The sequence below is a fragment of the Bombus huntii genome, chromosome 1, assembly GCF_024542735.1.
Source record: "Bombus huntii isolate Logan2020A chromosome 1, iyBomHunt1.1, whole genome shotgun sequence".
NCBI classification, from domain to species: Eukaryota; Metazoa; Arthropoda; class Insecta; order Hymenoptera; family Apidae; genus Bombus; species Bombus huntii.
This window is the reverse complement of record NC_066238.1, coordinates 4,049,079-4,533,607: the sequence shown is the minus strand read 5'-3', so window position 1 is coordinate 4,533,607 and position 484,529 is coordinate 4,049,079. Positions and strand designations below refer to the sequence as shown.

Genomic DNA, 484,529 nt, shown 5'->3' with positions numbered 1-484,529 from the left:
AAGTTCTTATCCTTGATTGAAATTCTTTATTGGAACGTGTCAAACATCAACTACTTTTGATCTTGTTGAAAAGGTAAAGGCTACCCCTCAATGATATTCGATGTGAACCTGCGGATGGTTTTACCTGGTCGCGTGCCACCTACCTGCTGCGCACCGAACAGGTACGATATCGATTCTATTGGGTATCGAATCAATGGTGCGAAAATAATAAAAGGTATTGATACCTGTTGCTGGAAGCCCGATTTGTTACCTGCCTCCCTTCCATGCACTGCCAGGCAATTTAACCATTTCCTTCTGTCGAACAGGATATATTTGTAAACAATATTCATCTATTACCCCTATTTTCTTCAATAATTTAACGCGTAAGATATAAATGTAAAAATCGTATATGAGATACATGATGAAGATGACAAGAAAGATTTTTTACTTTTCAAGTTTAGTTACTTTTGTGTAGCGTGAAAAAGTTTCAGGTTTAGTTTATGCGTATATAAGAAGACATAAAAAATTCTGAAGTGGTATTAGTAAGATTAGTAGGTAACTTAGATGATGGAGAAGAATTTTTATTTGTCAATTTATTGAATTATAAATATCCGCTTTTATTTAAAAACAATTAAAAGCAAATAAAATAAAACGGTACAAGTAGTATTTTTCTAAAAATAAAAACGATGTAATATCGTAATAATAGTTTGCGATAAATATTTTCGATATCAATTAAATTTCAACGAGCTCGTCTGGCTCATTCTGAAATTATCCATGCATCATTCTGTCGCTACTTTGCTCGAGAATATTGAAATATAACAGGTATTGAAAATATTTTCAATTTGTACCGCATAATTCTTTGTTTGTCTCGGTATTTGCTAAACGAGATTCGCTCTTACATCGAAGGGGCCTCAAACACTTCCCGTCTTCAGCCACGTTGTTAAAAGTACGAGCTATAAGCGAGCGTAAAATGAAGTTTTAATGGCGTCGCGTTCAATTCTACCGGTCCTCTCTCCCCCCATCGTCTTATTTTGTTTCCTCTTTTTTTTTCGGTGGGGGTCGATAATCGCCATCGTCACGTTTTATTCCGCGCCGGCTACGGTGGTTCGGGTTTACGAAGGATTTTCGAGGTAAGCGGTGTAAAATCGCTTCGTCGACATTCTACGACTTCCTCCCTGACGATGGTGACGACGAGAGTTAATTACGCTGTAATTAACGTATAAGGTAATCCAGGACTTACATTTCGTTCGAACAAGAGACCGGGATCGCAATTAATGCGCAGCCTTGTAAGATCTATCACTTTGTAGGGTTAGTTTCGGAGGGAACAACGTTTTAGAGTCGTAACGATTTCGATTCCTGTCGAAGTTTCTCGTCCAGGTCGTGTAAAAAAGTGTCTATGTATTTGTTAAGTATATTAAATTTATTTGTTACTTTTAAATTACGACATCGTTTCAAAATAACATTAAAGAATGGGATAAATAAAATATTAGTGATTCTATACAAAATGATTTTGCATTTCTTTTATACGATTTTATAGAAAATATTATAGAAAATATAAAGAAATCTAATAATAGCGTTAGATATTCTTCTAAAAATTCTACTTATAAACATTACAATTTAAAATTATTTGCAAGTATAGATGTTTATTCGAGCTAATAAAAATGAAAATGAAATTTGCGGTACTAAATGCAAAATAAACTATAATTACGACTAGAAATATTTTATTATACGATTGTATAAAGATTTTAATAAAAAATATTGAATTTTAGTTGTAAAATTTGTAAGTGACAAAGGATAGCTTCTCACTTTTCAATTGGAACTTCGACCAATGTTATCGGCTGTAAAGCCACCCTTAATGTGTTTCAACTACCCTTCGCTAGAGGGTAGGCGCATCGAACACGTTTTCGGTCAAGGTAGAAATTTCCCTTATCTGTAGAGACCTTTGCGGTTATAGATTCTTGTTTTACCACACTCAGTGGTTCTCAAAATTGCATCCCATGTTAATTTTCACGTTTGAAGGATTCTCACGTATTAGACGCGTCGCATCGGCTCGCTTCTAAACGATTTATGTGCGTGATAAAACAGTCACTTACGCGTTGAAAGCAGGAAAATTGCTCGTATAAATTCGAATTTACCATCTTAATTGCTTTCGTTTATCTTCCAGCGAAAGTATTTCCACGCATTCAAACGATCGCTAATACGTAATTATGCTTTACGGAAATGCAATCGTGATAAAATTATGTACGCCATTAGGTATTAAAAAATCATATATTTAATTATTGAAAATCTTCCCACTTCTCCTCTTTTGTATTGTCTATCAATTATGGTATATATTCTAGCTTTAACAATAAAGTCTAATTCTTTCAAATAGGATCGTGATTGTCGAAATTCGGGATAAATCTATTTTAATGTGTCTAAACATATATTTAAAGACAACAGTCAAAGAGTTAAGTCAATTATTTTTTTGTTATAGAGTCAAGTGTAAATATAAATGGAGTGAATATCTTACAAAAGTGTAAAATATAAACAAAATAAATATCTTGTTGAAAATGACAATGCTCGCCATCCATATGCAGATGCGCTTGTTACAATAAATAGTAACTAGAATAGTTCTTTTGTTTTTATCCCTAGTCCATGTAAGAAAGTGCAATAAAAGTGCAAAAATAACAACAAGTAATGGGCCCAGGTTCAATAATTAGTTATTATTTTTATTGAAAATATTATTAATAGTAATAATATGGAGGAGCGCAAAAGATAACCTAAAAACAAAAAAAAAAAAAAAAGAGTGCGTGATTGTTGATTCATTCATTTGTGACAATAAAAACATTCGATATGTTTTACTTTATTAGCTTTAATAAATCCATTTTTAGAAAGAAATCCGTTCTTTTGATAACTGTATTATCTCGTAAGCAATTATATATTCGATAAAGCGCCCTTATGATTGAATATCAATCATCATATGATTGAATATGATTGCTTGTAGTTCAGCCCCCCCCCCCCTATTTCTATTTCTAACAACGGCATGTGGTCTGACTCTGTTCTTTTTCCTACTTTCATGCCAATTATCTCTTCTGTCGCCTCCTGGTTGCCAATCACATAATCTATCACCGAGTTTCCTCTCTCCCCAATATATGTCCACTCCTCCCTTTCTTTATCTCTTCCATTGACTATCATCCAGCCTCTCTCTTCTAGTTACTTTAGCAGAGTTCTATGCTCTTCCTTTTTTCCTTACTCTCATTGCTGCCCTGCATTTCTAGTCGAAATTTTTGGGTAGTCTATATTTTAGTTTTTCCCAGTTATTTTCCTCTATCCAAGTTTCCGTGAGTCTGATTACGTCGAACGTCTTCAGATATTCCCACACCTCTTTGTCCTTACTTATTAGCCCTGCTACATTCCAGAAGCACATTTTTATCCCCTTTGTAGCCCCCCCCCTTTTCCCTCTTTTTTCATTTTTCTTCCCCTCCCTTTCTTTCTTTCTCCAGCCTCTGCTCATTTTCGTTCCACCTGTACCATCTATTTTCTATCTTTAGTTTCTTATATCCAATCCTTACATATTCGCCCTTTTCCCCTTTTACACTGGCTATTCTTCTTATTTGTTGCTGTACCTCCCTTTCTTTTCTTGTCAGGTCGTCATCTATGTATACCCACTTTTCCAATTTGCTTTTCTCCTTCATTACCCTTATTTTGTCCTCCATTGATTTCATCGTCGCCAGTATTATTGTGTTTTTATCCCCACCCTTATCATATGTGTTCTTTCTACTTCTGCGCCTATTTTCATTTTTTCCCTTATGAACTCCTTTACTGTCCCTTCATTGCTCCCTTCGTTCCAGTCTACTTCTTTGATTACTATGTTCCTTCTTCTTTTCTCTCTCTCTCTGCTCTGTCCTTCTCCTCCTCGATTCTTCTAATTCTGCCCAATAGTTCCTTCTTTTCCCTTTCCCACTCTTCTCTCTCTCTCTGGCTTTCTCTCTTCCTCACTTTTTTCCCTTTCCTCTTTCATTTCCCTCTTCATCTCCTCCACTTGTTTTTCGAATATCCCTTTTATTTCCTTTATCGAATCCTCTTTCCTTTTTCTCTATTTTTTCCATCATTACCTCCATTCCTATCTCCCTGGTTGGTGTCTCTTTTTCTGACGAGCTGTATTTATCCAATGTGTTTCTGAAATCTGCCTTATCTTCCGCTTTACGCGCGTTCCTTGGTCTTCCTCTGTTTGACGCCATCTGTCGTTTCCCTACCTTACTTTATTTGCCGCGCTTTTGACTTCCTAACCTCTTCTCCTCTAGTTTTTCTAATTTGTATCTCTCTCTCGTTCCTGACTTCTTTTCGCTTTTCTTTCACTTTCTCCTCGTTCCTTCTTTGTGCTTCCTTCTCCTTTTTCCCTTCACACTTCACTTTTTCCACAGAGCTCTTCGTCCGCGTGTTACCCTCGCCCCGAACCAGACCGAAAGTCCCTATTCTCTCCTGTAAAAACAGTTATTATTTTTCCGACGATTGTTCGAGCAGGCAGATGTATACTGAAAGGTCGTTCGTTTCTTCTCTCTCTTTCACTCTTTCTTTTCTCTCTGTTGGACTTTCGTGTTCGACAAAATTTGCATACACGGGAACGAATCGCAGGATCCGGAAGGACGTCAGGTAGCGACGCGTCACAGCTCGCGCGTCGCTGTGTGCGTGCATACGGTGAAAATGAAGTGGCCCAGGGCATTAATAACTGTACAAAAGGGCCTTAAGACCGGGGTGGGAAACGTGGACCACGATGCATAAATTAAATCGAAACGAGTTCCGCGAGACAACAGATCGAAAAGGGTCGAAGCCTCCGTCATTTTCTGCTCGTCCAGAACACTCATAGTACGTTGCTGTTTTCATTGACGTTCGCTAGTAACGATTCAGATGGCAGTTTCCTGCTATTAACATATTAATGAGTTCTTTGAACGTAGTTCTTTTATGAATATTTATTGTATAATGGTTTTGAGAAGATACTGGGAAGTATAGAATATGCGAACGATACGAAAATATTTCGACATTAGTAGATTAAATCTAATAGGAAGTACTAAACGAACTAAGTAATTCCATGTTTAAAATAGACAAGAGCACAAAATATTCAGTACAATTGATCTCGTTGTATGTATCCCGATTTAATTTGGAAAAAATGAATTTCTCCATTTCTATATAATTAATACAGCTTATTAGAATAAATTACACTCAGAAAAATTGCGATCTAGTCCACTTTTACAACACAATGTAATCATTTAACTCATTTATGATTATTTAATAAAAAAAGAGAGGAAAGGATACTTTTGTTGTTAACAATTCCACATCGGCGCAACGATGAAATTATTATCGAAATAAATTAACTGATCGGTATCTACTCGAAAACTAATCAGAATATAATTTAATTACATCGGGGATCCGTGACAGTCTGGCCCTTGAACGCTGTGGATGAGAGTCATGTCGTGTTGTAACGACTTTTGGGCGGAGGATTAAGCGCGATGATCAGCATTGATAAAGACACAAATCCCCGAGGAGGGCAGGAAAGAGAAAGGAGCAAAAGTAGGGAGAGGAACGTGTCCACCGGTGCTGAAGAATGCGAGGACATTACGATGCTCTTATTTTTCGATCCCCTTCGGTTGTCGTAAACGAGACAGAGACACCATCATTCCTGATAATCCTTGTAAATTGGCACGATCGTTCCTCATCAAGTTTATTGAATTAATGCGCGATCTCTTTCACGATATTGCAGCTTCAGCACTCGATGATTTTCCTCAAACGTTTCAAGAATTCGTAAGATTTTTCGCCATAATTTTACCTTAGTTCGTTTGAAGTTTCAATTTTAATAATAATCCTCGATCTAATTCATTTTACAGTGAATGCATGTTCTGACGAACTATCATTTTGATGAATTTACCACAGACTCACGAAAGCATTCAAACATTTGTAGACACTTTTTATGAATATTTTATGTGTGTTGCACGAAACATTTTGAAATTTCATCGACATTGTTATGGGACCGACTATCATCGGAAGTTACAAGATATTAATTACGCTCGTATATTTCTTAGAGATCATAAAAATATTTAAACAGTGAACTATCCGCTATATTAACGAACCTCGATATTCAGCGGAACCATCTTCGACGCTTATTACATACTTAACATGACAATTCTTGTCGTATACCATTTTTTTTGCTAAATAAATGTTTCGTAACATAACATTTCGTAACTTGGACCTACACGTTCAAATTGGATTCAAGTTTCATCGATATAATCATGGCAATCGAGTCTCATTACAGTGCAGTACCACTGAAGTTTCAGAATGTTTTATATAACATATACAATGTGGACATAAAAGTTTTCTATGTTAAGTGCTCAAACACTTTTGTGTATCAATGTATGTAGATTCCCACAAGAAAATGCCTTTCGATCTTCAGATGTTTCATTGATCCCAACGACGATTCGTCGAAACACGCATTTACCGTAACCTTAAACTTACAACCAAACGATAATTTAATTAACGGGTTTATACGATACTGGTCTAAATAAAAGGAAAAGATAGAAGAAGAAAGATGCTGCGTTTTTGCCGTCGTAGTAGACGAAAGCATCGGATGTCATCGGATCTTTAAGCTGTCGCTGTAACTCATCTTGCAACTTTCACCCTGGTTGCCTGTACACTACCCTAGACAGTTTTGTTCCTTTCTGTCAGGCGGAAAGCAATTGTTTCGACCTAGCAGTCTGCAAGAGAGAAAGAATAAAGTACGAAGAGTGGTCGGTAGGTGTGGAGGGGCGGGAACAGTGAAGAGGGGAGGTGTGGGGGACAGAAATTATAAATGCGCGACTGCCAGCGACACCCCATTACTCGGTTGGGGCCCTCTTCTTTTCGGCGCCATTGCATCGAAAATACTCGCACGACCGAAAACAAAAGACGAATACTGCAGCCTCCCTTTCGAGAGTTGTTTTTTCGCTCGTATTAATGCGGTACACGGTGCAGATACACGGTTAAAATATTAAAACGCGCCAGAATTACAAGTAAAACGAAGCGCGCCGCATGACGACGAATTTTGTCAGGCAAACTTTCTACCCTTCTCGCGGCCGGTGCCAAGAAAATCCGACCGGCGAAGATCACGAGCGTTTACGTGCCGGGGACAAAGGGGTTAAGCGTCAGGTCAATTCGCGACTTTAATTCGGAATGCGATTGAACAAACAGTTTCGCAGAGAAGAATAATATGCTTGCTTTTGTTCGGAAAATTGGTTAGAAAAATTTATCGATACTCGTACAAATAATCTATGTTGGATAGTAAACGAGGTTTTGTTTTCGGCAGTTATAAATGCAAATATTTTTTAAATCCAAATAGTTTGTACTTATATGATAGTAATTTGTATTTATATGAAGTATTATATTTCAATATTTAATATTTATATCGAATCAGAATGATTCACCTACTGTTATATAAATATTTCAATTTCAACCTTTCACGCGAGGACTATATACGTGGAATGTATCCGTATGGAGCGTATACGTTATTCTTTATACTTTAATTATTCATAGGTATGTTCTTCAATTAAATACACATATATCTTTGCAATGTGTGTGCGTTCAAAATGCTCGCAATGTTAAACTGATTTATAATTTCGCGTTTCGTTCAGTATTCGTATATCGCAGGGCTTATGCGATAAGGTCAGGAGACACGACTGTTCCCTTTTCTTCTCGTCTTCTTTTTTCCATTCGCTTCAACCTCGTAAATCCGCGTCTATGTTGGTCTGGGGTTGAGCGCGCACTCCGACGCGCATCGATCCGAGGCGTCGCGTCGCCTGCCTCTCTTTTTGGATCCTCGGCATGTGTTTCCCTTCGAACCTACCGACGAACACTATCTCCATCTCGTTCTTTTCCTATCTCTATCGATGGAAGTTGCAACTTACAATCGACAAAATCTTAATCATTTTTATTCTTAGATTATTTTAGATTATTTTAGATGATATGCAGTCGAAGCGGAGTATTTATTAATAATCAATCAAAAATAAATCAACTATAGATACTATAGCCTTTTTAAATAAATAATTATAAGGATATTTTTTACTTTTTATTAATACTAAAGCTGTCAAACTTTGATGTACATCTGAATATTTATCATTTTGTCTTTAAATATTAGGTATTGTGATCAACGAAATATACTCGTTTGCTCATTTATGTAATATAACTTTTTGAAAAATTGTACTCGAAAAATTTAAAATATTATTAAAAATTTTACCTGTACTTTATGTATACAAATATTCTATACGCTTATGGGGCTGAAATAAAATCTCGTATGAGATTTTAATCGTTTAATACGAAAAGAAATGATTACGATTATAATGTGATAAATGCGAATAAGTATATATAATCACGGTTCTAATTTAATAGAAGTTAACGTTAATTTCGCTAAAAGTGTCTATATATAGCAATTGTAAAAAAAGAAAACTGTGAAACCGAGCATTTTGACAAGTTTAGTAGTTCTATTATTAAATACATGTGATAGTTATTTTGTTATTTACTAAAACAATCATCTTAATACTCTTATTAAAAGTAAAATATATTATTCATAAGAAAACCTAGGAATAAGTATAGCAATCTTACTAAATAGAGAGACTTGTATTTTATTAATACTATCAATTCCAAAAAGATTTAAACTTGGTGATCGTTTAAATTTCTTTTTATAAATTCAAAAATATTTGGATTTGATGATAGTTTCAACTTATATTTAAAAATTTTCATCTCTTCAAAGACTGTCCCTGGTATTTTTCAATTTCGTTTCGAACAAAAGCCGGCCCAACTGGTCCCGAGGAAGGTCTTAACTTCATTACCGTGTCGTAACTTCCTTGGTATCATGGTAAATGTTACCGCGATGCTTACTCGGTGATTTCCCGTCGTCGGATTAATTTAATACAGATACACGGATTTCAAACTAATTTCTTATCCAAGGAACCGAGATCTTTTCAAAGTTTCCGTTTGTTAGATCACTCTAAATTGAACGGAGTACGGAAGTCTCGAAGATCAAGTAAACCCATTTTATCGCTTTTTCATGTTACGGCTTACTGGCGTACTGCGAATTTGCAGGAACATTACTTCTAGCGTAGAATAGAAAGATCGAGTCTATTTCACGTCTCTGCGAACTATAAACCCGGAATTTCTTTATTAAACGACGAGTTATTTAAACGTCTGTACAAGTACGAAATTTTTGGTGACTAACGCTTTGATAATTGTTTCATGGTACCGTGAAATTTTTTAACACAGTATTTTATCTTGGAAAACCAATCTAGGTAATCATATTTTATATAAATAGGTACAATAATGAATTAGCATTTAGTTATGAATAATGAATTAAAATGTAAAATTGAAAAATGGATGAAAAGATTGAAATTCATAATATGTAATAAAATTAGCGCGGTTTATAATTTCCCCAATAAAAATGAGCTTGAGAAATATATAAAATTCTGTGCAAATAGAAAGGGAGAGATCTATCAATTTTAAACAAAAGACTTTATCTACCCTATGAACTTAAACAGAGTTGCTGCAATTCTGAGAATTACCATTAACATCATTGCATACCTACACGTCGATCATTAGTACTAGAATACTTGCTGTATCATATATTGCTTTCATCTATTAATTATTTTATTAAATCTATTATTTCACTCGCATCATATCTAATATAAAATACAAAATAAAATATTTATTAGAGTTTCCCAATAAATGCACAACCAACAGCTGTCCTAATGTTTCAATCATTCATAAGTCATATTGGCCAATTGCATAAATCGAAAAGTTCAGAAAAGTGACAATATTACAAACGTTGTTTCTTAAATTTTCCTTAGAATTTTCCGTTATTCACGTCATCTTCCCGCGACGAACGAGCTTATGGAAGTAAGTATTTGTTTTGTGAAAATTGAATATCAATTGTGTGTACTTATGCAAAGAGACAAAGAAATTAATAAAAAGTGGAAAGTTAACCAGCTTGGCTTGTAAGTGATTCTTTTACATCAGACAATATACGTTGACCGCGTGCCAACAACGCGTCTCCAAACGATATCTTGCTCGGCAGCGATGAAATGGTGGAACGATGGTCGAATCGTGCGAAATACTTTCTATTCTCGAAGTCGTCCGCATGAATCAAGTATACGGTAATACCGGGTGGAACTCTGCTGGAATAACGTCACATTCTCTTCCTCTCACGTGAAGAACACGGGGAGGAAAGGAGTTTGCAGAAGCGGGGACCGGTTTCTCGTATTTCCTGCCTCTTTCTCGCATCCACCCGCGATCAATAGCGTGTATTCTTGACGCGCACACATTGTATCCGAAGAGAATGAGAGAGCAGGCGCCCAACCGCTCCTACAACGAAGACAGAGCGACGCGAACACGCGCGCACACTCGCGTCCCGAGCTCGTGGTACATGCGTGTGCGTTCGCGAGGGAAGCGCACACGTGTGACGGAGAGAACGCGGAGAGGAGCAGACGGAATATGCGAGCACAGAGACGACTCGCGTAAGCTTCAATCTTCGCCTTCCATCGCGAGAGAGGCGAAGAGGGTGAAGGAGAGAAGGACAGGGTGAGACAGGTAGGGGCCAGGGTGGAACGAGAAAGGGAGCGAGAAGAAAGACGAAGGAGAGCTCGACCAGGCCGAGGGGGTGGCGGCAAGGAGAAATAGAAGAACTTTTATCCGACCGGCACCGAACCGAAAAGCTTTTTCCAGCTTTCGAGCTTTTACACACTCGCGCTTTCCCGAGCGACGAAAGGTCGCCCCAGATGGAAATCGCTTCAACTTCTTCTCTATCTCTTCGTGCACGCGTGTAGTATGCGCGAGTGCTATACGTGATTCTACGTTTTTTTCTATTACGTGGCTTTTTTTTCGCAATCTGGATCGGGGTTAATGTTCGTTCGATAGTGCATTTCGGGCATGTTAGGTATATTCCTTTCTCACTATGTACAGTGTGTACACTATCGGGAACGTCTGGTGCAACTCGATTAAAAGATTGAGACGAGATAAACTACTCCGCTAAATGTAAACTGAAAGAAAAAGTAAATCTGCTTTGGTCTATTTCCGTGCTTGTCTATAAGAAATACATAATTGACGTTTGATAGAATCTATATAATCTTTTATAATATTACTAAGAACATATATTTCAATCGCTTCTAATATCGTACAGACTTAGTCTATTACTTAACTCAGATATTAGGTAGGTCATATTTTTTATATTGCATATTGCGCTATTTTTGTTTCCTATTGACCTTATTCTCCTTACACTTTACGCTTCAAATTTATTTTATAAGCAACGATGATACTTTGTAAAAGAGTTTTCACGAACAAATTCGACGCACGAAGTCGAAATAACGATCGGTGCAGGTGGTGCACAGGCGAACTCCCTTGGTATTCCATAAGACATTGTTTCGGTGTTTTCTCCGGTGATTTATTGATAATCGGCATAACGGGCACGATGCCGGAGACGCTATAACGATGCCACTCCATCTTGGTTCGCCCTGGCGACGCTATTCGTTGCTCTTTTCTCTTCCTCCTTCGAGTTTTTGCCTCCTTCCGTTCGCGCCCTCGGATGTCGGTGATGAATGGATCCTGGCGAACCTCCAGGACAGGGAGAAGGGAAAAAAGATATCCCGGCCTATGCGGGAATTATTCGAAGACGAAGACGTCGTTGTCGGGGGTGTGAAAGAAGAAACGACAACACGGGCCTCGAGCTGCCTGAGATGGACAGGGAATGGGGAAGAAGGTCTGCCGACGACGTCGGGCTTTCGTATGATTGATCGAAGCCACTATAGTTTACTATAGCGGATGATCGTTAATGATATCCATCGACGGAGAACCTGATCCATTATTAACGTTGTCATCAATATCTTTTCGCGAGCATTTTGCTTCGCTGTATTTCCAACCACGTTCCATGCAATGGATCTCGTTTATAATTCTCCATCGCGACAGCCGATTTTTACCCGACCTTTGTCAACAATTTTCCGTGAAACATCGTTGTCTATCGTTAGTAAATTTTTAAATTATAGATTTGGTTAATCACGTTCGTGAGTTGAAAATTACCGAAACGAAGGGAGACTTTGTTCAAAATTGCAACACCACTTGTACATTCTGCGCTGAATATTATTCAAGCGAAGAAATTATTTGTTTGAAATTATTATATCATATGACTCTGTTCGTTTCAAAAAGCGGGGTTTAATTCATTTCATTGGGCAACGTTCGCTTGAAAATTTCGTAGCATATCTCTCTCATCAAATAAAATTAAAGTATTTTAAATTGGGATGAAACCACACTTTCAGAAGTAATACGATTAAAAATGGAATAAAAGATACTAACAGAAATTCATGAAATTTACATTCAAGTATTTTTATTCCATGATAAAACATTTTCCATTACACGTTTAATTCTGTACGAGTAAAAAACGAACATATAACCGAAACTCATAATATTTGGGAATAAAAGAAACTATTTAAAATTCTCTTAAATAATTTTAACATATGTCGGTGATCTGAATACCAGGCTCATTAGCATCTTTTTCTCGTAGAATATCAATTGCTACCGATACGTGTCATCTTCTTTCTTTTCCGCGTCACTACGCACCTGCCCCGTTCAGGGCGCAGGTAAAACACACGTTGAATGTTTAAATTAAACGTGGGAAAGGGATGGCGTGGCCGTTTTGACGCTCTTCTCACTGAGAAGCTCGCATAAATCAGCATACATATGTTCGTTGAAGAAAGAACTTGAACGTACTACGTTCGAAGACGAAGGGTATGTTTTCCTTCACAGGAGTTTCGAGGGCCTTTCCATGGCTGGGAGGGGGGGGGGCAGGGAGAGAAGGTAAACGCCAACTGAAGGGCTGGAAAAGAGCGAGAAAAATTCATCGCTTGAATTTTCCATTTCCAAGAGCGTGAACCCCTTCGTGCGTTTTCGAATAATAGTCAATAGTGTTCTGAGGGGCGAGGCAAGTGGGTATCAAATGTCATGTCCCATCGACATGATTTCACTTGTTTAGCTTTCGAATGCGTACTACTGCTGTCGAGATTTGATTAAAAAAATAATTCATTTTTTGGCACCTGTGGAATCATATTAACGTTATTTTATGGGTGAGATGAAATTTGTAAAATTCTATTTTGGAAAGCGGTGAAATCATATAATTCTATTTTGCGTATGAGAAGTGAAATTATACAATTTTATTTCAGGATTACATGAAATATTATTTTATTTCATTTGACGAAAAAAGACAATAATGTGATATTTTCTAATAGCATTTTTAACGCTAGAATACTTGAATATCAGATTATAGTTTTTTAAGTAATTTTATCGTTAATTCAACGTTTGTCGTTGTACGAAGTATGATATTGCACTGATAATACGACTGAGTACTTTTTAATAATAAAAATAGTGTCCGAAGGCACGTGACAATCGTCACTAATAAATCAAAATCGTGTACATTGTAAAGTGGTGTGACAAAGGATTCGATAGATCGTATATCCTGGGACCGCAAGCTCCGTGGTTTACAATAGCGCTGCGGTACAATAGTGACGATACAAATATACCTTAAACGTCAATTAATCAATCCTGGGCGAGGTCGAAGGTCGAGAGCGATTCGACAAACTGAAGTGCAGTTAGGAAACGCAGCCATCCTGTTGCACAAAAGAACTACTTACAGTTTGTCAAAGCTGCATCATTTATTTCAATCTGTTATAAATTTGATTCTTTTTTTTGATATATCACATATCATATTCGTAACTGATAAATGAATAAACGATGGATGTTTATGCTAATTGATATTTCAATAAATATAATCAAAGAAATAGAACCAAGGCAAAGATTTGTTTCATCCATCAAATATTATAACGATCACCGGTTTGGATATTTTGTACGATTTCACATATTCTGTGCATTTTTGGGTCTTTAAATTTTCCGTAAATGCATGAACATCCACAGTCGACGAATAAGAAACGTAACATTATCAACTTCGTTTTAAATTTGAAGGAAAACAATTCAGATTATTCGACAAGACGGATAAACGAGGGTTCGTGTTTCTCCACTTTAAAAACAATTATTTGCAGAAAAGGAACAAAGTGAAAGGAAACGGGTCAAAAGGTATCGGAGGATGCTTAGTTAAAAATCGATTGAAATCGGCATTTCACGGTGCGCCTGTACAATGGTGTTTTCATTTCTCCGATCCTTAATGATGCATTCTTTTATGCCAAGCTTCAGTTCTCTTATTTTTTCTTTTCGTCTCCGTTCCTCCGACTCCGTTCCACCTTTTTCTTCCCTCTTTCTCAATTAAGGAAGCTGAAGATCGCGCGCCGACGCGCTCGTTTAACCTTCCATTTTTCCAGGGACTCGTCCTCTATTTATTTTCTTAGTAAATTACTTGAGGACGGTCCGGGACACGGCGAAAAGGGGTGGCCGGTCGGGGTGAATTGTCGGAGGGGGTGGCGGGGTTTGGCCACGAAAGAGAGAGCGAGAGTGAACGGTGAGGAGAGGGAAAGAGAGACGGACAGAGTTTAAAGACGTCTACACCCACCTGTTGAGACGCTCTCATAATTAATTCCATTTCATACCGCCACGCGCTTACTTTCTTCGGACCACGGTGGTAAGAGCAAGAAACCGAGTAGGAAAAGGATAACCAGAACGATAGACTGCTTATCGCACAGTTTAAGCAAGTCTATTCTGCACGTGTTCGTTTCTAATTCTCAAATTGCCTTAGGGTAATTTCTGTTAATAGGAAAGTTTCATCCTTTTCTTTGTTACGACTACTCGATAGCCTAACTACGCATTTTCCGATTATTAGTCAAGGCAAAGGAATTTTATCATTAATTGACAACAATTACGTCATGAATTTTATTTTATTCGCTTTGACTGATAGAAATAAAAAATTTAAGAATAATAAAGAAATGGTAGTAATTAAACATTCTTCGGAGAGTATGGTATTCCCGAAAAAAGTTATGCGATACGTTTATTCGTGTCTCGGATCAAAGTATTTAAATATTTTAAAACCGAGATATTAAAATATGCTGTTACTTAAAAACGAAAAATAAAATATCTTTCACTCGTTAAGCGAGAAAGACGAGTTAACTCCTCACTCGGATAATAATTCCTTTTATTTAGAAATTTCCTATCTTCTTACATGTAGTTTCATTTTTGTTATAAATAAATTATACTTACATTTCCAAGGACTGAATCTGACCTAATTGAAATTAGTTTGCCCTTATTGAAATTTTCGAATTCAAGGATGCCTCGATTAATATGTTAAGGAATGTAATATTTATTGCCGGCAAAATTTCGCGATATATTTATTTTCTTTATAATAAGAGACAGGCTAGAGAACGCGAAGTCGTCGTTAAGAATGAATATTATTATACAAAAGTTATAATTCAACAGTTACATTCAGATTTTCCGGTTAGTTTTCAGTTATAGAAAGAATCACTCGAGACTCGGCGGAGAAACCGGACGCACACGTACACAGAGAGATCGGTTTTAGTTTAGACGGAGTATAGTTCGGCGGCAAAACTTTCTTTCGCATCCATTCGGTCGCGTTTTAATCTTTCTCCGGGTTTGGAAAGCCGCGGGGCCGTCTGCTCCTTCGGGTAGTTTCATTTCAATTTCATCCCCCGTCTCGTATTCCAGCCATCTCCAAACCTCGAAGCTAACGGAAGAGGCAAGGAATAGATATCTACATTATGCTGATACGAACCAACTACGTTTCATCCGCCTCCTACCCACGATCCACCCTCGTATCTTTCTGGCCAACCCCCTTTTTCCCCCTTTCTTCCCCCGTGTTTCTTCCATCCTTTGGTTTAATCTTGCCAACTGCGATATGTAAGATTCTTCTACGAATTTAGATGATATATAAGGAAGAGTGTATCATATAGTTTACGACGAAAATAGTCCCCTTTCGTTAACTATAAAGTTCTTTTAAAAATAATAAGTTCTATGTAAATATGAAGCATTGGTTTTTTAAATACATATATATGTAATTTGTTTTAAGTTAAATTATTTTCCATCATATTTTTTGATATCGGTTATTTAGATAGCATATATCTTGTACTTTTTATGCTTTTTAATTAATCCAGGAATTTATCATCGAAGCTCATTTATGTTAATGCCCAGAGACGAATAAGAATTCGTTTTTATACAAGTAGATGGTTAATTTTTATTGTTTAATAACTAGGTACGTTTAATATATCTTAATAAACTGCTCATAAACATAACTTTTAATAATCCTACTACTTTTTATTGATTATTATATTATATACTTTATTACAGCACTACATATAGTAAGTGACGTATCAGTCTATCAACTTTATGCCTGATTGATGCAATAGACTGTAATAGCGATCCTCTAATTGTTTTAAGTAGCAAATATTATACAAAACTAATCCTTCATCATACCTCAACTCTGTTCCATACATTTACTTGCCATTAAAGCTTCGCTTTGAGCCAAAAAAATTTACGCTAATGCTATTAACAAACACTATTACGTCAGATACGCCAGAAGAAAGCGCGAGAATTTATCGTTAGAATTCAGTGCGCGTATCGGAGTTTAGATTCCCGTGACTCTGTGGGGTGGCGTTAAGAGAAAAACAGGATACGTAAGAAAGTAGCCATCGTTCGGCTAAAAGCGGAAAAGGAAATCGTTCCCCGCCCCCGTTGACGCTGGGGGGTGACCTTCTTCCTTCCTTTTTTTTCCAAGTGAACTCATGCGAAATATCGATTCGCTATGGCAGCATGGAGCATATAAATAAGAAGAGTTTTCCTGCGTGCACACGCGTCACTGGCCACGCCACGTTCTCGCAGCCCCTCCAGCCCATTTCTCTGGCATTTACGTCACGGCACTGGGGGGGTTTTACACCGGAGATGGGTGGAGGGCTGCGCTCATGGAACAGAGGATGAGCGAGCTTCACCGTCGAGAGGGGGTGAGAGGGATGCGAAAGAGACGGGCCAGAGGGACGGAGATTATGCTGCAGGACTTCTGGGTGGGGGGAAACCTACTGCCTACGAACGAAACATCTCCCTCAAAAACCACCCTCGCACCCTCTCCCGTGTCCCTTCTGGCCTGTCTCGTTCTCTCCATCGGTCGACCCTGTACATCTACCTCTGGTATCGATTCACTCGCGATCTTGCCACTGACGACGAGATACCTTCGCCCTGACAAAAAAAAAAAAGACAAAAAAGGAAAGGAAAGGAAGAAAGAGAGAAAAGGGAGGACCGATGATAGCGCGATAGGTGAAAGTGAACGGCAGCTGTACGTCCTTTTTACAAAGTCGGGTTCATCGATCTGGTCAAGGATTACAAATATTTGGACTTCTCAGAATTTAGAAATTGAGACAAAGTTTAGAGAACTGAGAAAGATCGAGAAATTCTTCTTGCTACGATATTCGAGAATGAAAGTGACACACTCCGTTCGAAGAGGTTAATCAAATATCATATGTTGCAACCGGACAAACCGACTCTCCTTATCCCAAAGCATTTCGCGTAGTTTGCAATTACCTCGAATTTGTCGCGGAATGCAATAACGCCGGGACTCTACGATCGCGATTGCGTAGGATTACCGTCGTGGGCGACATTAGAATCCTCGTTTCAAAGTGTCGAGCAATCGCGCGGCATATTGTTAAGCGACCCTTTCGATGCCGATGTTCGAGGAAAAGTTGGTCCTCGGGTAATAGAGGAAGAGACAGAGAGAGAGGGAGAGAGAGAGAGAGAGAGAGAAATAAAAGAAAAAAAATAGGGACACGATCCGCGACTCCGGAATTATTCGATCTGTGCTTCGAGATTCGAGTGGAGAGAGGGTCTGGCACAAGGGTCAGAGGTTGAGGATGTTTTGGGTGACTTGGAAGGGCGGGGTGGCGTTCGCGTGGCTGCTTGGAAGTTTGCCGGGTGGAGCATAATGTCTCTAATGAATCCTCAAACTCAAATTAAAAGTTCGAAATTGTCGGCAGTCAGCGAATGCGACACTCGATTCCGTAACAATGCAAAGTTCGCTGTTCCTCGTGTACCTCCGGCTCTGTGCTACGAACGAGAGAAGAGGCCCAAAACAAATTATCGGCTGTCTCGTTCACAATACGCCTTCGAGGGGTTTCCGTGCATACCCGGACTATAGGAAAGAATTTCTCTTTCTTACTTGACATCTTGTTTTCCTCGCGCAAAAGAAGAAAGTACTCGTCTGATCGGCCACGCTCTGTCGTGCTTCTTAATCCAGAACAAATTAACTGAACGGTTCAGACGACGATTCCACTAACACTTCTTTGCTCTGTCCTCGTTCCGCGAAAAGCGTTTCGTTGGAACTTAACATGTGTAAAGTTGTTGCTCTTTTTATTGTGAAATAAGGGTACACGGTTTTCTTTGCTGTAAAATGATTTTATTCGGTAAAGAGATAATTGTTAACATTCGTTAATGTAAAATTTATATACATCAGTGTATACAGATTATCAGAAGAGATTGTTAATTATGATAAAATTTTACGTTCAGGGACATCGAGCTTAATAAGGAAATTGTTTGTTCGAATTAGTTTAGATCTTGATGAATTAAGAAATTGTAAGTAAGAAGTAATACCGTTAAAACAGATTACTATTTAATTCGCATAACAAACTTCCTCTTCGTGTTAAATTATTGGCCTTATCCGTTGGGCAAATAATCTTCAATTACTTAACTTTCGAGTAGGAAAATCGAGGAGTTCAACTCAAATGTTATTCTTTGCAAAGTACTTCAGCGTTAAAATTGTTTGCAGAGAGCGTTTAAACCTCTCATTATGTACATATTTTTAATAATTTGCTCCCATCTTTATACCTTGGAAGTTAGCACAGCGTTAATTTTTATATTTTACATATTTCAATTATTCTAAGAAAGTTATAAAAAAATTAATTTCTTGTATAATTAATTGTAGTAGTAACATTTTATACGATAAATAATAAAACTAGCGGTACAAATAGTAACGTAAAAATTACTACAATACTGAAACTCTATTCAAATTCGTTCAAAACACTCTCAAAGGATGTAAACCGCCAACAGTAGATTGCAATTAGACCTGCCGCAATTTCTCAATAACCGTACATCCACAGTGCTCTAAGGACAAAGAAAAATCGCTAGTCCCAGCCACCAGATACAAACTATCAAACGACCATGATTTCTTTCATGTCCCGCTAACAATAACTCACGACCAACAAATGCTTGGTCTGAAAAAAGCCCCGCCAGTTGAATCTCGATGCCTTACTTGTCCGCTCGTGGCCCCGCGTCGCTAATAATTCAATAAATCGCGTCGACATTGTTGCAGCGTCGGCTCGCCGCGGCTATGCGTATGTTTGCCAGCGCGTTCCAAAAAGAAAATGATTACCTTTTGCCCGTGACTCCACGGCCAACAGCGTGGGTAATTTTCCGCAGGAAATTTACCGCGGTACATCATTACCTGCTGCAGTCGCCTCCCCCCTCCTCTTTCGTGTCTATGTTCACAAAGAAACGAAGCGTGCGAGCAGGAGCAAGTAAGAAAGAAAGAAAGAAAGAAAGAAAGAGGAGGAACGAGGTTTGTACCACCTCTTTCTCTCTTTTTTCCCCTTTTCTCTTTTCCTTTCTTCCTTTTTCTACGCGTTTCCCCCAATCATCCCTCTCGCTCTATAGTTTCTTCTCGCTCTTTTCTCCGCGAAAAGCGAAAGAACGTCGTTAGCTCGCGTACCGTACCGGCTTGCCTTCCACACCATCGTCCCCCTCTCCGTATAGACGTCGCAAAAGCTAACGGGGAGAGGGGAGGAGGGTGGCTAGTGGTGGGCGTTGGTTGCCGAGGGTCGTCGTCGACCTCCACCCTCTCTCACCCGGTTCCCCTTGAACCGCCTTCCATGCACAGGTCCTGTCTCTCTCTTTCTCTCTTTTCCGCTCTTTCTCTCTCTCGTCTTCTCTCTTTCCCCTCCACCCTTCCGGCCTGAGCCGCGTTCAGCGAAGAGAGGGTGGCCTGGGGTGGGATTGTGTATTCGAGATAAACCACCCTCCCCGTCGACGGGGCGCTGCTGCCACGTGTGCGCCGACCATTTTGCTGAAACATAATGTAACTCGGAACGATGTTAAAATATGGCGCGGCCTCGGAATTACACGCACCCCCGCGTGTATTAGAGAGCCACCAACCACTTTCATCCCTTCCTCCTTCACCCGCTCTTATCGGGAATGGATTCTGGCAGGTTCGCTTCGCGCGATTGAATATCAAGCAAAATGGAAAGAAAATGAAAAATGTTTCCAAAGCATGGATGATGCTTGTTCAGCGCCTAGAGACAGTCGTCTCAGCGAAATGCAGTATCTACTCTCTCTTCCCTAGTCTGTTTGCTTCGATGTACAGGTATATCTCGTGGCCGATGTTTGTCTTTAGTTCAAATAATACTTACAATATTTCATTGTTAAGTTTACGTTGTTTACGCGTAACAATTTCGAAACTTTATCGATCGAAATAGATCTTCAATAATCACATGGGCGGTGGTACGTTGCACGAGTTGATCGATTAAAATCTGTCGATAAGTTTCTCTTCAACTACGCACGTAGTTGTAAATCCGTCTCGTATACGTAGTTTAAAGCTTCGCTCGAAATTCATTCGCGTTGTCTTAAAGGAGAGAGGCGCTTGTTCGAGGGCGAAGTTTCGAGATGAAAAGCCAGTAATGCAACGGGAAAGACATTGATAACAAGCTCGGTTGCGTTTCGAGAATAATATCGCGCGACGTAGTTATTTCGTGCATGAACGACAAGAGCGGGCTGGTTCGAGCCGGCGGACGGCTCGTTAATTTTCTATAATTTCAACGAAAACGCGGTCCTTTTGCGCCACGGCGCGCGTTTAATTTATAATTCTAGCACATGCTCGGCGAATTAAGCTTATCGTCCGTCCCGGTCTCACGTGACGGCTGCGTTGCTCGAGAGAGAAAAATGTCACGGTTATGATTGAATATTTATAACGAGACCGTGTTACGTTTTCGCATCGAATCTCGCCCAGGAAACTCGTCCTGCAGAAACTCTATTACAACGTCGCCGTTTATTTATGTACCATTAAAACTTATAACGGAACTTTTCCTTCCGTGCCTGCGACCATGTAAGAACTGTCAGAACTTCGTCTTGTGACATTATGAAATTACTTGTCCGTTCTCGTCGAAAAGCGTGCCGGATCCCGCATAGAATAAACTTAGACCGTGTAGATGTGATTAAAAACTTTATCGCACGACGACAGTTCGTACTTTTTTTCTCTCCTCTATCCACCTCAACTTTTCGTTACATCATGATTTTATGATTGAATTTGTAAACCACACTTTTTTCCTCTCTTGTACACGCGGCGACACTAACGATTGCAAAACGTATATATATTTATATCCTTTTTTCTTTTTTTTTTTTTCTTTTTGAAAATCGATAGAACAGCTGTCGAGGATTTTTCTACGGAAACGGAATCGGTTATGTCGCTAGACACAATCACGCGTCACACGTTCAGAATCGTTCGTAGAAATGTTGGAGAAAAATATGTAGGTTCGATATATGTCACTCGCGCGAGGTACATCGAAAAGTGCCGAGGGGATGCACCGAGCGGTCAGTCGTTTTGCGAGCTACTGACCACTCGCAGTTGCATCCGCTGCACGAGATGCATTCACACACACATGCGATCATCTCGTCACATACTGCACCAACGAGAACGAGGGAATCTGCATGATGGGGCAAACACTTGGCCGTAATTCGATCTCTGGGATTAATTGTGTTACGTGCTTGGACATCCGTGCACCTTGGTTCCCGGTTTTATTTTCACCTGGCTCTGCGTATTTCGAAAATTCACCGGGCGATCAACTTTTAACGAAGTTGACGTACGAAAATTACACTAATTTAATAATTAATACATTAATTGAAGAATTAAACTTGCAGACGATCGATAGTAATCGATGAATTATTTCTAGTATGAAAAAAATGTTAAAATATTGAAAATAATCGTATATAAATTTTTCAAAATATTAAATTTACGTATCACGTTGAAAGAAGATTTTCCTGGTGTATACTTTCGATTACAACGGTTAATTATCTAATTATTTTAATGAGTGCACGATTTAATTTTAATTAATTATTTTGAAAAAACTCGTATACAACGGCACACTCTCGTCTACAAAATATACACGTAGCAGTATCGAGCCGCGTGCAACTATTTTTTCGACCGAAACGTCGCATAGTCCCGTAACGACTAGTGGACCTCACCCCTTTGCCGCGTCTTTGAATAATTTTTTTCTCTCTTTCCCTCTCGCTGCTCGCTCCACCCTCCTCCCCATGAGTCTCCGGGTACGAACAAAGGCCTCGAATAAATACAAATAGCACTTTCGAACAACGGCCAACGAGGTCTCCGCCTATGGCGTTGTCTATCACGCGGCCCCGTCCTCTCTCGTTCTTCCTCCTTTTTTTCTTTCATTTGCTATTCATTTTCTCACCGATGCGTCGCCCGTGTGCGACCCTCTATGCGTTTCACGGAGACGTTTTTCGAGAGAACGACCTATAGGTCGAACGAGACGGATCCCCATACTATAATTGGCTTTCTCCGGCGTATCGATATTGCATTATGCCTGCTGATTAGCATACTCACCTCTCTGAAGATCTCTTTCGTCACGCGCATAATCGTCAGGTACGGGAGAGCAAAGGGTCCTCGGGCTCTTTGCCACGGATGAATGAATTGTCTCATCTGAAAGCTGTGAATCGTCGTAGAATGTTCCTAAGTTCGTAAAAATGAATTTTAGTTTATCAGTTATAGGTTTATCGTAACTAAGACGAAGCATTATTTATCTGAGCTGCGTTTGTTGGATTTTAAGTTTGGTGACGATGAATTCTATTTTATTTCAGTATATTTATCGTAGTTAAAATGTAGTACTATTTATTCAAATTGTACCTATTGGAACGAAAATTTATTTTATAATCTAGTTTACCGAATTTTAGATGAACTTATATTGTGTCAACTATTTTTAAATATTAGTATAACTATTGTGAATGATCGCAATAGATTATGACTGATGAAAAGATTGCTAAGTACTGGAATAGACACACGTTGTGTTCGAAATTAATTTTCTGAACACAAATTCTTAGCATTCTCGATGAGAAATTATGGAACGAATTGCTATCGTATGAACTATCCTATTATCTGTAATTTATAAAAACTTTTATTTTATACATATATATATATATATAGAAATATATAAATTGTTAAATAAGCGATCGTATTTGATAGATCGTGATTTGTTCGTAACAGTTTTTGATGTTTTAAGCGTTCGATTGGTGTTCTTTATTGTACGCTTTTGTTTTCTCGTCTGTTGCTTTTTTGCGTTTCTGTTTTATGCAAATCAAATACGGGATTACGGTGCCAGGGACGGCTGTACTTTTGCCAGCCAGACCTGGTTTTGAATAATTCCCCTAGAACCCAATGTCACGGTGTCACCTGGGTGAATGAAATCCGAATAGCCATGAGAGAGAATGAGACGCTTAAAATTACGTTCAGACCGTGACGCAAAACAATTCTTTCTGTTAGATTTGCTAAACAATACTATTTTTATAGCCTCTGATAACATTCTTTCCAATGGGTAAATACTGTTTTTATTATTTGAAAAATGTTTATATCATTATATTTATGTATAACAAAAATTTATTGGTTCGATGTTTTATATTTTCTTCGTTATCTATTGAACACTTTTGAAATTGCTATTTACAATTACACAAGTGTCGCAAATTTTATTAATCATGAAGGATAAAATATCACAAGGACGATAGACCGAAACTTTTTCTTTTTAATAACTTAAATTACTGTTTTTTGGAGGATATTAAAAATCATATTTCGTTCCTTTTAAGTGCCATATGTAATATGCAATACCGAAACATGTACCGAACAAATATCGATATTTCAACAGCGAGAAAAATAATCAAAGTACTTGCTGAAATTACGTTATATTTCCAAAAGACATTAGAAATTCTGCTAATAGTTTAAACCAAGCGTAAGACCGATACTAGGTTACTCACGCAAGAACGTGCACCTTGTGGAAATTCCTTTCTTAACTGAGCACAGTTGGTGCAGTTTAATGAATATTAATGCACGTATTACTTGAGCGAATGGTTACACCGTCGTCCCGAGGGTCTCGTGAGCTCACTGTTGTTATAGACGAGCAGCGAGAACCTCCCGGTGGCAGAAGTTAATTTTGCACGGATAAGGAACCATAGAAGAAAGAGAACGACTGTATTCGTCAATGAATTTGCGAAAAGCTACGGTTCGTAGTGGTCGTAAAGTTTTCAACGGGTCGAAGGTCGAGCCCGTTTTTAATTCGAGGTCAATGGTACTCGAGGGAGATTTAAAACTCGGCCGAACGATGGGTCTGTTGACCCCTAAGATTTTTTACTCAGGGTGGTTGAAATCGGACCACCCTGTCATTAGCATACAAAGGCTTGGTTCTCCGGCCGAGAGTCCCGCACCGTGGTTAACGACAGTCATTACGTGAGCCTGGCAGCTCGTAAACTTTCCTTGCGGTTCTTTAAAATTCGTCCCTTCTCTGCAACCACACTTCCGCATTCACCTTGTTCATTTAACGTTTATTCGCGCGTTATCGCTCGTTTCCTCTGTGCTGACCCTAAACGCGGAATTGTACGATCACTTTAACCATTGAATGACTCATTTCGGCTATGCTACCATGAATAACTAACGAATTGATGCTTAGACGTTAATTTGAATCGGGTAATATTTCTTCTTGTATAGGCGTTAGAATGTTTATTCCTTTAGAATCTTATTAAGAATCCTTTTAGTTTAAATTCTAATTTTTTAAATCGAAGAACTTAGGAAAAGAATTGAAATCTACAATCGAAACTTCTAAAAATGTATAAACTATTCAAAGTGTTTGCACGAACTTTCAACCATTTATTAATGCAGTAAATGAAAATGTATAAAAAATGTAACTATCTTGAATGAACTATAATATGTAACTATAATAAACATCTGGAATATTTCATTTAAAAAGAAGTACCTATATTTTATTTCCCATCATATCGTCGAGGATATTAAACAATTTTCTTATAAATAATCAATTCAAGATAAAGAATTATTTTGTGCAATGTCCGCGGTGTTTCCTGAACAAAGACCTCCATACCCATTGTACTTTAGAAATTCAATACCTAAAATGATGTATAAGTATAATACACTACGTGCACGCACATTCAGTACACAATCTGAATGCGTACGAAGGTCATGTTGAGAGATATTTCACCAGGAAACGCCAACATCTTGGAAGAAGGAAGACGTTTTTTTCTGTATTCCTTGGTCTTTTTGCCCCTGCTGACTGAAAAGGGTTGTAAGTAAAAGAGAAACGGAAACGAGGGAAGGTTTTCGAAAGAGAAGGAAGAAACGATCGCTGTTAAGACGTGTGGGAAACTAGCCTACGGTATGCAAATGTACGGCCGAAGGGACGAGAGAGGGGCACAGGGGTACTCGGTGCAGAAAAACGCTAACCTTCAGGTTGGCATTGTGTTCGCTTCTTATAATGGGCCAGTGGCACCGATCTTATGTAAATCGTCGCTGTGATCAAAGACGTGCCAGTTTCCTTCTCCCTCCTCGCCTTCTGATCTTCTGATGTATTCCATCGATTCGATGCAACGTTGCTGGACTCCTCGACTTAGTTTTCTTTGCCCAATGAAAAAAGTGTAATTGGTCTTTATGAGCGTTTCATTTGGTTCTCACTCGAGAACTCGTTGTCTTAGTAACGACCCGCTGCTCGAACCGGTAGATTTTATTTTTACTATGGACCGCGGAATGGCTGACAGAAGATACGATTAACGGAGGGGTGAATATATTTTGTAAAAACGTTTATTGTATTGTAATGAACATTATTCGATTAACATTTATATCTTGGAAAGGAAAGGGTGGTTATGTTATGTTTCGATGTTTAAAAAGGTTGCTCCTCTTCTTGATAAGCCAATTGGATGTCGATATCTCCTAAACATTCACGAAGTTCTTCGAGCACTGCCATCTGAATTTGATCGACGTCCTCTGACGGACAATATTCGTCTTCGCTGGATCTGTGAACAAGAGCAGATATTCTTCACTTCGTGTGCTTTCTCATCAAACTGTTCCGTTGACTAATATATCGGCAGTTTTATAAATGTTTAATATATAATTGTTATAAATGTCTATTATATAAATAAATATATATATTGAAGTTCTTTAGAGAAAGTAAAATAAAAGATGATAGCTTGCAAATAATTCTACACTACGTATAATAGAACACTATGACTTGATTTAAATTGATTTTTACAATTGACGATTCCAATTGTAAAATCTTGTAGAACTATTTTGTTACTTGACAAGTTCCTTATTTTCCGATTCTTTAATTTCTGAATTAGATAGAAAATGACGTTCATAAAGAAACTTGATACTGATACAGATGATACAGAGGCAGATACAAATATCGATATATAAACAATGAATGTATGTAGTAGACATATCTCCCGTGCATTTTAACAGCTAACTTAAATTTATAGTCTGCTGGTCCTATGAAAAATGATTATAAGTAAGTTATTGATTTGTTATTAATTTTGGTCAAAATCAAACGTCGTTGCTATAAATCAAGCGAAATGTGTAAATAATTATGAACGATAAAGTACGTAGATATCGTAAAATCGACCGAATAATGAAGAAATTGCGATGGATAGTGGAAATAAAAATAATCAAAGATTTGGTGAAATATAAACATCACAGGATAAAATGTACATTTAACGATAGTAAATAGTCTCTTTTCGGTCTCGTAAACTCGCTCTCTCTTCTTGTTTCTGTTTAATCGCCGTCTGGCAAACTGAAAGAGAACCTCGGTGCCGTCCAGAGGCGACATCCGGCGGCGTTTCCGCGTCTTTCCCGGAAGCTAGGAGTGCTGGGGGTGGAGACCAAGGGGTCGTCGAGGGCTGCAAGTGGGCCGAGTGGGATGAAATCGATTTTTTTTCTGCCACCGCCGGAAGTCCGAATGCTATTTCCTTAATTTTATCACGAGATGGCGCCAAATCAACCATTTACAGATTATTCCATTATTTTTACCCACGTTTCCATTGCATAATTTGGTTTATTAGATATTTCTACGAGATGAATAAGTATAGGTAATATAATTTTAAATACTCTATCTTCCTTTTCACACGATGAATGCTATGAAATATATTTCAGACTGTAGCATAAATGGTATTAGAAGAAGAATTATTGTAATAAGTAATATACATTGATATAACACACTTAGGTGTACTTTTCTTAGTCTTGAGTATATAATGACATTCGTGTTTTATTTTCTTATGTGAAACGGTTCAACCATTAATAAAATTTATTGACCTAAATAATCGCATAAGTGGATGATTTAGAATGACTATATTTCCTAATCTAATTAGACTAATCAGTTAAACTGGCTTCAAATAACAATGAAATAAAAGAAATCTCAATTTAAAAATTATTACATACGAGCATCCTGTGTTAGTTTTACACAGCAAAATCTAATCGTAATGATAAATCTAATGGTAATTAATATCTGTAAATAGACAATACCATCAATAATGCGCAGTGGAACTAAATAAAGCTATAACATAAAGCTATGAACTTAATCGCGTTTTGCCAGAAGAAATCGTAGAATTCGACTCTAGACGAGCTTCAGAGTCCGTGGAAAGATCTCCTCTCTGGCGATGATCTCATTAGTATCGTCGCGTCTCGTATGTTTCATAAATCACAATTTCCCGTGGCGTGGCGCGTTTATTACGAGAGCCGGCAAAATTGAGAAACGGATTACCGTGTCTCGCCTTAATCATCCGGCCAACTAGACCGTAGAACAGAGATAAAAAGGAATAATTAGCATCTGTCGCGGGACATCGAAGACAGAGACATCTGACAACGAGTGCCGAAAGGTCGGGGATTTGATTTTGTACACCCCTTACAAGGCCACCCCTTGCCCACATGGGAGGTGGGGCTTCATGGTAGCCGAACGTCCATGAACCCACCCTTCGCCCAACCCAACCATACCTCCCCTACGATCCTCCCTTTTTCTCTATTTCCAGCCCTCCCAGCATCTTCTTCCACGCCATCTGCGACCCTGCCGTTCTCTACCTTCGATAGAGACGGGCAGCCTTGGAATTCAATTTCACGCGTTTCAAAAACATTCCGCGGCGCGATTATTATCGATGGCTATTTTTGTTACCATCCTCCTTTTAGCGATGGACAGTTTCGTTTATTTTGGGGAAATATTTGGGGAAGATTACTTTGTTAAGTTTGCTGGAGGCTATGTTAACCACTTAGCTGTCTTTAACGACTATACTCGTCATGAAGAAATGGCAATACTTTGCGTTATGACGAGCCCTGTCAGTAATAAAATTAGAAAATGAAACAGTCATTTAATTACAACTTAATTCTGTACTGTAACAGCCACACATATTCTGTGTTTGACGAGTATACTCGTCATCGCTTACATTTTACGGCACATTTTAGGCACACACTTTTCAAAGTTTTCAAAGAGGTCGCTACAGTTAACTGGTTAATTGATCGAATGTATTATTCAATTGGGTCACTATGATAAATAGGATTACATAGCCTGGCGTGGAAATTTTAGAAAATAATGTTAAAAAAATCGATAGGTAAAGGAAAACATTTATCGCGTATGAAAGAAAAACAAATTTGTTGGGAAATCGGTTTAAAGTAAGAAATTCTGAAGTAGAAAATTTTCTTTCATAAAGTAGCTAATAGTTTTGTAGTTGTAGGAGTTTTTAATAAAATATTATTTATACGCGCTGTTTATTATCAGCTTGAAACAGCTCATTTGAATTTTTACGTTATTAAATACATAATACGATTGTAGCAGAAAAAGGCATGAATTTTCATTATAATTTAGAATGTAAAAATTCGATGTATAAGAATGTACTATCCCTTCATACCTTGCAATTGTTACGATCGTAGGAGGAGTCGGCAGAGCAGTCAAAAAGGATCTGAATGTTACGCTGATTAATCGATTGAGGTCATTAGGCGCAGTAACATGGTCTGGCAAATCAGTATCATCTCTAGTGCAACCTGCATTGTGTATTATTTTCCAATCAATTTCCGATTGCTTGTAAACGCTGGTCAGTTCACGATAGATTAATTCCACTGCCTCATATCTGAAACACAAAACAGGTTGAGGTTATAATATTTAATCGTACGTAGTAGTTAATTGAACCGTTTGCTTAGTATGAAATACACAATTAGATCTCCAATTATTTTCTAGATATTTCGCTTAAATTTTATTGCAGCATCTTGCCTGATTATAAATTGATCGGTCGAACTTAATTCATATTTAAAGTTTGTATACATATAACGTGGTCATTGTTTTCACGTTTCCAGGAGAGAGGAAAAATACATTTTGAAAATATTATATAAATGTTAAATACGCGACGAAAACTAATACATATTAAATAGCGTCGTTCACTATATTTCTTCACTTTATACAGGAAGAGTCTTATTAACTAACCTGTTACATCATTTTTATTATTACAATGATACTATGAAAATATTATCTTTTCAAATATTATAGATAATTGAAAAAAGTACGTACTGCATTTAACGGTATCCAAAATATAACCTTACAGTATGATAACTACAAAGTAACGAATATCTAACGAGGAATATTGGTCAATGTTTTGGGAAAATATGTTTACGAGGAAAGTATAACGAAGACTACGAGTTCGACCGAGTCACAAAATTCTAGAAAACAGTGCAAGGGCAAGCCGTAAATTTCGTTAACGCGTCGTAAATAATGAAAGCAAACAAGGAAAGGGAAGAAGGAAAGGGAGAGGGAAAGGCCGAGCAATGGAAAGTTTATAATGCCCGGACGATAACACGTGGCTGCAAAAGTTGAGGCATTTCCCGAAGGCACGCGACGAAAGTTAACACGGCCACGAGACCAGTTCCGGGTGGTCGTAATTTGTACTCCGCTTTCCTCCGACCCCTCATCCGCTATCTCTTTTTCTCTAACTCTTTTATACCGGTCTCTTGCCTCCCGCTCTCGCCCTTATCTGATCATAAGTTTTCCTCGTTTTCTGCAGCTGCAATTCGTCCTGCGGCTCGGTTTACACGCTTTCGTTATCAAGGCTACTGAGATTTCACCGGAAGATTGCCGATATCTATGTTAGTAGATTACGATTTATTCGTGAAACCGTGCCTCATGATCGTTCTGGCTTGACATACTTTTTTTAGTTATCGTTATACAAATTTCCGCCATGAAAATGGGGAACTTTAACATGAATCGCTATTTCGAGAAATATATCCACTTAGTTGTTACACGAGGCTGTTACCTTTTCTATTTCAAGGCGAATAAAAGAAAGTTTAAACCTAGTAGCTGTACACTGTGCATACCGTATTCAACTATTCAGGAACTTCATCGTTTCGGATAGAAATTCGAATGTTCCAGGAGTACGGTAGGAATCCAAGAAGTCCGATAAAATCAGTCCCACGAAATTTCCGGCCAGGTACCGACCAACAGATCAAAAGCGAAACAATTACGGTGTAAGGACGATCGACAAGACGAACATAATTGGGCCTGGAAGTCTTTCTTGGGAGGACCAGCTGCGTGTCTAGAAGCGATGTGCCCGTTTGCTAACGCGCTAACTGTTCATAAGAGAAGACTATCGCCGGCTCTCGCCCACTTTTTCCTCGCTGAATATTAATTATTCTCTCGAAAGGTACACCTGCCCTCACCCCTTGGACCGGACATAACCTATACATGGCTGTATACGTGTATCACGGCTCATGATTCTCGCCGCAGATTATCCTAACAGTTGTGTAACGAAGTCGGTAACAATCGGTCTCTCTAGGTTACAAAACCGGTCCCCTATGTCCTGCGACCTGTTATTCCTAAAAATGACTGAAATTCTTTAGAATACCCCATTTCCTATAGAATGCCTATATTTTTAGCATTATGAAGTTTTCTGTAGGTTTGAATCTTTTTGCATGTTATATCGATCACTTGACAGCTAAGTTAAGAGAGTGATTTTTAGAACGATCATTGAGAAACTTATCACGGATTTATGAGATTTCGTGGTTATGTTAGGGCCATTCGTTTTAAGGTGACGTGCAGGCTTAAACGATACAATAATGAAATTTTATGATGAATTCAGCAAAATTTTTAGTATTCTTGGTTCCTGTGTTTCGAACTATTAGTTAGAGAGCTTAATTTTCGTGCATTGTTTAATGGGAAGTTTGTATATAATAATTTTATATATAACAGTTTATATATAACAGAAGAACGTTTTATTTCTTTTTTTTTTCTTAATTATTTGTTACAAAGCGGAGAAAGTATGAGTATAATATCTACTTCTTTCTGGCAAAGAAATCTTAATTTAGAGATATAGAAAATTGAGTTGGTCTATTCGGTAAAATAAGGCATATAAAAAGGTTAACAGAATGATTAAATAATGAAAAAAAGAACAAAAATGATTCACGATAACGAGTACTTAATTGCAAAACATAGAATTATGATTTTCAATTTTGAAGCTTCCTCCGCAACAAAGCTCTACATTTGCGTCATAGAAGATCAAATTAGATAATTCAATTATCACACAGACAATTAACCTATAGTACTATTTAAAAGCGAAGCCAATTATCATTATAAATGCAACGATCCTTGTTACAGGATCATTCTCACGCGTCCCACACGACGGCTGCGCAATCCAACAAAACCTTTATCAGCGATCATTTTTTTTCTTATGTCTATCTCGAAAAGCAGATGCCACAGTATAGAATCCCATCCACGTTTTCACGCTTCTAGCTTTATCTCTATGATTCATATTTTTCGACGCGTAACCGGTTCTGTTATTCTCTGTCGTTATTTTTTCTATTTTTTTTTCTTAACGCGGGTTCCCAGCCTGGAAGGTCGCGGTTCGGTTCAAACACGACAGGAACACACCGAGTGGAGCCAGTGAAATACAGAGAGCGAGGCGAAACATTTTAAATGAGACAGAGACAGGGACAGAGAGAGAGAAAGAAAGAAAGAGAGAAAGAGAGAGAGAGAGAGAGAGAGAGAGAGAATGGAGACGATAGAAAGATGAAGTGGATAACGAGGAAGGAAGGGAGATACGAAGCTGGTCCACGGTGCCACGTCGAATGAGTTAACGGACAATGGCGGTCCACGTTAAAAAAATAAAGAATGGTGGTGTGGAGGGGCGAAGGGTGGGGCCCTCATTACGAAGGGCGCCCCCGGTGTATTTGTCGATAAGGGGGCCTATATGCAAATGGTCGTCCCTCGCCAGGCGACGGAAAGAAAAAGTTTCCTTCTCTGTTTCGCCCGTTTACTCTGTTTCCCTCGGTGCACGAATAATGCCCTCTCTGACGGTGTACCAAAGTAGAAAAAGGGGGGTATAATGTATCGTAATCAGATGATCAATTATTAAGAGCGCGGCAAAAAAACAACGAGGGTTGACATACGACTGACAGGAGTGGAGCGTATCCGGATGCGAAGGGGGTCTTCGTCCTTTTTTCTTCCTCCTTTTCTCTTTTTCTCTTTTATTGCCGGCTCGGCAAACGACCGCCTCTCGTATGTAATCGATACTCTAAATTTTAGAACGTGCATCGCGAATTTCATTTTCGAAAGTCGACCATTCGTAGATGTTGGCTTTTTCAAGAATGCGAGCAACTGTGTTAAACGAGTTTATCAGCGAGAATAATGGTTATAGAAGAGGATCAAACGTTGTTTTTATATTTTTTAAAATTTTTGTTATAAACGTTTATCACTATAATCCCATATCTTATTAATATGCCGTTACGCAGACACAAACCAGGTTATTTATATGCAATAATTAAAAATCTCTAATTATACGTTTAAGAATATATTAATAAATTGTGTCCAATTACAATCTTTTTCTCTCATAAGGAAATACAGTTCTGGTTATAGGAGATTAAAGAATTCGTTCATCGTAATCGTTGTTATACTTCCCACGAATCCAGGATTAATTATTATTATTCATTTTTTTTTCTAAATGGATAGAGTAAAAAATTCATTTAAAATGGTGTCCGTATAATGTTGTACGGAGTAGCACGATGTTGCAATATTAATGTTGCGTTTAAAGAAACGATACGTTATTTGAACACAGACATGAACAGAGCATGTTAGATGAAAGATAAAATAACAAACTTCCTGATAATAGAAAATAATTGTAATATGTAAAACATCGTTCGTTCAACAACATAAATTATAAATTACGCTAAAAATACGTCATCATATGAAACAAAATGTATCTTTCAACTCGTTTCTAATGTTATATTTCCTTATTATTTTAAGATTCCTTATATCTAAAATTATTTGAAATTATACTTTTTATGCCATTATAAAATTATTTGAGATATTATTTTATTACACAATTTTAATAATTAAATCATCAAAATAAACTGTTCTCCAAGTGATGAAAATCTCTACGTAAAAAATACTATCTTAATTTTAGATATTACGTTATAGAAGAACAGCTACTGTTCTACGAATTGAATTATACAAATAACATTTACATGAGAACGTACACAGAGAGATACGTTACAACGTAGGTAGAGTTTTTCATCTTCCGGCTCGGAAGATTCAACGCGATATGAAATCGTGCGCATGAACAAACATGGTTCAGGAGAAAACCCGTCCAGGACATTGTTTAGATATGCATAATAAATGTATCGCTTTCTTCGGATCTCCTGTGCATAACTGAGCAAACTTTCTAGGCATGTGCGTCGAGTACGTTAGGACAATACTCCGATATCGAGTTACCAATTTTTAATGGATGTGGATCTGGTAGCGATCATGCGTGTGATCAGAGGTAAAAGCTCATCGAGGCTGTTTAAAACACGTGCCTGTTATATGCAACGCTTTGCTTTGTAATTATAATATGCTCCTTTAACCGTACACTGTTGAAAGTGTATAGAATGCGTGAGAAATTTGGTAAAAATCAATCTGTAATAATGTAGATGAAAATTCTATGTAATTTTTAATTAAATCATTGTTGAATATAAAAAATTTTGCTTCCGCAAAATGGGTTGTAGTATTGTGGGTAAAAAATTTATAATTTCAATCTTCGCTATATTTATAATTTAATTTTAATTTGTGAAAATTTTAGTTTAGTACAGTTTTGATGTACAAAAATTTTAAAATGTAATATCATTTTGTTTAAAATATCTGTATATTATGATACTTATGTTTTATATCTTAGTTATTGATAACTTTAAAAGGGTTAAATTTTTAAAGCGATGTTGATAACATGTAGATACGAACGTGTGCACGTAGAATCCTTCGTATTATTATTTACGTTTTTGATCAGTGACACGATCTTTAATATACAATCATTTCGAGTTAATCCCCAGGTTGTAGTTTTCTTCCTAAATTTAATGAGATATCTGAGCAAGTTAATCCCATAGCAATTTCCTACCATCTTCTTTATTACACTAATCACAGTGATTCTGGTAGAATATAAGGTAATTATCGTCATTTTAAACGCGAGGAACCATGACATTCCCCCGAGATCGCGGTGAATAATAAATCACTCTATAACAATTTAGAAATACAACTTTTCTAGTTTCATATCAATTATTTAAATATTTTCAACATTTCAGATTACCATCAACCTATTTTATTTAATACTTTAGTATTTTAAAATAACTACTAAATAAAATACTAAATAAAATACTAAAAGTATTTTAATACTTTTGAGACACAGTTTTCTAATTTTTTATTCTATTTATACACCGGATATTTAGTACAATTTAACTAAGGTTTGCTTCGTATACAACGCGATAGAAATTTGTATTCCAATTATTTTACATATGTATATATTATTTTAATCTAATTATTAGGTGAAATCTAATTATTAATCTTACTTTATAAACAGTAATTTCTTTTACCAGATCCTTATAATCTTGGAGTATCGAAACATCTTTTATTTATTGAGTTCTGTGAGTATTTTTTTTCAAGCTAATATACAGTGATTATCGGCATCGACTGTTAAAACTAAAAAGGACAACGATGCGTGCCCGATACCATGGATGTACCTGACTCGTGGCACGTGGCTCTGAAAACAGGACAATTTGCTGCATACTCGCAGGTAGCACGAATATATTTGGGGTTGCGGCAGGTATACGCCTATATATCGAGGCGATTGTAAGGGGTGGCTTTGCCAATCAATAGATATTCATCCCCATCGAACCATCGACACCATTGTCGATACACGATGCATTCAGCTGCAGTGTGGGACACGCAGGTTGCACTTTGATGTACCGTACACCGAGTTAAACAGATCATCCACAGATCGATCGACACAGGTTCTTATATTTTCCAATTACTTTTTTTTCTAACTTAAGTATGTTATCAAACTACTAGAAAATGTGATAGTCCGCTAATGCTATTGTGCTACTTGCGCTAGTTATTTTTCATACAAATCTCTCCAAATTTCTACGTTATAAAGATCTAAAATTACTCGGAAACGACGAATGTCCAATTATTCTAAAAAGTTATTACGTAATAATAACAGTTTCACATGGAATAATACTCGTTAAATGTAATGAAAGGGGAACGAGAGAAGGAAAGGGAAAGATCATTGTCATATGTTTTTATTCTGCCAAACCAAAGACTAATTGGCCAAAATTTGCTTCCTTATGGCACTGCCATTGAACATTTCAATCTGGCAACGGAACTCCCTTAGGCCCCTCGGCACGAAATTAATTAATTAACGGTCGATTCGACATTGACGACGACTGAGAATACGTGTCGTGCAAAATCGTCGTACGAACGTTTTCCCTGCATTGGTACGCGGAACGAGAGAAAGAGGGTGAAAGAGGAAGAAACAGGGCGAACGCAGTAAAGGGAGGCTGGTTTTAACCTCTGCGTGTCCCGCTGAGCGAAAATTTGCATACACGTTCAGGACTTAATTAGGTTACGCCTAGAAAACGGGTTGAAGTTCACACACTTCATTAGAAATTCCAAAGGGCCGTTTCGTTTTGACGTATGCGCCTCTCTGCTTGTTTTTCTCCCCGTTCGCCATTGCCCCTTGGTTCCTTCGCATCCTTGCAACGATAATTGAATGCAGAGCCTTGTGACGGTATTAAAGATTTATTTTCATCATTGCTGATGTTTCTTTTCATCCTCGATATAGACCGTAACTAGCAGTTTATTTGCATAAATTTTGCTCGAGGGAAACGAAGCAACCCTTCTTCTTCGAACGTTTCTTGATAATTCCACAACCGAGATAGAAGTTAATACGCCGTTTCGAAAACGAAGATAAAAGAAGCTCAATCATTAATGGTACTTGACGATGGTATAATTAAAGAATTTTGCGGAAAAATTTCCGTGAAACGACTTCTAGATCGATAAATAAGACGAGATATCGGTGATGCGAAATTTTCGCCGGCTAATGTCCCCGTGAAATTTACATGGCTGCCAGGCGAGAATATTTAACGAGACGAGAAACACGAGTAACATGATACGATGTGAACCGCATCCGTGGCGCACGTCGTCGCTATTATTGCATTTGCATTTGCATAAAACCGGCCCCTACTAATTATAAATTTCATGCGGTGTAACCGTGTAAGGGTGCCTATCTTCCGGATGGACGAGACACGAACAACGCGATTCTGATGCGCCTTAAATCAGAGCCTTATGCAAATGATATCCTGCGTGCCCAAGCATCAGCTGTCTTAACCTATTCCTAGACACGATCTCGTAAGAAATAAAAATGGATCGACCGTCATCCGTTCGTAGAAGGGTCATAGGGCAAAGGGTCTCACGAGAAAGGTATACCAAGTTGGCAGGAACTCGATCTCGTTTCGAATCGACGCGGGAGCAGAACTCTCAACAGAACGGTATCTTAATTGCGAGCGCGATCGACAATTTGTACGGGAACGGCTTAACGAACTTTCCCTTTGTCACTCGTCCCTATCGATCGCGGTTGAATACCGTCGGGGAGTCGGTGGTAATAATTTTTTAAGAACTCTTCACTTCCTGGCTCCGTCTCCACCCCACCTGCATCTCTGCGGTCGCGATTCGTACAAATTGCAATTTAACAGTGGCAAGAAGGAACTAAAGAGCCAAAGAACCGAAGAAAGAAAGAAAGAAAACGGTGGCCGGTTCTTTGCTTTCCCCGAGGAATTTTATCGAGAGACGTAATCCCGAGGAAGCAGGAGGCGCGGGGTCGTTTAATAACGTAATTAGCCCAAAGGATCTGGAATTTCTGCGGCGGATCGGGAATAAATTAATGCAATTATCCTTGATCGGGGGCGACCGCGAGTGGACGAAAGGGGTGGAGTAGTTCAACTTGCTCCTTTCCATCCCCTTTTTTTTTCTCTTCTCCCTTGGTCGCGACACAAGTCTACCAATGATTTCGCCTTCCTTGTAACTCATTGTCGCCATTCTATTCTTTCTGAGAGAGTTCCCCGGAGTTTTAAACCGACGAAAAGCGAGCCCGGTTTTGGTCTACGTTGCGGACGGAACGCTTATTAACATCTCATCGATTCGACTCGGCCAATTAACTTACTTTTTTTGTGCGCCGCTCGAAAGCTGCATCCTCGAACTCGTTTTTAAATGAATACTCCACGGAACCGGCCGCCCCGCGGGTGGTTTCTTTAGTATGCTAAATATCCCGCCGTACCGCCCCTGGGGAAAAACGTAAGTTCCTAAAACGCCTGACCATCGGTTAACAGTCGCGTTCTTTACGTTCTTTTCTTTTTTGCGAATTTTTTTATTTCTATTCTCTTCCTTTTGGAGGAGGTTTTAGCTTTCCGTGGCCGAAGCGCGTAGTTACGGTCAATTATTAAGTTAACGACACACGTCGACGTAACGTGTTCTCTGAATTGCTTCACCTGTACGAGACTTTCATCGTAAATATTCCGCTTTGTAAGTCTGATATTATGCAAAACGATTCTCTCCTTTTTGCGCTTGCTATGCCGCTCGATAGACAGATACACTTTGTGAATATAATTTTTTATAAATTAATAGTGCTGGGTTAAAAAGCTTCTCCTTGGTTTGTGATCAACGTGTTTCCTATGAATCTGTAATAATCTTCTTTATGGTGACTAATAATTAATTAGGTGAATAATTATTAATGTATTAAGTTTTTGTTTCTCGATTATTTACTAATTTTTCCTCATTGTTAGTAATAACTTTCGTGCAGAGGAAAAATGTTTCCAAAAATTCAACATGTCTGATTGGTTTTAGTGGTTTAATAGGATTTATCAAGGCATGCGACATGCAATATTCACGAACTTGTGACCTCCTACAAAATGAAACCATTATTTTTGCACATCGTTTAATTCGTCACACCAAGTGTTTCAAAATAACGCTCTCCTTGAAGAATTAATGGAATTTTTAAATCTTTGTCACTGCTCTATTTACGGAAAATATATTATAAATTTTCAATAATGATATCAAATTTGTTTGATATCAAGCAAATTTTTATAAGAATATATTTTCGATACCTTACTTTACTAACTGTACTTTAACTACACTATGCGATATCCTATTGTTCAATTCAGAGAGACACAACCTATATGTTAACATTTAAAAAATTTTTCCTCCAGAATAATTGTTTCATAAATTAAATATTTCTTTCATGCAATATATAGGATTTCCCATAAAGTTTCTCTATAAATAAAATCCACATAATCATGTATGTGCGCGCGCAAATGATATCGTATCATTTGTTCTTTTTAAAATAATCTATAAAGATATAAATAAAGAATTGTTCGAAATTCATACCTTATACATGAAACGAGTATGAGAAAGCATACAACAGGGGGTGCTCAAGATATTCCATAGCGTGTATAATCCGCAAACTTCCCGCCCTCGTCTTTGGACACTGATCTGATATATGTATAGAACTCTAGAAACGATTCTCTTGAGCGGTAGATCATCGGTTAGCGACGTGATCTCGCACGAATTAACGGGCCCGCATAAGAAAAACGATGCTCACATGCACGACCGTGTGAGTCATGGAAAAAAAGAAGAAAAATAACGAGAAAGTGGGAGAAGGGGAACTAGTATAATTCGTACGAAGGGGCACGTCTTCCGTTCTTCTTTCGTGGATGGGACTAGATTCTCAGGCACGGGCATGTGCAGCTATGCAAATGTACATAATGTTCAGGAACGTAGTCTATTTTTAGTCACACCCTATAGCACCAATTTAATTTGTGGAGCGATGTCTTGATGCTTGATGATTTATTAATTCGTATGAAGTGTATATAAAGTAGCATTGAAATTTGAAGTTAAGGAAAAGGAGATATTTATATGTTCTTACGTGCCTATAGGTTTCAGTTTTAATTTATAACAAATTAAGATGCATATACTGAGATTTGCGTTAATAGTTATTACATTTAGTAGAAAGTATCAGATTGTTTAAATAATTGTATTTTTCTTTCTTACAGATCGTTAGCTTCTTCCTTAACAAATTTTCTTATCCCACTCATCATACTTCAGGAAATGAGTGGTTTAAAGAATCATTATCTATCACACCTTTCTTTATTCTCCACACCTTTCTTTGTTCTCGATTCCAAGTGTCTTTCTTGAAGTATTCGTACCAATAATATCAACTACCATTTTACTGTTGAACACACGTGTGGCACGATTTGTAACTTCCATAACATTAACCAATTCGTTTATAATCCCAATCCATTTCACCGAACAACGTTTTCTGTTCCTACCCATCTCCATCTCAAATATCAAAAATCAAGCAAGGAGAAACTTAACAGAAACTGCTGATTTAAACCAATGTATCTTATTTCGATGAATTTCGTCGAGTGTCGTGGTATCGAGAACGCGGCGCAGAAATTGGAGGAATCGACGCGACAGATGCGCCTCTAAATCACGTCCCTGGGAAAGAAAGAGCCCTCAAGGTGGCCGTGCAAAGGGCCCATTACGCGAACCGGCCCCGGAACAAGAAAAAACGACACATTGTGATGCGATGTATGCGCAAAGGGTCGCGCCGTGGGACTAGAACAAAGCACCGCGATAAAAACTGGGCATAAATCCGAGGGTCCGACCATCCAAGGATGAGGAGGAGGAGGAGGGGACGGCCAGGGGGGCCAGTGGGGGCCCTTAACGCTTTCAAACCTGGTCCAATACTTTCAGTCATCCGCGCGTATTCGAGCTGCGTTTCCGCTCGTTTCTTCGCTTCTCTCTTTTGTCTCTACCGCTACGTTTGCACACGCGATCCGCGCGATCCTCCAGCGCGATAACGATTCGCTGCGATCGTTACTCGTCGTAGCTTTTGTTGCCTTGGTGTGCCTCCTTTTACGCTGCCTTTCAATCCGCGAATCGCGAACGGAATTGTTCGACGAGGTTTTGTGAGAATTAATTGCAAAAAAGAAAAAATGAAATAAGTGAGAAGGATCGAAAAATTATTGTGGCGTTTGGAAAATGGAGACTACTGAGAACAGTGGGAGAAATTGAGGATGACGTATATTATCGAATGTAGTAGTTGAAGTATTGGTTTGAGAATTCTTCGGAACTTCGCTGTTGTTTAAATAAAGTGGTGTAAAGATAAAAGTGCAAAGAAGAAAAGGTTATAGATTACGGGTATGAATGAAGTGTATAGGGTTTTTTCGTCAAGTCCTAAGATCCAGTATTCATAAAAGACTTTTTGCGCACCTTGAAGGTTCCACGTGGTCCAGGCAGGTCTACAAGGACATGGACCGGAAAGGAATCAAGATTCGTGGGATCTCGAGAATCGAAAACCGGAATGATCTTATCCCCTCTTGTTAGATTTGCACGCGTCTGGTCCAATCGTGGTTCCACCTTGGGCCTGAAGCGACCAGTTTTCGAGCAACTCGCGTTCGGTAAACCTGTTCTCTGATAATCGTCGCGAAAACAAAGAATAATATTTTTCGTTATGGTGTGGTACATTTTTACAACATCAAATAATTCGGGACGATTTTACGACGTTTAACGTGTGACGTAAAGAAGGTGCGAAAAAACTGATACATAAAATAACGTGTTATTTACGTTGGTGTTATAATACAGAGGTATTCAACATGTTTGTCGTTGGGGGGGTGTTTCGCAAAGATGGCCGCTGGTACGTCGATGGCCATGCTACGGGGATCTGGAGCATTGGGGCAGTTCGAGATCTCCACCCCTGTTCGTAGGGCGCAAAACTGCGAAGGGTGGTCAGACGTTTCAAGAAGTTTGTGTCCTTAAGTAGGGAACGTTTTAACACGCTGTTTCGAAACATGTGCCATAAAAATACTACAGATATTAAAATATTCGAAGGGCATCTTCCGCGACATATATTACCGTCGCTGCTACTTTAATAATCCGTAATACCAATGATTTATAATAATTTATAAATACATCACTAGGATAAAGTACTTGCAACTTTCTTCAGCAACATCGCTGCTTTGCCGTGAACGATCTTTCGTTTTTATTAGCGATAAAAGAAGTGATGCTCGAATTGCCCGACTAATATCTTCGTTATTTGTTGCATGGATGGCAAATATTTCCTGGAACGCGTAAAAACAACGTCGATATTAAATACGCGAGTTACGCGTGGAGATAGCGAGTCTACCTGGTTAGCCGGGGCTTTCATCCCTCGCGATATAGGGAGCACGTCTCGAGAGAAAGAAGGGGAAAAATAGTACGAGAGGGAGGAAGATAGAGAGAAAGAGAGAAAGCATAGCCGCGTATGGATTTGCTTGGGACCGTTTCAAGGGTGAGGTTAGACCAGGGCGGTTTGAAAATGATGAAAAAGCTTCTTGCGTCACTGTCAGCCTCTGTCACCCATCCCTTTCGCCCTCTCCTTCCCTCGTCACCTACAGAAGAACCTGCACCCTCGCCCCTATCCATCTTAATATTATTATTTCATTCCGCGAGCCCGTTTTTTAGAGCCTTCTCTCTTGCCCTTCTTTCTCTCTTCTTCTCTTCTTCCCTTTCCTCTCCTCTCTCTTTTTCCCGATTTAATCGTACGAGTACGAGTTCGACCTCCGTTCCCTTCACCGTGAAAACCACCTACCGCCCTTACCCAGCCCTGGAACCAATCCACCCCCGTCAGGGGACACCCTCCACCTTCCGGAGCACCATCACTTACGGATCAATAGGGTATGGAAGATAAACGCACCTAGAGGGGAACCAGAGGGGCTGTCGGTCGAAAGGAGGAGTAAAAAAGAGGAAACGCAAATGGTATCCACGCTGACTCTCTATCTCTTGTCAACAAGCTGTGGGAATTGTCTTGTTGCTGATGCTGTCGCTGTGGCTTGCAGTTTCCGTGTTAGTCGCTTTCGTGTTTGATGTAGCTATTATAGGACTAATGGAATCGTTGATCAATGGGTATAGTATAGTACTTACTACTAGGAACAAATCTTTTCTCATTTTCTATGTCTAGTTAGTCTTACGTTTCCTTTTTTTTCTTGTTTTATGTAGAACAAAATATGAGAATAAAAACAAAAAAAGGTTGTTGTGGATGTCGACTTAATGTAGTTTCTTCGCACATTGTTTTCATGTTTGATGAAGTTGTTGTGAAATTGATGGAATTATCGATTAAGAGATCATTGAACAGCTAATACGACATCGTTGTAGGAGAGAATCTTCTTTCATTTCTATGGTTACTTTTTACGCTTTCCTTATTTAAGTATTTTATACAGGATAAAATTGTTTTGTTTGCTGACATTCTCGACGTGGCTTACGCTTTCTGTGCTTTTCGCTTTCGTGTTTGATGTAGATATTCCGATACAGATGGAACTATTGATCAATGAATATAAAATATTAAAAAAAGGAAATCTTTTTCCTTTTCTACAGTTGTTTTTTAATTTTCTTCTTTGAACGTTCTATATCGTATAAGATGTGAAACTTGTTTTGTGATGCTGATGTACTCGCTGTAGTTCGTAATTTCTGTGCTTGTCGCTTTCAAGATCAATCGAGTCAGTCAATACAGCACGATAACACGAAGAAGTTTCTTCTCGTTCCTATAGTTATTTTTTACTTCTTATATATAAGATGTTTTAATAATATTCTAAATATCGAGTTCGCAAATTGGCAGATGACTCGATTATTTGGTCCTACATTTTCCTCGCTATCTTGCTCATGAATATTCACGAGGTTGCAGCAGGTTTTTAGATTCTCGTTAAAAAGTATCGATGTTCCCCGGCTGTGGTGGAAGAGGACCAATCTCCGTATCAAGACGAGCCCCCGAAAATATATATTTAGGGCGAATCCCGTGACGTTATCGCGAGTATCTCGCATAGAAACGAATAGGAAAGGGGGAGGGAACCTTATTCAACGTCATTTCTTTTATCGATGAACCAGATGAAGCCCGAGTTCTCTCCTCGAAGAAGGAAATCGTTAGGAGAGCGACATGCAAATTCGTTCGAAAGTTTCGCCCACCTCTGGCTCTCTAGCACCCTCTGGGCAAGAAAAGCGGGACAAGGGTAGGCAGAACCCTCGAAGAAGACGAAAGAGTACGCCGGCGACGAAGAAGAGGAAGATAAAGAAGAGAAGGTGGTCGCGAATGTTTTCTGTTTCTGGCTGCTGGCGATTTATGCGCTCGAAATCGTATCGCCCCTGGAAATGAAACGACGAGTAGGAAGGGCAACGACGCTTCCACGCAAGAACTGCGGGTGATCTACGTGAGATGTTTTGTCTTGAGAAAAATTAGAGATTAAGAAAAAAGTAGAGAGGCTAAAATATTCTTAAGAGAAGCTCTTGAAGATCTTGAGTATCGTTTTTTTTTTGCTTGTCTTCTGGTTTAGAAGCGACTACTACGACGAATGTGATACACATTTTTAGATAGTGGTAATTACGCGAGTGTATAGGTTTGCAAAACTTCGAAGAGAGTTTTGTGCGAAAAATATTAATTTTTCCAGTTGATTAACACGATGAAAAACTATGTTTAAATTGTTTGCTTTGATTTCGTAGACGTGAAGTATTTTCGTATTATCCTGTGATATATATCGAAGAGTATAGGATACGATTGGAATCTCAAAGTCGGTTCAAAGCTTACTTGGTCGAACGTTCCGTTAGCATCGCAGCGAAGATCAAAGAAACAAGTTCTCTTTGTCTTCTGTCGAGGGTTACTTCGAAGAGTAGCGAATATTAAAATCTGGGAAATGAAATTTTGAACACGCCTTCAAATGTTCATCTGCAAATTACTATCCCTATATATTTCATCTATACTCGCTTCTTTGTCAAACAAGAGATACGCTATTCTTTTCGTTGTTTATTCATTAATCGATCGTATGATATTCAACCAGATACCGAATAAATCTTCCAATCATAGCACCGTATGAATTCGCACAAATTCGTTTCTTTTTTTGTCGATTTCGAGACTGAAAATGCGAGAATCTGAGAATCAATTGGACTCGTCGTAAAAATAAATTTCACGACGGAAAAATGATGCTCCTATCAGGTGGGGGTGGGAGGGGGGGGGAAGTTGGTGGGACTCCGAAGCATTCAAGGGCTGTTTATAGATAACAAATTCTCGCGGTATCCAATTATTTTGATATTCCACCCTTCGCATAAATCTCGTAAAATGCGAGATAACGCAGTTTCGGTCTGCGGGCACAAACGCGAAATCGGGCGCGAGCCTCGTTTTTCAAGCTTCGTGAATTTTTATCGCGCCGCGGCACTGCGTCCGGTGGCGTGTGCCATATTTCCCCGGTCACCCGATAGATTTTAGGCCAAGCAAAAATATTGTCAAGCAAGATAAAGTACAAGGGAAAAAGTGGAGGAAAAAACAAAAAAAAAAAAATGAAAAAAAGGAGGAATAAAAGGACAGAAAAAAGAGAGACAAAAAGGATGAAGGAAACAATGACCGGTCGGTTTCGGATCACCGCAGCCGCCTACCAACTTCTACCTCCTCCTCTTCCTCTTCTTCTTTCCTCGTCTCTTTCTCTAGCTCCCCTTCTCGTTTTCGTCTTTCTTTTAATCGGCCGCGTGCCGTCGGCACAGGGGCGGATGGCAATATTCGAAGCGAACCGAGCCAAGCCAGTTTAATATCAGCAGATCGAGGCACAAATGAATATTCATTAAACACATTTTTCCGATTTTAATTACATCCCCTAAGCGGATCTGGCCTGGGCTTACGCAGCGGTTCCCTTGGCTTCTCTCTGCCTTTCCTTCTCCCATCCGTCTCTTTTCGCGCTTTTTTTCCTCCGCTACTTTCTCTTTCGACTCTGCTCCCGTCCTTTCTTCGCCTCTGTCCATCTCTACTCTACCGTTCCCGACCTTATCATTCGTCCTTTCATTCGCTGTCCCATTCTCGCCGGTTTCCTCGGTCTCTTTGTAACCTATACGTATTTTAATGAAATCCACCGCGGTGCAAGAGCAGCGAATGCCATTATTAATATCACCAGCCTTATCTTTCAGCAGTAACGAAAAATTACTTTGTTATTAATTCCAATGTTCGGCTCTACCCGGTCCATTGTTCGAGTTTCGCTCGTCGAATGAAATTGACGTGATCAGAGTATCGAATTGAAACGCTCATAGTTGGAGAATTTTCTTTCGAGTCGCAATTTAATTTAAGGAAGAAGAACAAGATAACGAGAAATGTCGAAGTGTTAAAGTATAATTGTCTCTTCGTTCGATGTCGTCGATTTTGTGCCTCGGTAGTCTAAGCAAATTTTCTCCGTTGCTTAATGCGAGCCAAGTGTACAATTTCACGCTGTTTGGCTTCTACTTGGTCTTCTAATTTATCAATTTCGATAATTTTGATTACTAGTCGTTGAATTCTATCGTTGCATTTCTTCTTTAATCGAAGTTTATATTATATTAAAATGCAATGTGTATTATCAATACCTTTTCGAAGCTAATAGTCGCAAGGTTCTATCATTTTTAAAGTCGCAATATAAGTCACATTCGAAAGAATTGAAAAGTTACAGATATTTTCATTCAACAGAAAGCTAGAAAGTTGTAGATCGTTTCATTCGATAATTAAAAGTGGCCTTTCGTTCCAATTCCATTCGACCATCGTTTGTCACATAAAATTTAAACTTTCAATACGTGTATCTCGTGCATCCGGCAGAAATCTACGTTCATCGCAGAGCACGTAAAAACCTAACACCAGATTATCTAAACGATCCATTATTTCGGTCGCTCACGAAACATTCTCGCTCGCTTCGAGGATGCGCATGCATTCAGGCGACGTCGTAACGTCTGAGGAAACGCGACGCGTTCATCCTAAAGGGGCTCGTTAAACAATCGTTCCGGCTGTTTTCAATCCTTCTTCTCTTCTCCAGACACCCCCAAATTTTTCTTTGTGCCATACCTCTCCCCCATTTCTCGGCTCACCCCCTTATTCGCCGTCGCACACAGGATCGCGCACATATGACGCGATGGCGAATGGTGAATCGAGCACGCATGCGCCCGACATCGCGTTTTTTTCTCCTCTTCTTTTTCGTACCCCACCCCAATGGCCAGTTGCAAGACGAGGGGTGGTTTGGTGGTTGGGGGTGCGGGTCGGCGAAGTAAGGGTGTTGCCACGGGCAACGCTAACGAGCTCCATGAGCGACGTTAGATAGAGCAACACACCCCCATGGTACCCTCGGAATTCCCCTCCTTTCCTGCTGCTGCTGCTGCTGTTGCTGCTACGACAAACCCCGTAGAAAGTTGGTTATGTATAAATACTCCCTCTTACGTGTGCTACCGTCTATGCAATACGCGGCGGAGGATGAGAGTATGGCAAAAAGAAAGAAGAAGACGGAGCTCGTGGTTCGCCTGCACGTCTATTCAGACTACTTCTTCTTCTTCGTCTTCGTCTTCTTCTTCTGCTTTTTCTTCTTGCGCTGCTGTTGGCGTTTTTTCTTTTACTTTACAAGCCGTACAGACGTAATTTAACCACTTTCGCGTGCTCTTCGTTTTTCTTGTCGTTACAGCCTGCAGCTTTGTTTCTCGCTGCTTTATGTCACGCCTCCGGTTTTCTCCGTTCCGTTGTTCTTACCGACACGCGAAATTGATCGCGCGTTACCCTGTGAAATTCAAAGCACTCGTTCTCTCGTTGGTGTTCGAACTGGTTAAGTCGTTTCCCGGCGAGGCGAACGGATTTCACGCTGGATTTTGAGGGAATTGTTTTTACGCAATCGTCCTCCGTCTCGTTTCCTTAATGATGCATTTTTACATATAATGTACGTTGTTTTGTCTGTATATGAGATCAATTTCTCATTATATATACTTTGGAATTAAACTATTGGAATACGGAAACATCATATTTATAGTTTTTTTTATAATTATTCGTCGGACGATTATTGTATCATAATTGCATCACAGTGTACAGAGTTCTTCGTTTTTGCTCCAGAATGATGAGATAGAAATACGTCTATTGAGTTCTATTATTTTTCTGTGACGAACGCACGTAAATATGTTGTTAAATCACATTTTCTATGTTAATGTTCGTCTACTTTGACAGAGTATTATAAAATTGCTTCACAGTATTATTCTTCCACTTTAACCGTTTTATAACAGTTTGTAAGTAATTTTATGCTACCCTTGCTCTACCGCAACAGTTTTAAAATAACTTTGAAATAGCTTTATACCATTGTTTATTCACTTTATAGCTTCGTAACAATTTTTAAACAGTTTTATACTACTCTTTATTTTATAACAGTTTCATAATATTTTTTAAATATTTTTCTTCCGTCTGTACAAACATGTTTCATCATTTTACGTCACTTTTTTCATTTTCCGTTTTCTTCACTGTGATGATTAGGTGATCTTCGTTCATAGGATAGACGATGTACGTTAATAGATACTTAAGAATTCGCGGCCGAAGGAATTAATTCGAGTTAAAAGGGTTCTTTTCTTCAGGAAGATGTTCAGGGTGAGGATCACGCTGCTAGGGGTGAATCAGCGGGGGGTTTACCGGCCGCGACGGGTTGTGGGAGGGTGATTGTCGGAGCGGGAAGGCAATTACGTAATCAAGTAATTAGTCCCTGACCTCGGTTAACAGGTTTCACCGTGCCATTCAACCGTCCTGATTTCCTACAGAATCTCGGTTTCCTTCCTTTTTCGCTCCTTCGTGAACGATCCTCGCTTTAATGCGCGTAGCAATAAATTTCCACGATCCGAAATTTTTCTCTTTTCTCGATTAGTTTCTCTGATACATACATTTTTCGCGTGGTTATAATTTATTAATCGAAAACCACACGAAAAAAATATGCTGAATCTATTCCTGTTGATTTTCTGATTTTCGTGTTGAAAGGAAGTTCTTTGATAGGAAATAATTAATAATAATAAAAAAAAAGAGAAATAATTTGTTATCTAAGACATAGAGTCTTTTAGAAATACTTTATATATTCACCAAGTTTTACGACAAAAATGAATACAACCAATGTTGTAATAATCAATAGTTCGAAATGTTTAAGAGTGTGCTAAAAATATATATTTAATTTCATTGCATTGAGTCTTAAAACTGTCCTTTGTAACAGACAGAAAATGTGATTTACATATATCGTGTCTTTTTCCTGTGACCTTCGTTTAAATATTGTCCAAATATGAACGTTGTTAAAGAATAATTTAACTTTTTTTTCTTTTTTCATTTTTCTCAGATCGACTTCTTAGTCATTCGGAATAAAATTGATACTGTTTTGGTTTAGTATACATAGACCAGAATCTTCGAGTAATTCGATTATGTTTTCCTGTGGTCCTTGGATATTAGTTACTATTATTACATATTAGTTGGTGTTACTGCTGTGTCTAGAATTTTTATATGAAATAATAAATAAAAGAGAAAGATAGTTTTCTATTCAATTAACACATCATTAACTCATTAGTGACTTTACATTGTAAAATTATTTCGACGACTTAATCGTTCTTTCTCGTTTTACCGAAAATGGAAGAAACACGCGAGGTCAGTGCAATAAAACTAGGAAATGAACGAGCCAGGGTTTGCGCAAATTAAAAGATTCCTTATAGAACCATTCACGTTTCGTTTGATAACCAAGAGCGGACGAATCATAATGCGACGGAATGAACCATCATAAAATAGTTGCGTGTCTACCATGACAAAGTAACGCGATTTTTTTCGTGCGAGGAGTGGAATTCATGTAGAAATATTTATTGGAGCGAGAAATGTGTAGACCGCTTTTTTTCTCCTTTCCCCCTCCGATACGAAAGTTTTGAGCAAATTTTTAAAAGCACGATAAAAAGACTAGATGAGGTAACGAGAGGACGGGCAAACGAGATTCGCGCAAATTGGAGAGTTCCTTTTCGCAAATACAGTTATGAGAAAATCGTTACATTTGAACTGCGTATATTATACATACGCGATAAAGAGAGGAAAAAAAAATGGAAAAGGAGAAGAAAAATTATGTTCTCACTCTTTGTGGAAACGCGTACGGTTTTTCCTAATGAGATATTTTTGTGCTTTAGAGGGGAAAAGGAGCCATTTAGCCTTATAACGTGAATTATGATTTTTGAAATATCGAAGAGAGTCATGTCGCTGTATCAAAAATATCGATGACCATATATGTACAGATATATATGTATAGATATATTTATCTGTCTCCTTTGCGTGGAACAAATGATTGTTCAGACTGAATAAAGAAATATTGATAATTCAGGTAATTATTATATGATAAGATTTGTAATATATGACTTATGGCATAAAATATTTGTGTGTGATGATTGAAAAAAACGTTCATACGATAATCAATTTTAAATCATTGATCAAAATATATACATGAGTTTTTATCATCCCATTATTCTGTTAGAAAAGGCACTGTTTGCTTGAAATTGCACATATTTTATAACCACGTTCCTCGTGTGTATTAATAATAAATAAACGAGTGAGATATATATCTATATATATCTATGTATATAATATTCGCGAAACATAGCAGTTTCGTATATCAAAGACTGTACGAGGAGAGTTGCCAGAGAATTTAGAATATTTCATATCTTCTTTGTTCTACGAGGAACATTATGAGCGTCCCGTCTTCATCCCAAGAAATGAAAAAAAATCCCGCGAGCACACGGGACAAGAGGGTGGCTGCAGAGGGGTGGGGCTTGACATCGAAGGCAAGAGAACAGACGGAGGGAACCTTACTTATTGCTATGTTTTAATATAACGATGCTATAACGATGCTTCGTCTGCTGTTACGTTTATTCTGATGTTGCTTCCCCCCTTCTCTCTTCCCATCGTTCTCTTCTTCCTGGTTTCGCTTCAATAATCCATTCGTGATACTTGTTTTCCGTGTGTTGGTAAATCCGCGACGTCATCGTTGCCCGACATACTCCTGCTGTTCTTGATTTTTCGCTGCAGTATCGTTCGATCCAGTCGCGTGACGATTGCTCGAGCTTCCCATTATATTTCCAGAGATCAACCCTATGTATGCAGCAAATATTTCACAGTTTGAACGAATACGCTATAAAGTATCGATGGACCAATGAAAATATCGCGTAAGTTGCATTGTTCGATTGAGTATTTTCGAGATTTTATAATTTAGTGAAAAATTAGGAAAACCAGATAAAATTTTCTGTTTCATAGGTAATAAGTATCCTATAGAATGTAAGATTTATTCTATCTATTGTTTTTACAATTTTTATTCATGCTATAGAAACTTTCGTCATTTAATAGAAGAATTACAGAAAAATAACGAAATTTTTCTACAGGCAAAAGGATTTTACATATTTTTAATACAATTCTTATCAAGAGAATAGATACTCAGTTGTATAAAATTTTGTCATATGTAAAAGTTCACAATTATTTTTTTCAAATTCTAATACCCATTAGTCATAAAATCTTGTTTTGTCCGACATACTATGGTAATATTATATCTTCGTAAAAATATTAAATGATAGAAAGTCGTGAAACGTTAACGATGGCACTCAATGACGATCGCACTTCATGGCACTCGAGTTTTCAAATATTTTGCCAGAGAATAAATTATTTCTTCATTCGACGGTTGTCTAGCGAGAGCCGTATGTCTCCGATGAGTTGCAACTGTGAGGGTGCAGGATTGGAAGGACGAAGATAACCCGGCAGCGAAGAAGAAATGATCAACGAGGAGGAAGAGTCACAGGCGGCGGAGTGTTCTCTCTCGATTATTGTGCATAGCACAAAGCACGGTTCTTTCTCCGTTTCTTTCTCTTCTCTTTCCTACCGTCAACCTCCCTCCTCTGACTATCCTTCTGTATCAGTTTCTCCACTCGGCGTCCTCATCTTGCTGGATAATACCGGCTTGGATATAATAATACTCCCGCGCAAAACACAATGCGATATTTTCTCTTGGTAAATTATCTCTGTGTTGCTTTCTCAAGCTTCTGCTCCTTTCCACCTACTCTGCCTTCCGTCGTCTCCCTTTTGACGATTACTTACTCGCCCTTTGCCCACCTTTCTTGATCCTGCGATTTGTCTCTTGGCAATACGTCCTCTACCGAATGCACCGTAGATTTTGTTTAGTAATGAATTGCCAAGTTATTTCACTAGAAATACTGCCAATTGTTTGATAGACAATTGTGAAAAGAGCGTTATAGAATGATCTATGTATATGTAAGCATGAACGAAGGGATTGGTCAATGAATAATAGTCGAAACGCGGAGAAAAATGTGAATTGAATTAAACAAAAGTTCCATTCTAAGGATTTTTAATTGGAGCATTTTGACGTTTACAATTTAGGTGTTTACAATTTTTATTGACAAAGAGTACCTATCTATAGAAGTATAGAAAGATACACACAGAAAAGTAAGATTATCAACGGTGGAATTACGAAATCTTTACTACTTTTGCAATTATTAAAATTATTCCACGTGCTCTTGATAGAATTAATATTGCCTTTCATGGAAACGTGATTACGTGTATATACTTTTGTTCTTTGATTATACCACTTCCACTAGAATAATTTTTATATGATACGAATAGTAATAATTTACGTACATGCCACGGATTGACAGCTCTAGTTCTCCGTTGAATGCTGATTATACATTTTTAAATAATCGAACATGTCCAATCGTCGAAATAAAATCGCGAGTTATTTTTCTGCAGAAAAAATGTCAACAATACAGCAACAAAATAGAAAATCTACGGAAAGCAATTGTATCTTTATCAATCGAACGATCTTTGAATTTTCACCTCTTCAGTTTTCATGCATCAACGTACGTCGATAGTAATGCACATATAGAATTGTACATACATACGTAGATATATTCTATGCGCTCCGAATTCTTTTATTTTTACAGTCTACGCTGCATGGCGTGAAAGCAATCCGCGCGAAAGCGGAAAGCACAAACAATCTGGCGCGTTCGCGGATGACAAATGTTTTCGTTCCGCGGTGCCATCGAAGTGTAGCACTTTTAAATCCAATTCCTATAATGCCCGCCTCCCCCGTACACCCCTCATCGACCATCCCTGCGTCTTTTGCTCGGTCTCTAGCCAAGTGGAGGCGGCGAAAAAGGGGGGTTGCGAGCATGGCCGCAAGCGCGTCCAAACAAACCTAGACCGATGGATTTCAAGCGCTTCGGCTTTCCAGGGATTTGAGGAAACGGGCTTGTATACCCCAACCGGTCGCCCGTTTTCCGCAGCGTGGAATCCTCGCTCCGGAAAGAAACGCGATGATTGTATGATAATGCAAAACCGAGCTTCCCCTAAGATACATTTTGGCGGATTGAAACTGTCTAGATCCTCTAAGACGACGCTTCCCAACCTTTTTTTCAATTGCAATTCCTTTTTGCGATAGCCGAATAATCTCTGATTTCTCTATATATTATGTTTCTATTTTTTCATTTATTAAAGATTAGTGTCATCGTTGGTGGAATATAGCAATGTGGCTGTATCAACACTAGAATTATTTCCTAAATGTGTTATACAGGGTGGTTGGTAACTGGTGGTACAAGCGGAAAGGGGGTGATTCTATGCGAAAAGAGAAGTCGAAAATATAGAATAAAAATTTTAAAAAAATTTTTTTTTTTAATTTTTCTATCGAGACAACGATCTACAGTGAGATCCGTTACAATGTACCGCACGCGTACCGAGCGAAAATTCAAAGTCGATTTTCTCGAAAACAAAGCCTCAAACGAACAATTTTTATTCTATATTTTCGACTTCTTTTTTCGCGTAGAATCACCCCCTTCCCGCTTGTACCACCAGTTACCAACCACCCTGTATATAATAAAATTATAAAAATACGACGAAAGGAGTTTTTATTTTTGTGATTATTCAAAAATAACGCGATTATCCATTAACCACTGTATAACTTAACGATTGCTAGTATAAGCGTCCAGAATTACGTGTTTAAGTAACTATATCAATTGCGGATTAAAATAAACGTTAAAAATGTGCAACTAAAAATAACCACGATAACCAGGAAAAGGGTCACGACTCACAAGTTGATAACCACGGTTCTAAGACGTACGAACGAGAAACTCGACCAAATTCGTAGCTCTGATTTCTTTTTTCAAATGATATCCAAGATTGTAGAGCAACATTTCATTCCGGGGACAGGAGAAGGAATATATAAATTTTCGGGGCTGGGAATTTCAGCTGACAAAGCGAGTAATTTCATCGTCGGACGCTCGGTTCCTTTGAAACGGACATGGTTACGCGCGAAATTACGAAACCGTCGGAGTAAAACGTTCTTCGCCGACTGTAGAATATTTCGTGCGCATTTTTCCGACATACTCCACGACAATGTTTCGTCTGTATTCGGTGAATGTCTTTTGCATATAAAAGAAAATCGGGAACAAATACAGAAAACGATATACGTGTATCTGTCTATTATTGTTGGCGTTAGTTGAACTGTAAATTCTCGTAAAACGAGAGATGTGATGGTTAGAACACGTCGAATACAGTAGAACAATTAAACATCAGTCTCCAAGAAACCAAACTCGGCTTTCTATGCAGTTATCGATTTCGCTATTATCTAGATACGTAATTCATATACAATATCTCAAAACAAAAATCTTATTTTTATAAATTTATTTATCATAATAGGATAGCAAGAATGATCGCAAATGTCGAGATATATTTTTTTAAATTTCATCTGTAATCGTCAATTTTTCATCCGTTCCATTTCATGGAATTAAACAACATGGCTTCTGAACGACTTATATATACATTCTTGTGAGTGCAGTTACACAGCACGCATTTCGATCTTCAGGTATTCGATTCGTCAGAAGGACAGTTCTTCAGAAAGTGCATCCATTGTGACAACAATCTTAAGCAAAGGATCGGCCGGAAATTACTAATTCCGTTGGTCTTCTTCGCGATGTTACGGAGTCGGTCGCGTGCAAATCCACGAGGAGGAAGAGTCACACACAGTTGCTGTCGCAAAATAATCCCCTATACCGGCTTATTGATCAGATCACAAGTCGTTGGAGCACGCCACCCCATTTCGTCTACCCCTCTCTGCCCCGGTCTTCCCACCTCCCCCTCCCCTCAGCGCTCAGAAACCGGGCATTTTTATTCGTGCAGTTTCACCCCCCTCGTCCTTCCTTCCTTCCTTCCATCTCGCCTCACCTCCCCCACAGCCGCCCTCTCAACGACACTGGGGTGGCAAAGTCGTGAGAGCGCCATTTTTTATTTCACCTACGTCGAGGAACGGCCGCATGGAGATTCATTAATAACAAGCTGCGGCGGTTCCTACGAGGATTAGAGAGAGAAGAAGCGAATCCTCGATTGAGGGGTGTAGGGGTGGAGGGAGCGGCCGGAGGGAGGCGGGCTCGTTTGTTAGGTGGGATCAATCCTCGAACGAATATCGGGGGAAAAGGAAAATTGCACGAGTCGAAATATTCGATGGATTAGAGGACACGTGCCAGCTCACCACGACTTGCCGGCGAGTCTGAAGGAAATTGCTAAGAAATTTTAATAAAGGTTCCCGTGGCTCGGTCGCGGCTGTAATTCAGGGGGGTTGCTTTATCGCTCCGTGCACGGCTCCGTTTGATTCCGTGCGTGATTATCGACGAGTGTAATGCTCCTCTATGTATGCGAATAAAAAAAGTTTCTAAAAGTAGTTCGTCTGGGATGAAACCGTAAGTTTTAAAATGGCACGCTGTCGCGTATCGGGAATTCCAGACATCTGTAATTCAAATACGAGAGAAGTCGACGCGACCGCGCAGAGTCGGATAAGGTGTTTTATTATGCGTCAACATATTACTCTTCTCCTTCTTTTCTTTTTTTTCTGGTCGGCCGTTTACTTCTCCCGCTCCGCCGACACTTTTATTTGGTCGATCCTAAGGGTTGGTCTCTCCGTCGAGAGAAGTGCCTTAGGGTGGGCCGTCGCTGTTGCAACGAAGAAAGAGGATTTTTGGTATTTTTCGCGAGAGCAGGGAAACAGAACGGCCGGGCGGAAAAGGACAGATTATAGCTGGTGGGGGTCGGTTAAATAAGGAACAGAAATAAATAGGAAGGGAAGAAAAGAGCTCGTTAGGGGGTCTCCGTGAGTTTCTGAGTACCCAACTACCCGGCCAAACCCTCCCTCTTCTTTCCCTTCGTTCCTCCTTTCCTTCCTGTTCTTCTTCTTGTTCTGCCTTCGTCTCTTCCTCTCGCTTTCTCTCCCTCCCTCTCTATCTCTCTTTCTCCTTCTCTGTCACTCTATTCCTCTACGTTTCACAGGCATTCCGTGTCATTCCTTTTGCGTCCTTCAATGATATTTTTGACGTTGCTGTTTATTCTTTTTATGATTGTCACGCCGAGACAAGCTTATCAAAAGATTTGTACCGGAGACTAATTTGTTCAGGGTAAAAATGGCTAAAGATGATGCCAACACACTACTTCACTCAGATATGTAAACTAGTATTGTTTCATAGGATACAGCTAACGATTGTATATCCAAATTAAATTAACTAAACTAAATACAAAGTAATGATTGATAGCGTATTTTTATACATTTATGAAAAATGTTTAAATGTAGAAATATACAGAATGCACATAGTATACAAAGATGTATGAAAGATTCAAAACATGATACTTGTTACAATTCCTAACAAGCGGATCAAATCTTTTCTTTAGTTGTGTCACGAAAATACGAATTCGGAAAATCGAGAAGCTGAGTGAATTATTAAAGACAAACCGTCGTACCACCGATCCGGAAGTCAGAAGAACTTTTTAAGAACTCGTTTAACAGGCTATTAATCGTTTCTGGGGGCTTGAAATTTTAACGGGTTAATTTTTCCCACTATACATAGGGTGGTCGGGATGCGAGAGGGCGATGCGGAGGATGCAACCCTTTCGTCACGGAAAGGAAGGAAGGAAGGAAGGAAGATCGTCGCCCTGGCAAAGGGTCGGCCAGGTTTTGTCGGGGGCTTTCGTCGGTGAGTTTAACGGGGTTTTGCTGGTCGCTGGATCGAGGGTTTAGCCTAGGTGGAAAGAGGTGGTTTAGCGAGTTACGAGCAATTGCCCACCGCCATTCTGCGCCATTGCTTCGTTCTTTAACCGACCAGCCACTTTCTCACCCCCTAAGACCAGTCTCCTATCCCCCTTGCGTGAGAGGGTAAGCGCTTGATAGGAACCGGTGAAAATTGCGTGATTAACCGAAACCATTTCCCTACCAGGTTCATCAGTACGCTCCTGCGACCACAAGGATTGGGATGCCTTCGGGTTATTTGGCCACGGACAATCCTGAAGGACCACGACGTCATCCTGTTCCAACCGTGTTTAGAGGATTGATCCACTGGTGAAGGAAGAGGGTCGTACTTACTTGGTTGGAACGAATGGAAGATCGTCCAATGTCCAATGAAGTTGTCGTTCGTTTCGAACGATCTGTTTTGCGGTTTTATTGTCGTCGATACCAGCGATCGATGGACGAAAAGTTATCGCAGGGTCAAAGGGGACGAACCCTTGAGATTACGTTATAAGTCGCCATGATAGTAGGGATGTATTGGGTGTGAGTGGAGTAGCGTTTGTGTGTAATGGAAGGTAGTGATGTGATGTGATGTGATGTATATAGATGTTTGGAGGAAACGATGAAATGACATTAACATTTTGTTACATTACATTACTCGTTACATGGTGTTATTATTACGAGAATAACATTACGTTCAGCGAAGTTTGATGTAATTTTATACGTAAGAATAAGAGGAATGATTTTACGCTATAGTTTTCTCTTTCTCTCTTCTTACGTTGGTTATTTTATGTTCATTATAATTGTATTTATAGCAGGTTAGAGAATATTTTGGTATACCTGTTACGTGCAATTATTAAATATCCTTATTTTAAATTACATATATATGATATTTATAGTTTTTTATTCTAAAGTAGCTGCTGATATGAAAATATTTGCCAACGATGTCTTTCTTACATTATGAAAATAAAAATGACAATGAGAATACCAAGGTTAGTGTTCTCTCGCTTCATTTTCCTTTCCTTTCTACTTAAATTTGCCGCAGATCGAATTATCCGGCAGTCGCGAAATTACGCGAGCAGAATCAGCGCGAGGAACGAAACGAAGCGCAAAGCTTAATGTGGATAATCCGCGGTTGATTGGTTCAATTAAAGGTGTCCAGACGGGTATAGACGATTCAACAGTACACACTTTGATTTTTGTCTCCTTATACAGCGGCGAGATATTTGTTCACAAACTGTACATGAATTTACACAGATCTTTTTCTACAACTTAATTTTGGTTATAGAAAACCATCTCCTTTTTGAATAAAATAAAAATATATTCCTAAGACACTTTGCACTAAGATAATCCTGCTTTGCAATAATAATACTATATAAATAATATTTAATTATTACGTATTAAAAAGCACCTATACCTATGTATATTTTAATTATAAATCCTAGGTTCTTCATCGAAACGATGATAATTATTCTTTTGTACCCATCTATATTAGATAAAGCTGTATTTGTTCTACATCTAAATTATGCGAACAATATCTATCGGTTTTTGAAATCATATATAATACAAATTTATATATAGATATACATCACAGATACATTGATGTATAATATTTACGTTAATATCGTTAAGGGATAAAAATTCTCACGTTATTACAAAATATCAGTTTACAGCAATATAAATTTTTATAAATTGCACACACCGTATATTCAAGCCCTATTCTCAAAAACCCAAGAAATAAAAATAATATTCAGCTAATAAAAATCGAGCGCTGACCAGGAATACAGTGGACGACAGTCGGAAAAACAGTTCACGCGATCAATAGCAAAAATAAAAAAATGTTAACGAGCCTTCTATCGGATGTTAGTGTATTTAAGGTAAAGAGCATCGTCGTCCACGTTTTCCTTGGTGTTTCTCGATCGGTCTCATTCCACTGTCTCCTCTCGAGACATAGCTTAATAGTCCTGTCGCTATCTTGTATTGTAATCAGAGGGTGATAGCATGGCTTCCTGCTGCTGCTGCTGGTGACCCAACACATTCGCACGGCATTAATATTTGATCATGGCTGGCGGGGGTATGTGTATGTTCGCTCACGCAGAGAGGGCGGGGCGAAAGCACACGAAGAAATGTTACCAGGCATGAGGACTATGGACATTCCTTTCCGTTCGAATTTTCGTAATTTTCGTTCCTCGGGAAAATTCGATTTTATAGATGTCGTTTTAAAGATTAGGAAAAATTCTGTACAATCTGGAATTTTATAATTGTCGCGGAAATTTGTTATATTGATATCTCCCTACTAAACCGATGTTTACAGATTTTTTAAAGTAACAAAATATATAGTAGTTTGATGCTCTAGTTTTAAATTCGATTAATTTTTATTTATATTTAAAAACGAAGTATATTATATCTTAAGGCCTTGTTAAATATGAACTAATACAGTTGTACGTAAGTTGCAATATAATAGTTTAAAGTACATTTTATTCGAGTCAGAATATTTTTCTAAGCGAGAAATCTGTAGCTATCCGTTGAGGCACGTAAATCTCTTACTTTTAATTTATTATTTTCATTTCTGTAAAAATCTAATTTAGTCGATTATAAAAATTGATTTAGAATTCTCTTAGTAATTATCCCTTCAAATAAAAAGTATAGCCAAATAATTCGATGTAATCAAAAATGTACTGTTTATTATAGGTAATTAAAGCAACTTGCACATCATATGCTTTCATTTCCGCTAAAACACTTGCACCAGAATAATTTCTTCAAATTGTACAATTACTATTATCATACATTTCCTTCAAAATGAAGTCCAAGAAATTACATACCGACAACGATTATTGCTGTTATTTTCCTTAATATTTATGAGATTCTTGCGTTGAAGACGACGATGTAATGTGAGGATAATCGAAGGCAATATTCATGGGCTGTAACACGTGGCGCGTCTATGATCTGATTTCAGCCCGTTCCCTTCACGGTAGCGACGGTATAATGTAATCGGAGTCGCGCAAGCACATTAGCTCGAAGCCACGGCCTGGATATCCTACCGTGTTATGGACCGTTCTAATTGTCCCTTAGGAGGCGATGTTTGCACAGGCGAAACTTTTTCTCCCGTTTCTTCTCGTGTACACAAAATTATTTCTCGATCCGTCAACGAGAGGCGAGTGTAAATATCGAGTTTCGTCGTGAGAGGGAAAGAGTTTAGCGTGGAATTACCAGGTGGAGACAATGATTGAAAACGTACACGAGAGAAAAAGCAGCAGAAAGAAGGAAGCATAAACCTTATGATTCTCATCCTTTGTCAACATGTATAATCAATAACGCTTTTAATATCGTGCATTTTTCTATTAGATATAATGTACTAGCGCTCGCTAATTAAAGTTTTTCCACACTCTTGACCAACAGATATCGTTTTTCTGTGAGAAGAGAGATTTCGATTCGCTGGTTGATCGAAACGCAAATATTTTCTCTATATCGATCGTTGATATAACGGAACACGCGGTTTACACGGTTAAAAAGTAAGAAAAATATTTGACGAACCTGACGAGATTATTCGTGCGGACATATAGATACGATACTGTATCCTGTTACTGAAATACAATTATAAGGGATGTTAGACGCGTTTTAGAATATTGGCAGTAAAATCCACGAGAAAATAATTCCATACAGAAAGCTAAAGGCTATAAAATATCTTTTCGAAGGAACGTATAAGTACGTCTATAGTCTGAGAATTGCTAGAACATACTACTTGCATTAGTACTTCTCGGCATGATACCGAGCATATACTGTACGTGATAAACATCGTTGTTCTTGAAATTTATTTTTACGAAATTTATTTCTTTCATAAGTTCTTTCATAAGACAGAGATCAAGCGAATCCAATATTTATAATTAAGGACAATGTTTTTCGTTTAATACAAAAATTATTTAGAAAGTTTCTGTATCATTGTGACATTCTATGTTTGTCCCGTAATAAAAATATGAAATTAAATCAATTAATTTTTGTATGTAAAAATAGTTCTTTTTCTATTATTATCTTGTCAGCGGTATCCTCTATCATATTATATTCGGTTTTTATAAAATGGAATCATAGATAAAATCATGTATCCTAGAATATATTTTTGGTTTCATCCTAAATCATCCCGCGTTAATTTTATACTTTATTTCGATAATTGGGTATAACTCGGCTTGTTTACGTTCACAGGAGCGAATCGTTCGTTCTCCTCAGGATGACGTTAATTAGGCTGTCCCTGGTCCCTACTCGAGGGTCGTTTAGGTATCACCCCACGATTATATCGCATCTCCAGAAAGACAACGTTTAGCAAGCCTACCCGCTGTGACTTTTCTTGCCTATAATTGAGGTCGGCCGTACCCATTTGTCTCTACATTAAAACGAGACGATCGTCCGGTCTCTTCCGCCTTTGTTCTATTTACCTGCCTCATAAAGATCCTAATACACTTTGTTCTACTATAATCAAGATTGAAAAATATCCTTTACTTGTTTGTGTAGAATATTAGGATATTAAAACGCAAAACATTGTTTGATATTATTGGAAATGAATGGCAGGATAGCTATAAGAATATTGTACTGACTGCCTGAACATTATTTCTGTTTCTAATTATGGTTAAAAAGTAATAGATATATTGTAAATCGTTGGAGTAATTTTTATATTTTTTGATCGCCGATTTTTTACATTTTTAACGAATTAATTAGTAGATATGTAACAATTTTTATATCATTAACTAATATTTTTAGAAATTTATATATTATACTATCGTATAGTCTGTATTAACTTTATTATATGGGCTATGCTGCGTTTTAAAGATCATTAATTACATTATGTGCTATGTACTATTAGAAATATTATTAACATTCAACAAATAATTCAGTTTTTAAAACTATCCACTTCTAAACTCCAGTCACAAACAAATACCTCCGTCAGAAATTCCACTCTACCAAAAAAGAAAATGAAAAGAATCTCCGTCATATCATAAATTCGGCACCATAAAGGACTCATAATATATTCCTTGAACCTAATCATTGAAGGGGAAATTTTCGACTTTTTGGTCGGCGTGAAGCTTGATCGACCGGTCAAAGGAAATCTGCGACTTCCAGTCATGGAAGCGTGCAACAAAGTCGTTGTCAGTTAGTATATAAAGAAACGACAGAGGTGGCGAGGATGGGAAGCCTGGCAGACGGAGCATAACCGAGTCTTCTGGCGTGAGGTGAACCATGAACGAGGCTCAATCTGCTGGAATCCTGAAGAACGGACATTGATCCACTTCAGGACCGGCTCGGCAGCAAATCGTCTGGAAGATCGTCTTCTAAAAGGACCAGACACAGAGACCGTGGCCTGCCACGCGTATACACACACACACACACACACACATATATGCATATATATTTGCTGAGCTGAGTATATAGTTCCGGCCAGAATTTCTGTGCACACATAAACACGAGAGTACGTCGATCGAGCGTGAGAACGTCCTTTGCCAGCCCCCGATTCTTCAAGCTTAATTGGTCCGCGAGTCAATTTGAGAACCGAAAAAGGAAGAACAGGTACACCGCATAGACGTGGCTTCTTCCGCTCGTGGAGATCTCCTGTAATTTAGCGTTAGACGATGGAACGTTCGACCCGAGTCAAGGTCGGTTCAGAACAGAATAGAGCAGAATGATCAAAATGATACGAGCCGAAGATTGGAAGAAGTCTATTATCGGGAAGATCGATCGTTGGAAATCGATTGGATGGTACTTTTCATCCAGAGTTAAAAATTTAATGGATGCCTGAAAAGCACGTAAGACTTATTTTAATATTGAGTGAATTTTGATGTAAAAAAATATACCTTCCGTTGCACGAAGAAAGCTATTGCCACTCTCATTGCTTGATCGCAAATTCCTGTGTCCCGAAATTAATAAATATTAAAGTAATAAGATATACGAATATTAAGATAAGTCTTTGTTCAGTTTATACATGTTTATCGCATGAAAATTTATTCAGAAAATTCTAGTTTTTGAAGTAACGACTGCCTCTATCTATGATCTTAATCGATGCCTCTCTATTAGTCGCCCAATTTTCTTGAGAGACAAATGACGTTAGTCGATTATGTGTGAATCAAGTGGACAGTAAATTCTTCATAAAACGATTGCTTGGATGTTATAATACTTCACTGACGATGGAATTTACTGGGTTTTTACAGAATCCCATTATAAATAGGCATACGACAATACATATTTTCTAAATCTAACCGACTGATAGTTATTCTACAATTTTATTATTAGAAAAAAGATCTGTCTCCGAAAAACCTAAGCTTGGTATTTAATTAATTTCTATATGAATATCTTCTGTTGCACGAAAGAAACTACTATCACGAGACAAATGGAAGAACGATCTTTGATCACAGATTTCTCTTTTACCTACCAAATCGTTCAAAAACGCCTTCGTCGAACTTATCCGCCTATTACTCTCTTCCTGGATCAGCAAATCGACGTTTCGCCGCGCAGATTCCGGGGAAGTCATCTAATACAATTTTCCAGGAGCGTTGGAAATTCAAAGGATCGGAAAGAAGTCGTCGAGTCCGCGTCTCTTTCAGACGAAAGATTAATTGATACGTCTTCGGTGATCCCTGATGGAGTTTGACAGTAATCGGTTCGCAGAGGCGCGCCACTTTGTGAGTCGGTTTTTGCCGGCTCATCTTGTTCGGGAAAACCTAGGGGCAGGGAATAAAAAGTGGTGTAATCTAACAGACGATTGGTTGAGAATGGGCCCGGTGTCGGTTGAACGATTTTGCCTGCGGGCGACATGTGGACAGGCAGCAGCAGGTGATTCCGATGTAACATGAAAGTGTGAGCGCTCGTCTGCGTATATACCTGGCTTGCGTGCATTTGCACGCGACCACACTGCACCCACGTGTCGTTCTTCAAACCTCGTGCATCGCGTTGGAACGATAGCGGGCCATTAAGCGCAACGAATTGCGCTGGACAGTGTCCAGCTCGGGAGCGCCGACGAGAGCCGGTCTTTCTGTCGAGATAGCCATCTTCGTATGGAAATTTATTTTTACGGCTCCATATAAGTAGTCACGTATGTTGAAAAAAGAAGGAGACGAAGAAAAACCACGTGCACGTGAGCGAGGCAAAGGTGCTTCGTTAAGATAGATTTATGTGGAACGAAAAGCTTTTGGATGCTCGAGTATTTCGTTAGTATATATATCTTGTTTATCTATTTATTTGCTTATTTTACGTAGTGGCTGTGAAAACTATATTTGCGTATCATTGTATTTATTACGTAGCATTTCGATACTAATTAATTAGATCCAAGCGTATTAAATTTCATAATGATGAAACGTATTAGATTTCAAAATTAAATATAAAAGCGCTCCACTGAAAAATAAAAGTATGAATTGAATTTAATTATAAACAGTAGGAGATACATATTATTTAAGAAAAAGGGAGAAGATAAAATTCAATTAACGCGGTCCAGACACGTACAAGCTACTTGATTTAAGAATCCTTCAAAATGGATAGATAATTTTGTACGAAAGGTGACGAAAAATATAACAATGATACAAAATATCATAAAAATTAATTTTTACGATTCAACAAATTTTTATCCGTATCTTCGCGATATTTTCTCTTAGTTTTAACTATTAAGAAACGCTATGCGCGTTTCCTAGCCGTCTGATAGGCTCTAATGGCAAGCCTAAAATTTGAGTCAATAAACGACTCGATCGATTTTCGATTAATCAGCATACGTGGAGTCACACGAGCGCGAATCAGCCTTCTCACCCTCCGTGGTCCCCTTTTCGCTCTCTGGTTCCACTTTGTTGTCTCGCGACAAGTCCAGTACACAATCAAGACGAGCGGATACTGTTTACGAAGCGTCGCATCAACGACGACAGGCTAATGGCTTCAAGACATTAAGTTAATTGCTCGGCACATCGTACCTATGTACTCGCATTTGCGTGTGCGACGAGCCCATCTTTCTTTCCCTATCTGCCTTCCGCATTCCCTTCCCACCTTTCTTCTGTCGTCACGTAATGTTCTCCGTAATGGAAGCATCGTAAAGGACATAAGTGCTTCCAGCGTGGACTTTTCGCGGAAAAGAGCCTCATCTTCCTCGTCAATATTCGATCCATTAAAGTGGAAGTTTTCAGACAGGTCGTCGTACTCGCGGCCGTTCATTTGAATCTAACCCAGCGCGACTTGCTTCGAGTTACAGAAAATATTTTTCCGTCCCGTTCACACGGAGGGATGATTTTGTCGTTAACTGCGGAACTCTTGTAATTTCGCATATTCTTAACGCTGTCACAATGTATAAATTTTACGAACGATAATAATAATAATAACAACAATAATTATTATCATGACTTTAATACGCGAAAATATTGTACAAGATGAGAGTAAAATTTAATAACATGTAAAAAATACTGTGTTAAAGGCAATATACAAACTTGATAAATTAGTTAATCGATAATATATTCAAATTGTGCAAGCACGTTAATAATAAAAAAAGAAGAAAAAAAAATTATAAAAAATAAAATTGTAAAAGATTCGACAATGTATTAATAATAGAACCAGAAACAAAAGACACGACAATGTAATTAACGAATTATGTCGAATAACGAACGAATTAAGGTATAAATTGAAAGTAATGATTACGAGAGCAGAGAACATGGATGAAATGACGAGATAAATTTATGATATCGTTAGTATACTTGTAAATTGAAAATATCATTCGACGAGACATAACATTCTCCTTCTTATACTCGATTTGCTTTTCTTTTTTATTTCTGTCTGCGATCGTGAATCGAGACGGAGCGAAATTATAACTCCCGTACATGGGGCGTACCGTTTAATGGATACTTCAATTAAAATTGGTCCAATCGGGGACGGGTTAATTAAAACAGTATTTACAAGAGACATGAAATTTAATAGAAAATTCTTCCGTTCATCCGGCCTGTTGAAAGTCATAATGCCGATTATGTAACCGAGAAGCAAGAAAGCAGCAACGTGGCATTCATTAATTCGGCGATGGGACGAAGACCGCGACGGAGCGGGTTAATCGTTATAGAAGAAACTGCTGACGAATTCACGAGCGAGCCTTATAAATATGGATGCTTTCGAAGAGCTGGCAAGGCCCGCTGCTATAACTTAACCTAGAATAATTGTAGAATTATTTCCCACGGAGCCGATCCAGAGCTACCCGGAGATTTCCTACTTTCGAACAATTTTCTTAACGACGCGACGCCGAGAAAATGCTGTTGAATCGAGTCACTCGTAATGCATATTAAATGAGAAATTTTTCGTCGTCCACGTCTCGTTAAGGAAAATATGCACGCGATCGACGATATTTTGATCGTAACTTGTTTTTCTTTATTTCTTATTCTTGGCTATTGTATGTTTTATTAAATATTCAAGATATTCGAATAGAGTTAAAATATAATTTTTATTGTATTATATTATTTCATATCTACGAACGAAAATATATATATAATAGTTTAGAATTTCACAACGTAGATATATAAATATGTAAAATTTTTTAACGATTTGATCAACAATATTTTCACTGTAGAAAGAAAAACAGATTAGACGATAGAAAGGTTAATTTATACTTCTTATATTAAATAAAAGGCAATTAAATTTTAGGCGAAGGAAACGATCAAGGAATAAATGGGTGTAATATAAATATGAAATAAATCATACGATTCGTGAACTATAATATAGTACGATTTATGCAACCTATAAAATCTACATTTTACTTATATTACAACATAACGGTATATAAATATTTTAACTCGCCCGAATGTTAATGTAACTTTATACTTCATCCTCGCCAAAAAATATAACTCAAGAGTGGAAACAGGGGATGACAGTTTCGTCGCTGATTTTTCCTGCTCGTCGAACCGTCTACGTGTATTTACATAAAAGGGCGAGTCGTTGGAATTTTTAAATCAAATTCCTTATCGGACAAGCACGAGGTCGTGCAAAGGAGAAATTGTGGGGGTGTAACTGGTACAGGATGTAGGGATGATGGCACGGGAAAGGTGAGTCTCTATCCACGAACAGGAAGAGGTAACGAGCTCGTTCCTCCACCACCAATTCCCCTGAAATACTCGCGACCCCCTTCTCAAGTGTCATCTTGCTCCCTCTTCACCTCTCTTTCTCCTTTTTCCCTCTTGTTGTTTCGTTCCTTTTTTTAATCTTGTTTCTCCAAAAATTCTTCTCACGTTTCTCCAAGCGACATTCTTGTGGAAAACGAGAAAACGATAGGAAAATGTAAGCTTTATAAAGAGACATTATTGTTAGCACGATGACAAGCCATAGTGATTTGATAAAATATAGTTGGCATAACATCTTTAACGTAGTTTCTTGAAGCAATTATATATTTAATATTTTTAAGATTTGTTTCGGTACTTTTTATTCTTTTTGTTCCCATTTTTAATAAAAAAAAAAATATTAAATCCTATTGTAACTAAAAATATTGTTTTCCTATTTTTGTCAAATTGTAGCTAGTAGTGTTTGCTTTCCAATTTTTGCTTATTTCTGGCAATTTCCATTAGGTATATTGAAATATGTATTAAGGGTAAGCATGTAATTATAGTGCAATATCTTAGGTATAAGGAAACGGTAAGAGTATATGAGATTGAAAAGGGAGGGACAAAAAGGCAAAAGGAGGGGTTACCGAGGACATAAATCTTCGAAGCTTCCTTATCAAAGGTGCTCCGTTGGGAAATGGCGGCAATCTCGGACCTTTTCGTTCTTGAAATGAAGAAAAGCCGATCTCAAAGCCGATATGCCTATTACGTAGCTACATCTCATTCGACGAAATATAGATGATTGCATCAGAATTTCACGAATCTCTCACTCGTTTATTTTATATATTACCGGCCCAACATGTTTTACAATCTATTACTTTCTACAAGAATGATATACCAATAGACATTCTCATTCACATTTACCTATTTAAATATCTAGTAAACTATATTCATTTTATTCGATTCGTCACCACATTGCAGATTGATATACATTAACTTTAGAAGCTTATATACTAGTATATATTATATATTATATTGGCTTTAGAATCTTATTGGGTACAATAAATGAATATTTAATAATTTATTCACAAAAATTCTCTTTTATTCCTCCGGAATATTTGTCTACTATTCTCTACTTAGTTAAAATAATCAAGTATGATTTACCACACAATTGAAGTGTGCAATAACAAAATAATAGACAAATGGATAAAAAGACAAATTTAGAATATAGCTATAAACATCGATGAAAATCAAAATTAAAATTTCCAAATACTCTTTTTCTATCTTTAGCGGCTACTTGTAGGAACGAAGATCTCAAATCTCCGTCGTTTTCATCAATTTCATAATTCCGGTATCAAAAGACATGTTCTTCAACGCGACACAACTCTATACAAGTGCTTATCTTCGCTCAAACACAAGTTACATCACGTTTCATAATAATCGTCGAACAATGCATTTCTAAAACAAACTAATCCTATGTTGTTCTAAATAACATTTTACGATTTCTAATTTTCAAACAGCAATGACCAGGATACTGCTCCGCTATCCACGTTCTGGAGCGGCTGACGCGAGCGTCGTTAAACTGGCATTGAAAGTACTCATCGATAGAACGATCATATTTTTTTTTCTTCTCTACTTCTTCTTCCTCTTTCCAGTCGTCCGTACGACGACACGAACTTTTCAGTAGGCGTAACAGTCGCCGTTATATAATGTATTCGCATGCATATAGTGACTGGTCGTTATCGTGGTAGTCGGTCGTTCCTTGAAGGGCTGTCAGGTGAGAGAGGGCCCTCGAGCGTAGGGAAATAGGAGTGCTATCGGGGTGAGAAAGGCGGGACGAGCGGGTGGACGAACGGGAGCGGGTGGCTGAGGGAAGAAGTGAGAAAACACAGAGGGCGAAAGAGAGAGAGAGAGAGAGAGAGGAAGGGAGGCTGCTGGCAGAGAAAGAGGAGAGAAAGAGGAGAGAGCTCTCGGCTTTCGCGAGTATTATCTTGTCAGCGTGGATAACGACACCTCGGCGTCGTTCTACAGCCCTCATCAATTATAAATCCCGGCTACCTCTTACTACCAATCGCGATATCCCTATCTCGGGTCCCGCAATCGCAGATCGAGACGTCTCATTATCTCGCTAGTCGGCCATTGCGGTTTCGTCATACGCCTCCGCCCCCACTCATGACGGAATGGATTGATAGAAAATATGACAACGTGTATCGGCGCGGATATTGATACTTTGTGACGTTCAATGTGAAATACTTATCAGAGGCTACTTTGATCAACTTTGATGAATAAATTGAAAAGCATGGAAAAGTGATATTACAAACGCTATCTCTACCGTTTTCTACCATTACGTGTGTCATTCTCTTGAGAATTGAATATTAATCGTGTACTTACGTAATGGAATTAGAAATTTCATAAGAAGCGGATGAAAATGATTGGGGTTGCACGTTGTTAAAATATAAAGCGGTATTTTAGTAAAAACGGTGGATGTAAGAGACAAAAGAGAAATAACAGAATTATGAAAATTACTATTATTGCTGGAAATATTAGATTCACGCATGAATTAATTCATTGTTTTTAGATTCGTCCGTTCTCTCATAATTACTTAAAATTGAAATATTTTTCCAGCAGTTGTGTTATAGTAGTTTTGACAGAGTGCTTATTGTATTTACGTATTCTAATATCACTCATCCATCGGTCATTTTTTCAATATTTTTAGGTTGTTTTCCTAATATCAAAATTCTACGTATATTTTGATGTTTATCCTAAATCATTATATGATATTTTGGAAGAAAGTGCAACAGCATTGCACAAATTTATTTTCTAACTATTTATTAACTAATAATTTAAAGATACTAATTAATGCAATAGAATTCCATTTTTATAATGATGTTAAATATCTACAATAACATAGATGATATCGTCTTTAAAATAATATATATATATAATTTCATAAACAGAAATAACAGATAACTACAAATTCATTGTTTCAGTTTTATAGCAGAACAAAAACACTTAATTTTATTTATAATTAATTAAACTGTTGTCCCTAAGTTTTAGGACATCTTCTAATATTTAACACGAACTACATACTATTTATTGCTTTTATTTTGTATTTATTATATCGTAATTGTACAATGTAAACTACTAAATATAGTAATAATATTCGATAGCGTTTCTCAATAAATGTTACGAGTGGATGTCCTAATATCTGTGATCGGCAATGCATATGGCAATACTTTTACATGAAATAAAAGACTCAACTTTTGTAGTATATTTTTCCATCACAGTGAGACGCGTTCGTGCAAAGACTTCGGTTTTATTCGCAATGTTTAATTCGCAAACAGATAGACGCTTGTACCTGCTAATAGTTATTAGCAGCGGGCATGTTCTTTACGAGGAACGGTAGTCAGATTATTTGGTAGCCGCTTATAGCGGTCCTTGTTGATTCAAGTTGTTGTATAAACGCGCACAAACAACACCATAAGTAAGCAGTGGACAAAATTGAAATGCCAACGTGCTCGTTAAACAGCATCGTAATGTCCTCGATGTTCAACTGACATGTGTAACTAATTACGAGCCGTGTTTATAGAATTCAGTGTACGTGCGGTTTACCGATGAAACGTGGAATTCATACAGAAATGTCTGGCTATCGTTCGTTCAATTTATCGTTGTTTGTTAACGTATAAAGAGTCGTAATAATAGCTTGTCATGACTTTGTAATACAGTAATACAGTATTAAGTATTTCATTTGAAAGAGAAAGATATTACGTTGCCAGAAGTTGCTCGGTCCTCGCTACATGTGACTTCAATCTGTCAAAACGGCTGATTTCGGATCTTTCTGTTTTACAATTACTACAAGTATGAAAATATTATTGGCAAAATTAATATTCATTTTTATGGAAACGAAATATGATGATAAGTAGCTTATTTATTTATTTTACATTATTTTAATTGACACTTTACAGGTTAGTCGTGTGCGTCTTCTTATATTGTATTATACTTACGTAAAATTGAAAACAGTCGTTTGACAACTGTCAACGAAATTAAAAGTATCGGAAAAAGTACAGAGGAAAAAGGATTACAATTACGAGTAAAGACCAACCACTACACATTAGTTGCAGTTAAACATTGCAATTAAGTTCCTCCATAAAATAAAAATGTTCTTCGCTAGAAATACGAATTACAATATCGACGAAGGTAAAGCTTGGTGCGTCTGTAAATTCAGTAAATCGCCAGCTATGAGTTGCGTAATCCTTTCAAACAGTTTTTTTTTACAAAATTCCGAGCACTGAAAATCGTCAAAAACGTCGAGTTGCTCCGTGTCAGGGTGGCTGTTGACGAAGCGGCGAAAGTCGTGGAATCGTTGGAGAATGTACAGCTTTTGGTTATTAGGATACACTAACGATCCCCTCATTAAGAAAGTCCAAATGAATGGACTTTGTCGGTGTGTTTGAAACGTAGAACGATTTTCATTGGTCGTCGCGAAGAATTCTTCGGCCCTTTTGGCCATTTCCCGTTGGAGAACGAACGAAGGTGTAGCAGGTCCACTCCCGATGGACAAAAGGTGTTCCACGTAATGAAGGGTTCTAGTCCGCCTAATAAAAAGTCTCTGCCACTGCACCCGCCTTGTCCTCGTCTATTCGACTGATGGATACGATAAATACGCTTTCTTGTCGCAGGAAATGATCTTTCTCCCCGGATGTTGTCATAGTTATCAAGCAGATACTTGTGGTTAATGACGCGAACGATGACACTTTCAAAACTTTGAGAAGTTTTCGTTTCAGACAGTCATTGCGTCGAACGACGATTCGCAACACTTTGAGATCAGTTGTACTGATTTCTGGGGTTCCGTGAAATTGCGAATTTCATGGCGCGGAGTCGAGTGTGCTTTTGCGGATATAAGAAATATTCTATACTTCCTACCTCCGAGGATGCAATTTCCGGACCACTTATGCGAAAGTGCGCGCTGGTTATGGGGTGGGAAATGAAAAATCTGAATACGAACAAATTCGAAAGTTGTTAGATTTTCGAAATTTTAAAATCTGTATAATTTCATATTTATTTTAACACCCTCGAAAGTGAATTTATTAGAGCTGAAGCAGGATAACGATTTTGTATCCTTAGGAGAAAAGTAATAGATAAACATATATATTACACGTAACGATTGGATATCAAGGTATACTGTTTATGGGAAAATTTCATCTAGAAACATTTATTTACGATAATTGTTTATTAAAGTCATGGGACTGATAATTTTGCTATGAATATACATATTGATATAGGAGAATTGTAGCAAGTTCGGAACCAACGTAACGGCTTAGACATTAGATTTAACAATAATATTAATTATTTATGGAAGTATATTTTGGAAGTATATGCTTCAATAAAAAGAAGCTAAACGTACATATCAGCATTTATTAAAGGATTATGACGAAGGGCATGTTTATCGTAAAGAAATACAAATCTAATTACTTGATAATTTTCCGGATGGGTAGATTTGAATAATTACACGTTTAGTGAAAGCGAAATGCCATCATGTTACGACACCGTTGTGACATAGTTGTCTGTTAGGTTGCCTAACCCTAGGAGCAAGCATTATGTATATTAGGGTCGGTTAACCCTTTAACGGATACCCTGAGCTTGGCATTCATCAGAGAACGTCTGGTTGCTCAATTTTAGGTGCAAATGGGATGTGGTATTCTGTCTTCATTATTCCTAAACATTTTACACGTTATCTTAAGTTTAACTTGATACTTCATACGTTCCTATAACACATAAATAATTTAACGAGAAATGAAAACCGAAAATGTTCTGTGTAATTATACCAATTACTTACCATACAATGGAAATAAAAAAATTACTTAAAAAATAAATAACAAAAATTGTTTAAACGTTAAAAGTACAAATACTCTATGCGTGATTATCATTTTAACTTTCCTTTCTTTTTTATCTTTCTATCTTCCTAAATGTTAGTAGGGTTGAAATCTAGAGGGTTGATATCTCGCGAATAGTACCATGCGGGACCGAGTGAGTCGCTGGCTGTAAAAAAAAGTTACCCCTTAAGAAAGAATTCTACCGCATCGATGCGATAGAGGGTCGAAAAGGGTGAGCTGTTTTATCGACCCCTAAGCTCGTTCACGAGCTAGTGTCATTTATGAATTCACCACTAGATCGTTCTGACGTGTCAAGAGTTTTCAAAATCACGTTTCAAGGGTTTATTAAATTATCTCGCTTTTATTTTACGATCTTTAATCGGAGGGACATAATTTTAAACTGATTAAAAGGTAATTATCTGATTTCGTTTATTACGAAGTTTTAGATGTAGAGAAGCTTTTTGTAGGAATGATTAATTAAACCTCAGCGGAGGTCATCAAGTTCCTCCCCATTGTTTGCTGAGGTAAGTTTAAGGACGTTACGCGATTGAATTTTAATAGACCATTTGAATAGACCCTTTTTAAGGGCACAACGTAACCAATGTATTATGATTTTACGGAAGTGAGGACATTATTCACATTTCTATCGAAAATTTTATTAGTAAAATCTATTAGGTTTAGGTGTTGTATTAAAATCATTTTTTAAAACATTCGTACATTGCAATTAATATGTTTTGTAATTTGTTATTATAAATTTTCTAATTTGTCATTTGTCGTATTAATCTGCCATATGTACCATATTATTTATGCCGTATGGGTAATTGGGAAACAAAGTGAGAAACAATTTAAGAAACTTTAAAAAACAGACATATAGCTTTATAGAATCAGTTTTGATAAATAAATTTCAATTAACGTTATATGTCTACAAATGCTGCCTCTAAATTGAAATTTAGAGATCCATATATTTAATATATGACAATTTTGTGCTTCATACTTTACAGCAAAGAGGAAACATTTTAAATGCTTATAGTTAGGAAATCGAATCTTACAGTGAAAAAAAGACCAAAAATTGCGACATAATTAGGAAATTTTTCCCTTGAATCTTTCCTAGAAATTCCTTCTACGAATCATGAACTAAATCTTCGTTTAATCCGTAAAATCTCAAATTGAAATTGAAATAAATTTCCTTGGAAAATCAGCGCACTGCGCAGCATACATAAAATCATTCAAAGGAAGAAAAATTGATGTCAAAATCACGATTTTAATTTGAATCAGCCAAACGTGTGAACGTGGCCTGCGAATCTGTTCTTCGAACATACCGTGCGGACGTAGTCTGCGAATTTTGACTTTTGTCTCAGATCCTCGTTCAAACGCTGCACTATACAACGTGTTTAAACGACACTTGGAATTTTCACCGCGGATCGAACGATGAAGCGAATTTTAGTATTCGCGATTTAAATGGCGACCGTTCCTCGGAATGCAATATCACAGGGATAATAACTCTTGTTTTATTCGCCGGCACATGGTGCTCTCCTGTTTACGACTATTATAAAATACATATAGATATGTACATGTACACGTGTATCAGGAGGCTGTTCGTGTCCGTTTCGCGGCGGATGTATCGCGGCGGGGGCAGAAATATCTCGAGCGTGTAATAAAGCACCGAGAAAAATGTCGAAACTCGAAACCGAGACGAAGCGCGAGCTGCATAATGTACGAGTATCATACGTCACAATCAACTGCACGCGGCGCCAAACGCTTATTTCTCGCGATGGCGCTGCCACGCTATGAAATTACACCAACTTGACTTACGTTCGGGAACGACACCCTGACGCAGTCTAAAACTCTGCTGGCCTAGCCGGGTAAAAATAATTTTCTCGTATATTTAATGCCGTATTTACGTCCATCGCAGCCCCCGGCTGGATCTGTGTTTGCCTGGTAATGAGGATTTCCCAAGGGGTTAACGAGAAACAACAAGGGGTGGTAAGCGTGTTCTTGATGAACGACTGAAAAATTTGTATTATCGCTTCGTTTGGATTATTGATTCTATTTTAAATAATAAATAAACGATATATAATAAACGACGAATTACGCACGAAGATCACAGATGTAATATTTAAGTTGTATTTCAAATCTTTTATAAAAGTAATATTTTAAAGTTCAATATATCGTCAGCCACATAGAAACTATCTTTCCATCTGAGTTTCTTTATGTATTTTTGTCATTCTGTTGGGCGTTTGACAAATATTAAGAACATGGTTTACGCAAAGTAACATTTGTATCGATATCAACTGATATTTATATTAATATAGAAACCAAAGATGGAGTATACGTTCGAATTTATTTCCTTCTTCGATAATTTTATATCAGAATATTCGTCTTACAGCCATCGAGCGATATAAAGATCAGGAAATTAACAAAAATGAACTTATCATATTTTTTCTATGTGCTCTTCATATATTTCTTCCTTGGATTAGGTGATGAAGTATTTAAAATGAAATGGATAATGTGTTTATTTTATGTAAGAATTTTCTGATCAAATTAAACCAGCGATATACACAGACTTATGGATTGATCTAATACTACCATGAATCCTAAGACTCGAGTGAGCGAGAGTTTGTAAAAGTTTCTTGAAACTCAAGTAAGAGGAATGTTAGTAAGTTTCCATGCGTAGCAGAGCACAAGTGACATCCATACAATCGTTTAACGTCGATAATTTCTTCATAGTTAAATCTTGCTAAATACCATAAAAGACAAGATAAATATTTTTCTTACAAACATGAAAATAATTATTAAGTTTGCGATAAATCGTTCATTAAATGACATTGCTTACCTGCATAACAAAAATCCTACAATCTATCGTTAATAAAATAAAAATCTCATTAATTGGTTAAGTGAACACCCAGAAGATGTTCTTAAAAAATCGACTTACGTAGCCTAAAAATCCAAACATTTCGATCGAAATTCTCAAACAATCTTTAAAATATGTACTCGACTATTCTGTCTCAGAATCAGATCTCGCGCGTTAAAACGCGAAACAATGTATCCGCTACTAAAGCGTTCGATAATCGCCAGACAAGCCCTATCTACCGAATTCATCGAAAATATGATACCATATGCTAATAACTCACGCATGGCTCGTCGTGGAAAAAAGGACGCATAGGAGAAACGAGGTAAGAAATTAGGGTAGCAGCGGTTAGGCTTACCGCACGGGTCGAGCGCATTATGCCGCGAGGACGAGTATAAAGGTACTGGGATTTCGCATTGTGGTCGCGTTTTCACGACGTTGGAGGAACAGGGAGCACACATAGTAGATATCGCGTAAGGTCAGGCAGAGGCTTTTAAACGATCGTGGAACGAGACAGAAGCCAGATAGGGTTGCCTCACCGGATGAGCGCGAGAAGGGCACCACAAACGCGATATGTACCTGCGATGCTGCTGTCCGATCGAATCAGCAGCCGGCTCGTTTCATCGGATATTCGACGTACAAAAGCAAACTCCGCGACTAGGGAAGCTCGAACAACGAGCCACGAGCCGCAAAGTCGTGGCCTGGTCCGGGATCGGTTTTCTTGTTTACCTTGGCATCTGTGCGCGGTGGGCACGTTAAGCCGCGCCAACATCTATGGAATTTGTTCGAAGGAGAAAATGTTCTAAGCGATGTATTTCTTCAACTCGCAAATGCCTTTGATTCCTCTATTTTTTCCATAACTTTATTTTTTTGACAGAGTTAGATATATTGGTCAAGCATATTGCATAACGTGATAGTGGAAAATGATAGATAGGGACCAATGATGACGCTGCCCTTCTTATTTGAAATATTCTATTGGGTTGGCAACTAAGTGATTGCGGATTTTGTCAATACCACTTAATGACAAAATCCGCAAACACTTAGTTGCCAACCCAATAGATATGTCGCGTGTTTTTCATTTTTTAAGATACGTAGAAATATTTGAAGTTTCTGGCGTTTTCCTTACTTTTTAAGTAAAGTTATATTCTACAGGATGTTACGGAGTAACAAAATAACAAAGAAAATAATAAAATACGAGTTTCTTCTCAGTGTCGAAATTGTAGATGGAATATTTTGCTTAAGAAGGGCGAGGTTGCGTTGTGGAGAAATTTCAATGTATTGTTTTCGATAATAAATTCGTTGCTCAAATATTATTCGAAATTGGAGAATGCATGGTTAATAACATACAATAATAATAATGCAACTTGTATTACTAATTTTAGGAATGGAATTTATGGACATCTATTCTTACAAGTAAGATGTCAACACGTATATATTGAGATATGCAAGGGTTTTTTTAGGGTAGAATAAAATTACATTTTACATATGTGAATTTCACTTGTTCATAATATTAGTTTATATTATTATGTATTTAATAATTTTGTTATATGAAATCTCTGTAAACGTTAAAATTCATAAAAACCGTAACAAACTACACATTACTTTATATGTAACAAACATTTCAAAGGGAAACAGTTAGAACAACAGTAAAAAGATTTCTTTATTTGTGACAAATGGCACTACCAACATGTACGCTTTATTTGGCAATTTTTTAAGATGCTTTTAACTTCGAACAGAGAGCTCCGTTACTTCACAAAAAAAGCACGGCTAAAAGTGAAAACGACAGAAGCTTCGATCTTTCGAAAACACATATTTCATACCTACCGTGAAAGCAGTATTTTCACGACAATTGCGTGCACAGGATGAAAAAAACTCGATTCGTCGGTAAAACAAGCGACGAGCAAACAGGGTCAGTGGAATAGGAATAGCCATTGGCTTTGAGCTACGAGTTTGTCGATTGATCGACATCGGCTCCAAACCCATCAATTGGTCGAATTCGTCCCCCTTCTGGCGGACGGGGTGGACGCATTTCGATTTCCACCCCCTGCGTGCGAGGGTGCGTTTGTCATCAAACGGCTCGGCCATGCTTGAAATTTCGTGCGATACAGCCGTGGAATATCGATATTCCCTGCCAGCGTTCCCGGATTCCTCAAGGACGACATCAAAGAACGTTATTCGCGACGGATTACATTCACCGGTGGAACATACACGCGTTACTTCCTATCTTTCTGATAAAACTCGATGCTCTACGATCTTACCATTCGTAGAATCTAAACCGAACGGTAGACTGCAGAGTCTGCCGGTTGTCCGATTCCGTTTCAATCGACCACTGTTTCGTTGAAACGAGAACAACTGTCCGGTAGAAAAATCGTTGACATATTTCATGATTATGCCATTTTCGTTCGATTAAATGTAACATTTATCGTATATACATACAGTGGCTTACGAAAGTACTTGCACACTTACCATGGAAAACTTTTACGTACATGTTTTACGTGCTATGTAAATCATTTTGAAATTTCATTGCCGCTGTAATGCAATCAGATTATCATGGTTGTATTCGCAAAATTTAAAACCAGTCTAAAAATGTATGCTAAAATTGCGAGATATTTAGCGCAAATATATATATATTTTATTTATTTATTTAGTAAAAAATTAGTATATCATGGACAGTTATCTTAAACATATAATAAGCGTTAGATAAGGTGCCACTGAATATCACCGAGTACTAATTGACATCCGATATTTTGAAATTAGACCCATAAGGAGCATAGCGGGAAACTATTGTATTTCATTCTGAATAACATTCTGCCAATTTCGCCATTCACGATCTCCATTCGATTTATCATTCGCCGTAAAGACAGTGAAAGAAACGAACGACTTCCAATCCCTGCTCCATGAACAAGATCGACTCAGCCAATTTCGATCTTTCAAATAGAAAAAGACTTAAGAGTTTGAAACCAACAGCGCACACTGTTCTTCCGTCACGTGGTGGGAAAAGAGACTTCCGTGAAATTGGCCTCGATGTCACCGAGAGAAGATAATACCGAAGCTCGACCGCTCTCTCTCCTCACTACGATGGCGAGCTCTTCTGCTCGCGCGAGAATCTATGCTGGCATAGCGCATCGTGATTCTGGTTTCGAGAGAATCCCAGTCTCTTACCCTCTCTGTCCCACCCCCGAAGAAATAAATCTTCGGCCCGGGGCTCTACATCACCGGTTGGCAAGCAATTTGGGCCCCGACGATAACTCATACATGCATCGATAGTACCTGTTCCCCTCTTTTCCTCGCGTATCTACGCCGTCGCGTCTGTGTGCGCGTTCCCGCGCCTGTATACGCATAATATATTATGTATGTACGTATATAAGCCGAGGAAACCGACGGAGAAGATGCACGATGATTCGGTGGCCGTGGCACGATCTTTCGAACGGGCGGAAACGAGACGAGAGCATCGAGATACGGCCAGGATCGACGAAGAAACGAGACGTCACGGTAACAGGGAGGAACGAGCCGATGGAGAGAAAGATCACTGCCAATTTTTACGCGGATCTCGATTTTGAATCGCGTCCAATCGATTAGCGGCAAACGACGATAAGTTTTTGGCTTCTGAAAGCGAGTGTGCGTTGCGGTCTGCGATCGTAATTATTTTTTGACTACTTTATGGGTAAGCTTTACGTACGTGGTTCTTCTTCCAATTAGCTCTGTACGTGTTGCTGCGCGAATGTTTATTGGGAGTTTATGTCGTTTTGTAGGTATGAATAGAATTTTCATTGATTGTTAGTATGTTTGCTTTGGATAGGATTGATATTTGATTTGTATGAAGTAGGAGTAGGAATGAGTAGGAAGTTTAATTAAGCGATTGATGTGCTTAATTGGATTTTGTTATTAGAGATATATTGCTGGTAATATTAATCTGTAATATGGAACACGATTATTCAAATAAGTTAATCTTTATAAAATATTAAATAGACAATTGATTAATGTCCTGATATATTAGCCTTACGTGACACCTTATCTACTAATCACCTTTTTCAAGACTTAATTTTTAAGAAAAAAATTTCGATCTTCACAATCTCAAGACTTACATCGTCCCATTTCTTATATAACAAATAATTAATATTAAAAAGATTCGGACGGATTATTTTGAAATTAAAGAATTGGTAAAAGTTATTATTTTCACTAAGAAATAGAATTATCTATAAACACTTAACTTCAAAAAAACACGAGTATTTCTTTTATATATATATATTTTTTTAATAAAAGCAGACTATGCTAAAGATGTAGAAAAAATATACTATCTCTTATTAGTAATACCAGAAAGAGGAAACTCCAGCATTTCTAGTGTTAAATTAATCTTACATAAAATCGTAGATACGTAAAATCTCGTTTCCATAGCGAGCGAACCAAAGAATATCGGAGTCGTCTTTCGTTCAATACGCTCTCAACATCCGCAAGCGCATTTCCGGATATGGTTTGTACGTTACGTAAGCGTATCGCTCGGTTTCTTACGTAAGCTCTGACGGTACATAGGTAGTTTCGTACGTCTTTGCATATAATTAGAAGAGCATTGAATCGCCCCCATCGGACGTCTTTTCACCATGAAAAAGCAGGATGGGACCACGGGGGTAGGTCTGCCTCGCATCCGAGTCACGGGGTCGTCGATTCTCGCTCTCTTCTTTTTTTTTTTTAGCCTTCACAAAAAAGAGGTCTCCTTCGTTCGATGAAAAAAAAGGGTTGAACGTTCCTTTCCTAACCGGCAGGTACATGCCTGTGACGTATTCTAGAGCATATGCATATTACCTGACAATGGACCATCCGGAAGAGGGTAACTGAATTAGGCCAGTGCCGTACGCAACCGTCACCCTGTCTGATCATGGAAATAAAATAATCAAGGACACTATATTTTTATTATCAATTACGTTGCATGAAATTTCCGTAATACTGTTTGGTTATTTAAGTAATCCGAGTTAACGGAAGTATTTGAACTCGTTGTATGCAGAAATATATTTTCCACCACTTTTTACGCATACCAGTACGCATTAGATCCAATACTAACTTTTTTTTGTTACCGTAATCGTTCGAAACATCTGAAATAATTCTAAAATATTTATAAATATCCTCGTTACATCGTATGATCGTTTTTTAAGTGAAATGTTTGAAACTTTTTGCAATGAAAATAAAAAATCCGCAGGATACAGATAGAAGGATGAAATTTCGCACGAATCCTCGATGATTTAATTCGCCCGTAGTGGGCGGATATATTAAATCACATAATCAGAGATTAAAAATAAAAGCCAAAGAACCATACGTATTATCAAATTAAAGCTTAGCGAGGTTATAACTAGGTATTTAATTATCTGAGTGGTAAAATTATACAAACTGTTCTTACATTTCTTAAAAGAAAATCTTATTTGCCCATATCTGCCGGCCTATATCCCAAGAAAGAGACGAGGGAAATCGAAGTTACGGTCCTGACGGAGCAACCCTTTCCTTTTTAGGTTCCGTCTGCTTCCTTGAAAATCATCGGCATAAATTATGCATGCAGGTAGCTGGTATTGTGCGACCGGTTACCTCAGCGGGGCCCGATGATAAATTATTGCACATTGAGAATTTCGGGACTAACGAGGGTACGAAATTTGAATATCGTTTCTCGCGCTTTTCATTCTCACGTAGCTCTCTCCTTTTCCCTCCCTTTCTTTCATTTTTTTTCGCAGCCCTCCGCGCGTCTTTGCGTTCCTCTCTTGCTTGCTACGCGCAGTCATCCCGCTGGCCTACCTGAGATCACGTCGGCACAATGACTTCCTGATTTGATTTATCGAACGATTTCTCTTCTATGCGAGAACTTGCATTTATCAAGCGACTTTCTTTCTGCCCCTGGAAGCTTGTATCCAACGTGATGAGACTTTTCCGCGTCGAAAGTGGGACAAATTGACGAAACTTCAGGGCCACGTTTGTTTTGTGTTAAACTACATACGCTACAGACAAAAATGTTTAAACTGACTTAAAAGTTCCTGGGTTCTATAGAAGACGATTGGTAACGATTTGAAGTTTCTGCGCGGCGTGACACAAATTATTATATAGACCATTTATCTATGAAATGATCTGTTATTATTATTCGGTATTCAAACTCTCATGAGTAAATCTTTTCTTAAAATTATAACAGAACTTTAACAGCCAGCATTCGTATTACTCGTACATCGATCTTATTAAATAGACTGAAATACAAAAATGCAACTGATATAGGATAACAAAGAAATGAACTCTCTCATAGTTTTTATATCATATAAAATTCTTAATTTCGTTTCCTTTATAATTACATGCGTTGAAATTCTCTATATGCTTCCAAAATACTGTACTTAATATAAAAATCACCAAAATACCATGCGTAACTCAAACCCAACGTTTTCTAATTTTATGAAACGATATTTCAACTAGCGATACAGTTCGAATAATTAATATTCATCACGAATGTAGTTCCTATTTCGACCATATTATAAAACAAAGGATTAAAAGAAACAAGAAAGAACTATTATCGTATAATGTTATCTATACGATTTCCAGCCAAACATCCACAAGTCAGCAAAATAAGCCGCCAAAAATTTCATGGTCAGGATGTGGTATTTGCAAACAGAAAGCTTCAAAGGGCCACCGAACCGAACCGCCCATCGGTGGAAAACTACACCCTTATAAACAATCGAGGGCCGGCTCGTTGGAGGGGTGGATAGGCATTATGGCCGCCAATTCGGACCCAGTGCCCCTATCACGAGTGAAAAAAATAATGAGCTTCCTACTTTGACCCCACCATTGGAAATTTTAGCCGCTATGGAGCACCGTACGCGCGAATCGGTTGGAAAGAGAAGTTTGAAGGCAAAATAGAGACCAGGAACGAGGCTATAGGGTTAAAGAAAAAAAGAGACGATTTATTAGAGAGAAGAGAAAGAAAAGAGAGCGGAAGAGGAAGAACCCCATGCGAGTGATTTGCATAGACGGCCAGCCGGCTGCACGATGTGAGTCAGTTTTATCGACGAGGGGTTAAGTCGAGTCGTCTCTCTGCTTTAATGAAGTGGCGTTTCAACGACGAACTTTTCCTTTTTTTTTTGCTGTACTCTTTTTTTCACTGTATGGGCTTTGTAGAAAAAAAACCCTTTGTGGTGAACACAAGGGATGTTCCACAGTTGGGATAGTGCGAGTTTGAAGTTGTTGTGTCATGTCGGTGATCGGTGATGTTGTACACGATGTAACCATATTACACGATGAAAACATGAAATTTATTTGCACCTGGGGAAGAGTAACCTGTTTAAGAAAGTAACTGTACATGGTGTTTTGAAATTATTCCAAATCGAGTCGGTTAGAGATTAGAAAATGACAAGAAAGAGAGTACAAATATCAGCAATTAACGAGAGCGCAATTGTTTTCGTTAATTTCGTTTCCTTGCTCCTGGTTATCTTTCGTACGTGCACGAAGGATATTCATTTAACCCTCATGCTAAGAACTTTTATTGTAATGAAATAATTACGCACACATACAGCTTCGTAATAACTCCGTAAATCAGTCTACTTAATATGTTTTTTGTTTTTCAAGTTAACAATCGGATTAGTATTTATTAAATTTATGTTTCTACGTTTTACAAAATTAGCAATTAGATTTTGAAAAGACAACACTTGCGTTCGAAATATACGAAAATCATATTATACAGCAATAAACATTCAAATATAAACGCTCGTGCTCTTAACAACAACGATTAGTCGGTCCGTGATCTTCCATTCACCAGTTCCTACTTTGGTCACAAAATTGGGTCACCATCTTTCAAGAACGAGCGTACATTTATTCCTCGCAAATTATTGATCGTCGAAAACAACCATTCTGTCTCACAAATATGTCGAAGAAACTGGGCCACGAATATTCCTTGTTTTTCTCTACGATTAAACTCAATCTCGTCTACTTGACATATACTACGGTCAGTCTTCGAATAATTATAAAATTTTTCGTAAATAATTATGCAAGAAGATTTATTATCGAATCAACCACTTCACCGTTCGTACGAATCGTGTCTCAAGATACGTCACGAATGCTACTACAATACGACGACACTTGGGACGTTTTTCTTCCGTTCGAGAATTCTCGACGCGAGATCGCGAGTGGCACGAAAGCACTTAGCGGCGTTTTATTAATTACTGGTACGAGTTAAACGAAGGAGAATCTAGGCTGGATGGAGGCGAGAAGCAGCAGCCATCTTGACGCCTGCGTGGAGAGGCGCCGCGACGCTCTCTTGGGGCGTCGTGTCACGGGGGCGGAAAGGGGATGTGCTCTGCGCGGAGAGGCCAATTCTCGGAAAAAGTATTGACTAGAAAAAAAGTGACGAATGTGGCCACGATTTTGATTCCCGAATTTTGAAACAAATTTCACTTGCGTATTTCATTGAGCGTTTTTAATTTCCAGTCGTATGTCTAAAATAAAATTATAAAATCTCTAACGATATTTCTATACAAGTTTTTAAATTTGCTTTCAACAAAAATATAACGTAAATAAACCTATATTATATATTTCACTATATTTTAAAACAGCAATTTCTGAATTTTTCAAGAGTTCTGAATTTAAATGCAATACACGTACCATGATTGCTTCGAAGAAAGATTAAGTTTTCTCTAAGAAATTGTGAAAAGTTAAATATCACGTATAATAATAGCAATTTTCTAGTAATTTTATCGATAAATTTCTTGAAACACGTATTTCATTTTGCTATGATACTACGGCAATCGCTAAATACAGGAACAAAACAGGAAGCGCTCGAGGTTTGTGTATCTCGATAACAGTAGAACGATGGAATCGCGAAAACAAGAATATCTTTCCGTAGAATTTGATTGGAGCGTCGAAAGGCTTCCACATTTTCCCGAATATATTTGCGCGCACATGTAAATATTATATTATACAAGCTATGCATGTACGCGTGTATATTCGTCTACGGTAGATATATCGTATATATAGGCAGATGGGACGCAGACGCCGGCGTCGCGACGTTCGACGGTACAGTTCCCGTCGGACGGTCCTTCGAGATGGTAGGATTCGGTCCCGGATCCACTCTCAGTCCTTTCTACGCCTTCGTCCTGACACATCGTCCTTCCCCCTTATTCTTTTCTTGCCAAACTCGAGGCGAGCGGCACATGAGATTGTGAACGATATTCAGTGCCTGTTTATACGCGAATATAAAATGATTTATTCCGTCTCAAATGAAATCCTACGAAATTAAAACTTCCAACGCTCACGATATTCGATTTATATTTATTAGAAAAATCTGATAGTGAAGTGATTTTTCTTTTCCTTTTACAAATAACTTCTGACCTTATAGATTAACTTCCTCGATTCGTAAAATATTCGTTTCGTTCGATTTTACTTGCATTTTATCGTAGAATCCCTTGACTTCGACGTTGAAAATAAGACACGATGTTTTCCATTTTCGCGTATCGTTTACCTACAGCGAGACGACTGGTGATACGCAAACGGTTGCGCGTAAATATTATGTTACAGATCGAACAAAGAACGTTGTTGTCGGACAAACGATGTTTTTATTTTTTGCCCGTGTTCCGTTACCGAGTGTTTCCGAGGGAAGGCAACAGCTGATTGTTTCCCTCTCACGGTACGTCGAGCATCCCTCGCCTCGAATTAATTACGTCACCGCTGCCACCTCCCCGCGAGCAACCCTCCCAGCGCTCTTAATCATCCTCCCTTCCTTTCACCGTCGCTCATTCATTTTCACTTTCTCTTTCAGTTGCGTCGTACTCCGCCCGCATTGCACATTCGCCGCCGTTATTTACCTATTTCTGTCCGCGTTCCGACGGTGTTTCGAAAATTGACACGACCACGCGTTCGTTTCCACGATAGAATCGACGTGTTCGCGACACGACGTTGCTGACTCGACGCGATGATCCACGAGAAAACGAAGATCGACAGGTAATTCCTCACGGCGACTGTCAACGGTAAGTGTTCTAGAATTTCTCTTTTCTATATTACTCGTATATATTTGGTATTTGTTATTGAATTATGGTATCTAAAATAAAAGAAAAAAAAAAGAAAGAAATAAGACACGAAAATTAGATCGTCTAAGAGTCTAGATAAATAGTCACGATCTAAACAAGATTGCGCGAAAACGATGTTAAAATCGATGTTAGTAGATGTCGATCTTCCCTACTCCAGCCGACTATTGGAATATTTACGATGTTTATGAGACGCAGGCTAAACGGTTATACTTTTGCGCGAGTAATAAATACGATTTCCTTGACGGGGGGCGGAGCGAAGAACCGGGCACAGAAATTGATAAACGCATTATGGCTGAGTTGAAGCGGAAACGGAATCTTTAATTTAGAAACTGGAATATTCCGGAGGGAATATCACGAGGACGCTGAACGGTTGTGATCTAAAGTAGATCATTCACTTTGCTAGTCACTTTCTTAGTTTCGTTTTATCTGATTTTTAACCACTGACTCTACGGAATTTCTCTTATATCGAATATTCCAATTAACGAGCATCTTCAAGGGAATTTTAATAACTATATACAGAGCGAAGGACATTTAAAAATATCGAACTCGTAACAATTTAGATTTCTCAATAACAGCCACTTACTTCCAATCGATCTGAGTGATATGATCGATTAGTTTAAATTAGTAAAGTCCAATTATTTTTAACTGTTTGCAATCTATACTCACGAATAGAACAACGATTATTCACAAAAGAAAAATTCTATCTTCCCTTTCGCTTATTTTCGTGATTGCGTACGAAAGTTAGTCAATTCTTTATTACCTCTCACTTTCGATATCACTTTCGGTCCCTCTGCATCGAGATTTCGTGTTAAACTGACACGTTTCCGATGACAGGAATCCGCGAGGCCGTTTTGTCGACTGTCGGGTCGACAGAGGGTGGGGAGGAAGACACCGGTTGCACTCATCAAACCCCCTCTCTCGCTACCCTCTTTAACCCTTTAACCCCCTCTACCTTTCCATTGTACTTTCTGCATGTGTAATTGCGATCCCATACAAGCGACGATAGGGAAGCAGACCATGTACCATGTTGTTGATACGATAGGCTCAGTTTCTTCGCTTCTACGTTTCTTTTCTCGTTTCTCCAATATATGTCGAGTCTCTAAACTTTTATCGTGGTTTTTACAGATTTTGCAAAGCACTTCTAAGCATTTGAATCATTAGCATATATTAATATATATAAAATGAAGTCCAATTTTATTAATTTTAAAAGGTTTTTAATTAAGTGTAATTAAAGGTTTAAATTAAGAGTAATTTGATGTTGCCAGTTTTACGTTTGTCTCCGAATATTCGTGCGGTTCGAAGGGTTAACATCAAGCTCTATATATATACAATATACAATATACATATATTACTATATACAAAGATTAACTTTAATGTTACTGATTAAAGGAGATTGATTTCCTAATCGAACATAAAGTAATTTAATTTAAAAAGAGATTACCTTTCCTCAGTATGTTCGTGAAGTAGCCCTCGAACAAGAATTAAGACAAGGCTCTAAGAGATTCTATTTTTGAATGTTTATTGTAATTTTCATAGATTTGTTTAAATATTTCCAAACTTTTGTTACCATTATACGTAAAAGCTAAATTTTATTATTTTCTAAAGATTTTTAATCGGAAGCAGGCTAACTTAGCCTTATGAGGACACGTCTGTCCCCTCGAATATTCGCACGGTAGCTTCGAAGAAGGATTAAGATGAAATATAGTTCCTTCGTTTCAAATCACGGCATACTTTTTTCTTCCACGGTGTTAGATATACACGGTTCGCCTATCCACTCTCAACCCTTTTTTCTTCGCAGAAGGCGGGCGGGATTCACCCTGCGGGGCACCCCGTTGTCGCACCCTTTGTATACCCGCTCGAATAATGAATTATATTTTTCTTTTCCATCGAAGCATAGATTATAATATTTTTTACTATCTATAAAAAGCAAACGGGAGAGAAAGAGCCGTTGGTTGTTCGGCTCTGTTCCCTCCCTGTGCTTCGTGTCTCACCCTGTGTCACGAGTGAGCCTGTCGATGGGAAAAAGGGTTAAAAGGGGGAGGTATGGCACATAAATAATCAGAGCGACTCTTCCTCTACCTGGCCGGGCTTTGCATACGCGCTAACTAACTAACCAGCCTGCCGGTTAACAGACAGCCAGCCAGGCAGCCAGAAGAGACACGCGAGCCCACGACATATGCAGTGGGTTGACCCTATCTGTGTTTAATGACCCGCTGATATGCCGCTCTTTCACTGGCGCTTTCTCGGCTCTTTTTTTTCACTCTTCTTCGACCTTTGTGCTTCCCTTTGTCCACGGTGTTTTACGCGTGTTATGGAGAACACTGTGCCTATAAAGTGCGGAGTCTACTATTTATTTGAGGCATTTCGTGTTGTATTTTGACAATGAACTTTTAGCTACTGTTTCTTTCTTATAAGATAGTTGTTTATATTGTAGTTTAGATTTTTCGAAGTTGCAGTTTAATTGCTTTTTTCGATCGGGAAGATTATAATTATATCTTAAGGAGTATGGAAGAATTAGGAAATATAGAATTATGAGCAAAATAATCTAGGATAGTAATTTGTAAGTTCCACGGTCGGAATTTATTTGACATATTAATTATGATTCTTAAACAAGATATTTGATCGTCCGGTAAATAAGGCATTCTAATCGACAGCTAAATTTAAAATAATAGAACTCTTTTTCGTGAAAGAGGAATAGAGGAAAATTAACAGGTAGGTTTATTTGCAAGTTTAATTATTTGCATGGAATTACTTATGAACTAACCAAATATTATATTGTTATACATTTCTCAAATATATACATACGTATTGGGAATATCCCAATATTAAATTGAAATGTTAATAAGTGCTTCAGTTATCAATAAACACTCCAATTACCCAAATAATCTATAAAAATTCATAGCCACAATATATAATAGTAAAACCTTTCGTAGAATATCTACATATATATTTCTTTTTTCACTGCAAATAAATAAATATTCAAATAACGTGACTCAGCTCGAATAATCGTCACTTTGTCCAGTTCGTTTAGCAATTCCCAACGAATCGAACGATTTGATCGTGACCAAACCTAAGCGTAGCTTGGTATTAGAGGTAAAAGGAGGATAAAAGGTGAAATCTTTTTGGTAAACGGCATTCTGGCTTGTATCCCGTTTCACACATGGTGCCGCGAACCCCTTTTGCCTGTATTCTCCGTCTGTGGCAGGTCGGAGCAATGTTTTAGATCTTATCCCCGAAATTATACGTCTGTCTGGCTGTCTGCTCCTACTCCAACCCTCAGGACGTTGGCACGCGGTATCAAACGCTAATCGCATGCCACGGCCCACCTCCTCTTCCTTCTCCTCCTTTACCTTCTACCCTCTGCCCTCCTTTCTCTTTATTCTTTCTTCCTTTTCTTCCTGTCTGGCCTGCTTTACGTCCTTCTGCCTTCCGTTCTCTATCCCGCAGGATAACAGAACGACACCGCCTGCCCCGCGCCTTTCGCGCCTCAGAGAAAACCTGGACGTGAAGCCTCGCCTCTTCGAGGGATTTCGAACATCAGGAATTCGTTCTCGCGTTCCTTCTTCGCGCACTGCCGAGCAAATATCTCGATGTGCATGGTTCTGCTTGCATTGATACGTACTTTCTTTATATGTTCTATATATATTTTGGATAAATTTTACCGTTTAGAAAAGACTTAGAAAAGTAGATTATTTCTTAGAAGATGATCTATGTACTTTTGAATAGAGATTTAGATTGACAAGTATAAATTTGTAAATTATGTAATTATCTTTTAAAAAGAAATGTTTCATGTCGAGTTATTTTTCTAATATTCGCATTATTAATCTATGTAGAATACTTAGATACACTATACATAGGACAACAGGACACGATGGAAATGATTAATTGTTGCTATTTTTCGATTTTTGTTAAAGATACTTTTATAGTTCTAATAATTACGAAAGCAAAAAGTCCAAAGTTTATTGGATTAGAAGACTAGTAATACCAAGTACTCGTATTACAGTGAGACAAGTGGATTAATGAAATTAAATATAATGTACTTAAATTAAGTTAAATAATTGAAACTGAGTAGTGTGCAAAAAATAATTGAAGTTGATGACAGTTTTATTTTGCATTTACTAGAATATCTATTGTCTCATCTGTATTAGTTAGAATTAGAATTATGTTCAAATAGAGTTATGTCTGTATCAATGTAACGTCTGTGTTAGTTACTTTAGCTACACTTTCTATGGACCACCATTTAGATCTGGTGGTTCTATTTGTTATTCTGAACTTACTTCCCCGAGAAGTAGGGTAGCTAAGTTTTAACAGCGCATTACGCTAAACGTATTAAAGTCACAGTTGCGCCGCGTTAGTTGCACTTTCATTCAGTAATTCTACGCTAACTCGTAACAGCAGAGTGCTATGCAGATTAGTTAAGAGGAAAGACGGAGCGCAAGCGCGGCCATCGCGCAGGACTAAACTCACCCCTAACTTCTCGTCCTGCGTTATTATGCAACAAGTTGCTTTACTCATCCTCTTTCTCTGTCTCTTTCTGGTTTCCAGTTACCCACAGTTATTAAGGGCGTCGTTTTCATTGGGCAACATTCCAACGAAACGTGCGGATATTTTATGCCGTCCTTAAAGACGATGGTTGATTGTTCCTGTTAATCTTTCGTAAATCACGTCCTTTCTGACTGGATTTCTCCCATAGAAAAAAATTAAATCATTTCAATTATTTTGATTTTCTGCGCTAGGGACGATAAGAACTTTCATTGCTCTTCTTTTCAAAAACAGAATTAACTTTTTGATAATTTTATTAGCGAATTTTACGCCTTATTTAGAATTGTAGTCTCTTACTTTTTCTCGTTTATTCTTTTTTTCCTTTCATATGTTGCAGTTTGCGTATAAACATTGTAGCGTTGAAAGTGATATCTACTTCTTCGTTTCAGAAATAAAACGATCTTTGATAAGAAATGAACAGTAAATACCTACAGCGTGAACATTAAAAATTTTATACAGTTACAACGATGAACTCTTGTAAGATATATCTATTTTGTTATTGTTGTCATTTTAATTTCTTTGCAATATGTTTCTCGGTTTAGTCATTGATAATTCTACCATAAAGATCTTTTCTCATCTTCTCGTTCCTGTTATTTACCAAAAACGATCTATCCCAGTCTGATCTAAACCAAGTAATCAAAGCGCTATTACGTAACATTCCACGTTGTTATAGAAAGACATTCCGGGATGGTTTCAAGATTACACGTACGATATTTTCATATTGTGAGAAATGTCTAAAGAAAACCTGGAACAGGGAGAGGAAAGGAAGAGAGAAGAATAAGGATAGGGAGATTCCAGAAGTAACGTATTCGAGTCGCAATAACGAGGACGCCCATTTGAATATCCCGCCTTCCTTGCATTTTATTCTTCCTCTCCACGGCTTTTTTTGCCTGCCTCTTTCGTACATTTCGTCGTTTGCTTCCGATACCCACGCAACGCGGCTGCTAACGCGCGCTTGTTCATGCGTGACAGCGATACGCACGTGCACGGAATTGTTAGCATGGAAGCAGTAAAATTAGAGATCGTAAATTCCTTTCGGACGTTCAGACGTCGCGGAATTACGGTTTACGAGGCATTTTCGTTAGTAACGTCTAAACTATGTTACTAGTAAATCTGTGAGGTAATTAAGATCTTTAAAATGTCTAAAAAGATTCGTCGTAGTTTCTTGAATAGCAGATTTGTTACATATTGTTTATTTGTAAATTTTATCGTCCTTCTTGCGAAAGTCAACAATCCTCTGATATTTGATTCGTTTTCCAGAATTAAAGGTCTCGTAAGTTGCTAAAATAACTAACTACGATAATATATATGTCGAAATTAATATAGAAATATGGAAATCAGAAATATTATATCTAGAAATATTTATAATATCATTGTAACAGAATGTTATTGTTGATAGCCTGTTGATGGATGAAAAATGTTACCAATAAGTTTCATTTATACTGGCAACTATTTTTCATAACGTTATGATATTATTATTATAATTATATAGTGTTAATTCTAACGATGTCACCGTTCGTTTTATAGTAAAATATTTGAACCAATATACAGTGTTCAAAATATCAAATTCGCGTATTTAGAGATACTAAAACTGTCACTTGAGCACGACAATTCCTCGACATATTGTTGTAAAGAATGCTGTTACTCGAAACCATTTTTTCCCCGAAGCACGGCCATTCTCGCACAACTCAAAATCGTACGGTCGATTAAAAAGACAGAAAAGGGTGTTTGCTGATTTATGGGAGGACTCCCTTTCTAATATGTAACCCTTTCGACAAAGGTCAGGGTGGATACTCGAAGAACGGAGGGTTAATCGTATGCATTTTACGGGATTCTTTTTTCTATCGCGGGCCTCCTTTTCGTGTTCGATATTGCGTTACTTCAGCATGCCTGAGCAGAGCGTGACGCGCGTGTAACTTCGCAATAAATCGCGATTATCAATGTCCTTTCCGACTCTTTTATTCGATTTTACCGCGTCCATATGCAGATACTGTCGAGTTATATGGACCGTGAAAGCGGGAAAAGGCACGGCTGCGTTGGTAACGAAATAAAAAAAAATCAGAATAAAAAGAGAGAGAAACAAGAAGAGAAAAAACGTATTCGTGTAAAGTCACATTTTCGAGGCTGCAGCGCGCTTTCACAGCGTAGCGGATCTCGCGCTCGAAAAACGTTGGGGTTACCGCGATGTGTGGTAGCTACCTGGTTGCTGAAGTGGTGCAAATATTTGCGTCCTTTTTATAACTCATACAATGCACACGGACATTGTGTGTTTGTTTAAGCGCAACGACTGTGTCAATTTGAAGCATCGTGTATCAGGTTACCATTTTATTCCGACCCAATTCCGACCTTGTGGTTTTAACATCGACTCTATACAGGCTCTAGCCTTCTCGAGAGCTTGAAATAACTACCTTACTTAAAACTGCTTGCACTATCCTCGTCGAATATCCTTATCGAATATCACCTTCGAATATCCCCGTTGAATATTTTCATAAATTAAACGCGTAATTTATCGATCGGCTGCACAGTAACCAAAAGAACATTTTTTCGGCCACAGGCAACAATTTTCACGTTAATGCGTACCGCTATCTCTCGATCAGGCAGTGGATCATTACTGGTCTTTACACGCAAGGAAAATGAGCGTGCACAGATTATTCGCGGTGCCGTTAATGATCGCCACCGCGCACTTTGCCTCGCAGCCAAGCCGATGTAGCCTGGAATGCTTACGTCGCGACGCGTTTATGTAGCCAGATACATGGAACCCGGTTCTTCGCGTCTTTTTACACGCGTAAGCCTTCTACGAACGTATATATTACATACGTTGTTCAATTTCACGACGTCTCGCTTCAATTCAGCCGACGGATTTTCCACCATTACTCCAGCGTATTTCTCCTCTTCCTGCTGTTTCCCCGCCCCCTATACCACCCTCCTCCTCCTCCCCTTTTAGTTCTCTCTCCTCTTTTTACCTCCGTCTTTCCCTTGGTTCCTTCCATATCTTTTGGAGTGAAGCTGTGTCAGCTTCAGGGACGGCGCACCACTTTGTGCACGAAGACAAATTGGAAATATCTTGCCGCGAAATATAGCCGCGGTACCGGCTTCGACTCACCGGAATATATGGGGCGACAACGGTATATCCGGTCGTACCGGCTCGTTATTAAATATCCGCCCTCTTCGTACACCGACACGCCCGGCACCCGCCGATCCTGTACACCTACGAGCCCTCCGAACCGGTTACCAAATGGCTCGTGGTGATGCTTCTGTTGCGCGATAACGAACCTCGAAATTGCCCTACCACTTTCCGCGATGAATTGATTTTGCTCCCGCACGTTCTGCTGCGGATGAATTTACTTCCTTTCGCGTGTTCACTTTTTGTATCTTCTATTTTCTTTGTTTGTTTGTAGGTCTCGTTTTTTATTTTCCTATATCGATGCGAGGAATTGGTTTGTTAAGTGGATTATGAAATAGGAATTTAACTAGGAATGTAGAACACCGATGTGTGTTTGTTGGTGTAAAGTGTAAGGATGTTTCGAGGTTAGAAGAGGTAAGATTCCCTCAGTAATTTTTAGGAATAGGATGGATACGTAGATCGATCTCGAGGTGGATGTAAATAGAAAATGAGAAGATGAAACAGAGACTAATACGAATTATAATATTGTGAAATCGTAATTATGTTTTGTGAAAGAGGCTATAGCCGTCAGTAGAGAATAAAATTGTACGTTCTCATCGAGTTTAAATATCTAGAAAGCAATCTAAAATATCAACAAGTACCTGAGAATATTTCTTATTTTTCTGAATCCGAGACAGAAACGCGAATAAAGAATTTCCTTTACCCTAACTACAAGTTAATAGCCGCATAAAATCTTTTCAGCTTATCTTTCATTTCCAACCTCCATTTCGGAAACCAATATCCCTAAACATTAAGTTAAACAAATCACAACGATTTATCTCAATTTTTAACAAATAACATTGCATTTAGAAGCTGTGAAATGCGAAAATATAGTTCTTCCTGACACGTACAAAGTGATAGCCATCAAGAGAATCATTACAGAATAATAAAGGAAAGGCTTAGCGATCGCTTAGGCACCGATTCGGCAGATTAAGGAGGAATAACCGGATAGTTGCCGATCGTTTCAAGGGAATAGGGTGGAAACTACGACGCTGGCATAACCATTAATATCGTCGTCCAATATAATGCCGCATTAGAGAACAGTGGCTGTGTAAAAGGTCCCGAGGGGTTGCGTGGAAATCACCGTAGAGATGTTTGTGCTCGCAACGGCGGCAGGTAGTCGGGTCGTGGGTCAACGTGTGTTCACACACAACAAGAAGGGTGCTTTTTCTCTCATCCACAACACCGAATCTTTGGAAGAAAAATCAGGGTAGCCCGATTAAAGAGCGATTTCCGGAAACGAGTCAGGTGTTACAGTTACACAAAGTCGGCTCGTTTCGTGTGATTCGTTTCCCTAACAAGAAGGAAAACACTGTTTTTCATCCTTTTGTCGTTACTCAAGCGCGATGCACGAGATGTTGACAGACTCCTTTCACCGGTAGCTTCGATGTATTTTATTTTAACAAGGGTGGCTCGAGCCAGACTGCAAACGTTGCGTAAATCTTCGCGACATACAGTGTATAGTAGGAAGAAGTCGATTGATCGAAGATACATTACGAAGATACATAAGTATTTGGACAGCTAGTCCAATTTCATCGAAAGATTTGTATTTTTCTTAGATTTTCAAAGTTGTAATAGAAGCTCTCTAATGTTAATTCCTTGCCTCTTTTTAACCGACAAACTGCGACATCAAATTCTCTGCTAAACTTAAACTAAAACAGAGAATATGGCTATATCACTTTAACTCCATATTTGTTTGTAACGAACGATTTACGAAATCTATCAACAATATTTAATACAACTTCGGTCTAGGCAAGGCACCCATATGTTAAAATGTACAACTAACGTGGTAGTTTATTTTCTATGTCTTATGTTGCACAAGTTTCATGAGAAAAATACAACAACGGTCGTTATAATCAATATTTATCCCTCTTATAAAGAAGATGTATCACCATACAAAATGGTTCGATAGGTTTCGGGAGAAATATTAATCTCGAAGATCAGAGCCACGTTCCTTCTAAAAATTTTAAGTAGTAGACATGGATAAATTTCGTGGTTAGTTAAATGAAACAGAAAAATCACTATCCACAATGTTCATCATCGTAAAATCAACCGTTCGTTGATATTTAAAACGTGCAGCAATGGAATCAAAACTGAAAGAGTTTAAATAATAGAAAAACGAACGACATGAACTTACTTAGGATAACCTAATATTTATGAATGTTAATGTACGTTGAAGACCATATTCTAGCAATGTGAAACCATATAAGAGGAAGATTCACGTTTGTGGCGAGTTGGAGTTATTTTAAATGTCGGGATCGCAGGTATTCGCGGGCTCCATATGCCCAGGTAGACAAGCGGACGTGCCACCCTATTGGAAATGGTTACGCAACCCTCCTAGACAAGCACGATCAAGCGGGTGAATAAGAGAGACGAGTAGAACGTGTAGAGTAGGTAGGTAGTCCCGATGAGAAGAGGATGAGAAAGCTACCTACCTACTGAACTGTCGGCACAATGACACCAAATAGGCGGTTGATTGCACAATACGCCGATGTTTATCGACCCATCATCGATACGTGCCTCTTGTGTGCGCGCACCTAGATGCACGCCTGGGACAATCCGCGCGAGCGCGCGCGCGCACACCGAGTCAACAACCGAATGTTACACCCAATTTAAGACGGCCAATGCGGACGCGTTTGATGCGCATTAGAAAGCGAGAGAGCAGAATTGCCCTTTCGAGGATTTCATTCGAACGTCAGCGGACACCGGTCCTGATCGGTCGATGACATTTCGATCGGAGAAAATCGCGCGTAAAGAGGAATTCGGATGAACGAGATGGTTTAAATGTAACTGGTGCGATGGTAGAAATTATTTGCATATTTTTTACAGTCGAGTGGTATCGATATTTTTTACGATAATTGTCATAGGATTTGTTCGTTTTCTTTCTCACGTAATAAATTAAGATCATCCTTTCATAGTTTCAGTTTTTATAAGTCTGAAAGAATTGAGATATCCGTAAGCAATTTCTTTACGATTCAGTGTTTATAGTTGTTGGACACTTTTCTTTCCTCTTTTCCTATTGTTACGAAATTAGAATCATCTTTTAATAATTCAGTTTTTTAAAATCAATCTGAGTTATTGTAATTATAATTGTCATGGGAGTTTTTTCTGCGTTTCTTAACAAATTAAAACTAACTTGTAATGGATTGGTTTATCGAAATTGAATTCGTTAAAATTTGTTTCTCTTAGGCGTCGAGATATTGCATGTCTATCGTATAGTGATATTACTTTCTTTTTAACTTTTTCGAAGTATCGTAAACAAGTAGTTGAACGTTATAATTTTTTAAATAAGGCTTGTTCTGCTACTGCAAAAATGAATTAAAGTCGTACGAAGAAACGTAAAGAACACATATTTTCCCAACTGTTTCACGTATTCAACGTGTACCATTCTTAAACATTTAAACTATACATCGAAGCACTGTAGATTCGCAAAGTATCAGCATCTCATAAGCCAAAAATTTGTTATAAACTTTGAGAAAAAGAAAGTGGTAATCTCGAATGTTAAGCCTCTTGATGCCAGCGATATCCAACAATTTAAGCCTTCGAGTGGACGGTCATATTACAGTATTCCATTACGTGTATTAAAATGTCCGACGTAAAATTCAAAAAGTTAAGCCGGCTGAGTTAAATCTCTTCACGGTAAGCTTGAAAACGGACGACGACTACGAGGATGAGGAAGGAACAAAGTGCATGGTGTATGAAGCGAGTGGTCGTCGAGTTAAAAACTTTCTTACGTCGTTGGCATGCTCCTTTTCTTCATCCTACACACGACGTCGCATCGTGTAAATCTCGCTCGAGTGAATTAAATCCACTTGAAGGAAATCTTGAAATCTTGCTATCGGATCGACAACTTTTCAAAATAAAAGAAGGAAATTCTTGCTACGTAACCAAGCAGCTCGCAGTACTCTAACTCATTGAAGATCGAAGTTGCATTAACGCAATATTTCGTTTGTCATTCTTTTAATTAATTTATATCACTGAATTCTATTCAACTCACATTGAAATTTTGAAAAAGAATTAAAAAAATTTTACCGATATCTGTTTCGTTATCCATCTAGATCCTACAATTTTATGAAAATCGAAGAAGTAGAATCGAAGTGTTATTATAACATTCTGATAAACTCTCTTAGAATCGTAGAAATTTCCTGTGTATCTCCAACTTCTATAATGCACTTGTCTGATGTATTCTAATATGTCTATTGTTTTAATATATATTTTGCAATTTGGCAAAACTTACTTTATCACTTTTTCTAATAACGTTTCGTTTACGCAAGTTTCACGTGTCGTGTCACTGTTTAGTCTTCAATGGGTCAAAAGATATGTAGAGCGAAAAGGAAAAGACAAACTACGATACGTGTTCTCTTAACGATAAATCAAACATGCGCAGCGTTAGTCTCGGTAACTCTTTCCGCATCTTACAGATGGAAGGTTGCAAAATCAGCAAAAATAAAAATGCAAGAAGAAAGAAAGGGAGAAAGGAACAAGAGAAATGACCGAAAGATCGTCGTTAACGTGCACGGATTCGGAAAACGGTCGATCACAATAGCCCGGAATTAAAATCAGCGTGCAAGTTGTCGAGCAATGAGCCATGCTCGGCGAACGCCGTGCCGGATAACCGAGAAAGAAAGAGTGCGCCATGAGGAGAAGGAGGGTGAGCTCACAAGGGGGTTTTGGGGTTGGTCGAGGGTGGTGTGAGTATGTGGGGGTTGAAAGGCGTTGCCTGGCAACCACCCCCGGCTCTGCGTAATGGCCGCCACACACGTCACACACATACTCCCCCTTCTTCTTTTCTCCAACCAACGTTCTCTTTCCTTCTTTCAGCCACGTTACTCGTTCCTTTTTCTTCCCTCTCGTCTTCTACTCGGCCAAGACACCGTTTTTCCCCGCATAATACATATCCCGCGCGGCCAACTTGTAGGGTGTAGGGTGTAGGGTGCGCGGGGGTAAATTCTGAAATTTTGCCCGAATTGAAAATTTCCATATCTTATACTCGTGGCGCGAGACTGGCTGCCTGCTGGCTGCAACCAGCAGTCGTTCTCGTCTTCTCCGTCTCGTAGTCGTCTTCGGCACAAGTCGCGCGACAGCTGCAATCGAATCGAAAAATTTCCCAAAGCTACCGTCCGTCTTATCCACCGACTCGCCTATTGTCGGAATGTTGGTAATCGGCGGAGAAGTGTCGCGACGATTTTCTGGTTTTCCAGGGAATGCTGCCGCGGCGCCCCTAAATGCAAGATCATCCAAGGAAATGTGGAGCAGTATGGTTGTTACTCTTGAACGATGTTGAGTTGAAATATTATTATAGGCATGACGGCGCGGCGTTTAAATTGTTCTTGGAATTTTTAGTAACTGTATCTCTGTATATGTATCGAATGGCTGAATCGTCCAACGGAGAAGCTATGTATTTCATAAGTCATATTCTACTTATCTTCTTATAAAAAAATTTATGATTGCCTAACGATGAACAAAGGTAGCTGTAGAATGACGAAGGTGAAAGTTCACTTGAGACGATGAAATAACTTTTTATTGTAGTACACTCGAATAAATAAAATCCTACCAACAACACGTGCCGTTTGAAATCAAGCAATTATTGTCCTACGATTTTCTATTTATACGTTGAAATATTTATACCGCCATGCTTTCATCAATATCATTCGAACAAATCATTCCAAAGTTTTTATTAAATTTCACACTGGAATCTTACACGTGTAACTTAGAATCTGTCGCGTATAACAGATATAAGTAAAGAAGTAGGTATTTTGAAAGAAGTCAAAGCAAGCCAACGATAACATCAAAACGTTGAAACGAGTTCATACGATTCCGGGCAATCCAAGCTAAATGGATCACGATGAAGATGATCTCTCCGTGACGGTCGGAAAGCAGAGGCGAAACGGGAAGCACAACACCCGGAAGCAGGAAGCAGAGGGTCGCGAGTCCTTTAATCGGATGTCGGGGCACGTGTTTCGCGGTGGCAGTACTCGCAGCTGCCAGGACATTTATGCAAATCGCGCCTCGAGCCGGCTGAGCTTTCGGCTTTATGCACTCCGTTTTAGTTGGCGAATTTGCATCCGTTGAATCGACTCGCCTTTTCTCTCTCGCTTTCCCTCATATCCTCTCTCTCTTTCTCTCTCTCTCTTCTATCTTTCTCTCGTCCTCCAGTCGTACGCCCTTTCTATTTTTACCTTTTACTCGCGACATATACCTGCGAGTACGCGTACGAGCCGCCACGTAACGCACGACAATATCGGCCAATTTGCATACGAGACGCGTCGCTACAGGCTCTTTCAAAGTTCCCTTTTCCTCCACACACCAATCAGCCGCTATCGGGACGAGCTCGTTCCCTCTCTCGTTGGCCTTGTCTAACCGTTGAAGTTGCAGGGGGTGAAACAGAAGAGGTAGCGTGCGGTTCAACGAAATCGATTGTTTGCGCAAAAGTAACTGGAACGCTTGGAATAAAGTTTGTGTACAATTTGGGTTAAACTATCTGGAAAATATGGTACGAAGTTCTGGTTTCGAGAACAATGAATTGAAGATTTGTAAAAGTGGGATGTGATTAAACTTTATGGGAAAACATGGAATTATGATTTCTAGGTATTAAGATTGGGGTTTGAAGGATCGAATCCAATCGAATAATCTTGACCGTTCTCGTCTCAAATGTTTGTTTAATAAGATTCATATACAGAAATGATAGGTAAATTGTTGCAGTAATTTCAGTTGTACTATGGTTCCGTTAATTCGTCAAATTTCAATGATAAAATCTATCAAGTTGAAAGCCAGTTACTTGAAAAAAAAGGTTGAGTAGAACAAAAATTATATACATTTATTATGTACTTTACGTTGTATATGTATAAAATATTTAAAAATTAAAGGAAATAGGGATTAAATTATAAAAAAGTAGATGACTGAAAGAAACAACAGATATAACTCGACTTACGATCATTGGATACACCGTGTACCGTCTACTCTAATAGAGTTACAGAAATAAGTCTGGCGTATCGTAAAATACATTCAAATTTATTCTAAATTCTTTTTGCTATCTTAACATATCTCAGCCAAGCAACATGTCTGCTACAAAAAAATTTTGAAATTTCCCTGGACCTCGCTAATATAGTCAACGCAAACCAAATATTCCACCGAAACCACTCTCGTAAAGTCGATCGAATCCGTGGTCGTAGGATAACTCTCATGGAGCATCCTGTAGCCGGCGAAAAAAGAGTAACCAATCCGCGTATGCTTGGAGTGGAATAATATTGTCATGCAAATACAGCTAGTCCGCGTACGTATGTTATTACGTACGCGCACACGCAAATCTTCTAACGTGCGTGACACACGTGGCTACACGATACGCGCGAGGACGGCTGCTGTGCAGTGATTTGCATACACCTATGGAGAGTATGGGGTATGGAACAGAGAGAGAGAGACCACGAAGAGAAACGAGGACAAGAAAGACGAAAAAAAGAGAGCTTTCGTTCAACATCTACCTGATTATTCGTTTCGGAGACCTGGAGGGTTCACCGATGGCAAGAGGGTGCGACAGCGACAGAGTAGTAGAGAGAAAAAGAGTGAGAAGAGAACGGATCAAGGACACGGGGATCATAGATCGCCGGGGATACGTACATATTTGCAAATATATTTATCCTGGTTCGACAGGGCCGGAAAGTTAAAAGGGCAAACGATGTACGCTCGATATTCCGTCCGAACTCGTTGAGCCACGGCCAATTTAATGATTTCGTCCTACTCTTCGTCGTGTTCCCGCGAAGAAGGCTAAGGGGCGTGCCACCGGAGAATCTAATCTTATGCCACGCCGTGCAAGGAGATTATCCTATTACTAACATTTTTTACTGGTTTTGCTTTAGAGCAATAAAGCGAAGTAAAAATTTTAGTGCTAACTATATCTTTCGTCCTAGATGTGTGAATCTCAAATAGGTTTACAGGCTAGTAAGGGTAGCATGAACATTGAAAGTGTATATAAATTTTGTTACACACTATGGGAAATAATCGTGCTATTACTCATTTAAATTTGTAAAGTTTTGTTTTTAGACAATAAGGTGAAATGAGACTGTTTGAAAAATTCAATAGCGTTAGTGTGTTGAACATATAATTCGATTTTTCTTAAATGTTATACGATAATTTTGAGTTGAACTGTGGAAGAGGAAAATAGGTATGTGAACACATAGCTGATACAGGATCTGAAAGATTCCTATCCTAGTCTCGAGCCCTATTATTCGAAATCCGGGGACAGCCAATCAGGTGACGCAGGTACGCGCGTTTCTAGAACGAAAGAAGGGGTTGATCCTCGAGGTCGCAGGGTACATGATGGGTTCAAGAGTTAGTTTCTTCTGGGACATCATACGTACATCACGGTACATGGAACATAGATATATCCAGTAGTGCGATATAACATATTGGTATTCCATATTCCTCCCTCGCATCGACTAATATTTCGACAACAATCAGTGTTTCAGTGTTTGCATTTATCGAGTACATAAATTTCTTGAAGTTACAAAACACCATAAAAGATTCGAAAGTATATTTCGTGTAGACACTAGACAATCTCGAAACATCTGCGTTAGGAAAAAAAATTAATCAGACAATATCGAGGAGTTGAAATTGTAATCGACGTAAGTGCCACAAGTAAAAAAGGATATTTCCAATAAGGATGTTAAAACGCATTTTTCTATTAATTATGACACATCAAATATCACTTGAACTCTATGGACTTCCAGTGTTTATCAGTTTTGCACATACGGACAAGTGATAAAAGTCTATTGTATCAGTTAAATTCATTTATCTATACTTTCTCAATCATATTCTGTAGTTGTCGTTTACATTCGTAGTTCTGTTTTGCGATAGTCGCAAAACAGATTATTTTTAGTACTTTCTTCATCGCATGCCCCATCGAATATACTTCTCTTTTCATTAAAAGAATCATTTCTTTATTTCTTTCTTTCTTTTTTTTTCTTTACCTATTATACTACCTCCTCGATTTCCGCAAATATGCTGCTAAGGAAAACGTAGGATTTATTCAAAATTTCCCAGTAGAAATTCACGGGGGTCTACAGGTGAAATAAATTTGATTCGCGACACAATCGGATACGCGGGGATCCGCGAGGCGTTTCCAAAGAAGGGGCGGTGGGAAGCGGGTCTCCTTGTTCGTACGTATTCGAGACAGCTCATTCCCTATCTGGCGGTGAAATCAAATCTCCGAGGGCGAAGGAAAAGTGACAGGCTCTCGTTCGCGATCGAAGGAGGCGGCGGAATGCGTGGAATTTCTGGTAACCCGTCAGCCCGGCGATTTCCAGCCAGTCACGTACTTACAGACCAGCTCCGCAACTTCTGACAGATACAAATCTTCCCGAGCCGTTATTTGCAGTGGCGTGGCGTTAACCCCGGCGCTCGTGTGCACTCGACAAATCTCGATATGGAAAATCCACGAAACGTATAAATGTAGCTGTCAGTCGCAGCTTGCACCCCTAACACCTTTATCCTTCGGCCTGGTTGCCTCTTGCCGATGGCGTGGGGTGTGCTGCTGCCTTCCGAGTGTCTGCCGTGTACACGCACGCGTGTCGACAAAATACAGTCTGCCGTTTCGTTTACGATAATACAGACTCGTGAATTTAACATTTACGAGTTAAATAGATACCGTGCAAGTTCGCTTTTCTTTTTCTAATTTCAATTTATCGTGTTACGTTCTGTTTAAGTTATTGAATAGGGAGGATTGTTGATATAGGTGAAGAAATTTTTGTTGATCGGAGATGGCCTGACAGGTTTTTGTGTATGAAGAACGGCGTTTATTAGCGTTACTTCTTCGTTTGTTAGTACTTCTTTATGCTGTGATCTTTCATTCGTATATTAAAATGAAAGGGGAATTATTGTGGGGTTGTATCGAATTAATTTTGTATTTGAGAAATTATTGACAGATTTGTGATTTTCGATCTTCAGCGAATTTCGAATTTAGAAAATAAAATGGAGATATCGTCTTTCAATCGGAGATCTTCCAATTTTATGCAATATGTTAAGACACGTGCATATTTATCGTATTAATAAATATATACACTTTCTAAAAAGCATATATTTTTGGAACAGGCGCAAAATGAAGCTAATATGATTTTAGAATACTTTTACTACCAATATTTATTTATACGTACTTATTAAAATTTATAATTTTTTACCGGAATATGTACGGTATATCGTCGGTTTGCTAAAAGCGCCACAAATAAGGCAAATAAATTTACCACGAAATCTGGCAGAAATAAAAAATATTCAACGATTTAGCAATAGAAACAATTTTTATTTCCATAATTTAGTTACTAGCCTGTGAATTTCGAGAGTCTTTCGTAAAATATTATTCTCGTGTATTGTTCATTACCAAATAAAGAGGTAGGCAACCCTCTGAAAATTGTTCTGGTCCAATAGTACAGTTATATGGAATAAAATTAAAAAGACAAATCTGGTACGTCCGTTAGTACCAAACGCAAACTACAATTAAACAAATGATACTGTCGCAAAATAATTTTTCTTCGTTCTGAGTACGTTCAAATTCCTACGTAACATTTGGTTTCCTATACGAGACGCAGAAAGCTCTGATTTCACGTGGCGTGTCATGCATCGCGTGTCTATTCTGTGGCGTCTACAGAAGAATTTTCCAGAAAAAGCTCGCAACTTTCCAAGAGTGGCATCGAGATATGAAAATTCCTGACATCCTATATTCGGGCCTTGGTTGGTCGGTCGTTCTTTCCTTTTTTTCCATGAGCCCCCCTGGGGCCTCGATTCTGATAGGGTTGCCACTGGCTTTTCCATATCCGCATACATCGACGCACACCAACAACACGTAAGTACACGTACACGTTACCATCACCACTCGCACGCAGATACTCCAGCCACCCTTATCACATATTTTTGCATATCATGCCACTGTTCTCGGAACCACACCTTTCCGCGGAAGGTCGTAAGATAGAGACAAAATCGTTGGAGAACTAGAGAATGAACAGGATCGGAGGATGACGCGAAGACTCTGTTTCCCTTGTAAAATATAACCGTGCATTCTAATGGAAAAAAGTATTTGCTTGCGTTTTTGCGATATAAATACGTTTCTGGTTGTGGTTCTTGATGATGGAATGTTTTTTAGTCGTTTGTGTTTGTGCATTCAACTTTGATTACCAGTCTAACATTATCGATTTGTTCTTTGAGAATTCGAGAACGTTGTGTAAATTCAGTAATTTTTACAGAGATTGATTTTTTAAGTGTACAGAAAGTTTTGGATATTGCGTGTATGAAAATATGAAATAGTCTCGATTTCTAGTTACAAACATATCTAGTATTAACAACTATTTTCTGTCTGAAATAATGCTACTATAACGTTGTTAGGTATACATTCTATTTTTCACTTTTAGTTTAATAAACATACATTACTGAGCATACCACACGAGGTACCAAACGTATCGAAATCGTATCGAGGTTTACGTATCAAAATCGATTTAATTTAGTTTGTAATTTTCATTTGTGTTTTGAATCTTATAGTAAATCTTGAATCTTATAGGTTCAGTGATTATACGAACATTCTTGTTACGTTTTAAATTACGTCGTAAGAAAATTACCTTTTTTTTTGAAAATTCTCAGTTTCTTGGCTGCTAGTCTTACGATATTAGGTGTAAAATTTCATAATTATGCACTTTGTATTACAATTCGTATTTTTCGTATCGACAATTTATAGATATTTATCTCAATTCAAAACATATATGTAACAGATAAGAAAATTGCTGGGGCATACGTCGAACATTCATCGCATAAAAGCGCTCTAAAGAACGTAAACCCAGTTATACATGCCTACTTTCCAACTGTGTCTACGCTTTAGAAAAGAAATCTGCATCAGCCATGGACCGACGAAGTTTCTTTATGCCTTTAAATATTCACAGACGAGAGTTCTTTGTCGACGGTATGAAAGTTTTCGTGGCCAAGCAAGCTTCTTGCTTCGACATCCACTCACTTATAATCGCACACGCGTTCGTTTTCTTTCGAATGGAAAGGGAAACACCCGCGGAAAAATTATTCTGAATCTTGTAAGCGTAACGTCCGTGCCTAAGGAAACATTGCGTTTAACTTTTCATCTGCGAGCTCGAATTTCGAGATCGAGCAACCTCTCGAAAAGCTGCGAGATAGCGGCTAGCACGAGAAGGCGCGAGGTGGAATTGTCAATTTCATAGTCGAACGAAGAACTCGTATCCAGCTCGAAAAGCGTATTGCCTACGGTGCCAAGATACCTTGGCCAAGCCATATTTATATTATTATTAAACATTGCAATGTGCTGTGTATGTGTGTGCACGGCTCATGCATACGTTCTCATATTCCAAACCGAGCTTCCGCCCCCGAAGCTTCTTTCTTCCGCGAGATATTCCATTTGCGCGCCATTCTTTTTATTTCATCCACCTCTTTCACGGCTATAAAAAATATTGTTTCCTGCTGAAACGAAACTGTTCGATCAACATTATGACGTATCGTTATAATACTTTCGTATATGAGATTTATGCTTTATTGGTATTAATTCACATATGCTCGAACATCCTTTGTGTTGTTTTTCAAAATAGTATCAGTTTCATTGACTCGTGGTATGAATTGAATATATCAACTATGTTTTTGTATTGTTGTCAATTGATTTTCAAAAAATGGCTATCCGTTACAAAGAACACTAGCTAACGTGAATAACGCGAGAGAAATTGAAAAATATAATGAAATTATCTTCAAATTCTGTCCTCTCTACTATTTACAATTCTTCGTCGAAACAATAAGACTTGATCTTTAAACAATTACATTCACTCGACTACTACCTACGGTTTAATCGGCTACTCGATACTCGAAAAGATGTATCTCTTGCCCTACCACACGTGGACACAAATTAGATCATACGACAAGATGCTAAGTGGCTGATACATTGAATTATCAGTTTCCCATATATTAAACGACCCAAATTTCACGTTAGGTTTGGCAGTTTCAGAAATTTCCTCAAATCCTAATCCTACACGTTGCACGCAGAATCCTCCCCATTTATATAGCGAATACCTGCGAACTGTATATGTATACCGCATACATACATACACATATAAAGGCAGAGCATTGATATTTTTATTAAAAATTCAGCGAATACGAGCGCGCAGTCTATATGTACGAGGCGGTATTCACGAGTGGCAGCCGGTCTACGGCAGTGCGCTATTCACTTGAGACATTTCGCGGCGTTGGGTTTTCTCCTCGTGTTCCAGGCCGTCGAGAAGGACGAAAAAAGGGCGGAGAGAGAAAAGGTTTGGGCCGCGGAAGGGATAAGGGGTAGCGAACTGGGTGGCAGCGGTGGTTTCCGGAATCCGAGCGGGGCGGGGGTGGTTTTTTCTGTTCGTTTCTGGCGGCGAAATAGGAGGGCCGGAGGGCGAGAGCGAGAGAAGAGTGTCTTATACCGCGGGTGCACCGGCCTCTTATATGAAATACTTATACCGGGGGATATTCAGCAAGCTTATATTCGACTCGCATGCAAATCTCCTCCATACTTGATTTCTCGTGGATGCGACGCTCCGGGGGATGATGGCTCGTTTTACGCGGCAACCACTTTTCCTTCTCTCTGCTGCCTCCTTTTTCCCGTCGTTAAGTTCGACCAACGCTGGTATCGTGGCTTCTTTAAAAAGGATGCGCTCTCTGCCGCGTGTCTCGTGAAAACGCTTGCGCAGCTTCGAGGAGCAACGTCATTTTATCCGTCACACGATTCCGATATTTGTTCCTATGATTTGAAACGAATTAACCTTGGAATTGTGGTTGCGATCTTCTTCAATGTTTTATTATGCGATAGTTGTTTGATATTCTTAGCATGCAACTCTTTAGAATATACGTTTAATCTTTTGAGTTCAGATGCTGCAGCATGAATTTTTCTGAAGTCGAACGAAATACAATTTCATTTCTGCAATTTGTTACAAAATTATTGCATAAATTTTGTATGTGTAGATCTCTTTTATAAATATTTCAAATTATTATGTTTTATGATAACAAATCAAAATTCGTTTAGGAATAAGCAGTTCCTTCTTGCAAAAGCAACTACAAAATCTCAAGTAACTTAAAATTATATTGTTTTTACAAATACGATCAATTGGTTCTGTAGAAAATACTCTGATATAATAACATCGGTACGATTTCAATCAACTCCGATGATATTCAATTTATACTCCATCAATATTCGGAATTCTCTAAAATCCAGCAAAACCACTGTACGATTCAATTGTATAACCACGGAATAAAAAAGGATGCAGAAGAATTCGATCAAATGGTAACGAGGTAAGCACGACATCCTGTTTCTGGTGGGCCGGTACGTCACAGCCATGATTTCTCGACTATTATGGCGAGGCACATGCATCGTGGGTGGTACAATTTTTGCTGGGAAAATATGGCGACCCTCTCGACCTTAGGAATAATATAATCTCGCTATTTTACTTCAACTACTGTGTGTACCACGGCCAGGAAGAATATAGGCGGGTGGAGCAAATAGGATGAGGATGTGTGGGGGATGAAAACAGAAAAAGAGAGGGGGGACGTGATGTAACGTAGTACCCGGAGGGTGCGCGGAGCAAGGGTGGCAGGAATACTGTCGGATGGGGCGCGATGGTCTAGCTTAAAGTACCAAGACACACTGTCTAGCTACGAAATTGTTTGGCGAAATACGCTGGGACTTTGTCACTTCTTTCCGGCTACATTTTCCTGTGCGCACGGCAACGCATATTCCATTTCGAATAACTTCCGAGTGGAAAAACGATGGTTTCACTCACTCTCCGTGGGAAATGGTTCTCGAACTATGTACTTAATTCCTTGATAAATATATAGTTTCTAGGTTTTTGTAGGTTTTATTCGAATCATAGTGGAATGTAACATTTGTAGTAGAATTTTGACTGTTTTTCTTCTATCGAAGAATAGAAGTATAGAATATAGAATAGAAGTATAGAATAGAAGTGAAAGTAATAGTGTTTGATGTGAAAGAGACTAGTGTTAGTGTGAGTATATAGCGATATTATATCTTTATTGCATTTTTTATTATATTTATATTTTACTATATTTTTGTTATCTTGTTATTTCTTCATTTACTGTTGTAGAAATATAAAGAAACGTATAATTATAGATTGAATGTTTTAAATTATCGATTGATGGATTTGTTATTATCGGTTTTACCATTAATATAACGAACGTCAAGTGGATCTTTATTACATAGACAAGAAATTATATCCTTTTTAAACGTTGAAGCAAAATACGCAGATATAAAGATAAAATTATTACGAACTTATATATTTTACGAATATATTATGTATCATTTTCTATCACCACAGAGAGGGAATGCAAAAATAAAGATATTTTACCTACATGTATAAAATGTTGAATGCCATATTATTTGCTTTAGGTTTCTTCAGAAAATCATTTTCTTTTTATGAAAGAAAAACTACATTTTCTTTATCTTTCGTTCTCTCGAATCGAAAATCGTAATTTTTCTTTCATCCTGTCAAGCAGCGCAGGATTTTCGCTGAAAATTCAACTATCGCGATCGAAGTTGTCGAAGACAGAGAGGTGAAGGGTGCGGGACGACGTACGGATCCTTCGTCATGACGTTCGTCTCTCTAACCCCTCTGCTAGTGTATGCGCGTGTGTTGCAAAAGAGGGCTGGGTCTTAGGAGGATAGAATCCCGTGGGAGGCGTCTTGAAAGATAGGCTAGATAGTGGCTGCGAAATATGTATGCCTTCAGGATTCTGTACCTTGAACCAGCGAGTCTCGAAGAAGCTGCAGGAAGTCACTTCGCGTATCGCGAAATACTTTGCACCAGGCTTCCTTTTTATGCCTTTTCTTCTTGATACGCGAGGCAATAATGTTCCAAAAAATTTCACGTTGGCGCATATGCAAGGGAAAACTTCGTTGAAATATCATTAGAGTAAAATTATTTTTAGTAAAATAATTTATAAGGAGAACGCAATGGCGAAAAAGTTATCGTGTATGGCCAGTTGAAACATTCGTTTGTCTGCTGAGATTTATAAATATTTGCAAATATTTTAACATTCTTTTAATAGAATTCTTAATAGAATATTTCAATAAAATTTGGTGCATTTTTATTAGAATTCTTAATGTTACATTCTTTTGATTGTCTATTAGTGATTTTAAGCAATTGTTTGAATTATCGAATAATATGAACACAAGTGAAACTATTTGTATTCTAATAGCCGAATTATTCACGATACGGAATACTAAGGGGCGATAAATTACCGTGACTTACCCTCGTTTACTTAACACACGACGCATCTATCCACTCGTGTTCATTTCTCGAACGTCCCTCTGAAATAACATCGCGCAGAGGAAAGTCCTGACCCACCTTAAGAAGTTCCGCAAAGTACTTCGCAGTAACTTTCACTCTCGTCGAATGAACTTACCCCGAGTTAACGGTCGAAGTAACGAGGAACACTTTTCCTCTCTTGCACCAGCCGTACAGTGGTGTACAATAAATCTTACGCGTTACGACAACCAACAGAAATCGTTGAATAATATTTGAGCATAAAAAACGAAATTATGCACTTAAACAATAATATTCGCAATTTCATTTCTAGATAAATACAGAATCCACATACTTTCTAAATATTGTAAAATAAAATAAGGTAAATGAGATATGGAACTCGATATCTATGTTTATACTAAAATAATAGGAAAAGAAATTTTCTTCCTTATTCTTTTTTAACAATTAACAATTTAAAGTAAAATTTACTGTATATTCGTGAAATATTCCATTGAAATTGATTTTTTTAGTTTAATTTAAAAATCATTGCTACCTAACGTAAGAGTCGTATTCAGGAGATCCCAAGTATCGCGACTATCGATTTTGCGTTTCCAGTAATTTTACGTTTCCAAGGAGAGAGACCAGGCCGAGGAAGACGGGCGAACGTGCGTACATATATACACATATGTGTATTTATATGTACGTATGTATGGTACACGCGTATGTATGTCGCCTTATGTGCCACGTACGCCCCCCGTACGTACGAATACGTGTGTTGTATGGGGTAAAAAGGGGGTGACGCCGCGACGCCATGACAGATGCGTATATCTGTCGAAGAAAAAGATGGAGTCTGAAATGCTTCGCGTGTACAAAAAATACTCGAATATTATCGCGAGGAAAAATATCCGTAATGTGCTATTTTAAACCGTGCAAAATATTTCAAAAAGTTAGCCGTAAGATTTTTACGTAAATCGGTGATTCGTCAAATTTAATGTAAAATACAAGTTTTATTGTTAAATAGCATTGCAATGTTTTGCAGATTGTAGATATAGTGGATCAAAAAGGGGTTATTATCGTTAACTAAATATTTAAATTAAATACCAAAGCTAAAAATTTATATTTACTTGAACCTAAAACTTCAAATTAAGATATTCTCCACCGAAAATTTTTTTAAGGAAATGTACTTATAGTATTCTTTTTTTATTAAATACGTATTTTTTTAAGCAAATTCCAAATCTGACAGTAGGTAAACTAATTATCAGTTATCGAATATCCTGAACAATTAATATTCAGTAGAATAGATATTTCTCAGATTCTATACGTAATACGACCGTTATGATGCGACATCTTAAAAAGTGTTCCCTCACGTGTGACAGGATTTTCATTTTTAACTTCGTAGAGTTACATGCCATAACAGCGATCCGTGGTAATACAGTAGAATGTCGACGTTGAACCGTCATGGTGATACTTAAGAAACGGGTACAGGATATATAAGGGATGAGCGATGATGCTTGATATTAGGCAGGCACAGGACACGTCACCCCGCGAAACTTAAGTGTAACACAGAGTTGCGAGAGCGGGAGAAGAGCGAAAGAAGAAGGTGGAAAAGGAGATAGGTGAAGGAGCAGGGCGGGCGGGTTGGTTGGTAAGGATATAAGATAAGGATATACGTGTGCATCGTATCCAGGATCCTTGATCCTTTATCCCAAGAGAGCTCACGCTGGAGATGGAGCTTTTCGAGTCCTCCTTTCAACCGAGACTACGTGTACAGGTCGTTCCAACTCTAAGGAGAATATGACACCAATAATCAGACACCAGTAGCCAACGAATAAAACTATTAAAATTCCACGGAACTCGCTAAATATACAGAAGCTAGAATCGTTGACCTTCAATTAAGTACAACATTTTGTAATACAATACAGCAACAGTGATGTTTAAAATTTAGATGATTATAACCATAATCATCCACTGTTCGAAAAGACAGAATGAGCAAAAGATGTAAAGCGAATGGAAGTAATTCAGCGAACGATATGATAGAGGCAACTGAAACAGCCTGTAGAATCAGCCATAGAGGTTAACACGGCAACGTGATGCGAGATAGACCGTAAAAGATTACTGCGACATACAGTGTGCTGCTTTCTCCTCCATCTCTTTACGTCTCTAGCATCGCCTTGCGATACCACCCTCTCGCGCTCTTAACCCACCCTATCGTCGAGTTCTCCTTTCTGGCGCATCCCGATCTCCCATATCATATTATTCACGGTGAATCCCTTTTCACATTCGCCTCCTCTTGCCTCATCGTCTTCTCCTTCCTCCTCGTTTTCTTCTCTTTTGGTATCAAGCTGGCCATTATGCACGTATTATCGATACTTTATGGACATCGATGCCAATGAAACATTGAAATTTCGCGGCCGCACACATCCCCTCTGCTCTCCTTCTCCTAGCCTGTCCAAGACACGCAGTTTGAATGGCAGCCGAGTATTAACGACGTGTCGTGCAAGCTTCTGGCCTGAATTTATGGTCCCATATCCCAAGGAGAAAATTGGAACTGTGGTTTTCAATGTCGGCCGCAACCAATGACGAGCTTTATGACGCGAAATATAAGGATTACTTGTGTTTCGTTATTCGCTCTTATCTTATGGAGTGGTGAATTGTCGCAGGGAGATGTCAGTAGAAATTTAAAGCAAAGGCTTCTACCGTTAACACTCTGTGATTCTGTTTTTAAGAGGATGAATTTTGTCTTTAAGAATTTAGATTTTAAGAGGAGAAATTGGTTGTAAGAGAAAGCAATTGAGAGACTCAAATGGTAAAAGATAGAAGCGTAAATAACGAAGATCTTTAATACAAATTTTCGGTAGAATATTTCTATCTTGCAGTAGTCCTAAGAGCTAAAAGAAATCATTCTAGCCCTTCTATTTTGTTGTATTCTGCGCACAAACACCCTCAAAAGGGTCTCATATCTCACAAAGACAATTTCTTTGTCATTTAAGATAGTATATGGAGTATAATGGACTACAAATCCTCATTCTGAAAATTGTACTATTATATGATACAAAATTAATGAAATTATTTTGCCCGAGTTCCACCGAGAAATTCTACCGTTTTTCCTAACCCCAATCTTTCGTTTAATATTTTATATCCTTATTTATCCTTTAGCCTATAGACTTAAAAATTTGCAAATATGATCAAATTAAAAATACGTTGCAAATCCAACATTGATCAGATTTTCTGTCGTCGTAACGATAAAAATCTTCAAAATCCATATTCCTCTTTCGTAACAACTGGAGAAGAAGAGAAGACAGAAATAGTGGAGCATAGTCCCAAGTTTCGATTACGCTCGCATCGTTAACAATTGCGATGTAAGGCATCGGTAGCGAGCGAGCGACCGTCTGGCAAGTCTCTCAGGGAAACATTTTAATACGTCGATCCTAATGGCTCTACAGAGTTTCACAACCGTTTCCATCGTTACGAATGCTTTTCCTGTACACACATGACCGTCCCACGAAACGTCGTCTCCTCGAGCACGTAAGAACACTAAGGACCTTGTCGGTATAGTTTTCTCAAGGGTCGTTCGTTCCTCTGAAATTCAAGTCGAAGAGTACCGGCTCTCCCTCTTCCGTACCCTGTCCTTTTCTAGCTCGTTCGAACCACCGTCGCCTTCCTTTCCTGTTTCCTGCTGGATTCAGAAACGAGGGCAGATACGGAGCGTCCAAATAGGATTTTGCGTATTCCGGCAGACGTCAGGACCATTACCAGGCCAAGAAACAGAGGACAAGGAAAACCCGAGCGCGCTTTGCTCGAAGGCAGACTGGAAGACACAGAAAAAATACAGAATAAGGGAGTGACGCGAACGAGGAAACGGGGAACGATAGACGAAACGGCGAGATTGTTATTTTTAGTATTGCCATTTCGGCTATTGGTATTTGGTATTTTCTTGTTATCGGCTCATCGTTCTAATTTCTTATAATTTAAACTACTGTCGTTTACGGATTTTATAACTTTTTGGTTATTATGGATCATATACAAATACCAAAATTAAATGATACGTAAGCAATGGGGAAGTTGAAGGATAGTTTGACATTTTTAAGGACGAAGGACTTTTTAATGCTGTTGTTGTTACCTATACTATATATATGATAAACTTTGGCTCATCGTAAATGCTACAGAGATAATATCTACATTTGGATAGGAGACTCGTTTATGATAGATAATTAACAAGTATTGAACAATCTTGTAAAAAACGAACGCGAAGAAAGAACACAAATACTGACATTCTCTGACTACCTTAATTTTCCATCCATTTTTATACATTTATCTCTCGATTTTTATGCATCTATGAGAAAATTGAAAACTATTTAAAAGAAATAAGATGTAACACTTGTTGCAACATTTAATAAGTAAAACGAATCGCTACTTAGGTCTATTTTCTTCAGTTATATTCACAAAAATATGAATTTGCAGAATATCCGCAGTCTAAATCTAACGAATTCTATCCTCGAACCAAATCATCCAATTTCATTCCTAAAATCAACGTTAATGGTAACACAAATGGTAGCCACCAAACAGAAACCTCAGGCAGCCACGAAAGAAGAATAGAAGATGAAGCAAACGGGGGTAGTTGAAGAGAAGCCATCGTACTTTCAGAATAGTATTGTATCATCGTCAGAAACATATGTGGCGAGCAATAAGAAAAGAAGGTGAATTCTTAGTAAGAGATAGGCGGATTTCTACGTAGAAACTCGCTGACTGAATCCTGCTGACTGATGGTAAAACTTGAAAGACGTTTAGAATTGGGTCGCCGACTGGGTGAGGGTGATAGTGGTAGCTCCAAGAGGGATGGTTAACATCAATGAAGACGAGGAAACTGATAGATGCAGAGGAAAAGGGGAAAGAAAAATTCTCTGTCTACGATCAGACCAATATAATATACGAGTTGAAAGCCACGCTTGAAAATGTATACACAGTAACCTGGATAGGGTGATCGGTTCGATTCCAACGAAGCGTAAGCTGGTTCTCCCGAGAATACCAAACTCTCTTGTATGTCGCGCACGTAGATGTTCGAGACTCTGACGACGTCCTTCGGCCTGATTGGCAAGCCGAAGGTTCGTTATTTGACGACCGTAGATTCCTCGTTTGAAAAGGATGGTCAGTCTGGTCAGAGAAACGAACGAACAAAATCGTGAATCTTTTTTAAACTTCCAGGGACCAAGGGATGAAACGTTTTATTGAAGATGAAGCGTACACGAGGGATGCCACTCCGAGTCAAAGAATTATCTCGAGAAGTTTAAGGCCGAGCGAACGATCAAAAGGGCTCCCGCTCGAGGGTGGAATTATTTGCTTTCGAAATTGAATAATGGAACCCTTACGTTTGCAATATTTGCTCTTTTCTCCTTTCAGATCCGACGTAGAAGTTCTCTGTTGAATAGGTTTCAGTTTCGCGAAAGTAACATGCAACTCGATTTTTAATAATTAGAGAATCTTGGAAAGGATTAGAACATTAGAAAAATTAGTTCCTCTTATCGATAATCTCTTTAAGAATATTTTTGTTATACGTTAAAAATAAATACCGCAGAATTGTCTACTATGTAACTATATTTGATAATGAAGATAAAAATTCTCATTAATTCTGAATCAAGACCATTTAACCGATGTCGATGTTGATAATAATTTTTCTTCTAAAATGTGTATTCACAGTCCACCGAACGAATTTCCAAGGTTTTATTCATAATACAATAAATGAAGGATATTTCGCTAAAAGATTTCGCACATCGTCATTGTAATATAATTGAAATTTTGAGTCAAAATTTAGAAAATATCTTGACGCCAATTTAACGAAAATTCAATTCTCCACTTCGTCGAGCGAAATTCGAATAGGGCAACATTTTTCGAAAATCGAATAGAATTTCGTAACGCGAACGTTGACTAGGAATTTTTGCAAGAGTTCCCTCTCGTAGTCGAGCTGCATTTCAAAGGTCGCGGTGGGATTTAATTGGCATGAATAATGAATTCCGGTGTGCGGCTTTTGCTGGTACAGAGATGTACGTTGCCTGCTGGCTGGCCGGGGTTAGTTGAGGGTGGAAGTGGGGGCGAGAAGCGCAACAGGTTCCACTTAATTATTGAACACTATAACCGGCTGGCACAGCTGCCACCTCCGTTTTTGCACCCCTCACAGCGGCCCGTAATCAACCACCTGTCCGCGATTACGCGAAGGTTAAGGTCGATCGTTGCCCTCAAATCAATGCAAAATTTCTCCCGATTGCTACACTTTTATTATGTTTACGATTACGTTTTACGATGGAATCTTCACAAAGGAGAAAATTTTACAAAGAATTATCAAAATGAGTATAGTCTTTATGTTTTATTTGTTTGATATACAACGCTGAAATAATTCATTCTACAAAATTTAACGTTGAATATTTTAGTTTTAGATTTATGGAAACTTTATAACGAATCTTCAAACGAAACTAAGTCTTATGTATCTTCTATTCAGCTTAGATATAATGCACAAATGATTTATTTTAGAAATGTAACGGTGAATATTCCGGTTGATTCGTAGAAGTCTACGTTATTTTTCATCTGTCAAGGAATAGAAATCGGATTCGTCGAGCTTCGTAACCGAAGAAAAGAAATATTTCGTATTGGAGAACGTCTCGTTTCACGTTGGCAGCAGTGCACGCGGCAGTACGGGAAATGGGTTCAGAGACGCTGAGACGGTATTGATTTTCTATCCGACGTATGAGAGATGCGTGTTTCGGATGTTCTCCTTGCTCTTTGTTTTCTCCGTTCTCGTCTACTTACCATCGCAGCGCGTTGCATTCTTCAGAATGCACTTTGATAAAATATCTTATTTACGAGTTTAGAAAATACGACGTCGGCCGGAAGCGAAGAGGTAGATCTTCCGGCGCTACGCTATATACTTTTCAGAGTATTTCGCAGACTTTGATGCCAACTGAATTCCCATGCATCTTGATAACATAAAAACGTACATAAAATTCTTCCTTGATTCTTGAAAAATTAGTTTTTAAAAATATCATTCTAACAAATCATCTTAAAAAATAACAAATATATTGTAATGGATATAAGAAAATTATTTGCTTTTGAATTGCTATGCACCCGTTACTATCTCTTTTCTGGCATATACTCCATATTATTTTTCATCTCTCCATTCAGAATAATTCGACAGTTCGAAAGAATAAGTTATCGTACGTCAGTTGGCGTACAGGCACGCGAAAAATGGCGTCCCCGTGAAGAATGGATTTCTTCTTCTTCTTACGAGGGTTTTTGCTCCCCGTAGAGAGGGTGGGTGGCTCGTGAGACCGGCTGACGTTGACGAAACGCTATTTGGAAACAACAACTATCGAGAAACTCGCGATATGGGTAAATACAGTGGCTGCTGCAGGCGGCGTCTCTCGAGTTTTCCTCCATAGACTTGCGTACACACGCGAGATCCGTCGGTGTATGTAAATTCGCGAATACGCGGAAGTGCAATGACACACATGCTGTGTATAGAAGGACCGCTTCCGGCGCCCCAAGGGGGAGCACGAACGCGAAAGAAAGAAAACGCAGTTCACCCGCTGGCTGAACTTGACAGATTCGAGAAAAGTTGAAAGAATGTCGTCGGTCTGCTCGCGAATCGTTTCAGTAATAGAGCGCTGAGAGAGAGGAAAAAATCCCCGCAGAAATTCGCACGACGGAGATGTTGATGCATAAACGGTACCTAACAAATGAAAATGTTGGCCCGAGCTGAGAAATATTTTTCTGTTTGCGAAAATAAACTAGGGAAACGCGGTTTCTTGAAATGAAATCAAATAACATTTAAGAGCAGTAGGAAAACAGGAGCAAGAATTTTAGCTGTTTTACGAAACTTCTACACTTTTTGGTACTTGTGAAATAGTTTTGAGAAATTAGGAGTGATATTATATGCAGAAGCTAATATGGTATCGTCAATTCCATTCCTTTTCGATTTGAGTTTTTCAACGTCGCGTTGATTATAGAAATGAAATGTATATGCGTATATCTTTAATGTTACACTGTAGACACAAAATTGCAAGTGTTTGAAATTTCTAAATGTTCTAGCATTTTTAAAACACCGTTGCTTTTCGATTTACCAATTCTTTTGTCCTAATAATCTGATTTAACATATGTACCATATTCGTATAATCTAACTTAAAAGTTGAAACTGTATTTTACCAGAATTAAAACATCAAACGCTTTGACTCAGCAGATTTAACGTTTCGGTAACAATCAAATAAAAATAAAATGACATAACAAAATACCCAAAGACGACGTAAATCTCGCTTAATATCATGTGCAAGATTTATTCAACAGTTATATCCCCAGATTTCGCAAAAAGATCCAGCACGACATAAATCTTTAAACACGTGTCATATCTTCCACGCTTGTTATCTAAACAATTTACCAACAAACGACACTTCAACCTCTAAATTTTCAATGTTTCTCGTAGTAAGATCTTCCGAGTTTTCTGCGATCGTGTAACGCGAGAACGCACCGTTGGTAAGCAGCCGCAATTTTGCATGTTTTATCGTGGCGCGAGAGACACGCAGTGGAGTGTCGAGAAGGAGAGGAAACGATGAAAGGTCATGGGATGCGTTTTGCCTTGGCGAGAGGAGCCCGCGGAATTAGCGAGATTTACACGCGACATAAACGCCGCTGAGGGCGTCGTAAAAGTTTTCAGATGCTGTGCTCGGTTGTTGTGCGTGTGAGCGTCCGACACTTGGCTCCACGTATGGCGTCGGGAAAACGTGTCCTACGTGAGACGTTCGACGTCGCTGCCTCCGATCCCTGGGAGCGCATAGGTCGGTATCACTGCCGGAACGGTAACGGCCCCATAAAAATTCGGAATCGCGCTGCAACGGCCAAACTTTCGACGTCCCTTACGAGCGCTGGGATAAGAGACCGTCGTAGACCAACGGTTGGAGAACACGCGATGTTTTCATTGATCGATGCGCCATTAATTTCGGATCGTAGTGTACCAATAAATTTGAATTCAAGGTGGATTTCTCGGGAACTCGGTAGTTGGAACGAGTTTTACGAGTGATAACGGTGTATTAAATTTTTTATGTGAGATGTAATCTTGTGACCGTAGTTTTAAATGTAATTGGGTGTCGTTTTTGGTTGAATGGTAGTTGTTAGCACAGGAACATGGATAACATTTCGCTTAAAATTATAGAATTTCTATGGAAAATAATCTTTTATCGCTTTACAAAAATATTATTTTATATACTTGTAGGATATGAAGTATTTGCCTATATACATGCAAAAATTTATAATATACGATCTGTCATATAAAAACGAGCAGAATAAGATCATAGATTATTCAAAACTGTAACAAATATGCGACAATTGAAAAAGATTCAGAAACAGTATTATCGTTTTAGCTGCTATATGAGCGCTTAATATGTCTGACTATGTGTGATCTGTTCTACTAGTATCGTGCAAAATGGACTGCAGCAAGTACAGTGCTACTTCTTTAAAATGTTCTTATACTTTATTATTTTCTTTGCATATAAAAAGATCAACTTTTTTATTTATACATAAGATAATATAGCTGGTATTAAATGATTTCTATAATATTAATATTTATTATATAGTAGAGACGTGAATAAACGCTATACTAGAAGCGAAGAATTAAAAAGAAGAAACGATAAATCTCGTTTAATTCTAGCGGAAGCTTTTTCGAAAAATGTTCGCCTACGTTTATGGGACACCGTAGATGTCGAGGGGTTTGGCACAGAATGTCTCCGCTATAGCGAGCCATTTGTTCCTGCCCTATCTACATCCACAACGTGCTCAGCGTTGCTCGATGAAACATGGCCGCTTCGTTCCCGAAATGGCACTTTGCGAAAACGAATTTTCTGGTTTCCGCAATCTTCGATCGCGCCTATATGCTCGTATGGATGAACATGTGGGTCGATCTCGGCATAAAAAGAAGAAGAATAAAAGACACAGAATTAAACAGTAATTTTCCGTATCTGTAACTTAATGGGTTAATTCCATTCTAAAATAACGAAACATCAAAACATAAATATATCAAACGAATATAATATCCGCAAATATGTAATAATTTACTTAATTGTTCTCTACACTTATGTTTGTATCTTTCAAGGAAAAATTTTCTTAAAGTCCAATAAAAATCATCAACCTCTCGGAAATTATATTACGAAAGTACTTAACATTCTTAAAGTCGTATTGCAAAAGTACTTAACGCCTTTGAAATCACGTTAGAAAAATTACATTGTAGAGCTTGCTCACTGCAAACATTACTTCATCACGATATCAGACCTCTATCATCTGCACCTTCGGTTTAGCCAGCAGATAAACCCCTTTACCTTAATCGTCGATTATTTTCGTCATTTACAGCGTCGTCTTATCTTTGGTCGGCCAGGTCGAACCTAAAGATCGACGTCATCGGAAAAGGGATACGATAGAAGAAGCGGGAGCAAAGAAAGAGGGAGGATACTATGGGTGGGTGTTTCTCGCGTCACGAAGATTATCAATATCCAAACTGCTATCTCTCGAAGGCGCGTGTACACATCCCGTCTACATGCTAAAGAGGCGGTATCTACGAGGGTGTAAACCCCTTGGTAGGCGCATAAACAGCCCTGTAGATTACACGACCATTGGGCCTGGAGCTTCTCCAGCTCGTCAGCGCCCGACAGCCGCCTTCATCTCGTGTAAAATCGTTTCGTGGTCGAATTCAAACGCGTGTCGTCGTACACGAGAATCCATTAGCGTGCACTCGACGAGTCGGTCGATTCCCCCGATTCATCACTCGCCATCGTTGCACCTCTACGAAGAGATGAAATAAAATTGCAGCCAGTTATTGAACCGGCGATCAATCTTCTTCTTTCTCGCGATGCACGCACTGTGTCGACGTTTGTTTAGGCGAGAGCTCGACGCTATTCGAATCGAAGCATGACGCCGCGTATCGCCACGGATTTGCCTTTTAACCTATAAAATTAAATAAAGTAGGGAAATAGCGGTTTATTTTTCGTAATGGTACCGCTGCACTGTAGAAACTGGGCTTCCCAGGGGGATTTGAGATAAAGAGTAGAGGTTTTGTCAATTCTATTATGCGAGGGGTTCCCTGAACATTGGGGAAACTGCATAGATATTTGGTAGGAATTCGCGATACGGAGTGGAGATTTCATTAATCCTATCATCGTCAGATTATCAGATTATCATCATACTACACGTCAGAGACATTGAATAAATATTTCCTGACACATGACTATACTGAATGTAAAACAAAGCACTTATGAAAATATCTTCGTATATAACAATTGTTAATTGTTAATTGTTAGTAAATATAATGGTAATATGAAAGAGAATATAACTGTAAGCATAGTAGAATATTTAAAAAAATATAGAGCCTTTGAACATTGATATCAGACATTTTATGAACGAAATCTGTAAATTAATAAAACCTAACTACAAAATAATGATAAGATATCCAAATTGATAAAAGAAGTTTACGAATCTCCATCCTCAAAAAAAGTAATTAAATGCTTCCCAAAGATACATTTCTCCTTAATAAATCTGTCTAAAATTTCTCACTTTCGATGACATCGGACACGACAGCACCCTAATCAGTTCCATATACTAAATCAAAGTTCGAGGATTCCGAAATCTATCGCACCGATGGAAATTATCATGGAGACCAAACTCGGCACTTCTTCACGATCTAACGTGTCCGTGCGCATTGAATGATTTCACCATCGTTTCCCATTGGCCACGAGTGCGATAAGGGCAAGTAAGAGGACTGCTTTCAACGTTTCGAGCTGGCAGTGGCTGTAGGTGGTGTAGTCGTAGGGGGTTGAAGACGGCTGCGGATGCGAGATGGTCGCTCGAAGACAGCTACCGATAATAAATCATACGATGATACATTCTATCGTTCCATTGGCGAACGCTCGCCTCATCTCTGTCCTCCGTGAAAAGGAAGATCCTGGAGAGAAAGCTCGAGCTTTCTCGAGAGAGATCACCTCTGCTGCCGGGAGAGAGCTTGCCTCGTCCTCGCGAGCAGGCAATCTATCACTCTTGGAACCTACTACCTAGCATCCCTCGCCAGCTCAACCACAGAGACCCTCCCACGCGTCTACTCGCGCCTCTGAACACCATCCACCTTCCTTATCCTCGTTCTTTACCTTCCTCGGGCTCTAGACACACTGACGATCTCTCTCGCGTGCTAAACTTTATTCCTACGTGGCATTTTCTCTTCGATGCTTCTTTTCGAGAACGTTTTGATTCGAGCAATTGATACTTTGCAGTGATTGAAGAATAAGTTCTTGATTAATTAAAAGATATTTGGCTGAGGTTTGGTAGTTGATTGTGCGCTATTTTTTAGGATAGCTTTCAGTGGTGGTATGTATGTACCGAGGTTACGTAAGTCGTCGAAGGGCTATGTTCCTCTTCTTGTACTTTTAAATAGTACAAGATTGTTATAATTACGTTACGGATGTTAATGCATTTATGGGAAGTTTAGATGTCTAAAAATGTACAGAATGTATACAATATGTAGAAGTGAACATGATATCAAAAATAAAGTATTAATGTAAATAATATTTAAATTTTAGATTATTATAAAATTAATATTAAATATTGAATACTTGGGACCTGAATTTTAAATAGTTTCACAATTGTAAATAAATGCTGGATTAATAAAATAGAATTTATAAAATAAAATATAACATAAAGGATAGTAACTAAACACTTTACCGACATGAATTAAGTCGTTTTATTCTACGTTGTAGAATAAAAATTGTTGTAGAATTCTAAAAGGTCTCTCACACGCTAGAATCAGAATAATTGTACCTCTTAAAATATTATCTTTTAGTGATAAAATTAATTTTAGGGATACTTCCACATAACTCTGATCTTCCCAAAATAATCTCCCTTATAATTTCTTATAGAGAATAATATATTTAATACCGCGTAACTAAATATCGAACTAAAAATAACAAACTTGTAATTCTTTCTTGAATTTTCAAAGCACAGTCGCTATTTTTATAAAACGATATCACAACGAAAGGATGGAGAAAACATTTCGTGTAACGAGTACAAAAATGCACGTAGAATATCGAAGGTTTCACGATAAGAGACATCATGTAAGTTCACTTGTTACAACGATAAGAGGATCTTTAACAGGGAGAAGAGCCAGGGAGAATCTTTCGTAACGCCATCGTAACGAACGATTATGCAACAAAAGTTCCAGGTAATTGGGGATTTGCAGGGGCTTTACACTTGAGCAACTTACGCTCTGAGTAAGCATGCGAGACACGTTAACAAATGTTGGAATAAGCAGCTTGTCGACGCATGCAGAAGAGCGATGCACTTGTGATTATTTTTTGAAATGGAAATCGCAAGGATCTAGCGATATTTCCTTCTGCAAATGACAGTGTCTACTTCAAGAATATAATTAATTTTAGTAGAAGTTAAATGTTCAATGTCTTGTCCAATAGAAATATGAGTAAACTGCACTTAATCTGTCAAATTAGCGAATATAAATAATCACTTATTATATAAATAATTTTCAAATGATTAATTTCTCTCACAAACACACGTATCCACTTTAGATTTTTAATTCCTTGTCTTATAATATCGAATCAATTTTCTCTTGATTCGACAAAAGAAAATCGTGATTATAATTTTAACTTCAATTTCAGTTCTTCAGACTGAGAATTTTTAATTACTAGACTGCAGATGTTTATGTATTTATGGAAAATTCAGATGTGCAAACACGTACAAGATGGACTTATATAATAGATTAAATATATTAAACCAGATATATACAAAATATAATTATATAAAGTACTCGTTATTAGTTCTCAGCTTATTACTTTTAAATTACGTATACAATAATTTATTCATATTTAGCATCTGATACGCTGTACCAGTGAAAAACTAAAACATAGTTTATCATACGAACTTATTTTTTATGCACATAAATTATATACATAATTGATCAATATTAAAGAAGCAGCAATATTATGAACATAAAACTATTTAAAACCTAAAGAATTTCTTTTATTAATCAAAAGTATTACGAGGATGCCATATGGATCAGGTCTTGGGGATGTTATGATCTTCCACTCGGCTGAGTTCAATATTTTTTATCAGGACAAAGTCAAGTTCCCATTCCTCTCCTTTCTTCCTTACACTGTTTCTTTTGCCTTTCGACGCAACCCACTGTTTCATATCGTCGATTTTCTATAAGACTGACTCCAAGGCGGTCTAACGCGTCAGAGTTTTCTGCATTCGCGGTAATTTCATAAGGAGCTACCATCCGAAACGATCGTTTCAATCTTTTTCCTTTACCCTGTTCTTTCTTCTTCGCTGACGTGTTCTTAATTTAAGCGCCGTCCACATTCCTGGAATTTGAACAAAGTTTCTTCTTTTTTTTTTTTTTTTTTTTTTTGGTTCAGCGATAAGCATAACACAAACGAGTAATCGAGATTGGGCCGAGCAAAGCGGGTGGATTTTATTTTCTGCGGTTTTTCCATAGCGTTTTGTCGTGGTTCTCTTGAAATACGACCGCTTTGAAATACCTTTCATTTGATTTTAGCCCGTTTAGTACATTCTTTAACATGGATTTTAAAAAGTTTTTGCTCAGTTTCTTCTTTTCTTATTTCTTAATTTTTTCCGGTTCGTACAAGATTCAGTATCTTCTAATTCTTGTTAAATTTCAGAAAAAAATAATTCAGTATTGAATTTTTTTATAAATTTTAGAAAATTTATACGACTACTTTAGAGTATCGAGATAATATATATAAAATATACTACCTCTAAATAATTTTTGTATTTAAGAATATAAACTATTTTCCATAAAGGTTGAAATTCTTTATCCATTTTTCGTTTCTTTACAAGCAAATTTAAAACTTGATACACTGTCAATCAGTTTCATATCACTGCAATTGCTTTTTTATTTTGCTTTGACATTATATTTCTTCCATCTTTTTGAACATTCCAACGTATTTATTATCATAATATTGATTATGGTGTTGAATTGTTACAAAACATCGTAGGTCTAACACCTACTTTTAATATACAATTTATATTTTCAAACATAAACTTGGACTGTTGAGTCTTATTCTATGTCGTAATCAAATTTCTCCTACCAGATCATATTTTAATAACTTTAAAAATTCAAATCAAACAATACGATTGCTGCAATATTTAAAACAAACCCACCTTTCCCAAAAATTACAAAACTTTCTCCAATAATTTCAATGATTTCAGCTAATTAAAAACAAAGAAAAGAAGAGAATACAACAAAGTTTATTACATGTTTTCCTTTCTAAACTTCAATTGTCTTCTCTCTATTATTATACAAGCGACAGTATAAAAGCATAAACAGTTTCTCACAGAAGAATGCCACAAAAACTCGTTTCTACTTAAACCTCTGGTTTTGTTGCAACCTCTTACAAACGCGACGTCGGTGAAAACACGCCTGCATATGATACATTTTACGGTAGACCAGCCACGGTGAAATAATAGGGAGTAACGTATAAAGTTTCGCGTGGTTTCTTTCATGGCACGTCATCGGGAGGATTGCACAGCCTCGTCGATGTCTCCTCCTCCTCGTGTACGTTAAGAGTAATAGAATTTTGATCGAATACAAACAATCGAGCGGGTGGCAACAGGAAAAAGTCGCTCGTGGGAATATGGAGAAGACTCTCTATATACCGTTCATCCAATCATCGCGCGGTTCCGCGTGTCTCCCTTCATCTCGCCACTTACTCTTTCATCTTTTGTCTCTCCTCATTCTTTATTGCATACTTTGTATTTTCCTCAATATATTTTCCGTTTTTGGAATTTGACGCTGGCTACGAAAGCGATTTGCTTGAAATTTCTATGGTTTCGTACGTTCTACATTTTTCCCCATTTACATAATTTACATAATAGATATACAGGGTGGTTGGTAACTGGTGGTATACGCGGAAAGGGGGTGATTCTACGCGAAAAAAGAAGTCGAAAATATAGAATAAAATTTTTTTTTTAATTTTTCCATCGAGACAACGATCTACAGCGAGATCCGTTATAACGAGACGTGATAAAGTGCACGCGTACCGAGCGAAAATTCAAAGTCGATTTTCTCGAAAACAAAGCCTCAAACGAAAAATTTTTATTCTATATTTTCGACTTCTTTTTTCGCATAGAATCACCCCCTTTCCGCTTGTATCATCAGTTACCAACCACCCTGTATGTAATAATTTGCATCGGACAAACAAAGCTTCAACTATGAGATCCAATTCCTTAAAAATGTTTGATAAGTATATCTTACAATGTAGTTTGCCAGAATATCACTCACGATGAATGAAACTTTACTTGGAATTTTTCTCACAGACTCTCGTTATTAGAATCTCGTTACGAGACCTATTTAAATATGAGGCTCTCAGAAAAGCCAAACTGATCAGTTTCACTTTTTATCAATTTTTCAATTATACAAGTACATGATTAATTTTTTCGTACGTATAATTCTGAAAAAAACAAATTACTGAACTTTCATGAGTTCGTTTATTACAAGAGGATGATATGAACAATAGCAAACTTCAAGATAAATTTTGAAAATAATGTTTACTATATCATCGCTCTTTACTGCTTTCCAATTTCTTCATATTCCACCAATGTGGCTTCCGAGTGGCTCATATGATATATCGACTTATCTAGGGAAGAACCTAAACTTTATATCAGTTACTTATATTTAATCACACACTCGGATATATGTTGCAATGTTGTTCGACAAAATCCATACAAGTGATTTTCTACATCATTTCACCTTAAATCTTTATAATTCATTAAATAATTTTTCATTTAACGATCAATATAAATCAGTTTTATATTATACTATATATGCTATCGTGTATCTCATTCTTGTTAAGATACATAACTCCCTAAACATGTGAAATTTTTATATGATCCAGCGACATCCAATTATTAAAATAAAGTCCTCCAAGCATAAATACAACTTGATTCCTAAAGCTTCGCGATATCGAGGTCGCGTAATAAATGACAGAAGACCTCGAAACGAACCGTTCTCCGCCCATTGTTCCTATCAATATTCCTGCGGAATCCAGCAAGAAATCTCGATGTACATATTTAGCAATTCGGTGTTTCACGCAAGCGTTGTTTTCGAAACGTACCGCGTCTCGTACAATCGAGTTCGCGGATTGTATCGTGGAATCGCGTGACACAGCACGACACGCTGTACCACGTAAATCATGGGTCCTCGATTGGAGATGTGCACGTGTAACGGGGTCTCGCGATCGTCAAGGTAGACTGACGTTTCTCTTATTTGATCGTTGATTGTCATGCGAAACGCCGCACTTCCTATTGATTGGGGCCATTGGGGGTTCCTGTCCCCATCCAGTTCTCTCTTTCTGATACCGTCTTACGCGTGTGTCTTCGCCGTTCCCAGCGACTGCGGAAGAATACGCTTGGCCTTGTGTACGTGCGTCCTTGTACGTATCGTGGTATCTCGTGACAACAGGGGAAAAAGGAAGGAGAAGAATGCCGGGACAAATTTAGGGACCGTTCGAATGGAGATGCCGTGTCGATGTTACTCGCATTTGCATTCCGACTTTCGATACAAACCCCTTTGTCCCAGACCTTCTGCCTGGTCGCTCCTCTGTTTCCTATCTTCTTTGTTTCTTACCTTTGTTTACCCTCTTTCTCTCCTTCTTTTCTTCTTCCGACTTCGTTCCTTTCTTCTTTTTACTTTCTATTCAACGTCGTCCTCGACTGTCTGCGTTCTCCTTCTCAGCTTGCGGGGTCTAGAGTTAACTACCGGATGAAATTTAACCGAACATCTTCTTTTCCTGAATCTTCACCCTTTTATGATTTTTTGGTAAAGTTATGCACATTAGCTACTGTAAGTTTTAGGACACCTAGTTGTTACATTTACTGCAAAACTCTAGCAGATTTTACTTTATTTAGTATTTTATATCATAGGACGAATATGAAGTAGGCAAAGTAACAGTTTTGTAGTACAATACGTAGAAAATAACAGCAGCGAAAAATATTCGATACGTGCTATCAGTAGATGTATGGATAAGTGTGCTAGTACTTACAGTGATATTGGTACTTTTTTCAATACTTTAAATAGCTTTCAATAGCATCGTTCACGTCATATATACGTGCAATTTTTCATCCTCCCGTACACACGTATGTTCCATTTAAAATCCAGTTACTCTGCACTGAAATTCAATTGCAGCAAAATGTAACATCTTTACGCTATCGAAAACCGTTTCTCAAGTAAAAAGCTGCGTATATCTAGGATCGAAAATTTCTCGTAATAAAATTGAAACAAGTTGGCGTTCGAAATGAGCCAGAAAATTTCCAGTGGAAAGCGCGATAAAAGCAGGTCAGCGAGATTGCCGCTAGAATTTCGAGTTGCAAGGAACGACAAGGAACAGAGGACGAAGGGAAAAAAATAATGTAAGAGAGAAAGCGACGAGGCAAAGAGAAAGAGAGAGAACGGGTGAAGCCGGAGTGATATGTACGGGGCACAGGTATGCGGGGTGAATATTTCACGAGGAAAATTCAGTTACGGGCCGAAGATTCTCAGGACACGTAGAGCTCGTCCGACGGCGTGCAGCATTTCGAAGTATTTCAGACTTAGTTAGAACGTTTGCGTTTCTATTTAACGTCCGATGCCTTCGAATCCGCCGCGAGTTTCCTTCCTGTTTTCCCCTGCGAGCATACACTGCATTTTTATACGTCACTGACGATGTGGGATGTGACGCGCACTCCCTGCTCGCGATAGCTTTTACGATGACGGGCTACGTTGAAATATTTTATTAAGATCGCGAACAAACCTGCACGAGGTAACGCGTTTCTGGCGCTTTGAAAAATTTAGCTTAATGTGTGAAGTGCGGCAAAGAAAGATGAATTTTTTTCTAAAACCATAAGATTCTTTACGATTGACACATTGTTGATTTACATGCACCTATGGACAATTTAGAAATGCATAGAATGCATATAATATATAAAAATATATAGAACATGCAAAGCAATTACTCTTTATGATATTTAGTAGATGAAACATATTTCTGGCTAAGTCCTCTTTCAATTATTTTCATAGAGATATGAATTTGCATAAATTGCACAAATAACAGTCTGCTGGTTGATTATTGATAACTATTCGTTTCCTGTGTAATTTCATTATGTTGAACAATTTTTCATAACATCTGGAAGCTAAAGCTTTTGAATCATTAAACGTAATTAAAGCAAATTGTTTCGTTAATATAGAAGAAATGTATCGAGTATCAGAGGCACAAATAGAAGTTGGTATAGTGTGAAAAAACATTTCATTATTATAACTATCTACTATATATAAGATATATCAGTTCTTTAAACTTCGTAAAATTTTGGAATCTAGCTATAGAAGGAGAAATAGTAACGAAAAGAATATCGAGCAAATTCTTGCAATTCCTCCACATAAACGCAATACGAATTTGTTAAAATTCAACAATGTTATCGACCAGATGGACTAAGACAAACATTACGTATGAGATATTCGTTAAGTCAACGTTAGTCCTTAATAGCTTAAACCTCTTCAAACCTCGCCACTACACCAATCGTTATCGAGATATGGAAAATTGCCACAATTTCACGCGAACTTTCCTCCTCGAGAACGAAGAAAAAGGCGCCGCCTTGGCGTCGTATTAATATCCTCCCCGCCTATTATAAATCGCTGACATCGGGGCCGAGTCGAAAGTAAAAATTCTCGTATCTCGGTGTGTGTACCGCGAGCGGAGCACTCTTTCGTGCGACGCGGTAGCGCAGAATCGAATTCTTCGCCTCATACGCGGGTTCCGGGCTGAAGAAGGAGGGTCGATGGAGGGCAAAATGGAAAGAGGGTTGGTAGCTGAGTCGACGTCTTTCACCCAATATAAGCGTGGAGTGCACATAGGAGAGAACGAGAACGAGAAAAAGAGAGAGAGAGAGAGAGAGAGGCAGAAAGAGAAGGACGAAAGGGAAGGAAGCAGGAAAATAGACGAGGATGGAAAATGGAAAACCGGAGGAAGGCGCGGGATACGAGATTTCGTATGTCTGGCTGTCTGTCCGTCCGTCTGAACCTGGGGGTACATCAGCAGCCGCCAACGAAAGAAGAACTTGGCAGATAGACGCATGCCGCCGCGCGGAAAACGGAGCAAGGCGGGGGAGGGGAGAAAAAGATAGTACGGATAGTACGGATAGGATAGGTAACCTAATAGAAAGGGCTGGCAGGGGAGCTTGAGCCGACGTCATTGGCAGAAGGCTGTCGACTTGTCTGTGAGAGCGGTTTAAAGTCGAATTCAGAAAAGCGAAATCCTCCGGGGTTATCTGTCCTTGCGACGTGGATGCGCGTAACCTTCACGCACGTGCACCGGATAAATACCGGCTCGTATCATGCTCGTCTTTCCTTCGTTCGATGACACTCTGCGTGCCTTCGTTTTCTTCTAAAGTCGATTTTTACAAAGAATCTTATATTACATAGATATTGACACGTTATTGTATTTATCGTAGTTGATGGAGTCCAAGTATATTAAATCTCGTGTCATTTAGTAGTTACTTCTATGTGGTTACAAAAATCTAATACTACGAAAATGATATGTAATATCTAATAAAAAAGCGCCATGTTAGAAAGTAAGGATACGTGTTAATATTTTCCGTAGCTATCGTACACGTAGGTTTCTTCGAAATGCGAATTAGATTTCTGGCGGTCCTACTTTTATTTCCTAAGGTAAAACTAATTTGGATTGATAACCTCGAAGCGAACGAGTTATATCATTTTTTATAAAACGAATCGTGTATTCTACAATGGTTTTATAAACGTACTTTCTCAATATAATATCCTAACAATTTGACGAAAGAATAGAATTATAAGCAATAAAAGAACATATTCAACGATTCTTAGTACAAGTTAGAAAAACAATCTTATACTATCCTATAACTAATGACGTCTCCACAAAGACCCACAACTCATCGTTATATCGCATGTTCAAATAAATCTAAGACAAATACCTATTTCCTGTTCCCCTCGAAAACCTGTTTCATTAATTAACGAAATTTTACGGCCCCGAAACGAATCCATGTCCACGTACATGTCAGACGGAAAATACTTTCGAAGGCACCGGAAGAAGAGGGTGACTACGTTGGAGCATACGAGTTTCGCGTCACCCTTAGACTCCATCCTATTCCGCGATTCTACTCACTCATCCCACTTTGCTCAGCCCCTGGGAAGCACAGCGGGACTTCTATTCCTCCCTTCGCATCCCACAGTACCCGACTCTGACGTCCCGACATCCGCAGTCCTCGCCTCTCTCTTTTCTACCTCCGTTTCCTCTCGTTTCGCGTGTTCTTCCCGCTCTCTTTCGCTAACATCGTCCTCGTGCAGCCCCTAGTTTCTTTCCAGGTCGTCGTAGCGGCGTTTTCCCTCTTCCCTCGGCCCTCGAGCTTCGTTCGTTCGTCGTTTTCAACCCTCCTCTCTGCGTCAACTCCTCCCGCCTGCTTCTCGTTCGTACATCCAATATTGTAGATATGTCCCGGTCTCGTCTCGAGAATCGTGAATACGCGCCTAGCGATGCGACGATTCGCACAGGTGTGTTACCGGTAGACAGGTGGAAGCGCCGTCCTTTCCCCGGGAATCGTGGAATTTTCGTCGGTGTGCAAGAAACTGCTCCTCATAGGTAGAAATTGTTTAAATAATACGACTGTTTTTACGTGTAGCTGATTGTAAGTTTCATAAGAGTCGTTTTGCATCGACTTCTTCGATTGCTTCTTGTTATTGGTATGTTAAAATTACTTTTGGTGGCGATGTAAAGAGTAAAGCTAGTATTTCGTGGAAGTTCCTGAATTGATTGGTTTTCTAAATTTGAGAATCATTTTCTAAACGAAAATAGGATTTAGTATTTTTATGATGGAAATCCTTCGTGCTGTAAAAATTGAAGGAAGTTCAGAATTTTCATTCCAGTAAAATTCTTTGTCAAAGTATAAACCAAGGAAGAGATAAACGTGAAAGATAATAATAATATATTGCAATATTAATATTATTTACAATATTATCTCGTTGCTGATATTAGTACTATTATTACTGATATCTTTATTAAGCATTTACACATTTACAGGAAATTCGAAGATGCAAAAATACACAGAAACGTATGTAATATGCAAGGATCAAAGTACCATGCCTATCATTTAGCTATTTAGTAGTTAAATAGCTAAAACAATTATCTAGACCTAAATTTCAGTTTCTTTATTATATTCATAAAAGTATATGAATATGAATTTGCATAAATTTCCGCAGTCTAATAATTATATTAATATTAATTTACCGTCGTATCTTATTATTAATCAAACGATAAAATCCATATCTATCATTCTCTTCACAAAATCCATAAAATTTGCAAAACGGCCGTTCCCAAAAAATAATCGCATCATCCGTAACACGAGCAAAACCATCCAGCGAATTCATCGCAGCTTAAAGCGTAAATTCGATTGTCACGCTTGCGAGCTCGAATTCCACGAGGATTCATTTGCCCGGAGCGTATCATCCCCTGAGTCAACTTGGTTCCGTTTGCTCTATATTCGCCGGCGCCACCCTCTCTCATTTAAGGGTGCACTCGGAGTCAAGGTCGCGATGAGACGTGAATGAGGGAACGAGCGAGACGAGCTGAGGCGCGAGAACGAGAGGGAAACGGACCGCGAGATAAAGAAAGGGAGCAGTGGGATGAGTAAAAGCGAGAGTAAGCGGGGAAGAAGAGAGTCGAAGCGAAGCTGGAGCAAGGTAGATTCCCCTTATAATTAATGTGTAAGGGTAGGTCATGGTACGACCGCTCTGCTCTTCCTTCCAAGGGAATTAAATTACATCAGCTGATTCGAGAGACAGAGAAGGAGAGAACGGGATAAGGGGAGGAGGACAAAGAAACCGGAGAGCCATTTCCTCACCTTCCTCCTACCATCTTCGAAGCTTCCTCTTCCTTCTGGACCAGCCACGCTACCCCAGCAACCACTTGTTAAACGGTTCCATTGTCCTCGAGACTGTACTCGCGCGAGGATGAGCAGTTGATCAAGGAAACTTTGTCAGGGATGTCGGCACGTTTACGTTGCAGCTATTGTCCACGTTCATCTGGTATGAATATTAAGTAGTAGGATTGGTATTAGCTCTTTTCAATTCTCTTCCGTTTCTTTTCCTTTATACTTTCTCTCTCCATTTATTTTCCTACTCATTTTGCGTCTATGAAAATTCATATTATACTAAATTCTGGTCTTTAAAATAAAGGCCACTGTCTTTTATATTTTTAATCCACCGTTCAGACTTTTAGCCTTGCTGCTAATTGCTAACTAATGATTCTTGTAGCTTATATGATCTACTTAATCTACTTAATTATAACAATCTATTTAAATGAAATAATTAGGTGATGAAGTAGTTCATATGTTGAGGTTATTCGATGTGTAAACAGAGAAAACACGTGGATAAATTGTAAGGTAGAAAAATATATTTAAATAGAAGTGAATAAGTAAAATACAATTTGAGCTGGTCCAGATCCGCACGCTAGCTGTGTTACCTAATAACTGAAAACCCCGAAGCCAACGTCGCCTGTCTACTGTTTATGGCCTGACTTCGTCGCAGTCTTTTGTCTACGCGCTGTCGATAGCTTCGGTGCTTGAGAAAACTAAAAAAGACCAGATGTAGAGTTTTCTTAGAAGTGGTAATCACTTCAACGTCATACAAGTTGGAAGAAGGCGCAACTACTTAGTGTAAAGAGAGTTTCATACGGACTGATTTATTAGTATTCATACAGGTTGAATTAAGTTCAAAGTCTATGAGTTTGTTGAAATATAAAATCGGTTTTATGATCATATAATCTATAATCTTCTTGTAAATACGTTCTCTATCTATTTACTGAGACATAGTATATTTCCTGGAATGTCACTTTGATGATGTACTGTCACTAAAACTTGTTAGTCCACGGATCAATCAAGAAATATCATCATAAAGAATTAATACAAACATCGTAACAGATAGAAACAAATACAAGGTGGAAATCCAAAATACTCGACAACAAAGTATTATTATTGTCGCTTAGTTTTTCAGTCTTCTTGAACTCGTCCCAAACGTTCTACACATTTCCACCCTATCTTATTCTACCGCCATTCTTCAGCCTTAAATATCCAAAAGCCCTCTCGATCCAAAAACTAAAAAGCAACTTCCTTTTCCCTCTTTGCCCCCAAAAAACATCATTCTCAAGGAGATCCTTTGAAATTTCCTCCCAAACGGATTGTGGCTGATGGCGAGTTTCACGAGGGGGTTGCAAATCGAGTCTAATCAGGGGCGAGCTTAGACGGATCGCGTTCGAAATTCAGGTCCACGGATTCACCTTCCGAGAAGGATCCTTTCCTGATCGTCGAGAGGATCCTTTCTACCGCGCGACACTCGTTTCGCAACATCAGATCGCGGATGGGGAAGAGAGAAGAAGAGGAGTCGCTTGCCAGAGGAAAACTCGCGGTAGATGCGAAAGGGGAGGGGGTTGCACGTTGGTAACAATCTCGGATAAGGAATAAAGCTCGCGAGGAGGTCGGTGATGGGGATGTGTTGGAGTAAGAACGTAGGGTTTGGAGGGTGCCAGCGGAGGCGGATGCGGTACGACGAGGGATGTACGGAAAATAGAAAGAATTCAGATCACGGGACGTGGCGTGGAGCGAGGGGAAGAAGGGGATGATGGTGGAAGTAAGCGACGAGGTTGGTTCTAGGAGAAGAGAGGAACGCAAAGAGAAGCGAGGAGGAAAAGAGAAGAACGTGGAAAAAGGGAAAGAGGGTAGAGAGGAGAAGGACGAGAAAGAGAAAGAGGAAAGGAGTCCCTAGAACGAGAATGGAATCAATACGTGGAGGCAAGTGTGTGCCTCTGGTCCCACATGCGTGTTTCAGTGCCTGGGGAGGCCAAACACGCGAGTTTCCACGCGAGGGGGTGGATAAAGGCAGCCGCCCCCATCTCCACCTTCTTCTCCTCGTCCTCTACTTCTCCGGTCCAACCCTCGGGGGCCACACGCGTGTGCGCGCGTTAGCGTGTGTACCCCATATACGAGGAATTCGATGGTATCGAATGTTATTGGAATTTCTTTCTGCTTGCCTCCGAGGAACAAGCAGTTTGCTCAAATATTGCGAGAAATTATTGTCGCCGACTTTTTGCCGCTAGCTCGGCGGAAGGAATTCGTAATTGTCGGGGATGATGGTATCTACCACTTCTTTCTCTCCGATTTTATTTAGCTTTGTAACGCAAAAGTTGTGCTTTTTATATCTTTCCTTTTACGTGAAATTTTATTGCAGTGATAAATTGTAGCTTTTCCTTGTTGGTTCCTTGTTGCTTGTGGATGTGTAAATATTGCAGACTATTTTAGTTCGGGTCAGTAAGATCTACGTATAGTGGTTTACTTTGTGAAAATTGTTTTAAAGAATTGTTTTATACGAGAAACAAATATTCTGTGGCAATACAGATTCACTACGTTATATCGTTCCATATGTTCGTCGTATTTAATAGTAGATAAAATTGCACCTAAGTTCCATACAATTGTTTGTAATTTAACACCTGATATGAGTCCCTGAAAATCAAAGTGATCCTCTAACTGTTATGTTACAGAATGATAATGAAGCATTCAAACATGATATAGTTGGAGAAGGAAACAATCTGTTGGATCCAAAGATGATGGTTTCTAACAAATAGATGACAAATCCTTGAAGCTTCGTAAAATGATAAAACTTCAGTAAATAATTTCATGATATAATTTCAAATCGACTTAAATTATCCGCACAAACTACCAATGAGAGTATATCGTTCTTATCTGCGTCCTTAGATTTTTATATATTAAATTCCGTGAAACGTTATTATGAAACTTCGTTTCTTTGAAAACACGAACAGATGTCAGGGGTCTAAAAACAACTCACGAAAACTGCGATTGAACCACACCAGGCAAATCCTTGTGCGAATTCTGCGTGTAAATCCATATGGATCGAGAGTGGGGGACTTTGAGATTCAAAACGAAACGAAACTCGATATCTCGGTAATACTTCAGAAATAACTGGAACCAGTAAATGTCGGAACTCGTTGTATGCTTGATGCACGTGTTATACAAAGGCGAGCTCATTATTCGTGCCATACGGTGTGAAGTAGAAGCCGCAAAGAGAAATCTCACAGAGACACTTCGTGCTAGTACACTGAAACATATGTGTTTGCATTAAAAGAAAAAAAATACAGATCGGATAAAATAATTCAACAATTTTATAACTTTTGTAAGAAAAATATTGTTAAATCGGAGGAATTAGAAATTTCCATCATATTGTTGAATATAAGCGAAACTGATCGATTTGTTGCCAGATTTCGCAATAGAATAAATTTCTGTAACAAGTATTAACAGATTTATTTTTAGATTCTACAAGTAAGATAAATATATCTTTCTTATATTTTATCGCAGTGCATTTCTTTACTTTTTTGCATATGAAGATACAGTGATAAAATCTTTACCTACAATTTGGCAGAAAATGAAATTAATTTTCTTATACATCGTTGCTTTGCATATCTTATTTTTTAAATATGAAGATACTGCGATAGAATTTCTATTTGAAACTTGGCAGAGAATTATAATTATCAATCAGAAATTATTCTATTCGCATTCTATGCAAATGTTCATTTAAAAAACGATAAACTATTCGAGGAACAGGAAGGATAAGGAAAGCCCTCTACGCATCTTCTTGTCTCGCCAATAAAAATGAAACTCCCATCACGTATGATCGATTCTTTCTGCCTTCATGGGGCTGCAACATCATTTTCGTCCCTTCGCCGATCTACCCTCCTGCTTATCTGACAGGATACGTACGAATACTATTCGTATAAGCAGACTGGAGGAGGAAGACAAGGATGCTCGGAGGGGGGAATATTCTTGACTCTATCAATTCTCCACGGGAATGGTTGGCAGCCACCCATGAACTCTTTGACGTTGTTGATTTCCCTCGGAAGTCTGCTGGTTCGTGTTTGATTCCTTACATTTGACATTCGAAAAAATATCTGATTAAAATTCCAGAGATCAATACCTTTTCATTCTACAAAAAACAATGGAATCCACTTGTTATTTTTTTTTCGTATCTTCTTCATTGTTATTAGAAATCTATAATTAATTCCCGAATACTAATATTGAGACTAATATTAATTAGTATCGGTGCTTTTTGGGCGTATAATATTCTTTAAAAACGTGAAAAATATGAAACTAGGAATATTTTTAGAGAAATCCTGTAAAATTTGTCCTGTAAATGTAAATATTTCAAGAAATTATTTCAAAGGATCATACTACCATTTCTATTTTAGATATTTGTTAGTAGAAAAGATTTCCAATTTTCCTATCCTACGAAAGATACGCTATATTTATCAAAAATATGAAATTAAAATAATCGTTCTTCTCATGACGAAGTAGTAGTATAAAGTACATATATCTTGTTAAAACTACTCACGTAGAGGTTTTTACTCCGAATGAACGCGCGTGGCGCAATGTTGTCTGTCGAACTAGTCGCTAATACTACTTAACTCCATCACGTGCAGATTTCGTAAGTGCGTGCGCGTTCCGTGGCGGAGAACGCGTGACGATACACGACGAGAAATCCTATTTAATTCCATTCCGCTCGCCTTTCGCAAAGCTGCACGGTATTTACGGAAGTACGCACAGCGCTTCGATAATTCCATTTGCCAGGTCCGTCTGCACAGGCACGTGGTCCATGGAAATCCTGCTGCATTTAAAGCAGTGCACTTCCGAACGCAATCAAGATACGAGTCAACAGCCGTTGGATTTTAATGAAACATTTATATTCTTTTAGTTAAGAATTCCGTTATGTTTCGTAAATTATTACAATGAGCTGATAGACGTTTATTTGTTAAATGCAACATTGACGAATGGTATAGGAACACACACACGGAAACTGCTTGTTCCATTTCGAATTTCATTGACTAAAATCTTCTTTGCGTTTTTTCAAAAATGATATCATTAAGAATCACTTATCTCAATATCTTCTGTATGTGCATTAGGTGCTATAATTTATTGATATTTTGCTATGAAATAATATGAAATTTCTTTCCAACAATAAGAATTTCTTCTTCTCTTTTATCGTTAATCATTTTTTGAAGAAATTTATACATGTATATAATACATATATTCATACATGTATTATATGTTATTGATGTTATACATGTTATATATATATATACGTATATTCACGAGAATCTAGCTTCTGTTGCAATATCTTCTAAGAAATGAAGATTATTACAATCAAAATTAGTTAATAATAGGAAATAAGAAATTAATTCATAGTTTATCAATGCTTTCTTTAAAATCCTTTACAAATCACATACTTCACATTCCTCCACTCTATCAAAGCATAATATTTATTTGATCATTTATTTATTGATACCGATTTACTTACTGCAAGACGAACGCTTTCTGTTTAAAATTCATTTTGCCAGAAAGCCGTCAAAAGTTTGCTCGTGTCATAACAATGTAAAATCTAAACCATAATTTCTCTAAACCATCTAAAGCATCTCAAACAATTCTACAAGAGTAACCAAGCACTCGATCAAGTTTTTTCAACGTGGTAGACGTCGACACGGTGTACAATGGTGAATTTATTCAGCGGTGATTCGTTTGCATCTGCTTAGATGCGAAATTGTTGTCAAAGGGCGGGGGAAGGGAGGCGTGTAAAAACGCATACGAGTCGCGTAACGCGTTAGACGAACGATAGAAAGAGAGAACACAGGGGAAGAGTCCTCCTGTGGACATCTCTGGAAGAAAGGCACGGGGTTGTCATGGCGACCGCGCTGAATTCCATAGACACACGCATCCCCCGGGCAGGGGTGAGTTGCACACGTTCTTCGTTCCTGATTGGGCGTTATTTTTTTCCCGATAAGGGTGCACATGGCTTTCACGGAGCCCTTTCGATCGTATCTGCGTATGAGTGCGTGCGCTCCAAGAGTGTGGGTGGTCTCGAGATTTGAGATTTTCGGGTGGATGGATTTCTTTGTGTCACGTGCGCCTTTAATTCTTTTGTGACTTTCCGTGACATATACACCTACTTCTTAGTCCATAGATCTTGGAGTTTAATCTCGTTTTCCGACAGCAAATCGATTTATATTAGCTTCTATAGTATCGCGGATATTTTTCAGTGAGCTTTGAGAATTTTTATTCGAGCATTCTTTAAAGAACCTTTTATTTATCGTGCGTATTGAGATCGTGACTCTTTTACTATCAGAGAATTGAGTACCTTGCTAAACGATAGATTCATGTAGAAGTAAGAAAATAAATAATAAAACTTCATTGCTGAAGTATAGAAATAGTATTGTAATTTTTCTGATGTAAATCGCCTACACGCTTGAAAATTTCTTGTAAGAAATCTTATAAACTTATCTACATTTAATTTCGATAAAATTTTTAATTCTCACGTAAGAAATAAAATTATGGGAAACCTGTCCTCAAGAGATGGAAAACTATGGATCTCTACTATAAAACTTACTATAAGAAATTTTCAGTCAACGATATTTTTGTAGCTTTGAATCAAAATAATATCACGATATTCTGGGAACTACGTACGCGCACCTTAGTTTATGGAAATTTGTAATGTAGAATTTAGAAAAAAGATTTTTCTTTTATAATATCGCTCATATCATTAATCTGTCATTAACTAAAGATTTATATCTTCAGAACTTAAACCTCCAGAAAATTTTCTGTAAATCATATAGAATTGATAATCAAACCTCGAAACCTGCATAATCCTTGATTCGAGCCACATCTAAAAACATGTGTACATTTTAAATTTCCGTTGCCTGAACCACAACCCGCATCAAACAAACCTAGTAAATCCAAAACTGTTCATTCATAGATACCCCAAAGCCAAAAAACCAAGCAACCTAGAACGAATCTCCGAAATCAATCAAACGGTCCTCCTCGAAGCCTCGAGGACGCTAGCCATTCTTCAGCCGGCTGCGACAAGAACGAGCGTTCAGTTCGAATTCGACGGATAGGGAAAGGAATGATGTCGGTCCATTTCGCATCCTGTCGCTGGTAGAATTCCGCGGATGCCGAAGACGGGCCGTGGCACGAAGGCATGTTTATTTGGCCGGAAGTCCGTTCATAAATCTGGCTGTTTTCGAGTCTCTTCTGTGAAATATGATAATAGATGCGAGAGCGATGGAGGGCTGTCTGGCAAAGAAGGTAAATCCCGACGAAAACGAGAGAGCCACAGTCCGCGGACTAACCTTCGTGAGCACTTACCGCCCCTGTTTTTCTCCATTGTGAGCCCACAGAGGTTGAAAGTAACCGACAATATTCTTCGTTCAACCCTTTCTCTTTTCGTCTCACTCGCGTAACTTGCATTTCTCTGTTGGATTCTCAGGCATAAGTTTCCCTGAGAAAGTTTGCGGATTACTCATGCGGATGCCACACCGTGCAACATATCACGAAGTGAACTCGTTGGATAAATATGTTTCGTGGCTTCTCGTTGCTTAGCTCTTTCTCGCGACATTTCGCCACATTTCTTTCCACTTTCTTTTCCTTTTGTAATGCGTTTTAACGTAAGTTGTATTTCCGATGAACTCTGTACATATTTATCTCTTTCTTGGTCTAATCTTTTACAACAAACCCAAATAGGTCACATTTTTATAAGGCGGAAGTACCGTAGTGAAAAAGTTTCATACAGAATTCTTGTGAAACTTTCATTTTATTCCTCTGATAGAATACAAAAGTCAACAAGAATCCCTCAAAGGATTATTTCAGCTTATATCTACTTATATCGTATTTACTTAATATTTATTTAAATTTGAAGATAGAGAAAATATCAGCCCGATCACCGTACATTAAAAATATTATTCAAGACCCGCATCATGTCGTCATGAAAATCGCACAAAACACAATAACATTTATTAACAAAGAAAACAGTTATATTTTATGAAAGAGTGAGAATTTTTAAGACGATCATACATGTAAATACAATAATTATTTTTTATTAATATCATCAATCCGCATAACCAAAGTAATCCTCTAGATTCGCAAGAAATGGTAGCGACTACAAACACCATCTTCACGGTAAAAAGAGGATATAACAGAATTTCATGCGAAAAGCAGCATCATCTTTTCTTTTTCCCTCTAATATTCCCGACAGCACATTCAACCTCTTTACCCTTTTTGTTCTGCTCAAATATACATTGCCGCTTCTTGTTATCCCTCTCCATCCCTCTCATTTGAAGGAGAGCCGCGTTAAGTAGAGGCAGGGTCAGGTTAAGGTAGGTCGTGACTCATAGCTCCTCACCTTGGTTAACCGAGCGCCTTCGTCTTTTTCCTTTACTCTTCGCGATCTTCCTCCATCTTTCCAACGAGGGTGAGCAGAATTCCTTCTTTCTTTTGTTCACCTCTTACTCGTTCCTCTCGTTGCCATTCGTTCCGCAATCTCTTTAAGACTTTAGGACGCTGCGGCGGAGGGCACAAGAGGCAGATGAGGTAGAGTATTAATAAAAACTCGCATCGCATCTTATCATCCCCCGAGCGAGCCCTCTTAGCCATCGCCACCACGTGGAAAATGCTCACCATCGCTACTTTCCCTCTTTATCTCTGTCACTCTTACCCTCGAGGAGAATATTGTTTAAACCCACGGAGACTTTACCCCTCGTCGTTGATTTACGCGACACGATTCGCGGTTATTTATGTATTAAAATTCTTTCCTGATTTTTATGGAATTCGCATGTCCCTCTCGCAGAACGCTGCGTAATATTGACGTTGACACGCGGGACTGACAGTTTGACTCGTGATCGATGGGGTGAAGCATTTGTTGCGGGACTGTTATTAGAGGGATAAATTGGACTTCGATGAAAGAAAGTATGTAAATTGGATGGAGGATGGGTTCGGGAGGTATTAGGAAGTTTTTTAAAAATTTGCTGTACGAATTTTGTAAATTCAATATTTTCATTATAATACGATGATGTGGTTAGAAATGAAATTTATCGATTGTTAACGTTATATAACGAATATTGATTTAAAATTCATCATAAAATTATGATATCGACAAAATCTCTATAAATACAGAATAGTTCATAAATTTATTTAACATATTTAAACGAAGAATAAAAATTATTTCTCGTAAATCCTACGTTCACCATTTAATTAATTCCCCTCATAGCTATAATTCCTACAAACAACACAGAAAGTCTTCAGTAAACACCTACGCTTTTTAATTAAATAATTAAAATTCATTCAATAAATAAACTCTAGAATCTTCAATTATTATTGCTACATATGTACATATATATATCAGATAGTACCAAAGAGTTAAACTAACATTTAATTTAAAGATATTGATCCTCTATTATTTACAATTAAACAAATTTCACAAATCTTCAGTCCGAATCCATAAATCAGGAAATAAACTTAATTCTCATACATAATATAACAAATAAGAAGAATAACCCCGATGTATCTAAAATTAACGAATTTAGCGACACGCGTGTAGGTCGACTTTAACGGTTTGCTATTAAGAGAAAGTTTTGGCCAGAAGTGGGTGGCGGTTTACGTCAGGTGGGATGGACGAAACCGCGTGGATGATGACAGAGCCAAAGGGGTGGATGGAAGGTAGATTAAAGCGAATGAACGAACAAAATACAGAAAGTGAGAGAGCGAGAGGGAGAGAGAGAGAGAGAGAAAGAGAAACGTGAGGGCGGGGTAAGGGGATAAATGTGTGGGGGTAGTTGGCACGGGGTGGAGAAAGTGGGTAATGGAATTTCGAGAGCGAGAGTCGAGGACAAAATGGCTGGCACGCTTGGTGCTTTCAGAGCGAGAGAATGAGAGAGGGTGGAACGGCTGTGCAGTCGGAGGGGTTGTAGGTTAATTAATTCCGGGACATAAACCCACCCCGCTGTCTACCAGCGTCTTTCTCTCTTGTACAAACTACGAGCTGTCGTACTGCATAGAGAACACGGCCTCGCTTCATAAACTATTATCAAGCGCAAGGTCGCGCTTAAATTGTGCCACTCTGCACAGTTTAAAGGGACCGAGTCAGAAGAATGTTTAAACCGGGACCTAATAAAATTCTGGCAAGGATGAAAGATGGGGTTTTCAGTGAAAAATTGCTCGAGTTAGTTGTACGCGTTGTGGTGGGAATATTGAATGAATTCTGAAGCCGAGTGTTTTTTTTTTTTTTCTTTTTAGAACTTCTTATCTCCTTCTTATTCATGTTTACAAAATGTTGATCATATTGGTTCTTATGCTTTTTAAGTATATTATAGAAAAATAACTTCTCTATTCAATGTTTTGCATATAATTGATACCAAACATGGATATCAAAGATGGTTCTTTTATAAATGGTGATCGGAAAAAATTGTAAATTAATTGATACCAGTGGCAGTTAAAATAATTGAAAATTATATATCGATATAAAAAGTTGGATTTAATATTTCAATGAAAACTTACATTGTATGCTGCTTAGAAACAATATAACTGAAAATATTTACTTTTTTTGTTTCAAATTGTACAGATTCATTATAATTTTATTTATATACAATATAAATCTTTTTACGTCTCATCTGTATATGGGATATGAATTTTAAAAAATTCTTATTGCGTACGCAATGAGATAAAACTTTCTACACATACTTTAGCTAACATGTCCATAAACGATTTATTATTAAATTTTCCACAATGACAATCTGAAAGAAAATAAGAAAATAATGCGTTTCAAAATAATTAAACAAAACCGACAGTCGATTAAATAAACTGAAACTTTTAAGACGGTAGGTTTTGCACCACCGATACACCATAGCTTTCTTCGAAATAGGTCCGACACGACGATTTCCCATGTAAATGTATACGAACATTCATCAGAGGCCATTGTAATGCCGTCTCGCGCGCCGCACGCAAGAATTTATTTCGACTTGGCTCGTTTATTGCTTATCATGGAATCCTTGGAAAAGCGTCGATAGTATGGGGCACCACGCACGATCACTACATCGCTGACACCTCCCCTTCCTCGTTTGTGATTCAATACGTAATCTACGATGCTTTCGTGGCAAAGTTGGCGATACTTGGCGATAAATCGTCTCGTATGCGAAATACCTGAAATTGCTTTTATAGCAGGTGACAAGAATGTAATTATCTTTTCTATTTTCTTTTCTAGATATATCTTTGACAAAAAATTACAGAAATCTTTATTTGTTAACATTTGATAACACCATGAAACGATATTTAATTAAAATCGAATGTATACAGCATAATTTTCAATTTTCCATACTATTATTCGATTAAGTTAATGTAATTTGATATAGTGATATATATATATATATATATATATATATATATATATATATATATATATATATATATGTATGCGATATTAAAGGATTCTACAAAACAAATAATATTTCTCTAAATTTTGTGTTTCAGATTCCAAGAGATTGTATATTTTTCCTATTTGTGGAAAAACACCAAAAAAAAGTAACCTGATCTCTTCACCAGATGTGATCGGTAATTATATTTATTTACTTCTACATAAAGAATTTGTTCTAGCATACTCGTACTCAGATTCGTTCATTTGTTGCGATATAAGCCATGCTTGTTTGATAAATTATTGCAGTAGCGGCAAAAGGGGTTAAATATTAAAATATTGAAAGAGAAAATATTCTATTCGTCGAAAATTTATCTCAATCGATACATGATGCGATTAAGTTAGAAACTGATATATCTCGCAATACCAAGATAATTTCTATTATTCAGAGCAAAAGTAAAATTAACACGTACATGTCATTATATTAATGTTTCATTATATTAATAGTTATTTCTATAGAATCTGTTTGTGCTTTATTTATGAATTATCTAAAAGAATTTGCCCCGTAAATTTCGTAATCTTTAATTTACATCGTATCTCTATTAGCAGTGCATATATTTTAAATTACATAAAATTACATACTGAATCAGGTCCGAAATATCTATACATGTATAAATCTCACGATTTCTTAAGAAACACTCTTCGAAGCAGGCTTATCGAAAACTCATCACGATGGTATTTTCCTTATAATGAGACGAAAATTCCTAAAATTTTCGGGTCACGCTAAATTTAAACAATTATCCTCCTGTTCATAAATATGCGCATAAGTTCCATTGATGGGGCAAGAAACACCACCGCGTGTCGATTTCATTAGGAATACTTCAGCCCTAATTGGATTACAACGAATTTCATCGACAGACTTTGGTAATTCGATTAGCATCTCAAACACCGAAACCATGAATCGAACAGCCATTTCACCAGGTGGACGGCACCGTAATTATTCAGATCGCGTTTGTCGCGAGGACAATCGCACGTATAACGTGACCCAGAACCCGTTAATTAAATGTTCTTTGTATCTTTTATCAATTTTTAACCCATCATCGATTACGATCGTCCGCTTTCGTTTGCATCTGCGTATCATTTATCGAGCACCTGCTTTGCTCGACCTCGTGATACCTTGGTCTGATGACGATCGAAATCGTGTTTCTTATGGTAGCATTCACATCTGATAACTTGGAAAAATTGATATCAATTCTTCTATCGTGCATTTTTGAAGTTCATGACCCTTTTTGCGGTCTTCGTTTAATGTAGTCTGATTTAATCTTGAAGAAAAGTTTCGTTTAAAATGTTGTTTTCATAAAGAGCCAGTGCGATGGGTCGTATCTTTAATTCTCGTTCCACGCACAAAACTTTCAAAAAGATAAAAATGATCGAGCTTATTCCTTAAAACGTCAGCATTTGCTTGACTTTTATTGTCAATTGTAAATTGCACTACAGTTACTAGTTTTGCAGACTGATAAGCTTTAAAATCTTCAATATCAAATGGCTTTGGCGAATATTATCATTAATAATAATATTACAGTTGAACAAATTCGTTATTGAAAAAGTGATCTTTATCGTAAGATTAAAAAACATACTCAAATTATTTGAAATGTTTAAAAAGCATCCACATACAATGTGTTTTGTAGTAAGTATCATTATCAAGAATTACTGTATATAGGCACAGAAACGAATCGAAAATATAAAAAAAGGTTACTAACACAGAGTTCATTTTCAATAAGATGAATCTAAGTTTCTATAGCTATATTGAGCTAACAATAAACATACCATGATAATCTATAAATCAATGCAAAGAAAATTTGCATTTTCACAAAGTTCTTTCAAAAGGATTATCCTACAAACGTACAATTAGAAGCTTAGTAATTTAGTCAAATGCACGTACGCCCGAATAATCATCAAATTCGATTTTCTTTGAAACAAAGCTACGATTCAAACAATTTTATTTTGTTATTTATAGAAAGTTATTTTATCTTCGATTATACCGCTCACTGTTTTCTACGTGCGCTGTTCACAAAGAAAGGAGTTAGACCACGTGATCGACGTTGTCAACGAATGTGGCTGTCGTCGAGAACGAAATGCTGCGCGTTGCGTGAAATAACGTCGCTCGAGGACCGTTAGCAAGGCCCTCGATAATGGTCGAAATTTGCATAGGGGACGTTCGTTCATTATTCAAATCGAATTATGTCAGCCGATTGACACGTTCTCAGGTGGTGGCTTTTGAAATTGGTGACGCGACCGCCGGGGGTCCTCCACACGCGAGACGTCGTGAGAGAGTAGCGCATTTGCATACGGAATTGAACTCTTCCATTCGTCGACCCCCCTCGTCCGCGCTCCAACCAAATTCAGGAACAACCCGAGAGAGAAAAGAGACCGACACATTTCTTTCAGACGCACTCGCTGTACGGTGGTTGCTTAGAAAATTATACCTACGAGGTTTTGGTTGTCACGCGGTGGGTTTTCAATTTGAATCGTTTTTGCATCGTGCATTTGATTCGAAGGAGAAGGGTACAAGGTGAGAATTAGAGAAAATGGTAATTGATGACATTACATCTAAAGAAAGTGAATCTGCTTAGTTAGTTTTTTTTTATTTTGATGAAGTTGATGGTAATGATATTACATTGATTACAATGGTTGAGCTTGATAATGAATCGTAGAATTTCTTTTAGATGGAGATGGGATATTTTTTCCGTGAAGGATTATATATTATCTCCGGAATTTTGGGAATTTATAACACAGAGCATATCAACATCTTATTAGATACATCTTAAGATTAGATTTTACTGTATAAATTGGTAGAATATTATTATAAATAGTAATTGGTCAAATTTTGATAAATTGTGACAAATTCCAATAGGTTTTCCAAATTTGGTAAAATTTATATTACGATCGAAAGAAGATATATTAATAAAATTAAGTAACATAGAAACAATCCATTTGAAAGGTGAAACGAAAGCGGTATTAAATTTTCTTATGAAACTTAAAACTTACGAACGTAAACTCTTTTCTTTCGCAAATAATGTTCGGAAACTTTGTTTTTTTTAAATCTTTTCTTATGTTTCTCACATATATATATATTTTGATATATACAACACTGTATAACCTGAAGTAAAGAAAATTCTGATAAAAATTGAAAAGACAAGCGAGTATAAAACGAAAAAACGAAGAAATCATTACGCTCTTCCGATTCTTCAAGTCGTCTTATATCTTTAACACTTGTCAAATAATCCCCGCAATATTAATTTTTCTATTTTAAATATCTTTCGTGTAATCAATCTTGTAAGAATATTTCATTCGAAATATTCATTTAGTCGTCACAAAGTTCTTAGATTATTCCACCTCTCCGATATATCAACGACAATTTAATTTCCTATTGCACAACTGTATTGTGAAAACTTAAGTACGAATATATCTCAACAGTTTGGTTTACGACACGTATCTCTTACAACGAACTAAAAGAACAAAAAAATCGAGAGAAATTACCGTCATCGTGATGAATTTGCAAGATCGTGCGACTAGCGATCTTTCATCTATTGTCCTGCTTCCAAGAAGTGTCTGCATGATGTTAATTAATGTAAGGGAGCAGCGTAATAGACACACATATAATACACGCTTGTCTGATCTCGATCCGCGATCTTGATATCATTGTTTGTCTGGAATTGCATATTCAATAGCTTCGAGAAACAATTATAACTGTTATCTGTCTTAAGCTTATTCATAGCTGTCTCAATCCCATTCCGCATTTGCAAGCGCGGAAAATTCTAGATACTGTATACTCTATGCTTTCGTACAATTAACCCCTCTTTCTTACATGGCAGTAACTAACTATTTACTCAAAGTTTTCTCTTTCTCTATTTTAATCGTTATTGCAAATACGCATTATAACAGTGCAATTAGAAATTTTATCAAGTTTATCGGAAATTATCGAATAAAAACAGATGTTTTAAGTTTGTTCGAATAGTTCGATAGAAAATGTTGATAGAATTATTAATGGTCGAATCTTGTTCATTATCAACAGATATGTTTGAAACCAGTGACAATTTTTAATAATATTTTTCTAATATCTTGAAGAATATATCAATATTTCAGTTATAATAGAATTTTCTTAATATGGTAGTATCTTTTATTATCTTATCGAATATAAATGAAAATATAATAATAAAGAAAGTGTATAAACGTGTTATGCAAATAGTGAGAAACATTATTAAATGAGAAAATAGACGTAACAATTCAAATACTTTAATTATCAATTATGATATACACGTAATAGTTTCACTCGACCATTACAATAAAACGTGATTTAAAAGATACGAATTACTAGATGCATTTATTATCTCAGGAACTAAAATTCTTTTCAATTATTAAAACAAACAACGTTATATATCTCAGATAAGATTATCTATTTCCAATTTACTTTAAACGTTAATACATAAAAAAAACGAATTTAAATTTTGATTATACTCTTATTATAGGTACTTAGAATAATCCTATAAACTTTTATTTGTAAAATTAATAGATATGAAATTCATGTTTTATACAATTCATTTAAGAAATCATTACGGTAACTACTTACTATAAATCAATAAAACTACAACATTATATGATTCCTATTATTAGTAGCTAAGATCATTGATTATTAATATTCTCGGTGAATTAAATTTAGTATGATATTATATTACATTCAATGCAATAGCAGATCTTTAATTTATTAATTTTTCACTTTCGACTAAATAATATTGCGTTTCAATGAGATCTGATTGCTTTGACATGAGTTTAAACTCTTTCGTTGTACGATTACCATTGTCGAAGCGAGCCTAGCATACTATTTATCTGCAACACCCGCGCATTACGTTCTATCAGGAAGTAGAGAGGCAAGCAGATACGTTGACACGTGCATATATTAGGAGGCAAACATCTGTCGGTGGGCAAAGCGTGATAGACGGCCCTAACAGGGTCGTACAATAGTCGAATGGCACCTTGAGAGCTTGGAGGTCGGTACACCCGGAAATGTTTCAAGGTTACGCGTGAAAGATCTTGGAAAAATAATTTATTTCATCATTGTCAGGCTGCCTTCGATGTTGATCACTTGACATGAAATAAAGTGAAACTTACTTTGGAAAGAGATTTGTAAATAACGCTTTTGTCAGTAATTTTGTTTAGTTTAATAGATTCGAGAGATTTAGAATAATTAAATAATTTGTCCATAATAGCTTTGGAAACTGTTACAATATAAAGAGAAAGTGCTTCGCGTTAAAAATAAAAATTTATTAAAAATTTAATTTTCGTGGTACAAACTTTTGATATTATTTTTTTAGAAATAAAAAAAAAGAAAACATTTTAGTCGCCATATATCAATGTTATATAATAATAGTACTATATATATTATAATACCAATTTTTTTAGTACCATAATATAATATTTGTATAGCTAACAGAAACATACCATTCCAAATTCAATAGTTTATTCAATGTATTTGTAAACCAAATTTTCCAGGAAAAGATTTCATTGTACTAAAATATTTTTTTAGACGAATAAAAGATAATGAAACAATAGAGAGAGAGGGTGGTGAGAAATCACATAAAAATTAATTGATAATTATGATAATGGTTACATAGTAAAAAATTATCAACCTTCTAAAATAATCGTCAATTCTCATATTTATCAAAATTATAATAATTCTATATTACTTTAGATTTCGAGTAGATAATGTTACGCTCTAATCACAGAGATAATTAACGGAAGCGTTTCGTCATAAACAGGTAGATGGAAGATGCCTAACGAGACGGTAGAAACTTCTAGTGCCATTTATTCTACCCTTTTTCTTACAACGTGAGATACGTCGAATCAAATGATTTACATATAATAACTCTAGTTGCCCATCTGAAAGAAATAGCTTTTTGCTATTATGCGTATACTCAGGCACGTATCTGCAGGGCATTAAAAAAAGTTAACTTGTACGATTTGATTACACTAGAATAAATTAAAATCAAACCCTAAGAACGATATATCATAAATGTATTAAATACAATGTTTTTTTTTTCTTAAAATATCAAATTACTTTTAATGCTTTACTTCGGTAATTAATAGTTTCTCTACTACCGACGCGTATATTGTGTTTTGGCAATTGTTACAATTGTTATATTTTTACTTCATCGATTGTTTATAGTTATCTTGGCTTCATGATTGAAAGGAAAAGTTCGATACTATTACTTGTTAATTTTTAATAATTGGTTCGCCTAAATAACGGTTAACAACAAAGAGTGTAGGAGAAGTATTGCTCATAAAAAAGTACATCACTCCTGGATCGTATTGCACAACGATACACTAACTAACAATATTAGTGAATGGATAAAAATGGTATATTATGGATCACAAATTTCTTCCCTACATTTTTACAATTTTTTGCCAAATTGGATAATCAAATAATCTGTATCCTTTTCAATACTTTGTTTAAAAGGTAGGAAATATTTATTTTGATCTGTTATGCATTAACTTTCGATGCGGAAACTACAACCGAATCCGTATGGCATTTCCTTGAAATGGTATTTCATTCTGGTGGAACAGATCCTCCAAGTTGCGAATCATTCGGAGCTAAATTTATTCCTCGAGGAAGACCAAAATCCTTAAATTTACTGCTTCGATCTTACTTCGGTCCTTACAGAATCCCCACGGTAAACGAGATTCGATGAGACCATGTACCAATGAGATCGATAGTCTCTCCCTACGGATAGTACTGGCTTCCACGCCTGTAAGCATGCAACTGGAACTACTCTTGCGTGTAGAGATCTGTTGCCTGAAAGGATGCTGCCATCTTGTTCAGTTGCGCCGGTACGATCATGTTACAGGCGTTATAGAAAAATTTTATCGCGAAAAAATTATTTGAAAAATATTGTGAGAATGATAAACGATACGTTTCATCTTTAATCGATAATTTTACGGAATAGCCGGAAATTTGATTTAACATATGTATATTAGAAATTTTGTATTATATCATATTCTGAGATGTTTACCAAGTAAAAAATAAAAAGCAGAGATTTCACTCGCTTCAGTTTCTAGGAATTTAAATAGATTAAACTTGTATAAATAAAAGTTAATCGGCGTCAAACTTCTCATATCGTTATAGAACTAAAAATTCTGAAATCAAGTTTCCATCTTTTGAAACTTCTTTTTTCACCAACTCAAATAAAATATTACTTTTCAGTCGCATCGAGTGCAATAAAGTATCTTTATTCATGCAATATTCATTTTTACAAGTAATCATTATATGATACGTAGTAGTAATATGTATGTAATACCAACAGTAGACATGCTTGGAAAATATTTAAAAATTCCAACAGAAAGCTTAAAAACGAAGTAACCAAATATTTCAACTAAATCTAATCTGTTCAACGACAAAGCGAACGATTAACCTATAAACCAAGTCATCCCTTGAATAAAAATTTATATAATCGTGTAATTTGAAAATTGATAAAAACTAATATTTTATTTTCTCTAATAATTTTCAATCAAATGGAACAACGAATTAAAATACAACGTGTCCATACATAAAGAAACTATCGTATTTGTGAAACAGTACAGTTGATAAATTAATTCCACTTCTCCAGTTAACAGGTTAAGCAACCAAATCTCACGAATCGATAGATGCCAATATATCAAAATCCATACACGAATCTTCGTTGGAACTGCAAGTTGTTGCACAGACAAGGTCTAGACGCGGGGCGCAACAAACTCGGTTAACCCCGAGTTACGATTCATCCCTCGACTTTTCCTACGTTCTTGGTGCTCGCGTTCACGAGAAGTACGTGGAAGAAGGCGGATGAATGCTCGTGGCTCGGCAGGGATGTTAAATCGTGCGGTAAATTCGCTTGCATTTCACTCTCTGCCGAAGCAGTCCCAAGTAATACGTCGTCCTCGCCGTCGTCGTCGTTCCCGTCGTCATGGAAGGCGTAAGAGGAACTTGGAGCTATTGGAACGGGGTCGAGTCGAAGGTCTGGAGGACGACACGAGGGGTATGGGCGATAGAAGTAGAGGGTGGGTTCGAAGTCTGATCAGTTTATAAGCGCACATTGAGTTATTGGTAGCTCATCTGCCCCGTCGATATCCGACTGGATGGCTGTTCTCCGTGCTCTCGCTGGCTCTTCTCTTCTGCCGCGAAAAGAAACCTCTCGCGGACAAAAAAACTTCGATTCCTTTGTTGTTTCGTGTATAGATAGACGATATTAGTTGTTTTATTCAGCTCGAATTATATATAAGAGGCTGCGAATTATGAAAATATCGTAATAGATTCTTTTGTAAGCATTATAAATTATTAAAATGATTCATGTTTTATATTTGATAGAAGATGTAATTGGGATACTGATACAAAAATTGATGCGAAGATATGAAAATTATTTTTATGAAGATAAAACGGTGATTACGTCGATGAATTATTGATGTATAGAAAGTCGTTTTAGGTCTATCGTGTTTAGATCGCGAAATGCGTTCTTGTATAATATTTTCTGATTTTTTGATTCATAAATACAAATATTGTCTGGCAAGATTTGATTTCCTCGATATTAATTTATTCTGCTGCAAGACAAAACTGTAACTGTAATTCAACCTAATAATTCAACCAATAATTCGACCAAATAAATAAATATATATCCACGTTATTTATTTGATTTGCTGTCATGAACGGAATTATTGGAAATAGATATTATAATTTCATGGTTGCTATTAATATGCATAACACACGGAAATCATGAAAACGTGACATGCCGGATACAGCATGCCGGAATCAGAATTTTCTAATGCCCAAGTACACTATGCTAATTTAGATACTTTATCATAACGTCACTCCAACCGTAATAGTTTTCTTTCTACTTTCTCATTTACCACTTGTCCATATCGATAAGCTATCAGATGTCGTTGCAAGAACCCAATGAAGTGCATCTACTTTACCAGACCAATGATCTACGGATAAGAATTGCAGATATCCTGTCTTGTACGATCAATCGATACCAAGATGACCATATAGTAATGAAATATTCTGAAAAATTTTCTGGTTTACTTTATAAAATGTTTTTGAAGAACATAACTACTCAAAAAAGTAGAACATATTTTAAATCAATTTTCAACTATTTCCATTTATATAATTGTCATTATATCGATAGAATAATAATTCCTTCATCAAAATGACAAACAGAAATGTAAAATATTATTATTAATACTTCACTAACGGGGTAATTTTAATGTTTCGTTCTACTCGGTCGTCCGAAAAGTTTCTTTCGTTTTATAAGAAAATAATGGATGCACAACATTTTTCGTTTTATATTATTTTATCGAATTACGTATGATCCATTTCGTTCTATCGAGACAAAGATCACAACGTTCGACAGATTAGGTTTCATGTTTGTATAAAGATGTATCGTTGTAAAAGACGTGTTTGTAAAAGAAAGAAACTTATCGGACAACCTAATATATTTTTGAAAATCAAATGCGGATACCGATATAAATACTTAACGATTTATTAAAAGATTCTAAAGGCCCTGACCCTTGATTGTTATTTGTACATTGTTTAGTTAATATCATTTAAATTGCATATTACTGGAGGAACGTATTATATCTAATATTTGCACATTGTAATGTGATTATTTCATATAAGACGTTACTCAACGTGTCGCGTCGTTAAATTGTTGACAGAGAAGGACTTTCTTTAAACGAATTATCTAGTAGTTCCAGTATATTTTTCAAACAAGTCTCACTAATTATCCAGCCTCGGAAAATATCCATTTTCTTATCGATAAAAACCCAGACAGATAATAGGAAATAATTTTAGCCAGTTAAACGAACTTTCGAAGCCGTTTGTTACTAACAGTAACTCTGACACGAAAAATTACATTTCGAGACGCGTTGCTGCTACTAAAGTACTTTGTCTCGAGTCGATCGCAAGATAAAAATATCGAAAGATAAATAAAATATCGAGAGATTAATAACTCGTGGCGATCTGCTAAATCAAATCTGCGAGGCACGTAAATGGAACACGATCCTCGAAGCAGTTTCTTATTTTTGAATCGTGACAAGATACGAATGTACTTGGACTGATTAGATCTTTGACAAAAAGATCAAAAAAGTATGTCGTATGTCGCGACTGAGACAGTTATTTTATGAAAGAAACAGAAATATACGAGCGAACGGCTAAAACGAAGCATATTATACGGGCAAACAGCGATATTAAAAATTTTTTCGCCCGGTGGGATTGCTGAAGCTGTACATAAAATAGAGTTCGATACATTAGCTCCGCGATTACGAGTATCGATACGCGAGGGGTGACTCTTCCCGGTTTACGAGGTCATTTTTCTTATTGTTTTCCCAGACTGACGAGAAAAAAGAGGAGAGCCTTATTCCTGTTTCTATTCTCGTACGACGTAGACGTATAAATTTCACTGGAGCGTTGTATTGAATTGCAAATATTTGATTGAATTCGACTATAATGGGCGGGAGTAATATTAATATTCTTCATTCATCAGAATCCTCGTATTTATTCCATTAGTCTTTTTCCTTCATAGAATAAATACGTCGCCGACGTACGTAATACGTACTACAATGCCACTTACGTATGCAAAACCCTCAATTACTTAATATGTCGTCGGCAATCGATCAGTTTCTCACGAATTTTGCTACGTAACCAAGCCCAGACAAGTAGAGACCAATATACATACATATGTATGTAAAATAGTCGTAGCTTAAATATGAACTCCAATTTAGTTTCTTATATTTGGGCTCTTCATTGTCATATAAAGAATTTTGTATAAAATATGTATATGTATCCATTATGGGATTGCTGCTAGAATATATTCATTATGAGAGGCCATTTTTTCCAATAGTTTAGTTTAAATAGAAAATACTAAAAGAATTTTATTACTGGATAGTACTTACAGCAAAGGATTTTTTTTTCTTTTTTTTTTTTTTTTGAAAATTTGGTTTATTACTATTGAGATTTTATTACTATAGGGATCTTTGATAAAGTTCGAACGTTTCATCGTCTTTCGTCTATATCTAAAGAAGATTAGTTGGCAGCTCAATTTATTCATATGTAAAAATATCATTTCCTTCGTTCATTGAACTGAAAAGAAATCGAAGAATACTGATAACCTTCGAACACTATTTAAAATAAAAGATACGCGAAACAAAAGAGCAGAAATCGACCCTCATACCTGTTTATTGGATTCGGGAATTCCCAATGGAAAAGTATCTTTCATTTGTAATCTTTATTATTAAAAAATAGGATGAGATAGATTTGATAAGATAAGATAAGAGAGTTGTGAAGCCCTTCTCGTAAAAAATAACGTAAGTTTACCAGACAATTATGATAATTCCATCCTTCTAAATACTCATACTTCGTTCTTCTCGGATATCCTCAGATATCTCGATATTGTCGGTTTTCTATCAAATCAACGCTACGTTACGACATGACAACTAAAATTCTAATACATGTTATAAACTCAAAAATTGTGAATGGGCCGGGCAAAGTATCTTACAGTTGCAACAAACGAGAGCATCTTCTCGTTGCTTTCCTAGAAAATGAAATCGAACGTATTAATGTGTCGATTTCAGTTTCATCGACGCATAAGTTTCAGTAGGGTGAATTCGATGTTTACGACACGCTGTTCTCGCTCCACATTGGCAAGAAAAACGCGAGAAAAGATGGAATGATAGGTTTGTGCGGCAGCAGCCTCGTGAATCCCGCGGATATAACTTCCTATTACCGAACCGTGGCTCCGCGATCCGAATGGAGGTTGGTCGGGGTTTGAGGGGGTGTCCCGTGTGCCAAAGAAGAGGCGTGCATTAGGAGATTGTGTTCGACAGTTGTTTACGACTAGCACCTAACCACCTTCTTCCTCGCCTAGCCTTTTGTGTCTCGAAGCGTACGCTTGGATCTACGCGCACGAGGGTTTCTTTTATCTCGTCTCTAGCTCCGTGTAGCTTCTCTTCCTCTTGTAGCTTCCATGGTCCTCAGAACCGTGCCAAGACACGGCAAAGGCGTGTATTTACATCGTTGCGCTCGCATAACTCTGCCCGACAAACTGGCGAACCTCTTCGTTCTCTTTCCACGATCATTTCGCTCCTTCGTCCGCGCGAAATCTCCGGTAGTACTTTCGCAAATGTCTTCTATTGTATTTCGATTTCTTCTGTTTGAATGTTTGAAGGTGGTTCGTACTTGTTAGCTATGCTAGCGTTAGAGATGAGCTCATAGCCGAGGACAAATTTATTATCAGGGCAATTTTACATAATAATTTACTAGATAATGGTATTAGTGAGCTGACGAGTTACAAATTGTAGATTATATAGATCCCCCTTTTCAATAGGATGATTAAACGACCTGCTCTGAAACAATGTTGTACGATTTGTTGTTTTTTGAATCAACACGTTCAAACCGGAGTAGCCCACCGGCGAGTAACAATCTGCACTTTTATCTGGCACACCTTCTTTTTTTACCATTCACGCCATTTATGTTTCCAATTTTAATTTATAAAAATGTAATTTGACGAAAACGGATAAAATGCAAATGTTATCGGCTTGGACCCATTAATGTTAAGATATTCGTGAATATATCGGCATTTGTTATGACATTATAATGGCTTTTTATTTAATTCCACTCTGATGATTGTTATTTGAACTTGCATTATACAATTAAAACAATTAAAACGTTATTTCTACATATAATCCTATACGATTATATCATAATTCATAATTATTTTTATCATCAATACTTGAGCAACCTTGCCAAGCAAATTATAGATAATATCTTGTGTTTCGAGTTACTTTATCAAAAAACTAAAGCCACGTTACCAATTGTCAGTGAAAGTAAAATACATGTCTCGTAAACATTTAATATATATGGTAATGTAATAACGTTGTGAATGTAACAATTGACAGCGAATATAATAATTGACAGTGAAGGATGATTACACTAAGTCTTTTTACTATAAATAGAACATAATCAATGAATTGCAGGTTAGAAATATATTAGTTCCGGCGACAGGTTTAATTTCCTTCTTCCAGTTCCCATGTCCTCGTGTCTCTGCCAGCAGATTACAAGCTAGCAAACCCTATCAATATTCTAAATTGCCTGATATGCAGACTGTACATAGTAGTCTTACTGATAATCAACTAACTGGTCTAGGATGGTTTTTCCTTTTTTCCTCCTCGTTTCCTTCTCAACCCTCTTCGACCATTAAAACACGCTTATCCTCGTAACAGAGTCGAATAAAACTCGTTCAACGCATATATCAATCTGTTTTATTCGAACTATCCTGTTGAGCATATTTAAGAGATGTTTCGCATGACCCAGTTGATAGTGGAAATGTGAGTGTTAAACGTAAACGAACGTCAAATAGTTGGACTGAGTAGTTAAAAGAAAGTATTGAACGATGTAAGTGGCAAGAAAATAGAAGACGATCACGATTAGTGAAAAATAATTATATGATAAGTAAAACATTTTTTGAGAACTGACACTGAGCTTGTAACAACGAAATTTCTCACTGTGTACGATTTTATGTTTTATAGATTAAAAATAGGAAACTTAATAGGAAGATGGCGAACAAATGTAATTGCCCGTATAATTATCAACATTTCCACCTAGAATATGAAAAAACCGCATTGCAAATGTAGAAAATGAAGGGAAACGTTAACTTTCAATATGATTGCCAATATAATTATCAATATTTTTAACTTAGAATACGAAAAAATTGGATTATTCGTGGGAAATAACTTTAATTAATTCGATTAATTATTTACTATTAAAAAAATGAAGTTTGTGAATGACTTGTGAGTGATTTCGCCGTAAACGGTGAAAATCCGCAGAGTTCGTGTAATAAATAATGTTTGATGATTTTCATCTCTGATATTTATCATTGCAACTCCTCAATTTCCTTTTTCTGTCGCCGAGGGAAACGTTAAAGGCAGCCAGATTACGGAGATCCTCGTTGCTCGATCACCGTTGATTACGATTTCTTAGTTCGTTACGACGACTTGAATCGAATGAATGCGCCGGCCACAATTCAATGCGTCATTGTTTGACAGACATTGTTCCCTCGACAGTCTCTCTGCTCTTGATCTTTGGCGTGCTTTGTAACCCTGTCTTCCCGCCAAATACATGCGCCTTCCTATGCCTGACCATCGTCAGGTTGACAGTTGATACCTGGTAGCGTTAAAATCTAACTGGACTTTGTAAACATTTAGATACGAATGATAAGAATCGGAAGAAATTTAATTTCAAGAGATCGATATTTTGTGAAAGTGTTGACGGTGAAATTGATTATGCTTTTCTATAATCTCATATCGAACTTTCGATAAAAAAGGGAACGAAATATTTTTACATATGAAGCGGCCGATTTAAAGTATATTTTAACTCGGCAACTTATCTTACAAATAAACTGCGTATGTTTATGCGCATTAAAATATTTTTGCATATAATTAAGCAAACAGAACCTGGATAGTATATAATTTGTGTCTACTAAATATTATAGTAATTAGTGTACTTCGAATATTTTACATATTTTTGCATATTATATGCATTCCATGAATTTTTATAATTTCGAATTTCTCATAAATGTATAAAAATACACGGTATATTTATAAAACTAGTTATTTACAAGTTACTGAAACGTTTAATTACATTTCAATAAATGAAAGATAGATCATTCGATCAAATTATAAAATAAGCAACGACAAGTAGAACGACATACGGAAACGAAACAAAAGTAGATTTTATCGATCGTGAATTGGCAGGAATATCGAATCAATTAAAAAAAAAAGCGAGCGATCGAGGCGAATCGAAGCGACACCCATAAATAGATGGTTTGAATGATAAACATATCGCGATATGGCTTGATCAACAACTTGCTATATGGATTGAATAGTAAGGTCGATATACAGAAAAAAACCAACTGAATTATGCATGTCATCCAATCTCCGTTATCAGGCGTGCTAAAGATACAGTGTATAGTAATGCTAGGTGCCTGATTTCAAAACTTGTTAATTCGAAAGTTTGCTTTTATTCCTTCCGAGTGTAGTTTAGAACTTAGTGATAAATATCGATGAATATCCTGAATAAAATGAGATGAAATTAGCTACTTCCTTGCTAAAGAAGGCGGTAATTTATAAGAATTATGGTAGATTTATAGTAGTTAGTTAATGACAGTTTGCAACATGTATCTGCATGTAATTATAGTATACAATAAATTTCTGACATATCCAATTGTTGATTTGCAACAAACGATTGTATAAAATACGGATATTTCAAGTTAATTCAATTTGACATTAATCTCTATGTAATCTCTATGTTATTAATATTTTTTGAATATTCAAGAAAGTGAGAAAACATATATTTAATGTCAAAATCAAATAAAAAGAATTTTAAACAAAGTAGTTTCTATATAGAATTTACTGTTAACATATCGAATTTAAAAGTTACGCTTTTGTAGAAGACAGGAATTCTAACTCATCATGTTCTTTCACCTGTGATCTGGGAATAAACGAAATAGCGTTTCTAACGGCAGGGATAAACCGGTGCATAGAGAAGTTGCACTGGCGAATGAGATACTGCAACAAGCCGCGGGTTCGTTTATCACTGGTGCGCTCCAGATGATCCTCAAATTTATTGAGGCCGATATCGAGAAATAGTTTCGCGGAGCCATAGGCATTTTCCAACGAATAACGGCACAGAAGAGCAGCCATACGCGTAGTTAGATAAATTAACGACACTATTGGCCTTGTACGACCAGTAATCAGGAAATTTTTACGCGTTTATTACCGCGTGTACGCCAGACTGGACTCAATTAACTCCTAAACGAAATAATCGACCAAGAGGTAACCGAAATCAACGAGAAATTAAAGATTGCGTAAATGCACTAAAAGAGATAATGTTCTTGTAATGAGATGTACGTCTGAATAAAAATGTTATTAGAATATTAGTAATCCGGTTAACAAGCTCATTCGTCTTTCTCAATTAACAAGTTGATCAATTTTGCTAAGCGTTAATATATTATATCAAACAGAGGGAATAAGATGAAAATTGTAAATTAATAATATTTCTTACGTTGCCGCTAGTTATATTATATATCATTTCGCCATCAGCATAATTTTTTTTTTATTATTTAATTTGTACTTTACAATTTGTCCAACTGGACATTTGGCAAATTTTCGGCATTATGAGCAGAATTTTTGGAAAACATGTATTGTATAAACATGAAGATTCAACTTGAGTCGAAAAGGTCGTTCCATATAACGTGATATTATAAATTTTATAAATATAGGGGAGGTATTGAAAAAAATATAAACAGGACAAAATGAAGGACAATTATGGCTATATACATAAATATCGTTTGCATTATCAAAAAGATGGTAATTCTGAGAAACAAATTATTCCTGTAACGCGTTTTGCTAATTTTGTTCGAATAAGATGTGAAGAAGCATTTCCATGTTCTTATCAGAACGCAGAATTATTCGAAATTCTTTGATACCTGTCGAAACAAGTAAACTGCAGGGAAGATTATGCACAAGCGATCAAGAGATTCTAAAATTCGTCTCTTAACATGCTAATGTGTACAACTTCTGATTTTCTCGCGCATACGTTATGTTCACCGTAATTGCTTCGTAGAACCGAATGAATTGCGCTGGCGGCAATACATTTTTATGATAACGGAGTAATAATACTCGTGATGTCGCGTCATGAGCAAAGGTGGTGGTCATCGGATTAGCATCTGTCGGAATTATCTCAAATAAACGGGTAATTAAAGAGAAATATTTAATTCTATATAATTTACTCTTTAATTGTGCCCCTTACGTGGATGATCTTAATTGCCATCGCTTATCGAGCGTTGTACCTCGCGATCGACATAAAGAATTCTCGATATTTGAGTAACATTGTATTGAAAGAAACTCATACTTACACGCGAGCAGGTGTCCTTCTTACGAAGATACAAAATTTCTCGATAAGATTAACAATTTAGCCGCGATATATATAAAGTATAATTAAAAGGCATATTAATAACGGTTTGATACTCCCCTGAAAGTCTCATTCGTTATCGTATCGATAGCTGCACCAAAATGCTTCGTAATGGATATTAATGGATTTCAATTTGCTACGTTGAATTTCGATTCTTTAATTTCGCAATGAGACGCGTAGCAATATGTTTAACGTATTATTCATTGTAGTATCGATATTGTAATCGAAATATTTTCTGATAGATGTTGGATTATCCTGATTAAAATTTTCATTTTATTAAATGGGACCTTGATCTGTCAAATTCTAACGAACATAGAATATCGATACTTTCATAGTAATGGAAGTTGGAATGAATTTCAGGTACGTCTTTGCCTTATAGCAGACACTGCTATCCAGGATATTCATTTTTCTAAATTGGATTTTGATTCTTTAAAATTTCAGAATTTAATTCTTCGAAATTTGCAACGAAAGTGTCTTAGTATCATTGTCTTACTTAAATATAATTAATCTCATTTTTTTATTATTCTTTATCATTTATAGAAATTATCTTTCTTACTTTATCGTAAAACATATTTCATATACCAATGATAGTCATACGTTTCTTTCTCTCTTGTTTCTAACTTCAAACCAAGATAAGAATATTCTTTCTTATATTTACATCTCCAACGAACCTCGTGGCCCACCTACGCGAATTTCACATAAAAGGGTTTCATTCATTAGCCTCTTCGCATATGAAGATCAGTCTGCTTGGAAGGTTGTTTAAACATCGATCTACAATAATAGGACATCATTCGCTATATGATTTTACATTTGTTATCCCGGATGTAACACATTGTACCTAACTGCGACTATAAAGAATGATAAAAACTCTTGTGTTATTCATAACGAATAGTTTTTATATGGGTAAAAAAAAATACAGTGTAATTATTGATTAAATACGAACATGAATATTTCCCGCATTTATTCACCAGAGCATTTTTATAGACATTTGAAGAATTATTTATGAACAACATTCCGTACGTCGCAGTAATTTATACCTGTGTGCCTCATATTTCTTATATAAGGTGTCTATTATCTAAGCGTTTTCTGTCACACGGTGCTAGATTCTATGAACAGAACTAAGAAAAAACTTTCATACAAGTAAGAACTCATAAATGTTTCATTAAAAAGAAAAAGATGAGAGTATGACAAAAAAATAACAGATCAGTTTTCTTACAAACAATATTAAACTCCACGGCGGATACGACGATTAAGACCATTTTCTTTGAGTTTCAAGATCATTACATATATACACGAAGGACTAAAAATTTGGAATTTTACCAGTTACACTCGTACTAAATCTCTTGTAGATTTTTTCATTAATTTGCTATTAACTCTATAGATGAGTATAACAAATTCTTTTATTTCAATAGATTTGCAACGAAAGAATTTTCTAATTCTTTTAGTAGAATTTCGAGCTAATTTTTCGATTTAGATTCTATGGTATACGTTGCGATAAAATAAAAATTATTATTACTCCTGAAGGATTTTAAAGCACTAAATTTAGCAAGCAAGAATTATTAATAGTACGAATATTAAAGATTCGTAATGTATTCATTGCAATAAAATGCCATTGACACGAAATTCGTATCATAATAAATATACAATATTAGCATTCATTGAATTTAAAGGATATCAACAAGAAATTTGTGTTCTAATAAATATTCAACACTTTGAAGTGAAACATACCTAAGCATCGTCAACCTGTTCCTACGCTTTAAAAAGACAAGTCTAGTGGTGTGCTTGCTGTTTCTTATCTTTGGCATAACATTCTAGTAAATTATTTTATGAACCTATGCTTACAGTAGCGAGCAAGCAAACGTTCCAGACATATGTAAATGAAATGAAAACTTTCATAATGTTACAAACGAAATTATAATCGATAAAAGCACCGAATAGACATATTACATATAAAAAAATAAATAATCGTTGTCGATTTGGTAAAAGATATTTCTACAGAATTTATTAATATTAATATACTTACACAGCTAACAGTTTTACATTTTCGTTTGTTCGTCACAGGATATGTCACTTTCTTTTTCTTTTTACTCATAGAATAAACTAGCACCATTTGCTGAAAAAAAACGTGGGATACCCTGTATTTACATTTTCTTTTAGGATATTCGAGACGTTGTTTCATCGGGAAACATAGTCGCGTAATAAAACGTAACATGACAATTACTAGATGTTTGCAATAGCCTGTTGAAGTGGCTGGACAGCCATTAACTTCTAAATTTTAGGTGTGGCCCCCAGATCGGTTGTTAGCGGTAAACGTAACGAGAGATCCTCGACGAAGATACGATGTGTTGAGTAAATACCGGTCGAGAGTGAAGTAAATGAGAGTGGTTACGAGAATATTACAAAATGAAATGTTTCCAAAATGACGTTCGCGTCATCATCATCGCAACCATGTTATTAGCCTTGCAATTAATTATTAAATAAGTTACAATGTTCAGGTTCGGAGTTTTTATCGCGTGTTTTCATTACGATATAATATTAAGTTTATTTCGTATATAATTAACACGTTCCAGCAATTATGTACAACGGGAGGAAAATCGTGAGACAATTTCGCTGGAAACGATCGTGTCAAAGTATAATTGTTCCCTTAATTTCGATGTTTGTTGAACTTTCATTATGTTATGATTATGTACAAATTGTATACCGTGAGAAATATTTGATAGGTGTACTCTGAAAACAGTTGGGGCTTATTAAAGGTAGCCGTGAAATTGGTGTGAAGTAAATTTGCTTCCTGAAATGGCTCGTTAAAGGCGCATGCCAAGAAGAAATTATTTTTTGAGAAATATTCAATTTTCGAAATATTCTATTTTGAATGGATAGCTACCTTATTTTTAATAGGTAAAACAGATTTCAGCCTATGTTCTATCTCATTAATAGTTCGTAAAAATATTAATTTGCATGAATATCCGCGGTTTACTTATTGCAATGTAATTTAATATACTTATTTAATATACTTATAACAAATGAAACAATTGCTATTTCAATTCCATTTATTCTATCAAAGTATGAAATTACATAAAAACCCTCGATCTACTTATTCAAAAGCTGCTCGCTTAAATCACTCACGTTAAAAAATTTATTTATTGTAATGTAATTCAATGTATAATACTTATAACAAACGAAACAATTGTTATTTCAATTCCATTTATTCTATCAAAGTATGAAATTACATAAAAACCCTCGATCTACTTATTCAAAAGCTGCTCACTTAAATCACCCACGTTAAAAAATTTAACCTCCAAAGTAAAAAAAATACAAGGTCTGAAACTGGAAAGATAGCCTAAAAAGATGCACGAACTGGATACATCACGTATACTGTCAAAAGATTGCCATCGGCGAAAATGTTCGCACAGTATCGATCGTATCGATCGTCGATCATTATATGGCGTGATCAACATGTGCATGCGCGAGTCTACCTGAAAAGACAAACAGATCCGTAGCTACGCAGTTCGTGCATTCGAAATCGATTCGTTTTCGAAACGCATCTGCCTCTATGCAGACGTTGTTTGTGTAATTTTAATCGAATGATTACACAGCACGCGTCCAGATAAGAGGTTGCTGATTATCTGCCGGTGAAATTGCACTATGTTCCATCGAGAAGCAACGCAACCGGCAGTTAAGCCGTTTTCGCGAATTGGCAACGTCTTGTTATTTCGTGGCTATTTGATTTCTGGATTAAGGACCAACGATGATTAAAAATTTTGCCAGAGCTCGTAGATCAAATTTTTCTTGGAATCTCTGCCTCGATGAATCCTCGTTTAAAATTGATATGATCGATGGATATTCGCATTTGTCGAGGGAATTAAATTGATATAGTAATATTAATTGCTTTGTACAAAGTCTTAGATGAAAAAGTGATAAGAATAATAGGTGCAGATAAAAGTCGAAAGAGTTTTTAATAGTATATTCTGCTATATTAAACGTATATATCATAATATTCTTGTATTAATATTTAATTCATTCCATTCTCGATAATAATTAAAATTTGTTATCGGCATAATTCGGTAAATTTTTAAGTTGCAAAGAAGCTATACTATGTTGAATGGAAACAGTCAAATTTAACATTGGATTTGTTAATATTTCAAATTGTTTACGCATATAACTCTGTAATTGTTTAATCTGCGAACGAATTTCATCGTGTTAAATATGATCTTTTTAATATGATACATGTGGTAGGTAATATTTAGCATAATTTATAGATATAATTTTAATATATATATACATACGATGCAGACAATATCTATTGCTATTTTTTAAATATGTATAATTCGATATGATGATATTTCAATAATCTTTAAATGTCTACTACTATTAGCTATCTCATCTGCATCTTATTTTGTTCATATATTTTAAGTAGCATATGTGATTCAGTAGAACGTAAATACTAAATGATGTATAACGACATACGCGCATTTGCATAGAAAAGATGGAAAATCCCAGGCCCGGGTAATTCAACAATTTATACATAATCAGTTATATAATAACTTCTTTACTAGGTATCGCATACGTTATATCTTTATTACGCTATAATTTGTTAAACGACGCATGACACGAAGTAAAGGACAACGCACATAGGGAACACATTGTGCAAAGATAAATATGGAAAGATAGCAAGAACACTCTTTATCATTAATCGTAATCTTCCGTTTTTATGCAACATATTACGAGCCGAAGTAATTAAGCCCCTTGTAACACACAGGAAATTAAATTTTCCTATATACTGTCCATTCTCACATGCCATTTTCGTAAAATATATCTTTAACTATGTCATTGCATACCACATGTTACTATATCGATAAGTTTCTATACCAAAATGACTGAATTTAGATTTTTAGTTTTTAGAAGATTTTTGAGATTGTTTTTAATTTTACGTATTTCTAAAAATATTAATCACGAATTGTTCTGGAATTATATTTCCAAGAACGACTCAAATATCTTAAAATAACTATTTAACTTGTCCTCAGTGTCTCTTATACTATACTCAAACATTTTTATGTTAATCAAATCCTTGAAATATTACAAGTTTATAAGTAAGTTTTTTTGTACTGTCCCGATCTTTGCAAAATTTTATTTTGTACAATATTTCTGACAAGATTATTTTTTGTATAAACACATTTCTCTCGCAGCTATTGTACACGCCAATTTAATTATACATCAATTTCTAACACCTAAGGGAAAAAATACTTATCTCCATTATCAACCTTAACTTCATTAAACACAATAGCACTTTACCTATCTATCATGTCGCTTACTAGCCTCAGTGTGCTATTACTATAAATTACTATTAATTATGCTCTGTCTCAGTAGAAAATACAACCTTTAACACGATCTACAATTTTAACTTTCTAACAATAATTTCTAGCTGGTCTAGTTTTCACGATCTAACGGATCTTTATGGAGATCTTCGATCGATTCTTCAGAATCAGGAAACTTTATAACTTCCTGCTTAAGGAGGTACAAGTACATCTGCGATTTTTATGTTGAAGTTACGAACGTCGGAACGTTAGTTGTCTAATTTGGAAGCAATCACGAGAACTGTCTTACGAACGATTAAAGAAACGATAGCCGGTCATCGATAATATCTCGCGATCAGGGCCACTTATAAAAATCGATTTATACAATACAGGCGATCCTCGAATAACATGGCTAAATTGCTTCTGTACGACAACAAATTTTACAGTGCTATAATACTTGACTGTATTTAAATAATTTATATCTATTTCGATACATGTAATTATTCATAAATAATTTATATTACAATACATATAATTTATAATCTAGTGTCTTTAAAAAATGCCTGATATTCTTAAGAATATTATCCTCTACTCTTGTGAAAAATCGAAAATTTATTGATATTGTCGACTTGAAGTATGGTAACAAAATATTAATATCGTCTTCCATTTAAGAGACAAACGAGGAGATGCCATTCGCCTTCTAACAGTCGCCATAGAAAGCTTTGTTCTACGCTAAAAGATTAGCTTCTTTGAACCATCTAATTTAAGAAATAAAATACAGTCGATATCTTCGTTGCTTTTTGAGGAAACATCTCGCAACATCATGTTACAGCCGCCTTGTACTTTGACAACAAACAAAATTTTATATGCATAGTCTCACTTCTTCAGAGGCTCCAGTAATTAATCCACCGGAGGCTTAACGAAAGTTGAACAGGCCTTTGTTTTTATTGTAAATCATGCCACGTTTCTTTCAAATTTACCGTACAGAGAAAACGAAGACATCCAATAAAACTTTTTTCCACGGATATATAGGTACTTTGGAAACATTATGAGTAGGTTCACTGTAGAAATAAAGGTCCGTAGCAGACAAATTGAATGGCGCGCGAGCACGCAACGAATGGAGATGTTCGTATATGCACGTGGGCGTGTATAAACGTTCGGTCAGTGAAATCGACGACGTGCAAACCTAGAGAACACGATGTTTAGAAATACCACACGAACAAACAGACGACGTACAGCAAAACGAAGAGTCCGAACTGTTATCGAGGAAATGGAATATCTCGTGTATAATATATTCGAATCGAAAACGTTTCTGAAAAGGCAACCAGTCGCTTTTGAAATTTACCACAGCGGAGTTTGCGAACGTTTAGAATGTCGTTTCGTAATATTTACGTTGGCAACGTGTGTAGAAGTCGTGGGCAATCCCGAGGAGGAGCAACGCGTAATTTAAGCAGGAGAAACATTGTTCTAGCTAGATAGCTGGATAAAAAATTCTGCATATTTTATGCATTCAATGCACCGCCAACGCGAAACATATTTGTCGTGCTGGCGACAAGTGTTTTCTTTCGCCTTCTCTCGATTGCTATGTCGATAAATATTCCGTTATTTTTGCGTCATCTTCGACACGGTGTATAGACGTTGGTAGCAGTCTTGGATATGGTATGATGATCGAGCTAAGCGTGTTATCCTTTTGAATACATATGCAGGATTGTTTCGCGTGAATTGACTATTTTAACGTTAGAAGTATCAGCGTTTTGTCTGATCTTCGTTATTTATTCGAGGTAATCATCAGACAAAGTAGTTGGTTCTAATTTTAAATACATAGAAATTTACATATTTTTCTGAAGTCAAAATACTGCCAATGATTGTATTTAGAGATAGAGAATAATATTTGTCAAGTTGTCAGAAGATCAATTTAACTCAAATGGTATGAGGTAGTATTAAGTAGTTTCATTATTGAAACTGGCATAAATGGGTAATGTCAGAAAGTAATTCTTTATAATTTTATTAATTAATTTAATTAAAAAACGAGAAATAGAAAGAAATTCGGTAGACGAGATATCGACAATGTCAATATTTGTCGAAACTTTAGATAAAAGAAAAGTTAAATTACATATAAAGAATATAAAGAATATATCTCATAGGATACTATTCCAAAATAATTTGAAATTAAAGTTATTCGCATACTAATGGGATGCAACTTTCAGTCTGTGAATATTTTTCTACCGATACTTTTATACATTACGTTACAAACGGACATGGATTGTCTAAAGGAACTTAAACGAACACAAACGTGTGTACAATATAATGCTTTATTCGACATAACACGAATATTATCACACGCGATTGAGATCTCTTTTATTAAACGCCTCTTTTCTTCCACGTTATTCCAAAGCATTCGTGCCATTTCATTTAAGAAATCACAATTTTACATCAACCAACTGAACTATCGCCATACAATTTTCTGTTATTTCCCTTATTAGAGTGCGTAATTTCTATCCTAACGCTTATGATTGTATCCAATTATTCTAATCTCCGTACAAAACTATTCATCTTAACGAGAGACTAAGAAGAGACTAAGAAGAGACTAAGAAGAGACTAAGAAGAGACTAAGAAGAGACTAAGAAGAGACTAAGAAGAGACTAAGAAGACGAAAAGTCGGAATATTCTTGTCGATACCAATTAACCGAAACGTCCAATTTAGCGCAGATTCTATTCGAAGCGATTCGCGATACAAACGGGAGAAACGAAAAAACGTAGGGTTTGCTCGGCGTGTCGTAAAAGGATCGACAGATCCTAGAGCATACGCGAGGAAGATTACGCGCGGCGTTCTTCACGATGCCTGCAACCCCTTCTCATTAGAAACTCGTAAAACTCTCGAACGCGGTGTGGTCGTGGATACGAGCGAAAAGGATGAGAAGGGAGACAAGAAAGAGCGAGAGAGGCAGAGAGAGGCAGAGTATACTTGACGAGAGAGATACGAAACGTAGAGTGAAGAGGGAGACGAACGTGGAAACCAGTTTCTTGGGCGTTACTCGATCCAAGGAAGAACGATTTCTTTCCCACGTGGAAACGCCACGGATAAATATACCTGTGGCTCGAGCTCCTTTTATAGGTGTGCGCGATTAGTCACTGGGAATTCACGGGTGCACGTGTGCTTTCTTCTTCTATCGTGGCCTGTTCTGTTCGCCGCGAGTATTTTTAATTATTTCTTGATGGTCGCCGGACGTTGTTGCATTCGATATTAACAGCCCTGATAAATCACTGATGTTACCTTCTTTGGAATACGTTGATACGTTAATAGGAATTAAGAGAAGAATGATTTTAGTTTCCCGAGTTAACGAATAGAGCGAGAAGATGAAATTTGTAGGAGTTGAGCATGGAATTTTTGAGATATCGGAAGAAATTTCATTTGTGAACTAGATTTCCGAGAACGTTCAGGTGAAACAATTGTTCGTGATCTTATGCAATCATAATTGACAAGGTACGTTGCTGGATTAATGAGAAATTGGTATTAGTTAAAGTATTATGAATTGTAAAAATATATTATGTTGTCTATACCTTATTTGTTTCCTTTAAAGTTAGTATGATTTTAAGAAGAAACACATTAGTTACTTGTTAACTTGTCTTAAACAATAGTAACACGACGCCTTTTGTTTCATAGAAGTAAAACATGGAGATTAATTCATTATTAAATATTTACGATATGGTGAAAAAGATTTGATTCGTTAATTGATTTTAAAATTCATCTAGATTTTTCTTAGTTTCGTTCGTTTTATGTGTAAAGAAATCTGTCTCAAAACAGCCTTTATATCAATAAAGTATCGTTTATATTCTTGCTAAGTCTTACAAATTTTTATATCGAGAAAAGTGAGTTAATGTTACCGCCTAATTCTCGATATAAAAATTCACGATCATACACGATCGGTTTAAAACATTAACATTCTCATAACATCTTCCTAGTTGTACTTGAATAAGCCAATTATAATTTTTTACTATATTATATATATTATATTAACTATGAGAATAGAATACTAATTTTCCCATTTTTAAAAGACATATTTATACACCTGTCACGTCAGATAATTTGGAATTTACGAGAGTAATGTATCTTTAGAACGACAGCCACCATTAGCATCTCAACGAAATATTCAAGAATAATGAGCTTCAATTTACTATTTTTACGAGATTCGGATGTACCATATTATTTCATAGCTTATGCAAATGCAAGAAGAAATGACGGAATAATAGTCATCGTGATTGCCTTGATAAGATTCATAGCGTAGAGCTACCTTTCATTCTCGTGTGAAAATTCCACGATCAGATGCACCTGTGGTTCGCGACCCCTTCTTAATTGCATACGAATAGCCGGACTATTTACATTATTACTTAGGTTTCCCGTTTTACAAGCGTTCTTTGCGATAGATCACTCCGCATAACGTTCTACCCGCTTTGAAACTGATACAACTTTCGATCATATTACGAAAAACGGTAAACGATAGATTCATATCTCTTTTCAATTTGAAAATTTCTCAGCTTCTTAAAAGATATTTAGATAACATCTTGCTTTCGAGCTAAGTGAAATCGACTTGCATAAAATACAAGATTATTCTATCTTCTGGAAGTTCCTGTCATTGGTATTACCAACTTATATTACTACAGATATTATCAATTTACAATAAAGTTTATTTAAAGAGACGTAAATGTACACAGGTTCATGAAAATAATCGAATTCGAAGACATGTTTTTGTAGACACCTTTTGTGAACATATCAAATATTTTGAAATTCCATTAATATCGTTGTGAGATTCGGCAATCATTAAATTGGTAAAATTTGAAGTTAATCTGAAAACAAAAATCATATTTAAACAGTCGATTATCCATTGTATTAATAAAACTCAATATTCAGAGAGACCATCTTTGTCACGTATATGTCTAAGATGGTTATTTATGTCGTACACTAATTTTTTACTATATGTGCATATGTTTGCAATAAATATCTTGTAATCTGTATGTACATTTTCAGATTGGTTTTAAATTTGACCAACATAATGATGACAGTTGCGTCTCATCTCGTGCCTCGTATTAATGAAATATCATGTTTTATACGACACATACGATACGGATATATAAGATTTCTATGGTGAGCTTTCTATTAAACAATCGGTGTACCTCAAAATCATATTCTTCAGAAGAAATTCCGCGATAATTTTAGTCTACTTTGAGCAAAAACTGTATAGAAGAAAAGCAGCAACACAATTTAAATATTTCCATCATATTGCAAGCTCTTCAATTAAATTTAACAATCTCAACGGAACCAATTTTCCAAGAACAAAAACAGTCTGCTCGCGGAAACACAAGCCATTTAAATAGTGAACATCGCAATTCCTCCATCAACCAAAATCTAATTCCAACGCGAAATACCTACGTGGACGAGTTGCATGGAACTGCAATAAAACATGCATAGCGGACCGGTAAATGGGGTCATCTGCCTCGCGATATTCACAGTGGCTGGCCTCTGCGCGTTTCCGTCGGCCAATTCAACGTCCATTCTTCTTCGACGTTTCCGTCGTAACGTAAAAAAGCGACGTAACAATAAAAAAAAAGAAAAAAGATGAAAAAAGAGTAACTTCGGTAGTGGGAGGAAGCGAAAGAAACAGAAGGCAAGAGGAGGAGACGTCAAGTTCGTTAACCCATCGCGTACACGGGGCATCCTTGCAGAAATGCAATTCGCCAGCTGACGATGCGCTTAACTGCAACGAAATGATCGTGATGCAGGACGTACGAAGAAAAACGAGAGAGAGAGAGAGAGAGAGAAGAGAACAGGGGCGAAAAAAACAGGAACGAGAGAAAAGGAAATAAATAGCTGTGAAAGACGGTCAGGATAGAAATAGATATAGATTCTATCGTTATAGAAGCTATATAGATATAGATATAGAGAATAGGATGAAGGAAAGGGAGGAGCATCGATGCATTCGATTTTTAATTTCTAATTATTGCGTAATTACCCTGCACTCAGACCCTTCGGTCGTATCGTGTGTGCAGACCTTATGTCTCGATAGAAGCCCTTAGTTATGGGTTGCGATAATTGCCAATTTCCATCGGGTGTTCTTCTAGCTTCTATTAGCACTCGCGCGTGTGCTGTTCGCATCTAGTTCTCGTAACCTGTGCTCACAAAGCCATAGATGCAGCGTCGAATTTTTATGGTTCTACCGGAAAGTTGTTTCAGTGTGGTTACCCGGGTCTAATCGATTACACGTGCTTTCATTTCGCTGCTACGAATGGAGGAATGTCAGTTTTATCGGCTCGAATGGGCATTCGCGTTGCTTGAAACAAATGTAGATGTAGCTTCATTCAGTCGTAGAGAGGCTGCGATCTTTTTCTGGCATTTTTGAATTATGTATAGAGAACACGGAGTGTTTCGATGTTATAATGTTTAATGTTAGACGATAAAACTTGATTGCCGGCTAGTAAAAATGGAAGGGGAAAAGAATTGTAAATTTATAGACGGAGGAAGGAAGAGAGATGAGCGTGGCGCCTTCAGAAATCACGTAGCCCCAAGAGTAATTAGAGATTCAGCACGGCGGCAATCGAATGATAAAATCTGCATATCTTAGTCACGACCGTAGATACACGTTTATCATAGACAACTTTTATTTGTGCGTCATTAAACTGGTAGCTCCTACTGTACGTAACTAATTGCGTATACCATATCCGAGAGACGAAATTAACCGCGGACGGTTAAAGACCGAATAATAAATCAAGTTGGCCAATTATTAAGCCGAACATTTTCAGAGCGTGGAAAGTAAGCTTCAAGTATATTCCTGCAAGTTTAATTAAATAATTTATCATAGCCGCGCAACGCTATAGAAATTAAAAAGTCACGGGCTATAGAGAGCAAAAGTTACAATTTCTTATTTTCATTCTTGTATACTCTTGTGATGTGTTTAAACTAAGTCGTGGAATACCAATTGTTTTTATCGAGTTCTACCATTAGCAATTTTGTTAAATTTTACTTTACAATGATTACAGTTTAGTTTGTGAAATTAATGCGTAAATATTTCAAATTAGTATAGCAGAAATTATATAATAAGTTCCAATCGTTTTTTAAGGCTTTAATCTTATATCATAAATCATTCTTTAAGAAAATATATCAGATTTCGAACCTTAATATTTCTATCGAGCACAATATTTTATATAAGAAATCTTCAAAAATCTTTCATTTCATAAATTCCTGTTCTAATTTCTAATAATTTTTCAATTATGTCACATCGAACATTGATACAATCATTGAATATTACTTACAATGAATAATCTCTATGCCAACACATAATCATCAATGAAAGATCCTGATTTAACATTTCGTTAACATTAATACTTCAAGGAACAATACACGTCGTCGTCATTCAATGAATCGAATTCTTCTTAATTTCTCAGAAAAAAAGGATTAGTTTTATTCTCATTAATATAACGAAGAAAATATTTAACAATGTTTGGTGCAAAGTAATTCTCAGCATATTTTTATTTACATGACTTTATTGAAACGATTACAGATCACTTAGATCACGATTAGAGAGACTTCCAAGATCAGTTAGTTTATAGTGTCCGAAATGTATTAAAGCCTTAGTCTCTTATCTAGGAAGTTTGATTTAACTTTTCGTTAACTATTTTTGCGAAATGTACACTTACACTAAATATCTCATAGCTCCAATATACATAAATATCATCAATCATGATAATCGAATCTCATAACACTGCTAATGAAACTTCAAAATATCCTATATAATACACATAATACACCGCTGGCCGTAAGTATTATGAGACTTACTCGCTATATCCATTGGAGAACCGAAACAAAATTTATTTTTTATTTAGTACTTGATGCTATAAGGCACACGTAATGTAAATAAAATAGCTAGGAATTTATGTACATTTATAACAAGATATCTAGAAATTTATAGTAATAAGGTACTTAGCTTTATAACAAGATATCTGGGAAATAAAAGCGAGAAAAAGTATTCAATTTGTATTAAATATCAGTAGGTGTTCTAATATGTACTTATAGCCAGTAGTGTAATATTCATAAAAGGTTTTTACACTACGTTCGAATATATTCGTGATCTACCTGAATTGCTATATACATATATCCCTACACCGTGCCACAACATCCTCAATAATTTCTTCCAACTATTAACCAACCTCCTCTCCATTTACCCCCACATCGAACCCAATTAAACCAAGCTGAACCTCGATGTGAGCGTCGCTTAATCCGAGACGGGCGCAAATCATCGGGATCGCAGTCGGTGCAGGCAATATCCACTTTGTAATCCGTGCACAGGCCGGCCGTACTGTGCACGGATGCACGAGGAATCGCAGGTAGATGCACACCGGCAGCCCGGATTCCTAGGTGTGCGCATCTCCACGGTGCGCTCATGCTGCACATGCAACACGAGACTATCTGATTCCACGGCGGAAGTCCTGTTCTTGCTCAATAACCTAGGCGATCCGCGGAGAATAATAATTGTTCCAGAGGGGTCCTGGTCTCTCTCTCTCTCTCTCTCTCTTTCTCTATCTCTATCTCTATCTATCTAGCTATTTATCTTTCTCTCTGTGTGTAGAAATACAGCAGGTGGAAAATGCTGGTTGCGGCAACTCGTCTCTGGATTTGTGGCCATCGTCGTCGTCGCTCTTGTTGTTTGCCGGATACGAAATGAAATTTCTTGATATTTGCGCGCGATGGGGTTGCTGGCGATTTACCCGGGGAAAATTCAAATCGGTTTTGTTACGATGAACGCGGAATACGTGAAACGAATCCGACGATCCTTATCACGGACGCGGGAATTATCATAATTGTAATTGACGTCGAGTCGGTGAACGGCATTCGATTCTTTGTAGTTTAATCAGAGACTGAGGGGAACCACGCCAGGTCTTTTAATAATTTTGCTTTATTGACCAGAAACGGAGGAGGTTTAATGAATTGCTTGAGATGCTCGTGTACAGTGGTATGTAGCAGTGCATTCCCCTAATATAAAATAAACTATATCGTATTTTAATTTCATTAAAATCCTTGTCACCGATCGTCGAAACTGATAAACTTAATATGAAACGATCTAGTAATTAATATACAAAATAACATATATAGGCTGCAGACGAAGAAGTTGTTGATCAATTTTATGTTACAAAGTTGTCTGTAGATTTTGCAAATAAACCTGTGTTTTTTTATCTTCTCGAAAATTTTCAAAATATGACTCGTAATACTAATTGCAACGTTATAAATAGTAAAATATTACATGCTTTAGTAACTGTACTTTTGGCTTTGTCAATTTATCAAGTAGTTTTAAGAGATTTACACCCTTGGACAGATAATCTTCGTTCCGATTATGTCATATTAAAATTCGTCTGTTTAATCGGAATGTGACATTAATATCAGAAACTCAACAAAGATCAACTTGTCATGTCTTCCTTCTGTAATCTTCGTATGCAAAGCATCTTATAATCCATTACAAGATCTGTAATTAAGCTTCCAAAAAAAAAAGTCAAAAACAATTCGGTTTTATCTTCGATAGCACATCTCTTTCGTGGAATTTGAACTAAAAGTAGATTCTCATGTTCGATGTAATGATTCTCGTGATTTATTTAATCGGAAAAATGACAGATAGTCATAACGCCTTCGGACGGCTCATAATTTTTGGAAACCGATTCGTAACAGCTCCAGATGGATGGCCGATAATCGAAATGGGATAATAAATATCTTTCAAATTAGCCGATCGGTCGCAGGTGTATTACAGGTGCAATACCTGTCGCCAGGAATGACCGTGCATATGGGGCAGGTGATCTTCTCGAAGAAAAGTTCCCTCAGTGATCTAGAATCGATCTTGATGAGTTCTTCACGGGCTAATGCATCGATAACGAGCACCGACGCCTTAAATTTCGTTGTAGTCGTCGTTTCGACTTCGATTATCCAATCGTCATCTCCCTCTTCCTCTTTAACACCCTTTGAATCCATAAGGATTCTCACGATTAGCTACGCACGAGTTGTCATATTTTACTAAAGTATTATGTTATGTTGTTCCAAAACAATTTAGATAAAAATATAGGGGAGGATTCACCCTTTTTGGTAATTGGAATTTCAAATTCAAAATTTCTGTTACGTGCGTGATGGGTCACCTGCTGTTGTGAAATACGATTGTTATAATTGTCTGGGTTGTGTTGGCGGAATGTGTTCTGTATATTTAACTTGAAGAATATGAAAGAAGAATACGATAAGTAATATCTCTTATTTTTGGTAGGAAAGCAATTTTAAAATTTAATATGTAGTTGTACGCATTACCAAAATTTTCTTTTTATTTGTTTTTGAAGGGGAAAAGGTGTTGCTCCACCCTCTTTGTAATTTTAGAAATATTACTTGGCATAGTATTAAAATATTGAAGCCAGTTGCAACTTTGCTTTTTGCAAAACTTCATCAACTTAAAAGCTATTTTTCACTTCCTCTTTCTAGAAAGAATTTCTATAAAATACTTCCATTTCTACTTGTATTATTAGAAAAACATATACTACTAGCAGTCTGCGTATCTTCATACGTTTGCGAGAAATTTAAAAATGCAAAATTGCACATAATACACGGAATAAAACATTCCATACACGTAAACAATTCAAAATACAGTATTCGTCACAATCTTCAGTGAGTGAAACAAATCTCTGCCTAGATTCTATTGCTTTAACTATGTTCACAAAAACGTGAATCGCCATAAGCACAACTATACTGAAATACTCTGCACTTTTCGATGACTCTTATTCTCGATTGTTCGGGTTTCAACCGCGTTATTAGTATGTTGCACTTTGTGAAGTGAAGTGGAATTCACAAAACGTTGAAACAAAGAATCAGGAATATGTCATCTAATCATCGTGAAAGTATAAAATCTAAAATTCTTCCAATTCATAACGATCTTTTCTCCAAACACCCTTCCTAGTTTCACACACGACTTTCACTCTCGTTTTAAAGTTCCACCGTTGAATACTCGAAATTCTGCAACTTTCTCCAGCGCGCATTTAAAACCTGTCTCTAATCGCAACAAGGTAGAGATTTCGAGAAAAAGTTCGTAATGGAAGACGGAAGTGAAACGGGACGAAACAGAGGCGGCGACGGACGGCGCTAATTATCGATCATTATGCGCGCTGTGGGCGGGTAATTGGGATTTATGTTCTCCACGATAATCCACGAGTAATATGGAAGAGAGGGTGAAGGAGTAAAGGCGAACGAGGGCGGCGAAAGTCCGACTTAATGTACCACAGGTTTCGTTTAATTGTTATTTACGTGAAACGATCACGCTATTCTCGGGATCGAAAGGTGGCAGGAGTGCAGAACAAGTGGAACAGATAGAGATAGGCAGGTAGGCACATTGTTGAGAGAAAAAGAGAAAGAGAGAGAAAGGGAAACTGGCTGATTTACTGAACTAATTCGTGACAATTATCAGGTGGAAGAAATAGTAGCCCGAATCACGCGGATCTGTAAATCTTTCGAATGCCTCTCGCGACTCGTGTAATTCGACTGTGTGTACACGCACACAAAGAAGATTTCGTTGATATCGCAGAAAATAACGAACGAGGATTTTTATTTTTTATGACAGGATTACTTACGAGAAGAAATTATTTTGATGCGTGTGGTAGATAGTGAGTTGGATATTTCTACATTTACTTTAGCCTTTTAACTATTTCCGCGTTTCTTAGGTCTTGCGCGCGGCAATGGTTGCAATTTATTATAATAAGAGGAGAGGATGTAGCTGTTGTGTTGTTGGTGCGAGGCAAGATGATAGATGGAGAAATGGAAAGACGTGATTTTGACGATTTTTTAGGTTATGAATGTGTTTAGCGATATTTAAAGATTGTTACGTGAGCGTGGAAGATCACGTACAGAAGAATATAAATGGAAAGAGACTCTTAAGTATTTATTACTCGACATACTGCAATGTAAGCACAATGCAATATGTCAGCAGGAGATCTTTAAATAATTTTTCATTAGAAACTTACGTACAAGCCAGGATACTATCGAATACATAATAAGTTATTCAATATTTCTGATATTTTTGAGATGCACTTTGATAAAAAAAAAAAAAGTACATTAAGGATTGATTTCAAATTGATATTTAAGAATACATATATGTAGATTTGTTATAAATATTTATCAAGCCTAGTGTGAAGTTTTTCTTCCTAACATATTTACAATACAAAATTTACGATATTTACAATAAAAAATTATCAATTTACATTATCAACACAAGATTTAGAATCAATACAGATCATAAGAAATAAGCCATGGAAAATCCTACAAAAATATCAATTTATCATACATATATGTATTGTCGATTAATAATGCTGATAATGTCAATAAACGTCGAACAGCATTAAATTTCAATATTTTTCCGATATCAAAGTTAATATATAATATTTCCAAAATAAATTAAAATCAAAGGAGAGGTCACAGTCATCGATTCCGATAAAATTTTTTCTGTCGAATCTAGAGCAAAAAATAAGCCATGTTCTCTTTTTTAAAAACCATTTACCTTTAAAAACCTCTTAGCATAAAGAATTTTTAGACGTGTTTAGTAACAATTTTCAGTGTGTAAAACATATCGTGGAAAACAAACCTAACTTTTACATAATTATCTTTATTACTTCTTAAATTATTACATGTTTTTAGAAATGGAAAGACAGTCACCTCATTATCTGTATTCTGAAGAAAATTCAAGGGTACAGCACGAGTTGCCCCACCGTATCAGAAAGTATTTTATAACAATCCTCGTCTCATCAAATTACAAAACAGCAAACAGATAAAAGAACGAACGTCTGATACAATGATTTCGCATCGTTTATACGGAGCGTCTGTACCTTACGCTTTTTTCCGGTTAGCGTGTCGCCGTCAGACGAAATGCCGGAAGTTTCGATACCGGCTATTCGCCGGTGTAAAAGCCACGACAACACCGAGCAATCTACCGGGCAATAAAATCGGCGACAAGCAGTGAATTCGTGACACGACGACCATAAAGGGATTTATGCGCACGTTCGAAAAGTACGGGCGACGAGGTCGTCGACTACACGGCCACGACCACGGACAAGAAGAAGATACGATAGCAAACGATAATGATAGCTAGTCTCCTGTTACTCTTGCCCTCGAGTTTCATCATAGAATCTTGCAAAAGTCTCGACAAGCATAAATTTTGTCATAAATAAGCATTGCACTTTGCGAATGTGTCCCGTTTATAATCTGGAAAAATCCTCAAAATCACGTCTTTTCATTTCTCCAGTCGTTACGCAAGTAGATACAGACGATAATTACGAACCTGATAATGGTTGAGCCAACTAAGCCAACCGATCACGATATTTGCGATGTAGAAGGAATATTAAACGTTTCTCGAGAATATTTATGAATTGAAATTATCTCGACTAGAAGTTGCTTGTTCCGTTTAAACGATTAACAGGAGTACAAGTCGAGTGTGGCTACATGGCGAAATACGGTATGACGTTTTATGGCTTCTAGGAGCCTGACTGAGGAATATTGTTCCCGGGAAGTGGACCTGGATGTGGTTCGTGGTTGGGAGAATGTAGAGAGAGTTGGAGATTTTTGTGTTAGAGTGTGGAAGGAATTATGATGCAGGTTATGACGAAGTTGGTGTGCCTTTGGTATATTTCGATGTTTCGAGTATAGAACGATCGATGGAAAATGTAGTTACGTGCGAATGAATTTTTAACGTTCGAAGAATGAAAGGAAAATTTAGTTGATCTTTTGGAGACATCGATAGCTCGAATTCTTACGAGATACTTTATTTAAGGCACTATTCGTAAAACCAAACATATTTCTCTCCTTCTTTATCATCAGTATCAAAATTCTAAGAAACTTTTGACAAAGATTATATAGAAAAAAAATCAATTCTAATTCTTCTTTATACGCAACAACAATAACAACAACGATCTTTATAATCTAAATCGAACATAAATCAAGAATTTACAAACTTACAGACTAACAATAAAAACAGACTAATAACACTTTGGCAATTCATTCAGTATCGTTATTACATTTGTAACGTGAAACAATCGATTATCAGATGTTTTCAAATGTTTCAAAGAAATTCGAATATTTGAAATAAAAAGATTGGATCAAATTCAACTGGAAACCTAACCAGCCCCTATATTCTTCATATTGGAGACACAAGCAACAGTAACAGAGGAAACAAACGCGAGAAGAACACTGACATATCGCGTGTTATCGAGAGACAGAGGAACGGCATCCTTTCGAAAATGAAAGAATTCTGATGGCTTTTTTCCTGCTTTTGTTCCGCGCATCGATTCCGTCGAGCATTCGTATCCCGACAACTATTTTACAAACCACCATTGAAACAGTACTGTGTGGATCTACGCTCTTTGTGTCGATGTGTACGTGTTTAAGATCCGGTATCGAGAGGGATGACGAGAGAGCGAAGAGAGAAAGGAAAAGGGACTGACGCAGTGCGCTGGAAGGATCAGAAAGCCAAAGATCCCGAAGACAGGCACAAAGGGCAGACACGGCAAAGAAATTGCATCGCACGCTAAATCTCGGACGTCAATGCAACCGCCTAATCAATCTTCAATCGACACGATTGATTCTCTCCCCTTTCAACCGGCGACTACTTGATCTCGACGCTTCTCTTCGTCGACGACCTCTACCATCTCGACGTCCCCCGGAAGCTGCACCTCTCTGCTCTTAATGCACGCTCGTGTAATGCTCGTCGATAATGACAGGAAGGAGCGTGAGTGGCAAAAAATATGCAGATAAAGTCTTTACAGTGAAGACTTGTTTGATAGATTTTTATAAACTTTTAAATTCTTCATAGAATTCTGGTTTGACATGCGGATAAATATAGAGCATTTCACAGAACTGGTTTACTGATATCTTTAGGAATGGTTACGCGTACAAAAGAATCTTATGGAACAATATATGGATAAAGAGTACTTTTAAATGTGAAGATGTGCCTGATAAATTTTGTTTGGCTTTCGAATAATGGATGTAATTTTAGTTTGACATACAGACAAGTACATAAAGTATTTCGCAGTACTTGTCTAGCGATAATTAAATTTAAAATTGTTATACGTATAAAAGAATATTGCAAGGCGATGCCAAATATTGTTGAGAGGAATATACGCAGTGCAAGTGTTCCTCTAAACCTTCTGACTATTTTGGTTTAGATTTTTATCACAACTTTGCAACAACTACTTTCTTGTACGAGTATTATAACGTGTAGTATAAATAAAATTTAATCACGATAAGATAAGGACTTTTAATAGGCAACAAATATTAAATGAATCTTTCGGCATATCATCGTAATGAATAGAAAGTTGAAATTCGAGAAAGGATTAGATAATAATTCATTGAAAAAGAATTTTTTGTCTAGCGGTATCGACTTCTAATGGTCTTTAAGAAGCCTTATGCAGCTTTTTTTGTTACAAATTGAATTATGTTTTTAAAATTGTTTCATATCTATACCGTATATTCTATATCGTTAGTTCTTCTCGTTTAAAATCCATCTTACATTTAATATAACAATGTGTAACTATATTCAAAATAGCCATATCTCTCTTTCATTAATCCTTGATAACATCTTTTCGATCCATCCAGCAAAATACAAAATCTTTAACATTTAATTCTGCGTTGTCCAATAAAGTCGTTCGTGGTAGCAGATTGAAATTTCACGCGATTCAATCTCTCGAGCCTACCGATATATTCTACACATACTCAAATGCAAAAAAAAAAAAATCGAAGAAATTCTTTTCTCTTTTCAATAAGTCACAGGGCACGGTAGCAATTCCTGGGCGATTTGACGTGAAATGGTTCGCGCCTGTTCGTCGTCGATCAGCAATTGAGCAAACAGCGAGTGTTAATAAAACGCGTCGAACGCAGCCAATCCGATTACGGGCTTGAAATGTTCACGTATCGAGGCATTCGTCGCCCGGCTCGAAACTCATTTTAATCCCGTTACCGGCCGCGTGATTTACGAGCTCTCCATGTAAATTGCCTCATTCTCGAATGTCTAATAAAACGTAGAAAAATCGTGCAAACTCACCGCGCCGATTTCTCGCCCTCGTAACCCTGCAGGCTCCTGTGTTCATCCAAATAGTCGAAGAGGTTTTCCAACTCGGTGAGCTGTTCGTTCCTCGCAGCGGTCGTCTCCTTCAGGATCTGCAAGAGAAAGGGGGAACCGGTCGTCAGGACACGTGGTTACGATTCATGGTTAACCGGTTAATTCGATGTAAAAAGGATTGATAGGCGCCACGAGTTATTGTCTCGAACGGTGACTGGCTGAGTGTCTATTCGTGAAAATTTTTAAGAAATTGAATATCTTGTCCCGAATAGAGAGGCAAGAAGGCGTGGAAGCGAAAGGAATCGTTAAAAAGAAAATATAAATATAGTATGGAATTGTACTGTTGGGATGTTTATTGTGACCTTTTACTATAACCTATCACCTTTATTTTCTTCGTGAATATCGTTATTTTGTAATAATTTCTTATAGTTTCGAGCTTTGGATATTGATATCGATTAATATTTTTCTATTGGAAGTATCAAGGAGATTATTTAAATTCTTCTTGACTTACAAAATTAAAACTATGAGATAAATATCTTTTAGTATCTCTTTCACGTGTCATAATAAAGGAAGATATCTCGATGAACTTTTACCGATTAATTTAATTGGTTAACTGATACAATACTTTCTTACCAGATACAATAATTTCTTTACTTATGGCTCTCCCAATTTTCAACCTACTCGTTCCATTTCTGTTACAATTAAACTATATAATACATGAATTTGGAAGAACCAACACTGATTTGATTTTATTAACATCTAATTTCATGGTCGGCGACATTTCTAGTTAAAAGATGATCCAGTTAATGGGCTGAAAACTTCTTGATGAAAATCAATCTCAGACAGCCAAGCTAGTTATTAGGACTATCGTCCTTGTTTAAACATACGGATATTCAAATTGCAGATTCATCTACATCTCGTTCTACCATTTCAAGTATCTTCATGTTTCATTTCCATCACTGTCTCCTTTCTTGCGATTTCTGCACAAATTGTACGTAAAACGCAGAAAGTAACGGATAGCTTCCTATAAGAGTTCGCGTAAAGACAGCATAAATTTGCAGCGCGTCGCGACGATGGCATACGTTATACACATATGCCATGCATAAAAATGGTATCCATGATACGCCGACGTGATTTACATAAATATAGTACTCCTGCCTTCCATTACGTCACTACGACGACATAAGGAATCTCTCTTTTCCGACGAGTTCTCCGGAAGCCACAAGTGCGTGGAACGGAAAAAAATCGACGTCAGAACTGTATCGTCAACGATAGGAATAAATTCAAGGATTCACGCGTAACGCATCGATGAAGCGTGTCCTTCGATCTCCATCTTTTCTACATTTTTTCCATCGATCAATGTGATCTTTTTTTTTTTTTTTTTTGTCATCTCCAGTTCGATTTACCTCGCCGAGTAATTATACAATATATCGACGTCATTACGCGTTTGATAAGTTACGTGATATTTAATACTTGACTTTGATGAATTAGCGAATTTTATCTCCCTTCGATCGCGATGAATTATTAATATTGTTTTTCATTCTTATCTTTTCACAAAACGGTGTGTATGTGTAATAGGTATCATTCTGGAAAATCACACGGGAAATGACGAGGAGAATAAGAAATAAACGTCTTCTGCATTGGGGAGATCTTTTTAAATAGAACCTGTATTGTTGACGTCATCTTTTAAAATCGATGGATGAAAAGTTACCTGAGATGACAATATGTAATGAATTAGCCTGCGTGTTCTCTATCTTCCTTTCTATCTAATCTACATAAAATAGACGTTAGAATCCGACATGTGCTAATGCACACTTCGTCGATCATGTGAAAGAGACCAATGCTATTTCCTTGACCCTTACATTCTAGAACATGAATTTCTTCTCTCTAATGTATTGTAATATACTAAATCTGGCCTTAAATTCCAAAATAAATGAACTTCGGAAGAAAATCTTATTGAGAGCGATTATAATCAAATATTACAAACATTTTCCTTCGTAAAGAATTCAACGAGCTATAACAAAATTTTCATAGTAAGCTCATCTGAAATCATAGTCAATGGTACCGACGTTTGTATAGTTGATACCAATGAGTTTAAAATTCGTTGAGAAAAAGAAAATATCTTATTACCTATTTTTCGTGAAAAGAAATATACAACATTGTTAATTGAGTTTAATGATACAACACGATAAATTAAGGACAGTTTTTCTGCTTTCTCAAATATTATCCAAACTTCAGAGAAATATTTCATTCGCACAGCAATAATTGAAACACAACATCATACGAGACTCTCACAAACCGACTAACTTTTTATTAATTTTTTAATTTCGTTACATACGTACACGATTAACATTCGATTCTCAAGAAACAGACGATATACTAAATAATGGTGAATTCCGAAGTGAATTTAACTAACGATCATCTTTTTCATACTTTTCAATTCGACAATTTATCCATTGAGAACGTGGCCTGCGAACGTGCGAACGCTACCTATGAACAACCTGACAACGTGCGAACATTGTCTGCGAACGTGGCCAACGAATTTTGATTTTTGTCCCAAATCCTCAATGAAATGCCGCACTGTGGAACGCTTGGCAAAACGAAAGAAGCAGAGCAAAGAGAGATAGAAACGGTAGCGATGGTACGGGGTTCGCGACAAAGCGGGGCATGGGGTAGGAAAAAAATATCGAAGGTAGCGTCCCTCGAAAATAAAATCGGTTTTCCGATAACTGGTTATTTGCTCGCACAAGTGGCTCGCTGACTGGGCGAGCACATCGGAAGCGGTTTTCGCGTGTAATATTATCGAGTTATCGGCGGCAGAGGGGGGCATTGATCGGCTGCCGGAGGGACAGGGAGGAGAGGAAAGAGACGGGTGGAGGAGACAGCCAGAGAGGGTGGAGGAGGTGGAGTAGGTGGATGCGGAGGAATAGGGTGGGTGGAGAGGGCTAGGCGAGCGTGCACTGCACGAGCACAATATATCCGCGTGATTACAATATGTCGGGGCTCGAGAGACCAATATCAACCTGAAGTCGGCTCAGCCAATGCTAATAATCCCTATTGTTGGTGCCTCCACTCGACTGCCTCTCGCGATCGGATACATCTTGTTTCGAAATTTCGAATTGCCTCGTCGTTGCGTCCACCTACCGATCTTCTCTATCTTCCCGCGAGCGTCCTCCACTCAGTATCGTGGAATTTTTTTCCACGCAACGTTTTGCATCGAGGATCGCTGCTGAAATTGTTTGACGTGGGCTTGAGATAGTTGTTTTGTGGAGTATTAAATAGTTTCCTTTTGAAAAACGCGTGTCGTTGGAGGGAAGTTTGAAGGTATAAAGTTTCCAGGCTGGATTTTGTCAAGTCGATAGTCATATTGTGGATATTCTAAAGTATTAAAGTAGCATTCCCATTCGAAAGAGTTTAATAATGAAATACATATCAAGTATACCAGTCGAGTGTACATTAAATATAGCGACTTTTGATTTTAAATAAATGATGAAGGATAAAACATTTATGTATTTACGTATTAACGTACATCAATCTTTCTCAACTACTTTAAAATAAGACAATAGAACAAGCTTACAAATCTAAAAATTATTCCTTTCTACAGAACGATTTTATCAGAAAATTATGACAAAGTATTTCATAAGAAAGATGAAAATTAATTCTTCCCATAAATACATCGCACGTTTGATCTCAGGTGTCAAGTAACCACTTGAACTTTGATAAAATGTGTAATAATGTAACGGTTGGAATTAATATCAATAGTTAGCTTAACAATCGAGCAGTAAATTGCAACAATTTTCTTATAATCTGACCAGCGATCGTTGGACAGAGATTGCATTAATTGAGCAATCCGTTTGTTACATTGCAGTGCGTGCCGTTAAAAGACGGGCCATAATGGTCAGGTATAAACGACGAAAGAAACGAGACTTGTCCTCGACGTTTATCCCTGGCGTCGGCAAGCCAGGCCTCCTTTCACACGTCCCACACGAAAGACGACGAAGCTCGATCTCTTTCAAAACAATTACGCATTCTTCAACGCCAGTTCTCCCACGTCGACATTATCGTCTTGCTGCAATGTTCTCTCCAGGCTTGCCTACACTATTTTCAGAAAAGACCACGGAAGGCTCGACGTTTACTGCTCATCATTCTTACCGAATTGTTTGTTAAGAAACAGATCCCTTTGTTGTTAAATTACTTTAATTCGATGACCTTTTAGAATCTTTATTCGGAGTAATTTTATTGTTATGGGGTCTCCATAAATACACTTTCAGTACTTTTGTAGTAATAGTAATTGCTATTAATAACGAGTCTTTTGTCTGTTTCAGATTTTGAAAGGAAAATGTAGAACTCCTCCTGCAGATATTACAGCAATGTAAGTATAAACAATGTGTAATATTATTATACAATTTTTATAAAAATATTAAAAACAAGTATTAAATATTAAAATATTGTTGTTATTAACATAATTGAATACTATTATACAATGTACAACAATAGTTGCATGAAAGGTATGAATACGAAGTTTTATGTTTAGATCACAAATTCTCATTTTTTAATAAATAGAAAGACGTATATTGTTTTAACAAAATTTCCAACAGAACATCCTCAGTGTGCTCAATCTTAAGAAGTTTATTAACGAAAGAAGAATACGATTGAGTCGAAAATGATCGGAGGTTTAATTATTAATTGCATCATAAAAAGAATATAAAGAGAATTCTATTTTATACGAAGATTAATAATACTATTTTCCACATAGTCTATATCTTATCAAGAAGTGATAATTACAATACAATCAATTTCACCAACGCACTGGCACAAAACGCAAATATAATTCATACAAAATTCCACCCAAGTAGTCATCTACCGTCATATTTCACGTGATTTAATTACAATTTTAAGAACCGAACATTAATCTCCATAACAACTAGACAGAAATTTCGAAGATACCAACCTTCACCGGTCGAAATGATGGCAATCGAATATCTCTCGTTTAATTCGCCCAGCTAACCATACCAAAGACGATACCTAACGCGTTCATCCACCGTGTGCATATATGTAACTACATCGTCCCATTTTCAGTCTACAAATTGAGCTCGTTAATCTCTTTCGAGAGTCGCGATGTGATTTTTTATGGTTGTTCTCCGGTTGTAATCGCGGGTTCATATTTAATTCCAGCTGCGTGAAGGCCAGTTTTTCGCGATACAAAGACCCACTATCGAGTAACGTTCGGTGATCAAATAAAAGGGGTGGCAATTTCCGGCGCGCGTAACGAGCAATTGAAAAGCTGCACTACGAGGGTTTAATTAATAACGATTAATTCGACCGATCGGGTTTCTCGAACGACTTTTAAAGGTACATAAGGATTTAATTGGACGTTTGTATCGTACTTTACAAAGACGCGCGTTCGATCAGGGACCAGTAATTTAAATTCAATCTATTCCGGATCGAGTGTCTTGGTCACGCTATATCCTCGATTACGAAAAGGTGACTTCGATGCTTATCGCGGTGAAACGTACAGTCTGATAAGAGCTGGTCATTGGCTCGTTAATCAGCACGCAAGCCGATAGTTGCGAGAGGCGTGTTCAATTAGCTCCGACTATAATATTAATGAATATTAGCGACGGTGTACAAGGAGAGTCGGTCGTGCGTTTCGCTGTCAGAATTTTGCCCAAGGGCTGGAAGCTTCGCTGCTCGAGCTCGGTTCCGTGGTTGGTAGCACTAGCCAGCCATTAAACGTACGAGCATGCGAGCTCTGGTGCATGCGATACTTCGTTTCTAATCGTGGCTTTATTCTGAATTATACACGGGTAATTATTGACTGTGCTCGCCTTCGACTTTTACAAGGTAACGAGGAAGTGAGTCTGGTAAATTAATTCGATGTTTCAGAACTAGCTTCTTTAGCTTGGTTTGTTTCGTTTTAGATTTCACGTAGTTATTAGGAGATGTATTGAAATTATTCGAAGGTTAACGAACGCTTAAGAGGAAAAAGTTTCGTAAACGAATGTGTCTTTTTATATATGCAGGCCACGAGGAAATGATATGGTTTGGCAGACAGATAGTTTATATAATTACGAATTTATATAATTTTATAGCTTATACAGTTCTTATTTAAATTGTAAGGGATTCATATAATAGAAATGTCCACTGATACTCCCTAACACCTACTTATAATTGTTCGTTCCTATACCAAAGGATACGTAGGTCTCAATACGTAGGAGTTTATATTCTGATAAATAGATTCAACTGGTGGGAGTTCATTTAGTCAGACAGTAACTCAGATTTCGTTCAGATATAGATAAGGTTTATAAATAAAATTCCATTGTATTAGTATAAATATTATAGATAATATCATAGGTTCGTTATAAATTCATATTACAGAAATGGAATTTTTAATTAATAGGCAACAAATAAAATATTACAGAGGATTAATATAGATGTTTATCGTTCAATAATTAATACGGAAAGCAATAAAAAATAGTTTAGATTAGTATTAATGTTATACTTCCTAGATATAAAATGATAACGTAAATGGAGTAACGCATGATTATGGAGCTACTTATAAGCTGGTGAATTTATAAGAATTAAATTAGGAGCTTTTGAATTACATTTGAAAATCTTGAAAAACTTACACGTTATTCTCTAATGATAACAATAATAACCTCTTCGAGAATTCATTCCGTATATCAAGTGTCTAAGTCAGACTCGTGTTTTTTCATGAGATTACATGACCATTCTGATCTGTATAAATTATAGTGCTATTATGTTGATGTACTTAGTTGAATAATAAGCGAAGATGCTGATCGATGCTAATGTATGGTAACTTTTTTAAGTATTCCATTGTACAGTGTGGTTGAAAAATTTGGAGGAAAATTAGCAAGAATACAACAAAGAACACCAATTTCATAAAAATTTCAACATAAGCTTGTTATTCGTAATATCATCCTTCGATTGTTTGGTTAATATAATTTACGTATAAATTAATATAAGATCAAAAAACATTAAAAACATTAAAAATAATATTTTTTGAATAGAAAATATTTAAGTAAGTCGCGTAATTCATTAATTTCACTTAAGACAATCGAATTAACTGCGAAAATAAAAACTTTTTCGTTACTTAATACGATCTAAATACAGTACTATGATTAGCGAAAATAAATCAAAATAATATTATAGTCGTTAGAAACACGAAACTATAATTTTAGTATAGAAGAGATGAGATAAAAAAATATGTAAAGAATTCCATTGATCATTGAAAATTTCACAATTTCTAATCTCATTAATAATATATCAAAGATACGAAAATGTTTACATCGATTGATTTCTCGGAATCGTCAACGTTTTAGCAGATAAAAAAGAAATTGTTAGTATTGTGTGTTTACTTTCACTAAGCGTATGGTTATTTCGACAATAGCTGTGTGGGAAGTAATTACTAGGTATACATTACGGTTCGATGCACGACGAAAACAGCGGTTTCAGTATATCTGGCAGTAAATATTGTTGAGTTAGCGGCAATTGTGGCTCGGGGAGGCATAATACCAGTACTTATACCCGGCATGAAATAATTGTTACGGCCTGCAGTCTGTATTTTTGCGGTAAACAGTCACTTCTTGAGTTTGTAATTCAGGAAGGATGCCCATTGTCCTGCTCGAGAAATGTAGTTTACAAATTGAACCTTGTTGTGCTTTTATAACTATAATTTTTGAAGTAATGTAAATTTAGAAAATCGTTTCCTCTGATTTCATGATAAAAACGTACAGGTTACATCACAGCTTACCGAAGTGTGGATCGCGTTAAATATTAAAATATCAGAGTAGCTAACATGTTCGTTAGAAGACTTTTACACGTCGAGAAGACGTAGGATGAACAATTCAAAGTCGATTCAGTTAAAGATCATGCGAAGTAATTCTCACAAACTAGAAATAATAATTTATTTTTAATTTCCCTCAGCTTGCAGATCAATTAGCTTCTGAAACTGGATCCTGTTCCAGATATTTCTTTGCGTGAAACAATTGTGAATAAATGTACAAACATTTAACAATAAAAATATAATATCTTTTTGTATTTCACTTTAGATCTTTCATTTATGTTTCACTTTATCTAGATAAAAAATCTCTTAGAAGTCTAAGAAGCATAAAAGTTTCACTTTGAACTTTTCCATTAGTTTCGTAATTTTTTAAGCGAAGAATACTCTCAACATTTAATTAACAATAAATCACAGCACTTTAAACTGTCCAATCAGCTTCTTCTTAGTTTGAAACTCTATCAGTTCTACAATTATCGACGACTAAAACGTAATAGCTTGTACCAAAGAAATCAAAATGAAAGATATCTGACAAAATATATAGTGCAAGGAAGAAAATAACATTCCATGCATGTAAAAATCTTTTAAAGAAACATTTAAATGGCTAAAAATCACTCTAAAAATTATTTAAGACTATGAATTGCTAACTTCAGCCATTCTGGACGAACTACGTACGTACAATAAATTTTTTACCAATTCTTCCAATACGAACACCTTGATAAAACATCGTGAACTCCAATCACTGCCAAAACATCAAGTTCTTATTCGACCATCCAGATCATCGACACAGAAAGAAATTATTTTTGAAAAAATTTCAACGACAAAGAAGAAAGCAACGTGCAAAAGACCTTTTTATCAGGTATGATATCATAAATGAACGATGTTCCATTTCTCACGCAATTAGGTATCTCGTGATCGATAACAATCGAGATCCAGTTAGCTCAGAATCAGCGCCGGTTACATGGAAAACTACCGATAGTCAATAAATAGCACGTCGACGATCGTCGAGGCGCATGCAACCGCGTTTCCCTTTGCTATTTCCCACGTGTTTCCCTGGCTTTCCTTCACCCAGTGCCGTAGGATGGAATTCCACCGGTCCGGTATATCGACTCGCTTGTTCACGTTTATCCCACTCGTGATCGGCCTACACGCGCCTAGAATGCACTGAAATAATATGATTATGCTAATCAATCGGGGCGCAGAGGTAAAAGGAGAGGAGGGCTTGGGATTCCATTGAATTATTCCCGGCTAGCTCAACACTAGCTCGCTATAACAATTATCAACCACGGTCCATTCATCTTGATCGACTTTAAAAGACATCGCGTAACTCTTATTGTTACCACCAACGTAGACAATCTTGTTTCTCACGTCTCACTTTTCTTCATCTTTCTGACTCTCTTCCATCTTCTCGTACCAATGGCGGAACACGGGGGAAGGAATGTAATTTACGGGACGATTTGTAACGTATCGGTTGGTGCAACTGTCCGACACAACGAACAGGTATTCAAAGCAGCAACAGGGACGACAGAGCCGATCAAGACAAAGTTGCAAAGCTGGATCGGCGAATTAATGCGAAAAATTCAGGCCAACCTTAGAGCCACGCTGGCCTTGAGGCACTCCTATTTTCCCTCCCTGGGAAAAACTGTATCGATCCCGATGGAAACTTTCTCCTTCGATTCGCTCTGAATGTCAAGACGGGACGGGACGGGATTCTTTCCAGTTCGAGTTTGTCTGTCACTTTCGTTTCTGGAAGTTGGAACGTTATCATGTGACTGGTGGTTGGAAACTTGAGACTTGACAGAGACAGACTTCAAAATTCAAATTGGGATTTATGATTATCTATATGTTCCTCTTTCAACAAATAAACTCGTGCAAGTGAGTTATATATCTCTCGAAGAGTTGAACAGAAGTTATGTGCAATGAATGGACCATGGAATTCGAACATTCACAGAACTGGAGTCAACCAGTTTAGATCCTCAACGCTTTCATGGTCAGTATTATATAATTATCAAAATTGAGCTTTTAAGAAGAATAACCCCAATGATTTGAAAATATTGCAAATTCCCTTCATTCCGATCGAATGACACGCTGTGTGTTATCGATATTTTTCCACGACAGATACTGACGTTATATTGTATATTCTAAATACCGATAGTACGAATGTTATATTGATATGAGTATCATAATATTACAGCTCATTGAGTATCCATCCTGTACAGTACTCTAATTTCCTACAATTTCACGTTGGGCACAATTACTCCGCAAAACTCATTTTCCTCTAAAATCAATTGAAACCAATCTAATCTCATTATAAAATTTCGTCAGTGCCATCAATTCATCCAAATGATCCGAAAAGCCACCTACCCGTCAACGTGCAAATCTCTAACCCTGAAGTTACATATCGCGACCGATATTAATACGAAAACTAATTCCGCGTGAAAGGCACGGCACAAGAACTTCACCCGAAGCAAGCGTGTCGTCAGAAATTAGGCAACGATGAGAGCGGAGAAAGTGCCACGGAGGTTTTAACGAGGTCCCTGAAAATTGCGGGCGGATAAAGGTTAACCGCATCGAGATCGGAGTAAAATGGAGAAAGGATCGTTATAGCTCATTAGCCTTATCGTCTGTTGATCGTTTAACCTCACACCTTTCCGCTGGTCCGTGGCCTGGCAAAACATCTATCCATCTATAGGAATATTGGAATTTTAATAGAACAACGTTGTAGTCGAAGCAGGCGCGCAGGGTAACGCGATGCCCTAATTGTGCGATTAAGCCAGGACACAATCGTGGCCCGAGATTCTGGCCGTCACGAAATCATCTTGGGCTCAATGAGAAAAAAAGTCGATCTTCGGCCTCGTATAATAAACAGGGTCCCGTTCTGACGTAAGACAATAAATTCTGCAAACGAGCGAGCTGGCGCGCGCCAACGAATAGAACGAAAAGGTCGCCACACGACCAAACGATCCTCTACTATTCCCTGCTTGATTTACTATATACCTACGAAAGATCGTGAAGATTATCATCGCTGATTCGACAGACAAGTGAAATAAATGTCAAGACACTGGGACAGAGGTCCGTGAAAATCGGCGTTAAGTTTTCTTTACACTAATGACAGCTTTCTCCGATCCTTCTGTTTTTCCTGTTTTCTAATTGTACTCTTCTAGCGAGGTTCGTAATGCTGGATCGAGCAGAGAAGCGAATTATCTGTGTTTGGAAAAGAGAATTTTTGTCTTTCGATGTTATTCTTCGAAGAAGATTTTGCGTTTTATACGAATATATATTATAGAAAGAGGAATTATATGTAACATATTTTGTGATTTGTAAAAATCGTAAAGTTTTGTAAGATAATTCATAGAAGAGGGATAAGCTACTTTTCTGTAGAAGAATAGCTTGACGTTTTATTTTACTCGTTCATTGTTAATTTTGCATAAGGTGGATAGTTTATAGTTTTTCTATTTTATTAGTTAATTGTTAGTTTTTTGTAGAACAGAGGAAGAGAGAATAGTTTGGGTGATTTTTTAAATACCACTTGCGTTATTCAACAAGGATGTAACACTAGATGAAGAAGCAAGAAATAATTTTTCTTTAAAATATTTGTTATGATAGATATTTAGAATTAATTTCTGCAGCTCGTTGGCGTAGAAGAATGTTTTGTAGAATATTTCTCATTCTGTTAGGATTACCTTAGAATTCGAAGTCAACCTGAACGAGATCTATCAAATTAAAATATACAATTTCTGTTTACTATTATCTGTCTTAAGATATAAGACGATAAATCACGATACATGATTTTTAATCTGTAATAAATGCAAGAAATTATTAATGAGATAAAAAGGAAAAGTATTTTTTCGTCAGTCAATATTCGAAATGTCATTTTACACGCATGAATTGTCAAACATATTAAGAACGACGATCGCATATCTATCATGCTGGATTTCACTAAACATTGCCGAAGGATCGTCTTATTAAAATAGAGCCTCTATAATCCGATTTCGGATCGAATCTCGAGAAAGCTGACAACGTTCTATCCCAGACCTTATACATTTTAAATCGTCCCTGGGCGTACACGTTCGTCATTTTTGCCGTTTCATTTCCTTCTTTGCTTCGCTCCTTTATATCATCATCTGTACGAGTTAATATTTACATTTATTTCAAATAAACCCGAATATTGATTCGTAACTAGATACGGCAGTCGTTTTAGGGGTAAAACATATACTAATTAATCATTTATGAAATCGTACTTATAAAATTCTATTTTATTATTATAAATTAAAACTGCACTTATCCGTTAAAGTAAGATAAAAATAAAATATATTCATTTTAATAGATTACGTGGGTGTTGGTGAGATTCAATTTTCCGCAATGTATCACAGCGTTAAAAGCGTTTATTTATGGCACGTTTATTTGCATCTTAAACGTTAGTTTCTTTAAGAGCATTCCCTTCCAGGTTGTAAATCATAAGTAATAGTGCCCGTTGGTCTCATTAGAACTCCCATTCACATCAAAATATAGCATATTTAGTGTTTGCAAATTTAATGATTTTGAAGGAAACGATTAGTTAGCCAGAAATAGCAAAATGAAATCTTCAACGTGTACGACACAGTTCATAAATCATTTTCATGTTGCGAATTATACCTTGACACAGATATTCGAGAATAATGAAAAGCAAAAATATACGTAAATTTCCACATGAGTAAGTACTTATTTCAGATAACAATATCTTCTATATTATATGACATTATAATGATCAAGTATATCAAGTAGATTTGTAAATTTGTCCTATCGTGTTTAACCTATACTTACCTTACTGTATAATATAAATGATAGATAAGATAATATAGATAATTATTCATGAAAGTGTTAATTCATTAAAATGTCTACGTTCTTTCATATCTCTTGCGTAAAAGCACAATTATTCCAAGACATAGTCTATACTTTTCTCAGTCGTTTCCTTCCGTTAGATAGTTTTTAATGCCAATTAATCTTAGCCCGCAAAAGAAACCATTAGACGAGAGGACAGCGTGCTGTCTCCTGTGTAATTGCACGACTACTCGACGACAGATTAATTGCAAGCGTCTCGTTTGTCGTTATTCGCCGAACACCACGGCACGATCCATATTTATGCGTTCGGATGATGCAACAGCACGTGGATACGGATGCCAGTTCTCTCGACACACCTGGTTAGTGGCAATTTAGTATAATTCGTGTCCGGGAGTTTGCAACTCGCCCGCGTCCATCTTCCAGACGTGTTCGTTCTCGTCCTGACACTCGTGGCTATCTTGTTTCCAAGTTAATAGTCTCTTTCGTATTTGAGCGACGTATCTAAATTCCATTGGAATTGATAATCTTTGGGACTGAGAAATAGTAAATTTAAATTTTACATTAATGACCTATTTTGAACAAATCGAGGCCAAGGTTAAGGGTTGACAGTCTACGTTTATCAATTTGGGTTTCTCAGTCTTGTAGCTCGATCGTAAATCAACACAACCCACTTTGACTATAAATTGACAACCTACGTTCGTATTAAATTAATGGTTTACTGCGAGATACAATTAATAAAAGACGTATCGATTGTTAGCACAATCGGATTGGGATTATTAATGGATTTGAAATTAGTTGCTCAATTTGTTCTCGAGATGATAAACAAAGTATCATCGTTAATTTATTTCAGTCAGTACTTCAATTGTTCATTTTTGTGTCCTTGTAATTCCTTTTGATATAGATATCCTTTAAATTCAGGTTACATAATATTAAGATATATCAATGTCGAATTAGCAATTGATTTCAAGTTGTCATATTCCATGTCGCGTGTATCGATATTGATCCACGACGGTGATTGAAATTAAAATTTTCATTGCATTCTTATTCAAATACTTTTCTATTCATATGGAAGCAGTACAAGTGTAAAAAGGAATCAAGTTTCCAATTCTCTATAACCCAAACGTTTTTGGCTTAGAAAGAAAGCAGAATTATAATCGATCACAGTTTCTTGCTCCGATTTGAAAACGAGGAATCGATAATTACCATATATATATTATAAATAATATTTTTACATCTTTCTACATCTACATCTTCCAATATAAATTCTATTCGGAAATTCCAAACTTTCAATATCCTCGCGTCATTGAACATGCAAACTCACTTCGCTATTTAAATTACTAGCCTACTTTGAATAACCTACTTGGAGCTCGAATTAGCGGTCTACTTCGACATGTAATCGAGATCCAAGTTTGGTGTCGAATTGACAGCCTAGTTCGACTTTGAATTCATAGTCGGACGTGATAGTATCCGACACGTGAGGCGCTTTCACGTGTTTCCGTGAACCTTCGATCAGATCACACTGCCTGTCCGCTAATTTCGTTCGCGCGTGGGATTCATTGACGGATAATTGCGTTCTTCCACCCATGTGGGCGTTATTGTTGTGTCATTACCATTATCGTCGCGTAACTGTTAAATGGTGTTCCATAGAAAGGGATCTGAGAAAGAAACCTGGTTTTTTCGTGGCTCCTAGGTGTACCTGGTACGATAGATAAATATATGGTAAGTAGCGTGTAAGGAATAGATTTTCAACTATTACCAGCACTTTTTACTATGTTTTAACCTTTAGTAAGCAAATTGTTTTCTTCGCAATTCAAATGAAATTTTTTAACATTTTACAAAAGAATTTTATTTCTATTGAAGAGTTTTGCGCTATTATAACAAAAAAGAATTTAAGAATATTATACTTTAAAGGTTTTTGATACTGTTTTGATGAGCTACTAAAATACTATAGAAGATTACTATCTAATAAGACAAATATTTCCTTCGAAAATTCACTGTATTATAATATTCCTCAAATTTTATGTCGCTATTTTTTTACCAGAAAAGATCCCAAAGAAAATCATAATATTATCATTAAATACCTTTCACCGTAAAAGCGACTCAGGATCAAATTGAGCAATCACAAGCAAATAACAACCTAGATAAAGTCGTTTACAGGTACATGTCCCATAGAATTAGTCTCTCAAATAAGTCATCAAAGACAATATGATATACAAACATAGCACGATATTAATTCATCTATCTAAAAAATACACCAAGCTTATAACATCGATTAAAATGAGAAGAATTATATATGTATGTATACGTATATATTTTATTAATTCCGCTATCACACCATATAAAACGCGCTTATATACATATTGCTGAAGGGCAAGCGTTAATTCACGGTTATTACTGCGTGTCCCGTTCATTCCCGTAAACTAGAACCACTTAACCGGTGTTTAAATCAGCTACGATTACGCGGTTTGCCGGGAAAACAGGTACAGGGAACGTTTCTGAAATGAGGAGCGAAATTATTCAACTTATGCGCCGGTATCGGATGATTGGCTCGTATTCCGCCGATATATGTATACTGTGAATCACGAAAGTATTCGAACACTTATAAAAATCTTTTATAAACATATTATATGTGATGTACAGAACATTTTGAAATTTCATTAATATTGTAATGAGGAACGGCTATCATGATAATGTTGGTAAAGTTTGAGGCAAGGTTGAAAATATATACGGAAGCTGCAATTTTCATATTCACGAATGATTTCTATAAATATCTTAACACATACCGTAGAAAACTTTCGTGGACATATTATACGCGTTACATAGAACATTTTGAAATTTCATCAACGCTATATTAAGACACGGTTGTCACGATTAGCTATATTGATAAAATGTGAAACCAATCTGAAAATGCATATCGAAGTTAAAATCTTCATACTCTTAAAAGATTTCCATGAATATCTGAACACTTACCACAAAAAACTTCAACGCGTATAATATAAGTACATATGTGTCATATAAAATATTTTAGAATACCATCAGTATTATAATGCGACACGATTGTGATAATTACATCGATAAAAATAGAAATCAATTTGAAAATGTATATAGAAGTTACAAGATATTCACTGAAAATATATATTTGGTGAAAAATTAGTATACAACATGGATAACCATAAACATATAAGTATTAAAGATAGTCGTATCGAATATTGAAATTTATCAATAGTAATTGACTATTTCGATACTTTTGTTATATTTACGAACTATATGTATATTTGCATATAATTGTAATTATTAATAATATCATTACAATCATTACCAACACAACTACGACAGCCGTGTCACATTACAACACATATAATATATTATTTATGTACATAGAATTTTTCTATGGTAAGTGTACAAATACTTTCATGAGTCACTGTACCTACACACCCTCGATTTAATGCTCAGTCTCAAAGGCCAACGAAGCGTGGAATTTGCTTGACAAATGGCATGGAACTAGCACCAGCACGGGCTAGTACGTCCTTGGAGAAAATCGCGTTCCCCAAGTTGGCGATACGTTTGGCCGAGCGATTAATGTAAAGCGAATGCAACGGTCGAATATGTGACGGCGCTGCGTTGATACCATGCGAGGAATCGACATGAGCGAGGAGTGAATGCCATTTATGAATCGATGGAAAATTGACAGTCACCGTGTCTCCGCAACGAGCGATAGAAAAATATGTATATGCGTGACGTGTACGCGACGATCTTAATGTTTAATGGAGAGTTAAGCGGCTTAAGTATGGCTGGACGTTTCGAAATGTTATAGTGATCGTAAGTATACGTGGAATCGTAAGAAGCTTGTTTTATTTAAGGATATATCAAGATTAGAATGAAAGACAAAGGTACGATGGTGTGGTGGAATTAGCATTTGAAGTATTGTATTTTGTATTTGCTTGAAATATTTGGCAAATGTTAGTTGAAGAGTTTGTGAAAATGGGAAAATTATGATCTTCAATTTTCTACATTCAGTGTTAAAAATTTTTTGTTCTCTGATGGTTAGAATCTTTTCTCTTACTTTTTACATTTTCGAACCTTTACAGTTTCAAATTCCTAAACACCGAATTAATAAATACACAAGTTTTCGAATTTTCTAACTGTTAGGTTCTCGAGTCTTTAAATTCTTTAATTTTCAAATCCTCGAACTTCTACAATCATTTCTACATTCTACATTCTACATTCAAAGTTTAAAATTCTGAAATTTCTAAGCTTTCAAATTCTCAAGATCTCATAGATCACCAGATTTTTAACCTTCCAAATCCCACAATTCTCGAACTTTTAAATCATAGCCATCTCTTAAAAATTGATATATATTCTCCAGCTGTACATATAATATTGTAAAATAAAATCAAATTTTTTTAATTATATTATCCTGTATCCATTTCACTAGAAATTGAGGCGACTCTTACAACAACAAGTACACATTTGCATATCTATACACAACAGGAGTAACAAAACTACCTAAGACATGTAGTACATCGAAATGGTTAAATCTAACCTCGAGTTACCTTACGCTCTTCGAAGAACCTTCCCGTAAATGTTCGTTCTTTCTAAAAGATTGTGATAAATTTTGCAATTTAACGTGCGTACACGCGGTGTATGCCGCGAGGATAGGTCGCAAATTCGAGATAAAGTCGCCTGGATACACTTTATCGTCGGTGTTACTCGATACATACCGTGCCGATTTCAAACGGAAGCACCTGAACGGATTTATGTTGCTTTCCTTAACTCGTTGCCTTCTCTTTTAATTGCGACGATCACAGCTGTTAACGTAAATTGGCAAAGGTCGCAATTCCGCGAATTATAAGCCAAGTCCATATACCGCGGTACGGCATTACGCAATGCGACATAGTCGGACATAGTGGAGGTTTAATTGCGATAGAGAAACATCGCCTAATAAGTAATAAGTACACGTTGCTTGATTTCGAAGAGAGGAAGCTCGCTTGACTAATTTATCGTGCGTATATATTAATGATGCACGTCACACGCACAGGCAATTTATTTATAATATGAAAAATCAAAAATATGTTATACGAGAGCAAAGTATTATTATTTGATTAAATAAGAAGCTCACTTGACCAATTTATCGTGGCTGTATGTTAGAATGTGTGTGTGTTTTTTTATAACCTTTTTATAATATGTGAAATCAAGAACATGTTATAGGTATGAGAGAAATTACTGGATTAGTAAAAAGCTCACTTGACCAATCTATCATGGATATATATACGTGTATTAGAATGTGTGTAATAATCTTCTTATGATATGAAACATTAAAAACATGTTATATGAGAGTAAGGCACTATTATTTACTGAGTGATAAGCTGATTTGATCAATTTCTCATGATTATGTATATCCTTATTATAACACGAAAACCAAAAGTGTGTTATATAAGGGCAAAATATAATAAAAGGAAACTAGTATAAATAAAAATCCGACTTTATTTTGTTTGTTACTTGCCAAATCATAATAATTATAGAAATAACATGATATGTGATGATATTAAAAATTCAAAGAAATATTCACAAAAATTTTGAAACTTTTCTGTTAGTATTCCAAGTATCTCCCATATTGAAATCTTTGCTCTTTGCCAAATATCTCTCATTTAATAATATTCGATTCAATCATCTAAAATTGTCCTTTCAAATATCGATCTTTATGATATTACAGCATTATAACATAAATAAACCTATAATTTAACCTAGTAACGAAAAAATCTAATTTAAAATTTTTATTGAAAGAAGAAAGGACTTCGAACTTAAACCAATATAAGAATCTAATTACTTCCCTCTATTAATTATCTTTGCAACATTCACTCTTCCATGTTCAATCCACGAACCTGACATCACAGACTTATATAAACTAACCAAAGGATATAAATCATATCACAACATCTAAAAGTGTAATACAAAGAGTAAAAGGTATAAAAATTTGATTTACAAAAAACTAAGCTTGAAAATGTTAAACCGATATAAAACTCTAATCGAACCATTCTCCTCAACGATCTCCACAAATGCCACTTTTCTAATATTAAATCTTTAACAATCGATCGAAAAAAACATGGGACAAAAGCAAGCAACGCGAAAATCGATGAAACACAGCTCGGAAAGTAGCTTCTCGTCGCAGCGTGATACCAGTGCCGCGTATAATTACAGTAAGCGCGGATTAGCGTTGAATGAAATTGATTTTACAAATTATGCGTTGTTACGTCATCGTCTCGTATCGTGACCGGACGAGCAACGAGGAACGTCGTAATTCTCCTCGTTGCACGATGATCGCGAACGAGCAATTTAACGATCGCGTTTCCACGGGTTAGAATTTCGAAAGCGTTGGATAACTTCACTTTCGCCGGGAATTCAGCGACGATGGCGTTTTGAAGCCTCTCTTGATCGAAAATCGTGGCGGACTTGTTCGTGGTGAACGCAGGTGGCGAAGGTGTTAATTAATTCGCCTTTGTTCCACCGCCTCTTAGCGGCCGGATCGCTGCCTCGATGGGATCGTTAGTCATCAAAAATTCAACAGCACCTGCGAGCTTCGAACGCGCGATCGCGTTATTTATGCGCGATTATGCCTCGTGCGCGCTTATACGCGCTAGTGAGTCGCGTGCGCTCATACAGCACTATGCAAAAGTATGAGGCAATGTTAACCCCTTATCTTATCACATTTCTTTCAAAGCGAATGTATGTATTTGTTCGTTTTATTAACGTTACTTTAAAAAAAGAAAATTAAAACTTATTACCCGTAAAACTTATAATGCAGAGTTTAAGGGTTTGTAACAAATGCAATCCTTATCAACTTTTTCTTAACTTCGGGAAAGCAGAGAAAGATTTTACTATTTGTAATTTTTGTTTGATAGATTGCAACGCTCTTTAAGTAAATATTCGTCATATTGTAGCTACGTAATCGCAATTTATCATATTATATATAACGAACGTATATGAAATTCTTGTTGCAAAAGTGACATATCTCTTCATATTATACAGAATGTATATCACGTTCTTGTTATAAGAAGTTGGTTGTCTCGAGAAACTTATTTTTTAATTTGTAACTAAGATCTTTGAGATTCTTTGAAGTTACAGGTTAAAGAATCAAATAAAAGACACTTGACTTTGTTTTATAAATATGGTACTATTTCTTTTTCCAATGCATTTCAGTAGCAAGAAGATACGTTATTATATTAAACAAAACAGTATCTTTAACAAAGATATGTCACCGTTGATCGTCAAAATGAACTATTTGTAAAAAGACCTCGCAAAAAGATACTGAGAAATATTTAATCTAATATCGAGGAATATTTTCTTTAATATTACGATCATAACAATATTCATCACATCTTTTTTAATCATGTTTGAATTAAAGGAGACATAAATGTATTTATACATAATGATTGACCTCTCAATCTTCCTCAAAAAGTTGATGTTGATTTGATAACACTATCTAAGATTTCTTAACGAGTATTATAGAACTAATTAACATGGAAAAAAACAAGAGAGGAAGAAAAATAGCTAATAACAATGTGAGCTGTTGGGTGGTCCTAGACTTTTGTACGTCACTGTATGTTCGTGTTTATCATCGTTTCAGTCGGTTCAATTATAAACAGCAAGCCATTAAATTAAATTATTTATGAAGCGAAACAGTAGGAGATAGCGTGTCCAGCTATTCACGAGCATTCCTCGCGGCTAAATTGCTAGATATACCGGTTACCAATTCCAACTGTTATACTTTTTGTCAGGAATAATCGGTATCTGGAACTGTATACGTTCAACTCGACGATGGATTGACTCCGTGAGGATCACTTTCCATAACTCGATCCTCGATCTTAACGTGCTCGTTCATTCCCTTCGTGTAAGGGACGAATAGACCGCGAAATTAGCATCGAAGAATTCTACCATCTTCTTTATCGAGGCAATTGGAGTAGCTATGAAGAGATAATTTCGCAGTACATCGTACATTGTACATCATCAAACAAATTACAGTTACGATTACAATATATAATTTTTTTAAATTGTTAGGTTTCAATTTACTTCAAAAATCATCTTTTTAGCTCTGTATGTAAAAGTGAACTAAAAGAAGCATGTTTTGAGAAAAACGCGTTTTAATTATTTTCAGGAAAGAGTGAACTCAACAGAGAATTCTTGTAGCTCATTTTATTTATCGTTTATTTTATTTTTTATCATATGATTTTATTCTAAGAATATCAAATATATCTATTCGTGGATATGCATGTTGGCTGCTATAAGATTAGTTTGTTAAAAAAATATGTACTTTCTGAATTCTGGTGAATTCGCCTTCACTGCTCGGAAAATCTTATACGTTATGTTTTAAGGTTTTATTTTACAAGGTATTTTTTTCGCGTCGTTTTTCAAAGTTTGCCTTATTTCTCCATTTATTCTTATTTTGTTTCAGCGAATGAAAAACGTTATGAATTATTTTCGTGAAAATGATAAAGATTGTGAATTACTTTCCTAAGTATGGCAATGGTTGTGAATTATTTTTACAGGAAACGTGACTCGTTTGGATTGTTATTCATGATTGATATTAACATGGAAAACATGGAGAACGAGAACGAGACACGTATTTTTTTGTACAAAAGTGAACGTAACATCGAGCGCGAAAAATTCAAACTACTCGATTTGCGAAATTAGGGCAAATCGCGTTTCTTTTTCCCCTCGAAGACAGAAAAAGTAGCGGAGGAATAAAATTGAATGGATAATGCACGTTTCGTTTTTCGCAGGTGCAACGATACACCTGCAACGTGCAATCACAATACTTTTCCCAACGTAGTAATTATTTTCTTAAACGTGTGCACGTAGAAACAAAAAGTTAATTTCTTTTCTATTGAAAAAGAAAACTTCTCACATCTGTATTGAACAAACGATTCATTTTTTAAATTACTTTCACATCGCCAGCTGTTTTGTATTATCGAAGAATAACTAATTTTCTTTCTGGGGTAACATAGTCAAAATCATTAATTTGAAGCGGTTAATTACAATAACAAGGGGTGAGAACTATTAAATTAGATAATAAGTTTGAAGCACAAAATACACATCGACGAATACAAATAAAACTTCTATACGCTGGCAACCTCGTATTATCGATCCAAATATTATCACAGTTTTATCGTTTTAGGAATTTTAGGAATAATTGGAATTTTATTTTGTCATTTATGATTGAATCGTTCGTATTTAATATTATTCCTTTATTTGAACGATTGTCTAATAATTTCTTTGAAAGGTTAGCTAACAGTAGAACAAAAATTTCAATTAATTCCTAGACTTGAAATCTAAAATAAAGAAAAAATAATATTTCTTTGAAAGATAATATAAAAGAAAAGTTTTATTCAAGATGAATAAGAAAAATATAATCCAACGAGCAAAATATTTACAATTTACCATCGTATACATTGTAGCCAAAACTCAAACATTTACTTAGCGCTGCCCTATAAAAACTGACAACAGACGCGGATGATATTTGTTCCGCTTATTAGCCAAATCGATTAACTCAGCAAAACAAGATGTGAAAGAAAAAAAATTGATGAAATGATAAAGGATATGCATCAATCAATGCTGTGGCATTAAAGTTCGAAAAAGTGGAATTAACCACTTTGGCCTGTAAATAGCTGTTTTAAAAGAAAGAAATTTTGCTTTATAATCATTATGAAATTGTAAAAAATAAAAAATATAAAGAGTGGTTATTGCTCACTGTCTTTGTTTTAAATCTTCAAACTCGCGTTTCCATTCGTAACGGATCGAAGAGGGCGGAAGTAATTCGAATTCAGAGCAACAAGAGCGCGTTTTACGTACGAAAGGCGGTCTGGTAACGCGATTCCATCGGTGTATTTTTTAATTACAGACTGCCACGCGTACGCCATCTGAGGCTGGGTCGGTTAGATAGGATCTAAGAGTTGGCAGAGACCAACCGTTCGAACGATCTCGTAGATTTCATCTGCGGTAGAATTTCGCGGCGAGAAGGGAACTCGTTATTTATTCGCGACGATACGAGGCCAGGCCTGCACCGATCTTTGCCGGCAGCGAAACGTCGATGGATATTCATGAAAACGTTATGCAATTAGGATCGCTGCAAATGAGAAAAGGCGGATGGAAACGATAAATAATTAGGACCTGTCAGTTGAAAGCCGCCGACAACCTTTTTCCACACTTTTGCTTTTCCGTTGGCTATTAGTTTAATAGCAATCGGGATTTCACGCTCTCTGTGTCAGTCCGATTAGGCTTCCAGTTTCTTCATCGAGCAAAATTGTCCGGAAGTCGTTGCATTTTTATCAACTTTAATATAGTTAAACGTAATTTCTTGCGATTCTAATTAAGAAAAGTTGCAATGGAACGAGCATATACGAAAATGTTCATTCCACGATACAGCGAGCATTTAATTCAAATTGCCGGTATAATTTGTTTCAAACATAACTTATTTATTACCACTCGTCACTTTTACTTTATGGAACAAAATGTAGATATCTACAGCGATCTGCTGTTGATGTATTAAGAGACGATAAGACTGTGTAGTCGTGTATGTGTTTACATGCATGTACACTGATTTATTGTACTTTATTTGAATAGAAGAAAGAGACTTATATATGATTTATATCAATAGTTCGACACAAGATGTAGTAATGTTTTGTTACAGATTGGTAAAAGGAGATTTATATAAGATCTACATCCAAGTTCTTAGACAAGATACGTATATACGAGGTATAAAATCTGATACTGAAGTTCTGAAATTCTTTAGTTTCCTTTACCTCAATTTATGGGTTTAAGTTATTTAGTAAGGTAATACGATATCCAGATTTTGTTATTACTTGGAAATTGAAGAATGTTAAGTGGCATGTTAATCGCAGTTCTTGAAAAATACGAGTAAAAGATCGTACGTACTTTCTATCTAAAGCAACGAATTAATAAATCAAATCACTAAATTCCAACAAAGGATAAAAATTCCGATACTCAAAATGACGTGTACAAACATATAATTTACTTTCACCTCCAATCCTTCTATGATTTTGTGCAATCACTAGCAGACGCATGTACTTATTTTAGAGTTTTCATTATAGAATCTTACTGTAATTCATCAAACAGATAAATTACTCACTTTCACCGCAACATCACAATCCACAAAAATGAAAACCTGCTTCGAACATAAATACTTTATCAGAATTATCTTTGTCATAATACTGAGTAATAATTATTAATAACAGTAATCACAGCAATATTTTTAAGAGCATACTTGCATTAATATCGGAAGAGAATTATTGTAACTTTACTGCTTTCAAATCTTAGATTACTGTTCCAGTGTATACCTATATTAATGAAATAAATAAATAAAAATAAAATATATATCACAAAGTAATTGCTTCCTCAATTATTAAAATTTTCTCTATTTGTCGTTAAAAATAAAAAGAAAGCAAGATTTGTACGCATATACTAAATGTCTTTAAAACTATTCCCCATTCATTTATACTAGCAAGTATACCTAATAATAGATATACTATATACTAACTCTCTTTGATATTTAACGAAGTAACACAAAATAAGATTAGGCGAATGAAATTGTTTACTAATAAAGTCATGATATAGGAAATATTACCAAAACATATAGCATAACAAAATTTTCCATATTTTGTTCCATCATACACAAAAAAAATTCACAAAGGTATTTTATACTCAATCGTAGATGAAAACCAGAATTTCCTATTAATACTTCAAGTTCTATTCTTTCTTAATAAAATAAACCAAAAAAATACTGTGTAAATAAAATTCCTTTTTGTAAATAAAGATATAGTTCGATATTACAAACATCGATGAACCTAGCAGAAGTTTTCAATTATTAAAAAGACTAATTACAACGCTTCACAAGTTTTAAACACCCAACGTACTTCTTATGTTCGATATTATTCCGCCTTCTGGCGAAATATCTGTGACCAATGTGTACTAAAACGATCGATAAAGATTGTAAAATTATACATTACTGTTAATTGAATTTTGATCAAAATGCGCTATAAAACCTTATTCGAGGTTTCCAATAAATTATAATACAATTTTTTATATTCATATCTCCTGTCATACTTTTTAAAATATTCTCAAATATATTCCATTTCCATTCTACACTTCAACTAAAACTTCACCTTAATCCTCCAAATTTTCTTCTACACTTTTAGTAGTATAGTCATGATTTACTAAGTATTAATTTGTAGCTACGTTATATGCCTGCCAATTAATACTTAGTAAATCAATCTATGAAAAACACGGTTCACGGATGGGGCGAACGTGTTTCCATCTAGCTGCAGACTCGGCTTTACGCCGCGATTACGCGAGCCACGGTCGCCTCGGATATTCTGCCTGTGTAATAATACCCTGCGAACCGGGCATAATTGCTACCCTCTGTGTGGAAATGGCCATTCTCACTCGAGATAATCGTGCAGAGTCGCACGATTAATAAGCGATAAAGTCGCTGAGCCCTGCCCTTCGCCGCCCACCGCTTCGTTCATTCTTCTTCCCGTTTCTCTTTCCATCCACCGCGATCTTTTCATCCTGACCGAACCTCTCGAAAGCACGACGTGCACTCGCGTCCTCGATAAGCGTCGAAACATCATGCACCTGTTCGATGACTCTCGAGGAACACGAGAACTCTTACGAATTGTCAGGTTTGTAATGACGCGCCAAATAGATGAAGTATAATGCGTAGAATTACTTTAATATTTGATTTCTATTAGCTGATGCGTAAGCTTGGTCTTGGGCTTTCTGGTATGACGTCGAGATTGGTTGCTGGTTCAGATGAGAATTACCGTTCGTCATCGTTGGTTAGACTCGCTGCTACGATATATAAGACGCCCTTTCGTGTGTGATTTTTAACATTAGAACGATCGGATCACATTGGCGAAATTTGATTAAACGAGTTGATAAAACTATTATTATTCTGTGGATTTCGTGAATGTGTGGAAAACTGAAGGGTGCGAAGATTCATAGAGTACACATAATGTGCAGAAGTATATAAAATATCCATATAGAGTATCTATTATAATATTTATGATAAATTTTTGTTTACGTTTCGTTTCTTCAATTATGTTCTTAAAAATATAAATTTGTACGGTCGCTCGGAAAGTTCGTTCCGATTTTTAAACAATTTGGTCGACATAAAAAATCATATCGTAAAGTTAGGCGAAAAACCTGAGAGATTCTGGAAGGATGGATTATTCAAGTTGCGTGAAAGATGAAGTTAGACTGTGGAACAAAATGGCACTTATATAATTCGATAAATATATATCAAGTAGAAATGTGAATCGCAACGAAATTTCCGAGCAATCTAATATTCGTAAATATTCGCAATCTAATTATTATTTTCCCTAGTTGTATGTTTTTGTCCTTGAAAGAAAAGGTGTGTTTTTTGAATATTTTGTTTGAAATAATAATATAAATATCCTCACACGTATTTATACGAAAGTTCGCGGAATTAATGTGATTTATATGAATAATAATAATCTCCAGAAGCAACAGAATAATATCAATTTTTCCACCTCGATATACTTTCCTCGCATTAGTTGCCAACAAAGTGTAATCATTGACAAAAACGCACAAACGAGTATACATTATACGCATACGTTATAATCACACGCAGTTCTCGCGCAAAGTACTTCGGACATTAGCTTTCCTTCCAATCTCATTCAACAACTTCCCCCGAGAAAAAGCCAGCAGAACAACTGACGCAACGAGCGCACCATCCATCACAAACCGTGTCGACATAACCGTTGCAAATCCTAAAGCACGCACAGTGTCTCCCTGGTTCGAAATCACGCAATTAGTGGTTCTATTAGTAACGAAGACCAATTCCCTTCGCGGTGAGTGATCGATCGCTATTCTACTATCGTCGCCGTTAATAAGACCAGGACGTTGTCGCAAACTTTTCTATTCGACACTATGATGCAAATAAGCAGTCGAGAACATTACGGAATTTGGTTTATTTCTAGAATCATTTTTCATATTAATTTCATTCTTTTATATTTAAGAGGAAAAATATTATCAAGGGTACTACAGCGTAAGATATTATTCTATGAAATACGATGAATAAATTCCTTTCTATATTTTTAGAAAGAATATTCCTTTTACTTTGATTTCATTGTCTATTGAAATAATTGTAGTTAGACTGTTTGCAATTTTTCAACTGTATACACTTTTATATTAATCGATTACGATAATTATTGAAACTTTGTACATATTGTATATCGATCGGTATTGCGTATTTTTCGTAAAAAGCATCGAAAAGTTTTGTTATATCGACTTGTCACGATCACAATATAAATGTGTAATTTTTATAAAATATCAAAAACTGATTATAACGTAAGGCAAGCATTAATTCCATTATAATTGAATATTTGATATTATGGTATATTTATAAAGCTTCTTACGGATCGTTTCTTTTAAATCGTCGCATGATAATCGCAACAGTCGTAACAGAGTTTTTCAAAATGCATTCGTCAAAAGATAAGAGATAATCAATCCTCAGCATCGTTGAGGAAATACTTTCGTCACACTGAGAAGTCAACCAAAAACAACTAAGATAACGGTGTCAAATTCATGAATATGGCGGATAATATAATTGATTGCGTTTCCTCGATTGATTTATTCCTGACGAACGAGAAGGAAACTTAATTGCCTGAGTCGACGTATGCACCGGTCGACGTGTATGTACCTTTTGAACAAGTTGAAGTTGGCGTGTTAGGGTAATTGCAAGATTAATGTGTTGTACATAAAGTAGATTTTTCGCTCGCGCCCCAAGAACGATATCGATCGATCGATCGGCCATCGATATTGATAAATAATATATGTTATTGAATGGGGAGATTCTTGTCGGTGCAACGTTTCTTGAATGCAACACTTAAAATTAAATAATATGTATAAAAGTCGTAAAAGTAAGAGAAATAATGTTTTTATCGCGATGTATTACATACTTTTGCTTTTTAGATCATTCGTAATATACAAAAATATTTTCCTATTTAGAATCTAATATCTAACAATATCTTTAGTACTATTAATCCACATACATGTCATATATTCATCTAACACAACACCTAGGCTATCATGTATCTTCTAAATTAGTAGATTTCCTGGATTTTCCAAAAAAGCACTTAGCAAAAGAACTTTAGTAAAATTCCAAGAAAATTTTAGACACCGTTGGAATAATCTAAACAAACCAAAAGCCTTCATATCTAAATAAACATCTAAATTAAAACAACACAATATCCAAACTATCAGCTCCTAAATTAATGTTTCTTAATTTCGAAGAGAATTATCTAAGAATTCTCTTTGTGAAACTTCAACAGCCTTTTAAATAGCAACAGAAAAATCTAAATAAATCAAAGGCCTTAATATCTAACAATCGATTTACAATCACCTCTGCAAGTAATACCGTCTTTCCGTAACCGAAGTAAACGCTATTATTCAGTCTCGCGGATCTGGCATACCGATACCGTGGCACGAACGAGTACGGTGCGGTCTACGTGCGATTTATGCGTCGACTGTATCGAAAACAGGTGGTTGCCTAATTAATTCCACGCGATCGGCTCCGGTGTAGCGCGCGAGGCGTGCGAGAAGATAAAAGGCAAAGGAGGAGCGCGGCCAAAAGAAAGGGGCGAAAGGGATCAGGCGCGGATTATTCAATCCGGGACGAATTATCGGTATCTGAGCGATGTATCAGCGTCGAGCAAATTCGAGTGATACACGTGGGGGCACCGTTATCGTGGCCAGAGCCGTGCGTATCCGCGAGCCGGCCTCTTTAAATAGTCGCAGGCCTATAGGAACGGGTTTGGAACAGGGCTCGAGAGACCGGCCGTTATCTCTCACAGAAAGGTATTTCCTGCGCGTAGGTACAACGATCGTGGCAGATAAGGCAACCGTATACGGGATACAACGCGACAATGCCACGTTTCGCAATGCATGCGCGATCCTTCGCGTGGCAATTTTCATCTGCCTGAAGAACAACGTGGTCGTGGTTGATCTTAGTAATCGGTGAATTGGCTTGGAATTAAGAAATTTTTTTATTACATCGAATAGTTGGAGAATTGAAATGGTAAAAGATGTAATTATCCAAGTAAAGTAGAGATAAAAGATCAATATTTTTGTGAAGAAATGCATTTGTACGTTTTGAAAGATACAGTGGAAAACGTATATTATAGGTATTGGAGTATCTAATTTATTTTAATTTTTAAGGTTGTTATAATAATAGAGATACGATCGTAAATGCCAATCACATAGGTTGGAAAAAATGCGTCTAATGTGGGATAAATAAACAAAATTTAACCAATCGAGGTTATTTTTTATCATTTTGTTCTTTTGTTCCCCTTGGAAATTTGTTCATTCAACACCAAAATTATTTTTCACTTCAACTCCCCAATATCTTTGGTGGTCATGAGAAATCTATCAACAACACGATCAATAAAAATTCTATCGTTTCGGAAAATACGAATATGACGAGTAAGAAGAGAGATTGAATTTATCATAGGGATGGAGTAAAAAGTTCGCAACAATGTAATTAGTGGAGATTTTATTGTTTGGAAGATACGATTCAATGGAATTAAATTGATTCTATAAGGTGGACGAAATTGTAATAGATTTGTGTTCTTTCGTATTGGAAACTCGAACGAAGCGAAAAAATTGAAACCCGAAGAATAAAGACGACCCCACACATATAAAAATGATAAGAAAGGACCAAATTATTTACTTGAAATACAATTAGACTAGCCGGGTTATTAAATCAGAATTTAAATTTAGATTCCTTAGTTATAAAAATCTATCGTATATCATCTGAATCTCCTTACATAATTTTATATATTGTATAACTAATAATAATAGCAGTAGTAATTTGACAAGTGAAAAAGTGTAGATTACATATTTCTATTTTATAATTTTGTTAATTTAATTTAAGTAAGATGATTTGTAATTTGTAAAACTTTATTTCTTTTATTTATTTAAAGTCCGATTGTATAAAAGAATTTATTGATATTTGTAATAATAAAATTTCACTAGTAATATTAGTCTATTTGCACAAGATGGATCGCTCATCCATCAACAAATTTTCATCTTCTTAAATCTTCTAATCTGTGAAAGAACTAAATAACTTGACGTGGGACGCTCCAAAGGGCACGTGATGAATAAATTAAATAATCTCCGAAGAGACCGACGAAAAAACGAAGCATTCGATTCAATAATCAATTTTTCTTCATCCATGTATACCTATTTAAGGGACAACAAGTGTCCACTGGGAAGAGATCCTGTCACAGCCGGCGGCGGTACGAACGGGAATGTTAAGCCGGGTGTGCCGAATGGCTGGCATAGCTACGAGTTTGCAGAAATCGTAGATCAAAGCTCGATTAGTCGCGGAGACACGATCGTACCTCGGGCGATATTAATCTTTTATGTAGGCACGCCTTGTTTCATCATATGAGCGAAGGAATAAACGAGAGAAAAGCCACCGGTTATATGTTATATTGTTTGCCGTCAGATGAGACGAACGCAAACGAAAGAAAAAGAATATCAAGGCACCGAGTAATCGCATACCTCGTGCTAATAGCCGATATTATAAGAGAGAATTAAAAACAATCGGGCATTGTTCGACTTGGTTGTCGTTCATTGTATGTGTAATTAGTCGACGAAGATTAGCGCTAATTAATGATTTCGTATTTAAGATCGTTTATCGCGCATACGTTGTTCGATATATCATATTTGAAGTTTTAAAATGGTACGCGTAAGCAGTAAAAAAGAAAAAACTAATTTTTTCAGCGTGAAAGGATGCAAATTCTAAGTAATATAATTAAAATGTTATAAGTGATAGAAGAAATTTATTTTAGCTCCTAGAACCATCGAAAGATAGAAAGATAGATTTGATCGTAAGTGGTAATTAAACGGCGAACAATAAAATGAAAGTGTAATTACAAATTTATAAATAAATATAACATCTTTTACCCTATTTTATTTCTCGATAAAGGCAGTAAACGCAGAAAATTCAAGCGATGTGAGTGGCGAAATTTGCAGAAATACGTGTTCTTTTCCTATCGGAAATTCTTACTTTTGATTTATATTTTTATAAAATCTCGAATTGTGTGAGACAGTCGAGAAGAAACTGTCACATATTGTCTTATTTATTGATAGGAGACATCCATTAGTTTGAAAAGAAGGAAGAAGGTTTTACATGTACGAGATATAAAATAGGATATAAAATAACATAGCGAAGTGGGGACAAAGATCAAGGCGAGGTACGAGCTCGTAAATGTTTAAGTAAGACAACCGAGACAAAAGATTAAAAGATGCATGAGCATTATTGGCATACATTATTATTCAATTAAGAGTCAAAATAATCATACGATGATGAGCAATTCGCAATAATTCAAAATGACGTAAGTTTTTAGATAGAAATAAGTTGATGTATATTTAATTTACGTTATAATAAGAAACTATAAAGATGCTGAATACTGTATTGAAATAATAAAGTTGTCTTAATAACTACATAATTGAGTAATTAGGTATGAATTTGTAATAATCGTAAATTTTGAATATATGAGTACAGAAAACATAGAAAGAGAATATTTCCGCATTATTTAGACAACAATTTAAAAATTAATTTGGTTCGAAGAAAAGAGACTTATTTCCTGCATAGTTTATATTGTATTTTCAAATTAGTTGTTTAATTATTCCTCGAATATTCATGAAAAATTAGTTATACGTTAGGTTTCATAATCCATACTGTATATGTTGCAAGTAAGTTTGATAGAAAGCAAGATTACTGAAATAGATGCATAAATATTCTTTTTCGCCACACGAGCAGGTAATATAGATGAAAAGATAAATAGGAAAATATGTATGAATCGTGTTCTATTCTCAATTAGTTCAAGTACTCTGATTAGCATCAGAATATTTGAGTCAGATTTCGACGTGTCACCTTCTACACCTTACTCTCTGTTCTCTTAATTACACTTTTTAGTTCCGCTACGCTCTTATATTACTACTTTTCAGCTAAACTTTTCGAACAATAATATCTCATGCGTTCTTTCATAAGATTTCTCTCACAAGATTTTGGTTGAGAGAACATACTGACTATTCTGAAAGATTTACTTTTCGTGATTTTATAGTGATAGAGTTGCTGGCAACATGTGGATGGCAACAAGGTCTTGTTAAAATGTTCAATTTACTTAATTATCTTTTTCCATTAACTGTATTAAATGACTTTTTTATTGCATATTCCAGTACAATCTTGGTTATTTATGTTGTTAAAAAAACTAGTAGCACTATGTATATGTTTTGTACAAATACTCTTTACACTATGACTTTGCTACGATCGAAATTTCTTTTCAAAGAATATTTTATCTCTTTTTTATGTAAATAATTCTCATTAAAATCGAAATTATCTGTTACCTAAATCTAGATTTTGTTGGTTAACAATTATAAATATGAATAAATATGTAGAAGATATACATTTTTTTAAACTAAAAATTAGCATGTGTTCCAAAATATATTGGTTGATTTAAAATGATTAATGTTTTGTAATAAGCTGGAAATGCTGTCGCATAATGTTTTAATACACATGTTTCCTACATTCTGTTATTATCCTCTCAATATTTCAGAAGCTGATTTGCCTTTTTAGCTTCTTTTCTTTCGATAATTTGCTTTAAATAATCCGTACAATATGTATATAACATCGTGAAAAGATTATATAACAATTTATTTTCATTTAACAGTATGTGGAAACGTTTCTTTTAAATATATTCAGTTACCATTATAAGATTAATGATATAGATTTAAGTAATTTAATATTTGCACAACATTATCTTCCAATATGAGATACTTCTTAAGATATTTATATAATTTTACAAGGAAAGGATAAAGAAAATTATTTGTTATTAGTAATATTTTAGTAAAAACTATAGAATTATATAAATTGTAATAAAATTTCTATGTTTGTTATTCGAAATCATTCTTGACGAAAATTACATTGAACAATTATTTGACTATTAATATCAGTTTCTTTCAAGAGAGATAAGATTCCGGCAACGTTATACAAAGTTATCATCCAGCAATAGTCATAAATTCTGATTAACTATTTAATAAGAGACACTGCGATATCGAAATATTGATACGAAAACGGACACACCCTTTTATCGCGATCTCATACAAAGAACGCATATGCCACATAAATTATTACACTCTTACGTTCTTCATTGAGTAATTTTTGCAAAAATTATCTGACATACAAAACACATAAAACAAACACGAAATTACGTAAGAAACATAAAAGAAACAGGCTCGAGGGAAACGTATTTATCGTTAATCGTGGCCCATTATACGAACGCTAGTATGATTTACTAATATTCCTCTATTAAGGAAATTCAACGAGGCAAGCTGTAAAGCAAAATTATTAATGAATAGTCAATCGGCGTGTTACGTGATCAGTCAAATAATTATGCTTTTCTATCGTACATAAATCACGAGCCGATTGGAATTTCACCGACAGACCAAGACTAGATCGATATCGATATTTTGCTTGCATGCAGGTTATTTCATTACGCGATTGAAGCACCCTTAATGTCCTCGTATTAAGTTTCTATGGTCGGTATTTTCCAAGCGCGTGGCAGAATTTATCGCCGCGTCGTAATACTAATTCGTAATACTAATCTCGTATCGGGAAACTCGAGAAAATAACCTGTGACCATAATATTAGAACGAATCTAAATTATACGAATCGCCGGAGAATCGCTGTAATTTCGATAATATGATTTTGAAAGTGCGCGTATAACAAGCCATTGTTTTTTTATGGAAATTGAGATATATGATCGGAAAAAGTGAATTCATTTGCTGGAATTCGAAAATATTAATGAAAAATAGACATTCTCTTGCCGAAAGGAACGAGTTACGTAAAAGTGCTATCGTGTAAAGGTATCGTTATTTCTCTAGGCTCTTTCTTATCGTGAAGGTGATGGTTGTTAAAATCTTATTCACTTGTTAGTTATTCATTCAGTTAGAAATTTTACTTTTATAGATATTTTTGTGAAACTTCATGCTGGCGTCACGAGATGTTTAAATACTCTTTGTGTTTCTGCTCGTTTAAAGTATTAAGTTAGAAAAGAGATAATAAATTTAAAAAATATCTTATCTTCTTTCTATCAGTGTATACAGTAAAACAATCTCTTCTCTTAATTTATTAGCTACATTGAAATTGAGAAAAGAAATTACAATCTCACTAACAAATCCAAAACGATATAAAGGCGATTATAAATCTAAACTAATTGAACCCATATTAACTTTATACATATTTTTGTACTAAAATACATTGTACAATTTTATACAAATAAATTGTACAAGTTTTAACACTTAAATTATTTAAATTCAAAAGTATTTAAAATTTCTACCAATCGGAGAACTCTAGTTTAATTTACAAAGAAAATCTCTAATACTTCTGACAAGTATTTAACAACTTACTCAACTTCGGTTTATCAAAAATTATTTCATCAACGTATCAATAAAAAATGTTCAAATTCTCTAGAGTAAAAGCTCTAAAGCACTATCTTTTTTTAAGATTCTTCCATCTCTCAAGTCACAAGAAATCCTTAATCCTTCCACGCATCCTTCCTCACAATAATAAATAGATCAGATCAGGACAATTCATCGAAACCATCGTATCTCTATTAACTACTTTAAATCTTACACGCAAAATCATATCACTATACACGAACAGCTTATGTATCTGCCTACAATTTGCAAATGTAAAAGGTTTTATCCTCTTTTTGAGTCGTCTCTTACGAATTTCTCTCTGCTTTATTACACCGCGATAAGGGTTAATTCTTCATGGACAAGCCGAAATGTTTCTCCTGTAGCCACCATCATTCAGCGCGGACGCGTTCCCAACTTTAAATCATCGTGCCATGAGGCGCATTATTACCATCCGCCTATTCCTCACCGCGAGTACGTATCCGCGATAACGATCCTTGTAACGATTTTTTTACACACGTGCCACTCCGCGTCGACGAGAGAGTTACGACACGTTCAAATTACGTACTCTGAAAGATCACTGATTTTCTTGCGATCGTGTCCTTCGTCCTGCACGGATAATAACTTAATCGATGTTTCCATTATTTTTGAGAGCCGCGGGCAACATGCGTCACGTTCGAACGGATTCACTCGCGATTCGCTTGGAATCGCGTTATTAGCTGTCGACCGCGAGAATGCTCGAACTGATACGTAAATCGTAGTCAATTGTTTCCCGCCGTTTGGCGTATCGCGGACTACGTTTTTGTTCTATCCCAGATTGTATCTAGGAAACTATGCGCGTTTCTTTCAGCGATTATGGCACTCGCGAACGCATTAAGAGTTTACACGGATGCTGGTATGTTACGCTCGCAACTGGGGTCGTTTAATCGAATGAAGAACGTTTGAAGAACGACGCTTGTGATCGGTATGATAAGTGGGAGTATAGTGATTAATGTGGTACGTACAAAGATTGGTACCTTCGTTCTTTTATAGTGTTAATCTAGACGTTCGTGATAAATCGTAACAATAATTTTATTTAGCTTTCATTTGGGGTTTATATCGAATACAACAATTAAACATCGATATTAGTGTCGATTAATTTCAAAGAAAGAATCGTCATTCTTCGGTGAATCAGAGTACCTGCAATCATCGTACTGGGCACCAATAGGCACCTTCCTGTTGAAATGTTAATATAGATGTTCTCGATCTTTTTAGTTTATGATTATTTTCAAAATGATTATACTTAATTACCCTTGATTCGAGGCCAACATTGAATGCATTAGGTAAATTCCTATATTATTATCGCAATTATTATCCTTCTGGAAAGATGATCGGTATATTTAAGTTAATTGAAGTAGTGATGATCGTGGATGATATTTACCTATATAGTCATTTCACAGTTCAGGAGAATTTTCTAGGAAATGCAACATTATATGCATATATTGGATCGCTCGGAAAGTTCGTTCCAATTTTTAAGGAGAATTAACCTTAAAAATCGGAACGGACTTTCCGAGCGACCCAATACGTACGCATAGAATACACGTTTTTAAATTCAGAACAATGATAAATTAATCTTATATTTAGAAACTGATGTTGGCAGTTACTAATTGTTTAAATGAAAGGCAAATTATACTACATCCCTATAACGTGATCAAAAATTTCTCTTAGCGAATATTTTGTTCAAGATTAACAGATATCTACTGATATATTTATTTCTACATACGTATAAATTACCAATTATTACGGAAAATCAAAGTATTATATTAAAAAGTGTAAGTATTATACTCTACACAAGGAATGCATAAATTACATAAAATTGCACTCAACGTGAAATATTATCCAAATTAGTTTAGAAAACTTCCTCGAAGTTATTGTAAAATTTTCTCCGGACGTTATTTAATCGTATTTAATTTTCCGATAATTTAGACTATAAAATAATGAATGAAAGAAAATTAAATTAAAGTAAAACAATCGAAAGAATATCATAAAAGAAATCAAAGAAAATAAATACAGTAGCAAATTATTAGAGGATCTCCAAAATAAATCTACCTCGGAGAATTTAAACGTTCAAGACAATTAGCATAGTTCAAAGTGACTCTTGGCGAACTCATTTGAGAATGATTTTCCATTCGACGTTGTAATTCAAGTCGAACGGAGGTAACTCGCGTTAATGATCGACCGAAGATCACGGCGCGCGGCGCGAGCGTTACAGACGATGATTTGCGGCAAACAGCCAGCCAGGGAGTAGAACGTCTCAATTAGTCTGGATGTTAATTAGAAAAGAAGCCTAACTATGTGTATATATGTGTGTCTATGTGTGAGCCGCTTTTCACGAAGATGTAAAGCGTGCAATTAGTCAACCATCTTCAATTACATTCCGGTAACAAGCATTAGGCCGGCGAGCGGCAATTAACCGTCGACAATGAGGCTGACAAATGATCGATGTTGTCGTTCTTAATGGTTCACGCTCGCGGTGATCGATCGTTTCGCCACGACTTTTTCGCGATTTAACGAATAACCTTCCACTTACATGCTCGCGTAATATCCTATGATTTTCGACTTCCAAGCGAGAATCGGGTACAGGATCGAGTATAGAAATGCGAAATTCTCAAGCAGGAAAAGGCAATTTTAACAGTGGAACTAACCTATCGAAATTATGGATTTCGGACTTTTTATGTTTGTAGTTGAGAAGTTGGAATGATAAACTGTGGATAAATGTCAGAGGTGAAGATTTCTAATAGGCATAGGAAACATAGGTATTTTTCTTAATTTTTCTATCTATATTGCTAATCATTCGAATGCTACAAACTTTCATCGTTTGGTATCTACATACGATTTAGATTTAGAGAGAAAGTAAATGGTTGACTTTTAATAAATAGTTTTAATAATAATGAATAATAACGTATTTTTATCTCGATACAATTCTTTTTATCTTAATCTCATTGTATTTTATTATTATTTTAATAATTACAATATTCATTTTTAAGATAAAGATTTATTTTCATCGTACCACTTTAATTCAGATCATCTATAGAATATTAAATATAGAGAATATTAACTGATATTTAGATACATGTTACGTACTACGGTAATTTTAGCGTTCAATTCCTCCGTGAAAATTTGTACATTGTTTCAAAGGTATTTTACGTGTCGACGATAGCGATTAATCGATTGCTTAGAAGGAAATCCGTGCTTGCGCATTCACGAACGCCGGAAATGGTTGATTATCCACGATGGATTATTAAAAGAATCACATGAGAATTGCGGGAAAAATCCGTGTGCATCAACGATGTATAACGTGAGAATAATTTGTAACGCTAATTAGTAATTTCCGGTATCGATAGTCGCGCGGTCATTAATTAATACTGGTAATTAATTATGTCTTCATTACACGCACGATTTAGTTACATGGTACATAATACAATATCTAGTAAAATAATCAATTTTTCTACTTGAGGAAATGAATTATTAAACACAAATTATAACAAAGCCTTTCATGTCTAAATTTATGAAGAGAGTTATGAATCTAACGATATTATCAACAGAATTTACTTAGAAATAATATAGATCGTAAAAGATAGACAGTATAAAATACCAAATAACAAATAAAATTCCACATTTTCTCGATAGTAGAATTAATATGCAATATACCTAAAATAATAAATACTCAAACTTTCTAAAACACGGAATAGTTCAGAAAATTATTACTTTATTTCAACATTTAGGAATCTCATGTGTTTCAGCTGCCGAATAATATAGATCTTCTTGTGCTTTAAATCATCGAAGCCCCTTTTCAAATGTTTCAAATATTTCCAATAATATTTCAAATATCTAAAAGGAAATACATTCTCGTTATTTGTATAAACTTTATATCTACGATATCTTTGTCATTCACGAAGCATCGATCTGTTACAGAGTTAAATATAATCTTTCGTATGTTCATATTTGGATTTTCCAAGAGAATGTTTAATATAAAATTAAAACGAAAAGTCACGTATACGAAATTTTCATATTTTGCTCAAATTAAAGATATTTTTTAACGTTAAAAAATATAATTGGGTTGACAATGAAATAACTCAGCATGGTTAATAACCATTAATGGCATAATGATGTTATATTTAACAGAATCAATTTGCTACAGCTGATTGATCATTATGTCACACACGCTATTTCTCACCATCATTTACTATCTTAGATCAGTATCCGTGAATCCCTGAGCTTTTAACCTGTAAGTACTTGATGTATCGAATGTCCTCGTGCTATGCCACTAACGGTGACGTGATTATTTATGCACGTGCAGAATAATAAGCGAAATTGGGGTCAATCGAAATGGCACCCTATGAATTTGCAAAATGCACCGTTACAACGCTAATAGCGTAGGGTGTCAAGGAAAAGCGATTATAGTATCTTTACGGTTTTTTCAAGATTCTAGAAAAATTTAATAGACGTTAACCACTTAACGTACACGCCCATGACGTATATGGATGTAGTCGATATACTCGGCGCTTAGCTGCCTTTGATCTTTACAGATTCAAGATATAGTATAAAGTACACTTACACACTTTGCAATGTACAAAGATTATTCATCAAGGAAAAATGTTTTATTTTCATGAATGGGTATAAATATTCTTGATATCATTTTACTTTCGTTGTTATTCGTTTAAGAGGTATTTAATTTTAAAATCAGCTCAAGAATTATTAATTGATTTGAAATAATTAATACTTTATGATCATTTTATTTTATTTTCTCATAAAGAAATAATTTTTTTAGGCCATTTGTTAAGTAACTTTTTCACGGATTGATTTTATACTCGTATTTTTTGATATTTTGTTTTCAACATTTCAAACGATTAATGCCCATTTTTAACCTGTTTCGGTCTCTTTGTTTCTTCTAAATAAATTCACGTGTATTCCATAATGTTATGAACAGAACTATATTTGTTTCAGCACTTTAAATAAAATGACCTAGGAAAACTCATAAACAATGAGTAATGCTATAAAAGAAATATCGAAATATTCATTTACATACAGTTCCTCATAATATATTCAGTTACTCATTACGACGCTAATAAGTCAGTTTTATATGCAATATTTTAGATATATTACGTACGATAAAATTAATTTAGGTGCCGTAATTACATATATTAAGACAAACTATCTGTACAAACAATTTAAACAAGGAGTTTCATCCCAACGCTCATTCTAGAAACCAGGAACCCAGACTAACAATTTATGCGAAACTTTCTCATAAAATAGTTTAGTGGCACGGAAGTGGAACGTGAAACGCACAGTGTGTCCCTTTGCAATCGAAACTATGCAAGACACGTAGTAGACGGTTTGCCAGTATGCGTGAGTGAATTGGCGTGATTGCCATACGGCGATCGTGGTCGTAGCTTTGAAGAACGAAGCGAACGAGGAAGAGCAGGAAGAGCCGAAGACATATGACGCGGTATATATCTTCTGTAATCACGTATGCACGTGTACCACTTGTTGATAACAAACGTTTTCCTGCAAACAATTCTATAATGGAGAACAAGTAAATACATCCCCATAAATACGTTCTCTCTCTGATTCTTCTTTGCCTCCTTTTGAATAACGGATCGTACGAGCAAAGAAATCCATTTGACTGTCCATGACAGTTCGTTCGTCCTAATAAATTATCGGCTTGTCGTGCACCTTAAGAAAAATGTCTACAATCGAGACGATTGTCCGACCGTTTTCCTGATGACTGTTATAAAACGTCTACCCGTGGGCAATACGTTTTGACGAACGTTTTAATGTTCTTCTTTGACTGTGGTTACGCCGTGGAGTGATTCCCGATGTACTATAATATAAATCCGCTACTACCTTCTTCTGGTGTTACATCTGGTATTACATCTAGCGATGGGAATAACGTGATTCGAAACGTATTCTTCGCGTAGTACGCGTGTGTGAAAGGAATTGGTTGAACGAGTTTCGGATGTCGATGTTGTTATGATAATAGCTGAAATTATCGTTCTTTTTCTTTTTATAAGAGATTTCTTAAAGGTAAACGCTGAGATTAAATTGAAAATTGAGTGATTGAGATTTTTTATTAATTGTTTCATTAGAATTGTCATTAGCTACTATTGTTAACGATTTTATAACTTAATTGTTCTTAATTATCGATTAAATATTTGAGCGTAGTTAAGTATGTTATCGTAATTGAAATTTCAAGACATCGAAATTCAGAAATCAATATACTACACGATTATATATTGTCGTGATCGATGATTTTCGTAGAAAATATATGTTGTAATTCGGAAATAAATCTCTGAAGAAACTATCGGAACTTTCATAAAGAATTTCAATGTCGAATTTTAATCTTGAGGTCTTAGACCTTCAATCTTTGAATCTTCGATGTTAGTTGTTCGATCTTTAGATCTTCAATTGTTAAAAATCAACAATTGTTTTCAATTGTTGTTGTCAATTGAAAAAGAACGGAATCAAGTAGCCATCATTACGATGCCCATTGTTACGATGTCTACTAGCAATAAATAAAGAAGCACAAGGACACTGAATGTATATAATGTAAGTGTATACACAAAGAACCACATCGCTTATTAATATATTGAGCTAGCTGTTTTGTCCAGGAACAGATGGAGATATTTAAATGTCAATACCTCCTGGATACGCCGTCGGCTTCTTTACGATCGGTCGTTAGAACCGATGTAACGTACGTACGTACGTACATCCGGCGTTTACATTTTACGATCCCTTCTTCGTTTTTCTCCTCTTCTTCCTCCAATGTACTATCTACCTTGATCCTAATGTCTGCCGTTACCGTTTTTATTCGACGAGATCGTTTGTCCAGCTGCTTCACGATGAATTTCACTTTTAATCGTGACATTTTATTCTTTCCTTTCGTCTGAACATCATTAGAAATATAATGTTTTGAAACTTGAGCAAAAGATTTAAAAAGAAATTGTATACAATGGCTGAAAAAGCGTATTCAATGTATAAAGCAATTTACTTTTGGTATTCAGATATGTAATAATTAGTTGGTTTTAAACATGACAAATGTTCTATAAATCTTTTCGGTTTCTTTTTTATTTTTTTTTTTTAATTCTATCAAGGGTATTTTAATCCGTTTGTAAAAATATTAAAAATGTATTTTAATATGAGAATGTTTTTATTTCTAAATTTAACATAAATGTAATTTAATTTATCTCATTTAATCTAAATATACTTTAATTTGATCGTGAGGAATTAAAAGAAATGGAATTATCTATTTAGCAAGCATTGTCAAAATAATTAGATGTTATGATAAGGAAATGTCAATCGAAACTAAATTAATTCAATTAAATTAAAGTAAGGTCAACATTAAAATATATTTTTTAACAAAATGAATATGTTCTTTGTAAAAATGAAGTTTTCTTTGACACAAAAAGCAGGTTTAATTTCAGATTTTCATTTAGAAAAGTTAAATTTAATTACTTCTCCCCATTTAATAAATTTCAGAAAAAGGGCATTCGTCCATTTCTCGAGTTACACTTTCATATGTTTTCACGTATTAATCTTCATGGGAGGTTTTTGTACAAAAAATTATTATCGCAAGTTTTTCCCAAACAATTTCCGTAAACCAATTTTCTTTCATAATTTCATACGACACACTAAATCACATCACAAATCACCACATTACAGCTGTAATAGTTACGAATATTACTAATCTACTTCATTCCACTTCTCCGATCTATCTATAATTTTCCCGGTCGATTCGTGAAGGAATTTAATTACATGGCCCTCATCCACAGTACAGTCGACCATAATCGTCGTGCGTTACATAATCGCGGTGCAAAACCTAGGACGTAAAACGATTTTAATACGCTTGATTGTATGTGTGAATATAATTAGTAGTATCGGGAATTATTTCGAAATTAGCATAAAATATTCGCGGAGAAAAAAGCGACACTAGTAGCCGTGATACCATTAAGCCGACAGAAGGAGAAGAAGGTGGAAAAAAGAAGGCAGAACCGTAGGATTTATTGTGGTATTAGCGTTAATGCAGTTCGCTGATTATTGCTCAGCGATGATAAAAGATAATTGCATCTCGTCGAATAGCACAAAATTCAAGATACATAAAATGTCAAATTACAGTTAATTATATATAATTATCCGTACATGCTGCGAATACTTGACGTGAACGCAAAAGATGAAATTTTTAATTAATACTTCTGCGAAATTTATTCCACGTGAAATACTGTCATGCTGATTAGGATAAAAATCGGTAAGAATCATATCGTTAAATGACTTTACGAGCTCGGTATTTGATTTAATCTAGATAGATTTTGTAAATTTAGCTTTTTATAGAAAAATAACTCTTTTCTTATCTAAATGTGGTCTCATAAACGACCAGTTTTATGAATAGATAAGTCAAGTAGCATTTCGCTTGAATTGGAATGTTTATATCTTTGAAACACGTTATGTATGTTATACGATTTGATATACGATATTCGAGTAAAATAAGAAATTTATGATACCAATGTAAAATTGTTGATCCTAATTCAGGTAGTTTCATTCACAATTACTTCATCTGACTTTTGTTTGTTTCAATTTTATTCTGTAGAATTTCGAACAAATCTGAAAATATATATAAAAATTGCAAGATATTTAATACAAGTACAGATATGTATGTTTTGTAGAGATCACAAGAGATATTAATAAACTTCAATATTCAGTGGGACCATATTCGACACTTGGAACAAAATCTACAATGTTATAGAAAAAGATATTCACAACTGCACAAATATTATAATGCATAAAAGTAATGAAAAATTATTCGACTGTACAAAACGGCGGAAAAATATGAAAATCGCATCATATTAACTTGAAACTCTTTATATCTTTTTTAACAAATCGTCTCTCGTAAGATTTTTAAAAATGTCGAAAAAATCAGCCTCGTGAGCAGAACTTTTGCTTGTAATTCTCGGTACCGTCAAATGATACGTTTCCGATCGTTCAGGCTGAAATTATGATCGCGGCCTAGAAAAGCGATTAATTAACGAGTTGGAGGACTCGCGTGACTCGATGAAACTCCATGAAAGGCGCAGTCGAGGCGGCGAAGGCGCGGCTTCGTTCGTTCTCAGACACTTGCCGGCGTGCCATAAATTAACCATAACGATAAAGCAATAGAATATTTTTCGCAGCGGTCCCCGCGTTCACCGTACGAACATGTTAATAATATCGGTGATTTGTACGCGTCGTTCATGGTTAATACTTCATAAAATTCCGACCGGCGATTGCAACAGTGACGATTAATAAATTCGTTAGAACGCAACTAGAAACTGCAGTGGCCGTGGTTAAAATCAATCTCTGATCATTCTCTGATTATGAACGTGTAGTTTGCGCTTTCGATACGGTACTTCATACTTCAACCTGTTCTACGTACAATAATGACGGACTGGATTTTTCTAGTTCTCGACTAAATAAGAGGATGAAGTATCTGGTTCACGATTAATCGACTGGTGATAATTTGATCCTGATTAAGGATCAAATGGAATGTATGTTTAACTGGTATTAAGATCCTATTTTAAGATAGGTTAAGATGGGATTATATAAAGAGATTAATCTAAAATATTGATAATCGATGATGGAATTTGTTGTAATTCTGTGAGAAACGTAAATTCCTGTAATCATGTTAATTTCTTTTATTTATATATTTTCCTAATATCGAGAATATTGTATAATACGAGTTGCTTCGGAACTACATTGACAAACTTCGTATATTGAGAAACAAAAAGTTATGATGTTGTAAATAGTATTTTTTAAATTTACCTTGGAATATTCTATTATTTGTTCTATTATTTCTATTGTTATTTCTATTAATCCCATATTAATGCTATCTTCCTACAATAAAGTCGTGGAAATAATTTTATTTTGAAATTAAGAAATAGATAAAAAGTGGATTTGATCAGTTTGGCTTTTGAAAGGCTCGTACAACATTCTAAAAAGCACGAAAGATTACTACGATTAAGTGTCGTTATAATTTTTATTATAGTTTCAATAAGTATTTCATTTTATCGACTAATTGCTTTGCTTATGAGTAAACTTAATATATAGCAACAGGAACTAAAATCATATAGAATATAATAAAATTTATTGGATTGATTTTGTAGAATAATTAATCCTTACGAAACGATCCATCTGCGAGACTGAAATGAAATGTCATTAATGATGAACGTGAAACAATGACCGCGGATCGTGCGTAATAAAAATGTAAATAAATCAATATCACGCTTTATTGTATAGAAAACATTAATTATACGCTATTAAGGTTTTCAATCAAGTATTTCCATAGATACTCTGATAATTAATTACTCTCTCCGATTCGAAAGTCCCACTGGTATTACACACAGCAAATCAATATCGCGTAACGTTTACACGGTGACTAATGTAATTAATCAAACCAATAATAGCCTCTATTAGATTTCGAACTCTCCTCAGACTAATCTCGTATTCATTAGTGATTAAGGATAATCGCTAATCAAGGAAATTTTTATATATCAAAGATAGAAATAAATATTAAAGAAATGATATAGCAAAGATAGAACATATTTATGTAAACGTAATACATATGCATATATAGCTTGTATGTTTACTCACATCATATTCTAACAATTTTTCATTATAAAAGATTGTTAGAAAATACATCCAACAATACTGTACATAAATTCCTTCGAGAAATATAATACATCTCAAGAAGTAAATAATTTCCAAGAATGTCCATCAACTTAATACAATAAACCTACACTTTTTCTTGACTCGAAGAACACAAAAATAGCATATTAAGATTTTTAATCTTTCCAAGTATTATAGTCCTCTCTTTTTTGTCAAAGATTTGGCATGAAATTACAGGAAAGCATTATGATTTCAATCATCGATATATTCTCGTTGATACAGTTCCTTCTACCATTCCTTCTCTATCTCTAACTTATTATTGAATTCTTGCTCTTGTGTTTGTATTCTTCCAATATGTGTTCTTCTGATTTAGAAAAAGGTTAAAATTTTTTAGTTATAACTTTTTGATAAAAGTTTCCAGAGTGGTCTTCAATTCCCTGCTCAATATTGACTGTTGCTTTATTTTCTCTATAAAATTCATATCATAAATACATAGTTTGGTAAATGCTCTTGTTTTGGTCGCTCAGCCAGTCTTCTACCATTTTGTCGATCTTTCAAAAATTTGCATTTATTGAAATATACTTATATTATTAAATATATTATTAATTAGGTACATAAATTATTTATTACTAAATATATTCAACACATATTGGTTCAGAAAATAACCAACCAAGAAACGACATGGTCTTGACAAATAGAAAACAATGCTTCACTAAAAATACATACTGAAAAAACGTCAGAACTTACGGAACGACCTAATATCACACGTAAAGGTTCCAGTAGCGTAAAGTTGCCTAGTGGCGAGCGAAGTTAGCGGTTCCATGATTTATGAAGCCGTAGAACAGGATATCGTCGATGCTAGTGAACTCTCACCATGAGATTTTATGGTTCGAGGTTAAGGGGGTCCGGGTTGGGGTCTAGTGACGCGTTGGTCCTCTTCACGATCGTCCTCATTGTCTATGAGTTGGCCGCAAAATTTAGCTGACGTGCTCCGTGACCTCGTAAATTTACCTAACGATCGTCTTCGTTTCTTCCTGGCCCAACGTCCAGTCTATGCCGGCCATTCTTCCGGTGAGGTACGTTCATCATCGACCGTGTGAACCGCCGGGGCAAATGCATCAGGATAATCAACGGTGAGGATGTTCGATGACGAGCCAACCAATTTATAATGTTCAGTTTGTGGCAAGGTTGGCGAGATTGTTTCGAAGAGAATAGAGTAGAAAATGAGAAAATATTATGTAGAGGAATGTGACGCAAACTAGAGAGTGCGTTATCATTGTGTGGAAATAAAATGTGACTTTTCGAGGAAATAACCGGGTTATTAATAATAAAAGTGAAAGGGAAGATGATGCTGATTTTTCATATAATTTATGCGCAAGATCTGTGGTTGAAAAATTCACGTTATAGGACACTTTAGTGATTTTAGATTATTTTTATTTTAGGTTTAGTTATTTTAGGTTTTGATATTATATGATATACGATAAATCTATAGAAACGTGTATATTTAGTAGCAATTTTTTAGTATTAATGTAGATTAAATAATTTCGAATTAAAATTCAACATTCATACCTCTCCTCATAAATGATTAATGTTTCTCCTATATTATATCTGCTTCTTTACCACATACTATCATATTTCATGTGCTAACAAGAAATAAATTAACACCATCAATATGAATAGATTATAACAATACACCTTTCTTACACCCATCGAAGTTAAAGTAACAATTCATTAAACTTCTAAATACCCACACAGAACAATCTCTCAACGCCCACGCAACAGCGTCTACCTAGAATTCAGATTCTTAAGACAGTATTTGCACTTTCGTCGAAACGTTTAACAGTAAATTCAATTGGCTAACGGAACGCCCATGTACAGTTTGTCGGCATGAAAGAGCCAGCCTGGTTACGTGAAATCACGAAGAAGGATAGCTTTATCAGTCATTAATCGACATTGAGAGTCGTTAACGTTTCAGCACGAGCTGTTACTCGTTAAACTGTTCTAATCAGCAATCCTTAGTAAATCATAGAGTTATTTAAATGATTTGTCAAGTTGATTAAGTTCTATGATCGTTGAATTCTGTTGAAATGTTTAGCAAAAGGAAGCGATTTGTAAGGAAATAATGAACGAAACGTATCGCTATTCCTTTTACAATCGCCTGGCGTCTTTCTCTTACTTCTTTATTTAAATTCCATCGATTCGAACAATGTTTTATCGATGGCTATCCTTGAAAAATTAATTATATAATTTCGTACTCGTGTGAAAATGAGATAGTACGAGGGATTTTATAAAATAATACAGAACATGTTCCCTTACTATTACAAACTTTAAAATAAATGGTCGAGAATAAGTGTACGTTTAGACAGACTCAATTTAAAATGCGTTCCCTTACTTAATCATCGAAAATAACATCCTTCAACAACAGTAAAATGAGCTATTAACGTCGCTAATCAATTATGAAACTTATCATAACCCTCTGAACACTCTACCTAGTTGTAATTAAAATAATACCTACAATGAATATTTAAAAGATAACAAACCCACCACATATAAGAATAAATCTTTTAAAAATGTGTTCAAATTGCACGCTATGTTTTATCTCAAGATATCAAATTCACGAAATACCAGTTCGATTAAAAAACTGGGAAGATAAGAAAACTGTGCGACTTGTTTAAAGCCCGAAGGGTAATCCAGTTTTCTTAATTGCATTAAGCACTATAAAATCGGTTGTTGTACAACCACGACGATCTCATGCAGAGTGAATGCTCTTCCTTTAGTAAAATTAAGGTATAAACGAATATTGTTTCTTCGTTTGACGATTGCTCGTCCAATCGCTCCAGAAACGCCTGTTCAATCGTTAAAAATGAATTTACGAAGAAATTACTCGATGATCGAAGCAAACACGAACAAATGATCTTGCTCTTGCTCTAAGTATTCTTGCTCATTTGGTCTAAACGCACCTTGAGGTGCGTGCTCGATCGAGGGTGGTTGGCATGCGTTTACTTGATTGTTTAATTAATTTCACGCCGCGTGTACAGGCGTGGGTACAGGCTCGTCCCATCGATTACGTCAGGTAGCACTTTTATTCACACGCGAGTTTATTTTTAACGAAGGCTTCTATTCTAGAAAGGATGGCTCAAGTACTCCTTCTCTTTATTTGTTTCTGTCTTTTTCTCATCTTTATGTGTTAAATTAACATTTTCTTGCCTATACTATTTGTTTTTTTTTTTTTGCATTTTTAATAATCACATGCGTTAAATCAATGATGTTAAGTGGCAATTATTCTATAGCGAACGAATACTGCAAATAAGAAATTTATGTATTGACGCTGGTGAATGGAAAGATGTTAAATAGTTTTGACATTTTATTGATTTCATCGAATGGTAAGCCAATAAATGATAATTATCGTATTTGTTTTCGCCGTTTGAAGTGCATGGGAAAAGATATTTTCGAAATACTTCATCATCAATAATTTATAAATGATTATTATAAATTATATATTCTTATACGTATCTTAGCATAAGATATATTATTTGAAAACAGAAAAGTAAAAGACGTTTGATGCTACCGATATAAAATATATTTTTTAAAAGAGAAGAAAAAGCAACGTAGGATACTATGTACGAACCTTTTTTTTCAATTCTCGTAATTTTAAATTACAAACAAATTGTAGGGAATAATATTAATGAGTTTCAATGAAAGTACCACGTCAAGAATGCAATAATGAAGATAAAAATTTAATCTTAACGATGTTGTTAAGTTTTAGACACAGAGAGCGTTTTGAATAATTGCAAGTAAGAAAAATTTGTAAGAAGGAAATCAACGCAACTTTCCGCGATGGTAATTGTGCACATCTTATTGTATTCAACGTGTAATTTTATCTTCATCGTCTACAGTGTGCAAATTTCGCTGATTCTATTCTTCTTTCTATTTTTAATCATCGCTAAAGTTCGAGTAATGATTTCAAGCCAGTGTTTTAATGAAACTTGTTCTGACGTATAATCTTTTTATGATATCAAATGAGATATGTTTTCTATAAACGGAATGGCATTTCATAATTAAATATACATTTTAATGTTTCTAAACGAACATCCTCTATAAAAGGGAAAAATGCAATTCAAATATAATTTCATTATACTGAATGGTTTACTGCAAACCCGTATTATCGTTCACGATCGATCAATTTTATTCTTTACTACAACTAACAATAATATACTCACCTTCTTTCCCATGTTACATATCTTGCCATAAACTCACTGTACATACAGTATATGATATTTTAATATCTCAATTTTAAATCATGAAATAGTTTGGAAATATAAGATATTCAAAAAATACCAATTGTCCTTAGCGTAATTACGAAGAACTCCAAGATTTAATATCTTTTAAGTTGCTATGATAAGACGTCGTTATTTATCCTCTACCTTACCGTGGTTATATATTTTTGTTTGAAACCTTTTCTGCTACCCTTATTTAAAAATAGTAGAACACATTATATTATCTTTCCCACTGTAATCCAGAAATTTACAATACATACACTACACGATATTACAATATTTTAATCTTATTTCGTAAAATAATCTGGAAATATAAACTTATTAAAAAATGTTCCAATCAACCTTTCGCGTAGTTACGAAACATTTCAAGGACGATAAATCCAACATCGTTTAATTTACAATGTTAAAACGCGTGTTTCTGGTATTGGTCGCGTTTCGCGAAACTGTGATCAACAAAAAACGTTCTTTTCTCTGTTAGCTGAAAAGTTTCTGTTGCGGTGTGCATCGCGCGAGATGTAATGGAATTCGTTAGGAATTTAATTTCGCGTTGCAACGTTCCTCGACGAGAGCGTAATCGCTGTGGTTCGAAGCCGGAAAAATCGTTACGACCTAATACGCCTGAAAAATATACGGATTTTTTACCTTTCTTTTCCCAGCCCGCAATAGCGTCTGTTATTTTCAATGGCCACTTTCCATTCTCTTTTATTCTCCGCCGAGTCGGTTGCCTCTTTTCTCGAACCAAACGAAAGTATACTTTAAAGAATTTTTTAGAACTATCTATATATTATACGCATAATGAAACATTCCTGTACAATGATTTTCAATTGGATGTATTTAAATGTATTTAACACTTATCGTGGATGAAACATCTTCCAGTAGGAATTTTATTTTAATATCATTGTACTGCAATAATACTATTCTTTCTTCTCGTATATCATTTGTAACCTATAATAGTATCATCTATTCGATAATAATAAAACATTTAATTTCTCTTGTTTAACTTTATCAATTTTTTAATTTAAAAAAGACGTGATGCTGTGAACTTCCACCAGTAATTTTATTTATTTTGGTAAATATTTTGTCAAATAATTTGGATCCTGTATAAGTTATAAAGAATATTATTTATCGCCATTTGCTTTTACTATCAAGACGCAATAAAGATAATACTAAAATCGAGAAAATTAGGAATTTAGAAATAACTGTATTTAGAACGACGTCTGTTGAAGGTGAGCGAACTGAGAGGGGGAACACCGAATTCCAGTAGCCGTGTATCGCTGACTGTTTTAACGAGACGATGTTGTCTATCGTATTTATCGTTTCAACCAATCTTGTATCCTCCACTCAAATTCCTCGTCAGTTACTTAATTTATTCCGCTTTTTACCTTCTTCTTGACTTACTAATTTATATATCACGCATCTGTTAACATAAACTTTAACGTTATCTTACGATATTCCATAAATTTAGAAGATTACGCAGTTAAATAAGAATTCAGCACATCAAAAGAACGATTTTTTAATAATAAACATCAAAGCTTTTACCCTACACATCGAAGTAATCGTTGCACTCACCGAATGAATTATTATAATGATTGTCCATAAACATCCCCAATTAAAAAAAGAAAAGGAACTACACGAGATACAAAAATACGTAACGATTCCTTAAAACACGTGAACGCCATGCATTCGCCGATACCACACGCTCGGTATTTACACAAGAACCGGTGAAACGAAAGCAAATAAACGAAGAGCAACCCTTACGCTGTGTAAAACAAACGTTCCACCCTCGGCGTTGCTTTTCGAAATTGTGCGGAACACATGGCGCGAAATAAACACGTAAAACGAACACGTTAAACCGCGTTTCTCCCTTTTTTTTTTTCTCCTTCTTCTTCGACCTTTATGCTACCGTTGACCGATCTCGTGGAAAAATAAAGGGACAAATAAATAATATCGAGAAGGAAAACGGTGGTGCTTTTATGGCGTTCTGAAACGCGAGTGTGCGCGCAGCGGGAGTTCAGGAATTTCGATGCTTCTACCACGCGTCCTTTTATCGGTTTCAGAGCTAGATAACCGTAAGAGGTTGTTGGAGTATTTATCAGAACTACCAATTCTCTGTGAGAATTGTCCCTGTCTGAATGACGTTCTTCTCCGGATTATTGAGTCTCTGATGACATTTACTGACTACCGTACTCTGCTAGTTAACAAACAAGTAATTTTTCCCTATTTTATACTTGGAAGTACTTGGCGTAATTTGTTGACTTTCAAAGAATGTTTTTAAATCTATATATATAGATTGTTACATCTTTTACTTAAAAATAATAAATTTAAATTAAAGATTTAAAAATATATATATTCCATCTTAAAAATGTTTCTAAATTAGTGTACTACAATATTATATTAAAGATTATTAATAAACGAATTATATGTCGAGGTCAGATTACTACTATTATTTATTAAGATACTATTATTAATATATTATTTATATATCAGTGCAGAGATAGATTTTTGTCTTGCCAATTTTAAACCATTTTTTTCTATCATCACAATTTTTAAGAAAGTTGCGTATTCATTTCATTTTATCTTTGACAACATAAAATATTCGTGTAATATAATTTAATTAACCGTTGCTTACAAAGCTGCATGCCAACGATGCTGATTAGTATGCCAAGTGTAATTAGAATCACAAGAATAGAGTTCCGTTGCATTTCCTTTCTCTGGTTTTTCTAGATTTTTCCCTCGATGATCACTATCTATAGAAAAACTTAGACAATTTTCTCACAGAAAATCAACAAGTTAAACATACAGAGTTAGAATTAGATTCTAATCTAATTCAAATAATAGACTACCTATACCTTGATGTAAAAACAATAGTATTGCTTTATTTTAACTTCCATAGACATTAAAATTAATCGAGGGCGGTAAGAGAATAATATACGGTTCAATTTTTCTTTCAACTTACTTTCCTTCTTCTTCTCTTTCTGCAATTTTCTTCCTCAATCAACTATACCACCCTGAAAATACCCTAAAAACAGTTATCAATTTTAAGCTGAATTATAAACACGATGTACCATATTTCCCAATGATACCAAATTTTCATTGCACCATAAGAATATCCGCTTTATTATATTTTCAACACCCGTTACGTGAAGAATATTCACATGCCGTGGACGGTATCCACCTGCTAGTTCCGAGCCAGTAACCCTATTCCTCTGGTATCTGGAATCTGGAAGCCTCTCTAGACGGGCGAACACTCTCCAATTTCGGGGCCCGTCCCCTAGAAGAAGAAAGGGACCCTATAAAACGAACTCGGTGCGTTTTAGCTGCCCTACGAGGTCCACGCCGAATGCTAAGCCTCTTAAATCTCAAGCCACGTCTCTCTAGCAAGCTTCTTTCATCTGCTTACCAAAGATCTTCTTCGAGATTGGGGTGTTTCCCTCCTCCTTCCATCTCTTTCCTCTTCACGAGGATCACTAAAAGTGCACAGTATAAAGAATACTGACACGGAGAAACGTAAGTCAGAAGATTTAGTATGCAGGATTTTTTTCTTCCTTTTTGTAAAGAGACAAAGATGATGGCGCAGAAAATACATTGTAAATTTTCGGATTCGTTAACGTTCCTTATAGTTTCTGATTAAAAGTTATACTTTGTTGTTAAATGCAATTGGTGATCGTGTTTTTCAGGTATTCTAAGAAAGCTGAGAATTTATAATGTGATTTTCGAAAATAGAAATAAAATTCGCTTTTAGTGTTCTGATGGGTAACTTGCTATGCTTATTCAATTATTCGTTCGAAAAAATTATTTTGTACAGATTTTTGGAACTATAAATATTCAATATCAAAAATACTTTCTTCAGTATGTTATGTTATTTCTATAGCATTTTTCTTCTTTTACTTTTCTTCTTTTTCCTTTCTTCTTTTACTATTCTTTTCGCAGAAATGATTCTTCGATCGTTCACCACTATTTTCGTACAAAGAGAAAATTATTTATCGCGCAAATAATGATTAAACTTGGTAATATTTGAAACAAGATCTTGTTTGAATTTTCTACATTTTTCCAATTTAATACCTACAAAAGAAATTTTTACCAAATACTGATTAAATAAACTTACTTATAAAATATCACCTCATATGTTCGTCAAATTCTACCTGAAAAATCCTCGCAACAACAAGAATAAAAGGAGAAGAAATAAATAATCAAAAATAATAATAAAAAAGAAGAAAGAAAGAAAATGCGTATACGAAATACGATAGAGAAATAAGATTTGATCAATTTGGATGATAATTTTTCGACGAGAGAAAGTCAGAAGCAGCGTCTATACGGACGATCGGTACCGATAAGATTTCAAATCGTTTTCCGGTCGTTGGAGGATTCTTCCGCCGCTCTGAAATCGTCGATCGTTCTCGAACCACCGCTGTTAACCGGACTTTTACGATTCGTACCGCTACATCCAGAAGACTGGGGGAAGATACAACGTACAAAAGTGAAAGAGCAGAACGAAGAAGGGAGAGAATCGTACGGAGACATTTCCATGGCGTTGTTTGTATGGCGTTCACGATAGCGAGCTCGTACACGGTAACGACTCCTTCGTGTTTCCGGTACGCGTGCCTCACCATCTTCGTCCCACTTCGAGAGCAGAAACACTCGACACGGTACCGTGTAAGTTTGTTTAATCAATTTATCCTTGGAATATACACTTCCTGTATTTTATATTTGTCTTCTTCGCACTCGTTTAACAATTGCTTTTATGATCGTGCTATCCAGAATCTCGATGGTCAGCTTGAGAACTGACGTAATATTAATACGTTGCAAATTTATTCGAGATTCGTTTACTCGTATTTTTAGCACGCGAATGTCAGGAATATTTTATTTATTCTTTTCGTAGTTTCTGTTTCTAATCCAGGTGATGATCGTAAGAGTTTTATGTTTGAAGTATCTAAACGAAAATTGACGGTATTGGTTCATCCATAGATTATACAGGTGTTTATCTATTTATGGAGAAATGAAATATTCAAAGGTGTACAGAATGTAAATGATATACTAAGATCTATAAAATATGTACAAGATATTATCGAGAGTTATAGTTGTTATATTATCGAGAGGACGAAATTTTTTACTTAAATCTCATTTTCTCAATTGTGTTGATAAATATAAATTTGTATTAAAATCCATAGTCTTGCAATCAATAAACGTAAATTGGAAACGCTTCAGTTAAAATCTGTGGCAATTGACACAATCCAAATGATAAATCCAATTAATTGTAATAGAGTTTAATCCATCTGTTACAAACAAAACTGTCCATCACGTTCTTTATTAATACTCCAGGACGGAGAGGAAAAAAATATAAATTGAAAATCCTTTGGCTAATACCTAGTACGCCAATCTTCGATAATTACGCCAAACCACATGGAATATCTAATTGTTAGAATTTAATACAGGTACTATTAAAATCCTTTTTATTAATTCTGCAAAAACACAGAAGGAGACATTGGTAAATTAAATATCTTTTAATTGGAAGCTAACGCGTCAATCTTCGATAATAACTAGCCCAGACCAGAAACATCTGAATTATTAGAATTATTGGAATTCGATACAAGTGGTATTAAAATGATTTTTATTAATTCTGCACGAGTAGAGACAAAAAATTTCATAGACTGGAAATATAAAATCGAAGAGTAATTGTTCGATAACCGAAGCAAATCAAATAAAACGTCCAATTATAAGAAATCATCGATCGATCAATCAGAAATATGTAGATACTATTAGAAATAGATTGTCTAGCGTGCAATACTCGATTAATTCCATCACGTCGGCAAATACTACAAGAACATACCATTTCTAATAGATAGAAAAATATGCCCGATGTGCATAGAATCTTTCACCAGCAATTACATAATCGAATCGACGATAATTGTTCCGTCTAGTTAGCAGAACGCAGAGTCACAAGACATTCCCCTTTAATTGCATTCAGCCAACAAGACTCTCTTCGATCGACGCATAATAAAATAGCATCCAGGCGCGTTCGCAGACCCCTCGATCTTTCCTCTTAAAGAAAAGGAAGAAAAGAAGATGGTAGTAATGATAAGGATACATTCCCGAGTTCGTGTAAACATACCATAAAAGAGGTGGTAATTAAATATCGTCGATGAACCGAAGTGGACGCGCGGCAATCATTGAAAATTCTCTTACTAAAGAAATCAAAATGGCCTCCGTGAAATGCTGATGGCGTACAGGTTCGGACGAAGAGAAAATTTAATGAATGTCGCGTACTGTACGATCAACATTCCCGATGTTTCACTCGTGATTCGTTCCTCGAGTATTTCTTCACGCTACCATCCATAAGAAATTAATATTTCATAGGAAATATCCGGTTTTAGATTACAAATAGCCGAACATTTTCGATGTTTCCTTTTCTGTGTAAAATTAACGTGGATATAACGTGGTTATTATACTCCCTGAAGATGAAGATTGCAATACAATTCTATTTTTCTAATCTAATTTCACCGTTCACATTTATCATTGTTTTTTTGTTTGGAACGATCAATGAATAGATCAAATTGATCATTGAATGATCAAGCAGTACGAGTACGTAATATAAAAATTTAATTGATACATTCTTTCGTTAATGCGAACCTCATACAGAGGGTTTAAATGACATTATTGTACAAAATTTCGGAAAAAAAATTGCTGCGTATCTCAGTAGACATATCGTTCATGAGAGTTGAAATTTGAAAAAAAAAAAAAACAGGCTCCTTACCTGTACACGAATTTCGTAATCGGTTCGATGTCGATATCAATTCACATCGTACAACATGAACAATCCTTTGAAAAATGTTCAAGCAGTGACATTTTAATAGATTCTTTGTGTTCGCTTTGAATCGTTGCAATTAATCGAATCATTATATCTTGACTGACATATAATATAAGTGATAAATGCAAGTTTCATTTTTAATTCAATTGAATTATGCATAATGTCATAGTATAATGAAAAAGAAACAAATTCCTAGTATTCTTGAGTATTTTTTTTGATTTGATAATAGAATTCTAATAGACAAACGGGGAATTTTTATATGCGGCACCGCGGTTTAATTATATGCGTCCATAATTATCCAGAATGCATCCAGAATTATTTTAGAAAACACGTTTTCTAAAATAGAAAACAAAGCTTTCACCTATCCTTTTTCCTTTATTTCGACATTTACGAAAGCCGTTTCCCGTTTGCTCTATTACCTTGGCGCAACTTTCACACAATCAATAAATCCTAATATTTTTTCTCTCAAGAATCCTTAGCATCATTTGCATCCATCGACAGTCATCTGTGCATGTTGCGCGTTTTGCTAAATCAGCCACGCGCAATGAACTCTCTCAACATTCCCACGCATGAATATCCAGCAAATATAGGTTAGAAAATGAAGAAAATCATCGTGATAAACGAAAATTTAAGTCAGTTTATCACTGAAGAATTTTCGAAAGATCAAAAAGTCCAAGAGCAGAAATAATAATATAATGGATAAAATTACACAAAAATGCATCTCGATATCAAAAAGATCATCGTACCGAAAGAAAATTCCTAAACCTTCGATTTAAAATCCTTGTAAGTCGGAAACATTAAAAAAAAAAAAAAAAAGAAAGAGAAACGGAAACGAAATTACTAATAAAAATATCCTGCCGATGACTAAAATCACACCGAAGTACGTTTCAACAGAAAACACTCGAAAACGATTGTACATATGCTGGTCGACTGTTTTGATCCATTTCAACGAGTGCCATATGCTTTCGAGCCACTCGTACCCCTTTTTCCTCTCTTTAACGCCCCACATTTCGAATTTTTTCCATCGACGATATTCCACGGTAAACAATATCGATTTCGTTATTTACCCAACAATTCAGAATCATCCTCCGGTATCAAGCTACGAAAGAGGCGAAAAAAGAGGAGAAGTGGAAGAAGTGGAGGAAAAAAAGAAAAAAAAAAGAGAGAGGAGGAAAGTATTCCAGCGCGGACGAGGACGAAAAAGAGAGACAGGTATTTACACAGCCGTGACTTGAAATACCCCGAAGCCTTTCGTATACGCTATTTAACGCTATCGAGTTCCCTCTCCGCTCTGCTCACGCCCCTCCTCTCGACAGCTTCTCTATCTGTCGGCCTAGAATGCACCGCGTTAGCTTATACGCGACTAGAACTCGGCTTCGAGGAGCTTTATCCAGGGCCCGAGATAAGTTTCCACGGGCCCCAGGTCCCGAGTTTCGTTGTGGACCTGCCTTGTAATCGACGAAAAAAGAAAAGATACACCGAGAACAGGGAAAAGATACCGAACATCCTATCCTACTATATTGCGTGTAGGTGTGCCGTGAAGCGTGTGCGCGCGTAGAAAAAAGCACGAGGCAACCTCGTAGACACGGGGTGCAGGTCAGTTTCGTGTCAGCTGCGTTACGCTGTTGGTGGCGGTGCATACGCGTGGTCCTCTGTGGTGCAACCTTTTCCGGTCGACTTGCCCGGACGCGCGGTATCCAGACGTGAGAGTTCTACGAAGTTTAGAAGGTAGGAATTCAGCTTTTTTAATCGCGCCGGATAATAGGAGGAAATAGTGGAGGGATTTAGAAATTTATAGCGTCGTATATGTATAATTTAAAGCTTGACGAATGAGAATTTTATGAGAATAAAGAAGAAGTGGATTAGCGATTTGAACCGACAAAAATCTCATAGAGAATAGTTCGATGTAAATTGTAGAAATGGAAAGATGGTACGAGAATGTGGCAATTTATAATTTTACATTTGAATAATCGGACATCGGCGAATGAGAATTTTATGAGAAGCAATTAGAGAATACAGATTTGAATAAACAGAAGTTGATGTAATGGGAATTTTTGTCTTCTTTGGATTTTTATTTGTTGAACGCATTAACGACGATCTTTCATAAAAGATCTACAAGTTCCTGAACCGTATTATTTTCTATTCTTTTTATAACATACGAGATAGGTTGCTGATAATTTATACCGATGATAAAATAGTTGTCAGTCAATATTCAGTTAAGTTGTAAACCTTCTTCGCACTTCGTTGATCTAGTCAAAATCTTTTTGCTCCTTTCCATTGATATATTGAACATTTTACTTGCAATAAATACACGACGATTGTATATTTATATAATAAATAATAATTGCATAAAAACAAAAGAATATTAGAATAACAAACGAAATTATAAATTCCCACTGCTGTCAACAATCATCTATATGTAGTTAATCATCTATATGTCAATGTATTAAATTAATCGATAGCTCAAAATTATAATTAAACGTGTACCAGTCCATTTTCATATCTACCAAACGGTCCTAAACCAAATAAACGAATCTACGATAATTCGCACGAACAAAAAGAGGAAGGAGAACAATGTACTCCTTGTCGGCAAAAAACAATTTACAAACGTTTCGCATGCATGGATGATAGACGTACGATAAAGATCAGCCTGCAGGTATTCCTATTCAACGCCTTAGTATGTATTATCTGTATAAAAGTAGCTAGGAAACGTTAATGGTTAATCTGCAGCTATGTTGGCCGCGAGATGAACAGATACACCGTGTATATATCCTCACAGTGGATATAATTAAAGTCTCTGTTAGAGCCTAGCTACGCACGTTCCATCTCTCTCTTTCTCCCTCCTTTTCCCTCTCTCTCTCTCTCTCTCTCTCTCTCTCTCTCTCTCTGATGTAATTCGTGTGGTAATCATCGCTATTATTAACCAATAACCAGTGTAATTAGGTAGGATGCTTGCCTATACCTGGATGGCAGGAGACAAATGGACGCCCGTTACGCGCTTTATGCTCCCTCTGTGTCTCGGTCAGACGTGACGAATGGTGTACATATGTATATTCATTATTGTCGTTTCTTTTCCGTCAAATGCCGCGATAGCCTTTTCGTCAGCGGGATTTCGATGGTAAACAAATTTTTCCCTGGAGGCAAGCTTAATCGATAGGAATTTCAATTTGATTTGTCCGAGTCGGACTAGAGAAGATTCATCTTCCAACGGTATTTACTGGTTGATTTTTTACATTGATTTCCACCTGTACACGTGAAAAATTGCTGGCCATGGAAATCCGTTTTGGTCAGAGTGAAACAAACCTTTTAACTTTTTTCGATTTTTTTCTCCCTTTGTTGTTTCTTTTTTATTTTATTTTATTTATTTATTTTTCTTTTTTTTTTTTTTGTATATAAAGCGTTTATGTTGGGGTTCCCCGGGCAATGGAAGGAAAAACAACAGTTAGTTCGGAAGTTTAAAATGTTTTTGGAATGGGTATAGAGGTATCGATTGTATAAAGGTATCGAATAGATGAAAAAAGCTTTCGATATAAATTTGTGGATGGATAGATTAAACAGATGACTGTGTTAAAGTCAAAATCGATTTGTTTCTTCTTTCTCCAGCGAACAAGTATTTGATATAAAATACAATATAAAAAATTTCTATAAAATACAAACTGTATATTTTTCTTTTGCAAATATCTTGAACAGGTCTTGTTTTTAAAGAAACAAGTGATGTACAAGCGTGTTGCATCTAACAGGCTCGTTATATTTACGAACATTTTTGGTGTCTCAATAAACTACAATTGACGCGTATGTCAGTAAATTTTCCATATATAAGAGCGTAGAATTATTCTCCAAATTTTTAACGAGTTTGAAAAACCAACAAATATATTATACATGTATATTATACGTTCGTAAAGTTTTCAAGATAAATCTCATTTTATTACTAGATTGAATACAAACATAATATTCGAAATAATAAAAATGTTTAATCGAGATACAAAATACTAAATCAATATTATATTCGTCATCGTAAACTGACTACAAAAAGCCTTATTGTTAGAAGATATCCTTATTTTCGAATAAAACGTCTTCTTAACAGATTCAATATTTGATATGAAATCTTTGCAGTCACATTGAAGTACTAAATGATACGAAATTTAATATACTTGAACCTAACCAATTAGTATAAAAAAATAAAAAAATAAAAAAGAAAAATAAAAGCTATAATACTAGGTACAATGACGTACAAATACTATTCTCTACCGTGTTACGCTAGAAATTTCAAATATTCGAGAATCGATGCACAATATCTGCTCTCTCGATCGGCCGATGTTCTCAATGTCGAAGCGAACGATTTTAACCGCGAAACCAGCAGTCTGTCTCGACTACTTCTCGAAATTACCCCATAAACGGGATCGTTAGATGCACAATAGGTCCGAGAGCAAACTACTGGTTCGACTTCTCGATGGAACTCGCCGAGGGGCAGGTCTCTCAGGTAAAGTCTCGAGGGTCCAGGTATCTGGAAAACGTTCTTGAACACACACAGTGTAACCGAACCGTGGAAAGTTTGTGGAAACCCTGTGGAAGCGAACATAGGGGATACAGGTGCATGGGTTGGGAAAAAAGCACTCGAAATCCCATAATCCCAGAGAAAGCCATTCATTCCTCTTTCTCTCTTGCTCCTTCTCGTCGTGGCACAAAAAATACGAGGCGTGACCGATCCTTTCAGCAGGTTGATTTTTGGAATTAGAGGCTGATTAGGGATACAGGTGAAAAGAACGAACGATCGTCTCGAACCGATAGAACGCATGATGCATTCAACATTCTGTAACTTTTTTTTCCGATCATTTTTATTTACTGGCTTGTTGAATTTTGAAGATTTTTTTTTTCTTTTTTTATTAGAGCTTCGATTAAAGTAGATTTTGTATATTATTTAAAGAATGAAAAAGTAACGCGAACAGGTGTAAAAAAACTATGTTACTCCAAAATATAAAGCTCTAAAGAAACATGAAACTTTCGATCTGCTTTCTTCTTTTTTTAACTATTTTATTCTATTGTATTCTATTCGCATCTGGTTTTTGCAAAATTGGAATCAACAAACTGATATAGTGGATAGATATTGATTTCAGCGATTTTCGTTCTTTTTCAATTTTTAAAGCTTTTAATTTGTCAAGTTGTTATTTCAATAAAAGTTCGATTTTTTTTTTTTTTTTTTTTTATAAACGATTACATGTACTAGGATGAAATTTAGCAAAGGATCATAAAATTGTATCGGTTGTATTTTACAAACTTCCTGAAATACTGAAAGCCTCATAAAATTCTTCTGTTTGTACGTACAACATTGTTTCATAGTTTATATTTATCGACTGATCTCTCCGTGCAATCACGTACACACCGGATGCGTAAGAATAATTAAGCAATCAAAAAGATCATACGTCACAGCTGTACTTCGGATTATTTACCGTTACGAGCAATTACAAACACTGTTCCATTGTTTAATTACCAATATACGATGTGGACGCAGTTCTGTCCACATGAAACATGCGTGCACGCAACGCGTTTTACCTTCCATATAACTAATTGGGCAGGAAAATGAATCATATCCTTCTAAGGATCACGTACAAATTATACTGTTACCTTTCCAACATATTATCCACTTTTACGTTGTTGTTTAAACTAATTAAAATGGATTTTCCTTTATTTTCTTCCATTTGTTTCAGCTTCATGAACAGTGAAATATCAACCTATTAAACTATAATTACTACAACTATTCATCAGTATGTATCTATAAATATTCTTTCACATGACATAACAGATGCTAGTACAATTTCCTTCGAGTTCACCACATTTCAGGTCATTGAAATATTTATTGAATATTCCAATTGCTATTGAATAAACCTCTTTACACTTAGAAAAGGAAGACTACAATTTCTTACAAAAACTATGGAATCTACTTGTTGTTCAATCAAATAGCTCTTACGTAAAGCTAACAAATCTTCGACGTTCTTTTAAAGAAATGCGAACGAACTAATTCACGCAACCCGATTCCAACGAACCTTAAATCACTATTCTTGCTATCTAAATAGGCAACTTTCAAAAAAATTAATCCGTATTAAGGCTGATTGCAATAAATGTTAAAGCAACCATATGCTTTCTACGTACAAACCTAACTTTCAAAGAAATTAATCCGTATTAAGACGTAACCCGACACAGGGGATGACTGGCTGAACCGTTCAGCTTGGCCTGGTCGGATCGTTTTCGATTTCGACTTTTAGCGAACGATGACACAGCCGTTCGACTGGTCAACGTCGTCGTGCTTCGTCGTTTAAACGAAATCAATTAAGGCCGGCGACAGAGCTGTCGGCGTAATCCGTCGGCTGTTACACAGCCGATTCCACGCGACGTCGTCGCCACAGCGGGGTGCCAGCGTCCAATGGGCTTGCAGGTATTGCGAAACGCCGTGGGCATCCAATCATGTCGGCGGATCGTACCTTTAAGCCCGTCATTACGTCGAATTAGTCTTCCGGGCTTTCCGTGGATCGCGGCTCTCAGCTAGCTGTAATCCGGCGTGTGTTGCGTCGAATGGCAACGTCATCGTTCGATATTATGATAGCGATTCGTCCAGGGATGCGTTTAAAAGCTGTCAGGCGATAAAACGTGCAGAAGTCGCGCGGTGATTCCAATTAAACGCATTGATTCCGTGCGAAGCTTTCGTGATCGATGCTCAGCGAGATATTATTAAACCGGCGCTTTGATGATTTTCTGCATATCTTTTTATCAACATTACTCGATAGAGAATTAATTTGTTTGTATATAAAGGTAAAGTAACGTTAAACAATCGGAGAAACGGTTTATATTTGACTAGGAAATTTCTTTTTATGAAGATTATCTAATGGAGAATTAGTATATTTGAATTAATTTAGATATAGAGAAGAAATTATTTAAGTTGTTGGCATTTTAAAACTCGGTTTCATAACACCGGCGTTTTGGTGACTCACTGGAGACTTTTCGACTAAGATTATTTTATTAATGAAGAAATAACGTGTTTGTATATAAATATAATGCAATATTAAATAATCGGACTATATACAGGGAAAATCTTTTGGAGAAGTTTGTTTTGGGTTGAAAATCCGGATGGATAATGTTGTTGATTTTAGTTTAACCTCCTTAGATAATATTGTTTTAAAAGATTTGAGATATATGTATATTTAGTAAATAATTCAGAATAAGTTAGAAAATGTTTCCGAATCAATTATTTGAATTCTATTTGATTGATCTTGTTCAATTGAAAATTTCCTCTATAATAGAAACCTTCTGTGTATTATTATATTTCATCTACGTAATATCAGTGTAATATAATAAAAAGAATATTGAAGATAATATTAAAGTTCTTATTTCCATGGAGAATTATATTTTTTCTGACATAAGATAAGAAGATTGTTGCTTATATTAGTTTGAAGCAAAAGAACTTCCAAATTTTACTTTATAAATAGTATAATAAATAGCAATTAGATTTTTTCAACAATTATTTGATCTTAATCGAATTAAATATCCAGCTTTATTTAATTTATTACAGAAATATCTCTCACTTCTGAACGACAAGAATCATAATTACCATGTAATGTTCTTTATCTGTGATGATCTATAGTAATTCTTTATTTAACCTACAAATTACGTGAAGAAACACGTTCTCGATTAAATCTTTGTTTCTTGCATTATCAACATTCCGGTAAAAATGTTGCAAGAACAATACAGACTATCCACTTCGCCATGATCGCCTCCTACACTGCAAGCATAATTACAACCTAAGAACGACGAACGCCAGCCGGGCATAGTAAGCAAGCAAGCAACGAGTAGTTCTTTGAATCAGTAAATTACTGCTAATTTCACGCTCGAAAGCGAAGAGTGTTACAAAAAAGAAAAAAGGTCAGATGTCTTGTCACGTGATAATCGAGCAGACTAACGAACACGCTCGTTGATCAACATGTAAACGCGAAGAACTTTCAGTATTTTCGATATTGTCCATCGATCTGTCAGTCATCTTGCGTCCATGTTCTATCAGTCAGAGAGCCAAACTATCCATGCGAAAGAATTTTTATTAAATTTCAAAGACCACTTGGAATTAACTGCTTAATGGACAAACTGACAATTTAATATATTCAGAAGCCGATGTATGAAAATATTATATAGCCACTGTACTTTGTTTGTAAGTTATTTTGGATGCAGAAAGTATATAAAAGTATATAAAAGTATATAGAATGATGTAAAATATATATTGAACGTAGTTAGTTCTTCATCGGAAACAATTTTGTTCAAACCACTTGGTTCAAAGAAATATGTTTTTCTACGATTAGACTTCTTTGACACAATCGATGCACTGTTGTTTCATATAAAGATTACTAAAATATAATATATATAACGTATAACATTCCATAGTTTCTTAATAAACGTTATTTTTAATTCATATAAATAGACATTAATTTTGCCAAAAGATATATCTTGCGCGTTATTTATCTAGAACGTCGAAATCAAGTGACTAAAAGTGACTAAATCCCTCTTCAATTTTTCAACTATATTTAATACTATATTTAACGTTATTTCACTAGCCCATTATAATATACGTACTTTTTGACCACTCCACTCATCTTTGCAGAGCGACGCAAACGTTACATCGCAAAATACAATAGTATAAAAGTAAAAAATGATCGAATGAAGCAAAGAATTAGTTTAAACGAGACTCTTTCTTTCCCTGGTCGAATAAAAATCCGGTTTCCCGTAAAGGGTGGATGGGTTGGTCGTCAATTCCCACGTTCGACGTGCGCGCAAGAAGAGGCTGCTCAAAATTCTGTGTCACTCGAGCGATTCTTTTGTCGGCCACTTCGTTAATCGTTGCAGTAACATTCCTCCAGTTAACCGGAAACGCTTCACCCTAGCCCTTATTTTCCTCTTTTTCTTCCAAGAGAAAGAGACAAGCATAATAGCCGCGGTCCCACACGCATAATTATCGCCGACAAACCAACAGATCCTTATCGACGGCAGCGTCATAATTATCAGCGTGTCGGTGGTCACTTACACGTTACACGGCCACGCACATACCGCGCATTGTTTCGCTCGAATTCCGTGGTAATCGACTGTCACCCGACAGATGCTACGTACAAAGCGAAACGAACGAAGAAACGAAAGTAAGAGGAGAGTGGGTTGGTGCCACTGGCTAATATCGGCACCTTGTCACGCGATCGAAATCGATAACGTAGAGACAAAAATCACACGAGGCATTTCGGTCCAAGGCAAATAAATAACGGCGGCCGTGCGGTCTGACCATAATCGTCTTAATCTACTTGACGCGCTCGTTCGCCGCTCAACGCATGACTGCCTGAACTTCTTTTCCTTTTTTCATCGAAGCGTTTCAAGCTACCATACCGATTCAAGTTTCAAATTCTTGCTGCTACATTCCGGTAAATGATAAATCGAGCCAGCTTGAAAAATGGAAATGCGAGTCGAAGTCGTGGATGTTGGATACCTGCATTTTAATTTTTATTTGCCGAAGAAATTTGAAATATGTTTGCTAGAAAGATATGAAAATTCTTTACACGAATACAGGAATAAATAACACAAATATCTTATTAATGTGTACGATGGTTTTGTTTCGATGTAATTTCAATATGATTTTGTTTTATCTGTAAGAATTAAATATGCGACATGTTGACATTTTATGCGATAGGAAAATTGTTGAATCGTAGAAGGTCTCGTAACGATTCATTAGAGATTTACTTCTTCAAAATTCTAAAATTTCATTGTTTAAATCTTTGAAGTAATATGTACAATTAAAATAGAAACGATGCAAAATAATTGAAAAATAAGGTCGAAAAAGGAGAAAATGATGAACAATGGTATTCTTGCACTGTAATACAAAGTACAAACGATCTATGAAAATTTATATATACATAGTTCTGGAAAATATCGTAACTAACATTGCAAATGAAGGATCTGTTACGAGATTTTTGCAACTGTATCTCTGATTCGAAATTCAATCAGCTCCATACAACCAAATTAATATTGGGTTGTTGTAGATATTTTAGTGGAGAATGATTTGAAACTTTTGGCACAAAATGATAAAAATTTGAGATCTTCATGGCACTGATTCTTTACTAATTTTTTTTATCGTAATTGATAATTTCCATTGTCTATGCAGTCTATCTTTCACGGGCATCGCTTTATTCGATGTAAATCAATTTTGAACCAATGGGAACATCGTTTTTCGGCGCGCTCAACCGCACGATTTGGTGGAAATTATACCCATGTGCGCCATCAGGGGCCTCGTTTGCACTGAATTGAAAGTTAATCGGTTGAAAATTTTGTAAAGTAGTCACCTGCTTTATCGACGTCACGGGAAAATGCGGAATCCATACCGACACGGAAAAACAAGCCGCTTGGCAAGATCGTTTTAAGAACAATATTTTATGATTACTTCTAACGCTTTGTATTTCATTAACAAATTGATAGTTCCTATACAAATTAAATATAATAAATATAAAATATTTTTTTTATATTTATAGTCATCAATCATAAAAGGATTGAAACTACGTTTAGGAACATTACCGCTCTAAACAATGAAATTCATATATCAGAGATTATAAATTTTTTAATTCTTACTATAAAATCATTTCGAATATTATGCCACTTTTGCGTCATACGAAATGTTACGTTAAAAATGCAATAAAACGTTAGGGATGCTTTCATCCTGAATTGCGACGAACTCACCAACAGATGTCGCTAACGTCCAGTCTAGTGACTTTATACGATACGATCGATAAGCAAAACAGGGGAGTTTTCTTTCTTACCAACATAAGATACAGCAGTAAATTTCTACAATTTTCAAATATTTTTAATAACGTAATATTTTCAACTAAAATACATCTGATTCTCATGAACTCGATACACAGACCTAACTAAATCTGAAACTAACAGACCATAAAAATTTGTTCATCAATTGTATTCTACAAAAAATATTCTTTCTATAACATTTTATTATCGTTTAACTCATAAACGTCCCTCATATCGCCTATTACTATTTCTAAATGATACGTCATATCGATACCTTAAAATAAAACCAAAATCGCGAAAGCGCCTCATCGAAGATATGAAAAATCCTGAAACAACCCCTGTTCAAAAAAAATATCCACCGCTAGATGTCGGTAGGATGTCCAGATAGCGCTAACTAGTGGGAATTGCGTGGAGCGTTTCTCCCGCCTCGTCTCGAGAGGCTCGAGGAGAGAGAGCCATATTCCCCCGGAAAATCTGTGGCAGTGGAAAAGCGTCGATGGGGAACCCGTCGAAAGGGGGCGGGGTTTTGGCGTACGGCGTGTTTGCACCGCGGAAGAAGTGGGAAAAAGGCCGAGTGGCTCGCGCCTGCTCCGCTTTTTTCCTCTCTGTCGCTCCGTCTCGCTTCCCACTGCAGCTAGGCGGAGTTTAAAAAAAGATTTCGCGCTCTGTGAGGGGGGAGGTGGAGCCACGGACGCGCGGAATTCCGGAATTTCACGAGTCCTCGCGGCGGCGGGGGAGGAAGACGAGAGACAGTGTCGCGGATGGTATGGGAAGGGATGAAGGGGAAACATATATATCGGCCGTGTGTGTTTCGCGCGGTGGAACGCGGAGAGGGGGAGGGTGCGCGCAGGGAAAGTGGCGAAGGGGAAACTCGCCTGCTCCGGGCAGACCGATCGAGCTCGACAACAGCCAGTTCAACGTGTGCCAACCCTCTTTCGAGATACTGTCTTCTCGTGTCGAGTAAACCGCGCCGGTATCCCCGATTTCCTTCGTCACGATTCACGTCGGATCTTCACGTCGATGACAGAGTTCGAATCACGGTGATTTCTTCTCCCGATACGATTTTATACAAGACGTAATGCTGGTTATTTTAACGAGACGAGGAAAAGTGTGTATATATAACGTGACGTTTTAGAGTGGTCAGTGGAGTTCGTTATCGAGTTTGAGCTAGGCTTTTCTCGTGTGACGGGAACGTGGAACGACGATGATTATCGTTTCGCGATCAACTAAGAAGGAACGCCGTGTCCGAGGAGGAGTTCGTATGCGACGCGTGGATGGCTCGTTGCACTCAAGATCGTTCAAAGTTTCTTGGTTCGTATAATTATATCATGTCATGTATCTTCAAAGTGCTGTGGAAGGATATACTCGTAAGAACGAATGCTCAACGGACGAGTAGCGGCGCGATTTTAGATTTATTTGGAACGTATATTCGGAATCACGTGGTCGAGTGACGGGAGTAATGGTCGGCTAACGACTTGCCACTCTTTTGAAGTTTAAGATTTGATAGTGAACGTTCGGATAGGAAATGTTGATCGGGAACACCGTATGTTTAAAGTAGAAGCTATTTTTGTTTCGTTTTGTATCCGCGTGCTAGAGACTCGAAACTGTCCACTGAAATTTATGATGCTGTGCGTCGCACATATAAACACACACGGGAAGATGTACTTAGACACGGTGGCAATGGCTTTTAAAGGGAATAGGGCGACTCGATCGTTGACGAGAGGTCGCCTAAACCGGAAAACCGGGAAACGATTACGAGTGTGTAAATAGGTATTGCTCCCTTCGAGGCCAGTTTGCTTTCTCGTCAGAACGAAACTAACAACGCGTTATCGTCGTACAGCTGAAAGTGCTCGTGTGTACCTTGGCAGCCAGAAGTGATAACCGCGTTGTTAGCTGCAAAATAAGCCGCGTGACAAACACACGCTCAACGATAGCGACGATAAGAGACGTTCTACAACGATCAACCACGAGTTTGATGCACTACGTGGCGGACGTCTCCGAGTTTCCACGATAACCTTGATAAACTGATCCATAAATCAACTGATAACTACAAAATCGGTGAAACGAGTTCCAATACTTTCAAAGACATTTCAGAATCATTCGTTCCTTTATATTTTCTCTGCGTCGTTCATTTTATCGAAATACCTCCACTAGCAAAATGAACGAACGCTGCTTTAAAAGAAGTCGAAAGATCTGAAATTTACTCCAATCGATATAACCAAGATTCCAACACGAGCCTCGATCGCCTAATACGATCAACACTTCCAATTTCCTCCAAAAATCACGACGCTTTTCCTCCAGTCACGAGCATATAATCGCAGCGTGAAGAGCGCGTGACGCGTGCTGGCTACATTACAAAGTCCTTCTGCTCCCCACTACCACGCGGTATTTCTCGCGCATCCCCTCCACCGACGATATTTCACCACCCCTACCAGGAACTCCGGCACAGGGCGAACAAGGACGAGGACGGACGATCGTTTTCCGCACGAGACCGAGTGGAACGGAACACGTGCCGCGTCGGTGGGGGTGGAGGAGGAGCGATAAAACTGGAGGGGAAACGTGGTGGCAGAACGACGATAGGGGAAGTCGAGGACTCCCCACCAGTGGTTACCACTCCCCTTCCACCAACCAGGGGAGCGCGTTCTCTCCCACATAACGGCGCTAACCGACGGGACCTTTGTTGCCCGCCACGCTCGAACGGTGTCCCGCTCGAGAGTTTGGACGCTGGTGCCGCCCAGCGGTGATCGCAAGAACTTTCAAAGCGCGATGGTGGGGACCCCGCGGCTAGTAGTGGGGGAACCGTGGCGATACGGTGGGGGTAGAACGTAAAGGAATTGGTGGGGATGAATGCAGAGAACGGAGCGAGTACGAGGACGGGGGCATGTTGCTCTCAGGACGCGCAGAACGTCAGAGTGGGACGAAAAGGACGGGTGTCTCTCGCTTTCTCGCTCTCTGTATCTCTTTCTCTCTTTCTTCGTTTCTTTCGATCATTTGTCTCTCTCGCTCACTCCTCGTGGAGAGGCAGAGAAAGAGAGGCCGATGGCGGGGTGAGAGCCGGCTTACTACGCGGCGAAACGCTACCACGGCGTTCAGTCGTCAGCGATCAGACCGCCGGGCAGTGTGAACCTTCCTGGGCAGTCTCTTCATCTACTACACTCTTCCTCTGCTGTCCCTTCCTGAACATGAAGCAGTAATCAGCATCTGGGAAAGCCGGAGTACAGCTTCCGTGATCGGATTTGCCTGATCCGTTCTACGATGGTCGTAGACTACCACGATCTTGAAGAAACATCACGCGTAAGGGAACCATTATAGAAGAATTTACGCGAGAAATCGCATCCAGTGGTGAAAGAGAAGATACACGATTGGACACGGCAAACGAATTGGAGAAGGTTCAAGGAGACAGACTTGGTCTCAGACGATTCCAACTCTGTCTCTTTGAATCTACCCTGATACGAGATTCGTCGCAACCGGTGACAAGCAATCGAACAATCGAAGTCTTCGAGAACGCTCGGCAGTCGTTCGATAGCCGTACTCGAAGCTAACAGATGTTCAAGAAGATCTTACTAAATAAACGGTTGTCGCGACTGAAATTACCAGAGACGATCATTGTGGGAGCATGTAAAATCGCAAAGAATTCCAGAAGACGTTGGATATCGAGAAGTCGCTTCGACAACGCTCGAAGATGATACGCAACACTCTGTTCCAAACCGCAAGATTCTAAATTCCAGCGGAAGTCAATGTTCGCAATGAAGTTTCGTTATTCGAAATTTCGACATTCGGCGAGTGAACCAAAAGAAAAAAGAAACGAATTATCACTTCGTAGTGAGATTGTTGGGAAGACACGTAGGGCTCGTTCGAACGGTTTGTGCTCGGCCTCGCGTCGAGCCACGTGGTGTTCCGAATCGCGCGAACGATCTGCGCTTGATAATCTTCGGCACGTATACGTTCACTTTGCGAAACCGCGGCCCGAAAAAAAAAAGGTGAAAACGATGGCGAATCGACGAGCACGACGAGCCGTCGCAATTCCGAAGATCGGTGAAGCCGTTCGAAAGTAGAATTTCCTTCGTTGCTCGTCAGATATGTGGTACCGTTCGATTGTTACGTAACGAGCATCGAATAACAAAAAACCGTTCACGCATTGGCGAGTCGTACGGCGAGATTTTTGCACCGAACCGTTACTCCTAGTGCGGGATAGTGTAAATCTGTCGGGGAAGATCGACCATGCACCGAGGAAGAAACATATGAAAATGTGTGATTAAATTTAAAACAAAGTAAACGGCAAAGCAAAAATAATTGAGAAAAAGTGGAAGGAATAGCAACACGATGATTCTTATCGTCAACGAAAGTAGTTGAAGAGTACGAAGAAAACGTTACGCTTTACGGACGTGTTAGCAGCCGACGGCTCTTTCGCCAACAGATCGTCACAAATCACCGTTGAAGAACAAGTGAGGTAAGAGTCAACACCGTAAATAAAGCCGATGAAATACCTTCACGAGATTTCCCGTTCGATCGCGTCCGATCGGTACTCGAACTCGTTCCCTGAATTATCCTTTATACCTGAAGAAGCTTCCTATTCGCTCTTTTCGATCGACCTCGCGTTTATTTATGGTGAAGTGTAGATATGAAAACGTTATTTGATATAATACGATCTTGCGCTATTTTTTCCAATCTTGAAACGGTGACGCTTTTTGCGAGTGAAAAATCGGAAAGTGAATATAATTCACCATGATCAAATTTTATGAGATCGAACAAGCCACACAGTTCACTACTTGTCAGATTGTTGAGACAGCAGGCAGTATCCTACGCTTCTTCCATATTTACAGCGAAACTTCATTTATTGGAACGAGATTTTAGTTAGTGTCTGGCTAGGTAGCGATCGAATCTACGTGAATTCCAATTACGTAAAAAATCATTGCAACAGGAAGAACCAGTGAACATGTCTATTACATGAGCTCCGCTTATATGAACTGTAAGCGTTCAACTAAACGAAGTTTTACTCAATAACTCGAATCTACTGGTCGTCCAACTGTCTCTATTCAAACCTATTACACGAATTAGCTTTGAAAGTGGTTTTCACTCAACCTACGAAGGTACCATTAGCTAAAGCGATGCTATCGAATCGAGAGATTTTCGCGAGTGACACGAACCTTCGACGCTTCCAGCTTCGATTTTCCTCGATAAACACTAACTTTCTAGTACTGGGTAAATTTGTTCGTGCGAACGTGGAACAAAGTTCGAAGTTCCCGAAGGAGTTATCTCGTGATTGGTACGGTAGACAGGGGAAACAATTTCCCAACCGATCGTTCACGGGATAGATCCACCTGTTAGGCAAACAGGCTGACCGCAAATCTGCAGCTCGAGAAGAGAGTCCACCTGTAGAGCGGTGGTGTCTCGCGTGTCAAAAAATTTCCTCGTATTCGGACGAACAGAGGAGCACGTGTTCAGGTAACCGCGCCCTCGGGGTCGCATTGTATCCTCGAAAATAGCGACAGAGTCGTTCCTCTTCCTCTCTCTCTCTCTCTCTCTCTCTCTCTCTCTCCCTCTCCCCCTCTCTTTCTTTCTTTCGATGGCTCGTGTGGACCTCTTAATCCTGCGTTCGACAGAATCGGGAAGTCAAGTGCTCCATTCAGCTTTCCGGCTACCTCAAGGGAAAATCGAGGTAGAGTATTATTTAGTGACGCATGCGGTTACCTGTTCGAAGATCTTGGAAAGATTCGTGGCACTCTCGGTGTAAGTTGATTATGGCGGTATTGTGTCGGAGATCGAGTTGACTTGATAGTGTTTTATGTTTGGAAACTGAACAGGAAGATGGGATTAGATAAAGTGGTTCTTGAGGTTGAGTAGATTAGTTTTGGATAAATTTGGAGGAAAATGGGTTTCTTCTAGTTGCATGTTCGACAAATACGGGAAACTAAATGTTACGTTCGAGTTGCGAGTAATGTGATTTCTGAATTTGTGGATAACTCGGGTTTAGTCAAGTTTGAGACGAAATTTGTTTCTTTGGATCGTGCGTTTGGTAAATTCGAGAAATTGTGTTGCGTTTGAATTAGAATTAAGAAACCGGTTTTGGGCTCAAGTAACTTAGGTTGAGTTAGATTTGAAAGAAAATTGTTGTTTGATTACGCGTTTGACGAAAAGAAACTAAGTGTTATGTCCGAGAGCTGGAATTTGGTAAAGTGATTTCTGAATTCGAATAGTTTGAGTTTAAATAAAAGAAAGAAGATTGGCTTCTTTTAGAGGTAAGGAATTAAGTGTCACATTCGAGTCCTTTACGTTTAATGGGATGAAAAAAGAATTCGTTAATTTGAAGCGTGTTTGTCTACATCTTGTGAAACTCTGAAACCTGTGTGGAATTTTAAGTAGAGATTTTGACAAAAATATTCATTAATATTATAATAGAAATTAATTCAAATTTTTAAGTAGCGCATTTGTTTCGAAATCATGTAATCTACGATATGATGACGTATCGTCGAAAGTGTGATAGCATCAGCCTACTGTAGCTACAAAAATTAGCTTCCAAATATCGCATGATTTCATACGAGCATCACAAAGGAAAAATATAATTTATTCAAAATATCAGTCTGTTACTGTCTTCAAACTTCAGAAATTAATCAAGTTTCTTCAATTTCCTAATTGCAACTGTACTTCGTCGCATCAACCAGATATTTCTTAATCGCACTTATTCGCTTTCACAAACAAAAACGCATCTTTCCTGTATAAGATGAATGCGTATTCGCAGTAAAAGATTAATAAAACCTTCGAATGACGACTAATGACAGCTATTCACTGAGTACTCCACGATAATTAATATCAAATTCTCCAATCTATTATTCGAATTTCATTCAAAACTTCAGTAAAACAAATCTCATACTCAAAATCCATCTTTCGGTTTACGCGAAGGTCTGATAAGAAGAAGTCTCGGGGACGTTGAAGTTCGGATCGTTCGTCGAGGGAACTATCAAGAAAAGTATTAATCACACGCGATCAAGTCGTTAGAGACGGATATCGCCGCAATATTTCACGGCGTCACGAGGCTAGCGCAACAGCCTCCGAGCGTACGCACGATTTTTTATCGTCCTTGTCGCCGGGACACAAAACCAGGCAGCTTCTATAATTCATTGCGGTTAGAAGCGTTTCGAAATCGCGCCTCGACGTCTCGAATGCGCAGCGCGGGTATAAATCATGCTCGATAAGTCGTCGCCTGATTTTCGTGCGGGCAGTGGTTCGAAACTAATCGAAACTCTTGACAACGTTTAGTTAAAAACAAACGAGTTTAGGCTGTGCTTGCAATGGATACGTGTTCTGACGAACGAAACGTCTGACGATCGAAAGCATACGCTCGTAAGAATTTGCAGAGGCTCACGAAATATATTATGTGTGTTGTGCGGAATAATTTGAAATTTATTCGGTATCGGTAAAGTTTGAAACAAATCTGAAAATAAGTATATGTAGAAATTAAAAGATGTTTGTTACAAGTATATATTCCGCAGTGATCGCAAAAATATTTAAACAGTCAATCATTTTAAAAAGTCTCGATACTCAGTGGCACCGTTTTCTTACTTTACATATTCTTACATATTACATGCTTAAGATAGCTGTTCACTAGTATTTTACTTAATATCTGTGTACAATAAATATTTTGTAATTTCTGTATCTATTTTCGAATTAGTTTCAAAATTGATCAATATGGTCATGACAGTCATGTTCCATGTACGTATACGTTTTCTCTGGTAATTGTTTAAATACTTTCGTGTATGTACGGTACACGTTTGATTGCTCTCGTGTATCCATTAGAATAGACAGTTCGTTAAAACACTGTAACCATAGCTTTAAATATATGTTCGATCATGAGACCCCTGGCCGTCGGACGCTGAACATGTTCAACGCTTCGCTTCGAAGTGAACTGTAGTTGCTCGAAGACTGACTTGATTTACGATTGCGAAGTAGGAACGTGTATTAAAATGTGGACGTGAACGAGACTCTAATTCGAATGGTGGAGCTTTGACTTGCCAAATGTAAGAGTTCGTCTGAAATATTTTGTTCAACTTTGTTTGGTGTAATTAGTTCGAAGTTTTTAGGTGTTTCTTGTAGGGCAGATGTAGGATTATGGTATATTTGGTTTGAAGTTTCTACTGTTGTACAAGAAGTCTGATAGTTGTTTGGAATTATATGGTTCCAGGAGGATGAGAAAAGAATTATGTGCAATTACGTAGAACGTGTATTGCGTACAAATTCTGAAATTGACGAAGTCGAACATCGAGTGGTACCGAAGTAACTAATGATTTTATCCACCTGTTAATTTATCGAGATTGTTTAAATATCTGTCACATAAAAAGGAATTCATTTGTTATCATTCTGTTTGAATGTAAAATAACAAATCCAATGAAAAATTCACACGAACACGTAAATGGCAATGAAATATAATCTAAGCAAATATAACAAATGAAATTAACTTGTGACTTATCCTTTTGAGTAGAAATCACGAACCTCGTCCGCGTGAGCCCTCTGTTCCACTTTAATAGACTATACGCTATTATCGTTCGAGTGATTCGTTACTATATTTGAAAATACACGGATAAAAATTATCATACACTTCAAGATTATTAATAAAGTTCAAATATCGTAAAATATTATATAACTTCAAATATAAATTGAATTAGTCGGTCAGCTACAATAATCATCTTGATCGTTATTTTTTTTCGTTCGAAACTTTAATAAAATTCGTTTCCAACTTTAATCGCCAAGCAACAAATACGACAAAGGAAAGGACACCTTAAAACAAATCTTGCAGTAAGGCGAACATTCTCCTGTATTCTCAACAATATACCAAACGTGAACTCAGAACACTTCCTTCATTTCCAATTTCCATATCAAAACGTTCACCTCCTTTCTGGCACCCACTTCCTAAAATATGCCCAAAATGCCGCAGCTTCGTACATCTTCATCGCACCACGCAAAGTCACGAACACTTCTGTTACCCAGTGAGTAACCCAGTGAAACCTGGTAGGTTTAAAAGTCGTCGAGATTTAAGCACTCAATCGACCAACCACCTCGGAAAGAGAGAAAAAGAGAGAAAACGAGAACGGTAGTATCGGATAGCGTCGTGAATGAAATCGATGCGATCGATTCGTTACGCGGTTCCTGAGTAATGCGTTCCAAGAAGCGGGACAATGTGTCTCGGAACGAAAATAAAGGCTTAGACCCCCAGAAGAAGACAATCGCGTTGCTCGTGCGCGCGCGTTCGTCGAACGTCCCTTTGGGTACAAGCTGCGGTTCGGTAGATATACCCCAGAGGTTCTGCCTTCTCCTGGGCCTTATAGGGGCCATTATCCGATCGTGGAATTTGAGATCTGGCCCTTTCAGCCGCGCGTCAAATTATCCCTGAGCACAATGCGCCCGTTGATTGATATCTTCAGTCGTAGCTGCTGTAACGTGGCCTGGGCCCCGTCCGTTCGTTCGCCTCCTTTTGGCCTCATCTCACCTCTCTCTTTCTCTCGTTCGTACTCTTTCGTTTGGTCCCTGTTCTTCATCCAGCGGTTTGCTCTCCGTCCTCGTCGTATCGAGTCGCCGTTCGATTTCCTCGTGTTCGTTTTAAGGCCTGTCCCGCGTAGCGGCCTCGTACAAAGCGAGCGCCGAATATTTTCTAGTCGTGGACCCACGCAGTCTTTCTACTTGATTTATTCTAAAACCTTTGGCTTTCTTTCGACCGAGCCACTCCCGACCTGCGGGCCGCGGGAACAAATCCCCTTACGAAACTTTTCGATTGCGTTTACCTCGCAGTGTACCGTTTTTGTTACGTCTCCGAGGTAGGTGGATACTCCGAAGTATAGTTGAGAGGATAGGGTTGAAGTCGTGGATGGAAACGTGGAAATTATATTCAAATATAATAGCACAGTATAATATAGTCCTCCCATGCTTGTTTTGAAATTTGGATAGTATCCGAGATTGATGATTCTTTGCGAAAAGAAGGTATTATATTACATGTTTGAAAGTTTTCAGTATTTCGACTGTGAGTGCGATCGCATGTTTTATTTAAGTGTATATACTAGCGATCATTTCCTACTTATAGTTATAAACGTCAGAGCTACTTGCACAATGTAACTAATGTCATTAGCGAAATTTTGCAACTTGCCAGTATTAACAAATTCTATTGTATAATAGTATCAACTTTATCTTATAAACTGCAAACCAAATTGATAGTCCAATTAACATAAAATTGTCAATTCACAAAATATGCTTACTGTTCGCGAATTAGACATCTGCGATAGTATCTGTATCACCTGCAGCTGCCTGAGAAATGTCTCGAAAGCGACACCCTAATCGTTGGTAATTACGCATAGCCGAATTAGGTAATTACTCGAGGCGCACGGCCATCAATTTATCTCTTTACTTAGCCCATTTTAACTCAAATTGGTGTAATTAGCACGAGTCGGAGCATATAATGCCTGACTCCCTGTACGAACTCCCGTGCCTTTCCATACAATTCATCCCCTTTTATGTAATTCTCTTTATCGTCCACGTTCCTCGTTGTTACCTCGTTTGAGTTTGTCTCCTCTGTCAGCTTTTTGCTGTCTCTATATCGCTTCCAATTTCTTTAACGTCACGTTTCTTCGTGGTGTAGAATTTGTTCGGTCTATGTTGTTCATTTTCTACTGCGCGATGAGAGATTGAAATTATGATAAGTTCGTGTGTTTTGCTATTAGGAGCGATTGTAATTAACAAAATATTCACTTCGTTACATCCTAACTAAACTAATGGCAGAATATTCGCTTAATTATGTCTTAACTAAAGTTGTTTCATCATATTTGCCTCTTATAAATATTCATGTACGATAACATGTAACGTTCATTATGATGAATCTAAGATGAAACTTTTGCAAGAAGATCACGTATATCGTACAATCACGTGCATTTATCTAATGATGAAAAAGAACCACTTCGAGTCATATAATACACCATATAATAAGCATCTAACTCTTACATCAAAATTATAACTCGCCCACAATTCGTTCAGCAAGTTGTTCATAATTCTGCCAATGAATTTCGCTACCTACATAAACACCTTTGGCATGTTTGCTCAAACATAAATATATGCCTCGAGCGAATTCTTTCTCCGACTCGATCCTCAGTCAGCCTAACCAACTCAACTGATCAATTTTCCCCCGAGTTCTCGCCGAGCCATACAAAATCGAAGAGGTTGTTCCTGCTCGTCAAAGGGTCTCGCGAGGAAATCTTCCGCGAGACCTAGCCCTCTGTGCGTTTTTTTCGAACAGCTCGACTCTAGCGGGCCATTTTTCACGGGCGCCTCTCGCCTTTCCACTCCCCGTGTTGGCATTTGAACCGGTCGAAGGGACGTCGAACGACCGGAAGCGAGTTTTCCGCGCCGTCGCCGCCGCCAGCAGCGTCGTCGAGTGGATTTTTCTCGCTTTTCCACTGGCTGCCGGCGTAACGAGGTTACGCCTTAAGTATTTGCTCGTCGATTTCGCGACGATGGGGACTGACTCTCTTTTTCTCTTCCTTTTCCCTCTCGACACCCTACGCCATCGAGGGCCTCGAAAAATTCACCACCCGGAAAAAAAGTTCTACGTGACTTTTCCTCTGCGTTCACCCTCTCCCACTCGCCTCGCGTTTCAACCCCTTGTCTACTTGCTTCTTTTCATCTCCACGGATTTCAACGCCAACTTTCTACTCTTCTCTCCTTCTCGTTCACTTCGCATTTTTCCCACTCTTCTGCTCTCGTTAAGAGTTGGAAAATTTTGGTTGGACAGAGACAGAGAGAAAAGAATAGAAAGGCAAAAGAGGGATAATCGTCGGACGGAATTGTTCCGTGCCACAAGCGAGAAAAGTTGTGTCGTGCATAACCGGTGACGGGTATTGGACGAGAGTAACGGCGCTGCACTTTATTGGATAATTTAGTGACGATCTAGAGAACGATTTGGGGGGCTAATGGGATCGTTATTGCGTGGGCAGGCCGGCAGAAAAGTGATTTTTGCGTTTATGAAGAGGATAAAGACACGGCTGGACTCGGTAGTCCGTGGTGTACGTTTGTGAACGAATGCTGGAACGTCTGATCATTTGTGATCGTGGTTTCCTTTCCTTTTTCAAGAACACGCGTATGTGGTTTCGTGATCTTTTTCTATTGGAGACTTAATACATTTTCAGAAGTGTCTTTTTAATGTTAATTCGTTTATTTTGTTGAAAAATTAAGATCTCTGTGTAATGTTATCGATAATAAGAGATTCTATTCTTATGACTTTTGAATGAAATTCTTTAGAATTCCTGCGACTTCTTTTCGGAAGATTCTCGTATGTTAAATAGAAGATTTCACTTCTTTCAAAAGCTCAAATATTTTATGATGTAACTTTGACATTTTACGCAATGAGATCAAGTCCGAAAAACAGAACAATCATCGTATACTTCGATGTAAATTGTATTATATATTTTTAACTGTACAACAAATCTTGGAATATATACATATTTCATAGAAAAGAAACAATTTTATTAGAACATTGTATATGGAAGATATGAAATGTTCAATACGTTATCGTTACATATTCATCATCGTGAAAGTATCGATTTCGATTTCATTATCTTCCGACAAATGTCAAACTTTGCATCGAGAATGCGACCGTTTTTGAAACAGAATATGATGACGATGTATCTTGAAAGTAACCTTTTTCGAGCGTGAATGCCGAAGGTGAAAGAATCCGATAGTTTACAGGTGTGTCGCGGTAGCATCGTCTATTCTTCACATGCAGCCCTTTCGAAGCGACGTAGGTCGATACCTATGCTTAAAATTTTAGTAGGGCTACCGTTTCAGGTCATGCATGGCGTATAAATATTGTGCATAAATAAGCACGGTTATTTATGGGAATTTTATGAAAATTCGTCCTACCTTCTGCATAGGGATAGGAACACCGCTTAAAGAACCGTTAACTATCTGACACGTGGGTTATATATTTTCCAGTTCAAATCACTGTTAGTTTTGGCATTACATGGTTAGATTTACGAATGTATAAATGTTAAAATTCATATGGCATTTTTTATATAGCAATTTTTACATCAATTTTTCCGTTCAATTCTCCGTTAGCTTTGTCATCAAAATTTAGGAATATACGTATATAGATAAAGTTCATATAATTTTCTACATAGAAAGTATTTCATACTTAAATTTTCCAGTTCAGATTACTACTAATCTGTCATTAAAACAGCTCAATTCTACGAATGTATAGATATAAAAACTTTGTATTAAATTTTTCAAATTCAAAGTTCTCACGTATGGAAGTTCATATAGATAGAAATCCACGCGATAAACTTTTTTTTTTAATACGGACTCGATAAAAATTCAAGCTTTCTACTTTTGAAAACGGCTAAAATTAAATTTCCCCACGTATCATGTAAAACCTTGTACACGCCTCTTATACTCTTACGCTCTGTAAATTGTCAAAAGAGATACTGAAATGAAATAAATTGTGAAACAAAGAATATATTGGTTCAAGCTGATTGAATAGAAGGAAATATTGAGTTGAAGGTATCCAGAATTCATTAATCGAGACGATAAACGGGGCAGGGTTCGTGAGAAACGAAAGGATCATCGCCTTATGCTAATAGGTGAAAGAAAAACACCCTTGGGGAGTTTTCTCACGGGATGCTTGTCGTCTAAGGAATATTAATAGGTGCCCCTCCCCCCTCTCGACCCATCATTCTCCGACACAAGGAAATTTCCGCGTCGAAGGGTTAAGGGCGAAGCTGCTGGACCATCTGTGTACCTACTTGGAAACCTTCGTTTTCTGACAAACCTTCGCACGTTCTATTAGTATGCCCGCGTTATTATAATATAATACGAGGTGGATCCATCCTGACAATATTTATTCTAGGGGGAGCAGGTAAAGGGTTGACACGGCCGGAATTTAGAAAAACTGCCTTTCGATGTGGAACAAACAGTTACATAACTTGAACCCTTTCGTGCAGCCATTATTTTATGTTTATTATTCAAAAACTGAAAGTAAACGTGCGTTTGTTCGTTTAAATGATTTTATGGAGTTGTTGGTGCTTTTGACTTTTAATGGAAGTTTTAATGATTTTGAAGTATTTTGGTTGGTTGGATTTTTTATCAAAAATGTTTAGAAGAATTTTGTAGCTAATCTTATAATATTCTCGAGTTGGTTGATTTAACGATTAGGATAGTAAATTTGTGTTTTAGAAATTTCAATGAATGATATGTGAAAAGATATACAGATAAATAAATAATGATGATAAATCCTTCGAATTCCTAAAGATTTGGTATGTACTGAAAATTTATAAATTTTCTAGGGAGATTATAAATTGGACATTTTAATTATTTTGATAATTCTACAAAAAGAAAAAATATATAAATACAGATCATTGATATTTTAAGCAATAATTCGTATTTTTCTCTTTTTTTTTTTTTTTTGAAAATAGATAGCTACGAAATTACGATTTAACAACGTTAACGTTCAATAATTAGCAACGATAAAGAGAATTTAATAGCATTTTATAAATTTTCCACGATGTAAAGCGTTTAATGACAGCGGCGCTTTGCAACAGCAAAATAGCAGCGATGCCATTAAAGTGTTTAAAAATTAATTAATGTCACGAAGCATCGTAAAATTGAAAAGAGGAGAAAGCAATTTTAATTACCTGCAGTAAAAACATCAAAATAACGGAGAATCCATTAAATGTTTCAATTAATTTATTGAACATTTGTCGCCGAAAACTGCATTAATGATTAATTATCAGTAATACAAAAGAAACAATTTCACATAGCTTTTTTGAAATCTAAAAACACAAGGGAATCATTTACATCTCATTTTTCACAAAGATTACTGATTATTGCTGGATATTACCAAACGTTGAATTAACACAAATATACGAAGACTTTAATTAAAACGCATTAAGACGATAATTTCAAATATTATAAAGAGATCAAAAGTTCCCAAACCACGAACAAAGCTACATTTTTAACGCTCGTATTATTCACCATTGAATTAGATTGCAAATATTTTTTTCTCATTACAACAAATTACGCACAAATTACAGAGGAATAAATAGATAGAACCAGTACTTTCTACCTTTTCATAGACTCAGCGGACTATAAATTTAAATCATGTATTAAACAACATTTTGCTGTATACTACATATATCGTATTTGTGTACGTAGATAGGATATTTTAACTGAGAAGGGCAATATTCCGCAAATATTCAAAGATCAAACAGATCAACACCATAACAGTGGTTATCAGAAAGTGTGTAAAGAAAGATTTTGCAACACAGAAATAAAGTTCAAGAGCAAAATTCAAGTAGCTTAAATCAATTATCCACCTATTACAATGTATTCTATAATAATATTTTCAATATTTCAAAACCCAGCTCGATCGATAATTTGATTGACCACGGCAACATCCGCGTAATTCACGCGCGATCGAAAGAGAACGGAGGCAGAAATCCGCGTGATTCTCGAGATCTGGAGGCAGCCCGATCGAAATTAGCCGGGTCGTTGCACGTCGTAGAACAAAATTACGTCGAAGAATCCGCTGGCCAGTGCCCTTTCCTGGGGCCTGTTGCCCTCCCCCGTCGACATCATCCTCGTCTTGATGCGATTATAATGAACGCTCGGTTTACCGTGGAGCCTGATAACCTAACCCCGAAGAAGAAGACGAAGAGAAAAAGAAAAAGGACCAGGCAGAAAAGAGAGAAGATGATGAAGAAAACGAGCACAAGGTAGAGGGTACAAGAAGGAGGAAGAAGAACAAGAAAAAGTTGGGAATGAAAAAAAAAAGAAGGAGGAAGAAAAAAACAGGAGAAGAAAAAGCAGAGAGAGTCGAGCAATAATATGAGAAGGCGGGGCAGGCCGGAATACGTAATGCGCTAAGAGCGAAGCCGAAGCGCGTCTTGAACGGAGCATGAAATTGGCTTTTCGGCTGGGATCGATTTGCGACAAAAAAGTTGTTGTTGCTGGTTGTTGCAGCCGCGATGCGAAAGATACAATCGTGCCTGCCGGACCCGACGCTGTTGCTAATTTGAATTCATTTCGTGCCTCTGTTATCCAACAGTTGCTCGCATCTTGCGCGCGAACAAGACGAACATACATTGTCTTGATCTTACGGACGGTGATGATGCGCGTGAAGACTGAATCGCGAGACGAATTTTGCTTCTGAAGTTCGAAATGATATTCAGATATCACTGATATTTTTGATCTGATACTTTTAATGGTAATTAGGGAATCTTTATGTATTTATGCGGAATTTAAGTGTTTGAAAGTGTACAGGATGTTCATAATATGCAAAAATATACAAAATATATGAGACCCTCGTTATGATACGTTGAGGGTATAACGAATCTCTATTCAGATTTTATTTCTTTAGCTTTGTTTGTAAAAATATAAATTTGGATAAAAATCTACAGTCTAATAAGTAGGAAATGATATAAATATCTCCATTTCAATCGGTTTAGGAAGAATCTTACTTTAAATATGATTGACTTGGTGTATTCGATGGCGCGAAGTCTCAGGTTGCTTTAATTCTAGATTCGTTAGGTTATAATAGTGTTAGATAATGAATATTCTATAGTCCAAGTCTTCGTAAACAGCTGAGAGAAATGATATTCTCTTTCGACGCTGCAAAAGAAAATATAATAAGAACATGTCGATATTATTCATATTTTATGATTTGGGAAAACAGGAATATTACCAAATTAGTATGTTATTATTATTGAGCAGAAGATTCGATTTCAAATTGAAGTCCGAAATAACGTTCATAAACTACCATATTTTCAGTTATATTGTTCAAAATTATCAAACATAAATGCGACACTCGAATACCCGCTTTTAAATATCGCATATGTACATTTTGCCAAAAACGTTAATTCCTTCGGAAATATCATACGTCTCGCTGGAAATGAAACGCAATCAGTACGACTGCCAATTTTTCTGGCCGTTCAATTTACATAATAACGATTTTTCCATAACAGGGCGAAAGAGACCTCGAGCATGTAATTTCTCCGCGACATTATCGTTTCTTCATATGCATTTACGTCAAGAGACGAAAGTGATATTCGGCGACGCTTGTTTTCTTCTCTCTTTTCAAATTCGCCGCGTTCTCACTGGACATGCCACCGTGTCTCCGTGATTTGCGATAGTGGGTCACGATATCCATATGATTGATACCCCGGCTCGTAATAATAATAATTATTATTAAGCGGCAGCGCATGGGTAAAATCATACATTCATTTCCTGTATCTCGAAACGAAGGTTCGAATTATCGCTTGTCCGACGTGGGCCAAACAGTCAGCAATGGTAAAAAAAATAAAAAAAAAAGAAAGAGAAGGAATAAAAGAGGAGAAAAAGAGAAATAAATCATTCCGTCAAAAATACGGTCGAAAAATACCGAAAAATCGCGGCGATATCGTTGGACCGTCATTCGATTGACCAACTTTTTGCGCATTTACAGGCTGTTCTTTTTTTTCCTTCCATCCTTGCCATTTTTCGGTGAGCCAGTATCGAGTACACTTGTAATCCGAGAAACTCGTTACAGCTTGTTCGAACACCGTTTCACGCGAAAATAGGCGTTGTACAGTGAATTTCTTTTTTTTCTTTTTTTTTTTTTTTTTGATACCCCTACCTGTTATCCCTTCTCGACAGTAACGTATTCGTTTCGTGCAGTCATGTTGATCGACGACTTTTCTGTTTGTTTCAGGTGTGCTACGCTCGGTTGGAAGTGTGCTTGTTGCTTAGTGGCGGTATTTGGTAAGGATCCCCTTCCGTCAAATTGACGGGAAAATCGGAAGTGTCGATTTCGATCGCAGTGCACGAATTCACGGTGATGGTAATGAATTTTTTTTTTGACAATGTCTATGGTCACAGTGAAGTGGTCCGTGATTGATATTTTCGTTAAACGTTTCGTTCAGTTTGAAATTTCAGTCGCACATGTTTAATATGATATATATATATAAATAATCGATATAATATTTCAAGTCCTAAGAGTAAAGTAGAAAAATCATACGTTTGATCGACGAATATTAAAGAAGTGCTTTCTAACGGCCGGATTGCGTAAAATTTGAAAAAATACCTGGTATCTACAAAACCGTGAGCGGTCTACGGTTAAAAAGTTTCCCCATAAATTCGTCACTGTCAGAGAAATGATATACGCGGACTGAAATCTCGTCGAATTATCTCGTTCCACTTATCAGGGAATACTTCCAAACAAACCACGGTCTGGCGGCCACGCCCCGCTCTAAAAATCTCCCCTTTGAACAAACTACCAAAAAACAGGACGCACAGACACCCGGCTATCTCGAAAAAAGTCCACTTATCTCCATTTACACTGCATCAACGGATTCTACAAAAATCATTGCTCCACCTCCCGCGGGCAATAAAAGTATCTACACTTCCGTTCCAACTACCCCCTAGACACCGTTCTCACCGTCATCACACGGGAGGTCCCTAATGACCAACCCATACTTCTCTCTCTAAACTCTTCCACCAAACGCCCAACGTGTAACAATAACAAGAAAGAACGAAAAGCAGACATACAAGAACTATAAATCTAATATCTTTTCATTTTCCAAGATACATTGAAATATTTTCAGTTGTCTATGTTTTTTACCTTTCGAGTAATGTTCCATTATACAGGCTACTACGATTTAACGACTGCTGACTGCATAGTCTTAATTGAAGGGAGAAAAGGAAATGCAAGATATAAAAAGACCTCGACTCTGTATATACCAAGAACATGTATATTTTTGAAATTAAAAGTCAACAGCGACAAATCAATTTCAAAGATGTAAAACATCGTAGAATTTATTTTCAGCAAAAGTAAATGAATCGGTGCGTTAGAAATGATCCGAATAAAGAAATTACCATACCTAATTGTGAGAGAGTTAAGAACCAGATTAACTGTTCCCGGGTTAACAGGTTTATTATGTTTATGAAAATATGAATTTGCATAAACAACCGTTCCTTATCCTTCGAACGCACGAATTAATTATCGAAGCAGGTATTCCATATCTCGAATCCATTACCTCTTCTCGTGATCCCCAGAAATTCTCGTCCATTCAGCCCCCCGGCGGTACCACTGGTACCATTTAAAAAGAAGAATGTCCTATAAGAATACTCTAAAATGAACGAAAGACAGGCAACAGAGAGGATACTAAAAAAAGAAACAAAAAAAAAAAGGAAGTGTAAAGAAAAGGGAAGATGTTTTCGCGCTTTGAGGGGTGGTTGGGAAGGGTCTGTTACGTCACCGAGAGGAGCGAGGCGCCGAAGAATCCAGCAAGACGATACGGCCCTGCCCTTCGCCGGGCAGATAGGGTATAATCATGGCGAGTTTCGTATCTCGAAGGGGCACACGGGAAGATGGTCCAACATCTGCCGCTGCAGGGAATCTCTGCCCACATGCTGGCCGTCGTGCACGTACGTACGCACGCACACGCGCAAAAAGTGACATAGCTACACGCTGGGACGTCATGTAAATTCATTCGAAACACATGGCAGGGCCGAGGCGGCGTTTTTCTCGTGCGCGCAAAAGGGTTCTTCCACGGTGGAATCCGAGGAGCGCCGCACGGGGGGCTCCGGGTAAAAAAGGCAGACGATAACTTCGACTTTTAGACAAGGACCACTCTCACTCTCTCTCTCTCTTTCTCTGTTTCCTTACCTTCTCTTTCGCCTTCTCGACCTCTGTCTCTGTTACGAGGGACCACCGGCTCGAATGAGTCCACCGGTTAGCCGCTTCTTTTTTATTTAATCGCCTCGATCATCCAATGCTCGGGGTGTCCGATGCTTTGCAATTTCGGCTTAGCGAAAATTTAGAGGGTAAAAGCCTCTCTTGAGATATGATTCACCTTGGAGGGTGGTGGCTATTGGATTTTGTATCGGGGTATTATTTATGAGAAACCTGGTATTGTTCTAAAAATATGGCGAGAAACTGTGGAAACTATTTTTACGAATTCTGTAGGCAAGTAATAAATCAAGGATATGTTGGATTAAATAGGTCAAAGTTCGAATCTGATTTATAGGATTGTTTATAGCGAGTATGAAAATACAGCATTTAATAGATGTAACTAAAATCAATCGCGCGAATGCTGTTGAAGGTGTATTTACGCGAGAAGTATTTTTGGAACGATTTCAAACAGAGTACTAATCATAAATAGATATGGGAGACGTATTAATCGGAATTAGCGACGAACGTTTTCCCTTTCTGATTAGATTTTTAATGAACATCGGACGATCTTCTCTAATTAACTTACCATTGAAACTAAGCACACGATACAATCATTAAACCGAACAGTGTGCAATTACATGTACAAGTATTAAGACAATTAGCTTCAACGAATTATACATCTCGATATCAAACTCATCATGGAATAAAAAATTTCTTAAAAAATCCACTAGAAATAATAATAAAATCCAGTAGAAATCGTAACAGGATCTAACGAAAGATCTAATTGGTCTATCCAGTGATTTTCTTTTAACGAGTCTTCGATCTGATTGTTCCGCGACGTTAAAAGAAGAAACAAGAGAAACCTAATAAAAAAAGACCTAATAAAAAATAGAATCACCGATGTAAAACGCAGAGAAAGGAGCAAGTAAACCAACAAGGAATAAAAATACACTGGCTCGAAATAACAGGGCATTCGGGTAACGAGTGTTCCTTCGTCTAACGAGGGTTCCGTGGAAATCGTTAACGGGGTAATTCTCGCGTTCCGCGGCTAATTACACGCCGAAACCATGAAAATTCCACCGCTCTTGATTCATTATGCTGCCACGAAGACAATAATGGATCGCCTTTTGTTTTCGATTCGTCAAGTTCAAAACCGGGGGAATTTCGATGCGGCTACGAGATAGGCTGGCTCGTTGAAACGTTAACCGCCGCGCCGGAAAACCGCGGCAAGCGAAAAAAAAAAAAAGAAGAGAACCAGAGGTTAGATAGACAGAACATAGGAGAACGATGGAAAAGAAGGAAAGGGATACACGAACAACGTGTACAGGGAGAGGGACTGTGTGATGAAGGGGGAGAGGAGAGGGAAAGAGAGAGAGAAAGAGAGAAAAAAGAAGAGAGACAGGGAAAATAGGAGTAAGCTCGCCGCGCGCGGAATTGCAGAACTGCCTTTAATTAAAGCCATCAAGCTAGTTGAACAATTATCATTAATTATGGACGTTGCTTGGCCGCTCACACGAGCCGTCCTCGTCGTCGTGGCTACCTAGAGAGAACGGTTTCACTTCGTTCGCGTGCACGGCGTCAATTTGAAAAGAGGTGGTTGTAAGAGGAAAGAGGGAACGAGAAAGGGAAAAAGAAGAAGAGAGATAAAAAATGAATACACGGGAGATGGGGAAGGAAAGGGAAAGAAGTACACACGGCCCTGCCCTCATGATGTATTTTCATCGACGCTCTACTTTGTAGCGTCTTCCTCTTCTTCTTTTTCTTCTTCCCCGCTCTCTCCCCGCTTTTTCCTTTACCTGTTAGTCTCAGTAACTGATTTAAGAGGCACAGTCCAATTTGAGATAGCTAGCAAGACGATTTTTACCGCTAATTAAAGGTGCGTTAATTAAAAAAGTACAGCCCCTGGTTTCATGCTCGAATCGGCCTTTGATCGCTTATAAATCGTTGGATCATTAGCCAGCTCGGTTGCTCGCGGACGAAGAAAACCCTTTTGCGGTTCGTGCGCGACGATCAAACGCGGGAAGAATAGACGATTCTTCTTTGATTCCCTCTTTAAGCGGTGTGAAACAATAGTACGTAGGGAGAATGGGGAAGAACGAGAAGAAGGGGAGAAGAATATTCCGTCAGAATGCACGGTCTTGAGAAATACAACGATTGTTCAGAGGCGTTTAAAATTCTTTGAGATTAGGGTTGAGAAATTGTCGGCGGTAGATTCTTTCTTCGAGCGACAAGAAGCAAGCGTAAAAAAAGAAAAAAAAATAGTGTCATAATAAAAATGACGATTTACGTTCTATGTCATTGTTATAAAATTGGGGTCAATGATTTCAATGATCTACGCACTTCGGACACGTTTTCTCGCATCTTAACGACGTGAAATATCACTGAAGAATGTTAATCTGATGTTTTCAAAGCTATACATATATTTCGAGTTTGTCTTGCCACAATCGAAATAAAGAATGGAGTGGATTCTATTCGATAGGAGTTATTATAGCATCTGGTTATTGTTATATTTTATAAGATTCTGACTGAACGAAACTTCTCTATTATTTGAAATCAATTTTATTCGTTGGACTAAAATGTGAAAAATCTTCTTGGATTTTCGAATCTTTATGTGTTAAGTTTGGTTACTTTGGTTAGTTCGACATCATTCTAAAGTTAATATACAATATTAGTTTTCATGGTATCATATTTATCTTCATAGTTAGCCGTGTTATTTTTATAGCTAAATAAAAACAGAAATAGAATATAGATATCCTATTTTGTAACAGCATAGCGCAACTTTTCTTATATTTCTAGCTCTAAACCGTAAAGATAAACTTGTCCTAATCCATTAAGCGATAATCACAGTCATAAGAAAGCTGGAACAACACGCTAGACAAAGTTTTCTCCTTCGATAGTATCTCACTGTTTATCATCGTTCTCTGTGTCTGCAATAAATAGATTTAGACATACACCATTATGTTCATGTATAGTCTTTAACCTTTACTCGATGCTAGGGTAAAGTATCAATTTACTTTTCCTTCAAACGTCATCCACAGAATATAAAATGAAGTATCTACATTTACCCATTATGCCAACTAGTCTTCAACGATCGTTAACTTGGCTTAAGAACACCTTACTCCTGAAAATAAATCTTCCCTCGTCCGACTATGGCTATTTTACTTCTCTTTTTTATATTTGAGTGCGTTAATTGAGAGATTTAAAAAAGAAATGGTATAAGCGAACAATTTTTTTGACAGTTAACTTAATTCCAAGTAAACTACGAGCAAAGATGAACTTTAATGAAAAGATTTGTATACTTCTCATTACTTCATTCACGAAATTACGATTAACAATATAAATTATGCTGCTACAGGAGAAAAATTGAGAAAATAAATTGCCAATGAAAATATTAAAAGAAAGCGAAGATACTTGAATTGAATCTAACTTCGAATTTAATTCGGTTTCTTTAGAATTCAGAAATCCAAGGGAAAGACGTATAGGCGATAAAATTTGTAATTTAAGATAAACTCTCTAGATACCTAAACAACGATATTAGAATAATCTAAAAATAAAAAATCTACATGTTTCGAACACTACCGTACGCACTTCTAAATCTTTAAAAACTCAGAACAAAATCCTCTAAATAAGCATAGATACGAAAAGATATAGGTGTACCATTTTTCCTTGGTAGAATTCTTTATTAATAGTATATTTCTCCAATAACCAGAGATTAAAACTACAGATACTTTCGTTTCCTAAACACACCCAGAGAGTAGCCACGATTTCTAAAAAGAAAGATAAGAGACGAAACGGGACGAAAAACAAGCTTCCCTAACAGAGAGAAGTCCCTAAAAAACAGGCTCGGTGGCTGACCACGGCTAATCTTCTCGCGCCCCATAATTAATTACGCGTTATCTGGAACAGGTCCCGATTACGGCGTGTGTCTTAACGGGACAATGGTGAACGGGGTCCCCGATAATGGGCCAGATAGCGTGTCCTTATTAGGAAAAATTTAAGGTTCGAGCAGCGTGTTTACGAGCTGGCCCGGCGTTCGGCCCGCGCCAACGACAGAAACCGAGCCATATTTCTCCATGAAATTTAACGAACCTCTGGCGCAATGGGACACCATTAAAAAATTCCTCAGCGTCATATGCCATCGTGCACGCAACGCCGATAAACGCCGCTGGGCGAACGCAGGCCGACTACAGAGTAAACGAACAGGAATGATAATATTACCAGACGTTTCACGCAAACGCCTTTGCAAAAGTGCCATCGGTGAAAAAAACTAATTTATTGGACTCGTAGCATAATTGTAAGCAGGATCGATTTATGAGGCCGTGTACGCGTGTCCCGTTCGATACCTTGCACATTGGACACGCTACGTGAAAGAGCTCCCGCTACGAAGTTTCGCGGTAATTTTCTGTTTTGATATCCATGTTTTGATTCGTTTCTTTTGTTACTAGTGAAGGGAAGTGAAAATTGTTTATGGGTAATAATGGAAACTTCCATAGGATAGTAGGAACGGCACGTTTGGAGTTATAGTCAGGAATGTGGAGAATTTTAGCTTTGACAAATTTTGGTTCAATGACGTGGTTACTATTTGTTACGAAAGATGTCTATTATTTGTTAATCGGTAATTTTTCTTAGAATTCTAGGTGTTATTGATATTGTACTTAGATTTTTAAGAAAACTATTTGCTCGTGATTTATCCTATATCTAAAGATTTAAAATATGTCGACCAATATCAGAAAAAGGCAAGAACACTGTTTCTTGTATAAAATAGCTTATTCTCTATAGATCCACCATTTCGATAATGAAGTGATAAAGATACACCTGTATTATGACAGGATATAATATTTCCTAAAATATTCATGAAAATTATTATTTTAGATCTCCCTCGATATAAACGAAGAACGTAAATTTTCGTAACGTAGTCGGACGGACGTTTCAATTATTTAAGCTGACAACGAGCGCACTCGGCCGAAAGAGTTGGGAAACTCGAAAGTGCATTTCGTGCACGTAACGAACTTAAATAGACGGATCGTGTGCACCGGTTGGCCCGCGAGTATTATCAGATCAATAATTGCCAAGGAGGGCCGAACTTGCCGAACTTCGGGCCGCGTTTCAAGCTAATTCCTGCCTATCAGACCCGTGTCTGTCACCCGTAGCCTTCTTGGAAGGAAAAAACGAGAAGTTGGTTTCGCGTCACGGGGGAAAATACGGTTGCCATGTACCTAGCGAGACGAACCTTGGGAATTAAAATCATGAAAAATAAAGATTCCAGATGGATTGAAAAGAAACATTTAAATAGCGAAGCTATATAAAATATTTAAAGTTCGAGTGAAAAAGTCGAGAAATTTAAGGAGTATAAAAGAATCATCAAAGCTGCGAAACCAGTGCAGCTTGTATGTAACCAAAATTCATGTTAAAAATTTTCTACAAACATATTTCGACATATATATTTCTATAAATTTTATGTCAATTAAAAAACGATGATATCAAACCCATATAAGGCAATTCTTTCTAAGAAGAAAAACACGGAATATTTTAAATTTATGAAACACTAATTCCCTATCTTACGATGAGCTTCAGATAACGTACATTCACTATAGCTCCATTACCACGTAAATTATTTCATCCTCTGTGCATCGTACCGAGTACATTACAAATATTAAATGAATATTTTGTACATTCTTGTATACTATATACATTCTATATAATTTTACACGTTTCAATATTCCACGTTCGCATAAACATCAGCAGTCTATTCATTATACTTAAGCGTAAATAAGAAGCGAAGAAAAAAACGAGTATTTCGTAAATGAAATAACTACTACAAGTCGACGACCTATTATCCAGAAGGAAATTCTTCGCGAAGTTAAATTATAATCTCCATTCGAACCACCGAAGCTTATTGACTATACATTGAACAAAAACTCGAAGTACCTACGTCGATGAATATGAAGTATAATCTCTCAGCGAAAAAATACTGGCAAGGCGCAACAAAAAGATACAAAAAAAACGACCTCCCGCGTTAAAGGGGTTAAAAGGGACGGGCAGCACGTATTTCTACGATCGTGCCGGGCAACAGGAGGAGCAAAATCGACGACGTTTCGCGCATAATTAAGCAGTTCTTGCGGGCGTATTTCAGGGCCGCGGTGACGTCTCTATCCCATGCGGCTCGCTCATATCGCGGCGTTTACTCGGATTTACATCGCGCATACATATGTATGGAAGAAACTACGATTTGTATCGTCACGTTGGCCAATTAAGGGGCCGGGGTCGTTAACGAAGAGAATAATTAGAAAGCGTTGGCAAGCCGACCGGTGCGGTGGACGACGTGGTGCACGTCCACCTCGCTTTTCAGCTTCTTTTTACTTTCTCAGCTTGGCTTGGCATCGCCGCGAGCCACGTTGGTACATGAAAGAAAGAAAGGAAGAAAAAATCGTAGAGAAAACGAGCGAGAAATGTGAGGGGGAGGGGAAATAAGAACGAAACGAAAAATTCGCGCTCAGGTTCTATAGGTGGTGTAAAGACACGGGGAATTAATATGTCTACCACGTGTATTTGCATTCGAAATGCCTGAATATGAAATGGACGCGCCTCCAGGCGGTCATGGAATATCCGAGAAACGGGCAATTAAAAGGGGGTAATTGGATAGATTCCTTTTCGTAGGACCACCCAGTGCATACGTGTATTATCCGCTGTTTCTTTCCGCGAGTATAAACTGTTATAGATGTTTGAATACTTCACAAAACAAATGAATGTAATACAATTTAGATCTGCGATCATATCTAGACAACTATATGCAGTTAACACACATTGATGAAAATAATGGGTAATATTAAGTAAATATAAGAGCAATAATTGAAGATCAATGAAAAACGATTTTGCAGAAACAACTGAGTCGAGTGACTTTAAGTGGGTTCGCTCACTGTTGGGATCTTAGAACGATTAAAATGTTCATCCATGCTCTAAAACTTTACAGAAATTTTGTGAAATGTCTAGCGAAATGCTATACGTTCAATAATGTTCAATAATAGAGCTGACTTTTGTTATTATCGAACCTTATAGGAATATTTTGTTACGTGACAAGCATTTTATCTTTAGATCTCTGAGTGTTCAAATTATAAGTCAGATTAAAAAGAATCTTTTAGATACAGAAAGACTCATAGGGTAATACAACTAGTCATATTTAAATAGTAACTATATATAGTAAGAATGGGTAATTTAACATTACTGGACCGACAACTCCTGACGACAAGAGGATAGTGAAATTATTATTTTTTGGTACCACTCGCATACTGTTATTACAAATTGATCAGTGTTCGGACACTTATGCGCAATACTGCTTGAGAATTACTAAATATCTAGAAAGACAATTCTTTATGTATCATGTATAATTTGGTTCGATTGGCGATGAAAGATATATACGAAGTGTAGCGACGAGTTTATTATAATATTTTAGAAGGGTAGGAAATTATTACTTCAGAGTCTGCTTTACGAGTTATTTCTTTGTTCAGACTCCCGGAGATTTTAATTTTGATTGGTTCGCGCCGTGATGGTTAATTACTTCCTCGAGAAGGATTTTAATTAGTTATGGACCTCTTTCGACGGATACAATTTCATAGTTTCTTCCCTTCGAATCTAATCAGAATCTAATTTACCCAGTCTATTACATCCCCTGACATCAAACTGTGATTTTCTAACAAACGCCAGTTGCTTGACTGATTAATATCACTTTTTACGCGTCTTCGAGTTCATTTATAGCTTTACGTTATAAAATAATTAACTATATACGAAGAACGCGTTATGTAAAACATATTACAATATATATAAAACTACGAAGGACATTTTATATGAAATATACCAAGCCTTTCACTTTTTGCTTATTATTCGAACAATATCAAAAAATATCGCGAACAACAAACCTACAGCAGAAAAATTGTGCGCAGTGTTGCGTGAATAACAATCAAAATCCTTTGATTTGTCCGAGCAGATTCTCTGAATAAATTATTCTAAAGAGGAGACAATCGCGCTTGTGCATTGACCAACAATCGATTGCTATGTAGATCGATACTTCTTATCTGCGATCGGGAAAAATTACCCGTCATTAATTCTCACCTAGGTCTTTCAAACCTATCATCAGCTATTGTATAATGAAATTGCGATACAATTGCATTTTTTCCCGCAACATCTACTCTCAGATATACACACGTATACTACCGTTTTTAAGTATATGGAGATTTGAGACGATTTTTATTAATGATACATGAATTTTAATGAAACAATAATAAATGACAAGTTAAATACACAGAATTTAGAGAGATGTTAATTTTTAAATATTATTGCTGGTATTAATCATCATAGCCTGTCATTTCTAACTTGATAAAACGTATCCTTTAATCAAACGTGCCGAGGACGATTAAAAGCCAAAATACCATATTATCTGACACATACAGACGCAATTTTTTACATTGCTTTACGATAACTTTAATAAACCTTGTACTCGTCCTGAATTTTGTAATTTCATAATTAAATTACGTTCTATACAAAATAAGTTTCGTTCGCATGATTTTGAGCGGTACTGTACACACAATGGATTTTTCTGCTCTAAATACTAAAATACCATCGATCAGATTCACGACTGTTGCTCGACTACACGCGACTTTACAAAAAAAAAAAAAAGCCAGCATGCACGGCGAATTAATCGTCTCGATGGTCGATTCGCGGGCCGGGGATCGGATTTGTTGTTTTCACCGGTGGTGCAGATTTTTTTCCCTGCCGGAGACACGTTCGCGAATTAATGGTGATGGTAGTAGTCGAGTGGCGGTAGCGGGGAGGGAATCAAGCGAGGGGAAAAAATTTGATAAACCGCGCCTCTGCGGTGGCTTTTTTCCCTCTACTCTCTGGCTCTCTCTGTAAACCGGCCAGTTGATATTTGCCATGAAAATCGTTCCGCATGTCGGCAAACAGAACGCCACCATGCGTTGAATCGCCTAAAAATATATTCCGATTGGTCGATCAGTGTTTCCCGAAATCGCGACCCGATAAAGAGCAACGGTTTGGACAAAAACGACGAGGGGAGAGGAAAATAACAAAACAGAAAAAAAGAAAAATATGCGAACACCGACACGATTTTCGGAGGCTGTAAAAAACACGTGTTTGCACGAGGAGCCGCGGTTGGGCCCCGATCAGATGGCTACAGGACTGATTTGCATGCGACCTTTGCCTCCAGGTGTTCCAGAATTTACATACGAAAGGGTGGCGCTCACAGATTTCTCCCCCTCCTGAATCCCAATTTCTTTCTCTTTCTCTCTTCTCCGTTTCTCTTCTCCCGTTTCGTCTCCCTCTGTGCCTCTATCTTCCGCTTTCATTCTCGCATTCTCTCTCTTGTTCCCTCCACGACAGCTCTGTTCAACCCCCGGTGTACGCATTTATGGGTTACTGGCTCAGCGTGTCGCGTCGTTAACTCGCCGTTAAATTTTCGTTAACGTCGCTCTTTAACCGGTAAGCATTCGCCGGCTGCATGGAAATTACGTTCGGCGGAAATTAATAGCAAGCTTCGTACAATGTTTCCACGTCGATGTTCATTATACATATAGAGTAAAAAGTAAATTTGTGTTGATGTTTTTACATGTGGAACATTATGCAAGTAATATTCTGAAAGATATAATTGCACGAGACTGTATTTGCCAAGTCACTGATATTTAACACAACGCTGCATACAAAATCAAAATTATTTCGCATTAAATGCATTAAAGATGTCCGATTTGATAAAATTATATTTGACCAACTATCGAAAATCGATTATAATACTGGCAGCCACTTGATGTTCAAAGATATTCAATTTGTGGAGATGACACTTCTCCGTAATCGATTACTCGTTGAATTTAGTTTCCGTCAAACATACAAACATTTCTACGATATTTGTTATACCAATGTGTGACTCTGTATACAGGAGTACAGAAGCTTCAGTTAGTTGGAGAAAAAGAAAAAATACTCAAGAGTCGCGGTAAATTTACACAAGCAAATTTGATCTATTAAGCGAACTACTTTGCTTCGAAGCAAATAACTTCTCATCGATATTCATATTTCGATTGAATTTCAAGAATTCAAGTTACATAAAGCAAGAAGAAAACAAAGCTATTAGATGTAAAATATATTCGTGACAAACCAGCTGAGGCAATATTTTTTATCGAAAATGATCCAACTGTAACCAGTGGCAAAAAAATTCCTGCTCTCGGCTGAAACGAAGAAAACACACGCCGACGTAGGCGGATTCCGCGAATAGTTCGCGAGCGGAACGACGATTGAACGACTGAAAGGCCGTTATAAATTCAATCACGCGCACGCCGGGCCAGAAACGAGCAAACTGAAAAGAGTCCCATGCAATTACTTGTGATTATGGATCGGTATCGCGCGCGATCGAGGCCGCGGCGAATATCGTTCGCGTGGCACGTAACGAGCATTTCCACGCGAGCCATTGATTTATTTATCTCGGAACGCGAGCGTAGATCGTGTTTATCGTTCAAGATTATCCATCTCAGGTCGAGGCGGAAACCGTTTCCAGCTAATCGCATTAATGTTTTGTGGACAAGTCGAGTGTTACTACGTTACTCGAACAACAAACGTGTAATAAAAAAAGAATGACTTTGAAAAATTAGATTCTTTAAGAGTGAAAGTTCTTTACAATTCTATTGATTTACCTTGTTTATCGCCTTATTTTTTTTTTTTTTTTTTTTACCAAAGCGCCCGATTCTCGGAATATCGAAACGCGATTTTTTCCGCCGCTGGTCCCGGGAGTCCGATTGCACAGTGCCACAAGTAAATGACAGTCTTGTCACGAGACGGCTTGTTTTTCTTTAAATTGTCGTTTTCTTGCCGACTGACAATGAGGTAGTTGCAGTTCTTCGAAATGCACATTAATCGCGTGCAAACATGCTCCGATTTCTTGCCTCTACTTTCTAATTTACTTTTTCAATCTGCAACTGGTTATTCGATGTATCGGAAAATTATATAGGGAAGTTTAATGTGTACACTTGCGCGTCTCGTAAATCCTTCTTTTTCTGAATATGGAATTCACGATACAAGAGTATAGAGTACTTATTAGATACGTGAATGAACGTTTGATTATAGTGGATAAATAATTGTTTTAAAAGTACAGGGATGGATAATGACGATTCTTTCTAATGAATCACAGTGAACAAATTTAGAAACGAAGGCGGAAATAATATAGCAGTTAAGTCTGAAACAATACCGATTTCGACTACTGTCACTCTAACTTCATGGAAGTTGTAAGAAGGATTTTTCTACTTGGCGTGATATTACAATCGTGAAACGGGCTATCCACTAATTCAACAAGAATATTCAAAATATCGTTATAAACTTGTAACTCGACGAACTTCTCGTGCATCTATAGCGGAATAATTATTTTTCTTTTTATCACCCTGATTCGCGAGGTCGCAAGATTTCAACGCAAAATTCTTTTACATCAGCTCTATTCATAATCCCTCATCGATAAGAAAATATTTTCTTCTGAACAACAAGATCAGCAGCTGCAGAATTGCGCTTATCGCAGTCCTCCTTTCTCCTTCTTCTCAGAGTCATCCAATCAACTCAATCTTCCATACATATATGAATCAGATTTTCATAATTGGACTATGAATATTTGTATGTTTGTGAAACATTTCGATTCTTCTTCTGTACAAAAAAGAAAAAAAAAATAAATGCACAGAACATGTTGTAAATTCGCACTAAAGTACTCGCTAGACTATCGAAAGACAAATCCCTATTTAAATTTCATTTCATAGAAAAATCCAACTAGCGAAAACACTGGTAAACTATTCGCAATATATCCTCGCGTTAAATAATAATAACAAATATAATTGTTATTATGAAATATATATATATTTTTTCTTATCAAAAACATGAAAAGTTTATAGTCAACCGAACCAATTCATAGAACGATATCTATGTACATATAAATGTGTCATGTGATTTTTGTCGGTTCAGTTTACCCCCATCCTTTCCCCTCTTCCGTTCCCAGCTAATCACTTAATCTGCCCCGGAACCTCCCCGGTGTCATTGCGCCTACGCGCGCGTATGATGGCGTGCGTGTGTATGCGTGTTCCGCGATGATGAAGGAGAGGGCCGGCCGGCAGCCATCTTGGCTGACGTCAACTCATGCCGAGCACGCAACCGCGAAACACCGACTTCCTCGTTGCGATAGCGCCTTACTTTTTTATTGCTGCCTCTCTTTTCCTCTTCCCGACCCTCTCTGTTCCGCCACTTCTTTTACGTTCCCTCCGTCTACACACTATGAGGTGTGCTCGTATGTATCGCGTACGTACACGTGTTTAGGTTGCGAAACGAAGCGAAACACCCCTCCCGCGATATCTAAAATGGCGGAATTTAATGGACAAACGCTCGGCCGCTATTCGCCAGTCGCTATGAAAATTAAGGTAGGCGGCGGTGGCGGCTGATCTTTATCGCGGTTCGTTCGGTTTCCCCGTCGTGAAAACGGTGAGAAAATCGCGCGCTCCTCGCGTCACCGAGGATCCGCCGCACCTGTTCAACGAGGAAAAACGGTACCGAAGAATCTAGTTCCTTGATGTTATTGGAACTCCTCGTATTGGTCCTTGGACGGTATCGCGTTTTAATCGTCAACTTTTGGGTATCACCGGAAAATAGACAATGATAGTTTGTGTGAAACGATAGCACTAATGGTTTGAGTCTTTTAATGTTAATTTCTTAATGATTCCAGTATCGTTAGGTCGTAGACGATTTTAATAATTTGAGTTAAGTTTTGGTTAGGTCGTTTAATTTTAGGATATTTGATCTTAACTTGTTTTGTATATTTTAAGGAATAAGTGTTATTGTTGGTCTACGTACAGAACATAAATTAAAATGAAATTAACATCGAAGGAAAATTCAATTTATTGTTAATCAAAGCTTTGTGGCGTATCTATGAGCCTACAGTATTAATAGGAGAGTTAAATCGAGGGTTAAATACGGTTGACTAATAATTTGTTTAATGTACCGTGTAATATTTGCTATGTAGCATTCGCTAAAATGAGCACTTTCTACTGTAAACTGCGAGCACGTGGTGTCTGGCTAGGGAGGGCTGAAACCACTTTTATTCCTATCTACTTGTTATTCCTCGTTGAAATCTATATCATTTCGTGTATTACTATTTTATCAATTTGATTCAATCCTACATCACCTTTATTTTTACATATTATGTTCTAATATTGTCTATCGGTATCTTTAATCACATAAACAAGAGTCAACCCGGTTCGTCTTGATCGACGATCTATGATAAATTTTTGATTATGTAAGAATTACACGCTCGTAGTGAAATATCCACCATATTTAAAAAACATTGCAACTTTGTTTACGATAAGATAATTACCATATCGTAAACTGTATCGTAATTCATCTTAATCCGGAATGAAGAAAACGGATGATTTATCGACAAATATTTCCGTAATGTCGAAGAACTTTCCTAAGAGCTACACTGTCTTGTCTATTCTAATATCGTTGCAAACCAGATGTTTATAATTCGTTGGTCAGCTTGTTTGTTAGTCGTGCTAACCAGAGATGAGCCAGGTACATACATGTCGAACGAACAATGTGCAGAATCTGGAAGTTGTCTACACACAGGAAAATGTAGATATGAAGTTGTTTCAGTAAGCCGTGCTGCAAATACAATGAGCATTTTTTTTAACTTTATTCCAATTTTTAACGTACTCGTAGCTGACCTCAGAAAAATAAATTTTCTAACAAGTCTATATCTTACTATTGCGTTAATTAGTTATCATTTTTAGATATATGCAGTTGGTCGAAATTTCCTTCATTAGGAATTTCATCGTTCGTAATATCTTAAAATTCGCAGACAACGTTGTTTAAGTTTCATTTTCACTCTTATACTTTATCTTTAATTATATTAAAATTGCTACATCCATAAGCAAGACGATATCCTATATTAAGTTCTTAATTAAAGGGTTCTAAAAGAGAGGACAACATCCTAAAAAAGTAGAAAGTAGGGTTCAAATTAATTCGCAGGATAGAAATACGCAATTCAAGCATTTCGGATGTGTGGAAATTAAAATTCCTTAATAACAATCTACGAATAGGCTCAAACCGTATATTATTAGAGATTCTTTTAATTAAGAGCCAAAGAACTGTAATCGAGAAGATTAACATTCCAATAAAGTGAATGTGAACGCACACATTAAAGTGCCTGAAATAAAAATGCGAAATATAGAAAATAAAAGTTCCGAAAGTAGAAATGCGGAACCCTTAGTATCTCAGATATATATCGCTGTAAAATTGAAAAGGTTGACAGATTCAATGAACTTGCATCGTTCGACGATCCTTCGATTTGTACCGTGAAGAACCAGTTTTAAAATAGCGAAAAGGATAAGAGGGTGGAAGTAGTGAAGTAAGAAGGAGTAAAAAGACTTGCCACAGCGGCCGCTGTCGTTGACTCCGATAAAAATTGTCTTTTTTGTAAAAACATCACGATTTATTACGGCGCCTACTGCTCGTCACCGATCGAAAACCTGCTCCGGCAAAAAAGCGAATGAAAAACGAGATCAATAGCCGACCACGTCTCGCTAATCCGGAGTGAGCTCGCGTTTCGTTTTCTTCTTTCGGATGATCACGCCGGCGAGTGGTCGGTTAACGCGCGAAATGGAACGGGTAAACTGTTCTGGACGTTGCTGCACCTTTTCCAGCTGAATATTAATTTTTTATACAATCGTTGGATTCGCGTCAATAGTCACGATAGCAGTGAAATAACGCTGAAACAGCAGAAATTGTATTTTCCGTGATCCTTTGTTTTTACACGTATACGTATGTTTCAGAAACTTATAACTCTGTAATATCGGATGATTAAGTTCATCGATGTCTAAATCTTCGGATAATGTTTTAACTTCTTCTAGTTGTCAATTATGTTATTCATTATCTGAGAAAATTGATGACAGACTGTTTACTAAGAAACAACATTGCACGGTTTTCACAAATGTAGAACTTTAGATTTATTAAATTAAATAGAATCTTAGTTTTATAATAATATTTCTTGATTTATACGATATTTAATAATGACAATTGTACTTTACAGGGAATCTTAAAATAGCTTCAAGAATACAAATACATTTGTGAATTAAACTTTCATTACAAAAAATGCAGCAATTTAAGAAAATCTGAATCGAATCTGCTCTATTCAATTTTCTAATACATAGTAAAAATTCAGTTTCGCTTTATCTCAAGAACACAAAATGTCCAAATGTCAGATTTTTATTTGCATTTGCTATGATTATATTTTATCTCAGATTTCTAATAACGAAACTTGCAAATTAGGATTTATCAGGACTTATAAAACTTCCGCAGGGGAAACAAACGATTTGTACGTCGTGCTCGAATTACTATTATCGTTCTGTCATGCCCTATCGCAGGGATTACTGGTGCTGACTGTTACTTGTCTACTTTATTGCCTACTGTGCCGCCGTGCTAGCACTATAATATGCTAATAGAGGGATGCTAGCCTCCCCTTGAAACGACGTATCCTGTTTACGAGAACCGACCCCATGCGTCCCTTTCGCGTTCGCGAGAACGTTACAAAGATCTTAGGAAGACTCGTATGAGCAGTGGTTAGCATGCTCGTGTATCGACAGGAAATATTACAGGGGATGAAGTCAAAGATGTATGAATTGACGAACATTTAGAACGTCATATTTCTCTACAAGTTGGCATTCTACCTATTGCTTTGATAATTTATAGCACTTTTCGTGACTGCAAATTCCACCCTAGTTTTACTATTACATACTCTTCTTTGTGCTTTGTACTTTCCTGCCTTTACTTTTTTACCGATTCCCTGTGATTCTTTCCTTAAATATAAAATTTTCCTATACATTTCTTTCTTTCTTTAAATTGTTCGCCTCTTCCTCGAATAGAAATTTCTCTAGAGATTTCATTGCGCCGAGAGTAATTAGCAATTAAATCATCACCTCGTCGACGACTCTTGCTTTCAATTTACAATTGAAAATAATTGGAAAAAGGAGACGCAGGAGACCGAAGATGAAAACAAAACTGTGTGACGCAAAAAACAGGGTTGTGAAAAAAAAGTTCATCCTATCATTTCTGCGCGTGTAACTCTATCGAAGTCGAGCACGGTCGCGTTTAACCGTGGAGCTCTAGCGCCGATCAACCGTATCGACAGAGGAAACAAAGGCCGGGTACTTGTTCCGCATGCCGGAAAATTTCGGTCCGATCTCCTCGTAGGAAACAGAACGAATCGAAAAAAACCCCGGTCAGGAAAAAAGGAAGGGGTAAAAACACGGGACAAAATGTAGGAAAAAGAAAGAAGAAAAAATAGGGGTGAAATCAAAAGCGTCTCGCGTTGTTTGCACGCATCCAGGTTAAACGGGGATCGGTCGCGCGCGCACGATCATCCAGGCCGGACGATTGACCGAAGCGGAGCTGGGGGGTGGTTTGGGGCTTGGTTACGGGCGTGGTGCACACGATAAAAATGGCGCTACGTCGGGGCGAGGGTGGCCTCTTTTATTCTCGCATAAATGCCGCGTGTGTGATGCACCCCCAACAGACCGCCCCGGTTTACTCTGCTGAAAAACACCGTTCACCTTTCTCTTTCTTTTCTCTCTTATAGCCCAGTCTCCCCAGTCTAGCCACCCCCTGTTCTTCTTTTTTGGTAGCGCGGGAACCCTCGCCCCTGACGCTGTTCTACCCTTCTCGTGATTGGGAGGCACGAGTTTCCCGCTTAACCCCCGAACAGCTTATTATGCGACAGACTCGGGATAGATGGATGGCACGAGAATGGTTTCGGGATTGTCAGAGGGCACGTCGGCGACAGATCGAAAGGTTTTCGAAGGTTTCGAAGGATTGCCGCGTAGACATCCAGTGACACCAAAGGATCTCCTTTGTTCAAGCGTAGGGTTGATTTTGGATTTGTATTTTCGAGAAACGAATCTCTCGATAGCCAAACTGATCAAGTTTCTTGCCGTTATTGATTTCACATTAGGTAAATATAGAATTAATAACCGATATCTCTTCGTAAATTTATCTATCGTAAGGGAACAGAACAAACAATCGCAAGTTCCAAGGGAAATTTTAAAAAATGGTGTTCGTAATTGTTAGTTTTCTATGCGTTCCGGTTTATGCATCCAGCTTGTAAATGATTCAAATAAATAAAACACTATGATCATATATTGGTAGACCATATAAAGCCGGGGAATTCTATGGTTTAAAACAAAGAACAAAAAAATGAGAATCAAAGTGTAAGAAACTTTTGCCGATATAATTGGGATAGTCGAGTCTCCAAACGGTGCTAATAAAATTACAAAATGTTTCGTATAACATACACAACGTGATCATAAAAGATGTCTATAGGTGTTCGAATATGGAAAGTGTCTATAAGTGTCTGGCAAATCTATGTGCGTATTACGAGCGATGTAACGTTACATGTCAGGTGCAATGTTCTATCGAAGCGGAATTACATCGCATAAAGTATCGATCGGACGAACAATGAACGATTCCGTTGTAGAGTGCCGGACGTGGAATCTGGTGCGGTTTAATCTCGCGTTTCAAAGAGCGCTCTTGACGCTGTCATAACAATAAGTCGAATAGGGGATGCGTAGGAAGGTGCAATCAATAATTAAATAAACGACGAAGGTCGCCTCGAAGCCCGACGATTGATCGCGTGATGGGCCTAATGGGCGAGCGTTATGGGGTTTCGACGTTCGTCAAGCGCGCCAGGGGGACCGGAAACTTTCGTTTCTTCTTCGTCTCTGACGAAACTGCGGGTCGTTCCTTGCTCGTGACACGTTTACTTTGGTATAAGCTGCTTCTTTAACATACTGTCTTATAAGAATTTTTATGAGTGTTTCATATATCTGTGTTTGATGAAAAGGATTTTAGATACATAAATTGTTAGAAATTAAAGAAGCATAGAAAATATCATAAGATTGAATCCCAGATTGAATGATATTATTACAAAGTTGAACGATACAAAGATAAATTTTCGCATTTGTAAATTTTGCATTTATATTCGATTGAAAATTATTATCGATCTGTTGCTTGAAACGTTTACCTATTTTTATTTCATGGTTCTTCATCATTTTTCCGAAACATCAAATATATTCATTTGATGATACAATATGCAATCACTAAAGTATTGACCAAAAGACCAATATTCAAACCAAGAAAAACGGTGTACTATATTGCAATTTGCAAAGAAAAGGCAATATTTCTCGTTCCAAAATATTTCATTATCCCGGGAAAAAATCGCTAAACTCTGTCATTCGCAACTCATATCCTCTGGACGAATTACAATCCCGCTCATTGCTTTGGGAACGCGCCATTCATCGACGCGAGACAGCTAGCGCTCGTGCGGTCAGTTCGGGTGAAAAAACGAGCGCCGGAATGAAAAAAAATCAGGGTTAGGCAGTCGACGGTGGGTATATAACACGCCCCTAACAATTCCATTTCCGGATGTGATAAACCGTACGATCGCGGCCGCGCAGTAAACCGATCGAACCGGACGTTACAGCGCGACGATCTCGCCCCAAAATTCGGATCGTTTCACGCGACTGTGGCTGACGCATTCGCGCGAACATGCGTGACCTCGCCTCGACAACGATATACCTTTTCTACGTATTCATCCTGTCGATTATCTGTTGCTCTGCATTTTTTTCGACAATTCCATTTCAATAACTGATGTTGGTAAAACATATGTTCTTTTGTAGAAGATAATTGAAGATTTTACTAAGTTTTTTTTATTTAAGCATGAAAGTTCGTGCGAGGAGTATCTTCTTGAAGAACTATGTTAATAAAATACTACTCTCAAATGGTAAAGTTTGAAATCATAAGTGAAAATAATTGAAATTCCTCGAATATTCCCCATAGAGTTGTAAAGATTGATAATAGAGAACATTGAACATTATATCAAACGAAAGATCATAAATTAACATTCAATTTTTACAAATTATTTTTATATATGTGCTTGTTAATACAATGTAGGAAGAAATTTTTTAAACGATTGGTTTGTTTTCTAATTCCGTTTATGATCGAAGGAATTACATCTCGCATTGACGAAAAAGGGTGAGATTTGACAAATTTTACAGATTCATTTAAATTTGCTACGGAAAATGAATTTCTAATTGCGATCGTATTATTTCAAAATAACAAGTCAACAGTAAAAAGAGAAATATTTTGAAAGATCTTTTTACGACATAATTCCAGAAATTTTCTATCACGTGTCACACAATTTTTACCATCGCACTAAACGTGTATTTATAATTTTACAACAAATATTCGACTACTATCTCAACAAAGTTTCATGCTCAATGTCCTCACTGCAATACTTTTTCCTCTCGTATTTTCTCTACATATATCATCGCTAAAAAGGATAATATTTACTTTCAAAACTATACACACGTTAATGACTACTGTGTCACGTAATAGTCGTCTATTTACCAATTTCAACTTAAATATTCACAATACAGACGCACATATGTATGTCAAAGGAACACACGTTGCAATACCTATAGTTAGAGAAACAGAGATAGAAAAGCAGGAGCGCAGGGGGTGAATAGTCAGAGTATGGGTGAGATGACTATGCAATTGCATTGGCCACACCGTCACGTAGCCACGTTTACGTGGATGCCGGTAGACACGTATAATGGCAGTGCGCGCATCGTCGATAGTTATTGCTTTGTTATTGGACTGCCTGACGCGCAGCCGGCCGGCACCGAATGTTGGATTTCCCTTTATTGGAAATTTCCCGCGTCCCACTTCTGCGATTCCCCGATTTCCCGTCCGCAAATATAACTGGCGAGCCGTCACGCGTGCGATTTCACCCTTCCGCCCTCGCTTTCCCCGTTTCTCCCTCTCGATTCGCCACCTTTGTCTTCCTCTTTTTCATATCCAATCGCGTCGAGTCCTCTCGATCTCGCTCGATAAGGGGGGTGGATATAAGGACAGTTTCGCGGTTTATGGGAGTGAAATAAAATGAAGTTGGATGTTTGGATAGTTGGTTTAATTACGTGTTATTGATAGTATGACGAATCTTAGTCTTTGTCTTTTCTGTTTGGAGTTATACTATCTTTAAGTAAATTTCATCTTTCAGGCCTTTTTATTCAGACCCCTTGCATCATTAGCTAGTTAGTTGGTAAATTATTTTGATTAATTTGATTAATTAGAAATTTTTTAAATTGACACTTTTTTATTTAATATGTAGAATTTTTAAAAGTAAGATTGTAGCTGTAAGATGTAATTCTCGTACATCTTGTTACGATACGGGAAAAATTAGTTGTAATTAATATAATATCCTGGCAATCTGAAACAATCAAAAATATCTTCATTCTCATCATCATTTGAAACCAAAAGATATGACGGTCATTTATTTGATGTTCTTCATATTGATACCACAACCCAGACAAATAACAAGCCATAATATTCTAGTAATCTCAGACAATAAAAAAGGCCTTAATACGCGTCATCGTTTGAAACCAAGAAATCGTTTGAAAGACACGACGATTGAACAATTCTACTTTACGTTCCCTTAAAACTAGGATTTAAATACATTATTTGTAATAACATTAAGTTCACTTCCTAAGCGAAAATCCATCTTCTTCATAGACCAAAACGATCGAGAGTTGATTTCCTCCATTTTGTGAAAATCTTCCGACCGATCCAATCACCGATGCAACGAAGAAGAGGGTGGGGTTGCACGTGGCTTAATTGATTTGATTTCGAGGGGTTTTCATCCCACTTTCGCTGTGTACGACCCTGCAGCCCTATATTAACGTGGCCCTTTCCCCCCACTTCATGGTGTTTCCCCCCATAGTTTTCGAAAAGGTCGACCGGGGTTCGAACATCGATAAACTCAGCGGCTCACATGCTGAACGATGGCTTCCATCTTGTCATTCTTTCCGACTACGTGCAGCATTCATCTTGATGATGTATTGCGCGTTTAGAGTATTTGATATCGTTATAGGAGACTCTGTCATTCGATAATGATAATCGTGTCGCATTTACGGGTGCAGATATCGTTTCGTCGTTACGTCATTTAAATAGGATTAAATACGTTCTATTCTGCCAGTGATCTCCGGGATGACCTCTTGGCGATATTAATTAGAAATTGCAACATTAAGACGATTGCAGTGGTTGCTTATTCATTAGTAGAGTTTTTATGAAAATTTATACGTTTATGCACAGGGCTATGTATAATTATGTATTTATGACACTCTCTAAAAATTGTAACGAGAGGCTTACGTCGGATATTTTACCATATTCTTGCACATTATGTGGACTATGTATATTTTTGTACATTTAAATTCCTCATAAATGCAGAAAAGTCCACGCTCCGATATCTCCGAGATTTCCGATATCTCTTTCCAAAGATTATCAGTAGGAAATGTCACTTATATTATTATTATTAATAGTGCCCATTTATGTTATATTTTATTGTCCTATATTTTATGTAATTTAATAATTCTCAAAAATTAATTTCATCTCATATAATTTGCTAATTCTGAGAAATTAATTTTTAAAATGAGAATATCAATAATAATAACTTATTAAATTTGTAAAATTTGAAGATTCTGAGTAAAAGTAATTCTCGTTCTTGGAAGTGTCAACGATGGATCATATGAAATATTACACATCGCTCTAAAAAAAACCCAGTTTCCTCGTGTCTTCTAAAAAACGAAGGAAACAGTTGCAGATGATTCTTATTAGCATTTGCCTATCTACGTTAATGCAGTTTTTTGTTTTAATCGTAACTCGTTAGCAGTTCATCGTGGTAATCCTTCGAAAGGGTGAGTCACGATGGCCGGAAGTCGCCAAGGATGATTCACGAATCCGTCTGCTTGCAAAATCAGCACGAAAGCGATTTTTCTTCCGGTGGACTTGGCAAAATTATATCTCGCGGAAATATTCGGTGAGATCATCGTGCGTATAATTCGCCCTTTCGATTCGCAACACAGCGATTGGTCCTGGTTTCGTCGAATGGAAATCGCCATACGTTTGCAAGAGCCGCGAAATTTTGCCAGAAGACGCGTTGCGCAACCCATGCGAACTTGCGCAACGATATTCGCGAAATGAAACATCGTTTCCCAACGATCTCGAAATTGAACGTCCAACTGCGGTTTAAACTTGCATTATTCGCAATTTGTTGCAACAGAAGAGCGTCCGTAATAAATACCGATTTTATGATGCAAGCAATATCTCTATCTATAAATCAACATTTCGTCTTGTACTATATTCCCCATAAAAATTCCGCGCTAGTGTTTAAGTATGAATTATTTTCTCTTGTCTGAGGAATTGATACGATTTCTTTCGTGAAATAATATTTTACCAACATTTTAAATTGAGAAATTAAAAGAGAAGAATATTTTTAAATAATAATTATAATTATTAAAAAAAAAACAATCCTTCCATTAAAATTAACAAGAAGAATGCATATAAGTATACATGTTATCAACATTTTAACGATGGGATGATTTTACCGTGAACGATGATTATGTTCAAATTTTTCAAACGATGAAGATATTGCTATAAAAACATCAAAATACATACAGAGAATCTTTTCTATTAATATTTTTACTATTATTTGAAAAATACGATACCTATATCTCATGTTTATACATTGCAAACGATTATCTCATACAGGGTGTTAACTGAGATGCTCCATTGCTGATATATTAAACTATAGAACAATTAACAATTGCAATATCGCGATCAAATTATTCTATAACAACTATATTTAAACACAACATCAACCATCTGAAATCCTCCAATATCTCACACCTCTGCACATCCTCCAAATCCTCCGATACTCTCAACAAATTTCCCCAATTCCCGTAACTCTTTATAGAGGACCAGAAAGAAGATAACCTCCCCTAAGAACCATCATGCCAATTCATCTACCAAAAGGAAGACACGAAGAACACAGGTTCGCCTTTGGTGTTGCAGCCAGAGTTCACGGAGTAATTTTCAATATCCACCTTATTAGCTCGGAATAATATCTCGTCCCAGGAGCTTCGCCTCTCCCCAGGATTACACGGTGCTCGCTCGTTTCCATCGGCGAACGTGGCTGCCTCTAATACCGCTGCCACTCGAAACGAAATCTTATCCATATTTCGTGACTCGAAACACCGGGGATCGCGGACGACGAACACGCGGGACGAAAGGGGACGAAGATTTCCGCGAGGGCGAGCGGAAACGCGAGGAATCCGCGCGTCGAGGGGAGCCAACGGCTCGGTTTCCTTCGTCCCTTCGACACGAGCCTCTTTCGTTTACGACCACGTAGGCGTTTTTACGCGCGCATCCTCGATTTCGTTCCCGGACCAACCGGGTATTAAAGTTCTGTTTTACGCGTCGACGTAACCCCCCGCCGTCTTCCGTTTTACTCTATTTCATCCTGTCGGCGAATCTCCTGTGTTTAAGGAACGAGTGGGATTCTTAGATACCCTTTGAAGAGTTTCGTCATTTTTCGAGGAAGAACAGCCCCACCGAGAACCTTGGCTCTCGCTTACCATGCCGAATATATTCCTCACCACGTCGAGTTCTCTCGACAAGTTTGATTGCCGCGAAGCGTCGGCGGATGTCAGCGTTTGGTTCGGACAAGATGAACGAGCTCCGCTTGAAAAGCGATTCGAATAAGGGGCGTTTCGTATGGGTTCACTCTCTCTCTCTCTCTCTTTCGGTTTCGTGCGTCTCTCTTTTTCGGGCCTTCGAAAGAGTGGGAGACTCGAGGGGGTCGTTCCGTTCGTTTGGATAGGATACTCGCTACTCGAGTGGCCTCCGTAATAAATTGGGAATCATTTTTTGAAGGTGACTGGGTGATAGTAGTAGCCATAAGAGGAATCAATTTTTGAGAAAGTTCTAGGTTTTACAGGTTGCTTCTTGATTAGGTCGATTATAAATGATTGATAAAGAATTAAACATTAGTGGAATATGTTTTGAAGATATTTGTGTTTACAAAAGAAGTCACTATAATTATGTTAAAAAGTAATTGTAGTTTCTCATTAATGACTCTAAGAAGCATCAGATTCATCGATATACGTACGTTTTTTGCAATTTCTAAATTTCATCGGAAGTTTCTAATATCTCGAAACTTGGTTTGAATAACGATACACATAATAGATAGAGCATAAAAATTCCTAAACAATATCTTTCTCATATGATGAATACAAAAAAGCAAGCTCGATTAAGAAGTCATTTGGAATCATTAAGAAACACGAAGTAATAACATCTGACCTATACGATCTTTCATACTAAATTTCAACGTGAACATAATTAAATAAATTGTAATTTCCAAAAGAAGAATCAAAATTAAAAAAAAAAACCTTTGAGAAACGAACCTCGAAAGTAGGCACTAAAAGATTCTCAAAAATATTCGTATCTCAATAGTCCAACACAAGACCACGACAAAACTTGAAGCAGCTATGAAGCACAGCAAGCAGTTAGCGTCGAGCTCGTTGTGAAGATCATCGAAAGATTCTCGAGCTACTATTTCTCGGACTGGTTCGTCCCATTTGGCGACTACCCCCGTCCCCCATCGATATTTCCTCGTCGGTAAAGAGGAAGGATTCAGAGCGCGAGGCTCGTAACGCGGAGCAATTTCGCGGGGCCGAGCACCTTGCTATTCACCTTGAAACCGGTCCACGCCGAAGCTGTTCTTCGTTCAGAGGCCAGGGCCCGGCCGATCGAATCGAATCTTCATGTCCGATCTCTCGTTCACCCGCAAACGAGTTCCACCTCGTGCGCGGATGCGAGAATGATTCGCGAGTACCCGTGTTTACTTGCCGAGTCATCTTCTAAATTGCAGCGTGTTACGGGCCGTGTGTCGATCGTGGATCGATATTGCGATAAAAAGAGGAGAAAAACATTATTGGCCGGCAGCGGCGTTCATCGTGCACCGTTCAAGTAGCCGCGAGCGGGTACCGATGTCTAGCTCTTGGCTTCGCGCTCGTTTCCCCGTTATTGCTGAGCTGCGCAACCGATGCCACCAATAACGCCGATATATCGTAAATTGCATTCTAATTAACCGTAAATTTCATCGATGTCCAGGTACCTTTTTACATGTTCCGCGGAAATTAAGAAATTCTGAAGTTGTTTCGTATTTATTTTGACCACGTACGTTGATAGTTTCTGGCTGAATTGCGTTGGCCTGTTTTTTGGAATTTGATGCAGTTCAATGACCTGTTGGTAAGGCTGATTTTTTTTCTTTCTTTTTCAGAAAAAGACAGGCATCGATCTAGTATCTCTTACGTAATATAGATTTTTCAGACGCAAAAGGTCAATCGAATTAGTAACATGTTCTAATTAACGTTAAATTTATTCAATATCGAGGAACATGTTTCTTTGCAACGAAAAAAATTCCAGGATAGATCTAAAGTATTTGACGTATTTGATATAAATTCAAAATTCTTCGAATACGTTATCTAATCTCTGAATTTTTTCTAAGAAATATGAAGTATTAATTTGTTATCTGTTGAATGACATGACATTTTTAACGGCTGAATTATGAGTCCAATCATTTCGAATTCATTTTGTATTTCATAGAATAAACGATTCTAACGTTGAATAACTACAATGGTCAACGACCGATTATCTCTTTGAACATAAGTCAAAGGAAAGAAAAATAATATTAAAAACAGAGTGTACATTGTAATCCAAAAATCATATTTCATCTCGTTATTATTATTATTAGAATCAATATTATAATAACAATTTCGAAAACACGACATTCTAATCCTAAATTTCCTTAACCTCGAAATGCCAACAATACTATCCCCAACCTTTTAACTTTTAACCAAATACACAAGCTCTCTCTCTCTCTCTCTCTCTCTCTCTCTTGATCTCAGTAAATCGGTCCTGTAGAATCTAGAGTTTAGAACCACGTTGTTTGCCAAAATAATTTATCAACGTGATCCGCCGAGAAGGGTCAGAAGGAATCGCGCGGCGAGCAGAGAAAGTGTCACACGAATCTTTATCACGAGTTCGGTAGCGCACAAATTGGCCGCGCTATCCACGCCACTATCATTTAACATCGTCGTATATTACGAGCAAAGTTTGTTCGCGCGAGCTCGAGGCTCCCCGTTCCTTCCTCATGCTGTTGCACTCGAAAAGTTCGCATCGGTTCGGTCCAGCATCGAAGAGGGAGAAGAAACGTGCAGAGAGGACCTCTCTGTTCGGGAGAGAGGAAGAGATCGGCCAGTCGCGATATATAATGCCGCTGGCATGACAAGGCGAGAGCAATTAGATGTCGCCGGATGCAGCTGCAGGCGATTGCGTCATCAGAGTTACTTTGCAACCTTGATCTCTCCGGAGGGGTCTCCGTTTCCCTGTCCCCCACCTCGAAGTTGCTGGCCTCCCTCTGCCAGGTCTCAGCGGCCACCGCCTCCTCCTTTTTCTTCTTCTCTTTCTTCTTCATCGTTTTCTTCTTATTTTTCTTCTTCTTCTTCTTCTTCCCATTCTGGCCTCCGTTACATTACAGCCCCCTCGATGACGTTTCTCGCGTTTTCTCGGTTTCTCGGTGAGATACGTTGGCCAACAGTCCGATGGAAGGAGGAAAGGAGTGATGACTGGTTGATAGAACTTAATGATTATCGCTGTGTTTGTTATTTCTAGCGGAAGGACAGTGAGCGTAGTTGGATCCTCAGGTGGGAGGAATAATTGATGAATCGTACAATGTACACACGTGGCGGTTTGGTACATCTAGAACGTAGAATCTTCTCGTCGTTTCAGGTTTTCCTGATAGAAATACCGTCGTATTTTCGTTTACAATTTCGCTTATGCTTGCGTGCGGAATTGCACGTTCAATGTATGTTATATTTGAAAGCGCAGCTGTCACGTTGATGTCTTTGAAATTCCTGCGTTTTGAATGATTTTACACGATGTCTCGTACGCGAGATTAATTTTGCCAGTATTTTATTGAATCTTTATTGAAGTTCTAGATGTTTCTTCTTCAATTACTTTTTGTCCAATTACTTAGTCCACTATTCTCGATACATTTAACGTATCTTTGAATTAATTTTACAGTTACAGTAACAGTATTAATTTTACAGTTAGGTACACCGACGTGCTTGAAATAGAATATGCTTTGCAACAAATATAGGCCCAAATTTGTTCTTAAAGATCATATGGGAAATGATGAAATTACTCGAAAAAGTAATCGGTGTAACAATATAACCAGACCATTTTATTTGTCGGTAATAATCATACAGCTGATGAGTTTTATTTGCTGGTAATTATCTTCGGATAAAAAAGGGGGAACAGTTTCTTTCTTCTAGCATTCCTCTGAAATACATTTTCATTGTAGGCAAGTTAGAAACAAAGAAAGACACTTGTTTCTTTAAAATCTAAAAACTCTCAAATAACTACTCGTTAGCGAACATAACTCTTTACTGATTAATGGCACGAAACGAATCGTCTGCTTTTTTTTAACGTCGAAAACGCTATTTTAGAAAGTTGATACGAAACGACCAAGTCCAAGTAGAAGGATTCCATTTTCTCCGACAGTTGCGTGTATTTATTAGAAACACGGCGTGTAAAATAGAATTAACTCGTAAATCTGACAGTCTCATGGCGTGACCCGGAAACGGCCATCCAACTCGTATAATTTAGACGCCTATCACGCCAAGAGTCATTAAACAGTCCTCTAGTAGGAGTCCGGGATAGAAACAGGTGCGATTCTCGCGAGATATCACGAACTTAGACGCGTTCCATCCCTTTCTTCTTCTTTTCGTCTTGCTCGATTTTCCATTTAGCTACGAAACGGGACAAAAAAGCGCGACCAAACGAACGAATGACTCGGTTTTTGCCGCGCGCTGATGCTCCTGTGTCGTGATCCCCGCGGCGGAATCGTGGGACTCGTTAAACCGTGCCTTCGCTCAGGTTAATTATCCTTCCAGGCCTTGTATTTACTCTGCCTATGGGATTTTCTTGCCTGCTCGCGAGGAGAAAAAAGAGGAACGCCCACGGGGGGCCAGATTATCCAGGTCCTCTGCTATCTTCCTCCTATCAGACACGAACTTCGCTGATTCTTTTCTGCAACTTCTCCGTCGAAAAGAAACTCGACCACCTGTGTAAGTCGTAAAGGATTTCAGGAGCCAAAGTAGTGACCAGAATTGATATACGAATTTATTGTTTCTTTACTTGTTGCTGTTTCAGGATGGAATTTGACTCAAGTCTTCTTGTATCCATACTGTTGCATCTGTCACTTTCGGCTTAATCATATTTAAAAAAAAAAGATCGCTAAGAATTTCCTTAAGTTTGAAGAAGATATAGGAGAGTCGTTGATTCGTTAAATTTTTCAGTTAGAATGTTAGAAGCCTGTTTGTTTGACGAAACAAGATTGTGATTGGAACGTAAAAATTCAAAGATTAGGAATAGAACAGAATCATCTCTCTCACAGAAAACATCTAAAGATAAAATACGTAATTTTTCCTCGTTAAAACTTCCTTTTCGTTTTTTTATAATTAATATTCGTTCGTGCATCACAAGTGTCACATATATAGTATCGTGTTATAAAGAAACGAGAAATTTAAAGAGCAAGAGATCGAGACCAAGTAGGCATTCACCAATCACATATGAACTGGTTGTCTGGTTTGGTTGTCCAGGCTATAATGCTTCAAACTGGTGATTGGATTTTTTATAGACTACCTTTGGTGTTTCTTAACACGTTAAGTACGAATCAGTTTATAAAACGTTTAGGTTAATCGGTTGTTAAAAAGTTGGCCCATCAGTCCAGAACTGGAAGATATCACTTAACTGGGTAATAGAATTGGACGATCACGTTCGAAAGCGGCAGTCCAAGTCATAAAATTTCTCGTGAGGACTTCAGACGAGCTAAAAGTTCCTGTATATCTAGTCGTTGGCAAAGTCACGTAGGCGTCCACCTAAATAAGGCTACGAAACACTTTCGACGTTAACCGTTCACAATTTGGAATTCATTAAAGACGCAACGTGACTCGATATTTTGAGTAGACGAGTTTCAAATTAACGATTTTAACGCAACAACCTGCGATCTTATCTGAACGAATAAACAACCCAGGAGATTTCTCGAAAAAGATCTATAAGACAGAGTAAATGGTGTTCCAAGTTTCAGTCGTATTTTTTTAAATGTTTATAAGCTTCGATATTTGGTGAGACCATATATGTCCCAATTTGACTGCTATCATTTTCAAGGTTAGACTTCATACGCAGCCTTAAATGAAATTTCAAAATGTTTTATGAGGCAGACGTAATATAATCATAAAAATGTCCTATAATAAGTGTTCACATATTTTCTACTACAGGTCTCTTCCTACGGGTTTTCCTACAAATTTCCTTTCATTTCGAGTCCCCACCCCATGGTACTAAATTTTACGACGCTATTATTATTTTTAAGAATCATCGGTTTCTTTATAGCTGGCGGTTAAGAAAAGATTGGTAGACGGCTCAGCTTGTTCGATGATTTTCAGCAAGCTCTCGTCATCGAGTCGATTCTGGCGACATAACATAGCTCTCGGAGGAAAGGACGAAGATCAGGGTAGGGGGAGGATGTATGGATGCGGGCGTGAAACACAGTTTTCTTAAGGAAGGAAAAAAAGTTCCCACGGGTCGCGGAGAACTGCGGAAGAGGGATGTGTACGGGAGCACGTGTAGCGTAGCTGCGACAGCTTAAAGCCAATTCACACATGGCCGTCCTTGTTTCGTGGTTCTACCGTTTCAGATGCGTGCACGTTACGCGTGTTCCTTCGGTATGCAAGTGCGACTGCTAGACATCTGTTTGACGTGTTTGTTAGGCGATCCACAGTCATTCGTGAAGAGGGTTTCCGAGATGAAACAGAGACCCTCCGATCCTACGAGTCTCTCGAGTGCTTCACGAAATTAGGAACGCCGATAGAAAAATAATTCTTCGATAGAAAAAGGATTTTTGAGATTCTTCGTTAGAGTTGGTTTCTGTTAATGAAAGTACCGGACAATAAGAATTATAATACAGAGTCATTCAGAGGATATTTTTAGATTCAATAATAATAATAGCAAGGGATAATTTCCGAAACGTATCTTTTCATATTTCGTAGGAAAATTGAATTGTTTGTGTTTAGTCTTAATCTTGTTACTGTTTTAGGTTTTCAAAAAATCTTTGAAGAATCCTGAAATATTTATTAACGTCTGTATTACTTTATGCAATCGTTCGTTCAGTCATGTCTTGGAATATCTTTAATAAAAGTTAAAGTTCTGTTTGAAGAAGTGCAAGGGTGAAATTTTGATTGTCTATAGAGATTCAATTAGTAGGAAGAAAAATTTGAAACGGCATTAAAAAATGATCTATATAAATGGGTTAATCTTCTGTTCACCAAACGTCTTCTCTAGCTAAGCTAAGCTATTAACTCTGATTCTTTATGAAAATTTTTGTTAAAATTCATAAAAGATAAAGAGAAAAGTAATTCAGTATCGATTCGAAGTTCAACGACGCAAAAATTGAAAATAGCAACTTCCTTCGTAAGAAAACAAAACACGTGTTAATCTGTCGTTGCATAAAGACCATCTATCTACATTTTATTTGACTTGATTGGTACAGCGGAAAGCCATTGCTGCCAGCTGTTTTGAATAATTAACCCAGCAATATCGATCCTCCGATTGCGTTCTTCAATCGAGGAAACAGCGGCGAACGGATTATTTCTTACGTATTCGGGCGAAATTTGGTTTTTAATCGACAGTTTTCTTGTAATTGTATTTTTTAAATTGATCAAGATATTGACAGCAAAAATGTAGAAATAGACTCGGAAGAAAAAATTCTAAGATCTCTGAAGACGTCAAGTTCCATTTTAAAACTGCCTTAAAGTACATCAGTCTCCGTATTTGCCTCTATTTTATCAAGAAAATAATCGAAGCAACTATTCAACGATTGCTCATCTGTGATCTCACTAGATGCAACACAGAGAAACAAAGAAAATTGTGTGTAAATTACCAGACGTCATTAGTTTTTCTCCACGCCAAATTAATTATCTTTTCGCGATGATCTTTGAAAAGACCGCCACGAACACGTATTTACAACGATGGTCACGTCGCGCCTCACATGGCGAACTACGAAACGGTTTTATGTAAATTCTAATCGCGCAACAGTGATATCATTCGACTGACTCACTGGCGGCGGTCACGTTGATCGGACTAATGCATTTAAGTGCGAGCAACCGGCGGCCAGTACTATTAATCGTCCGGTAATCGAATCGCTCAATTGACTCGATTTTCCTTTGAACGCTGGATCGTCTATTGTGCACCGCCTCCTCTTCCTCGGGTTCATCAAAGGTGCGCCACGCGATTTATCCCGTCACGATGATATAACGTTCTATCGATATTTACGGATCTATGCACTTCCTCCTTCTTGCTTTTTAAAAGTTTTTTTTTCATCTTTAAATATATCGATGTTTCTCTTTGCTGAATGGTCAAATGATTATGTAAAATAAGGGAATTGTGAAATATGAGAATACAATATGTGAGATGTGGAGTTTAGCCGATCGTTTAAGCTGTCACTGTGACGTTTGTGATATCGTAACGTTTTTTCCTTAAATTTGGAAGATTATTTTTCGTGACATAGGAAGAATAAATATTTACTGTGAGTAGAATTTGATTTTAACGTTTTGAATGCTTTTATCAAAAAATAGCTACAGGTATTGTCATATTCTCGAAATGATCGCTAAAATGCTATTCTTCTATCGATCTTTAATTTCAAGAACCGCCTAATTCAACAACATCCAATTCAAATAAAAATAATATTGATAGTATACGTCAGATAACAATATCTAATTCGAAATAACGCTAACTTTTTTCATATTCTCCCAGAGAAAAGCATTAAATCTATAATTAAAAACACTTATACACAACTCAAAAAAACATAGACGTAAAAATATCCATCAACCTCTCCTTTCACTTCGCGATCTCAATCAGCGGATACCAAAAACATGAAGGAAAAACACGTTTCTTACATCAGTATTTCGATTACTCAACAATATCTAAGAAACTTCCCAAGAAAGACTTTTTACACCGACTGTTCCGTCGTCATTCAGTCCAAAGACCGACGTAAAAAACGAACAAGAAAAATCTATGTTTTTCCCTGCTAGGTAGCAGCACGATCTCGATCACGCTCTCGATCCCGATCACCGGCGATCCACGCCGGCTCTCCTTCCTGTCCCGTCTCCCTTTCCTCGACGTCTTCTTCGTCTTCTTCCTCTCGGACATCGTGTCATTCTTCACCGCCAGGGGCGTTAGTGTCGCCGGTGGACTCGGAAGAAGGAGGGGAAATCAGAGGGCCGTGTGTGTCTTCACCGTCGTGTGTGTTTCTAGCCGGTGCCCCTCGAGACTCTTCAGTGCTTCGCGGGCCTTCGTGGCGAACGGGTTTCACGAAATCGTTCCAAGTCTCATCCAACACGATACTTCTCTTCTTTTTTTCTACAAATCAAACTCCAAAGCCGAGAATTCAAAGAGTTTGCGTTGGCCGTTCGAGTGTTTAGGATTCGCCGCTGTTGTTAAGACACGAGCTCGATTAACGTGTGTCATTTCGTCCAACGATCTTCGTTGCGATCGGATAGAATCGGTTACTGGTCCTTGAATGGGAATTTATCGGTACACGTTCGCGAGATCCATCGTTGGATCGGTCGAGGATCAAAAAGCATATTGTTCTTCTTGTTCTACGTTACGCGTACAAGAATAAAATTAAAGAATAAAAGGAGACTCGAACGAAACTTGGAATAAAAGTTTAAACAGAAATATAAATTTTCCGAATAGTAGTTTGAATAAAGATCGAGACTTTGTACCAGATCGAAGGTTTAGTACGCGATATTTGTGATAATCGGGGTACTCGCTTTCCTCCGTGAGGAAGCAAAGGAAGAACTATCGGTGTGGTTTAAACAGTGTTTAGTGTGAAACAGTGACAAAAGTGATGAAAAGTACTCCAGTTGGTGTATGCCGAAGAAGATGAAGAATTCGTCGAAGAGATAGACACAAAGGAGATTATACGAATCTTCAGTCGGTACGATATGTACTCATATATGGTAGAGATCCAGCAGCGAGGTATAGAGTTCCTACGTAGTGTTCAGAAAGTAGGAACTTCATACCGTGCTCTTGGACTTGCCGAAAGATCGTCGAGCAAATTGTATAGCCGGCCGGATATCATGTACTTGCTATATATTGTGGTGTCGAGTGAGAGAAATGAACGAAACGATGCGCGGGGGATCGATGATGGAAAAGTACCGGCGGACGTAGTCAGAGGAGACCCGATAAGCACCCGGGGATTTATCAGCGATCGCTCCATCAGACGACCGTTCCAGGATGCTGATTTTGTCGAAGTAAGTCACGTTGCGAGAAACGAGCCCGTCCAGAGAAAACGTAGCCTTTTCCGCGAACAATCGGCTCACGTTGCCAGCCAACATCGCTTGCGTATCCAATCACGCTAATTTTCTTAAGGCAACAATTTATTCCATAGAACGAGTTTCCTGAACAGTTCAGATGGACGTTTCGAAGAGTACGGAATACTTGTTATATTGGTACTTTGCTGCTGTCTTTTCTTTCAATTATTAGCCAGAATGATAATTTAGAGCGAACTAATGGAAGATTTAGAACGATCAAGGTAACAGTTCAATTTCCAGTAAATAATTTTGTAATGGTTCTTCCTTTTTCTTTCGATTAAGGATTTCATGAAATTCGTATGATGAAAGATTTGGAAGGATCAAAGTAGTATTTCTGAAGAGATGAAGCAAGTAATACGAATCTTTTGTTATATTGATACTTTCTTCCTTTTTTTTTTTTTTTTTACTTTGAATCGTGGGCTAAAATAGTAGCTCAGAGTGAATTAATGAAATTAGTAAAACGAAAGATTTAGAATAACCGAAGTAGATGGTGATCGATGGAATTTTTGAAAATTTCTATTTATTGGTTCGAGAATACTCGATTTTGATAATCTTAACAGGTCGATTTCATGATTAGCAGAAAATCTAATAATTTTGCTTTAAAAAGATATTTTTACTTAAAGAAAGATTTGCATTAGAAACAAAGCAGGTTGAAAAACGTGCAAAAAAGAAAAAAAATGAGTAAGAAAAAGAGGAGAGAAAAAGAGGAATTGGTTATACATATTTGTATATCCAAAAATAGTGTGCTGAGGTTCCTCGGTTACCAAGCAAATATGCGATTTCAGGTTTCATTTTAGACACGAATGGTGGATTTTTCTGTAACCTTCTTAAATAGTCGTTGAACGTATAAATATCTTACTGAAATATTGTTGAAGAAAAGAAATAGCATATTTGGAGCACGGATGGATTTGATTGGTTCGAACGGAATTTCAGAACGCGAGCTATTTTCGTCGAATCGTATGATATGTTAGAAGGTGTAAGAAATCCGTCTGGGGAAATCGAGAAACCGTCACGATTAATAATTACCGATTAATTATCGATTCGTCGCGTCGCCTGACTGTGCACCACATGACCCTGCCTTTTACGCGAGCACCGCGAAATCGAGGCTATCTTGCGTATCGAGCCGATCACTCGCGAGCATTTTTCTTTTTATAAAATTACACGTGCAACTTAGCTTCACTAAATATTCAGATATTTTTCTAAATATTTGTCAAATTATTCTAGAACTATTCTATTTTGGAAGTTCATTAAATACGTAAAAGAACGAAACGTATGAAAATATAAATAAAAAGAATCGGATATCTGTTTTTCATAGAATAGCAAGAATAATATGTGTTTTGTAGAATATATATGACAGAATCTAACTGAAATATATTTAACAAACTCAGAATTTAACAAGAATATTTTGGAAATGCAGTATGATATTATAAATTGAATTCGACGGATAATAAGATTAGAAGGAAGCAGACAAAATTTATATTTCAGACAGCATAATAAAAACACGCTTTTATCGGTTAGGTGCTCTAAATCTATTGGAAGAATAATGTTTTACGAAATTTAAGAGCTATGGTAGGAAAATATTTTGGAGCTGGTTATTGGAGAAGTAAATACGGCATGCAAATATTTACAAGACAGATTTCTAGGAAGAGACGTCTGCAGCGTGCAATCTCTATATGTATGGCATTGGGTTTTCAAAACTTTAGCGTGAACTACTATGTAATATGTACCAATTCTCAATGTCTTATTATTGTATCTCGGATTTTTAATGTTAAAGACAATTTTGTGTGATTATTTTACAAATATACAGAAATGCAATTTTTTTCGTCTAAACAAAAGTCCGTTTGCAAATGTAAAACATAAGAATTAAGAAACGAATTAAAAGTAAAGATCGTAAGATTACGTTACACGAGCAAAAGAATTAAAAATACGTAAAAAAATTCACCACTTTGGTATCAAAAGAACTTGGTAAAAAATACAAAATTGCCAATCAACCCATTTGTTCTCCATCAAAAGCTAGAAATGGAAGAAGAAAAAGACGAAAGAAGAATTCGCAACAGAGGAGACGAATAAATTGCCGCGAAATCAATATTTCCGCACGAAGAGGCGGCTAACAGATAAACGTATTGACGATTCGCGCGTTCTCGATAAGCCGATATTTTTCTTCGATTAACGATAACACCATCGATCTACCATCCCCTTGGCCAGCTACACTTATCATGTAGTCGAGTCGACCAATATTGACAAACGTCAGATAGAGACCTATCTGACGATTTCGAGTATCCACAGTGACTGGAACAACAAAAATCGCCTTCATCCATCATTTGAAAAAATCAACATGAAAATATAAAAAGAAAATAAAGAAATCTTTTTACCACAGCTTTCTATGTATATAACTACACATATAAATTGCCTCTACACCTTCTATATTATATATCATAGGGTAGCCGAACAACCATTCGAACCAATATTGGTCCCGATCGATGTTTGCATGCGGTGACAGGATTATGTTTGACTCAGCGAATCAGTGCCACGGCCATTTGTCACCTCGAGATTAAATAGAGAGCCCAACTGTCTTGGAGGAGCGAATGGGGCATGGTACAAGGGTGATTATTAGGCGTCCCTACCTCCAGCCCACCCCCATGAGGTTATGTTCGCGCCTTCTTCTCCTTTTTTTTTCCTCTATACTAGTTAGCAGCGTTACAACCCCTATGGAGATAAGACATCTCTCGCAGAGAGGATCCTGGTCCCTGGTCGTTGAATTAGCATGCGTCGGTCGCGATGATATTTTTCACGGTGAGACACGTACGGTTTCCTCGACAAATTGTCGCCGTTTATGGGCTCCAGATGGATATTTACATGAAGGGCGAGTCCGGCCCAAGCGCTTCCCGAGTTCTTCTCTGAACGTAGTACGTCTCTACTTGTTTCATCGAAGTCACCTATGATCGAGATGGTTTATTTCGGAGACACTGAAATTTCTTCGTAGTGAAATTTTTAAGATAAAAAAGTGACGCCCGATAGTTAGTTAAATTGACAGTGTCTTTTAAAAATTTTAGGTACAGATACGTGCTCTTTTTGATGGATGTTAACACATGGCTGGTTTATTTGGCGAGCATTGGCGTTTTTTTTTTTTTTTTTTGATAGCGAGACTTTTAAGTTTCGTGAGTATTTTTAATATCGTGGGAAATGTTTGATATTGAGCGAGTAGAGTATGATATGTGATAATTAAATTTAGCGTCGTCTAAAAATCTTGTAGATTATAGATTAGGTTATAATTAGGAATGTATCTGAATCTTTTTGTTACTTCGTTTAAGTTCATAGGTTTTTTAGTATTTTGAGATTGAATCACGAAGCAATTTTCGAGGAAAGATAATGAAGATATCCACGAAGAGATTACGACGATGTAGACACTCATAAAAAATTTTAGTTCAGCTTAGATACGGTAAAGAACTGATAAACTCAAGTATTAACCCAATCCAAACCACTTTTTACTTTATCTCGTACAGTTGCATTTCTGGTTTTATCCTTATCCCAAGTGGTTTTAAATTATCGGATAGGCTATTTAGATTTTCATCATTAAACAAAGAATGAAAAAAATAGTTGATTAATTATGTTTTTATAAATCAAAAAATAAAAATGTATACTTTTCTTAATATTTAAAAATCTCTTACGAATCATTAGAATTAATTGATAATAATTTGTTCATTAATTCGCATTACTCTATTCTCCAAAAAACGATTTCTGTAAGCGACCAAAAAATGATCAAAAAATCACAAAATTATATATTTCAAATCATTAACATCGATATCTTTCCCAACCTAAAGAATAGAAACACTAAAAATTATTCCATTCGATTGAAATCACAAATAAATTTCTTCCACTTAAATTACTTTCAGTACCCTTTCATTCAATCGGATGCTCTATTTTTAATGCCTTACCTTTTTTTCAACATTTTTTCTTCGCATTTCCACACGTGACCCAACTATTCTCTTTCCATCGCTTCTTTTTATTCGTCTCCTTTTGTTTTTTATTTCGATTCAGCGTGACATTCGAAACGGTACGACATTTCGAAAGTTTCGATGGCACAGCATCTGCCCGTTTTTCCATGCGTTGCGTATACGAACGGCCCCAGCAAAAATCACGCACGTGAAGGTGGGGTGCATAAATTATAGTGAACGCCATCTTTCTCCCATGGCGTGCCGATTGGACGAACGAAAAAAATATCCATCCCTCGGCCGAAGTGGCTCCTACACACGGGCCACGATTCTCACCCCGAATACGCGAAACTATCGTGGCCGTGCGCGCCATTTTCCTTGCGCGATTTCCACCCCCGTTTTCCGGCCGTGTGCATTTCCCGAACAGCATTGTCATGCTTCGATTACTCGAAACTTAACCGGGGAAAAAAGTATATTGGACTGCTTCAAATCGGTCGTGCCAGTTACGTAAATTTTTTTTTCCAAAAAGAAAAATATTATTTAAATCGTTGACCTTTTAGAATACTCTACGATCTTCAAATTTTTATACTTTAACACAGGTTTCATTTTACAAACGTAAAAAAATGTATAACATTCTAAGATGTTTCATGCACACCAATAACAATTTTTTGATATTTCGGTAAAACTTCAAATATTGTTTTATCGTTAAAGAAATACATTTATGATACTTTTAATCGGTGGAAAAATAAATTTGGGTCGAAAATGATGGAAAGAACGCAGCACGGTGAAGTAAATTTTAATCGTGGTAGTTATTTCCCTGTTTTTTATTTCTTTGAATATTTCTTCGAAAATTCTTTATTGTTCTCGTATAATGATCTGAATAATTTTTCAGTGACAATTTTAATTTTATAGAATTTGATTAAAATGGTCGATCTATCGAAGTGGTTCATCATTTTTGTACTATCAAGTTCTTAAGAAAGAAATTGTGAGTAATTCGACACGATTAAAAGTGTATCGACGAACTTGATGGAATAATTTACATTTGTAAGTATCAGAAATACTTAAGAGAATAAAAACACTAGCTGTATCATTTCCATTAGTGTGTTGCTGTTCGCGTGCTCGACTACGTACGATTAATCGCCTCCTTTTCTTTTACTTACTCCGATCAATGTTTTTCAAATCATAGGTTATTTAATATTTATTACAGAATTGATAGGTCGACGTTTATCTTAATTTCCTTATAATTAATACTTATTCTTATCAAAACCTATTTAACTGATACGTATAGCAGTAAAGTATGAAAGTAACGAAATAAGAATTGTTGATAATGTTTTAATCGTTCAAGCGTTTTCAACGCAAAATAATTTTCACATGATAAAATTGTGTGAAAAAACATAAACAGATAGTTTAACGTTTGGCTGAAGGATTTTGTGAATTGCAAAAATTTTCAAGTGTCGCTAACAACGAAACGTTTGAAGTTATCCCATGAAATTCGTCGTAATAAAAGCATTTCCGTGAAACGATCTACTTGTTAGCTTGGAAACGGGATCAAAGTTTTATGTATTCTATCGTATCGGTGTATAACTTTTTACGGCGTTGAAGCACCATTATTGAAAATGGTTCTTCGATCCACGTGACTGTCCATTTCGAGGAATTGAAAACAAGGATATCAAAGGACCGGTTATTTGCAACAAATTTCAAATAATTTTTTCAAAATTTGTTCTATTAGAGGTTAACAGTTTAAAATTTGCTAATATAAAAGTTCTATCTATGTATCTATGTATACTTGTCATTGCTCATTTATTTCTTAATATTTTACTTGTATTGTTGTGGCGTGAAATCTTGTTATAAATAATTTTTAATGCTTATTTAATTTATGGATTTTTTACAAATATTAAACCTATTTATTTATTTAACAGCCGTTCCTTTTACTTAAATAAATGCGTTTGATCAAATAATTTTTACAAAGGAAAATTCAATGGAATGCAATTAGATGAAAAATAACAAAAATAAACGACAAAATTTAGCCGCAAAAATCGTTATATTCAAGTTTGTTAAATATAAAAAATATTATTTTACCGCTATTATATTTCAAATAGAAAGATACTGAAATACTGGTTAGATTAAAAATGGTTATTTTTAATCACTTCCAGTCTTCTCATTGATCGGTTTTTACCACATTTTAACATTTATTTTTGCGATAGAATTCTATTGCAAAATTCAAAACGTTGCATTTCTTTCTAATGCATTCGTAACTCTCATAAATCTCAATCAGAATCATTATTAACTGAGAAGTTGAAATGACAGAAAATGTCGGTGAAGATCTTTAATAAGGCAAAAAGTGGATTTCTGTTCATTTTGAGACGTGCATTATTTATCACTCGAACGTTAATGAATTTTCAACATTAATTACGTTTACATATTTAGAGGAAAAATAAATGTATGTATGTACAGTATGTACATTTCCATTTTTTTCAATTAAAGTCTAACTGCGATAGTTCTAAGAATTAAGATAAATTATTTTATCATTATATCTTAACTTAATACATTTTCTATCGTCATTCACGTCGTCCTTCGTTTCTTTGATCACTTATCTATTTATATCTCTACCATATCAACTTCTTAATGCCTTCAGATTTCACACGTGCTCGCAACACTGCACTATATTAAGTTATTAACTAACTAAACTATGAATTGATAAAACTACTCTTAAATATTGCTTCATCTCTTCTTCGCAAAGACACGCAGGGACTATACAACTAACTTTTATGTTACTGCCTAAGAGAAAACTTCAATCCCAGAAGAGTTGGAAACGTCTTATTCGTTTCCAACTCACGTATACATAGTTTCTAGTTGATCAGCTTATTTACCAGATCGGTTAACTCCGCAAAACAAAAAGTAGAGAAAATTGTTGAAATTATATGAAACAAGCATCAGTTAAATGTTTCGGCACTAGAATTTAAAAACATTTCATAAAGTGGAGTTAATCACTTTGGCCTGTGAATGCCAGTTCTCATAAATCTTAACCAGGCCAATTCCTAATTCCCATGGGTCCCTTTTTCATTGTCTGCGGTACGTGAACTTCGTTTCTTGACCCTTTCAGTTGCGGGACAAGTGTCACGTTCCAGAATGTTGCAACCGTGAGCACCTGGTGCAATTGCACATTCGACGAAAATTGCATCGCATTGTGTACTTCATGACGCCGGTACGCAACAGCGTGTCGCAGCAACTTTGGTCATTGAACTTCGCTAGACATGTGGTTCAAGTCTTGCGTGCACAAGGTGTCCAGAAACTCAGGATGCTCGCGCAGAAGGTGCGCGAAGTGCACCCCACAAGACGAATGATGGCCGTAGGACTGTTATATCGACGAGATTGAATGTGTGTGGACGTCGATGGATGAGAAACGTGTCAGAGAAATGTTTATGAAAAAATGCCCCGAATAAGAACTTAGTTATCCATTTCCCACCAACTATTCCCTGTCTGTCAAAACGATAACGTTCTCTAGTTATATATTTTCATCATTATTATTAAATATTTAATAGGTTTTTGTAATTGAAAATTTGAAGGAGATTCATATAGTGGTGAAAGAATGGCATTGAAAGAGCACGTCAAGAATATTTCCGAGATTGGATCGTGACAGGAATTTCATAAAGAATATTTTCGTAGTAATTTGCTATATCTGCAAGCTCTAGGTATAAGAATATGCTTAAAGATAGTTTTCGAGGTTTTTAAATATAAATTTGTACCAGACAATTTTGAGCAGATCCCAAATCACAGAAATTTTATAAATTAGGAATGAGAAACATAGTTTCTAAATGGGAAGATGTGACAGGAAATAACATTCACATATTTTCGCTACTTTCCATCGTTATCTGTAATTTATCCTAATCAGCTTGAAACTCGACAATATCTCAATACTGCTTCTCCAAAATTTGCCTACTTAATTCAATAAATTTCACGCAAGGAGTTGAAACAAAATCGCAGCATATAATTTTTCAGAAGTAGCTATTACATAAAAATTCGAAACATTTTTCTCGAAGAATAGTAACTTCGATTCTGATAAAAATACGATGATGACTTCGCAGAGACATAGATTCTTTTAATAAAGAAAAATCACGTTACAAATGTACGAGCGCAGGTTGATTCAAAGAGGCAACATCTTAGCGATGCTTGCCAGTAGAATCGATTCGAAAAATCAACACACCATCGAGAGCAACTGAAAATCAAAAGGTTGTGGAGCGAGTGAAACAGCGACCACCTATGTTAAACCCGTTCACATTCCGCGCGTACTTAAAAGCGTCCGATCGATCGTAATAAGGGCCGAAATTTATGGGGACGCGATAAACTCGACGATTTACGGCGCCATCGTCGTTAATAAATAACAAAATCGTCGAGCAGCGCGGCCGTCTGAAAACACAAAAGGCCGGGCCAGCGCGAAGTGTAATTTATAAATATCGCCCGGCCAATTTGTTCGCGTCCCCGAAGCGATAATTTCGCGTACCCGATAACCCGCTCGCATTGTGCGTCGATTCATAACTATCGTCGAGTTCCGTCGTTCGAGATATCGCTGGACACCGTACCTTTCGCTTTCCTTCTTTTCTTTTTCCTTTTATAACGTCTTGCTTTTTTTTCCTTCTTCTTCTTCCTCTTCTTTTTATTCCTGACTCTCACTATGGCAACGACACGATGGTCTCAGAAAACTACCATAAGTGGTGATACGTTGTGTCAGACCACCGTGAGGATATGGAAGATAGCGTACATTAAGGATGTCGAGTGTCATCGATGTTCTTTTATTATTTGTCTTGGAATCTTCGTAATTTTCTTTGCTTCTGTTCCCTTTGAGTGAACGGGTTTCATTGTTGAATTTCTTCGTTTTATAGAAGAATCTATAGAATGGGTTTCTGGATGTAGGGATGTAAGAGATACGTTCGTTGTATTAAGAATATCGTTATTGAAAGACACTGCTGCTACTAAAAACAATTATGGTAGCTACTATTAAAAAATTAACTAAAGCGTTTTTCTTTTTATATCATCATTTGTAAAACATTAAATTATTAACATTGTCGAATAATAGACATTTCATAAATAATAATGTAGAAAAGATATTTTATTTAATTTTTTACTTTTCATGTTAAACTTGTTACTCTGCTTTAATTTCTATTTGCAGTTTCATTTACAGGGATTAACAAATTTATTTGTTTGAACGTATTTCGGCCACATTCGGATTAGCAACGTGTCGAAATATCTGTTCGAACAACGCTAAAACATTTGATACGGATCGGAAAAATCGACAAAATCGTTTCGTTTATTCGTTTGAAACAAACGAGCTCATAACAGTGGAGTATCGCTACGGACCCCAAGCGAGTTTATAACACCCTATGCCGCAATTGACGTAATTGCCAGCACAAGCAAATCAAGTCGCGTCCGCCGTCGTCGCGTGCACGTATTCGAAATCGTTTCAACAGGTCGATGATCTTCCGGTTTCGTTAACAAAAATTCAAAAATATTCAAAGCTTGAAATGACTTGTAATAAAAATACCAAAACTTCATTATTAGTTGCCGTGAATAATCAAAATATTTATGTGTTTGTTTCATATGGTTTTAAATATGGGGAAACTGTAACGAAAATCACTAGAAACATAGATTTAACTTTTGGAAAATGTTAGACATTTTCTACTTCATCTAAATAATTTTTTAATTCATGAATTGTTTTAAAAGGCCCTATATCAGTTTCATTCCAAGAATTAAATAAAAAAATTAAATTAATAAAAATATCCTCTATTCTACTTAAACAATTTTTTCGCTCATTTAATTTACATTTAGTTCAATTATTCTGAAAGAAATTGGAACGGTTACGTTCTAAGAATTTTTGAATTTTCAAATCGATAGTTCCTATAAATCTGACGTAATCAATTCGATTAACAAATGAGAAGATACAGTGAATCGTGTAAAAATGATTTCCCTTAAGCGTTCAATATTTTTAAGAAACTATGCATGCTTGAAGTTTTATTTGAAAAAGAACAATTAATATTAAGAAGTATTAATTCAAATATCATTCAGGACACTATGAAGAATTTTAATTCTATTTTATTTTATGTTCGTCAATTTCAAGATAAATTAATATAGAAATTTCGATTTTACAATTTTCCTTCTAAATTGAAGTGTATTATACCATGGTAAATTTGTCTGAGTTTCAGTGAACTCGAAACTTCTCTTATTCTACGTTAAATGCGATCCAGTATGAGCGTACATTCGTAAAGTGCATCGTTGCCCCTCGCAGGAAGTCAAAGCGGCTATAGTCGCATCGTGGTAATGGAAATCGTAAACATTAATTAGCAGGATGACCCTGGTCTGTGAACGAGAAATGGAATTCTGAACTGCAATACGTGGCTTGTGTGACGTAAATCCATCGATCGTTGATCACAGAGCATTAGATTATACGATATAGAGCACAGTTTACTTTGACAAAGAGAAACATCAAGCAGTAGGATGAATACTACTGATTTATTCCCCTTGTGCTTGTCCAATGTGCGAATATATCGGTGATTATTTAGTCGAGACTCGAAATAAGAAATGCAAAGCGAATTTTAGTATTTGAAACTTCGTAAGATACATGTTTAATAAATGCATTTAATTTACTTTCTTGTATCAATTCGAATTTTGATAAATAATCCAGATTTATCGATGCTGGTTTTTCCTTTCCGTTTAATTACTCGATAGTAATTCAGAATCTGATAAACGCGTTACATTTATCGAATGAAGTAGGGAATCGAGATTTGTTAATTACTGTTTTATCTTTCCGAGAGTATTAGAAGATAATGCTGAAAGACAGTTTCGATAAAACCTTATATTCCACGATCAATAAATTTGTCACTTAGACAGCAAATTAATAAATGCCGTTGTCAATATTGTAATACTTCATTCATTGTTATCTTATTTTATTATCTTTATCTTTGCGTGTTTTACAAAGTCGGTATCGATCCAGTACAATCATGTACACAGGCAATAAAAATATTACGTTTAATCGCACACAATATTATACTAAGTACTAATTAGAAATGGAAAAGTATGAATGTGATCAAACGAGTATTTCAACTTTAAAACCTGTTATTCATTAAATATTCCAGATGAAAAAATTATCCCGACTTGTAATACGCGGCTTTGAAGATTTATTTTTAGCGTCTTAGCTTGAAATTCCTTTTTCATTGCACAAATAATATAAATACGGATGAACTTTAAGAACGATTTAAGAAATCGGTTAATCGACCGTCTCGAACGTTTTCTCAATAATTTAGAAAGCGATTTTAATTCCGATTGTCACGATTGTATTTCGGTGATACGAGCCAGGGCAGATGCAGCCGGGGTCATCTCTGAATAATCGATCGCACCCGAAACCGGCCAGAATTTATAACCGACGATCCCTCTTCGTCTCAATAAACTTGTATAATCGTGCAATATGGTTATATATCGATTCGCCATAAAACAGACGACTGCTCCATCCCGGTGAAATACCGCGAAAATAACTCGCCACGTTTCGTTTAACTCTCCGCAGATCGCCGCGATAAAATCGCCTATAAAATTCAACTACCTGTCGCGTTCATGTAAAAAAAAAGGGAGGCAGAAAAAGAAAAAAAAAAAAAGAAAAATAGAAACAGAGGAACGGAACGGAAAAAAAGCGTACGCGCGTACAAAACTACGTGACGTGTGTCATACACACAGGTCGATAGGTGTCACGTCACAGTCGATCTGTACTGTGCACACCGTGTTCAGCAAATCGTTATACAATCAGGAAGAAAGTGATTGTTGATGAGTAAAAGAGCGTAAAACGTACGATGCGGTTTTTCCATCTATTGACTGTGTACTACACAGCGTGTAATTTCTTTTGAAAACGACGAGCTATAATTTTTTGCGTCGTAAAATATTAATAAAGACGTTTGTATCATATTAATCATCTGAAAATTAGAGATCCTAATTTATAGAGAAATTATAGAGGAAGTCTATACTATTTTCAATAGGAGAAGAATCTACATATCGTGTTTCTTAGAATAATAAAAATATTCATCATCTCGGGTTTTTACATATTTATGAGAAACTTAAAGATGCATAGAATACACGCAATACGCAAAAAGCACGCTGCAAATAGTTTAAATTGTCATTTCTGAAAGTCAGTTTGTACACAACATAAAATGTGCATGGAGTATAAAAAAAAATGTATGCGACAAAAAACTGGTACGACCTGCAAACATTCACTGCATACTCCTTTTTACGATTGTTTAAATGTTTCAAACACCAATAGAAAGAAAAAGAAGGAAACGTGTAACTTATCAACCATTCATTGTTAAAGACGAGACGAAGAGAAATATTATCGTTTTCTTGGTCTCGTTGTTTTCGCCTTTAGCTGCATTTAATTGACTCCGCGGTTTAACTGTGCAAATGTTTTGCCGACTGCTGTTGTTTTCGCACTTGCGGTTCGTCGACTCCGCGGCTTTCGTGACGATGCGACGCGACGCGTTGCGGCCAAACGTTTCGTTATTCGACGCGTCGTATTTCCGGGAGAGAATGCTATCTGTCGCGTACATTCGTCCATTTCGTTCCTCGCATTGTTTTTCTTTCTTCAATTTTCGTTTCGTTATTTTTCTTTCAGTTTTTCCCTTTCGTTTTAGTTGCTACTCTCACGATAATGCTCTTCGTCACTCGATAAACCTATCGTTGACGCCTTCGTCACTTCCCGCAGTCAGATTCTCGATACCAAGTGGTCACTATGAAATTTGGAAACTTCAATTGTGACTTACAGTTTTTCAAATGTAACATACAAGCTGTCCTTGAATACATCTGGGCATGTTTCGTAACAAAATAGTGACGAATTGTTTTAATGATATACAGTTAGGGGCAAAAATAAGAGATCAGCTAGTGGAAATAAGTATCAATGAAGTCTCGTTAAATATGGTTTGTTTGCACAAAAATGTAAATATTAATTTCAATTATTTACTAAATAATCTACTACAGTACTACAAGGATATATAATAAAGCTTATGTAGTATGTGACAGTAATACTAGTTTCTTTACATTTCATTCATATTTATTTGTCTCCGACTGTATTTTAAGATCAACGTTATTCTTCTTTTTAGATCTAATAACGAACATCATATGCTTAATGTGTTAATATAATCTCAGCCGTTGCAGACTCTAAATAATAATCTTCAAAACGATTTCAATGACTTAAAAGAAGTACGAATTTCTATATCAAACTCACAAGATGAACAAGATTACAGTCTGAACGATTAAAAACCATGCACTTTCTCACAAAGTATTGTCACCTTTGTTAAAGTTTTACTACGATTTCGACAATTACTTGTTTCGTTAAATTCATGCGCTATAATTCAATTCCGTGTTCGAAAATATCTAACCGAACGGAAAGAAAGAAATTAAAAAAAAAGGAATAAAAAATGGAGAATGCAGTGAAACGACATCGCAATTAAATCCGCAAAATATGGTTGAGCGCGAATTATTAAAATCAAAACGGGAGGGGGATGAGCAGGGGAGATAAAATTTTTCAAACGAAACGCTGCTTACAACGCGGGCGCGACCGCGGGAAACCTTCGGAATAAACGAATATTTATTTCCGGTTCGCCGACTGGCGTTTTAATTTTAATAAATTCAATTAAACATCTTCCACAAACGAACGAATTTCTGTAACGACGTTTTCGCTGCACGTAAATCGTTTCGACGGCTATATTTATTCGAAATCGTCGCGGAGAGCCGGTATCATTATGAAAATTTATACACCGGCACGAAATGATTTTGCTAAATTGCTTAATTAGTGAACCGTGGTTTTAAAACGAGTCCTTCGGCTACGTTCATATTACGTGTACGGAAATTTTCGATAATTTCGACTGTCGTAGCCAGAAATGTCCTAATTAAAGATTATCACTCAACTTCGGAACCCTGCGTAAAGAAACTGCGAGCTTTATTCATGTTTGCGCGTATATTGTGTAAATTTAATATGCTTTGTTTATTTAAATAAACGTTAACGCACGATTCGTTTCGATAAAGTTTAATGTATTTTGTGCTTTTATCGAATAGAACATTTGTAGGGGATTTTTCAAAGCTGGTACTTTTAGTGGAGTACCAGTGATTTGATCGATGCCCTCGGCTACTCGTTTGTTTCTGTTGTAATCTGTCTTTCTGTGTGGTCGATGATCATCAAACGTAGATATCAAAGGGGACGGTTCGTTCCGCGATCTATGGCGGAAGATCTTTATCTCCTAGCGGACCATTCTCCCATAGTTATATTCTTCTTATAGACCTGAAGGGTCTTTAGCGGAGACGACTCGAACTTGATGTCAGAGATCGTTGCTATCCTTTATACTTTATGCTGCTGTTATATCTTTCATTTAATATCAGCTTTCACACATTTATTATGTTAACCCTTTTTAAATGTTATTTATGTATTCTCATTCTCGCTTATCAAGTCGTCTACATCAATTTAACTGGTTCTTGCTATTCCAATCGCTTTCTTTTTGTAGTTGCTATTCAAATAATTTTATCTTAGCCTTTGACTATATTATATTCCCCTTCGTTTACAATAATATTCTTGTTTCAACAATTTCATGTATCTAATATTTCTATCTCTGTAATTTAATGGAAGAGATGATTTTTCTAAAATGCATTTCCTACGATTACAAGGTAAATACAAAGTTACGTTGACACACACGTTTCTGCTACTTATTCTCCAACTTCAAAAATCTCTACATATTTCTTCGATTCATTATATTCAGTGTTCTGTTCTTGATAAAAGTGCAATTGTTAAACAATTAATTTGTAATAAATTCTGTTCCAATATTTTTCTTAAATTCATTAAATCATCCAAGGTTATCGTATACATGTAATAATACGTATGATATAAAGGATGTTAGAACGAACGGCTCTAAAACTTTAAGGGCCCCTAGTATTCACAAAGGGGAATAAAAATATTTAATCAATATAGGCATTAAAATCAATACTTTCGGTGTAAAATATAATTTTATATCTCTCTATATGGATACTTGTACACAAAGTTTAGCAAGTAATATAACAAATCCTTGAACAACATATCTCAATAAACAACTAAATATTTTAATCCTAACGAAGGAAAGCAAAGATGACACAAAGTAAACGACGAAACTCTAGTTTTCCTCAATCTCGAAATGGTAGATAAGATATTTTAATTGAGAAATGCAATATTAAAATCTTAAATAATTATTTGTTAACATCCTGTATAGAACTTACGTATATACAACATATATTCTAACTATAGTGGCTATAAAAGATATTTATTGTATATCGTCGAATGAAACGCTCTTTTTTTAGCAAATTCTACATTTCGTCTTCGCAGTATCAATTTTTTTACAGACAAACGAAACTCAAGTGTACTCAAAGTGCACGAATAATCTTTGTGACCATTGTATCTACTCTCGTATTTAATGGCATGTCTCTTTGCCGCTGCTGCACCATATTCGACAGTTTCTTCTTGTTAAAATCTACGTCATGATAAATGAACTGCCGATGGCCGCTAACCACGCCGAAATGCGGCGACGTCCGCTCGAATAATCACAAGATAATTACTTTCCTGCACACGGTCCGCCCAAACCGCTCAAAAGCCGGATCTCCAGTGTTCCCGCGGGAGTTCCAAGGATTCACGAACGGACGGACGCGTTAAACCGCAGGAAGGAACGGTCTTTCGTTGGCCCGGATACCTAACTCGCTTAAAACTTCTCTAAGAACAATTCTGTTCGTAACTTTTGCAAAATTAATTTCTTCTATTTCGTTCTTCCTTTACGATTCGTTCGACGTCTTTCTCGTTCTTTGTAACAATGTGTGATTTTTAAATAAAACGCTGATTTTTGTAATAAAATTCCCTATATCATTGAAAGTTTAAATTAGAAAAGCTATCATCCTATCATAAATAGTACATTATGCTAACTAGGTAAATGAATTGTGGATATTGATGCGTACTAAATTCATAATTTATGAAATATTTTATGTTGAATAATCGTTTAAAGCGAACTTCCACGCCTTTGGTTGTGAATAACGTTATAAACAATTTCTGTTGTAATAGTTGTACATTTCCTTCATCAAAATCTAAGATTTTGTACTGAAACAAAGAAAATATGGAACGAAATAACAGGAGATTAAATTAAACGGAATAATGGAACGAGCTCGGCACGAAGTATTCAGAGTTCGAAACAATTTAGATATGAAGTGGCAAGCACGAACATTGTATTACTAATTTAGTATAAACTTCACGGAAACATTTCATTCTCCATCTTGAACAATCACTCCACTTTCTATTCGTAGAAAGTTAAAAGCAACATTCTTACCCCCTGTACAATTGAACTATGATTACTCGCGAAATTTTCCAAGTTATCAAGGTTAATGAATTTTCTCGAAAAATTCACTAACAATAAATCTAGTACACGTAAATTTTACCAATTTTAAGTCAACCCATTATCTTAATATCCGTAATAACGTATCATTGTAACATAGAAGTTGATAATCTACTATCTCTGTAACTTATCAATTCATTAACGTTATTGATTGGTAAATTATCGTGTAAGAGTGTCCTAGTATCCTTAAGCCCTATCTCCACTGACAATGAGACAATAACAAGAAACTGTTTTCGGATATGCTGTGATAAGAAATGAAAAAATTCCAAGAAACAGCAACTTATAGAAACATTTTGTCCACTCTGAAGCAACATTATCCGAGGAACATCTGGTTTTTGTTTCAGTTTCAAGCCTATTTGTCGCTAGCAACAGATATACGCCATTTGTTTCTGTTTGCTTACGTGTTGCCGGCTGCTTCCTGTTTTTCTTTTATTTTTACCACTTCGAATGGAAACAGTCAACAAACGGCAACATTACTTCCTGGTAACGAAAACACTTTGAAAGAAACTTTGAGAAACATTCGGCAACAAGCGGCGTCGTTTTCAAGAAACACGAAACAGTAACAAAAAGTTTCTCGTTGTTGCTTCAGTGGAGACAGGGCTTTACATTATCAAAAACGCTTAATCCAGTAACAACCACAGAGTCAATCCCAAACATCGTTCAAATTTTCATCCCCAGAAAAGAAACGAATGAATTTATAGAGCGTGTCCATCAGCTCATCGAGAGGCTGGTTGTCTGGCTCCCGCCTTGTCCTGTTCCTGCACGCCTCTCTGTTTCCTCTTCGTTTCCTCTTCGTCCCTTTCTTCCCCCCTTTCCTCCGACACAGGATCCCAGCTTCGGTGATGGTAACAACGGAAAAGGATCCGCGCGCGTATGTGCAGGCGCACGTAACCGAGGACAGCAATATCGGGGGTGGGATTTATGGGGCATGACGGAGATTTACAACGCTTCTCGCGTCCATGGGCTTCATGGATCGCTGGATCGCAGGGGGACCATGTTCCGCTCGCTTTCCATCGTTCTCGATCTTCTTTTCTGTTGTTGTTGGTACGCTCTCGGTGCGGCCTGTGGCTCGCTCGCTGCACCTGCACCCACGATCGCGCAATCGAGAAACGTCAGATGCGCCCGCGGCCGAATGCGAATCGGATTCGGGTTCAACGAAACGCGTGGGAGGGCCCCGCATGGCAGAACGTGCCGCTGAATCGTAATCGACTCGGTTACATCGATGCAGCGCCAGCCAGGCCGGTGTTCTTTGTTCCTCGTACGTGTCGTTTTCGTAAGTATTTTGCTGGAAGAATTTACCAAGATGCTGAAGGCCGTTTTCCTCGTCTTGTGGTGTGACATCTATTGCCGTTAAGTTTCTGTAGGCTGTAACAGTTCTGGGTCATAGAGATTGTCATAAAAGACTGGGTCTTTGAGAGGTTAAGAAATAAGCATATAATGCTATATGCATATGCATCATTTAAACAAAGATATCCTTTTTATAAGGTGCACCAAGACTTCTACCAGTGACTGTATATACGTTATTCAGTACCATTGAGAATTTGTTTATGAATATTTATGAATTATCCACTTTGGTCTGGCCTTAAACAATGAAGAAACTTTTCCTAGTAACAATATATATGTAACTAGGTACTAGGAATCGATCGAGATGAACAAATTTCATCACGAACGAATATAATCTGCATTTGCTGACCAATAACAATCGACATTCTAAGCTCCTTTCAACGTTTAATATCAACAATTGGCAAAAGACAAACTTGTCACACAGCTTATAATTCAAATTTTATATTCAAATCTTATAATTCGAATTCGTAATCCAAACAATTAACACGATTAACGCGCTCTATCGTAATAGAACAGATCTTATCCGCGCATTTCAATCAACTTCTTTCAAACGAAATGAAACTCAACCCACAGTTTGCGATTGGAAAACTTGGTTTGGCACAGCACTCGTTCCGTTTCCAAAGCAATCAGACGAGAGAAAAAAGTTAACCGTACCCCTTCAACGTAGCGATTAATTGGAAAATCATGCGTTTTCTTGGAATTAATGGGAACGAAAGCACGTGCGGCTTCGTACGGTAGTGCAGTTAATTGGCGCAGCTCGAGACGCTTTTATTGAGGGTATTAATTTGGGAGAATCGTAAACAGACGCGAACAACACCCGTTTCTGGATATTATTCGACGAAAAACCGCAACGGCTAACACTCCGCTCGCCGGTATTTTTTCTTTTTTTTTTTTTTTCTCCTCTTCTCTTTCCATCGAGGCCGATCGATAGCTAATTACGCGTTTACTCGCGTCGAAACGAATCACCCGCGGACGAAATTAAAATGATTTTGACCTCGCGCCGACAGTTTTTCGGCCATAATAAACGGAAATAACGAATAGTCCGCACCCCGGACGTCGTTCAAATAAAAATGTACGCGTATGCCTGCTGTCTAGCTTAAGCGTATCTGTTTTACTAATATGTACGTGACTTCCGTTTCTTCTGGTTTCTCATCTTTTCCTAGCTATGTTTAGTAGCTTTCCTATGTTTAGTAGATCGAGTGTACGCGGATAATGAGAAGATCCTTCGAATTTAGTTTCATATAGAACGGATTAGAGTGATTTGTTTAAAGGAACTCGCTTTGGTAGTCACCTTCTGATCGAATAAATGAATTTCATTTAAATAGTTGAAAAATAAATTTCCTTAAGCGTCAATGTTTTATTAAAAAAAAAAAAACACCCGTTCAATCTGACACGATATGATTTGTTTGATTAAGAGATTGTAGAAAAAAAAAATGGGGATGAAAGAAATAAGTAGATATAAGTATGTATATAACGAGAATGAAATTTGTATGATGTATATGATTCACTGGTATAACATACCGTGAACTCAACTAACTCGATAGTATATACATATTTAATGCTCGAAGAATACAATCTCTCTGTCGAACGAGGCCGCCCCATAAATCAAGCAGCGAGTATTTTCACGATTCGTTGTCCCATCGTTCCGTCAATTCTCCCTCCCGCAGTCTGTTTCGTAAAACCACCCAATCCGGATTTCTCCGTATTTACAAACATTCGCGCGACACGGCCACAATTCTTGCTCATACAATCCATCATGCACTGCGAAGAATTTGTTTCTAGTCTTTTTAACTACACCTCGTCGATCCGCGAATAATTAATCGAATCCTTTCCGAAGTTGATTGACAGCCGTACAGTGTGTCATTTAGCAATATTATTCACTTTCTAAATAAATTATTCATCATCTTTATGGTTTAAAAAAAGAGATGAAAGGCTGACGTCAAAATGGTGGCATTCGATGTACCGTGGTATTTAAATATAAAGGATGTTTCTGCAGCTGCTGATAATTTCAGTAATCATTCTATTAATAGTTTTATCAAGCGATTCCAATAAATTTCTGTTCTCTAATGAAGGTATTTTTAATTTCAGTATAGTTCTTATAACATCTACATATTATAGAAATATGACCAATATAATTTGAAAGAAAATAAAACAATAACGATAAAGTAATATTTGAATACAATGGACGCTAATAAAAGATTTTTTAAACAGATCTTTAAATTGTATTATACATACATTTTTTATTTTCATATTTAATTTACACAATTTAAATAATTGTTTTTATATTCATATTTATATTTGCTACACGAAAATATGCTCATTATTTTCCAAAGGTTTTTCAAACGTTCAAAAGGTGTATCTTTAACAATGATTTTTTTATCTTTTTTCCTCGAGTCACGTATTTCCAATTTCTATTTAATATTTATACTCAAATTTGACTTGTTTGTTGGAATAATCCATCAGTCAACCCTTGCTCGAAACTCGTTCGCTCTCTCAATACCAACGAGATCGTTCGAGAAACTGCGATCGAGCGGCAAGGTCGAGCGATTTGAAAGTGGCGGCGCGCGTGCACACTGCACACGTGGACACGCGTCGAGGCAACGCCTCGCGTATATCTGCCCGCGAGGACGGGTTAGACACACACCCGTCGATCCAGTATGTAGATTTGTGCAGGTGTCGCAGCGTTTGCTCGACGTAGTTCTCAATTTTAATCGAGCAAAGGAGGGAAAAGAGAGAACCGCCCGGCTGACACGGCTCGCGCACGCGTATACGCGCCACTTCAAAACCGCCTGACACCGCTCCATTCGTCGATGTTTCTTTGCTTCACTGAGAAAAACTCCACGTCGATTCTATCCTAACCTTCTACAATCCTGTATAACTCGATAGTTGTACTCTTATGTATCCATAAAATTCATTTTGTTTTTTTTTTTTTCTCTTTGGTTTATTATCATATTGGTTCGTTAGACGAACATACATGGTACAATTAGAAGCATATTTTCTCAGATGTCGGTGTGATAGAGAAAGTTCCAAGTGGGAAGTTTTGTTTCCTCTATAATTTAGGTAATAGCTTTTTAGGCTTTGCGGATGTCTAACACAATATTATTCGTGTATATTGTTAAAAAATTAAAATAGTTTCTGAAGCGTGACATTCTTCGTGTTAAATAGCATAATTTCATTAGATAAAATAAAGATATTCTCGTTCTAGGAAGTAGTTCGCTTTTGGAGTCAATTTTAGCAGATGTCTCAAGTTAGCTGATTTTTTCAAATCTCTATCTTCTTCAATAAACCGGCGATGTATTTCCGCGTTATATCGTTGCGTTGTAGTAATCTGCTGCGTATCAAAATTGTGAAGGAAAGACGCGATAAATCATATTTTCATTCTTTTACAGGAAGATTTTCAAATTTCTCTTCGAGATTAAACTTTTCGCCTATCTTCAAAAGCTTTGAATTTTGAGAAGTCGTCCTCCTTTTAGCTGTGGCATGTTAACTCATTGGCTTATTAATATCGACATATCGATTTTCCACGAGTATTACTAATTTTATCACAAATTTGTTTATAACATTTGTAACAATTTCCTTCTTCTGTCAGAATGAGATATTTTTAGAGACTATAACCTTCATTGTCGTAAGGGAAGAAAAATTCAGCAAATAAAAAGCTACGGTATTACACGTTAGATTTCGTCCATTGCGAATTGAATGTTTTAGTCTGCTAATGAGAAACTGAAATTTATTCAAAGATCAATCGCGAGATAGTGTGTCGCTTAACACCTATCAAACCTCCGATCGTACCCTAAGTATTGGTTAATTTATGAGAGCGATAAAAGTTGCATTGCATTTAAAATCTGATAATGGTACCAGTCTGTAAGAGGTGTCTTCAAATATTTATATTTAAATCAAATTATTTAAAATGATATGATCATTTTTCTCACATATAACGAGTAATATATCCATCGTGAAAGAGAGAAAACTATTCCAAACATAGTGAGAATTATTTTTCCAAGATACGAAAAATACGTGTTTCCTTTATAACGAAGTAGACCTTATGACAATAATTTACTTCGGTTCAATTTATTGGAGATATAAAGCTTATAAATGGAACGTAACATTTTAAAAAATATACATTTTTTAAGAACCCTTGAACCAAAGAATGTCACTGATTTTTGACTCGGCTAATTCCAAGATAATTGGAAGAGTTTTTACTCTTCCTCAAATTGTCTACGATTGGAATAAATATAGGCAGTAAAGATTATAAAAAAAAGAGAAAAAATACGTCCCATCAATTAACAAATAGATACCAGAATCATAAAAAAATACGTGAAAGAAAATACAAGTCCTTTAAAGCCCATAAAATCGAGGAATTCCATTCACTTTTAGGTTGAATAATTCCAAGGTAATCTGAAACCTTTTTGTCTCACTTTCTTAGTTTCTCTTTTTCAATTCCGATAAATTCAGCCGTCATTATTTTTTAAATTATAATTAATGCACAAGTACTAAAATTATATTCAAATTTCTGCAATAATTTACTTCATATTGCTTATTATATTCGTTTGACGTAAATTGCACCATCGGAATATTGAAAAATCGTGATAAATGCTACGTCGATGTAAATGGTTCGTTGTTGGCCGAAGCGACGACAATTAACAATTTCTCCGTAGCCCGTCAAGTATGCTTATTAATAAACGTTACTTCATGCCGCGCATAAATTATTTTGCATGATCATCGCTGCACTCGTTTAGCACATCTTTAAGGCGATCGACAACTGCGTGAATCATCGAAAAACCGAGCAACACCAAACGTCTAAGAATACGAATGACTCGACTCGATGCTTCTTTATCGTGTATTCTTCGATATTAACAATCGTTGCTTTCTCTCGTGTACGATTTTTTCATTGCGATTAGTGTTGTTAGATCATCGTTTTAGAGTAACGAACGATACGAGACATTTAGTAAATGGTTTTCGTAATGACAGGCCTGTTAACGATAATTTTAATGTCTCCTTTTCGATTCAAGTTAGACTTTCCTTTGAATTTATTATGAAATTATTTCACAGATATTTGAACGAAGGATGTAACAGCTACAGAGAAGTATTATCTGTTGGCATAATTGAAAATGGAGAAGTTGACACAATCGAAAATGGTAGGAACGAGAAAGACCACTCGCCCACGCGAATGTCTATCAATAGAGTCTTTCGTCAGACCCATTTTGCAATGTGGGATCATTATGAGTTCTGAATTATGTCATTTTTGTGTATGTGTGCTCGTATATCGAAGAGTATAATTAGTTAGATGCTGTACACTATGGGCCAAAAGTTTGAGATCATTTTATAGAATCTAAAAAGGATTTAAAAGAAAAGAGTTAAGTTATAATTCTATTATCTTGAAACATTTCTTTCGTAGAAATTTATTAAGTTGAAAGAAATTACTATTTATATCTGCAGCACTGATTTTGTAATAGTCAAATAAAATTGATGGCAGGTTTGGCATGAATACAAGTCATACAACTGGGAAGTAATTCCGAATATTCGACGTCCTGTATAGGTATTGCTTCATGTCAACCTTCAAGTTGTAAAATTCTCATTTTGAACAAGAACTTATGATATTCAGTACATCAATGAGGTTTCATTAAAAATTTTAGTAATCTCAGCAGTTCGAATTTTATGAAAATGTCAATTATTTAATTCCATTATTCCAATCCTTATTTTACACGATAGAAAAATATTTCTAAAAATTTTATACTCTTCTTATCGATAAATATGAACATAACACAACGAAAATATCTTTTTTATAAATTAAACAACATTGAATTTCCTTTCAGATTTTAGAATCTGCTTTTCAAAGCGTAACGAAGCTTCTTTAAAGTGAAATCTATTATTCGTCAATTGTTTCCAATGAATTGCTTGAGAAAAGACACGATCGTAATCACGAATTTCATAGATAACAAAAGAAAATAAGAAGTCGTATCTTGCGACGATTTACGGCGCTCGTCGTTGTTCTGGACGAAAGTACTTTTTACCACACGATGCTCAAAGTTAATGTGCAGAATTAATTACTCATGTTACGACAGCAACAGCGGCGATATTGTTTCAAATACGATTACGTACCAAAAGGCGATTAAGAAACGGGAACGCAGAACGTCATTAATAAGGGTGCTTCGATGATTAACAAATTATCACACGGGCCGATCTTGACGAAGTTGCAACGCGGTTCGTTCTTATTGGTCGTTAATGCATACGTTGTTGTACATCCGTGATATCGCTGCATCTGCGTATTACCGTTTTTATCGAAAGGAATCTGGTTCATTTAACCCTGGAATTCTATTCAATGTTTGTACAACATGTTCTACTTAAAATACGAATCAGTCAAGGAATAAAAAGATTTTCGTATAATAAGCAGAAACTTAAGAATTTTCTTTCTGGCATAGTAGCTTTCGATATTTACTTTACGATCACTTAAACACGAATATGTCGTAATCTAAACACATATTATAAGCAACATAAATTGCATCCTTATTTTTCTTTTCATTTCGATAATCTTCGCATATGAAAATCTGGAGTTGCAGAAAATTTGACATTTAGATATGCTTACAGAAAAATAGCTGAATTTTTCAAACTTGTATTTTCTCTTAACGTTGTTTGGATAGTGATTTGAAAATTTGATTTCGGATAGTAATAAAATAAGTTGAATTTTACAAATACGTTTTTCAAATTATAAATCACTCAACTATCCTCTTTAACATAAACCTATACACAAGAAATATTTATAATCTATAACTTTTAATTTATCAGTGCACCATAGTTTACTACCGTTGACTTTAAATTATCGTACAAAAGAAAATACAAGTTGCAGCGAATAGTAACAAAATGGAGAGTATTCGTTCGAAAACCGGGAACTTTTAAAACGAATAAAATCGTCGACGAGAACATCTTTCTGTTTCGTCAAATAGATAATGAACATAGATAATGGTTCGCGTAGCAGATTGCAAATAACGAACATTTTCCCGATAATCCCATTCATTCTGAAACGTAACATTTGTCATGGATAATGACCGATTGTTAAACATGAGCATTCGTAATCTGCGAGGAATCCTCATTATGCGGTAACTAAAATACCAACGACTTGCGTGAACAATCAAGTCTTTTCATAGATAGCCATCAGTCCTTACAGCTTCAGACAAACAGAACGATTTTTTCTATTCTGACGCATGACGTGATTTGCTAGTCATTAATGAGAGTTTAACGAAATGACAAACATTCTGCATCATTCTAATTAGTTTAATGACATAATCACAGTCAATAAGTAGCGCGTTTACTTCGAGGCTTGCTCGTTTCTTATTTATGCATCGTAAGTTTCTTATTTATGCATCGGTTTAGTGCTATCAATCGACTTTTTTTTAAAACCTGACTGTGATAAACACGTTCTTAATAAACATAAAAACACGTAAATATTTAAGAAGTAAAATAGCATTCCTAGAAAAGGTAAAATAGGCTTTTTTTTTAGAAGTGAGAATTAACTTCTTCGAGAATCGAATTAAATATTAATGAGAAAATATATTAGTTATTTTATATATCTTTTCACACTACGTAGTTAAACTGGATCGTTCAATAAATCAGATAACATTCTACGATGTTTATCAGTGTCTACATTATACGACTATTCGTTAAGATAAATACTTCAATGCCATAAAATAGTTAAATTATTTTCAAATATTCCCAATTGCACAAGCTTTGCATATATCATAGTTGAAACTATAATTACTACTCTGTAGAAATTACTTACTACAATGGTTAATTCTTTTATCGTTTATCGTCAAAATCGTGAAACAAGACTGATGAATTCCTTTGCACGATTTAATAATAATAAAGCTCTTGATAATACGACTTTTCGATCGAACGACGTTCATTAAATTAAAGTCAAATACCAATTTGATTCAATTTGCTCTAAATATTTCGTCGAAAGATAAAATCGATGCGATTCGTCATACGATCCGTTAATTCGACTCTTGACATACCAGAATATCGAATCGCATTAACGAATATCACATTCTCGCTCTAATTTATTCCGTCAAAAATCTTCTGCTACAAGAAATATTATTAATCGTAAAGCAACAAGCTTCGAGCACGTAATACAAGAACGGCACAGCTAAAAGAAACGAAGAACGAAAAGTAAATGGAAGTAGCGTTATTCCATCCGAAAACCGACGCAATAGATCGCGGTTTCTCTCTGTGCTGAGAGGTGAATGACTTCTGACAGCAGCCCCTAGATCGGCTCGGTCAAATGAGAAGGCTCGACCGAAAAGAAACCCTTTCTCGGGGCAAGAAACTCGGAGAGCATCAGATGGTGCCGACCAACCGATGCCCAACTGCAATGCGCCTTTGACATGTGCAAACTGCAAGTGTACACTTGCAATTACTGGCATGCGAGCGCACGCGCCTGCTTGAAAGAAACGTGCGACAGGATCCACGCGGAAAGCGCGAACACGCCATCGCCGGATGCGCTTACCCCTTTCTCAGATTAATGTCCACCTTTGCGCCGAAAAAGTCAGCGTGACCGGTTCGATGACCTCTGTCAGGTTGACAGAAAGCGTAACACAAGGCCGCGGTCAACGAACCCCGCGGACACCTCTCCCTCCGGATCTCCGATGCTCACTTCCGTTCCGATGCCACGAGGCCTGTGGAACGCGCATCAGCGTCGTTGCTTACATGATAATTCGACCGAGCAGCTCTCTGTCACCGACCGACTGTTGTTACCGAGAATTTCGAATGCGAACTTTTTCTCGTCATCGAAACGTCGTTTTACACGTTGGGTGGTCGTTACCGAACAATCGTGTTTCCGGTCGTCGAACTTTCGACGACGATCGCGGCTACTCGGTCTCTTAATGTTAAGGCGAAACGATCGTTGGATGTCTTGTCGCGATATAACGCGAAGAGATTATTGGAATGCCATTTATTGGCAACACTATTGCACCGAGAATAGTCAGAATTCTAAATGTTTCTCAGATTCACAAACCGTCCCTCGATTTTTGTTCCTAAACTTTGCTCGAAATTTTAGACAACGCTCTGATGAGCGCTATTTTAATATATTTGCAGCAATTCAATATTACATTACCTACATCGTATTGTAGTATTATATCCGAAATGCGATGTCGAGTAACGTTCGGGTTAAATGAACTCGTGCTCTAATGAACTATTATACGAACGATCGATAAATCACTCGTAGAGGATCACGTTTCGCAGAGAATCAGTGAACTTTTGTTATACTATACATATAACTTCAGTTACGTAAATTATTATACCCTAATGGATTCAAATAAAGTTCTACTATATTTTCTATGAATCTGTATAATACATATCGATTTTCAGACAAAAGCTTCGTAAGGTATAGCTGTTAATCTTAGAATAAACATCTTTCTAACAATTCTAAAATGTTGCATGTTCGATTCTATTGTACTAACCAAAATCCAAGTTGAGTATAGTTAAACGAAGAATAACGTTGCTTTCACGAGAGTTGGCGAATGATACAACAGAAGATTGATATAGAAGAGAAGTGGTATGTGTGAAATTCCTTTGACCCTTTCGCTACGGTATTCTTGGAATTGGAAGCATTTTTGGCATAGCAGCCGAAATTTTTGATAACGCCCCATGAGTAAACTAGATCGATGGCGATTAAAATTACACTCCTCAATTTCTTCTTCCACATTTATTAATTGAATGTGTCGTTTAATCGAAGAAATGTCACGTCTCCTATTAATTAATGCATTTTCGTTTGGATTTATCAGTGCATGGAGAAAGAAGGAGAGTAATGGTAAATTAGTATACTTACGAACTCTGAAAGATTTAAGTACTTTGAAGAAAAGTTTTCTATTTCTTCGTAAAATCTTTAGAAGCATCCTCAAGATATTCCGCAAGATATCCGACATTTCACACTTACAAAATAATGTTTTAACAGCGTATCCCGAGACAGGCTCGGGGATATAATCAAATACCACGCTATAAATTTTGTTTCACATTTCAAATTCATTTTTATTTCTGATACAAAATTGATATTACGCGTGTGTTTTGTGTTTGATACCAGAAACTCGAGAAGTCTTGTGAATAACTATTTTTTAAATTACTCATATTGAATTCTTCGCTATTTTATTACACAGTCATATAGAGTTTGTCATATATATATATATAAGATATATAAATATATATCATATTTCACGATAATACTTTATCATTATTTTTTGAAAAATGATATAACGGGAAAAAGATTTCCAAGTTTCGGGATAAAACAATTTCACGTTCCGGTGTCGGATCGTTTACTTTAAAAGCCAGACCGTTTGTTCAAGGCTCGTTTTCAATGCACGAGGGACAATTCGATTTTTAGGTATTCGACAGGGACAATGAAAGCGAAGCTTCACCCTTTGGCTTTATGGATACGTATTATATTTCGACGATTAAACAATGTGTAAGCGCTGAGAGAGCTTGTTCGGCCGTCAATAAACGGTATATCCGCGATGTTTGCTAATAGGTATTTGCGCGTACGAGCCGATTAATATTCGTATCTATATACGTATTCTATTATCCTCGAAATGAAAGTTCTCCATTTGCCGGCTGCTCGCGTAATGAATTGCTGTCTGCCTCGAATCTCAGCGAACATTGAAAGAATGCAAAAAAATCAGCAACTCGTCTGGTAAACATGGTCGCGAAAGAGATAAAAATTGATTGAGCTTATTCCTCAAACGGACGGGTTTATTAAAAATGTTTCTTCAGTTCTCTCTAGTTTCAGGTCTATTAAATGATGCACGTACTATACAATTACAATTAACGTATGCACGTACTAATGTACATATTGTGACTGTTTTAAGTTCAGTCATTTTTCAAATAAGCGACTTCTATCGTTTATTTCCTTAATTGTAAATTAAAGCGGTCATGCAACAATCTTTACTTCAATTAACGAAGTCGATTATAACGTTAGTCAAGTGTTAAAGAAGCTACAAATGTTTAATCCAAGAGTTGTAATGCAATGATCATTTCATTATCTTTTTGCACCTTATTACTTAACACAATCGTTATTCTCTCTGTATCTTATTTTTAAGTACAATAATTTTTCATATAGTAAGACAATACGATAATCGATGTTAATATTCATTTGAAAAAATTGAAATTCCTCCAAAGATAGGAAATTAAAAAAGAAGAAACTTTCTTTACATAATTTCTTAGAAAGTTCTTAGAAAACTCTCATATTATCCTCTCAACAAATGTACATCAATGTACATCAGCCTCCTAGTTTTCTTTAACCCTTTTCTTAAAAATTATTCTACATGCAATATAAAATTATCCAATCCATCCAATAAAAGTCCAACATAAAAGCAACACAAAATTCTACAAAAAGAAGAAGACCGAGAAAAAGAAACAATCTTCGAAATGTTGATCCATACAAAATCAGATAACGCGCAATTTCAAACCTCGCAAGTAGTATTCCTTGTATTCGCATGAATGGAAGCTTCGGAATACCAAAGCGAGAGACGTCAAAAGGGTTCTGAGTCATTTTCTCTGTACAATTACTGGTGGAAACGCATCCTGAAACGGTGTTTCGCGTAACTGCGTGGATCTGACGGCGTAACTATTCTTCGATCCTATTAAGAAGCGAGGACACCCCTAAAACCAACCCCCTCTGTCCCACCACCCCTGGGGAGCTTGCGCGTGACCGTTTAACGATCCGCGGCCATTTTGGACACATGGCGTCGGCGTCGGCGTCGGCGTCGGCGTCGGCGTCGCTCGTCACGTCACCCCCGGTCTGTGCGGCTTATCCGGAAACTGCGAAGAAACCCCTCGTTCTTATCAGCCATAACAGATGGCGGTGTTGGTTCTTATCCGGTTTTTCCCAAATATTCCTGCTCCCTTATCAGTTTCGTTGTCCGGGTAAGAGTTAACAGACCTTGGCCCTCTTTGGTGATCTTTGATAACATGCCAGAGACTTTTTAGATTGTTTGTGCGTTTGACTTTTGATTAGGGGTTTGCATGAATTTGACTCTTTTTTAGGAAGTAGAGTATAGTTTAGGAAGTAGGTTTTTACATATTTTGATGATAGAACTAACGATAAGAGAACGGAAGTTAGGAATTTTATTTTTCGTAACGAAGGATATGCGGATCATTTCCGTACTAAATCTCTTAAAACTACCCGACGAATCTGTGAAATTTTCTAAGCAATCGATTTTGAAATGTTCGATACGGTGAGAAAAAATATATTCAATCCCATGGCCAAATAAAGGGACAGTCCCGCGACGTGGAATTAATCGGTAAATTTCAAAACTGCTTGGTCTCCATTCGTATAGGAACTATTAAAAGGGATCATAGTGTATTAAAAGAGAAAGGAAAGCGAAAGGAAAACGGTATTTTGAAACGAAGGAAGTATTCTAATTATGAAATATTTTGTAATCTTTATGAGGAATATATTATACTAGGTGAGAAGCGAATAGTTTCTTAAATTACTTTTAAATGGTGTTTAACGACCAGCGGCTTTAATAACCAATTCTTGTGCAATAACTTTCTCTTGACTAATGGTCTTATTTATCAGTTGAATATTTGAATTTCATAAATAGAGATATTTTAATTTCTTTCTAATGATGAAACGTTATTTCCACCGATTAAAGTTACGACATTATAAGTTCCACAGAAAACTAGTCATAACATGGTTTATGACAGTTTTGCGTTTACGAGTTTTTCATCGACATCGTTTAATTCCACCAATGGAACGAAGTGTATTCCATTTGGTTACTCGTTGTTAACTTGGATTTCCTAACAATGAAATACAACATGTATTGTCAGCCTTTCTTCCATAAACAATATCTATTCAATTTCATTTCAAAGACAACTTCGCATTCACAATAAAATCGACATAACATTCTTACCAATGCAATACTAATCCTACCTTTTGCTTCCAACACTTCTTTACTCACGTTCTGTTATAAGAAAATAATTGCGTTTATCTATCTGTAGACCATGCAATGGCCAAAAAAAAAAAAAAAATATTTGTAAGAGAATTAAATTTACATACCGTTACATACCTTTATTTTCCCACGAAGACTCTTCTTTATTAGATTTTTTACATTTCATTTTCATAGTATCATATTTCTATAATCATACGAAGATTCTACAAGACGATACGAAATTTAACGTACTTGGAGCTAATTAATTGATATGTAAATCCTATAATAAATTCAATATTGTACTTATAATGGTAATTTTTTTCAAGCCGCTATAAATTCATCACAAAGTTCTAAAAATCGATCGTTAAATTTTTCAACGATCGAAACAAACCAATCGATTATTCAAACAACCCCACAGTTTTCCAAAATTATCTGTTGCGAATAATTTTTGCCTGAAGAAACGCATTGAAATCTTCCATTATTAACTTGCCATCTTACTTCGATTAGACTCTCAAGGATCGTGATATTCGATCGAAAATTACGCGCGGGGAGGCTGGCAAAGTGTTATTAAATAGGATTGACGGTTGATCTTAACGACGTGCTGCAATTTCGGCGGTTCGTCGTAAAAACAGAGAAGTGGAAGGGGAAAGGGTAAGGCTTGTTACGCATAAATGTCGCGGTAACAGCGGTATAAAGGGCGCCTTCGCGGCTTTATCGATTTAATTGTCGGAGGGCTTAATTGTAGGGGATGAAGGAACGACCTTGAGAAGGGTCACGCGGGCCACTTCCGTGAGAGAAGGTAATTACGAGAGTGACCTACCTCAACGAGATTCCCCTTGCCAATGAAGAAATCTTCCCTCCGCGTGATCCAGTTTTCGTCCGGCCGTTTTAAAGAGGCTCGTGTGTTCCGTGATTACGGAGGGTCATTGAAGGAAACGGCTATGGTATTTTCTTGCGATACGAAACATTCGTATTTTTATGTATAACGTCAGTGTATGGATATTTATGAAGTGAGTTTATCTTGTATTATGGACAAGAAATAGGAACTTTGACGAACAAGAGGAAGCTTTAAACCTTACATTGTACGATTCGTTTCAATTATTTTATGGGTAGTGATAGTTTTAAATGAAAAAGAAAATTCTAACTTTTATCACGTTAACTTCTTATTTGCGTTGTTGAACGGATTTCGGATTACCAATTTTATATTAATTTCAGCTTAATGTTCAACAAGTATAAGTTGCAAATCGAAAACTATCCCCAAGAATAACAGAAAGCAGCAACGTTGACATATTATCGTATGGTAAGCTCGCTTATGATTTTGAAGAAGCTGAACTTCCACTCGAATCTGCTGAATAATATACTTAGAAAAGATCAATTACTACAGTCAGATAATAATCATTCGCGCATTAACCATTTCAACATAAAGATGAATTCCATACAAACGATTTAGACAAAACGTAGAGGCCATCAGCCAGCGAATCAACGCGAACTACATCAAAAACCTCTCAGCCATTTGCAGACGCCTGGAAACTCATCGAGGAAGAGACGAGCACGAAACGAAGATAACCACGAGCAGAGAAAAACCTTCCTGAGTATTTTAAAGAACGAACGTCTAGGAGGACGAGAAAACGAATACTTTCCGCCGCGTAACTGGCGTGTTTCCTTCGATGGGAAATCCGTGAAAAGTCACGATTGAATTATCCTACTGTGCCGCTACGACAGAGCAGTCGATGTAGCGGTGTGCTGTGAAGGAGGACGAAGAAAAGGAGAGAGAGAGACTAAGAGGAGGGGATGGAGGAAACAGCCGGGTTGCTGGCTGGCTGGCTGACACGGGGTGGAAAGGAAAACGAGAGAAAATAAAATACATACCCGGCCATTGGCGCGACTTCGTTTCGTACATTTTATTCGAGCCAATTGGATTTATTTATGCGGGCGGTTGCCAGTCTATGGTGTGGGGGCGGTTGGGGGGAGGTTGAAATGTCGCCGCTAGAACGTGCAGCCGGTAAAGCAGTTTCGCTTCTTTTCCACCCCCACCACGCCCTTTTGCTGTCCAGGATCGCACGCTTTATTGTATATTTAATTCCACGTTGTTTATCTCCGTCCTGTTTCGAGGCTTCGTATTGCCGCAGCCTCATGCAGATATTTCAACGGGGTGAACGTCGCTAAGTGGAACGAGCCGAAGGCTGGCCCCGAAGAGACGAAATCCTCTACGAGACTCGCCGTTATTGCTCCACGAATTCCGATAACGATTTACGCGTGAAAACGATTCCTATGTGCTTCGTTATTTTGGAACGAACGAATCTAGGTCGATGTACCTTAGCGTGATTCCTTTTAGATAGCTTAGAGGTAGCGTTATCACTACGATCGAGTTAAAAAGTATTCTTTTTTCGTTTTTTAACATGAGTTGTTGACGATAGTGAATTTAATACAGTTTTGTAAAAGCAGTTAGGAATTTCACGTTGGATTATGTAACTGTTGCGTAATATTACAAAGGGGATGACTGCTAAACACATATCTTTCCATAATATAATATCGATATTTTACAATAGAATATAACAGTTCATAGAACATTTTCAGAAGGTAAAGGGCTACCATCGCCATCCATATGATTTTACATCACGTAATTGAACATTAATCGCGTACCTGGATAATAAAATTCAGAACGGAACAATTTTATTTGTAAAAAACTCCAATCTTTTTGGAAAAAAGGAAGGGAGACGTCAATGACGTCTAGGCTGGAAAGACACAGTACAAATAACCTATAGGTATACATGCGTATGTTCCATCTTACACAATAATAGCTTGATATTAATCACGAACGAAGCAAACAAGGCACACTTCTAACGGCACTCCGGTGCATCGAGTGGGAAAAAAGCTAGAACGGCTTTAATAAATCGCATTGCTACTCTCTGGAAGGTTCGTACCGGCAAGAAAAGTCAACGACTATAATTCGACCTCGCCGAAAGAAAGGGCATGCCACAAGAAGGGAGAAGGCGGGGTACTGGCTTACTTCCGGTTCGTCTATTCGCGTCACCATCCGGCACGAGCTGCATTCTCACGCTCATTTGCATAGCCGGCTACACATCAATATTCAGGGAGGCCGGAAAACGGGCCCGTTTTGCATACTGGACCCCCCGCTCGTGTCATTTCTTCTTTCGTTGGGATCCCGGTGGGGCATCGCGACTTCCATCCTGAGAAAAAGAATCGGTACCGAAAGGATTCGATCAACCTCGATAAGCCGATCAATTGATATTCAAACGTGTCTTCGATCAACCGTGGATCCTGAATGACCTGATATTTATAATTTAATCAAAATGATTTTTCACGAGGTCATGGAAAAATTTTATGAAAGATTCTTCCCGCTATTAAGCGTTGGAGCATACGAAATGATATGTCTTTAAAATTTGAATGTGATAGCAGGAAGCATGTAACATTATATAACATAACTTATTAAATTTTATGCTTCTTTTGTACCGAACCACATAAAGAAGAAATTTATTACAAACGAGGAATATTATATGTTAAGAAGATTTACAGTAAAAGCATGAAAACTTCATCGTTGGTCGTTATGAATAATCAGAACGTTCGTGCGATTTTCTTACGAGGTTAAATTTCTTCTTTACGAGATTAAATTTATAAAAAGTGATACGAAAATTGCTGAAAGTATGAATGGTACACTCGAGGAGGTGACCCGATGGATTTCATCTCGTAGATCGAAGATTTTAATCGGAAAATGTCAATTAATTGCATGTATAGTAAAATGTTTAATTTTAACAAGAATCATACTTCAATAAATTGTATTAAATAGTAAATATGGCGGGAGTTCCTTTAGAAACTTGTGTAAATATTTTATACTTTTTATTCAATTACAGATTAAGTATAGAATTTTATCCTAACATTTTAGTATTATAATAAATTTGTTATAACTCATACAATCTTCGATTATTTGCCCATTATTCATTGCGAAATATTTATGTCGAAGAATTATGTCTAAGAATATGCACCGGATAAAAGTATTTTTTGCATTTCATATGTAAACTATATCAAATCCTGCAGCTATGTAACACGACGAACTTCATTTTTAGCAAACATACCTTTAATCCGTCCAACATCTTGACCCAAAAACTCGCTTCCGTCTCCCCATCCGCAACCTTGCTCACTAAATCCCCCTTTAACAACATTCCTATCCCGTCTCTCCTTTCCATCCCAAAAAAGAATTACCATAATCAAAGAATCCTACCATCTATACCCTACATCTTGAAAATTCTTTCTCACATAAACATCCTGCCCGAATCTCATCGACATTGATCATCAATCAACGAATAAGAATCATCAAACGAGGCACCTTCGAATCCCATCCATGGTTCCTTATCGTACTAAAGGTCTCCCCATGTTTCTTTCTTTAGACGTCTTTCTACCCCTCTTTTTGCACCTTTCTACTGCCCCTGTGTTCGTTTAGCTCGCGATGAATTACTGTACAACAATAGATAGAGCGGACGCTGTCGCGTTGCACACATATACAGGGTGTCCGAGAATCACAAATGAGCAAAGGATAATTCTTCATGAAAAAAATAAGTGGAAAATGTAAAATAATGTTTTCGTTTTTTAGGCTTCGTCTTCGAGCAAAACAATTTTCAATTTCCGTCGAGTACACATGTATTAATTCTTTTCAACTTGACAAATTTTGTTTCTGCTCGTGTTTATATTATATTGCTATAATACTTTCAGTTGATCAGTGCTATAAGTCTCTTTTATCGTATTCGACTCGAACGATTTCGTAAATAAGGTAGGGCTATGTATTATGTTTAAAGATCAATTTTATCGATGTAGAAAGTGTCCTAAACACATCGATGATAATATTTATACATACAGTCCTTGTAATGTACTACCTGTATCATTTAATTCTTCTACTCTCATAATTCATAATTCTTCCTAATACTCCCATTATTATCAGTAAATATACATATAATAATACATTACTGGTTTAATAAAACCAACGTAGACAGAATTTCGTAGAAACGTAGAACGTAAAAACGTAGAACGTAACAACGTAGAAAGTTAAAACTTAATGTCACAATCGACAACGTGTACCGAGCAGATTATCGAAATCGCTTTTCTCCAAAACGAAGCACCATACGCAAAAATTCTATCCAACATTTTCGACCTATTTTTTTTTTTTCATCATAAATCACCTCTTGCTATACCTTCTTCGATTACTATACGCCCTGTACATACACGCGAGCATACACACGCGCTTGTAAACTTGTCTGCCGAGGAAGGAGGGCGGGTTGCGTAATTTAAATAATTCAGAAATGACCCTGACCCCAGTTAGGCCGCGGGCTGACCTGCAGAGCCGGCGATTACAATCACAATGCGGCGTCGAGTTCTCAGGGTAAGACAGGTAGCACGGCGTGCCCGCATACATTAGATCGAGCGAGGCATCTACCGTGCGTGCACACGCGGACAGACTCGCGTCCGTGTCTCTGCACGCGTGATTTTATGCACGAGAAGCGCTAACAGCATGAACGGGTGAGTCCGCGTTGTTGGCCCATAAAAGAGGGTCCAACTCTTTTTCCAAAGCCAGCTCCAGAAGCTGGCACACATTTAACCGGACCGGGCGAATTAGCATAACGACGTCGTACGATATTTCGTTGCGGGTTTGCCACTGAAAATCCCACGGTGAGGACGGATATCTTTTTCCTTGGCTACGATCGAGACGATCCGAACGAATGCTCGTTGGAGGAACGGTCGCATGGAAATTCGTGAGAAGTCGTGGATCGGACGGATCGACGTTTGCGGATCGGCGCACAAAGTGGGTCGCGGTACGCTCCAAGGGATCGCATGGAAATTCGTGAGAAGTACCCGGGTACAGAGGAGAGTTGAAGGATTGTCGGATGAATGGACGAGTCACGGTTTCGCTGATTTACTTCGTGAATTATTAATTGGAAGATCGTGCATTGTGACATGGATCCGTAACGATCGCTATGAACGTTCCGTGCTACGGTTTGGTATCGTTTGAAGATCTTGAAACGGTTTAACGGAAGAAAAATTCTATGCTTGATTGTCGAGATGTATCTTTTGTGCAGATGAAAAAGGTTCAACTGCGACTGCACCATATTTCCAGGAGATAATTATTCTGAGATATCAAGAAAAATCTGTCGAACAGGAAGTATCGATTTGATGATGTAAATGAAAGAAGTTTATAGAAGATGAATCAAGTTTTTCTGAAGCGATTTTCTTAAAATGTTAAGATATAGCGTCTTGCAAACAATAAGCATCGATTTGATGAGGTTGACGAAGAAAACTCGTAAAAGATAGATGAAATTTTCTTAAGATGAGCGTGTTTCGTATAAAGAATGATTACTAATTCGTTAGAATCTTTGTGATCACTCTTTCACAAGTTTCCAAGTATTTTACATGATCATCATCGATCAAACAATTTTAATAGAAATTCTTATTACCCGACATATGGAAACCATCTAAAATCATCTTCGATACAGATCCGTAGAAAATCGCAAGAATTAATACCGTAAAGAACAACTTTAAACTCAGTGTAGACATACAACCAACGAATCATTTCCTCTTATCCAAGAACAAGAGCAGTTGAAAATAACACTTATGAAGATGAATCAACCCTACATTACCTACAGTACATTATACATAAAAAGTTTAATTACTTTAATACATTTGAATAGAATAATTATTAAATAAAAAAAAAAGAGAAGAATAATATCAATATATTCTTCTATGATATTTAGAAAGTTTTTTAACATGGATAGCAACCAAAAGATCCTATCAAAACCTATCATCCGGCCGATACATATATCGAAACCATCAGAAATCCTCTCCAATACAGATCCCGAAATCGCAAGAACCAACAGCGCAGAGAGCGACTTTAAACCGATTTTAGACGTATAACCACGAAATCACCACCCACCCCATTTCCCCTTCTCTAAGAACAATGGCGATTTGGTACCTCCGGTACAGCGTAGCGTATACCGTTTCACGTGATCGATGGCAATCGAACATCGGGAGGATGGATCCGCGAGGATAGAAATTTGCATCCACGATGCTGGAAACCAAACACTCGAAGGGTTGAAGGCTGGCATGCAGATGAGCCGACGTAGCCGCCCTCGAAAGCGGATGTTGGCAGTCTGCAGCTAGGTAGACAATGGGCCAGTGCCATTATGTCCGTCGAATCCTAAAACCCCATAGAGTCGTTCTTCTCTGTCTATTATCCCGCTGGTGGCAGGCCACATTGTGTATCCGGTCTGCTACGGGACCCCGGCTATTGTCGGCCCACCTAATTATTCGCAAATCTTCCGCTCGTTGCCAGTACATATCCCGCCACCCTCTCTGTCTCTCTTTCTCTCTCTCCTTCTACTAGTTTAGTCTCTCTTCTATGAGCTGGCTCTCAGCATCGCGAAATTCCGTCTTTGGCCCAGGGGCTCGTTGTTCACCGTGTAATTCAGCTCTAGTTCGAACTGGCTTGGCTTACGAGCGATCATCTAGGAGAATGGGAAAGAGAGAGAGAGAGAGAGAGAGAGAGAGAGAGAGGGATTTCGCGTCTTGCCTCTCGACGTAGCCGCAATTAAATCGTGGGACCCCCCATTCTTCGAATCCGGTTCCGACCGATCTGATACGAGATGGCAGCGTTTAACGCGCCGATCGCGTTTCAGACCCTGTTCCTTTATACTTTTTCGTCTTTTTTTGTTCAGTTTAGGTGAGTTGTGAAGTCAATTTGCTGTTGGACCAGTGTTACGGTTGCACGGTACAATTTATGCAAGTATGCGTGTAGACCTGTATCTTGTGTTTTGCAAGCTATTTGCGCGTTTATAAAATTAATTGATCCGCGGAAGTGATAAGAGAGGTATGTTAATCATTAGATCGAATGATGTAGGTCCGATATTTTAAGTGCACGGATTTTTTATGGAATCGTACGATACTTTTGTATGCGATCGTTTTGTGAAATTATCAAGACATACGTGTATGTAATATAAAGCCATAGACATGCAGCCGTGCTCGTAAGTATTAGGGCTGGTTAATCTGATATTAAAAGTAGCATAGCTAGTTAATCTCATACGGAACGTGATAATTCATCCAGATTATTAACTAAACGAAAAACAGTTTGAATTATGTATTCATTTATAAAATGTACGAGGCCAAGGAATGAGAAACACAATGAGGCGTTTAATAATGAAAATATTAAAATTTATCAGCGACGGAGTAAAAATTATATAAATATTTTTGTAATTATAGTAATCATAATGAGAAGAAATTTAATTCTAAAGTATATAGGGTTGTTTTATATATTTTATGATTCCAAACGAAATAATGTTGAAGATTTTAATAAGTCAATTTTTTCTAAGTCTTCTAATTACTTACGAACGATGGTACGTATGTAGATAAAAATATTGCACTATTTTAACAAAGCAAGTGTAAGTAATATGATTTGCCATGCGTCTCTGTGTACTCACCTCAGGATCTGTTGAGTTAGGCCGATTGAAAGCGTAGAGGGGTGCGAGTTTCTCGTAGAGATTTATACGATCATGTAGAGATTTGAAAGGATTCTTGGTGCTGAAGAAGTCCAGATCGATGTCTAAAATATATGGTGTATTCCGCTCGGGAAGATATTGACGCAAAGCAGAACTAATTGCGGTAAAATCATCTTTCTGAAACACAAAAGTTTCGATTTCGTTAAAATTATATTGACACTTCTACTATCCTGACTTTTATCGAATAGAAAAAATGTTAAAAAAGATTCTCGTCTTCAAAACGATATTTAAAACTACCTACAAGAGGATCAAAATATTTGCCGAGGAAAAGATCTCTATTATTTCTATTATGTCCAAGATTTTTATCCGTGCTCTTATATTTAAAATATTTCTTTAAAAATAAAATACATCTCATCGTTCCGTCTCCAACATTTTATAACACTTAATGAAATCACTTTATATAATGAGATATGAAGCATTTTATAGAACCGTTTTATAAAAGCAACAACAAATTACACAAATATTTTGTTACATTCATTTTATTCATAAGAAATATTTTATTACACATAATAAAAATATTATATCATCACATTGTACCAAATATATTATACTTAATTTTTTCTATATTTTATAAAAACATTCAATTACAACCATTTAATTCATAAAAAATATTTGCACACAATCTAACAAATCCACCATTTCATTTTTTCTTATTCTCCAAAAAAGAAAATACGAAAGAAAAAGTACTATAAATCGAGAAACATTCGAATCGATCACAAACGATCCAACCACTATCCATCACACGCTCAAGCCTTATTTTGCAACTCATTGATCGCAATTTCGAAAGCCGGCATTTCTTTCCCGCAGGGGAGTTAGAGATTCTAGGCCGGACCAGACGGGTTGGATATTGTTCGAAACGAGGCTAAACGCTGGCCATCGTTGCAAAAAGAGGGGTGGGCTTTTTGTGTCGCGCAAAAAACAATGACTGCACTCGAATTAATCCTGTTAGAATTGATACTCGTCCCGGCACCGGGATCGCAATTTGCATGCGTTCACAACAATGAAACGCGAGCGGCGCTCGCTGCCATGCTCCGCGGAGGGGTTGCGAATGTCGATCGAGGGGGTGGAGGTTTCGAAAGCAAAGCCAACAACGATCACTATGGTCAGCGGCTCTCAAACGTTTAATACGGGACCTTCGATAGGCCGGCTGTCGTGTTTTTCCTACTGCTGTCTCGAGTGATCGCGTAATGAAATTTAATTACCGTCCCCGTTTTTTTCTTTCCTTCTTTTTTTTCGTTTCGATCCTCGCGCCAAACCTGTGGATGAAACTGATCAGAACCGGTGCAATGCAATTTTGTCAAGCGTGACCGGGGCGACGCTATTTAAAAAGAATTTAGAGCATCGACTTGTTTTTTCTAATATTATTTTGATTAAATATCGAGTTATTTTGAAGTATTCCTAACGATCTATTGAACATTTTATAAGCGTACAAATATGTGTACATACTTGGATGATATAAGTTGTTCTTAAAACTTGGTATAGTTTTTTGTTTTTATGAGAACCGTATGTTAATTGTATGTTTACAAATTTAATTTTTCTTTTAGCTGTTTTATTTATGTATTATAAGTTAATGTATGAACTGTTCGGAAGTCACATTGGCCAGCCGTATAAATTAAAAGTAGAGGATAGCGATGATGTTATGAAAATTATTTCATTAACTTTAAAATTTATTATTATTTATGCCACTTCCTTATGATGAATAAATTTATGGAAATAGGTCGTCTTTTTCTTGAAAACTGTACATTAATTATGTTCTTGTGCAACGAAATCTAGAAATATACAAAGAGTAGAGATTAATTTCGTTTCTCGGAAGTTCATATACATATAAACATATAAAAATCAAAGTGCCCTCCTACACCAATATTAATCGTTCGATCTTTGAAGGATTAAACGCTAATTATATACTGTGATACTAAAAATAAACACTTGTCAGAAAACGTAATTGATCAGTTTAATTTCCGAGTGGTTTACATATTAACCACTTCGATCAGTTGACCACGTCTCGCTTGAAATTTTACAACGTGAAATAATAAATATTTTAGCTACATGTTAAGTGAAATTAAAAATTTAATCCACTTTTACGAAACAGAATATACTATTTTCCGATTCAGGCAATATTTTACTTCTTCACATATTCATAGACATTTATATTCAAATTTATTATATATTCACTGTTTGTAATTTCAGATTGAAATAATAATTAACAATATGGAATATAAAACAATTTAACGTTAAGTTGTTACCACATATCAAAATATCAGATAATATTTTATTGCAATTGTACTTATCGATCTACGAATTTTATTATTTAATACAAACGCAGCATACCGTAATTAAGACCCTAAAGAGAAATTAATACCGAATACGTTCAAACGCAAGTTTACGCGATTACTATCGCCACTAATAAACAAATTAATCTGTCGTTCCCAACAGTGTAAAACGCCCGAGAGTACACGAAAACTACCCGCTAATTTAACGAATTCCATTTATTCTTTCGAAAATATTCTACGACATACCGTTGACAAAAGATTGGAGAAAACAACCCTTACAAATCAAACCTTTCAAAAACCCACTCCAAACCAACAAAGAGTCACTCTATTCTCTGGCAAATTTTTTCCCAAAAGTTCCTGCTAAAAAAGAGCCAAGTGTTCCCTGCAAAAATCCGAAAAGCATGCACAGCGAAACCGCATTGGGCAAACATTAGAAGCACGCTGCAGAATGGTCGGTCCTCCGTATGCGCATTTATTTGCATTCGCCTAACATCAGCTTTTTGGTTGCCCTTCGCTCCTTCTCCTTGCAACAGAGAGCAAGTTGGAAAGAGAAAGGATAAGACGAAGAAGAAGAAAGAGGAACGTCCGGACTATTTTAGCAGAAGAGAGACCGATTGAAAAAGGTGTGTTCGTTTCTTCTTTCTTTCTCTCTTCCTCTTCTATTTTTTCCTTTTTTTTTTTTTTTGCTCTGCTTGTCCTCGTGACAAAGCACCGTTCTTTTACGCTGAACTACCAAAGCTCTTTCTGACTGAAACCCGTTTCCCGTTTATGCGAACCGAACCGGCCAGGGTGTTCCTGACTGGGATCGAGGAAGGACAAAGGACTCTTACGGAATCCCCGTTGCGCTTAAACCAACAGCTCTGGCACAACACGCGTAGACATTTCTGTGACGTTCGCACAGGAAAGAGAGAGACCAGTGCACGATGTTTAAATATTCTTGTTATATCGGTTTCCTTGCTTCCTTCGTTTTCGACATACGAGAAACCTGTTAAGTTTGATTTTTATTTTAGTTTGGTTTGGTCTTTGAATTTCAGTCGTTTTATATTCATGTTTGTTCTAGGTTTTACATTTGGTCGTTTATTGTAGATACAGTAAAATCTTGATTATTACGACGGTCTTGTAAATTCGAACTAATATTATTAATGAAATTTTATAAGTCATACGTAAGTTACAAGTCATAAGCATTGATAAATACACTTGAATGTTAACAAGTCTGGCAATAAAACAGATTAAATTTTACAAATTATAAATTTTCTGATTATACAATTTGATGAAAAATCATGCAATGATAAAGGTGATTTACCAATAGCGTTAGCTGGTAAATTATTATGTGACAGGGAATAAAATATCGATTAACATAATCATTAACTGGTTGAAGGAAAACTTGGAAATGGTACATGCATTATGAGAAACATTGGAAACAAGAGTAGAACCATAAAAAGATATATTTTGTTGCTATTTAATATTAATATTTATAATATGACTTTAAACAAATGATTTTCTCTTCTATGCAAGTAAACTTCTGTAGTTTACGAAATTCGAAATTGAAAGTTTTTGCGTCGTCTGGAAAAAAGAAAAAGAAATGGTCGAAGTGTTTTGTATTTCAAGGCCCCGTATCGTGCACCTCATCTCAATATCTATCGCGTTGAATTTTGAGTAGCGAAGATGACACAGTGACATTTATATCGATTATTCTACGATGTCTCTACCATTCTACGATCTTATATTTTAAAAGTACAACCTACACAACTTAAACTAAAACGTACAGCACCTATTCTAAAAATACAACTTACAAATAAACATCAACCTAACTCACCAAAATTTAAGCCAAACCTAAAAATCGGATCCGCGGTCAAAAACAAAGATCCCTCGATCGACATCGTCAACCCGTGTCATAAAACACCCACGTGGCGTAAAAACCGCGTGAAATCATCTTCCACGAGAAGAGAAACGCAAAACACGGCAGGAAAAAAAACGAAAGGAATAGAACGACAGGGAAAAAAGATCGGGCAAACAATCGTGGAACGCGAGCGTAACGCGAGCAGAGGCGTCGAGACGAGTCATTCGGGGAATTAGGCAAAAGAGCCGCGGCCTCGCGAGTGCTCGTGAAAGCGCAACGAGGCCGGCGACACCGTGCCACTTCGGGTCAAGACAATGCGTCGATTTGCATACGGCTCTGCTCGGCTTAATTGCGCTCGTGGCGCGCTGTCGCGATAGACGGCCGTCTGTTCGCTTAATGCGCGTGGAAATGCCTTCTTCGACTTCGCCACGCGTTCCTCTTCAACCATTCGCGTGCTCGCGAGTGGTCCCCATGCCACACGGCCGAAAATATCTGCCGAAATCGAACCGACGGATTATCGCGTTATTGCACTTACCAGAGAGTGCAACGGCCTCCCTTGGATTCCAAGCGAGAAACACGTAAAATTAGCAGCTTCTCCACTCGTGGACCACACTTCTTCAAATCGTCTCGATGAACGAGTTTTGCATTGGGTTTCAAGTGAGGAGAAAAAAAAAAGAAAAGGAAAAGCAAGAAGAATATATAAGGACTGCAGGAGAGGAAGGTGATAAATATATTGTTATCGTTTTTTTGATTTTAATGTCGCTTTATGAATTAACAGGAGAATCCTAATACGCGACATGATGTTGGTTGTGGTACAAAAAAAATCGATTTTGGCTTTTTCATGCTTTTTTATAGGCAATAGTAACTATGCTCTTTGTAATGAGACTAACTTCAAGTTTCTTCGAATAATAAAAGTAGAGAATTGTTCATTGCAATCATTTCAATTACGAAACATTCGTAATTGGTTGCACGAGCTTCGCTGCTCAAAACTATCGTAGACTACGTATCCTGGTCGGTCTTAAACGACATGCGTAACATAGCTGAAAACGAAACAGATCTCTCTTCTGGAGTGCATAACATTAAGTTTTTTTGCACGCTAAAGTTGTTAATCTTTTTTTATCGGAGTACGTCACATATGCGCTGCTCGCAAGCCACGTTGATTAACTCCATAAACTAAGAGGCAAAGAAATGTTGTGTTGAATGTCATAATTTATACAGAATTTCCTAGGAACTTGTATTTATTTATATCACTTTCTTGCGACAGATAAGTTTCTGAAAGTGAATATGTAATCCGTATCTCCCAGAAGATCGAGATTAATCGCGTATCTAGATAATAAGATTCAGAAACTTACAAAAAGTGAAGTTGACCAGTTTCAGCTTCTCAGAGACTGACGTACGTGTAATGTTCTTTAGTAAAAAAAAAAAAAAAGGATAACGTGCGAGAAGTTTGAAATTAGACGCTAAAAAGTACTCGTATGAGTTTCTGTTGGTGTCTCGCAGGGCTACGCATATATCGAACGATTGGCGATTGTCCACGTGAGACACGGGCTGGATTGTTAAAGGGATAATTCCCGACAAACGAGCAATACTTGGAACAGGGAAACGGGGCGTCCACGTATCTGCCCGGCTTATACGTCGAAATCATTAAGCGCGCGATTGCGCAACAGCTGTAATCCCCTATCTTTGTCACGCGATTTTTCATTTGCATCGGTGCCTCGCCGTGGCTGTTATCTCGCCGCCACGCACAAGCGTGACGAGCATCGCCAGCGCTGTTCTGCAAATACGTAGTATGTGTTCGATTCTAATGACTCACTAGATAGAGTTAAGCAATTCTGACCGCGATGTATCATCGCGAAGAAACAAAGAAAAAGCTGCTCGGCCTGACTACGATAACAATTTCCCTGTAGGTCGTATCTTCTTTGCATTGTCGTATGACTTCGTTACACTGTTTTGATGAGTAATCTATTGTAATTCGAAATAATAGAGATAATGATAATAATGTCAATGGTAGTGGTAAGCAAGGTAACATGAGTCATAGATATGTTTGGTAACATTGTAGAATTCGTTAATTATAGAATAATGGATTTCGTGGAAAAAGAGTGACTGCATGATATTTCTGTCGATGGTGTAATAAATAGATAATTGTTGCCCGTTCATGTCAATTTCAAATATGACAAATGTTCTACAGGGGTAATGTGATTTCAGCACATTAATCTACGGTTGTAGATTATAGGTTTGAGTAGGGACAAGTAGAACATAATGTAATAAATACATAATTGTTCTCTGTGGGTGTCAATTTCAAGTAGAAGGAGTATTCTAGAAAAGTAATGGGTTTTGAAGAAGAGATAGCTGTAGATTATCTGTTTGGATAGGTATAAGTGGAACATAATTTTGATTAAGTTAATTAAATTCAATGCTTCATAGGAAAACTGGTTCGTTGACAATCCGACGAGACAAATTTCCTTGAATTTCTTTGTTAGAATTTTTATTTTTAATATTCAACAAAGCTGCAAACATTTAAATACCGATAAAATATACGATTCTATTATTCATCGAGAACACGGACGAGCATCCCAGACATTTTTTAGATTTTTGGAAGCTCGGAATAATAAAACAATTTAACCTATATAATAAAAGCGATTCAGTTTGCCTGCGATAGGTTAAATTCCACGCACTGCACTTTAGCCCTTGCTGATCCGAGTCACACGAGACATTCCGTCGCATAGAGGTTCATTCTCGATAAATCATTTTAAAAAAATATACATTACTTGATTATATCTTCATACTTTTATAACCAAGTAGAAACACGTATGCTCTTTTATCATTTCTAACGTACGACCGATGCTTTAAACTATATATTTTAAATTACGTTTAACTTCTTCTTATTCTTCGATTAATTTATTCTTGGAAATTTATCGAACTGGAAATGAAATTATCATCGAAGCCTTTGTACGAATATTCGAGCGGAACGAAACTTCTCGTTATATAAACTCAGACAAAAGATCGATATAAAATTATCTATTCTAAACACGTGCTAAAAATATGTTTACAAAACTACTTGTAAGACACAGCTGCAAAATCATATCTATAACGTAAATATGAAATATTGTTATCTCTCGTAAAGCGTCGATTATATTAACGAAATTAGAATTAAGCAGGGAATTGCAAAATGAAAACAAGCTTTATTCCATTCTAATATAACTCTAATATTCTAATATAAACTGCGCAAGGAAGTTAACAGCTCGCCAACAGATATTTATTGAGAACAAAGGTGGGGAGTGATCTAGATCGCGGCCTCGCGATTTGGTTCAAAGATCACTCGCGCGTCTTAAATCACAGAGGAGGCCGACGAACATCTGCACGGTGGAATTCGAAGATTGCGCAAAGCGTGAAGAGCTTCTATCACCGTTAAACTGGGACAGGGAAGAAGAGAAAAATTAATCACGGCGCTTCAAAGAAGCACTCATTGCCGCGCTCGCGATACTCCGTGTCTTCAATTCAAGAAAGCGCTAGATTCATCGCGAAATGACGTTTTAATGATCGGTTGATTAAACGACACAATTCCTGGAATTTGTTGCAATGTGTTTCTTGGAAATTAGAAATCTTAGCTATAAAAAGCAACAACGATTTATCGATCTGGATCTATATTTTTACATTCTCTTTAAAAACTCAGAGATATGTTAATGTTTACATGTAATTACAAATGTATTTGGGATGCTCATAATTTTATTTAGATATATTAAAATATATTCATTTGAGTATTTTCATAGCTGACAATTATGTAATCGTGGAAATTGTTATTTTATTTATTGGAAATTTTCTCGATTATTTTATACAATTTGTCGAAATTAAAATTGCGATACCTAGAAAAAATGTAAAAATCTTTATTAAGTAATATTTCTTAATAGAAAGCGAACGAATGCTCAGTGAAAAAATACAAGTTACACGCGTAATCTTGGAAAGCCTAACGTTTTGTAAAACTAAAATGCAAATTTCGAGCGCTAAATACAGCATAGTTATCGTTAGAATAACTATCGCTGAAAATACTATTATCTAAACTAGACTAACAATTCTCAGTTTATAGTAACAAACAAGTCTTATTTGAATGAAACAATGTACATACATTCCCATTTTAACACAACTTCACTTCCTTGTTCATTCTTATTAATATTTATAACTACATATTATAATATATGTATAATAATAACCAAGATGTTAATTATTCAACAAATTTTAGATTTTAAGCGCTTATTTTTAATTCAGCTGTAAACTGGAATCCTCGCGAAATGTCGAAACAAAACGCAACTTATCAATGACACGATTGAAACTCGAAGAATCACAAACATATCTTCCAAAATTGTATTTCATCTTTTCTATAATCTATCTTCACGACTGTATCAATAAACAATAATTTTGAAACAATTTCGACGATAAAAAGTGCCTAAAAGTCAATAAAGAATTCATGTTACATCTCGTCCTTTCAAAGTAAGTACAGACGAAGCATTAAACATTAAATGCTGGCAAAAAAACACACAGATTGGGAACAAATCGATCGACAAAGAGGTAGCATGATCCGCCCTCTTTGAATCATGTAAATCGCGAGCAACAATAGATGGATTGAAGAAAAGACCGAGGTGTGACATGTGCGCGCGAAATTCGAATTCCCGCGCGCCTCCTCGTACAGCGCCGGTATTGTTTTAATTAACACACCGTGAATTCTCGCTGGCTATTCGTAGAACTAATTCGCCTTGTGCGAGAACAATACGTCACGATCGACGTTGCATCTGCCACGCGATAGGTCGCACGCAGACGTCGCCTCGCACACGGCCGGTCGTTGATTGCAAAAATGGAATGCTATGCCGGCTGGTCTGTGCACGCGAAACACCCCAGAAATATTAAAAAGGGCGTTGAAATACAGTCCCGCGCCAACGAATCTGTCGACGAGTTTCAAGAACAAAAACCTCTCCATCCTGTGAATTAAAATTCTAGGGAGGTGGGGTCGGTTCTCAGCAATAGAGATTCTATCTTCCAAATCGTCGTCAGATTTTTTTTTCTAATTTTTATCAAGATATTAATATATTTCTCTGGTTTTTTTATTAATGTAATTTTACTGATTGAAAGAAACGTCGAAAGGATAAAATTGTCGTGGTATTTTGAGAGAAAAAACATGATTTCTATAAGTGGGAAACTGATGCACGATAGAAGTCGATTTTTAATGACACAGATCTAACTGAAATATTGAAATTACTTATTTTATACGGATCTAAATATTTGTCATATAATTAATAGAATAGAATCGTCACATTCCGCAATGAGTATCATACTTTCTCTCATATTGTTCGATCATCGTCTTCTTATACAACCTGAATTCCAATCATATTATTACTCCGAATAATATTCTAATTTTATAGAAGCTACAAGAAAATGACTAATCCACGGATTTAGCATTTCTTACAATTATACTAAAAATTCGTCCTTAGAAATCTTAGTGATAAATACTTCAACAAGATCAAAAGTCTACGGTAACAGATCCAAACTTTTATGAATGTAAAAAATTAAACGAGTGAAAATTGAGTAAAATTTTGTTTAATTTTCTAAGCATTATAATACGTGGTTTACTTTGAGTATTTTGTATATTCTTATACATTATATCTTTACATTTATGTATATTTAAATTCCACACAAATGTATAAATATCTACGACGTAAGTATGATAAATAGGCTGCGAATATTTATGCAAATTCGTAACTTTGTGAATATACCTAATTTAAAGAATGAAACGCGCGTAAACAACTCGTTTACTTATTAACTATAACAAATACTTACTTTGAATATTTTATGTATTTTTGTGCAATATATGCATTTTGTAAATTTTCGTATCTTCGAACTTTTCATGAATAACATCCGCGATCTAATTACAATGAATTATTGCCTCGTCCTCAATAGGTTAAAGAAGCGATGCTCGGAGCAAGAATTCACGGTTTGAACATCTCGAACGCTGAATGGTGGCTGAGATCCAGCAAGAAACCGAACGTACAAACGGCCGTGACGAGCCAGCACGTTTCCTAGCTGGACCTTAGAAGCCGGGGCCGCTGTTCAGTATGCAAGCTCGGTGTGGGCGCATCCGGTAGACGCCGTAAGCTCAGAAACTCACGTTGCATTATATATCCGGCTGTCGATACGAGCCAGCACGCGTCATCCCGATGATAAGAATAGAATAATAGAATTTTCTATGAGCCTGGCGGCGGTGGCCAGCGTAGTCGCCACAGCCAGAGAACCGGTGACGTGCCGCAAAACGAAGAAAATGCACGGGGACCTTTTCCGGTCTGATGATCGACGACAATCCGCTACGTGTCTTCTCCGTTTCGCGTATATCTTTCCTGTGGATCTTAACCTCGGTCGTTGCTCGTCTTTTTTTGTCTGTATGGCGGCTGAAATCCCGATAAAATGGCGTCATGGGACAGGACGTGTCGCGCTGCCCCGTGACACAATCTCGTTTCGTCCCGTGAAACGTAAGAGCACCCAAGGTGTCAGATAATCTACAAAGTTGCTGTCACCGTCAATGTTTTACAGTTTTTCTTATCTACCGTGTCAATTTGTCGCCATCGTGATTGATGTTTGAATTCGTTTATCATTACACATCTGTGAGGTTTCTCTATTTTTGGCGAAATTGCGAATGCGCATTGGAAAGTTAAAATATCGTTACCACGTTACTACGTACATCGGTTCTCTTCATTTCCTAGCATTATATTCTTATTGCATCTAGATCGCGTAAGAATGTGTTTAAAAATAAATCGTTTGGCTTAACAAGTAGGCACTAATGTTATTAAAACTATTAATGTTTTTGTGACAAATCTTTTCAAATTCTTCACGGAACAACCGCGAATCGTAATTTGATATACTGTGCAGAATAATTCTATTAAAAGCTCCGAAAATAAATTGACCGCGCTGCTTCACGTCGAATTCAAATTAAAATTTTAATGGCACATGTCTTACTTCCATGTTTTTTGAGTTATTTTTTCTAAAAATACATTAATGAATTTATAAAAAAAAAAAAAAAAAACAAAAAACATATTATAATAAGCACACCGCAGATTTCTTAGGTGCTAAATGATTTTTCTCATCGCTTATAATTAGATTAGATTAGACAAATTCGTGTCCTTAAAAATAAAACTATAGAAGTAGAACCTAAAAATATATAGTTATCGTCTTTTACATATTACCAATATTTTACGTTGAATATTCTGTACATCTTTGCATATTACGTGCATTTTGCATATTTTCAGTAGAAATATATAACATTCCCATAAATATAAAATATACAGATACGTAAAGATCCACAGTCTATCTATAACATCTATAACAAAAAGAACACTCTCGATCTTTCGCATCAATCGAACCACTGCTACTTCTTATAATCTACCTCCCATTACGATCGCCTTACCGTGAAACCGACTGAAACCGAACATGATCGTGCATCGCGAATTGGCTTACGCAACCGTCTATCCCGAGATCCGCGATTTCTTTCTACCAAAATAATCCTTGCTGTCATCGCATCGAATGACGACTGGCAAAAAGCCCGACGCCGGTAGCGGTCGTACTACCGTCCAATTAACAAGGAATCAATAAAAGACGAAGCCTCGAAAGGACAGCGCTCGGTTCGTTCAGACGAATGCACACCGGTTCGTGGCGATTGCGCGACTGGTAATTGCCGGACAATTACCGTAGCGCTGACGTATTTACTCGCATGCGAGAAGAGTCAGCCATTGTTTGTTTGCTCGCCGCTAGTGAGCTCCTAATTACGTGCGATGCTCGCGGGGACAACGTCGACGCGCGATGACCCCTTCGCAGCTGTTCCTTCACTGTCTTTCGCCTGATGTAATCGACTGTTTTCACCTTCAATTCTCCTGCCCCAGGCGGTCTTCATATTTTTCTATATCTCTAAATCGCGGACGATTTTCATATCTTTCTGTTCAAAATCACTGACGAAACTGTACTATCCTGTACGGGTTATAAGGTACAAGGAAACTCTTAGTGCAGCACGAAAAACTCATGAACATGAAAATAGCCTGGCTCGTTGGAATTAACTCGAATGAGTAGATGCGTATTCAGTCGGGAACAAAAATATGTGGACAGACAGTGGAAATAAATATTAATGAGATATGATCGAACTTGTACTAGCGTCATATACGTATATACTTGAGTTTTATTTATATCCTTATAATACATAGATTATTTCAGTAAATAATTAAAATTAATATTTACATTTTTGTGTAAATAGGCCGCATTTAGCGAAACTTTATATCTATTTTCACCACCTGTCTGTTTATTTTTATCCCTGAATGTACTTATTAACAAAATCAGCAGGACGCGTCGTCCAAGGTTGCAGGGCTAAATGAAACGAAAAGTTATTAGGAAGGTGATCTTCTTCATAAAAGTACGACGAATAATGATCGACAATGATCTGTTTGAAAGAATAGAAAGATTGGAAAAATCGGTTAATTCACGATTCGACTTTCTATCTCGCCATTCTCTGTGATTTTGTCTATAAAAATTTTATGAACGATAATCGATGAAAATTAAAAACAATCATTTTCTTTGTGATCTTCTGTCTGATTTTCTTTGTAAAAATTCGATGAATTATTCATATGTGATTACTCATATAAGATTATTCATATAAGATTAAGATATGGAAACTAAGAATAAATATGTACATAGAACGTGTATCTTTTGTCCGTTGAGATCTTTGACTCTGAAACTTTATTATTATCTTCGTCATTAATCGTACACACGATCAACATATGCGACAGTGTTTCGTTTTAAGCGATGAGTAATTTTCGACGCATTAATGAGTACTTACTGATTGTTTCCTTTATTGTCTTATGTTGGAAAGAACAAAGATAAATCCATTGAAAGTTGATCGTAGCCTTTGTTATTTGAGTATGTCTTTCGATAAGGTGACTAACAAAGAAATCTTCAATTACGAACTAATTAGAATTTAAAAACAATACTGATACAGCAATCTTTATTTGCATATTATTCATTTGCTGCATCAGTAACGCATTTCGAAATTTGTCACTTTGCATTAATTAGCACAGAGAGAACGATTCTTACTTGTAAAATATTCACATTCTTTTTCCCTAAAAGCATCGCCATTTTCGTGATTATAACACTCGACGAATTATGATAAGCGAGATGCCGTATTGTTAGTTTGTTAAAAATAAAAGAAAAAATGACAATCCTATCACCTTTTGTTGATTTGCCGTAATCCACGATTTTGTAATTTCTCCATTTTTTCAAATGAGAGTACTTTTCAAATACAATAAAATCACGTTCAAAGGCACACGAAATTGCGACCACCAAAAATGGATAACATTTCTTTTTAAGTCACGCAACTCGTGTTCTGGCTCTAAAAGGAAAACTACATTCTCCAACTAAACAAATAACTGACTTTTTGCCGAGTAACGGAGGAATAAAGCAATAACGCGGAGACGCGGCGGAAGACGATTCCATCAGGCCGTATCGAATCGAACGTCTTAACCACACGGCGAAATCGTTGAATTGGGTGTTTGGAGAACACGAAAACCGGCTACGTTTCCAATGAGTCACCGATAGAGGTTCGTTCGCGGGTACCTGGACCGGTTGCCTTGTGTCTTGGCGCCTTTTAAACCGATGGAAAACACTTGTTAACGTTTGCCAGCCGAATAAAGTGCTGGCTGTCCGAACTAAACGTAGATACGCCCCTTATACGCCCGTTATCGCTATCATCTGTGACTGCGTTCGACCTTTCTTTTATAGCTCTTTTCTTCTTCTTTTCCGATAGCCCCAATCTTGTTCCTTTTCTTCGTTGTACTTACTATACTCGTTGCCTTTATTGCGTAAGAATGTTCTTAACACGTTGGGTAGATTTCGTTGAATTTAAAGATTTCAGTATGGCAATATTTTTATTGCGACGTAACTCAGATTTATATTGCAGGCTTCGGAGAAATCAGAAAATGTTGGCTTAAAGAAATACGAACATGACTTGGTATACAAAATTTGGAAGAGTATATAAGATTGAGAATTGTCGTTCTTTAATGTATCAATGGCTATCGATATTGCGTTTCAGATATAAAGCATATTTTGCATCATTGGCAGAATATCGATTGACAGGATTGAAGACATTTATCATGAAATTAACAGTGGTTATAAGAGGTATTTACATTTCATTGTATTTACTATATCATTTATATACTAATTAATTAGATTCAAGTCTAGTATTCGTATCATTTAACCCCTTAACCTACGATTTACGTTCGAGAATTTTGGGCCGTAAACGTAAACAAGCTATTATATATTATATTATATAGTATGTTTGTCCCGATCATTGTACTACGGCCTATGCCCGTAATATTTACGTTTGGCCCGATCATCGTGTTACGGGCTATGCTCGTAATATTTACGTTTGGCCCGATCATCGTACTACTAAGGGGTTAATAGTACTTTCATACGACTATGAACAATTGACACTATGAGAACGAAACGTATATTGAAAGCGATAAAAAGACACTTCGCTAGAAAATAAAGATACGTGCAGATACTGTTACAAAAACTTACGATCCCTATCTATAGTACGTTTTTGAACTCGAAGAGCAATACCGTGTGGATATTGCGACCACTCTTAATTAGTACGTTCGATGGTTAGTGGTATGCGGGACCTGGTTTATTTCCAGGGCGATTAGGACGGTCGATCCTCGATCAGGGAAAGACAGAGCTGCCTTAATTACGCAAACACCGTAATTTCGCCGTTTAATTGGAACGTTCGGATGCTCGGAACGCGACGGATGCTTCGATGGTTTAATTAGCGACGCGACTCGTGGCTACGCTCGAAAGAAACCGGGCCCTGACCAGGCTGCTATGGGAAATCGCGATTCCACAGAGACACGGAGGTGTTGAAAGTGTAATGGATCCTCGTCGGCTGCGAATACGCGCGGCCACGAATAATCTCGTTGATCGATTATACCGGAGAGCCAGGACGACGCGGCGTTTGTACAATCTCACATAATTGAATTGTAAAATGTCACCGCGACGGTGGCCGTGTTTGTTTTGCAGGAAAATTTGACGTGTACAGGTAACTCGTATAAAACCATGTATTTAAGCTCTTATATACGTAGATCTAATAACTTTGAATTTATGAAACATATTGTGTAATCAAAATTGTATTTATTAAATGCTTCCATAATGAACACAAAGTAAGTATTGAAAACAGAATTCAAAACATAGTACCTATTTAAATTAATAAAAAAGCGAAATCTCTTTTTCCCAATTTTGATCCGCGATCTGGACAACATTCTATGTACTATACGATGTTGCTCTGCGATCTAAACTAATAATAGTAATATTGAAAATCATCAATACTTCGGATGTACATGCAGTGATATTATCATAAGCCCATCCACCGCATCTTACACACCATACACGAATTCCCTTTAAATTTGCAATGACTATGAAAGGTATTTGTACATATCCTTATTTTCCAACGTAGCGTCTCTTTATCAGATTCTAGCTTTCATTTCTATAGTATCAAACATTTATAATCACGTGAAAGTAGGTACTAGTATCTGATACGAAATTTGATATACTTGAATCTAAGTGATTAATTAATCACGTAAATACTGTAACATACACAATGGTATGCAAATATTTATTGTAACCACTGTAAGTGATTCTACTATATTTGTAATTTTTCTGTTGCGTACATCTTGGAGCACGTGGCAACAAAAAGTTCCTGGTTACTGCTTCGTCGAGAAGCATATCGAAACAGGAAACACGTCGATCAATATTCCCATTGAAAGAAACCTAGATACCTGTGAAACAATCCGCGACAACGTTCACCGCCAGAAACAGCGGTTCGCTCGTTCCCGTGAAAACGATGCAAGATTTCGCGGAACGCGGTTGCTCGGTTTGTTTGCAGCCGCACGGCTCGCGTTTATTTATCACGGAGCATGGGCCACGATTCCGCTTGGCCCTGCTTTCGATCCGTTTTTCTCGGCAGTTCCGGCTGATCCCGGGACTACTAGAACTACTAGGAAACGGTGTGCGGCCTCGTGAACGGTTCGACGTGGCCGGCCCGAGCCTTCACCGCCAACTTTACGTTTATATGCGCCCGTACACGACGCTATCCCGATAGCGGGCCGGCCACACGTCACCGAATCGTGATCCTCGAGAGGCCGAAGACGATGTTGTGTCCCCCATCAAAGCTAGGAGCACTGTCCAGTTCGTGAGCCGGGCTGCTTCCTGCACGGTCGACCGTAAAATATGAAATACCATTCCTCCCTGCCCTTTGGTTGCTGGAGCGTTGCTGCCGTCGCTATCGCTCCACCAACCGGTGTCTTTTTCTGTCGACTTCGACTAGGAGGAGTCGAACGAAGAGACTGCTCGACTTTGTTCTTCCACGATATGACGAGACGAGGAACGTGTTACGGTACCTGGTGTACCTGGTACGATACCGTACTAACTGGAAAAATCCAAATGTCCCCGACACGAAAGATCGTTTTCGACCTCCCGCGAAATCTGGCTGCTCGATCTCTTCTGCTCTATTCTCTCTCTTTCTCTTTCTCTCTCTTTCTCTTTCTCTCTCTTTCTGTTCCTCTCTCGATGATAATAATCGGATTATGGAAATCCTTTGGAGATGACGACTCACTGGTGTCTTTTTTCTTTTTTTTTTTTTTTTTGTACGCTGAATAAAGCTAAGTGGTCCTTTTCAGGCTGATTTTGTTAAGGTAGGTAAGGTAGGGTTATTAGAGACAAGTTAAGTAATTTGGCTTGTAATTCGCTAAGATTTTAAGCGATCTATTTGAAATTCAGGCTATTCGAATCGTCGTTAGTGGCGTGATAAACGCCAAGGGAAGTATATCGTGTACTTACATGGATAGATGGGAAGATCATAGTTTTCTACAAGTACTAATCAAAGCGAAAGAAGTTTGTTCGATGTTAATATTTGTAGTTGTACTTATTTACTTTCTAAACGTTTTTGTAATTGCAATGGTATTTCAAATGTGACCATTATAAATGAATTCAAGTGCATGTCAGGACTGTTTGTATCGTCTACGAGGGAAAGATTTCGAATGAACCTCATCACGGTTTAATCTGACAGGAAAACGTACGATATGAAGGTGTCGTTAACAGCATAACAGGCCATAACGTTAAAGAAAAAATATACATGGATGCCGTTTAAACGGCAATTGACACTTGCTACTCTATATTCGTAAAAATCGACACACGTTCCGATACTTTAAATGTCACGTGCCACTCAAGTGACGTTTATAAATCTCGATCTGAAAGCTGTGACTAACTAAGTTAAAGTATCATTGGCGGTTCCATAATCACGAATTGCTATCAACCATGTCAAAATCTTTTGCTCTGTACAATAGTGGAAATGTTACACGATATGTTTGCCGACTGATGAGTCATCGATATCTCGCTTAAATCGATTCGACTCGCGTTTGCATCAAGGGGTATTCAGTTCTGTAATGTACCAATGTATTCAATGCTAATACCGAAGAGGAGAATTCTTTTCGTCGAACGTGTTCTTTGGGAATATTACAAGTTGTTAACAATATTCCGAATTATTAACGAGTTATTAAATTTATCGTATAACGATTACCATATTCAAACAATAATTTTCGCATAAATTTTAACTACGACGAACGTAAGATTTTTATTTTCAAATTATGTAAATTATTCAAATTATTCCTATTAACGACAAACAGAGAATCTTTTTTTTTTAGAATATTACAAATTATTAACAACGTTAGGCTTAACGTTATTAATAATTTATAGACTTAAAATCATTAGATAAATTTCCAGTATGCTGAATGTAGAACTTTCTTTGAATTGTATAAATTTACCGATTTACATTGTTTATATGGCTCATAGAAGTATACGAACGAAACCAGCACATATTTTCTATGCTCTAAATTAGGCTCTTTCTAGGACAATTTTCAGTAATGAGACGTTGTCTCTTGGATAACAATGCTGATTGAAACTAACGAGCGATGATTCATAACTTCAATTCTGATATAATAGTGCAAATCTAATGGGAGATTGGACGTCTCACAGAGACTAATTGACATCGAGATAAAGAATTTTTAATTTGTCATATCAAAGGATTATTAAAAATGTAACATTAAGACAAATAATAATCGACGATCTTTAGAAACTTACTATTCAACAGTAGGTAAACCAAATATTTCTTCGACATTTAATCGGATTTAATCGATCAATGATAAATTAAATTTATAACATTTACGATTGTAAATGTAAATAGAGTACATATAATTCATTTGAAAATTTACAAACCTATATAAACATCTAATAAAGCGTATAAGAAATATGGTAAATTTAAATAAAGATAGAAAGTCATCATTAGATATTTTTAAACTCGGAAATTATTTAAAAGACAAGACTTTCTTACAGATAGAATTCATCTGATCATACGTACGTCGATCAAACATCGATGTTTTGAATTATTGAATCCACATGAGTGGTTCGATCGCGTTCATGCGAATCAAGAACACGCTCGCCAACAACTACTCTAATCGACCGATCTGAATCGTTCTGCAACGAACCACGATAAGCGGAATAAAATTCCGCGGGATTTAAGGCAACGCCGCTGCGAGAAAATTGTTTGCCTTTCTCGAAGCCACTTTATCTCGTTGCGGTATTCGCAGAATACCAGTTCGAAACCTTCACTTTCTGCGATCGTAGATAGAACGGAGGTTTGAAAACGACACGTCACGACGAGACGAATTATTATGTTCAGAGGCAGCGACGTTTCCATCGAAAACTAAAACATTACGTTTCTTCTTTCCTTCGATAGAAAGCTCCTATCGAATATCTTTTATGCAGAACGTTGTGTTCCGTTCTTTTTATTCTGTTTGAAATCTTTTAACAAAATCTAATATCCTAGAATATTATTTGTCTTTGGGTTCGAATAATCTGTAATTTTATTCGAAACAATGCGATTGATTAAAATCTGGAATTATTGAAAATTATGCGATTGAAAATGCAACACTCCTGTTATTATGTTTTATCAAAAATTATTTTATACGTTGTTAAAAAAGACAAGAGTAGAAATTTTGATTAGATAGCGGCTGTATGATTAAACTGCAAATTTACACTTTTATAAACATAATTAGAGAAACGCAACTTGCGCAAGAATTTGTTTCAGTCACTGAATATCATAATGAGTAGGTACTATGCTTTTGATATTTCATATATTTCGTATATCTTATTATATATTTTTATTATGTACATTCGTTATGTGTATTTTATATCTTTGAATATTCCATATATGCATAAGTAATCACAATATAATATGATTCATTTTTTAAAGTCACATGAAGCATTGAAGATATATACATATTTATACATCTTTGAATAAATCAGTGTTGAATTTTGTTATGACACAGAGTCAAATGATTTGTTGTCGATAAAATGAACGATTAGTTTCATTGTTCAGCATACACGTACATAAAACAAGTGATTAAGAAAAAATTGACGAGCGTAATTCTTTGGCAAGCAGCTCGAACAAAATCTTGGCTAATAGTTGGCCAGCGATGTTTAACGACGAGCATTTACAATTCCATGCGTCGTACTTCGCGGGTTACTTGGATTTTAATGATCCTCATTTGTAAACGGAGACATCTCCCATGGAAATCGGTAGCTCTCTACGCGTGCGCGTTCGATCGTGCCGGTCATTCTATCGATGACAAGTAGCGATTTAAATGTCAATCGTGGAGGCACACGAATGGACGTGCCAAGTTTTTCAAAACTGCGTACCTTGCAACATAACCATGGAATTAACATTCCTCGTTGATCACAGCGAATATATCCTCTATCAGTTCATAACAGCTATTTTCTTTTTTCCGCAAACGTTAATTAAATCAAGTTTCTAAAATCGAATGCAGTACGACACAACCATAGAATGGATGTACCCGATATTCTTTCAGTTTCTATCAGGTCTTTCCCTCGCTTCAAAAATCAATTGCGTTAATTTTTTGTCAGACTTTTAAATATTCAAGAAATTAATATTCACTATGTTGATTGATATTTTTATTTCCGCCAGCGATTATCTTTTTATCTTCGTGTAAATCAGTCAAATTCTTGTTTGCTTTTTACACGAATGAATATGTACAAGCGGAATTATGTATAATGTATGAAATATACAGGGTCATTGGTAACTGGTGGTACAAGCGGAAAGGGGGTGATTCTACGCGAAAAAAAGAAGTCGAAAATATAGAATAAAAATTTTTCGTTTGAGGCTTCGTTTTCGAGAAAATCGACTTTGAATGTTCGCTCGGTACGCGTTCACTTTATCACGTCTCGTTATAACGGATCTCACTGTAGATTTAAAAAAAAAATTAAAAAAAAATTTTTTTATTCTATATTTTCGACTTTTTTTTCGCGTAGAATCACCCCCTTTCCGCTTGTACCACCAGTTACCAATGACCCTGTATAATGAAATATGTACGAGGGAATGTGAATCTTGGAAATTGTAGCTAAAGCGTTCTGTATAAACAACATGCAGATGTCTATTGCACTTTGCGTAGAATGACGTTGAGATACTGATTGAAGAGTTTAATATGTAATCACTTGTGTAAGAATATATGCATAGAACATCTAGTTCAAACATTTGATAGATAAAGACATATTTACTCTTGTTTTCATGTAGGAACTGTGCAATATTTTTAAAAATCCTAGAATTCCATCTAAATCGAGCCGTTTTAATAAACTTTCTATATTTATTATTTCAATACTACCGGTTTATCGTTACCAGGGTTTAGCAACATACTTTTTATCATTCTGTCTCATTTTCTAGATATCGTACTAGTATTATTATGTAATAATATCACTTCCCATTTTATTACATAATTTTTATATAACAAATAATTTTTTAGAAAAATATTTATTAAAGAAAAAACAACAATTTTTTCGATCTTGTTTTTGTATCATTTCCACGACTCAGAGTCGAAGAATTCATGAATGTTCTATTAAGTAGAAAAGGACTTCACGGTCAGACATTTGGCAGCATATTAACATTTCCGGGAAACACGCATTGCATTTAATACAGTTGCAAAATTTTAAAGCTGCAAAACGTATCAAACATGCCAACGCGCATATGAAATATCCAAAGTATAGTCAGTATTCATTTTAATATCTCAATAATTCTCTGCTTAGATTCTATCTTTCTTCAGTCACGTCTGCAAAAGTACGAATTTGCATAAATATCGCACATACAATATACAAATATAGACCATTTACGCAACAAAAATTGTCAAAAAAATATCCACTTAAAACTGTTCACGGAGTCTAAGCAAGTAGATGTAGATATCCTGGCAGACCTAAGAAGATCAAGATAGAAACATTTCCCATCGACTCGATTTAGGAATCCGTAACAACAAAATGGATCGCAGTTATTCGAGCGAACTAAAAATTCCCTAAAGGATCTAAAGTTCGAGAAAAGGTTCTGTTGTACACACGTACACATTACGCTGCTCTTTATTTCCTTCTCGTGAACGGTTTAGCGATCGCGGATAACACGATGGCTCCGGAATGGAGATCGCAGGCCTGTCCTTTCCTTGGCGCACGGACGCGTCTGTCATTCCTCCGATAACGAGCAGCGACTTAAAGTCTTTACGGTGTCATACGGGCTTAATGCCACGGGCACGGCGACGGGACGTGAGCCGAGATAGCGAAGGCGCTATTTAATTAACGATAATAGCTCGGCTTAACAAGAACTCCGCGGCATTTTCTTTTCATTGTCTTTCCGTAATGCGACGGCCTCCACGCGGACACGTTTCTGTTTCTTCTTTGTTCCTCGCTCCTGTCGTCGTCAAGTATCGCAGTACACTGCGACCGATTTGTGGAATTCTCTTATAGATTCTTGGTATTATAGAGTATCGATACTTCGTTCTTAAATGTTTTTGTTTCAAGCAGTTATCTGTGCTCTCGTGTGATAGTTCGCGAGACGATGATATTTATCGGGGCTTCGGGTTATTACATGGTGTTTTTCGTATCATTAGTTTATGAATTAAGTGAACTTCAACAGAGAAAAGACAGAGAGAGAGAGAGAGAGAGAGTTTTGCGTCTGTAGATACGATTACGACATTGTATCGCCGTTGATCTTTTCCTAAACGTTGATTATTTGGAAATTGTTAATGACTCTGTAAAATTTGCACATATAAATAGGATGCCTGTGTAGATTTATATTTTTGCAGTCGCCTGATATCCTATCGAACTCGTTATATTTAATGAAAAATTCGAAGAAATAATATTTTATAACACACACAAGTCGCAAAGGAAACGACAGCGTTATAATAAGATAGCATGAAAACGAAAGCAGTGAAACGTATTCAATTTATTTCTAGAATTTTAAAAATTTTTCTGTCACAGCACTTCGTCGATGCTTATCTTAAATTATAATTTCATCGATTGTATCTCTCTGAAATAAACGGCTCAGATATCAGTAAATATCTTAATACTTATGGCCAGCAATGTGTGTCAAGGTCAATACCATTGCAGCTGACTCTTCTATATTAAATAACTATCTTATACCTTCTTCCATCATCCGTGGATGGAAAACGTGTCGTTCGATCGAACTAGCGACGCGCTTGCAAGAAGGGAGTTGGCCAGCCGCGCGCATAAGTCGGCCTGTGGACGCGTTGCAGATACGCCGGTGCTAATTGCAATTTATGTCTCATTGCAGCGGTCGTCGGTGCGCCACGACAAAGGACCGCACCGCGGGCGGCCGTTGCTGCGTTAAAGCGTTTCGAAAGAGAGCCTGTGCCACCGCGGTTCACGTGTTACAGGCGAACACCGCCATGACGTTGTTGTCGTTGCTGTTGTTGTCGTTGGCTGCTGTTGCTTTTGCTTGTCGGACGGTTTCACCTGTGCGTCCGCGCGAATCGACTTTACGAGGCCGGCTTTTGTCGGAATCAGCGCCGCGATTCGCGTCCCCGCTGCGATCGACGGCTGTGAAACGCGGACTCGTTCTTGCTGCCCATCGACGCGACGCTCTCTGCATGATAAACATCCCGTGGGACAGAGTATTTGTGTACCAAGGGTACGTCTGTAAGTGATTTCCGTTTGGTTTGCTGATTTCGAAATTCGTTGCAGCAAGACTCGTGACGAAAGTGATTTTTTAAGTTCGCTTTTTGCAGCATGCACTGCGATTGGAAATATAAAATGTATAGGGTGGTGACTCGTGGAAATATTTGAATACTTGCTGTGAACATTTTTGATGAATAAATTATGCGCGTTGTATGGAACGATCCGATATTTCGTTTAATGATGCTACGAGATACGACGATAGCGATTGCATTGGTAAAGTTTGAAACATGGTCGAGAATGCACGTGGAACGTGCAAAATATTTCTTTCTTGGAAATATGCCGAAACATTTTTAGCAGAAGAAGATATTTTTTAAATCAAACGAGTACTCCAATTTTATGTATACTTAGATATATACGTAATGTTTCAAAACTCGTTACGAAGAATCTCTGAAATTGAAGGAAAAGATAGGACTCTATTTCTAAGATATGTTAACATTAGGAAAGATAGGTATTTCTAAGACTTCTAAATTGTTTACCATTAATCGTACAATATTAAGTAGCAAATCTATAATTAGTTTTGTAATTGACAAAGAAGAACTATAAAAAAAATTCGGTTTCTAGTATCTAGATTTCAAAAGAACGATTCTTATCGTATGTTTCTACATCCGCCTGGAAAATAAAAAGAAAACAAAATTTATCATCTGTTCTTGAATTTTATTCATATTCCGATTGGACACGTTCAACGTCATCCAGTTTCATGTCTACAATATGATACCGCAAAAGCGATGTCAGCGACTGAAATTCATCGAGAGAGTCAGATAATACACAATACCCAAAACCGCTACGATTTTGTATTACCATAATTGAATAGATCTGCAGCGGGATTAATGAAGTATCAAATATCCCAGGTCGGCGTAAACAATGCCGCAAAATCTATTTAAACGATGCTCGATTAAATATCCATTGGCCATCGCTTAACTCTGTTCAGCCAAATGGAACCGCGTATATCTCTTCTTGCAACAAAGACGTTACGCATCGTGTTGTAGAGCAAATTAAAACATGGCGCAATATCGTCTCGTTCGTTCAGCCCCGCTGAACAACACCTTATTTAGAACGCTATAACATCATTCACGTCGACAAAGAGAGAATCATTATCAAAAGTTTCGAAGCAAAAGGTAACGAAGTGTGATATTGCACGATGTGATCGAACGTATGTCTTTGTTTGTTTAATTCTTTGTTATTCGTGTACAGTTTGTTTCTCTTTGTTCGATATCGCTCTTTTATATGTTCCAGGAATTTTAGACGAAAATGAAATTTTCTGATGATAATTGAGAGGTGCGTAGCACGATCTTTGGCCGTGTTTGACTTTTTCCAGCAGAATAAAAGAACAAAAGAATACATATCAATTTTTTTAAACAATAAGTCTAGTCGTTATGTTACATAATCCTTATAAATGTATCTATGCATGCTGACATCGCGGAAGAAGCATATTTAATCAAAAATCATAAAATTGTGGACGTCATGACAAAGATTTTGAAAAGTTAAAAATATCCTTCGTATTGCAGTAACTTACGGGACGATTCAAACTCGAAACTTACAAGATTAAAAATTCTACAATAAACTTGAACTATCTATAAACCATCTGTTCCTTTCAAACTCAATTTCAGTATTCAGTAACTTAAAGGATAATTTAGTCTCCACGTAAAATACCAAACTTAAAAAACCTCCTAAATTACAAGATTCGAACTCTCATTACATCTTCAAAAAGAAAAAAAAAAGAAAGAAATAGCCAAAAATCAAAACCCATTTCATCGATTCTAACGTCCAGTCTCTTTACTTTGGTACGACAATTACCATCGAAAAATAAAATTTCCTTTGTCCACCAATAATTACCCCTTTCGTTTTCCTTCTTTCCTAGTTCTCTCCTTATTCTCTGCCGCTCTCGCCTTCCTCGTTTCTCGAGGAACGAACGCCGAAACGCTGGTCGATAAAGTACAAACGCACAATGGACGTGGAAGCATAGAAACACGTGGCGCATAAATCGCGCATTATGTGCGGCTCTTTGTGCGCGACGAGAGTAAATAGGCTGGCGTGCGCGCGCTCTCCGGCTACCCTTTCCTTTGGATTTCCTTTCGCTTGGGCTCTGGCTGTTGGTGCAGTTGTTGCAGCAGCCAGCAGCCGCCGCCGCCGCCGCCGCCGCAATAGACGCCGGCCCGTGCGGCCATTACGCCGACGCGGCCGTCGTCGTTTTTCGCAACCGCTCCACATCGTGATTTCCTCAAGGTGCAAAGAGCCTCGACGACAGCAACGAATGCCGTGTTCGTGTGCTGCGCCTACCTCCGTGAACCTTATGTCGCATTTGCAACAAAATCCGAACGCTGCCCGCCGATGCAACTGTGCGTTATATGACACTCGATCACGAGGGTTGCGACACGTGTTACTGCTCAACCTTATTGGATATTGTGTGTGCTAGGTTTGCAGGATTTTTTTAATTGTTATTGCTATTTCTTCGTTGGCAAACCAAGCGGTTCATGTTGCAAGAGTGCCGTTGAGGTTCTTTATCTTTATTGAAAAAAGTTTCAAATATTGAACTCGACACTTGACGCATGGATATACCTCAAGCGTTATCGTTGGGATATTTATAGAAAGTCGTATTTGTATGAATGGGATCTAAGTAAAAATTTGTTTCATTTACTAGACATTATAACAAGTTCGTTACTCTGGATATTTTACTACGATTTACACTAAGATTTCTAAGTGCCATTTCTTTCAAGTTTAGGAGATAATATTAAATCATACTAGTTCTTAAAGACACGGTATTTAAGTACGCAAATTATTCATCGCGTGTAAATAATTATCAGAACATAGATAGCTAAAGAACAATCAACAGTTTGCAATATAATGGGCGAGAAAAACTGTTTGCTTACGAAAGATTGTTATAGGTTATTATAATACCATAAGATTGTCGAGAGATAAAGATATTCCTCCTGTACATATGCGCTGAGATTACTTTCGAAGAATTGGTTTTTGTTTTTATTAAACCATGGTAGCGCGTCTTACATGTTACGGGTTATGGTTGTTTCTTGGAATTTGTCGTTTGTAATTCAAGGAGAATAGGAGAGCATTGCGATTAAGAGATCATTTGAGTCGTCAAGTTGAAATTTATGCGCAACGAACGTCACGAGGAGAAAAAGTAATATGAAAGCGATCAACTACGTTCGAATCACCGACCGTAACGTTTCAAGCTTTTTCATGACATATACTATATAGTTGCAGGCAATACTATGCAATCCTTCGAATCGTAGCTTGCCACTTATCGCGTTAATTTTGTAATAAAGATAGGAAACGCGATATTTCCGGTTTCACTGATGTCTCCATACTTCGGCGATGACATCATCCATACCTTGAAATATTATGACACACGTACACATAAATTACATTGTAACATGCGAAACTTCCCATTTTGTTCCATTAAGTTTCTAAATAACTCTGTTTTCTTTTTTTTTTTTTATAAATATCGATATTTTTATACGCTACTGGACAGTTACGGAGATCGTATATTTTCGATATTAAATATAAATATAATATTTTTATCCTTGCAGATACAATACAATTTTAAAGCTGAAAATTTATTACTTTCGTTTATTTATGTTTTCGTAGAATTTCTTAACATTTACGTACATAAACGTAATCGTTTCAGAATTCAATGTAGTTTTATGAATTGTTGAAAATCAGACATTTCACACATCACGTAAACTAATGTAACGTAATAACAAATTTCTATATACTCCGTACTAATATAACGTAATATATAATTAAAGGACATTTTACAATTTCATTAATTTCGTTTAAAAATTGTCTTGATAGCATCGAACGTGAAATAAAGAAAAATATTATAAACATTACGCTTCGGTGTAAAAAATCTCATTTATCTCTCATCCATCAGATCCATCAACGGTCATAAACTGTTACGAGCACAGAAGAATGAACGCGGTATTTACGTATTAAACCAACGAAATACGACACGGAACGTTGCTTTTCGAGGCTTTTTTGGGGGATTACGTGGAAGTTTGTGGTTCGACCGGTTTGGTGTAAATGCGGCTTAACGTTTGGCGGCGTGTAAGTCTCTGTCCTGGTTAGAGGTACTTAATGGGGCCCCTTACATCCGCCCCTCCCTCTGCCTCTAATGATCTGCAGTACCTCTAATGTGGTACTTTTCAGCATGAAACTTATTAACGTGAAACCGCGCCGGTTTCGTTCAACGTTTCCTGAAAAGTACGGAGAAAAAGGGATATGAGAAAACGAGGAAGAGAGAGAAAATACAGAGATTTTGCGTCATTACCAGAAGTGACTCCTCTGCTTCGTGTCTATTTCCAAATAGCTTTTTCTGAAGTCGAAATGTATGTGTGGAAATGTACGTTTGGAATTTTAGGCCGATTTCAGGCTGTTACAGAGATTGTATCTTTAGATTATATTTGCGCTGGTTCATGAAAAACAAAATTTCTTCTCGCGACATTAATGGTATAAAAAAATATTGGAAAGATAATTAGATTCTATCGTGAAAAGTATCTGTGTGGTTTTATTATAAAATATTGATTATGTCAAGTACCTTAACAATTTGTGCTTTTAATCGCTAGGACATTGATGTTAATACGTTTACATCAATATCTTAGGGAAATTAAATATAGCAAACACGTTATTCAAAGTATCCATTATAATATCTAAAGGGTAGAACAAATTTGTATTTACGTCCCACTTCTTTAATTTTGTCGTACTCGGTGTTGCATATAAGCAATAAATTTTAATAAGTTGGTAATTAACCGATAAATGTGGTTGTCTTTATTAAAATTTAAAAATTCTAGTGTATTATGATCTTCTTATAAAGTCATTTCAAAAAGGAGTCTGCATAACTAACAGTTAATAAAGGAGTAATTTTTCTCACAGACTAAAAAAGATTCCACGTTGAAGGAGTTAATAATGTTTAGAGAAATACAAATTTGTACAAACACATCCGCAATGAGACACGTCACCTTTTCAATAAAAGTAGGAAAATAATTTAATGCTCAGTTTCTAACTCACCCCCTTGTGTAATCTCAATTTGTATTTAATTTGCAGTTTGACGAACATATCGTTTGAGAATCTGTCGAGTTTATGTACAATAAAATTTGCAGATAAACGTAACTGCAGAATAAGACAGAACGTCTCTATTAAATATACACCCATAAATCTCGCATGAAGATTTCAATAAACGTCAGTCAGGAGATCTCGCCGCATAAAATTAAGAAGGAAGAGCGTAGGTGACAAACACGTTAGCCATTCTGAATACGAACAGACTGCTCGTTCCCATGATCGGCTTAGGACTCTTAAACATCGATTACTCGAAATCTCGTAGGCGTAGTCGCGTCGGAAACGATATAAATCTCTCCTAACTTTAAACTCGTAACACCTTTCCCGAGAATCAAACCGAGAAAAATGTTTCTCGTTTCGGAGCAATCGTAAAACCGTGAACTACGTCCGCGTGACCACGCCAGGAGATTGGGAACGAAATTAGGAAATCGTGAAACGTAGGATAATTTTAGAAAATCGTAAAACTAGGCAACTATATTGATGTTGAGTAAATGAATTTTAAATTAGCCTATTTATAACGTATTTTAATTGTAGTGTAAGAGAAAAAAGCAAGGAATGTTAATAAAATAATTTAATTGATCAAATAAATTTTTATGACTAAAGAAATAAAATTCGTTGAATCTTTTTGTGACATAAGGCGTTATTTCCTAATTGGTAGACTTTGAATTTCGTTTATAGGAAATTACAAAATTTAACGAGAAGAAATGCACAGTAGTATACTGGCAAAAAATATACGAAATATTTAAGATAGAATGTTCGTTATAATATTTAATAAGCTAAAGAAAATGTCGATTTAGGTTTTATTTCATCGATCGTGTTCAAAATTTGCGTAAATTTTTCGATCTAGTAATTAAGTACCGATGCAATTCTGTAATTCTAATTATCATCAGAATATACTTACTGTTTTTCTTTATTCTCTACTTAATTCCTTACCTAATACGTAGAAAATTTATATGAAGCTATTTTATATTCCTGCATATACGAGGAAAGGTATTAGAAGATTTATGTATGAAGAAATATACGTATGACAGAAGTAAAAGTTTCGTGATTAGTGATCGAATAGAAGGATAATGTTAATGGAAATTCTAAGGATGAGAATGGTGTAAATTAAAAAAAGAATTGGACAGACTGAAATACCTCTGAAAGTTTATTACTAGAAAATGTATTTAGAATGGCAATGAAATAAATCAGTAGTTGCTTACTGATCTCATACAAAGCAGCATTGTGCAGAGCCCCGAGTAAAGTATATTTACTGCTTCAAATGAAAGTGATGTAGTACGTCAACTGTATAATGGCTCTTACCTACACGGGAACATTCATCTTGCTAATATTTATGTTTTCGTAGAGAAACTTTATTAATTAGCCTATTGTTAGTTCGAAATGGTTCAAACTTGTACGTCTTTGATACTATATTACATTTGTTTAAGACTTTCTATAATGCATCTTAATCTTCATCAAATGATGATTCATCTTAATAATTCATCCTTCAAAATGGTATAAAATTAGCGTATATTCTTTATAGATTTGGGCGTACAAAATATTTCATCAGCAAATAAACTATTTTATTTTGTAATATTACACTTCATCCTTTCTTTTTAAATTTAATAGAACAGAAATTGCAAAATTAATATTTAATTAAAAGCATATCAAATGATTTCAATTTCAACATGGATTTAATTCAATTTTCTATACTTCGCTTTTTCATAAAAATCATACTCTGTACGTAAAAGGATTATAAGAAAAATAAATTAAATTGGAAATTATTCGATATACATATACATGTAGATTTTCTGCACGGAATTCAAGTTTTCACGACTAGTTCGTCACCGTTCTACAAAATTTTAAATTTTTAAACAACTTCTCCAATATTTTGATTTTAATTGCTTTCAAAGAAAATTTTAATGCATAAAATAATGAATTCAGAAGGAGTGGACGCGCAAGCGCCACGCGCAAAAAGTGTGACGAGAACTTAATACCTCTCGGTAAGTGGATTGTTCCCGGTTGCTGAAACTTACGTAAACAGGTGTATACTGGGTCAGTCAAACATCGAGCTGTGTTCGCACTTGATTAAATTATGCAAATCGATCGGATCGTACGTGTCCGCGGGCCGGAATGTAAATTACGCCTGGAAATACTACTGTGCTCGCAGTTTCGGTGCCTTGTGAAACGGTTTCTTGCTAATTTATTGGCCGATCGATTGTCGAACAGCCGTCGATCGAACTGTCGCGTTGCTTTATATGTCTCGTGTCAGGACATACTCGTTAACCAATCGTAAAGAGTTTATTATTTGCTCCTTTCTTCTGCGCCGTGACATTTTAATACGACTTTCAGTTGTGCAATTATCAGATATTCTCATTCAATGCAGATTTTATTAGAAAATATAGCATTCTGGTAGGTTCTAATGAATGGATGGATTAGTGAGCAGAAAATTTAGCATAAAATAATTGTGAGATATTAAAGTCAAATTCAGAAAGAAATATCAGACCATGTCAAACATCTCGTTAAAAAATTAGAGAAGACAGTAACTTAATAAATAAACTTCTCAAGTTTTCTAATTCGCAGGAAATATTCTATTTTTATATCAAATATAAGTTTAAAGTAATGAAATCTAATTTTCGATTGATATTGTTAATTTCATTTTGCACTCTATATTCTATAAATCATTAATTAAAATAGTTAAAAACCATTTTTGCACAGAATATCGAACACAAATTGCAATAATAATAAATATCCAAAATTACTGTAGCAACTTATAACTCTAACCACCAATTAAACGTCAACCCCTTAATATTTCAAGCCTAAAAAATTCTTTCACCAGGATTTCAATATACGCATCGCTCTGTATCCTTCTATACGGTCGTTTTATATATTTTTCAAACAAGCCTTTATTATCCACTAAAATCTCATAGTTTCAACGAAGGTACTAACGAAGAAGTTAACTTGAAGTTATCCAACGTTCAAGGAAGAATGACTAGGGAAGAAATCGAGGTAGGTCCATGGTAAAAATGCCTGATCGTAGACAACGTCGTCGTGAAGATCATATTATTATGTACAACCACGAGATACCCGTAGCGTTGGTATGCATGGGGAAGCCGATTGGCCGAGAGAAAACGCGCGTACGCACGCACGTACGGCGCAGCTGGTTTGTACGCGAGCTTGCACCGTAGTCAGAGCATATTTATGGATTAGCATACAATGGTGGTGTTTATTAGAGATTCCTCGAAGGTTCCCACCTTCGACGCCAGCTCCGTGCTTCTCCTCCGTTCCCGAGAACCGTGACGCCCTCCTCCTGGAAGCTCCGTGTCGAAAACCGTGCTCGAACCTAAGCCCCCCGATCGTTCGAGCCGCTTCCTTCTTTTCCTCTTTACGTAACCGCGTTTCTGACCGCAACATTGACCTTGTTTTCGCGTCACACTTTTGCACAACTGATTTTCTTTCGGACGATTCGTGCTAAACAGCTTGATTCGGCCCATTGCCGTAGTTTTAGAGACGCGAGGTGCAAATTGAAGGAATTTTAGTGACCAGTAGACTACCGATATTTATGCAAATACATATTTTCACGAACGCAATTGAAGAAATGGAATATAAGCGGAGGTTTGTTTCGTACGGTAATTTTCCGTTTTCTAATTTCTTATAAACGCATAAAAATCCTCGGTCAAGCGATTAGATATGGTAGTTTGGTTGTGAAAGATTGTTCGATTTTTCGTGGACAATACGTATCGAGGTAATTTGATAATAATATTAATTGATCGTTAATAGAGTGTGGTTCTATTGATCTATTTGTTAGTTGGATTGCAGAACTTTGGTAATTTGCATTTGTGTGATTGCATGTTTGTCTGTAACATTTTGTCGATTGGGTATGTAGTTTAATGTAATCTCTAATTTGGTTATTCGATAGAGTTTCGTAGCTTTATGCTAGCCACTCCAATTCTGTAGGTAGATCTTGTATGAAACAATTATACAAGACTCATATGGTAAGTTTATTGTAATTATTTTCCAGCTTCGTATCTCTCTTCGAAACGGATAAATACTTGATGTTCATTACATACATATATGGACGTATGGACCAATAAAATTGGTTTTAAACTTTCATATACAATTTCTATAGTTAGATACAGAAAAATTTCTTTTTCACGTCACTTTTTATCACGATTTTCTATACCATATATTCTTCCACGCGTATTTTCACCATGTCCATAGAATATACACTCACACGAAACAAAGAAACTGAAGAATCCAACCTGAATATCTCCTGAACTACGAAAGCATCCTATAAACACTATGGACCATAAGTCACAGGCCACCCAACACACTTAACACAAGCTTAAATGGATGTTGTAATTACAAACTGAACTTCATGCTTATTGACGAAGTTGAAGATTACATCGCAATATTATGAAAACTTATGAATATAGGTATAAAATTATACGGGAGCAGTAGCAATCTTTTAACTACATTATACGGGACCCTATTGTACTCGCGAACCTGTTAACCATAACGTTGCTGGTGATTTTCCTTGAATCGAGCTCGAACGCGAAGCTAAGCCTGATCTTGGAGTGGCAGCGCGGCAAGGAGTGTGAGCATCGTGCGAAGACGCTGAAGAGAAGTCCAAAGAAAGCGGCTTCCTCGGAAGCAGGCAGCAAGAAGGAACTGTACGGTATTCCAAGACGAGAGATCCCGAAGAAAAGGGGAGCCATCGGGCCAGCCAGTCGTCGCAGAATGCCCGTTTTGGTCAGCGGAGCTTCATTCGCATGCAACTTTGTCCGCGGCTCTTACTTGGAAGTACGTGTGACCACGTCGCAACCGGTACCAGGCGGCTGCTGCTCCCTATGGCCCGCGTCTTTATTTATTTCTTATATCGCCGACGAGCTTCATTCAGTGGTCTCGGTCCGAATCGCACGGACCCAACGAGGAACCAGAGAGATCATGCCGCGCGAACTCAGTTTTTCGTCATCCTTCTGCCAAGGTCCAACTCGCAACTGGCACTCGTTTTCGCTCGGTTCGGAAACGATCGTGTTAAGATGACTTCATATAGGACGAGTAAGGGTAAAAGTCGTAGTTGGTAAGCTGTGTTTGTAATTTGCCTGTGTTGAATGGTGTTTTATAGGAAGAAATGATTGTGCGTATAAGAAACGATGCAGTGGTTGTTTTTAGAAGTTTCGTTAATGTTGTTCGTGATCGATTTGTACAGTGATTTCCTTAACGGCACCGACAGGTGTTATAGAAATCTGATATTTTTCAGAACAAGAAGAAACTACTTTTTGGGGGTATCCAATACAGGAAATATTGAAAGATGATCGAGTAGTCATTGTTCTAAAATTATTAAGACTCTAATGAACGCCATACGAGCTAGATTTAGGAGAATGTTAATTGCGGTGATTTGTACACTCGATTATTTTATTCTATAGAAGTTTGACAATTTTTTCATTATATAAAACTTCCAATTAGTCGATGTATAATATTAATGCATAGATGACTATAATTTTCTAATTAGTTATCCTAATTGATATACAAGAAATCAAGTTCCACTTTTTTTCAAGTCTTCGAGGGACAATTTTATTTCTTACCTGTAGGTAGCGTGAAATTTACTTCTCAGGTGTTAACGATCAAAATGATTTGTGACTGAACCGAATACGAACTCGCTCCTGCACTTTCTTGAAAAATGTACAGTATGTTGTATACGATATGATGACAAACAAGGTGACAATTAATCCGCGAGAAATATATATCTACTTTAGAGATACAAATGGCTGTCAAAAGCCTTCAACACGTTAACAAATCCTAAATTTACCTGTAATGAATTATTTATATATTAAAATTTATATAATAAATCCAACGAACGAGTAAGAATATTCCTTAAACAACGAATAACGAAATCCACAGTATTGAAATTTACAAATGTTATCCAATGAAACATATTTAAATTCTGAAGCAATAAGATAAACAAGATACGATTTATTTAAATAACATTTAATTAAATCATATTTTGTATAATATGCGAATGCTTGTGAGTGGCTGTATCTAAATTTCTGTACGTACATCCTCGGAAAATCAAAGTATCATACTTTCTCCTTCATTTGGTTCAAATGGCGAATTTCTCACGATCATCTCATGGATCGCCTCAATTAAATTCGCATCAAAATCCATTTCCCCGCGCTGATTCATTACCCGTGCACGCTTTAATTTCATTCGGCCACGCGGTATGTGCTGGATAATTTACCGCCTCGGCCTTTTAACCTGGCAGCCTTCGAGCGCCGGTTTGTCTCTAACACCGTGCACAACAGACCTACGTACAACGTACAATGTACACCCTAACCACTCGTCGATCCGGATTCCCGATATCCCGAAATTATCGAGACCCGTTATGTCGTCCTGACTTTCCCCCTGTCCATGTTTTTCTCCTTCGTCCAGGTCCACGCCTATTTCTCACGACATTATGGTCGACATTCTCTCAGAAATACAGCCATAAAACGACGGAATAAGATGAAAGAATCTTATTAGCAGGTCAGTGTTTCTTGCGCAATAATTTAGTAACAAATACTATTTATGAAATGATGAGAAGAAAGTTGTAGGTTGCATGTTACGTAAGGCTTTTGTTGTATAAATAAGTTTTACAATTTAAGTTTTGTAATTTGTAAAATTCATATATAAGTAACTCGTCCTATGATCAAACTTGGTACGGTTTTTTTAAAGAGAATTTATTACCACTAACAAGTTATGGCTCGTATAATAATATTAGTTCGATTGTGTGAAAGGATTCAGACTCTTTTAATAAAATATCTCACGCCTGACTCGATACACATTCTACGTAAATCGGTCGGTACCTTGTTAACCAGAGAAGACGAATTAACTCAAATTATCAATCGTTTGGACAGAATAATTTCTCTATTCGCGTATCTTCTATCTTTCTACGCGTGTCGTTCTATATTTGTTAAATAAATTATATTCTCTTATATCTTCACTGAAATATATATATTTGCAAGCACCAACATTAGTTTAACTAAACTCAATGTGTCCTTATTTTACTTTAAATCGTACAAGTTTCTACTTAAGAGACGATCAACAGATTAATTATTCCACCAACAAGCATAATATCGATAATTAGTCGCGTTAATAACACGACTGAAGCACGCGTGGGCATAAGAACGAACACGCGTGCGCTCGCTCCAGCTAGCTCGCGACGTTGGTGAATGTCGTTGTAACGGGTGTTCTAAATGTCAGCCACGTTCCACGACGAAATTACGAGCCGACATTTTTTCTAACTTTCAAAACCGTTCGACGCCTGCACGGCCGACTTTAAGGTCATCGCAGTAATTATACGCCGGCCACCGCTCGTTCGATCGGACGACGCGTTCATCGATGTGTTCATCCCTTCGTTGTACATTTGAGAGAGGAAAAGAGAAAGACAGAAGGATCTAATTGTGCAACATAATCGATCGACGGATCACGGTTTTGCCGCGAAGATGAAGAATTTCGTGTCACGACTGTGTGATAGCAGCGATATATTTATGTCAGTGATACAACGAATTATCAGCGACGACCAATCACATCAGCTGTTTCGAGTGTGTTAAGGGATCATTTTGTCCATTTTGTCGGGTTAAGGGACGTGTGTGTTATACGTGTGCTTTCGATAAATGAAGCTTTCTGTGAAATTGCTTTGCGATAAAAAAAGGTTTGTAAGGTGTTGTTTTTCTATATACAATGTATAGGTTGCCGTATGAAACCTGAACGTATATTAGTGTATACAAATACATACTTACTTACGATGACAGTAGAAACACATTATTCTTATAAAACGTAAGTGTATTTATCAAGAGGATCGAATAGATATATAATTATATCTTAGAATATATAGTTGTTAGCAATATGTTAAAGAACGTCTAGTACAGAACTTATTTAAATTTATATTAACAAATTTTCTCTTATTCGCTGCATGTTAAGGGGTGAAGAGTAAAAAGCTCATGTGGCCCATGTGGACTTATTGAACATTAACGGTTAAACGTCGTTTTCAACATGCTGATTTGCTGTGGTGATCATTATAAATGATAACAATTATATGAGGGGCGATTAAATATATTTGATCAAATCTGGTCAATCAAGTTGCCAGTCACATCGACGTACAGTTTCCGTTTAATGTTACGGTGGCAACATGAAGTAATAAATGCATCATAAAATGAATAAAGAATTTTATTTTTTTTTAATAAATAATATCAGTCCAATGTTACAGATAAGACATACCAAAGATGGTTTTAAACGTATTGAATGAATTGATATATGCATATTAATTTTTTTCAGTAAATAGTTTCTCAAGATTGTTTTTCATATACATATGTTTTACGGTAGTTTAATAATACTACCCTTCCTCTAGAATTACGGATAAATTCTATATTTATTACTTAAATCACATTAATGCCGAACGAATAAATAATATGTCATGTAAACATAACATTATTTCTATATCGCACGTTAATAAGTTTCTATCAGAAATCAAGAGAGTCAATGATCGTAAATGTCACAGGTACTTGACATCCGAATAGCCAGTTTTATCATCCAATTAAGAGTATAATTCAATGTAAATTATCAGTTTGCCGGAAGTTAGAACATAATAACTGTAATTTCACGGCTAGCATTCACATAATGGTGAACTTTTATTATCACCGTGTATATTAGCAGACCCTTATCTCCAATGCAACACGGAAATTACTTACTTATCTTAATTATTCAGCCGCGTTTGATAAGTCCTTTCATGTACTCGACCCGCTTTGGCGATAGTTTTTGTTATACTTTTCCCTCGGCTGGCTCTGACATTTCAAACTTTTCACGCACCATTTGCGCTACCGTGAACGGACAAATTGCAATCAAACTGTTTCAATGCAAATTAATCGATTCTTCAAATGAAACACGAGTTTCAGATTCGATTCCACCCCTTTTGTCTCAATTTCCTAGAAGATTCTCTACCGAACTGCACAGCTAACCGAAGAATATTCTCCGCGTTAACCCATTGATCACATTGATAATGCAAATTAGGATTATTATCACGTAAACAGCAATAAATTGAATTTTGTTTGGAAAGATGCTACAAAGTACATTGCAAACACGAGATTTTAACTTTTGACACTTCCACTGTTACTGATGTATCTATACATTTAATTATCTTACTTGTTGTTAGATCTTAATTGTAAGTATCTATTGTGTTTTTAAATCTATGCGTTTGCGCAAAGAGATTGAAGAAAAGGAACGACACAATAAACAGTATGTTAAGATAAGTACTATTAATTAAAATCTCATCTTTAGGATAAGGAAAATCTAGGAAAGAGTTGGCCGTATCTTACGCAATGAATGTGTTCATTGATACAATGTAACACTAGTGGCAACACTAATAAATTTTCAACCACATTATGGTTGTAATTAGCTTCTCTGATCTGATAAGTAAGATTGGAAATAGGATGAAACCTTCTTTTTCGCAAGACAAACAATTATTTAATAAAAGGAATTAAATACAGGAAAATTAAATTAATGGAACAGGATGATACCATGGAAATAGAATTGAAGTTTCAAATACAATTTTTTAATTATGTTCAGATGAGTTTTTAATTATATTACCAATCAAAGGTTAAATCTGTGAAATGGAGAACACCTGTCGTCGAAGAAGGATAATATTGTCTAATGAAAGGTATATTCTCTCGAGTGTAACACGTGCAATGTTACAAGAATTATCCTTAGCAAGTTTCACAACGGAAGTTTTTAATAGAAGACAAAAGGATCGTGCGATATTAGAATATTCTTAAAAACGATCATATGTGAATGTATGTACACAAAGAACAGTCAGAACGTCATGAGAAAATCATGAAAGAGTTCCCGTTGTAAAGAACGATTCTAATTAAGAAACCACATAACCTATTGTTACCAAGAAGACAGATATATGTAGAACAATGATAAGAAGTACTATTATGTATCATATCCGCCTTCCTTTATTTCATCTTACATCATAAAAAGAACTCCTGCTAGGTCTTAATTCATCAGTGATTTCTACCGCATATACATATGTATATCCATAGACATCACTGCGAACATACCTTTTGTGTACATTCCTGCTACTACTCTAGCGACTTATCATCCATGAATGTATTCCAGAAAACTTTTCTATTGCAAATTAGTTTATATCAAAACCGTGATTGATGAAAAAAATAAAAAGATAAAGACATGGTGCCACAACTTTATTTTATAATAATGGAACATTAACGATAAGTAAAGGAAAGGATTTCACTTTATCACGATAGTCGTCACAATAATATAATCGTGGATATTTCGAAAACTATTATGCATTTGACTCTAAAATACGATATACTATATATTTATGAGGAACTCGAGGAAATATACCTGCGCAAAATTTTAACTAAATGTCTGACTCGAAGGTTTTTCACTGCCTTTGTTAGAAGTTAGCTCCGTTTAAAAAGACATACGAGACGTTAGTCATAGGCCGTGATCACTCGTTAGTCAAGCAGAGTTTCCATCACAAGAAGAAGCATACCAAAACAATCACAAAGGTCCGCAAAGAGTTTTACAGTGAATATATCCTGTAATATATATATTATTATTTTGTGCTCGTATATGTAACTATATCCATGTCAGAATTGGAGGGACGTAACGATATGAATAACATTTCCAAGCTAAACATAAATAATCCGTAACAAAGGCGGCAAGATAAACGGTATCAGTGGCATTCGTTACAAATTCTCGTTTCGCGGTTCCACGGCGAAAAATCTGTCCTTTAGTCCGTGCGGCAACGACAAGCGTGAACGAGGCGTGCCTTAAGGCAACAGGCCAACGGGGCGATGGAATGCAGAGGTGAAATTAGTATCGCTGTCGCCACAAGCGCTCTCTCGCCAGTTACGAGCTGCAATTCTTTTTTTCCGCCTCTCTTTCTCCCCCCTCCCTTCTTCTCTCTCTCTCTCTCTCTTTCTCTGTCTCTCTTGCTTTTATTTCTTTTCAGCGGGGCAACGTCGTAGCAGCCCCGGCTGTGTCGACGATTTCCAGGGAAACCGCCTGTGGAACGAAGAGGAACGAGCTGCCGCCGTTGAATTTATTTGCCGGAGAAAGAAAGGGAGCTTCGAGCTCCGTACCGCGCGGTTCGTACGTAGCATTTTAATTACCGCGCTCCGTCCCATTCCGTACGCGTTCTGACGCGGTGCGCATGCGCTCTCGCCTCCGAGCAACCGTAAAAATGCGCGTGCGCGTAAGCGAGCTCGTTTTCTTGCGCCGCGCCGCGCGCGAGGAATTTGACGTTAAGTTTAATGCAGAATAGTGCAATTTTGTGGAATGTATGAAACGCTAAAGAATTGTATAAGTATAAGTACTATTTTACATGTTTTACTATGTAAGTATCTCTACTAAGTATATAACAACATTTTTGTCAATTGCTCGATTTTTATGCAACTTGGTAACTAAAAATAGATACGCGAATATATAATAGTTATGAAAGAAAATAGCCTGTTAGGCTAATAGACTTCCTGAAAATAAATATTATGAGAATCAGTGTATGTCAAAAGCATATATTTAATCTTAAAATCCAATAAAAAAAATCCTAGTTGTATGGGAGTATGCGATCGACTGACAGCGTATTGGATTTTTCTGTTGAAATTGTTCCTCTATAAAAGGAGGAAACTGTAGGTTATCATGATTTTCATGCGATCTTCATTTTCAAAATAATAGAAAATTACGAGAAATTTGAAGATAAACTGACATTCGTTCATTCAATAAATTTTGATTTCAGCCGCTCTTTTATTTAAGAAATTCTTTTCTATTCTTTTAACATTTCCTATATCCAAAAAATACTCGCTCAGTTATTTGTATATTGCTATATTCAAATCCGTATTTTATTCCCATATCCCGATATTCAAATCCCCTGTTATCCCTTTATCTCTTCTTACATCCAACAAGAATTCATTCAGTTATTCGGAAAGGAATCGAACATGTCAGATTAGATTGAACAATGTCAGCGCATTAATTTGTACAAAGCTCAACCTGGAAATTCAACTTCTTTCCAAAACATCATTCTATAAGAACCAATAAAAATTCTAAGTCTCTAACATTCTGGCAGAAGCCGCCCTCTTCTTCGCGCAGATCGTGACAGGTGTCATCGAAGTTGGTCGTCGCGGATTTCAGAAGCGCGTTTGTCGACTCGCACGGAGGATGCGTCAATATTGACGTAGCTCTTGCGAAACGAACACGTGCTCCACGGATGTTCTCTCCATTCCCGAAAAGACTTTCGCTATGAGCCAAAGCAACAGATCCACGGAAAGAGACGAACAGACGCAAGGAGCAAATCCAACGCCCGAGGAGAAACGACCAGAACCAAACAGCAGGTTGCCTCGAACGCGTAGGATCGTGGTAGCACGGTTCAAGTGATGGGCAAACAGAGGAGAACAGGGGATGATATCTCGAGGGTGAATGGACCGGGTGGAGGACATGCGACGATGTGTTTCTCGAAGCATCCTCGAAAGGGCTGCTTTGAGAATACGTGATCTCGGCCAAGCGCGTTTGCGTCAATTTGCGATGAATCGCGTTTCAGTTCGAGGTTCACACAGAACATGAACCAGCCTGGTTAGTCTGGCTTTAACGTATGCTATCTGTTCCAAGCGAGTCGCCTCTCGGATGGTGATGTGTATTCCGAATGTGCGCGAGCGTGGATCGTGGACTGCGTCGCGAAATGGGACGAAGAGTAATTGTCGTCCACGCTAATGCGTTGTAAGGTGAATACTTAATTGACCGTTGCTCGATTAGGTGGCGTGTTAGCCGAAGAAGTAGACCATTATTTGTCGATTCCTAGATCGATCAACCTATTCAAGGGAATCGGTTTAGTAGTTAACTGTTATCCTATTCTAACGTTTTAAGGTCGGAAGGATTCTTGCGTTGGCTGCTCCTTTGGTTTGTGACGCGTATTTTTAAATTCATTTGTTGATAAGAATTATATTAATTTATCTTTTACATGGAATTGTTCCTGTATTGATATGAAGCCGATAAATTATTACATCTCAATCTTTTTTTCAATTTTAATATGCATATCAAATTTTCAATTTGTGATGCATATCTTTTTATGTTGTAGCTTAATTCAATGGAATTATGCCAATATAGATACGTTATTTAAAAATATTCCAGAACTTTGTTTATCTACGTTCATTGAATCTACCGATTCTCTACATTATTTCTGATTTTTCGTTTATATAGTAGGATTTGCTTTTGGATAAGTTCATTTCGGTGAACATTAACTTCTGTTTCAATAAGTGCAGTTCTGCTCTATGTATGAACATCTTTGGAAAGTAGCTCATTGAATATGAATTAGTTCAAAGAATTTTAATTGTTAAGAGTAATTTGAAAGCATTGCTATCGCTCGATTAATTCTTTTCCATTGCTTCTATTAAGGTACACATTTAATTTAACCGTATGTGTAAGAACTGATTCCAATTTGACATCCAAACAGTGCATATTTCTTCAAAATTTACTTCGTATTTCATAAAATACTACCGCTTAAACGCACCATATAAAAAATTGTAAACAAACGACTCGTAAAATCTGTCAAAGTGGATGATTACAGTAACAATAAATTTCGAAATTATTAGTTTACGAGATAGAAAGCGTTTTCGCTAGCAAAAAGTCGCACGATAACGCGAACGATTCGAGCAAAAAGTTTACACGAGAGTTTCAACTCGGACGCGACGATCCGGTAGAAACTCACGCGTGCGTGTTCGAAGATTTCAAGCCTTTCCCTTATTTGCCGACAGCAAATTTCAATTCGCCGTTTCAATTCACGCAGCGTGGTAACTGCTATGCATACGCCATATATGATAAGCCATTACTCGATAAGTATCGGATAAATGTGCAATGCGGTTTACTATTCTATTATTGGCTCTCACTCTGAACGTATCTTAAAACATCGATCGACGAATAGTATTTTTGAAGCTGTATTTATCGCATCGTTTATTTCGTTTTATAAATAATAGACGATTCATAACGGTAGAATCCAATTTTTCCTTGTTACATGATCGAATGCAATTTGAAACTCTAAAGTACATGAAATATGAGAAATGTAAATGGATAATATGTAAGTACGTGTGTAATAAAGTGTAATTCTAAAAGATCGCTGTAAGTAATAGCAACATTTTTAGTACCTATAAATTAGGCACAACGTATCATGTAGCGCGAACGTGAGACAGTCTAAACTAGATACTATATATGAACATACCCACAGCCAAGTGATTGTAATACAAGAAAGGGTATAACGAAAAATAGTTTACAAGAGAATGATAGTAGTAATGATGCATTGAAATACGAACGGCAAGTCAAAGATAGAACAGTTGTAGAGATTTATGAAACGTATAGAGAGAAGCAGAGTTACATGAATCTAAACAAAAGAGAAAGTTAGATACAAAGCAAATCCTGCAATATAGAAAGTTCGGAAATATCTATTATTCTGGATTCTACATCTATCGTACTTTAGTTTTCCTAATTTGCATTTAACGATCTTCGGCATAATTTGAAACTACGGAAAAGAATTCTATAAACGTACTAAATTTCTTGAATTGTAAGAATAAATAGAGCACTAGTAAGAACTATAAGAAGTGAATGGAGTATGTGTAACTTCGATCGATGTATATCGATGTGTAACTTCTAACGATGAGTCACATGACACTATAAAGGATTTTAATTATCCCTCTCTAATGTCATGTGATTTAAAACCTACATATACTTATATCCCCAGTTTATTTGCTTCTTATTCTGTCATCGTACTTTGTTACTATTTATATCATCCCTACGATCATCGAACTTTCAATTTTTTCTCACACGTTTACACAAATCTTAATCAACAATCATTAACTAGATTGCGTTTCTGCAATTTCATATTTTTGTTAGCATAAATACTACTATATGTTATAACCATTACTTTATTCCAGATGTTCCATATATTTTTATGCATTACGTCCGTTCTGTATAGCCTTGCGCCTTTAAGTTCCCCAAAAACACATAAATATCCGCAGTTTACCAATAACAAAATTTAATCTAAATATAATTCTCGTCAAAACTTTGCAGCCAACAAAGAATTGCCAGAACCACCACAAAAGCTACATCACACGTAAACGTCGCAGATAATATTCATTTAAACGTTTCGCTAAAGTTACGATCTCCGATCTGAAACACATCATTCCACTCGCGATTTTCCCAATTTTTTCCACCGATTCGTATCTCAGAAATCGAACAGGGAAAGCGTAAAAGAGGGAAGAAAGGAAGAAAAGGGGTGAGGTGGGGGTGGGGGGAGGAGAAACAGAAAATCCGAAGGTACAGGATCGACGAACACGTCCGCTACGTAGCCGAGATCTACGGCGGAGAAATTTCTCTGCGTCGTTGCCCATTATCGTATCGAGTATCGACCGCACGCCGCAATTTCTGCCCACCGGGTCACGTCCAGCCGCGAAATCGGTATGCGGAAGAGAAAATATCGATGTTTATCGCGATGCGGACGGTCGCCGTCGGTGCCCCGACGCGAACCTAATCTACCGACGCTGCGCGCCACTAACGGTCCGCCGAGCCGTGCACCGGTGCCGTTTCTTCGTTTTTCGGCACCCCGTGGTACTGTACGCAGCTGGGAAGACACACCGCAGAGTACTGAACTCATACGACGAATACCATGGGAGATTGATATCCGTCTCGTGGTTTAAATCGACAGACGTCACAGGTATCGTCAAAGGTTTGATGATGATCGGTAATGGTAACGTTGTTGGAATGTGAGGGAGACGATGGAGTTTAACGTAATTGTGGGGTATTAACGTTTTTGAGATTTGGAAGTTATATGCAATCTTCCTTGTTATTAGAGTCATATATCGATATCGTTTCTTGAAACGTTCGATGATAATCGGCGATGGAACCGTTGTCAGATTATGAAGAGGGTGATGGAGTTTGATGTAATCGTAAAGTACAAACTTCTATTAGGTTGGAAAGTTACATATCGGTCTTCTTCGTTATTAGAGTCACGTATCGTTGTTATAGTTGAAATGTTTGACTGTAATCGGCGATCGTAGTCTTGTGTCTTGCACAATCACCCTCTTTCGTTTGTACCTTCTTAGCAACACGACGACAATTACTGTATCGGTTACGTCAATCTACTTTTACGATTTAAAATAAACTTCACAAATACACACCTTCCGAGTTTTAATGGAAAAGGTGCGCGTGTCTTAACGAAAGAATGAAAGAATGAAAGTACGGATCATTAGTTAGAAGATAGGTCGAGATCGAATAGTACAATTACTTTGTACTAGATAATAAATTCGTCATATAAGAACGAAATGTTGAAAGACTACAAATACAAGTGTCATGGCAGGATGAAATTGTCCATCGTAATCAACTTCATGCTACTAAAACCAAAAGCTTGTATCAATTATTAAAATACATCTAGTAGTACCATCAGCAACTTTCTTATTTTGCACGTGCATCGTGTTAACACACATACCTCCGTAACATCGATACTGGCAATCGCACGAATGGGACTGTTCGACGTTCAAGTCTCGTAGCAAGGATTATATCGAGTTTCGATCCAACCTCTCTCGCGTATATCGTATTCTTTCCTCTCGTCCGCTTACGGGAAACGATTCCACGGTGCATTCATTTTTCTTATCTCTAGCACCGAAGGAGGTCGATCGGTCAATTAATTACAAAGGAGTGATCACTGGATAATTAATGCCGCGACCAGCATATTCTCGAAACGTTCCACTAGAACGTTGGGTGGCCTATACACACCAAGTATCGTATCTGTTTCTGTGTACAGAAAACCTGGGCGCGGACTTTTTCCTTCTACTATATCACCCGCGAGTCGTAAGAAATGCAATTATAATATAGTGCTAGCCGTACGGCGTGTCCGCTCCTCTTTTACGCTCTCTTCTATCTCTGTATTCCGCTCGAGAGTGAGCGTACATGATCGTGATGAAACGCCATCGACGTCAACCTTGACAAAACTTCGCGCACTTCGCATTTTAGATGCAATCGAAGGCTACCTGGTGTGATACCTTTTAAGGTGATTATGCGAGGAAAGATCGTGTTAAATCGTTTCTTTATCGGAAGATCGTAGATCGGCAACAGGGTTTAAAGTCAAAATGGAGCTTCTCTTTACATTCACGCAGCATTCTCAAAGCCTTCGAGTTCTTCCGTTGTAAAACATCGTTCGCGAGTCTTCCACTTCTTTCCCCTGGTCTGTCCAGCGATGGTAATCTCAGCATGGCAAAAAAAGGCATCGCTATTTTTGATGCAGCGCGCTAATCATTAATTAGCTGTTTCTTTAATCAGCGATCGTCTCCGGGGCGTTTCGACGGTTCTTGCTAGCGAAGAGCAACCAGTAGGACGGTTATAGCGAAAGGAAAAGGACGAACAACTAGGGGAACGAGGACGTACGATGTGGCGAACGAGGTGGAATGCCGAGGGGCAGCCACTCTGGAAAGGGCCGATTAATTTTTCGTGTCGCCGACATCGGTCGTTCGATCCTCCTGCTTTTTCGTGCGATTCCGCTCAATGAAGATCGACGAAAGACGGATCTTGCTTATGGTGGTCGTGTAGGAACGCCTGCCCGCGTCGTTAACAGGAGATCGATGGTTTCGCGTAACTGGCGTTTCGCGGCGATTCATTCTACTTTATTGTTATTGCTTCTCGTTGTGTTGCACGTGAGAAGATCGAGATCGGGACCGTTTCGATGGAACCGATGTGCTCCTTTTTTTTTTCTCTATCGTTATTCATCATTAAACTTCTTTTAAATTTTATTCTTGTGTAGAAATGGTTTACTTTATTTGTAAAAATTGTATTGGACGTAGGATCGTAGAGATTTTTTAGATAAGAACGATTTGGAAATTATCATTTAATTTAAAGTTTAAGGATTTACGGAATAGATAATGTTCCTATTTAAAAATGTTAGATATTTATCAATGTTCTATCGACGTCGAACGTAGATTTTTATCACTCATGCAATAAAATTTAATATTGTCAGACGATTTATGATGGTCTATCAAGTAGCTTAAGCATCATCGTTTATACCAAAATTGACGGGTGATTTATTGAACGAAAGTTGTATTATTCTATCTACTCTGTGTATTCTTTTTCTTTGTTCTTCTCTAATTTCATAGTTTAGTAGTTTACGAATATTTTTCGAATTTTTTAATCGTTGTTCAACCCTGACAATTTTCCATCCTCCAATAGTTAAAGGTTAACATTTCAATGCTGCATTAAAATGACAAAGAATTCAGAACGAACTATGTGGACAATAATTATTTTTCGACATGTTTGCTCAACCTTAAGATTTTTTACATTTCTCATATCAAATATACAAGATACGTTCCCCTGAAGTAATTTAGAAACACTTTTACAGTAGCGAATAAGACGATGTAGGAATTAAACAAACACACAAAACAAGTATTTTTAACTTTTGTGTTACATATGACGACATTTAGTATATAAAACGTACGATGCACTATATTTAACAGCTTGTCCGCGTCTCTTTCGGGTTACACTGTAAAAGGGTTAAACACAGTGGCAAGCATTCATCTTCTCCCAACAAACATCATCCTCCATCACCATCTTTCAAACAACCTTCGCTCAATGCTATCGCATCGAAATCGAACGTACAGTGTCGCTCTTTACATTTCGTGCCTGACTCGTCCAACTATCAGAATTTTACGTACTTACGGAAATCTTCTATCACGCGATTTAGTAGGTATAATAACTGATGCAAATTCCTTGTAACGCTTGGGCCAGCGATTTCCGTTTCTAAAGATATTTTACGATCGGCGTCGTTTATTTCCATAGCGTTCTGTCGTCCGACGCAGGTCGCTTGATCACCGAGCGGACGCGCTGCTATCTTCGCGGATATCAGTTCGAGCTATAAAGTCGTCTCACAATTACGAGGCGTCTGACAGGTGTATAGTGCGAGGAGAAACGTTAAGAGGTTCGTTGGGCGCAGGACAAGAGGCTGAAACGAAGTAGCGACGAGAAACGGCCGACAGGAGGAAGAAAAAGAAACGAGTGATGGAGGACCGGCGTGGAAATGCGAAACACGCGGAAGACCATCACGTAACTACCGGGAAATGATCCTGGTGGAAAGCTGGTCGCGATCGCGCGCTTTCTGCCATAGGTTCGCAGAAAGTCTTTTGATTAGAAATTATTGCGTCGTCAGAGAATCCGCTCGTAAAATGCCTCGTAATCGAGTGAATGATAATGTATCCTTGGTTTCATCGGCGGCGTTTTGTTAATTTATACGTGAAAACAATGTTATAGGATTTAAGAATACCTTGCCAGCTATTTTTTACTTTTTATTTTTGTATATGTACGTATGTATTTTGTAATCGCAACTTGTGATCAACGTTATCGAGGTGGGTTGTTTTCAATTACCAATGATTATTAATTACCTTAATTATTTCTAATGCATAACAATATATAATAAAGAAATTTTCAAAATATTGAGTTAGTCGATTAAGTCACCAAGTGGCTCATAATTGTAATCTATAGGCTGTACGTTCAACTATTCAAATTTCAATAAATTTTAATAATTACATTACGTTGCAATATAACAACTAGACTGCGCAACTGAAATATTTACGGGAACTCGAAACATGTAAAAATGCATAGCACGCGCATAAATATGCAAAAATACAAATGTTATACACCAAACTGTAATACCGCTGCAAGTCTACTTTACCTTTCATTCTTTAGTTACGCCGATAGAAACGTGAATTTGTTCAGTCCTTAATGTAACGATAACGTATCATAACATAAGCCATGAAATTTATAGACTCGTAAAAACCAAAAAACCAAAGAAAGAAATTCGTACAAAAAGCAAGCATTAATTCCACGGGAATCGCCGTAAACACTCTCCCGAAGATCCACATCGGGCAATGGAAAATCGAATGATCTGCATCGTGAGAAAAAGAGAGATAAAGGCTACCAGATCTAGAGAAACCGACAGAAGATTATCCAAGGAAAGGGCGTGAAAGTGGGCAAGCGAGAAGGACAAAGAGAGACCATAGGAGAGAAACGACAACGATGAAAAACAGAGAGGGAGGTCGCAGAAGAGAGGAGGTCAGCGACCCGCACGGAAATAGGATCAAAACCTTAGGTAAACGTAACTTTTCCTGCGGGAAGGGGCCGGAGGGTGGAGTGCAGAGAGGGAGGAGGGGGCGAGCCTGGTTCGGCTCATTCGGCGCGTTTGGAAATCCGCCAAAGAAATCCAGGAACGGCATACGTCGCGTCGTGGCGAGCCGCGGGGAAACCGCCACGACGACGTGCCATGCTTCTCGATCCATTAGCGCGTACTGCACTGCCGGCTAAGGTAATTGGACAGCTTCGAGGAATAATAATACACGATATGTATCATACGAATCCGGACCTCGAGTCTCGATTAAACGTAACGATGGTCCATGACGCTGAAGCTCGCGCCACTGACTTTATGGATCACGAGACTGACTTATTTCGATTAATGATGCAATGGGAAATACCGATGTTTGGCTTTCATATGTTTGATATGCAAGTTTAGACGGTTCACTGGTTACTACGATTTATTTACGATCTTGTATTGGCTACTATGAAATTCGCGAAGTAGATTGTTTAATACATGAAACAATTGAGAAAAATCTTTTGGAAAAAGAATCTAAGTCTATGTAAGTATGTGACATATTTTTGGTGCTTCGAGTTTCAATCGTGTTTTCATCAGTACGTTGAGTTTTGTGCATAGATCGCAACGTACCGATAAACGAAATTAAAATAAATGAATGAGCAACCTAAAAATCGAGCATGTTCCTTGTTAGCTTCGTTCACGCCTAAGTAGGTCATCTTCCTTTAAATGTAATTGAGTGGATGAATTCAAATGTTAGACGTCAGTAATGGGATCCATGAATCCTGCTCAAAAGCACTTAAGCAAAACCGAAAAAGAATTCGCAAATATCGCGAATTCCATCCTCCGCTTCTGATCCTTAACCCCATTCTATCGAAAAGCACGTTTGAAGCAGCGAGAACGTTCAGAGGGCAGGAAAGACGAGAGAGTACGAAGCAGGTTGCACGGTAGCGGCTTATCGCTTGGTTGGTATCTCGTTGTACCGAGAGATGCTCCGCGGGTAATCTACATCGTCCAGGAAGGAGAGAGCCCAGTGGTACGAGACTCGGTGGCCGTGTACAACACAAAAGTAGAAAGTCTTTCTCGTTCGATGACCCGCCACCTTCTCCCTGTCCAGGAAGACCCCGATACCACTGGCGTGGCTAAGATTCCTCGTGTAATATAGAAGTCGAACATCAGCCCTCTGGCCACTGGTGTTTATTCAGGAAGAGTTTTCTACCACTCGTAGATAACCGTGTCCACCGACAGTAACGAAGTCCATACGTTTTCAGCACTCTGCGCTATTCCGACAGAGAGAACGAGACGGAATAAAATAGAAGTAAAGGGAGAGCAAGATGGAAGTCTAAAGAGAGAAAAAGAGAGGAACTTCGCTTGGGACCTCGCTCAGCACCGAGATTTGCATGAACGTTCGGGTCCTCGTGGAGCACGTAGGTACGTAGATACTTACGTACGACGACACAGAGTCTGGCACGAAGAAAGTCCTCCAGGCCAGGTCGTAGCCGATGTCCGAGGAAATCAATGGAAACTATATTTGGATGTCGAGAAATAAATTGTAATCACCAACGCGGCGTGGAACGGATCGCGGAAGGTCGTCGCGTATGGGACGTGCTCGACGTTTATGTGACATTCTCAGCAGCGAGATTTATAAGACGCAGCGTGGACCGCACCGGTCTTCCTTCTGGAAATCAGAGAGAGAGAGAGTCTGAACGATTTTATGGCGGCCACTTTGTGATTTCGAAGATACGCGTGTCGGAGAAGCGTCTTCCGGCCGACACAGCACCTTTTTCTTGGACACCTTCGATATTCTTACTTCATCTTCTTGTGACACACCGTGTTTCGTTATGGGTGTCCTCGTGCATCGAGAATGACTCGAGTAAATCGATGTCATGTACGTTGTTTGTTCGAACGACACGGCTTGGCTGATTGATTTTCGGGGTTGTGTTCGTCGTATGATGAATTGCCCATTATTTATTCGATTGCAGACAACCATCGCGGTTAGCATAATTAGCTTTGTTTCGAATTTCAGTTCTATTCCTTGGTTGGTCAGATCATTAGTTTGCGATAACAACGATTAATGTTGGTAGTTAATAATCGAAATCTCTGTAAGCTTGCATCTTGTTTAATAAATTTAGGATAAAGATTTCAACTCTTTCTTAGAAATACGTAGCATGTTTAAATACTGTGATATGTTTAGATCAGAATGGGGTAAATTATGATTTAAACTTATCCACTTCGAGCTAGGATGTACATATAAAACGTTAAAGAAAGAATCGCGTGATCATATTTCGTTCCATTATTGTAAGTCCTTCAAATTCGTCTCCTTTTTCTCTCTGGTTTCTACACATTATTGTCTCTAGAATCATTTACTGTAATATATTACGTGTTCTATTTCAACGAACAAGTGAAACACATTGTAACGATTGCGGATAGAAATTTTAAAGAATTCTTCATTTCAATAACCGAAGGACTTTTGACCTCTTTCTTATTTCACGTTCGCCAATTGGCAAATTATTTCACAACAATAAATCAATATCTTATCTATTTATAGGCCTTAAGTAAATCTTTCATTACTTTCAACTTGTCATATTATCGATCGTATGATGGTGGTAATTGTATTTAAAACCAACGAACGAAACAGCATTGCGTTTCTCCGATGCAACGTTCGCCTTCTGACCACCTTCCTATGGGTTACGATATTTGCATAAAGCGAGAGGTTAGCGTTTACTTATGATAGATGGATACCAAGTAAGTACTCTTGTGTTCTTCGGAACATGACAAGTGGAAAGTTCGTTAATGAATTCACCGTGATAGAAATGCCACGTTTCCCCTCCGTCCACGAGGAGATCCCCGCGAGACACGATCGTGTAAAATGCGCGAAAAAGGAAATCGATGTTGTTTAGCCAATGCAAATTTGCGCTGCACTTCTTAATATTTCGTAACCAAGTGAGAAGATGTCGATTCGAGGCATTTAGAATCGCGAATTGATTGGATGATGCTTAACTATCGGCTGTGCAGTTATTAATAAGTAAATAAGGTATATTTCGTTTCATTGTATGTGTATAATGAGTGACACTAATGATTAAAGAGGATGACGCTTCAAGAGCTAGGAATTTTTATATCTTCCATTTAAGGAATTTATCGCTTGTTTGCAGTGAAAATCACATTTAACTGATGTATTTGGTAAATAATATTTTTCGTAAAAATAACATTGATTAGTTCCGTCTCGACAAATTAAGAATTATTAATTAGTAGCAAGGAATTTTTAGTTTGTAATTTATAAGAAGCTTAAAAGATAAGCAAATTTCTAAATACAAATCTACGGTATTCCGTCTTTTCAGTTTTTTCTAGCTGCAACGATATACTGTCCTGCAGAAGTTTCTAGTAGATTACATTTTTTTAAAAATAGTGATAACAATTCGAAACAGATGTTTTATTAGAAAATAAAACTAGAAATCAAAGAAGAAGAAAGATACAAACTACCGATATAATTTTCGAATACAATTGTCTTTGAAATAAACGAGTAACGGATAATTCTTTCGTGTTAAGGCATTATACAATATTTTGTATCTACCAATAACTATCGTAATACTTTCTAAAAATCTCAGAAGAATATTAACACTTGCCAGTAGCTGGATGTTCTTCGGGCTGTGGCAAAATATTTTTTTTTTCGTCAATTAATCATGATAAAAATGTCTTTTGAATCTTTTTGTAAAGAGGAAATAATATATTAAAATTAAAACAATCTTTACCAAAAATAATTATATATATCGGTTAATTCAGCAGCAATTTGTTAAAGTACGTCAGTTACTTATACGAATTTACGAATTTATCCCAACATAAACAACTTCTAAAACTAGCATAAAGTAGCCATTATATTGATAATTCTAGTTCGGATTTGTATACACTGATGAGAAGTCAAATTCAAACAGGTGCATAGAATGGACATAATATACAAAGATATACGAAATATGCAAAATGTAGTAGGTCAAATGTAAATCAAGCAATCTTCTGCCTAAAAATACAATTTTTTAAATATATTTTATATATTACAACACATTATACAAATGTAAATTTGCATAAATATGCGCGATCTGTCAATAACAAATTTGTCTCACGTGCCATCGACCCCATCAAAAATTTCCATCACGATATTCCAAGTTTTCCTCGAGGAAACTTCCTTTACCTCTATTACCATTACAAAAATCTAAAACCGTTCGACGAAGCTACTTGAGATACGTCTAATAATTGATGTACCTGCCGCCGAATACCAGTCGAGCGACATCATTCGAAGAGAAAAAAAGAGACGGCGGATTTTGCAGGAAGGAAGCGGCGAGAAAGAGACGCGAAGTCTGCGCGAGTCAGATGATCGATGATCGTCGCGTTGATCGGCCAAACCATCGATCACTTGCGACCTCGCGTCATTCGACATTGTGCATCGATTGCTGCAACCTCACTTCCGGTACCTGAACAATAAACGCAGACATTCTCGAGACTGCGAGAGGTGTCCATAATGGAGAGACGATTTCAAGATTCGTTTAGGAAATGCGCAAATGCTTTAATGGCGTTATTAGTTAAGTTTGACTGTGTTTTCCTGTAACGTGGTTCTCTTAGAATGACTATTGTTTAAGAGTTAACTCGAAACGATTCTGTGGAAAGGAACATGTAGTATTTGAATGAAGGAAATAATTGAGTAAAGGTTTTGGATTAGGTTTTTCGAAAGATCAAAATGAATTCGAGAAATATTTATCATTTTATTTTGAAAGCTACTATAGGATGAATACTTTCCTTACGTCTCATACTACTGATAACAAAACACTCCAATATTAAACACGAAGTAACAAAATATGTACATAGAAAGTGGAACCGAAGAATATAGTAATGAAATTTAGCATCGCATTGGTATTGGATGAAATAGGATTTTATAATATGATTTAGATATAAACGTGTTAAACCTTAAACGAAGAGAATAAAAGTAGCTTAGTACGGTTAGTAATTACACGCGCTTGTTTTATTTAATCGTCAACCAAATTTGTACATTTTATTTATTGATAATATCTGTCTTGACCGCAAGATTTTAATATGCTATCTTGATCATAAGATCGTAATTTTCAATGTTACGTTCGATTCTCATCTTTTTGTTTGAAGTATTTGCTAACTTTCGCACCACAAAAGAAGCGCGATATAAAAAACGATACCTTTTTATTGGCAACGAAATTCGACTTTTGAATTATGTAAACGATTATAAGAAAAAAGCTTTCAATTTTTGAAGCGGCTATCAAATAGCTTCTTAACCAATCTTTTACGATGCAACGAAATATTCCTGGGACTTTTTAATAGATCTGACGACAATACCACGATGCAGACACAAAAGGATCACGATGGTATAGATCGCTCGACAGACACGTAGAACGAGCGAAATAAATGATCCCAGCTGCTAAGGAAATGCAACACAGTTGCGTGGCAATTCGACTATTAATTATGTCAAATAAATGCTACATAGTAGCCAGTCCCATTGCTCCATCCCTAATGAATTCCGTGGCTAAAGATAATCGAAATATAAATCTCTTGACTCGTTTTAGAGAATAATAGCGAATTCCTTCAAAGTACCATTAGAATCTTCTTTGATTAAAATAAAGATACTACGAACTATAGATAAAATTAGAATCCAATTTAATCCTTCCATTGTGTTCGGGACTATATGATCCCATCGCGTCTTCAAATTACCGTAACCTTTTGTATTCAATTATACCGCAGCCAGATTGTTTCATTTTGTATATTATTATGGAGAGATACTTTAACAAATAAGAAGCAATTTCTCGTTAGATTTATCAAAAGATGAACAATCACAATTATTACACAACAATAGATAAGATAAAGTTTAACGTATATGATGAAAGGTATAAATTCGTTTAGAAACTATAGAATTTTTTAAAAGATTATCTTATAGAGAAACAAAAAAAATTACGAACCCACGATTTAATATAATCTTTTTAAAAAACAAGTCTTATACAGACAAGAGGAAAATGTTGTAACTCCCCCTATTCATTTATTGCTGGTATTATAATACCTCTAAACTTTTAAGTTATTATTAGAACATATAATTATTCCTATAAACTAGAAGAAATCAATAATAAATTTTCTATGAAGAAGAAAATTTACAAAGTTCTATTTAACATTTAATTACAATTCCACGTTCACGTAACAATACTACCAAATTCAATTTATTTGAACCAATCGTTAAGTTACTCATTTGAGTTACTAAAGATGCACCAAATTTTACTAAATAGTACATTCAAATTAAATAAATATTGAACCCAATATTAATCCTTTCTAATTCACCCTAGCCTTCATAATTAATGTCGCACCAAGTAGCTATGATTCCTTCGCTTTTCCCACAAAATTCTCCTTTCCATCAATCCCCACCTACGTATCGTACTGAAAACTAATTTTTTCCGAAATACTCCCTCAACATTCGTACTAACCGTTAAACGCAATCCGTTGCACTATCGACATTCGTCCTATCGCGGGATCCCGCCGGCACGAAACGGAAACTGATACGCTAGAAGGAAGGTGGTGCAACGCCTGCAGCTGACCCACTTTAACAGCTTCTATATCGGCGAATAAACAAGACGGAATGCTACCAATGCTATGGGGGACTTTCACTCGGAAGGCTCGTTCCTCGTTCAGAACCGGGACTAACCGCGCGGCGATCGATTGTTTTCGAAAGGTCGCCGCCCGGTCCTCCATTAACCAGTTTCCCATTAGTATTTAAGTTCCTCTCTTTTAGAATCGCTTAAAGGTCAGGCCGATGGACCGATCGTTTTATCATTTTTCAAAATAACCTCATCATCGTCGATACCTCTGTGCCTCCTTCTCCTAGCGTCTGGATAAACTGCGTGTGGGATAAAAAAGGGATACAGAGGGGGAGAGAAAGAGAGAGAGAGAGAGAGGGAGGGAGAGGGAGAGAGAGAAGGGAAAATTGGGGGACAGGAACAGACAGGGCAGACTGACGGAAAATATTTACGTTTCATTACGTGTTCCGTGGAAGCCAATTAGCGCGAGTCGCCAACGCGAAAAACGTGAAAGGGAGCTCTTTGTGTCCCTTCGTTTTACGCCGCGCCGGCTCCATAGACTGAAACATACTCTCCGGACGATTCGTCAAGGTTACGCAATGCCGCAGAAACGATTGGAAATGAAATCCTTTCGTTCGAGGCCGTGTCTTGATTGTTTCAGATTTCGAGACTTGCCGCCAATTTTCAAAAGTTTAACGACCGTGGGACAAGGGAAACCGTTGACTTTGCGGTTACGAAGATTTGTGAATAGAGTGCTCTCCAATTAGCAATTGTTCTTCGTCCATTGTTTTGAGGATTCGAAATTCATTCGACTTGACTACGTTCTTGGAAGTATAAAGAACTATCTATATATATAAATATATTTTCTATTAATACATATGATCATTTTAAATCCTCTTCATTACAGTTTTATTTATCTTCTTCTTTTATTTCATCTATAAAGTTGCTTTATGTAGTTATAATATAGTACTAATGTACTATATTATTTCTATAAATTCTAAGGTATTTGATCTTCTGGTTTTTTCACACCACAACATGTAAAACTTGGAAAGTGAAAGTGCGAATTCAGAAATTTAACATTCCTTTATACCATATTGTCATATAACACTAACACAACAAACAATGTTGTCGATCCGTATGTATTTTCTTAGGTATTTCTCATATTACCAAATATGAACACAACAGTTGTTAGATGTACGATAAATCCAGCTGATCGTTATACAATTTTACTTATTTTCTCTCTTCGATCATTATTTCATATTATAAAATGTATGTAGAGATACTCTTGAACGTAGGGGATCGCATTCTATCCCTATATTTCACGTGAGAGTTCGACTTCCTATCGAAAGATGTCTGTTTTGTCCCATAAGTACTGGAAGAATCGTCTCGCAGGATATTTTCGCCGTTCGTCCAGCAAAACATCCGTCACTGCGCTCGGTCGTTCCATAAATCTTGAAGAACGTTCGGTCGGCGTGGCGTACGGCAAGAAACGAACGCCGGGTCACCGGATATCGTTTAGATGCTCGCTCGGAACGCGGGCCGTACGAACAGAGTAAAGAAAGAACCGCGTTGATCGTATGTCACTTTCCAACGGAAAAAGAGAGCCAAGACGAAAGCTGAAAAGCTTGCGGAGATCGCGGTCAGGAATTATGTGAATTCATTAACAAACGTGTCATGCAATCAAACTGCTATTTACCAATCGATTAATTCAACGATCTGAGCGATTTACGGCCACGTAGCTGAGCTATCGTCGCATCGCTGCTTGCTATGCGTTACTTTTCTTTCTCCTTTCCTCGTTTCTTATCTCGTCTGCTACGTATCTGTTTCCGTCATCTTCTTTCTTCTTTCTTCGTTATGCTCCGTGATAGCGTCGACGTACAAATTTTAATATTTTATATTATTACAGTAATTTATATATCGTTAGAATGATATTTTGTTAGAATTCGTTGTAATCGAAAGAATATTATTATTATATATATATTATATATCATTAGTAGATAATTAGCTACTTTTTGTACCGTTGCTAAATGGCTGAATAATTATTAATCGTTTACCTCAAACTTTCTATTTTTCAAACTCTTATTTTCAAATAGAACAGATTCGTTTTATTGCACTATATCGTTTCATATCTAACAAACGTAATAAAAAAGAAGACTCGTGTTGGATTCATCGGTTCGTTTTTTAATTGCCTCCTTGAAATTCTCTCCCCGTTCTATAACTACGATGGAGAAACCACACAAGGAACTTTATTCGCCAGCAAAACTGCTTAAGGGGTCGTGTATCGTCTACTATCGTTACATCGTATCGAGGCGTAAACGTTATTCCTTCGATGCAAGTATAATTGTCGAGTAAGTGATTGTCGATGGCCAGAGGGATGATCCTTGAAACAACCGAGGTGAACACACTGGCTACGCGAGGCGTTTTCATGCTTCTCCTATTCGTTTTCGTGAATTAGGTAAGAAATCATGCGTGTCGTGGTTATCTAGACTTTATAGCCGCGAAATAGGGCTGGACAACGTTCATGCTTGAGCGAAAGGCGTAGAATCGAACGATTTGGAAATGAAAAGGATTATCTGACAGGCATTGTCTGCTATAATGTGGAAACTAATCCATTCGTTTCGTCGCATATAGCATAGTATTAACTTATTGGAAAATTTTAGCCATTGTTGGCTAGAATCATTAGCTATCTAGAAATATTTTCTAGTAAAAAGCGTTAGTCAGGAATTCTGTCCTTTTGTTATTCAGGAAGATTTCTTTTTTGGTATGAAGAGTTTTTATTTTTCAGAGTGTTTCACATTATGATTATGTAACATAAAGGACTATTATAATTTCTTATTTTGTAAAGTAATACAGTAGACAAAGAATTATATGAAGCGTATTTTCTATAGATTGAAATGTGCAAATAATTTATTTACAAAAAGTTACTTTATAATTGAAATTTTACATAAAAAGGAGACAAGAAGTATAATTCATGTCATCTAGCTTGCTCCTTTAACCTAACGTTGGCTAGTAGATTGAGCAAATTATATACGGACACAGTAGTATGAACCGTTAGCGAATCAAAGTATGTACAATACGTAACGGTATAAGATTTTTTTACAGATTAAACGTAATATCTTGTTAGTCATTTTCATATATTATTATTTCACCTTTCGTTTAGCGTGGTATGTCATTTTTCTATAATAATAATATGCAAGATACCAACAATATCCTAATACATTTTAACATCTATTCCAAGAATAATCGTGTAAGAAAAGTTACTGACTAAATGCAGTAAATTACGTTTAATACCTAGCCATAAATTTTCTGAATATAATCTCTTCGATATACGTAAACCGACAGGTCTTGATTTATTGCTACGTTGATACATTATGCATTTTCGAAACGTTTAAACAAGATGGATATTGATCACTCTACGTCAATAATAAGGAAAATAAGGGATTAGACATTGCATTTTACAATTGTTGCATGATTATTGAACACTGTGTGTTCGTACTGTTTATATATTTTTAATATATTATTTCTACGTCTGCTATAATATTATAATTTCAAACATTGTTGCTTATTATCTACTTATTAATATCCTGATTTACTTCTCTCATGTGTCGCTAACTATGAAAGATAATTTTTATGAAAATAGATCTTCAAATTCCCTCTAAAGGCGATTTAATTTAATTTTAATCCATTTCTTAATAGAAAACCATGGGCCGTATCTCATTTTACATTATAACAAATTTTCCACTGCTAGATTACACTTTAATATCCTTTTTCCCCCTAATTATAAAAATCTATATAAAATCCTACAATTGCTAAAGTTTTTAGTAATCTGAAACATACCACCCCCTTCCAAATATAGAAATTCAACCGATGATTTCGGCTGATTGTGAGTCGCCAATGTGCATGTGAGTCATCGCTATAGCGAATGATACGACTGTACCTAATTAATTGAGAACAAGAAAAAACAAGAAAAAGGAAAGAAGATCAGGACCCTATATTATAAATTCCAAACCAACTGACTAGAAACACCAAGCACGTAGCAAGTATCTCATGGAAAAAGGTATTGTAGTCAAGAATAGATTGATATTAAACCATTCCCGTGGAACTTGGATCGCAGCTTATTTCTAGCTGGCACGCTCGAAGCGTTAAACTCTATCTTTGTAACAAACACACGTTGCAAGTAAATTTTTCAGCAGCTCGATTTCACAGGCCAAGGTTATTAACACCCGATGGTTTCCGGTCGCTCGTTTCGCGATTTTATCGAAATAAATGCTACGTTTTACCACGCAACCGAACCACTTTCGACCGGGAACGCTTATTTGAATTTTACGACGAACCGGGTATTTTCGATTTTACAGTAATGGCGTCCTCGGTTGAGATACCTTGGAAATGCATCGTTGCATCATCGATATCTTCTACACATCGAACGCACGATCGTTTCTGCGGGATATGTATGCGCTATGACTAGTTTTAAAAGAATTTTTTCCTCCTGCTGCACCAGCGGCGGAGGCGGCATGATGCAACCAGCTGATTTTACATTTGATGGATTTCTATGGGTACTTGTACGCTTTGTGTACCAAAACAAATTCGATATTGCTAGTCGTTCTTCGCCGATCGAACGGTGGTTTCGTATACTTTTAATTCACAATTGAATTCGATACAAAATATCTGTTCGAAAGTTTCGCAGTAAAATGTAAGAAATGTTCGAGAGCTATCTTTGTGAAATCAATTACAATTCTTTACGACGTTTTATTATAATCTAAGTAACGTTATAATTTGTATTTTTTTTTTTTTTTAAAGAATGAATTCTTTTAATCTTTTACAGGTTACCAGCGTTCATTCGGTTTCTCATTTAGTTTTGTAACATTAAGAGTATCAAGATAAACGATATCCGGACGATGGTATTAGATGGAATAGAATGTACCAACTAAGATTGAATATATTTTAGATAGTATAGATTAGTACGTGCCAACTGATGATTGAAGATTGATATACTTTTTAATCTAATATTGTTTTATTACGAAACTCTGGATATTTCTCTTTGGCTACTGTGTTTAATGGCCAACCTGGAACAATATGTATTTTACATTTTACATTGCAGTATTTGATTTATTATATTCATAGTAAATAATCTTATCCTCTTTCTAATATGCTAGCTGTTAATGGATGGCCAGTACAGTTATCAGATCAGTTGTTCTTATTATTTCCATTTAAAGATGCGAAGTTTTTGTCTCCATAGTTCGTAATTTTTCTGTGCTCAATGATAGAGAACTTTCTAAAATAAATTTAACAGGAATTTCTTGCAATTTTCTGATTTCTAACTTAAATTAAGGAAACAAATCGAGTGTTTTTTAAGTCGTCATTTATTAGCCCCCTGTGTAATCTCGTTGAAGTTCTAGCAGATTACACGTTCGTACGAAACAGTGATTTATGATCAGTTGCTTTCGATTCTTATTGCATTCCTTGAATTCCACACTTCATCGGCACGGTTATTTTCCCTAGAATGCATTTGAATTTCAGCTCTTGGGGATACTCGTTTTATATCACCAGTTTCATTGATCTACAATATAAATCTGTAAGTACCAACTTCCAGCGAACATTCGTTTCATATTCTCTCGGTAGACTTAATTTTTTCCATCATAAATGTTGAAGTAACTACTTCGAGAAAAACTCTACATCTTTATTTATGTACATACATGACCTGCAGACTGCTATTATTCAGAAATATTCTAAATAAGGAGAGGTGCATATCATTGTACCCTTGAATATACATTATGTTTTGGTTTGCAAGGTCTAAGAACAAAAGAACTAATAAACAAATTTCTATTTATGTTCTCTGTAGCCTCTAGCTAAAGCTACAGGGTTAGCTTTTTTGGTAATGTCCTTTTGATATAAATATATGAGCGATCGATTCCATTGTCTAGTAACACTAAGAGAGAAAGGATATGAATCAGCATAAACTTATACCTTTAGTTATTTCAATATACTTTTCCATTACAGATTCATTCACTCGTTCTTCAATCAGTCGACCTCAACCTCAATAATAAAAAATGTAGCATACTGTTGACGAACATATCGTTGAAATGAACTATTCCAATCTCATCAACCACGCCTATATGTGCAAACTAATTCTATTTTCTTGGGCCAATGAATACATACATACGATACGTTCACGCAATACGAATATACTAAATCCTATTTCTGTGGCTAATGAATGTTTACAGATTCAATATAATTAATATTTCACAGTAAAATTATGCGTTGTAGCTTTGAATATCCATAATCCATAAAGTCACCAAAAACTTATTTAGTCCACGGATATACACTGGCATATTTAATATAAATTAGATGCTCTTCTCTGCTTTTAGTTTCTAGTTATTTTGCTATTAGGTTGTCCGAAAAGTTTCTTTCGTTTCATAAGATGATAATAGATGGACAACAATTTCTTTTTTTTATTATTTTATTAAATTAGGTATGATCTATTTCGTTATATTTCTATCATTATGTTCGTGCATAATTCAATAAACTAATATAAAACAAAAAACATTGTGCGTCTATTATTTCCTTATAAAACGAAAAAAACTTTTCGGACAACCTAATACAAATCTGTTCTTTCATTCTTATCATAAGTGCTTTAAAATGTAAAATGCTAAGTAAAGGAGAAACTGTCAGATTTTTCGAATAAAAAGTATGTATAATATTTATGGTCGCAATAAAACGGCTTTTAAATTAAATTATTAATTAAACAAATTTTGACGCTTTAAACAATATCGATAAGTACGAAAAAACAATCCACGTCAGAAGGTTTAAGGACGTAGAATCACGCAAGTCGTCTTCCACCAACTCTCGTCCCACACTTGCATTACAACACCAAACACCCTCAAACCATAGCAAACTCGCTGCTAAATATTATCCGCCGCGCATTCAGCGATTCAAGACCAACTCACGATCAATCTCACCCACTATATTCTCGACACAAATCATACCAGTCATACACAGCATCGACAATACGTCCCACAACATTTTGTCGATGACCGCCCACTAGATGTACCGGCATAAATCAATCTTGATACACCAGCCACGAGCGACAGCGAACCAACCGGAAGAAAGAAACAAAAAGAAAAGAAAAAAAAAAAAAGAAAAAGAACAAGGAACGAAGCACAGACGACGTTCCGTGGCTCGTTGCCTGTCCGTGTCAGGCTTCTCGAGAAGCCGCCACTCCAACACGCATTTATCGATACACAGACTCATAAAACTATTCCAACACTTGTACACATTTTTTATGAATATATTATATGTGTCATACGAAACATTTTGAAATTCATTAACGCTGTTACGAGAATTACGTAACCAACAATGATCTTATTGATGAAGTTTGAAACAAATCTAAAAATATACGTAGGAATTGGAAGATATTCAATATATATATGTGTGTGAGTATTTCGTATAGATCACGAAAGTATTTAAGAGCTATCGTTGATTTTATTAATAAATCTCAAAATATAATACTTACTACATTCTTGAGATAGCCATTATATTAGGATAGCTATGTATACTAATTTTTAGTGAAACATACTTTTAGCATCTTGCAACTTCTATAGTCAGATTGTTTCTAATTTTACCAATATACTCATGACAGTCGTGTCATTATAGTACTGATGAAATTTCAAAATGATTTATATGACACGCAGAATATATGCACAGAAATTTTGTATGATAGATGTTCAAATGCTTATAGAAACCTTTTACGAACATACAGATTGAAACTTCTATATACATCTTGAAATTAGTTTCAGATTTGACCAATATAATCATAACAGTCGTGTCTCATTACAGCGCTGATGAAATTTCAAAATGATTTATATGACACACATAATATATACGTGTAAGCTTCGTCTAATAATTTTCTGTGATATGTTCGAATATTTATAGAAATTCTTTACGAATATACCAGACTGCAACTTATGTACATCTTTCAATTTGTCTGGAATTTGACCAACGCCAATATCGACATCGTCGCATCTCGTTACAAAGTTAATGAAATTTTTTAATGTTTCGTATAATACGCGCAATATGAATGTACAAATTTTCTACGCCAAATATTCGAATACTTTCGTAAGCCAGTGCACGTCGAACCGATGTTCGGCGTTCTTCAGCGTCGCCCGGAGACGTGGCACGATCGGTTCTCGTAGTCGGAGTTCGGTCGTTGAGATCGATGGAAGGAAGCCAGCTGCCGCGGCAACCGGTTGGCGCCGCTCTGTCGAGCAACCTCCAGTCAAACAGAATCGGCTCTAGCCAAGTCTCCGCAGGGGGTTCTCTGGCCACGTTACGCGCATTTAGCACACAATGCGCGATTACAGCTTCGCGAGCGGATAATGAAACGATTTCCGCGATACGCGAATAATAACTTTGGCCTGCGGGACCCTCTATCGCTTTGTTTCGCCAACCGACGGTAACTTGCCTCCATGCACCGGCTCTTTTCGTGGATTACGAATTATTATTAATTGCGAACATTATGGAGTCGAGCGCGTATCGTGATATTTTTATGCTCTTCCACATTTTCAGTCTGATTATTCGTTTGAGTTTATCGTGTTATTCCCGTTACGGTTCTTTCACGTGACAATTCTATTCCTTTTCACAAGTAAAAACAGGTTTAACGTTTGAAGAAAAATTTTAACACACCATCATTGATAACATCAACAACGATTCTTTTAGGCTTTCTTCAAATTTGAGAGGCTTGTTAGCACGATTGGGTCTAAAATGATTGAAAGAACGTAGAGGAGTTAATAGTCGACGACTAAGTTATTTAAAATGTAGTTGTCCGACTAAAAGTATCTAATTCTGTTGACGCAATCAGCATGTCTTTAGTTTTATGCGTTTTAAGAAAGTTAGTTGGAAAGCAACGGAGATAGCGGGAAATGTTGCTAAAACAAATATTATTACACAAAGTAAAAATATTTTTACTGAAAAGATATGAAGCTCCTGGGGAAAGATTGTCATATTTTAGTGGCAGCGAATGTGCTAATGGATGGTTATTTGTAGAAAGCGGTTGTAATGCGGTGCCGATTTTAGATTATGGTTTCTGCGAGACAAATGGAATATATTTTTGTACTTGTAAGCTATTTTAAAAGGAGAAAGAATTTATGTTATAATTACTAAGTTTCGAGTATTATACCTTGTTTTAATCGAAAAAATTTAATCGAAAATTACCAAGAGATCTAGCGTTATCTGTTCCCGACTCTTCCATATGATATTTAAAATTCTTATCTTGACATGTCCCTTTTTCAACAATTTCTATTACACCTTTTTCAAATAAAAATAATTTCTAAAAAAATAAAATACATATAGTCATCGACAACAGCCCCATATATCTTATAAAAAATTCATCTGTATCATCTCTATCAAAAATGACTATACGCAAAGCAACGTCTCCTTTTCATCTAAAGCAAAAGGATACAGGTCGAAACCTATGAAACGACATTACAAAATGATGGTACGAGTGATAGACAAAGGAACAAGATACTCGCATCGTTGGACGCGACTCGCGAATGAAAAGCTCTTCAAAGGCAGACAAGTCACGGCTGAAAAGTCGCGTGCTTTTTTATCGTTAATTTATGGGCATCCGCGCGAACCTGCCATTTGTATTATTGTACTTACGACTGAGAGCTACTAATGGAAACTCCGTGTCCGCTAACGCATCGCGGATTAGACGCGAGATAGAGGCTGCGTTCCTACCGGAAAGAGCTGCGCTCGCGATCGTGCCACTCGCGTACACGATAAACCGAAATAGGTGTTCGAGCCTAAGCGCGATCTAGCCAGCAACGAGCCGAGTCTAATTTTAATGAGTTTCACTTTTTTATTGCGCCGGAGCAGTATCGGTCTGCTCGTTAATGGCCACGCTCCGATGCCGTTAGGATTTTTGTACAGTCATTCCTGCACCACGGGAAGCCGTTTGGCCTGTTAATTGCGTAATTACCTTTAAAGGAGAATACGGTACTGGCCGAGCGTTTTCTTTTATCACCGACCACTGGATATTTGATATTTTCACCTCGAAGCTAGAATAAGGAATTTAGGATGAAGGGTTTATAAATTGGTGGTGTTTCTCAGAACTATTCTTCATGAAATAATCAATAATAACTGAAATAAAAGTTTTGTCTGAACTTTATCTTTGCGATTCTTGATAAATCTGTTATTTATTTTATATAAATTATGTATGGAATTTTTTAAATATCTGAAAGAATAAATTGATCGTTGGTTACAATACTTTTTAAACGTACATAATTTGAGATGGAAGTACGAGTTTAGAGTTAATTTCTTGCCTTGCGATTTATTTTTTGTCACAGTACGCTCAATAGGAGGTAACGGTTATTATGTGCTAGAGCAAAAGCATTTATTAATATTCCGAATCTATAACTTAACCATAAATATCATTCTTATTTGTTAATTTCGATTTGCGGTACGTATCATGAGCTAGATTCGTGTATTTTTTATGTTTGGCCCGTATTATAAGTCTGATATTATGAGACAGGGAGTTGAGTATTTAGTATAAAATACTATAATACTAGAATGTCTATAGATATTCATTAGTTGATTCTTGAATAAGTAATTTTTATTAATATTCGATATAAAATATTACGTAATAGTATTTCGTAGTGCTCGATACTTTAAATTGCAAAATTTAATAGTAACGTTTAATAGTAAAAACTCCGAAGAAACATACGTAAATCTAAAGAAAACAGCACCTGAAACCCTTATTTTTGAAATACACAATATGCGTTTACACGAATACACGAAAACACGCTTAACTTTTATAAATATGTATTCGAAAAAATTGCATTCCGTTGGAAAAAAGCTAGAAGCTCCATACGTATTTCGAAGGAACTATGTTCTTAGTTTAATAGCCAAGCCATTGTTCGTCCGAGAGAAGAATTTTCTCCTGAAGTTTAAACCATGGTCGTTAAAAACGTAACGAGCCGTTTCAAATAGAAAACAACAATTGTTTTCGTACAAAGAGCACGATCGCGTTGATTATTTCTTCTTCGGGTTTTACCTTCGTACAAACAGTACGCGTTCCCGGTCTAAAATAACAGCCACGAACTCTAAACCCAGTCCGAAAACACCTTTCTCCGCTCAACTATAATATAATCGCACCAAAGATTCCAAGTTTCGCGAAAACAACCGACTATTTTGCCGTTTCGATCTCCTTCTTCGATCACAGAAACTCTATGAGAAGAAAACAGCAGAAAAGACCACAGATTCATTAACAAAAAGAAAAAGATCGCGGAATTTCCTACCAAAAAGAAGAAAAAGAAGAAAAACGTCCAGCTACACAGCTCAGTACTGATCTGCTCAATAAATTCGTCAAGTTACAGTGAACGATTTTATTGCGCCAACTAAGTAAACACAAGTAAAGTTCCGCGGGCTTATTAAATGGGCACGTTATTCATACGAGACTATAGTAAAAATTGGCAATGTGACGATCGTTTTCTCCAGTGCAATATACCTTGCATTATATTTTCCATCAAATTAACCAGACACGGATATAACCAATGAATTTTACATCCTTCTAACTGCACCGGGAAGGTAAATATTTCAACAATCAGGCAAAAAACTCGAAATTTACTGAAACCACTTTACACATAGCATTTTACGACTCAGGATACGTTTCATTTCGACCGAATGCTCGCATAAACCGGCAATAATTACAAGCTCCGGTTGCATACAGAAATGCCTATGCAACGTTTCTTAAATCAACCATACGTAGCGCAGAGAAAGACAGAAAGGGGTGGCGCGGCTTGTTTAACAGGTGAACATTACGTTGCCGACGATTTCCTCTTTCTCTGTGCGCGGAACTCGTGCGACTCTGCTCGAGATATTAAATTTTAATACTTGTACTGAAACATCGACGGGACATCGTAATTCAAAATTCAATTACCAGTACCGTTTCCCTCCTTCTTTCTGTAGCCCGCTGGTTAAAACACTGTCTCGAAGCGACGCGAACACCGCAGCGGTCGTCACGCTCGTTTTTCCATCGGCGCGGCCGCTACGAGGTTAATGAGAGGTAAGTGCGCCACGATCGGTATAATGAAATAGCTGCTGCGATACGAAAATAATAATCCGCGTCGTGGCCGCCTACCAAGATCGAGAAGCTCGATATTAATACGCCATAAGGTTTAGACAATTAGGATAATACCGCGTCCGGGCGAATAATTATAGCCCCGCCGCTTCGTACCATCTCTTTTCGCTCGCGTAATGGAAGAGGGAGAAGATGCGCACGGCCCAGACCCGCCTGTCGACGCGGTGTTTAATGACATTTAATAATCTCGCGATTCGCGGCACGGTAAACGCGATGTTTGCCTGTAATTACAATGTCCGCGCGGTATAAACACGAACGATACCGAGTTTCCTTTTTTCTGCACACTGCACCACCCTTTACGGCGACACTCCACCGCAACCGTATATAGGTACACGTGTGCGCAACAACGGCCGAAATTAAGCCGGCAGCTAATGGCCAGACAGAAAAAGTTCCTCGCGGTCGAACTCTTTTGTTTTATGCGCACACTTTCGCGCCAGCTTGATGCTCCGACATTAAATTCACCGCGATACAGCCGGAGACTTTTTGGCGTGCTTTAATTTCGGCTACCGCTCGCTACACCCGGGCACAGATGTTTCGACATCATTTTCGGAGACAGCTACTTTCTTTAATGAGAGGTTTCTCGGCTTCTTATGCTTCTCTTCTGATGGCGGACTAGTTCTTCGATGCACGTACAGACAGCAAAGCGTAAGGGGCGTAAGGACTGTGAATTTGGCAGATGATGCTTTCGATGTTTATGTCGTGATAAATAGATAAAGAGGGATGATGATTTCTTAGGAAAATAAGAAACGAAGTGCGTACGAGGTAATGGAATGGAGTATCTACATGCTCGATCAACGATTTTAAGACAATTGTCATACCGGTTTGTCGGAATTAGAAACAGCCAAGTAAGATCAAGAAACAGCAGGAAATATCTGACATTAGATATTTTATGTACGACAAAGGAAATACAAAGTCCTGACAAAGTATATTAATAATTTCATTAGAAAGTACATGAAATTTAGTATTTACATAAAATTCTTAATTTTTATGAAAATGAAAAGTGTTTTAAGATATTGTGTGAGGATATATCTATCTATCTATATATATATATATATGTGTGTGTATAATGCTATGGAAGGAGTCGAAATTTTTTCGTGTCAAATGAGGTCAGTACATTCTACGATTTAAAAAAAAGAAGAATGTTTCACAAACATAAAAATAACGATATTGGACATCAATAAGAAACTACTTCTGAAATTTATCTCGTTAAGAGCTTCTTTTTTTTATTAATCTTCGTTCAGTTTAATGGATACTTGTGTACGTTTAGCAGAAAAACTTGAAACGTACTATGTACATTGAGGTAGTAAGAAAGTATGCTATCAACAAACCAGACAGTTATTGCAGAAAAGATACTACACATTGAGCAAAAAGTAAACTATTTAGTGAATATCAAAATTACGACCGTGTAATATATTGAAATTAGTTTTTAAACGATTTCATTAGGTTTTAAAGACGGAAAAAAGGATTTTAATTCTATATATTTATATATTATATTAATTAATACAGCTAATATGATAAACTGTTTCATTTAATTAGTTAAAGGAAATAAATAAAGAAAAGATATAAAAATAAACGTAGTAACTTCCTGTTGCATGCTTTCTTAATTGGATAATTATGTTATGTCGTGCGTTAGGTGAATCATTATAATTTACTCTTTTAAATAACTAAATAGCTTCAAGGTAATCCTGGCGATGAATTTCCACGTGCATCGATTAAAATGGAACTGCTCGAAGGAAAATGACGCATTCCGTTTCTAGACAAGAAGATAACCAAGACGAGAACCTTGAGATTCGAAAAAGTGCTAAAAAACAAAAATTATTCCCAAGCATCTAATTATTTTATTTCGCGGAGAAATAAACACGTTCGACACAAGTATTTTTTACTATTTCCAAGGATAAAAATTTCTTCAACGCGTTAATTTGTGGTGATTCACCCTGTATATTTATTTTATGGTACATTAAACGCGTATAATCGCTTGGAAATAATGACCAATGAAGTAGAAAATTGACGAAGGTTTACCATATTTTACCCAATCTACTTTATATTCAATAAAATCATCAACACCGTAATCACCGGCTATATACTGCGATAAATAAAAATATATTAATACTTCGGCAAATAAATAAAAATTCACCGTTTAAATGCTGCAAATGTTTACCACTTAAAGCCTATGCACCTCATATGATAGCTACTAAAGCTATCAACATCAAGGTAAGAATATATTTATGAATAATTGATGATTTTAAATAAAATTCCACAAGAAGAATGTTTTAACGAAACTTTTCTGCATATAGTAGAATTTTACTACGTACGGACTTCATTTGTCTCGGTTACTGCTCGATTAACTCAACTAATATCGATCAAATCTACTTGTTTGATCTTGAACTTCTATCGCGAGTGAAAAATACTATGTAGTAGAGAGAATTGGCGAACACGTATTACAAGAACTGTTTGACTCCCGACAAGTTCAGATAAATTGAATTCTGACTTGCTCGCTTCCAGCCATTAATACACCATTAATAGACCACACACATTCTAACTAAAACAACAAAAACTCCTCCCTGCTGACCGTCGCTAACTCTATCGAGATGCACACTCTTCTATATTAAACAAACTATAAAACAAATGTAAATATTTGTAGCAACAAATAAAGGATTGGAGAGAAAAGTTGGAGTTTTATCATATTACAGAAACCGATCTGATCTTAAACGATCTCGTAATTTTAATAGCATTGTTACGATTAAAACTTTTCTTCCGATTTATTGAAAATCTGTATGAAATATTTCTATTAAAAAATTCGGATTTATAATTTGTTTATTGTGTATTCGATCGACCCTTACCTGTTTAATTCATTTTTATATTCTTTTTACAATGAATGTATGTGTATCTCAGTCAATGTGTCCCCCCAAGGTTGAATCAGTAAAGTAATAATTATAGAATGAACTATAAAAGAACGAAATTTCTTATGAAAAATAGTACAAAACTATCGCAAGAGATATGCATAATTTGGTTATGCCTGAAATGATTCATTATTCGAAGCAGCAAAATTTCAAACCGTACACGTAACATCGAAGATTGTGTATGCAAATATACAGTTTGAACCACGGTATAATATTATACGGCATGCGTATCATATGCGCAACAGCCTACACCGTTATCGTCGTCATTGCACGTTCACTGACAAAGGAATTATGTGTAAATCTGTTTGGCCACGGAATGTCGTTAAATTCGTCACATTGTGCCGGCGGTCTGACTCGGCCTGAAAATTAATGAAGGATTCGATCGTAGCGATCGGCCTTTAAGCTCGTAGCTTGTATTATTTACGAGAATCGGTAGCCTTATGACACATCTATATCTTCGGGTTATAGTAAATAAAGCGTAAATCCCGCCTCGTTGTGTAATCACCTCTCGTATGTGTAACCGCAGTATTTTCATTACTTCTCGCAGAATGTGCATGTATATTATAAGTACATACGTTGATCTACTAAAAGAGTGGGTGTACCTTCTATACTTATTGTTAGTTACAGTTTTATTTCGCTATTGACACTGTTTTGTAATCTTTACCTTCCCATTCTTTCCAAGCTAATCCAACGAAATTTCCAACATTATCTTCTTCTGATATCTCACATTTAATACGTTACATTTAGACGAAAAATTTGTGTTTTCGAACCAATTAATACTCAAATTAATTTCCGCTACATTCAGTCATAGTGTCATTCTAGTGCCGAAATTATTTTACAAGCTGTATCTTCTCACGCTTTTAGAGATAATCTAACAAAAATCCCTGTATTATTTTACATAACAAATGTAGCGTATAAATTGAAAAAGTAATTTGAAAATATGAATAGAACGTAGTAAATAGATTAATAATCGATATTCATAAGAAAAATTTTGTGTCCGCTGTCAACCGATAGACACTCGACTTAATCTCGACTTACAGACTATGACCGAGCCGAACTGGCAATTTTTCATTCCTCTTATCAGTTTCTTTTCAACGATTCCGCTCGTTCATATAAAAGATCATCGGGGAAATACGTTCGACGGTTTAGAATTTTAAGCAGAAGCAGGCAACCTGTATATAAACGATGCCGTACGTATCCGGTTATATTTAACAAGCACTCCTCGTCGACTAGCGAACTGGTTTACCACAATGTTGAACGCTATCACGCGGTATCATTAATATATCAACCGATACGCCGCGCCGATCGAAATTATCTCGAGCATGGAGCCTGCGTGTATTCGCGAAATACGATGTTGCCGGACTGGCTTTCGCGGTCCACGACGAGGATTTTACTTTAGCCACACGACGAACTTTAAAATATTCCAAGCATAAATACGAGGAACGTTTTGCGCGCAAACGATGAAGTTTCGTTATTTAGCACGTCGGAGGAGAAACTTGGAAATTGAGTCTGTTTGGATTTGAACAGGGATAAGACCGCGAAATGTGGAGTGCCAGCGATTGTTACGTGTAAATGGGATTCGAAGGAGAGTTGCTCTCTTTCCCTCTCTCGTTGTTGTTGTTGCCGAGGAAAAAATATATATTGGAAGATGCATAACGGGTATCGATTTGCGATATCAGTCGGTCTTTAAATCAGAGGAAATCGAGGCAATACGGTGGCGTATACATAGTGGCCGAACCGTAATCGGTTCTATGTGGAACTTGTCTGTTATAACATTTTTTCAAATATACGTAGCTACATACATACATGTACTTACGTATGTGTATTTAGATAGGAGCAATCCGTTTCAAGCCAACGTTTCAATGAAAAGTTACTATTTCACTTTAAATAGGATAAACGTAGTAGACAAAATGAAAAATTGAATTTTAATATATCGTACATGTAAATTTGGAAAGCATAAGCAATCTAACATAACAAGAAACGTAGTAGACAAAATGAAAAATTGAATTTTAATATATCGTACATGTAAATTTGGAAAGCATAAGCAATCTAACATAACAAGAAAAGACAATTTCTCGTTAATTATATTGCATTCTATAGCGTTATATAGCATTCTACGATTTTATCAATAAAAACCATTCGTCGTAACAATTTATTCGTTGCAGTATCGTTCGTTTTATCGTACCCTACCTACGATGTAATGCTACGTATCGGAGTAACACAGAATGAGTATAAACATAAAACAAGTATAGTAGGACGTTATTTTTTTATATCTTCGTATTAATTATCCCGCCACGGGCATAACACGCATAACGTATGTAATTCTCCGTACCATATGACCGATTACAGCTAAATTACACAACACCGATATCGAACCTGTGAAAAATGTTCCCTTAATTACTACCTTCCAAGGATCAATTTAACACCCCATTAGTCTTCCGACCTCGATAAAGCCGGCAATTAAACCAGCATACAATCGCAGCTCGCGATCATCACGCACGTCCCAATCAACATTATAACAACGATATCTCATAGCCAGGTTAAAAAGATTCTCGACAAACTTCCTGGCACAAAGTCTGAAATAATCGTAAGTACATATGTAAATATATACAGGGTGTCTCGTTGTATAAGAGAAAAAGAGAAAGGATGAATTCAGCGGAGCAAAATGAGAAAAAAGGTTCGTATATATCCCACTTGCTTTCGAATCGCACTTTGTTTTATATGAAAGAAGCTGCTTACTTACCTTTAGAGAAACTAATCGAAGCGACTACCTCCAGTTTCGATATAACCACGTATACGTCTTATTATAGATTCTTCAATTTCTCTGAACAAGTTACATGGATGTATAAGCAACTTTGATCAAGATATTAACAAATTGTTTATGTCGACACTATCAATCGGTGATTTGCGAATTACAGATTTTCAATATTCCCATATGTAATAATTAAACTGCGGATTTTCATACATCTATGAGAAATTAAAAGATGCAGTAATGCACGTAATATGGAAAACTGTATAATACATACCAAGTATAGCATATACAAATATAGTCCTCGCTGTAGTATTTAATATATGAAACGTGTCTCCGCTTGCGTTCTGTTCCTTTAGCTATGTTTATAAAAATATGAGTTTGCATAAACATCCGCAGCCTAATAATAATCGAATAAGTTTGAGCCTGAAGAGCGAGCTGGTGAAGAAATGGAATCTGCATGACGTGTCTTTGCGTCAAAAAATTAGGAAGACGATTGCAGCATAAAATAAGCTGTAACTAGAAAATTATGTTCTTCCAAATATGATATATGTTTGCATGAGTTTTTTCTTATTTTAATGCGCCGAATGCACCTCTGCTGTACTTTACACGTACAAAAAGATACCGTGTATATATACGATACAGGTATACGTAGTTTGTTTGGTCAGCGATCACCCACCTTTAAGGAGCGGAGACACGCGGTCATTATGCAGCGAAGAGCCTCGTGCAAACGTTTCTCTCTTTGCCAAGAGACCAGGTTCGCATCGCCGACGTTAATGCGAAATCTGAACTTATCGCGCCACTAAGGACGATATTTACGGTTATCGGGGCTGCTGCACCGACTGCTAAACGCCGTAGATCTTGCTCAACGCGCGAATCCACCGCGACCGAACTTCCCGTATCTGAGACCGTAAGTGTCGCCTGGTGATCGTGGTTATTAAGTCGCAGAAAATATGGTTTCGCTATACGGGTGACGAGCAGTAGAACAGAATCGATCGGACTAGTCGAATTAACGACGATCGTTCGTGCGACAACCAGTCCGGTTGAAAGGGAGATGAACGACAAGATCAGGTTAATTCGAAGGTAAATGTGCGAGCATGGGGAGGTGTTTTTTTTTTCATTGTCTTTTAGAAGGGGAGAATATTAGAGATATTATCAGAATATTCGTTATTCTATGTGGATCGTAATATTAATCGTTTTGCAGTCCGAGCATTCGACATTTCATCTCAACTGGTTCGTATTCGATAAATTATTTTCAAGATCTGTTTATAAATCGGATGAATTTTCATGATTTCGTAATTAATGACATATCTGTGTCGGCATGTTTTTACTTAATTCATTTATAACACGAAAGAATAGGATATTGGTTGTAAGTAGAGTAGGATAGTCGGACACTGATCCGATCGAGCGGCAGTGCAATTGTACGCGGACTGCTGGTCGAAAAATAAATTTGAAATAAAAGCACGAGCGTTATGGAGGATTTATTTTAAAGACGTTTCACCGGTTTGGCGTAAAGAGTACATACAGTAATTTAAATTCTTCGATGATGTATGTACCGTGAAACATATAGCTAACTAAAATTCAACGTTCTCATTTATTTTCATATATTTTTACAAGTAAATTGGAATGAAAATTTGTCAGTTTAATTAAATGTATGCGATCTTCTTACATTTAGATTTGATTTAAAGTTCTTTGAAGTCGTACGATGAATTTTGAACGCGACTAAATTAAAAAAAAAACCGCATTACCAGGAGAGAACAGTTTACTCGAACCAACAAACTGGCAATTAAGCGCAACTCTTGCAAAGATGCGCATCTTTGCAAACCAATATTACTACCCGCAATTACATTAATAACTACAAAAATACAAAACAAATTATTCTACACATTCCCCAAACCGTGCATTCCATGAAAATTACACGGTCTTTAAGAAATTACGGTGCGTAATGGACACTCGTCTTTAAATCAGCGTTCGAGGAAAACAAAAATGTTAACGCTTTAATCGCAGTCACTATGGAACTTTCGAGTCCCGAATGTTATTTTCGTCCCGTCGATGTTCATCGATACGGCTAATTTCATGCTCGAATCGCCTTTACATCGTTATTATAATCAACAGATGTACGGTAGATACACGCAGTGACGGCTCGCGTGACTTGGCCGCTATTTTTTTCTTTCTTTTTTTTTTCGCGAAAACCGAATAAATTGCTGACGAACCGCTGCGCGGGCTACGATAAAGACGTTTGAGATAAGTGTCTCTTGGTTCGGGCAGTGATAAGAACACCGTGGAACCGGTTGTCTCGATGGCAGCGTAACGGTGAAACGGACGGCACTGAAGGAATCCGAGTTCGTTAAAACGCATATCGGTCCTCCGTGATAACATTTTCGTATTTACGCGGAACGGCATGCTCCATCACTTATTACAGTGCTCGCTTATATCACGCACTCTTAATCACCCTAGAAATTTGCATATCGTGATGCTAGTTACTTGGAATTTTCACGTATACGTATATTTAATCGAATTTATGATCAACGAAGTATTATGGGGGACGAAATATATGCGATCACAGGATTTTTATTTTTTAATAAGAAACAATGTGATAGATGTAATTTTATATAAAAATCAGGGCTGATCGATATAGATAAATACAGGGTGTTCCGCGTAACTCGCTACTTTTCTGTCATTTGCGTACACGTAGTGCGCGACATGTAATAAAAAAAATACTCTAAACTATATTTTAATGGCATCGAGCGTATTACAAACGACGAGAACAAGAATTCCGAAGATATTTTCTTTTCATAGCGAAACCAAGATCACCTTGGATAACTTAAATAGGACCACATGCTTTTTTTATAAGAATGTATGAGACTACGACAAATTCAAAATGTATAATATAATATTTTTATTAACTCAATACCAGATTTACCGCCTTCGGCAATACAAGATTCTGCTCTTTTGCAGAAGTTTAAACGAGTTAATGTTATTAGAGTCGCTGGATGTACGACTCAACGTGCTGTAGTAATATTCTCTTTTTGAAATGTCAGTAATTCTGAAATGTTTCAACGAATAGAATATTATTTCCACTAAAGTAAACCTATGTATTATTAAGTTAATAAAGATATCGTGGAATGTGCTTTTTGAATTTACATATGATTCTACTTACCCAAATTGATTTTGATTTCGCCATGAAAGCAAAGTATTTTCGGAATTTGTAGTACGTTCGTCGCTCGAACATCGTTACAAACATGTTCTTTTTTACATGCCCGCAAATGACAAAAACATTCTATATGGTACAGTTGATAAAGACAAGACAAGTTTCTTCGGAATTTATCGTAATGTTAGTTAGTTTCAGTAGCGTTATAACAGAAATATTTATAATTAGACGAATAAGGTGTATAAGAGGTGTGAAAGTAATATATTGAAAGGTTTGGAAAGTTAAAGTTTCGATGTACTTAATGGTGTTTCAAGTTCGAAGCTTTTAAAGGAAGTTCGTAAGTAGATTATGAAGTTGAATTGGGTTATTTGGTTACAGAGTACTTAGCTGATTATTTCATCGAATTACTTTACGGTATCGTGCGTTGTATTACAGGGGAATGGAATTATAGTACGAAATAAAATAACATAAATATATTAAATAATTATTCGATAGAGAAGTTGCTGTAACTTGATGGATTCTTATAAACGATATTTTTCTTTGTCTTGAATTTTTGCAATAACGTTTGTAACTTTCAACAGCATACTACTGTCTCTATTCTATCATTGGACTTCTCGATACGTTCATAAAAATTGGATATGCTGTATTCATCAATGTGATTTTAAAATATTTATAAATTTTCGCAAGTTTTTCATCAAGATTTCATTTAAGTTCCAAATGCAAATTCTCACTAGTTACAAATCAATCAATTATACTATAAATCAATGAAAAAAGTGTACATGTATCTAAAACATATCGTGTACAAAAATATTCCAATAAACCTTGAACAGAATCCCACTAATGAAGTTTTTATCTTACTTTTTTAATACACTGGCGTCGTTACACGATGCTAGTGAATATCAAAGACTGTAAAACCGGCGAAAATAGCGAGCCAGAGTAAATTACTCGGGCACCGGTATTAAATGCACGCACTCACCGAGCCGCGCGATTTTGATTTACGGCTAATTGCTCGCTGTTTTTCCGGACTTCTTAACGCGTTTTGCATCTCATGAATGACAAAGTCATTTTTACGGCCGACACCGCGCTCGTTAAATTCGCGTCCGAGCGAAAGGATAGTAGAGCATATCTTCGCGACGCTGTTCAAACTATGGATCGCGTTTGCGGATTCACGAGGACCGCAACACTCGAATCCTCGATCAAACTCGTGCGAAACTAGTTCAATGAACCGACCAAAGACGCACTGGTATTTGATCTCGTCAAAGTTTGAAGAATTTCAGGTGCTAGAACGTAGAGAGCTCGTTTCTCATTCTGAATTCTTGGAATGTTTGTGAAACGTTCGTTTGTATATTCCTCCTTTATTGCATACCAGTGCCTTTCTTGCTTGGTAATTTCTCTGTATGATTTTGTGAATATGTAACATTCTGAATGTATAATAACATAATCCTGAAATATGTGTAATTTTTACTATTTTAAAATGTCGATACATTGATTTTGTTTACCTTCGCTTCTATCAGAATTTCGAACTATTTGAATTTGTACATATTCGTGTAACTACACAGATACGAACCATCGTTTCCGTATCTTTAATGCTAGTTTCTCTGGAAAAGATAATATTCGTGAAGAAAATTATCTGCATCCATATACAAATTAACGCATAATTTGCAAGTTCTCGTAGATTTCCTGGCGTCACAGTCATTCAATTTTTCAGCCAGAACTTTCCGCGCCTAACTAGTACCCACTAAACCACTAATCGTTATCGAGACAACTTCTATTTTGCACATTAATCGATCTACGTTTTTATCGATTCGTTTTATTGCGCCTACGGTATCGTTTATATCGCCGCAATAGACATAACTCGTTAGCGCGCGCGCGTGTGCACTCACTCGTGCACACCCTTGCCGCGTGTAAACGCGAATTTATTCGACCCGGTAGCCACCGTTTAAGACGCACACGCGAGTGTTCCACACCGGAATCGAACTTGTTTTCGAATCACTGTGAAACCTTTACGGATTTCCGCTCGTTTCGCCGGCGAATGCAATTTCTTCGAATGTTGGAACGTTGCGGCGCACTCGGCACATATCTTATGGATGACGTGCGTCATTTGCTCAAGCTGTTTTCATTAGTCTTAATCGAGTAGTAAATCGAAGAATGAATTTTTAATCTACGAATGATGCTTAAGTAATTGTATTTCGCAAGATATGAGAAGATAAACCTACGCGTAAGGTTATTGGAAAAGAAACGACGTGAAAGGACGAGCAACTAGACTGGAATTGGTTGTTCTTTAAATATCACATTTTAGAATTTCATCTACACGCGATAATTATTACGTCCAAATTAGCTTTTCTTGATGAAAATGTATAAAATTCATCGTAGGATTGTTGCATTTGCTTAAATTGGAAAAATAAATTCTCAAATTTCGGTTTCAAGTTTCTAAGCTTGACAAGAAATGGCGTAGACGAATAAACAGACAGACTGCAATTAGGTTCTCATTGAATGTAATCGGCTTGGTGTGAGGACTTTATTATATAATTTGAATTTATAAATTGTTAGACTTTGAAGGTTAATTGATCGGTTCCAAAAATAATTATTTTTATCCTTTTAAAGAATACTGGTCTAGATATATGTTTGATTTTTGTTTCTAGCTAATGTCTATATAATCATTTTGAACTATGTTCCGATACTGATTACATACACATCCATATACCATTTGTCTCGTTTAAGATACCAATAGATGCGAAAAGCTTCCCGATTGATCTCGACATTTCTTATGCTTGCTTATAGCTTTTATTACCATTCGAGATATAAATGTTACTGTGTTAATGAATGCAAATTGTATTAATATAAAAACCGAACATTCATTGTGTAAATTTATTTGATCGAGAGACGGTGCATATATGAGATATATCTATTGCGGAAATAAAAATTGGTATAATACTTTCCAGAAAATTAAAATACTATACATATTTAAACGTAATTATGACAAAGAAATTCATTTAAACAAAATAATCAGTATCGCGAAAAACATTCGTACGACTTAAAGATTCTAATAAAATTTATGCGACATTGAATACGTACGGCAGTAATTACATTTGACATTTATTTTCAATCCCAATGAAAATATTTTACCAATTTAATAAATTTGATATTAATAAATAATTTATTATAATTGCAAAAATTATAATAAAATTCAAACAAAATTACAGATTAATATTAACGTCAGATTACGCGCAAAAATAATTTTTAAAAGTCTTGTATGGAAATAAGAAGAATAATATTCAAATTTCGTGCTGTGAATCATAAAAGAAAAATGTCTTTTGTCGTCGTCGAGTCATTGTACTCCGATGGAGAAAATAAATCGTATTTAAAAAGAAGCGAAACGCTAGTGTCGGTGTGCACGAAAAATGTAGGATGTGTTGTCAGAGCGTCGATCTTTGCACTCTATGCGGGCATCATATATCACCTTTTGCACCGTTTTAAAGCTAGGCAAAGGTTTCCACAATGTGAAACTCGAGAATAACGTGAAAAATATCGAATGAAAAAAATAATACTGCTGAAGTAGAAACGGACTGTCAATGTCAAACTAGAGTACCATACTGTCGTGCGTCCAAACTTTTCTAAAAATTATGAACTCCACCTACGATGCCAACCGATTAGTTAGTGATATTAATAAAATTATATATTAATTATATCATGCATATTAATGAGTACAATATACACAATATATTAGACAATAAATACATTTTCGTTTTCTTAAAAGAACACGTATAACGTTATTACTTTCATAAAAAATTAATCTAATCTAAGCAATTTATTTTAATTTGCCATATGGCCTTCAATTTCTATATTTTCCGAAATGTAGGTATACGTCAGCGAAGGACGAACAAACTTATTACTCGACTCGATGACATTATAATATATGCATTCATGCATTTATAAAAAATTGCAACGTGCAAAAATACGACATGAAAAATATTAAAAACATCTAAAATATAGTACCCTTTGTAACACATTTGAACGAACCAAATTTCCTCTTCGATTCTGTTCCTTTGTTTCTGATCAGAAAAATACGAATTTGCGTAAACGTTCCCAGTTTAACTACAGTGGTTAATACGACTGCAAGTAGTCGATTAAGACAGACACATTTTTAAGAAAATAATAAAGTCAGACACAAACTAGGAAAATCAAGCAAAGGGTTCTCATCGACAGCTTTCATTTTACTACGCGCGGCCTATTAAAATTGCAAACGTTCACAGTGTCGCCGTTCGGACTACGCGTTATCTCGCGAAATCATTATCCCGCGAAACCGCAGCCTTCGCGGCTGCCTCCGCGTAATCACTCGTTTCTCGCGAGGAGGACGTGGAGAGTGAAAGAAGGAGAAATAGAGAAGGAGAGACGACGGTGTTCGGCCACTTCTCTCCACGCTCCCGAGAATAATTTGTTTACCAAATCTGCGGTCTGTGTACGTGCGCGATACCGCGGGAAAAAGAGGAAAGAAAGACGGAGGCAGCGAACGTTTATCGTGGTTCACCGCGACGATTTATCGGCGTCGCCGTTCCTATCTCGACCGGCTTTTGATTTGAACTCTGACCAACGCGCGCACGAGTATATAACTCTTGAAAACGGCGAAATCGCGAAACTATAACCAACCTCTCGTTCCTCGTCGTAAAGAGTCATCAAACCATCGATAGTTGGATCAGTATGACGAATATGCTGTTGGACGTGCAGGCTTTTCGAGTAAAAATGTATTGGATATTTTGTATCATTAAATAGCAATGTATGTGTGTAAAAGTCTGTTATTAAAAATGTAGAGTTATAAAGTACGAGCACGTATGATAAGATTGTGTAATGGCAGAAATTATTCTCTTTGTGACACTTTTGACGAATGGCAATGACAATAGAATTTTACTAGAAGAATGTTTTTTCTTTTTTCTCTTCTTTTTTTTGTGAAAATGTGAAATTATAAAGCATGCCGCATGTCTATACGTATATGATAAGATCGCACGATGGTCTAAATTATTTTTTTTGTGACATTTTGAAAGAATGGTAAAGATAGTAGAATTTTATTAGAAGAACCGTTTCTACAAATATTTTATCCTTAATATTATTCTTATATATAGCAGTTTCTTCCAATAAGAGCCGATAAATAAAATGTAGCCCCTTGACGCGTATTTTTGGAAAATTGCGTACCTGTGGAATAGAATTACGAAGTAGCATCGTGTAAAAAATTGTGATCATCTTCCGTTATGAGATTTGTGACGTTAATAAAATAATAATAGAATGATAAATAGCTATGATATATATTAATAAACGAACTCGAAAAAGGAGATTGCTCTAGGTCTCGATTAGTTCTAAATTAATCATTATCGTTTAATGATATAATTATAGTGATTTTTGTTTCAAAATATCTATAGATATAAGCACGTAATCATTTCTATTTTAAGAATAACTATTTACCTTAATGATATTATAACACGAAGACAGATAAGGATATAACTCTTTGAGATTAACCTCATATTAATTTAAATATTTATGTTGTGTATGTGCGTGTGTGCGTGCAATGACATCGTAGGTTTATACGAAACAATTACATGAAAAGCTTCTTAGGATATTTTAATTATATTATTTCAAACGAACAATAATTATACCCTTTAAATTACACTTTTTAAGGTAAGAAACTAAATATCAGGAAGTATTACATCCACTAATGTTTACTTAGATTCTTGAACAAAAAATAGGTGTAATTTTGAACAATACGATGGTTAAACTTACTGAACACCTGCTACCTAATTATCATGTTAAAAGCATAAGTGCTACAATGCTGTGAATGGATCGGAATTGTTTGGAATTTTGTTCCGACGGTGTTACAATGAGAACAAAAGGCAATCCTTTTGGATAGGCTTTTAATATTCATCGGCACGTTACTTCTTTCAACGGTGATGAATATATATTGTCGTTGCAAGTGCGTCAAACCGCGCATGATTTATCAAGCATTGACCGCTTACGAATATCGGGAAGTGTGTTGTGCAAGCATGCAACCGCAGGATACTTTTATGGGTTTCGAAATCCCATGCACGCTGCCAGGAATTCGAAAAACTTCCATCGCTTTGCAATATTGCGCAAGACATCTTGTAAACTCTCAAGTAAGAATTCCTCCAATTTCACAATTTTGCCATAAAATCAACGAAACAGAATGTTGGCGGCGCGTTCCAACTTGTTAAAAAATTTTGTTACGTTTTCACAGTGGGATGAATGCCTATTTCGCTTTGCAGTGTCTTTTGACAGATAGGTACAACGGTCTATATAAATTCCTTGACTTTCTTTTCGAATATCTTCTTGTATTTCAACATGACATACAATTCAATGTGAATCAACCTTTCACTCCACAAGCATTTATGAATTCCTTCGTTTTCTTTTCCAATAACATTTTGTATTTGAAAATATCATACATATCGACGTGAAACATTTAACATTAGGTATTTACTTTCGGAATAACCTTTGACTCTACACGCGCATATAGATTCCTTAAATTTCTTTTCCAATACCTTCTTATTTTTTAAAATACCATACAAAACCACGTGTAACATTTGAACATCAGCTCAATCATGAAACGACCTTTCACCTCGTAAATACCTACCTAAGTTCAATTGTTTCTTCTAATGTGTTTCTTTATTCTAAAATCAAATAGAAAATTACATACACATACGTTTAAACTGATTTCATTTCGAAAACATTTTGTAACCTTTCGTTCCAAAAATATGTATAATTTCTTTGATTTTCTTTCCCAGCAACTATGTTGTATTTTAAAATATACAATGTTACGTGAAACGTGTGAATATGATTAGTTTTGAAATAACCTTCCTAATTTTGAAGTAAACTTCACGAGTAGATGGGTATAAATTCTTTCATTTCCTTTTTCAGTATATTCTTGTATTTTTAAATATCGCGCAAAGTCACGTGAAACATTTAGACAAGATCAACTTCGTAATAAGCTTCCACAGAAATTAATCGTTACTGTTCCTTCAAAAACATTAAACCATTTACTAAAAAAGAAAAAAAGAACAAAAATTTCAACATTCATCGCGTTACTAAGGAAACTAAGGAACCATTTAACTCCTCAACTACATGGTTATTAAAATATCTCCTTACCTGTGTATTTTCTTTTTAATATTCTTCCAATGAAGTACACAAATTATACACCTCCGACGCTGTTACACGTCAAGCTAAAAAATCATTAAATCAAAGTTGAACACTTTTAATCACCGCTACTTAAAAATTCATCCCATAATACCATCCGTGATTCGCCGAGCTGAACAGTGCTCATATCATCTAATAACTCTTATACACACCTTCTACATGAAACTTTTACGCGTCCCCATCCAATCGAGACTCGTTTACTGCGGATTGTAATCGCTATATCTGTTTTCACACTCGATACCAACGTTAAGCTGCGTTCTCACTGAAGCAACAACGAGCAACTTTCTGTTGCCTATCGTAGACAAATGCCTTTAAGTGTCCTTAATAAATATCAAACTATAGATAATATTTTCTGCGCAGTGGATTAACAGAATCAAAGGAACATTTGGATTTTGTTTCGGTTTGAAAGTGGCACGTGTTCCTACAAACAAGTTGTTCACGTGTAAATGTAACAATTAATCGAAGAAGACTTGATCCTTACGGCAACGTTATTAGTGATAAAAAAAAAAAAAAAAAAGAAAATAGTATGGATTCGACCAAGTCTTAAAGAACATCACAGTGGTACGCTATTTAGAAACGAACTGAAGAAAAACGACATATTTTAACAAACGAACGACGCCATCGAAACTTTGTAAGATTATTAAATTCGAATCTAAAATATCTACTTCGGCATTGATCCTATTATTACAAGAATCTTAACACATTTCGCACTGTAATACCGAGAAATCAATTTTACTGCAGTTCGCGCATATTCTCGGAAAATATGTCAATGTCTATGGAATGAGAAACGTCGACTCGCGTCAACAACTTGTTAACTACACCTATCAGACAGCAACAATGCATTGTGAAGCACGACGAATTGTACACAATGAAGCTTCTTATTTCTCTCTGCTGCTCGGAACAACATACACAGTACGAAAACGTGAATAAACCTAGTGAAACATCGGACAACAATCAGCATCTTTTTCGAGAGACACGAAACATCAACAGAACGTTTCTCATTGTTGCTTCAGTGAGGATGCAGCTTAACATTTTTTCTGTGGCTATGTAGCCAGTTGAGGCCAGGCAACCAAAACCCTCTATCAAACCACCTAACTCTCAGTTATTCTTATCGCTGTGCCTGGCTCCTTGTAAATATCCAGAGGCCCATTGTGCTTTCTTACGAGTGCATTTCTGGCGCACAATTAAGCCGGACACGAGCTACGTGTAATGACTCTCTCTCTCTCTCTCTCTCTCTCCCTCTCTCTCTTTCGCATCTCGCTGCCACATATGCGTGTACCTTACGATTGGCTATTCGCAGCTGCACGCGAAAACGAGATATCGTAATTGGAGAACGTCCCACCGTACGATAGAACCGCCACTGAGAGACGTCCGAGCCAACTTTACGGTATCGTGCCGACGCGATCCTCGTTTCGCCTGCATTTTACACGAGCCGTTTCTCCATCAGGGACTTGTTTCACCTCTGACGAGTATAGACAACGTTGTTGGCCGGGAAACGTAGAAACAGGCCGTGTTTGCCAGACTAATTTTCACGGTGATTTCGCCGGGAACGTTTTTCGGCAAAGATCGGAGTATCTGTTCGAACCGTAATGACTAGTTTGAACGATTAAGTTGTTGTTGATGGTGGTATTAGTAGATAAACGGAGTTTAATCGTCGGTTCAAACGTATTGGTCTCGAATCGGCTCTTCACGCGCGATCGCTAACTGGAGGATGCAGTAAATTACGCGGGCATTTGCAATTCGATCTTCTTATTTAGATTTGCTTTTGTCTCCTGTGAATACTCGTTTTTGTATGCCTGGTTCGAGTGTATATAATGCTCGTAAATATCAGAATATTTTGATGGAATTTTATTAAGATGTAACAAATTTTTATTATATAGGAAAAGTTATAGCGTTAAGTTACTAGTAATATATCGATCTCTCTATGAATTTAAAGGAACGATTTTATAAAAATGTTTTATAAAGCTTGATAATTACAAGTATTAATTGTATCTGTTATTGCGCTTTAGTTCTTAAAAATGAATTTTATCGTGTCATGATAACGTTTAATGTTTAATATTCAACCAGTATCGATAAATGGTATATCGATGTTTCACGAAGGAATTTTTTTCAATTAATACAAGTTAAAAATTATAATCTACGATATACAATAATAAGAACCAAAATTATTATCGTAATGAAATATTTGGATTTCTTTGTTAACTTTATTCAAAGAAATTTCAATATCAACATAATTTCTTTAAATTAAACATAAACTTCACACTGAATTGTTACACATTTACAACACGAAATTAAATTATTTTCACTGAATCCGATAATCCAGTAAAATATATAACGTAGCTTATGCATATATACAACATTTTCGTTAGTACAGATTTATTTATAAAATACTGTATTCCTTGTATGCGATATCGTAGGTATCAAATCTAAATAATCTAGGAAAAAGAACAAGTTGGAAAGAAAGTAAAAATAGTTGGATAGCTTACTTCATAGGAAGCATCGCAGTTATCTTAATCATACACGAATGAAGTAAAGTGGAACGAGTCGTGGTTCGAATGCTCGCGAAGCTCGTTATAATCTCGCGGTCAGCTCCTGTTTATCTGTAAATGCTTGACGCCGTGCCAATTTAGATACCGGTTGACACTAACCGATGCCGTATTTTACAGTGTTGTTCGAGAAAGCTTCCAAATATACCCAGCCGACACAATATTTTCCTTATTTTATAATGATAATTTTCCACGATATACCAGTTACCATCGCACGCTTCTTCCAGCTCTCGTTGAACGACCACTAGATATAGATTATAATTTTTAACTCGTATTAATTGAAAAAAATTCCTTCGTGAAACATCGATATACCATTTATCGATACTGGTTGAATATTAAATATTAAGGATTATTAGGAATTCTTTCGGATTTAAACAGTGGCGAATGAGATCCAATTAAAAATACCCTTTGTGTCTAATGTGTTACTTACGACCGGATAAATGTTGTTCACAATAAACGACTACAAAGAGATTAAGGAATTGCAAATAACGTATGTAGGATTAATAAAAGGCGACCACAATCAAGATAAGATCTGTTCCGTAAATAGGAACAGATTTATTTCACGCCAAAATGAACAAATCCTAAGATTTTTGAAACATACAGAAAACCAGTTTCGTACAGAACCTTTTACGTTCTTTTTCTACACAAAGCTTGAGTGAATTACTTTGAATTCCATTCGAAATAACACTAATAAAAGGGGGATCAGATTAGCCTTCTTCCACGTGAATATACAACGCAGAAAACCGATCGCGTTATCTAAAGTTAGATATCCTCTGGTTGATTTCCATTTTTCAATGTTCTCGCCGGCATAATTGAACGGGTAAAATAACGTATCCTACGGATACGAATTGCAAATTAATATCATCAGCATAGAAATCTCCGGGATCTCCCTTCGAACTAGAAACTTTCCTCGCGATCGAACATTTTTGTCAAATCGCGAATTAATATCGTTGGCACAGAAAATCATTATTTCCTGCCGCAACCGTTAACCGTTTCTACCGATTCGAACGCGTTGGTAGAAATCGGTTCTCCTGGTCGTTTTCGAATCGCGAACTTTCCTCGGCAATCAGTATCGCCGATATCTCTGTAAACAAATTCTTCATCTCGCGCGATAGACGTTTCCGTAATTGTCTCGAGGAAGCAATCTTCGTCGATCCATCATGAATCGTTGGAAAGCGATGTTCGAGATTACTTGTCAGTGACATTTTCGAGTTATAGTTGCACACGAAAGTATTGCAACAGTTATAGACACCTTTTATGAATATTCACGTGTTCCATACGAAACGTTTGCATTAGCACTGTTACGAGAATCTATTATCATGATTATATTGAGAAAACTTGGAACAAGTCTGATAGTATATATAGAAATTGAAAGATATTTAATACAAGGACAAATATATATTTCGCAAATATCGCAAAAGTATTTAGACGATCTATTATTTATTATATGAATAAATCTCGATATTCAGTGGGATCATATTTAATACTTGTCATATATTCGAGAAACTCCTATTACATATATTAATAAAATATATTTAATACATTTGCAACAAGTATGTTGTAATTTCTATACTCATTGTCAAATTGTTTAGAAATTTTACCGATATGATCGCGAAGGTCGCGACAGTGTTTAATGAAATTTAAAGATACTTTGAATTTTTACGTTTTAAATTCTCTATGATAAATGTTCAAATATTTATAGAAATCTTTAGTAAATACAAAGATTGGAATTCCTACATAAATTCTCAAAATGATTTCTTTGAACAATACCATCGTGACAGCCGTGTCTCATCACAGTTACACCGTTGATGAGTATCGATAAAAGTTTCCTATGGTAACCGTTTAAATACTTTCGCGAGTCACTGTAAATTCACCGATTGGGCCTTTCGATCGAGGAAAATCTAGTCAAATGACGAAGTTTAGGCATCACTGATGACGATAATCGCGCAGAACAGCGATGAAGCGATCCTGACAGTCGACGGGCCGGCACTTAACGTTGATGGGGAATTGATTGAAATTCTATTTCGCTTGGACGCTCGTAATGGATGTTTCGTTTCGAACGTTTGTTTTCTACGCCGAGGAGAAAGGAACGTTCGATGATTTATGTCGCGATTTCGAGAGGGAGAGAGAAAAAAAATAACTACATAAAAAGAACAAAATCCGCGCACCGTTTAGTTGCGCTCGAACCAGCGAAACTGCTGAGTAACAGAGTGATTCCTAGCCTGCGTGTCTGGCGATTTAAATTTACCACTTCGTTCTGTGATATATTGTGAAATCAGTAGTCGATAATCAATGTTGCTATCAATCATAATTAGCGTCTGTAATGGACGAGCGAAAGGTGGATTGTTCAGAGAAATGTTTCTTCGTTCTTCGTCTCTTTGTGCGATCGATGCGCGCACCAAATGTTTCTCGTTTTACTTATTGCTTGAAAATCTTTCTTTGGATATTAATATTTCGTTATATGCTTAATAACAATCCAATAATTATCTCATTATACACATATATAACAAAATATTTATTGTAAATTTGTAAAATGATAAAATAAGGAAATTTTCGTTGGCGTCCGATCAAATTAATACTTATCGATTGAATTTCTATATATGCACGAAAAGTCGTGGTCAAAATCATATCGTGAGAAACATAGCGAACTCTTACATGAACTATAATTATAAAAACTGATCATCTTCCAATGAGTTCAGTAAGATACGGTAAAAGGTTCCACAATTCTCGTCAATTTGTATCTTTATTCGAAAGTATCTTTGATTTTTGCCTTATCATCTTTCAGTGCTTTTTTAACGGAATATATTTATTATCTAAAATATTAGATAATTGCTAGTACGTTGTCGTTATGATAATTATTACCATCGGTAAATACGTTTACAATTATTTCGCGTTATTTTCGTGTATCTGTTTAATTAAGTCGTGAATTCGTAAACCTGATGCCTAAAGTTGCTTACGTATGTACAAATCGTACGATATTCTTTGCGACTGCATCTACCATGAAATATTGCCCGCGGCTAATTCAGAAACGGCATTAAACATGGCTAAACCGAAAAAAATTCAATCAATTGCTTGCTGACACAAAACAACTTACAGCGACTGAAATATTGCCGACATCGTCAATCACTCACGTACTCTCAGCATTCTGTTACTATTTAATGCGACAAAACAAGCAAAAACCATCTAAAATTATTCGAACTACATTTCCTAGAGCCTCTATCGTCGAAGCCGACTAATCTCGCAAAATCAACTACATAAATCGAATAATCCACGTTCGGGGGCAAATGGTTTTCGAGGATCGATAAAAATATTTCGAACTGTCATCGTATAGGGTAAAAAGCAGTCGCGGGTTCCTCGTGTATCGCACGACTACGGCCGTGGCTCGTTGAAAAAAGCGAATTACATTAGTGTAGTACACGCGAGAGTCCACTATGTTTTCTGCGACTCGATGACGACCACTCAACTTTCCCAACCTGGGTTAAGCGTCAATTCTTTCCAAGCCTAAAAACCATCCGGACGGCCAACACCATAGATAGATGTCTAGCAACGTTCACGTTCGTCTCTCGATGAGTTCCCAGTAACCGCGAGGTCAACACTCACATCGGGACATGTTTGGTCGATGAGAAAACCGGGCAAGAGGAAAGAAACTTAATGACGGAAGGATCTTGGCCGAATGCGTTTACGTTTGCCACGTACACCTGCGCATACCATCATTTTCTTTCCATCGCAAACGAATTCCCGAAAAAGGATCTCTTAGGTCCGATCAGATGCGAATGCATGTAGATCCGATCGAACGTGGTTCGACATTTGCAAATATGAGATGTACGTACCTACATACGTGTGCATAGAAATAGTATGCATTCGAACATACGTCGTAAATTATAAGTATGTGTGACGTTTAAGATAAGAGACAACGTCAGATATTATTCTGTTTATATTATTGTACGAAACGTCTATTTGGACGCTTACCAATTGATTCTACGTGTAGATTGCAGTAAAGAATATATTAGTTCCTGACAATATAGTTTATGTACATAAAATTAAATGTTGATTTATACTATTTTGCTTCGCGTATTATTCGTTTGAGATAGCGTTGGAAGTTTGCCAGTATTCTCTTTGTAACGGAGCAACGAATATGCATGAAATTCGTGTTATTTCTCTTTTACCAGCCTAAACTTACTATTTTCGTGCTATATAACATTAACTTGTAATGACAATGTTGCTAATCAATACGCTACGATCTTTAATCTTCTAAATTTTAGCGACGTTCGAGATATACGTCGTAGAAATCAACGAATGAAAGAAATCTCTTCGTACAATCTATTTCTTTGATTCTGTTTATAGAAATATGAATACGAAGGTAGAGAATGATGACAAAGAATGGTAAAAAAGTAATCGAAAAGATGGTGTTTAACGGTAAGGGAAAATGAAGAGTAATCGATATTATTACATATATCACAAATGAAATATAATCGGTAATATATAAGAATGCAGCAACTGGTATATGGTATTTAAAGCAATAATTATTTTATAATTATTATAAACTCCAGAATCAATCTGTTTATTATTATATTACTCGATTAATAATTACTACAATTAAGTATACCAACTATTTACGAATAAACCATTGACCATAATAAATCTAACAAAATAAATATACCCAACGTTATTTTATAGATTCCTAAATTTAAAACTTCTGTAACGTACAATGGAACGATAATAAAATTCACGCGTTAAATTTCTCGATAGCTTGGACCTGGAGGCGCATCGAGGCGAAGAAAATCAATCAGTTTATTCTTTTTATTAATCGCATGGCGTCTGCTGTAGGTCTACCAGAGTCCATCGACAGGGATCACGCGACTACGCGAGAGGCTAGAATTAAGTGTCGGGATAATAAGCATGAATGACCCGGCTGTTAGCCAGGTATTTGGTTACCCTGCCCTCAGGGAACATAGGTCAGCACCGTCGTCAGCGATTTTAGGGCGACTCGCCGTACCAAGATGTTGCTGAATCACGCGAGAACGACCGGTCGTACGCGACGTTCGTAAATCAATTTGCTACCCGGTGTTCTGCTCGTGATCCCGTACGATGCTTGCGCTCGCTTTCATCGCGGCAAAATGACATCGTTTAGAAACTTAATCGATACGCCGTGAGAAATGTGTGTTGGATAACATTTTTTGAATTATAAGGTATATGAAAAAATGGATTTTTAGGGAAATTAGAAACTTTTAACGATGGTTCTGTAGTGAATGTAGAGAAATGTTAAAATTTTTGTTCCTTTCACTTTCAAATTTGACGAAATATCGTGATAATAGCTTTTATATAACAATTTAGAGAATTTTTTAATTTTTACTTTCGCAAAATTTTTTATGTAGTTTTCTTTGGCCACCGATATAATTATAGTTTGGTACGTCCGTATGATTTTTGTATCCATTCAACAATAATACCTAAATTTGTCAATTAATTTTCATTGTAAAATATACTCTAATCTTTCTTTCTCTTTTTACGTTAGAGTTTGAAGAAGAGAGATATTTGAATAATTGTTTCTTGAAAGATGAAGGGAAATGTTAAGAGCTTTCCGTAATATCACGAATTAAATCAGAGTTAGAAGGTTAAATTAACTTGATAAGTTTTTCGCCAAAGTTTATTATTACGTCGTTGTATCACGTTAATTAATTGACGAATAAGAAAGACTGGAGAAAACGATCTTCACGCAAACAATGTTCCGCCCCCTTGGCAGATATTTTATATAATAAATGTTATACTTTATATAATCTCGGAAAAGCTTGACATTTTTCAAAACAAAATCTTCCATAAATCGTGAATATTGTCGAAAAATTTGATCACAGACTTGGAAAAGTAGTTACCGCCTCTTCCCCTTTTGTTTTCCCTTTCATCTTCCCTTCTACTTTCCCTTTCATGTTTCCTTTCAATTTCCTTTCACCGTTTCTTAACAGATGAGCATATATCAAAAGATTGACCAATCAGACTAATAAAATGGTCATAAACTGCTTAGTACATTAAATGAATAACCTGTGACAAAACTCTCCATGCCAGAAACATTTGCCTCTCCTATGGAATTTCAGCGCGTCGCTCGTTGTCCCTAATGAGAGTCTAAATATATTCTTAAATCGAAAGTTTTGCAAAACTGCAAAAATATAATTTCAAAATACAACAACACGTTATTTTGTTAATTCGTATGGAGATCAAGCATCGTTTCTTATTATTTTTAGTTGACACTAAAAAAAATTTTCATGACACATTTAACTCAACTACGAATACAAAGAAACATGTAATGCCTAATTGTTTCAAATTACAATTATTACTAGTCTAATCACAGATCAGTTGCGAGAAACAGAAGTAGAACATTCTATCAATTATTTCCAAGATGTTCCCACAAATTACATTAATATAAATCCCATAAATTACGTTATAATCAGCCATACTATTAACATTTAATTTAAAATATTGTAAAATAATATCATTGATCGGATAAAATCGGTATTTGAAGAAAAAATTGACATTGAGATCGAAAATTGACGAATTTTTAGGTACGTCGCAATGTAATCAATATTCTATCAACATTCCGTAATTAATTAATGATCAGATTTCACTATTTTAAACCATATTCGCAACGTCGATTCGATTTCAAGTACAGTGGAGCTTCTCGTATCGGAAAATAGCAGGATAAAAATGATGGGATAATGGAACTTCTGAACAATAGAACAATCACTTTTATCTAATATCACATTTTACTCGTTCAAATAAAAATCAAGAAAATTATCAATTTGTTTCAACATTTCAAGAACCCGTACATTTCTGGCCGCTAAACTGCATTTTCGGCATGAGACAATCGGCATTCCTATCATTTCCATTTGATTTTTATGCTCGAATGTAATGATCATGTAATAATAGTATTTATAACAGAAAAACGCATCTGTTACTAGTAGACATTCTGTTCGGATAACAAAATATTCCAATAGTAGAACGGGAGACTGTACTGTATTTAACAATAAAAAAAAAGTTAGTACATAATCAGATAAAGAATATCTCATAGCCTACTACAAATGGGTTGTCGTTACGCGAGCTATAATTTTATAATCAAAATATATGTTGTCAAAAATAAGCAAGTATCCAGATATCTTTGAGCAACAAGCAACCAGTGGATATCCAAACGAGACCATACCCGATCTGCAAAATGATCCGATAATCGTCAAGCTTCATCCTGCGATCGTTTGGTTTCGCTCACATTTCCCATAATCTTTTGCTCAACTCTCAGCCCAGAAATCATCTTGTTGCGGATGAATCTTGGTAACAGTGAAAGAAGGTGGCAACCATGAAAGGTCCCGTTTGTTACGTGGCATCGGCATCCGATCTCGACGATGAGAAAAGAGCAACACAGTTGAGCATGAGCAGCCGCTTTTGCGCAATTTCCCTGTGGCCAGTGCCTCGTACAAGCGGCGACGTTAATAAGGTGTTAGCCGAGCTCGCGCATAATCGAGGAACACGGAGCATAGGATACGACGACGTTGCAACAAAGCGACGGTGACGGGTGCAGACGAGCCATATCCGGGACGTCGGCCAATAAAATTAATCGCTTTTGCTACATCGCCTGAATAATTTATGCTCGCTGCCGTGTCTAGGAATTGGCCGATCATCGTTCGGGACGTCGTCCGTTCCGCTTGCGACATACACGGTCTTCATGGAACACCGAGGCCTCATTTGTATTCGTCACCACCACGAAAAATCATCTAGCCATCGACTTGATTGTTTTTTTGGATGACGACTCCAAGTAAAGATCAACGGACGACTCGAAATACAGATCGAAGATCAATGACTTCGATCAACGGCTGAGAATTTGACGAACAAGATTTATGAACTCTAGTACGCTATATTTGAAACTTGAAGTAAAGAAGAGGAAAGGTAAAGTACGACCACCGCTTAGGTATTCGAAAATTTAGAAATCTTGTTATTTGTTTGGAAGTGTAATCTTTGGAACAACGAGATAAAGGGAAGATCATCCTCGATAGCGAAGAATCGAAGATCTGTGAGAACAAGATTCGTGAATTTTAATATGTATGTAGGAACATTGAGCATAATCGAGAGAAATTCATTTGCGTCTACAACGATGAGTCAGAAGCTTGAGAATTCGAAAGTTTTACGATATTTAATATAGTTTCCAAAGTTAGGGTAAAGACAAAATCGATGCTCGCGATGACTTGAAAAATTAAACAATACTATTTAATACAACGCGCAGGAAATTTATTAATATTTACGTGAACGTGTTAGAAGTTTGCAATATGGAATTTGTAAAATGTTGTGTTGTTTGAAATATTAATGTTTTCGAAGTTATACCGCAATAAACCAAACTCTCGTAAACTTAGATTCTAGAAACAAACTTTTCACAAATTTAACCAGATAACAAACTATTCTGTTGATTTAACTATTGCACAAAGTTTCTTGGAACTTCTTGTGCAACCAGTACGAGTCTAGGATGGTACTTTTGCGGATCATTCACTTAGAACTGATGTCTTTTTTTATCCTGAAAGTATCGCGATGGCCGCATGTCGTTGGCTCGTAAAAGCTGTCTACGTGCCAATTGGAAGATGCTTCCGTTTAACGTCTTCGTTGTTAGACAACAATGCTTCCTTCAGTCGTGGTATGCATTATTCAACGCATCAGGAAATCTGCTTCAGCACTTGAAGAGATTGACTCTTCCTCCGTAGATCGTTTCCATTTTCTGGGTATTTTTCATATATTATCGAATCGAAGATACAAATAAGTTACGTTCGTTGAACGTTGTTGGTATTTTAATCATTTCGCTTTTCTAGTAAATTGACGATACGATGATATGATATCGATACATGGAATATAAATTGGAAATCAGAAAATTTTCAAAAATTAGTTGATAAGGTTCGCTTTACGACGAATACGTACGTAAAGTTTTGCAATATTGAAATATACCTCGTAAGAAATTATTTGCTGCCATGCGATGCAAATTTCATCGACAGTAAATGCATTCTACTTGTAACGTAACAGGTCGATGGGTAATAAATAGCATTTCATTTCTACATAAGGAATTTCATTTACTTCTTATCATAAGCGAAGAAGGTATTTCACCTTATGCAAGAAAGATTATAAATATTTTCAATCTCTATCAGCATTTCTTCCACTTTTAAGGCTATCCAACACTCTCTCAACGCAAGATTCTTTTCTATCATATTGTTACAAATAAAGGAACAAGTCAAGATGCGTATGAAATACCAACTTCAAAGTGGCTTTACCTCACAAAACTCATTTTCATTTTAACTCATTTTAACAACAAAAATCATAGATCGTTTCCATCACTTTCTGTTCACGGCGAAATGAACGCCACTATACAGGATCCTCCAAAAGTCCTGTAACGGTTAAATATCCCAAAAACAAAAGCATTTTTGAAAAAAAAAAAAATGTTTCAGACGACAGTTTTCAAACCTTAAAAGTTGTGTTGCATGGTCATATCTGTTAGAGTTTGAGCCAAGGATCAAGCCCACGTAGAGGTTAAAATGATTTTTTTAATGGTATATCCTATTTTTTGTCACACAATGTTAGAGCAGGCGGCGAGATCTTCCAAAACACTGGTTGATGACTTTCTCTTGATAAAAATTATCTGAGTTACAAGCATCGAAAGAGGTAGTGACGTCGGCATTAGCATTATGCAGGATGTATCGCGTGGACGTTGCGTATTTTACACCTCTTTGTATGTATGGCATGAGTCTGTATCGTTGTGCTTTGTATGTGTTTGGTTGAGTGGTGCTTAATTAATGAGACGTTCAATCTGATGTCTATCGACTGTTTGACGATCCCTTCGATGCTACATACAAAATTATCGACTACATTTATTGTAGTAAGATCTTTTGAAAAGATCTCCAGTCGTCAGCTTTAACTGTACATGATAGAAAGTAGGCTGTATCATTAACGAAAATCACGTTAACCTGGACCTGAGTTTGATCCTACCATTCAAGGTCAGACGAGTATGACCATTCGGTAGAACTTTCAAGACCTTAAAACTCTCGTTTCAAACATTTTTGTCAAAAATACATTGTTTTTCAGGTAATTGTCCGTCCCAGGACTTATGGAAGACCTTGTATAACTTCCCCTTCAACGAAAAAAGGTATCCAACGTTAAGAACGCGTCGACGATCGCGAGGTGATTTCGCGCGATGTTTCAGAAATTCCATCCGGCTGTTAGCGAGATATTTATGCCGAATAGCCGGCACCTGGGCCATCAAAGTTCGTAAATATGCCATCGATCGCAGATTGAACGTCCCTGGCGCGGCGATGGTAAACAGCGAAGATCGTCGAACCTATCCAACCGAAGAGTAAAATAAAATTCAATTAACACGGTTGCGGCAGGGTAATTTCAGAGGCGCTGCAACCGCGTCTTTGTTGCCGCATTAGCCAACGATGGCGGCCCATCTTCCTTGAGTCTATCTGGTTTCCTCGGCTCGTATCATCGACGACGTGTTTTGCTGCCTTTGAATCGGCCAAGTATTACAAACACCTGCCGCAATTTACTGTAATCCGCGTGCAGTGGTACGTCTGTTTTCCACGTCATCAGCGTTAACGGACGTTTCGCGGTTGAAGCGCGAAGAGAAACCGGTTTTCCCTTATTTTAACCGCCTCGAGTCTTCTATATTATATACTACTGTTGTGTATATATAAACATATATGTATATATATGTGTATATATATATGTATATGCGACTATGCGTCGCGTATATCTCACGAACACCGCATCAGTGGTGTAATTATAACATTACTGGGATTTAGCGGCGCGCGATCGGTAGTGGCCGCTTGTTGGAAGGCCGTCGCGCTTTGATACAGAGTTGATGCGTGTTTAGCCGGTTAACCTTTCGCAAGTTATGCCATTTTGATGCATTGGTAGCTTGTTTCGCCGTGGAGGATCGTGTTTTCCACCGTGGAAGTGGTAGCTAAGCCAATGTCTTTATTACTATAAACGAATTGTAATCTTGTTGCTTCGTTTTATCCTTAATTAGTTTTGAATTGCTTCAGCTATTTTATCTCTACTTGTTAATACGATAATACGACCATTGTAATTGTTTCGTTCTTAAGAAGCGTATAGGGAAACGAAGTTTTTCTAATGTTACGGAAGACGCGAGAATGATCGTAGCCGTAGAAAGTAGATCTTTTTATTTTCAAACAATCCGCGTAATTTTCTTTGTATTCTTTGCTTTTGGAAAGACTGTTCCTAAATTTTGTGAGAGTAAAATTTGTCTTTATAATCTGGACTTTCTAGCGTTAGCCTCTAGCTAGTGTTAGTTTCTAGTTTGTGCACTTTTTGTTTTAATACGCAGGGGTGTGAACTTTCATCATTTTCCCTAGCAAACACAACGTTCTTTCTAGAACGAGAATATTTCTTTTGATCTTCTACTTGAAAAATATAACGTTGGTTATTTTCCTCCGAACCAAGTACTTCCTGACCCTCGATCCTTCTAAGCTATTTCCAGTTTTTCTTTGCTATAGTCTCTATATAAAATAATGAAATGGTACTGAACTGAACTTCAAGTATCATTTCTTCGGATACATAAAAAGCTAATACTCGAGCGCTTCACCAAATCTCTTCTCAGTGGATTTATTCGTTTCATTGTACAGATGACTACATTGGTAGATTGGAAAGATCTTCTCTTCTACTTCATTGCATAACAGCTATATTGTACATTGATATATTGCTTTTCAGTAGATATTACGCTCATCAACCTCAGCACACGTAAATTATAATCGACATAAGTGCAAGTCTATCAATAATTATCCAACGCACAGTGTTCGACGATTAATTGCTTCAGTCGAGCGTTAACACGTTCGTTGTATACGATTCGAATTCGACTACGTAAGAAGGATGATACGTACACCAAGTAAGTAAACGAGGAATGTGGGCGATCATTTCATTTGTGGTAAAAAATGGCGAGAACAAAAGTGGAACGACGTACGAGTCTCTCGAGATCCAAACTGATCAACTCGACGTTTTATTAATTTTCCAACTTCGTTGTTACGCAATTTTAACGCTCAATCGTGAAAAGACAAATATCACACTAACACAATAATGATGAAAGGACAAATATCAAGCTAACACAACGATCGTGAAAAGAAAAATATCACGACTAACTTTAAAATAATTCATACAAAGGATATGTTTCAAAATGATTTATCAACAATGATTTATCAACGCGTAAATAACATTACGGTTACTGCTAATCCAAGGTCCAGCTGATTATATACATGCGACCATAACTTATAAAGGATGACACACGTCCTTAAAAACGGAGAAAAGAAAATGAAAGAGAAAAAGATGTGCAAACAACAAGCGTCGAGAAAATACTGAAATAACCGTAGGAAATGGCTCGTGACTGAAAAATGCGTTCAATTTTCCACGAATTCTGTCATTACTCCGGGGTGAGATTCGTCGAGAGGAGAGTTTCTGTGTAACCTGGCTACGGTAGCCATTACGAACAGGATTAGCCGTTAAAGAGGCAGCGTTTAGCAGCGCACTCATAAATCACGTGGAAGCGACAAGCAATTATAATAACTATCGTCGGCTATAGACGCATAAATAAAATAGTAGAACCCCTCGGCTAGGTAATGAGGCGTGCGAAACGGGATGCGAACCAGTTTCTCGACTCGTTAATCGCGACACGGGCAAACAGGGAAAGGTACTTTCACGGAAAAGATCGTCGCAACCGACGAATATTCATCGAGTGTCATTTTTTTTTTTTCAAAAACAGCACGGATATTAATTCCATATTTTGAGAAATTGGAAGCAATCGGTTCAATAAATTTGTTACGCCGGTCGATAAATTACGAGCAACCCTCAAAAGACGATTATTAATTTGTTCGAAAAATGCATATAAACTCCGTAAAAAATATTTTGTACAGAGAAATGGAGAAATAGAGAAAAAGAGAGAGAGAGAGATAAATTCGTTAAGGTGGTCTAAGAATTACAATGGGAAATCAAATAATAATTATTAATTTCGAAAAATTCATAGTGTCTCTGACAGTCGATTTATGCTATCATATACTGTATGTTATGTTGTCTACTATGTATTTTTGCAAAATATTACTTCATAAGAAGGTTGCTTACAACTGTAATTAACGTCTAACTAGCCATTAATTAACATAGTTACTTAATCGAGCCAAGTGACCCAAAGTAAATAAGGACTTCAACGATTATATTGGCTGTAAACTGGTTTGTATTCTTATCTTATAACATAGTAACCGCAAGACCATTACCGCGTTTGATAGTTCAAGATATTATAACTTTTTAATAAAGTTTTAAATCACCTATGTTTATGTTGCATTTTTCGTTTAATAATATCTATAAAATACGCTAACAAAGTTCGATTATTAAACGTTAGGTCAGTTATTAACCTATCAGCCATTGAATTGGAAATACTAACAACTCGATAAAAATCACAAATGAAAGTTCAGAATTCTTTTAATAATTTAATTCAATAAAAATAGCCACAGAATACTATCCTTATATTATCTTCCACACTGATCGTAAAGTAAAATTAGAAATAAATATCTTTCCACTAAATCATTGAAATCGTTTAGAAGAACAATCCAAAGAATGCTCTTCTTACGAAGTGAAATTAGAAATAAGTAGCTATTCGTTAAATCACTTAAGACCATTGAAAAAAAAAGAAAGAAAAACAGTTCAAAGAGTGCTACCAGTGTTTAAAGTTACTCGTCGCTCGAGTCTCATATTGGATCGCTAATCGCGTCTCAACGCCAACTAATAATTCGGTCAAGTATTTTGAAATGCCAATGGTAATTGCTGCTCGCTTGTCCATGCATAATAGTTTTTATAGTTCCATTAATTTCGCCGCAGTGTGTCGTCGCTCATGAAAGGACGCCTTTAGTTTTTAATATGAATGTTGCGATGATTGGCAGATCGATTCATACGAGCGTGAATTAGAGACAATATTTTATTGCAACGCGGCTTCTCCAGCGATACGTTATTGCTTCATAAACGATGATTCCTGATCTTTAACCGTGCTCCCGCAATCATTCCGAGTACGAGCCGGTGTTATTTACGGGCCACATAAATGCCAATTACGTATCAAGGCTCATAATGTGCATAGTCTGATAAAAATTCGATTCATCCCGCACGTTTGAAAAAGGGTTGGTATAAAAGATAAATTATGATGAAACGTTTTGTAGGTACTTGTCCGATGTATGCACCTTAATGACTTGTTTATTATTTCGTTATTACTACGCTATTTCAAAATAACATTTGATTAATATGTATATTACATGAATTATATATAGTAAACATTCTATTATACAAGTATAATATTCATACGATATTCAATACATATTTAATTCCTTACGCTATCATAATATCGTATATCGTGTGCTCGGATGAAATTGAAATTTTTCTATTTTTAATTCCAGTGGAAGTACAATGGTGTCGAAGTGGAAACATTTGCACATTGAAATGTTAAGATAACAAGGTATTGGAATAGTGAAACCTTTACGCAATGAAAGTTCACACAGTACTGTCTTATTGTATCAATAAAGATATAAACACACCCAGCATAAGCTGCTTATAGATGAATAGTAAGTTTAAAACAATTCGCGTCAATGAATCATAAGCCATTCCCATTGTGTGTCTCAGAAAATATTGTACATTCTGAAACTCTAATTTGCTCAGATATAATGAATGAGAAAAAATGAAACTCGAATGAAAAATATATCATCTTAACCGATGTAAAAGTATATTCTAAATGGCGTAAATATAGAAATGTACTTCACTGTAATAAACATTTCGAAAGCGAATAACAGTTACGGCGGAATGGACTTAACCTATTAAGCAGTTTAACGTATAATTAATAACCAAGAATATCCTTGGATAAATATATCATTACGCTTGAAATATTCACAAGTCACCATTAGTTACGTTAGCAAGTTGACTGCCACGGTGATCATCGGCAATCCGAGTTCGCTAAACTCGTTAGAACGATTAAAATAAGATAAACTTTATTAACTAAAAAATGTTCAACGATGATATAGATGACGTTGCCACAAGAAAAATATGCAAATACGGTATAATATTTTGGAAAAATTAAATGTTACGGTATATTTCGATCTACTGTGACCCTCGAGATAAAATGTATAAAATTCACATGACTTCAAAGCTTTACATTCTCGAGCCATCAGTCGATTCTCCCCAAAGATACGCCTAATTTCCAATCCTATTATCCAGAAACTACAGTTTTATCGATCGACTAGCACAAATTTCTTTCAATCGAGCACAAGTATAACACAATTACGATGCAACAGCACGTGTCATCGAATGTTTGCCAGGGAACCACCGCGAGGTAGGATCGTTGCCCTGTCAGCCCCTGTTATACAGCACGAGATTAGCGATAACGTGACTATGTTCTGTCACCTAAAGCACATATACCAGCCGAGTTCCCGGAACGATGCTCCACGTAGTACTTCGTTCCTGGTAAAAACGCATTAATTAGATTTCCACTTAGCTGCCCTTCCTACGTTGCTATCCAAAGCGAAGCCTGTAAAGCCTCAAGGTCGCGGATACCTCATCGACGCTGGAATTCGAGCCGAGTTTCGAATTTCGAAGCGGAATGAACGCGAGTAGCTAGTTCAAGCAAAGAGGTGAAAAAGAGAGGAAAAAAAGAATTGAATTGAAGATTCGAAGAAGAAGAGCAAGAGACGTTGAAGTAGACGTTGCAGGGAGTAGAGAAACTTGGTGAAAGATGTGGATGAATAAAGTCGATTGCGCGGAAGATACAAAACTGAAGTAATTAAGAAACTGATAGATGACATAGGTAGCATAAAAGGAGATTTTAGTAATTATTTATAGAGCGGTGACCTCACCTATCTCAATGATCTTGAAATATGTCCTTGGTGCTAACATTCTGTACAATTTTTCTCTGTATGTGTTAACGTCGCTTGGTTTTGCTCTTCGAGATATTCGCAAAAATCTTCAGTTCAATCTACGTCACGGTCACACTTCGTTCTGAAGTAGACAGACGCCTCACGGCGTCCATATTTTCGCGTAGTTCGACCTAACTTATTTTCGATAATCATTTTCAACATTTTCTACATTTCGTGTAGGAAAGAAAAATCAATGGGATAAGTTCGAATGAGATAATTATTGCTACCTACCTCGCGCTACTGTGAGATAATTTAAGGTGTTACACAATAAGACAGACACGATTCGTATTAAGCTTTATGTTATCTCGGCGTTATTCAAAATTGGAAACACTTGAACTATGACATTGAAGAAAGCGACTATTCGATTATCAAAATCATACTGTCGTCGAACCAGAAGCCTCTACATATGTCAGAAACTACAGCTGGATGATACCTATAGGGGAAGATTGATCAGAATGTTGATCTTGACGATATATTTCAAGATCATTGAAATCGGAAGTTCGTTCGCTTTGTAAATAAATTACCGAGATTTTTAATAAAATCCTTGTCATCGAGCGTAATGTAGTTGGCGTTTACAATTGTAGTTTTATTTCAGAATGGCGCTACAAGCTAAAATAAATTATTCCAGCGTTTGTGACTTCTTTCTTTATATTTCGCATGAGATTTACGTCCATTTTAATTAGACACTGGCATTCAATCTTTTTACACTGAAATCCTTTAGCTATTTGAATTTCTGAATTGAAGATGATAGTGGATAATTGTAAAAAAGAGAAACTAAAGAGGAAAATAAAGGAATAATAGAACAAAGAACGAGAAGTAACATCGCTGAAGAAACGAAACTGAAAAAGTTCTATCTTTGAAGAGAAAGAAAAATTCTGTAGAAAAGGGAGAAACAGAAAGATCGAAGAGAAAATGGGGATAGGGAACATAAAAGAGAAATACTACGTAAAAAGTTGCAAAATAAAATCGCAAGAAGAAGACAAACTGGTAGCAAAAGGCGAGTACAATAAAAATGTAAAGATACAAAGAGCAACCGTAAATTGGGGGAAGGAAAAGTAAATTAGCGAATCTATTTCTGTCAGCAAGAGAAGTACAAGAGAAGTACAAGAGAAGGAAATGGACGGTTCAATTGCAAAAGCAAATAACGAGAAAAAATTCATTAAGAGAACGCGAATCAGATCGTACGAAGAGCGCACAGAATTGATCACCGAAATGATAAAAATATAGAAAAACAAACAGATAGAAGGAATTACAGAAATAAAAGAGGAAGCAAATACAAGAAGGCAGACTTCTCTCTGAGAAGGGGAGAACAAAGAACATGCGAAGTAGCCGGGAACGACCAGGAACGATAGAAAAGGAATATGAAACAACCAAAAAAGGATTTTCACAATTTAAATATGGAATATATATTTATGCAAACACATAAAATCATTTGTAGCTTCCAATTGGAAAATTACCGGCAGTCGTACAACAAACGTATTCGAAATTACTCGTGTGGAAATTATTCAAAAATAAAGAAATACTCCTGAAACCTAATAGTTGACTTCTTGCGTCCATTACGCGATTAAGCATAAGAGAAAAAGGAGAGCTGCAGACGGGAACGAAACGCGTGGAGAGGGCAAGGAGCCACAGGGAAGGAAAGAAAAAACATGGAAAGACCGCAGAATGTGAAAAACGAACGAGCAAAACCCGGCGTAAAAATACGCGGAGGTGAAAGAAGAAAGCGAAAGCACGGCAAAAAGCGACCGATGCAACAGCTAAGAGGAGGGAACGAAACAAAAGCAACAACTTAACATGCACGGTGAAGGAATTAAAAGAAGTAAGAATACAAGAACTCGAAGTGAAGGGCCTGAGGAGAAGTGGACGAGGAAGAAGACGAAGCGGAGGAAGAAGCAGAAGTGGCAGAACAAAGGGAAGAAAGGTACAAAATAAACAACTTTGACCAAGTGGAATAAGAAGTGAAAGTACAAGATAACGTATCTAACAGGCAGAAGAATAATATAAAAAGAAGCGACTATCAAAAGCGAATAAGAGAATGAAATAAAAGAGTAAGATAGAAAGAAAGAATGAGAAGATCGAGGCTAGAGAGAGTACGTAAATGGGGCCAAAAGTACATAGTGCGGATCGCGGACCGCCATAACCTTTTATCAGTTATCTAATTAGCCGTTGCATTTAATTAGCGACCCGAGAAGAGGGCCGAGGGAGATAGAGCAGGCAGCGCGCGAGACCGACGTACGGTTCTCTGCACAGTCGTACGTAATTTTAATCGGTGTTCACGTCAGATAACGACGGGTCGACGGATGAGCCGGCATTCGCCGCGTTTGCAATTAGCCGTGTTTTTATTTATTCGAGTATCTGGCTCCTATTGCGCCGCGTACTGACCGCCAGAAAGAGAACCAGACATCAGGAAAGGTTTCTCGAGTACATGTCTTCTTTGATTTCGAAAGATCCTCTGATTACAGCGTTGTTCGTTTTTTGTTTTCGATTCAAACTTTTTAGTGTTATTACGCAGGTTGCTTGGTAGGATGATGACGATTAATTAAAAGTAAAGATTAATAGTTGGAGAAATTGTTTGAAGTAATTGCACGGGGGTGACTTGTGAGAATGAACGAGCGTACTTATGGAAATACGTATATCTACATTGATCGATTTCCTATCTTGTATTTTGATCGATTCTCTAAATAAATCTAATTCTTCCAGTTTTTCTGCTTTCTCATATCTGGAGGAAGTAGAAATTCAACTACTGTATAATATAGATATAACCACAAGATACGGTATTCTACGGAACTTTAGTTGGTGATACGATCCAAAAAGATAGGATAACAATCAAAATTTCCGTCACTGAGTCTCATCTTTGAGGTTTCAATCAAAGAATATTAGGATATTCTCGGGTAGACTGTTCGATTATCACCAACTTTTATTTCAATTCTTAATTTTTATATTGTTTCAATACCATACTTTATCTCCAAGATTTAGATATACAATATATTTTAACGAATTCACGAAAAAGTTCGCGCATTTCGTTGTTGGCACGAATTACAAAATCCTCTACATCTACAACCTTGCATGAAATTTCACGGAATGCAAACCTTGCGATGAACCAACTTCGAGAACGCAACCTCTTTCATCGTTATCATTCCAAAGGCATCGTTCGATTTGGTAACGCGAACACGCGTAAAGAATAGAACGATCCATCGCGAATCCAGCACGATGGACGCGATTGTTACTCGTTCGAAGCAAAAAGAAAACGTTTATGTAACGATGGATGACTTACCTTCGCCGGATCCTCGATGAAGCTGCCGATGGTCATCACGTGTAGGGTAATCTCGCGCGTGTTTTCCAACTCCTCGAGAGCAGCGTAGAGACCCTCGCTGACGAAATAGGGCTCGGGGCACGTGAGCCTGTAAACGATCGGCAAATTAGATAATGAACAGGAATGCGTCAAGATGCATCCGTCGATGGCGAAACCGCTATGGACTAGGCTAAACTCTTCTCTACGTACAACCCCGAACGTATGTACGTACGTTGGATAACGTAATTAGCGTTATGTAAGCGGTCGAGCGAGTTTGCTTCTTGCGAGGTTCATTAATGGGACGCTATTGGAATAACGAAATACGTTCTTTATTGTTTCATGTAAAAGTTACTGTTAGAATGACTCGAAGGGATTTGCTGTTATTGTAAAAAATTTGGAAGAGTTATGGAAGTTGTAAACACGAGGAATCTGTCGATAATTTACAGTGGTTAGGTGATAACTAAGAGCGTCGATAATTTACGAGCATATAAATACGGAAAGTCCTTACGCGAAATTCTTGAAAAAATAGTCGTAATTGGGAGTAAAAATTTGGAAGCTCTTCTTTGCTTGTAATATTTCAGAATATAAAACCTATATTTTTAACTGTTATTATATAATAGAAAACAGTTGAAATGAAAGTTTTAGTTGAATTTAGTAGTACTTCGAGGTAATGTTATACATTACCTAACGTAGTTAGTGATTTATTAGGAAATATTCCAACCTTTTAACGGATTTGTGATAACGGTATATGAATTTTATCCATATGTACGAATTAATGACGAATTAATAACTAGCAGAAGTATTGGGGACTGGCAACTAAGTGATTGCGGATTTTCTCATTAGGTGGTACTGACAAAATCGTCTATCAGATGTTGGACACCAACGATGTAACTGAATGATGTGAAACGAATAACTTTACAAGAAGCGAGGTTGTTGATCTTTCGCTTCTTAGAGGTTCAAATGAGACATTGCGAGTAGAAATAGACGACTTGCAATAGATGCGAAGACAAAAAGAATCAAGCTGGTCGAAACCACATTCTTAACTATAATTCTTGTAGGTGCCTTCGTTACATAAAAAACCATGCTTCTTGCCCTTTCTTTCGCAAAACCGCAACAACATTCTTGCGAAGGTATATACACGAGAGCATCGATATTATTGCCAAGGAGGAACGCGTGGTATCATTATCGCGAGAAACAAGGAAAAAAGAGAAAGGAAGGTAAAGTGTGGAGCGAAAGGGAGGCAGAGAAGGAAGGACTGCGAGTATCCTCCTCCGTTCAGCTTCGTGCACCAGGAGGTTCCTCGATTACGCGGCCATTCGAAATTTTCGAGGCTCTTCCGACAGCGGCGAGAATCACCCTCGAAATTGATGTTGCCTGGCCACGCGATCTCTCCGAGCTACTCGAGCCTCTGCTCGATATTTCTCGCCTGCTCTATCCCCTTTCCGCCACTCGAACAAGACGCTGCGTGAACATATTTATTACAGCTGCCCGTGACCCCTGCAGCATACTTTATTGGTTATGGCCTCGTAAATAGGATGTTTTGTCGAGATTCATCTCGCGTTATGCTCGTTGTTGCTCGCGATGACTTAATACCGGAAGATTGATTACGTATGGAATGTTAGTGGCGTTGATGGTCGTACAGAAATTTCAACATCATCTGCGGAAATTTTATGATATTCGATGGATATAAAAAATATTCGCGCATTGTTGTATTTATTATAGTATCCGTATATTAATTACTTACATTACATACATACATTAGGCGCTTTTATATCACTACGAATGTTTGATACGGTACAGATGAAATGTACAGAAGCAGATAGAAAGGAAACACTTCGTTGGAAAGCAATGGAACGTGCCAGTATATTTTTTCGTAATTAACCTTCTTGGGGGTAATGGAACATTATATTTAGCAGGAAGATTGAGAGCAATAATGGATTAAGCAAAATTTTTTTTAACGAATTTAGCTGTATGAATCGTTCGTGAGTTTTAGTACGCTAAATGAAAAAATTATTTTGACACGATTATGTTAGAATTTTATTAATAGTTTGATCTTATCTTTTGGTCGCGTTCTCGCAGACCTTCAGAAACGATAAAACGATCATTTAACGATTTGAAATACAGCAGAAGGTAAACGATGAGTAATATATATGTATCAAACAGAAACGAATTACAGTTAGAAATAATAACAAACGAAAACATAAAACGGAACGTATAGTATCTTTAATAGCAGTATCGTTTAAATTATATTGTATACGGACTCTTTGTTAAAATAAATTCCATCTCTCATAAAACATATTAATTCTTTGTTAAAAAACTTCCAACTATACAAATAATAATTTTCTCAGAATTAAACAAATTTACACATAAATCAGTATTCAAATTTGTACCGTATTTGTATTTGTGTACCGTAAAGATCAAATCGCATTCACTAACTCCGCTAACTAAATAACCCTTCAAGTATGTTTCTTAATGCGCTCCCATTGGAAAATTTACGGCTATTAACAAACGTTCACAAATCGAACAGCATTAACAAACGAGATAGGGTCGTTAAGTCGTTGGAAATTGACCGCTAAAACGATAAATCAACAAATGTAACGATAATAAACGAAAACGCAGCGCGCACTTTCGCTTGCAGCCTTTTTAAAACACGATCACCCGTTTTCAATTATCGACTACGGAGTTACGCTTCCAGCAAACAAACGCTCCCGTCTCCTAGGTAGGGGCTTTGGATCCTTTTCAATTAGAAACGGAGTGTGAAAATTAATTACCATCGCCCAAAACCGGTCCAGCCACAAAATGCTCCCACGCGATCTTTACAAGCCGCCGCGGTTCCGTATAATTAACAATTTATACGAAGCAATTCACCGGTGGCCTTTCGCGTGGCCACGTAACCAATAGATCTCTTCGATCCTCGAATCGATCAATCGCCCACGTGGCTCTCGGTGAAATCACATTCGTTTTAAATACCTAGACCCACGGACGGTTTACAAATTTTCTTAACGATACCGTATTCTTTTTTCTTTTTTTTTGTTTTTTTTCTTAACATAAATTATTTCTTATACTAGATAAAATCAGGTTCTGTTGATTTTGATCATTTTCTTTGCAGGACTTTTATTTTATTTTACGTGAGACACGAGTGATTAATACGACATTTAGTTATTTCAATGAGAAGTTAAAATTAGCATGTTTTAATCTTATTCTCGTTTTAGCAAACGAAACGGACTTGTAACGTTTTAAGATGTTTGACAGGAAATCGAGACGAGAGTTCACGCATACCAATAGAAAGTTTCTCGCGATTCGTTTAAGCTTGAGATATTTTTTAACGTTAGAAAGATACAACTCGGTCGAGGTTATTGGAAAAATGTGACAGATTTGACATGTTTTAATAAGATTATTTCCTAAGTAGAAAATTGTTATAAGCGTGAAATTAGAAGTTAATACAGAGAAATAAATTTTAATTGGGTTGACTTGAATCCTCGCAGAAATTATTCTGAAGAGAAATGAAACAACGTAAACGAATGGAGAATTTTTAAATAAAGAAACTACTATACGTACTATATGAATGAATAAATTAACACGTCCTTCTCGTTCAACGAGTTAAGAAAGAAGAAAATGGAGGAAGTAACGATAAGCTACGATAGGCTTCTTTTAATATATCAAGGCTGCTTTTAAAATTTTCTGAAAGTAATTGAAATTACACGAAGAATTATACTAATCGATTGTGGAATTTACACGCGCAAAGTGTTCGAAGATTTAAGAATCAAGAAGCTTAGATATTTAATAATTTAAAATCTCGAAAATATTCGAAAACGTAAAGATTCAAGAATTTAATGGAAGTACCGTATAGAAAAAGTTGCATGAGCAAGGGAGTAATGAGGTTCGAAGAAAAATTTCAGCACATAAGGAAGAATTTGATTAAATGGTATATAATTATTCGGAGGATTCTTGGATCGTTCATTAAATTCAATCTTTCCGCGTAACGACTTCAACGCCTATAATTTTCAATGTTCGTAATTGAAATTCGTCCGGTTATCCTGTTATTCGATCGATTTTATAGCATCGATGAATCTATAATTAAATAACAAGAAAAGTAAAATTGAAATCGAGATTTTTACATGGCCATTAATTAAAAAAGTCGAGAATTAATTATAAGAGGAATATACCGATCGTAAAATGCGTCTGGAGAACGAAACCGAGTGAATAAACATTTTTCGAGGTCTTTGCGATTCTCCGGCACGCTAGTGAAATTAGTTTTATCGATTGAAAATTATCGTCGCATAAACGAATGATAGTTTTCTTTCTTTTTCTCGCCCTTCTCCCTGCCTTTTTGTCTGTTAAAGGTCGGCTTATTAGTTAAATGTAATTTCGATTTAAATAAGAATCGCCTCCCACGATGAAACATCTAATAAACATCTCTTAACTCTCAACATATTTCTCAGTCTGCCGTAAACATTTATATTCTGCGAGAGTAATTTACAAACGAGCATCGCGACCGAGGAAAACGCAACGCGAATGCCACTAACGATCGCACCTCGATGGCTCATTAATTTATTCGTTGCGTTTCCATGAATCATCACCTCGCCACCGCGTGTTTGATCATCTCTTAACGAAGACCATTGTGCGACAAGTATTTGTTAAATATTTTTATCTGATAAATTAGTTGACATTTATCCTTGATAAATACGCATAGAATGGATTGTTTCATACTGTTTCATTTTTTAATGAAACGTTTGTTCTGGTAGTTTCTCCTATCATCAACTTCGCTATTGTTAAATTAGATTTCAATTAGACCGCGACAATTTGATTTAGATTTCAGTTAATCTATTAGATAGGTTAATTGCAAGGTATTTAATTTTTATTTTTCTATTTTAATATCTTACGCGATGGATGTCGTAGACGTAAAATATACGATATAACGTAAATTAAGGTGAAGAATAGGTACTGCAAAATTCGGTAATTTATAATTCAAATTCTCGAGCGTTATCTGCGATGCAGTGATAGGGTATAAAGACAGACAGAGTGTAATTTGAGGATATTCGAGTATGCACTTGAATAAAAATCCAATGGAAAGCTCTCTAATCGTAATCTAATAAAAAATAGGATTTTTACGAATGATAAAGAGCAAATTGTTTCAAATATCCATCTTCTCAAAATATAAAAGAGTGAAAAGGAATTATATATGGGATTATAAAGGGGAAAATTGCATTATAAAAAATATAAAATATTAATTATGTGAAGTAGCAAATTTAATTTAGAATACTGGCATTGCAATTGTTAGTGAGATATATCCGATATATGGTTTTATTATTAGCTGCTCATCTTAAAAATCCTCCGTTATGATAGTCTCTTATGAACTCGAAGACACTGATGTTATCGTACACTGGCGAGCATGCATGTCCATTATATGCCATCGTTCAGCCAGTTCGGATAGCGTACACAGTTCCTCCAGTCCTTATTTACTAAATATTTCAATCAAGTTGCCGGGTTAAAGAACTCCTACTCCTACGATAGCAATAGTAATAATGATAACTAGAACGCAGACAAGAGCGTACGATACAAATGACCACAAATCTGTAATTTATTTGCCGAGATAAAAGGTTAGACATTGCAATATTGTGAAACAAGCCGTGTGCGTAATGATACTAAAATGGGTACGGTCCATGCTTTATTTACTAATGCTACTAAAATAGATACGGTGTTTCGCAATGCAGTGTGTGTACAGTGTGTTCCATTTAGTGTAAACATTAAATTCTTTCTCTTGGAAATATCTGTATAATTTCAAAATAATTTTGGACAAGTGAAGCGTATAATTATAAACTAAAAATGACCAGAATATCAGTATTATAATAGTTTCGAGAAGTAACAAATATGTCATATTAAAATTAATAATAAAAATTGATATTGATCCTGTAACTAATTAATTTTGACATTACGTGATTTCTAAGTTACGTATCTGTCTATTTAATATTTTTGAAGTATTAGTGTAAATTATTATTAAATTAAATATTACTGAAATAAATTGACGTAGGACTTTGTGTCAAAGTATCTTGTTTGAAAGTTGCTGAACTTTACTGCACCATCAAATATTTCGCTACATCATTAAAATTAGTAACGAATTAACATCTTAGCATAAAAAACTTCACAAAAAATTACCAACTATATAGGCTGTCCCATTTATTACTATCATCAATTCACTACAAACTCGCCTTCAAAAACTACTTCACTCATATCCTTCATATATACGAAGATAGTTGTACAGTAAATACAAAGTACAAACTAGTCGTGTAACCACAACAACCAGGTAAAAAACTCGAGGCTTCACCCGCTTGATGGTTGACGACGATATACATATATAATATAATTGAATAATTTAATAATACCATACAGGTTGAATAAGAAAATATAAAATTCAGCTGGAGCAGGTGTCACGAATGATAGCCGCTCGTGCATTTAATTACACCGCGGTTATAGAACCTAAAGACAGGAAAACTAGACAGTGAAATATTATTACGAGAAGCAATTAAGGGATCGGCCTATGAGCTTACACGAAAGAAAAACGAGTCATCGCTCAGGAATTAACTACTTATGCATCGTTCGTTCTTTTAATTACTTATAATCGTACTTGCAACACTTGCTAGAAAGTTCGATATATGTAGATTGAATTTCAGCAGTGGAATCCCATTGCTAGGGAAAATGTGTCAAAAGTTTTTAAAATTGGAGGAGATTGAAAGTGAAAATGAAAAAATACATAGCAATTGGCATCGAATTGAAAATTGTACGATACAATGAAAGTTCGAGTAATTTTTAATGTGATTTGATACTTAAAACCTTTAGAGTATCGAAGAAGCTCTAATCTTCAGTCTCAAGATATTTTGATTCTGAATACCTTTCGAAGTCTCGAGAAGTCAACGGTTATTCAATATCTTATATAAGATAATAAAGATAGATATAAAATATTAAAGGTAGAATCTAACAATATAAGAAATCATATTACGGTATGTAAGGTTTTCAAGATTTAGATAGGTCAAAATGGCGTTGGTTATGGAATAGAATAAGAATGAGACATCCAGTGGTACGTTCGGAAGAGAAATCAGGAATAAAAATGTTTGAAAAGTAAACTCACGCGGACGTTGATACATTACAATTATATTACAATGAATTTACCGAAATAAAATTCCTAGAAACGTGGATCGTGTTTCCGATTACGTAACCGAGGCTTGGTGGCACATAATGAAACGATGGATGGCTCTAACGACGCTCGTAAACACGAAAGTATTAAAGATAAATTCATAAATCATTTTATGCTAATGTTCAACGAAACATGTGTCCCGTTTGTTAGATGGGCGTAGAATCGTAGAAAAAATATTTCCTATATGTCACGTGTGTAACGTTGAACACTGTTTCGAGCACGCATAATTGGCGTCCCCACTATCTGATTATTATTCCAAGCTATTTTTATAAGCGCTGATGGGACTTTCTTAAAATTTCTTTCGACGTTTAAAAATGTCCTCTGTTATTAACAGGACGCGTTAATTGCTAGGACGGTTGATGTTCGGAATTAATTAGATTCAAACGTGAACGCATCGTGTTAAAATGTTCTACAAGTGCCTATAGGTATTAATGGTATACGATGACGTGGCTGTAGCACTGTGCCTACTTCGTCGACACGAATCGCAGGCAAAATCAGCAAAATTACTAATAACATGAGAATTATACGCAGAAATGAATATCTTGTGTAAAAAAAAACCAACAGTCACAGTGTTATATCTCTTCTTTTCTGTTTTACCTATATCATTTCTACCTACGTGTGTTTTTCTTTCTTGTACATTGACACATTCGTACCAAATTCACCATTATTAGTTTGTAATTATTATTTTTATATATTGGAATAAGAAACTTTTATTCAACAATAAACGAAGGAACGACGCTTACGTCGGTCTGTATACAGATCGTCTCCATGAGTCAACTCTACGAACGTCAACCCGTCTACCGACAGCGAGATAAAGTGCGATGGTTTTACCAACATAATTACTCGAAGTCAAAATTTGAAAGTTGTTTTATATTCATAGGATGTGGGCGTTCGATAAGTAACAGATCGAAGTATCTTCGTTATTTAATTAGAAATGGTATGAAATAGAGAAGATGATATCACATAAAGAAATGTAAAGAGTTTTGTCCATTTATGGTTATCTCTTCTTTTCGAGAAGTGCTTCAGAGTACCAGGAATATATCATTAAATCATACATAATAGAAGAAAAATAGAAATAAATTTTTTCATAATGCAATTAAATGAATTTACAAGTATTTTGTTAATTATATGCTCACCACTATCTGTATATCAAAGCACTTTTTAATAAAATTTCTCATAACTAAAAAATAGACAGACAAAGAAATATACAGAGCTCACATTTCCCCTTAGTTAGAGATAATTCGAAATCCATTTCATTTCACGAAACCAGATTCGCTTTAAAAAATGTAATTCAGGTTTCAGTTGTCGAGCTTCGAAGCATATCTCGCACGCAAAAATTCTAATCGATCCTAACGGCACGCACGATGATTTGCAATAAATTTCACGCGTGAAGCAGTGAAACTGATTCGCACGCACGATCACCCACACGAAATCACAGGAAAGCATGTGGGCGCCTCTATCAGCCACGCATGTATGGTAAGTACGAACGAACTGGTTTCTCTGGCGACACAACGTAGAATTTCGTTAGTCTTGTGAATGACGGCCTATTTATCCGGCATCCTTTCCAGGTCTTCCTCGAAAAATATATTTTTCAGCCATCTCGTCTGTCGTTCACCAAGAGATTGTATGAGTTTCATGGCAACAGGGTCATCGACTCTAATGCAGTTTCAAATTTACGATAAGGAATCTGATACGTTGAAGAGAATGAACATAGTGTTTAATCCCGTAATTTGCAATATACAGATATAATTGCGCAATAGCCACGAGGACTAGTTTTTTAAACAGCCCGAAATAAATATACCAAATGTCATTTTAAATTCCACATTAACCACATTTAACGACAGGACACACCAATTGCTGTTGTACGCGAAATAATCACGTTACATCGTGTAAACGTGAGATACAAGTATTTCGAATAATATGTAATATTTTAAAATAATTTTAAATAATATAGAAATGGTGGTCGAATCATTTTCAGATATCCTTAAATTTCTGTATCAATGTGTAGGTTAATTTAAGAGATACAGTTTTAACAAAACGACTGTATAACTGCATCCTGTCAGGGAAAAGTATTAAGGAAATATAGAATTTTAGATGAAAATCTCGGTAATCGTAAATTAATATTAAGAATATTTTCCTGTCGCGAATGTTTTCAATGGCTTGTAATGAAAACTAATTTTCTACAATACATGTCATATCGTCGATTACGATCAAATTTGTATGGTTAATTGTTTATTATATAATTAATTACAAAATTAAGAAAGAAAATGTCTTATTACGAAAGTATCGTTGGTGGAAAGAGACATACAATGTTGTTCATTGTTTGAATATAATATTTAAATATTGTTCAGATATAATAATATTTCAGATAGTTGGTATAATTACGTATATGGATTTTAAAACATTCTGATTTAATATTAGGCGAGGAACGCTTATTCAGAGAATTAGAAAGTTCAGATTATTCAAATTGGGTCTAAATCTAGTAAAGGACGATTAACATAATAATTTGTTTCGAAGAACGCTAACATTTGGGGAAAGTGTACAGTTCGTTTCGGAAATAATATGTATGTCGCTAATTTGAAAATAAATGGGTTTGCGTGGTGAGTTAATGTAGGATCAGTGCCGTAAATCTTTTTGATGTTGGTGCTTCATCATTTTAATCACTGCTATCTTTCAAATTACTTGCGTACCGACCAACTTAGTCTAACTTTTTCAATCTTATACAAATTTTCATAAATGTCCAAAGATCGGGCCACATTCTTTGAATTCTCTACAGAGCTCGAAACAACTTCTACATTTAAGGAAATCTAAGAAATCTTAACAATTTTCTAAACATTGCAATGCGTTATCTCTTCCACAATAGTTTACAATTAATCTGAAAACTGTGAGCTAACAGAACAGAAACAAGCAAATAAACATTAGCAACATTCATTGAGAGGCTTTTTATAAAAATAGGGATCTGCAGTAGATATACAAATGCCGACTGTATTTTTTAATCAAACAGTTGAATAATTCTAAAATTTGTTTCTTTTTTAAATCTAAAATGATCAAAGTTCTTTAATAAACACTATGATTAGCAATTCAAACATGATTGGCTCTTTTCCAGATAGCTTTTCAATTCCAGCGAATTATTCCCATAAAAAAAAAAAAAAAAAAAAAAAAAAATAGAGAGAATAAAAAATGCCATCGCTTAATTTGGACGAAATTAAATCTAAAAATCATAGTGCAGTCCAGGGAATCATAGAACGCTAAAACGTACACCAAAACGCTGAATAAAAAATAAATAAAAATGCTTCACCTTTAAAAGTAACAAGTAAACATCACGCCCATATTACATCGTCGATCGATTTTTATGATCCTGACGCAAACACCAGATATTCTTTTTAATCTCACATCCAGGATCGTTACCAAACACAGATATTAAATCGATACCGCACGTGATTCAACGAAGCGCAGTTCGTCGTGGGTTTCGTGCTCGCGCGTACAACTTTGTACGCACCGTGTCTGCACGTTTCGAACTAAACGAACATTTACCCAGTGCGTACACGTTACCATTAATCTTCGGGCTCTGCCACGAAAGAACGGGGCCTGCTTCCCGATAATTCGTTAATCGTCGCTTAATTACGCCATCGATCGACTTAACGATTCACGCGTGCGCCGGGAAACGCGGTGAGGCTGGGCCCTTTCGAACGAAATCACCACGGCCCGTCGCTTCGGCTAATTACGAAATCGCTTCGCGTTCGTCTCTTTATCAACCTTTGCTTTTCTCCTTCGACTCACGCGACACGTCTCTCTTATTCACTGATTTTCATATCATTTTTCCATTCGCGCGGAATATTCCTGTCGCAAGAGACGATTAAAAAGGTTTAGAAGTACAGCGCGGAATTTTTTGCGTTTATGAGGAATATGAAAGTGCAAAAAGTGCACAAAGGTACACGAATTTATGTAAAATAAATTTCTGCTTAAGTTGCATTCTCTTCTTTATAGAAATATGAATTTGCATAAATATACGTAGTCTATCGATAACTGGCGGTGTCTAAAAAGTAGAACATTTGAACGTGGATATTTTGGAATTCTTATTGGAACTTTTCTAACCATTTTTTGAACGAAAATTATTCGTGGAAATTTTTGTAGAAGAATTGCTTATTGTGTGCATGTTCAATTCTCCAATGATATGCAATGTATTTTATTTATTGGTTAATCTTCAAGTGGTACTGTTGGGTTCCAAATTACTGAGTTCTAAGGTATTTAATTTTAATTTGCATTATTTATTTCATACGATAAAAATAAGTAACTGCTTTTTATTATGTAAACTATAGAGTAAAAAATAAAATTAAATTAACCGTTGTAACCAAAATTGCTATAGTTACAATTTTAACTTATGTTTTATTCATCATTAATTGAATTAATTAGATATCATGTTTCCTATCATTTTTGAATAGTTTACCATTTATGTTCCTTTTATCGAATATCAGTACATTCCAGATATATTTCGTAATTTCGATATAATTACCTATTAACTAATTTTTCTTCGATATAAAAATACTGTAACTCACTTCATAAATCAAACTACTTCAGCTTCGTGTTTTTCGAAATTTCGTATCCTGTTTTACCAGTTTCACATTGCAACCTAATATGCTTCTTCCGCGAAAGGATTATATCAGGACTCTATCGTGATCGATATTAAATAAAATACTGAAACGTTGATAAGAATCATCCAATCATGTTTCTCCAGTTTTACATTGCAACCTAATCCGTGTTTTCCCTCAAAATGATTATATCAGAATTCTGTTGTGATCGATATTAAATAAAATATTGAAACGTTGATAAAAATCTGCCGATCATGTTTGCCAAGTTGTCAACAGAGAAACGCGCGTTTAGATACTTGTTACTTGGATTGTCAATATTTTTTACGTAATAATTTATTTACTCAGGGATTTGTCATTTCAAATCTATCTTTCCAGAATTTACTAAATGACGCAACTATCATAAATCCAATTCACAATAATTAATTTTTAATTCTTCGATTAAAGAAATTCTGACCAAAAGTAACGTAATATGTTAATATTAATAATTAATATCTCCTATACAGATAGAATATATATTTCGAGAATTAAAACGTGTTACTTAAATATAAAGATTAAACAATTAATGATTCATTAAACAAGTGCATATGTTTATAATTATAGTTCATACAGAAATAAGAATTCACTGATCTCTGTGTTATTTCTAAGTTTTAATTCATAGGACGAACATATTGCGACTTTACGTTCAGATAAGTAGATTCAGTCGACAGAAGTTCATTTAATAATAATTTACTACTAACGCACGTGTTGCGTCGACACGACTATTCAATTAATACTGCCAATGCAATCATTGTCTTTTAGATTCTGTATTCTTCCACAAGTTAACAATTAGACAGAAAGAAGAGAAACAAAATAGAGGATAATGTATAGAAACGAACTATTTAAGATATATTATTGTAAAATAAAAAAATTTTTTACAAAGGGAAAATACGTCTCTAAGAATGAGTAGCAACGAATGTGTTAATCTAATTAACTAAAATCGAACAAACTAAAATTTCGTCCCAATAAATGCAGTTCTACTGTAATTAATATACTGCAGATTTTTATAGAAATTTGTACTTTTAAACAATCAAATGGAATCTAAGTAGATGTTTATTTCACCCATTGAATATCATAAGTACTATAGTTTCAATATTTTGTATATCTTTGTATATTATGTTAGTACATTACGTGCATATTTGCAATTTCAAATTTCCTATAAACCTATAAAAAATTCGCAGTAATAATTAATAATAAATAATATCTTAGAACCAAACTATTTCAAACTGGTAAAAAGAAATTTAAAAAATAAAAAAAGCCGACATCTATCTATCAAAGTCTTATCAAAATCGCTATAAAAAATTTCTTTGACTCATTCCTGACGATATTCCCCTTTTATCGCAGACTACGTGAAATTTATTTGATGCTCATCGTATAACACGCGTGTGCCGGTAACACAGCATTTAAAGCATCACGTTAGCCAGAAGCCGCGATGCGGGTAGTATTATGGAATCAATTTGCTAAATGGACAGACTAGAGGGTGAGGATAGACGATGAGGGTGGCAGAAACCGGCAGAAAAACGACAGAAGACCGATGACGAGGAGTAAGCCGAGGGAAAGACGCGAAGAAACGCAAAATAGGCAGAACACACAGGGGCAGAGAGTCAACACGTGGCCGCACCCTGATTTCACGCATGCGACGACTCGTGCAGAGGAGGAAACCGAACGTGGAGTCGCTCTGCCTCCTCTGACCACGCGCGCACGTGAAACGCTGCGGCTATGCGGTCAGGACTGATTCATAGGTTCTCCTGCGTCACCCTAAGCTGCTCGAACTGCGTTTTATTAACGCGACGATGAACCTTCAAATTGCATTACACTGGCTCACGAAAGTATTTGTACGCTTATCGTAGAATATTTCTGTATATATATGGCGTATGTTATATAAAACATATTGAAATTTCATTTAAACTGTAATGAGACACGATCGTTACGAGTTACGATTATATTGGTAAAATTAAAAACCAATTTGAAAATGTACGTAGAAATTACAAGATATTTACAAGCCCAAATATATGTTTGGCAAAGATTGTAAAAGTAATTAAACAAGTTAATAATTCGTTTGGTTAATAAGTCACGATATTTAATGGGACCATTTTTAACGCTTAATGTACGTTTCAGATTACTATTCACGTTGTATACTAATTTTATATTAAAAATACATCTAATTATTATTTGGTATATCAAGAATTTTTATGTTTCAATAGTTTGCACAAAATGTTTCGATTCAATGATCCGTCTATACTGAATCGTTAGTAGGCCTTGACATACGAGAATGTCTAAACATTTAACATATGTATTTTCTACAAAACATTAATTAAGATAATTGAATTTAGATAGAAGAAAGAGCATACATGTGATTAAATTCTCCAATTGATTCTTAATTCTTGATTCTTGATTCCAAATTCTTAATTGATTAGCTTATCGACGTAATACATTACGTTTGAATACTATTCGTTGCTATACATAGTTCCACAAATCACAAACCTGATTTATTCTATCCTAGCAAAACAAGCAATCGTATAAATTCCTAAATCCAGATATTATCTGATATTTCATTTACGAGATTCTCTTCTGTGACTGTGCCGTAATTCTTACACAATCGAGAATAATTATTATGCTATAACTTCGGTTAATGGAACGATCGATTACTGGAACATCGATCAATGGAAAATTTGCGGATGATCCTTTGTAAGGAAGATTGAAAAACAAGTGAAAACATCGAACGAAACTATCACATTTTTATCCCAGATTTTATGTTTCTACTTAATGTCGATATTTATAAAATAGTTAAAATAAATTTGTTTAATACGAAAGAAATATTATATTCGATCATGCGAATAATACCAAAGATCCAAACATATGTAACGATTAATTTACATTTATTAGTTGGTATAATCGAGGTATGTACTTCAAAATTTCCTCCACCAGCAATTTATCTTCAATTCACATTTCAATCCTACCATTCGACCAGAAACTTTTCTCTATGATTTAATTACACACTATATTAATTTCAATATTAAGGCCAGCGAAGAAGACGAGTCAAAGTAACCCAATTAGTTATCTCGATCGTCTACCAAGCAAAGCTTAAGACTCCATTATTCCCACCCAGACAACCGTATAACCAATTCGTTTTCTCCCGGCGTGGCTCTCTTCGTGTTCGTACGCCCGCTAATTGTCCACATATATTGTTCTACGCGTAAAATCAACCACGCACACGCGTGTATACCGCTATACCTCTCGGTCAACAAGCCGGCATCTTAGGTGCAAACGCCTCGAGTGTCTACCGGGTGGTCCATGAGACGGATCTTGTAAAGCAAAATGTCAAGTCCTCGATCTTCCTGAACAATCGATCATTTTAGGTTGCATCACGAACGCCGCGATAGAGTGTGATGCAATCCATCGCATCGTCTGCAGGACGACAGTCACGTGTAACCAACACGGGCAATTTCGTTCGCTGAAATTGATTCCTTTCTTGCGATCGATCAATTTAATTGATATTAATTCGATTGTTTTAACCGTTGATTACAAGATATCCGCGAATCGTATGTGTCTATAGAAAGAAAAATGTATTGGGTGTGATGGATATAGGTAATTTATTCGTTCATAGCGACTCTGGAAATTTCTGATTTTCTTGACGTTTTAATTTATTGAAAGATTATTTCTTATGAATAAAACTCTCCGTGAGAAATGATATTTTAAATAGGAAGTAAGTCGATAATCTATTTCAGATGAAAATTAAGATAAGAATTTTGTACACCGTAATGTTGTTCTTCAAGTATTGTTTAGAAACACTATATCAACAAATCGTTATATATCTCTGTTTCGTTCTTAAAAACAGAAATAAAGCAATTTCCGTTGATAAAGGTAGAAACACTTGTAAAGAGAGAAATGTACATTTTTAATGAGTTCAAAGTAGGCACGCGTCTTATTATTTTTGTATCAATTGTCTAATTAGCGTATAGATTTTGTGTTACGAAGTTTAGTAAAATTAGATTTTTTATTCCTTATTTTCTTAATGAATTGTTTTAATGAATAATTTAATTATTACTTTAATAAATTGGAAGCATTAAAATTTCTTGTCTTTTCCCTTTTGTATTACATTTTACTTTACAAAAATTCCCACGTTAAGATATAATTCTTCCAATTTCTTTCTATCAGATCTATCAATTTTACTGAACCATTTATAAAAATAATATGTTAACAGAAAAACACGAATATTCCTTCCAATTAACACAAATATACACAAATTAGTCTACAAATTGTTCAATGGTTTCAATGTATCTATATCCATGACACACTATAGAAGGTAGTATGCGTATCACGAGTTCATACAACTCACGGCAATACAAATCGCCTGATTAGACGGGCATACCGTTTTTTATTGCACATCAGCTCCGATGTTAATCGATCGACAAAAATATTCGTCTGTGGCGCCGCTCCAATTTCTACCATCCTTTCTCTGACACATTTTCTCAACCATTTTGATCGTTGCCGCAACCTGGACGATTTGCCGGCTGCGAAACTTTCAGCGTTCTCGTTAAACAAACATGACGCGCGTTAAGCTGTGAATTAGCATTTTTATTATGCCTCGCGGCCTCTCATTGGCCTTTATTGCTCCTCCGCCAAGTACATCCTGTTATCCTTGAGTAAAGTTTAGTTTTCGAGTAAAGTAGAAGAAGCATACGACGCAAAGGAAGAGCAAAAGTGTGCGATAACACGGGGTAGAATCGTTGAATGTGTATACGAGCGAAATCGATGTGTTCATTTATGATTAAACGTTAAAAAAGCAGTTGAAATGATAATTGTTTCGCAGGAGTATATGACAATTTAAAATACTCGTTTAATATTAGCGTACTATTAATTAAACGTTATTAATTGGAAGTGTTCAGTTGAGAATAAATTTCAAGGTAGCAAGAATAGGAATGAAAATTAATTTGTAGGAATTTATACCGCTTTCTTATATTTTAGTTGAGTAAGAATTTAATTTAGTTGGAAGTAATGAAATTTTAAGGAAATATTATATTGATTTATACGACTATGATATAATTTCATTTAATGTTTTTTAATATTGATAAAATTATTTCTTCTGATCGTATCACTTTAGAATTGATATCGAATTAAGAGTGAAATACAATTTTCACATTATTGGAAATATTCAACTGAATAAATTTTAAGGAAACAGTTGAAATGAAAAATAATTCGCGAAAGCATACGTCGATATTATTGATTGAACAAATTTTTTGAAACTCAAGTGGAAACTACTTTTCTATAAGTAGAATATACCTACTGTATATAAATAAAATATTTATATTTTATCTTTCATCCTTGTAAGCAAGAAACAAAAATACTTTGGATATAGTCATCCTTTATTTATTTCATCTTTTCATTCGAAGATTTCATTTGAAAGATACAGAAAATATGTTGTCTAAAACTTCCGAGTTATGGGAACCTACGTCGTACAAGGAGCAGGGAAATTATACATTGTAATAATCTTATGATCTGAATAACAAGGAATCATTTAGTTTCATTAACCAGTCGTACAGCCCGAAAAATGATAATTTCGAAGAATCCTACTATCATTGTGTTTATCATCTCCGGTACAAGATTCGAAAAGCGATAAGACAATACAAACAAGAAGATAGGACCAGGAATAAAAAAGCAAAGAAAGAAAACTGAGAATACGTGTAAGAAGGGAAACTTATGAAAAGCGCCTACGGGAATAATAAAATCGATGCAAAGTTATCGTGAAAGAATCGTTTAATTGCATTATTAAACTTTATCGCGTCCCTGAATCATAATTATAATGTTATTTCAAACAGGCCTACTATTTAATTAAGATCCTTTATCGACCATCTTTAACAAGACCCTTTGTCGATCGTCAGTTCCAGCATATTAAAGTATATTTGTTACATATAATAAATCTAATCCTAACCAGATATTCAAGAAAACCTGACCTATTTATAAACCAACAGACCGATGCTTTCATTAACGAAATAAAGATATAGTTAATTTTAAAAAAATAGATCTAAACTTTTCTATTCGCAATCTTAAAACTTCAGTCCCTAATAATATTATATTCTTAATAATCTCAAACTTCAATTGTTCAAATATCCACTATTATCAAGACTTTAGTCTTTGAATTCGCAGTATAATTCCTTAGCAACCACAGAATCTTAGTAATTTTGAATTCCTAAGATAGATTAGATCGAAAGTCGTCATAATATCGAAACTTTAACGTTTTCAAATTCAAGCTCCTAATCGTCTTCGAAGTTTTAACATTTCCACGCTGAAATACATTTTCTAAATCTCGCTATTTTCGATTCCCTTTAATCAAACTTCCAAGAGTATCTCAGTTCAACGATATTTCAATGATCTAAAAATCAGTATTTTCGTAGGAAGAAAAATGTCACCGGCTCCGACGCAACCGCACCGTGAACGTTTACAAATTAACTTGCAAATGGTTGGTCGCTCGATCAAGTGGAATGGGAAAGCTCGGTCGTAAGTTTCGCCAGTGGTGGCGGCGACTTGGCAGATAATTGCGTTCTGGTCGGTAGAAAACTTGTTATTCAAAGGAAAAACAAACCTGCTATCCCTGGCCGCTGGATGGCTCGCAATTAACACAAAAGCGAGCAGCCAGGAAATTACGTTCCTTCACAGCGCCTTTATAATCGGACAGCACGCGTTGCAACGAATTGTCAAGCGATTAACCGTCGTATGGAACAGGCCATGATGTTTTCGACTGACAAGTCCTGCGGTTAATTCAATTAACGGCCCCTAATCATCGACGCGGCTCGTACACCCTTGAAATTTTATGGAATTTCATCGACTTGAATGCTACAGGCACATTGGCTTACGAAAGTGTACGTATTCGAACTCTTCTCCTAAAAAACTTGTATGTGTGTATCGCGCGTGTGTTATATAAAATATTTTGAAATTTTGTTAGTAATTGTAATACGACACGACTGCGGTGATTATATCGGCGAAATTTGAAACGAATAAGAAAATGAATACAAAGGTTACAAACTTTATATTCATAAAAAGATTCTGCAAGTATTTGAACGCTTATCGTAGAAAATTTGTATATAAATATATCGTTGATATGTGTTAATGAAATTTTATTAGCATCATAGTAATAAGATACATCCGCCATGATTACATTCGCAAGCTTTGAAACCAATCTGCAAATGCATGTAGATATTACAATAGAATAAATAACCATTCAGAACATGGTAAAAAATGTCTAGCACACAAACTACTAAGAGACTCGCGTATACAAGTATTAATTTCGAACTTTCAGAATAATCAACACGTTCGTTGTGAAGACTTGGAGTATCTCAGATTCCTTTTTACAGACGTTGTTATAATCTTCGATATGATTAATCTACAATATGGACATGAAGGTTCTTTATAGTAAGCGTTGAAATATTTTCGTGAACCAGCGTATGTACACGTTACTTTACTCGAATAACCTTCATAGCCCAAAAAACAGACTAATACAATTATATTTGTATTTTATTTATTCTGTTACGCTTATTACGCTCATTATTATATTATTATGTTATACTTCTTATATTTACCAATGGAAATTTATTTTGACATTCTTGTTGCCGAAGGTTTTGGTACTGAATATTCTTCATTATTGTACTTATTGTTATTATTAAAATTGTTATTATATAGTTTTATGATCTCAGGACATGGAGTTCCTTTTCTACGATAATAATAGATCAATAAATATAAAAATATCCTACTATTAGGTAGTTTTTAAAGACCGGTCATTTCGATTGACTTTGGTAGAGATAGCTACGTCTCAAATGCCGGGTAGTTCTAGCGTTAAGGATCCTTTATAATACAAGAATCTAAAGAAGCCAAGAATTAAGTACCATAAAATAATGAAAATTACAACTTTTTCACGATCTGATATCCTTTTCAGAATACTGTGCGATGCCGCTAATGTAAAATGCATCGTCTTCGTCGGCAGCTTGTACGTCGTATTACACGTGAGATCGCGATTGCGTTGGTGCTTTCTTGCGACCCGGCCATCGGTAATGTAACGAGTGTCATTAAGCGACGTTCACTTAATTCAATTATTATCATACCGCGCTCTATCTTCGCGTTCCTGCCTCCCCTACTTGGCCCTTTTTTCTCGTCCGGTTCACCCGTAGCCACCGCGCGCGTTCCGCAATCGTGATTAGAGTCGCGGACTGACTAATGCGGCAGGAGAATTATTCTATTAGAGCGGAGGCGCATTAGAGGGCCGCCAGAGGATTTTTCTAGGTTCAGCAGCGACTAATAGGATGCCCATTAGCCACGCGGTACGGTCAGCCATAAACAAGTCTACGAGGCAAGGAGACGATAATGTTCGCGAGGGTGTTACGCGGTACAACGGTAATTCGCGTTTCGTCCGACTTGCACGTGTGACCATCACGCCGTGCCAAACCTTATTAGCCTTTTCGTTGAGTCGCAGTTTCGTACACGAGCTGCAGGTTGTGTCTGTTATGGCTTTGTATCTAGGGTGGTTTAGGATTAGAGTTTCTAGTATGCGAGCTAGATGCATTCTCTGGTAAATATGGCAAACGTTTAAACAGACTTTTCATGTGTTTGTGCCGTCTTATTATTTAGGATTCTCGTGGTTGTAGATTATCGTATGATATTTTGAGATTCTGTAATTTTGTTGCTTATATGCTTATTTTTTTGCTTCGTCTAGGGACGAGAATTGTTTCGTTGGAATATTTTCGTTGTTGAAAGAAAAGATAAGTTGATATTTGTATTATACTGTATGTTACATTTCTCGAAGTTATTGCCGCGTACGTTGTATTATTGTATAAGAATCAATTTTTACACCATTTTCATGTAACTTTTTATAAATAATCCATTTGTATTTAATATATAATAACACACTAACAGTAAAATAATATAAAACAAACGATACTGAATAGCTTTTATCAATAAAATCGGGACACTGTAACAAGAACACATGCTACCGCGATCACAGCCTATCCTTCTCAGGAATGTAGATGGATTATGTTTTTTATCAAAGAAAATTTGTCTATGGTTAAACATATATCGCGTACAGAAGTGAAATAGATTAAATATCTATACGGAATGATAATTTTGCTTCAGACTATGTGCATGAAACGTATTTTACAATAATACAAACAGATATTGCAACGAACGAGAAACGACAAACAGTTACGTTCAGTCTAATACATTTTGCTCCATTAAATACACTGATAATTAATACAATATCATTTCCACAAAAGCTACGAATTCGTGGTAAACACATCCAGCAGTATGAACGAACAACAGCAACGTGTAATAATATTCCACAACATCGCGTCCGCTTTTAAAACATTCTTTACTTCATCAACGAAACCCTATTATCCCCGAAGAAACAGGAATTCGCATACAGGCTGATTTACGCGTTCACGCAACCGACACGGCCTGTTATCTAAAAATCGTAAGCGGCCATGGTTTCGTTATGTATTCAAAGCCAACGAAAAGAATCCTTATTGGCGTGCGCTGACTCGGCGCAATTAAAGTTGGCGCTCACTCGGGTTTGACCCCGGAATCCGGCACGAGCACAATGCGAACCGTCAATTATTGAATAACTATAATGAACGGCCGTATAAATTGTGCTCGTTAAGAGGCAACGAGTGAGCAAGCGGAAAAGTATCGCGCGTGCACTAACAATTCGCTCTGGCTAACGCCTCGATCGACTTTGACATTAGCGCGATATAACCGACGCCTACAGGTTAACCGTAACCTTTGCGCCAGCCTGTTGCCGTGTTTTTCAGGAAATGTTACCCCACTGACACCGATAATTCGATATTTTCGCAGAAAACCTGTGTCCTTTTCTTGCAAGGAAAATTCACCTTGTGATTCACTTTGGATGATGTTAGCGCGAAGAACGATGTTCATAAGACGCGGATTATGACAATCTACTGATCAGTAACACAAGAAAGTAGTAGTTAAATCAAGTCGTATTTTTCTAAAAAATTTAATTAAAAAATCCAATAAAAAACACAAATATGTCACAACAGAGTAATATTGGGTTGGCAACTAACCACCTAATGAAAAAATCCGCAATCACTTAGTTGTCAACCCAATATTATCGGAAGAGAAATATTACAATTTTGTTGAAAAATTTGTTAGGTAGTAAATTATAATTATCTTAAATGATAAAATGCAATTGATAAATAATAGCTACTATGCAATTTTAACTGTGAAATTCAGTTGTACGACTTGCCTGCTTCATCATGGAATATTGTTGAATACGTTTTTAACAAATAACAAGGAAATAACATTAATAATTAGCAAAAGTTTGAAAAACTCCATCTCAGTCCACATCGTACAAGCCTAGACATAGATCTAACACGAAGCACGTCGATTACTACACATTCCTCTTCTTTCAAATAGGATAATCAGAGCCACAATTAACTCTTGTCAAATCAACTCCTCGTAAGAACACTATAACCAACTATCATAAATTAGAACGCCATCCAAAGCACATGACGTCCAGTCTGAGAAGTCGTCAGGAGGATTAATCCTGCCCATAATAACCGTTAAACGGTTTCAGCGTTGGATAAAAAGCGGACGACTTTAATAACTTAATTTACACCTGGCATGATCGTTCTCGCAGCGAGATCTCCTTCGGAAGAAACGTAAGAAATCTGATAGCGAAGTCAACGGTTGCCACTTGCCTAAAAACGCCACGAGCGACTTGGAGCTTCTTCGCGCCATCGAAATAGAGAGAAACTCGCGTCGCGGCGAGTAAATTGCGGTAATCACGCGGCTGGATACCTGGAAGTGCAACAAGGGATCAACAAAAAGAGGAAACTCGCGGCCTAGAACGAGGGAAAGAAAAGTTGGTCCTCGGGGCAAATAGAAAAGCAAGGAGACGAGCCAAATGGTTGGACAAGGCCCATAGGGCGGACAGAAATCATAGAAATTAACGTGTTGCTTGGCCAGCAAATGGGCAATTTTGCGCTAATAGCAAACATTTCCCGCGCCCGTTAAACGATGTCGTGATATCATGAATGTAAACGGAACATCGGCAATCGTAAGTCGTAATTCTTCCGTTTGCTCGTTAGCCGATAGCGTGCCATGCCTAAACCGTCGCGCGCCTTTAAACGCTGTTAATGATGTTTTCCAAGGTTCCTCAGTCTGATAGCCTTCAGCTACCTACGCGAGGGATCGAACGGAATAGTTCGTTCCTTGCTTTTCTTCATCAAGGTAACAGACCAACGCGCGCGACAAGATGTGTAAGCTTCGAGTTGTTGGATTGAGAAGTGCGTATTATAGAGAAGAGAAGATGGCTAGATAAAGGAATGCGGGTCTGGTTGGTTATTTCTGTTAGACTTAATGCCATCATGAAGTAAGCACATGTATTGGCGGAAAGTATTACGTATAAAAATAATTCGTGAAAGATTGCGTGACGTTGGCGTAAACGCAACGCAGAATACGATTGATCCCGAAAAGCGAAAAGCATAGCGCAAATCGATCGATCAACGTGAGAGCTTAAAATCTAAAAAGACCATACAGTATCGTGGGCGATAGTGAACAGTACTTCGCTTGCTCTTGCGCGTTTCGTTAGTATCTTCTCATCTTGACGATGTTCTCGATCTTGACAAGTTTATCTTGATTCGATATGTAAGGTTCGAGTTATTAGAATGAAAAATATGTACACACGTGGTTTAATTTTTATTTGGTTCTTTTTTCGACCTATCGATAAACCCGTAACTTTTTATATTGTGATAAGATGAAGACACGATAAGATATGATAAGAGTATGTGTTTGAACGAGCTCAACATTCGTAAACTACACTAACAAATGCATTAAACATTAGGAATAAAATTCCTGAATGTGAAAATTATTTCAGCCATCGAACAGACGAAAACGACGCGACGCGACGGATATTATTTCTCCATACGAGTAATAGCAGATACTCGTGCATCTAAATCTCCCAAAAAGTCCATCCATCAACCATTTTTTGCGCTCCATCCATTACCACGAAAATTATACAGGATTTTTACATTCCACAAATAATCAATGCCACGATAACCAGATGAATTACTCGCATAAATCGCGCGACCCTTCATGTTCGTTGTTCAATTAATCCGCATTAGACGATGGCGGAGGGAGTTTTCAGCGGAATAAATTGAGACGTTAAATGTATAAATTAGAAAGTAACGATACACGATGCCACCGGCGTGATGTCCCGATAAATTGCATCCGTTTATCGGTCGCGACTAATAAATCCGTAAAACCACCTGTCCAATCTCAAGCTGATCTTATCGTTTCAGTTTAATAATATATTTTAATAATACATTAAAATTTTCTATCGATCTTCCCCTCTGCGTTATCGATCAAGCTGCACTTTGTTGCAGGCTGTAATTTTATCCCCTTTTTCGTTTTTGTGCAATTAACTAAGGTTCGATCAATTTAAAAACGATCGTTTCATTCGGTGAAGTTGCTTGTTCAATCGGTGGATAAACGTCTGAGGGGAAGCATGTGGATTTCCTCGTGTTTGCGACGGAAACCATGCGTGGAATCTCAGATACGAGGTTGGCACGTTGTTTGTCCCGCAGTGACTGATTTGCGGTATTCGCGAACACGTTTCTCGCAGGTTTGCGAGAGATTACGGATAAATGCAAGTTCCCTTGCCAAAAATACGGAATCAGCTACACGATAAACTGTGTAGCCCAGACGCGAACACGTCCCGTGATGAATCGTGCTTCTGGATGCTTCGGTATTTTCTTGTGACCAGAAACAATTCATTTTTCGAAATATTTGTGAAACTGCTTGTAGGAGGAAATTTGCATAGGATCGATAGACAAAAGCGATAAATAAGCTTGTAACGGTTATTTGTCTCTTGAGAATCGAATACTAATCGTGCACTTATGTAATGAAATGAAGAAATTAATAAAAACTGGAATTGATTAGTGCGATTTGAAAATTAAACAAATCTTCTTTTTCTTTTAAAATTGAAGCTTGCCAAAAATAATTCGAGAAATAAATAACGTCATGAAACGAGCATTATCGTCTAAGAACGAATTAAATGGAATAGCAAATTACTTAATTAGCGGTCTCATTATCTCTGCTTAATTTTCATTCTTCGACTCCTATTCACGCTAGACATCTTAAACCAGCGAACGAAGAAGCTCGCCATCGTCAAGACGAATTATGGTTGAAAACCAGCATTTACCACTGTGAGTCAATAAATACACAGTCTCTTTCAGCGACGACAACGAGAAGCAAAGTCCTTTAATTAGTAGCGTCTCGTCCTGGATTTTCTTTAAAAACAACAAAAATAAGAATAATCGAAAAAGGAAGAAACTAAAAAGGAAAACGCTGCAGTCGAAGAAGATATATTATAGAAGAAAAGAGAAAGCATTCTTTGAAGCGTCGTTTCCGGAGATGCAGGCGTCTGACAGACAGAAAAGGCAGCCTCGGGATTCAGTTTAATATCACGAGTTTCCTTTCACACTCGTCCAGTGGGACGTTCTCACGCGGAGAGTGAAAAACGAGTAATTCTTTTATCGCAATATCCTGGCGGAGCTGAGCGAGAAACGCGACGAAACGAGGGTTGCGGTGGCTAGAGGGTGGAAGCATAGAAAGATACGGGAAAAGGCCGGCTAAAAGGTAGATACGGTGGCTGGCAAGTTCGCCAACTTTAATACCTCAAGTTTTCTCGCACGTATCTGCTCCTCCTTCGCTTCCTTCTCTACGTTTGCCCCGTTTTTATACTGCGTAGACAGCCACGTTGAATTGGAAATGTGTATATTACCGCGATATGCAGATTACTGGATGTTTGTGAACGTTTTCGACGCTGTTTAGTGCGTGGATGAAGTTTTATAAGATGAAATATCGATAGGTGTTTTTCAGGTAATAGTTCGATAGTAATATTATTATGGGAAGAACGTTTCTTTCGTGCTATAATATTTATAAAAATTTATAAAAGTTACAAAGACTGGTATTAATATTAAAATCACCACAGAATTAAGCTAACAGAACATTCCGTCAAAAAATCGTCAAAAACTCTTGAACAAGAAGTTGTACTCACGATCAGAACCTACGCCTCCGTTCGTAGGTGTTAGGACAACCCCTGGTTTCATATTAGATGTGATAATTAATTTGGATTATGAAAGAAATGATCGATCGATTATAGTTTTGTAAAAATGCGTAGAAACTCTGTTTATAAAAATTGCAGAAGGAACTCTTGCAACACGAGCAATTATTAATCATACGTGTTGACTGCCATAATGTACGGATTGCGCGCGATATTCAGAGAAGTTTACCTAATATGAATCGAAACTTAGGAACAAACAGGAACGAATAAAATATAAAAGTTATATATGAATTTTGTATATACGTTAAAACTCTCTATCTATCTACGTGCAAGTTTCAAAATAAATAATAATTTCTAAAAGTTTTAATAATTCCTTAATAGCTTTATTATTTATCTCACTTTTTGTAAGCGTCTTAGTATCTACGAACGTGTATATACACGTTATATTCTCATTCAAACTGACATCAGACTCCTGGATCTAAGCCAAAGTCCGAGTTACACATCTTCTGATCGACGTCGATCCATCACAGTCACAGATCCAATAAAAACCCGCATATCCACCCCTCATCGCCCCTTTTACGCCATACGACACGCATCAATAGCAGACGCAAGAACAACGCATTCGCCAGAAAGAAAACGAAAAAGAAACGAACAAACGAAGAAGACTAGACGGTAGGAAGAAAGAGGTTGCTGGCAGGTTCGAAAGAGAGAAGCCGCGTGGAGAGGCAGGAGTTGGAAAGAAGCGAGGGCCCGCCGCTTCAAAGGACTATAAAAGGCTTAATCCTGGCGGCAGGAGTTATGTACGCTTAGAAGGGACGCAGATAGAATTGCGGTGGTTTATAGACGCCGTGCCCTCCGGTATATTGCAATGTGGTTAGCGTCCTCATCCTCCTTGTCCTCCTTCGTCCTCCGTAGCCGTGCCTCCTCCACCTCTTCTTCTCGTTCGTGGGGTGCGCCGACAATGTGACATGCAATATGGTAATCACCGTGGAACGCTCCGGGGCCCTATGTGGATGCTGGACGTCGTGGCGCGGCCTCTGAATAGACTTCCCGGGGCTCACGGGAAAGGAAGTACGACAGGCCAACGACATACGTCCTCTTCTTGTCCCCGCCGCCCTCAGTCTACGCTCCGTGGCACACGCGGCGTATGAATCACTGACAATTTTTTCGTACCGGCGAATTGCTTTCCTTCGCTACTCGAAAGATACCAAGTTTTGGGTACACGGAAACATTTTGATATTTGGCTTGGTATAGATAAGGCTATGTACGTTGAGTGCGAGTTCTGACGAGCCAGAGCAACGTTTTTCTTCGTCGTCTCAGGATATACAGTTGGACTAATTACTAAAATTGCGCAGCAAAAGCACCAAAAAATATATTCGGTGCAAGTCAGCTATTATTATTTTTATTTGACAATCTAAGGGAAAGAGCGTCTCTGATTAATTAATTACAAAATCGCGACTTCAGAGCAATCATTATGTAGGTTCTTATGAGTGTACGTATTTCGAGCATCAGATATTTCAGAACACGCATAAACTATGACCACAGCTTAAGGTTTCTTTTTCCATCCTCAACGCCGAATTATCACGTGGCATATATACACCACCTTTCTTAAATATTTCGACACTTTCAAATTGGTGCAAATACATAAAATATAGGGTAAGCTAAAACCTTCTCGTTTTTGATATTTTCTCTCGTCGGATTTAAAGGACAGGATATTGCCTCATTCTATCATTGTATTAAGGATTAATGATGTATCATAATTTACAATCACAAGCTTGATCAAAGTTTGCAAAGCAAAGTTCAAGATTGAATTTTAAGTTCAGGTGTTGAAGTTCAGGTGACTCGATAACTAGGGTTCGATAACCCTAACCGACTATATATTTTATCTCCGAAGTCAGTGGTTATCAGAAAATAGCCAGTCATACGTACACAGACACAAACGCGCACATGCACTACATCAAGGTAGTATTTGAACATATCCTACAAAACTTTTACGTCTATATTTTAACGAGACACGACTATTATATCGATCAAATTTGAAATGAAACTGAGCATGTACATAGAAGACACGCGTCAAATATATATTCGGTAAAAAATTAATATACAACACCTAAGTGTATAGTATCAAAATAAGTATTAAGTATGATTTCACCGAATATTGAAGTTTACTGATTTAGCGTACGATTGACCATTTAAATACCTTATAATTTCTATATATATCAGTATTTTCAGACTTGTTTCAAACTTTTCCACTGTACCTAATCGTAACGATCGAGTTCCGTTCGCAGTGACAATGAAATTTCAAAATGTTTCGTATAACACACACAACATATTCGTAAAAGGTGTCTGCAATTGTTCGAAACCAAAAGTTCCTTCAGTCTATATAAATGTCGTAATCGAGCGTAACAGACAAAAGGGATGGTAGCGCGTATAGCCGCGCCCCCTTGCCTAATACGAAATTTCTATTTGCCTCGAAAGTGGAAGCCAGCGAATGGTTAACGATGTATGTTTTCCACATTCCGGTGAGTAAGGCTGCACGCGACGCATTAATCAGCCTCCTTTGTGCGTTTTCGCGAGCAGACCGCAAAGGAAAAACGACGATATCGGTTGGCCGTCATCTATCCTTTTACAGTACAATCGCCGGCGCCGCGCAAAAATTAAAAGGAAGTCTCTTAATTCGTGTACCACAATTTTTCATCGGTGGCGAGGACCGCCAGTAAAACGAACAATCGCGTATCCGGGATCCGAGCAACGCCACCGACCACGACAATGAGAAGGCGTTCCCGGAAAGCCCGCGAAAAGCAAGCACGCGACACGGGCCTCGAACAGACAACGCGTAAGTACTTACTTATACGCCATCTGCGTATGTACGTTCCTGGGTACACGTGGTGCGTGAATCACGGGACATTTGTAACCGCCAGTGTGTTACGTTCCTCCGACGGTCGCGACCACGCGAATATCCAAGAATGCGAGTCTCTTGACTAATTTCGCTGGTATACTTAACGATGTATAATATTAGGTTGGCGCGTATGAAATGCACTTTCTTTGGAAATTAAATTTAACGGATCAGTAAGAACCATTACCACGTTCGTAGGATTGTATTATTTTAAATTAAAATGAACAATGAAATGGAGAAGTAACGCTGTAGTACTATAATTCCACACCATCTGGTTTATATCGAGTGTTGTACATATTTTACACACTCGTTATGTGATCTCATCGACGACGGATAACAGCGTCGAATGTATTAGACGTTGTCCTATCATCGATTATAAATATACCATTTTTATATATATTTACTATGATAAGGTAGGCGCATAAATATTGAATTTTACGAAGATCTGTATTAAAAATATCTCGGTAGACGTTAGGAATAATCAGAGTATTCTTGCGATCAATTTCACAATTATTAATTAAGCGAAATGATCTTGTGATTTCTTTATATGACTTTAGATTTAGATATGAGTCTAAATTCCACTTGGATAATATTATATTGCATAATTATTGCACAAGAAGCTGTAATGAGTTTAGTCGAAGAATTTTTAAATCCTAGAAATGATAATTCTTACGATTTTGAAATAACGAAACGTATAACTATTGCGACTAGCTGTGAAAGAAGTAGAATAAAGTTAGTCCATGTCAGACAGATCGAAAATATAATAAATTAAATCAGTCTAGTAGATGGTTATAAATCCACAAAACAATTAATCATTGATATATATTTATCTGATAACATTCATCTAATCTATATACGTATGATATATGTATATTCAAAAGTCTTTTTACGGCAGCTGTTTTTTTAAAGTTTCTTTTATCCGCCATTAGATGTCCTTCTCAAATTTGAAGGGAACAACCGTGTCCTATATAAACAAAACCAAGTATTTATCAAATACAAGCGTACTAAATGCAAGTGTAATCCATCGTTTATAAATTACCAGTTTATAAGGTATTAAAGACTCTTTATACCAGGTAATTGCAAAAAATAAAGAACTCTAGATCTCCGTGACCGACGTGCGATTGTTCGCGTAGTGGAATATCACGCGGCGAATCATTTCTAAGATGTTGCTGGCGATGTCGCAATGGCGGATTTACCTCATCCACCAGCACGACATTTAGATCGAAAGTCCATCGAATGATCTCGTCTCAGGATGATTAATTCGACTCATTACCAGTGAGTAATCACTATTATTATCCACGTGTTCTATGTTGCCCGGTTTTGTTCGCCCACGAACCTAGCTGGACCAGTGCACGCAATAGTACGGAAAACGGTGTTTGCGAAATCGATCAGGAAGAAGTAGCCTTTCACGGGAATCCGTCTGATAGACGAGACCCGATCAAACGCACGTGTGATTCTTAGAAGAAACATCGTTAACTGAAAAACTATTGACGACGCAAACTAACGATGTTAAGTACAAGAAATTTCGTATTTTGGCAAAATTTTTGCTCTTCTCATGAAACACTCGAAGACAGAACAGAACGATATATGAAGAAGAGACGGGAAAGGAAGATAGGTATAAAACAACTACATCGTCAAATATAAATTCCTAGATTTTTAGAGATTTTTCTACGTGTTTTTCAAAAAGTTCAAGGATAAAGTAAAAATGATGCATAGAATAAAACACGAAGGAGGAAAAGATACCTTAAAGAGACATTCGTCGAGCAACCATCAAACATCGAAGAGAGGAACGATATGAAACAATAGTGAAACGACTGTAAGCAATTTTATTACTATCAAAATATTTTCGTGGATTGGAAACGTAAAGGTTGATTAATCGCAGTATAACAACGTTAACGTTATTTTTAGATTTCTGTAATTTGCAATCATAGAACCAAATATACGAACATCCCTTTATCGAAGGAAAGATTAAATTTTGATAATTAGGATGTAAATAAATCAATAAAAAATTATTTTGTGCGCTTGATTACTTAATAGCTTGATTAATATTACGATAAAGTTATGGAGCAACATTACCAGATAAGCAATATATAATATGTACATGGGAAAAGAAAAAGCACAAAACAATTTCATGTATGTTTGTATCTATTTGTAGCAACATAATAACAAGATATAACGTTATAATAAAATATTTACGATGAATATAAACATTTCAATTCTTGTAATACACCTTAATACGTTATAAACTCCTAATGCCCGTCCAGTTTACTGTACACGAGCCGAGCACGATGACGATGGGAGGGTACATACACGCGTTTCTGAAGGATGATTCTGCGTTTCGTAATAGCCTTTCGAGACCTGTCACACTACGCCACGTGTACGGCTAAATTTATTTGCTTCTGTTCGTCGTATATTGTACGGAAACAAATGATTGTCATTATAGGTGTAGAATTGCCTTATTGTCTTTGAGCATGAAAAAAAGATTCGACCGATGGGATTAATGGACTAGGAGTTGATCTCTGATCTTTCGTTTGTCGGATAGTCACTCTATTAGTTAGACTATTCGTTTACGACCTCCATTGTTCGAAATGATAGAAAGATATTCTTATTCGAGTAAGAGAATTTCTTTTCATAATGGGAATTTAAGCTTTCGATGTTCGAATACGTAGGTGTGGTTTCCCAGTATGTGATAAATGACCTATCTGTACATTTTATAGTTACTTGTGTCAGCCAAATAGCTTGTTTATTGTAAATACACAATTTGATTACATTTACTTTTATGTTAGAGGCAGATGGATCATCGACGTCAGTTGTAATATTTCTGCAACGGGAATCTGGGCATAGTTCAAACTATGAAAACAAGTTTCACTTCCATGAAATATATGTACAGGTTTTGTATGTAAACTAAGAATATTTTCATAAAAGGATAAAAAAATCCATTATACACGAAAAGGCATATCAAATACTGATCGCGCATGTTGTAGAAAGTTTACGAAGCTTATTTTACAAAATTTTCTGCGTACCAATAAATAAGAAACTCCTACGTACTAATTATCGTATCTTGCTGCTACTAATCTTTCAATTAATTTGAAAAGAATAAGATTCGATAAAGGATCAACGATTAATTCTTACGAGTATTTTCGTATTATAAAAATGGACAGTCACTTAATGTATGAATAAAACAGCAATTAAAACCGCAAATTTACATTTATTAATGAACAATCTTCAAACCTTAACTGCTTCGTAAATCATATTACCTTCCTGTACTCTTGTACGAAGCAACGATATGGTCTATTAGGCATACAGCGTAAACGAAAAGGCTTCTTGTCACTAGCTGTCACCGATCGACGAAACTCGCCGAGTACCTGCGTCCTGGTAGAACACACGGAGCCAGAACACAAAAGTCCCGTTGCGGCCGCTGAGGAGCGCGTAAGTCCTTTAAGCGTAGTTAGAATAACAGAGCACAGGGGTCAGAAGCACTTAGAGGAGCGTGACTGGAGATGAATTTATAATGACCTCCTGACATGCAACAAGAGGCATCGCTTCCGCAGAAATTCACCAGAGATTATCCAACTCTCCGTTGCTCGAACGCAACAAGATCAAACGGCGGCCGGTTTGAAATCGTTCGTCCGATTCCTCCAGCTCGAACACGCTCGCGGAAGTACGTCTCACTTTCTCTCTCTCTCTTTCTCTCTCCCTCTCTATCTCCCTCCAACGAAATAAACAAGAGAAAACAAGCAAGACAAAAAGAACATCCGAACGATCGAATCGCGCGAGCCATCCAACCGTTGCATCGTCGTCGACCACCATAACCGTGATCGAAGATGAATTTATAATGACCAACGAACGCGTAGAGGTTGACCACGTGGACCTAGGCGGAGAGGAATAGCTCCCAAGGGAGGATGTATCGCGATGATCCCGAGAGACCGAGATCCTCTTTAGCAGAGAACAACTCTCCGCTAAAGTCAGTCTTTGCTCGCGAAGCTTTGTGGCTCCTATACACAAGATCAGATTCATACAAATGCAATCACGACGTAGAAGTCGCGGCAGATGAGACTTCGATGCGGCGTGGCGTACGCTCGCGAGACGACCGCGCTGACTGATCGTGCGCATTTTTCAGCGACTCACGCGGTGCGAGATCCAATCGCGTATTAACGTCGACACGACCGGAACACCCGTGGTCCGATTCGCCGACGATGCACCGGCTGCCCGATTTATCCAAGCGCAGTCCCATCGCGGACCTGTGTGCATGCGAAAGGTCCCGGTGCACGCGATGAATGCGGATTGCACCGGCTAGCGCGACTAGGTTGGGCTTCTAGCTTTCTGGAAATTTCTTGTTTGCGGTGGATTGATAATCTGTTCACGGCAGTCGGGGTTGACCGTGAGTAGATAAAAAGGATTTAGATATTGTAATCTGCAGCGCGTGCACGCGATATATGTTACAATTTTATCAGAAGGAAAGAACTGTAATTATTAATATAATTAATTCCATAAATTGAAAAATGGAAGAAAGTTGATATTAGGAACATTATATTCGATAACTGATTAGAACAATGGCGATTAACTAGACAAATTATTTAAAAAGATACCAAAATGCCCCTATTTTCAATTTATAACGTCATTCGTGTAAAAAATTGTCACGTTAGATAATTCTGGCGCTTGCATTTCAATGAATAGCTTACGTTCAGATAAAATTCGAAAATTTCAAAACGTCTTTAAAAGCTGATGTTTAAATTTTTCAAAATGTGTCATTCATTTATTTACCAAGTCGATATACTTTGGCACGTTTCGTGAAACAAAAATTTGTTCCTTAATTCGAAATTTTCCTTTCCACATAGAAGCAAGTGGATTCGATTTTGAAGGGGCGTGTTCGAGCAAGATCTCTTGCAGAGAACGCGTGTACTCTCGTATCTATCTATATATATATATATAGATATATAATTGCAGCAGGACACGAAGGCGTGATGGATCGACCGAAACGTAGGAGCGTGTAATGTAGCGTGAGCCGCGGCCTTTTACATGTCAGTAACTTGGTCCGATGTTGGCGAGCTTGAAGAATGACTGCCGCCAAGGTATTGGTTTGTTTCTTCAAAATTTCGACAGCTGATTAATACGATCGCGAGTGTTTCTGAGAGGACGATTCTACCGCGCAAACGCCAGTTCAAATGGTATTCGACACTTTGTTCGCGTATTCTAATAGCATCGTTTATGGCCGATTGTAACTTACCACGTCGTTTCGCTCTCTTCTTCGCGAAATGTGAAGGACTTCGATGCCAACGAATAAACACGGTCGCTTTGGACCAACGAGAAAAGTAAGCAGAAGGACATCTTAGATGTCAAGAGTCTTGGTAGGTGGGATGTCCAACTTCTCATAGGTCAGCTTATTTATAAAGTAAAATAAATCTTTGTTTTATCCATAAGTTAATTGTAAGACGCGGAACTTACTCGAAAATATTTCCATAGGAAACATTCCAATGCAAATGCAATTAACATAAATTGTATCATGAAACATGTAACTGAGAGATAAAAGAACGTGGAATGTAATCAACAGATAAACTAAAAGTTTAACAGAAATGTATCATCGTCGTTGTCATATGCCTGCCTTATGACTAAAAATATGTCAAAAACATATTTCGAAAATATCAAAATAATCCTTAAATCATACCAAACATACTTGCATCTCGATACCGATACATTAAATGTCTAGATATCAAGATTCATACAAAAAATGAAAGAATGTAATAATATCTTCGATATTACAACAACGATCTTCAGCGATAAATGGCCAAGAAATTAACAATCATAATTTCATCGATCAATAATCTCTAATAATTTCGTTAAACCTTTCGACGAGATAAACGGAGAACTTTGGATGACTTTCACAATCCACGTTAAAAAATCTTAGAAACCGAGCAGGGCGCTATCTGATGCATCGAAAGAGCTCGATGGATGTTTAAACCATCGTCGATGCACCTTCAGCAGTTTCCTGATTTAAACAATGACTGGCTCTCTCTCCTTTATAGTCGACAGACTATCGGAGTCATCGGTAATCACGTTGTTCCCGTCTTTGCGCATTCAGAAGCTGATTAATCCTGACCGACGTCGGCGAGGAGAAACAACCGTTTCCACGATTAATCATCCATTTGACAAATCATCCATATTCGAATATATTTTTCTACCGATATAATTACGAAACTGAATGAACCAAACATCGCGTCGTTGCGTTAATAATAGTATTTGACTATCTGGATACCACTTAATCTTGCTCGTTTCGATAATGTACGGTGTGATGATTTTTGACTGCGCAAAACAACGTACGAACGTGATTGTGTTTCTACTACTTGGTGTTATTTCCGTGGCATATTAATTATTATCCAGGATGCGATTAATATAACGCGATAAAATATATTTAAGAACAAGTGACATAGAATCTTCGACGAAATTTGATTTAGTGAAACATGATTAAAGGGTATCAGATAATTCTATATACAGTGCGAATTTTTCAAGTTGTTATTGATGTTTGATTTTGTCAGATATAAGGTTTTTTAGTTAAATGAAAGGTATCGTTGAATTCCAGTATATACAGAGAATATGAAATAACATAGAATTCGCGTTTAATCCAAGAATTTACGATGCGTTTAATCACTGAACATTTAGGTTAATTTAAATACTTTACCCTCATATCACCCTCTATATCAATTTGATAAATCGCTATAAATGTCTATATTCTGCGCGTTATTATTTGCGAACGACGTGAACAACTATCTACTCCAATATCCAAACATGTCGTTCTTTCATTTTCAATTCGAGAATCTGCAAACTATCTACATTCTCTTTATATTTATTTCGTATCATACCGCCGATGAGTACCAAGGTCGATCGATATCAAGAAGAAAATTAAACTCAGAAAATGAGCAAGTCCTCTCTCTACTATCTTTTTCGAACACTCATACAACGTCCAACAGCCAACATCCAATATAAAGACGTCCACAAACTCGGCCATTTAATTAACCTCGACCAGCACAAGATCAGAATCAAGAGCTTTGAAATTGAAAACGCGAGAACCATCATATATCCGGCAGCTTAGTAAATCTATCCCCTGAGAGAACGATTCGCGGGCGAAATTCAAGTTTCACATGGATACTCGCCCACTCGCCAGCTAAATCTGGCTCAGGTTAATGGCGGAGGGGGGAAAAATGAGCATCCTGACAACTGTTCGACAGAATAATCGTAATTTATCCGCGGAGTTACTTGCCGTCAGGATCTCTTTCAAACAGGCCAAGTCATGAAAATTCATAACCGCTTCCATCGTCATAATCCGACGCCACTCGACGAGATGTCACCGTTCATTTCGTAGTGCCGTCTGCTCGTTATCATCGGTCCTTTATTCGTGTCTGTCAGTGAGCCGACTCGAGCCATCGTTTCTGCTGAATCTACGAGCGAGACGAGCTTCGTAAAACGTCTTCGAGTTCCTTCTCATAGCTTTCGTGCTCCTCGTTTGAATTCGTACACGCGGACATCACGAGCATTCCGAGGCTGAGAAAGAAAGGAGAATGCTAGAAAACCGAGCAGCATTTCGCCGTCCAAAGCAACAGTCGTCCAAGGGGTTAAAGGTTTAGTGGGCGCGTTTGCTGTCGATTCCAAGTGTATCATTGAGACTTGATCAAAGTGTGCCTCGTGGCTGTTGCTTGTAATGGATGTTGGGTAATTCTAGACTTCCTAATGAGTTGCTATGATTGCTTTATTTCGTTTGAACTGGGATATCTTGTTGATTGCCTGCGAGAGCAATCTTTCTTTCACGACTTGGATCTGTGCGATTATGGTGCGTTGGATGATTTTGTAATGAATTTTGAATGAAGTACAGACGATCACGGAAGCGTACATACACTTGTAAGTAAGAAAAGTAAAAGTAAAATAAGAAGTAAAAAAAATTATTTTACAACCTTAAGGTTGCGTATACTTGCGCGTATTAATTTTATTTTGTATATACGTAGATGTAATAAATTCGTTAAATATACGCTCAAGTTTAATTAATGCAAGATTTATAGCAAAAATATTACTGGAGCTAATGTTTTGTTATAACACGTGAAATTGAAAAAAAGCACGTAGATTTTTATAACCGACTGTACATCCTGTTACGTTTCTTTTGTTCAGCTGAAAGTACGAAGATTAACTTTTGTATTAAGCTTCACGCAACGACACGCGAAATGAATTAAGGTTAATTCATATTCCTCAAACACTTTCCTCAAGAACTATTTGGAGAGGAGCGTGAATTCATAGAACACGGTTGATTCAAAGGAAGAAACTTTGCATTGAGAGTAACATGGTATTATGTCACGACGTCATTAGTGTTTGAATACGATCTAAACATAGAATTTAGTTTTATCCAAAAGGATACATTATTCTACAACTGAAGTTTCTAACGTAAATGGCATCAATGTATCATAATGTAAGAACTACAAAAAAGTATCGAAAATGTAATAAATTTCTCGCAACATGTATTGAGATAAAAGTTCACCGGTAATGAATAAAACATACCAAGTCAAATGAACGTTATTTGTCGATTCGGAGATTCGTTGTAACGCAAAAGTAAGTAAGTAGTAAGTAAATATAAAAGATTATCTCTGCCAACATCGAATTATGCAACAAAATTTTTCTGAAAGTCACGTTCCAGTCATTCGCGTGCTATAACAAAAAGAATAATTTACCAAGTTCTTCATTTTGTCGACGAAGCTATCATTTTTCCACAACTTTCTTCTACTCTTATGCAAATCACGTCGGTTTTCTGTCGAACTGTTCGTCATATTCGAAATGATTCGCATAGAAGCGAATGCAAACGACGCTGGCCCGTAACTAATTTTCCACTTCGTTAGAAATCGTCCGATTTCTATGCGATCGTAAATGGTAATCACTGGTGAAGCAATTGGAAACAGCACAACGTTGCTGGAGTAGCTACCTCGTTCCGAATGCCAGTGACTTCTATGGTATTACGCTTAATCGAAAGAACCACAAAACCAAAGAAACGATTGTTATCGTTGTCATGTCATAATCGTAGGCAATAAGCGACATTTGATACTGAAATAGAAGTATTTATTGAAATGGAGATTGGAATACGTAGAAATTGGAAACTCGATAGTGATATGCGACATTAGTGAGAATGTATTGACGAATAGTAATTGTAGACAAATTATTTTGTTTCATCGTGTTTGGTCGAAGAGAAATATTCGCGTTATTTCTAACAATCAAATAAATACAAACTATTTAAATTGTAAGTAGAGAGGAACTAGATTTGAGAAACTAGAAACAAAATATAGTTTTGATTACATTTGTTCTTATTTTCGAAGGATGGTCAGATCAAATTATAAGGGCAATTTTCATCAAATTTTGACTGAATACTTTGTAATAGATATTAAATGAAACAAATATACATATTGATTTTCTATAAACATTTTCGAAAAAATATTACACGATGTTTAACAGATTTACCAAAACCTTACGTACATATAATGATTCGGTTTCTTTCGATGGATATGTCCTGTATCTAGTGTAGTCTAGTAGTTTGTTAGAAATTACTATCCAAAGTTTGATCGAACTTGCTTTCCTAAGTCCTGAGGAGGAATGTCAAGATAATAAATGATCGTAATTAAAGTGATTATAATGAAAATAAGTTTCTGCATCTGATCATTAATCATCACTCTACATCAAAATCGTCTGCCTATCTTTTGTAATTATGAAAGTAAGCAATCCGAAACTCATCAATATAACAGATTTAATAATACATTCTAGCGTCAAGGGACTGGAAATTCGGAGAATTTTGTCCAATTAACATTAATCTGAGAAGATACTTTACTAGAATGGTACGTACAACCGAATTACTTGCCATCCACACTAAATCACGATCTCTTAGAAGGACGATGTTCCGGAAACTATGGTCAACACGTGTCGCGCATAACGTTCAACGAGATCCAAACGAATTGGAGACTCGAACCGTGAACATTAACAGTCCACTCCTTCCATCCGCATTCCTCGGCTAATTTTATTCTCTCGTAAGCGGCGTTCGCCAGTGATACCGCCTCGAGAACCCTGAAATTCACG

General features: G+C 36.7%; 1 protein-coding gene and 2 long non-coding RNA genes across 4 annotated transcripts; 1 reads left to right on the top strand and 2 right to left on the bottom strand.

Annotated features, from left to right (window-relative positions):
- Positions 1-25,789: 25,789 nt before the first annotated feature.
- Positions 25,790-445,770, bottom strand: LOC126870707 (UPF0489 protein C5orf22 homolog). Its single transcript, XM_050628660.1, has 5 exons — positions 445,636-445,770; positions 340,614-340,808; positions 181,719-181,834; positions 28,894-29,112; positions 25,790-26,019 (listed from the first exon to the last, which is right to left on the bottom strand). Exons 1-5 carry the CDS (start codon positions 445,669-445,671, stop codon positions 25,887-25,889), a joined length of 699 nt encoding a protein of 232 aa, XP_050484617.1. The 5' UTR covers positions 445,672-445,770; the 3' UTR covers positions 25,790-25,886.
- Positions 249,291-269,194, top strand: LOC126870716 (uncharacterized). Its single transcript, XR_007691413.1, has 2 exons — positions 249,291-252,895; positions 266,159-269,194. It is a non-coding gene; the product is annotated as an uncharacterized LOC126870716 (long non-coding RNA).
- On the bottom strand, positions 398,589-403,219 carry LOC126870713 (uncharacterized). 2 transcript variants are annotated; one of them, XR_007691410.1, is made up of 2 exons: positions 401,310-403,219; positions 398,589-401,224 (listed from the first exon to the last, which is right to left on the bottom strand). It is a non-coding gene; the product is annotated as an uncharacterized LOC126870713 (long non-coding RNA). The 2 variants fall into 2 exon arrangements; XR_007691411.1 differs by having other exon boundaries at positions 401,314-403,219.
- Positions 445,771-484,529: the final 38,759 nt, after the last annotated feature.

Coding starts and splice junctions, on each gene's coding strand:
- LOC126870707 (XM_050628660.1), bottom strand. CDS start 445,671: ATGACCATCGGCAGCTTCATCGAGGATCCGGCGAAG. Junction 340,809..445,635: donor TCATCGAGGATCCGGCGAAG/GTAAGTCATCCA, acceptor TTTGTGTTTCAG/AAAGATGATTTTACCGCAAT. Junction 26,020..28,893: donor ACGATCGTAACAATTGCAAG/GTATGAAGGGAT, acceptor TCTTGTTCACAG/ATCCAGCGAAGACGAATATT.